General features: G+C 41.5%; 3 protein-coding genes and 1 long non-coding RNA gene across 4 annotated transcripts; 2 read left to right on the top strand and 2 right to left on the bottom strand.

Moving 5' to 3' along the window:
- Positions 1-38,532: 38,532 nt before the first annotated feature.
- Positions 38,533-457,343, bottom strand: LOC122625476 (dipeptidyl aminopeptidase-like protein 6). Its single transcript, XM_043805573.1, has 8 exons — positions 456,824-457,343; positions 336,798-337,090; positions 214,523-214,796; positions 214,202-214,469; positions 159,474-159,768; positions 159,280-159,412; positions 159,038-159,226; positions 38,533-38,649 (listed from the first exon to the last, which is right to left on the bottom strand). The coding sequence occupies exons 2-8, from the start codon at positions 337,001-337,003 to the stop codon at positions 38,641-38,643; spliced, it is 1,374 nt and encodes a 457-aa protein (XP_043661508.1). The 5' UTR covers positions 337,004-337,090; positions 456,824-457,343; the 3' UTR covers positions 38,533-38,640.
- On the bottom strand, positions 334,980-335,866 carry LOC122625478. The gene is made up of 3 exons (XR_006326604.1): positions 335,593-335,866; positions 335,360-335,529; positions 334,980-335,287 (listed from the first exon to the last, which is right to left on the bottom strand). It is a non-coding gene; the product is annotated as an uncharacterized LOC122625478 (long non-coding RNA).
- LOC122625477 lies at positions 373,974-374,742 on the top strand. The gene is made up of 2 exons (XM_043805574.1): positions 373,974-374,063; positions 374,128-374,742. Exons 1-2 carry the CDS (start codon positions 374,006-374,008, stop codon positions 374,469-374,471), a joined length of 402 nt encoding a protein of 133 aa, XP_043661509.1. The 5' UTR covers positions 373,974-374,005; the 3' UTR covers positions 374,472-374,742.
- On the top strand, positions 376,049-381,605 carry LOC122625470. Its single transcript, XM_043805553.1, has 5 exons — positions 376,049-376,182; positions 380,804-380,871; positions 380,936-381,210; positions 381,278-381,431; positions 381,496-381,605. The coding sequence occupies exons 1-5, from the start codon at positions 376,049-376,051 to the stop codon at positions 381,603-381,605; spliced, it is 741 nt and encodes a 246-aa protein (XP_043661488.1).
- Positions 457,344-523,583: the final 66,240 nt, after the last annotated feature.

Raw genomic sequence — 523,583 nt, 5'->3', positions numbered from 1 at the left:
ACTATTTACTCAAAAGCCAATATTATCAACGATTTAATTACATGTACACTGGTCATTTGTAAATAAAGATTTAAAAAAATCAAGATTGATTGTAAGTCCAAATGACAAGAAATGTCCTTATGCTGGAGCATAATTTTACATCGTCTGCGTCCATAAGTACACCTGAATGTGACTCAGAGAAGGTTGTTTATAAATAAGGTAAAAAGAAACGGACCAAGGTGGCTCCATTGTGAGACACAGGATGTGACTAGTAGAATACAAGAAAGAGAATTTTTTAATAGAACTCATTGCGTCCTGCGTTTCATAAAACCATGCTGACATGGTTTATGGTGATATAATTGACCTACAAAGGTACTGCAAATGAGGAATGATAATTTTCAAAAAGCATAGGATATGGAGAGGGATCACAAAGAAATCCTATATGGGGAAACTGCGAAGATTCCAGAGATTAGGTAAACAATATCAGTAGAGGCTTCCGCAGAGAATATAAACACTAAGCCGGGCTTCCGTCGGGGCCTGGCGAATAGACGTTTAGAGTGGGACAAAATATTAAATTCTACTTTGATACCGCGTAAGAGTAAGGCTGTTCGGAATAAGGTAACGTAAACGTATTGGTTGAAACTTGTCTTAGCACTAACTTCAATTCGGCAGAATTTTTTTGTTGTTTTTGGCCTCTTTGAGGATGGCAAATTGTTTATTGTGGCTTCAGAATACCTTGTTGAAGCGACGCTGCTCTTTATCAGGCCGACATGGATAACATCTCCATATTAATGCCGACTTGGAGGAGTCCGATGGCTTATTTGTAGCAGCTGACTTTAGTTTGGACTCTGTTGTATGGACATTTGATTCGTTCATCCATGGTTTCTAGCCCTGTACACGAGTCGAATGAAATTATTGTTATTGGTGATTTTTATAGCATAAGCCTCACCCAAATTAATAATGTTTCAAATGTTTCGCGCAAATTACTTTTTTAATTTATTCCACTTCTGTTCTTAATCTCTCAATTGCTCTCGCTGAATTTACTATTCATGTTGTGATATACAACACCGGCCGTTATGTTGAGTTCTTTTTAAATTAATTAACATCTTTATTTAATATTATTCAGGAACAGGTCAATTAAAGCCTTTAACCTAAATGTTGTCTTAAGTAAATAATCTCTTAATTATAAAATATAATTGTTTTCATCTTAATATATAGGAATAGGTCAAATTTCGAGTAGTGAGGTTTCAGGTAAATAATATATTCATACTAGCATCTTAGAAGCAGCCCAAAATGTCTTCTTTTGAGCCTGCGAATTGGATAGCCCCCTGTAATCTCTGGCGAGACGATTACGGTGGGCAGTTAGTCGGTCGTTGTATCTGCTTGAGAAGAACGAGATTTGGTCTTCAACAAGGCTCAGGTTTAAATCATTGTGAAGCGTTTGGCCGCTAACGAACCAGTCACAGCCAGTGATTTGTCTTAATGTTTTGTTCTGGACGGTTTGGAATCGTTTCGTGGGACGCAGCCCGCCACTCCCCAAATTTGGATGCCGTATCTCCAAGTAGGTGCGATGATTTGCTGATAAATCTGACGCTTGCATCTTAAAAGGTAGTTTGCTTTTCTTATTTAGCATCCAGAATAGTTGGTTACGCTTTAGGTTGCACATTTTGACGACTCTGGCTATATGATCGCGGAAGGTTAGGCGTTTGTCCAGTGTGAGGCCTAGGTATTTCGCCTTAGTTGCTTGCTCTATGTCCACATTATTAATGTGTACCGCAGGAGTTGTGTTACGGCGTAACGTAAAGCAAACGTTACGCATTTGCTTTCGTTAATTTTGATGTTGTTCGCCATGGCCCATTTCTCGAATTCGTTGAGATAAGTTTGCAGCATTTGTGACGACTCGGTCTCACTGTTCGAGAGCTGAGAAAGCAGACGTCGTCACGAAGCTGGCCAACAGCATTTGCTGTTGTCATAGTCATTTCATAATTGCTTGGCTTGGGATATCTGATATTCGAACGCACAGTCCTGAGGATAAAGCTCAATGGCATAGATGCGCCAGAGAGCTTCACGTTGCCATGGCTGAATTGAAAAATGCGCAATTCGAACATATGCTAACCAATATGGATTATTCTAATGATTCCACTTTTAATATGTGGTCCTTTACCAAAAAAGTAAAAAGAATGCCACAGAAAGTTACGCCTCTGAAGAACAGCAATGGTAACTGGTGTCGCTCCTTAGAAGAGCAAGTACAAACATTTGCGGAACACCTTGGCGACAGATTCACTGCGTTTAATTTCGCATCCGAGGGGATATCAACAGTTAAACGAAGTACTACAGCGCCCATTCCAGATGTCACCTCCAATAAGACCTATCCGTCTGGAAGAAGTCTCAAACATGATACGTACCCTCAAAAGACGAAAGGCGCCAGGTCACGACCTAATAAGCAACGCAGTACTTAAATCCTTCCCAAGAGAGCACTATTACTTATCACATTGATATTCAATGCGATACTTAGAGTGCAATACTTTCCCAAAAAATGGAAGAGTGCTAGAATCAGTATATTCTAAAGCCAGGGAAGCCGGAACAGGATCAAGCTCCTACCGGCCTATCAGTCTCCTGCCCTCCTTATCGAAGGTAATGGAAAGGCTGATAGCTTCCCGACTTATAATACATCTAGAAGACAATGATACTATCCCAATGCACCAATTCGGATTCAGAGCTGGCCACAGTACGATTGAGCAACTGCACCGTGTAGTCAATCATATCCTGAAGGCCTATGACCATAAAGAATACTGCAACGGAATCTTCCTCGACATTCAACAGGCATTTGATAGAGTTTGGATCCCGGGACTACTAGCCAAAGTCAAAACAGCGCTGCCAGCCAACCTGTTTGAGCTCATCAGATCGTTTCTCACAAACAGAGAGTTTTGCGTCCAGTCCAGAGACGCAACCTCTGTAAATGTTGCCATTGCAGCTGGCGTACCTCAAGGAAGCGTCTTAGGACCGATACTTTACTCCATCTATGTTGAGTTCTAAATTTTTTATCGTTTGTTAATGATATTCCAAAATTTTATCTAAATACGGAAATTTAAAATTTCCTTTTATCATAAGATTGGGTCTGAATCGAATGCTTGTCTGAACTTAAGTATAACTTCTTATTGGCCCTCATATCAACTCTTGACAGCTATACTTCCTCCTTTTCTCTTAGAACTTTATTTCGAACATTCTATTTTCTCTTAGTGTGCTTTTTTCGTCATCATTATCTCAGGTGACTTATTTTTAGAAGGAAAAATTGGTAAGATCATGTCGATTCACAAACATAATAGTAAACCTGACGTCTGCATCTACAAGGCAACTGCTAAAATCAGCAATACTACTCATTCTAATCATACTTATATCGATCCTATTCAGCCTGGCAACTTCCCCTTGCCAAACTGCCTTACCTCACCCCCTCTCCACACTATATAAAGTAAAGCGGGGTCCCCCATAGTTACCAAGTGCACCCTGTGTTCTGTGAACAGCAACAACACCCAGCAGGGCCTGACGCGTTACCAGACTGTTCGCTTTCTACGACTAGCAACATCACCCTAGACGCCACTCCCCGATGACGTTAGGTGGCAGCCCCACCACAGGGATAAGCCGCATCTGGCCAAGCACCAGATCGGTCGAAAAACCTAAATACCGATTACCGAAACAAATACGAGAAAATTAGGCTCTCGTAGAAGCCCTAAGTTCCCGAGAGGAATAGCAAGGAATTAAAAAAAAAACATACAACAAAAAAATCTGCCTGGGTTTATGCCCGGGCGCTTGACTACTACCAACCTAGCCATCTTCTCTAAGCATGCATACCTTTCTCAGATGGATTCGGGGTAAACTGATTTAGATAAAACCTTTGACATAGTTTGCCATTTCGCTTTGTGGGGCAAACTTTCTAAGCTTGGTTTTACCCTTTTTTTTAAATTGGATAACATCATATATGGTAAATAGGACTTATTATGTCGAGATCAGTGGAGTTGTTTCCGACCCATATGAAGCTACTTCTGCACTTATTCAAGGTAGTTCTCTGGGCCCTTTGCTCTCCATTATTTTTTTGACAGTTTCTTGCTTCAGGACGATTTTGATAGAATTTGCAAATGGTGCGTTAAAAATAATCTGCCTTTAAATATAAACAAATACAATGTGGTTACATCTAGCATGCTTGTCATGCTTTTATCTTCTTATTCCAAACATATCGTTGTCCGTGTCATATGAGAATTTGAATTGAAGTATATGGAGCCTATCTGCCACTGTGCATATCAATAGACTTGGACGGTTTTAGAAGATATTCATGAAATCTGCACTATACTCAATGTATTTCTCTGATCTCCGTCCATAATTAACAATAACATTAAAGGTTCTAAAAAATAACTTAAAGCATTGTTTACGTACACTTCAACAATAACTGGAAAAGCAGCATCACGTAACTCCTCTCTCCAGCTGGGAGGAAGTAATAATTGAACTTGAGCTCGTCCTCCATGCGGTAATGGCACTTCGAAAGATCTCTGGGTTGGTAAAGCCAGCTTTTGTAACCTTTCTGTATAAAAAGGCCTTGTATCATACAAATTTTGACTAAACTGTGAGTTGTCTGCATATGAACTCCTGATACAGGTAGTCCTGGACCTTGGCATTCCAAAATGTAAAACTCAATTCCATAGTTAGTGGCAACACTTAATGATGGCGTTATGAAGGCTTCAAAATGCGTGCAGTTTGTGTAATAGTATCGACTACTCCAAAGATCCTCACCCAAATCACATGTTATGCACTGTGGTTCAATTCTGTCAATTAAAATAAATAAATATATATATGAGTACATAATGCACAATTGTTTGTTTACTTTCTTATATCATCGTGTATGGGATCTTGAACAGAATACAAGTGTCGTTGCCCAGGCTTTTTATCTTGAGTAGCCAAAAAATATACTTTGTGGTTAATTGTATCCCAACACAAAATTTTGGTCACCTGAAACAGAGGTAAAATAATTTATTATATTTATTTATTTATTGTATGCTTAATTTGCGGAAGAGTCAAAAAGTTTTTTGTTTAAACTTAGCAAAATACAAAAACAAGGATGATATTAAATAAAAACAAGAGAGAACGCTATAGTCGATATCACCGACTCTCTCATACCCGTTACTCAGCTACAGTTTTGGCGGTTTGTGGGCGTGACAAATCTTAACCCTCCGACCTGTAAAAATCGATTTTAAAAAGTAATACGACACTTTGTCTAAATTGCCTTAAGAATGGTCATCAATCGAGACAGTGTAACTACGGCAAAGGCCGTGCATATGGATATGGAGCACCACACTCTTCTTTAGCTGGGAAACATAGCCGCGTCTTCGTCTTTAAAAAACACAGCTTATTGTAACGGTGGTCTCAGATTCATTTAGTCATGCCAAGAAACCCTTTGCATTGCCTGACACTTCTTCAGCTCTTATTGCACACGATTTAGGTGAAGATTTTGTACTCCTAGCCACTACCACCGTGTTAGTGAAACAGGAACCTTTCTTCATTGCCGTTCTGTACTTGACTTGGGCTCCAAACTACACCTGATAACTACCCGATTCGTAAATCAGCTTCAACTTAAGGAGACAAAATTTTCCGCTTGTGTTACCGGAATAGGTGGATCTAGTTTCGAAGAGGATGACTTGTCAGTTAACTTAACAATGCGATCTCGTACCTCTGAATACTTGACTTCCATCACTGCTGCAATTGCTTCCAATATAACCGAACATCAACCATGCTTTCACATCGACGTTTGCAGCTGAATTGAGACACAGATAGGTGAGGTTCACTAAGACAAAGCACGACTAAGTCAGAGACACCTTCCAAAACCACTGTTCGAGACCAGACCCCAGCATTGGCCGGGAGTCCGATAGTGTTTGAACAGGCCTCCTAGCAAGGACCGGCGTGCGTGGCGGGTGAACGTGGAGAAGACCCGGTCGAATGTATCGGAGATTGCGTACGTAAACCAGGCGGTTGCCCGGAGCGTTCGTAAGAACCGGTCAGAGCAGACGTGGGGTTGACGTGTTGTTGTTTCACCCGGCGATTGCCTGGTGGACGCAGGCGTTAGCTACCGTGAGTCTGCATACGTTCCTAGTTCCTAGCCCTAGTTTTAAGCCCCCAGTAGCGCAGGTCGACGAGAGCGGCAGGACAGCAAAAACAAGGTCGTCGAGCAAGCCCGTCCACATCCCAGCTTGAGGAAAGGTTAGGGTGGAACGATCGTCTTTCACTACGCGTCTTGCTGCAGGGACTGCGGCGTAAACCGTGCGATTGCACGAAGTGTTTGTAGGAACTGAAAAGGCGTCTGGCGGGACCGGCCGTGAGAGAGCAAGGGATAGGAGAATGCGTCTAGCACGGCGTTCTCCTTAAGAGCCCAGCACTTGTTTACCCTAGTCTGGGAACGGTAAGCCCACAGCCGACGCTCTCGCCACGAAGTACGCGTGGCCGTGGCAGTACCTGGGTAAGCAAGCACTTCCCTGATGGAGGAGAAGCCCACAGCGGAGCAACAAATCAGAGTTGTAGTAGACAGCTAGTTCCTTTAGTTGTATATAATAGAGACTATAAGGAGATATTCGGTTTCGTGCACTCCTAGCATTGCTCTGTACTAAGCTTATGGGTTTTTCCTCCTCATCCTTATATGCACACACCGCACTACGCGAAAAAGTGTTTTAAATGCCCTTTCTATAAACTGCTGATCTAGACAACAAGGAGGTGGTTGGACTCATACGGACGGACTGGGCTATTAAAGCTGATCAAGACACAAGAAGTAAGGGTGTTGTTCGCCCCCTTTCTGTACCCTCCCTACCATGATAACGTGTAAGAATAGATTTATGGTTATCCCTTAATCAAAGTTTATTCACAACTTCAAATATGTCTTTTCAAGTTAAATTCATATTGCGGCAGCATCGTTTCTCTTTCACGGAACTATTTTTTTAAACTCTATCTAAACATATTCAAAGAATAAAATTTTCTATATCCAAGTATTTCAAAAGTTCAATCATATCAGAAAATTGTTCGAGTTCGATATTTATACCGGTTACTCGTAGAGTAAAAGGGTATACTAGATTCGTTGAATAGTGTGTAACAGGCAGAAGGAAGTGTTTCCGACCATATAAAGTATATATATTCTTGATCAGGATCAATAGCCGAGTCGATCTGGCCATGTCCGTCTGTCCGTCCGTCTGTCTGTCCGTCTGTCCGTATGAACGTCGAGATCTCAGGAACTACAAAAGCTAGAAAGTTGAGATTAAGCATACAGACTCCAGGGGCATAGACGCAGCGCAGGTTTGTCGATTCATGTTGCCACTCCCACTCTAACGCCCACAAACCGCCTAAAACTGCCACGCCCACACTTTTGAAAAATGATTTGATATTTTTGCATTTTTGTATTAGACTTGTAAATTTCTATCGATTTGCCAAACAACTTTCTGCCACGCCCACAAACCGCTGAGAACTGCCACGCCCACACTTTTAAAAAATGTTTTGATATTTTTTCATTTTTGTATTAGGCTTGTAAATTTCTATCGATTTGCCAAAAAACATTTTGCCACGCCCACTCTAACGCCCACAAACCGCCCAAAGCTGCCACACCCAGAGTTTTGAAAAATGTGGTGATATTCTTTAATTTCTCTTTTTGTTTTGCCAATATCTATCGGTATCCCAGAAATATGTGTGCCACGCCCACTCTAACGCCCACAAACCGCCTAAAACGGCCACGCCCACACTTTTAAAAAATGTTTTGATATTTTTTAATTTTTGTATTAGACTTGTAAATTTCTATCGATTTGCCAAAAAACTTTTTGCCACGCCCACTCTAACGCCCACAAACCGCCCAAAGCTGCCACACCCTCACTTTTGAAAAAGGTTTTGATATTTTTTCATTTTTGTATTAGTCTTGTAAATTTCTATCGATTTCCCAAAAAACTTTTTGCCACGCCCACTATAACGCCCACTATACCGCCCACTATAACACCCACAAGCCGCCCAAAACTACCACGCCCACACTTTTAAAAAATGTTTTGATATTTTTTCATTTTTGTATTAGACTTGTAAATTTTTATCGATTTGCCAAAAAACTTTTTGCCACGCCCACTCTAATGCCTACAAGCCGCCAAAAACTGTCAGTGTTAAAGACTATCCTTCGCACTTCCACTAGCTGAGTAACGGGTATCAGATAGTCGGGGAACTCGACTATAGCGTTCTCTCTTGTTTTAAATAGAATAATTTTTGAATTTACTTATTAAATTCTTTATCCCTAATAAATATATTGTTTTCTGCTTAACACCTAAATCAAATTCTTTAAATTTAATTAAAATATAGAAGATTGGGGTTGCGTAATATTTTCTTCTTTCCGTTTCGAATTATTTGATCTTCAATTGGTCATATTATTAGGCACACACACAAAAATAATATAAATTAAAATAAAATTCAGAAGTTAGAGGTCCGGCGAAGCAGGTTCGGTGGGCCGAACCACGCTGTGCTAGGTTGCTTATTTAAAAATATGTCGTTGTAAACTTCTGAATAAAATGAAATTTGTCTTGCTCTTTAACCATCTACAAAATCAGGTTAGAATCCACAAGCCTAACATGTCAAATTCTCCTGATCAGCTTCTTACATACAAAGGGATAGACGACAGGTCTGTCCTCTCTTTGTCGTTCAATACCTATGGAAGGCTATGGTGCTGCACGTGGCACGTGCGGCCACTGTTGCGTTGACACTCGTTTCTCTTCTTCTCCTCCTCTGCTTGGCGGTTTAAACTGCGCTTTGCTCGACGTATAATTTTTCGACGTCGTCAGGTTAGGGTCTCACGTGGCGATCTCTAGGCCGCCTCGAACCTGGCCAGAAATCTCCGAAGAACTTACTCAGCCGGTGGCCAACGCTCACGAGCTGATGTGACTCTGCTCTCTGGTGCTGCTATGGCCGGCCGGCTTCGACGGATCTTCCTGCTCTTTCTTCCCTCTTACTGGGGGTAAAATCCCTCGAAAACACCTCCTGTGCCTGTTGGCTTCTTTTATCGGACAAAATGAACACTTAAAAATTCTCGGTAACGAAATACTTTTAGGCGCTCTTCTCCTTTTCCGTCTTTACACGCATTCGGTGCACACGAGAAAGGGTTAGCGCTATGCAGGTAGGCTGTGTGTGGGAACGGTGCAGAACTTTTCGTTGCTCGCGTTCTCCGCTATACCACTCTATTGCTGTGGTCATAAGCGGATTTAAATGCGATTTGAATTTCTGCATGTATTAAATTAAATTATTTATTTAGAATATTTCTGTTTGCGACTGGCTAACACAGAGTCTAAAACGAGACAAAAAAAAAAACAAGAAAACAAGAACTGCTATGTGTTGTTACTGGTAACCAGGTGATCACGTTTATTATAATTTTGATTGGATGAACACACAAAATCTTTGTGAGCTAGTCGTACGTAACTCGTAGAGAGAAGCAGACCAACAAAATTAGATCGTTGCACTTCTGTACCAACCAACTTAAAAGCAGGGCTGATGTAACGCCCTAAGAGATAAGCCCTACAGGAAAGGAGATTCAAAATTAAAAACAAATCTGTCAGCCGCAACCACTCTTTAGGGTTGATATTGAACCAGAAAACAAGTCTCTTAAAAGAACGATTTACACCCTTTTGGCTGAAGTTATAGAATGTAGAATGTATTGTTTTTTGTATGGAGAAAACAAATTTTGAAGTCTGGTGTAAGTTAGTTTAGGGCGAATGCGGCAGCATAATAAAGCTCTTTGCGAATTCGACCCGCCTTCGCCTTTGTTAAGCTAGGCTCTAAGTATAATCATATGGAAATATAAGTTATGTCGAAATTTAAAACCGTCAAGCGCACACGTATTTCCTTCGTCGTCGCAGAATAAGGTAATTATTTTTGCCACCATCTAAATAAACTTAAAACAAATTGTATGGCAAATATAACTAAATAAAAAAACGGCAACAAAAATAAAAAGTGCCAGTGATACAGATACATACAAAACAAGTGCAATTTAAAAGTTTTTTTTTGTGTTCCAACCTCAAATAATAATTGTTGCCGCGACGTTGTTGTTGTTTGGCATCATTCCCATAGATACTGCGTGACTTGTTTATCAAGTTAAGTAGTTTTTCGTGGTTGTTCTCATCAAAAAAAAATTTAATATACTTTTTGAACAATAAATGAATAATTTATTAAATTAAAAATAACCTATTTGCAAAGGTTATTAATTTCCATTGTTGGTCTGAATTAAGTAAATATAGCTCTTCCGCGACTTCGTAATTTTGGCATTGCCAAAATGTAGAGCAGATTTTTTGAAGTTCATCAGCCTTTTCGATACTTTGGTTCATGAAGACGCCAGCATTCCATTTATTGAAAAATGTAACCATTTAATTTATTGTCTCTTAAATTAAAGCTTACCAAATCGACGATCCAGTTACGAAAAGGCACTGGCCATTTTAACATTGTTTAGCCTTCCGAAAGTAACGCATTAGTCATTACAAAAATTTTGAATGCAATGTTTATTTATTTGTTATTGAATAGAGTCGACCCAGTGACCAAACAAAAATGGGAGACTTTGCCGCTTTGGCCCGATTTCGAGAAAATGTTAGATCGCCGATATCAGCATTTATCAGGTGAAGAATCGACAAAGCCGAAGCAAGGCAAATTATTGTCAAGCAAGCCACATAATCGTACCTCATTTTCGTGTAACACCACAAACAGATCTTTTAGCAGATCATTTAGTACAGAACTGTAGCCCGTTTGGGCTTCTCTCTGTGATGCAAAGCTTTTAGTTTGTTAAGTCTGCCTCCTTATATATTAGTTGTCTGCCAAAAGGCAATAGTTTTTCAAAATGCAAAGTGAAAAAGTGTCGAGCTTGTGACCGCTCACCCCACATTCTTCTACATAGATACACAGTGCCTGAGAACAGTTTAGCGTTGCCACCCCCCAAGACAGCATTTCTACTCCTTTTAATTAAGATCAGTCTTCGACGTCACATGTTATGGCACGTCATTTGACAGGGCGATGTTGGCTACGTCAATCGTTAGCGTGGGTGAATACGTTTTATCCCCAGCTCTGCTGGACTCTGGGTCTTAAATTAATTGTATAACAGAAGAACTGGCTTTTTAGATCTTAAAATCTATATCCGATTACCATCCTGATCATTCGGTGAATGTCAGTGATTGGGTCTACCATTATTAGACCCCTATTTCTATAAGTCAGAAAACTGCTTAGATTTTCACATATAAGCGAAAATCTAAACAGTTTTTTGACTTATAAGAAAATGCTAAGACAAGAGTATAGTTTTCAAAGAAACTCTGTCACCGACTGAATAAATTAAAGCTTTTCATAAAATTATCGAAATAGTTGAAAAGCACGCGTATTAAATAAAAATTTAAAAAGTTTTTAATGGCCCCAAGGTTGGCCCAAGTATTTAACGATTAAACCCATTCATTCATGAAGACAACATTTCGTTGTTGTGAGTTGATGCCATCGTCTTGGCATCACACGATGCCAAGACGATGACGAAACGCTCCCAATTTGTACAGCACCATTCAAACTTTCATATCGGCCCTCGAGCGCCTGATAGCATCCTACGACAGTGTATTTGGATCGTAAACGCTCAGGATCTCTGCAGACAGACAGTTCGATCGTGTTTGCGCTGTTTTAAATGCAAACCTCGACTGTAATAAGATAAGGAAATCTACCCGCAGATAGACTCCGAGCTCACCGCCCATTTACATTATGTGGCCCTGTATATACGACATTGAAAATTCAAGGAAGGTCTCCGTACAAGTGCTTTATTTGTTTGTTTTTTTTTGGGTCCAAGGCGGTTTACTTAGAGATTGTATCAGATCTTAGTACTCATTTTTTTTATTCGCTTATCAAAAGTTTATTGGTCGACGAGGATGTCCGCAAACGGTTCATTGCGACAACGCGTCGAACTTCGTCGGAGCAAGTCGCCACTTACAGGCCGCCTCTGCAGTTGCTGCTGAAAGGGGCATCGCATCATGGTCATCATGGTCAGAGTCGTCGTCCCTAGAAGGAGCGACGCAGCAGTGTTTCAGAAGGCGATTCACAAGCTGCATTTAGTGGTTTATTGTTTTTTTTGTATGGAGTAAAAAAAACATTTTAAGTCTAGTGGGAGTTAGTGCAGGGCGAAGGCGGAGCATTATAAATCTCTGTCTCGCTCCTTGCGAATTCGCCCCGCCTTCGCCAACCTTCGTTAAGCTTGGCTCTAAGTATGATCATGTGGAAAGTTATGTTGAAATTCGAAACCGTCAAGCGCACACGTATTCTCTTCGTCGCCGCCGAATAACTACAGGAATATGGCCATACGAGCGAGGCCATATTGCACACTTTGCTACGTGTGTGTTGTGGAGATCTTCACACTGCGTAATAAATACAAAAAAATGCTAGCGAGAAAAAGTGCGGTAACTGTGTTGCTAATCATACAGCAAACTACAGAGGCAGCCCAAGCTATACCTACACTGACACCATCGAAAAAAAAATCCTGAAGTACTCTTCTCAATTCATCAAGCCCCACATCAAGACCCGGCAATAACAAAGTAACATTTTTAAGCGCCCTACGATCGGGAATGATTCATTCCCATATATAATATAAAACCACCAAGTTACTCAAAACTGGACAAACAAAAATATGTTAGGGTATCAAATCATCAAACAACAAAAACTGAATCTATGTTGCAAGCTTTGCACCACCATGCAAGACAATTGCGTAATCAAAATCTTTTGATACATACGCATAAATCTATTCCTAATACAAAATAATGACTGTAATGTCCCCATATATCAAGATTTTTTTTAAATCACCGAAATTCGCGCCTTAGTTAGTAGCGATAATAATTATCGGAACCTTATCTGGCAACGTCATCTAAATGGCAATTGACCAGCTGGTGAATATTGATTCGGATAAGGGTTCTTCGGATCCCCAGCATCTAGCTTCGATCTTTTCTTACGACGATCGTCAAGCTAATAAGTTCAGTCCCAGCAGAGATAAGACCTAGCAAAAAGGCAAATCAAGAAAAAAGAACTGGAGAGTACAATCACATGTGCTCCCAACTTTAATCCAGCGTTTATTTCGGCATCTAGATTAAAAGGCCACAAAGAAAAGGCAATTAATAAATGCCCGTGGATTGCCGTGTCGGCAAGGTAAATATTTCAATGAAAATTTCAAAAATTTACCAAATTATAATAACAGTTGTGCACGTTTAGGTCACGCGTGTTATTTTTATCGTCGACTACACAGCGAGAAATCGCCAGGTCGATCGATTCCACTAAAGAAGAAAATCACTGGGTAAATATCCAAGTAATTCTGGGAAAAAATTGCCCGAAATGAAGCTGAATTTTAAACTCTTCCACGCCGACCCAAAAGTTCGGCTGGAGTCAGCTACCTCTGCTGGGAGACAATTTGTTCGGAGGTCGCAGGAAAAAATCTACAGAAAACCTATATAGAAATAAAAACCGTTACAAAACTAGTGTAAAACAAAAACAGATTAAAATACCTTCAGTGCCTAAAAACCCAAAAATTCATTGAAGTTAAACATATTACATATTACATATTACATAAAACAAAAGCATTTGTTAGTGATGTGAGTGTGTGCAGGTGAAAAGTAAAATAAGAGAAAAAAAGAAAAAACAAGCTGGCCAACCCAATGTAAAATCGTACACTGAAAGAAAATAAAAGTTTCGTTGCCAATGCCAAAAATAAAATACTTCAAATCAAAAAAAAAAATAATTAATCATGACAATATAAACAAAAAATGAAATGAAAAAAATGCATAAAAAAAATGAAATAAATAATCCTATATTTTAATTATCACTTATGAAAAAAACTAAATAGTGCATTTATAGTTTGAAGTTTTCTTACTAATAACCCCCAACACCGCATAGACAAGAAGGCCTTCTTCGAGAACCAACAGGGGGTGAGTAAAATTAAAAAATAAAATTTTATATATATAACCAAAACAAAACTAAAACTTCAAGTTACTAAATTGCAATTATGTAGTTCAGTGTAGAGCCTGGCTACCTGAGTTAAGGCTTATCAACCGCTCGCGCCGATTGATTTTTCTATTTTGTCAATTACTCTTTTGATTCTTATCCAAATTCTAACATGGTAATTTAAAGCACTATAATGTAACGTAAACATTGACGACTACACTGAAAGAAATTAATATTGACATGATTGGCACCTACATATTTTCTCCCTTTTAGCAATAGAAAGCTTTTTCTTTCAATGATGCGATTAAATAAATAAACCTCATAGAAAAAAGAAAAACACTTAATAGTTGTTTAGGATTAATAAATACTTAACAATTACAACATAAAAAAAACCCACACCACTTCAATGTTCTTTTGTTGGTAACAAACAAGAAAAAGAAAAGCTTGGCACTATAAAAATAAAACAAAAAAAAATAAATAAATCAATAAAAAAATAAAAATGAATAGAGATTTTTGCGAAAAATAAATAAAGATAAATAATGTAAAATAAGGAGCAAAACTTAGAAAAATACGGAATCAGACTTAAGGAATTACGAGTATGGAATTATGAGATTAAAACTAGTAAGGCTAATTAGTTCGAAATATGTACACTGCCAGAAATGCACTCAAAAAGAAAGAAGAAATTGTTTATTGAAAATTAAAATTGTTGTAAAGATGAAACTCTAAGTTCTTATTCATGGCAGGGGAGCATAATTAAATGATGCATATTTAATTACATTTGGGGTCTTCTAAAAAAAGGTTACACTGAAGACTATGGTTGGGAGGGTAATGATAGTGGTCTAATAGTAGTCTAAAACCACCCCGCCAGGCTTACATCCAAATTCGTGCTTCCTTCTCTCACATTGTAGTTTAATTAAGTTTCGCTTGCTGTTAATTTTTTAAAAGAAGAAACTGAGACAGTGGAGTTGTTTGTTTTTTTTCCGCTGTTCGTTCATATGAGGATCGTCTCATTGTGTAAATTCAGGAGGGACTCTATAATAAAACCTTTTGGTGTAGCAATCATTATCCACAGCAAAAAACCCCCCACATCTCCCGCTAGAGCTAGGAATCAATGGGTCCCGCTCAGCTGATGGTTAATGGTCGACAAGCCTGAAAAGGGTGATCATTTTGGAATCGAATCGCCAACAAGGATACCCAGTAAATGTTTCTCTTCTTCAACGGCGCTCTTTCACCACATAGATTTTTGGCGCCCAAACGTGGGGCAAGTGCTTATTCCTTACATATATTTTAGTCCAGCAGGCAGTCACACAGATTTTTGTAAGTAAAGTAAGAGAAATTCTTAGTCCTATGTGTTCTTTGGTGTGATCAGTGTTTGAAAACTGACTAGAGGTAAGCTACTGGAATACAATATAAATGCATTTGTGTTTATTTGTCCGTAGAAGTCTGCACAGTACAGTAGATAATGGATGTTCATACAAAGAAGTAACACTTATTAATTGCCATAGCCCAATTTAAGTAAATTCGCTAAGCACAGAATTAGTAGAAAGCCTAGAAATATTTATCCGTATTATGTCTCCCTGAGAATGCCATCGAAGTAAAATATAAAAGAATTTTTATTTAGTATGCCACTAGAACATAGCTTTGAGTCAACCCAACCTCAGCACCAAGCAGATGCTGCAGCAAATTGTTGTATTATTTGCGAAGAAATTATGTTAAACACACAACCTTGTGTTATAACGCATTGCAATCACGTTTTTCATAAGAGTTGTTTAGAATCACATATACAAGTACATAAGGAGTGTCCTTGCTGCTTAAAGACAGTACAGCCCAAGGATTGGAAAGTAGTTGTAGGTAACCATTCGCCGAAGGCAAGGAGTACGGTCACCTATCCTCCAAAGAGACCCGTTGTAATAGGTTCCCGTCCGTGTACTCGTTCTATAGCACATCAACAAGAATCACTTACCCAACCGGCACCAACAGAAGCCGAGGTCCTGATCAGAGTCCATGATCAGTCTAATTCACCAATTACAGAAAATCAACATCCACCCGGTAGTACTCCAAGAATCAAGGAGTCAGGCCACGAGCGTATCAAGCCGCCAATGCACCCGGTAGACGAGGTCGGCCACCAAGGCAAAGAAGACAGAATAATCCGCCAGTAGCCAATAGCGTACCGAGAGCGGAGATCGAATCTATCGTTCGAGAGACAGTAACTCGTGTTCTGTCATCAATTTCCGGAAGTGGTAGCCTTGCACCACCACCCGACCAAATAGCTGGACATGGGAGTCCAGGTACTCAACGTAGTTATAGGTCAGCCCACGGTATACATCCTCTTGGTCCACATAAAATAGCCGACGTCTTACAGAAATGGGGAGTAAGGTTTGATAGCACAGTTGAAGGGTTATCGGTAGAAGAATTTCTATATCGCGTGAAGATATTGACAGCTGAACATTTTGACGGTGATCTTGAAATTATCAGCAGAAATATTCATAATCTTTTAATTGGCAAAGCCAGCAGTTGGTTCTGGAGATACCATAAAAGAGTTCAAACATTTACTTGGAGAGAGAGTAGAACGGCAACTGAGTTACGTGAACAAATTCGCTCGCGGAAGCAAAAGCCAGGAGAGTCGTTCGATACGTTTTATGAGAGTGTTTGTAAGCTCATGGATAAACTATCAGTGAGTTTTGCAGAAGATGAGTTAGTAGAGATGATCCAAGGACATTTACTAATCGACGTGAAAGAGAGACTGTTATTTGAAAATATTTCATCTATCTCAGAGTTGCGTAGGTTGGTTCATAAGCGAGAAAATTTCCTTAAGGAAACAGGCCGAGTGCGGCTCCCCCAAACTAAGCCCGGTCCATATCGCGTATACGCGATGGATGACGGCCAACTACAAGAGACTCAAGAATGTGATGAGGAAAATTAAATTGCAGCAATGTAACGTAACACTCCTTTGTTGTGCTGGAATTGTGAGGCTCCTGGCCACATATGGGAAAATTGCTTGGCCGAGAGACGTATTTTTTGTTATGGTTGCGGAGCCCCGCAAATAAATAAACCCAATTGCCAGAACTGCAAGCGAAAGACGGAAAACCGGCAAGGGGGGACATCCAATCCAGGAAGGGTGTCCCAAAAGTAGAAAATAGCGCTAGAATAGATTTTGAAAGAGTTACAATTCTACAAAGTAAGCTAGCTCAAGAGTCGAATAATGAAATTAACATACCTTTTAAGCCGTATCATGAGAGGTTAAGAAACTATAATATATTATTTAGTGAGAGAACGAATTTTCGGGCTCGGGAAAGAAAGTAAACGAAATACCCGCAGAATGCGAAATTACTATCGTTCGTTAAAAAAGAAGAGAACTAGGATTGTGTCAACTGTTTTTCAAGACAACATTGATCGTCGTAGTTATGCTAGTGTAAAGTTTATGGAGTTTTCTGAACTAGGTTTACTCGACACTGGTGCAAACATAAGTTGTATCGGATCATCACTAGCGCTTGTGGACTTTTCGAAATATACAAATTTTAAGCCCATATTGTCGAAAGTTCGAACCGCGGACGCCAAGTCTCACAAAGTTCTTGGAAGTCTAAGCGTAAAAATGAAATATCAAGATAAGGAGAAAGATTTAGAATTATTTATTATTCCTTCTATAGCACAGAGGTTGATATTAGGTATAGATTTCTGGCGCGCTTTTGAATTAGCTCCAGGGATCATTAGCTCTATTCTGAATAGAAGTGGAGGAAGGTGAGGAAAAATACCCATTAACAGAAAATGAAAGACAGCAACTTGAGATTGTTAAGGAATTATTTACAAATTTTGAAAAACAAGAATTAGGTCGCACGGCCATAATCAAGCATAGTATTGACATAGATGAAAGCAAGCCGGTCAAACATCCGGTGAGTCCTGCAGTGGAAAAACTAATGTACGCGTAAATTGACCGAATGCTAAGCCTCGGAGTCATCGAACCTTCGCAAAGTGCCTGGAGTTTTCCAATGCGCCTGGTGGTAAAGCCAAACAAAGTTCGGTTATGTCTTGACGCACGCAAACTAAACGAAGCTACAAAAAAAGATGCCTATCCTCTGCAAAGCATCGAAGGCATTTTTGCTCGTCTGCCAAAGGCAAATATAATTTCGAAATTAGATCTCAAAGATGCTTACTGGCAAATTGAGTTGACAGAGGAAGCGAAACCATTGACCGCTTTTACAGTCCCAGGTCGAGCATTATATCAGTTTACTGTCATGCCTTTTGGCTTATGTAATGCTCCCTCGACGATGTCTCGTCTAATGGATGACTTAATTCCGCCAGATTTACGTCATTGCGTTTTCGGATATCTCGACGATCTATGCATTGTCTCAGAAGATTTTGCGTCACATTTAACTGTCTTAGTTCGCATTGCTGATCAATTCAAGAAAGCAAACCTTACACTGAACATAAAAAAAAGTCACTTCTGTGTTACTAAGGTGAACTATCTAGGTTATGTGATAGGAAGTGGTGGAATAGCCACTAATCCAGAAAAAATATCATGTGTAATGAACTGGCCCACACCCAAAAATATGAAACAAGTCCGAGGTTTCCTAGGTGTATGTGGTTGGTACAGGCGATTTATAAAAGACTTTGCAGATATAACCTGTCCCATTACGGAAGTCTTAAAAACAAAAAAATGTTTTAAATGGTCTCCTGAAGCCCAGGACGCCATGCAGAAATTAAAACAGTTACTAACGTCTGCGCCGGTGTTACAAAATGCGGATTTTTCCCGTAAATTTTTTGTACACTGTGATGCTAGTGATTATGGAATTGGTGCTGTGCTGGTACAAGTCTCTGATACCGGAGAGGAAAGACCATTGGCATTTATGTCCAAAAAACTGTCAAAGTCGCAAAGGAACTATAGCGTAACCGAACGCGAATGTCTGGCGGTGATATTAGCGATCGAAAAATTCCGGTGTTATTTGGAATTACAGCCTTTTGAAGTAGTGACAGATCATTCAAGCATTCTCTGGCTTATGCGACAGCAAAATGTATCTGGAAGACTGGCCCGATGGATTTTTAGATTGCAAGCTTTCAAGTTCACCATTTCGCACCGGAAAGGGAAAGATCACATTTTGTGACCCTGAAATTGATAGTGTTGAATGGATAGGTCCAGAAATTGACTTAGAATCGTCATCTTTCAAAGATTCTGATTATCTTCAGCTCAAGAAAACAATAGAAGAAAATAGCGAAAAATTTCCTGATCTGCGAACGGCAGACCAATTTGTGTACATACGCACCGAACACCCTTCGGGAAATACCATCCAGGACTCGGATTGTTGGAAACTGTGGGTGCCGGAGGCGTTACGAATAGCAGCGATCCGCCAAGCACATGACTGTATTGTAACTGCGCATGGTGGAATGCAGAAAACAATCGAACGGCTGCGAAGACACTTGTTTTGGCCAGGGTTGTCCAAACAAGTTAGAGAATACGTTCGAGCCTGCGATGTTTGTAAAGAGACTAAAGCCCCGAACACAACATTACGGCCACCCATGGGTCAACAAAGTGTTTCGGACAGACCCTTTCAGAAACTTTACATTGACATTTTAGGTCCCTACACAAGAAGCAAGAAAGGTCACATAGGATTACTTATTGTCCTTGATCATTTCAGTCGTTACCATTGGTTATGTCCACAAAAAAAGTTTACTACCTCCGCGGTTATCGATTTTCTTGGGAATAGAATTTTTGCTGAATTTGGAACACCCGAGACCATCGTAAGCGACAAAGGATCTCAGATCAAGTCACATGAGTTTGAAGCCTTTCTAACCAAGTTTGGAATCAAGCATACTTTCACAGCGTTATACTCCCCTCAGAGCAACGCTGCGGAACGGGTTAATCGCTCTTTATTGGTTGCGATAAGATCCTACCTGAGAGCGGATCAGACTGAATGGGATATCAATTTAACTAGCATTTCGTCGTCATTACGATCCTCTCTGCATCAAGCTCTTGGATGCTCACCTTATAAGGCATTGTTCGGATTCAATATGATTAATCATGCCAGCGATTATAAATTGTTAAGAAAGCTATCCCTCTTAGAAGAATCTCCGCTGTTAAATTGCCAGGATAAACTATATTGGTTAAGAGAAAATATACAACAAAATAGCCGTACGGCTTATGAACGTAATGCGACACAATACAATTTGCGATCCAAGCCGGTCTCGTACAAAGAAGGCCAAGAAGTGTTTAAGAGAAAATTTTACCTAAGTAATTTCTCGAAGAATTTTAATAAGAAATTAGGGCCTCAGTTTTCAAAGTGTCGAGTGAAGAAAAAAATAGGAACAGCCTACTATGTATTAGAAAATTTACAAGGCAAAGAAATCGGTACATACCACGCTAAGGACTTACGAAGCTAATTCCAGCTAATCGTGCCTCGTTCGACCCTCTCGTTAGATTATCTGGTGGTGTAATGTCCCCATATATCAAGATTTTTTTTAAATCACCGAAATTCGCGCCTTAGTTAGTAGCGATAATAATTATCGGAACCTTATCTGGCAACGTCATCTAAATGGCAATTGACCAGCTGGTGAATATTGATTCGGATAAGGGTTCTTCGGATCCCCAGCATCTAGATTCGATCTTTTCTTACGACGATCGTCAAGCTGATAAGTTCAGTCCCAACAGAGATAAGACCTAGCAAAAAGGCAAATCAAGAAAAAAGAACTGGAGAGTACAATCACATGTGCTCCCAACTTTAATCCAGCGTTTATTTCGGCATCAAGATTAAAAGGCCACAAAGAAAAGGCAATTAATAAATGCCCGTGGTTCGCCGTGTCGGCAGTGTATATATTTAAATGAAAATTTCAAAAAAATTACCAAATTATAATAACAGTTGTGCACGTTTAGGTCACGCGTGTTATTTTTATCGTCGACTACACAGCGAGAAATCGCCAGGTCGATCGATTCCACTAAAAAAGAAAATCACTGGGTAAATATCCAAGTAATTCTGGGAAAAAATTGCCCGAAATGAATGAGTTATATTCCCGCAGTTACCCGAGGAAACGAAGCTGAATTTTAAACTCTTCCACGCCGACCCAAAAGTTCGGCTGGAGTCAGCTACCTCGGCTGGGAGACAATTTGTTCGGAGGTCGCAGGAAAAAATCTACAGAAAACCTACATAGAAATAAAAACCGTTACAAAACTAGTGTAAAACAAAAACAGATTAAAATACCTTCAGTGCCTAAAAACCCAAAAATTAATTGAAGTTAAACATATTACATATTACATAAAACAAAAGCATTTGTTAGTGATGTGAGTGTGTGCAGGTGAAAAGTAAAATAAGAGAAAAAAAGAAATACAAGCTGGCCAACCCAATGTAAAATCGTACACTGAAAGAAAAAGAAAGTTTCGTTGCCAATGCCAAAAATAAAATACTTCAAATCAAAAATAAAAATAATTAATCATGACAATATAAACAAAAAATGAAATGAAAAAAATGCATACAAAAAATGAAATAAATAATCCTATATTTTAATTATCACTTATGAAAAAAACTAAATAGTGCATTTATAGTTTGAAGTTTTCTTACTAATAACCCCCAACACCGCATCGACAAGAAGGCCTTCTTCGAGAACCAACAGTGGGTGAGTAAAATTAAAAAATAAAATATTATAATATATTATAATATTATAAAATAATATATATTACAAAACTAAAACTTCAAGTTACTAAATTGCAATTATGTAGTTCAGTGTAGAGCCTGGCTACCTGAGTTAAGGCTTATCAACCGCTCGCGCCGATTGATTTGTCTATTTTGTCAATTACTCTTTTGATTCTTATCCAAATTCTAACATGGTAATTTAAAGCACTATAATGTAACGTAAACATTGACGACTACACTGAAAGAAATTAATATTGACATGATTGGCACCTACATATTTTCTCCCTTTTAGCAATAGAAAGCTTTTTCTTTCAATGATGCGATTAAATAAATTAACCCCATAGAAAAAAGAAAAACACTTAATAGTTGTTTAGGATTAATAATAATACTTAACAATTGCAACATAAAAAAAAACCCACACCACTTCAATGTTCTTTTGTGGGTAACAAACAAGAAAAAGAAAAGCTTGGCACTATAAAAATAAAACAAAAAAAAAAATAAATCAATAAAAAAATAAAAATGAATAGAGATTTTTGCGAAAAATAAATAAAGATAAATAATGTAAAATAAGGAGCAAAACTTAGAAAAATACGGAATCAGACTTAAGGAATTACGAGTATGGAATTATAAGATTAAAACAAGAAAGAACGCTATAGTCGAGTTCCCCGACTATCTGATACCCGTTACTTAGCTAGTAAAAGTGCGAAAGAGTCTTCAGCACTGACAGTTTTTGGCGGTTTATGGGCGCTAGAGTGGGCGTGGCAAAAAGTTTTTAGGCAAATCGATAGAAATTTACAAGACTAGTACAAAAATGAAAAAATATCAAAACATTTTTCAAAAGTGTGGGTGTGGCAGCTTTGGTCGGTTTGTGGGCGTTAGAGTGGGCGTGGTAAAAAGTTTTTTGGCAAATCGTTAGAAATTTACAAGACTAACACAAAAATGAAAAAATATCAAAACATTTTTCAAAAGTGTGGACGTGGCAGTTTTGGGCGGTTTGTGGGCGTTAGAGTGGGCGTGGCAGCATGAATGACAAACTTGCGCTGCGTCTATGTCCCTGGAGTCTGTATGCTTAATCTCAACTTTCTAGCTTTTGTAGTTCCTGAGATCTCGACGTTCATACGGACGGACAGACGGACAGACGGACTACTGATCCTGATCAAGAATATATATACTTTATATGGTCGGAAACGCTTCCTTCTGCCTGTTACATACTTTTCAACGAATCTAGTATAACTAGTAAGGCTAATTAGTTCGAAATATGTACACTGCAAGAAATGCACTCAAAAAGAAAGAAGAAATTGTTTATTGAAAATTAAAATTGTTGTAAAGATGAAACTCTAAGTTCTTATTCATGGCAGGGGAGCATAATTAAATGATGCATATTTAATTACATTTGTGGTCTTCTAAAAAAAGGTTACACTGAAGACTATGGTTGGGAGGGTAATGATAGTGGTCTAATAGTAGTCTAAAACCACCCCGCCAGGCTTACATCCAAATTCGTGCTTCCTTCTCTCACATTGTAGTTTAATTAAGTTTCGCTTGCTGTTAATTTTTTAAAAGAAGAAACTGAGACAGTGGAGTTGTTTGTTTTTTTTCCGCTGTTCGTTCATATGAGGATCGTCTCATTGTGTAAATTCAGGAGGGACTCTATAATAAAACCTTTTGGTGTAGCAATCATTATCCACAGCAAAAAACCCCCCACATCTCCCGCTAGAGCTAGGAATCAATGGGTCCCGCTCAGCTGATGGTTAATGGTCGACAAGCCTGAAAAGGGTGATCATTTTGGAATCGAATCGCCAACAAGGATACCCAGTAAATGTTTCTCTTCTTCAACGGCGCTCTTTCACCACATGGCTACCTTACGCATACCTATATGAAACTCCGATGGCATTTCTAATCGTTATACGAGAAGCACATCGACGTAATGCATCTTTCGGAAATGCATTTTACAAAAAAATCCATAATTTATATAAAAGACTATCACTTTTATGGCACATGGTAAAGCACATGGTGGGACTTGCTAAACATCATCATTAACGTATAGCTGGAGAGCACCAATCACCTACTACTAGCGGCCGTATACTGCCCACCGTGCCACAATGCTAGAGGAATTCTTTAAAGCACTAGGACTTCATAGCAGCAGAAAACTTCATACTTGTTGGGGATCACGCCTCGTGAACCTAAAAGAAAACCAGATCTAGAAGACTACATATAATAAACCCACCAATATACTTGATCAGGTTTCTTAGTCAACTCCCCAATTTCTCGTAGCTTGATAATGACTGAGTGCCTGCCAGACCCGTCATCCAATCATTCGCCTTTACTAATTAACCTTCATCGGTACGCAGCAATCGTACTCAGCAAACGTGGTTTAGGTATAGAAAATATATAAGTTCTCACATTGAGAATTCGCTGGAATGCAGGCAGACAGTCTTGCCGCTCAGCTACCCCAATAAATTGACATAAATTATAAAAGACAACCTCATCCCGAAAAAATCTCACGGCTGCGATTTTATAATTCTGATCATTGTGATGCCACTTTGTGGTCTTCACTACATCACCCACAAGCATGTAATATATTGAACTCACAAAATCTCATCTTAAACTAAAAGCCAACCATCTACACTGGCTGAATAACATGGTCCACATAGCCTGGACCACAAGATCCTACTATGCACTTCTGTCCTCTAACCAATCTGTACCTAACAATCACGACTATGGGGAAATGCCAGCAATAGTAACATTGACATCACACAGTGAGCGCAATCAAAAATTAGTGAATTATCACTGGGGCATCATTTGGAATGAAAACATCCAAAGAGATTTAAACATTCCACCAGTCATAAAAGTACCACAGCAAGCTTTCTTACACCACCAAGCGAGGTCTAACGTCTCCTCAGAAAGGACTTACCAACCCAGTGAAGAAATTTTTAGGGACGTTTAAATATAAAATACAATTCAAACTCCTTTCCTATAATTGTTATAGTTATGATGTTTAAACTTATTATTAGTTCATAGTCCGAAGATTTAATAAACAAATGCAAAGTAAAAACAAGAGAGAACGCTATAGTCGAGTTCCCCGACTATCTGATACCCGTTACTCAGATGGTGACAGTGCGCAGGAGAGTCTTCAACACTGACAGTTTTTGCGGTTTGTGGGCGTTAAAGTGGGCGTGCCAAAAAGTTTTTTGGCAAATCGATAGAACTTTACAACTCTAATACAAAAATGAAAAAATTTCAAAACATTTTTCAAAAGTGTGGGCGAGGCAGCTTTGGCCGGTTTGTGGGCGTTAGAGTGGGCGTGGCAACATAAATCGACAAACTTGCGCTGCTTCTATGTCTCTGGAGTCTGCATGCTGAATCTCAACTTTCTAGCTTTTATAGTTCCTAAGATCTCGACGTTCATACGGACGGACAGACGGACGGACGGACAGACGGACATGGCCAAATCGACTCGGCTACTGATCCTGATCAAGAATATATATACTTTATATGGTCGGAAACGCTTCCTTCTGCCTGTTACATACTTTTCAACGAATCTAGTATACCCTTTTACTCTACGAGTAACGGGTATAACTAGTAAGGCTAATTAGTTCGAAATATGTACACTGCAAGAAATGCACTCAAAAAGAAAGAAGAAATTGTTTATTGAAAATTAAAATTGTTGTAAAGATGAAACTCTAAGTTCTTATTCATGGCATGGGAGCATAATTAAATGATGCATATTTAATTACATTTGGGGTCTTCTAAAAAAAGGTTACACTGAAGACTATGGTTGGGAGGGTAATGATAGTGGTCTAATAGTAGTCTAAAACCACCCCGCCAGGCTTACATCCAAATTCGTGCTTCCTTCTCTCACATTGTAGTTTAATTAAGTTTCGCTTGCTGTTAATTTTTTAAAAGAAGAAACTGAGACAGTGTTGTTTGTTTTTTTTCCGCTGTTCGTTCATATGAAGATCGTCTCATTGTGTAAATTCAGGAGGGACTCTATAATAAAACCTTTTGGTGTAGCAATCATTATCCACAGCAAAAAACCAACAGTGGGTGAGTAAAATTAAAAAATAAAATATTATATATATAACCAAAACAAAACTAAAACTTCAAGTTACTAAATTGCAATTATGTAGTTCAGTGTAGAGCCTGGCTACCTGAGTTAAGGCTTATCAACCGCTCGCGCCGATTGATTTGTCTATTTTGTCAATTACTCTTTTGATTCTTATCCAAATTCTAACATGGTAATTTAAAGCACTATAATGTAACGTAAACATTGACGACTACACTGAAAGAAATTAATATTGACATGATTGGCACCTACATATTTTCTCCCTTTTAGCAATAGAAAGCTTTTTCTTTCAATGATGCGATTAAATAAATTAACCCCATAGAAAAAAGAAAAACACTTAATAGTTGTTTAGGATTAATAATAATACTTAACAATTACAACATAAAAAAAAACCCACACCACTTCAATGTTCTTTTGTTGGTAACAAACAAGAAAAAGAAAAGCTTGGCACTATAAAAATAAAACAAAAAAAAAAAATAAATCAATAAAAAATAAAAATGAATAGAGATTTTTGCGAAAAATAAATAAAGATAAATAATGTAAAATAAGGAGCAAAACTTAGAAAAATACGGAATCAGACTTAAGGAATTACGAGTATGGAATTATAAGATTAAAACAAGAAAGAACGCTATAGTCGAGTTCCCCGACTATCTGATACCCGTTACTCAGCTAGTAAAAGTGCGAAAGAGTCTTCAGCACTGACAGTTTTTGGCGGTTTATGGGCGCTAGAGTGGGCGTGGCAAAAAGTTTTTAGGCAAATCGATAGAAATTTACAAGACTAATACAAAAATGAAAAAATATCAAAACATTTTTCAAAAGTGTGGGCGTGGCAGCTTTGGGCGGTTTGTGGGCGTTAGAGAGGGCGTGGCAAAAAGTTTTTCCCCGACTATCTGATACCCGTTACTCAGCTAGTAAAAGTGCGAAAGAGTCTTCAGCACTGACAGTTTTTGGCGGTTTATGGGCGCTAGAGTGGGCGTGGCAAAAAGTTTTTAGGCAAATCGTTAGAAATTTACAAGACTAATACAAAAATGAAAAAATATCGAAACATTTTTCAAAAGTGTGGCTGCCACGTCCACGTTTGGGCGGTTTGTGGGCGTTAGAGTGGGCGTGGCAGCATGAATCGACAAACTTGCGCTGCGTCTATGTCCCTGGAGTCTGTATGCTTAATCTCAACTTTCTAGCTTTTGTAGTTCCTGAGATCTCGACGTTCATACGGACGGACAGACGGACGGACGGACAGACGGACATGGCCAAATCGACTCGGCTACTGATCCTGATCAAGAATATATATACTTTATATGGTCGGAAACGCTTCCTTCTGCCTGTTACATACTTTTCAACGAATCTAGTATACCCTTTTACTCTACGAGTAACGGGTATAACTAGTAAGGCTAATTAGTTCGAAATATGTACACTGCAAGAAATGCACTCAAAAAGAAAGAAGAAATTGTTTATTGAAAATTAAAATTGTTGTAAAGATGAAACTCTAAGTTCTTATTCATGGCAGGGGAGCATGATTAAATGATGCATATTTAATTACATTTGGGGTCTTCTAAAAAAAGGTTACACTGAAGACTATGGTTGGGAGGTTGGCGTGGCAAAAAGTTTTTTGGCAAATCGTTAGAAATTTACAAGACTAATACAAAAATGAAAAATATCGAAACATTTTTCAAAAGTGTGGACGTGGCAGTTTTGGGCGGTTTGTGGGCGTTAGAGTGGGCGTGGCAGCATGAATCGACAAACTTGCGCTGCGTCTATGTCCCTGGAGTCTGTATGCTTAATCTCAACTTTCTAGCTTTTGTAGTTCCTGAGATCTCGACGTTCATACGGACGGACAGACGGACGGACGGACAGACGGACATGGCCAAATCGACTCGGCTACTGATCCTGATCAAGAATATATATACTTTATATGGTCGGAAACGCTTCCTTCTGCCTGTTACATACTTTTCAACGAATCTAGTATACCCTTTTACTCTACGAGTAACGGGTATAACTAGTAAGGCTAATTAGTTCGAAATATGTACACTGCAAGAAATGCACTCAAAAGAAAGAAGAAATTGTTTATTGAAAATTAAAATTGTTGTAAAGATGAAACTCTAAGTTCTTATTCATGGCATGGGAGCATAATTAAATGATGCATATTTAATTACATTTGGGGTCTTCTAAAAAAAGGTTACACTGAAGACTATGGTTGGGAGGGTAATGATAGTGGTCTAATAGTAGTCTAAAACCACCCCGCCAGGCTTACATCCAAATTCGTGCTTCCTTCTCTCACATTGTAGTTTAATTAAGTTTCGCTTGCTGTTAATTTTTTAAAAGAAGAAACTGAGACAGTGGAGTTGTTTGTTTTTTTTCCGCTGTTCGTTCATATGAGGATCGTCTCATTGTGTAAATTCAGGAGGGACTCTATAATAAAACCTTTTGGTGTAGCAATCATTATCCACAGCAAAAAACCCCCCACATCTCCCGCTAGAGCTAGGAATCAATGGGTCCCGCTCAGCTGATGGTTAATGGTCGACAAGCCTGAAAAGGGTGATCATTTTGGAATCGAATCGCCAACAAGGATACCCATTAAATGTTTCTCTTCTTCAACGGCGCTCTTTCACCACATGGCTACCTTACGCATACCTATATGAAACTCCGATGGCATTTCTAATCGTTATACGAGAAGCACATCGACGTAATGCATCTTTCGGAAACGCATTTTACAAAAAAATCCATAATTTATATAAAAGACTATCACTTCTATGGCACATGGTAAAGCACATGGTGGGACTTGCTAAACATCATCATTAACGTATAGCTGGAGAGCACCAATCACCTACTACTAGCGGCCGTATACTGCCCACCGTGCCACAATGCTAGAGGAATTCTTTAAAGCACTAGGACTTCATAGCAGCAGAAAACTTCATACTTGTTGGGGATCACGCCTCGTGAACCTAAAAGAAAACCAGATCTAGAAGACTACATATAATAAACCCACCAATATACTTGATCAGGTTTCTTAGTCAACTTCGCAATTTCTCGTAGCTTGATAATGACTGAGTGCCTGCCAGACCCGTCATCCAATCATTCGCCTTTACTAATTAACCTTCATCGGTACGCAGCAATCGTACTCAGCAAACGTGGTTTAGGTATAGAAAATATATAAGTTCTCACATTGAGAATTCGCTGGAATGCAGGCAGACAGTCTTGCCGCTCAGCTACCCCAATAAATTGACATAAATTATAAAAGACAACCTCATCCCGAAAAAATCTCACGGCTGCGATTTTATAATTCTGATCATTGTGATGCCACTTTGTGGTCTTCACTACATCACCCACAAGCATGTAATATATTGAACTCACAAAATCTCATCTTAAACTAAAAGCCAACCATCTACACTGGCTGAATAACATGGTCCACATAGCCTGGACCACAAGATCCTACTATGCACTTCTGTCCTCTAACCAATCTGTACCTAACAATCACGACTATGGGGAAATGCCAGCAATAGTAACATTGACATCACACAGTGAGCGCAATCAAAAATTAGTGAATTATCACTGGGGCATCATTTGGAATGAAAACATCCAAAGAGATTTAAACATTCCACCAGTCATAAAAGTACCACAGCAAGCTTTCTTACACCACCAAGCGAGGTCTAACGTCTCCTCAGAAAGGACTTACCAACCCAGTGAAGAAATTTTTAGGGACGTTTAAATATAAAATACAATTCAAACTCCTTTCCTATAATTGTTATAGTTATGATGTTTAAACTTATTATTAGTTCATATTCCGAAGATTTAATAAACAAATGCAAAGTAAAAACAAGAGAGAACGCTATAGTCGAGTTCCCCGACTATCTGATACCCGTTACTCAGATGGTGACAGTGCGCAGGAGAGTCTTCAACACTGACAGTTTTTGCGGTTTGTGGGCGTTAAAGTGGGCGTGCCAAAAAGTTTTTTGGCAAATCGATAGAACTTTACAACTCTAATACAAAAATGAAAAAATTTCAAAACATTTTTCAAAAGTGTGGGCGAGGCAGCTTTGGCCGGTTTGTGGGCGTTAGAGTGGGCGTGGCAACATAAATCGACAAACTTGCGCTGCTTCTATGTCTCTGGAGTCTGCATGCTGAATCTCAACTTTCTAGCTTTTATAGTTCCTGAGATCTCGACGTTCATACGGACGGACAGACGGACGGACGGACAGACGGACATGGCCAAATCGACTCGGCTACTGATCCTGATCAAGAATATATATACTTTATATGGTCGGAAACGCTTCCTTCTGCCTGTTACATACTTTTCAACGAATCTAGTATACCCTTTTACTCTACGAGTAACGGGTATAACTAGTAAGGCTAATTAGTTCGAAATATGTACACTGCAAGAAATGCACTCAAAAAGAAAGAAGAAATTGTTTATTGAAAATTAAAATTGTTGTAAAGATGAAACTCTAAGTTCTTATTCATGGCAGGGGAGCATAATTAAATGATGCATATTTAATTACATTTGGGGTCTTCTAAAAAAAGGTTACACTGAAGACTATGGTTGGGAGGGTAATGATAGTGGTCTAATAGTAGTCTAAAACCACCCCGCCAGGCTTACATCCAAATTCGTGCTTCCTTCTCTCACATTGTAGTTTAATTAAGTTTCGCTTGCTGTTAATTTTTTAAAAGAAGAAACTGAGACAGTGTTATTTGTTTTTTTTCCGCTGTTCGTTCATATGAGGATCGTCTCATTGTGTAAATTCAGGAGGGACTCTATAATAAAACCTTTTGGTGTAGCAATCATTATCCACAGCAAAAAACCAACAGTGGGTGAGTAAAATTAAAAAATAAAATATTATATATATAACCAAAACAAAACTAAAACTTCAAGTTACTAAATTGCAATTATGTAGTTCAGTGTAGAGCCTGGCTACCTGAGTTAAGGCTTATCAACCGCTCGCGCCGATTGATTTGTCTATTTTGTCAATTACTCTTTTGATTCTTATCCAAATTCTAACATGGTAATTTAAAGCACTATAATGTAACGTAAACATTGACGACTACACTGAATGAAATTAATATTGACATGATTGGCACCTACATATTTTCTCCCTTTTAGCAATAGAAAGCTTTTTCTTTCAATGATGCGATTAAATAAATTAACCCCATAGAAAAAAGAAAAACACTTAATAGTTGTTTAGGATTAATAATAATACTTAACAATTACAACATAAAAAAAAACCCACACCACTTCAATGTTCTTTTGTTGGTAACAAACAAGAAAAAGAAAAGCTTGGCACTATAAAAATAAAACAAAAAAAAAAATAAATCAATAAAAAAATAAAAATGAATAGAGATTTTTGCGAAAAATAAATAAAGATAAACAATGTAAAATAAGGAGCAAAACTTAGAAAAATACGGAATCAGACTTAAGGAATTACGAGTATGGAATTATAAGATTAAAACAAGAAAGAACGCTATAGTCGAGTTCCCCGACTATCTGATACCCGTTACTCAGCTAGTAAAAGTGCGAAAGAGTCTTCAGCACTGACAGTTTTTGGCGGTTTATGGGCGCTAGAGTGGGCGTGGCAAAAAGTTTTTAGGCAAATCGATAGAAATTTACAAGACTAATACAAAAATTAAAAAATATCAAAACATTTTTCAAAAGTGTGGGCGTGGCAGCTTTGGGCGGTTTGTGGGCGTTAGAGAGGGCGTGGCAAAAAGTTTTTTGGCAAATCGTTAGAAATTTACAAGACTAATACAAAAATGAAAAAATATCGAAACATTTTTCAAAAGTGTGGACGTGGCAGCTTTGGCCGGTTTGTGGGCGTTATAGTGGGCGTGGCAACATAAATCGACAAACTTGCGCTGCTTCTATGTCTCTGGAGTCTGCATGCTGAATCTCAACTTTCTAGCTTTTATAGTTCCTGAGATCTCGACGTTCATACGGACGGACAGACGGACGGACAGACGGTCGGACAGACGGACATGGCCAGATCGACTCGGCTATTGATCCAGATCAAGAATTTATATACTTTATATCAGAGCTCGCAAATAACAGTTGACCGTTTCTTGCAGTCACCAAATAACTGTTTTATGCGCACCACTTGCGCAAAAAATCAGACAAGAACCGTTCACCAGTGTCTCTTGAACGAATGGTCTGTGCTCAACTAAAAACCAATTTCGTGTTTCCCTATTGCTCTGCTTATTCGCTGACCGTTTTGCAACGAGCGAAGAAAATAAAAGTCTTTTGCATTTGCATTTGTGTATGTATATGCGAATTATCAGTCAACTTGTAAGTCACACGTGCTTGTGGATTCGGTGCGTTTGGAGTGTTTTAATTTTTGTGACAAAAAAAAAAAAAAATTTTCGTTTTTTCGGTCTTCTGCTGACCCTCAACGAGCGAGCGTTCAGCTGGCTCGCTCTCTCTGAGTTGTTGTTGAGTGAGCATAACAAGAACCACGCGACTGAGAACAGTTGACCGAAAACCAAAACAAAGAGAAACGAAAAGTTCTGTTCAGAGCGAGAGCACTCGCGCGTCGTCTATTCCGGTTGTGTTCGAGTGCAGACCGCGAAACGAAAAACGGTTGACAGTTATTTGCGAGCTATGCTTTATATGGTCGGAAACGCTTCCTCCTGACTGTTACATACTTTTCAACGAATCTACGGTAACGGGTATAATAATTATAATGGCCGAAACTAAATTTATTCAATTCAGACCGACAACAATGGAAATTAATAACCTTTGAAAAGAGGTTATTATACCCGTACCCGTTACTCGTAGAGTAAAAGGGTATACTAGATTCGTTGAAAAGTATGTAACAGGCAGAAGGAAGCGTTTCCGACCATATAAAGTATATATATTCTTGATCAGGATCAGTAGCCGAGTCGATCTGGCCATGTCCGTCTGTCCGTCCGTCTGTCCGTCCGTATGAACGTCGAGATCTCAGGAACTACAAAAGCTAGAAAGTTGAGATTAAGCATACAGACTCCAGGGACATAGACGCAGCGCAAGTTTGTCGATTCATGTTGCCACGCCCACTCTAACGCCCACAAACCGCCTAAAACTGCCACGCCCACACTTTTGAAAAAGGTTTTGATATTTTTTCATTTTTGTATTAGTCTTGTAAATTTCTATCGATTTGCCAAAAAACTTTTTGCCACGCCCGCTATAACGCCCACAAACCGCCAAACTCTCCTTTGCACTTCCACTAGCTGAGTAACGGGTATCAGATAGTCGGGGAACTCGACTATAGCGTTCTCTCTTGTTTTTAATTTAATAAATTATTCATTTATTGTTCAAAAAGTATAATAAATTTTTTTGATGAGAACAACCACGAAAAACTACTTAACTTGATAAACAAGTCACGCAGTATCTATGGGAATGATGCCAAACAACAACAACGTCGCGGCAACAATTATTATTTGAGGTTGGAACACAAAAAAAAACTTTTAAATTGCACTTGTTTTGTATGTATCTGTATCACTGGCACTTTTTATTTTTGTTGCCGTTTTTTTATTTAGTTATATTTGCCATACAATTTGTTTTAAGTTTATTTAGATGGTGGCAAAAATAATTACCTTATTCTGCGACGACGAAGGAAATACGTGTGCGCTTGATGGTTTTAAATTTCGACATAACTTATATTTCCATATGATTATACTTAGAGCCTAGCTTAACAAAGGCGAAGGCGGGTCGAATTCGCAAAGAGCTTTATTATGCTGCCGCATTCGCCCTAAACTAACTTACACCAGACTTCAAAATTTGTTTTCTCCATACAAAAAACAATACATTCTACATTCTATAACTTCAGCCAAAAGGGTGTAAATCGTTCTTTTAAGAGACTTGTTTTCTGGTTCAATATCAACCCTAAAGAGTGGTTGCGGCTGACAGATTTGTTTTTAATTTTGAATCTCCTTTCCTGTAGGGCTTATCTCTTAGGGCGTTACATCAGCCCTGCTTTTAAGTTGGTTGGTACAGAAGTGCAACGATCTAATTTTGTTGGTCTGCTTCTCTCTACGAGTTACGTACGACTAGCTCACAAAGATTTTGTGTGTTCATCCAATCAAAATTATAATAAACGTGATCACCTGGTTACCAGTAACAACACATAGCAGTTCTTGTTTTCTTGTTTTTTTTTTGTCTCGTTTTAGACTCTGTGTTAGCCAGTCGCAAACAGAAATATTCTAAATAAATAATTTAATTTAATACATGCAGAAATTCAAATCGCATTTAAATCCGCTTATGACCACAGCAATAGAGTGGTATAGCGGAGAACGCGAGCAACGAAAAGTTCTGCACCGTTCCCGCACACAGCCTACCTGCATAGCGCTAACCCTTTCTCGTGTGCACCGAATGCGTGTAAAGACGGAAAAGGAGAAGAGCGCCTAAAAGTATTTCGTTAGATTAAATTTAGGCAACACCGCAACTCACAGACAACTTCTCGCGATGGAGTTCTCGCTCATTTCTTTTGTGATCCCAAATCGTTCGCATGCAATTTGCTGCCGATCGTCACAATAAGAGTGCAAAATTTTTTACCGAGAATTTTTAAGTGTTCATTTTGTCCGATAAAAGAAGCCAACAGGCACAGGAGGTGTTTTCGAGGGATTTTACCCCCAGTAAGAGGGAAGAAAGAGCCGGAAGATCCGTCGAAGCCGGCCGGCCATAGCAGCACCAGAGAGTAGAGTCACATCAGCGTTGGCCACCGGCTGAGTAAGTTCTTCGGAGATTTCTGGCCAGGTTCGGGACAGATATCGAGGCGGCCTAGAGATCGCCACGTGAGACCCTAACCTGACGACGAAAAATTATACGTCGAGCAAAGTGCAGCTCAAGCCGCCAAGCAGAGAAGGAGAAGAAGAGAAGCGAGTGTCAGCGCAACAGTGGCCGCACGTGCCACGTGCAGCACCATAGCCTTGCATAGCTATTGAACGACAAAGAGAGGACAGACCTGTCGTCTATCCCTTTGTATGTAAGTAGCTGATTAGGAGAATTTGACATGTTAGGATTGTGGATTCTGAACTGATTTTGTAGATGGCCAAAGAGCAAGGCAAATTTCATTTTATTCAGAAGTTTACAACGATATATTTTTAAATAAGCAACTTAGCACAGCGTCTTCGATGGGCCCACCGAACCTGCTTGGCCGGACCTCTAACTTCTGAATATTATTTTCATTTATATTATTTTTGTGTGTGTGCCTAATAATATGACCAATTGAAGATCAAATAATTCGAAACGGAAAGAAGAAAATATTACGCAACCCCAATCTTCTATATCTTAATTAAATTTAAAGAATTTGATTTAGGTTTTAAGCAGAAAACAATATATTTATAAGGGATAAAGAATTTAATAAGTAAATTAAAAAATGATTCTATTTAAAACAAGAGAGAACGCTATAGTCGAGTTCCCCGACTATCTGATACCCGTTACTCAGCTAGTGGAAGTGCGAAGGATAGTCTTTAACACTGACAGTTTTTGGCGGCTTGTAGGCGTTAGAGTGGGCGTGGCAAAAAGTTTTTTGGCAAATCGATAAAAATTTACAAGTCTAATACAAAAATGAAAAAATATCAAAACATTTTTCAAAAGTGTGGGCGTGGCAGTTTTGGGCGGCTTGTGGGCGTTATAGTGGGCGTGGCAAAAAGTTATTTGGGAAATCGATAGAAATTTACAAGACTAATACAAAAATGAAACAAGAGAAAACGCTATAGTCGAGTTCCCCGACTATCTGATACCCATTACTCAGCTAGTGAAAGTGCGAAGGAGTCTTCAGCAATGACAGTTTTTGGCGGTTTGTGGTCGCTAGAGTGGGCGTGGCAAAAAGTGTTTAGACAAATCGATAGAAATTTTTAAGACTAATACAAAAATGAATAAATATCAAAACATTTTTCAAAAGTGTGGGCGTGGCAGTTTTGGGCGGCTTGTGGGCGTTATAGTGGGCGTGGCAAAAAGTTTTTTGGGAAATCGATAGAAATTTACAAGACCAATACAAAAATGAAACAAGAGAAAACGCTATAGTCGAGTTCCCCGACTATCTGATACCCGTTACTCAGCTAGTGAAAATGCGAAGGAGTCTTCAGCACTGACAGTTTTTGGCGGTTTGTGGGCGCTAGAGTGGGCGTGGCAAAAAGTTTTTTGGCAAATCGATAGAAATTTATAAGACTAATACAAAAATGAAAAAATATCATAACATTTTTCAATAGTGTGGGCGTAGCAGCTCTGGGCGGTTTGTGGGCGTTAGAGTGGGCGTGGCAAAAAAATTTTTTGGCAAATCGATAGAAATTTATAAGACTAATACAAAAATGAATAAATATCAACACATTTTTCAATAGTGTGGGCGTGGCAGTTTTGGGCGGTTTGTGGGCGTTCGAGTGGGCGTGGCAACATGAATCGACAAACTTGCGCTGCGTCTATGTCTCAGGAGTCAGTATGCCTAATCTCAACTTTCTACCTTTTGTAGTTCCTGAGATCTCGACGTTCATACGGACGGACAGACGGACGGACAGACGGCCAGATCGACTCGGCTATTGATCCTGACCATGAATATATATACTTTATATGGTCGGAAACGCTTCCTTCTGCCTGTTACATACTTTTCAACGAATCTAGTATACCCTTTTACTCTACGAGTAACGGGTATAACAAGAAAGAACGCTATAGTGGAGTTCCCCGACTATCTGATACCCGTTACTCAGCTAGTGGAAGTGCGAAGGATAGTCTTTAACACTGACAGTTTTTGGCGGCTTGTAGGCGTTAGAGTGGGCGTGGCAAAAAGTTTTTTGGCAAATCGATAGAAATTTACAAGTCTAATACAAAAATGAAAAAATATCAACACATTTTTCAAAAGTGGGCGTGGCAGTTTTGGGCGGTTTGTGGGCGTTGGAGTGGGCGTGGCAAAAAGTTTTTTGGGAAATCGAAAGAAATTTACAAGACTTGTGGACGTGGCAGTTTTAGGCGCTTTGTGGGCGTTAGAGTGGGCGTGGCAACATCAATGGACAAACTTGCGCTGCGTCTATGTCCCTGGAGTCTGTATGCTTAATCTCAATTTTCTAGCTTTTGTAGTTCCTGAGATCTCGACGTTCATACGGACGGACAGACGGACGGACAGACGGACGGACAGACGGACGGACAGACGGACGGACAGACGGACATGGCCAGATCGTCTCGGCTATTGATCCTGATTAAGAATATATATACTTTATATGGTCGGACCTTCCTTATGCCGCTTCCTTATGCCTGTTACATACTTTTCAACGAATCTAGTATACCCTATAACTCTACGAGTAACGGGTATAATAAAAGATTGGACCTTTTTTAAATTGTCGGTAAAGACGTATGAAATGTTTACAATTAGTGCGACGCGTAGATCGATAGAAATGATATGAATAACTCCTATTGTTGGCTCTGGAGTTATGTTATTTACAAATGGAATAATATGTATCTCGGGATATACAGGTTTTTGGCTGGGTTTGATGTCCAGGGTATTTGCTTTTAGAAGATCAACATCCTTTGAATTGAATTCAAAAACGTATTTTTTTGTCAATATGATGTAAGGAGCGTTGTTTAAAATTAGAACTATAGATATTATCAACTTATAAATTCATTGCTGTTTTTGATGATGAGTAATACCTTTTTTTTAGGTTTAACAATTCTATTGGTTTATATATAGAAACATTCGTGTTACATAATATTATTTTATATTCTTTTATATTTTTATACACGTTACTCGTAGAGTAAAAGGGTATACTAGATTTGTTGAAAAGTATGTATCAGGCAGAAGGAAGCGTTTCCGACCATATAAAGAATATATTTTCTTGATCAGGATCAATAGTTGAGTTGATCTGGCCATGTCCGTATGAACGTCGAAATCTCAGGAACTACAAAAATTAGAAAAAGTTGAGATTAAGCATACAGTCTCCAGAGACATACACGCAGCCCAAGTTTGTTGACCCATGTTGCCACGCCCACTCTAACGCCCACCAACTGCCCAAAACTGTTACAGAAAAACTTTTTGCCGCGCCCACTTTAACGTCCCCAAACCCCCAAAAGCTGCCACGCCCACTTTTGAAAAATGTTTAGTAAATAGTGCGTTGGCTTAATTTTATTACATTGTTGCCTGCATAGATTTGTGTAACATTTCGCAATCTTGTTCAGTTTGCGGTATACTTAAATTATATGTTACAATCTGATGATAATACGAGTATTAGGCTCTATATATTTTATAGATTAATTTTCAGATACAAATGTGTGTTGGAATTTCACTAATTGATTATTAAGGATTTTAAATCATTTTTGATCAGTGACTTTAAATTTTTGGGTTAATATGTTTGCTAATGAATTTGGTAATTACATCATTACTTATAAATACTTATTGTTATTGTGCATGTTAATTTGACGGTCTATGTGTTGTATGTATTTTATAATTCTGTATTTTTGGGCTCCTTAAAATTATGTTGGGCTATATGTGCTTGAAGTCTGGCTGCTTAGCCAATGTAATGTTTGGTTTCTTTAACTCGTCGTTTTTTAATATTTAAGTATTAAATTTTCCTACTCTTGTCAATTGTATACTCGTCTGCAGGTCTTTAATGTTTTCAAGAAAATTAAATTAATTAATATCTTTTACGAGTCTGTTTATATCTTTGAGTTGTTTATTTATAATTTTATTATTTTATTAAATTCTCTGTTTACAATTATTTTTTCCTCTGTTTTGTAGTTTATCTTCTAACTCTTTTTATCATCTTCAGCTAATAGATATTTATAATAATATTTATAATATTGTGACAAAATGATTAATTTCATGTTTTAATTGTAGTATTAAGTTGTATTCAATAACGTCGAATTGGATTTCGTGTTTCATACAATATCGATATATTTTAAATATTTTTGGTTTGATTTGTTTTCATCATCTGATGTTCATAGTTAAGAGATAATTTTTTAGTCCCTGGGTGCAGTACTAATTTGTTAAGTTGATGTCAATGGTATTTTTGTCCATGTCACAATCGTTATCAATTTTAAAATCAGGGTCAGAAATGTCAGTTTTCCTGGAATGACGAGAAAGATTTTGAATTTTAGCTTTTTTAAATTTACTTTTGTGGCTTATAACTTAAAGACCCCTATTAGTTTCTAGCCATCCTAACTTTGTGTATTCAAGATCTACTTCTCGTTCCTATCGCTTTTTTATGTTATCTATATTATTTTTATATTTATACCCGTTACTCGTAGAGTACAAGGGTATACTAGATTCGTTGAAAAGTATGTAACATGCAGAAGGAAGCGTTTCCGACCATATAAAGTATATATATTCTTTATCAGGATCAATAGCCGAGACGATCTGGCCATGTCCGTCTGTCCGTCCGTATGAACGTCGAGAACTACAAAAGCTAGAAAGTTCAGATTACGCATACAGACTCCAGAGACATAGAAGCAGCGCAAGTTTGTCGATTCATGTTGCCACGCCCACTATAACGCCCACAAACCGCCCAAAACTGCCACGCCCACATTATTTAAAAAAGTTTTCATATTTTTTCTTTTTTGTATTAATCTTGTAAATTTCTATCTTTTGAAAAATGTTTTGATATTTTTTAATTTTTGAATTAGTCTTGAAAATTTCTGTTGATTTGTCAAAAAAGTTTTTGCCACGCCCACTCTAGCGCCCACAAACCGACAACAACTGTCAGTGTTGAAATTTCTCCTTCGCACTTCCAGTAGCTGAGTAACGGGTATCAGATAGTCGGGAAACTCGACTATAGCGTTCTCTCTTGTTTTATAATTTTTTTTTGCATATGTATACCCACTACTCGTAGAGTAAAAGTACACTTGTTGCAAAGTAGGTAGAAGTAAACGTTTCCGACCATATAATGTATATATGTATATTCTTGATCAGGATCAATAGCCGAGTCAATCTGGCCATGTCCGTATGTCCTTCCTTATAAAGGTCGAGATCTTAGGAACTATAAAAGCTAGTAAGTAAAAATTACAGAGACGTAGACGCAGTTAGTTAACTGATTTTGACATGCCCAACATTTTTTTCCCTATATTTTTTTTCCAATTTATATTAACATACCAGAAATATATTGAAATTTCTCGTTCGCACTTTCACTAGCTGATTTTGGGAAAACATGTCTATACCATTCTCTTCTGTTTTGTTTGATTTCATACTATAAATAAATTTTTGAAGAGGATCACTAGCAGTGGCATCATGGGTTATTATAAACATTTTTCCATTATTTAATAATTTATCTATAGCATTGGTAAGGGTATAATAATTCTCAGCTTATCGTTAATTGTTTTATGGGTTGGTACAAATGTCTACAAATTATTTTATTGAAAGAGCTTGGGATTTTAAAACCTTAAATAGCTTGAATTTTATTTGGATTTGGTTTAATATTATGATTATGTCTTAAAAATTCAGTTTCTTGTTCAATTTTAAGATCTTGTTCAATTTTATACACGTTACTCGTAGAGTAAAAGGTTATACTAGATTCGTTGAAAAGTATGTAACAGGCAGAAGGAAGCGTATCCGACCATATAAAGTATATATATTCTTGATCAGGATCAGTAGCCGAGTCGATCTGGCCAAGTCCGTCCGTCTGTCTGTCCGTCTGTCCGTATGAACGTCGAGATCTCACTCTAACGCTCACAAACCACCTAAAACTGCCACGCCCACACTTTTGAAAAAGGTTTTGATATTTTTTCATTTTTGTATTAGTCTTGTAAATTTCTATCGATTTCCCAAAACACTTTTTGCCACGTCCACTATAACGCCCACAAACCGCCCAAAACTGCCACGCCCACACTTTTGAAAAATGTTTTGATATTTTTTCATTTTTGTATTAGTTTGTAAATTTCTTTCGATTTGCCAAAAAACTTTTTGCCACGCCCACTCCAACGCCCAAAACTGCCACGCCCACACTTTTGAAACAGGTTTTTTAAATTTTTTATTTTTGTATTAGTCTTGTAAATTTCTATCGATTTGCCAAAAAACTTTTTGCCACGCTCACTATAACGCCCACAAGCCGCCCAAAACTGCCACGCCCACACTTTTGAAAAATGCTTTGATATTTTTTCATTTTTCTATTAGACTTGTAAGTTTCTATCGATTTGCCAAAAAACTTTTTGCCACGCCCACTCTAACGCCTACAAGCCGCCAAAAACTGTCAGTGTTAAAGACCATCCTTCGCACTTCCACTAGCTGAGTAACGGGTATCAGACAGTCGGGGAACTCGACTATAGCGTTCTCTCTTGTTTTATTATTAATTTAATTTGTTTTTCTACTTCTGTGTCGTAAGTGTAGGGTCTTCTATATCGACTTCATATGGTCCTCTATAAATTGGTTCCTTGTGGTTTGTTTTCATAACGTGTTTGATATCATTGTCGAAATCATCATACTTAATTTTAAAATATTTCGTCATAATGAAGTTCAGTTTTTTCTTCATTACTTAAATGATCGGTTCTAATATTATTGTCGGTTTGCAAGGCATATTTAAATTCGTCATCGTCTACTACTTTCAAAAAGGGTTGATTACTTTTTTCCGAGTAAATTTACTGTAGGAAATTAAAAATTATTTAATTTTTTATTATTATATATAAAATAAATTTTGTCTGAAGCATCTTTCAGAATTTTACTCTTATATAAATGGGAGAATATTTCAACTGGTAATTTTTAACTGCATCATATGTTTCACTCAATGTTCTTGAAACTAAAACTGTGTCTGATGGATTATTTTCTCTGTTTACAACATATTCTATTGGTCTGAGTTAATTCTTATACGTATATTATTATTCCTGTCACCCATAAAGTAAATAGATTCGTTGAAAAGATTGTAATAGGTAGAAGGAAATGATTCCTATCAGAATAAGAATCAATAGCCGAGTCGATTGGGTCATGTTCGTATGAACGCTTCGATTTCAGGAAATACGAAAGTTGAGAGCAAGCAGATTTCAAAAAAATAGACGCATCGCAAGCGTCCACGCCCAAAAACCGCCCAAAAATGCCAGGCACACACTTTTGAAAAATTTTATGACATTTTTAAAAATTATTATTCATCTTTTCAATTTTTATAGGTAAGGCACTCTCACGCCCACTCTAACGCCTATAAACCGCAACGCCGAATTGAGTTTAAATTAACAAACTTTATATAAACTACAAATTACAAAATGTTGTTTCTTCAGTTGAAGCGGGACAAAATGTATGACAAAATCCCTCAATAATTTTAGCTAGTCCGAATTCTGTACAGTGCACACTAGGCCAGATTCCCTATTTTTATACCCGTTACTCGTAGAGTAAAAGGGTATACTAGATTCGTTGAAAAGTATGTAACAGGCAGAAGGAAGTGTTTCCGACCATATAAAGTATATATATTCTTGATCAGGATCAGTAGCCGAGTCGATCTGGCCATGTCCGTCTGTCCGTCCGTCTGTCCGTCTGTCCGTCTGGCCGTCTGTCCGTCTGTCCGTCTGTCCGTCCGTCTGTCCGTCCGTATGAACGTCGAGATCTCAGGAACTACAAAAGCTAGAAAGTTGAGATTAAACATACGGACTCCAGAGACATAGACGCAGCGCAAGTTTGTTGATTCATGTTGCCACGCCCACTCTAACGCCCACAAACCGCATAAAACTGCCATGCCCACACTTTTGAAAAATGTTTTGATATTTTTTCATTTTTGTATTAGTGTTGTAAATTTCTATCGATTTGCCAAAAAACTTTTTGCCACGCCCACTCTAACGCCCACAAACCGCCCAAAACTGCCACGCCCACACTTTTGAAAAATGTTTTGATATTTTTTCATTTTTGTATTAGACTTGTAAATTTCTATCGATTTGATAAAAAACTTTTTGCCACGCCCACTCTAACGCCCTCAAACCGAAAAAAACTGTCAGTGTTGAAGACTCGCCTTCGCACTTCCACTAGCTGAGTAACGGGTATCAGATAGTCTGGGAACTCGACTATAGCGTTCTCTCTTGTTTGGCATAAAGTCGAAAAATTTCGAAAATTCTATTTTGAAATGAACTATTAATTATGAAAGAGCATACATTAGGGACACCAAAACGATATTTAAAACTGTAATTAAATTGATGTTAGTAACGCCTTTTGCCTAAATTAGCCTAAGCTCTTTATATTTTGCCGTTAAAGCGGTTCTGCTGGATGAGTGGATCAGAGGAGGTCGAAATGACAAAGCCTTAGTTGACTGGGTTGTTGGCGAATTTAAATTAATTGATATTACTATTGACGAGAAAGCTAAAATTGCTAAGCAAATCAGAAGCTTTCACCTCTATATTATGAAAAATCTGGCTAAATGTAACCGTACAATTGAAGCATTTAAAAAAAAAATTCCAGTTGGCTTTCATCCATCATGATGACCAAAACAACAACAAGTCGCTTCAGACTGTCAAATGAGACCACCAAGACTCCCTTACAGTGATGCAGGATCACGGCTCAAAAGAAAAATGGCAACAGATCTGGCTTATATTGAAATAATACAAGTCTTCTTGTCCATGCAGCATCAATTTCAGCCAAAAAGGAAAAAATGGGCGATACTGCCTTTGTATTAAAGCATACCATTTTTACTTCAACTGCATCCACTAAAATTAGAAAGAAATTCATATTCTCAGAGCCAGTACCGGTCACACCAATTCAGGCTCTTGCATTTTTTATTGACAGCTCTCTAACCAAGCCCCAATACAACGACATGAGAGCTTTGAATAAAACACAATTTAGCAACATTTATCCATTGTATAATAAAGTCAGAGAAGCTAAATTAACTTGAAGACCTGCGGGAGTTCATGTGACAGAAACCAGAGCCCAAGTATCTCTCCAAAATTTACTGAATCATACGGTCAGTCGAGTTATTCTTATGCAAGAGGAGGTATTTAAGAGGCATAAGAAGATATCAGTTTGAACTGATCGCAAGCTATGAATTTGACGGTACTACCGGGCAGAGTATGTACAAGCAGAGATATGATGATCCGCACGTGGAAGGCGGAGTCCGTTTGGAGATTCGCACGTGGAATGCGGCGTCCGATATGATGATCCGCACGTGGAATGCGGGGTCCGTTTGGAGATGACGCGCTAGATGCAACCGAGAAGAAGTTCTCGGACCGAGCGAAGGCTCGGTCCCAGTTTCGAATTTCAATTCCTGTGTCCATTGATAACCTTAATTAGAAGGCTGATCCCAAACTGTACCAAATCCACATACCTGATTCAATGTGAAAATAAGAATCACCATATTCTGTCTGAATCGGTGCTCCAGCTGGTCTTCACTATTTGCACGTGGCTTAGATGAACACGCGGTTTTAATTAAATTCGCAAGCACTACGTCATAAGTCTTTCTTATTTCAGATCAGTATAACAAGAGACCGAACTGACGCCGACAATAAAGGCGGTAAGCTTTTAACAGCAGCAAAGTTGCATTTCGGGTGATCTCGCGTTAGGAAATGTTATTTACTTATCCTAGACAAAAGTGGTACGGCTGCCAGATCAATTTCCTGGAACTTCACTAGTTATCGCTTTAGATAATAAATCGAAATCTTGAATACTTGAAAATGGTTTAAAACCGCCCTCACACCAACAGATTTAAAGGCAGTCTATTGACTCGAGTTTAAAACTGGAAAAAGGGTGGTTAGCTTCTGCATTCGCAAATGTCCTTGGCGTGAAAGGTGCCAAGCTTTCTTCCGTTTAGGTCCTCCAATAAGTACAACGAGTTTCCTATTCGTTTTTTTACTCTTGCCTTATCACCTATGGGTGCTAATTTGGCGTTGAAATGATCTGCCAGTTTGCTTATCGAAAAGTTCCGCTTAATTACCAGCTGTCCTAGTTGAAAACATCGTGGTCGGCTGCGAAGGTCATAAACTTTCTTATTCTGCGCATAAGCCTTTTCCATGTGGCGATGAATGCTTGAACGAATTTTGTCGAACTCATCGGGCCGCCTTACTTGTGCCGTATTATCCTCCATGAGTGAGAGTATTTCCATGAGTGACCATGTGTTGGCCATACACTACCATATAGGGTGACTGTCCGATCGATTGGTGTATGCTATTACGCAGGGAACAGTTTATGCTGCTTATATATTGGTCCCAATCCCGTTTGTCCGATCGGATGTACGTACGCAAGGCCGCGTTAATATAATAGATCGATTGACTCGCTCGGCCGAATTGCTTTGCGGCGAATAGACTCCAGTAAACACTTGGGTGATCCCATAAGAGGCCAGGAACGAAACGAACTCTGGGCTTTTAAATTGAGTGCCATTGTCGCTTACTAATGTTTTTGGCACTCCTATGCAAGAGAAAATACTCTAAGATACTGAATAATTAGCTTCGATGTGAATTTCTTTACAGGCTTGAGGAAGGTAAATTTCGAAAAGTGATCTAGATTATAAAGATTCCAATATTTCCTCGTTTAGATCGCGGGGAAGGGTCCAATGAAATCAACGTACAGCCTTTAAAAGGGCCGATGCGTAACGACTGGAGAATCCCATCGGTGGCTTTAACGATCGCGTGGGATATTTTGAAGTCTGACACAGTTCACACTTGCCTACAAAATCCCGTACGTCGACAACCATACGTGGCCAGTATAAATACCTTCGGATATGTCCCAGAGTTTTAGCAATTCCGCGATGGGCAGCTACTGGTCGACTGTGCGCAGATTCCAAAACGGATTGTCTAAGACCAACCGGAACAAACAGCTTCCGCTCGGTGTCGATATCTCCTTCCGGAGATGGAAACTTGGGACGATGGTATAAATACATATCAATAACTTGATAATCGGGAATAGCAGCCTTTACGAATTTTTCTTTTAGCTCTAGATATTCCATGTCTAAAAACGCGGAAGAGTTTAATTCGATTGCAGGGACGTTTTTAATGTCGATGGCTGAGATATCGGTTTCTACTTCGTGGGCTCGTGAGAGCGCATCTGCCACTATATTTTGTGATCCTCTCCTATATTCTATACAAAAATTATAACCCTGCAACTTGATGGCCCATCGCGCCAGACGCCCGCTGAGATCCTTTTGGTTCATTAACCACTTAAGACTGGCGTGGTCGGTGATTATTTTAACCGGGTGTCCATCGATGTACATACGAAATTTCTTTATGGCCAGTACCACTGCCAAACATTCCAACTCAGTCACCGAGTAGTTTCGCTGAGCTTGGTTTAGTTTCTTCGACATGTAAGCCATCGGATGCTCATATCCCTCTTCGTCTAGCTGTGCTAATACTGCACCAATACCAGAGGCAGACGCATCGCATTAGTTGTCGGTGGTAATTGGGATGCCGAAGAAAGGGTGCCGAACACAGTTTGATTTTTATCGCCTCAAAAGATTCTTGGTCAGCTTCAGTCTATTCGAAGACTTTTCCTTTCAGCCGGTCAGAGAGTGCCGCAGTAAATCAGCAGTGCTGAGTAAATACCAGCCAGTCATGCCTAAGAAACGACGTAACAGACGCTTTGTTTGTGGTCTCGAAAACTCTTGTACCGCTCGTACCTTCTCTGGATTGACTTGAAGAGTTCCTTCGCCCACGATATGCCGAGGTATTCCACCTTTTTCAATCCAAACTGGCTTTTTCGAATATTGATGGTTAATCCGGCTTCTCGTAAGCGCTTGGCGACTACAATTAAATGGCTTAAGTGGTCTTCAAACGTAGATGACATGACCAAAAGGTCATCTAAATATAAGAAAACGTGATCCTTCATTGTGTAGGGAATTACTTGATCCATCAGGTGACACATAGTGTATGGAGATTTACAAAGGCCAAAAGGCATGCGTGTGAATTGATAGAGAGGCTTGGACGTAGCATCGAGACAAATCTGCCAAAATGCACCCTTCAGATCGATTTTAGAGATACAATGTACTGGAGGCAATCTACTAAGCAAACCTTCTAAACTCGGCATTGGATACGCATCCTTCTTTGTTACCTCATTCACCGTACGCGAGTCTAGACAGAAGCGATCCTTGCCTGGTTTTACTATCAATAACCCTAGTGAGGACCATGCGGAACTTGTTGCTTCTTAGATTACTCCTAGACTTAACATTCGATCGACCTCCGCACATAACCGCTTCTCTTTGGCCTGCGATATTGGATAGAACCCCGTCCATCTCGCTCAAACGAGGGCAGCCGTTAGCTGAATTTGGGTCACGTCCGTTGATTCTTCTCCGATCTCGCTGACCTGAAAGCTTAAAGATATTTTGAATGTCTTCCAAAAATCAATTCCACAAATTACGTCTTGAGTTTCCTCTATAAAAAATTGGAAATTGGCTTTAAGTGCGTTATATTCGATTGGTAGAGTTATAATGCCCGATATTGCCTGCTTTGTTCCATCTCTCGTTTTAACATTCCCATATGACTTGGTGAAGGTTAACCCTTTCTTTAAAATTCTTGCTTGCTTACCGCCGATGACACTTTTATTCGCACCACTATCTAGTAGGGCTAAGTAACGCTCATTCAAAAGAGTAATATACATATGTATGTAAACGGTCGGATGTCATTTCCTTTGTGGTCTAGAGAGGAAAATAATACTTGTTTGCACACGTCTTACACGATCAGTGGACCGGCGTTTCGGACGCAAGTCGACCTCGTCTATAAAGATTTCTGCTCGTCGTCTTTTTTTTCTGTCCGAGGCTGGGCTCCAAGATAACATTCCAATAATCCGAATTAGGTTTTAGTCTCGGACGGCTCCGGACATCCACGTTGGAGTTTTCCGTAGTTGGTTTACAATCTGGACAACATGCAAGAGTTCGTGTCTTAGCTCGGGCTTCAGATTTCTCTTGACCGCATCTACTAAGTCGGAATCCGACAATCGGATACGCAGGGTATCTGCAATCGCCAACATCGAGTCCAAAAAATCGTCGACATTTTCATTCGGATTCTGCTTTCGTCGTCTGATAATCTCTTTGATGTCGTCATCTGAGCGTTGATGTTGGTATCTTTCTCTGAGTCGGGTACACAGAGTAATACAATTTCTATCAGCCGAATGTCGATGAGAGCGCCAGTAGAATAACAAAGCTGGTCCAGAGAATAACAGATAGGCAAATTGATACAAGAGGTCAAAGCCATTTAAACATCAAGAAGTTAAACAGTCCACTCTGTAAATAAAATCTTCGATCGGCATATCGCCTTGTGATCCGCTGAATTTAAGATGCCAATTAACAATGAGACTCGAGACTTTATCGGGACGACTATCTCTATTATTGGAAATCTCCGGGAGTTCTGATTTAAATGACATCTGTGGATCCGGAATGACGTTATCCCACTCAAGTGGCACCTCTTCCACTCTAACAGGTGGAACTTGCGACGGGAAATTAAGGTTTCTTAGGGCAACCGTAATTTGTTCGGTAAACCACGCTGAGATTGTCTCTTGAAATAGTTAGAGATTCGCAAGTAAGGTTGTGAACTCGTTGTTCAGATAAAGTTGCGATGTTGTTCGACAAAATTCCTGTGGACGCACGTGGCAGACGAGAGACTGCAGCGGTCTGGGTGCGCTGGGTTGCGTTTGACGGATTTCTCCTTAAACCTCGTGCTGGGGGTCCTGATCTAGCATTGGAGGAACCCGAATTATCATGGATGTGACTTCGAATGTTTGGTCTCGCGCGGGTAATCGTGTCCGCGGCGCTGTTGGCACTAACTGGAATTGACGGGGTGGTCGACTGTTGCGCTAAGCTCCTGCTATTGGTCGTGGCTAACATATTGAGCTCGTCTAAACTACAGGCTCTACGACAGTTGGGACAAATGTCATTGTTAAGCAGCCACTGCGATATACACTCGCTATGAAATCTGTGTCGGCAGGTGGTTTCAATGATCTTCCGATCATTCCGATAATTCCGATCATTCGCTAGCTACTGTATCGTTACAAATGGTGCATTTAGGATTGCTAACAGCAAGGTTGTCGCTGCTTCTTGTAATCGGCATATTGGTAAAACAAAATCTTCTTGAAATAACGATATTAAAGAAATAAACGTGTTAAGGGTTTGGCCTAGTTCGGATACGGTAAACAACAACTTCAAGCTATCTGAGGTTATCCTTCTTTCCAAGTTGTATACTCTGATTCTACTCTTAAGGTTTTTGAAAATATGGTCTGGTTAAAAGAGGAGTGATCTGAAAGAATCCAATATCAAACAGTCTCGATTTCAACCATCCAAAATACGTCGTCAATCTGAAGGTATAGAGTTGTAATAATACAATACTATCATTCCATACTAGAACTCCTTATTGGCTTCTTGTTTCGGGTTGCCGTAATAATAACCTCGTTATTTATAGTATTATGACCGGTCTGGTTTGACGAAAATTTGCCAATTCCAGCATAAAGTTGACAAAGTTTTGGGTGGGCATCTAATACTGGGATGTGTAGGTATTCGTAGGGTTATTCGGGAACTGGACTATTCGATTGTTTAATTAAGTTTTATCCACCAAATTAATATTCATTCGAGAAATTTAATTCGCTCGTGTGCCCCACGTTGGGCGCCAGTTAGTATGTAACGAACACGACTGTTTATCTACGCCCGAGAGTCTTCTCTGTCTAACTAACTTGCCGGCTAGGTTCAGGCCTGGGGGGTGTTTGTGACTCTCGAATCGCAGTCGTCACATTACCAATATGTAGACAGAAGCAATATGAGAAGCGGACGGGAAGTCATAGATGCAGACTGACAGGAAGGTAGCTCAGCTAGCAGTGGAAGAATTAGATGGTGGTTTCTTCCGGTCTATACCCGCCCTAATGGAATTATGTTAAAATCAGTCATAAATTCCCCTTTGTTGTAAACCGTTCTTCCCTCAATCGACCTTCCATATATTTACTGAATCATATTAATCTCCATTGTGATAATCTCCATTTAATTAATCTTTGAATACATTCTAGTAACTTACCAATAATAAGAATAAAATAAAAGGGTTCTCATCGAATTTCAAATTTTATTCGTTGCTTCAAAACTATCCCTACTATACAAAGATTTATTCCATTAATTGACGCTTAATTCTAATCGATTAACTATTTTCATATTATAATTAATGTTTTTATTCGAATTCAAGTGAACCGTTGTCGGACGCGAGTTTCTGGAGGAAACATAATAATATTCGCGGCTATGCCGTATTTACGAAAGATCCCACGAAGTCAGCTGGCCTGATGACGTCCGATGTTAGGTCGATTTATGCGTTAATTGTGATTTTATGAACAAATGCTTTCTACAGGCTCGAAGACCAACAACATGTACACATTAGGGCTACATCTAATCTTCGGCTTAAACAATGTTCACGCCAGAAGGGCGCAAACAATTGAGCGGCAGTGTAAGCAGTGTAAAGCTCCTCCACGGCTCGCAAGCACCGCTGCTCGCGCTCTCCTTCTCTCCTCGCGCTCTCCTTCTCTCCTCTCGCTCTATTCACCACTGCCCAATGTTAATGCCCAATGTTAGTTTTAAGTTAGTCTTAATTTACAAGTGCTGAAATAAAGTGCCACATTGAAGTCGATCCCGAGACTTTTTCTTTTCTGGAGGAAATTATCAGCAACAGCCGCAGCAGCAGCCACAACAGCAACAACAACGACGCTGAAGCCAAATTATCCTGATCAAACAACTCCGCCCACTCCATTTCATGGTCCTTCGAGTCCGCGACACATCGTGATCCTGCCAGCGCTCCTTGCGGAAAAAATCAAGATAAGTACGGCTTTATATCCTATTCCGTCCGTGGTCGCCATTTTCGTTTTTTTCCAACGGCGTTATTCTTTCCGTTCATCCGTATCAAGTGAAAAGTGAAAATTAAGTGCAAATATATAAGTACATGCGCCCAGCCACCGTGATTACTTCTTTTTTAAGTGCATAAAAAAGCACTTTGCCAATACCGGCCCCCTACTTCGTCTCACGGTGATCCGCTGGTATCCAAAAGCATATACATATGTATATTTACATTTTTTTAAAACACTGTCCAAAATTCACTATTATCGTCCGCTGCTAAACTGCTGTTTTTTGCCTCAATATAAAATACAAACCACAATTTCAAATAAATTAAATCAAATATACATATACATATTCAGCAAAATTTTACATACACATAAAATTACACATACCCATAAATACATATCCATACATATATATCCATACACATATAAATATACATATCCATATAAATATACATATACATATTCCAATAAAATTTACATCTACATACATATATAAAAATCACTCCATATAAAATATTTAACCAGTTTAATACACAAATAAAACACATTTCCAAAGAATAATAAATAATATCGAATCCGAACTGAGAACAAATTTTATCTCTTGGCTCAAAATAAAACACAAATCTCGACATACAGAATAAAATAAAATCTGACTTTTTCTTCCGTTATTACATTACATATATATGCTTAAACTCCAAAAATTACATACATACATACACACAGTCGCGACTTACATAGGCTTGCCAAGTGCAAGTTCTTTCGTCTCCTCTTTGTTCTTTATTGCCCTGACAAAAACCGGCGCATTATTATTAGCTATTTTTTTTTTCGGGATTTCAAGTCGGTAGCGATTTTTTTATAAATTATTAGCTATCATCCGAACTCCATTCGGTAGCTATTATTAAGCTATTTTTCTATAAATTCAAATGTATAGCTATTTTCTATATACTAGCTATTTTTTTTCGGGATTTCAAGTCGGTAGCGATTTTTTATAAATTATTGGCTATTACCCAGACTCCATCTGGTAGCTATTTTTTAGCTATTTTTTTCCATAAATTCAAATTTATAGCTATTTTCTATATATTAGCTATTTTTTCGGGATCTCAAGTCGGTAGCGATTTTTTATAAATCATTGGCTATTATCCAGACTCCAGCTGGTAGCTATTTTTTGGCTATTTTTCTAGAAATTGCAATTCATAGTTTTTCTTTTTTATAAATTTAAGCTATTGTTTTTCTAGACTCCAATATAGCTATATCTTCTTGTGGACTTCACTCTAGCTGTTTTTTGAGAATCCTCCTAGCTATTTTTCGCACTGAATTTTAGCTATATTGTGCTTCATTTAAGCTTTTTCCAGTTGATTGAAGATCTATTGGGGCCTTATTTCACAAAAATTGGGATTTTTTTTCTCCTTTCGTGCTCCAATCTCCAGATCCCAATTGCAACTTTCTCCCGAATTCCGACGGGATTCTTTGTCCTTCCAGATTTGGGTGCTCTCTGTGTCTGTTTCTTTTTCGATTCCACATTTTTTGCGGCGGGCAGGCCTTCTTGACTTCCTTCTCCTAGGGCATAGCTGAGCATGCCCCTAGAGGGAGACAAGAAAAAGACACCCGCACCTGGAAAAGAACAAAAGTTCAACCCGCAATCTCCGCTATCCACTCGCGGTAAGCCAGCACCCAAGTCCGTTAGTCCCAGGGTCAAAACCGCGACTCTCACTCCGAAAGCAAAGGTTTTGCCATCGACCAGTTCGAAGACAACTCCTAGGATTGTCATTTCCCGACCAGTGACGCGAGCGTCTAGTGAGTCTTCTCTATCGAGAAAATCCGAGAGTCCCTCCGCTGTCGGGACTGATTTCCTCCGCGTCACACGCTCTACCACAAAGAAAATGGCATCCTCTGAGCAGCCAACGCCCGCAACCGCAGCGTTGCATAAATTCATCGCCGTCAGCGATCGCGTAAGCCTTTTCGAAGCGAAGATCAACACTCCTGATCAAGCCTCTCCGTCCCTACACACGTTACAAGTCCGTCTGCAACAGGTGCGAGCCTTATGGGACAAAGTGGAAAGAGAATACGAAACATGCTCTGACCTAATGGCCCAAGAAGGATCCCTCGACACAGTGTCTATTCTCCAGGCCAAATATGACTACTGCTACTCAGTATACGAGTCATGTGCAGCACAAATTGGCGAAACGATCAACAGAGCGACGCCTCAAGTCGCGCAAGCACCCTCTCAGCCGCTAATTTCGTCCGGCTGCCGATTACCTCCATGCGACACGGAAGTGTCTATTCCATCTCCTAACCAAAACAAGTGGCGAAGCAAAAGCTATCGTGGCGAAATCTCCTCTCACGAATGATGGTTTTGCTTCGGCGTGGGAGGCGCTTCGAGATCGGTTCCAAAACAAGCGACTTTTAGTCAACAGCCAGCTCAAGCTCCTTTTTAACTTGAGTTCAATTTCGCAAGAATCTGGTCATGCTCTAAAAGAGCTACAATCCACGATTCAGGGGTGTTTAACAGCACTAGCGCATTCCCAGGTATCCACAGAAAACTGGGATTGTCTCTTGGTTTTCCTTTGCGCGAGCAAACTGCCCAAGCAGACCCTGTCCTTATGGGAACAGTCGCTAACTGCCAAATCCGAGATCCCAGCTTGGGAAGAAATGAATGCCTTCCTGAGCGAAAGGTATCGGACATTGGAAGCCATCGAAGATATGAAACCGACTCAGGCAGTTCCAAAAAGGCTTCAATCCTTCGAGACAAAGGTCAGCACCAAACAGAAAGGGTGTGACTTATGTTCTAAGGAGAACCATCCAGTCAGATTGTGCCCGCGTTTTCTTCAAATGTCTGTTGACTCGCGCTCCGGCTATATAAAAAAGAAGCAGCTATGTCTGAATTGTTTTGCCAGAGGTCACCAGCTACGCGACTGCACAAGCACACACAGCTGCTTTACATGTAAGGGCAGGCACCATACGCTGCTGCATCGCAGCCCCCCAAATTCCGAAAATGCGAGTTCCTCAACCTCGCCCCCTACACAGCAACCTCCGAGACCCTCCAGCAGAAATGCATCGGCAAGCACCTCAGCGGTGCAAACTTTTTTCGCGACCGGCACTTCAGCCGTCCTACTGAGCACAGCGATCATTGACGTGTGCCATTTGGGGACGAACTACCGAGCCCGAGCCTTAATCGACTCGGGATCCGAGGCGACGTTCATTTCAGAACCTCATCAAGTTGCCATTCCGCAACACCCAGACCCAAGTCTCCGGGCTAAATCATTCGGTCTCCGCGAAATCCTCGAAGCTGTGTCACTTCGGGATTCGCTCTCCTACTAAGCCAGGTCTACAGTTAGACACTGAAGCGTACGTCCTTCCGGAGCTCTCAGGCAAACTGCCCTCCTATCCGATCCCTCGGAATTCTTTGAAGGACCTGCCCGCACTCCGCTGGGCAGATCCTACCTTTTTTGAGAGCTCTCAAATTGACGTACTGATCGGGGCTGACATTCTACCATCCATAATGATGGATGGCACCCGACAAAATATTTGCGGCTCGCTCCTGGGCCAAGAAACTATTTTCGGGTGGGTGCTAACGGGGCCGATTTCCAAGGGTAAGCCGAAACGGGTCGCATCCTTCACGACCCAGGTGCACCAAATAGGCGACCCTGATTCGCTCGACACGCTTCTCAGCAAGTTCTGGGAGGTGGAGGATCTACCAGTAAAGATGGTAAAAGAGTCGGACTCCTATTGTGAAAGGAACTTCCTCCAAACAACAACAAAAGACGCAAGCGGGAGGTACGTGGTGACGCTCCCGTTCCGGGACCCCGAGAATACCGGATCCGATTTAGGATATTCAAGGTCCATTGCGTTAGCTCAGTTTCTTAGAAACGAAAATCGTTTAAAAAGAAAGCTTCGCGTTGTATTCAACGCTTCAAGTCCGTCGGCAAATGGGACCAGCTTAAATGATATCCTTCATGCTGGTCCAGTCCTACAATCCGATCTAACGATCCAGGTCCTGAAATGGCGTTATTTTCAATACGTCTTCAGTGCAGACATTACGAAAATGTATCGTCAGATCTGGGTCGATCCAAAGCATACCCCGTTTCAAAGAATTCTGTTCCGAAACAAGGAAGGAGATATCCGAGACTTTGAACTAAAAACAGTTACCTTCGGGGTCAACTGCGCCCCCTTCCTCGCCATTCGAGTCTTGCAACAGCTGGCAGAGGATATCCAAGTGCCATTTCCAAATGCCAGCCGCATCATCCAGCAGCACATGTACGTCGACGACGTTCTGGCAGGGGCGAATTCCGTAAACGAAGCCCAAAGTTCGATTCGAGAGTTGCAAGCAGCCCTAAGTGCCTCCGGGTTTCCGCTAAGAAAGTGGACCTCGAACAACAAAAGCGTCCTTAAAGACGTCCCGGCCGAACACCTCCTTCATAGCGAGTTCCTCGACATCGATGCCGAAAGCACGGCCAAGACGCTCGGTATTCGGTGGAGGGCAAAGTCCGACGAATTCTATTTCGTTCCCCCCGAAATTGTTGCGGAACCCTCCTATACAAAGCGAGAAGTTTTGTCCCAAATCGCTAGGTTGTTCGATCCTGCCGGGTGGCTCGCGCCGTTCATAATCCGGTCAAAAATGTTCATGCAGGAGATTTGGTTGCAGAACTTAGGCTGGGACGATAAGCTTCCCACTGAAATGAGTCAGCGGTGGCAATCGTTTTTAGACGAATATTCCGACCTCAACCAGATCCGCGTTCCGAGATGGATCTGGTACCAGCCTGAGGTAATCATAGGGCACCACGGTTTCTGTGACGCGTCTCAGAGAGCCTATGGAGCGGCTATATACATCCGCGTCGAGATGGGGCAAAAGATCCTGACTCGCCTGCTTACAGCCAAAACACGAGTGGCCCCGGTAAAAACCGTCTCCCTTCCTCGGCTAGAGCTCTGTGGTGCCGTGCTGTTAACCGAAATGGTGACAGCAATCCTTCCGCACATGCCCTCCGCCAATTCAGATATCCGCTGCTGGACAGATTCCACAATCGTCTTAGCCTGGCTACGAAAGCCTGCGTGCAACTGGACCACATTTGTGGCCAACAGAGTTGCCAAGATCACGCAGGCGACGCCAGTCGACTGTTGGGCACACGTTCGCTCAGAACAAAACTCCGCCGATCTAGCCAGTCGAGGCGTATCCCTACATGAATTGGCCGAAAACCATCTCTGGTGGCACGGACCAGAGTGGCTGCAAGGGCCACGAGAGCTATGGCCAGCACAAAGCGACACTCTTCCAGTGACAGAGCTAGAGCAGCGCGCGGTCAAAGTGCATTTTGTCAAGGCCCCGTCCATCGACTTTCTCGAACGTTTCTCCAAATTGGACAAGGCCCTGCGAGTTCTGGTCTATGTTCAACGCTTCCTTAAACGCTGCCGCAAAGGTTCGTTCTTGCCCAATTCACGCACTACAAGTGAAGAGATCCGGGAGGCAGAACGAACTCTGACCTCCATTGCGCAGCGCAGAGCATATGGCCAAGAGCTTCAGCATCTGACCGAGAAAAGGCCTCTTCCAGTGTCAAGTCCTTTGGTGAATTTGTTCCCGTTCATTGACCAACACGGCCTTTTAAGGGCGTGCGGCCGTCTCACTGCCTCCAAAACCCTGCAATATGATGAACGTCATCCGATTATTCTCCCTATGACTGTAGACTGTCGCGCCTCATCGTCCAATTTACCCACCAGATTACTCTTCATGGCGGCAGTCAATTGATCGTACGCCTGATCCGATCGAAGTATTGGATTCCTAAAATCAAGAATCTGGTGAAGGCTGTGGTCAATCCGTGTAAGATTTGCACGATTTACAAGAAGAGACTCCAAACACAGCTGATGGGCGATTTCCCGACAAAAAGAGTCTCCTTCTCGAGGGCGTTCACCTACACGGGTGTCTACTATGCCGGCCCGTTCGAAATAAAAAATTATACAGGGAGAGCGTGTCTCATAACGAAGGGATATGTTTGTGTGTTTGTGTGTTTTTCCACGAAGGCTATCCATTTGGAACCCACTTCCGATCTAACAACCGAGAAATTTCTAGCGGCCTTTGCTCGTTTCGTCGCAAGGCGCGGTTGTCCTCAGCGGGTCCATTCGGATAATGGTAAGACCTTTGTGGGGGCGGCAACTTTGATTTCCAGGGACTTTCTCCAAGCTACCAAAGAGTCCGTGACTGATGCATATAGCCATCAGGGACTCGTATGGCGGTTCATCCCACCAGGGGCTCCACATATGGGGGGTTTGTGGAAAGCAGGGGTGAAAAGTTTCAAAACCCTGTTCCTGAAATCGACGTCAGCCCGCAAATACACATTTGAGGAGCTGGCGACGCTTCTCGCTAAGATTGAGGCTTGCCTCAACTCTAGACCCCTCTCCCCTATGTCCGAAGATTCCTCAGATTTGCTGGCCCTCACACCAGGCCATTTCCTTATTGGAGGGCCGTTGCTTTCCACGGCGGAACCCGAGATAAAGGGCGAAGCCAAGTCAATAATAAATCGATGGCAACACCTCAAGGCACAGCATCAGCAGTTTAGTGCACGGTGGAAAGAGGAGTATCTTAAAGAACTCCATAAACGTAACAAATGGCAATTTCCGACCAGGAACCTCCAAGCCGACGATATGGTAGTTGTCAAGGAGGACAATCTACCACCGAACGAATGGCGGCTCGGCAGAATCGTTTCTGCCTTTCCAGGAGCCGACGACCGCATTCGAGTCGTTGAGATCCGTACGTCTCGCGGCACCATAAAACGCCCGGTCCACAAGGTTATCCTTCTACCGATGGAGGACAAAGAGTCCTCCGTTCCTAGGGATTAGGGCACTTCCCCCATTCCGGGGCCCAAATAGTAGTCGGCTCATACTAAGTTTTTTATTTCTTTTATTGGCAGACTTACTACTCACTTCCTAAAAATAATGGCTCCTCGTCCTCGTGCCACCCAGTCGTTGGAGAGCAGACGTACTCGAGGTATTAAATCCTACCGCTGCCGAGTCTGCTCTGGAATCCATCCTCTTCGGAAGTGCAAGAGGTTCCACAAACTGAGCGCTTAAAAGCGCCTTCGGGCAGTACTTATTAATGAGTACTGCTCGAACTGCCTCGCCCATCAGCACTCAGGAGGAGACTGCCGCAGCCAAGACGGATGCAAGAAGTGTGGAGGAGACCACCACACCCTACTCCACATGCACGAGGTCCTCCCCGCTCCGACCCCGGCAGCGCTACCAGCTCCGACGCGCAGAGAGCGCCATCCCGCTGCACCTCGTCCGGTCCGGATTTCCGGCACTCCGCCACCAGCCCCAGTCGCCAACAATCGCCCGCGTCCGAAGGTCTCCGTCGCGTCTCCGTCGGTGGCAACGGGGCAGCAGAAGGCTGTCCCCATCCTGCCTACAGCCGTCGTCGTGCTGGACACGGGCTCGAAGACTTTCGAGACCGGGGCCATGATCGACCCATGCATGCCGGTGAGCAGCATCGACCGGTCGTTGGCGGCTGCGTTCCGGCTGCCCATCACACGGCTGGGAGACGACGAGGTCTGCTCGGTGACACTCCGGTCCCGAACAAGCACCTTCCAACTCAACGTCGTCCTGAAGATCGAACCCAGCCTAAGGATCCGGACACCCATCCGAGCTCTGAGCGACGCCGCAAGGGCCAAGTTTGACGGTGTTCGTCTCGCGGACGAGCGCTTCCACCGGCCGGCCACCATCTCCCTCGTGTTGGGGTCAGATGTATATGCCAATCTGATCCAACCGGGGTTCCTAAAGATTGAGGATGGGTTGCCCGTCGCGCAGAACACGGTGTTCGGATGGACCGTTTCTGGAGCGTGCACGGAGTGAATAGGCCGATCCTGCTGTCTAGCCGGCCAGGGATACCTTTGCCTACGCAAGGGGGGGGAGAATGTTCACGCCAGAAGGGCGCAAGCAATTGAGCGGCAGTGTAAGCAGTGTAAAGCTCCTCCACGGCTCGCAAGCACCGCTGCTCGCGCTCTCCTTCTCTCCTCGCGCTCTCCTTCTCTCCTCTCGCTCTATTCACCACTGCCCAATGTTAATGCCCAATGTTAGTTTTAAGTTAGTCTTAATTTACAAGTGCTGAAATAAAGTGCCACATTGAAGTCGATCCCGAGACTTTTTCTTTTCTGGAGGAAATTATCAGCAACAGCCGCAGCAGCAGCCACAACAGCAACAACAACGACGCTGAAGCCAAATTATCCTGATCAAACAACTCCGCCCACTCCATTTCAAACAACTTTTAACTTTAAACCGAGTGCGAAAATTTAATTGAATTAAAACATTCACGTGGAATGCGGGGTCCGTTTGGAGATCCGCACGTGGAGTGCGGAGTCCGTTTGGAGATCCGCACGTGGTATGCGGCGTCCGATATGATGATCCGCACGTGGAATGCGGCGTCCGCTGATGATCCGCACGTAGAATGCGGCGTCCGCTGATGATCCGCACGTGGAATGCGGAGTTCGTAGGGCGATCCGCACGTGGAATGCGGACCAGAGGTCTCCTAGTTGCGCCTGTTGAAGATGGTAGCGTGGTCTGCGCCGAAGTCGCTGCCGCGTGGGGTGCGCGCGTGACGCGCTAGATGCAACCGAGGAGAAGTCCTCGATTTTCGAATTTCAATTCCTGTGTCCATTGGAAACCTTAATTAGAAGGCTGATCCCAATACTGTACCAAATCCACATACCTGATTCAGTTGAAAATAAGAATCACCAGATTCTGTCTGAATCGGTGCTCCAGCTGGTCTTTACTATTTGCACGTGGCTTAGATGAACACGAGGTTTTAATTAAATTCGCAAGCACTACGTTATACGTCTTTCTTATTTCAGATCAGTATAACAAGAGACCGAACTGACGCAGACATTAAAGGCGGTAAGCTTTTAACAACAGCAGAGTTGCATTTCGGGTGATCTCGCGTTAGGAAATGTTAATTACTTATCCTAGACAAAAGTTATAGGGCTGCCAGATTCAATTACCAGGAACTCCACTAGTTATCGCTTTAGATAATAAATCGAAATCTTGAATTCTTGAAAATCCGTTTAAAACCGCCCTCACAACCCCTAAAGATTGAATTCGCTAAAGAAACAAAAGAAATTATTTTGGCGGAAAAGTCGAATTTAGAGTCACAAATTCAAAACCTCACAGATTTTACTTACAATTTTTCAGTCGACAGAAAAATAGTTGTCTCTTTTTCCCTCCATCTCACATTAATTGACGAAAAGGTATTGAATATAATGTGAGGAGTCATAAAACTCCCCACAAATCCGGGCGCCGGAGATCGGCATAGCAACAGAGAAGACGGTTGCAATGCGAGAGGAGTCAAGGGCGGTCAGGTTAAACGGGAAATAATGGACCTTGGACCCCGGCAAAGCGGAGAGACCGTGAACTAACGGTACCGCGCTGGTCCTTGAACTCGAGCCAGCCAAGGACACAAATGTCGAACGGAAACGGTGAGGACTTTGGACGAGCACAAAGAGGACGCACCGTGAACTAACGGGACATGAGTTGGACCTTGTACCCGAGCGAGCCGTGCGCAAAAAGGGAAATAGCGGGATCCCCGCGGCCTATAAAAGGGCGGCGCAGACGCAGCTCGGGACAGTCAGTCAGTTGAACACGCGTAGGCCATACGTGCAAGCGCAGAGTACGGGCGCGAGTCGCTCAGTCCGGACACGGGCGTGCGACCAGATCGCGGAGTGCCATACGGGCAGACAGTCGATCAGGAAAACTACGCGGAGTGCCACACAGACAGTCGATCAACCAGATCCGCGTTCCGAGATGGATCTGGTACCAGCCTGAGGTAATCATAGAGCACCACGGTTTCTGTGACGCGTCTCAGAGAGCCTATGGAGCGGCTATATACATCCGCGTCGAGATGGGGCAAAAGATCCTGACTCGCCTGCTTACAGCCAAAACACGAGTGGCCCCGGTAAAAACCGTCTCCCTTCCTCGGCTAGAGCTCTGTGGTGCCGTGCTGTTAACCGAAATGGTGACAGCAATCCTTCCGCACATGCCCTCCGCCAATTCAGATATCCGCTGCTGGACAGATTCCACAATCGTCTTAGCCTGGCTACGAAAGCCTGCGTGCAACTGGACCACATTTGTGGCCAACAGAGTTGCCAAGATCACGCAGGCGACGCCAGTCGACTGTTGGGCACACGTTCGCTCAGAACAAAACTCCGCCGATCTAGCCAGTCGAGGCGTATCCCTACATGAATTGGCCGAAAACCATCTCTGGTGGCACGGACCAGAGTGGCTGCAAGGGCCACGAGAGCTATGGCCAGCACAAAGCGACACTCTTCCAGTGACAGAGCTAGAGCAGCGCGCGGTCAAAGTGCATTTTGTCAAGGCCCCGTCCATCGACTTTCTCGAACGTTTCTCCAAATTGGACAAGGCCCTGCGAGTTCTGGTCTATGTTCAACGCTTCCTTAAACGCTGCCGCAAAGGTTCGTTCTTGCCCAATTCACGCACTACAAGTGAAGAGATCCGGGAGGCAGAACGAACTCTGACCTCCATTGCGCAGCGCAGAGCATATGGCCAAGAGCTTCAGCATCTGACCGAGAAAAGGCCTCTTCCAGTGTCAAGTCCTTTGGTGAATTTGTTCCCGTTCATTGACCAACACGGCCTTTTAAGGGCGTGCGGCCGTCTCACTGCCTCCAAAACCCTGCAATATGATGAACGTCATCCGATTATTCTCCCCTATGACTGTAGACTGTCGCGCCTCATCGTCCAATTTACCCACCAGATTACTCTTCATGGCGGCAGTCAATTGATCGTACGCCTGATCCGATCGAAGTATTGGATTCCTAAAATCAAGAATCTGGTGAAGGCTGTGGTCAATCCGTGTAAGATTTGCACGATTTACAAGAAGAGACTCCAAACACAGCTGATGGGCGATTTCCCGACAAATAGAGTCTCCTTCTCGAGGGCGTTCACCTACACGGGTGTCTACTATGCCGGCCCGTTCGAAATAAAAAATTATACAGGGAGAGCGTGTCTCATAACGAAGGGATATGTTTGTGTGTTTGTGTGTTTTTCCACGAAGGCTATCCATTTGGAACCCACTTCCGATCTAACAACCGAGAAATTTCTAGCGGCCTTTGCTCGTTTCGTCGCAAGGCGCGGTTGTCCTCAGCGGGTCCATTCGGATAATGGTAAGACCTTTGTGGGGGCGGCAACTTTGATTTCCAGGGACTTTCTCCAAGCTACCAAAGAGTCCGTGACTGATGCATATAGCCATCAGGGACTCGTATGGCGGTTCATCCCACCAGGGGCTCCACATATGGGGGGTTTGTGGAAAGCAGGGGTGAAAAGTTTCAAAACCCTGTTCCTGAAATCGACGTCAGCCCGCAAATACACATTTGAGGAGCTGGCGACGCTTCTCGCTAAGATTGAGGCTTGCCTCAACTCTAGACCCCTCTCCCCTATGTCCGAAGATTCCTCAGATTTGCTGGCCCTCACACCAGGCCATTTCCTTATTGGAGGGCCGTTGCTTTCCACGGCGGAACCCGAGATAAAGGGCGAAGCCAAGTCAATAATAAATCGATGGCAACACCTCAAGGCACAGCATCAGCAGTTTAGTGCACGGTGGAAAGAGGAGTATCTTAAAGAACTCCATAAACGTAACAAATGGCAATTTCCGACCAGGAACCTCCAAGCCGACGATATGGTAGTTGTCAAGGAGGACAATCTACCACCGAACGAATGGCGGCTCGGCAGAATCGTTTCTGCCTTTCCAGGAGAAAGATCCGTACGTCTCGCGGCACCATAAAACGCCCGGTCCACAAGGTTATCCTTCTACCGATGGAGGACAAAGAGTCCTCCGTTCCTAGGGATTAGGGCACTTCCCCCATTCCGGGGCCCAAATAGTAGTCGGCTCATACTAAGTTTTTTATTTCTTTTATTGGCAGACTTACTACTCACTTCCTAAAAATAATGGCTCCTCGTCCTCGTGCCACCCAGTCGTTGGAGAGCAGACGTACTCGAGGTATTAAATCCTACCGCTGCCGAGTCTGCTCTGGAATCCATCCTCTTCGGAAGTGCAAGAGGTTCCACAAACTGAGCGCTTAAAAGCGCCTTCGGGCAGTACTTATTAATGAGTACTGCTCGAACTGCCTCGCCCATCAGCACTCAGGAGGAGACTGCCGCAGCCAAGACGGATGCAAGAAGTGTGGAGGAGACCACCACACCCTACTCCACATGCACGAGGTCCTCCCCGCTCCGACCCCGGCAGCGCTACCAGCTCCGACGCGCAGAGAGCGCCATCCCGCTGCACCTCGTCCGGTCCGGATTTCCGGCACTCCGCCACCAGCCCCAGTCGCCAACAATCGCCCGCGTCCGAAGGTCTCCGTCGCGTCTCCGTCGGTGGCAACGGGGCAGCAGAAGGCTGTCCCCATCCTGCCTACAGCCGTCGTCGTGCTGGACACGGGCTCGAAGACTTTCGAGACCGGGGCCATGATCGACCCATGCATGCCGGTGAGCAGCATCGACCGGTCGTTGGCGGCTGCGTTCCGGCTGCCCATCACACGGCTGGGAGACGACGAGGTCTGCTCGGTGACACTCCGGTCCCGAACAAGCACCTTCCAACTCAACGTCGTCCTGAAGATCGAACCCAGCCTAAGGATCCGGACACCCATCCGAGCTCTGAGCGACGCCGCAAGGGCCAAGTTTGACGGTGTTCGTCTCGCGGACGAGCGCTTCCACCGACCGGCCGGCCACCATCTCCCTCGTGTTGGGGTCAGATGTATATGCCAATCTGATCCAACCGGGGTTCCTAAAGATTGAGGATGGGTTGCCCGTCGCGCAGAACACGGTGTTCGGATGGACCGTTTCTGGAGCGTGCACGGAGTGAATAGGCCGATCCTGCTGTCTAGCCGGCCAGGGATACCTTTGCCTACGCAAGGGGGGGGAGAATGTTCACGCCAGAAGGGCGCAAACAATTGAGCGGCAGTGTAAGCAGTGTAAAGCTCCTCCACGGCTCGCAAGCACCGCTGCTCGCGCTCTCCTTCTCTCCTCGCGCTCTCCTTCTCTCCTCTCGCTCTATTCACCACTGCCCAATGTTAATGCCCAATGTTAGTTTTAAGTTAGTCTTAATTTACAAGTGCTGAAATAAAGTGCCACATTGAAGTCGATCCCGAGACTTTTTCTTTTCTGGAGGAAATTATCAGCAACAGCCGCAGCAGCAGCCACAACAGCAACAACAACGACGCTGAAGCCAAATTATCCTGATCAAACAACTCCGCCCACTCCATTTCAAACAACTTTTAACTTTAAACCGAGTGCGAAAATTTAATTGAATTAAAACATTTTAATAACGAAACAGAGCTTGTTCAGTTGATTACATGTCGCAGACAGATGATCCGCACGTGGAATGCGGCGTCCGATATGATGATCCGCACGTGGAATGCGGGGTCCGTTTGGAGATCCGCACGTGGAGTGCGGAGTCCGTTTGGAGATCCGCACGTGGAATGCGGCGTCCGATATGATGATCCGCACGTGGAATGCGGCGTCCGCTGATGATCCGCACGTAGAATGCGGCGTCCGCTGATGATCCGCACGTGGAATGCGGAGTTCGTAGGGCGATCCGCACGTGGAATGCGGACCAGAGGTCTCCTAGTTGCGCCTGTTGAAGATGGTAGCGTGGTCTGCGCCGAAGTCGCTGCCGCGTGGGGTGCGCGCGTGACGCGCTAGATGCAACCGAGGAGAAGTCCTCGATTTTCGAATTTCAATTCCTGTGTCCATTGGAAACCTTAATTAGAAGGCTGATCCCAATACTGTACCAAATCCACATACCTGATTCAGTTGAAAATAAGAATCACCAGATTCTGTCTGAATCGGTGCTCCAGCTGGTCTTTACTATTTGCACGTGGCTTAGATGAACACGAGGTTTTAATTAAATTCGCAAGCACTACGTTATACGTCTTTCTTATTTCAGATCAGTATAACAAGAGACCGAACTGACGCAGACATTAAAGGCGGTAAGCTTTTAACAACAGCAGAGTTGCATTTCGGGTGATCTCGCGTTAGGAAATGTTAATTACTTATCCTAGACAAAAGTTATAGGGCTGCCAGATTCAATTACCAGGAACTCCACTAGTTATCGCTTTAGATAATAAATCGAAATCTTGAATTCTTGAAAATCCGTTTAAAACCGCCCTCACAACCCCTAAAGATTGAATTCGCTAAAGAAACAAAAGAAATTATTTTGGCGGAAAAGTCGAATTTAGAGTCACAAATTCAAAACCTCACAGATTTTACTTACAATTTTTCAGTCGACAGAAAAATAGTTGTCTCTTTTTCCCTCCATCTCACATTAATTGACGAAAAGGTATTGAATATAATGTGAGGAGTCATAAAACTCCCCACAAATCCGGGCGCCGGAGATCGGCATAGCAACAGAGAAGACGGTTGCAATGCGAGAGGAGTCAAGGGCGGTCAGGTCAAACGGGAAATAATGGACCTTGGACCCCGGCAAAGCGGAGAGACCGTGAACTAACGGTACCGCGCTGGTCCTTGAACTCGAGCCAGCCAAGGACACAAATGTCGAACGGAAACGGTGAGGACTTTGGACGAGCACAAAGAGGACGCACCGTGAACTAACGGGACATGAGTTGGACCTTGTACCCGAGCGAGCCGTGCGCAAAAAGGGAAATAGCGGGATCCCCGCGGCCTATAAAAGGGCGGCGCAGACGCAGCTCGGGACAGTCAGTCAGTTGAACACGCGTAGGCCATACGTGCAAGCGCAGAGTACGGGCGCGAGTCGCTCAGTCCGGACACGGGCGTGCGACCAGATCGCGGAGTGCCATACGGGCAGACAGTCGATCAGGAAAACTACGCGGAGTGCCACACAGACAGTCGATCAGGAAAAGTACGCGGAGTGCCACACAGATAGTCGATCAGGAAAAGTACGCGGAGTACACAGACGGTCAATAAGAAAGTGCGCGGAGGGCCATACAGGCAGACGGTGGATCAGGAAAAGTGCGTGGAGAGCAAGCAAGGACAAGCAACCCCAGGACCTAGCGTGGTCAGAAAGGGACGGTGAAGTCATTGGTCGCAAAGGTGGTTCGGGGAGGAGCGCTTGCTTATCTCATGGACGATACACCCTGGCACCATAACATCCTAAGCCCCGTTCGAGCCCGCAGGTGGTCCTTTGGCAAGGAGAGTGCCTGGCATACGCAAGAAGGGACGGTGGAGTCAGTGGTCGGCAAAGGTGGTTAGGGGAGGAGCGCTAGCTTATCTCACGGACGATACACCCTGGCACCATAACATCCTAAGCCCCAGTCGAGCCGGCACGGATACGCCATCGAGAGCGACGCAGGACGACGAAAGAAGGACGGCGAAGGAGCGACGACGCGCATCCGAAGGTGGTTAAAATCAAAAACTCTGTCTTCTTTTTAGTCGGGCAATCACACAAATCATAAATTTGGTGGGACGAACAAACAAACTCTCTGAGCTAGCCGTTGCAATTCGTAGCGAGCAGAAACCAAGAAAACAGTTCTTTACAATAATAACAGGTGTGTCCTATCTGTGGAGCCAGTCCAAAGGATTTTATGAAAACCGCTGAAATATCAAACTTTAAGGCTAAATTAGAAAATCTAAATTATGGGACCAGTCCTCTGCACGCATGGATCAGATTTTTCGAGTTTGTACTTAAAATCTCATACAAACTTTAATTGGAAAAGTGGCAAACTCGGGATAAAAAAAAAGAGAGAGAATAACATGCCGTAAACAAGAGCTACAACAAATTTGTATGACTCAAATGGGATTACATGTCGATAAGCCAAAACAAAACAAAACAAAAGAAGAGCATTTAAAAACACAAGGCAACTTTCATCAATATTAATATTAAATTATGATATTTTGCACAGGTTTTATATTATTTTAGTAGCTATATCTTCCGAATTCCGTATAAATATTTCCAAATTCAAACCATTCTGATAACAAACTGTATCATTGTATATGGATAACTATAAATGGTATCCGATGTCAGCAACTGTCCACAATGTTTTGATTTACAGTCCTCAGATAATAGCATTCTCGAGAACGCATCTGAAGCACGTAATAAATTCTACAAGCGCGATAGACGATCATATACGAGACAAAGTTCTCGTGTTATCAATTTAACGAACGTATTTCACCGCTCCATGGATTCACCGGATCCTTTACTTTCAAGACTAAATATAAACAAAAGGTTATCTTAAAATAAAAGCGATAATAGCGACTCGGATTCGGACGTAGAAAATTATGATTAATATATTGGTTAATTGATATATTATATAGATACATAAGAAAAAACTCAGTTTAAATTTATTATATTAAAAAGAAACAAGAGAGAACGCTATAGTCGAGTTCCCCGACTATCTGATACCCGTTACTCAGCTATTCGAAATGCGAAGGAGAGTCTTTAGCACATACAGTTTTTGGCGGCTTTGTGGGCGTTAGAGTGGGCGTGGCAAAAAATTTTTTGGCAAATCGATAGAAATTTACTAGACTAATACAAAAATGAAAAAATATCAAAACATTTTTCAAAAGTGTGGGCGTGGCAGCTTTGGGCGGTTTGTGGGCGTTAGAGAGGGCGTGGCAAAAAGATTTTTAGCAAATCGATAGAAATTTACTAGGCTAATACAAAAATGAAAAAATATCAAAACATTTTTCAAAAGTGTGGGCGTGGCAGCTTTGGGCGGTTTGTGGGCGTTAGAGAAGGCGTGGCAAAAAGATTTTTGACAAATCGATAGAAATGTACTAGGCTAATACAAAAATGAAAAAATATCAAAACATTTGTCAAAAGTGTGGACGTGGCAGTTTTGGGCGGTTTGTGGGCGTTAGAGTGGGCGTGGCAACATGAATCGACAAACTTGCGCTGCGTCTATGTCCCTGAAGTCTGTATGCTTAATCTCAACTTTCTAGCTTTTGTAGTTCCTGAGATCTCGACGTTCATACGGACAGACGGACAGACGGACAGACGGACGGACAGACGGACATGGCCAGATCGACTCGGCTACTGATCCTGATCAAGAATATATATACTTTATATGGTCGGAAACACTTCCTTCTGCCTGTTACATACTTTTCAACGAATCTAGTATACCCTTGTACTCTACGAGTAACGGGTATAAATATAAAAATAATATAGATAACATAAAAAAGCGATAGGAACGAGAAGTAGATCTTGAATACACAAAGTTAGGATGGCTAGAAACTAATAGGGGTCTTTAAGTTATAAGCCACAAAAGTAAATTTAAAAAAGCTAAAATTCAAAATCTTTCTCGTCATTCCAGGAAAACTGACATTTCTGACCCTGATTTTAAAATTGATAACGATTGTGACATGGACAAAAATACCATTGACATCAACTTAACAAATTAGTACTGCACCCAGGGACTAAAAAATTATCTCTTAACTATGAACATCAGATGATGAAAACAAATCAAACCAAAAATATTTAAAATATATCGATATTGTATGAAACACGAAATCCAATTCGACGTTATTGAATACAACTTAATACTACAATTAAAACATGAAATTAATCATTTTGTCACAATATTATAAATATTATTATAAATATCTATTAGCTGAAGATGATAAAAAGAGTTAGAAGATAAACTACAAAACAGAGGAAAAAATAATTGTAAACAGAGAATTTAATAAAATAATAAAATTATAAATAAACAACTCAAAGATATAAACAGACTCGTAAAAGATATTAATTAATTTAATTTTCTTGAAAACATTAAAGACCTGCAGACGAGTATACAATTGACAAGAGTAGGAAAATTTAATACTTAAATATTAAAAAACGACGAGTTAAAGAAACCAAACATTACATTGGCTAAGCAGCCAGACTTCAAGCACATATAGCCCAACATAATTTTAAGGAGCCCAAAAATACAGAATTATAAAATACATACAACACATAGACCGTCAAATTAACATGCACAATAACAATAAGTATTTATAAGTAATGATGTAATTACCAAATTCATTAGCAAACATATTAACCCAAAAATTTAAAGTCACTGATCAAAAATGATTTAAAATCCTTAATAATCAATTAGTGAAATTCCAACACACATTTGTATCTGAAAATTAATCTATAAAATATATAGAGCCTAATACTCGTATTATCATCAGATTGTAACATATAATTTAAGTATACCGCAAACTGAACAAGATTGCGAAATGTTACACAAATCTATGCAGGCAACAATGTAATAAAATTAAGCCAACGCACTATTTACTAAACATTTTTCAAAAGTGGGCGTGGCAGCTTTTGGGGGTTTGGGGACGTTAAAGTGGGCGCGGCAAAAAGTTTTTCTGCAGATCAATAAAAATAAAATAATAAAAAAAATGTGGGCGTAACAGTTTTGGGCAGTTGGTGGGCGTTAGAGTGGGCGTGGCAACATGGGTCAACAAACTTGGGCTGCGTGTATGTCTCTGGAGACTGTATGCTTAATCTCAACTTTTTCTAATTTTTGTAGTTCCTGAGATTTCGACGTTCATACGGACATGGCCAGATCAACTCAACTATTGATCCTGATCAAGAAAATATATTCTTTATATGGTCGGAAACGCTTCCTTCTGCCTGATACATACTTTTCAACGAATCTAGTATACCCTTTTACTCTACGAGTAACGGGTATAATAATCATGCCAAATCTACTCCTTAACTTTATATCCTTATATGGGCGTTATGGGTAGGCGTGGTCCGATTGAAATTAAACACATGTATTTTAAATGTCAAATGCACCAATTCTACAAAAATACAGCTCTCTAGCTTAAATATTAGACTTTATGCCAAAAAAATTAAATCTTGCCCAGTGTGCAGTGGCGGCCAGAGTGATTTATTATTTGTGACTCCTTCATCTACAACAAAATGTGCATTTGTTGATTGAATTGATCTTGCAAGAACGACAATCTAGGAAATCAAATTGACTGATTAATTGATTCGACGTCGAAGGTTCTTCATAAAATATTTGCTGAATTATTTATTAATTATATATTATATATTATTTATTCGATGTGGACGTATAAATGGGGTTTGATTCCGAGAAAGAAATCTGCGAGAGGGGAGCGGTCATAGATCGTACTTTGGAACATATTAGTATTGATCGTCGTAACTTTGTTTTGGGACCAACACTGACAGCTTATAACAGTCCTCAGTTTTGCCACGAATGAAGACGAAAGCTCCATATTTATACCCGTTACTCGTAGAGTAAAAGGGTATACTAGATTCGTTGAAAAGTTAACAGGCAAAAGGAAGAGTTTTCGACCATATAAAGTATATATATTCTTGATCAGGATCAATAGCCGAGTCGATCTGGCCATGTCCGTCTGTCCGCCCGTCTGTCTGTCCGTCTATCTGTCCGTCTGTCTGTCCGTCCGTATGAACGTCGAGATCTCAGGAACTATAAAAGCTAAAAAGTTGAGACAAAGCATACTGACTCCAGAGACATAGACGCAGCGCAAGTTTGTTGATTCATGTTGCCACGCCCACTCTAACGCCCACTCTAACGCCCATTCTAACGCCCACTCTAACGCCCACTCTAACGCCCACGCTTACGCCCACAAACCGCCACGCCCACACTTTTGAAAAATGTTTTGATATTTTTTAATTATTAGTATTGTAAATTTTCATCGATCTGCAGAAAAACTTTTTGCCACGCCCACCCTAACGCCCACAAACCGCCAAAAACTGCCACGCCCATACTTTTGAAAAATGTTTTGAAATTTTTTCACATTTTTGTTCGTCGTGTAAATTTAACTCTATATACCAAAAATCTTTTTGCCGCGCCCACAAGTCGCCAAAAACAGTCAGTGTTGTAATTTCTCTGCGCTCTTTCACTAAATGAGTAACGGGTATCAGCGTTCTCAGGTAGCGTTCTGTCTTGTTTTGTTTTGTATAATTAAATAAGTGGCCTAGCCCAGTTGGATCAGATTTAAACATCATATTTACTAGAACCGAAACTGAAATTGATTTTACAATCCGAAAAAAAATGTTTAGAACGGAAAGACCTTTTTAATTCCTTTGTTATTCCTCTCTGGAACTTAGGGCTTCTACGAGAGCTTTCCATCTAACTCTGTTTTGTGCTGTCTGTTTAGCATTTTCCCATGTGATGTTTATTTGGGTAAGTTCTTGTTGAGCGGGTCTTCTCCATGTTGCTCTTGGCCTTCCTACCCTCCTGCTTCCTTGTGGGTTCCAGTCCTGTGCCATCCTTACTATGCTACTAGGGTTTCTCCTGAGAGCGTGTCCTATCCACATCCATTTCTCCTTCCTTATTTGGGTGTGTATCGGGGGCTCGCCCGTAAGGCGCCACAGCTCTGTGTTGGCTATTCTGTTTGTCCAGAATACCCCACATATGATTCTCAGGCATTTATTGCTGAAAACCTGCAGCTTCTGCGTTATTTTCTTCTTTGCAAGCCATGTCACACTTCCGTATAGCAGTATGGATTTCACACACGCATTGTAGATCCGGAGCTTTGTTCGTCGGCTGATTTGTCGGTCTCTCCATATGCGGTATAGTCTCCCAAATGCTGAGCGGGCTTTGCCAAGACGACTCGAGACATCATCATCCACTTCTCCACTGTTGGATATGATGGTGCCAAGGAATGGGAAGCTGGTGATGAACTCGATTGGGTTCCCCTTTATGTTGATGTTTCCTTGGTTGGAGTGGTTGAAGCGCATAGCCTTTGTTTTTGCTACGTTTATCTCGAGTCCTACGCTACTGGCTATCCTGACGAGGTTGTCACTTTTCCTCTGTATGTCGCCGAGTCTGTGAGAGATAAGACAGATGTCGTCTGCATAGTCCAAGTCCTCAAGGTGTCTGGTGAGGCTCCACGTAATTCCGAGCTTGGACGAGCATACTTCGACCACGATGTTGAAGAGTAGAGGAGATAGCGGGCATCCTTGCCGAATTCCGGTGTTTGTCTGGAAAGGTGCACTTGTGTTTCCCGTTGTGCAGTACCGCCAGGTTGGCATCGTCATACATCGATTTGATGATGGCGATGAGACTAGGAGGTACTCCTTTCCTTGCAAGTGATCGCCATATAGCTGCCCTTTCAACTGAGTCGAATGCCTTCTTGAAGTCGATGAACAGGAGGTAAAGCGGGGCTCTCCATTCCACAGCTTGCTCGGTAATTATGCGTAGTGTGTTTGCCTGGTCTACGCAACTCCTGTGTGGTCTGAAGCCTGCCTGTTCGTCTCGGATTGTTTGCTCAATTTTTTCCTGGAGGCGTTCGTTCAGTAGTGTAGCTAGGATTTTATAGCTAGTGTTGAGCAGTGTTATCCCTCTCCAGTTGTTGCAGTCGCTAAGGTCGCCTTTCTTGGAGAGCTTCACGATGATTCCGCTTTTCCAGGAGTCAGGCACAGTCTCGCCTTCCCATATGCGTGCGAAATGCAGATGCAGCGTATCAGCCATCAGCTGAGGGTAACTTGAAGCAGTTCGGCTGGTATGTTGTCCTCGCCAGCTGCCCTGTTGTGCTTCAGCTTCTTTATTACATTCACAATCTCTCTTACATTTGGGGGTGCAGAGGGTATCCTAGTATTCCCACTTGGTGGCGCAATGCTTCTGTAGTCCGTAGCCACGTTTGGTGATGTGGTGTGGCTAATTCCCATGAGGTGTTGGCGCCACCTCCGGATCTGTGCATCATCATTGGATAAGAGGTTGCCTTCTAGTTCTCTGACTGGGTGGTTCCTTCTGTGGTGGGTTCCGGCAATCCGTGCAATCTGCTGGTATAACGAGCGCATGTTGTTCTCGCCGGCTGCTCGTTCTGCGTCTGTCGCAGATCTAACCAGTAGCGCTCGTTTGTCCTTTCTGGCCGCTCTTTTCATAGCTCTGCACAGTTCGCGATATTCATCACTGTTCTGTGTGAGCTGGTCCGCCAGGGGCTTCAGATTGTTCCTCCTTCTAATCAGGTCCCAGGTCCCTTCAGATATCCAGTCTGCTCTTCCGCGTTGTTGCAGCCCAATTATTTGTTCAGCTGTGGTCCTTAGCTGTCTGCAGGTGTGCTCCCATGGGTGGTCTTCTAGAGGGAACAGCTGTTCCCGCAATGTGGACGTCATTCTCGTCTTCATAGTGGAGTCGCTAAGAAGGTAGTAGTTACGGTTCAGCTTTATTTTAAGTTCTCCAATCACTAACTCATGATTACTGTCTATAGATGCTCCCCTTTTGTTCCGTACGTCCAGTAGTGAGTGTCTCCATTTCCTGCTAATGCAAATGTGGTCGATCTGGTTGCGCGTGTTTCCACTAGGAGATGTCCAGGAGTATTTGTGGACATCTTTGTGTGGGAATACTGTGCCGCCGATGACCAGTTGGAATAGCTGGCAGTGTTCCACTAATCTCTCTCCGTTGTCATTTCGAGTCCAAGTTCCATGTTGGGCCATGACAGATTTTAGTCCGGTGTTGTTGGGGTCTACTTTCGCATTAAAGTCACCCATGAGGATGTTGATGTATCCTTGCCGCGTCTTGTTGAGGGTTGCTGTGAGGGCAGTGTAGAAGTCGTCCTTGATGAAATCGTTGGCGTCTTCCGTCGGGGCATAGCATTGTATGATATTTATATGTCTAGCTCTACTTCTGAATCTGGCTGTCATGAGTCTATCAGAAATGGGTTCCCAGGCTTGCAGTGTCTTTTTTATGCGTTTGGACACGTAAATCCCCACTTCGTATCTGCTGCCGTCACTGTTGCCACTATGTAGGACTTGATTGCTATTTGATGTTGTTGTGTCCCCACTGCCAGACCACCTCATCTCGCTGATTCCGGCTATTGCAATGTGGAGTCTCTCCATCTCTGCCTCGAACTGTGCTAATCTAGATGGTTCTCTCAGAGTTCAAAATTTCCATTGTCTCATTTGTGTCCGTTTTGATATGCCTATAGTCGTCATCGAATTTGGGGGGCCGTTTATGTTTAAATTTCTCATATTAGTTTCGGTAATCGATTTAGTTTTTCGACCGATCTGGTGATTGGCCAGATGCGGCTTATCCCTTTGGTGGGGCTGCCACCTTACATCATCGGGGAGTGGCGTCTACGGTGATGTTGCTAGTCGTAGAAAAGCGAACAGTCTGGTAACGCGCGTCAGGCTCTGCTGGGTGTTGTTGCTGTTCGCAGAACACAGGGTGCCCTTGGTAACTATGGGGGGACCCCGCTTTACTCCATATAGCGTGGATAGGGGGTGAGGCGGTGGGGCAAGAGGAAGTTGCCCAAGATTGTTGCATTAGGCATTTTGGATGGAATATTACTTTCTAAAAACTATAAAAGTAATTTTTTGAGAGGAAAGATTGTGTGGCCATGCTCCCGTCATGGGTGGGCTTTGAACCCACGACCTCGTGTTTGACAGGTAGTTGCGCTATCCCCTACACTACGAGGTTTTTGTAATAACGTCGGCTAAATAATTGTTCTTGCCTTTCCTTTTTTTGTTTGGTTTAACCAGACGAATTAGTATAATATAATAAAAATTAGAAAAATATATAATTTATGATATACAATTTTAATTTAATTAAGTAATTAAAGTCTGAACTAAACTACATAATAGTGTTAATTTCTATTATATAATTCGTTCCAAAAAAGTATTATACGTAAATAATATTTATATTATAAGTAAAGGCAAAAGTGCAGTGCCGGATATACGAATGCAAAGTAGGGCGATACTGGTCGGTCCGTTAATCTCAAATCTTAAAGCGCCCAGAATTGTCTTGGCTTACCTAATCAGTGATTTCAACCACGTGTCCTGCAACAACATACGACGTAAGAACACAGAGCCAATGTCAACCGCATTGGCAAATGCACAATAGCTACACACATACTTATGCTTATCGACACAATCTTTGGCAGGGTATTGCGTAGAAGCACAATGTCCACAATGCGATGCTATCAGAGACCATTACGAAAATACAGTACCTCTGAGTTATTATAGTCCGCTTTGGGCGAAGTACGAACTGGTTTTCATTTCCACTTATACGCTAGACTCTCTTAGGTGACATCTTAAAAATGTACTGCCAATATGTCGTTGACAAGCACGACAGGAATTTTTAGATAATTCTGTGGAGGGAAACCGGTTCAGACACTCTATCTTAACTCAACACCGTGACCTATGGTACCTCAGCAATACCCATTCCCCCCATTCGTAGCCTTTTTTATTTAGCACGCATACATGAAGCTGAAAATGCTCTTGCAGTTACAAACAATCTGGAAACATCGCAACACAAGCTGACTGCAGAAACAGTTTACCAGGATATTCATCAAAATGCTCAGCGCGTGAACAGATCAAGTTCTACAGTGCAACCAGAGAAAGTGCCGAGTATAATTCAGCCCTGACACATTCGGTTTGACGGATTCAGGGACTGCTTGTACAGGCGTTAGCACAAAAGAATCTTAATGGAGATCGTCAGATTCTGTGTGACCATTTACATTAGTTTTTCGTTGGCTAGGCAAGGGAGTGGTACTGAAAGTACCATCGGTCGTGTAATCAGTTTAATAGATAGAGTTTGTTAGGGAATTTCGGAATAAATTCAAAGAAAGCGATATTAACATGGATCTTTGGGAAACCATAAACAGTAGCTGTTGTGCTAATAAGTATTTTTATTAGCCTTTTAGCAAATGAATGACGACTTTTATGGTAGCGAATTTACTTTTTTCTTCGGGAAACTTGGCAGCGATGTCATGCATGGGGTACGAGAACGAGAGTAAGAATATTACAACAACGAACAGCATAACCCAACAAGAAAGCGCGATCTGCAGATAATCCGCATAGCTAAAGCTGAGGTGCCGTGGACTAATTGTTTTTTCCAATGTTGACAAAAACTGGACATAAATTTAGGTGCTGCTGGCGGTTGCGAGACCCGATATACTCCCCCCTTGGAAGCGGGGCTTTCAACCCCATCCATAAGGGGGAGCAGACACAACTTATTAACTGTCCGCTTTGTCAATCCTGTGTCCTCAGCACAGCAACTCGGGGACTCCATATCTTCCAGGCAGCAGCTCAACGACTGCAATGACAGCAGTGATAGAAGTCAAGTACTCGGAAGTTCGAGATCGCATTGATAAGTTAACTGGCAAACCATCTGTCTTGAAACTACAGTCACCTAACACAAGCGGACGACTTTGTTTTTCTTAGCTGAAGCAAGTTTACAAATCGGGACGTTATTAAGTGCAGCTGAGAGCCAGAGTCGAGTACACCACGGCAAAGAACAAAGGTTCCTGAACGGTTTTTTACTAAAACAGTGGCAGTGGCCCCAAAATCTCAGTGACATGCGCCTGTAAAACTAAACGTCGATTAGCAAATCTGTTTTGCCCTCCGAAATTTCTAGTAAGCGAACGGTTTCTAACGCCGTGTCCCTCAAACAGGATCGTCAATGCTGCAGCTTTTCTATGTCTGTGAGGTCAGGATGGCTATCTATTATCGTATAATAACAATAAACATAGAATACAAATTCAGTCAGTTAGCACTATTCTTGAGTGATGGCTAAAATCGCACGGAGAAATGCCGTAAGCTAGGATTGAATAGGCGTGGATTTGTGAGGCGCGCTTTGATATCTCCCCACTAACTGAGGATTTAAACGTTATGAGAACATTATAAATTTTCTCACTCAAATCGCTTTCAATTTAATCCAAATCAAGCTCTTCAAACTCTAAGACTAACTCTAACTAAGAAATTTCCGAAATGTTTGTTGCAGCTTACACTCTCCTATATATAGCAGTCGCCTTGCACCTCAAATGTCAGCCTGTTTGCATCAGCGGTTACGTTTTTTGAACTTTTAGCAGCCATGGCAACAGCAACAATTAGGTTCGAGCGGGAAGATGAGCGCAAAGAAGAATCAGCGGCGGCTTTCGTTATTTGGCTTTAATATGCAATTATTGTAGACAAATGTTGTTTCTGCACAAGTGATATATATATCACTTAGCAGTAACAGCAAAGTTTAAGCTTTAAAGGGCTTTGTATGATTGCAGAATTGCGTGGCAGGAAGTTGTTTGGCAAATCGATAGAAATTTACAAGACTAATACAAAAATCAAAAAATATCAAAACATTTTTCAAAAGTGTGGGCGTAGCAGCTTTGGGCGGTTTGTGGCCGTTACAGTGGGCGTGGCAAAAAGTTTTTTGGAAAATCGATAGAAATGTACAAGACTAAGCAAAAATAAATAAAATATCAAAACATTTTTCAAAAGTGTAGGCGTGACAGTTTTTGGCGCTAAAAACAATTGTAGTCAACTTCTCATAATCTTTGTATGTTAGCCTTTAATTTTTGTATTACACATTACAAATAGCACTAGCCAACAATTAATTACTCAATTAAATTATGCTACTATTTTAACTACAACAAAATGAGTAGGTAAACATTTCCAAAAGGGGTGCTGCCGCGAGAAGTGCAGTAGGTCAAAACCAATGTCATAACGTTTGACGGACAACCTTGATAAAAGGGGATCGTATTGCGCGGCCCGCGACGATCCGTCAGGCATGCGGACGCGTGAAGGGGAGGAAATGTGGCAGAAACATTGTCCGATCGTTTTACGATCAAGCTACAGCTTGTGGGGCAGTGAGGACTGCTGACTGACGAACGGTACGAACTTTTACAGGCACTAATAATATAATATATAATAATATAATACCTGAACATCGGATGCCCCTTCCTCGGTCTTAGACCTTACCCAGGATACGGGCACTAATACGCCGACGTAACAGAATTGGCGCCCAAAGGGAGGTTTTTTCGTATTCATTAAGGAATAGTGTTATTAGGTTCAACGAACTAGATTTCTGTATTGGGAGATTAGGGAACCTAAATAGACATAACTTCCATCTTTTAATGTCTTAATTAATTTGACTATTCATAGAATATTGGACGTAAGTAGAGTCAGCGAACGCTTAATAATTCTTTTACTGACTAGCATAAATTAAAGTCCCCAACTTCTCAACCGAGATCACGTGAAAATGGTTCAGAATAGAGGTATGACTTTGAGATCACTCTTGTTTAACATCCCTTTCAAATCGTAGGTCCTTTGTTTTGTCATTAGAAAAATTGATTTGTAAAAATTCCTTAAATCAAAAATATGGAAGATTTCCTTTTTATAATATCAAGAAACTAAGTGCCGATCGACGTTTTTTGTAATTAACGTAAATATAATTTGTTGGTGGCTCACGCTTCCAATGTATTAGGCTAAGTAGCCAGGTCGTTCAAGAAGGTTGAGTCCAACGAAGATAGAAGCGCAGATATAATGGTTACGCATTTAGCGGTGCGGTGCGTGTATATCGTTTATTTGACGATCCAGTACAGAGGGGGTGGGGGAACTGATCGGAAAACGTTTGAGAGGCTCGAGTCTTTACGGCTTTCAATGACTTATTTTGGGCGGGGGACGATTTTAGTTTCTTTCGTTCACGCTGCCGACGTACTAGGCCAAGTAGCCAGGTCGTTTGTGAGGCTCGTGGCCAGGGAAATAGGAAAACTGTTGTAGATACCGAACGCATAGGTCAAGCTACCGCGGGTGGTGGATTCCGAACGTATCGGTCAAATAGCAGCATGTTGTGGAGTCCGCAAATATCGGTCAAACAGCCTGATTTTCCGACGACTGGCGGGAAGGGGTTTTCGGACATACACTGTCTTAGGTGGACCAGTTCACATATGGAACCACGAAAAAGCTCTCCAGGAAAAGGTGGGCCAGTTCACATATGGAACCAAGTAAAAGCTCCCCAGGAAAAAGTGGGCCCGTTTACGTACGGAACCACCTAAAAACTCCCCAGGAAATGGTGGGCCAGTTCACGTACGGAACCTAGTAAAAGTTCCCTAAGCAGTGGAAGACGGAGGCATGTTGGCCGGATGTAACCATGTCAGGGCAACGACGAACATCTCCTGGTGATTTTTTTTTTATTTTTTGAGAGACTTATTAATGGCGTAACAGCACCCCTACTTACCTATCTTATTATAACAAGTTGTAGGCAGAAACGTTCACGGTAGATCGTGTCATATATTTAGCTACATAACAGGCAGAACACAGAAAACCATTCTTAAATAGAAAAACCCAAATACATAAATGAAGAAGGAAAAAAAAAGGAAGTGTTTTCTCAACCTTCCACCGGGAGAGTAACCCGATCGCGAACACAAGAAGAGAGTCGTGCACCGCGAAGTGCAAGTGCGGGAGACACCCCCCGATTATATGAGGCACTAGATCAAAACTTCGAGAACCAGCCGAAAGAGATAGGACACTTGACCGATCAGATTGACAACACAATGGATGAAGCAGCCGGAGGAATGGATTTACCACTAGGAACTCCTAGGGGTCGCTCCAGCATGCTTCCGCGGTACCAGGCAAGTGCGAGAGATCGGTGGGAGGCTGCCGATAGGCGGGAGAAAGAATTAATACATTTAGTGAGACAAAGTAGGGATACTCAATTGAAAATAAGCGCTCAAATAGACGTTCTAATAAAGAGAGTGGCGGAGTAGCAAGCCACACAAACCTTTACGGAACAACCAAGGATGGCACCACCACCTGGACTTCCCAGAAACCACACGGATAGCTTTTTAAGGGCATCAAGACACCCCGACACAAGATCAACAGTCGCAAGAGTGTTTTAACAGTCAGATGCATCGATTGAGGGAGCCCAGATGAACGGCCACTCCGCAGCAGATTCCTGAACAATGCGTAGCTGCAGTCACCAATTACACCCCGAGTTAGATCGTAGTGTAACGTTTCAAGCGCTACCACCAAAGGGGGTTCGGCTAGATAAATGGAGCTTAAAAATTGACGGGACCGGCCGCGGTATGACCGTTGAAAGTTTTTTATTCCGTGTGGAACAGTTACAAGAATTATATGGAATATGTTAACAGCAAGTGTTCAGAAAATTTCATAGTCTGCTGATCGGAGCAGCCAGCAAGTGGTATTGGCAACTAATCGAGCTGAAGATTATGATTTTGATTACTATTCGCTAGCCAGGGAAATGAAACGTGCTTTTTCCACAACTGGAAGAGACTTAATGAAGGTCAAAGAATTGATGGAGAGGAAACAAGGGTATAACAAGTCCTTCAGCGATTATGTCTCTGACATGCACAACTTGCACTTTAAATTGAAATACAAGATCGCCGAGGATGAATTTGTAGAGCTTTTAAAGCACAACATGAACTCCCAAATGGGTGGTCCCCAATAAGATCTCTGGTAGAGCTTAAAAAGGAGGGGCTCAGAGTGGATCGGTGGTTAAAAAACAATCGAAAACCGATGCAAAGTAGACCAGTATATGAGTTCCAACGTTCACACGTGCAAGGTCGTATTCCCGATGGTGTCCTTGTGGAAGAATTCCAACACAAGCCGGGAGACAGCAGCGAGTCCAACAGAACAGCGCCTGGGTGCAAAAATCCTTTGCACGATATGATTTGCTATGTGTGTGGATACGGAGTAGATTTCTACCGCCAACACCCCGCAATCGAGAATCCATGCATCTCTCGATTCCATGAGTCCACTTGTCGTTTTTGCCAGAAGTCAGGTAATGATAAACACACGGGTTTTCCGCGGAGTCCGCCAAACAAGACCGGGAATTCGTCATACCCGTAAATGACCTCAAGCTCAAGCTGAATTACCCATCACATAAGAACCTAAAACAACGACAGCAGGAATATGCATTGGCACGATAGCGCATTTTTCACAGCACCGAGGAAGAGGACAACATCGCACGGAACGCTCGCAGAACACAAAAACTTTATGAAAACATAATCGAGTACCGACGCTTAAGACAGAAAGTCGCGGACACGGAGATGAGCGTTCATCAAGACATAATTAAGGGTGAAGGAATTAAAATACTGGCGCTACTAGATACCGGTGCTAGTACGAGTTGTATTTGAAATGTAGCAGAAGCATTCTGGAAGAAAAAAAAAGAACAGATCACAACCGATAACATCTATCTTTAAATAATAGCCCGGCTAGCCCAGTCAGCAGAGTATGGTGGGTCGAAGCCACACGTGGGCGCCTGATGAGAACAGGGAAAGAAAATAAACTTAAAAAAAGTCGACAATAAACGAGTGTCCGATGACCAGTTCAGCGGCAGTAATAGGTAGCAGAAAAAAAACTTACTCCAGTTACGGGCACAGTTCACCGGGGTATTGACTCCCAAAATAGGAGAAATTTAGAATGACTCCGAGGTGGCATATAATACCAATAGCTCAGAAAAGATCTAAGCCGGTATAAAAAGACCGTGGCTCACCGATAAAATAGTCAATACCCGGGTGAATACCCGTAAGTCAATAACCGGGTGAATATCCGTTAGTCTATAACCGGTAAGACTCGAAGTGAATACCGCAAAGTCTATAACCGGGAAGACTCGAAGTAAATACCCGAAAGTGAATATCCGGGAAGGCTCGAACTGACTACCCGAAAGCCAATACTGGAGAATAACTTCAGTCAAAGGAAAAGTGTCGAGGAGCGAGGACTCTATAAACCCCTATAATACAAGGAACACACTTGAAGAAAAACTAAAGAAAATTCTAAAGAAGTCTCAAGATGGGCGACAAGGAGTCTAAAGCCTCGACCACAATGAATAAATAGCAGGTGTGCAGCATACTCTGGAGTTCATCGCCGCCCTATTAATATTGCTGAAACTATTGGAGCTAGTAAAAATGTACAAAAGATCAGTACAGCGGAGACGGGACCATCACCATACCCTGTTAAGAATCGCATCCAGTTTCCCACAACCCCAATAAGTACATAATTAAAACGCAAACGGCAAAACAAAGAATAAGTGAACCGGTGCATTTTAGTTAATTTGGATATCAGCAAAGACAACGTAACAGTGTGGACTTTCCAAACAAGTGCATAATCCAAATAATCTGAGAGTCGGATAGCAGCCGAAGCGTGCCGCAGAAAAAAAACTCAATCATTCATTCATATATGTATATATCTAAAGAAGAATGACCTTTACTTAGTGTATTTCTTTTTTTTTTAATTTGTTTGTGTATATTTTCTTGTTTGGTTAGAAATTATTGGTGCACGAATGTATATGTATGTATAACTCCATCACTATATATAGCAAGAGTAAGGGGTAAGTTTGACGAAACACTGTTCCTAAGTTTTCTCTATATTTTTATATATGCATATATTCTCCTGCTTATTTTAGTAAATATAAATATATTTTTGTAACAATGGTAACCGAAGGGTGTCAGATACAGAGAAAAATATTTTAAGCCTCTTCCAGGCAATGTATTTCATTGATAGAAATTAAATATTTAATGTTCGATATTGTTTTAAATAAAAATTACTTTTCAGCGGCTAGTATCCGCCTTGTTTTTGTTATGCATAAATAAGAGCCTTCAGAGCGACGTTTGTAGTCGTGAATAGCCAACAATTTATTGTTGACGTGCGCACCCCGCTAAAAACAATTGTAGTCAACTTCTCATAATATTTGTATTTTAGCCTTTAATTTTTGTATTACACATTACACATGGCACTAGCCAACAATTTATTACTCAATACAATTATGCTGCTATTTTAACTACAACAAAATGAGTAGGTAAACATTTCCAAAAGGGGTGCTGACGCGAGAAGTGAAGTAGGTCAAAAACGATGACATAACGTTTGACGGAAAACCTTGACGAAAGGGGATCGTATTGCGTGGCCCGTGACGATCCATCAGGCAGGCGGACGCATGAAGGGGTGGGAACGTGGCCGAAACATTGCCCGATCGTTTTACGATCAAGCTACAGCTTGCGGGACAGTAAGGACTGCTGACTGACGAACGGTACGAACTTTTACAGGCACTTCTAATATTTATTTTCGTTATCTTGGAGAGGTGAGGGCCTTACCAAGACCCCACGACCCAAAATCGACGAGCTTACGCTAGCATCATGGTGCCTGAACATCGGATGCCTCTCCCTCGGCCTTAGTCTTTACCCAGGACACGGGCACTAATACGCCGACGTAACATATTTTATTTACTATTTCTTGGAGAAATTTCCTGCACTTACCACTATCAAACAATTGCGTAGATTTCTCGCACTCGCCAAATGGTACAGACGTTTTGTAGACAAATTTTGCTACAATTGCTGTTCCACTAACCGACCTGCTTAAGAAAAGCAAAGTTTTTACATGGACTCAAGAGGCAGAGCTTAAGTCCAAGCTGATCGTATCTCCAGTTTGGATGACACCGAATTTCAAAAAGTCGTTTATACTGCCATGCGATGCAAGCTTAAGCTTACATCGACGGACAAAAGTTGGGCGTTTTAACAGACCATGCTTCGCTTCACCGGCCAAAAAAAAGAAGACTAATTCTGACATTTAGCCAGGTGGTCCATTTCCTTACAAGGATTTTCATTTACGAAGAACAGAGAATGTTATCGCCGATTCTGCATACATCAGGAGAAATAAAATGATTGAATATGGAATTGAATTAGACGTCACCTATTTTGACCAGAAGTGGTTATTCGCAGCTATGTCTCAAACTTTCTCAAACAGACAACAAAGTTCTTAGACGACGTCGAAGTCACAGTATTTGCTTGCATTTTTGCCCTGAGTATTCCTAGCAAATAGTTTAATAGCAAGCTAGTATAATAGCAAGCTGTTTTTATTAAGTCCTTTGTAACTGGCCAGTCGTAAGGTGAAAATGAGAACGTATATAAAATAGTATTTAATTTATTTTGCGTCTAAACTCGGATATTTCATTAAGCTTAGCGTATAGTATCACAGAGAGTTTCAGACACCAACTAGTTGAACCGTTCCCACGCTATTAGCTAATAGCTCTGACCGCACAGAAAGCGTGTGAAGAAAATAGAACCGTAAACCAAAAAAGCAATATGGTCGGAAGCGTTTCCGACCATATAAAGTATATATATTCTTGATCAGGATCAATAGCCGAGTCGATATGGCCATGTCCGTCTGCCTGTCCGTCTGTCTGTCTGTCTGTCTGTTTGTCTGTCCGTCCGTATGAACGTCGAGATCTCAGGAACTATAAAAGCTAAAAAGTTGAGACAAAGCATACTGACTCCAGAGACATAGACGCAGCGCAAGTTTGTTGATTCATGTTGCCACGCCCACTCTAACGCCCACTCTAACGCCCATTCTAACGCCCACTCTAACGCCCACTCTAACGCCCACGCTTACGCCCACAAACCGCCACGCCCACACTTTTGAAAAATGTTTTGATATTTTTTAATTATTAGTATTGTAAATTTTCATCGATCTGCAGAAAAACTTTTTGCCACGCCCACCCTAACGCCCACAAACCGCCAAAAACTGCCACGCCCATACTTTTGAAAAATGTTTTGAAATTTTTTCACATTTTTGTTCGTCGTGTAAATTTAACTCTATATACCAAAAATCTTTTTGCCGCGCCCACAAGTCGCCAAAAACAGTCAGTGTTGTAATTTCTCTGCGCTCTTTCACTAACTGAGTAACGGGTATCAGCGTTCTCAGGTAGCGTTCTGTCTTGTTTTGTTTTGTATAATTAAATAAGTGGCCTAGCCCAGTTGGATCAGATTTAAACATCATATTTACTAGAACCGAAACTGAAATTGATTTTACAATCCGAAAAAAAATGTTTAGAACGGAAAGACCTTTTTAATTCCTTTGTTATTCCTCTCTGGAACTTAGGGCTTCTACGAGAGCTTTCCATCTAACTCTGTTTTGTGCTGTCTGTTTAGCATTTTCCCATGTGATGTTTATTTGGGTAAGTTCTTGTTGAGCGGGTCTTCTCCATGTTGCTCTTGGCCTTCCTACCCTCCTGCTTCCTTGTGGGTTCCAGTCCTGTGCCATCCTTACTATGCTACTAGGGTTTCTCCTGAGAGCGTGTCCTATCCACATCCATTTCTCCTTCCTTATTTGGGTGTGTATCGGGGGCTCGCCCGTAAGGCGCCACAGCTCTGTGTTGGCTATTCTGTTTGTCCAGAATACCCCACATATGATTCTCAGGCATTTATTGCTGAAAACCTGCAGCTTCTGCGTTATTTTCTTCTTTGCAAGCCATGTCACACTTCCGTATAGCAGTATGGATTTCACACACGCATTGTAGATCCGGAGCTTTGTTCGTCGGCTGATTTGTCGGTCTCTCCATATGCGGTATAGTCTCCCAAATGCTGAGCGGGCTTTGCCAAGACGACTCGAGACATCATCATCCACTTCTCCACAGTTGGATATGATGGTGCCAAGGAATGGGAAGCTGGTGATGAACTCGATTGGGTTCCCCTTTATGTTGATGTTTCCTTGGTTGGAGTGGTTGAAGCGCATAGCCTTTGTTTTTGCTACGTTTATCTCGAGTCCTACGCTACTGGCTATCCTGACGAGGTTGTCACTTTTCCTCTGTATGTCGCCGAGTCTGTGAGAGATAAGACAGATGTCGTCTGCATAGTCCAAGTCCTCAAGGTGTCTGGTGAGGCTCCAAGTAATTCCGAGCTTGGACGAGCATACTTCGACCACGATGTTGAAGAGTAGAGGAGATAGCGGGCATCCTTGCCGAATTCCGGTGTTTGTCTGGAAAGGTGCACTTGTGTTTCCCGTTGTGCAGTACCGCCAGGTTGGCATCGTCATACATCGATTTGATGATGGCGATGAGACTAGGAGGTACTCCTTTCCTTGCAAGTGATCGCCATATAGCTGCCCTTTCAACTGAGTCGAATGCCTTCTTGAAGTCGATGAACAGGAGGTAAAGCGGGGCTCTCCATTCCACAGCTTGCTCGGTAATTATGCGTAGTGTGTTTGCCTGGTCTACGCAACTCCTGTGTGGTCTGAAGCCTGCCTGTTCGTCTCGGATTGTTTGCTCAATTTTTTCCTGGAGGCGTTCGTTCAGTAGTGTAGCTAGGATTTTATAGCTAGTGTTGAGCAGTGTTATCCCTCTCCAGTTGTTGCAGTCGCTAAGGTCGCCTTTCTTGGAGAGCTTCACGATGATTCCGCTTTTCCAGGAGTCAGGCACAGTCTCGCCTTCCCATATGCGTGCGAAATGCAGATGCAGCGTATCAGCCATCAGCTGAGGGTAACTTGAAGCAGTTCGGCTGGTATGTTGTCCTCGCCAGCTGCCCTGTTGTGCTTCAGCTTCTTTATTACATTCACAATCTCTCTTACATTTGGGGGTGCAGAGGGTATCCTAGTATTCCCACTTGGTGGCGCAATGCTTCTGTAGTCCGTAGCCACGTTTGGTGATGTGGTGTGGCTAATTCCCATGAGGTGTTGGCGCCACCTCCGGATCTGTGCATCATCATTGGATAAGAGGTTGCCTTCTAGTTCTCTGACTGGGTGGTTCCTTCTGTGGTGGGTTCCGGCAATCCGTGCAATCTGCTGGTATAACGAGCGCATGTTGTTCTCGCCGGCTGCTCGTTCTGCGTCTGTCGCAGATCTAACCAGTAGCGCTCGTTTGTCCTTTCTGGCCGCTCTTTTCATAGCTCTGCACAGTTCGCGATATTCATCACTGTTCTGTGTGAGCTGGTCCGCCAGGGGCTTCAGATTGTTCCTCCTTCTAATCAGGTCCCAGGTCCCTTCAGATATCCAGTCTGCTCTTCCGCGTTGTTGCAGCCCAATTATTTGTTCAGCTGTGGTCCTTAGCTGTCTGCAGGTGTGCTCCCATGGGTGGTCTTCTAGAGGGAACAGCTGTTCCCGCAATGTGGACGTCATTCTCGTCTTCATAGTGGAGTCGCTAAGAAGGTAGTAGTTACGGTTCAGCTTTATTTTAAGTTCTCCAATCACTAACTCATGATTACTGTCTATAGATGCTCCCCTTTTGTTCCGTACGTCCAGTAGTGAGTGTCTCCATTTCCTGCTAATGCAAATGTGGTCGATCTGGTTGCGCGTGTTTCCACTAGGAGATGTCCAGGAGTATTTGTGGACATCTTTGTGTGGGAATACTGTGCCGCCGATGACCAGTTGGAATAGCTGGCAGTGTTCCACTAATCTCTCTCCGTTGTCATTTCGAGTCCAAGTTCCATGTTGGGCCATGACAGATTTTAGTCCGGTGTTGTTGGGGTCTACTTTCGCATTAAAGTCACCCATGAGGATGTTGATGTATCCTTGCCGCGTCTTGTTGAGGGTTGCTGTGAGGGCAGTGTAGAAGTCGTCCTTGATGAAATCGTTGGCGTCTTCCGTCGGGGCATAGCATTGTATGATATTTATATGTCTAGCTCTACTTCTGAATCTGGCTGTCATGAGTCTATCAGAAATGGGTTCCCAGGCTTGCAGTGTCTTTTTTATGCGTTTGGACACGTAAATCCCCACTTCGTATCTGCTGCCGTCACTGTTGCCACTATGTAGGACTTGATTGCTATTTGATGTTGTTGTGTCCCCACTGCCAGACCACCTCATCTCGCTGATTCCGGCTATTGCAATGTGGAGTCTCTCCATCTCTGCCTCGAACTGTGCTAATCTAGATGGTTCTCTCAGAGTTCAAAATTTCCATTGTCTCATTTGTGTCCGTTTTGATATGCCTATAGTCGTCATCGAATTTGGGGGGCCGTTTATGTTTAAATTTCTCATATTAGTTTCGGTAATCGATTTAGTTTTTCGACCGATCTGGTGATTGGCCAGATGCGGCTTATCCCTTTGGTGGGGCTGCCACCTTACATCATCGGGGAGTGGCGTCTACGGTGATGTTGCTAGTCGTAGAAAAGCGAACAGTCTGGTAACGCGCGTCAGGCTCTGCTGGGTGTTGTTGCTGTTCGCAGAACACAGGGTGCCCTTGGTAACTATGGGGGGACCCCGCTTTACTCCATATAGCGTGGATAGGGGGTGAGGCGGTGGGGCAAGAGGAAGTTGCCCAAGATTGTTGCATTAGGCATTTTGGATGGAATATTACTTTCTAAAAACTATAAAAGTAATTTTTTGAGAGGAAAAATTGTGTGGCCATGCTCCCGTCATGGGTGGGCTTTGAACCCACGACCTCGTGTTTGACAGGTAGTTGCGCTATCCCCTACACTACGAGGTTTTTGTAATAACGTCGGCTAAATAATTGTTCTTGCCTTTCCTTTTTTTGTTTGGTTTAACCAGACGAATTAGTATAATATAATAAAAATTAGAAAAATATATAATTTGTGATATACAATTTTAATTTAATTAAGTAATTAAAGTCTGAACTAAACTACATAATAGTGTTAATTTCTATTATATAATTCGTTCCAAAAAAGTATTATACGTAAATAATATTTATATTATAAGTAAAGGCAAAAGTGCAGTGCCGGATATACGAATGCAAAGTAGGGCGATACTGGTCGGTCCGTTAATCTCAAATCTTAAAGCGCCCAGAATTGTCTTGGCTTACCTAATCAGTGATTTCAACCACGTGTCCTGCAACAACATACGACGTAAGAACACAGAGCCAATGTCAACCGCATTGGCAAATGCACAATAGCTACACACATACTTATGCTTATCGACACAATCTTTGGCAGGGTATTGCGTAGAAGCACAATGTCCACAATGCGATGCTATCAGAGACCATTACGAAAATACAGTACCTCTGAGTTATTATAGTCCGCTTTGGGCGAAGTACGAACTGGTTTTCATTTCCACTTATACGCTAGACTCTCTTAGGTGACATCTTAAAAATGTACTGCCAATATGTCGTTGACAAGCACGACAGGAATTTTTAGATAATTCTGTGGAGGGAAACCGGTTCAGACACTCTATCTTAACTCAACACCGTGACCTATGGTACCTCAGCAATACCCATTCCCCCCATTCGTAGCCTTTTTTATTTAGCACGCATACATGAAGCTGAAAATGCTCTTGCAGTTACAAACAATCTGGAAACATCGCAACACAAGCTGACTGCAGAAACAGTTTACCAGGATATTCATCAAAATGCTCAGCGCGTGAACAGATCAAGTTCTACAGTGCAACCAGAGAAAGTGCCGAGTATAATTCAGCCCTGACACATTCGGTTTGACGGATTCAGAGACTGCTTGTACAGGCGTTAGCACAAAAGAATCTTAATGGAGATCGTCAGATTCTGTGTGACCATTTACATTAGTTTTTCGTTGGCTAGGCAAGGGAGTGGTACTGAAAGTACCATCGGTCGTGTAATCAGTTTAATAGATAGAGTTTGTTAGGGAATTTCGGAATAAATTCAAAGAAAGCGATATTAACATGGATCTTTGGGAAACCATAAACAGTAGCTGTTGTGCTAATAAGTATTTTTATTAGCCTTTTTAGCAAATGAATGACGACTTTTATGGTAGCGAATTTATTTTTTTCTTCGGGAAACTTGGCAGCGATGTCATGCATGGGGTACGAGAACGAGAGTAAGAATATTACAACAACGAACAGCATAACCCAACAAGAAAGCGCGATCTGCAGATAATCCGCATAGCTAAAGCTGAGGTGCCGTGGACTAATTGTTTTTTCCAATGTTGACAAAAACTGGACATAAATTTAGGTGCTGCTGGCGGTTGCGAGACCCGATATACTCCCCCATTGGAAGCGTGGCTTTCAACCCCATCCATAAGGGGAAGCAGACACAGCTTATTAACTGTCCGCTTTGTCAATCCTGTGTCCTCAGCACAGCAACTCGGGGACTCCATATCTTCCAGGCAGCAGCTCAACGACTGCAATGACAGCAGTGATAGAAGTCAAGTACTCGGAAGTTCGAGATCGCATTGATAAGTTAACTGGCAAACCATCTGTCTTGAAACTACAGTCACCTAACACAAGCGGACGACTTTGTTTTTCTTAGCTGAAGCAAGTTTACAAATCGGGACGTTATTAAGTGCAGCTGAGAGCCAGAGTCGAGTACACCACGGCAAAGAACAAAGGTTCCTGAACGGTTTTTTACTAAAACAGTGGCAGTGGCCCCAAAATCTCAGTGACATGCGCCTGTAAAACTAAACGTCGATTAGCAAATCTGTTTTGCCCTCCGAAATTTCTAGTAAGCGAACGGTTTCTAACGCCGTGTCCCTCAAACAGGATCGTCAATGCTGCAGCTTTTCTATGTCTGTGAGGTCAGGATGGCTATCTATTATCGTATAATAACAATAAACATAGAATACAAATTCAGTCAGTTAGCACTATTCTTGAGTGATGGCTAAAATCGCACGGAGAAATGCCGTAAGCTAGGATTGAATAGGCGTGGATTTGTGAGGCGCGCTTTGATATCTCCCCACTAACTGAGGATTTAAACGTTATGAGAACATTATAAATTTTCTCACTCAAATCGCTTTCAATTTAATCCAAATCAAGCTCTTCAAACTCTAAGACTAACTCTAACTAAGAAATTTCCGAAATGTTTGTTGCAGCTTACACTCTCCTATATATAGCAGTCGCCTTGCACCTCAAATGTCAGCCTGTTTGCATCAGCGGTTACGTTTTTTGAACTTTTAGCAGCCATGGCAACAGCAACAATTAGGTTCGAGCGGGAAGATGAGCGCAAAGAAGAATCAGCGGCGGCTTTCGTTATTTGGCTTTAATATGCAATTATTGTAGACAAATGTTGTTTCTGCACAAGTGATATATATATCACTTAGCAGTAACAGCAAAGTTTAAGCTTTAAAGGGCTTTGTATGATTGCAGAATTGCGTGGCAGGAAGTTGTTTGGCAAATCGATAGAAATTTACAAGACTAATACAAAAATCAAAAAATATCAAAACATTTTTCAAAAGTGTGGGCGTAGCAGCTTTGGGCGGTTTGTGGCCGTTACAGTGGGCGTGGCAAAAAGTTTTTTGGAAAATCGATAGAAATGTACAAGACTAAGCAAAAATAAATAAAATATCAAAACATTTTTCAAAAGTGTAGGCGTGACAGTTTTTGGCGCTAAAAACAATTGTAGTCAACTTCTCATAATCTTTGTATGTTAGCCTTTAATTTTTGTATTACACATTACAAATAGCACTAGCCAACAATTAATTACTCAATTAAATTATGCTACTATTTTAACTACAACAAAATGAGTAGGTAAACATTTCCAAAAGGGGTGCTGCCGCGAGAAGTGCAGTAGGTCAAAACCAATGTCATAACGTTTGACGGACAACCTTGATAAAAGGGGATCGTATTGCGCGGCCCGCGACGATCCGTCAGGCATGCGGACGCGTGAAGGGGAGGAAATGTGGCAGAAACATTGTCCGATCGTTTTACGATCAAGCTACAGCTTGTGGGGCAGTGAGGACTGCTGACTGACGAACGGTACGAACTTTTACAGGCACTAATAATATAATATATAATAATATAATACCTGAACATCGGATGCCCCTTCCTCGGTCTTAGACCTTACCCAGGATACGGGCACTAATACGCCGACGTAACAGAATTGGCGCCCAAAGGGAGGTTTTTTCGTATTCATTAAGGAATAGTGTTATTAGGTTCAACGAACTAGATTTCTGTATTGGGAGATTAGGGAACCTAAATAGACATAACTTCCATCTTTTAATGTCTTAATTAATTTGACTATTCATAGAATATTGGACGTAAGTAGAGTCAGCGAACGCTTAATAATTCTTTTACTGACTAGCATAAATTAAAGTCCCCAACTTCTCAACCGAGATCACGTGAAAATGGTTCAGAATAGAGGTATGACTTTGAGATCACTCTTGTTTATCATCCCTTTCAAATCGTAGGTCCTTTGTTTTGTCATTAGAAAAATTGATTTGTAAAAATTCCTTAAATCAAAAATATGGGAGATTTCCTTTTTATAATATCAAGAAACTAAGTGCCGATCGACGTTTTTTGTAATTAACGTAAATATAATTTGTTGGTGGCTCACGCTTCCAATGTATTAGGCTAAGTAGCCAGGTCGTTCAAGAAGGTTGAGTCCAACGAAGATAGAAGCGCAGATATAATGGTTACGCATTTAGCGGTGCGGTGCGTGTACATCGTTTATTTGACGATCCAGTACAGAGGGGGTGGGGGAACTGATCGGAAAACATACGGACATACACTGTCTTAGGTGGACCAGTTCACATATGGAACCACGAAAAAGCTCTCCAGGAAAAGGTGGGCCAGTTCACATATGGAACCAAGTAAAAGCTCCCCAGGAAAAAGTGGGCCCGTTTACGTACGGAACCACCTAAAAACTCCCCAGGAAATGGTGGGCCAGTTCACGTACGGAACCTAGTAAAAGTTCCCTAAGCAGTGGAAGACGGAGGCATGTTGGCCGGATGTAACCATGTCAGGGCAACGACGAACATCTCCTGGTGATTTTTTTTTTATTTTTTGAGAGACTTATTAATGGCGTAACAGCACCCCTACTTACCTATCTTATTATAACAAGTTGTAGGCAGAAACGTTCACGGTAGATCGTGTCATATATTTAGCTACATAACAGGCAGAACACAGAAAACCATTCTTAAATAGAAAAACCCAAATACATAAATGAAGAAGGAAAAAAAAAGGAAGTGTTTTCTCAACCTTCCACCGGGAGAGTAACCCGATCGCGAACACAAGAAGAGAGTCGTGCACCGCGAAGTGCAAGTGCGGGAGACACCCCCCGATTATATGAGGCACTAGATCAAAACTTCGAGAACCAGCCGAAAGAGATAGGACACTTGACCGATCAGATTGACAACACAATGGATGAAGCAGCCGGAGGAATGGATTTACCACTAGGAACTCCTAGGGGTCGCTCCAGCATGCTTCCGCGGTACCAGGCAAGTGCGAGAGATCGGTGGGAGGCTGCCGATAGGCGGGAGAAAGAATTAATACATTTAGTGAGACAAAGTAGGGATACTCAATTGAAAATAAGCGCTCAAATAGACGTTCTAATAAAGAGAGTGGCGGAGTAGCAAGCCACACAAACCTTTACGGAACAACCAAGGATGGCACCACCACCTGGACTTCCCAGAAACCACACGGATAGCTTTTTAAGGGCATCAAGACACCCCGACACAAGATCAACAGTCGCAAGAGTGTTTTAACAGTCAGATGCATCGATTGAGGGAGCCCAGATGAACGGCCACTCCGCAGCAGATTCCTGAACAATGCGTAGCTGCAGTCACCAATTACACCCCGAGTTAGATCGTAGTGTAACGTTTCAAGCGCTACCACCAAAGGGGGTTCGGCTAGATAAATGGAGCTTAAAAATTGACGGGACCGGCCGCGGTATGACCGTTGAAAGTTTTTTATTCCGTGTGGAACAGTTACAAGAATTATATGGAATATGTTAACAGCAAGTGTTCAGAAAATTTCATAGTCTGCTGATCGGAGCAGCCAGCAAGTGGTATTGGCAACTAATCGAGCTGAAGATTATGATTTTGATTACTATTCGCTAGCCAGGGAAATGAAACGTGCTTTTTCCACAACTGGAAGAGACTTAATGAAGGTCAAAGAATTGATGGAGAGGAAACAAGGGTATAACAAGTCCTTCAGCGATTATGTCTCTGACATGCACAACTTGCACTTTAAATTGAAATACAAGATCGCCGAGGATGAATTTGTAGAGCTTTTAAAGCACAACATGAACTCCCAAATGGGTGGTCCCCAATAAGATCTCTGGTAGAGCTTAAAAAGGAGGGGCTCAGAGTGGATCGGTGGTTAAAAAACAATCGAAAACCGATGCAAAGTAGACCAGTATATGAGTTCCAACGTTCACACGTGCAAGGTCGTATTCCCGATGGTGTCCTTGTGGAAGAATTCCAACACAAGCCGGGAGACAGCAGCGAGTCCAACAGAACAGCGCCTGGGTGCAAAAATCCTTTGCACGATATGATTTGCTATGTGTGTGGATACGGAGTAGATTTCTACCGCCAACACCCCGCAATCGAGAATCCATGCATCTCTCGATTCCATGAGTCCACTTGTCGTTTTTGCCAGAAGTCAGGTAATGATAAACACACGGGTTTTCCGCGGAGTCCGCCAAACAAGACCGGGAATTCGTCATACCCGTAAATGACCTCAAGCTCAAGCTGAATTACCCATCACATAAGAACCTAAAACAACGACAGCAGGAATATGCATTGGCACGATAGCGCATTTTTCACAGCACCGAGGAAGAGGACAACATCGCACGGAACGCTCGCAGAACACAAAAACTTTATGAAAACATAATCGAGTACCGACGCTTAAGACAGAAAGTCGCGGACACGGAGATGAGCGTTCATCAAGACATAATTAAGGGTGAAGGAATTAAAATACTGGCGCTACTAGATACCGGTGCTAGTACGAGTTGTATTTGAAATGTAGCAGAAGCATTCTGGAAGAAAAAAAAAGAACAGATCACAACCGATAACATCTATCTTTAAATAATAGCCCGGCTAGCCCAGTCAGCAGAGTATGGTGGGTCGAAGCCACACGTGGGCGCCTGATGAGAACAGGGAAAGAAAATAAACTTAAAAAAAGTCGACAATAAACGAGTGTCCGATGACCAGTTCAGCGGCAGTAATAGGTAGCAGAAAAAAAACTTACTCCAGTTACGGGCACAGTTCACCGGGGTATTGACTCCCAAAATAGGAGAAATTTAGAATGACTCCGAGGTGGCATATAATACCAATAGCTCAGAAAAGATCTAAGCCGGTATAAAAAGACCGTGGCTCACCGATAAAATAGTCAATACCCGGGTGAATACCCGTAAGTCAATAACCGGGTGAATATCCGTTAGTCTATAACCGGTAAGACTCGAAGTGAATACCGCAAAGTCTATAACCGGGAAGACTCGAAGTAAATACCCGAAAGTGAATATCCGGGAAGGCTCGAACTGACTACCCGAAAGCCAATACTGGAGAATAACTTCAGTCAAAGGAAAAGTGTCGAGGAGCGAGGACTCTATAAACCCCTATAATACAAGGAACACACTTGAAGAAAAACTAAAGAAAATTCTAAAGAAGTCTCAAGATGGGCGACAAGGAGTCTAAAGCCTCGACCACAATGAATAAATAGCAGGTGTGCAGCATACTCTGGAGTTCATCGCCGCCCTATTAATATTGCTGAAACTATTGGAGCTAGTAAAAATGTACAAAAGATCAGTACAGCGGAGACGGGACCATCACCATACCCTGTTAAGAATCGCATCCAGTTTCCCACAACCCCAATAAGTACATAATTAAAACGCAAACGGCAAAACAAAGAATAAGTGAACCGGTGCATTTTAGTTAATTTGGATATCAGCAAAGACAACGTAACAGTGTGGACTTTCCAAACAAGTGCATAATCCAAATAATCTGAGAGTCGGATAGCAGCCGAAGCGTGCCGCAGAAAAAAAACTCAATCATTCATTCATATATGTATATATCTAAAGAAGAATGACCTTTACTTAGTGTATTTCTTTTTTTTTTAATTTGTTTGTGTATATTTTCTTGTTTGGTTAGAAATTATTGGTGCACGAATGTATATGTATGTATAACTCCATCACTATATATAGCAAGAGTAAGGGGTAAGTTTGACGAAACACTGTTCCTAAGTTTTCTCTATATTTTTATATATGCATATATTCTCCTGCTTATTTTAGTAAATATAAATATATTTTTGTAACAATGGTAACCGAAGGGTGTCAGATACAGAGAAAAATATTTTAAGCCTCTTCCAGGCAATGTATTTCATTGATAGAAATTAAATATTTAATGTTCGATATTGTTTTAAATAAAAATTACTTTTCAGCGGCTAGTATCCGCCTTGTTTTTGTTATGCATAAATAAGAGCCTTCAGAGCGACGTTTGTAGTCGTGAATAGCCAACAATTTATTGTTGACGTGCGCACCCCGCTAAAAACAATTGTAGTCAACTTCTCATAATATTTGTATTTTAGCCTTTAATTTTTGTATTACACATTACACATGGCACTAGCCAACAATTTATTACTCAATACAATTATGCTGCTATTTTAACTACAACAAAATGAGTAGGTAAACATTTCCAAAAGGGGTGCTGACGCGAGAAGTGAAGTAGGTCAAAAACGATGACATAACGTTTGACGGAAAACCTTGACGAAAGGGGATCGTATTGCGTGGCCCGTGACGATCCATCAGGCAGGCGGACGCATGAAGGGGTGGGAACGTGGCCGAAACATTGCCCGATCGTTTTACGATCAAGCTACAGCTTGCGGGACAGTAAGGACTGCTGACTGACGAACGGTACGAACTTTTACAGGCACTTCTAATATTTATTTTCGTTATCTTGGAGAGGTGAGGGCCTTACCAAGACCCCACGACCCAAAATCGACGAGCTTACGCTAGCATCATGGTGCCTGAACATCGGATGCCTCTCCCTCGGCCTTAGTCTTTACCCAGGACACGGGCACTAATACGCCGACGTAACATATTTTATTTACTATTTTCTTGGAGAAATTTCCTGCACTTACCACTATCAAACAATTGCGTAGATTTCTCGCACTCGCCAAATGGTACAGACGTTTTGTAGACAAATTTTGCTACAATTGCTGTTCCACTAACCGACCTGCTTAAGAAAAGCAAAGTTTTTACATGGACTCAAGAGGCAGAGCTTAAGTCCAAGCTGATCGTATCTCCAGTTTGGATGACACCGAATTTCAAAAAGTCGTTTATACTGCCATGCGATGCAAGCTTAAGCTTACATCGACGGACAAAAGTTGGGCGTTTTAACAGACCATGCTTCGCTTCACCGGCCAAAAAAAAGAAGACTAATTCTGACATTTAGCCAGGTGGTCCATTTCCTTACAAGGATTTTCATTTACGAAGAACAGAGAATGTTATCGCCGATTCTGCATACATCAGGAGAAATAAAATGATTGAATATGGAATTGAATTAGACGTCACCTATTTTGACCAGAAGTGGTTATTCGCAGCTATGTCTCAAACTTTCTCAAACAGACAACAAAGTTCTTAGACGACGTCGAAGTCACAGTATTTGCTTGCATTTTTGCCCTGAGTATTCCTAGCAAATAGTTTAATAGCAAGCTAGTATAATAGCAAGCTGTTTTTATTAAGTCCTTTGTAACTGGCCAGTCGTAAGGTGAAAATGAGAACGTATATAAAATAGTATTTAATTTATTTTGCGTCTAAACTCGGATATTTCATTAAGCTTAGCGTATAGTATCACAGAGAGTTTCAGACACCAACTAGTTGAACCGTTCCCACGCTATTAGCTAATAGCTCTGACCGCACAGAAAGCGTGTGAAGAAAATAGAACCGTAAACCAAAAAAGCAATATGGTCGGAAGCGTTTCCGACCATATAAAGTATATATATTCTTGATCAGGATCAATAGCCGAGTCGATATGGCCATGTCCGTCTGCCTGTCCGTCTGTCTGTCTGTCTGTCTGTTTGTCTGTCCGTCCGTATGAACGTCGAGATCTCAGGAACTATAAAAGCTAGAAAGTTGAGATTAAGCCTACTGACTCCAGAGACATAGACGCAGCGCAAGTTTGTCGATTCATGTTGCCACGCCCACTATAACGCCCACAAACCGCCGAAAACTGCCACGCCCACACTTTTAAAAATGTTTTGATATTTTTTGCACTTTTGTATTAGACTTGTAAATTTCTATCGATTTGCCAAAAAACTTTTTGCCACGCCCACAAGCCGCCAAAATCTGACAGTGTTAATGACTCTCCTTCGCACTTCCACTAGCTGAGTAACGGGTATCAGATAGTCGGGGAACTCGACTATAGCGTTCTCTCTTGTTTCTATTAGGGTCACTGGGTTGAGAAGCACTACTCTGAATGAATTTAATGTTTTATTGCCCATTATTTTGAAAATATCAGATTATTCCTGATAACGCATCAGCTACATAGTTATCTTTTGAGTATCTACCCAACTTTCAATTATTCTACTCCAATTCAAGTCTCATACGAGTTAGTTTAGAGCTCGGATTTATCATAGAGAACAGGTATGTAACTGGTCTGGGGTCTGTTTTGACAATGAAATGTCTACCATAAGTATATGGTCTGAAATGAGTTATTGCCCGTTGAATTGCTGACAATTCATGTTCTGTTGTGCTCTTGTTAATTTTACCTTGGTAAACGCCCTTGATGCAGAGTTGGAGTCCACTTTTTTGTGTTAAGTTAATACTGCTCCACAAGCTTGCTTAGTTGCATCAATTAATATGCAAAATTCTTTGCGAAAATTCGGGTATTGTAATAAATTGGGATTAACTAGTGCCGATTTTAGATGTTCGAAGGCATGCTGACATTCAGCTGTTTATTCGAAATAAACACCTTTTTTACACAATCTTATTATATGTCTATAGTAATTGCAAAATGCAACAAATCGTCTTGCGCTGTCCGCATCATGTGGGACTGGAAAATTTTTGATGACGTCATATTTTTTGTCATTTGTCAAGATTTTATGATCAGTGCATTTGTGTCCCATTTTTCTGGATGTAGCTTTAGGTTGTATTTCCAGAAGAACAACAAGATTGTCATCATGTGTTATTCTGTCCAAAGAGCACCCACTTAAAGTGTATGTCGCGTGCATTGAGCTGGTACGACAAAAAGTCATAAAATTACACTTAGAGCCATTTAAGTTTAATACGTTATCACGGCACTAGGTTTGAAAGCGATCTAGATCGGATTGTAATTCCAAATGGCGAGAAATGTCCTTATATTGCAAGCATAATTTTTCATCAATAGCGTACATTAGCACACGCGAATGATTTATTATTAAGGGAAGGTCGTTAATAAATAAGGTAAAAAGGAGCGGACCTAGGTGGCTCCCTTGTGGAACGACGGGTGTGACTCAAGAAAGAGAATTTTTGAAGATGACCCGTAGCGTCCTGCCTCAACAGGGAAACCTAATAAATCAAGTTTTTTTAATAAAAGTGAATGATTAACAGAGTCGAATGCTTTACTAAAATCCGTATAGATGACATATGTTTGAAGATTATTTTTGAAGCCCTGTACTACGAAGGAGGTTAGCTCCAGAAGGTTAGTAGTTGTTGATTTGCACTTGAAGTGGAATATTGCAACAAAGTGTTACAGTGTGTATATGTACTACTGGCTAGTACAGTGGGTATTCTATATGTGCGCATACTACACCTCCCTCCTTTTGAAAAACATCGTATTATTATGAAGTCGTTTTATAAGGTTTTACTTTTTTTTTTTTCCTTCTTTCTCTTATTTATTGAATCTTCCCTTTTACTTAAGAGACTAACAATAAGTTTTCAAATCTTATTCTAAGCTAGCTAATTATCATTTTATGAGATGATTTGTGCTATGTGGCCTAACAAATTTAACGCTGGGCTGGTTGATCGTTGCGGTGCAGTCGACTTTGGCTGCATACTCGAAGGAGTTTTCTTGCATTATATTTTTCTTTTCTCTCTGTTATTGTCTCAATGACAAATTTTATTTCTAGGTCTTTGTGTATATTCTCGTTCCGAAGATACCATGGAGCTCCAGTTATGATTCTCAGAATCCTAGACTGTGCTCGCTGAATGATGTCGATTTTGCTTCTCGATGCATTGCCCCATAGCTCGGAGCCATAGGTCCATATGGGTTTAGGAACGGAGTTATACAAAAGGACTTTGTACTCCAGGCTTAGGGGAGACCGAACGTTTATAAGCCAGTGTAGATCCTTTGCTTTTAGTCTCAGGTGCGTCGTCTTGGCCTCTATGTGTTTCCGCCAGGTGAGCCGCTTGTCCAGATGAATACCTAAGTATGTTACGTCATCGGCTTGTGGGATGTGCGTGTGGTTCATAGCCAAGGGCGGGCAGCTTTGTTTGTTAAGGGTAAACGTAACTTGTTTGCATTTTTGTTCGTTTACTCGTAAGCGCCAATCTGCAAGCCAATTCTCTACACATGTTAAATAGCGTGCTAGTTGCATCGTAGCTTTTACTGGGCATCTGGATCGACTCAGTATTGCAGTGTCATCAGCGAATGTGGATATTGTTAGCTGGTAGTCTGTTGGGATGTCCGCCGTGTATAGGGTGTATAGAATTGGACCTAGTACACTTCCTTGGGGCACTCCAGCTTCTATAGTACAATCGCTTGAAGTACTTGAACTACATCTAAACGCGAACACTCTTTTGTATAAGTAAGACTTTAGAAGCTTATGTAAGTTTTGAGGCAGCAGCTTGGTTATTTTAAACATAAGTCCATCCAACCATACTCTATCGAATGCTTGTGCAACGTCTAAGAATAAAGCTGTACAATATTCACGATGCTCAAATGCAGTGCGAATTTCCGTTGTGATGCGGTTAACCTGCTCAACAGTTCCATGTTTTGCCCGAAAACCAAATTGGCGCGATGGGAGTGTGTCGTGTGTTTTAAGGTGGGGCCTGTATGATGATGGCTGTGTTTTGTCTTTCCCAGGCTTAGGGATCATAACTATAACTGATTTCTTCCACTTTTAAGGAAAGTATCCAATTTTGGTAATAGCGTTGAAGAGTAGGCAGATTTGTAGAACTGCACACATTGGAAGCTCGATGATCATTTTCGGTGTTATTAAATCGAAGCCAGGCGATTTTCCAGTCTTCAGTTGCTCTCTAATGACTTTCGTTATTTCGCTTGGCCGGAATTCTATGGGATCTTGTGGTGCTAAGTCAGATGCAGTTAAGGGTGGGAGAGTAAATGAGTAAGTGGCTGGATTTGGTTGGAATCTTTTTTTGAGATGATCAGCGAAGACTCTTGCTCTGTCCATGTCACTACGAGACCAGTTTCCGGTAGAGTTACGGAGGGGTACGACAGTTTCTGCTGGTGCCTGCAGATTCTTGTGGGCTTTCCACAATGAGTTTTTTGTGCTGGTGGGCGTGAGATTCTCGATGTAACGCAGTTGTGCGTCCGCTTCTTTTTTCTTAAGCGCTTTAGTAAGTCTGCGAGAAGCTTCGAAGTCGACGTTTTTCAAGCACAAGGAGTTCGGTATCTCGACTTGTCATGTTGAACTTTTTACTGCATCCGCGGGTATCTTGTGGAGTTGACGCTTTTGCTGCTGCAGCTAGTGTTGATTCTAGGCTACCAGCAAACTGATCGATGTCTTGCTCGGTTTCCAATGAGCTAGAGAAGTCGGTATGTGAACAAACATATTTTTTGTACCTCTCCCAGTTGGTCCTGTTGCTTGTGAGTCTATACGGCCGCTCGATGTGTTGCAGTTGGTACAAAAGATTAAAGAGCACCGGGCAGTGATCAGATGAAAGTTCTGAAAGTGCCTCAGCTGTAATCATTGATTGGGATATCCTTTTGGTGATGGCAAAGTCAATCAAGTCTGGAAGCTTTTTAGGATCTGCTGGCCAGTATGTAGGCGTTTTATAAGGTTTTACTTAAAAGGTTAATTTTTAATTAAAAGAAGAATATTCTTTTTTTTTTTTTTAAATTGTTCTATTTTGTTTTTCTATATTTTTTGTATTTTTTCTTTTATGTATTTATACCCGTTACTCGTAGAGTAATTATACCCGTTACTCGTAGAGTAAAAGGGTATACTAGATTCGTTGAAAACGAATGTAATGTATGTAACAGGCAGAAGGAAGCGTTTCCGACCATATAAAGTATTTATATTCTTGATCAGGATCAGTAGACGAGTCGATTTGGCCATGTCCGTCTGTCCGTCCGTCTGTCCGTCCGTATGAAAGTCGAGATCTCAGGAACTACAAAAGCTAGAAAGTTGAGATTAAGCATACAGACTCTAGGGACATAGACGCAGCGCAAGTTTGTCGATTCATGTTGCAACGCCTACTCTAACGCCCACTCTAACGCCCACTCTAACGCCCACAAACCGCCCAATACTGCCACGTCCACACTTTAGAAAAATGTTTCGATATTTTTTCATTTTTGTGTTAGTCTTGTAAATTTCTAACGATTTGCCAAAAAACTTTTTGCCACGCCCTCTCTAACGCCCACAAACTGCCACGACACACTTTTGAAAAATGACAATTTATGCTCTGTTGTGCTCTCGTTAATTTTACCTTAGTAAACGCTCTTGATGCAGAGTTGGAGTCCACTTTTATGTGTTAAGTTAATACTTCTCCACAAGCTTGCTTAGTTGCATCGATTAGTATGCAAAATTCTTTGCGAAAATTCGGGTATTCGGATGTTCGAAGGCATGCTGACACTCAGCTGTTTATTCGAAATAAACACCTTTCTTACATAATCTTATTATATGTCTATAGTAATTGCAAAATGCAACAAATCGTCTTGCGCTGTCCGCATCATGTGGGACTGGAAAATTTTTGATGACGTCATATTTTTTGTCATTTGTCAAGATTCCATGATCAGTGCATTTGTGTCCCATTTTTCTTGATGTAGCTTTAGGTTGTATTTCCAGAAGAACAACAAGGTCATCATCATGTGTTATTCTGTCCAAAGAGCACCAACTTAAAGTGTAAGTCGCGTCCATTGAGTTGGTACGACAAAAGGTCATAACTTTACACTTAGAGCCATTTTAGCACGGCACCAGGTTTGAAAGCGATCTAGATCGGATTGTAAGTCCAAATGGCGAGAAATGTCCTTATATTGCAAGCATAATTTTTCATCAATAGCGTACATTAGCACACGCGAATGATTTATTATTAAGGGAAGGTCGTTAATAAATAAGGTAAAAAGGAGCGGACTAGGTGGCTCCCTTGTGGAACGACGGGTGTGACTCAGAGAATACAAGAAAGAGAATTTTTGAAGATGACCCGTTGCGTCCTGCCTCAACAGGGAAACCTAATAAATCAAGTTTTTTTATTAAATGTGAATGATTAACAGAGTCGAATGCTTTACTAAAATCCGTATAGATGACATCTGTTTGAAGATTATTTTTGAAGCCCTGTACTACGAAGGAGGTTAGCTCCAGAAGGTTAGTAGTTGTTGATCTGCACTTGAAGTGGAATATTTCCATAAACATTGCAACAAAGTGTTACAGTGTGTATATGTGCTACTGGCTAGTACAGTGGGTATTCTATATGTGCGCATACTACACCTCCCTCCTTTTGAAAAACAACGTATTATTATGAAGTAGTTTTATAAGGTTTTACTTAAAAGGTTAATTTTTAGTTAACAGAGGAATATTCTTTTTTTTTTAATAAAAATTGTTCTATTTTGTTTTTCTATATTTTTTGTATTTTTTCTTTTATGTATTTATACCTGTTACTCGTAGAGTAATTATACCCGTTACTCGTAGAGTAAAAGGGTAAACTAGATTCGTTGAAAAATATGTAACAGGCAGAAGGAAGCGTTTCCGACCATATAAAGTATATATATTCTTGATCAGGATCAAAAGCCGAGTCGATTTGGCCATGTCCGTCTGTCCGTCCGTCTGTCCGTCCGTATGAACGTCGAGATCTCAGGAACTACAAAAGCTAGAAAGTTGAGATTAAGCATACAGACTCCAGGGACATAGACGCAGCGCAAGTTTGTCGATTCATGTTGCCACGCCCACTCTAACGCCCACTCTAACGCCCTCTCTAACGCCCACAAACCGCCCAAAACTGCCACGCCCACACTTTTGAAAAATGTTTTGATATTTTTTCATTTTTGTATTAGTCTTGTAAATTTCTATCGATTTGCCAAAAAACTTTTTGCCACGCCCACTCTAACGCCCACAAAACCGCCCAAAACTGTATGTGCTGAAGACTCTCCTTCGCACTTCGAATAGCTGAGTAACGGGTATCAGATAGTCGGGGAACTCGACTATAGCGTTCTCTCTTGTTTTCTTATATATATATTAAATTACAAATACCAATCAAATGTAAAGACGTATTTTTATACCCGTTACTCGTAGAGTAAAAGGGTATACTAGATTCGTTGAAAAGTATGTAACAGGCAGAAGGAAGCGTTTCCGACCATATAAAGTATATATATGTGGGGTTTTATTATTATAATATAAGTTTTATTTCAATTTTGTAACAAATAATATAGGATATTGAAATTAATCGTCACCGGCGTTGTATTGTTGTCGATCTCGTAGCCACATAGGCAGAACGCACAACTTCCTTCTTCTCCGAGCAAAAAACAACTCTCTTTCTGCCGCTGTCGTAAAGCACTTCGCCCTCGTAGCGTTGCGCTTTTTCTCCTCGTTGATCGTCGTGTTTGCGAATTCGCCACCTCGCTAATTCGCCATCATCTTCATCTCGTCGTTGTCGTTGGCTAGGGATCAGCTGTTTCATACTAGTGGGATTAGGGTAAACAGCCAAAAACCAATCCCACATTCGGCCATTCTGACTAAGCTTTCGACCCGAATGCTTCATCGTCATCGCTGTCATCGTTGCCAATCGGCCATGGCTTCATATATTCCGCGCACGTTGCAGAATTCTTTGGTCCATCGCTGTTGCCTACTTTTTGGACATCATAGGCGTTATTGTACTTCACCTTTACAACTTTATAAGGCCCCAAAAACTTAGGTTTCAGCTTTAGGCCACTACCAAACTGGGTACGTTTAATAGCAATTAGGTCGCCAATATCATATCGTCTTGCTTGCTTGCGTCGAAGATTGTAGTCCTTCTTGTTCTCGTTCTGCAGCTTCAATATCTGAGACTTAGCCTTTACTCGTAACTCGTTGCGTTCTTCATTGAAAACTGCTACGGCCTCTTTGTTTATCAAGTCTCGTATCTGAAGATCATCTTTCGTTCTCATTTTAATACCAACCAGTAGCTCAAAAGGCGTCGTATTAATGCTTCTGGTAAATGTTGAGTTGATCGCCTGTTGCACTCTGTTGACATTGCGGTACCATTTCGTGGGGTCATCGACACTTAGCTTTGAGAGTACTGAAATGATAATAGAATTTAGTCGGTCAACCTGTCCGTTTACCCTTGGCAAGCCAGTAGTCGTCTTCACTAGCTTTATTCCCTCGTCTTCGCAATATTTCACAAAGTCTTGCGATGTGAATGCTGAGCCTCTATCCGAAATAATGAATGCTGGGTTGCCAAAGTTAACACTTTGGTTGCTGAGCTTCACAATCACCTCGTTTGCTGTGGTTGACTTCGTAGGATAGAGCCAGCAAAATTTCGTAAAAGAATCGATTACGGCCAAAATGTGTTTGTAGTCTTTATGCGTTTACTCCAGCGGACCCAAAAAGTCAATATGGTAGGTAAACAATGGGACGTCTTCTTTCTGGAGTGGGTGTAGTAGTCCTTCTTCCTTGCCTCGTTTGCGATCCGTTAAAATGCATGGAATACAGCACTCGATATATTTTGTAATCTTGTCTTCAACGTGTGGTATAAAAAATTCTCGGCAGATTAACTCCTTTGTCTTCTTAGCAGCAAAATGACCTCTGTCATGGGCACTGCTAATTACTCGCTTTTGCATTTCGTTTGGCACTACTACCAGCTCATCGTCACCTACAAGTTTGTACAGCACACCTCCTTTTAAAAAGTAGTCATCGTATACTTTATTTTCATCGCTTAGAACTTCTTTGATGGCTCTTATCTTCTCGTCGCGTGCTTGCGCATCCTTCAAAGCAGTACTTATGCTATCTCCTTTTATGAGCATCACTGGATACCGGCTGAGAGCATGGACATGCTTCATTCTCACGCCAGATCGATGTTCAACTGTATAGTTATATTCTTGTAGAAAAAGAATCCAGCGAGCCACCCTGGTGCATAAGCTTTGTTTCTCTAAAGTTTTCGTAAAAGCGTTGCAGTCTGTTACTAGTTTAAAATGAATGCCTAACAAATACACCCTAAACTTAGTCAAAGCTTCGATGACTGCCAATATTTCTAACTCATAGCTGCTGTATTTACGCTGTGCATCTGTGGTCTTTTTTGACATAAAATACACAGGATGCAGTTGACCATCGTCGACGTTCATCTGTAATAAAACTGCTCCGAATCCATCAATAGACGCATCTGTATGCACTTCCGTCTCGTAAGTCTGATTATAAATACTTAAAACAGGGTTCTCAGTTAGTAACTTTTTCAAAATATTAACTGCATTCTCTTCGTCCAAATCAAATCTGAATCTAGTGTTTTTCTTTGTCAACTCAGTTAAAGGTCTAGCTATTCCTGCGTAATTTGGTATAAACTTTCTGAAATAGCCCGTCAGGCCCAAAAAACTTTCGACTTGCTTAATAGTTTGTGGCATCTTGAATTTGGATACAGCTTCGATTTTCTCGGTTAGGGGTAAATTTTGCGATTTTCTATAACATGGCCCAGAAATTGAATGCGCGTCTTCAGAAAATTGCATTTTTTCAAATTAAGCTGCAGACCATAATCTTTGCACGTCGCAATAACTTCCTTCAAGTTTTGTACAGCGTCTTGTTCCGTCTTAGCGGGGATAATAATATCATCTACATAGGGCAATGCGATTCCTCTGCGTGACAGATCCCGAAATATCGCATTAACGTGACGCTGAAAAACGCCTGGCGAATTTGAAAATCCAAAGGGTACTTTCAAAAACTGATATTGTCCTCGGTGTGTCACAAATGATGTATATTTTCTGCTGGGCTCAGCAATTGGTACGTGGAAAAATCCGTTTTTCAAATCGATTGTACTGAATATTTTTGCCTCTTGCAGACGATCCAACTGGTCCTCAATGAGCGGTAATGGGAAATGGTCTTTAACAATTACTTTGTTAATTCTGCGATAATCTACACACAGCCTTACAGAACCGTCGTGCTTTTTTACAAGTACTATGGGACTTGTAAACTCGGATGTTGACTCTTCAATTATGTCATTCTCAAGCCACTCTTTAATCTGTTCGTCAACAATATGCATTTCCGAATAAGCTAGTCTGCGTGGACGTGAGAAAATTGGCGCTTCATCATTTAGCACAATACGCATTTCTACATTTGTTGTTTTTGTTTTGACCGGTTCATAATTCGAAATTAGCTCACGCACCTCTGCTTGGCATATTCGCTCGCAGCCTCGTTAATGTCAAACAACTCATTGTCCACTTCAACACAAATGTTTAGAAAATTTTGTTCATTATTTCTTTTATTTTTTCGCACTTGTAAGCCGTTACAGTTAAAAACAATCTCTGCTTGTAAACATAGCTGTTCTCCGATAATTAATTGCATATCAAGAAATTTGATTGGAACGACGTAAAAATCTAACAAATAATCCTCTTCATCAATCAGAATTCGTTGTTTAAATTGTCCAATTGGTTTTATTTTATTGGAGTCGCGGTCACTCCCGAATCCAATTAGAACGACATTGCAGCTTTCCAGCTTCGGCTTTCCAATATCACAATAAAAATCTTCCCGTATGATATTGAATTTACTACCCTATCGAATAACGCCGTACACTTTTTATTTGCAATATAAACTTTTTTGCTGGTCAAACCGTTTTTTGAAATCAAACTGCTAGTGTTCGTGTTTAAAACATTTTTGTCAATATTTGCGCATTTTTTTAGAAATATGTCCGTACTTATTACATTTGTAACACTTTCTGCCTTTTTCTTTATTCTGGCAGTTATTCAACACATGTCCTTTTTCACCACAGTTGTAACATTTCAGCTCTTTTTTCGCGTCTTTGTTTACATTCAGATTTTTTTTGTCTTTCTCTTTCACAATGTTCTCATTGCGCTTCGATCTGTCTTTCTCACTCTGATTTTCCTTTGCTATCATTGTTCCGAAACACTTTAGTTTGTCTTTAAATTGACTCATATTTTTGGCACCATATAATATTGTTTTGTTTACACTTTTTTCGTCGATGCCGTCAATTAAATACTGTATGAAAGCGTCATCTGCAATTTTACCTCTAGAAGCAATATTTTTCATTCTATAAAAGTACTCGAAAACACACTCGTTGTTGTCACGTTTCGTTTGCGCGAGTTGCTCGTGAACTAGCTTGCTGCTGACACTTGACTTAAATTCGGATAGCAATGCTACTTTGAGAGAATTCCACGAATTTAGACCTCTCTCGCTCAACACAAACAATTTTGCAATTCCTTTAAGTGATTTTTTTGCAAACAGAAACTTCTGGAAGTCATTCCAATACATAAGCGTCGCTTGCTCTTCGTACTCTTCTATCCATACTTCGATTGGAATAGTGTTAGTGCCATCATAACTGCGTATGCTCTCTTCAACGTCGCGAAAACTGATCGCAAAGCGTGGCGTCGACATACTGTCGTTTTCAGTAAATACGTTGCGTTACATACGCTACATTTTCATCACTTCTTTCGGCGTTCGTTGCTCTGTTCGGCGTCTGGAATACAACGTTTTCTGCTTCACTGTCTGTTTCATCGTCTGTTTCGTCGGCTTCGGTTGACGCCAGTAAACTGTTCTTCTTCAAGTTCCGGAAAATGTGTATATGCAAATCTTCGTCTCTGTACCCTATGCCTAGCACGTTACATATTGCCACAAGGTCAGCCTGCGTCAAATTATCTTCTGCGTATTCCTTCTTTGCACCATATCTCTGGTCATTTTCACCAAAATCGAAACCAGTAAATTCCCGTAGTCTTTGGCGATTCCTTCTGTTTCCTTCACTCTCGAACACAAACTTATGCAGTGCAGCAATGCTCTCCTTCTTACTTGAGCGTAAACTAGCACTTATGAAATTATTTAAACACGCCATTATGGTAAAAAAAAATTGCGACTGTACTTTTTTGTTTTACACGTTCAACTTTTGTTTAATATCATCAATTTTGTTCACATTTGTTCATTCCCGTTCACATTTGCTCAATTCCGGACGAGCGCCCAAAATGTGGGGTTTTATTATTATAATATAAGTTTTATTTGAATTTTGTAACAAATAATATAGGATATTGAAATTAATCGTCACTGTCGTTGTATTGTTGTCAATCTCGTAGCCACACAGGCAGAACGCACAACTTCCTTCTTCTCCGAGCAAAAAACAACTCTCTTTCTGCCGCTGTCGTAAAGCACTTCGCCCTCGTAGCGTTGCGCTTTTTCTCCTCGTTGATCGTCGTGTTTGCGAATTCGCCACCTCGCTAATTCGCCATCATCTTCATCTCGTCGTTGTCGTTGTCTAGGGATCAGCTGTTTCATACTAGTGGGATTAGGGTAAACAGCCAAAAACCAATCCCACATATATTCTTGATCAGGATCAATAGCCGAGTTGATCTGGCCATGTCCGTCTGTCCGTCCGACTGTCCGTCTGTCTGTCCGTCTGTCTGTCCGTCTGTCTGTCCGTCTGTCTGTCCGTCTGTCTGTCCGTTCGTATGAACGTCGAGATCTCAGGAACTATAAAAGCTAGAAAGTTGAGAGTAAGCATACAGTCTCCAGAGACATAGACGCAGCGCAAGTTTGTCGATTCATGTTGCCACGCCCACTCTAACGCCCACAAACCGCCCAAAACTGCCACGCCTACACTTTTGAAAAATGTTATGATATTTTTTCATTTTCTTATTAGTATTGTAAATTTCTATCGATCTGTCGGTTCTATACCAGGATTTCACTATTCAAAAATTACCTTCTTATCATTTAGGATCGAGATTTTTCTAGCTGGATAGATTCGGCTAGTTACTCTTCTAATTGGTAAGAGTTCATAAATAAATGAATGACATTTATTTTACAACTCTGTATTCACACCCCGTTAGCTTTTCGTACCTATTGAATTATACAACCTACTGCTTTACTACTCAGGGTAAGACCCGCATTTACCTTTTTGGTCGGTTAACTTTTATCTTTTTTTCGCTTAGCGTTAATCGTTGGATCTAAGCGCTTACTCATTACCTTTTTTCGCTTACCTTTGATCGTTGGATCTTACCGTTTTTGCCTACGATTGATCGTTTGATCTTATCGCTTATCTTTCTTGTTCTAACGAGAGGAATTGTTAGACTTTATATATTCACCAGTTTGTATTCTAAAATCTTCGGAAATGATGATGCGAAGTAATGAAAATTTAGTTGACTTAGAGACTGATGCTTCGGTGACATGCACCATCTGCAACGGTCCAGTACGTAATCTAGATTTGGTTGAAACCCGTTGTAAACATTCTTTTCACAAACTTTACCTTGAAAATTACCTTAAGAACCATGACAAATGCCCCATATGTGGCCAGCCATGTTCTCAATCCGAGTTAGGATCTCATTTGCCTCTGTCAACTAAATCTCAAGGTAACAAGATGATGACCCGTTCAGGTTCTCGGAATACAGCCAAACGGAATGAGAAGCCTGATCCAAATTCCCAACAGAAAATTTGTAGCGGGGATAGTTCAGATTCCAGAGTTGTGACAGAAGACCGTGTTGAGCAAATAGTCCAAAGTTCAATGCAGGCCTTTCAAGCAAGCATTCTACAATCAGTGACAGAACAAATCACTATGGCGTTTACTCAATTGAATAGATCCACATTGGTAAATAATGGACAGAGTGAGCTGCAGCAAGACATACAAAATAATTTCGGTCGAGACGTTTCCGAAATAAACTCAGAAAGAAATAACAATTCACATGTTAGGACTTCACCAGACTTTCGTAGCGATCGAAGTGATCTTTCTTTGGATAGACTTGATAGGATTTCCAACATTATATCAAATTGGCGTATTAAATTCAGCGGTTCAGCCAACGACACTGCCATTTAGGATTTTATTTACCGCGTAAATTGTCTCACTTCGCAAAGCCTGAACGGAAACTTCGAACTTCTTTCCCAATTCGCTAATTTACTGTTTGCAGGACCGGCCTTAGCATTTTATTGGCTTGTTCATAGATCGGTGGATAACATGAATTGGAATGTGTTATGCAGGCGTTTAAAGGAAAGATATCAGAGATCTGATCGTGAAATTAAAATTGCTATGCGTCGCCGCAAACAGGGTAGCACAGAAAATTTTGATGACTTTTTGGATGCAATGCTTTCCATTGCAGATTCCCTTCGTGAACCAATGCAGGACAGTGAGATTACTGTAGAAGTTCGTCATAATCTCAAACCGGAGATCAAGCACCAATTACTGCACATAGACACCCCAAACTTAGCAACATTGCGTAAGGAATGTCATCGTCACGAAGATTTCTTTCGTAGCATCCGGACAAAGCCAATCCAACGTCCGAATACAAGCAAGCGTTTTGTTAACGCAATTCTGCATGAAGATGATTCCGAAGATCAGTCTGAGGAAGAACAGGATGTCGAGGACGAGATTTGTGTCGTTAGGTCTTCTGAGAAAATGCGATGAATCAGGTCACGGTTACCAGAATTGCCTTAAAACACGCCGTATTTTTTGTTATGGTTGCGGAACACCGGAGGTGTATAAGCCCAACTGTGCAAAATGTAAATCGGCATCGGAAAACTCCCAGCAGGGCATTCGTTGTGCGAACAAAACGGATGTCCGCCGTTAGCCTCGAAAATACAAACAGAACCAGATTCTGTGGCAAATGATGTTCATTCCATTCTGCCTTCAACTCAACCTGTCGTAACATTAACCCAAACTTTTAATCCATATCATTTGCGATTGCTGGAGTATGCAAAATGTTGCAGGCACTATACAAATTCCCTTCCTTCCATAAAGCAAAGCGTAATATGCGGAATGGATTTCTGGTATACGTTTGGAATTTCTATTAAGCAAACAGTTTCGAACAACGAAATCAACTTTGAACCCGAAGAAGACTCCACTCGCGTACGATTGTCTGATTCACAAAAATCAAAATTGCAGAAAGTAATAGACTTTTTCCCATCGTTCGAGAACGAGGGCTTAGAATTGACTAACCTGATAGAGCACAATATCGATACATCCAATGCGAAACCAATCAAACAACGATTTTATCCACTTTCGCCTGCTAAAGAAAAACTTTTGTATAGAAATCGATCGCATGATTAAGATGGATGTCATTAAAGAGGCACCTTCATCGCCTTGGTCATCTCCAGTTACCTTGCATATCAAACCAGGCAAGGTGCGATTTTGTCTCGATGCAAGAAAATTAAATGCAGTCACAGTAAAGGACGCATACCTAATCCCAATTATGGATGGACTGCTAAGTCGTCTTCCACCGGTACATTGCATTTCCAAAATTGACCTCAAAGATGCCTTTTGGCAGATCTGTTTAGATCAAGAATCCCGTGTCAAGACTGCTTTCACCGTTTCAAATAGGCCCCTTTTTCAGTTCAAGAGAATGCCTTTTGGATTGTCAAACGCTCCACAAACCATGTGCCGTTTGATGGACCTCGTTATACCCTATCAATTAAAATCGCATGTATTAGTCTACCTCGACGATTTGCTTGTTTTGTCAAACAATTTCGAAGACCATCTTTTGCATTTGTCCGAAGTAGCCACCCAATTGCGTAAAGCTGGATTGACAATTAATGTCCAGAAAAGTCAGTTCTGCCTGAAAATAGTAGACTATCTCGGTTACCTGGTAAATCCAAACAAAATCGCTGCTGTGAGCGAATTTCCGGTTGCAAAGACCCAAAAACAACTAAGACGATTTCTTGGTATAACTGGTTGGTACCAGCGATTCATATCTAATTATTCCACAGTCATTTTCAATCTTACAGAACTGTTGAGTGGCAAATCCTTCAGTTGGAACGATCATGCTCAAGAAGCTTTTGACAATATCAAAGACAAGTTATGCTCTGCTCCTTGTCTCATTCACCCCAATTATGACAAACCATTTATCCTGCAGTGTGATGCTTCACTACATGGAGTGGGTGCAGTTCTAGCTCAATGTGATGATTCCGGTTGTGAACGTCCAATAGCATTCATGCCTAAGAAGCTGAATAAAGCTCAACGTAACTATACAGTTACAGAACTCGAATGCATGGCTGTAGTTCTGGCAATTAAGAAGTTCAGAATGTACATTGACGGTCATAGTTTCAAAGTAGTCACCGACCACTCAAGTCTTCGATGGCTAATGAACCAATCAGATCTAAGCGGGAGATTGGCAAGATGGGCTATCAAACTTCAGGGTTATTCCTTCGAAATCGAGCCTCGCAAGGGAACAGAAAATGTGGTTGCGGACGCTTTGTCTCGATCGTTCGAGGATGTTGACGATATTGCTGCAATAGACCTTGAAATCCATCCCGAAATTGATTTATCTTCCAGTGCATTTCAATCGGAAAAGTACTCTGCTCTCAGAGATAAATTAGTGTCTCTAAAATTACCTGATTTTCAAGTCATTGATGATTATATTTATCATCGTGCAACATTCCCCAATTGTACTGACGATTCACCAGACGATTGCTGGAAATTGCTTGTACCTGAGTCGTTGCGTCATAGCGTAATGAGATCGGCTCATGATCAACCAACATCTGCACATTGTGGAATGGCTAAATGCTTAGAGCGTATTAGACGGCGTTTCTACTGGCCAAACATGGTTATCAACGTTCGTGATTACATTCGAAATTGCGAGACGTGTCAGACCACGAAATAACCACCAATGGGAGTACAAGTGCAAAGCGATACAATTTTTCAAAAAAAATTTTAGTGTGAAAAAGTTCAACACTAAAGTGATCATCAATATATTGCGGGATAAAATATTTTCATGCTTTGGTGTACCCGAAACAGTCGTGAGTGACAACGGAACTCAATTTAAATGCCGTGATCTCTCTGACTTTCTTTCGAAATATGGCGTTCGTCATATGTTTACTGGTGCATATGCTCCACAATCCAATGGAGCTGAGAGAGTTAACCGTTCTATAAATGCTGCCTTAAGAGCTAACATTCGCTCTGACCAACGCGAATGGGACGTGTTCCTCAGTAGCATCAACTGTTCTCTTCGTAACTCGATTCACCAATCCATTGGTATATCGCCTTATCATGTTGTTTTCGGTCAACACATGATATCCCACGGTAATGACTACAAACTGTTGCGCAAACTTAATTTACTCGCAGAAGGTGACGTAAAATTATCAAGGACTGACGAATTTCGAAGAATTCGCTCCAACATTGCCAAACATTTGAATAAGGCTTATGAGACAAACCAAAAGTCTTACAATCTCCGAGCACGACCCCGATCTTTTGAGGTTGGTCAAGAAGTTGTTAAAAGAAATTTCGTACTAAGTAATGCAGCGAATAATTTTAACGCGAAACTCGCTCCTGGCGGTATTAAGGCCTGAGTCAAAGAAAGGATTGGTCAGTCAATATATCTCTTAGAGAACATGAACGGCAAGGAACTTGGTAGATTTCATGCCAAAGACATTTGGTAATTGCTTTTGACTCCTTTTTCAGTTTTTATTGTAAGTCACAGGGACTAAAAATCAAATCTGTGGTTGTGGGAGTCGAGCCAAAATGGCAACCTTATATGTGCTATCGCACTCATTTGGTAACGAACCATTATGGCCAAGTTCAAATCCTGGCAAAATTTAATATTGCCCTATAAAATACCACAAAAAGCCCGAGTGGGATTGTGGCAAGCTACGGTCACACTTGATTTTGACACTTCCGTTCTCTTTTCTGGAAGGCGTGATCGAGGGCAGTTTAACTTTGTGCAAAATTCCTGATTATAAATCCACGAGCATCGTGTAGACCGGATAAGAGATTTTTTTCAAGGCAAATACTGCCAAGTGATAGTTTAAATCGTGATCTAAATTGAACTGGTAAGATTTCGAGTGCGTTCGATCTCCAGTACCTAAAAATTGATTTCCCAAATAGCGTCTGCTGCCTGTCCCACATTTGGAGGTAGAAGTCTTATTGGCCGCGTCGCCAAGGCGGCTTGCATAGTTTTTCGCCCTCAACTTTTGACCACGTGTGAAATTTACTGTGGCTTCATCGATCGCAGAAAGATTCACAACTGCTTGCATCAGGAGCACCCGCCGCGTGCAGCGGAAAGCTGGGCTTGTCCCTTTCTGCTGCCAACCAAGTGCAGATCGCAGGCCACCCCTGAGTTGGCGTTCTTTTTCTACTCTTCATCGCCGCAAGCGAGGAGCAGATCGCGTGCACCCATTTTATGCACACATCGGCTTGGTGTGCATCTTTTCTTCGTTTTCTTCGCACACATACATTTGTGCGCTGTCTCTGTCGCACACATCGGCTTGCTGTGCCGTTTGTTTGCCGCACACATTGAATTGCGGTGCCGTCCTTGTTGCACACATCGGATCAGCGTTACTTCTTCTTCATCCCCAGGCTGCTGGTTATGCCGCTGCGTATGCTTCGAACCTGAAGCAGCCACAACACGAATGATCGTGTCCAGTCTTGAGTATCTTTACAATAGTTTTTCATATATGTGTTAATTTTGCCTAAAAATATTTACTTATAAACCTCTATGATTCTAATTTAGCTTAACTTGTGGGAGATCTAACAAATATATATGTGATTTTCCCAATTTATATTAATACATATAGCAAATCATCAACAGTCATCAGGCCTGCTGACATCAATGGAAAGTGCGTAAATACGGCATAGCCGTGAACAAACAAAAATAATAAAAACACACATGGATATATAAAACCAGATATTCCTAAATAGTGTGCTAAAAATACCTTGCCTTAATTAATCGTATATCTAGATCACTTCATTTAAAGAAGTTTAAAGTTTAAATATCAATTAATCATACATAATTCTAATGTAAAGTAAGCCAAACAAACAAAAGTATTAATGTAAACTTAAATACCAATATTTGCATTGTCGTAAATACGCAAAATTACTCAATAAGAGATTTCCTTAACGTAAATAACGTAATTTTTAGTTTAAGGATTAGGTTTAGGAAAATGTATCGAAATATTATCTTTATCTTCAATTATATGGGGTCGAAAATGAACTAATCTGATGTCTTGTTGGGCACCAAAGGGTATGTAAAGAAGCGGTTGTAAAAGGGTGGAGTCCGAATGGATTTCACAGGTAGGGTGGATATAGAATGAGGCCAATAACATCTGGGTCTCATCTAAAATAGGTACACTTTCTTGTCTGGTTCTTAACCGTTTGGTTATCGTTTTGCATTTATCGTATCTCTGTCTACAGTATTATAGCTGTGACACCCTTGTTCATCTTAACACAAAACCCACGCCCATTTTCCCTGAGCATGCCGGTCAAAATAGTAGACAGATTGTGTTGAGGTGGACAACGCTCTATGAGTGTGTTCGTTACAGTTATAATCTGTATTTACTTTCCTTAGCATAGTCATCTATATTATACTAGTGGGCTTTATGCGCTTCGCCGCATGCAGTCTTAAAATTCAATGAAAAATTCCTAGTATTTGTTATATGAAAGTCATTTATTTTATTTGAAAATTGTTATTTTCAATCCAAAACATTTGGATAAACTATATTTTTCGTTTGTCCATTTGGAGCGGAATACAAATAAAGAGTGTGGAATGCCAACTCTTGAACAGGCTACGTATAGCTGCCCATGAGAAAAACACGGCTCTTCCAAATTCAACTCGCATACTTAAAGCGTTTGTCCTTGTGCCTTATTGATGGACATGGCAAATGATAGACGCACTGGGAATTGCAGTCGCTTAAATTCAAACGGCATATCTGTTGCTATCAACGGAATACGCGGTATGAGCACCATTTCTCCTTTCGCTTTTCCAGTCAATATCGTGGCTTCAGTTAAATTCGGCATCAATTTTTTTTACAACCAATCTTGTGCCATTGCACAATTTTGGTGCATTTAAATTCCGTAGTAAAATAGTTGATAAGCCGATTTTTAAGTTCAAAAAATGCGGTGGCATACCAGGCGGTTCTAGGGAATTTAAAAATTCAACTGGATAATTCACTGCATCATCTTCTTTCATTGCACTATCAAAAGATTTATATGATGTCAGTGCGCCTGACAATTTATCTTGAATGTGAAAATTGATTTCATTGACATGTACATTTTTTGGTGACAATATTGCTCGTTCTGTCAACCAATCGTGATTTCTGTGATTTTGAATTATATTTGGAAAAGCCCTTTCTATTAATTCGCCTTTAGATTGTAGAATTGTACAAAAATTGTTTGGCAAAGTGATCAAGCCATTTGTATTTGGAACTTTGCCACTTCCGATTTCTAATAATTGCTTCGAAAACCGTTCTGCAGATTGATCATTGTGCAATTGAACACGCATGTTTATGTTCAATGACAATTTTTCCAAATAAAATTTCTAATTTGATTTCCAAAAGCACAAAATTGAATGGAAGAGAATAGCACTCTAGAACTAACTGAGCAGAGAAAAATTACATCCTATATTTCAGAAATGGCGCTGCAGCTTCAATAAAGTGGTAAGTTGAACTGTGTAACTGGTGTGGATCGTGCATTTGAGGTTAAATTCACCGTTTTATCCCTCTTCGTCTTCCTCCTCCTCCTTCGTCTTCCACCTCTTCGTGTATCTTCTAATTGATGAAGAAGAAGGAGGATGAGGATGAGGAAGTCGAAGAAGGTAGAAGTGGTGAGTTTAACCTCAAATGCACGATACACATAATTAACACAGTTCAACTTACCACCTCAAAAACAAATGCCTGCTGTTACAATTTATTTATGAACCAAATAAAGTTTGTCTCATAAATTAAATAAAACGAAATGAGCAGAGAAGAATGTCATCCTATGTTTTAAAAATGGCGCTGCATGTAAATAACGATTTTCCCGCTTTTCTTTTGACTTTTTCCAGAATTTTGTCCTAACGGAGCCCGAGACCTTTCCAACGAATGCAAAACCGTTGAAATCGGCTCATGCGTTCTGGAGTTATAATCATTCACCAAATCATTTATAATTAAATTTTGTATATTCTGTTCCCATGTCCGTAATAAACGTCTACATAGGACCGTATTTCAGAATAAATTATTCAAAAATTGCTTTAGCGACAGTGTTCGCGTTCTTATTTGGAACCGGTATGGTAACTAAATATTTAGTTAGGTCACATATTAGAGTGCCTGCATATTCATTGCCATTTTCTGATTTTGGTAGTGGACCAATAGTGTCTACTGTCACCTTGTCGAATGCATTTATTGGCGTATCAGTTATTATCAATGGGGTCTTATTGTGTTTGGTTATTTTAGCTTTTTGGCATTTTTGACATTTTTGTATGTACTCAGTAATATCTTGAGTCATACCTTTCCAAAAATAATATCTTTTGACCTTGGCCAAGGTTTTTGCAATGCCGATATGACCTCCTTGTATTGGATCGTCATGGTATTTAGACAGTATGGTTTCTTGCTCTTTTTGTTTTTCTATAAGTGTCACCCGGTTGAGTAGCGCTACTCTTAATGTATTCAATATCTTATTGTCCATTTGTTTGAAATGATCTATTGAAACATGTTCAAAGATATTTTCCCACGGTGCCATTTTGAGTTGGCTGATTTTGTTTATACCGGCTTGCATTTCAAGCCTTTGGAAAAATTGACCTAAGTCTAGGATTCCATTGGTATATAAATCGCTAACATCGTATCTTGCAGTAATTTTTCTACCATGTTTAAATAAACATAGCGTATGTTTTACATGCAAGGTCACTACTTTACGTACTTCGTTGAGAAGTCACTAGTAGTGACTTTCAATATATTATATTTTCTGTAATGTTTTGTAGGTCTTTAATGGTTATTCTTGATAACGCATAAGCTACATGATTGTCTATTCCCTTTAAATATTCAACTGTGAAATCATACTCTTCTAATTCTAGAACTCGGATTGATCATTGAGAAAAGATATATTAATGGTATGCAATCTGTTTTGATTGTAAAGTGTTTTCCATAAATATTTGGTCGAAAATGTAATATTGCCCAGTAAATTGCATTGTAAATCGTTAAAAAAGACGTTACATATCTTGAACTTTTTTCGGGTGCAATGTGATGAAAACCTGACATTAAGTCTAGGCATGAAAAATATTTTGCTCTACTAAGTTGATCTAAAATATCATCTGTTCTAGGCAGTAGAAATTTATCGGACAAAATTTTTTTATTAATCTGACGATAGTCACCATTTTTCTTGTCAGAACCGGAAAGAAATTTCAGTGGAACTAACAAAAGTGGGCTGTTATATGTTCGACTATTTTGTTATAAATTAATTTTTGTATCTGTGCCTAAATTTCGTCAAGTTGACTATGAAGTAAAGTAAAAAGGTATACTAGATTCGTTAAAAAGTATGTAACAGGTAGAAGGAAGCGTTTCCGACCATATAAAGTATATATATTCTTGCTCAGGATCAAAGCCGAGTCGATCTGGCCATGTCCGTCCGTATGAACGTCACGATTTCAGGAACTATAAAAGCTAGAAAGTTGAGATTAAGCATGCACACTCCAGAGACATAGACGCAGCGCAAGTTCATGGTGCTACGCCCACTCTCACGCCCACAAACCGCCCATAATTGCCAAAATGTTTTGAAATTTTTTCACATTTTTGTTCGTCTTGTAAATTTAACAGATAGTCGGGGAAGTCGACTATAGCGTTCTCTCTTGTTTTTCATATAAACTGGCTCATCATCTGTTAATCTTAGCTTTTGTTTGAAGAAATTTTTTGTTGTAATCGATTCGGTTTCAAGTCCTAATACATCGCTATATTTTGTGGATAAATCTATTAGTGTAGATATAAATTGCTGTGCTAAATATTGAACATAAGTCAATTGAAATTAATCCTTTCGATTGGATTAATTCTTGTCCTAGTCTTTGAATATTCATTTTATTGTTTCCCTGAATATCGTGAAAGATATCGGAATTTTATTTTAGAAGGAAATATCTGCACCTGTGTCTAATATAAAAACAAGTTCTGTATTTGTTTCTACATTGACAAAATTAACAAATTTGTTTTGATTAAGATTAATTGTGTTAACCTTGTATATTTTTATTGTTGAGCAGCTAAAGGTTGTTTGGAGTTTCCCGAGTTGTTTTGGCCTACTCTTACATTTCCAGTAAGTCCAAATGGCGAGAAATGTCCTTATATTGCAAGCATAATTTTTCATCAATAGCGTACATTAGCACACGCGAATGATTTATTATTAAGGGAAGGTCGTTAATAAATAAGGTAAAAAGAAGCGGACCTAGGTGGCTCCCTTGTGGAACACCGGGTGTGACTCGGAGGATACAAGAAAGAGAATTTTTAAAGAGGACCCGTGGCGTCCTGCCTCAAAAGGGAAACCTAATAAATCAAGTTTTTTTAAATAAAAGTGAATGATTAACAGAGTCGAATGCTTTACTAAAATCCGTATAGATGACATCTGTTTGAAGATTATTTTTGAAGCCCTGTACTACGAAGGAGGTTAGCTCCAGAAGGTTAGTAGTTGTTGATCTGCACTTGAAGTGGAATATTTCCATAAACATTGCAAAAAAGTGTTACAGTGTGTATATGTACAACTGGCTAGTACATTGGGTATTCTATATGTGCGCATACTACACCTCCCTCCCTTTGAAAAACAACGTATTATTATGAAGTTGTTTTATATGGTTTTACTTAAAAGGTTAATTTTAATTAACAGAGGAATATTCTTTTTTTTAAATAAAAATTTTTCTATATTTTTTGTATTTTTTCTTGTATTTTTTTTTCATATATGTATAAATTAAACCAAATACGTTTGTATTGAATGGTTCTTTTTATTAGAGCCAACTGCTCTGAATTCTGGTATCTTACGAACTGAATGCAAATCAAATTTATTAAGGCCGCCAAGTCTTCGGTTGGAGGCAGCGGACCCAGCAGAGCGCTTAGTCAGCGCCTCGTGCCGTCTGGAGTTCCGTGCCTTCAACGGTCACCCAGCGCGCACATGCCCGCCTCGCATTACGCTGACCCTTGCACATCGCTTTCGTTAAAACGAAATGCGTTACTGGGCTGGCTCAGCGTCGCCGATGTTATTGTTGATCCATCCGGTCTTGGATGGCATTTCGGCGGGTCGTCGCACCCCTCTGACTTGCTCGTGTTAACTCCTCCTTGTCTTAAGATGAAGTCGTCCCCGGATTCAATGGTCTTAGATGGTTGTTGACGTTTGGCTTTCAGACGGTAGATAAGAAAGATGATGACCAGGGTTATTGAGGCTGTGGAGGAGACAGAGCAAAAGATCCAGGTGTTGCCTGATGGCAGTCGGGATTGGAGGTGGTTGATGTGCTGCAGATTTTTAACGCTCATTCCGTGAATTGATGACAGACTAAGGCGCTCTAGGTGCCTCATAACGTTTACTTGAGCCATGGCTGAAACTGCGGCTTTCTTCTTTGATGTTCCGATATTGTTGACGTAAAGGGTGCCGTTTATTTTAATTTTTTCGGTATATGATACCAGGTAAGTTCCTGATATCATCCGGCTTATTCCCTTTTCGTCGGTGATATTTATCGTTACATCGTTGGTGATGAGCATTCCCTCGTCGATCATGGTGACTGGGTCCAAGTGTCCAGGCTGGGTGTTGCAATGGGCGACCATGCCAGAGATGAGTTGTTGTGCGCAGGTTGGCGCTTTCGATCTCCTGCAGAAGGTGGTGCCCGCTGATACATTGCAGTCCTTGACCGCGAAGGTTTCCGTACGCGACCGTGCTACCGTCTTCGAAATCTAAGATTCTATTTTCATGCTGTACTGGGAATATTCTTATTTTTCTACAAGTTAACAAAGGCTTCGGAAATTTTATTAAAAAGTACAATAGGTCTCGATTTTGAAAAGTTTTTATGCTAGCTACCTCTAAAATATCTGACACGCTAACGTTTGTGGTATGTTTACCTTCAATCTCCTTTACGTCAACGTCATTCAGGATTATTGGACTTATTACGTTTAATTTGGAAAGGGTGATTGCAAGTATTAAATTTTCAAGTTCTTGAATTACAACACGGTTTTTTGCCAAAATTGTCTCGTACAAATGTTCTGTGTCTAAGTTGTCCGATTTTAAAATAGAGTTCATGGATGAGGTCAGTGTGTTTAATTGCAATTGTATTTTGTCGTTTATTTCTATCTGTCCATTTACCGAGTCCGTTAGCTGTCCCTGTCGAAGCCTCACCTGGTCCCAGTCGTCAGAGTCAGGTGTCCCCGCTATTGCCTTCAAAGCAGTCCCTATGAAATTAAGACTACGGGCATGTCGGTGACGTACCTTTAGTGTGTCCAGAAGAGTCTCTATTCGTTCCAAGTCCGTTTCAAGTACCCGTCTCATGTGCTCCTTCACGAACAAGTCCATCGTGTGTGTCGTCTCGTCTGCGTAAGTCTCGTACGATGTAACGTTCATTGTATGTCCCATGTAATCGTACTCGTCCCATAAAGTAATATCTCCGTCCATTATTGGTATGTGGTTAGCGTGTGAGTATTCGTTTAGTTTTATGGTCCAAGAGGCAGTTGTCAGTAGGACTAACGGGAGTAGCAAGTTTCCTAACCTAAGTGCGAAAAATATAAAATATAGAGAGTAACAAACGTCACTGAAGTATAAAAAAGTGATAATATAAAAAAATGTAAAAAAATTTTAAATTAAATTGGGCACCGATCGCAGAAAGATTCACAACTGCTTGCATCAGGAGCACCCGCCGCGTGCAGCGGAAAGCTGGGCTTGTCCCTTTCTGCTGCCAACCAAGTGCAGATCGCAGGCCACCCCTGAGTTGGCGTTCTTTTTCTACTCTTCATCGCCGCAAGCGAGGAGCAGATCGCGTGCACCCATTTTATGCACACATCGGCTTGGTGTGCATCTTTTCTTCGTTTTCTTCGCACACATACATTTGTGCGCTGTCTCTGTCGCACACATCGGCTTGCTGTGCCGTTTGTTTGCCGCACACATTGAATTGCGGTGCCGTCCTTGTTGCACACATCGGATCAGCGTTACTTCTTCTTCATCCCCAGGCTGCTGGTTATGCCGCTGCGTATGCTTCGAACCTGAAGCAGCCACAACACGAATGATCGTGTCCAGTCTTGAGTATCTTTACAATAGTTTTTCATATATGTGTTAATTTTGCCTACAAATATTTACTTATAAACCTCTACGATTCTAATTTAGCTTAACTTGTGGGAGATCTAACAAATATATATGTGATTTTCCCAATTTATATTAATACATATAGCAAATCATCAACAGTCATCAGGCCTGCTGACATCAATGGAAAGTGCGTAAATACGGCATAGCCGTGAACAAACAAAAATAATAAAAACACACATGGATATATAAAACCAGATATTCCTAAATAGTGTGCTAAAAATACCTTGCCTTAATTAATCGTATATCTAGATCACTTCATTTAAAGAAGTTTAAAGTTTAAATATCAATTAATCATACATAATTCTAATGTAAAGTAAGCCAAACAAACAAAAGTATTAATGTAAACTTAAATACCAATATTTGCATTCCTATCGTAATTATTTTTCCTTTCTTTTGTCGTAAATACGCAAAATTACTCAATAAGAGATTTCCTTAACGTAAATAACGTAATTTTTAGTTTAAGGATTAGGTTTAGGAAAATGTATCGAAATATTATCTTTATCTTCAATTATATGGGGTCGAAAATGAACTAATCTGATGTCTTGTTGGACACCAAAGGGTATGTAAAGAAGCGGTTGTAAAAGGGTGGAGTCCGAATGGATTTCACAGGTAGGGTGGATATAGAATGAGGCCAATAACATCTGGGTCTCATCTAAAATAGGTACACTTTCTTGTCTGGTTCTTAACCGTTTGGTTATCGTTTTGCATTTATCGTATCTCTGTCTACAGTATTATAGCTGTGACACCCTTGTTCATCTTAACACAAAACCCACGCCCATTTTCCCTGAGCATGCCGGTCAAAATAGTAGACAGATTGTGTTGAGGTGGACAACGCTCTATGAGTGTGTTCGTTACAGTTATAATCTGTATTTACTTTCCTTAGCATAGTCATCTATATTATACTAGTGGGCTTTATGCGCTTCGCCGCATGCAGTCTTAAAATTCAATGAAAAATTCCTAGTATTTGTTATATGAAAGTCATTTATTTTATTTGAAAATTGTTATTTTCAATCCAAAACATTTGGATAAACTATATTTTTCGTTTGTCCATTTGGAGCAGAATACAAATAAAGAGTGTGGAATGCCAACTCTTGAACAGGCTACGTATAGCTGCCCATGAGAAAAACACGGCTCTTCCAAATTCAACTCGCATACTTAAAGCGTTTGTCCTTGTGCCTTATTGATGGACATGGCAAATGATAGACGCACTGGGAATTGCAGTCGCTTAAATTCAAACGGCATATCTGTTGCTATCAACGGAATACGCGGTATGAGCACCATTTCTCCTTTCGCTTTTCCAGTCAATATCGTGGCTTCAGTTAAATTCGGCATCAATTTTTTTTACAACCAATCTTGTGCCATTGCACAATTTTGGTGCATTTAAATTCCGTAGTAAAATAGTTGATAAGCCGATTTTTAAGTTCAAAAAATGCGGTGGCATACCAGGCGGTTCTAGGGAATTTAAAAATTCAACTGGATAATTCACTGCATCATCTTCTTTCATTGCACTATCAAAAGATTTATATGATGTCAGTGCGCCTGACAATTTATCTTGAATGTGAAAATTGATTTCATTGACATGTACATTTTTTGGTGACAATATTGCTCGTTCTGTCAACCAATCGTGATTTCTGTGATTTTGAATTATATTTGGAAAAGCCCTTTCTATTAATTCGCCTTTAGATTGTAGAATTGTACAAAAATTGTTTGGCAAAGTGATCAAGCCATTTGTATTTGGAACTTTGCCACTTCCGATTTCTAATAATTGCTTCGAAAACCGTTCTGCAGATTGATCATTGTGCAATTGAACACGCATGTTTATGTTCAATGACAATTTTTCCAAATAAAATTTCTAATTTGATTTCCAAAAGCACAAAATTGAATGGAAGAGAATAGCACTCTAGAACTAACTGAGCAGAGAAAAATTACATCCTATATTTCAGAAATGGCGCTGCAGCTTCAATAAAGTGGTAAGTTGAACTGTGTAACTGGTGTGGATCGTGCATTTGAGGTTAAATTCACCGTTTTATCCCTCTTCGTCTTCCTCCTCCTCCTTCGTCTTCCACCTCTTCGTGTATCTTCTAATTGATGAAGAAGAAGGAGGATGAGGATGAGGAAGTCGAAGAAGGTAGAAGTGGTGAGTTTAACCTCAAATGCACGATACACATAATTAACACAGTTCAACTTACCACCTCAAAAACAAATGCCTGCTGTTACAATTTATTTATGAACCAAATAAAGTTTGTCTCATAAATTAAATAAAACGAAATGAGCAGAGAAGAATGTCATCCTATGTTTTAAAAATGGCGCTGCATGTAAATAACGATTTTCCCGCTTTTCTTTTGACTTTTTCCAGAATTTTGTCCTAACGGAGCCCGAGACCTTTCCAACGAATGCAAAACCGTTGAAATCGGCTCATGCGTTCTGGAGTTATAATCATTCACCAAATCATTTATAATTAAATTTTGTATATTCTGTTCCCATGTCCGTAATAAACGTCTACATAGGACCGTATTTCAGAATAAATTATTCAAAAATTGCTTTAGCGACAGTGTTCGCGTTCTTATTTGGAACCGGTATGGCAACTAAATATTTAGTTAGGTCACATATTAGAGTGCCTGCATATTAATTGCCATTTTCTGATTTTGGTAGTGGACCAATAGTGTCTACTGTCACCTTGTCGAATGCATTTATTGGCGTATCAGTTATTATCAATGGGGTCTTATTGTGTTTGGTTATTTTAGCTTTTTGGCATTTTTGACATTTTTGTATGTACTCAGTAATATCTTGAGTCATACCTTTCCAAAAATAATATCTTTTGACCTTGGCCAAGGTTTTTGCAATGCCGATATGACCTCCTTGTATTGGATCGTCATGGTATTTAGACAGTATGGTTTCTTGCTCTTTTTGTTTTTCTATAAGTGTCACCCGGTTGAGTAGCGCTACTCTTAATGTATTCAATATCTTATTGTCCATTTGTTTGAAATGATCTATTGAAACATGTTCAAAGATATTTTCCCACGGTGCCATTTTGAGTTGGCTGATTTTGTTTATACCGGCTTGCATTTCAAGCCTTTGGAAAAATTGACCTAAGTCTAGGATTCCATTGGTATATAAATCGCTAACATCGTATCTTGCAGTAATTTTTCTACCATGTTTAAATAAACATAGCGTATGTTTTACATGCAAGGTCACTACTTTACGTACTTCGTTGAGAAGTCACTAGTAGTGACTTTCAATATATTATATTTTCTGTAATGTTTTGTAGGTCTTTAATGGTTATTCTTGATAACGCATAAGCTACATGATTGTCTATTCCCTTTAAATATTCAACTGTGAAATCATACTCTTCTAATTCTAGAACTCGGATTGATCATTGAGAAAAGATATATTAATGGTATGCAATCTGTTTTGATTGTAAAGTGTTTTCCATAAATATTTGGTCGAAAATGTAATATTGCCCAGTAAATTGCATTGTAAATCGTTAAAAAAGACGTTACATATCTTGAACTTTTTTCGGGTGCAATGTGATGAAAACCTGACATTAAGTCTAGGCATGAAAAATATTTTGCTCTACTAAGTTGATCTAAAATATCATCTGTTCTAGGCAGTAGAAATTTATCGGACAAAATTTTTTTATTAATCTGACGATAGTCACCATTTTTCTTGTCAGAACCGGAAAGAAATTTCAGTGGAACTAACAAAAGTGGGCTGTTATATGTTCGACTATTTTGTTATAAATTAATTTTTGTATCTGTGCCTAAATTTCGTCAAGTTGACTATGAAGTAAAGTAAAAAGGTATACTAGATTCGTTAAAAAGTATGTAACAGGTAGAAGGAAGCGTTTCCGACCATATAAAGTATATATATTCTTGCTCAGGATCAAAGCCGAGTCGATCTGGCCATGTCCGTCCGTATGAACGTCACGATTTCAGGAACTATAAAAGCTAGAAAGTTGAGATTAAGCATGCACACTCCAGAGACATAGACGCAGCGCAAGTTCATGGTGCTACGCCCACTCTCACGCCCACAAACCGCCCATAATTGCCAAAATGTTTTGAAATTTTTTCACATTTTTGTTCGTCTTGTAAATTTAACAGATAGTCGGGGAAGTCGACTATAGCGTTCTCTCTTGTTTTTCATATAAACTGGCTCATCATCTGTTAATCTTAGCTTTTGTTTGAAGAAATTTTTTGTTGTAATCGATTCGGTTTCAAGTCCTAATACATCGCTATATTTTGTGGATAAATCTATTAGTGTAGATATAAATTGCTGTGCTAAATATTGAACATAAGTCAATTGAAATTAATCCTTTCGATTGGATTAATTCTTGTCCTAGTCTTTGAATATTCATTTTATTGTTTCCCTGAATATCGTGAAAGATATCGGAATTTTATTTTAGAAGGAAATATCTGCACCTGTGTCTAATATAAAAACAAGTTCTGTATTTGTTTCTACATTGACAAAATTAACAAATTTGTTTTGATTAAGATTAATTGTGTTAACCTTGTATATTTTTATTGTTGAGCAGCTAAAGGTTGTTTGGAGTTTCCCGAGTTGTTTTGGCCTACTCTTACATTTCCAGTAAGTCCAAATGGCGAGAAATGTCCTTATATTGCAAGCATAATTTTTCATCAATAGCGTACATTAGCACACGCGAATGATTTATTATTAAGGGAAGGTCGTTAATAAATAAGGTAAAAAGAAGCGGACCTAGGTGGCTCCCTTGTGGAACACCGGGTGTGACTCGGAGGATACAAGAAAGAGAATTTTTAAAGAGGACCCGTGGCGTCCTGCCTCAAAAGGGAAACCTAATAAATCAAGTTTTTTTAAATAAAAGTGAATGATTAACAGAGTCGAATGCTTTACTAAAATCCGTATAGATGACATCTGTTTGAAGATTATTTTTGAAGCCCTGTACTACGAAGGAGGTTAGCTCCAGAAGGTTAGTAGTTGTTGATCTGCACTTGAAGTGGAATATTTCCATAAACATTGCAAAAAAGTGTTACAGTGTGTATATGTACACTGGCTAGTACATTGGGTATTCTATATGTGCGCATACTACACCTCCCTCCCTTTGAAAAACAACGTATTATTATGAAGTTGTTTTATATGGTTTTACTTAAAAGGTTAATTTTTAATTAACAGAGGAATATTCTTTTTTTTTTAAATAAAAATTTTTCTATATTTTTTGTATTTTTCTTGTATTTTTTTTTCATATATGTATAAATTAAACCAAATACGTTTGTATTGAATGGTTCTTTTTATTAAGCCAACTGCTCTGAATTCTGGTATCTTACGAACTGAATGCAAATCAAATTTATTAAGGCCGCCAAGTCTTCGGTTGGAGGCAGCGACCCAGCAGAGCGCTTAGTCAGCGCCTCGTGCCGTCTGGAGTTCCGTGCCTTCAACGGTCACCCAGCGCGCACATGCCCGCCTCGCATTACGCTGACCCTTGCACATCGCTTTCGTTAAAGCGAAATGCGTTACTGGGCTGGCTCAGCGTCGCCGATGTTATTGTTGATCCATCCGGTCTTGGATGGCATTTCGGCGGGTCGTCGCACCCCTCTGACTTGCTCGTGTTAACTCCTCCTTTCTTAAGATGAAGTCGTCCCCGGATTCAATGGTCTTAGATGGTTGTTGACGTTTGGCTTTCAGACGGTAGATAAGAAAGATGATGACCAGGGTTATTGAGGCTGTGGAGGAGACAGAGCAAAAGATCCAGGTGTTGCCTGATGGCAGTCGGGATTGGAGGTGGTTGATGTGCTGCAGATTTTTAACGCTCATTCCGTGAATTGATGACAGACTAAGGCGCTCTAGGTGCCTCATAACGTTTACTTGAGCCATGGCTGAAACTGCGGCTTTCTTCTTTGATGTTCCGATATTGTTGACGTAAAGGGTGCCGTTTATTTTAATTTTTTCGGTATATGATACCAGGTAAGTTCCTGATATCATCCGGCTTATTCCCTTTTCGTCGGTGATATTTATCGTTACATCGTTGGTGATGAGCATTCCCTCGTCGATCATGGTGACTGGGTCCAAGTGTCCAGGCTGGGTGTTGCAATGGGCGACCATGCCAGAGATGAGTTGTTGTGCGCAGGTTGGCGCTTTCGATCTCCTGCAGAAGGTGGTGCCCGCTGATACATTGCAGTCCTTGACCGCGAAGGTTTCCGTACGCGACCGTGCTACCGTCTTCGAAATCTAAGATTCTATTTTCATGCTGTACTGGGAATATTCTTATTTTTCTACAAGTTAACAAAGGCTTCGGAAATTTTATTAAAAAGTACAATAGGTCTCGATTTTGAAAAGTTTTTATGCTAGCTACCTCTAAAATATCTGACACGCTAACGTTTGTGGTATGTTTACCTTCAATCTCCTTTACGTCAACGTCATTCAGGATTATTGGACTTATTACGTTTAATTTGGAAAGGGTGATTGCAAGTATTAAATTTTCAAGTTCTTGAATTACAACACGGTTTTTTGCCAAAATTGTCTCGTACAAATGTTCTGTGTCTAAGTTGTCCGATTTTAAAATAGAGTTCATGGATGAGGTCAGTGTGTTTAATTGCAATTGTATTTTGTCGTTTATTTCTATCTGTCCATTTACCGAGTCCGTTAGCTGTCCCTGTCGAAGCCTCACCTGGTCCCAGTCGTCAGAGTCAGGTGTCCCCGCTATTGCCTTCAAAGCAGTCCCTATGAAATTAAGACTACGGGCATGTCGGTGACGTACCTTTAGTGTGTCCAGAAGAGTCTCTATTCGTTCCAAGTCCGTTTCAAGTACCCGTCTCATGTGCTCCTTCACGAACAAGTCCATCGTGTGTGTCGTCTCGTCTGCGTAAGTCTCGTACGATGTAACGTTCGTTGTATGTCCCATGTAATCGTACTCGTCCCATAAAGTAATATCTCCGTCCATTATTGGTATGTGGTTAGCGTGTGAGTATTCGTTTAGTTTTATGGTCCAAGAGGCAGTTGTCAGTAGGACTAACGGGAGTAGCAAGTTTCCTAACCTAAGTGCGAAAAATATAAAATATAGAGAGTAACAAACGTCACTGAAGTATAAAAAAGTGATAATATAAAAAAATGTAAAAAAATTTTAAATTAAATTGGGCACCCTCTTAACGAAGGTTGTCCTTATGGACCACCCTCCCTTTAATAAGCACTGTCGTGCCCAGATCAGCCTCAATGACCTCTTCTGAGCAGAGTGGTGTTAATTTGGTACCCAGGCGTCTGTTGGTTTTTAACCAGACTTTTTCGCCTACTTGGTACTGCTTATTGTCTTTGTGTTCATTTGAGTACCTAAGTCTTTTCTCTTGAGCCTCTTTGATCTTGTCTCTTATTGTGCCCGCAAAATCTGGTGGAATAGCGTGAACTATTTCATGAGGCTTTTTATTTGTAACCGAGTGGACAGTTCTGTTATATTCTATTGTTGCAAATAGAATGAGGTCGGTCGTCTCGGTTATGTTTTGATCTATCTTGATGCACCGTGCGATTTCCGCTAGGGTGCTATGAAATCTCTCAACTTGGCCATTAGACGTGCTGTGCAAGGGGGGCGCATTTGAGACCTGTATACCATACCTATTTTCTAGGATGGTTCGTATGGTTTGTGAGTTGATAGACCTTTCATTGTCGCAGTAAACTGTTTTTATTTTAGGGAACAGATTTATTAGTTGTAGTATCGGAGTTTTGATATCTACGATTGCTCTTGAATCGATTGGTTGGACTATAGCGAATTTTGAAAATTTGTCGATACAAGTTAGAAAATGCTTTTGATCAGTTGAAAATATATCTATGTGGATAATTTCCCCAATATAACCGGGAATTGGTGTTTCTGCTATGGTTTGTTGCACTGGGTGACGATTGTATTTTGCTTTGGAACATGTTCTGCAATTTGCGGTGATTTCTGCCGCTAGCTGGCCCATTTTGGGAAAAAAGTAGTCACGAAGGACCTGTTTTACGTTTTCCTGTCCTGCTCTATGGGCTCTATTGTGTTTCGTGGTCATAATTTCCCTTTGCTCGGTACTGTTTGTTATATCGGTGACCAAGCTCTTACAATGCCTAAATGTCGTCGAGGGAAAAGCGACGATTAAATCGTGCTGAATGAAGGCGAGTATAGGTAGCTCGCAGTGGATTGCATTGACGACATCTATTTTTACTAAATCTTCTAGTGAGCGAAGCAGTGTTGTGCGGTCTGTAAATCGCACAATGTGACGCGTTTTTGATTTAAAAAGGATGATTGACTTTATAGACGGGAAATCTGCCTGTTCGATCACTATTTGGTTCCTGAAACAGTTTTTCCGTTGACTCTATAGTGTAGGTCAACGACTCCTCGCTGTGGATAGTAGCGATATCGGAGTGTGTTATATTATCTAAAGCATTTACGTTTTGCCGCGACAAGGCGTCGGCTACGTGGTTTTCTTTACCCGGCTTGTAGAACACTTGTGCGTTATGTTCATCAACAAACGCTTTCCACATTTTGAGCCTGGGATTCGGATTTTTATCCGACATTGAACCGGTCAGTGGTTGATGGTCGGTGAAGATGTTTAACTTCTTTACGCCATATAAATAGCTTCTGAGATTTTGGAGTGCCCATACTATTGCTAGTAGTTCTCGTTCATTTGTTGCCATTGAAATCTCGGTTCCGCGTAACGTGCGAGAGATCATGGTGATTGGACGACCTTTCTGTGAAAGAACAGCCCCTAGGCCGCTTCCAGAGGCGTCAGTGTTCAAGTCAAATGGCTGAGTGAAATCTGGGTATGCCAACATGACATCCTCAGACTCCAGGATGTTTCTAAGTTTTTCAAATGATTTTCGCTGCTCGTTGGTCAGCTCTAGTTTGACTTTCTTTGAGTGGTTTGCACCAATTTTTCCATTGTCATCTTTTAGAATATTCGTCAGAGGTCAACTGGCCAGTCCCAAAAATGACCTAAGACTGAACAGTGTTGATGGAGGTTGAAATTCTTTTATAGCCTTAACCTTTTCAGGCGAAGTTTTAATTCCCCCTCGCGACACTATGAATCCCAAATATTCTACGTTCTCCTTAAAGAACATAGATTTTTCTACAGACACTCTCATGACTGCATCGCACAAAGTTTTTAGGACCGTGTTTATATCGTTGACATGACTCTCCATTGTTTGGGAGAAAATGATTACGTCATCGACGTAGACATAGCAAGTTTTACCGATGTGATCTCTTAGAACATCATCTATGGCCCGTTGGAAAATACTAGGGGCATTTTTTAAACCAAAGGGAAGTCTGCAGAATTCATACTTCCCGTTGTTGACCGAAAAAGCTGTCTTTTCTCGATCGCGCTCCGCGAGCTAAATTTGATGGAAGCCCGACTTCAGATCAAGAGTCGTGAAGTACTGAGCTTTTCCAATGTTCGACAGTATGGTCGATATGGATGGTATAGGATACTTGTCATCAATTGTTTTCTGATTCAGTTTTCTGAAGTCAATAAAGAGACGTTTCTTCCTATGACCTTCTTCGTCAAAACCCTTTTTATCAACAACCCAAATTGGGTTATTGTAAGGCGATCTTATTATTCCGTCTGCTAGAAGTTGTTTAACTTCCGAATTGACGAAATCGGCTACACCCATCGGATATGGGTAAAGTTTTGAATATACAGGTTCCCCGTCAGTGCGGATCGTGGCGACCGTATTTATATTAAAGGGGAGGGACTCGTTTGGGTCCGCAAAGGCTTTTGATCTGTTTTTGATCATCTTTTTAAAATCTTCGTTGACGGCGTTTGGCACGTCCACGTCATTGATGTTAATAAAGTTTACATTTCTGCATTTTAAGTAAAAAATCTGCTCTGTACCATGATCATGCTCAATGATGTTTTTTGTTAGATCAATTTTTGCATTGACCCTTTTTAGTACATCCAGTCCAACAATTCCGTCATATCCGTTCAGGTTGTTTAACAAGAAAAAGTATGACTTAACATTGAATAGATGGATCAGACACTTTTGTTTTATTTTTGTGTGCCCATGGATTGATGTAACTTCAAATGGTGTTTCCACCGGTTTGAAGTGTTTTAATTTGTATGTTCAGGTTTTATGTAATTTTTGGAGGCTCCTGTATCTAACAGTAACCTGATTTCCCGCCCCGCTATCGTACGAATTATGTACGGGAGCAGGGACGTTCCCCTAAAAAATTACATGATTCGGAATCGGACGTGTTATCTGCCTCGATTTCCGCTGCTTCGTAGGATGACTTTACCCTATACTCCTGGTCATTTGACTGCTCTTGGGTCGTATGGTTCAACCATTGACGACTGCGAGCTGTGTGCTCGCCCCTAAATTTAGAACGTGATGTGGGATCAACGTCCATTGGTTCAGGACCTAGATTTTGAGAATAGCTTTTACGAGGATTATTTGATTCACTGTTCTGTTGCGTTTGGCCTTTATGTCCTTGGTTTTTAGAAAATTGAGAGCCTCTAGTTTGGTTACTAGTGCCCGGTGCATTATTGTTTTGGTTTCTCTGGAAAACACCCTGGGAGTTGTTGTGGTTATTACCTTGTGGGGTGTTATGAAAACGGTTACCCTGGCGACGGTTTTCTGAATTGTAAGATTTGTCCTCTAAATTTTTATTAAAGCTTGCAACGAACCAGGCTCGTTCACTCTGCCCGTTGAGCCACAGCCAATGCTGATGGCAAATCTTTGGGCGCAGCTGAGAGAACTACATGTCGGACTGATTTTTTTAACCCGGTCACAAAAGCGTTCAAAGCGTCCTGCCGTGATCTATTATTTAAGATAGCGGCAGTATTTGTGTCATAAGACAACAAAGTCTTACTAATAATAAGAGTTAGCTTTCTCTCAATCTCATTATAAAAAGTCATTAGGGGAAGTTCTCCCTGACGCATAGTAACCATTTGTTGTTGCGTTACCTCGATTGGAGTTTGTTCTGCATAAGCGCAGTCCATTCTAGCTATTATAGCATCGAAATTTAGTACTGTATTATGTGACGTAAGCATTACTCCCGCGGGGCCTATTACCTTGTTACGTATGATTCCTACGGCCTGGTAGGTTCTAGAGCTACCCAAATATGGTTTGTAGATTTCATAGGCGTTAACTGTTGCGGTTCGCTATGCCACATACTCATCTTGTTTTCCGTCAAAACTTGGTATGGACTTTACCAAGTCTAGCGGTTCATTACAAGAGATAGCAGAGTTATGTGGTATTTGCTCGTATACCACTAGGGGTCCACCCTCATTTACTCTCTGCCTATTCTCAACCTCTTTAAGCTTTTCTGAAAATATTTTTTGTTGATGCTCTAGTGCGCCATTTACGGCCGCTTCCATGAGTCTAATTACATCTTTATTACTAATGGTACCTGAGGTTTTCGCCTGTTCTTGTGTTGCTGTTGCCTCTTGTTGAAGGTCCTGATGTTGATTTTGAAATTCCTGGTCGTTAACCATTTTTACTTTGTCTGTAAAGCCGTCAATTAAGTTACTTAATTCTATATCTTCGTCGGTCTCAGTACCGTCAATGTAACCCCATTGATGGCTATTATTTCTTATGTCTTTATAGCTCTGTATTAAGTCTTCGTCACTGTCATTGTTTTCGTTACTGTTTCTATACATCGGACAATGATACTTTTTAAATTTTTTTTTTATAATTTGTATGAGAAAGAGCTTAATTTTCCTTCTTCATCATTTGTTTGTTAAAAAATTTGTAAATGAAAATCGCTATACCTGAACTTTTAATTGCAATCACTCTTTTTTTTGTTTTATTTCGTTACTTATTATGTGTATTTTTTTCAAAAATTGGCACACATGTCTGGTTGACGTTAAAAGAGGTAAATTGAAAATAAAGATCTCACTTACATGTTATATTGGTATAATGGTATAATAAAAATGCATCGAAGACGGTAGCTGGTTGATCCGTTTATCCTCTGGCTGTCGTTGATTTAGCTGATTACTGTTGATATGCAGCGGTTTTCACTGTTGCTTGTGCAGCGTTGTTTCGTTTTTGTATTAGATAATTTTGTTTGTTTGTTGCTGTTCACTATTATTGTGCAGCGCGCGAGTCCGAAGTGTTTTCAAAGAAAACCCGATTACAAGACCTTGATTTCTAGATCTTTTTACTACGGATTTTACGGTTTTACGACACTTAAGCGCGTTGGGCGTCAATTAAACCAAATACGTTTGTATTGAATGGTTCTTTTTATTAGAGCCAACTGCTCTGAATTCTGGTATCTTACGAACTGAATGCAAATCAAATTTATTAAGGCCGCCAAGTCTTCGGTTGGAGGCAGCGGACCCAGCAGAGCGCTTAGCCAGCGCCTCGTGCCGTCTGGAGTTCCGTGCCTTCGACGGTCACCCAGCTCGCACATGCCCGCCTCGCATTACGCTGACCCTTGCACATCGCTTTCGCTAAAGCGAAATGCGTTACTGGGCTGGCTCAGCGTCGCCGATGTTATTGTTGATCCATCCGGTCTTGGATGGCATTTCGGCGGGTCGTCGCACCCCTCTGACTTGCTCGTGTTAACTTATATATAATAAATTACAAATAGAAATCAAATGTAAAGAAGTATTTTTGTCTTAGCATGGCCATACTAATTACAATTATGAAATAAACAATTTTAACCTATCCTTATGTACCATTTGATTTTTGTTTTTATTATTCGTTATTATAACGTTATTTCTATCTCCTATTTCCGTTACTTTATACGGACCAGTATATTTATATTCCAACTTATGACCTGTTTCATTTCTTAATAAGACTTTATCACCTGCTGATATATCTATGTTGTTTTTTTTCTAATCATATAAGATTTAATTATTTAACACAGTGAACAGTGTTTGACTGTCCAGTTGCTTCTGTGCAACTATTTACAAACTTTAATATGACATCATTCATTATATGTAAGGTACCAGCTTGCATAATAAGTTGAACCTTAATTATTACGCAGTTTTTAGTCATTGCTTTAACTGCATGCTGAGTTGAATAACTTCTGGCGAACTCCATGGGCAAGCCGTCTGTTATGTATGCACCTTCCAAAGCATTTGTCAACTGCTCAACCTCTGCTGTGTATTGTTATGCAGTTTTGCTACGTTGCTGTAAGTTTCAGCTTGGCTGACAATACTTCAACAGTTTCGCCGTTGACATTGTTTTTTAATCGGGAAATAACTTCAGTAATAATAGTTTAATTTCCGATTACATTTTTGGCTACGTTCTTTAGCTTTGTTTTTATTATCGAAACAGCTAGAACAGCTTGAATCGAGCTCTGAGTCTTGATCTGAGTAATCTGCTACTGTTAAAATAGCTGAGATTGTCTAGATCCTTTTCTTCGATTGCGGTATCTGAATTGTTTTCCGATTCGATCTCTTGCTGGTCTATCGATTCAGGTTTTTCAACTGTTTCTATTTTTAAAGAGAGGTTAAATATTGTTGGGATATCAATATTCAAGCTTAATTGAAATCTGATTAATGATCTGACCAGTTTTTAGTATTTAGGTTTCCCTTATTGTCATGTATCAGTATTCGTGCTTAGTTAAAGCATTCTAATAATATTTTAGCGTGTTTGTTAACGGTTGTTTCTTGAATTAATCTGTATTGCGCTAATTACTTATAAGATTTATCGAACCTATTTTTAATTTCTATAAAGATGGTACCGATTTCTTTCCATTCCATAATATTAGTTTTTTAGTTTTCTTATTCTTATTATTTCATATATGCTTTGGTAATGTAGTGATTCTAAGTAAATTGGATTTATCTTTTTTTTTCTTTTTTTTATTATTTTAACAACAATTTTAAGTTTAAGTTAATAGATTTAGATATTTACCCTGCTGACTTATTTTTTCTTCAGGCAGCTATAATACAACTTATACAACTCGGTTAGCATACTCGCACATAACAATACTACTATTATTATAAGGTGTTTATAATAGTTTTCAGTTTGGGCTGTGATACCTCGACTGTATTTATTACATTGGCGGTGGGGTGGAGTCCGCTACTTTGGAATAGTGATCTAACATTGTAGGAAATTCTGAATTTGTAATGGGTGGTGGATCTGATTTTGAAATCGCGTTGCTAATATTTATATTACGATTCATGCGTGAGTTTCATGTTTGACATTTTATGTATTTTCTTTTTTTTGTATATCATTTATGTCCTTTTCTGTATATAATAAAAAAAAAAATTTCTTTTTATGTGATGCTATTATATGTTTGTTTTATATAGTAAAATTTTCCATCCTATGGTTTCGTATAGCTTTACGGGCTATACTTCTATTGGGCGGAATTTAACAATTGCTTTTATTTTAATAATTAATTAATTAATGTCCAAAAAGAAAGTCATCCAAAAATTAATTTCGCTAGATAACAAAGCTCTAGACTCTCTTAAGAAGCTTAATAGGAACTTCGATTTCAATAAGGATTTCCATTTAATTACTGTTTTTTTTAATTTCCCGATTGGAATAGTTCTATCTCACGATAACCACCCTATATTAACTAGGTGGCTATATGGAAGATGGAAGGCTTATCTAGAGGAACTATATTATGAAATTATACTGCAAACCGGAAATGAAAATGTTATTGCAGAATAACTTTAGACCAGATTAACTCCTTTGCCTCTATACTACATGACATAATCGTTAGTGTCAAATCAATTATCAATTAAGTTCATGCTGGACCAGCTACAGGTATACTTTATACAAAAGTACCTTCAACGGTCAGCTAGAATGCTTTCATTCAACACTTTCGGAAATAATGTGATGCCTTAAGAAAGACAGCACACAGAGAAATTTTAAAAAACTTTTTGAAAGGGCAGTTTATGAGTAGAGCTACAGTTTTAGAAGAAGAAGCAAGAATTAGATGGATTCTCCGGCAGTGGATGACTACAGACCCTGACCAATACGGAAGGTAATATTAAAAGACTTTAAAATAAACAGAAAACCGACCTTTCATCCCATAATAAGAAGAAAAAGAAAATACGAAATTGCCAAATTGGGGAAGATATATTTGTAAGAGTAAACACTAGACAAGGTTCCAAGCTTACTACAAGATACAGGAAACGATTACAAAGAAAACATAACCTGGAACAACAAAGAGCTTCACCTAGAAAGCACCTTCCCAGATCAGCTATCAAATGACTCGAAGATTATCAACAACAAGTGGTTTATTAACTTCAAACTTACAGGCTTGACTCCTGGAACGCCTATTGTGCAGGTTACAGATGAGAAAAAAGAAAGAGTTTAGGTGATATCACTCAGAGCACTGGAAGCGTTGCATATAAATAAAATTGGACAGCTAAATCACATAAAATCCCATTCAAAGGTCAACAGCATAATCCTCCTAACGCTCTTTCGCAATGCTCTGACTCTCATCCAGGGTTTGCACATCTATAGCCAAAGGCAAAGGAGTATAGCCTTGCCGCTAGGACCCACACCGGGAATGGAAATAAAAGTCACCGCCATTCTCCCCAAAAATTAAAAACTCTGTTTGGCAATCGCTTCCGCTACCATTAGCGCATGTGATTCTAAGAAGACTGTTCACCCAACATAACATCATCCGATTTCGTGAAAGCTGCGAAGCCGACGTCGATCGTAAGCCACCAAGCTCATCACAGTTTTTGTAACGGTAAAACTGTGTATGTAGGGATAATACAAATTAAGTTTATTTATTTGGGTAATATTCACAAGGTTTTAAATTATGATTGTAAAATGAAAAAAATACGACTCTCGCACTATGGACGTAACGACTGACCTCGTTAAAAAACCGCAAGCAACAAACGGTACTGCTGCACCACCAGCAAAACAAAACGAAAACGTAAACAAAAAAGTTGGGTCGACTGGCAGACTGGAATGGACCGCTACTTTACAATAAAGCGAAAGCTTAGCCCGGAAAATTCAGATTTGGAAAACAAGCACACGCGACAACTCTACCCTGCTCAACAATGTAGCCCCCGCAAATACCAACAGATTTGCCTTGCTGGCTAATACCGCTGAGAACGTGCCGCTGGGATCCGTTGATATCAAACCGAAGAAAACAAAGCCTCCGCCAATATATATCCGCGAGAAGAGCACAAGCGGTTTGGTAAATACTTTGATTGGCCTTATTGGGAAAGATAGCTTTCATATAATTCCCCTCGTAAGAGGTACTATCAATAAAATCAAACTTTAAACGAAAACGGAGGACAACTACAGAAAAGTCACAAACTACCTTACCGCACAAAAAATAGGCTTCTACACCTACCAGCTTAAAAGCAGCAAGGGCCTGCAAGTAGTACTGAAGGGCATTGAGTCTGATGTTACGCCCGAAGAGATAAGTGAGGCGCTAAAGGATAAGGGATTTTTCGCCAAAAGCGTTCAATATCAAAAACCGGAACAGGCAGCCCCAACCACTCCTCAAGATTGAGCTTGAAGCAGAAAAACAAGCATCCTAAAAAAAACGAGGTTCATCCAATTAACAAACTCCAGCTCCTTCTGCACCGTAGGATCACAGTAGAAGAGCCGCATAAACGTAACGCTCCTGTACAATGTACAAACTGCCACACGAGGTCGTATTGCACACTTCGCCCGGTGTGCGTAGCGTGTGCAGGTCTCCATGACTCCACACACTACCAAACTAATAAAGAAAATGCAAACGAGAAAAAATGCAATAACTGTGGGGGTAACCACACAGAAAACTACAGAGGCTGTCCAATCTACAAAGAGCTGAAAAGCCGTCTTCACAGAAGAATGAACACGGCGCGGGCACACCAAGGAACAGCTACGCTGACACCATCAGAAACAAATCCTGAAGTACTTTTTTCGAAAGCAACAAGATTCGCTCCCTGGTCTACACCCAGCACTAAGAAGATAACCTTCGCAAACGTTTTGAAATCAGGTATGACGCCTCCAACCCAAAATATCCGAACCCCACATGAAGTGCATACAAAATTAGACACACAACAAAACCCAGCTACGCAGCAAGAAACAAAAACTGAAGCTATGATGCAAGCCTTACAACAGAGCATGATGGAATGTATGACATTTATGAGGACCACTATACAACCCATGTTGCGTAATCAAACAGATAATACAGATGCTTGTAGCCCAACAATCAAATAAATAATGGCTACCTTACGCATAGGTAGCATAGGTGGAACGCCAATGGCGTTTCACAGCGCAAACTTGAGTTAGCTCAATTCCTACATGAGAAGCATATCGACGTAATGCTTCTTTCGGAAACTCATCTCACAAGCAAATACCATTTTCAAATAAAAGACTACCATTTCTATGGTACAAATCATCCCGACGGAAAAGCACACGGCGGCACCGCCATACTCATAAGGAACCGTATGAAGCACCACTTTTACAAAGAATTTGCAGAAAATCATCATCAGGCCACATCTATCAACATACAGCTGGAGGACAGCACTCACCTCACACTAGCGGGAAAAGGAAAACAGCTTTATAAGACTATAACAAAAGCCACTAATAAAATGACCATGTTTCCCCTGGGAGTCCTACATACTGGCCATCAGACCTCAATAAGCTGCCTGACCTGATCGACTTCGCAGTTACGAAAAATATTCCCCGCAGTTTGGTTAAAGCTGAATGTCTGCCGGATTTGTCATCTGATCACTCGCCTGTACTAATTAACCTCCGCCGATACGCAGAAAACTTGAAACCACCCTACAGATTGACTTTTCACAAAACAAACTGGCTCAGGTATAAAAAATATATAAGTTCACACATTGAGCTAAGCCCAAAACTCAATACCGAATCTGATATAGAGAGCTGCATGTGTGCATTGCAATCCATCCTTACTGCAGCAGCTCTTACTGCAACACCCCAAATCACAAATACTACAATTAATTCAAAAAAGACCAACGCACAAATCGAGCTATTCGTCCACGTAAAACGACGCTTACACAGAGAATGACAATCTTCTAGATCTCCAACTGCAAAACAAAAGCTAAAAGTAGCCACACGAAAACTGGCCAACGCTCTAAAACAAGAAGAGGAAGACGATCAGCGCCGATACATAGAGCAACTCACACCAAAAGGCACGAAACATAAGTCACTGTGGAGAGCCCACTCAACTCTTCGCCCAACGACTGAAACCGTTTTGCCGATAAGGAATTCCTCAGGCGGCTTGGCCCGTAGTGATGCAGACAGAGCCACCACATTTGCCGCTCACCTACAAAATGTGTTCACGCCAAACCAGGCTACTAGCACGTTCGCGCTACCGTCCTCACCCGTAAACTGCCACCAGCAACACACCCCAATTGTGTTTCGTCCTAAAGAAGTAATTAAAATAATCAAAGACAATCTCAGCCCGAAAAAATCCTCGGGCTGCGACCTTATAACACCGGAAATGATCATCCAGCTGCCTCATTCTGCAGTTCGCTACATACCCCAGCTCTTTAATGCCATCACCAAACTTGGTTACTTTCCACAACGATGGAAGAGGTCGATTATCATAATGATTCCAAAGCCTGGTAAGGACCACACAGTCCCTTCATCTTACAGACCAATAAGTCTACTCTCATGTATTTTGAAACTATTCGAAAAATGCCTGCTGGTCCGACTTAATCTACATCTGAGAACCCACAACATAATCCCAGACCATCAATTTGGATTTCGCGAATGCCACGGAACCATTCAACAGGTGAATCGTATAACAACGGAAATAAGAACTGCATTCGAAAATCGCGAATACTGTACAGCAGTATTTTTAGACGTATCCCATGCATTCGACAGAGTCTGGCTCGACGGCCTAATTAAAAACCCAATTAAAATTAAAACAGCCCTACTCGAAAGCACACACAAACTCCTAAAGTCTTACCTCTATGACAGAAAGTTTGCAGTGCGGTGCAACACTGCCAATTCCACTGATCATGTAATTGAGGCTGGAGTCGCCCAAGGCAGCGTTCTTGGGCCAAGATTATACACATTATACACCGACATCCCTACAAATAGTCGCTTAACGGTATCCACATTTGCCGACGATACAGCTATCCTTAGCCATTCAAGGTCCCCTACCCAAGCCACAGCACAGCTGGCATTGCACCTCACCGACATTGAGAAGTGGCTCTCTGACTGACGAATAAAGGTAAACGAGCAAAAATGCAAGCACGTGACGTTTACGCTAAACAGACAAGACTGCCCTCCGCTCTTATTGAACAACATACCACTCCCGAAACCAGATGAGGTAACGTACCTAGGAGTACACCTTGACAGAAGACTCACATGGCGCAGGCACATTGAAGCCTCTACAATTCTGTATTGAAACCTATCTGGACCTATGGCTCACAGTTATGGGGCAATGCCAGCAACAGCAATGTTGACATCATACAGCGAGCACAATCAAAGATTCTGAGAACCATCACTGGGGCACCGTGGTACGTTCGGAATGAAAACATCCAAAGAGACTTAAATATCCCATCAGTTATCAATGCAATAACGGAACTTAAGGAAAAATACCATAGCAAGCTTTACTCGCACCCCAACCACCTAGCGAGAGGTTTAACCCAGCTCAGCAGCCGTTCCCGTCTCCGGCGAAAAGACCTACCAACCCAGCGAAGAAATTTTTAGGGCCGTTTAATCTTAGAACAGTTGGAAAAATAATACAATTGTTCAGAAAAAAAAACTTGTTATAGTTAAGATTTTTAAACTTACAAGCAAAGTAATATAAAATAAAAAAAATTTTCTTATTAAAGTTTTTTCTATTCTCTTGCTGCACTTTCTCTATGTTTTCCTGTGCGTTCTTTCGAATTTCTTTTTCTCATCGTTTAATTCTTCTAGTTCTAAGTCATCTATTCAATCTTGTCAAAATTCTAAATGGATTTGTTACCGCCGTAATTTAAATTTGACCGCCAACTAGGCGAATAAGGCGTAACCCTGAAAACCTTTGGTAAAAGTGTTACCCATGATATGCGCATATTGGATAGGGTAACACATGTACGAGACTTGAGGAAACACTGGCGAAGGAGAAAAAAAAATTTTTTAAAGCTGCTCGCTTTTATAAAAAAGTATTAATTTATAAATTAAAAAATTAAAAATTAATAAAAATAAAGTGACTGCTACAAAAGGTTGTTTATTATTGCTCTCCCTAGGCCCAAATTAATTAGTGCCTCCACAGGACTTTACTTAGTGGTTCGAGGTAGAGTATTGTTTATAATTTGGGTTTTCTTGACACATTTTTCCGAGCAACGGGATGACAATTTTATGTATTCGTTCGACTTGTCCATTTCCTCTGGGCATACCTGTCGCAATGTGGAGTAGTTGGATGCCTTCGCGATTGCAATATTCAGTGAAGGATCCTGAAGGAAAAGCGGTTCCTCTGTCTGTAACTATTCTGCGAGGGTTCCCAAAAACTGCTGCTTGCTTCTCGAGTTTTTCTATAACCTCATCTGTGTCTGCTGATTTTGTTGGATAAAGCCAAACAAATTTAGAAAATCCATCCACAACTGCTAATATGTGGTTATACTTCTTCTTTGTACCGGTAAGTGGGCCAACGTGGTCGATGTGGTAAGTTCCGAGCGGTTCTGGAGCCTTGTCGATCGGCGATCCTTTTTTCCGCGCTTATAGTCAATAGTTAATAATCATCACTCTACACATGCTCTGTCAACTCTTTCTACTTTAGGCAGAATTCCTGGAATGTAATAGGACTTATCCAAAATGTCTCAGGTTTTTTAAATTCCGAAGTGACCCTATTTCATCCATCATTGAGTCGGGAACAACTATCAGCTCATTTACTGGATCCTTGCAAAGGATCTCCCACTTAATTCGCAAACCTGCCTTCGACGCTGCGCTCAATACGATTTCCAAAGCCTTGATTCCATGGTTCTAGTCCTTGCTTGGCACGTTTATATCGTCCATGTATACTACGATTGTCTGATTTTGAATGATTTCGCAAAACTGCTGAAACATAACGACAAAACACGGCCGGGGAATTTGAGATGCCAAATGGAACATGCGTAAATTCATAATATCCGTTGTGTCACGAATGCTGTGAACTTTCTTGATTCTTTGTCGATCAGCACGTGAAAAAATTCGTTCATCATGTCGAGAGTGATAAAGATTTTCGACCCCTTCAATCTATCCAGAACATAGTCTATCAGACTCATTGGAAAGTTGTCCTTCTTGATTTTCTGGTTAAGTTTCCGATAGTCACAACAAAATCTCTTCGATCCATCCTATTTTGAGACTAGTACCACAGGCGCTGCATACTCTGAACGACTTGGTACAATTATTCCCTTTGAAAGCCAGTCTGGCACCTGCTTGTCTATGAAACTTTTGTTCTCGTCGTGGGCGCTGATAAACGGGTACATTATCTTCCAATATGATCTTCATATTAAATGGAGACGCTAATGGGTTTACTGGTCTATAATCTTTAGCTAGATCTTCTACCTTTAGTTTCTGACTCTTTTCCAGGTGAGGTAGATCGATTTTGTTGAGGACGGAGGACTCATCGATGATCTCAGTGACACGCATTCATTTGAATGCCGCAGCGAAATCCTTCTCTTTTTCTTTAAATACGACCCCCTTTGAACTGAACACGACATCGGTAGATTGAAGCACATCATTTCCAATGATGGCTGCGTACTCCAATTCATTCTGCTTTACTACGTGAAAAGTTGAGGTAAAGCATACGCCATCCGCCTGAAGGCTAATATAAAAGCATCCTATTGTCCTTAGCTCATCTTTGACAATGCCTTTCAGCTTTAAATCTTCAAAGCTTCTGAAAATATCCTCCCTCATTAAGCACAAGTTGCGGCCGTCAGTCGGGTGATGGACAAGGGGACTAACGTGTAGTTTCAAGCTTGCTAGAAAAACGCGCCGTAATTGTCCATACACCCGGAAGTGCGACTATACTCTCCACGCGAGGGCGGCTGGAAACAGGTCTCCTGGCAAGGTTATGTCCCTGCCAGAGGATGCTGGCAAATGGTAGTCGGGCGTCCTGGGCCGGGCCCGGGTCACAAAATAGCTCAGTCTCAAACGGAGCTCAGGGCACCTGGCGACCCCCTGTTCTAAGAAGCCTTATCCGGGCGTCGCGGATCTCCGCCCGGGTGGATCCTCTTTTTCTCCGCAACTCATGGGAACTACTTGGAGTCAAAAAACATAAACAAAAAGGAGTCAGGATCTCCCAAAAAACCTACTCAAACGGCAGTGACGACGGAGTTTGGCCGTACTAATTTCAAGGCAGCGAAGCTGGCGAAGAGCCCACCTGCCTGGCCACCACCACAGGATCGGATTCGGGTGAACCCCGCCTCAAATCTGAGGCGACTGAGTGTAAGCCGCCCAAAGCCGTCGCCATGGGAACATCTCCAGGCCCTAGTGCCATGATGCTCAAGGACGGCAAGCCAAACTTCGGCAAGGAAGCCCCCAAGCCATCCAAGCCCACAGAGGCCGTCTGCAAAGACGTTGGATGGTTTCAAGGTGGCGTGAAGGTGATCGCCTGCGACGACGAACGCTCTGCGGACAAAGCTGCTGTACAAAGCCGCAGTAAAGGAGCGCTGAGCTGGTCCGAAGTACCTTGCCGACCCCGCGCAAGGATCTGGATCCCGGCATCCATCAAGGCGCTGGACCAGATCCTCACCAGGCTGCATCGATGCAACCCACACCTTCCCACCTCGGACTGGCGAGTGGTGAAGGTCGACGAAATAGAATGGCCAACAAACCAGGCCATCATCATCCTGAACAAGGAGTCCCTAGCTCCCATTGAGGCCGCTCATGGGGAGCTAAGCTTCGGCTTCAGTTCAGTGACCATAAAGGTCTACAAATCTGACTCCGCCAAGGAGTCCACATCGGACGAGGAGAAAGCCGATACAACCGTGGTGGAGATGCCCACACCAGATGTCCGTGAGGCTTCTGCAAATAAACCTCCACCACAGTAAGGCAGTTTCCGCTGCTCTTCAACTCTATCTGGCTGAGGATGGAGTCGACATAGTCCTCATCCAGGAACCTTGGATAGTGGGAGGAAAGGTTTCAGGATTAAGGACTAAGGAATATAAGCTTCTAACAGCTTAGCATTTTTCTGCTCCATAATTACAGCGATGCAGATAACGCGGCAGCCACCGTGGAGAGTCAGCCATCTCCGTTCCGAGTGCTGTCATCGTACATGGCCTACGAAAGGTAAGAACCGCCGGATGAGCTGGTAAGGAGACTGGACAGCGAAAAGCAGAACATAGGCCTCCTAATAGGCTGTGATGCAACAGCCACCACACACAATGGGAAAGTACAGACACAAACGACCGCGGTGCGTCTCTTTTTAACTTTATCTTTAGTTCAAATCTCTTCATATGCAATAAAGGCAAATAAATGACTCCACCTTTATCATTAAGAACCGTAGAGGTAATAGACCTAACTCTCGTCTCTAAACCACTATTAGAGACAGTAACAAGGCATAAATACAAAAATATTCTAAGGAAAAAATCCCAGTGGATCCCCCCCATACCCTCAAACAAGTTCTAGTATAAACGAACTAGTCTCAACTTTAACAGAAGCCTGCAACTATGCACTAAAAAGGGCTGCCCCAATAGCAAGCCCAAAAGAAAAAGAAAACCTTCCTGGTGGTCAGCAGAACTATCTCCCCTCCGAATGGACTGCAGAACCCTTTTTAACAGGGCCAAGGCAGGAAATGAGGATGCCCTGTAGACCTCCTACAAGAAAGCCCTTGCTAATTACAAAAAAAACATCAGGAAAGCAAAGCGATCCTCGTGGCATTCTTTCTGCTCAGAAGTTGAAAATACAACTGAACCAGACAGGCTTAGAAAACTGCTCTCCCAATCGGCCACAACCCTAGGCTACCTTAAAAGAGCAGACGGCTCCTGGACCAGCTCGAGTGAGGAATCTCTGGAGATACTTCTAGACACTCACTTCCCAGGAAACAGCCAAAACGCTCTCACAACATACAAACGCCACACTGGCAAGAATCGAACTGTGCATAGACCCAAAGGTCCTCCATTGGGCCATAAACAGTTTTAAACCATACAAATCTGCAGGTCTAGACAAAATCATACCAGCACAAATCCAACATGCGGGAAACATAGCCCTTAACTGGCTTCTAGACATTTTTAAAAGGTCCCTACTTCCTGGACACCTACCGCAATCGTGGCTAGAGTCCCGAATTGTCTTCATCCCCAAAGCAGGGAAACCATCACACACGACCCCCAAGGATTTCACACCAATTAGTCCTACTAAAGACCCTTGAAAGAATCATCGGCCTTCATCTGAGATCAACTCTCAATCCAAGTCTCATCACAGACAGGCGTGTTACAAGAAAGGGAAATCGACAGAGGCAGCACTACACTCTCTCGTCTCCAAGATAGAAAAATCATTGTCCCAAAAGGAATATGCGCTAGTAGCTTTCCTGGATATAGAAGGAGCTTTTAACAACGTCATCCCAACAGCTATTACCGGAGCTCTGACAGACCTTGGGGTGGACCGCCACTTGGTGGGACTCATAAACCAACTGCTCACCTGCAGGAAGGTTATGTCTTCACTAGGCGCGTCAACCCTCACTAGGCACTTCAGCAGAGGCACTTCGCAAGGAGGCGTACTCTCCCCACTTCTATGGAACATAGCAGTCAACTCGATACTATGCGACATGGAAGGGGGGGCTGTAGGATAATAGCCTATGCGGACGACGTTGCTATCATCTTCACAGGCAAGTACCCTCAAACGCGAAAAGCTCAGTGTTTTGTCAAACTGGACCAAAAATAACGGATAAGGAATTAACCCCTCAAAGACCGAGCTGGTTCTCTTCACTAGGAAGTATAATATACCAGACTTACTCCCACCTATCCTCAACAATCAAAGACTTTCCTTCAATAGCAGCGCTAGGTACCTGGGCGTAATACTTGACAGGAAACTAAACTGGAATCTGAACCTCGCAGACAGATACAGAAAAGCTTCAATAGCACTCTTCACGTGCAAGAAAGAAATAGGGCTCAAATGGGGCATGACACCCTATATAGTAAACTGGATATATACGGCCATCGTCAGACCAATACTACTGTATGGGATCGTGGTATGGTGGCCGGCCCTGAAAAAGAAATCCAGCATAAAAATGCTAGCAAAGATGCAAAGAGCCGCGAGAAACGCCATACTCAACATCCCAAGCCCAGAACTAGCTGGCATGGAACAGGCCACAGTAGCGGCAATCAGGCTTAGAGATACCAAACAGTGGAACCCACAAGAAGCGGGTCACTCATGTATCCTAAAACACACCCAAATAGTCCCCTCCAGGACAGACTGCTGTACTCCAACGGAATACATACAAACACCGTTCAACACTATTATCCCAGAAAGAGACGAGTGGAACTCACAGACACCTGGCCCCCAGAATGCAATATGCTTCTATACGGACGGGTCAAAACTACAAAACAGAGTAGGAGGAGGAGTTTAATCAGAACAACTAGGCCTACGCATCTCGTTTAGACTCCCCGATCATTGCAGCGTCTTCCAAGCGGAAGTAGCAGCAATAAGGGAGGTCCTAAAGCATTTAAAAGCACTAAAACCGGAAAGCTTATACGTAAACATTTTCAGTGATGGCCAAGCAGCTATCAAATCGATTGGCTCAATCTCAAGCCACTCAAAAACAGTATCGAATTGCCGATCATCTTTACACGAGATGACACAACAATTCGTAATCAGCCTTATATGGGTACCCGGACATAGGGACATAGAAGGCAACTCCATCGCAGATGAACTAGCTCGAAAAGGCACTACCGCGCCACTCATACAAGAGATGGAGGACATGTGTATGCCTTTAGCCCCATGTAATCTACTAATTAGGGAAGACCTAAACCGAAACAAACAGACAATATGGGAAAATACCACACATTGTCGCCTAACACGCCAAATATGGCCAAAAATAAACCCAAAAAGAACATCAAAGCTTTTAAGGCTGACCAGAGCAAGCCTCAGCACTGCCATGAGAGTTATCACAGGGAATTGGTTGATAGGCACCCATGCCAGAAGACTAAATGCCCCGTATAATGATTTCTGCCGTAGCTGTAGGGACGAGGAAATGGAAGAAACGGTAGAGCATTTATTGTGCCACTGCCCAGCACTGCAAGCGAAAAGACGTGCTCAACTAGAAAGCAGATTCCTGATAGACACGTCCGACCTATTCGACACCGATCCACATCGGATACAAAAATTCACTAGCGCTGGGGAAACTGTTAACTTCACACGAACCTCGACGGGTAAAAAGGGAAAACCCACACGGTATCACAATGAACCTCTAATGGTCTAAGTGCGTCGGATAAAACCGACGGCCGGCAAAACCTAAACTAAACCTAAGCACAAGTCGCATCCCGAATTGATCATCGCTACGAATGTCAAATGTCATTTTATATATTGACCCTTTTTCAACATTGACTTCCAGGTCATTCGCTTTTTATTCTTGACGACAATATTATTTTTCTTTTCCGCGCAGTTCTTCGATATGTCCCTGGTTGCAATGATAGCAAACTATGCCACCCTTACAATCTCTGGCAATGTGGCCTTCACTGTTGCATTTAAAGCATTTTCTCTGGCCATTACACTATGGGAAATTTGACCCCTTTTTCTGGCCAAAACCCATGTAAAAGTCGGAATATTAAAATAATATTTAGTGTTCGCATTCATAATTGACCAATCTTTAGTGCTGCATACTAGAAACGTTAAAAGATTGCGCCACAACAAAGAAATCAGCTGTTAAAAACAGCTCTTGCGCGTACACAAAACAACAATCTGCTACGTTAAGTTTTTCTTTCGTTACAAAAGTTATAATATCTTTGGAACCAAAGCGTTAATTTCCATTCTGTAAAAAGTATTTTAATCACTATTAAGTGTTTGCCACCTTCAATAGAAAAAAAAAACAAGAGAGAACGCTATAGTCAAGTTCCCCGACTATCTGATACCCGTTACTCAGATATTTGAAGTGCGAAGGAAAGTCTTCAGCACATACAGTTTTTGGCGGTTTTGTGGGCGTTAGATTGGGCGTGGCAAAAAGTTTTTTGGCAATTCGATAGAAATTTACAAAACTAATACAAAAAAGAAAAAATATCAAAACATTTTTCAAAAGTGTGGGCGTGGCAGCTTTGGGCGGTTTGTGGGCGTTAGAGAAGGCGTGGCAAAAAGTTTTTTGGCAAATCGTTAGAAATTTACAAGACTAATACAAAAATGAAAAAATATCGAAACATTTTTCAAAAGTGTGGACGTGGCAGTTTTGGGCGGTTTGTGGGCGTTAGAGATCTCAGGAACTACAAAAGGTAGAAAGTTGAGATTAAGCATACTGACTCCTGAGACATAGACGCAGCGCAAGTTTGTCGATTCATGTTGCCACGCCCACTCTAACGCCCACAAACCGCTAAAAACTGCCACGCCCACACTTTTGAAAAATGTTTTGATATTTTTTCATTTTTGTATTAGTCTTATAAATTTCTTACGATTTGCCAAACAACTTTTTGCCACGCCCACTCTAACGCCCACAAACCGCCCAAAGCTGCCACGCCCACACTTTTGAAAAATGTTTTGATATTTTTTCATTTTTGTATTAGTCTTATAAATTTCTATCGATTTGCCAAAAAACTTTTTGCCACGCCCACTCTAGCGCCCACAAACCGCCAAAAACTGTCAGTGCTGAAGACTCCTTCGCACTTTCACTAGCTGAGTAACGGGTATCAGATAGTCGGGGAACTCAACTATAGCGTTCTCTCTTGTTTTTATTATTATTATTGTTGTAAACTTCTGTAAAATAATTTAGTATGCAAACACTATCACGAAATCAGTTGTTTTTGCTAAGATAAGAAAAAGTATACAAAATTAGAGAAAGGCTTTACGAAAATAAATAATATAAATATAAGGGACGGTGTCACGCCCACAGTTTTTGGGGTACGTTTAGATATGGTCTAGCGCCAATTATGGCAAAAAAAAAAAACTAAAAATCTTTCTTCGTTCTAGAGTTATAATTTACAAAACATAGAAGGCGGTGCCACGCCCACAATTTTTGGTTCCATTAAAGATATGGACTAGTGTAACCCCATACAAAAAACACTAACTAAAAATCTTTCCCCGTTCTGGAGTTATTAATTTAGGCCAGACCTTAAACACTTACTGCATCCTCATCCTCACCGCCCGCATCTACATATGTGTCTCCATAGTGTTAAAATAATCTGTTCTGCAAAGCGCTCTTTCGCCCATTGGTATCCAAACCAAATTCCGTTAATTTTGCTTTTTAAAAAGGCACGGTCAATTCGAAAATTTGTTTAGCATCCATGTTAGTGCGTAAGCCGATTTCTAATTCATTTAAATGTTAAACAATTTTTAAAAAAAAATTTTTTAAATACGCCGCTTCTCACGACTCTCTTCCGCAGTTTTTCTCGTCTTTTCAATGTCGTCGCACACATTTTCAGTTGGAAAATGCTTCATGTACACTTTCCAATGGTTTTTATCCTCAAATTCTTCTAAAGTTTGCTTTTATGATTTTTCCGCGGTTTCCGTAAGTTTCCGTTAGTTTTAACGCCTTTTTATTAATTTTTTTCCTTAAACTTCCCGGAGGAGCCCCCAATAATTTGTATAGTAATACAAATTAGGTTTATTTATATGGGTAATGTCCACAGGGTTTTAAATTAAAATGAAAAAAAATACGACTCTCGTACTATGGACGCATCGACTGACCTCGTTAATAATTCAGCAGCGAGTAATCTCTACGGCACCTCAGCCATGCTATCTTTCCTTATCTAGGCTCGCCAATCTCGGGCTCTCTCTATCTTGTACTCTCGCGCTAGCATCCTTGGACTTAGTGATCTGCTGTTCCATCTGAATTTTGAGTCGCTCATATCAATCGCTTTCGTAACTTATGCATATGCGCATCGATGCAGAATAAAACAAAAATTCGAGATCGTTTTTAATTTCTCGGAAAATTGCTAAAAAAAAAAGCTAGTGCAAGTGCATTTAGATAAGGAGTTAATATTTTGCGCGTACATAGCAAAGTAACGGAAGCTGCCGCTAATTCTTCTTTGCGAACGATACCGCTGATGCAAACAGGGTAATATTTTTAAGGCGGCACCGTTTCGTCTTTTTAAAACATGCTTCCAGCAACTTCTAAGTTCCATCTGTCAGTCTGGTATGCCAGCATGTCCTTGTCCAGCTTCTTTTCTAGGGCAAGCTGCCTTTGTGTGAAGCTTGTCAATCGGACGCAAACCGAGATTAGAGAATGATCACTCAGCATATTGTTGATGTTCTGCTAACAAAGGTGACTTCGATGAATGATTTACACCTATCGTTTTTAAACGTCGGCTTAACAACATCGCTTAGCAGCACCAGGTCTTGTTGGTTTATGGCATCAATCACGGCCCGTCCTCTGGATATGGATATTCAGTTACCCCATTCTTTTGCCTAGGCGTTGATGACCACCGGCCTGCGTCGTCTCGCATGGTACGCGAGCTTATCCAGCTGCGAAATGATGAAGATAAAGCTGCAATTTTATCCGGCATCATCACGTCGTCTCATAGATCATTTTATGATACTGGCTTTGTAGATAGGACATGTAACCCCATCCGTAGGGTGGTTTCTCTCCAGATCGCTGCTACATATTAGGCATCTTGGCAGTCAATCGCAGCTCCTCGCCCTGTTGCAATCAACCGTTACACCATACACAGCAATCTGAGAGATCAGTTGCCTTACAGTTGAAAGCCCTGTGTCCTTTTCCCATGCCTGAAGCATTTCGTTGTACATCCTGGATGATGCAAATCCATGCCCAGTCTACGGTTACCGCGTCATTTTTACCGTCTCTACATTACAGGCAACTGTGGCACTCCTAAGCTATCGTTGCCCTATCCGCTCCGCAGCCAAATCCAAAGGGACTCTATTGCTTCTTCCATCGCTTTCCCATATTTGGATACGCTTGAATATAATTTTACTTCCCCCTGTTGGGTTTTTGTTAATTGTTTTCAAACTTAGTTAGGCATGGATCCGCTTCAGTTTGATTGACTTGGGCCCGCCTGTTATCAGCCGCTTCCTCCATCTTGGCTTCCGTCTGAAATGCAGTGGTTCTGAAGGGGCCTCTTTTACCAGACTTCAAAAATATCTCTCTGGCGATATAACTACGTTATCGCTCCTTCGGGTTTCCTGTTGATGTAGCGCTGCATCATAAATACTGATAGCTTTCAGTGGCCTTCTCAAGGTTATCAAAAATATCAAAGTATTTATTTGATTTCAATATACAAAATTATGAAAAGTATGATATACAACAATATCTTTTTGGGAATATTTGTAGCACAACATGCCAACATCTACGTCACTGCCCCTCTTGAGCTTCCACTGCTTTGGAAATCATTCGCTCACTAGAAATATCGGATGGCAACTAGTATAATATAGCTTTGGATTTATAACAAAACAGATTTGCTAATCGTTGTTTGGGTTTTCATGCACACATTACTGTGATTCTGGAGCTAAGGGATAAATCCCTTATCCGACAAGGGAACTGTCGGACAAATTTAACGCTCATATTCGCGCTCTAAGTGGAAAAGGCTCAACGGAGCAAATTGCTGGATGCATCATCGTCCAAGTACTTCTGGAGCAGCGATGCAGGACGCTGGAGAATATGGAGTTCGCCAATGTAAGCCAGACAATCAGGTGGAAAGTATTAGAATTAGTGCCTTCTGTAATGCTTCTGGGTACTCAATATATTATTGTCAAATCTTTAAAAATCTGACCCCTCGCATTTCCTGGAACATCTGCTACGCTTCTTGCACAGGATCTTAGTAAAATTGTTGTGCTGCTAGCCACTGTCACTGTATTAGTGAAGAACCGTTCAGGCATCTTTGTTCCTTGCCGTGCTCTGCTCGACTCTGGATCTGAACTGCACCTTTTAACATCCCGATTCGCAAATCAGCTTCAACTTAAGAAGGCAAAATCATAAGGTTGCGTTACCGGAATGGGCGTTTCTAGTTTTGAGACAGATGTTTCGTCAGTAAATGTTTCAATGCGATCTCGACCGACATTACTGCTTTATTTATTTTTATTTATTGCTTTAAATAACAACAACAACAACAAAAAAACGATGTTCGCAGCAGTCTGTATAAATCACGAGAGGTGCTTAAACAAGCGCAAGACAGGCTCTCGAGCCGTGGAAACGAGGAGCAAGCTCTTGCCTTTTTCAAGCTGCAAAAGTGGTCGATCTATAGTGCGATCGATAGGGGAAAAAATATTGTATAAGCAATAATATTTTCTTAATTAACCTGACGATAGACTCTAAAAAACTCTTGAGTCAATCAAAATTTTGTTGCCACAATACTAATAATTACTACTAATTATTGCAATCGCAACGTCAGCGATGATAAAATTCCATATGAAACAGCGTTGAAAGTCTAAATTAAGTGTTTTAACCAGCTTGGGTTGGTTGGCTGCAATAAAAAACACATTGCCACCCATTCCGTTTAACCAGTAATCGAGGTAACAGTAATACCACGGAGTCAGAATCTATCAGAAAACGATTTATTGATTTTTAATCCGAATCTATAGCCATAAAGCTCGATTGGTTTTTATGAATTTTTTTAAATGCTGTGCGTTATCAGATTCAACCAAATGTGTAATACTACATAGGGGTTATCGATGCTTCTTTGTCCAAATCTAATTTACCACAAACCATTAAAATTACATCATCCTCCGAGCTATGGGTTATGAATAGGAAGTTATATGTCGTCAATAATGTTGTACAGGCGGTAGAAGCAATCAACTATATCTTCTCGCGGAGTTGTCTTTTTAAACGTAATATCTCTGCGCGGAATAATTTCGTTATAAAACGACATAGTTTCTCGAGGAGATATGACGTTTTTAGTTTAACGGAGATATATCGTTTTGAAAGCGACAATTAGAAAAGGACGAAGATATGTCGCCCTTGGTTCGCCGCAGCTCGGCGAAGAAATGTCGTTTAGAAAACGTCATACCTTCGCTCGGAGATATGACATTTGCAAAACGACAAAGCTCCGTCAGAAAAAAGGTACATAATTCCGCCCGAAAAGTTTACTAGGCGAAGATATGTCGGCGGAAATAGGTCGCTATGTCCCTGAAACAGTGATATTTCTGGTAACGATATACCAGAAATATGTTGAAATTTCTCGTCTGCTGAGTAGTAGGTATCTAATAGTCGGGGAACTGGATTAAGCGTTCTCGTAAGCTATATTGCAGTTTTAAATGTGTAATAAAGCCTAATCGCAAAGTGAAATAGCACCTTTAGGGGGGTTCAAGTTTCCTGCGTCTAATAACGCCTGCTTAATAACAACTAACAAACCAAACAAAGGAGAACAAAAAAAATTCCATCTCTCTTTGTTTTTGTAGTGTTTTCTGTTTGCAAGTATCAAATAATTATGTGAACTAAAACATTTACAAGTATGATTAATAAAGCCTACTGTGTAATACTGGGCTTCATATCCTTTTGTTCAAGCCACTCGTGAACCTGTTTATCTACTTCCAACTGATTAGTGTAAGCTCTACTTTAAGCTTGGTTTCTATTAGCTCTATAGATACCATGCACAATCTTTGAAAATCGTTAAGCAATTTTATGGTTAAACTTTGGTCCTGTTCTCTATATTGAACCTGCTGTTTCAGTCTGAGACAGCCAGACGATATTGATAGAAACTCGATTAGTAGAACAGTTCTACCTAAAATCCCCTCTAATTTTATGTCTTCATCGGCCATGTCAGGCTATTTTTTACCGCGCTGGCAACCTGGTTGGTTGCATTTGAAACATTTGTTGTCTCTTTTTGAGCAATCACTTTTTATATGTCACTCGTCTCCACTGTTGAAAGATTTCCGGACCCTCTCATCCACTCTTCGTGAGTTTTTCTCACCATCTGTGAAGTGAGAGTCATACATGACTCTCGCATTTTCTAATATGCTTCGATTGGAATTTTCAATTGCCTCATATTTTTAACTTGGTATAATAAAGGCTTTTACCGTCATAACGCGGACTACGAGCAAAAATCTTCGCAGCTTCACTGCGTAATTATTTTGCATATATGTCGGACATTGAATTTGAAGTATTGATAGTATATTTTGAATGTATAACAACTTTGTTAAAGGTATTAGTTAAAATGTGAGTATGGGGCTTAGATCATCTTCGTGTCGATCAAGTTTCATATCCACTTAAGCACGTCCTCTTCGTTCTAGATCTCCTCGAATTCTGCCCCCTGCGTTGTTATGCTTTACTGTCGTTATTTCGTAAGGACCCAAAAGCTTGAGACCTTCTCCAACTTATGTTATTTATATTGCTACGATATCGCCCACATTGTAAAGCCTTGCAAGTTTTCGTCGCAAGTTGTACGTCTTCTTGTATTCAGATTAAAGATTCAATATTTTGGTTTTAGCTGAAAAGGGGCTATTGACTCCTCGTTAATCGGTTCACGAATTTCCATTTTTACTCCTATCCTGAACTCAAAAGGTGGCGTTGTGATTCTTGAAAAAGTGTTGAACTCGATTAAGATGTCTATATGCTAGGGTTACCCACACGGAGTTTGGAGAGGACTGGAATATTTATAGTATTTAGTCTCTTTAATTATACTTTGACTCGTGGTAGACTCGTCGTTGATTGGGCTACCTTTATATTTTCGTCGTCGCAGTATTGTAGAAAATCTTGGGAAGTAAGAGCTGATCCCCGGTCCAATATCATACAAGTTGGGCTGCCAAATACATTTCTTTGTCCTCGTAGCTTCGTAATGACTTCGTTTTCGGTCTTTGACTTTGTTGGGTAAAGACTGTATAATTTTGTAAATAAATATATAAAGGCGAGTATTTACTCTTTATAATTCCTACTTGTGGAATCGAGTGGAGCCAAGAAATCAATGTGTATGTATGCAATGGAACGTCTTCCTAATGCAATGGATGTAAGCAGCCCTGCATGCCACCTTGAATATTGCCTAAAATACACGGTGTACAGCAGTCGATATAAAATATATTATTATTTCTTAAAGCAAAAGAAAATCTGCGAAATGGCGAGAAAATTGACGATTCGTCGTTCAGAATAATTTTTATTTTAGTGTTTGTTGATTTCGAATATGTGTAATTATTAGATTTTGTAGCTGATTCGTTAATATCAAGTTCTTTTCAAAAGTTTTCCAAAAGTTTGATGGAATATTTTTTTCGACAAGTTTTTTTAAACGAATATTATGCAATATCCAATTAGACCGAAATGTATTTCTGCTTGCAAACATAAATCCTCGCTAATGACCATTCGAATGTCACTACAATCAAACGGTACAGAACAATAAACAAGTTCAAGTCGTTTGCCCTGTGGTCAATCGACAAATTGGCATTGCGATTTTTAAAAAATTCTACTAGATAGACAGTGCACCGCCCCAACATCGGTAAAGCAAGCTCATTGTAGAAGTCTTCTCGTATCGAACAGGAAACTGCAGTGGTTATTTTTGAATTGAAACCGTCTTGTTGCTGTGCCCATTTAAAACTCGATTATTGGACTTGCATTCTTCGACGGTGGCTTTATCGCTTTTAAAATTGAACAGCCACGAGGAAGATGTCCCTTCTGACCACAATAGAAGCAAACCATTTCCTCTATGGGTAATTTTAAAGCATCGTCTACTGTTTAAGCTTTCTTGTTCTTCTGATTATTGTATTGGGTTTTGATCAAATGGTAATAAGCTTATTAAAACTTAAGCATATTTTTGATTCCATAAAGCAGGGATTCGTTTAACGAGAGTTTTGCAATTCCGTCGATCACATATTGGATACGATCAAATCTTCAGCAATTCCACGCGATTTTATATCTTTCATGCGGTACAAATATTTCTGAAAAATATTACTCAAATAGCACGTGTACGTGTTTGCGTGTACTTGTCATACTCGATCTGAACTCGCTCAACAAATACCCTTTTAGGGTACTTCAAGAATTTAATCCTTTTTTGGTCAACACAAATTGTTGGGTCATGAAGCCGACAAATGAATCATGAATCATGAATCGGACAAAAGATAGATCTTTCTTCGGCTACTTAGTTCTCGCAACAGCTATTGAAAAAGCTCAATAGCTAAACACAAATACTTTCAGGACGCAACGGGTCCTCTTTAAAAATTATCTTTCTTGTATTCTCCGAGTCACATCCGGCGTCCCACAAGGGAGCCACCTAGGTCCGCTCCTTTTTACCTTATTTATTAACGACCTTCCCTTAATAATAAATCATTCGCGTGTTTGGACAGAATAACACATGTTAATGATCTTGGTGTTCTTCTGGACCCTAAACTAAAATTTTCAGACCATATTTCGTCTATTGTCAATAAGGCCAGGGATGTGCTTGGTTTTATAAAACGGTGGTCAAAGGAATTTGATGATCCTTACATGACCAAAACCTTATTTATTTCTCTAGTCCGTCCGATCCTCGAGTATGGATCACCTGTTTGGAGTCCACAATATGAAGTTTACCCGGACCGCATTGAATCGGTTCAAAAGAACTTCTTACTTTTTGCCTTACGGCGCCTTAATTGGGATGCAAACCTTAGATTACCTCCTTATTCAAGTAGATTAATGTTAATTAACTTACCCTCCTTAGCTAACCGTAGAACGATGCTTGGAACAGTCTTTATTTTAAACCTTATTCGTGGTGAAGTGGATAGTCCCGACTTGGTTAGTCGGCTAAACTTCACTGTTCCAAGCAGATTTACTAGATATTACGTACCTCTAATTTTAAATCATTGTAGATCTAACTATGAGTTGCATGATCCCTACAGAGTATTATGTTCTGACTATAATAGATTCTATCCTATTATCTCTAATTCTGACTCTCTGCCGTTTTTAAAGCGATCAATACTAACGAACTTAACGAATTCTTAGATCTTACTACTATATACATATATTTCCTCGCCCTTTACTGTCTTCTATATCGCGTCAATCTTCCCGCGATTCGAGCCGTACGATACACGGCAGCGCCCCTCGGTCGGTTGGGCGGGAGGTGCGGCCGTGGGACTCGCGCGTAAAAAAAAAAAAAAATAAAAAAATGCATGACAAAGTTTAGGTTTTGTGTCTTGTTCCAACCCATTAGTACAGCTTGGTCCTTAAAATCACTTAAACAGACCTTAGAATTTATTCGGTGCCATTGTTCCAAGTTCTATACATTATTCAATATGGTGATTATGTTTCCTTCCTTTTTCAAATACGAATTGGTGCAAAGCACAAAATCTTTCCTTTAGACACGGCAAGATGGATTGAAATTAAAGGCATTTTTAAAAAGTTTTTTTGGGTATATTTTCAGGTCGAAAAGCGTTTTCCCTTATCACTCATATTTACCGGCAAGCTCCCTAATGTGGGGTTTTTATTTCTATGTGATGATGCTTTATTGTGAATGTTTAATAACTTTGTTAAAGGTATTAGTTTAAATTGGAATATGGTGTTAAGATAATCTTTATATCGTTCGATTTAATTATCCACTTGAGCACCTTCGATCTAGATCTCGATTGGCCCTCTGCAGTGGCGGACGCATAATTAAAAATTTGTATATGAATATTTGTTCAATAAAGCAGGGAGTTCACAACTGAAACATTTGACTTCTTTACTGTTAAATTTGGTTCATTCCTTCCAGTTTATTGAATGACTTCAATTATTAATGGAATAGGGGATTAATTACACAATCAGAACAACATTAAATCTTACGAATGCATACAGCAGAAGAAAAAATACACACCGTTGAAGTAAGACAACTGAACTCATTTCTCAAAATATTTACATACTTAACGTTAAGCAATAGAGCGAAATAATCTTCTAAAGGCTTTTGTAATTCCTTGGCCAAATACTAGGTATAGGTTAAATGTTTTCTGCATTTCGATATAAGCAGTTTTTTTCCTGGCATACTAGATTCCTTGAAAAGTATGGGTATTTTTTTAACTTTTGCGATTTACGTTGAACTACTCTACATGAAGCTTGAACTCAGGCAGACTTTGGACAGACAATATAACTTCCGTGTGTTGTTCTGCAGCAATTATAAGCCTATCGATAAGCTATATAGAGTCAGTTGACCACATTCAGGGGCCGTAGCTCTGCTCCATAACGTTGGCTTAGGCATAATGTTACTGAGTGTTTTGTGTAGTGAGGATGTGTTGTTTTCGGGACATGTAAAAAAAATGTTTTTGGGTATTATGACACCTCTACTAGAGTTTAATAATTAAACAAGAGGGATCGATATAGTCGACTTTGTTGTTTGTGGACGTGGCAAATGGACGTGGCTATGTCTCAAAAATCTGTTTACCTAATCTCAACCTTCTAGCTTTTATAGGTCCTGAGATCTCGACGTTCATAAGGACGAACAGACAGACAGACATGACAAGATCGTCAAGAATAATACAACTAATCTAGTTGAGTAATCTTTTAGAGTAAAAGGGTGTACTCTACGAGTAACGGGTATAATTAAATTGTTTTTGACGGACTAGATTTTTCTGTTGCGACATACATATCTACGATTTTTTGAAATTCTTTACTGCATTTTTCCACTTATCGTACGACTATTGTGTTCAAACATTTCAAGTATTACTTACTTCATATCGACCATGGGAAATAACCGAAATTCTTCGCTGTGATATCGTCACATGTTTAATATGTCTAAATTGGTAGTTTTCGGACTCCTGAATATTAGCCAAAAATAAGAAACTGCTACCATCTGAAGAAAATACCGGGTGGGGAAAGATATCCAACCATTCATCTTCTGGAGCACGTTCAGAGTGAACCTTAAAAATAATTTCAACTTGTTTAATGGTTTCTTTAAGAAATTAGAACTTACTTCCAAGCAATTCCAGTCTTTAACTTTAGAACACAATGAAATCACACTGTAATTTTGGGATCTTCCCATATACACTACCGATACTTGGCAATTGGTATCAGATATCCAACCTGCTGATGTGAGGTAGTAGTCTCTAGTATACAAATCAAGAAATATGTAATGCATATTAATTAATTAGTTATTAAAAGTCTTACTGTCCATCAATAGAGGCAGGAGGTTTAATGTTAAATTTTTGAATGTGGCTCAGATTAGTTATGTCAACAGCCCACAACTCCACCTCCGGATTAGTAGTTCCTGGAGTTGGAAATCTAACAATTTTTGTTTCAGGAAAAATACTTCCAGAAAACATCCCGCTTCCAGAGAATAAAGCTCCAGACGATAACCACGGGTACGTCATCATTCCAACATTGGTGTCATTAAATAGTGCGTACATAAAATGTGTTCCATCAGAAGATGGCCAAATCGCCTCTGGAGTTTCAAAAATTTCTTCTAAAACGAAAAACGAAGTTTTGTAGGGAGTATTTAGTTATCTTTAAAAATTTATTTTTAGTTTGAAGCGGAAAGAAACAATTATCATTTTAATAATCGTTAATGATTCGATTTTTTAAAAAGATGTGTTTAAGAATAGAACAGAAGGAAGAGTTTCTCACCCTATAGAATTAATATTTTCTTGATCCCTAGCCTCGTCGATCTGGCCATATCCGTCGTTAAGCTAGAAATTAGGCATGCAGATTGTAGTGACGCCTGCACTGCGCCATTTTCAGATCATTGTCCCGACCACTCTAACGTCCACAACCCACAGAAAACATCCTGTCCTACACTTTTAAAAATTTCGATTTGCCACACCTACTCTAACGTCCACAAACCTCTCAAAACGGCCACGCCCAAACCTTTTTATTTTTCCTGCCATTTTCTAACGATTTTCCAAAAATGTTCAACTTGCAGAGTTACGGGTACAACAAGATACAAGATACAACAAGATACAAGATTCGTTGAAAAGTATGTAACAGGTAGAAGAACCATACAAAGTATATACATATATTCGATTGGATCTGGCAGTGTCGTTTTCCCGTACGTCTGTCTGTTCGTCCGTATGTATGGCCGTCAAGATCTTAGAAATTATATTAGCTGGCACTTCGAGATTAAGCATGCATATTCCAGAGACTGACTCATGACAAACAGAGGCATGTTTGCTTCCAAATGTTGCCACGCCTTCTCAAACACTCACATACCGGCAACAACGGTATGCGCAACACGCGAACACTTTTGGAAATTTTTTGGACACTTTTACATATTTCTTGAACATTTTTATAAATATGTTTTTTTTTATTTTTTAGTAGTCTTGTAAATGGTATATATTTGCCAAAAATTCTAACGCCCACATGCCCAGAATGCCCACACTTTTCGAAAATGTTTTAGTAGTTTTTTGTTTTTTGTATTAGTCTCGTAAATGATTTGCAGAAAACCGCCCAAATTGTTGTTCATTATTTTATTATTGTGTTTTCCAATTTATATTAATATGCCAAGAACATTTTTTAAGTTCTTGTTCGCATTTCCACTAGCTGAGTTGCGGTATCTGATAGTCGGGGAACTCGACTGAAGCGTTCTCACTTGTTTTTATATAGATTATTAAAATAATTAAAAAACAAGAGAGAACGCTATAGTCGAATTCCCCGACTATCTGATACCCGTTACTCAGCTGGTGGAACTGCGCAGGAGAGTCTTCAACACTGACAATTTTTGGCGGTTTGTAGGCGTTAAAGTGGGCGTGGCAAAAAGTTTTTTGGCAAATCGATAGAACTTTACAAGACTAATAGAAAAATGAAAAAATATCAAAACATTTTTCAAAAGTGTGGGCGTGGCAGCTTTGGGCGGCTAGTAGGCGTTAGAGTGGACGTGGCAACATAAATCGACAAACTTTCGCTGCTTGTATGTCTCTGGAGTCTACATGCTGAATCTCAACTTTCTAGCTTTTATAGTTCCTGAGATCTCGACGTTCATACGGACGGACAGACGAACGGACAGACGGATATGGCCAGATCGACTCGGCTGTTGATCCTGATCAAGAATATATATACTTTATATGGATGGAAACGCTTCCTTCTGCCTGTTACATACTTTTCAACGAATCTAGTATACCCTTTTACTCTACGAGTAACGGGTATAAATATTATAAACCAATACAAAATATAAATATTTGTAAACAATCTCAATAACATTATGAATCTTAATGTGAATTGAACCCAATACCGTACAATTAATAGAAATCAGCAAAACAATTAAAATACGAAAATACAAGAAATTTAAAACATTTTTTAAATGTGTGGACGAGGTAATGCTAGGAGGATTGTGAGCGTAACAGTGCGATTGGTCAAAATGATTTTGGTATACCGATTGAACTTGGCAAGACAAAATAACAAAACAAAATAAAATTATAATATTATTCAAATGTATGGGAGGGCAGCTCTGGACATGGAAACGATAAATATTTCACTTTTAAAGTCATTGCTAAAAAATCCATCCTCAAAGATTTATAATGATATATAAGGTCGACCTTATATATGGAACACATTACAGCACTTAGTACAACAAGAAATAACCATACCAGTACAAATTTGAGTCTGTAATTATTCGCAAAACATCACAGAATGTAAATGTCAAATTAGCAGAAATACCAATGTTGATAAAAAAAACCTTTTTAAAAGTCTCCTATATTGACGAAGGTTTACCGCCCAACACGACAAAATTCTAAATATTCGGGAGGTTATCAGGTATCACTATAAATGCAACCAAACGCGCATACATACCAATTAGTACAACACGTACAGGAAGAATGAAGTAATTTTAATTTAATTTTTTAAATTTTAAATTAATTTTATTAAAACTAATAATGGTCAGCTGGTCGAGGTTAGCATATCCGCATACGATCCACTCTCGAACTGTAAAGTTTAAACTAATAAAGAGACCGACTATTGTAAACTAAATATTATTTTAAATATACAAAAACCATCAGTTGTAGAATAAAACAGATAATTTTACACCTTCCAAAATCAATAAAATTGTAGAACATTTTAATACTTTATATGCAGGTAATCCCACAAAAAATCCGTACAGCCTACCCGCAGCTCCGAACTAAGGGGAACTTCAAACCCGAAGCACGTCCCGTTTCCGCGGTGAATTTTCGAGGAGTGACCCGTCATGTGCCGATAAATACAGTATTTTTCTCATGGATCGACAATATCTTCCAGTTTCAATCGAGCGCCTTGTATGCGAGGCGCCTTCCACGCATATCCCGCTGCGCTCCGTTTTCGACTTAGCTTCTTCTGTTCTCCGGATAGCCTTTGGTGCTGCTGTCACAGGGTCTGGTACACGCGGACTCGACACTTCATCACCACGTTCAACTGGCACTTCAAGAAAACGACGTTATCATGATTCAACGGCTAAGTATTGCTTGAGCTCTGAGGACGACGAGGGTGGTTCTAATCTGGCTCGAAGTTCGTTGACGTCCGTTCCACCGACGCTCCAGACACTCGCAGTCCCTGTAGCAAGACGTCCAGTAAAGAAAGTGTCATCCAAGCCTTCTTTAAAAGTGGTGGGCTGCGTGCCAAACGTACCAGCGAGCTCGTTTTTGATGTTCTGCGTCTCTTGTAGTGTACTCTACCGTCCTGCGCGGCTGTTTGCTGGGCCCTTCGGCAAGGAATTTCAATTGTAAACGGTTTAACATTCGGTCGCGCCGGTACCACGCCTGCTCAGTTTTTAAAGACGCTGGGTGGTAAAGAATTTAAGATTGAGTCACCGATTATCTCTCTTGGAATGCGGACGTCTGTGTCTTTTCAATTGCGTTTGATTATCGCTAAATCCCATCGCCCAGCTTATCGCCTATCAATTGAACTTCTTTTCAACGCGCACGTGCAAATTCACAAACAGTTTTTTATATCAATAAACTTGTTAACCTTGGCCCCCGGGCCACCCAATTTAGGGGATAATCGCTTTGCCAACCTCAGCGTTACCCAGCAATTAGCAATTGATTTCCCCGACCTCCCTAAAACTCAGTGCATGAATCCGAGATTTTTAGCAGTCTCATAAAAAAACTCTCCGAAAACCTTATCCGAGTATAACTGCTTTGCCATCCAAGAGTCCTTAAGTACATCAGCAAAACATCCATCTCTAATCTTCGCAATGGTAACCTTCTTCTGCTGGTCAACTCCAGGGAAATTAGTGACAAATTCACCAAGGTGACCTCTTTACCCGGCTTATGCGAAATTGAGTGCAAGCTCCACAACACTCTTAACTTTGTAAAAGGCACCATTTACGCACCCTGCCCTAATAACATTCCAGAAAATGAAATTGTTGAGGAACTAAAATCTCAGAATGTACACAGCGTACATTTTGGTAAGTTCACCAAAATGATTGACGGCACCCCCAAACCATTTGGAAAAATTCTCGTAACGTTTGGCCGTTTCGCTCTTCTAAGTAAACTAATCGTTTCCTGGCACACAGTAAAGGTTACAGAATATATTCCCAACCCGATGAGATGTAAGACTCGACAATTATTAGGACACTCATCAAAGCACTGCAAGAACCCAGCCGCCTGTGTACGAGTATCATGGAATTTCACTCCCTATCTCCCCGTCCCCTGCACTCGCATTTTCTGTGCAAACTGCACCGAACACCCAGCATCCTCACCCAAAAAATTTAGTTTACGTAAAGCTCGCACGATCCTAAAACAACAACAAAACACAACAACTAACTCCAAGCTTACCTACTCAACCGTCGCAAACCAAAACCCAGCTTCCACCGTTCTTATCACAAAAACCATAAAACCAGACACGATTACGAACACCGACCTGCCCACCAGCTCAACAAAATTTCCAACTTATCTTTTATTAACGCATTCCTCTTCTCGTGCCAATTCTTTGAAGAAGAAAATCTAACTACCTCACCAAGTACCTCTGCCAAAAATGATTTCTCTTACCTAAGCCCAACAAGTAAACTGAAAATATGTACGGAACGATCTCGCGCCCTTCGATCGGAAGAAAATGCTGATCAATGACCTCAAGATACAACTCAAACGAACACTCACACTCTTCAAACCTACAAACCTACCTTCTATGCAACAGACTCAGACGATACTAGGGATGATCTCGACTTTTAGTCCCGATCCTCTTCACCCTCACTTTTTTATATACGCGAACTCATACACACCTCAAATAAATAAGAATATTCAATAAAAAAATTGAATCATGACAATTACTATTTTACAATGGACCATCCACGGTATTTTTAATATTTACAACGAACATTACTTATAAAAGACCTCGCTCCCGACATTGTATTTTTGCAGGAAACCCACCTTCCATGCAATTTTACAAATATTATTTGCCCTAAAGAATATACTGGTTATTTCCAAAATTTTTCTCATAACACCACAGCCAAACAAAGCATTGGTGTTCTTATTAAAAGGAATGTCCCACATTCATACCATAACATAAACTCCTGCATACTTTGCTCCGCATTGCAGCTAAATTTGGAACAGGGTATTAATATTGTTAATGCTTACATTTCACGAAGTCAAACTTTTTCATCATCTGATATATCAGAAATTTTACAAAATCTTAATGGATTCACCATACTCCTCGGTGACCTAAACTCGTGGAGTCCTCTAAGGGGCTCGAGGCGCACAAACACAAGGGGAAAAAAAATCGAAAGCTTAATCCTGGAAATCAGCCTAATTGTCCTTAACGACGGTTCCCCGACTCACCTTTCAACCCACAACACTTTCACTCACATTGATATCTTGCTGATATCTCCACAGACAGCCCATATGTGCAGCTGGTCTATATCAGATAACCTCCATGGAAGTGACCACTTTCCCATAACCATCCACATAAACACACCTAACCCCCCGAGAATACTTTACTCCTCCCTAAATACAAGACAGACCAAGCAAACTTGAAACGCTTCAATGAAAATTGCGAAATATCAGCAGAAAAATGGACGGACGGTTGATTAAATCAGCAAGTCGCACAAATGACGAAAATCATTCGAGCAGCTGCAAACTGCAGCATTGTCCCTCCCGCACCTTTCAAATATATCAAATCCAACTCAGGTACTCTAACTGGATCTTTTTATATCGCCGAAGAGTTGGCCTTATCTTGGTCTGAATATTCTTCAGTAGCAAAATCAAGAGGAAAAAGCCCTGGGGCCGACAGAGTATTATACCCTATCCTTAAAAACCTATCTTCCTTCCTAAAAACAAAACTTGTGGATATATTTAATCAAATCCTAAACACTGGAAAATACCCACATATCGGCTACCATTATCCCTATCTCAAAACCTAACAACCTCCTTCTGAACTAAACAGCTACCGTCCTTTTTCCCTGTTATCCTGCCTTAGAAAAGCCCTAGAAAAAATATTAGAGAAAAGACTTCTCTGGTTCATTAAAACCCACAATCTTATTTCCCATAATCAAGTTGCATTCAAAAGAAATCACAGCACGATGGACGCGTTATTCCGTATCCAGAAGAAATAAATTGCATCGTAACTCGGCATAAAGACATTTACATCTCACTATATGCAGACGACGCCATGCTGCAAGAAATTAACTTGTGGGGAGCAACCTCTGGGGCCTCTCTTGCCATTGAAAAGTGCCAACTATTAGACAACAGCCGCAAAATAAAAGATCTAAATTTTTTAAAAATATTGGGGATAACCTTCGAATCCAAACTACTTTTCCAACAGCACTGTCAGATTCTAAGAAAACAACTTGAACCATTATTAAATTTTTATTATTAAATTTTTTGTTTGTATACTTTGCTTTTAATTTTGAGACTTACAATAAGTGTAACAAATCTTATACTATAACCTAACTAGCGTGTTTTTTAATTTTATGCATAAGCCCTTCGAGCCAGACGCGGTCGAATGCTTGAGATACATCGAGGAATATCGCGCTGCAATATTCTCTAGGCTCAAAGGCTGTGCGAATCTCTGATGTTATTCTGTGAAGCCAAATTGATGGGCTGGGATAATGTTGTGAGCTTCCATATGTGGTATTATGCGCGTTAGAAGGCATTTTTCGAATAATTTCGACAGGCATGATTATAAACTTATTGGTCTGTATGATGACGGAATCGTGTGATCTTTTCCGGGCTTAGGTATCATTATAATGATTGATTTTTTCCATTTACTTGGGTAGTAGCCGAGGCTTATGATTCCGTTGAAGAGTTTACAGATGTCCTCAACAGCACAGTACGGAAGTTTCATTATCATTTCTGTAGTTATTAGGTCGCCGCCTGGAGCCTTTTTTGGTTTTAGTTCCCTAATGACTTTTGTAATCTCATTCGGCTGAAATTAAGTTGGCGTTGGTTCCAAGCCGGAGAGGATTTGGGGAAGAACATGTGCATTTGCTGAAGGGTTCGGCTGAAAGACGCCCCTGAGATGTAAGGCAAATGTTTCGGCTCTGTCTTTGTCGCTGCGGGACCAGTGACCTGAAGAATTTCTTTTTGGGGTGACGGTTTCAATTGGAGAGCTTAGATTTGGGTGAGCCCTCCACAAGGGATGCTTTCTACTGGATGGCGAGAGTTTTCCAATATAGTTTAGTTGGGCATTTTCAGCCTCTTGCTTTAGAGCCCGGTTTAGATTGCGGGTGGCTTCATTAGGACGTTGCTTTGAGCATGGCTGTTAATCTTAATTTCCACATTCTTCCGTTTTGGTGTTGAGATCCTGGCTGCTGTGACGAGTACCTCTTCCAGAGCGGCGGTAGAGCAGTCAATGTCCGCTTCTATATTTAGCTGAGGAGTTAGAGCAATGTGGGAACTCACATACTTTCTGTATTTCATCTGTATTCTTCCGACGTCAGCCTATAGGGGTGTTCCGTAATTTCTGGGCGTTGAAGAAGGGTTATCAACAAAGGCGAGTGGTCATTTGAGAGATCCGGTAGGGCCATGGCGCTTATTAGAACGCGTGCGATGTTTTTTGTCACCCCGAAATCCATTAGATCTGGGATCTTTCTGGGGTCTGTAGGCCAATATAGAAAGAAACTCAGTTCAGTTTATTGCTCACTTTTATAAGTCCTTTTTAAATTGTTTTCCCTTGGGAGTCACGAGGCGTTTGCCGGTTCCGCCGTGGGCATTTCCATCCGGATGATCTGTGCGTTAGAAGGTGTAGCCTCATATATGGAAGTTATATCGCCCAGTGAGGTGCCTTTCAACCAGCATGGCGTCGATGTGATATGAATTTAGGAATTACGCTATTTCAGGTTTATGCCGTGAAATGCCATTGGCATTCCACATGGAAATACGTAGTTTATCCATTTATTATTTGGACTGTTGTGTTACAAGCAACTTAATCACCATGTTCTGGTTCTGGACAAGAGTTTGCATAGTTGTTTTTATAAACGACATGAGTTCCATCATACTTTGTTGCATGGTGACCAGCTTCGCTTCCAAATTGCTTTGCGGCGCCTTGGGACCTGCTGCGCGTTTTCTGAGTGTGGCTGGAGTGGATATTCCATGTCTGTTCGTAGTGCTTCTGGGTAGGAGATTCCCTTAGTGGTATTTAGCGGACCGAATGAAGATCTGGCTGCCTTGCCGAAAAATATGTCTGGCCTACTTTTTTGGCTATGATACGCGTTTTGCGTATTTTGTTGACGCGTAGCTGTCGCTCGTTTCATGCGACTCTTCAACATCTTGCACAGCCTCTGTAGTTTGCCATATGGTTTCCTCCACAGTTGCCATATTTTTTCTTTAAGGGTCTTCTTTGTTTGCGGGGCAGTTTACGGAGTTGTGGAAGTCTCCGCAGACTACGCAGACTGCCCTAAGTGTACAGTCTTTGTGTGTCCATACTCCTGGCAGTTTATGCATTGTACAGAGCCGTTGCGTTTGTGTGGTTCTTCCACGGTGATCTTTCGATGCAGTAGGAGCTGCAGCTTGTAGATCGGGTGCTTTTCGTTTTTCTTTAAGGCTTTGCTATCTGGTTCGAGCTCGACTTGAAGAGTGGTTGCGGCTTTTTGTTTCTGTTAGTAATGTTACTAACATTTTTGGCACAGAAGCCAGTGGCTTTGAGGGATTCTTGAGTCTCAGAGGGGGCGACGTCGGGTTCGATTCTTTTTAATACAACTTGCAGTCCCTTGCTGCTTTTTAGTTGGTAAGCGTAGAAGTTATTTTTCGTTTTCTCCAGGTACTTAGACACAGCTCGGAAGTATTCTTCGGACTTCGTTTGAACTTTGGTTTCGTGGATGTTCCCTTTAATAAGCGGAAGAACATGGAAGTTATGGTCCCCTACCAGCGCGACAATTTTGTTGACCAAGGCGTTTGAGTTTTTTTCGCTTATATAAGTAGGCCGGGGGCTTTAGTTGGGTTCCTGCCCCAACTCTGCTTGGTTGTTCTCCGCCTCTGCTAAGATAAAAAAAAGGGTAATCATTCTGACTCCTAGTTTGTTCGTTGCTTTTGCTGGAACGGTTATTATTAAATTTCTGTCGTCTAAATATTTTTCAATCCCCCGTAAGATTTTCATAGACTCTCTGAAATTGACTATGGTCTACCAATCTTCGGTTGGTGTGCTAAATCGCACTTAAAACAGCTACAAACCCCATACCACGGAGCGGTTGGTCGCACTATTTCCCACTTCTCCAGTAGCATGTACATTGGCAGAATCCGGTCTACCGAGTATCCAATCACACCACGTCGAACTGCCTGTTATCCAGAGACTTCAAAACCATTTTCAAGCAAAAGCTGAATTTTAAATGCATATTAACAAATGCATCAATCAACTTAACCTCCTCCTGCCTGAGCTCAGGAGGTCTTTCAAATCGCCAGCACATTGGTGATCCAAACAGCCAAACATAAACTTTCAAATCTACAATGCTGCTAAAAAGGATACATACCGCTTAGAATACCAAAAACGTTTTTTGAGTTCACAAGATCTTGGTAAGAAAACCTGGAGGTAAACCGATTGTTCCAAAGTCACCGACTCAACCACGTTTGAGGTCGTTAACTGCAACCGTAAAATAATTGCAGGAGGTAGGCTCCCGTCGTACAACTCCATATTTACAGCAGAAGCTTTCGCCATTCTCTCCTCTCTTTCCGCTATACGCAACTGGAATCACAATGACCCCACATCACAAGAAATTAGGCACATTTTAAGTTATCATCCAAAAAAAATCACCTTACTCTGGGTTCCCAGTCATCAAGGAATCCATGGAAATGAACTCGCTGACAAAAACTGATGAAACTTACACCATCAATCCTTTTCACTCCGTTTAACTGCAAGTGAATACAAAGTCGAATTCAGCTATACCTTTAAGAAAAGAAACTCTCCGAATGGGCACTCTTCGTGCACAGGTACAGGTTTATAAACCCAAATTGCATCATGTTCAAGCCACCACCAAACGAACATAAAAGGGAATGCGAAACCTTCATCCGCTTACGCATCGGGCACACACAATCCACACATCAACACATACTGACGGGAACGGCGCGACCAACATGGCAACTATTCGGAGACAAGCTTACCGTTGACCATATTCTGGACGCCTGCAGTCAATTGCACTCAATTAGATCTTTACCATTTGGTACACATAGTCTTTCAAGTTGTTTAAGTAACCCCTCTTTTGAAAATATCTTAAAAATTAACAAATTTGTCCAAAAAGCTAATTTTATTATATAAAGTAATAACACAAAAGATTCAAGTCGAAGGCCCCCGTAGCTAGTACTCATTAAATTTATTAGGCTTAGTATTGTACACTAGATTTATACTAGATATGTAAAAAAAAAAAAAAATTCTGAGATTGGATTTGCATGATTAAGCACTTCTGGCCGGGTACACGCCAGGTTCTGATCTTGATTTGTGTTGTAGTAAGGTTTCTCAATCTAACCACGTTCAGCTTTCGAGGGCTTCAGCTACCTGTGTCTAAACTTGGTGTCTTTCTCCCAACCTACTAGTCGTAACAATCATGCTCGTTGGTTACTTTCGCGGCCGTATCTCCCTTGAATTGAAGTTTTGAATCACAAATTCTACACGCACCCGCTTTCTGTTCTCCTGCTGTCTGGCTCTAGCTCGTGCTATTTTACTCTCCGGTCTTTCTGGCCTTCGTCTCCTTACACTCTCCTTCACACCAAACACTGCTCCGAACTCAAATTTCGCGTTATCACCTCCACTTTAGTCCACGCTCATTCCCTTCGCATGTATTGCATGAAACTGCATTGTATAGTATTTCTTGAAACTGCGTCTAAACTAAATGTAACAATTTATATGATTTACAAGTGAATCCTGCGACCAATAAGTATTTTTCAAGCTACAAAGAAAATAATGACTATAAATAAATTGTAAGTTCTGTTGTCGTTTTTGAGATTATCATCCGAATCAAACGGCGAACGGCGGGTGGAGGGTAACTAAAAATTAGATCCATTCTGCTTCAAGCCGCAAAAAGGCGAGCGGCAGTGTTTTTTATATTTGCTTTTGGAAAAGCTATAAAATGCTATAAAATGGTGTACACTATATGTGCTGGTTCTAGCGGCCGAGCAAGTGATGACCCAACTAAGGACCCAAATATAAAATACTGCTGTGATGCTTGCCTAAAGATTGCAAACGAAATGAAATTATTTATCCTCAGCGTTATCTGCCAGCATAGCGAATCTGTTGGTATTTGTAGGGGCTACATTGTTGATCAGGGTAAAATTGTCGCGTGTATTGTTCGGCTTGTTTCCTGGATCTGAATTTTCCGGGCTAAGCTTTCCCTTTATTGTAATGTAGCGGTCCATTCCAGTCTGCCAGGTCGACCCAGCTTTTTTGTTTACGTTTTCGTTTCGTTTTGCTGGTAGTGTAGCAGTACCGTTTGTTGCTTGCGGTTTTGCTTTCGCTGGCTCAGTAAGAGCGTGAGCGGGTGCAACCGACGACGAGATAGAGCAGACTGTCGGTATTGCTCCAGCTGTTGTTGTTGGGGGTAGCGGGGCTTGTGTCGGAGCTAGAAGAGCGGGAGAGCAAGAGCGTGCTCTTTCTTGATTTGTTGCGTGGGCTATGGGTTATTGACCAGTCGATGGCTTCGTTTTCAGTTGTCGGGGAGACGTATGAGAAGTACGCGATGTTTCGTTGGACTGAGATCCGGCGTTCGTCTTGCTCTTGCTGACGCTGAGCGCGAGTGTCGTTCTGACTCACAGTTCTATTATTTAAGATAAGGAATCACTATTTTTATTTTAGCGATCTTGCATCGCATAGATCGTCTCTTTCGCTTTCGGATTATTTACTTATGTTGCAAGAATAAAGATCGCACAAATTAAAGCCAGATATAAAAATATTTAACCTCCGAAAGTTTGCCTTACGAAAACCATGAATTCGTATGGTTGACTTATCTGGCCTCTCTTTTATTACGGTACCTGTGTCGATTGTCACCTCGAATGTTGGATGGTATGGATCTTCTAATCACTAAGAGGTGCTACTCTAGTCAGAAACACACTTTCAGGACTTGTAACAAAGCATAGATCCAATAAACGACCAAGAGAATTTCTAATATAATTAACTTGCGACAACGATAAGTCGAGCAAGCCGTCAATAAAGTCATGCTGTGCTATAGGCAGAAGAATATTCGACTGTTCTTCTGTGGACCACTCAGTGCCTGGTACATAAAAGTCGCGTAGAACAAATGTTTGGTCCCTATCGGACAGTCTATTTGAAACGGAATGGATAGCGGACAAATTCAGAAGACGGCGGAATGTACGAGCACGTAATATAAACATAGCTATCAGAAAATGACAGTTTTACCCATAAGAATTCTAAGTTACGGAACTCGTCAAAAACTACCTCCTCTGACGTGAGGGTAGACCTAACAGCAATTAGGACTCCACCTCCCTTCCTGGAGGGATGATCATGCCTGTATACTGTATGAATAGAATGTCTAATCGTACTTGTGAAAGTCAAATTTTCTTCTTTGTATTCAAGCAAAATTTGGGAAAGTAGCTCCCTTTCCTCTGTATTTAGATGTTCTAATCTGAATAAGTTAGATTCTCTTAACTCGTCGTCTAAGGCGTAGTTAAAGGATGTTACTAGAAGGGCTTCTTCTATGTAAGAGGTAAAAAGAGGGTTTTCCTCAGGTTTAGAAGAATTGTGACACTTATAGGTAGTTTTGAACTCTTCTGATTTAGTCGATCTGGGGCACTCATTGGTGACCTTTCACTCATCTGGTTTTAAGTGGGGTTTCCGCTTAATTTTCCGGAGGGTTTTCTCCTTTTTTTGGGGTTTGTAGAGGGGTTTCCTCTGGGTTAGGTGACCTGGGGCACTCATTGGTAGCCTTGGACTCATCTGTTTGGATGTGGTCGTACCACATTTTGAATGTATAGCCATTTATGTTGTTTGTGTTGAATAATTCATTTGAGTGTTGGTTGGCTCTAAATAGTTTCTGCCTAACAGTAAGTCATATTGTTCTGAAAAATTGTGACTATAAAATGTTTGATTAGTGGGACATAGTTTGCTTGACTGCAATAAAACGCTTTGGTTCAATGTTATAACGCCATTTATGGTCTGGACTTTTAATTTAGAAGGTTTGATTGGGAAATTAAAGACGTTTGACGGGATGGTTTGGTCCACTATTGTTTCGTTGTTGAAAATTAAAATGATTTAGTATTTAGTTTTTGTGTGAGTTCACTTGCTAACCGGGATTTATTTCGGAGGATCTTGAGTTAGGGTTTTGGGTCTGTGTGGGATTTTGTTATTGGAATAAAGGGGCGAATTAATCGTTGGTTGGGATGAGTGTTTTTAGTTTGGTTAATGTTTGTATGTTTAGGTGAATTTGGGTTAAATCTTGGCTGGCTATCGGATGTGTTTGAGACTGGGTCTTCTTAGAGACCCTCTTGTTTGGCGGTTTGTCTTAATTTTTGGACAGTTGATATGTCATGCCCCGCTAGGGTCATGAACAACCTATCGGGGAGTGAGCGTTGAATTGTATTTTTTATAGTGGTTGCCATTGGGAAACATTTTCTGCATCTCCGGTAATAAGTTCGATGGCTCCAAATATGATCGCCTTCGGTCGAACGTCGTTCGAAGGGTATAAGTTCATCAGGTATTCCATTCATCAGATGAACGAGCTGAGCTTAGATGGGTCTCCAGAGAATGGTGGTACTTGGCGTATTTGCCGAAGTAATTGAGACAGAAATTCAGCTGTTAACGCCATTTTAGTTAGTTTCTGTTCTTGTTCTTGTTGTTTTACACTACAGTAGTGGTCGCACTTTTGATTTTAGTGGGCTACTGTTTTTGTTCACAGACTGAGATTTATGTCTTAAGTGAACTGCACTGTTTTAACTTTTTGTTGACTGTATGCGGTAGGTTTGACTATTGTGTGTCAACCACCGATTATACGTAGTTCTTTTGAGATATTGTTTACACTTTTATTTATCGTATACAGTAGGTTTGACTAATGTGTGTCAACCACCGATTATACGTAGTTCTTTTGCGAATAAAAAAGAGTTAATTGTATTACGAGTTTATGTTCACTTTAGCGCCGATTGGCGTGGTTCAATCTTAAAAGATACGTTTGGTCTTATAAGGATCTTTTGTCACTAGATTGATATTCGTAAGCAACTCGCACAATATTTCCTTTTTATCCTACCGACTGCGCCATTTACGAATTCAGACCGAGAGTTTAATAAAAAAAAATAACACGGTTGGTGTTGGAAGAACTAGAGCCGTTCGATTATCACTAGATTGGATAATGGATTTCGAAGTTGAAATGAGCTTAGCAAAGCTATCGCAATTGATAGCGTACTCAGAACTGAACTGACTCATGGAGACATGTTTGCGTATATATGTATGTATAGGCAGATTGGTATAGCTTAATAGCGAAGTTTAAGAGAATTAAGTTATAAATTTGTATTTTCCCTTGAAGAGAGAAGCTCCCGAAAAATAGGAGAGAGAAGCTCCCGAGAAATAGGAGTAATTGGAGAATCTTGAGACGATTGAGTGAGTGGAAGTTTTTGTGATTTCAGTTGGCTCACCAAGTGGTCGAATGTTTAGGTTTTGTTATTTCAGTTGGCCTCGCCAAGTGATCGAATGGTTAGGGGACGTTGGCTCGCCACAGAGTCTAGACTTTGGGATATGATTCTGTGCGTAAATAACAGCTAAGCTTAAGCGAAGGGCACTCGAACTTTGATTACATTTTGTACTTAGACATTAATGTGTGCGTGTAAGCTGTTACAATAGTGTGTGTGCCCTGCAGTACCAAAATTCCTCGCCCGCAAACGCCCACAAACCGCCCAAAACTGCTACGCCCACACTTTTGAAAAATGTTTTGATATTTTTTCATTTTTGTATTAGTCTTGTAAATTTCTATCGATTTGCCAAATAACTTTTTGCCACGCCCACTCTAGCGCCCACAAACCGCCAAAAAATGTCAGTGCTCAAGACTCCTTCGCACTTTCACTAGATGAGTAACGGGTATCAGATAGTCGGGAAACTCGACTATATCGTTCTCTCTTGGTTTTTTTAATTTTATCTTAGTTGTGAGCACGACTCATGTATTCTTGAAACTTATGCTGTCTCTTGATGATTTTCTTGTACAATTGATGCTGTTTGCTGAAATAATCATTAATACAGCATGAATTTGATCGAGTCCAATCAATGTGATCAACAATTTTTACATTATTTACCAAATTTGTGTACTGTCTTTGGCTTCGGCTTCGCTAGAGCTAAACTAGCCGCCCATAGTAAGGCAAATGTAGTTATTTGTCGTTCACCGACAATCTAAACTTGTCTCTTTGACAAGTCAATAAAGTCTATTATAGTCAGAACATAATACTCTGTAGTGGTCATGGAACTTAAAGATTAGTGGTAAGTAGTGTAGTGAATCTGCTTGGAACAGAGAAGTTTAACCGACTAACCAAGTCGGTACTATCAACTACTTTCTACGGTTAACGGGAAGGCAAATTATTTAACATTAGTCTACTGGTATAGGGACGTAATATTATATAAGGCTTGCATCCCAATTCAGGCGCCGTATGGCAAACAGTAAGATGATCTTTTGAACCGATTCAATGCGGTCCAAATGAACTACTTATTTTGGACTCCAAACAGCTGATCCATACTCAAGAATCCGACTGACTAGTGAAATGAATAAGGTTTTGGTCATGTAAGGATCATCCAATTCCTTTTACCCCTTTTATAAAACAAAGCACACCGCTGACCTAATTGACTATATACGAAAGATCACCAAGATCATTAACCCGTGTTATTCCGCCCAAAGGGCGTAGAGTGTAAATCGCGTGTGTAGGGTTGATACGACAGAAGGTCATAACTTTACACTTCGAGCCATTTAAGTGTATTACTTTATCACTGCACCATATTTGAAAGCTATCTAGATTGGATTGTAAGTCAAAATAACAAGAAATGTCTTAATACTGGAGGCATAACTTAACATCGTCTCTGGAGCCTGCATGTTAATCTCAACTTTCTAGCTTTTATAGTGTGGCACTTGCGGGAGAGCTGTGGCGACACTGATATATTGGTAGCGTCACCTACAATAATACTTGATTTAAGCGATACGGTAACCCTACACATTTAAGCGTCATTCTCTCGATACGACTTGATACGCGCGCATCGTGTGTGCCTTATTATAATAAAGCTTTGTAATAAAAGATATATGTACGCAAACGAAGTAAATGGCGAAACCAACATCGCCAAAGTGGTGACCCCGACTAGCGCAAATTGTGCGAGAATCTGAAAACAATTTTTCGTACTATTGTGAAATTCAAGTGCACGCACACTCACACACATACGTTGACCCAAGTCAATGCGCAACAGCCGTTATAATTTGCGAAATTTACAACCAAGACGCCTAAATTTCGACGAAAGCGATCAAGAGAATCTGTCCACCGCCATGCCGGACCCGAACCCAGATTTCCCCGCTCAAATTCGAGAACTCCAACAACAGCTCGAGGCACTTCGGACAAACGTTCCTGAGAACAGAGATGAGACGCCGCGCACGCACACACGTGTTACCGTGCATTTGCCAAAATTCACATACAACAACAACCCGCACCTGTGGTTTGCTCAAGTGGAGCGATCATTCCGTTTGCACCACATTATCGACGACACTGACAAGTTCGACTTGGTGACACTGCATTTGGAAGAAGATGTGGTTTTGGCTGTGGAGGATTTGGTCACTCGTCCACCGGCAGACAACAAGTACGCAGCAATCAAAACTCGCTTGCTGCAGAAGTTCGCTGAATCGCCTGAGTCAAAACTGCGAGGACTACTTCAAGGAGGAGGTGCCACCGGATTAAAGCCTTCGGAAATCTTGGCAAATATGCGACGCTTGGCCCCGGATCCTGGCAGCGAAAACATCATTCACACCCTATTCCTGGCTGAGATGCCAGCCTCCATTCGTCCGCTGCTCACCGTATTGGATGAGTCGGACTTGGACAAGCTTGCGAAGATTGCAGACAAAATGCTCGAAGCCGTTAGCACGAACGCCTCGTTTGCCATCGGCACATCTTCAACTGCTGTTCCTCCAGCAAATCCGGCTATCTGAGCAGTTGCCCCTGCAGATCCTTTGAAAGAACTTTCTGACAATTTACGTTCGCTCATGCAAGATGTCACGGCATTGAAAAAGGATGTCAAGCGCATCCAATCACGCAACCGATCACGCAGCTCATCTCGTGGCGCCAGACCAGCGGACAATTCCGGTCAACAGACTTCAGGAGCACAGGAAAATCTTTGTTTTTACCACAAGCGCTTTGGTGACAACGCAAATAAATGCCGACCACATGCGCACGCTCCACGTCGTTAAACTAGAGGAGCTGCCGCCTGACGCGCTGGTCAGCGGCAGCCAGGACAGCAGCAGTGATCCATCAGTTCAGTCAGCTGTTCCACGGGAGCAGCGTTTGCACGTACCGATCGTACCACCAACATCAGATACCTCATCGATTCTGGATCTGTGGTTTCAGTTGTACCTCGCACGCTGGTTAAACAGAAAACTACCCAAGCCGATCTGACGCTATGCGCAGCAAACCAGACCATCATTCACACCTATGGTAGATACATAACTTATCTGGACTTGGATCTCAGACGCAATTTCACCTGGCCATTCGTCATTGCGGACGTACACACACCTATAATTGGAGCAGACTTTTTAGCCGAATTCAAGCTTCTTATTGATCTCAAAAACAGATGCCTTATTGACTCGGTCACTGGACTGTCAACAACCGCGCGCCTAGCACAGGCGAATCAAACATCCTTTTCCACTGTGCAGGGAATTTCTAAATTTCGAGACCTTCTGCAAGAGTTTGTGGAAGTCACTAAACCGTCATCGAAGCATACAAAGCAACATGATGTACAACTCCATATCGAAACATATGAGACCACCGTTTCTGACCGACCACGACGCTTATCTGGAGATAAACTTGCAACTGCGAAAAAGGAAATCAACTTTCTGATCGAGCAAGGCATATGTCGTCCCTCCAAAAGTCCTTGTTCCAGCCCACTTCACATGGTCACCAAAAAAGACGGTGGCTGGAGGTCATGCGGCGATTATCGTAAGCTCAACTCGATTACGATACCAGATCGCTATCCGATTGCACACATTCACGACTTCATCGAACAGCTACATGGTGGGAAAGTCATCTCAACGCTTGATTTGGTAAAGGCGTACTATCAAATTCCCATGGCGGAAGAAGACATCCAGAAGACGGCCGTATGCACCCCTTTTGGACTCATAGAATTCCAGTATATGCCTTTCGGGTTAAAAAATGCGACACAGACGTTCCAGCGTTTTATGGACAATATTTTTCGCGGCATGGACTTCGTATATTGCTACATAGACGATATACTTATAACTTCGAAATCGATCGCCGAACACGAAGAAAATCTTCGAGCAGTGTTATCAGTCCTGCAGAAACACGGGCTAAGCATCAATCTGAGCCAATATCAACTAGCGCAAACGCAAGTTAATTTTCTCAGCTACACGATTAACGAACACGGCATCAAACCTCCGTCCAGTCGCATCGATGCCATCCTCAATTATGCTCGTCCTGAAACTATCAGCCAACTAGGCCGTTTCTTAGGCGTTATAAACTACTATCGCAGATGCCTACCTCGATCTTCGCACACTCAGGCACCGCTGTCCGAGCTGCTCAGAAATGTTAAGAAGAATGACCAACGACAAATCCTCTGGACTACAGAACTCATATCAGCCTTCGAGAGTTGCAAGCAGAGAATAGCAGACGCAGCGCTCTTATCATTTCCTGCACCGAAATCTGAACTACAACTGGTTTGTGACGCATCGGACCTCGCAATCGGAGCAGTTCTGGAACAACGCACTAGTCATGACTGACAACCTCTAGGATTTTTCTCCAAGAAGCTCAGCAACACTGAGAGAAATTACTCCACGTACGACCGAGAGCTACTTGCCATATACGAGGCAATCAAATATTTCAGACACCTCGTCGATGCACGCATTTTTGTGATAAAGACTGATCACAAGCCATTGGTTTACGCAATCCAACAGCGCCCTGAAAAAGCATCACCTCGACAGCTTCGGCAATTAAATTATATTTCGCAATTCTCGACGACCATTCTTCACATAAAAGGAACAGAAAATAAAAAAAAAAAAAAAAAAAATCGAGACCATTCTTCACATAAAAGGAACAGAAAATATAGTCGCAGACGCTTTTTCGAGGCTTTGCACTATCACGATGCCCACAGCGATCACCGCGGCGCAACTCGAGGAGGAGCAAGCCTCGGATTTTGAATTGACACGCATCTTGCAAGGAACTACTTCCTTAAAGCTAAAGAAAGTTTGTTTCGGTGGAGAAAGTTCAATATACTGTGACGTATCCACACCAAATCTCCGTCCTTTTGTACCGCAATCACTTCAAACAGGCTTTCTCATATATCCACAATCTATCGCATCCCAGTGGACGAGCAACTGCCCGTCAAATCAGACAGAAGTTTGTCTGGCCTTCGATGAACAAAGATGTCCTTAAATGGTGTAGATTTTGTCTCCCATGCCAGCGCTCCAAAATTCACAAGCACAATCACCTTCAGCCGGATAAGATCGCTGTGCCAAATGGAAGATTCGACCACGTCCACCTGGATATAGTTGTTATGCCTTTACAACAAAACTACCGCTATTGTCTCACCATGATTGACCGTTTCTCACGATGGCCAGAAGCAGTACCACTCACTAATATCACGGCCGACACGATAGCCATGGCGTTCTGGACACACTGGATATCCCGTTTTGGATCACCCAAAACAATCACTACTGATCAAGGCGCGCAGTTTGAATATGCAGTTTTCAAACAACTAGCCAACCTAATCGGAAGCAAGCAAATTCACACTACGGCCTACCATCCGCAATCAAACGGACTTATAGAGAGGTGGCACAGATCCTTCAAATCGTCCTTGATGTGCTGCAGTGGCACGCCGTGGCCTCAACTATTACCAACTGTGCTACTTGGCCTTCGTACCTGCTTCAAAGAAGACATAAAATCATCTGCAGCTGGAATGTTATACGGAGTACCAATTCGACTGCCAAACGAATTCTTCGCCAACATGGATGAAACTGTGGATCCTACGACATTCCTGAGCAGTTTTCGAGAGCACATGCAGAAAATTCGACCAACTCCCACATCGCACCATATTAAAGAAAAAATGTTTCTACTGAAGGGAATTGACAAATGCACCCATGTATTTCTCCGCATAGACGCTGTAAAACCACCTCTGGAGCCTCCTTACACCGGACCGTACGAAATCATCAACCGCGACAACGACCGAGTTTTCACCATACGAATCGACGGGAAGGACTCAGCGGTATCAGTCGACCGCCTCAAGCCTGTTTTCCTAGTCAAGGACGACAAGCAGTTCGACTCGGAGGAATCCAACCCCACTCCTCAAAAAGGACGTAAGGTAACATTTGCGAGCCAAGGATCGTGACGGATTCACTGGAAGGGGAGTACTGTGGCGACACTGATATATTGGTAGCGTCACCTAAAATAATACTAGATTTAAGCGATACGGTATCCCTATACATTTAAGCGTCATTCTCTCGATACGACTTGATACGCGCGCATCGTGTGTGCCTTAATAAAAGATATATGTACGCAAACGAAGTAAATGGCGAAACCAACATCGCCAAAGAGCTAAAACTGCAACGCCATCTAGGTGTCGTATTGCGAGGCGTGCGTCACCTGCATAACGCGTGAAGGGATTAGCGGCAGGGTCACGGGTCTTACAGGGCTAATTGTCAGATTTCCCTGAGAGAGAAAAATCTCTACAAATCTGGCAGATGCTAGGTTGCCGCCTTATCCGCCTTATCATCAGCAGCCATTCTCAAGTTTAAGATCGGCGGAGAAAGTTCGTTTGGTGTTTGTGGGCAATTTAAGCCAAATAAGTGCAAGTCCCGGAGGCGAACCAGATTGGCAAATAGTTTAAACCGGCGGAGAGCTGGGGTAAGTGGATTGAAAAGGGCTAAGATTGAAAAGGGCTAAAGCGCTGCAGCCAGGCAGCGCTAGCAATTGTAGTTTTTTTGTCAGTGCACAAAAGGAAAAAGTAGGCAAAGCGGACAACGAATCTTCGGCTGCAGCTACCCAAAAAGGGCAGGGCAAAATCTGCGACCAAGGAAGGCCAATTAGTCCGCGGAAGAAGTAGCCGCCGATTAGTGGATTTTTGTCAGTTGGCTCGCGCGCTTCGCCAGCAGCATGCATTTATAAAGATTGAAAATCGAAAGAAAAAGTCCGATCCGCTCGCAAATGCGCTGAACGCGATTTAAAACTAATAACTAATATAAGACCCGCATTTAGGGCAAATTTAAAGAAAGTAAAAAAAAAATCAAAAAAAAAAGGAGAAAAAGACCTAACTACGGGGAAAAAAAAGATAGTTATGTTTTTATAAATTAGGTTAAGAATTTTTATTATTGTGGAAAAGTAATGCGCAAATTAATGTGAGGAGGAGTGTCTGATTTCTTTGCTTTGTGTTTTATGTTTGTGTTACATTTGTAAGCCACACGGAAAAAAAAATATCCCAACATTAACAGGAGAGAAACAAAAAATAACAGGGATACCTCATAAGAATGTGTGCGAAGTAATCAATATTTTTATATTTATAATCAAAAAGAAAAACTTTACTCCCAAAGAAATAGCTGCCGTCGCCGAAAGCGCTATCTCCGATGGAAGTTACAAGAGAAAAGGGTGAGTCACCAAAGAAAAACTATATTGATTATATTGGCCAAATTAAAGTGTGTTCAGCCCTAAAGGCATTAACGTAGATGTCCATATTGTTTTTTTTATCCCTTGAAATGCTCAAATAAATACTAACGTAAAGAATCATAAAGGAAATGCAAAAGAAATAAACATAATTACACTGAGCGAAATCCGAAACAGTCACTATTTTAATTCACGCATATTATTATCTTGTAATCTTCTTGTCAATTTGTTATATATTTTTAATCCTCACTTTTCGTACATTCCAAAACCAATAATTTAATTATATGCAAAAATTCATCTTTTTACACTTTTGTTCCTATTTATCTTATATGCCTAGAATTTATAATGTGGTAATTCTCTAAGCTTTTGCCGCAGCTAGCATGAGGCCCTTGCGAATAGGTTAGGTTTCACAAGGGGCCATCAGGGAAAAATTATGATGATGAGATGGCCATTGGCAGGGCGGGTCAGCGAAGGCCTCCAACAACACCGGAGGCTTTCCGAGATCGGTTTGGCGTGAACCATTTGAACATGTTTTCCTCTTCTAGTTGTCTGTAATGTGAGTTCTCCTACTTCCGGATCAGGTTAGCTTGTCTAGCACGCGAAAAAAAGTATTATAATCAGAAATAGGCAAATATGGGATCGCAGCAAGACCACCACCCCCTTTAACCGGCAAGCAGCAGCCGGACCATCGCTCGCGTGCGCTCAATACCCATCGAACACCATGCCTGACTTTATTTTTTATTAAGATAATTATGATTATTAATTCTTTGGCGCCCAAACGTGTTGGCCACATCTTTAGATGTGCTCACAGACTCATATATACATACACAATCTTTTTCTATTACTATTTAGCTATGAGCTATGAGAATCATTTGTGGGCGAACCACATTTGAGCATAAGCCACAGCTACTCGCTTTTATTACCCAAAACAAATACTTTTTAGTTCCGCTGTAGTTCCTGTCTTGCGAATGGGATTGACGAGAGATTTTACCATCAGTAATAAATCAATCGGCCTCGCATGTCAGTAATTGCAAAAGATTTACAACTGTCCTATCACCTACAGTTTTATTTCTGAGCCACACAGAGCAACTTATCAGTACGCATAGGACAAGCAGGCGAACAATCTTTTAATAAGAGGTAGTCTGACCACGGCTGATTGGCTGTAATGAAGGGTCATGTTTTCTTATACGGAAGCTGAATCATTTATCTGCATAGGATTTACGTAGGCATTCTTTTTATAAAGAAGTTTACAGACCACAGACGACGGCAAAAGAGAAGAAGGGTGCAGGCGGTAGTCGCGTGGAGTGCCGCAGTCAGTGCTTATCTCTTAAGCTTAGCCACTGACCACGAATGACCACCTGCACAGCAGTGTAGTTGTTGTTGCAATTGCGTGACAAAACTTCTTCGTTTTCCTTATGTTCTTTTGTTATAGTCAAACGGTAGACTCGGTTTGAAACCGATTACACATTTGCAGGGGAACAAGCTATGCTTGTCGGCGAAATATAATATATGTTTTTTGTTAGTTTAGCAATCAATCTTTCTCAAGTTTTGGAAGAGTTCCGGTTGCATGATTTGCGTTATTTTTCTATCTATTTACAATTACAAGATTTAACTTTAAAACCAAAGTCATTAGCTGATATATTAATGTGTTGCTGCTGAAAAAAGGGAAGCGCAACGAACAAGCAGCTGATAAGCAAAGGGAGGTCATTGAACCTCGAATAGGCAAGTGCGAGAATAGCAAGAGAACAAACGCAATCGTTGATATTTACATTATTTGGGCATTTGAATTTTTGTGATTTAACGATTTGAATTGATTTTTGTTTGATTTGCCATTTCATTTGTTCGTTTGATTGCAATAAATATTTTTATTAGTTCTGGTATTAGCTTCGACTCGCGTCGGGGTAAGACGTATTTTCATCGAGCTCTGTACAAAATCAATTTATTTAAGTGAAGTGAATAAATAAAACAAAATAAATTACAAATATCAGCGAAAAGACGCTATTAGCAATGTTAAATTGCTAATCTATAATATTTGTTGTGTGTGGAAACATTAAATTAAAACAAAAGCTAATTTAAATAGACAACAAACAAATCGACAGTTCCAAAATGAGCCAACGCGATTTGCGCGCTCAGCTGCAAAAGCGCAAGCTCTCTCTCCAACGAAACAATGCATACTTCACCATCGTGTCTGACGCCCGCGAGTGCCAAACAATCCATCGAGTCAATGACCCAGCACCTGCAGAAAGCAAACGATCGCGGTCTTGCTCATCAATGCTTATGACTGCACTATGTGAACCCGAACGCATTGAGAGCGTCTCTCTCGCGCTCTCCTCATTGCAAACGGTGTCAAGCTCTGTAGCTACCAGCACAGTAACTTCGATATCTACTGCAACTGCACCTATAGCAACAACAACAACATCAACACTATGCTCAGTACCGAGAGTTGTGTACATTTCTGCTGAAACAACAACAACCAAAGCAAGTGCACTCTCTCCGACTCTAGAAAACAAAAGCGGACAAGAACCAAAACAAAACACAAAACTGTTTCAAACAGGGCTGGATCGCTACATTCAAATAAAGCGAAAGCTAAGCCCACAACACAAACAGGCTGGCAATCAGCCGAAAATAAATCGCACCAACGTTGACAACTCAACTTCAAATAGGTTTGGACTACTGGACGACTGCGAAGTGCATCCAATCAAAGAACAGGAGCAAAAGAAGATTAAGCCGCCACCAATATTTATACGAGAGAAAACCTCAAGTGCAAACTAGTAACAAACTAGCTACGATCATCGGAGAAAACAAGTTCCACGTTATACCTCTTACCAAGGGAAACATACATGAAACGAAAGTGCAGACTCCGGATGAGTCTAGCCATCGATCAGTGACCAAGTAACTGGATGAAGCTGGAAAGAGTTACTATACCTACCAGCTTAAAAGTGCCAAAGGATTGCAGGTTGTCATTAAAGGAATTGAATCATCAGTGACCCCATCCGAAATTATCGAGACACTAAAGGAGAAAAACTTTAAGGCAAAAACGGTGATCAACATTTTTAACAGGAAGAAAGAGCCGCAGCCACTATTCAGAGCCGAACTGGAGCCATCGAGTCAAAAAATCTGCAAAAATGAAGTACATCCTATTTATAAACTACAGTTTCTACTGCACTGGAAAATAACCGTCGAAGAGCCACACAAGCGCAAGCAGCCCGTGCAGTGCACTAACTGCCAACAATATAGCCACACCAAAGCGTACTGCACCCTAAAATCTATCTGCGTCGTTTGCAGCGATGCTCACAGTACCGCAAACTGTCCTAAGAACAAGGACGACAGCTCAATTAAATTATGCAGCAACTGTGGCTAAAACCACACAGCCAACTGGCGAGGATGCATTGTTTACAAGGAACTTAAGAGTCGCCTAAACAAACGAGTGACTTCAGTTCGTGATCGTACCACACCAACAATTCACAAAGCAATGGAACCGAGTACAACTAACATCCCTTTGTCTACCAGCTACCGAACAGCGCCAAATATTTCCTTTGCGAGTGCACTAAAATCAGGGATCCAAACACCAGCAGCGGACACCCCCATTCATCAAACCAACACTCACGATCACATGCAACAGCAGCCAATTGGCGTTGAAGCGATTATGCTTTCGATGTAGCAAAGCATGAAAGACTTTATGGCCTTCATGCAAACAACTATGCAAGAGCTTATGAGGAACCAAAACATCCTTATTCAAATGCTCTTTTCTTCTAAAACAGAATTATGACTCCCCTAATAATAGCAACCTGGAACGCTAATGGCGTTTCGCGGCACAAGCTAGAACTTGCTCAGTTCTTAGCCGACAGAAACATTGATGTTATGCTACTCTCAGAGACTCACCTTACTAAAAAGTACAATTTTCAAATACCAGGATACAAATTTTACTTTACGAATCACCCAGATGGCAAGGCCCATGGAGGCACTGGCATACTAATACGATCGCGAATCAAACACCACTTTGTTAGTAATTGGCAAGAAGACTGCCTACAATCTACCTCTATAAGCCTCCAATGCTATAACGGTGCTCTCACTCTGGCTGCTGTCTATTGCCCACCCCGCTTCACAATATCAGAGGACAAATTCACAACACTCTTCGACTCGCTCGATGAAAGGTTTGTTGCAGCTGGTGATTGGAATGCCAAGCACATGTACTGGGGATCTCGGATAGCGACCCCTAAAGGAAAACAGCTATACAACGCAATTATTAAACCGCAAAACAAGCTTAATTATGTTTCTCCGGGTACGCCTACATACTGGCCAGCAGATCCTAAAAAGCTTCCAGACTTGATTGACGTTGCCATCACCAAAAGGATATCCCAATCAATGATTACAGCTGAGACACTTTCAGAACTTTCATCTGATCACTGCCCGGTGCTCTTTAATCTTTTGTACCAACTGCAACTCATCGAGCGGCCGTATAGACTCACAAGCAACAGGACCAACTGGGAGAGGTACAAAAAATATGTTTGTTCACATACCGACTTCTCTAGCTCATTGGAAACCGAGCAAGACATCGATCAGTTTGCTGGTAGCCTAGAATCAACACTAGCTGCAGCAGCAAAAGCGTCAACTCCACAAGATACCCACGGATGCAGTAAAAAGTTCAACATGACAAGTCCAGATACCGAACTCCTTGTGCTTGAAAAACGACGAATTCGAAGGGAGTGGCAGGAGCACAGATCACCTGGCGCAAAGAGTAGACTAAAAGCAGCTTCTCGCAGACTTACTAAAGCGCTTAAGAAAAAAGAAGCGGACGCACAACTGCGTTACATCGAGAATCTCACGCCCACCAGCACAAAAAACTCATTGTGGAAAGCCCACAGGAATCTGCAGGCACCAGCAGAAACTGCCGTACCCCTCCGTAACTCTACCGGAAACTGGTCTCGTAGTGACATGGACAGAGCAAGAGTCTTCGCTGATCATCTCAAAAAGGTATTCCAACCAAATCCAGCCACTAACTCATTTACTCTCCCACCCTTAACTGCATCTGACTTAGCACCACAAGATCCCATAGAATTCCGGCCAAGCGAAATAACGAAAGTCATTAGAGAGCAACTGAAGACTGGAAAATTGCCTGGCTTCGATTTAATAACACCGAAAATGATCATTGAGCTTCCAATGTGTGCAGTTCTACAAATCTGCCTACTCTTCAACGCTATTACCAAAATTGGATACTTTCCTCAAAAGTGGAAGGAATCAGTTATAGTTATGATCCCTAAGCCTGGGAAAGACAAAACACAGTCATCATCATACAGACCAATAAGCCTACTTACTTGTCTCTCCAAGTTATTTGAAAAAGTACTGCTGCTACGAATCAGTCCCCACCTTAAAAGACACGACACACTCCCATCGCACCAATTTGGTTTTCGGGCAAAACATGGAACTATTGAGCAGGTTAACCGCACCACAACGGAAATTCGCACTGCTTTTGAGCATCGTGAATATTGTACAGCTTTATTCTTAGACGTTGCACAAGCATTCGATAGACTGCTGCCTCAAAACTTACATAAGCTTCTAAAGTCTTACTTATACAAAAGAGTGTTCGTGGTTAGATGTAGTTTAAGCACTTTAAGCGATTGTACTATAGAAGCTGGAGTGCCCCAAGGAAGTGTATTAGGTCCAATTCTATACACCCTATACACGGCGGACATCCCAACAGACTACCAGCTAACAATATCCACATTCGCTGATGACACTGCAATACTGAGTCGATCCAGATGCCCAGTAAAAGCTACGATGCAACTAGCACGCTATTTAACATGTGTAGAGAATTGGCTTGCAGATTGGCGCATACGAGTAAACAAACAAAAATGAAAACAAGTTACGTTTACCCTTAACAAACAAAGCTGCCCGCCCTTGGTTATGAACCACACGCGCATCCCACAAGCCGTTGACGTAACATACTTAGGTATTCATCTGGACAAGCGGCTCACCTGGCGGAAACACATAGAGGCCAAGACGACGCACCTGAGACTAAAAGCAAAGGATCTACACTGGCTTATAAACGTTCGGTCTCCCCAAAGCCTGGAGTACAAAGTCCTTTTGTATAACTCCGTTCTTAAACCCATATGCAATGCATCGAGAAGCAACATCGACATCATACAGCGAGCACAGTCTAGGATTCTGAGAATCAACGATCAACCAGCCCAGCGTTAAATTTGTTAGGCCACATAGCACAAATCATCTCATAAAATGATAATTAGCTAGCTTAGAATAAGATTTGAAAACTTATTGTTAGTCTTTTAAGTAAAAGGGAAGATTCAATAAATAAAAGGAAAGAAAAAAAACAAAAAAAAAATTGCAACAAATATTTTTATTAGTTCTGATTTGATATATTAGTTACTTCGTTTGTTTAATTTGATCATTAATTTTAACTAATTTTTAAATTTATTGTATGTTTTTGGCGGACACTCCATTCGTTTAATTAAATTACACTCCGTCTTATTAATTTTTTTTTTGGATTTATTGTTCTATTTATTTTCAATTTCGATGTTAAAATTTTAAATTATTTTTTCTGATTTTAATTTATGTGGTTAGATTAGATTATTTCTGTAATTAATTATTCTGATTGGATTTCGATTTAATTTATTTATTGTCCTATTTATTATAATTTATTTATGTGATTTGATATTTTATATTTATAATATTTTTATTTGTTTACTTTTATACATTATTAAATAATAGTTATTAGTTGTTTACTAAATTCATCCGAGGAAGAGGGATTCGCAGGATCCTCTCCCAAATGCATCTTGTGTGAAAAATCGTTGGAATCGGCATCTATAGTGAAGATCAAGTGTGGACATAAGTTCCACAAAAATTGTTTCGAGGTCTACTCCAAAACCAGCAACACCTGTCCGATTTGCAAAGAACCTCAACATCATACTAGGTTGCAGAAACGGCAAAACACGCCTTCAAGATCTGATCCAGCCAACAATGAAGATTCGGGGCAAGCAGAAATTCCTCAGCAGTTAATAGGGAACATGGTAGCAGAACAAGTCAAGGCCATGCAAAATGAACTACTTACGCAGCTGTCGGAAAAAATGTCGCAGCTTATACAAGCCAATTTAGCTGTGCATTTTCCGCAACCACCTATTACCACTGCCAATACACGAGGCCAAATTCAGAGTCGGTAAATTTGCAGGTTGGAGGGCCAACAAGTATGGTACATGGCTCTGGAAGGGCAACTCCAAGAACAGAGGTTACCGATCTTGTGCAACGACCCGATAAAGTTGGCCAAATACTTAACAGTTGGAAGCTAAGATTCAGTGGCAGTCCAGAGGGCCTGGGAGTTGATCATTTCATATATCGGGTAGAGGCACTTTCTAGCAGACGCTAGAAGGGAATTTTGTGGCTTTATGCAGCAATTCTAGTTTGCTGTTTGATGGCACAGCGCGAGATTTCAATTGGCGTTTTCACAAGTCCGTTAGGAAGGTACGATGGGACTCGCTTTGCTATGCTCTACGAAAGCAATTTCGGGACACCCGCACTGATGTGGATATTAGAGAAGCTATCCGAGACAGAAAACAAAGGGAGAAAGAGGATTTCGACACATTTCACGATGCAATTATGCAGCTTATGGAAAGCTTAGAAACGCCAATGTCAGAGCGAGATGTGGTGGACACTCTGAGTAGGAATTTACGACCGGAAATTCGGCATAAACTCCTGAATGTTAATGTCGGCACCGTCGATCGGCTGCGCGAGATTTGTCGGCGAAGAGAAAGCAGCAAAAGCTGTTAACGCTATCCGTTATAAGAAGGCCGATAAACGCCCTTACGCTGAGGTGCGTTTGCTGGATAAAGTAGTGTTAGGATTGCTCGGAGCCGCAATGAGTGTGGTTGGTGGCAAATTAGCTGAGCAAATTGTTGTCAGTAAAATTCATAAAATTGTCATGCACTTCGGATGGCAAAAAGCAAGAAGTAATTGGCCGGCTTAGAACTCCTGTGCAGTACAAGCAAGTAATCAAAGATTTAGAGCTGCATATTATTCCGTCCCTTAGTCAGGATCTTTACCTGGGATTAGATTTCTGGAAAGAATTCGATCTTCTGCCGGTTAGTATGAGTGTAGATGAAATATCCCCTGAATCACATCAACTTTCGGTTAGCCAACAGGACATACTCAAGTCGGTAGTTCAACGATTCCCATCTTTCGCAGTTTCTGGGTTAGGCAAGACGAACAAAATCTCACATACTATTGACATTGGAGACGCAAAGCCGGTGAAGCAAAGGCATTTTCCCGTCTCTCCGGCAGGGGAAAGGTTGCTGTATCAAGAGGTCGATCGAATGCTCAGCTTAGGAGTTATTGAGGAATCAGATAGTCCCTGGTCATCACCGGTTGTTCTGGTGCAGAAACCGGGAAAAATTCGTCTATGCTTGGATAGCCGAAAGGTCAACGCGGTTACTAAAAAGGATGCGTATCCGTTGCCTCAGATAGATGGTATCTTAGGGCGGCTTACCAAGGCTATGTTTGGCTATGATGGGCAAGGTTATTCCTGTAAATTTGAGAAATGAGGTTTTCGTGTACCTGGATGACCTGCTTTGAGGCTCACATAAGGGTGTTAGGCTTAGTGGCAAGCTATGTAAAAACAGCAGGGTTAACTCTCAATGTCGAGAAAAGCAAGTTCTGCATGCGTACTGTCAAGTATCTGGGCCATATTGTCGGGGAGGGCGTTATACGGACAGATCCAGATAAAATATCAGCGATGAAAAATTTTCCGTTACCGCAGTCGCTCAAGGCTCTACGCCGGTTCTTAGGCATGGTTGGGTAGTACAGGAAGTTTATAAATAATTTTGCCTCTGTCTCCGCTCCGCTTACTGACCTGTTAAAGCCAAGACAAATATTTGTGATGACTGCTGAGGGAGAGAAGGCTTTTGCGAAGCTTAAAGAAATGTTGTGCTCTGCCCCAGTTCTTCACAGTCCGGATTTTAGCAAACCATTTTTTATACACTGTAATGCGAGTAAGTCTGGTGTTGGTGGAGTTCTTGTGCAAAAGTCGGATGAAGGGGACGAATATCCATTAGCTTTCGTTTCGAAAAAATTAAACAAAGCACAGAAAAATTATTCTGTGACAGAGCAAGAGTGCCTGGCGGCCATTATTTGTATAAAAAGATTCCGAGCGTATGTAGAAGGACACGCATTTACCGTAATTAGCGATCATGCGTCGCTAAAGTGGCTTATGACCCAAACGGACCTCCATTCTCGTTTAGCTCGGTGGGCCTTGAAACTGCAGAGTTTCGATTTTAAAATCGAACATCGTAGCGGAAGGTTAAATGTAGTTCCCGATGCATTGTCGAGGGTGAATGAGGAGGAATTGGCGGCCATAGACGCAAGTCACGGGTTGCTAGTGGAATTAGATTTGCCGGAATTCAAAAGCAATGAATATGTGGAGCTGATTGAAAAGGTAAAAGCGAATGGAGAAAAGCTTCCAGATTTGAAGGTGGTCGACCATTTGGTGTATGGCAGAACCGATCACGCTCCGGCGAGGCCTTACACGACAACTTCAACTGGAAACTTTGGATTCCAACGAAATTAGTTCCCGAGGTTCTGAAAAAAGCTCACGATGATCCACTAGCATACCACGGAGGCATCCGCAAGACCTTAGAAAGAGTTCGAAGGTATTACTTTTGGCCAGGGTTGATCAAGGACGTGAAGGACTATATACAAGTGTAACGAACTGATTTTTGTTTGTCTGCTCGCTACGGAATACGTGCGGCTAGCTCAGTAGAGTTTGTGCGTTCGACCCACCAAATTTATAGAATAACGTGATCACCCGGTTACCAGTAATAACACTCGCAGTTTCGTTATCGGGTCTTTATTTGAGCTCAGTTTACAATGTACTTCAATTGTCCGGACGCCTCTGCTCTCTCGTCGTAGCGTCGGACCTTCGCCTGGTATTGCCGCTGACGCGCGCGAAGGAAGGTCGGGGGCTTAGGGAAGCGTCACCGTTCCCAGACTAGGGTGAACAATTGGTGGGCTCTCAAAGGCATACGCCTCGCTAGCCACAACCTCTTGTCCCTTGATCTGTCCCGGCCGGTCCCGCCAGACGCTTGTTCAGTTCCTTCCGACGCACCGCGCTATCGCCCGGATACGCCGCAGTCCCTGTAGCAAGACGCCCAGTGAAAGACGAACGTTCCACCCTACCTTTTCTCTTCTGCCGGTGCGGTCGGACCTGGATGTCCTGCTCGGCGGCCTGGTTCCACTGTCTTACCGCCTTCGTCGTCCTGGGTGGCGCGGACCTTCGTTGTTGGGCGCTCGTCGCGTGGGCTGGGAATTGTTGTCGTACGCAGACTCACGGAAGCTCACGGCTGTGATCCCCAAGGCAAACGCCTGTGGAACAGCAACGCGTCAACCCCACGTCTGGTTCGGACTGGTGGCGCCGGTACCACGCCTGCTTGGATTGCACGAACACACCAGGCTATCGCCTGGTTCAAGCACGCGATTTCCTACACAGTCCACCGGGTCTACACCACAATCCCTGCCGCTTCCTCGGGTGCCCGCTTAGGTCTGGCCTCTACTGTTATTTGCCTCCTGGCTACTCGTGCTTCGTCGTTTGGACCTCAGCTACCTGCGTCTCAGTGCGGAGACCTTCTCGTCCCGAACGTCTTGACGTAGCGATCTTGCTCCTTGGTGACTATCACGGTCGTAGCTCCTTTGCTGACTTCGTTCTAACGTTGTTGACTCGTACACTTGCTTTCCTTAACTGTCGGTCCTGCTTCCAGCGCTCGGCCTGTTTATATAGGCCTCCTCTAACGGTTTATCCCTTTGGTCTCCAGTCTCCGGATCCAAAGTCCATGATTTTACCGTTGGCCCGGTCCAAAGTTCGATTTGTCCCGTTAATTGCCTTTGAGCCTGCTGACTCTCCAAACTCTCTTTTCAGCAAGTCCGGAGTCTCCATCCTCTCTCTCTCCACTTCCCGAGTCTCCAAACTCTCTTCCTCTAGAGTCTCCAAACTCTCTTCCTCTAGAGTCTCCAAACTCTCTTTCTCCAGCCCAGAGTCTCCAAACTCTCATTCTCCGGGCTTCGCACTACCGTTACTACGCTTTGCCTTGTTGCGTAACTGGCAACGGCAGGCCCTTCTTATGCGATCACTATTCGCATTTGTGCGGAGTTTTAACTCCTCACACAAGCTTGTGCCACTTGCAAAATGTCGAAAGCGCCGAACAGAATTCAACGTCCACCAATGGGTACCTCTCCAGAGTCCCATAGATTCTTCCAGAGACTCTACGTTGATTTTCTAGGACCATATCCGCGGTCTAGGAGTGGGCACATAGGGATCTTCATAGTTTTAGATCATTATACGAAGTTCGTGTTCCTAAAAGCGGTAAAGAAACTCACAGCAGACGTAGTAATTCAATATCTACAGCAGGATCTATTCCATACGTTTGGAGTGCCGGAAACTATTGTTTCTGACAAAGGTTCGCAAATCAAATCAGATGCATTCCAGAAATTGTTGTGGGAGTATAAAGTATCGCATACTCTGACAGCATTTTGTTCACTGCAGGCTAATGCTTCGAAACGCGTAAATCGATCTGTGATAGCTGCAATCCGCGCATACATTCGTACGGACCAAAAGGACTGGGATGAGCAGCTCAGTAGTATTTGCTGCGCATTGCGATCCTCTGTTCATTCTAGCATTGGCACTTCTCCCTATTATATGGTGTTCGGGCAGCACTATGTATCTTCAGGCTCCACTTTAAAGCTCTTAAGAGCTCTGCGATTGCTCGAGGACAGGTCAGCGGTGTTTACACGAGAAGATTCGCTAGATTTAATTGCGCAGTAAAGCAGGCGAGTTTATAAGGAAGCAAAATGCGAGGAACGAACGACAATATAATTTACGGTCGAGGGAGGTGTCGTATGCAGAAGGTCAGGAAGTATGGCGACGGAATTTCAGACAAAGCTATTTCGTAGCCGGTTATAACGCCAAGCTAGCCCCAGCTTACGTAAAGTCTAGGGTTAAGATGAAAATTGGCCTGGCTAACTATGACCTGGAAGATCTGCAAGGGAAGTATATTGGACGCTATCATGCGAAAGATATGAAACAATAGTTGAGCTGCCTTCTGTGCTGGTTGTATCTGTCTTGGGAATTGGACGTCAGATCAAGTCAGATCAAGTCAGATCTTTGGCGGGGGGTATTTGTGGCACTTGCGGCAGAGCTAAAACTGCAACGCCATCTAGATGTCATATTGCGGGGCGTGCGTCACCTGCATAACGCGTGAAGGGATTAGCGGCAGGGGCACGGGTCTTACAGGGCTAATGGTCAGATTTCCATGAGAGAGAAAAATCTCTACAAATCTGGCAGATGCTAGGTTGCCGCCTTATTCTGGCGTCATCAGCAGCCATTCTCAAGTTTAAGATCGGCGGAGAAAGTTCGTTTGGTGTTTGTGGGCAATTTAAGCCAAATAAGTGCAAGTCCCGGAGGCGAACCAGATTGGCAAATAGTTTGAACCGGCGGAGAGCTGGGGTAAGTGGATGGAAAAGGGCTAAGATACCCAGACTTTTATCGCCCAACTCTCGTGCAGGGTCTTAAAAGAACAAAATATAACCAGCATACTGATCCGGAAGGAAGAAGCGCTGCAGCCAGGCAGCGCTAGCAATTGTAGTTTTTTTGTCAGTGCACAAAAGGAAAAAGTAGGCAAAGCGGACAACGAATCTTCGGCTGCAGCTACCCAAAAAGGGCAGGGCAAAATCTGCGACCAAGGAAGGCCAACGGACCGCGGAAGAAGTAGCCGCCGATTAGTGGACTTTTGTCAGTTGGCTCGCGCGCTTCGCCAGCAGCATGCATTTATAAAGATTGAAAATCGAAAGAAAAAGTCCGATCCGCTCGCAAATGCGCTGAACGCGATTTAAAACTAATAACTAATATAAGACCCGCATTTAGGGCAAATTTAAAGAAAGTAAAAAAAAATCAAAAAAAAAAGGAGAAAAAGACCTAACTACGGGGAAAAAAAAGATAGTTATGTTTTTGTAAATTAGGTTAAGAATTTCTATTATTGTGGAAAAGTAATGCGCAAATTAATGTGAGGAGGAGTGTCTGATTTCTATGCTTTGTGTTTTATGTTTGTGTTAAATTTGTAAGCCACACGGAAAAAAAAATGTCCCAACTTTAACAGGAGAGAAAAAAAAATAACAGGGATACCTCATAAGAATGTGTGCGAAGTAATCAATATTTTTATATTTATAATCAAAAAGAAAAACTTTACTCCCAAAGAAATAGCTGCCGTCGCCGAAAGCGCTATCTCCGATGGAAGTTACAAGAGAAAAGGGTGAGTCACCAAAGAAAAACTATATTGATTATATTGGCCAAATTAAAGTGTGTTCAGCCCTAAAGGCATTAACGTAGATGTCCATATTGTTTTTTTTATCCCTTGAAACGCTCAAATAAATACTAACGTAAAGAATCATAAAGGAAATGCAAAAGAAATAAACATAATTACACTGAGCGAAATCCGAAACAGTCACTATTTTAATTCACGCATATTATTATCTTATAATGTTCTTGTCAATTTTTTATATATTTTTAATCCTCACTTTTCGTACATTCCAAAACCAATAATTTAATTATATGCAAAAATTCATCTTTTTACACTTTCGTTCCTATTTATCTTATATGCCTAGTTTTAAGAATGTTTATATGTACTAGTAATAAAATCCAATTTATAATGTGGTAATTCTCTAAGTTTTTGCCGGAGCTAGCATGAGGCCCTTGCGAATAGGTTAGGTTTCACAAGGGGCCATCAGGGAAAAATTATGATGATGAGATGGCCATTGGCAGGGCGGGTCAGCGAAGGCCTCCAACAACACCGGAGGCTTTCCGAGATCGGTTTGGCGTGAACCATTTGAACATGTTTTCCTCTTCTAGTTGTCTGTAATGTGAGTTCTCCTACTTCCGGATCAGGTTAGCTTGTCTAGCACGGGAAATAAGTATTATAATCAGAAATAGGCAAATATGGGATCGCAGCAAGACCACCACCCCCTTTAACCGACAAGCAGCAGCCGGACCATCGCTCGCGTGCGCTCGATACTCATCGAACACCATGCCTGACTTTATTTTTGGATGTGATACGTTACAATAGTTTATGAGATCTCGATGTTCGACTTGGCTATTTATCCTGCTCAGTTTGCTGCTTGTCTCAGGGTGCGGGAGATCAGCTGATCGCTCGCTAGTTTCTGGTCAGCGCATAAAACGGGGAGAAGGAGAATGGAGGAGAGCCAAAATTCAGTCTGAATTTGCACACGACGCTGAACGCCCGCCGCCGGTCTAACTATCTAATTTACTTTTACATACACACACACACACGTCTGTATTTATATCTTAGCTTAGCTAAATAAATCAGTGAATAATTATAACGATTGAAATAAGTCGAACTAATTATTATTTAGGTATTTACTCTTATTGTTATTTACTCTTGCCGTGGAACCCCTCTTACAATGACCCCTATTTAAACTTAAATAATATATATTATTTATATATTTTGCTTTACAGATAGCATAAGCACATTAGAAGGCCAGCCCAACAGCCACCGGAGAAGGCCTTGCCCCACTGGCCGCACTTGCATGTGTTAAAACGATTGCAAACAAAAATAGGAAAAAATTAATGGAATAAAAAATAAAAATTGAATTTACCAATTAAATAAATTGTTTACGTTTTTTGGGAGATTTTTCTGCATTTACAGGTATTTTCCCGAGGAATTTACGAGGAGAATACTAGAGGAAATTCCTCTAGTCTTCCTCGGGAAGAGACCTTGCTTATTTTTCGATATTCCCCAGAAATTCCCGAGAAATTCCACTGAAATTCCTAGGGTATTCCTCGGGTACTTCGAATTCTTCGCCACGAACGCCTGTTGTATGAAAATTCCTCGCCGATTTGTATGAAATTTCCTTGGGATTCCTGGGAAAAACCTTGGGATTCCTTTGGGACTGGTACTGAAGGGTGGTTTTGTATTTAGACATTAATGTCTAAATATTGTGTGTGAGTTGGGGAGTTGTGGGTGCAGAATGAATATGTTACTATATACATACATATATGTATGTTTATACGGATTTAAAAATGATTTATTTTTTTAATTTTATCTTAGTTGTGAGCACGACTCATGTATTCTTGAAACTTATGCTGTCTCTTGATGATTTTCTTGTACAATTGATGCTGTTTGCTGAAATAATCATTAATACAGCATGAATTTGAGTCCAATCAATGTGATCAACAATTTTTACATTATTTACCAAATTTGTACTGTCTTTGGCTTCGGCTTCGCTAGAGCTAAACTAGCCGCCCATAGTAAGGCAAATGTAGTTATTTGTCGTTCACCGACAATCTAAACTTGTCTCTCTGATAAGTCAATTAAGTCTATTATAGTCAGAACTGTAATGTCCCCATATATCAAGATTTTTTTTAAATCACCGAAATTCGCGCCTTAGTTAGAAGCGATAATAATTATCGGAACCTTATCTGGCAACGTCATCTAAATGGCAATTGACCAGCTGGTGAATATTGATTCGGATAAGGGTTCTTCGGATCCCCAGCATCTAGCTTCGATCTTTTCTTACGACGATCGTCAAGCTGATAAGTTCAGTCCCAGCAGAGATAAGACCTAGCAAAAAGGCAAATCAAGAAAAAAGAACTGGAGAGTACAATCACATGTGCTCCCAACTTTAATCCAGCGTTTATTTCGGCATCAAGATTAAAAGGCCACAAAGAAAAGGCAATTAATAAATGCCAATTAATAAATGCCCGTGAATTGCCGTGTCGGCAAGGTAAATATTTCATTGAAAATTTCAAAAAAAAAACCAAATTATAATAACAGTTGTGCACGTTTAGGTCACGCGTGTTATTTTTATCGTAGACTACACAGAGAGAAATCGCCAGGTCGATCGATTCCACTAAAGAAGAAAATCACTGGGTAAATATCCAAGTAATTCTGGGAAAAAATTGCCCGAAATGAATGAGTTATATTCCCGCAGTTACCCGAGGAAACGAAGCTGAATTTTAAACTCTTCCACGCCGACCCAAAAGTTCGGCTGGAGTCAGCTACCTCTGCTGGATGACAATTTGTTCGGAGGTCGCAGGAAAAAATCTAAAAAAACACAATGTAAAATCGTACACTGAAAGAAAATAAAAGTTTCGTTGCCAATGCCAAAAATAAAATACTTCAAATCAAAAAAAAAAATAATTAATCATGACAATATAAACAAAAAATGAAATGAAAAAAATGCATAAAAAAAATGAAATAAATAATCCTATATTTTAATTATCACTTATGAAAAAAACTAAATAGTGCATTTATAGTTTGAAGTTTTCTTACTAATAACCCCCAACACCGCATCGACAAGAAGGCCTTCTTCGAGAACCAACAGTGGGTGAGTAAAATTAAAAAATAAAATATTATATATATAACCAAAACAAAACTAAAACTTCAAGTTACTAAATTGCAATTATGTAGTTCAGTGTAGAGCCTGGCTACCTGAGTTAAGGCTTATCAACCGCTCGCGCCGATTGATTTGTCTATTTTGTCAATTACTCTTTTGATTCTTATCCAAATTCTAACATGGTAATTTAAAGCACTATAATGTAACGTAAACATTGACGACTACACTGAAAGAAATTAATATTGACATGATTGGCACCTACATATTTTCTCCCTTTTAGCAATAGAAAGCTTTTTCTTTCAATGATGCGATTAAATAAATAAACCCCATAGAAAAAAGAAAAACACTTAATAGTTGTTTAGGATTAATAAATACTTAACAATTACAACATAAAATAAAAACCCACACCACTTCAATGTTCTTTTGTTGGTAACAAACAAGAAAAAGAAAAGCTTGGCACTATAAAAATAAAACAAAAAATAAATCAATAAAAAAAATAAAAATGAATAGAGATATTTGCGAAAAATAAATATAGATAAATATAGAATATATAGAAAAATAAATAAATAATAGAGCTAGGAATCAATGGGTCCCGCTCAGCTGATGGTTAATGGTCGACAAGCCTGAAAAGAGTGAACATTTTGGAATCGAATCGCCAACAAGGATACCCAGTAAATGTTTCTCTTCTTCAACGGCGCTCTTTCACCACAGAACATAATACTCTGTAGTGGTCATGGAACTTAAAGATTAGTGGTAAGTAGTGTAGTGAATCTGCTTGGAACAGAGAATTTTAACCGACTAACTAAGTCGGTACTATCAACTACTTTCTACGGTTAACGGGAAGGCAAATTATTTAACATTAGTCTACTGGTATAGGGACGTAATATAAGGCTTGCATCCCAATTCAGGCGCCGTATGGCAAACAGTAAGATGATCTTTTGAACCGATTCAATGCGGTCCAAATGAACTACTTATTGTGGACTCCAAACAGCTGATCCATACTCAAGAATCGGACTGACTAGTGAAATGAATAAGGTTTTGGTCATGTAAGAATCATGCAATTCCTTTTACCACTTTTTATAAAACAAAGCACACCGCTGACCTAATTGACTATATGCGAAAGATGGTCTGATAATTTTAGTTTAGGGTCCAGAAGATCACCAAGATCATTAACCCGTGTTATTCCGTCCAAAGGGCGTAAAGTGTAAATCGCGTGTGTAGGGTTGATACGACAGATGGTCATAACTTTACACTTCGAGCCATTTAAGTGTATTACTTTATCACTGCACCATATTTGAAAGCTATCTAGATTGGATTGTAAGTCAAAATGACAAGAAATGTCTTAATACTGGAGGCATAACTTAACATCGTCTCTGGAGCCTGCATGTTAATCTCAACTTTCTAGCTTTTATAGTTCATGAGATCTCGATGTTTGACTTGGCTATTTATCCTGCTCAGTTTGCTGCTTGTCTCAGTGTGCGGGAGATCAGCTGATCGCTCGCTAGTTTCTGGGCAGCGCATACAACGGGGAGAAGGAGAATGGAGGAGAGCCAAAATTCAGTCTGAATTTGCACACGACGCTGAACGCCCGGTCTAACTATCTATTTTACTTTTACATACACACACACACACACGTCTGTACATAATCTTAGCTTAGATAAATAAATCAGTGAATAATTATAACCATTGAAATCAGTTCGTCTGTGTTATTTACTCTTGCCGTGGAACCTCTCTTACAATGAACTGCAAGATTAAAAATTTAAATTCAAAAGTTTTGTGTGTAAATTTATAGATAACGTTAGATCGCGGCCGCGTTAAGTTGCAATTCGACTCGGCAAATTGCGTGAAATGATTTAAGCGCATAATAAATAAAACTGCGATAAATAGACGCAGCAACGGCTTCTTCTTCTACGCCTCTTTTCGGCTTGGCGAAAGACGGGATAGGAAGACGACGATACATGGGCGCTGAAAGTGACGCTCGCTTCTATTGTTTTTTGGCGGCTATTTCGAATCTGGTGCACAAACGGAGTAAGTGGACAAGTTTTGTGCGGGACAAGAATTTTTTGAATTTTTCTTATTGCATGATTATTTGGGGTGGTCAGTTGAGCTAAGTTTGGTTGTTTTTACACTCGTCATCATGAAATCGGATTCAGAGGCTCCGACATCGGTGCAATTGGTAAATTTGCAAGCAAATCGGTACCAGTCCCTCAAATCGTTTCTTCAGAATTTTAAGAAGGATTCGCAGTCAAGGAAAACGAGGATTTATATAAAGAAGCGTCTAGATCAAGTGAAAGAGCTGCGAAACGCGTTTCGGGACACGGATTCCGTGATCGTGAACATAGATGGGTTCGCTGGTTCGAACTATGTCGCGAAGAATTTCCAGTCGGAATTCGAGGAGCACTATATGGACGCCTATTGCGCAAACGCCGAGGAATTGGAGAAACTCCCACCCGAGAATCCTCCGCCACCGCCACAAGCGGACGGTGGCGCCGATCCGGAAGTGCGGCTAAACATGCCACAGATGTCAGTGCCCAAATTTTCGGGTGAGTGTGTGGACTGGCCAGGCTATTATGACGCCTTCACCAGCCTTATACACAACAATAACAATCTGAGCAATGTGCAACGGTTTCACTTTCTCAAAGAGTTGTTACCAGGAGGGCGCGATAATGACATCCGACAAATGCAGCTCACGGATGCAAATTACGCCAAGGCTTGGGGACTGAGGATTAAAAGATACAATAATCGTCTTGTCTCGTTTATTCGCACCACATAAACGCTATTTACGCGTTACCCAGGCTGCAAAAGGAAAATACAGAATCGATACGGACGATGTTAAGCACGGTCAATGTTTGCCTGGCTGCATTCCGCCGCGTTCAAGCCTTGGACAGGAAATCGCAGCACTGGTTGGCGCATTACGTAGCATCGAGGTTGCCCAAGGAGACTCACAATGCTTGGGAGCACCATCAAGGAAGCGGTGCAACCGTTCCTACTTATATGGACTTAGAATAGTCTTTGAATGATCGGCTGGTCATAATGGATGCGATTGAAAACCGAAGTTCGTCGTACGACTCCAATTATGGCCCTGGAACTAACGACCCGAGCAAACGAGTGAGAGTGCATAATGCACAGGAGCGGTCAAGACGCCCGGATAGGGCCTGTTACCACTGCGGCCGCGACCATATTTTGCGTCGTTGCGCAACCTTTCTAGCCTTGAATTGTTACAGGAGGGAGGATATAGTGAGCAGGGCGAAATTATGCATTAATTGCTTAAGCAAATCACATGCGCTGTCACGATGCACCAGCAATAAGAGCTGCCAAGTTTGTGGGCAGCGCCATCACTCTGTTGCATTTCCCAGCAGTGGCTAATAATCAATCGTCGAGTCGCGCACAGCCGCATCTGATCCGGCCTTCAGCGCCGCCTCTTGGTGCACTTGCAGCCATGGAGAACGTATCTCAACAAAGCCTGCAGGCGACGGAGAACCCAAATCCACACGCATCTTACAGATGCCAGTTGCCGAACTTCATCGAATGTCCCTTCGAGGAATATGCCTTTCGCCACTGCTCGTATCGCCCTTCGAAATCCGATTAACGGCCTAGTCGATCTCATCTAAGGAGTGGAAATGTTGGCGCAAATCATGTTGACCGACACCCGGTTCGGTTTGCCAGGCGAGCTCATAGCTCAGAATACGCACTTCGGATGGATCCTCTCTGGACGTGCTGAAGGAGTGAGGGAATCAACCCAGTTGCGCTGTCACCGAGTGCTTTTGAACACCGAGCCATTACTGAAGCGTTTCTGTGAGGTCGAGTGGCCGCTACGCAGTGCGGTTGCCCTTTAAAGCCTATCGAGATCCACCCATGGTTCTGGCAAGATCTCATCAAATGGCACTTAATCGGTTCCTGCAGTTGGAAAGACGTCTGTCTAGCAGCAAATATGTGTAGGAGATCTAGGAATACTTCACGCTCGAGCAAATAGCGCCGGCGGTGGGCAGTGAAAGCTGTTCTGTAAGGAATACTTCCAAGAATAGGCACGTAGCATCCTGTGCGCTCCCGCATCATGATGTCTTTAAGAAGGATCCTCACTCGACCAAACAGCGAATCGTCTTCGATGCCTCCTTAAGGACTAGCAATGGACGATCCTTAAACGACATTCTTTGGACTGGCGACATACTCAATTGGCGGAAATATCGTTTGGTTTTCACGGCGGATATACAGAAAATGTATCGCTGTATCGATGTGCACCCGGAAGACGCCCAATATCAGCGGATTTTATGGCGGGTGGCGGATGGATCCATCAATGTTTATGCTTTGTCAACGCTAACATTCGGAACAGCTTCTGCACCCTTCACGGCCATCAGGGTCATTCAACAGTTAGCGAAGGATGAGCGGCGTTCATTTCCTAAGGCGGAAAAAGTTTTGATCAGCGAGATATATGTGGACGACATTCTGTCAGGAGGGCATACGATAGAAGAGACGCAGGATAAACGAACACAGGTAGAGGGTGCGATAAAATCCGCTCGCATGGAGTTTTGTAAATGGTCCAGCACTCTGACGGCCCTGGATTGTGACGACGAGGTTCCTAATGCATTTGCGAAACGGTCGAAAGCATTTCGGGACAGCTTGCTTAAAATCGAAGGTACAAAGCATACAGGGGTGAATTCATTATGCTCCTGGATCAATAGTTTCAGCTTAGCTTCACGCGTTCTGTGACGGATCTTCCACATCCTACGCAGCTACGACCTATGTAAGGATCAAGCATGAGGGCGGAACGGGGTACACCTCGCTGTTGACTGCAAAATCAAAGGTTACTCCTACTAAACCCTTAACCATACCTCGAACGGAGCAGAGTGGTGCAGTATTGGCGGTCAAATTGGTCAAATGGCTGACCACGGCTAAGTGGCTGCAGGACCTTCCCATCCAGACCTTTTATTGGACGGATGCTACAATTCTTCTGCATTGGCTGCATGGGGACGTCAATAGATGGAAGACTTTCGTCGCTAACAGGGTCGCCTTCATCCTGGATCACTCCATCTCAATGGAGACATGTCGGAACCAGAGAGAATCCAGCGGACTGTGCGACAAGAGGGCTGCCTCTGAGTGAGCTGAAGGACTTTGACTTTCGGTGGCGAGGCCCGGAGTGGCTTACACGCAGTCAAGGTGACTGGCCTTCGACGGAGATCGGACAGGTCGACATGAGTGATGCCGCGCTAGAGGCATAGGCGGACAAAGTTCGCGTTCACCACGCAGTCCCAAGGTCATCGCTTCTGGAACGTTTTTCGAGTTTTAGCCAGGTAGTACGAGTCATAGCGTATATATTTCGGTTCAAAACCAATGCTATGAGGAAAGGAGAAAGGTGCACTGGTCCTCTAAGCATTCAGGAACAGGACTATGTTCTGTTTGCTATCGCGCGCATCGTTCAAGGAGAATCTTTCTCGTCCGAGCTGACCGCGGTAAAAAACGATAAAAGACGGACTCCCAGAAGTAAGTTTTTGAGCTTATCACCGATCTTGGTAGAAGGCATCTTGCGAGTAAGGGGGCGATTGCGCCATTCTTGGTTGTCACACGAGCGTCGTCATCCAATGATCCTTCCAAGTTCGCATAATTTCACGCAGCTAGTAATACGGTACTCGCACGTTTTGACTCTGCACGGAGGTGCGCAGCTGACTTTGGCACACACGCGCCAACGGTTCTGGATACTGACAGGAAGACAGGCCGTCCAAACAGTTGTACGGACGTAAGGTGCTTTCGGACCAGGCCAATCGCTTCGACACAGCTCAAGGGAGATTTGCCGCTTCATCGAGTGAATCCCCCTAGTAGACCGTACCTGGCGACTGGAGTCGACTAGAGTGGTGCTATAGAGCTGAAGGCAGCACGCTTGCGAGGGACGAGCTTTTATAAAGGATACATCGCCGTTTTTATTTGTCTAGCAACAAAGGCGGTTCACTTAGAAGCGGTGACAGGCCTCAGGACGGAGCATTTTCTTCTGGCTTTGGACAGATTCACTGATCGACGAGGAATGGTTCAGCATCTCTACAGTGACAACGGAAGCAACTTGATGGGAGCGGACAATTTGATGAAGGCGTTCTACGGCAGGCTCAAGGATGCCTACGAGAAGCGCATAGCTCCCAAGCTTGCTTCACAGCGGACCACATGGCACTTCAATCCTCCTCAGTCACCCAATTTTGGCGGGCTTTGGGAGGCTAATGTGAAGTCGCTAAAACATCACCTTAAGAGGGTCATTGCATTTTTTGATTGGGGACTCCATGCGGGCGCCTCCGGAATCTGTAACACAATCCAAGTGCTTTGTGGAGCAGTTTCTCATTTATCAAACTACGATACGTCATTTTTGGAAGGTTTGGAGTCGAGACTGGCTAGCACATCTGCAGCAGAGACCCAAGTGGTGCCAGGAGGCTTGCGCACAGTTCTTGTATCATTTTCTCTATGCTAGATTCTACCCCACCTGCCAGGATGGACCGGACAAGCGAGATGTTTCATGCTACGTTTAGCATTGGCATGTTCAGTTTGCTGCTTGTCCCAATGTGCGGGAGAGTGGCGATCAGCTGATCGCTCTTTAGTTTCTGGGCAGCGCATACAACGAGGAGAAGGAGAATGGAGGAGAGGCCAAAATTAAGTCTGAATTTGCACACGACGCTGAACGCCCGCCGCCGGTCTAACTATCTATTTTTCTTTAAATAATCTTAGCTTAGCTAAATAAATCAGTGAATAATTATAACGATTGAAATTAGTTCGACTGTGTGATTTACTCTTGCCGTGGAACCCCTCTTACAGTAACCCCTATTTAAACATATAAGTTAATAATTACAGTTATCGATTTGATTTTGAAGATCGCAAGCGACCGTTTATTGCAATTTATCATTTGAAACTAACTCTAGCGTACAAAATGTTTCCCTAAGTCCCTAGCAATCAAGTGAAGTCGTCGGCAGCGGCGCAGCAGGCGTCGGCCGCGGCGCAGCGCAGAAGTGTCGATGTCGCGCTTAACCGTTCGTTGGCGTTGATGGCAGCGGAGACTATGTGGAACCACAAGATGTTAGAGAATCAATTGCAGGGCAATAACTCCTCCCCTCTTAATTGACGCTTGTCCTCGAGCGGTCATCATAAGGATGGGATGTTTTTGAGTCGCATCGTTGGTGGGGTGATTCGTGGTAGTTTGGGCACAGCATTAATGGTTTGAATGCCAGGTGTTGATTGTTGCGTGCGTTCGAGGTTTGTGCAACTCGGATGTGTTCTGCATTGACAACTTGATTGCTTCTATTAAAATTCTGGTTTTTACTAAATTACTAATGAATTTATATCTACATATTTTTAGACCATTGGAACCTTTGCAGAAGGCATTGATTCCGTACATTTCGTCTTTAATTGGTAAATTTTATTATTATTCAAATTAAATTATTATTTATTTATTATTATTAGTTTCCTTTACTGATCATGTTTTAAAATATAAGAAATAAGGAATTAACTGATTCAATATGGAGATTTCAATGGCATTCAAATTGTAGTTCCGTTGTGTAAAGCGAGAACGTGTGAAAGTTTTAACATTTATTTGACCGTCAAGGCAGAAATCGGTATATTGTTTTCAAGTAGGCTACTGGTCTCATTCAATTTAAACTCGCTCCGCAGAAACGCATTCACAACGCAATCTCTTCTTTCACGAGCCCAATCTAATTCTGCAAACCTATGGCCAACTCGTCTGTCAAAGTCGAATCGTTTCAAATTTAATTCTCGTGGTTACGTTAATCAGTACGTTTAATGTTTCTATGTTCTACTTGTCTATCGATGTGGCCACAGTAATTATTCTGAAGCAATCATGATCTTATGTTACTTTTATGTACTAATTTCCCTGATTCTGTTAATATTGTGGTACTTCGGTCTTCCTTAACTAGTTCCTTCCTAAATCTACTTGATAACTTAGAACCTAATCTTGTATTAACCCTAACGAAAATTTCTTGCCCTTTGATATAGGTCTTTATGGGCTTTCTTGTCCGGTTGTGGTATTCTATGTCGGTTTCCTGTTTTTGCCTAAGTCGGTCTATATTGTCCAGTCTAGCTTGTTCATATTTTTCTGGAGCTACGGTAGCTATCCTGCCGAAGAACACCTCTAGAGGTCGTTTTTTTGTGACAGAATGGACAGTGTAGTTATATTCATAGATGGCCCTATCGAGAAGTTCCTCGAAGCCCCTATGTGTTCCATCTCCTTTCAAACATCTCATTATTTCAGAGAGTGTGGAGTGAAATCTTTCTATCTGTCCATTTACTGTACTCTTATACGGAGGTGCTTTGTAGAGCTCAATACCCAGCTGGTCTGTCAACATGAATTTGATAGAGGCTGAGTTGAGGGACTTTTCATTGTCCATTACTATTAATTTAGGCACTCCATAATAAAACACGATATCTCTTAGGGCTTTCCTAATGTCTTCTACAGCTTTGGATTTGATAACTCTTCCCATGGCCAGTTTGGAAAATTTATCAATCGCCGTGAGCACCAGATGTCGTTCTGTCGAGTAGATGTCAATATGAATAATTTGTCCGGGGTATTCTGGCAAGGGAGTTTGTCTTATTTCTGGATGCGTGGGATGTCTGTCATATTTAGCAGTCTTACACACCAAACACTGATTCACGATAGCCGAAACTTTTTTCCTCATTTTAGGAAAGTATACTCTTTCGGACAACTGAGCTTTATTTTCCACAGCATTTCTGTGTGCTCTGTTATGTGTCCTAAGTATTTCTTCCTCTTGTTCGGCTTCGTTAACAAGGTCTTTGACTTTGCTTTGGCAGAATCTAATCTTGAAACCCTGAAAATGGATGGGGTAGAGAATTTGAATTTTCCCCATTACATCCTCGGATGTGAAAATTCCATTAATCACGGATGGGTTAAGATATTCTTTCAAATCTGACAAGAGACTATCGGGTGTGAACAAGTTGCGATCTACTAAATGCCTTTGAAATGTCGGGAATGGAATGCTAAATGAGTAGTTCTCTGACTCGGACTCCCTGAAGAAAATTTGATTCTTGAATGCGTTTATCGGGGCTTCAACGCTAGGTATCAGCCCATGGCTCGAACTGTCAGAGCTGTGCATTGTTGAGGCTACTGTGTTAATTTGTTCGACTGTCGGTCCTCTGGACAGAGCGTCGGCTACAGTATTTTCTCTGCCTGGCTTGTAGAAAATTTCGTAGTCATATTCCTCAAGGTATGCTTTCCATCTCTTAATCCTCGCATTTCCATTCCAACTACTGAGAGAATGGGTCAAAGGCTGATGGTCAGTAAAGATTTTCACCTTTGCTTTACCGTAAAGGTAAATTTTTAGCTTTTTTAGAGCCCAGATAATGGCTAACATTTCCTTCTCATTCGTGGCATAATTTTCTTCCGCCTTCGAGAGTGTTCTCGATAAAAATGAGATGGGTCTGTTCTCTTGTGAAAGAACAGCACCTACTGCGAAATTGGAAGCATCCGTTGTTAGGTGAAATTCTTTCTTAAAGTCCGGGTAGTGGAGTATTACGTCTGGAGAAACCAAGCTGCTCTTCAATTTCTTGAAGGCTTCTATTGCTTCGCGATTAAGGGAGACGGATTTTTTTGACGATAATGTCCTGGAAATTCGACCATCCTCCCCTCTCAAAAGCGAGCTAAGTGGTTTTGCTAACTTAGCGTAGTTAGGAATAAATCGCCTGTAATATCCGGATAATCCCAAGAATGATCTCAGTTCTTTGAGTGTCCTTGGAATTGGAAAGTCTGAGATTGCCTGTACCTTGGTTGGGCTGGTTTCAATGCCCTTGTCGGACACGACGAAGCCTAGGAACTCCACTTTTCTCTTCATGAACTCGCATTTATCCAACTGACATTTCATGTTGGCTTGCTGAAGAGTTCTGAAAATAGTGTCAAGGTTCTGGTAATGTGTTTCATCATCTTTACTAAAGATGATGATGTCGTCAATATAAATGAAACATATCTTACCGATATGTTCGTGAAGAATATCGTCCAGTGCGCGCTGGAAAATTGACGGTGCATTTTTCAGACCGAATGGGAGTCGTGTAAACTCATATTTTCCATTATTGATGGAGAAGGCGGTCTTTTCGATATCAGATTCCTTTAAAAGAATCTGATGAAACCCACTTTTCAGATCGAGCACTGAGAAAATCTTGTTGTCTCCCAATTGGGCCAACACTTCATTAATGTCAGGGATAGGGTATCTGTCCGCTACCGTTACCATGTTAAGTTTTCGATAGTCAATTACCACCCTGTATTTTTTCTTGCCAGAGGAGTCGAGTTTTTTTGGTACAATCCACACTGGTGAATTGTAAGGTGACCTTGAGGGTCGAATGATTCCATCGTGTAAAAGTTCGGAAATTTGTTTGTGTACCTCGTCTTTAAGAGACATTGGGTACTGATAGAATTTTGAGTATATTGGCGTATCCGATATAGTTCGGATTGCTGCCCTTACACTTGTTGTGTAGGTTAGTTTTTGATTCGGGTCTGCGAAGAGACCTGGATACGAATCAATTATTTTATTCAATATCATTCTCTGTTCCACCTCTAAGTGTTTTATTCTCGGACTAATTGTGCTAACAGCCTCGAACTGTTTTTCTTTGAGAACAACTCTTTTCCCGTTTTCCAGTGTCATGGTTAGGTTCTTCAAATCAATTTGCGCTCCCATTCCCTTCATTGTGTCTTTGCCAAGTATGGCGTCAAAAGTCTTCAGCGTTGGTAACAAAAAAAATTTTATTTCGAAATCGAAAAGGCTTGCTCTTTTGTAATGCGATATTTTTACATCACCGCCTGGAGTATCAGCTATGTAAGGCTTGTTATTTGGTATCGCGTTCGTCACCAAATTGGGCTGGATGTAATTTTTATTAGAGCCTGTGTCAATCAACACCCTTAAAACCTTTCCACTCCCCACTCTACATTCGAAGTATGGTAGTGAGGAGTCTTCTACTCTAAAAAATGCAACACGTGGTCTCGTTGTTCGCTGTCCAAATTGTCTATTTGTCCATCACAGTATTCATTTAGTGTGCCGTTTATATTGTTCTGGGTTTCATAATCTTGCATCGACCGTTGATAGCCTGTCATGCTTGAACTGGACCCAGTTACTTCGATACTTGGCTGTCTCATGTTCACTGTTTGGATGTTGTAGTTCTTTTGTCGTTTGTTTATGTCCGAGTGTGGTCTATTCATATAATTAATGTTTCGCGTCTGTACACTGCCGTCCACGTCCATTGGTTCTGGTCTTGGTTGTGGTTTGGTCGCAAAGGGACGGGGTGGGGCATTATATTGTTGCCATTGCTGTTGATAGTTTTGTCGGGGTGGAATGAACGGTGCATTACCGAAGTTAGACACGTGTTGCCTTGGCGCCGGGAATGGCTGGCCTAAATATTGTGGAGGTCTCCTCATGGGATGTCGTGGAGGGACCGGTGGAGGCTGTCGATGGCCAAAGGCATTCGACGGCTGAAAATTGCGGGGTGCCGGAATGGGTTTTTCGTTTCCTCTGAAACTCGACTGTTGACCCTTATTCGCCGCATGGTTTGACCTGAAAGTTTGATTTTCAAGTTTAAGGCAATAATGTAAAGCTGAGGGGAGATCAGCTGGCTCTTTTATTGCCAAAAGGCGAGGTAAATCTCCTCGAAGGCCTCTGATAAAAGTATCCAGAGCTTTTTCTCTGTACATTTTTGTAACAAAGTGCTCGGATTCTCGGCTCATTTGCATGCAGCCGACTTTATTTAGAATAAGCGACAGATTTTTGTAGACGTCTTGGTGGAAGTCTTCCACCGACTGCTGGTGGCCTTGAACCAAAGTTGACATTTGGTATTCCAAGGTAGTTATGTCCCGTTTATCTGCGTAATGCAGAGTGAGACATCTCGACATGGCCTTCCAGTCCAGCGGAATGCTGTAGGACTCGAGTGCCACATCAGCACTTCCAACAATTTTATTTCTTATGGTATGAAGTATACCATAATATTTTGGAGTACCCACAAATGGGGTATAAGTCTCCATGATTCTATCAACGCTCTTTTTCCAAGACCCGAATTCTGCTGGATTTCCAGAGAATTCCCTGATCGATTTTACGATATCAGGCACCCTGTCAAAGTCCGCTAAATTATTTCTGTATTCGGGCTCGACGACCTGGTCGCTCACGTCAGTAAAGTCAAGAGTATTGTTGTTCATTTGTTTTATCAATCCAGGTAAAACTTGGGCCACCGTTTGGCCAATTAATGCTGTCAACTGTTCGACACTCATGTCTACGCGATGCTGTTCAGGCAGGTCGTGTCTTTCTGAGGGCACCGGTCTTTCGTTTGAACTAAAAGCTGATGGTCTTATTATATTATTAGGATTTGCCATACTGATTTTTAATTCGGACAACACCTGCACAAAACAAGCCTAAACCAATTTGAACTTAACAAAAGTTGTGGGCAGAAAATATGGAATGCGTGTGTATGTGTTTGCTTATTTATCTTTTGTTTTTGTTTTTTTATTTTTTATTTTTATATTTTTTTTTTTTTTTTATTTTTGCATGCAATAAATTTTAGCTCACCGCGGTTATTTTGCTTTGAGAACAGTGTACCAGAAAGGAACAGTAAATAGGAAAATTTTCCTTTCAGAAGATCTCTAGGAACTGGGTTGAAAATATAGTATTAATAATAATATCAATAATAATAATAAAATAATAATAATAATATAATAATAATAATGTAATAATAATAATATAATAATAATAATATAATAATAATAATATAATACTAATAATATAATAATAAAAATATAATAATAATAATAATATTATAATAATAATATAATAATAATATACTTAAATTTTTTTTTTTTTTTTTTTTTTTTTTTTTTGGTATACTTATGTTTTATTATGGGTGGATGCCTGAATTTCAAATTGCTGATGTTTTTTCCAGTGTACTTTCCAGGTTCTTGTAGTCTCTCTGCCTCCTCTTCGGTTGTTTCAGCTTCAGCTTCTTCGTCGTCAACGTGTTCTTATTCCTGTTCTTTTTGGCGGGCTGCTGCTGCTGCTACGGCTGTGCTGTTGTTGTTCTTTTTTTTCCTTCTTGTCTGCACTTTGGTTCACGCAGCCGTTCTCTGCCGTTCGTCGTCTTTACCTCTGCCGTTACGTTTTGGGTTGCACTGTTAACTGTTATCCGTGTTGCTCTTCTGTAGTTCCGTTATTCTCGGCGTTCTACTTCTACTTTTCCTTCTCCTTTTCGATGAAATTGCTGTTCTTCGTTTTGCATTTATTTAACATAGAATTGTTGCGGTCACTCCTCCTGGCTGGGTGAATGTTGTCCTTTTTGCCTGGGCTACTGGGGAATCCACGTCAGCACTCCAAAGAAGGTTTTCTGCGGGCTGGCCTGACAGAAACTGTGATCCACCAATGGGCAATGCTATGCCGATAAGTAATTTCCTCTTCCGGAAAATCTGTTTTTTTCTCAAACAATTTTATTTTATAGCCGACCGTGAATTTTGTTTGTTAATAACTCGCGGGAGTTTCTTCGGCACAATTTAACCAACGAATATTTTTTAGCAAAATTTTGATTTTGCTCCGCGACTTAGAATTTTGTCTTTCGTTCGCGTTTATTCGCTGGTCCCTGTTCGGGCGCCAGTTAATAATTACAGTTATCGATTTGATTTTGAAGATCGCAAGCGACCGTTTATTGCAATTTATCATTTGAAACTAAATCTAGCGTACAAAATGTTTCCCTAAGTCCCTAGCAATCAAGTGAAGTCGTCGGCAGCGGCGCAGCAGGCGTCGGCCGCGGCGCAGCGCAGAAGTGTCGATGTCGCGCTTAACCGTTCGTTGGCGTTGATGGCAGCGGAGACTATGTGGAACCACAAGATGTTAGAGAATCAATTGCAGGGCAATAACTTATATAAGGGGACACCACTTTACAGATCCTGATCAAGAATATATATACATTAGATGGTCGGAAACGCTTCCTTTTGCCTGTTACATACTATTCAACGAATCTAGTATACCCTTTTACTCTACGTAACGGGTATAATCATTCTTGAGTTCTTTTAGTAACCACTCAGGCAATATTGAAATGGTTTATAAAACTGCTTGTAACTCTATTGATGTTGTAGAGCACCAAAGAATTGCTTTGCCTGAATAAAATCCCAGGGTATTTAAGAAACACTCCTGTATAAATAAATACAAGTAAAATCTAATTTTGTGCTAGAAAAGTTAGTATCGATCGCTTTAATGTCGGCAGTCAGAATAGAGATAAGATAATAAAGTCTTTCATAGTCAGAACATAATACTCTGTACGGGTAATGCAACTTATATTTGGATCTACAGTGATTTAAAATAAGGGGAACCCAATTCTATTTTAACTACTTGAAACAGAAAAGTTTAGCGGTTTTAGTTATGTAAGGACCATACAATTCCGTTGATCACCTTTTTATCAAAGCATACCTGTATGCATTGGTATGTACTGGTCAATGTATGGACCTGTATGGTCTAGAAAAGCACCTGATTATCAACGAGTTATTCTGTTCAAAGAGCACCCATTTACAGTATAAGTCGCGTGTAAAGTTGTTGTTTGGATAAGCAAAATGTATATTATAATTAAAAAATTTTCACATTAAAGATCATTATAATTTAAGAAGTGCTGTTACTTCATGACGGTACGTTTTGCGGATACAATTATTATTTATATTTTCACGAGGTTTTAGGATGACACGGCTTACACACATAAGCTTACTTAAAGCCATTTAAGTTTGGTAATCACAGCATCATTAGATTGGATCGATAGTCCGAATGGCTAGAAATGGCCTTATACTGCATGCATAACGAGAATGAGTTATAGCTTAGGGAAGCACATTCCCTTACAAAAAGTAGGGGACGAAGGGCTCATATGGTCCCCTGTGAGACATTGGGGGTGGACTCAGATTTTTAAAGAGGACCCCTTGCGTCGTGCATTTCAACTAACTAATAAATAAATAAAAATCTATGTTAAGAAATTAACCGGGAAACCATTCAGTTCCCTCACAAGAAGTGAATGAATAACAGAGTCAAATGCTTTACTAAAGTGACTCGGAGAATACAAGAAAGACTATTTTTAAAACAAGAGACAATGCTATAGTCGAGTTCCCCGACTATCAGATGCCCGTTACTCAGCTAGTGTAAGAGCAAACGAGTAATTTTAAAATTTTACTAGCATATAGAAAAAAAAAACAAGAATTAAATGAAAAGCCATTTTAAAATTTTTTGGGAGGTTTTTGGGTATTAGAGTGGGCGTGGCAAAAAGTTTTTTTGATAGAAATTTACAAGACCAATAATAAAATAAAAAAGTTTCAAGACATTTTTATACCCGTTACTCGTAGAGTAAAAGGGTACACTAGATTCGTTGAAAAGTATGTAACAGGCAGAAGGAAGCGATTCCGACCATATAAAGTATATATATTCTTGATCAGGATCAATAGCCGAGTCGATCTGACCATGTCCGTCTGTCCGTCCGTCTGTCTGTCTGTCCGTCTGTCTGTCCGTCTGTCTGTCCGTCCGTATGAACGTCGAGATCTCAGGAACTATAAAAGCTAGAAAGTTGAGAATAAGCATACAGACTCCAGAGACATAGACGCAGCGCAAGTTTGTCGATTCATGTTGCCACGCCCACTCTAACGCCCACAAACCGCCTAAAACTGCCACGCCCACACTTTGGAAAAATGTTTTTAATATTTTTTCATTTTTGTATTAGTCTTGTAAATTTCTATCGATTTGCCAAACAACTTTTTGCCACGCCCACTCTAACGCCCACAAACCGCATAAAACTGTCACGCCCACACTTTAAAAAAATGTTTTAAAATTTTTTCATTTTTGTATTAGTCTTGTAAATTTTTATCGATTTGCTAAAAAACTTTTTGCCACGCCCTTTCTAACGCCCACAAACCGTCAACAACTGTCAGTGTTGAAATTTCTCCTTCGCACTTCCACTAGCTGAGTAACGGGTATCAGATAGTCGGGGAACTCGACTATAGCGTTCTCTCTTGTTTAAAACTGTGCGCATGGCAGCTTTGGGAAGTTTGTGAGTGTTAAAGCGGGCGTGGCAAACCAATTTTGGCATACCGATAAAAACATACAAGACTAATACAAAACTGAAAATTTCCAAACTTTTTAAAAAGTGTGGGCATGGCACGTTACTCTACGTGTAACGGGTCTAATAAACAATGTGGTATCGCTTACACTTGACTCGAAAGATAGACTACAGAAACAAATCAGCTATTTGTGCAGAGCACCGCTAAGGCGGTTTGTTCGGCTCTTGAGGCTGAAGCGAATAACGGAGCACCCCTGTATAATGTGATTTGGGTATCAGTAGATATATATATTATACCTTGGTAAAGCCAATCAGGAACGCCATTATATATTTGGTTTTCATGTCCACATGCAGTTATTCTTATATCTTCTTCCACTAAAGGCGATTGTCGGATAAAAATATCATTTTTCACTACAAATATTATTGCAGTCGTATTGCCAAGCCAAGCCGCATACTGAAGACGAGTTCTTTGTACTTTTAATGAGTCTTTTAATTTTACTGGCGTGTGATGATCATTGTTTACGTCATAAATTGTATAGAATGCGGAAAATGATTTCTGAAAATTCTACGAAAAGAGTTTATTTATTGAAAAAGAGTACCATTTAAAAGAACACTTACTTTTTTTACGTTATGCCTAAACAAAACATATTTTAAATCGTTCGAACATTCATATCCTCGAACATTTAGTTGACGAAGAGTGTGATTTGTTACCAATACTTTTACTAAATTTGTGGTAGTATCCAAGACTGTTAGACTTCCATCATCTGATTGAAAAACATACTTGTGAGTCGTGACCCAAGATGAAGGTAACCTTCTAGGTGTTAAATCTCCTTGCAAGTATTCGTCTAATATCATTCTGCGACCCGACCAATACAGAAGTTCATCAACATATCTATGAAAATAATGACAAAGTACTTAATTTATTATGATTTATATATAATTGCGCCATTAAGATATGTTTAAGTATTAAGGGTTTCACTTAATAAAATCGTAATATTCAAGGTTGCACACAGTTATAAAGAACCAAAAAAAGCTCGTTGTGTCAGACCGATCAGATTATTAACAAAGAAAATGCAGTTCGTGGACGGAAATCTCATCACATTCCTTATACTATGAAATTAAGATACACATAACGAAATCCTTCTGTTGCCATTCAGACTGAGAGCTTTACTTTCTTAATTGCCAAACTGGATTTTTTTTTTGTATCAATTGTATCAATTTGTATTATTCGTTATTATGCTTAAGAAGTTCCTGTTAATGAAATTAAGATGAGCTTTACTTTCTTAATTGCCAAACTGGATTTTTTTTTTTGTATCAATCTGATAATGTAATTTTTGGGAAACGTTATCTATAAAAATTGAGAACAAGTTTGGTGAATGATTATTCGTTGGAAAGGTCTCGGGCTCCGTTAGGACAAGAGCAAAGAAAATTCTGAAAAAAGTCAAAAGAAAAGCGGCAAAACCGTTTTTTACATGCCGCGCCATTTCTAAAACATAAGATGTCATTCTTCTCTGCTCATTTTGTTTTATTTAATTCATGAGACAAACTTTATTTGGTTCATAAATAAATTGTAACAGCAGGCATTTGTTTTTGAGGTGGTAAGTTGAACTGTGTTAATTATGTGTATCGTGCATTTGAGGTTAAACTCACCACTTCCACCTTCTTCGACTTCCTCATCCTCATCCTTCTTCTTTATCAATTAGAAGATACACGAACGCCAAACGCAATAAAGCAAGAGGACTAAAGCATCAACAATCACGCAGGTTTTCAAAAGAAGGAGGAGGAGGAAGACGAAGAAGGAAGAAGAAAAAGGTAGAGGAAGAAGAAAGAGGATGAAGAAGAAAAAAGGATGAATAAGAAGAAGGGAGAGGAGGAAGACGAAGAAGAAGGGAGAGGAGGAAGACGAAGAAGGAAGAAGAAGGAGGAGGATTAAGAAGATGGAGGAGGAAGAAGAAGGAGAAGGATTAAGAAGAAGAAGAAGGAAGAAGGAGGAGGAGGAAGAAGAAGGAAGAGGTGGAAGACGAAGGAGGAGGAGGAAGACGAAGAGGTATAAAACGGTGAATTTAACCTCAAATGCACGATCCACATCATTTACACAGTTCAAATTACCACTTTATCTTCTAATTGAATTTAAGCGACTGCAATTCCCAGTGCGTCTATCATTTGTCATGGCCATCAATAAGGCACAAGGACAAATGCTTCAAGTATGCGGGTTGAATTTGGTAGAGCCGTGTTTTTCTCATGGGCAGCTATACGTAGCCTGTTCAAGAGTTGGCATTCCAAATGGACAAACGAAAAATATAGTTTATCCAAATGTTTTGGATTGAAAATAACAATTTTCAAATAAAATAAATGACTTTCATATAACAAATTCTAGGAATTTTGCATTGAATTTTAAGACTGCATGCGGCGAAGCGCATAGGGCTTACTAGTATTAATACAAATTAACTGTGAATCAAACTTGAAAATATTACCAAAATACCAAAGATACCCTGAAAAGCAGCGAAGTTGTTCAAAAGGAAATTCAATTAATTGCAGGCTAAACAGATCGCCCAACAATAAGAAAAAGACAAAACTTTGCATTAATTTTAGTTTTGGAAGAAACATACAATAAAAACTCAAACAGCGAGTGTATTGAACGTAATTTGGTAAACAGACAGCGGCACTGAATACACATTTACAAATTTTAGATTGTGTAATTTTGTTATGTGTCACAGTTTCTTAACTATCGTAAAGTGAAACACGAGTATAGATATATCTATAAACCAATTTTAATATGGTAGAGCACGAGTATATACAAATCTATAGAACAATTTTAAGGATCCAAATTGTAGAGACCACGTCGCCAATGATTAGAAAGCGCAAATTTTTTTTTTTTACTACGAACTGTATCTGAACTAGACCTAACAGTTCCCAAGACTGAGTATAGACTTTTATCCTGCATTGATCAAGAAAATTGACGAATCCGAAAGTTAAAACACAGCAAATGGTGATGTGATGTAAGATGTGAAACAAGAATTAAATAAAATGAATTACCAACAAAGAGAATCGCCCAGCTAAACCAAATATTTTTTTACAAGTTCAGGAACACTTTACGCATGTGGGCGTCAATCGGACTTTAGCGTTATAGGCGATTGTTAGCGAGGTAACGTGCATGTTTCGACTCAGTTTTCCAGCTTCCACGCAGACAGTCATGTCCATATCGACATGTTTTGTATTTCAGATCATAAGTATGTATCATTGTGAAAATCTGTTCACATTGTGAGGCGACACGCCATGAAAGTCTACAGGTACTATATGAAAATCTGCTATGGTTGACCGATCATAACATCAATCCATAGGTGTTGGGTGTGATGGGGGTTGCTGTCCTGGAATTTTCCAAATCGGCTGAAATAGAAAACAGTCGAAAGGGCAAACACTTCACTTTTCGTAATTGTGCGGGCGCGACCGGGCGTATGTTTATCCGGCGAAAATTGTTTTTACACAGAAGCTTATTCTAATTAGCTAAGGTCTCCCAAGCGCAGAGACTCCTTGGAGACTCTGTCGTGAAGAGCGAGAGAGCGTAAGAGGGAGCGGAGAGCGGGTGACAGTCCTCGCCCCGTAACTTGGACATTCCGCCCCCCTTGCAATCACTGGGGTTGCAACATATCCATCCTACGGCACGCTGCAGGCACCGGACACGATCCACCCAAAAACAGTTTTCTGGGCGACCGGCATTCCCTCGTCGAAGGTCAGGAATCCGGATTGGGTGACCTTTGGATAAACATCTGCTCCCAAGACCATGGAGACGGTAGCAGGCCGATGGAACTGGTCATCAGCCAGCATGATGTCCTGGAACTTGGACACCACTGTGTCGCTCAATGCCCGGACAGGTGTGCGGATCCGCACACTGGGCTCGATCTTGAGCACGACCTCCAGCTTCGGCCCCTCGTCAACAAAACGCACGCAGTGCTCGTGCCTTGGAGAGCAGACGTACCCGAGGTATTCAATCCTACCGTTACCGAGTCTGCCGCGGCATCCATCCTCTTCGGAAGTGCGCGAGGTTCCTAAAGCTCAGCACTGAAAAGCGTCTGCGAGCAGTCCTCATCAACATATACTGCACCAATTGCCTCGCTCACGAGCATTCCACAGGAGATTGCCGAAGCGTTGATCGTGGCAGGAAGTGCGACCGATCCCACCACACGCTGCTTCACATGCAAATTAAAATTGTTGTTAAAAAATGATTTAAAAAAATATTTTATTTTTATATTTTAATAAATTTATTGGTGATAAACTTTTTCACTTAAGCAATATTACAAGTCACTATTATCAAATTTTATCTTCGATCGTTCTCGATCTGATCCCGAAACAGACTGACTCTTAGATTCTAAATCCTGATCCAATCAACCTCGGCCAGAAGCTTTTCTTTGGAAACTTCTTGAACTTTCAATTATGTTTAGAATAAAAGCTTGATGCTGAAATTATTTCTCTGCATTGTGAAATTCAATTATGCTGACCGATGCAGTTTGATTGAAGCGCAATAAGTTGACCATGGTTTGGTCTCCAAGCGACAGCTGTGTTTTTTTGGAGTTTGATTGTTTATCTTAGCGGGTAGCTAAGCGCTGGCAAAGGCAATGACAAAAACAAAGACACAGGAAATGCCGCCTAGATTGAAATTTAAAATTTGTTTATAAACTGGGATAGAGTGCTATGTTTACGGGTTGGATAACTCTCCCCCTTCTAAAATGACGCGTCCCGCTTCATTACGAATTTCGTTTAAACGTTCATTTAATTCTGTTAAAAATACTTCCTCATTATTTGGTTTTTCTAGTTCTGGCCGTTTTTGTTTGGTTACAAATAAAAAATATCTGAATTTTACTATTAATGTAGTAATCAAATACAAAATGAATAAAATTAATAATATAAAAGAAAGTGATATCTTGGTATTACTTATTTTAATGAAGGGATTTAAAATGTTTATATTATCTAGAGAGAGTTCCGAGTTATTGGACAATATGTAATCGGATATTTCATAATCTGTAAAATGGTTTGTGGTTATGTATTCAAGAATTTTACTTTCTAAATTGGTATATGAAATGTTGTTTATTGTGGTTGTTCCGTTAAATGTTATTAGAAATGACCCATTTAAGTGGGAGTTGTTAACAATATTGTAACCATTTATAAAAATGGCACCATCTTGGATGATATCTATTCCCTTATTTTTTTCCCTTATTTTCTTACAAGTAGATTTTTCTCCATTTAATAATTTGGTAAAACAGGTTTTTTCCTTACTTATGGTACAGTAATTGTTAAAAAGTTTGGTCTTAAATGTAGACATTTCATAATATGTATTGTCGCATTTTGCGACTTGATTGCTTATTACTACTTTTCCATCGCCTTTTGAAATCGCTCTAGCATAGTATATTTTGCATCTGTTATAAACTATAGGGTATTTTACATAAATTATTAAGAGTTCTTTATGTAATACGATTTTAAACACAGAGATATCCATTAGGTCTGCAAGGATTACTGGTCTTAATTCGTGACTTAATATTTTTTTTATTTCTTCATGGTTTAAAATTTTAGTATTAAAGACATAGTATTAAAGACAGCTAATGTGATAGTATCGATTAAATTTTGCAGGTCAAATGTTAAAAGTTTTAGGCGATGTTTTCTTAATGGTAAATCTTGGTCCATAAATACATGTTTAAAATCATCAGAAAGAGATTCTATTTCTTTAAACAATTTGGAATTGATAATAAATTGTTTGTTATTATTTTCTATTAAGTCATTGATTGTATTTTGAATTTTGACGAAGTCGTCATGATCCGGAGTTCCAGCTAACCACTTCCACACGGTGCCTAATTCATTAATTCCCCTTTTGGATCTAGATGATATTAACTGTGATAAAATTAGTTCGATAACTTCTAAGTCGTATGTGATTCCCCATTGTGATCTTTTGTTAGTGTCTCTTTTTATGTTTTCTGATTCAACATTGATTACTTCTTTATAAAAACTTAAATTGGTTACGTGGAATAAATCGCTATAGGATTCGTAAGTAAGAACATCCTTTTTGTCTTTGAACAGGAAAAAATTCGTGATTGGAGTAATCAATTATTTCTGAAGTGGCTATCATTACGAATGGTATTAGAAGTAACAAGAAATGCATTGTCTGTAAATTTAAAAGAAATATAATATTTGTTAAAACTTAATATTGTCTTTGTGAATAGTTCTGTTTCTACTATTGATTAATATTTTGTTAGGTAGGTTTTCCTTAACAATCTGTTTTTTATATCTTGTTTTTAGCTTATTTCTTTCCCCATGTTTCTTTTCATAAACAACCTGTCCTACATGATATTCATTTTCTTTACGACCTTCATTATGTGTTTCTAACATTTTTTCCTAAGTGTTCTTTAGAATGTTTGGAATGTTTTTGTGTTCAATTTTATTATAGAGAATATCAAAAGGTTTTTGGTTTGTTGTAGAATGAATACCCTGATTGAATTCTTTTGCGGCTCTAATAATTATTTCAGAATAGTCAATGAGATTAAATTCTTCTTTTATGCAACGAGCTAATTCTGTTAATGTCGAATGTGCCCTTTCAATTTGTCCGTTCGAGGTACTGTGTCTGGGGTCTGCGAAATGTAGAGTTAAACCACATCTTTGTGCAAAGGATTTAAATTGAGCAGAGGTAGGGCTCGGTTCATTATCGGTCATAATTACTTTGGCGTGGGGAAATTGTTGAAGTAATTCCATTACTTTATTCTCGATGTTTAGTTTATTTTGAATTTCTTTTACTACTAGGAATTTTGAATATGCGTCAATACAAGTTAAGAAAATAAGATTCTGCGCGTAATAAATATCGATGTGTAAATTTTCTCCCTCTTTAGTTGGAATAGGAGCTTCCCCAATAGGAATTTTAATTGGATGCCTGTTATATTTATTTTCGTTGCAATTTGTACAATTTTTTATATATTCCCTTAATTTGGTAAGTAAATTTGGCCAATAATATAATCTATTGATTTGTTTGTAGTTTTCGTCTAGTCCTCTATGAGCTCGACAATGTGTTTCATCTATTATAATCGCCCTATCTTCATTTTTTTCCACGTCTTGTAGAAATATTTTAGTAAAAAGAAATTTGTTAGTAAAGTTATTTTTTAAAGGTAATTGAATATGATAAAGATCTTCTAAAGTGCAATGAATTTCTACCGTTATGTTTGGTGGTAGATATTCCCTTAATATTGTTGTCTGGCGTATCATATTCGATTATATGTCGTGTCTTATCAAAAACTTTCAATGACTCATGTATTGTATACCTTCCCGTTGTTAATGACAGTTGTTGTTGAAACTGATTTAACGGTTTACGGGTCTCTTGTATTACATTTTCAAAACTACTTTCGGCAGAGTGCTGTGTATTTTGATCTGAGCTTGATTGTTCTATATCGCTGTCTGTAAGATTATTTAATTTTATTCGAGATAATGCGTCAGCGACGACATTTGTTGTTCCGGGCTTATATATTATTTTTGGGGTGAAACTTTCTATAAAAGAATACCATCTTTTCATTTCTATGTTCGGGTTTTTATCCGAGATTGTAAAGGATAAAGATTGATGGTCTGTTTGTATTTCTATACCGATTACTCCAAATAAATAATTTCTGAGATTTTTAAGAGCCCAAACTATGGCTAACAATTCTTTTTTATTTGTGGCGTAAAGTTGTTCGGTTTTATTTAAAGTTTTGGATATGAAAGTAATTGGTTTATTATCCTGTGATAATACCGCTCCGATAGCTACATCTGATGCGTCTGTTGTCAAAGTGAATTTTTTGTTATAATCTGGTTGGACTAATTCCACTTGTGCTATTAGATTATCTTTTAGTTCGTTAAAAGCTTTTACAGCTGGATCATCTAACTGTATTGTAATTCTTGTAGACATTCTCCTAGAAATTTTACCATTATCTCCTCCTAAGTATTTGGTTAAGGGCTTGGCAATTTTTGCATAGTTTCGGACAAATTTTCGGTAATATCCAGTGAGTCCTAGGAAACTTCGAAGTTCTCTAATGTTTTTTGGAATCGGATACTTCATAATTGTAGAAATTTTTTCAGGATCCGTTTTAATTACATTGTGAGAAACGATATAGCCAAGAAATGCTGTTTATAATTTAAAGAATTTCGATTTTTCAAGAGAAATATTCATATTAGCTTGTTGTAAAATATTAATTATTTGAATTAGATCAGTATAATGTTGTTCAATTGTATTGGAAAAGATTATTATGTCATCCATATAAACATGACAAGTTTTTCCGACTTGTTCTCTTAATATATCGTCCATTGCTCTTTGAAATATTCTGGGGGCGTTTGTTAACCCAAATGGCATACGTAAGAAATCAAATTTCCCGTTATTAATAGAAAAGGCTGTTTTTTCAATATCTGACTCTTTCATTAAAATTTGGTGGAATCCTGATTCCAAATCAATTGTTGAGAAATATTTTGACTTTCCTAAGTTAGATAGTATTACAGACGGGTCTTGCATCGGGTATCTGTCCGGTATTGTGCTTTCGTTTAATTTTTTATAGTCGATAACTAGTCGGTGTTTTAGAGTACCATCTTCGTTTTGACCCTTTTTGGGTACTACTAAGACTGGTGAATTATAGGGGCTTCTACTAGGTCTTATTATTTGTTCTTTTAACATTCTATCGATTTCATTATTAACGAAATCTGAGACTGACATAGCATAAGGATACTGTTTGCTATAAATTGCCCTGTCATTGACAGTGTTTATTTCTCCTCGAATATCGGTTCGAAAAGGGATTTGCATTGTGAGGAGTCTTAAAACTCCCCACAAATCCGGGTGCAGGAGATCGGCATAGCAACAGAGAAGACGGCTGGAATGCGAGAGGAGTCAAGGGCGGTCAGGTCAAACGGGAAATAATGGACCTTGGACCCCGGCAAAGCGGAGAGACCGTGAAATAACGGTACCGCGCTGGACCTTGGACTCGAACCGGCCAAGGGCGCAGAGGTCGTACGGTAACGGTATGGACGTTGAACAAGCACAAAGAGGACGCACCGTGAAATAACGGTACCGCGCTGGACCTTGGACTCAAGCCAGCCAAGGGCACAAAGGTCGAACGGTAACGGTGCGGACTTTGGACAAGCACAAAGAGGACGCACCGTGAACTAACGACACATGTTTTGGACCTTGTACCCGAGCGAGCCGTGTGCAAAAAGGGATATAACGGGATTCCCGCAGCCTATATAAGAGATGGCGCAGGCGCAGGCGCAGCTCAGAACAGTCAAGAAGAAGTACGCGAGGGCCATACAGCCATACGGTCAGTTAAGAAGTACGCGAAGCGTCGATACCGAGTGACGGTGAAACAACGGGAACACAAGTGCGTCAAGCGGGCATCCAGAGTGGATCGCCGCACGTGAAGATCGGCGAAGGACGAGCAAACACAAGGACCTAGCGTGGTCGGAAAGGGACGGTGGAGTCAGTGGTCGCAACGGTGGTTCGGAGAGGAGCGCTAGCTTAACTCGCGGACGATACACCCTGCCCCATAACATCCCAAGCCCCGGTCGAGCCCGCCGGTTATCCTTCGGCAAGGACCTAGGGTGTCAAAAAGGGACGGTGGAGTCAGTGGTCGCACCGGTGGTTCGGAGAGGAGCGCTAGCTTAACTCGCGGACGATACACCCTGCCCCATAACATCCTAAGCCCCGGTCGAGCCCGCAGGCTATCCTTCGGCGAGGGCAACAAGTGCCTGGCACACGCAGGAAGGGACGGTGGAGTCAGTGGTCGCACGGTGGTTCGGAGTGGAGCGCTAGCTTAGCTCGCGGACGATACACCCTGCCCCATAACATCCTAAGCCCCAGGCGAGCCGGTACGGATACCCGTCGGCAGCGACGCAGACGTACGACGGAAGGACGACGAGGGAGCAACGACGTGCATCCAGCGGCGAGAATCACCGAATCCTGTTCAGCAAGTGACGCTAAATAAAAGTGGTTTAAATCTGAGAATCTGTCTTCTTCTTGGTCGGGCAATCACACAAATCATAAATTTGGTGGGACGAACAAACAAAATCTCTGAGCTAGCCGTTGCATTTCGTAGCGAGCAGAAATAAGAAAATCAGTTCGTTACAGCATATTTATTTTAGAATGCTCCTTTTCAATTTTATTCATAATTTTATTTTCGAAATCTTTTAGTTTATTTGAATTTATTATTAGATTATGAATTTTTCTTTGTCGGAAAATTCAACGACGGCGTGTTCAGGATTTGTGGATCCCAAACTATTAGTTTTATTGTTGACGGATAATTCAACGGAGTGATCAGGATTTTTTGATCCCAAGCTTTTTGATTGTAATTTGACGGAAATAACATCGTCGGCGTGTTCAGGATTTTTTAATCCAAAACTTTTCAATTGTAATTTGACGGAATTAACATCGTCGCATTTCAGGATTTTTTATCCAAACTTTTCAATTGTAATTTGACGGAATTATCATCGTCGGCGTGCTCGAGATTATAAGATCTCCAGCTATAATTACTTCTTTCTGCAATAACTGATTAAGTTTTATATTAAATTTGATTGCTAAAGTATTTTTTTATAATATATTCTTTTAATGGAAGAGTATTATTTTCTCCAATTAAACACAAATCGTTTTTCTCTTCATTGTCATAACATTCTAGTTTATCTTTTTTCCATTATATTCCAGAATACCTTTTTCTACATCTATTTTAGCTCCAATTTTCCTTAATAGATTGTACCCAATTAATAAGTCGGATTCTAAACCTTCTATTTCATAAAATATATGTTTCGCTTCAAATATTGTTAGTACATGGTAATATTTTATAATTGAGTATCCATGAACTGTTGATACCCTCTTGTAAATTGGTAATTCTTTTTTATTTTTATAAATACCCTTTTTTATATAGCAAGAAGAGGCTCCTGTGTCAATTAATATTTTTAGTTGTTGTTTTGTATTTCTGTCTATTCTTGTTATATGTGGCATTCCTCTGTAGGACCTTGATTTAAAAAATGATCCTCATCAATGTTATTTATTCTCATACCTTTCTGGGCTGGTTGACTTACTGTCCCAGTTGCTTCCCTTTTTAATGGGATTTGAGGTTCAATTTTTTGTGCTTGGCTATGATTATGATTATATCTGTGTGCAAAATTATTATAATTCTGTCTGTTATTATTATACCCCCTGTTGTAATTATTACTCGGAAGACAGTAATTATTATTCGGACGATTTTGATACTTTATGAAACTTTCGACTTCCATTGGTTCTGGTGGGGGTTGTACCTTAGAATTGTTATTTGAATTCCAATTATTATTTTGCCCAAAGTTCCCGTTTTGCGGCCAATTATTATTCAGGTTGTTATTCCAATTATTATTCATTCTGTTATTATTATTATTATAATTAATATTATTATTGTTGTTATTATTATTATTCTGTCTGGAAGTAACTGTATTAAATCTTAAGTTGTTTCCCTGAACTTTATTTTCATTCCTAAATCCATAATACCTATTTGCGAATTGGGCTCGAAAGTTGTTAGACTCTAATTCTTGACACTTAGCCAAAGCATTTGGCAAGTCTGGTGGGTTTAGAGAAAATAGTGTTTCTGAGATTGAACCGTTCAATCCAGAAATAAAAATTCGAAGTGCGTTGCTCCTAATTGTTTTATTTGTTTCTTTGGTTATTTCGCTGTCTTTTCCATATGTCATTATGGTTTTATTTATCAGTAATGTCATTTTCTTGTTTACTTCGTTGTTGAATTCTGTGATGGTCATACGTCCCTGCCTAAGGATGCTTAATTCTGATTCGAGAATATGGATTGGTCTTTTATCATTATAAATAAAATCCAATCTGGAAAGAATTGCTTGAAAGTTTAAAACTGTACCATGGTTAGTTAGAGCATCATGTGCTGCTCCCATGATTTTATTACGTAAAATTGTTAAAGCGATAAAATATTGTTCGCTTCGAATTTTGTATAGACTCATGGCAGTTTCTGCCGCTTCTCTCCAGCCTACATATTGGGTTATTTCCCCTGTGAACTTTGGTAACGATTTAACAACCTCTAGGGTAGTTTTACATTTTATAGTCGGGTTTGGATTTTATAATCTTCCACTACATTTTTGCTAGCGATTATATGCCCTTCTATCCCTTCAATTTTTCTGGTCACTTCACTCAATTGTACACTTATTAATCTGTTAATTCCATCGTCAGATTGCTGGCGTTGGATATCCCGCCCGCAGAGAGGATTGGTGCTGAACCTCCGGTTGCCATTGTTAAATTTAAAACTTCAAAACTTTTTATTAAATTTTCCAGATTGTTTTCTTATATTAATGGTTTAAATAGATTTAAAAAATTTTTTTTTACACTTTATAGTATTTTGTATATCCTGATCTTGTTTTATTAAATTGTTTTAAAGACTTAATATTATTTTATTCTGCTCACGATACTTTCCGTTGTATTCTTCCTTCAGTTTAGTTTTCCTGATTATTTTCTGTTGGGGTCTTCCTTCAAAAATTTTTGTATTCAGCTGTGGCGGGGGATGGTTCTCTGCTCTTATTTCCTACTTGGTGTTGATTTTTTATTATATTTTTTGAAAATTTTGGTTACAGTTTTTGGTTTGGTTTCACTTCTTTTTGTTGTTGAGTTCTGTTTTTGTTGAGTTCTGTTTAGTATCGTGTTCTTGTAATTTGTATTAAATATTCAGTCCACCTTTTTGTTTTTTAACTTCTTAATTGGATTATTGCATTAATTAATTTCCAATTAAGTTTTTCCACGATCACTGTCACAGTATTTAGATGTTGTTGGATTAATGAGGATGTTTTAATTTTTCCTCTAAAAATATGGGTTGTTGGCGGCGCGAGTTCCGTTTTATATTTAACTTATTATCGTTAATATTTATTTAGAACTTTTAAATGACACCGCCCCACGTTGGGCGCCAATTAAAATTGTTGTTAAAAAATTATTTAAAAAAATTTTTTATTTTTATATTTTAATAATTTATTGGTGATAAACTTTTTCACTTAAACAATATTACAAGTCACTATTATCAAATTTTATCTTCGATCGTTCTCGATCTGATCCCGAAACAGACTGACTCTTAGATTCTAAATCCTGATCCAATCAACCTCGGCCAGAAGCTTTTCTTTGGAAACTTCTTGAACTTTCAATTATGTTTAGAATAAAAGCTTGATGCTGAAATTATTTCTCTGCATTGTGAAATTCAATTATGCTGACCGATGCAGTTTGATTGAAGCGCAATAAGTTGACCATGGTTTGGTCTCCAAGCGACAGCTGTATTTTTTTGGAGTTTGATTGTTTATCTTAGCGGGTAGCTAAGCGCTGGCAAAGGCAATGACAAAAACAAAGACACAGGAAATGCCGCCTAGATTGAAATTTAAAATTTGTTTATAAACTGGGATAGAGTGCTATGTTTACGGGTTGGATAACTTGCACGAGCAGGTTAGCTGGTCGTCGCGGTCGCGAGCGCGCCCTCGTCTCCAACCGGTGCCAACCCGGCAAGCAACTTTGGCCTCGCCCCAGCGTCCCCGCCGGCAAAATCCGCCAACTCAGCGTAGGAGTTCACCACCACAACGCCCGGAATCGACCACGCCAGGCCCAACGCTCTCGTCGCTGCTGCAACGCCACAACGTGAACATCCTTCCGACAGCGCTGGTCAAGTTGGAAACCGGGACGCAGACCTTCGAGAAATTTAATGTAATTTGAAAATACATTTACCTTGAAAGGCAAGAACTGTAGTTCAACTAGCTAATTTTAGCTGTTTCCCAGCGAAGACATCGTGGTTTTCAGAAAGTTGTAGAACTAATGTATTTAAAATTCAAATGTTTCCATGAAGCCAAAATGGCGTTTGGATACGCTTATACAAAATTTATTGGTAAAAAGGGGTTAGTTCTTCTGAATTGGGGAAAGTGGCTATATTGGTTTCTAAATAATATTTATACCCGTTACTCGTAGAGTAAAAGGTTATACTAGATTCGTTGAAAAGTATGTAACAGGCAGAAGGAAACGTTTCCGACCATATAAAGTATATATATTTTTGATCAGGATCAGTAGCCGAGTCGATCTGGCCATGTCCGTCTGAACGTCGAGATCTCAGGAACTATAAAAGCTAGAAAGTTGAGATTCAGCGACATAGAACGCCCACAGACCGCAAAAAACTGCCACGCCCACACTTTTGAAAAATGTTTTGATATTTTTTCATTTTTGTATTAGTCTTGTAAATTTCTATCGATTTGCCAAAAAGCTTTTTACCACGCCCACAAACCGCCCAAAGCTACCACGCCCACACTTTTGAAAAATGTGTTGATATTATTTCATTCTTGTATTAGACTTGTAAATCTCTATCGATTTGCCAAAAAACGTTATGCCACGTTATGCTGGTTTTCCGACGTGCCTCGTACATGTCTGACATTACCATTTTGGCTATAACTTGAGAAATTGCGGTTTTGGTTGTTATAGTTACCACCGCCTCTGTTCTGGTAGTTATTTCCTCTATATCCTCCTCGTCCTCTGCCATTGCTATTGTTATAATTATTATAATTGTTGTATTGGCCGGTGTTGTGGTTATAATTATTTCTATTATTACCACCTCGACCATTTCCTCGTCCTCGGTAGTTACCTCTGTTGTAACTTCCTTGTCCTCTCTTGTAAAACAAAACGGAACTTGCACTTCCTGTCATCTCAGTGCTGCAATGGATGTATTTACTTATAGCTTCGTCCATTGTCTTAAATGTTCCTGCCTCTAGGATTGTTTTTAGTTTTCCATGATCGCAATTCTTTGTCATTGTATTGATTGCTTCCTTTGTGCTAAATTTGATAGCATGTTCTAGTTGCAATCCGTCATCTATATATGAAGATTCAAGAGACTTGCGTAGGTTTTCAATTTCATTTGTAAATTGTGTGGCTGTTTTACCTTTTTGGTAAACATTTGCCATTTTTGCCGTGTTGTCTTTGGTCTGACTATCGTCAGATCCGAACCAACCCATAGTTGTTAATTGAACGATTATTTTTTTTTATTAAATTTTGATTAAAAATTGTATATTGCTCTTATTTCTTCCTACACGTATGCCTGTCCAAGAAAAAGTTAGTTAGAGGGCATGTGTACGGTTTACAATGTTTTGCTCTATATAATTCAATACCGTACACATGTTTTTAGTAAAAGCCTAACAGAGATTAGTATTTTTCAAGCAGCGTTTTCACGCATCGGCTTGAGGTATTTATTCTTAATATTAAGGCAGATTGGGGCATTGGTATTAAATACAGCCTCAACTGCGTTATTGCGCACCACTGCACAATTTGGCTTCAGTCGCTTCCAGATTTTTTGTTTGGTTGGTTTTTTCTTCCTCTGTAGTTGCCGTCTTTATAAGGTCCATTATTAACCTCCTTTGTTGAAGCAGCTTGATCCTTTTGCCGCTTCTTTTTTCTTTATTTTCGGTTTTGGCTGTCTTCTTGCCCTATACTCAGCTATTGTGAGTGGGCGTGGTCCATCGTTTGGACACACCTCTAGTGCCTCTTGTAGAGTAGGTGCGTCCCTTTGCTCGATAGGAGCAGAGTCCTCCAGTTTGCTGCTGCTGTTGTCGTCCGGGTTTGATCAATTATGGTATTATATTTCTGCTGGTCTGGTCATCGCACAGGTTTGTGTTTGTATTTTTATTTTTAAACACTTCAACATTCTAAATATTTGCCGTGTATTTAACACTTTGATAGCATTTAATGTCACAATTTTTTTTTTCAATGGTCACTGTTCGCATTTTAACTTTTATATATTTCTTTTTATTGTTGTTTTACAGGCTTAAGTGACCATGTCACGGTCGCCATGTAATAATAGTAATGCATTTTTATGTTTTTAATATAACTTTTATTGAAAGAGAGATTCAGTTGGATATCCAGTATATTTGTTACTTCTGTTAAGACTGATTAAGATTCAATTAAGACATGTTGAAGACTCTTTGACGACTGCTTGTACTTGGTCTTGAAGAGTCCAAGCCAGCCAAATACAATCCGTCTGCGCCGGTAGAGAGGCCGTCGGCAGAGACGTTGCTTTGCTCTTATGTACTTAACTTTGGCAGCGAGAGCGCCGCTGTCTAAGAGAGTCATGTGCACATAAAGATCGAGCAGTCGCGCATGCTAATTATGCCGACTCTGCACTTCTGGTCTGAATAGCATTCTTATGTGGTCTGATTGCTGAGCACTCAAGATATGCCTGGGAACTGAAAAGTCTTACATAAACATTGTTGCAAAAGTGCTACAATGTGATTGTTCCCAATGTTCTGATTTGATACAGTGCTTATTCGATATGTGTGTACATTACAAATCCATGCCAGTATACGGAGTGATCAGGATTTTTTGATCCCAAGCTTTTTGATTGTAATTTGACGGAAATAACATCGTCGGCGTGTTCAGGATTTTTTAATCCAAAACTTTTCAATTGTAATTTGACGGAATTAACATCGTCGGCATGTTCAGGATTTTTTGATCCCAAACTTTTCAATTGTAATTTGACGGAATTATCATCGTCGGCGTGCTCGAGATTATAAGATCTCCAGCTATAATTACTTCTTTCTGCAATAACTGATTAAGTTTTATATTAAATTTGATTGCTAAAGTATTTTTTTATAATATATTCTTTTAATGGAAGAGTATTATTTTCTCCAATTAAACACAAATCGTTTTTCTCTTCATTGTCATAACATTCTAGTTTATCCTTTTTTCCATTATATTCCAGAATACCTTTTTCTACATCTATTTTAGCTCCAATTTTCCTTAATAGATTGTACCCAATTAATAAGTCGGATTCTAAACCTTCTATTTCATAAAATATATGTTTCGCTTCAAATATTGTTAGTACATGGTAATATTTTATAATTGAGTATCCATGAACTGTTGATACCCTCTTGTAAATTGGTAATTCTTTTTTATTTTTATAAATACCCTTTTTTATATAGCAAGAAGAGGCTCCTGTGTCAATTAATATTTTTAGTTGTTGTTTTGTATTTCTGTCTATTCTTGTTATATGTGGCATTCCTCTGTAGGACCTTGATTTAAAAAATGATCCTCATCAATGTTATTTATTCTCATACCTTTCTGGGCTGGTTGACTTACTGTCCCAGTTGCTTCCCTTTTTAATGGGATTTGAGGTTCAATTTTTTGTGCTTGGCTATGATTATGATTATATCTGTGTGCAAAATTATTATAATTCTGTCTGTTATTATTATACCCCCTGTTGTAATTATTACTCGGAAGACAGTAATTATTATTCGGACGATTTTGATACTTTATGAAACTTTCGACTTCCATTGGTTCTGGTGGGGGTTGTACCTTAGAATTGTTATTTGAATTCCAATTATTATTTTGCCCAAAGTTCCCGTTTTGCGGCCAATTATTATTCAGGTTGTTATTCCAATTATTATTCATTCTGTTATTATTATTATTATAATTAATATTATTATTGTTGTTATTATTATTATTCTGTCTGGAAGTAACTGTATTAAATCTTAAGTTGTTTCCCTGAACTTTATTTTCATTCCTAAATCCATAATACCTATTTGCGAATTGGGCTCGAAAGTTGTTAGACTCTAATTCTTGACACTTAGCCAAAGCATTTGGCAAGTCTGGTGGGTTTAGAGAAAATAGTGTTTCTGAGATTGAACCGTTCAATCCAGAAATAAAAATTCGAAGTGCGTTGCTCCTAATTGTTTTATTTGTTTCTTTGGTTATTTCGCTGTCTTTTCCATATGTCATTATGGTTTTATTTATCAGTAATGTCATTTTCTTGTTTACTTCGTTGTTGAATTCTGTGATGGTCATACGTCCCTGCCTAAGGATGCTTAATTCTGATTCGAGAATATGGATTGGTCTTTTATCATTATAAATAAAATCCAATCTGGAAAGAATTGCTTGAAAGTTTAAAACTGTACCATGGTTAGTTAGAGCATCATGTGCTGCTCCCATGATTTTATTACGTAAAATTGTTAAAGCGATAAAATATTGTTCGCTTCGAATTTTGTATAGACTCATGGCAGTTTCTGCCGCTTCTCTCCAGCCTACATATTGGGTTATTTCCCCTGTGAACTTTGGTAACGATTTAACAACCTCTAGGGTAGTTTTACATTTTATAGTCGGGTTTGGATTTTATAATCTTCCACTACATTTTTGCTAGCGATTATATGCCCTTCTATCCCTTCAATTTTTCTGGTCACTTCACTCAATTGTACACTTATTAATCTGTTAATTCCATCGTCAGATTGCTGGCGTTGGATATCCCGCCCGCAGAGAGGATTGGTGCTGAACCTCCGGTTGCCATTGTTAAATTTAAAACTTCAAAACTTTTTATTAAATTTTCCAGATTGTTTTCTTATATTAATGGTTTAAATAGATTTAAAAATTTTTTTTTACACTTTATAGTATTTTGTATATCCTGATCTTGTTTTATTAAATTGTTTTAAAGACTTAATATTATTTTATTCTGCTCACGATACTTTCCGTTGTATTCTTCCTTCAGTTTAGTTTTCCTGATTATTTTCTGTTGGGGTCTTCCTTCAAAAATTTTTGTATTCAGCTGTGACGGGGGATGGTTCTCTGCTCTTCCTTCCTTCTTGGTGTTGATTTTTTATTATATTTTTTGAAAATTTTGGTTACAGTTTTTGGTTTGGTTTCACTTCTTTTTGTTGTTGAGTTCTGTTTTTGTTGAGTTCTGTTTAGTATCGTGTTCTTGTAATTTGTATTAAATATTCAGTCCACCTTTTTGTTTTTTAACTTCTTAATTGGATTATTGCATTAATTAATTTCCAATTAAGTTTTTCCACGATCACTGTCACAGTAGTTAGATGTCGTTGGATTAATGAGGATGTTTTAATTTTTCCTCTAAAAATATGGGTTGTTGGCGGCGCGAGTTCCGTTTTATATTTAACTTATTATCGTTAATATTTATTTAGAACTTTTAAATGACACCGCCCCACGTTGGGCGCCAATTAAAATTGTTGTTAAAAAATTATTTAAAAAAATTTTTTATTTTATATTTTAATAAATTTATTGGTGATAAACTTTTTCACTTAAACAATATTACAAGTCACTATTATCAAATTTTATCTTCGATCGTTCTCGATCTGATCCCGAAACAGACTGACTCTTAGATTCTAAATCCTGATCCAATCAACCTCGGCCAGAAGCTTTTCTTTGGAAACTTCTTGAACTTTCAATTATGTTTAGAATAAAAGCTTGATGCTGAAATTATTTCTCTGCATTGTGAAATTCAATTATGCTGACCGATGCAGTTTGATTGAAGCGCAATAAGTTGACCATGGTTTGGTCTCCAAGCGACAGCTGTGTTTTTTTGGAGTTTGATTGTTTATCTTAGCGGGTAGCTAAGCGCTGGCAAAGGCAATGACAAAAACAAAGACACAGGAAATGCCGCCTAGATTGAAATTTAAAATTTGTTTATAAACTGGGATAGAGTGCTATGTTTACGGGTTGGATAACTTGCACGAGCAGGTTAGCTGGTCGTCGCGGTCGCGAGCGCGCCCTCGTCTCCAACCGGTGCCAACCCGGCAAGCAACTTTGGCCTCGTCCCAGCGTTCCCGCCGGCAAAATCCGCCAACTCAGCGTAGGAGTTCACCACCACAACGCCCGGAATCGACCACGCCAGGCCCAACGCTCTCGTCGCTGCTGCAACGCCACAACGTGAACATCCTTCCGACAGCGCTGGTCAAGTTGGAAACCGGGACGCAGACCTTCGAGAAATTTAATGTAATTTGAAAATACATTTACCTTGAAAGGCAAGAACTGTAGTTCAACTAGCTAATTTTAGCTGTTTCCCAGCGAAGACATCGTGGTTTTCAGAAAGTTGTAGAACTAATGTATTTAAAATTCAAATGTTTCCATGAAGCCAAAATGGCGTTTGGATACGCTTATACAAAATTTATTGGTAAAAAGGGGTTAGTTCTTCTGAATTGGGGAAAGTGGCTATATTGGTTTCTAAATAATATTTATACCCGTTACTCGTAGAGTAAAAGGTTATACTAGATTCGTTGAAAAGTATGTAACAGGCAGAAGGAAACGTTTCCGACCATATAAAGTATATATATTTTTGATCAGGATCAGTAGCCGAGTCGATCTGGCCATGTCCGTCTGAACGTCGAGATCTCAGGAACTATAAAAGCTAGAAAGTTGAGATTCAGCGACATAGAACGCCCACAGACCGCAAAAAACTGCCACGCCCACACTTTTGAAAAATGTTTTGATATTTTTTCATTTTTGTATTAGTCTTGTAAATTTCTATCGATTTGCCAAAAAGCTTTTTACCACGCCCACAAACCGCCCAAAGCTACCACGCCCACACTTTTGAAAAATGTGTTGATATTATTTCATTCTTGTATTAGACTTGTAAATCTCTATCGATTTGCCAAAAAACGTTATGCCACGTTATGCTGGTTTTCCGACGTGCCTCGTACATGTCTGACATTACCATTTTGGCTATAACTTGAGAAATTGCGGTTTTGGTTGTTATAGTTACCACCGCCTCTGTTCTGGTAGTTATTTCCTCTATATCCTCCTCGTCCTCTGCCATTGCTATTGTTATAATTATTATAATTGTTGTATTGGCCGGTGTTGTGGTTATAATTATTTCTATTATTACCACCTCGACCATTTCCTCGTCCTCGGTAGTTACCTCTGTTGTAACTTCCTTGTCCTCTCTTGTAAAACAAAACGGAACTTGCACTTCCTGTCATCTCAGTGCTGCAATGGATGTATTTACTTATAGCTTCGTCCATTGTCTTAAATGTTCCTGCCTCTAGGATTGTTTTTAGTTTTCCATGATCGCAATTCTTTGTCATTGTATTGATTGCTTCCTTTGTGCTAAATTTGATAGCATGTTCTAGTTGCAATCCGTCATCTATATATGAAGATTCAAGAGACTTGCGTAGGTTTTCAATTTCATTTGTAAATTGTGTGGCTGTTTTACCTTTTTGGTAAACATTTGCCATTTTTGCCGTGTTGTCTTTGGTCTGACTATCGTCAGATCCGAACCAACCCATAGTTGTTAATTGAACGATTATTTTTTTTTATTAAATTTTGATTAAAAATTGTATATTGCTATTATTTCTTCCTACACGTATGCCTGTCCAAGAAAAAGTTAGTTAGAGGGCATGTGTACGGTTTACAATGTTTTGCTCTATATAATTCAATACCGTACACATGTTTTTAGTAAAAGCCTAACAGAGATTAGTATTTTTCAAGCAGCGTTTTCACGCATCGGCTTGAGGTATTTATTCTTAATATTAAGGCAGATTGGGGCATTGGTATTAAATACAGCCTCAACTGCGTTATTGCGCACCACTGCACAATTTGGCTTCAGTCGCTTCCAGATTATTTGTTTGGTTGGTTTTTTCTTCCTCTGTAGTTGCCGTCTTTATAAGGTCCATTATTAACCTCCTTTCTTGAAGCAGCTTGATCCTTTTGCCGCTTCTTTTTTCTTTATTTTCGGTTTTGGCTGTCTTCTTGCCCTATACTCAGCTATTGTGAGTGGGCGTGGTCCATCGTTTGGACACACCTCTAGTGCCTCTTGTAGAGTAGGTGCGTCCCTTTGCTCGATAGGAGCAGAGTCCTCCAGTTTGCTGCTGCTGTTGTCGTCCGGGTTTGATCAATTATGGTATTATATTTCTTCTGGTCTGGTCATTGCACAGGTTTGTGTTTGTATTTTTATTTTTAAACACTTCAACATTCTAAATATTTGCCGTGTATTTAACACTTTGATAGCATTTAATGTCACAATTTTTTTTTTCAATGGTCACTGTTCGCATTTTAACTTTTATATATTTCTTTTTATTGTTGTTTTACAGGCCTAAGTGACCATGTCACGGTCGCCATGTAATAATAGTAATGCATTTTTATGTTTTTAATATAACTTTTATTGAAAGAGAGATTCAGTTGGATATCCAGTATATTTGTTACTTCTGTTAAGACTGATTAAGATTCAATTAAGACATGTTGAAGACTCTTTGACGACTGCTTGTACTTGGTCTTGAAGAGTCCAAGCCAGCCAAATACAATCCGTCTGCGCCGGCAGAGAGGCCGTCGGCAGAGACGTTGCTTTGCTCTTATGTACTTAACTTTGGCAGCGAGAGCGCCGCTGTCTAAGAGAGTCATGTGCACATAAAGATCGAGCAGTCGCGCATGCTAATTATGCCGACTCTGCACTTCTGGTCTGAATAGCATTCTTATGTGGTCTGATTGCTGAGCACTCAAGATATGCCTGGGAACTGAAAAGTCTTACATAAACATTGTTGCAAAAGTGCTACAATGTGATTGTTCCCAATGTTCTGATTTGATACAGTGCTTATTCGATATGTGTGTACATTACAAATCCATGCCAGTATACGGAGTGATCAGGATTTTTTGATCCCAAGCTTTTTGATTGTAATTTGACGGAAATAACATCGTCGGCGTGTTCAGGATTTTTTAATCCAAAACTTTTCAATTGTAATTTGACGGAATTAACATCGTCGGCATGTTCAGGATTTTTTGATCCCAAACTTTTCAATTGTAATTTGACGGAATTATCATCGTCGGCGTGCTCGAGATTATAAGATCTCCAGCTATAATTACTTCTTTCTGCAATAACTGATTAAGTTTTATATTAAATTTGATTGCTAAAGTATTTTTTTATAATATATTCTTTTAATGGAAGAGTATTATTTTCTCCAATTAAACACAAATCGTTTTTCTCTTCATTGTCATAACATTCTAGTTTATCCTTTTTTCCATTATATTCCAGAATACCTTTTTCTACATCTATTTTAGCTCCAATTTTCCTTAATAGATTGTACCCAATTAATAAGTCGGATTCTAAACCTTCTATTTCATAAAATATATGTTTCGCTTCAAATATTGTTAGTACATGGTAATATTTTATAATTGAGTATCCATGAACTGTTGATACCCTCTTGTAAATTGGTAATTCTTTTTTATTTTTATAAATACCCTTTTTTATATAGCAAGAAGAGGCTCCTGTGTCAATTAATATTTTTAGTTGTTGTTTTGTATTTCTGTCTATTCTTGTTATATGTGGCATTCCTCTGTAGGACCTTGATTTAAAAAATGATCCTCATCAATGTTATTTATTCTCATACCTTTCTGGGCTGGTTGACTTACTGTCCCAGTTGCTTCCCTTTTTAATGGGATTTGAGGTTCAATTTTTTGTGCTTGGCTATGATTATGATTATATCTGTGTGCAAAATTATTATAATTCTGTCTGTTATTATTATACCCCCTGTTGTAATTATTACTCGGAAGACAGTAATTATTATTCGGACGATTTTGATACTTTATGAAACTTTCGACTTCCATTGGTTCTGGTGGGGGTTGTACCTTAGAATTGTTATTTGAATTCCAATTATTATTTTGCCCAAAGTTCCCGTTTTGCGGCCAATTATTATTCAGGTTGTTATTCCAATTATTATTCATTCTGTTATTATTATTATTATAATTAATATTATTATTGTTGTTATTATTATTATTCTGTCTGGAAGTAACTGTATTAAATCTTAAGTTGTTTCCCTGAACTTTATTTTCATTCCTAAATCCATAATACCTATTTGCGAATTGGGCTCGAAAGTTGTTAGACTCTAATTCTTGACACTTAGCCAAAGCATTTGGCAAGTCTGGTGGGTTTAGAGAAAATAGTGTTTCTGAGATTGAACCGTTCAATCCAGAAATAAAAATTCGAAGTGCGTTGCTCCTAATTGTTTTATTTGTTTCTTTGGTTATTTCGCTGTCTTTTCCATATGTCATTATGGTTTTATTTATCAGTAATGTCATTTTCTTGTTTACTTCGTTGTTGAATTCTGTGATGGTCATACGTCCCTGCCTAAGGATGCTTAATTCTGATTCGAGAATATGGATTGGTCTTTTATCATTATAAATAAAATCCAATCTGGAAAGAATTGCTTGAAAGTTTAAAACTGTACCATGGTTAGTTAGAGCATCATGTGCTGCTCCCATGATTTTATTACGTAAAATTGTTAAAGCGATAAAATATTGTTCGCTTCGAATTTTGTATAGACTCATGGCAGTTTCTGCCGCTTCTCTCCAGCCTACATATTGGGTTATTTCCCCTGTGAACTTTGGTAACGATTTAACAACCTCTAGGGTAGTTTTACATTTTATAGTCGGGTTTGGATTTTATAATCTTCCACTACATTTTTGCTAGCGATTATATGCCCTTCTATCCCTTCAATTTTTCTGGTCACTTCACTCAATTGTACACTTATTAATCTGTTAATTCCATCGTCAGATTGCTGGCGTTGGATATCCCGCCCGCAGAGAGGATTGGTGCTGAACCTCCGGTTGCCATTGTTAAATTTAAAACTTCAAAACTTTTTATTAAATTTTCCAGATTGTTTTCTTATATTAATGGTTTAAATAGATTTAAAAAATTTTTTTTTACACTTTATAGTATTTTGTATATCCTGATCTTGTTTTATTAAATTGTTTTAAAGACTTAATATTATTTTATTCTGCTCACGATACTTTCCGTTGTATTCTTCCTTCAGTTTAGTTTTCCTGATTATTTTCTGTTGGGGTCTTCCTTCAAAAATTTTTGTATTCAGCTGTGGCGGGGGATGGTTCTCTGCTCTTCCTTCCTTCTTGGTGTTGATTTTTTATTATATTTTTTGAAAATTTTGGTTACAGTTTTTGGTTTGGTTTCACTTCTTTTTGTTGTTGAGTTCTGTTTTTGTTGAGTTCTGTTTAGTATCGTGTTCTTGTAATTTGTATTAAATATTCAGTCCACCTTTTTGTTTTTTAACTTCTTAATTGGATTATTGCATTAATTAATTTCCAATTAAGTTTTTCCACGATCACTGTCACAGTATTAGATGTCGTTGGATTAATGAGGATGTTTTAATTTTTCCTCTAAAAATATGGGTTGTTGGCGGCGCGAGTTCCGTTTTATATTTAACTTATTATCGTTAATATTTATTTAGAACTTTTAAATGACACCGCCCCACGTTGGGCGCCAATTAAAATTGTTGTTAAAAAATTATTTAAAAAAATTTTTTATTTTTATATTTTAATAAATTTATTGGTGATAAACTTTTTCACTTAAACAATATTACAAGTCACTATTATCAAATTTTATCTTCGATCGTTCTCGATCTGATCCCGAAACAGACTGACTCTTAGATTCTAAATCCTGATCCAATCAACCTCGGCCAGAAGCTTTTCTTTGGAAACTTCTTGAACTTTCAATTATGTTTAGAATAAAAGCTTGATGCTGAAATTATTTCTCTGCATTGTGAAATTCAATTATGCTGACCGATGCAGTTTGATTGAAGCGCAATAAGTTGACCATGGTTTGGTCTCCAAGCGACAGCTGTGTTTTTTTGGAGTTTGATTGTTTATCTTAGCGGGTAGCTAAGCGCTGGCAAAGGCAATGACAAAAACAAAGACACAGGAAATGCCGACTAGATTGAAATTTAAAATTTGTTTATAAACTGGGATAGAGTGCTATGTTTACGGGTTGGATAACTTGCACGAGCAGGTTAGCTGGTCGTCGCGGTCGCGAGCGCGCCCTCGTCTCCAACCGGTGCCAACCCGGCAAGCAACTTTGGCCTCGTCCCAGCGTTCCCGCCGGCAAAATCCGCCAACTCAGCGTAGGAGTTCACCACCACAACGCCCGGAATCGACCACGCCAGGCCCAACGCTCTCGTCGCTGCTGCAACGCCACAACGTGAACATCCTTCCGACAGCGCTGGTCAAGTTGGAAACCGGGACGCAGACCTTCGAGAAATTTAATGTAATTTGAAAATACATTTACCTTGAAAGGCAAGAACTGTAGTTCAACTAGCTAATTTTAGCTGTTTCCCAGCGAAGACATCGTGGTTTTCAGAAAGTTGTAGAACTAATGTATTTAAAATTCAAATGTTTCCATGAAGCCAAAATGGCGTTTGGATACGCTTATACAAAATTTATTGGTAAAAAGGGGTTAGTTCTTCTGAATTGGGGAAAGTGGCTATATTGGTTTCTAAATAATATTTATACCCGTTACTCGTAGAGTAAAAGGTTATACTAGATTCGTTGAAAAGTATGTAACAGGCAGAAGGAACGTTTCCGACCATATAAAGTATATATATTTTTGATCAGGATCAGTAGCCGAGTCGATCTGGCCATGTCCGTCTGAACGTCGAGATCTCAGGAACTATAAAAGCTAGAAAGTTGAGATTCAGCGACATAGAACGCCCACAGACCGCAAAAAACTGCCACGCCCACACTTTTGAAAAATGTTTTGATATTTTTTCATTTTTGTATTAGTCTTGTAAATTTCTATCGATTTGCCAAAAAGCTTTTTACCACGCCACAAACCGCCCAAAGCTACCACGCCCACACTTTTGAAAAATGTGTTGATATTATTTCATTCTTGTATTAGACTTGTAAATCTCTATCGATTTGCCAAAAAACGTTATGCCACGTTATGCTGGTTTTCCGACGTGCCTCGTACATGTCTGACATTACCATTTTGGCTATAACTTGAGAAATTGCGGTTTTGGTTGTTATAGTTACCACCGCCTCTGTTCTGGTAGTTATTTCCTCTATATCCTCCTCGTCCTCTGCCATTGCTATTGTTATAATATTATAATTGTTGTATTGGCCGGTGTTGTGGTTATAATTATTTCTATTATTACCACCTCGACCATTTCCTCGTCCTCGGTAGTTACCTCTGTTGTAACTTCCTTGTCCTCTCTTGTAAAACAAAACGGAACTTGCACTTCCTGTCATCTCAGTGCTGCAATGGATGTATTTACTTATAGCTTCGTCCATTGTCTTAAATGTTCCTGCCTCTAGGATTGTTTTTAGTTTTCCATGATCGCAATTCTTTGTCATTGTATTGATTGCTTCCTTTGTGCTAAATTTGATAGCATGTTCTAGTTGCAATCCGTCATCTATATATGAAGATTCAAGAGACTTGCGTAGGTTTTCAATTTCATTTGTAAATTGTGTGGCTGTTTTACCTTTTTGGTAAACATTTGCCATTTTTGCCGTGTTGTCTTTGGTCTGACTATCGTCAGATCCGAACCAACCCATAGTTGTTAATTGAACGATTATTTTTTTTTATTAAATTTTGATTAAAAATTGTATATTGCTATTATTTCTTCCTACACGTATGCCTGTCCAAGAAAAAGTTAGTTAGAGGGCATGTGTACGGTTTACAATGTTTTGTCTTCTTGCCCTATACTCAGCTATTGTGAGTGGGCGTGGTCCATCGTTTGGACACACCTCTAGTGCCTCTTGTAGAGTAGGTGCGTCCCTTTGCTCGATAGGAGCAGAGTCCTCCAGTTTGCTGCTGCTGTTGTCGTCCGGGTTTGATCAATTATGGTATTATATTTCTGCTGGTCTGGTCATCGCACAGGTTTGTGTTTGTATTTTTATTTTTAAACACTTCAACATTCTAAATATTTGCCGTGTATTTAACACTTTGATAGCATTTAATGTCACAATTTTTTTTTTCAATGGTCACTGTTCGCATTTTAACTTTTATATATTTCTTTTTATTGTTGTTTTACAGGCTTAAGTGACCATGTCACGGTCGCCATGTAATAATAGTAATGCATTTTTATGTTTTTAATATAACTTTTATTGAAAGAGAGATTCAGTTGGATATCCAGTATATTTGTTACTTCTGTTAAGACTGATTAAGATTCAATTAAGACATGTTGAAGACTCTTTGACGACTGCTTGTACTTGGTCTTGAAGAGTCCAAGCCAGCCAAATACAATCCGTCTGCGCCGGCAGAGAGGCCGTCGGCAGAGACGTTGCTTTGCTCTTATGTACTTAACTTTGGCAGCGAGAGCGCCGCTGTCTAAGAGAGTCATGTGCACATAAAGATCGAGCAGTCGCGCATGCTAATTATGCCGACTCTGCACTTCTGGTCTGAATAGCATTCTTATGTGGTCAGATTGCTGAGCACTCAAGATATGCCTGGGAACTGAAAAGTCTTACATAAACATTGTTGCAAAAGTGCTACAATGTGATTGTTCCCAATGTTCTGATTTGATACAGTGCTTATTCGATATGTGTGTACATTACAAATCCATGCCAGTATACGTGAACGGTCGGGAGAACGATGCTCTTTCTTTGGGTAGGACACCCATCAGTTGGCTTTGCAACCGCTTTTTGTTTGCACGAATTTACTACTTTACACGAATTTACTACTGCTTTCATCAGGTTCTTAATTCTCGGAATCCAGTATTTCGACCGGATGAGGCGCACCATTAACTGGTTACCACCATGGAGAGTTATGCGATGTGTGAAATTCGCAAGGAGGCGAGAAAGCAGGCAGTTATACGGAAGAATCACTGGATGCCGTTCGTTGTATTAAAGGCTTTCGGAAGCCGCCACACGGCCGCACGCCCTGATCAGTCCTTGCTGATCTAGAAACGGGTTCATGCTCAGGATGAAACTTGAACTTGGCACTGGACGCTTTTCACTTAGGCAGTGATATTCCACAGGGAATTCTCTGAGCTGAGTGTTCGAAATTAGGAACCGCTCGGCGGCGGCGATTTCAGTGGCCAGCAAATGCACATCAGATGGAGATGTCTGCTTCCTGCACCGCTGTATGAAGCGATGAACATAAGCAAGGACCCGTAGAGCTTTCTCAAGCTTGGAAAAACGTGCCAACAACTCTTCAGAAGGAGCTTTTGCAAGATGGACTTTAAGAGCCCGCTTCTCCAGGTTGGTCACCGGAGCGTTGTCGACCTGAGTTGGCCATTGGTTGCCGTGCCACCATAACTGGCTATCGGCTAGATCTTGGAGGGAAACTCCTCTACTTGCCAGGTCTGCTGGATTATGCTCAGATTAAACATGAGACCAATTCTCTGTTTTTGTGGCCTGGGCGATCTTCATCACCCTATTGGCTACAAATGTGGTCCACTGGCACGCTGGCTAGCTTAACCATGCAAGCACTATTGTGGAGTCCGTCCAGCAGTAAAGTTCGGAGTTGATCGTAGGCATCTGCGGAATGATGGCTGCAGCCATTTCGGAACGCTGCGCACAGCTTCAGTCTTGGGAGCGAAACCGTTTTGACTGGTGCTACCCGGGTTTTCGCGGTTAGGAGTTGCACCATAATGGTGCTGCCCACTTCTACGCGGACACTTATTGCCGCCCCATAAGCCTTTTGCGATGCATCGCAAAAGCCATGATGCTCGACCTTAAAATCTGGATGAAACGAGAGCCAGCATGGAATGCGTATCTGCTCTATAACCGAATAACTTTGGAGAAAATTAAGCCATCGCTGAGAAAGCTCATTTGGAATGTTTTCGTCCCACCCAAGCTCCTGTAGCCAAATCTTCTGCATGAAAATTTTAGCTCGAACGATAAACGGCGCTAACCAGCCTACAGGGTCGAACAATTTGGCAATTTGGGACAGGACTTGGCGTTTTGTAAAGGACGTTTCAATAGCCAACTCTGGCAGAACGAAGAAGAATTCGTCGGAGGTTGCCTTCTAGCGAATACCGAGGGTTTTGGCAGTGCTTTCTGCATCGATCTCGAGAAAATCAGTATTTAATAGATGGTCGCTCTGAATGGCCGCTAAAACTTCCATTTGGTTGGAGGTCCATTTCCTCAATGGAAATCCGGCGGAATTCAGAGCGTCTCGGAGCTCTTGCACCATAAGCTGAGCTTCTTCCGTGGAGTCCGCTCCGGCTAGAACATCAACCACATACATGAAATTTCGAATGATATTGCTAGCTTTTGGATGGCTGCGTTCTACGTCAGCTGCTAGCTGCTGCAGTACTCGGATGGCCAGGAAAGACGCGCAATTGACTCCAAAGGTTACTGTTTTCAATTCGAAATCTTTGATTTCCCCTCTATTGTTTCGGAAAAGTATTCGTTGGAATGGAGTGTGCTTTGGATCTACCCAGATCTGCCGATACATTTTTTCGATATCGGCGCTAAACACGTATCGGAAATAGCGCCACTTCAGAATTTGAATGGTCAAGTCGGACTGTAAGACAGGGCCAGCATGAAGGATATCATTTAAACTGGTACCATTCGATGAAGGGCTGGAGGCATTGAATACTACACGGAGTTTAGTAGTTACGCTCTCCGGTTCTAAGACGGCGTGATGTGGCCTATAATAGGCGTTGCAATCATGGGTAGGAAGAACTTGTCGCATGTGTATAAGTCGAGATATTCCTGGATCACCGAATCGTCTCGGTTTTAAGGCCTCATCTCTTTTTAGACGCTGCTCATTTCTTAAAAATTGAGCCAACGCGAAAGACCTGGAATTCCCTAGCCCGGAACCGATATGTTCTGTGTCGCGAAAAGGCAGAGTAACGAAATATTTGCCGCACTCGTTTCTCGTGGTCGTTTGAAGGAATATCTTCTCGCACATGGAATCGGATTCTTTTACCAACTTTGTTGGTATATTCTCCACCTCCCAAAATTTTGTGAGTAGTTTGTCCAGTGAATTATCGTACGCGTGGGAGATCTGCGTCGAAAAGGAGGAAATTCTGCTTTGTGCTGAGGCTGACACTGGCCCAGTTAGTACCCAGCCGAAAATGGTCTCTTGCCCCAAGAGAGAGCCACAGATGTTGGTTTTTGCTTCACTCAGAAGCACCGAAGGCAGAATGTCGGCTCCGATAAGGACATCTATTTGTGCGCTCTCACAGAATTTTGGATCCGACAGTGGAAAATCGCGAAGATCCCGAAGGAAATTTTGCGGAATTGGTTAGGAAGGCAGATTTCCGGCTAGTTGAGGGAGGACATAGGCCGTCGTCTCCAACTGCAACGCGGGTCTAGTCGGAGATCGGATTGTGAAACTGCAGAGCTTCTTGGACTGAGCGGCTACTGTTTGGTATAAGCCTGAGACTTGGGCTTGAACCACCTGGAATGGCAATCTAATTAGATTGAACAGTCGCTCGGTTATGAATGTTGCCTCTGATCCGGAGTCGATCAGGGCGCGTGCCTTAAAGTTAGTGCCAAGATGGGAACACCGGCTTGCTCATTTCGAACTAAATTGGCCTGATTAGCAGAAATTGGCCTTGCAGGATTTGAAGGACTTGAATTGCTGGAAAAGGGGTTGTTTCGGTGCAACAACGTGTGATGCCGGCCACGGCAAGTAAAACAATTGTGCGTGCTTTTGCACTCACGAAGCTGATGTCCCCTTGCAAAGCACTTTAAGCATAACTGCTTCCGTTTAATGTAGGCTGACCGGTCGTCAACCGACATTTGGAGAAAACGCGGACATACACGGACAGGATGGTTTTCCTTGTTGCACAAGTCGAAACTTTTCGATTTTGGAGCCACTTTCGTCTCATAGGAATTTAGTTTTCTAGAGGGCCCACTTGAGTTCATCGCTTCGGAGTGCGACTGACTTGGTACGGACGGTCTCACATTATCGATGGCCTCTAGGGTTCGATGACGTTCTGTGAGGAATGTGTTCAGCTCTATCCATGTCGGGATGTCGGCTTTCATATGGAGCAACTGCTCCCATAAGGAGAGAGTTATCTTCGGGAGCTTGGATGAACACAGATATACCAGCAGGCAGTCCCAGTTATCAATGTTGATGCCTGACATTTCTAAGGCAGTCAAGCAACCTTGAACAATACTTACAGTACCTTCAAGGCCGCCCCAGATTCCTGTGGTATCGACTGCAAATTAAAAAGGATTTTCAATTGACTGTTTACCAACAATCGTTTATTTTCGAAACGCTCTGTTAGGTTTTCCCACGCAGAGCGGAAACCCTCGTTGGTGAGAGGCGAAATCGAAACGATGGCATGCGCGTCGCAACTTGTTTTGGCATTTAAATGGAATAACTTTTCAACCGTCAGCCGTCGGCTGTGAAAAGATCCCGAAAAGTCGGCCAGCGAAGATAGTCGCCTGCGAAAACTTCTGTATCGCATGGAGGCAACCGACAGCCAGAGGAAATGTAGGCCTGGGGCGCAGCGTTCGCGGCTGGGATGGACGATTTTATCAACGAGCTGGGCAACACACCTTTCATAGACTGAATAGCAATAACTGTATTTAGCCCTGAGAATAGGCATGTTGCCTGCTGCCGCTTCGCCTGCTGACACAAGGCACTCTGAGCAGATGTCGAATTCCTTTTCAACTTTGTCCCATAGGGTTCGGACTTGGTTGCGACGGACGCTAAGCATCGTGACGGTTGGAGCTGCGGATTCCGGAGTGTTAATCTGAGCCTCAAATTCGCTTAAGCGGTCAGAAACCGAAATGAATTTGGCTATCGGATATCGGATATCGGAAGCAACCATGTTTTTAGCTGTGCGCTGTACTGTGGCTTTGGAAGGATAAGCACAGTCGTCGGAAATCTGCGCAGGCGTTTTCACCGAAATGCTTGGAATTCCTGGGCTCTTCGGCCCTTCTGGTGACAAAAAAAATAGAACTGGGTTTGTCAGCGGACAATTTCTTCTTATCGTCCCCGATGGGCATATTCGAAGAAATGCGAAATGGAAAGGAAGCGGTTTTGGAGCCCGGTCACACTTTTGCAAATGTGGACAGATTCCTTAGTCTGCACTTAATAAATTTAATCTTGCAGTCGTGAACGGTAGAAAGCAGCGGAAAATGACCGTATAGGATGTAACGGTTGTGAAAGTGGTGTAAAATTTACTAAGTTGGAACGCCGTAGTTTGGACTAATTGGAGAGCTGACTCGGAGTGAACAGCGAACAGCGACCGTTGATTTATGGTAATTAGGTCCACCTGATTTACGGTTGGAACACTTGGAATGTGGAGCACGGTGAAAAAAAAAGTTTATTAGAACGCAGAAAATGTTTAATTAATATTTTATTTGGAATGGCCAGAGGGTATGTGTTGTTTGTTTTGTTATTGTATTCTTCGATAGCAAATTGTATTAGGTGGACTGTGGAGTTAAAGCAAAAATGTGTTGCGAAAAAAATTTGGCTTGCGTTGGACACACTGAAACGAGAACAGAATTTTCGCCACTTTTGGCAGAGCTTTGGACTTAGAAATTTTCACTGAACTTGGCACAAATTATTTTCACTTTTTCACATTTGGAATTTTGCACTTTTTTGAACTTTAATTACTTTTTGGGATGAATTTTTAAATATATTCGGAGAAATGGACTTTGCCTTTCACGAATGTGGTCGAAAGAGAACGGTGGGTAATATGGCGGCGCCCGTAGGAATGAATAAGTACTATTCTGTAATTTCCTTTTGTCGGAGAAATCCGTTAGATTTGACAATAAATCTTACAGCAAATTGAACGAAATTGGATTTTCGAACCTTTTGCTGCAGACCGGCAATTAAAAGGAATGGAAATTTCTTACTTATCTTGTAATTTGTTCGCAGGTGGACAAACTTGAAATTCCAGGTGATCTGGCTCGAATGGATCAAAATGTTGGGTGTGATGGGGGTTGCTGTCCTGGAATTTTCCAAATCGGCTGAAATAGAAAACACTCAAAAGGGCGAACACATGACTTTTCGTAATTGCGCGGGCGCGACCGGGCGTATGTTTATTCGGCGAAAATAGTTTTTACACTGAAGCTTATTCTAATTAGCTAGGCTCTCCCAAGCGCAGCGAAGACTCCTTGGAGACTCTGTGGCGTGAGAGGGAGCGGAGAGCGGGTGACAGTCCAAACCCCGTAACTTGGACACATAGGTGGCGCAAAAACAGAAGGACTTAATGGGAGATATTCATCTAGAAATTCTAGTTAAAAATACTCATTAAATGACATCTTTCTTCAAAGTTTTGTCTCTTTGTTTATCTGTCGGGATGTTAAAATCCATTATTTATCTAGCTCTAAAAAAACTTTACTTTACTTTAATTTTTGGAAAAACCGGATATGTAGCTATAAATATCCAAGTATTTTACGCCCGTAACTTTAAAACCACAGGGGCTAAAGACTTGTGCTATTGATGAACCAAATTTAGGAAAAACAAGAGAGAACGCTAGTGGAAGTTGAATGAAATGTCTTCAACACTGACAGTTTATGGCGGTTTGTGGTCGTTAAAGTGGGCGTGGCATAACGTTTTTTGGCAAATCGATAGAGATTTACAAGTCTAATACAAGAATGAAATAATATCAACACATTTTTCAAAAGTGTGGGCGTGGTAGCTTTGGGCGGTTTGTGGGCGTTAGAGTGGGCGTGGTAAACAGCTTTTTGGCAAATCGATAGAAATTTACAAGACTAATACAAAAATGAAAAAATATCAAAACATTTTTCAAAAATGTGGGCGTGGCAGTTTTTGGCGGTCTGTCGCTGAATCTCAACTTTCTAGCTTTTATAGTTCCTGAGATCTCGACGTTCAGACGGACATTGCCAGATCGACTCGGCTACTGATCCTGATCAAAAATATATATACTTTATATGGTCGGAAACGTTTCCTTCTGCCTGTTACATACTTTTCAACGAATCTAGTATAACCTTTTACTCTACGAGTAACGGGTATAAATATTATTTAGAAACCAATATAGCCACTTTCCCCAATTCAGAAGAACTAACCCCTTTTTACCAATAAATTTTGTATAAGCGTATCCAAACGCCATTTTGGCTTCATGGAAACATTTGAATTTTAAATACATTAGTTCTACAACTTTCTGAAAACCACTATGTCTTCGCTGGGAAACAGCTGAAATTAGCTAGTTGAACTACAGTTCTTGCCTTTCAAGGTAAATGTATTTTCAAATTACTTTAAATTTCTCGAAGGTCTGCGTCCCGGTTTCCAACTTGACCAGCGCTGTCGGAAGGATTTTCACGTTGTGGCGTTGCAGCAGCGACGAGAGCGCTGGGCCTGGCGTGGTCGATTCCGGGCGTTGTGGTGGTGAACTCCTACGCTGAGTTGGCGGATTTTGCCGGCGGGAACGCTGGGACGAGGCCAAAGTTGCTTGCCGGGTTGGCACCGGTTGGAGGCGAGGGCGCGCTCGCGACCGCGACGACCAGCTAACCTGCTCGTGCATGTAAAGCAGCGTGTGGTGGGATCGGTCGCACTTCCTGCCACGATCAACGCTTCGGCAATCTCCTGGGGAATGCTCGTGAGCGAGGCAATTGGTGCAGTATTTGTTGATGAGGACTGCTCGCAGACGCTTTTCAGCGCTGAGCTTTAGGAACCTCGCGCACTTCCGAAGAGGATGGATGCCGCGGCAGACTCGGTAACGGTAGGATTGAATACCTCGGGTACGTCTGCTCTCCAAGGCACGAGCACTGCGTGCGTTTTGTTGACGAGGGGCCGAAGCTGGAGGTCGTGCTCAAGATCATGCCCAGTGTGCGGATCCGCACACCTGTCCGGGCATTGAGCGACACAGTGGTGCCCAAGTTCCAGGACATCATGCTGGCTGATGACCAGTTCCATCGGCCTGCTACCGTCTCCATGGTCTTGGGAGCAGATGTTTATCCAAAGGTCATCCAATCCGGATTCCTGACCTTCGACGAGAGAATGCCGGTCGCCCAGAAAACTGTTTTTGGGTGGATCGTGTCCGGTGCCTGCAGCGTGCCGCAGGATGGATATGTTGCAACCCCAGTGATTGCAAGGGGGGCGGAATGTCCAAGTTACGGGGCGGGGACTGTCACCCGCTCTCCGCACCCTCTCTCTCTCTCTCGCTCTTCACCACAGAATCTCCAATTCTACTCTTCCCGTGGCAACTCAAATTGGAGTCTCCGCTGCGCTTGGGAGAGCTTAGCTAAGCATGAGAATAAGCATGAGTCCTCATTTGTATTCGCTGAATAAACGCCGCGCGGTCGCGCCCGCGCACTTATTAAAAAGTCAAGTGTTCGCATGTTTCAGCATATTTGGAAAATTCCAGGCCAGCCAACCCCAGCCCAACCATTTTTGATCCATTCGAGCCGGATAGCCTGGATTTTCGATTTTGTCCACCAGCGAACTATTTCCAAGATAAGTACAAAATTTTCATTCCTTTTAATTGCCGGTCTGCAGCAAAAAGGTTTGAAGATCCAATTTCGTTCAATTTGCTGAAATCTAAAGAAAAAGTACTTAATTATTCCTACGGACGCCGCCATATTACCCACCGTTCCCTTTCACACTCATTCGCGAAAATTTCTAAGTCAAAATTTCCGAATATATTTAAATATTCATCCAGTCCAAAAAGTGCAAAATTCCAAATGTGAAAAAGTGAAAATAATTTGTGCCAAGTTCAGTGAAAATTTCTAAGTCCAAAGCTCTGCCAAAAGTGGCGAAAATTCTGTTCTCGTTTCACTGTGTCCAACGCAAGCCAAATTCTTTTCGCAACACATTTATGCTTTAACTCCGCAGTCCACTTAATACAATTTGCTATCGAAGAATACAATAACAAAACAAACAACACATACCCTCTGGCCATTCCAAAAAAAATATAAATTAAAAATTTACGCGCCAGTTCCATATTACATCAACATATATTCCATACTAAATCAACATATATTCCATATTACATCAACATATATTATATATTACATCAACATATATTACATATTATCTGCATTCCTTGTTGCCTGTAAACCGTTACTCAGCTAGTGGAAGTGCGAAGGAGAGTCTTCAACACTGACAGTTTTTGGCGGTTTGTGGGCGTTAGAGTGTGTCACGCGCCGAACGCGCACATAGTAATATAGTAAATAATAAACATGAAGTCACAGAAACATGGGGAAAAGCATGTATAGAATAAGACGTAAAGTAAATAATAAACATGAAGGCACAGAAACATGGGAAAAAACATGTATAGAATAAGACTTATATAAATGAAAAAATAACGGAAAGAAACACACACACAACCCGCGTTTAAATTCAAACCCAATACGCGCGCGCGCCAAGGATTGTGCGCCAAGGTTCACACTGGCCCGCAATAGATCGGCCACACTAATGCGGCCCAAATTCGGTTGGGATATGCGGGCGCACTATCGTCCGCCAAACCACTATATAAGGCGGACCCCAGCCCTCCGGAGAGCATTCATTTCGGCCGGCGATCGGCGACCAGACCTCCAGGAGGAGCTAGAGAAAACGGACCAACAGCTAAGGATCAGCGGTAAGGAGTTCAACAGAGCCATAAGAGACGGGTAAACGGCGTGGTAACTAACTAATCACATTAGCCTTTGCGTATTACGTCTCATTCTCCGGCTCGATTCACCGGCCCGCGTGTTTAAGTTATAGTAGACCTGACCGGCCTCTAAACGCTTCTTAGTAGACCTGATCGGCCTCTTAACTCTTCTTAGTAGACCTGACCGGCCTCTAAAATCTTCTCATCATTATCAGACCTAACCGGCCTCTAAAACTCTTCTCGTAATTAGTAGAGCTAACCGGACTCCAAACTGTTCTCATAATTAGTAGACCTGACCGGCCTCTAAAAACTCTTCTTAGTAGACCTGAGCGGCCTTTAAAACTGTTCTCGCAATTTATAGACCTCACCGGCCTCTAAAAACTCTTCTTAGTATACCAGATCGGCCTCTTAAACGGTTCTCACAATTAGTAGACCTCAACGGCCTCTAAAACTGTTCTCATTTGTAGTAGACCTGTCCGGCCTCTCAAACTTTCCCCTTAATTGGTAGACCCGAACGGTCTCTTCCCCATTGTTTTCCCGTTCACAGGCGTTGGAGAAACTCGCAGCCGCGTGACCCGACGACTATTGAGCTGACATCTCAGGAGTCCGGCGTCGATCCGTACCCATCGTGGAGCTTTACGGCCCTAGGAACGAGACAAGACGACCCCGAGCCGACAAACCGCCGAGTTCGCTACGAGAACAGCAGCTACCCTGAAGCGACTGTGAACACGTTGCTTACATACGAATAAAGACCCAATTACTGTATAATTCTCCCGTTTTCTCCTCTGGGACCCGGGTCGGATTCATTCCAGCAACCCCACCTGAACCAAATCAAATATCTGAGACGAGTCCTGGCCAAGTGGGCGGGGCAAAAAGTTTTTTGGCAAATCGATAGAAATTTACAAGACGCTAATATCTTAACGGTGTCAAAAACTCTTTGTGATACTCTACGCTGAGCTCAATGGCATATATAAATTTAAACGTAAATCGACTTTCGCCCTATTCTCTAAGTTTTCATTTTTTATTTACGACTATCCCCCACAATCTCTGTACCAGGGCCTGAATAAAATTAACCAGATTTTCCAATTGTATACTCAATTAAGCAACTTAATCAAGACTGTAATATCTTCGATCGTGTCTGCCAATTTAGTAGAAGAGGTCGCCTGGTCAGCAATCAGGCCTTTTATGGCGTCGTGCACCCCTTGGAAATTTCAAATTCGCCCTTAAAGCTTCTTGTCGGTGACTTTACTTCAGATAGTTTAACTCTGGACGGGACTGAGGTACAACTTTAAATATTTTTAATAAAAAACAAGAGAGAACGCTATAGTCGAGTTCCCCGACTATCTGATACCCGTTACTCAGCTAGTGGAAGTGCGAAGGCGAGTCTTCAACACTGACAGTTTTTTTCGGTAGTCCGTCTGTCCGTCTGTCCGTCCGTCTGTCCGTCTGTCCGTATGAACGTCGAGATCTCAGGAACTACAAAAGGTAGAATGTTGAGATTAAGCATACTGACTCCAGAGACATAGATGCAGCGCAAGTTTGTCGATTCATGTTGCCACGCCCACTCTAACGCCCACAAACCGCCTAAAACTGCCACGCCCACACTTTTGAAAAATGTTTAGATATTTTTTTATTTTTGTGTTAGTCTCCTTAATTTCTATCGGTTTGCCAAAAAAATATTTGCCACGCCCACCCTAACGCCCACAAACCGCCAAAAGCTGCCACGCCCACACTTTTGAAAAATGTTATGATATTTTTTCATTTTTGTATAAGTCTTGTAAAATTCTATCGATTTGCCAAAAAACTTTTTGCCACGCCCACTTTAACGCCCACAAACCGCAAAAACTGTGAGTGTTGTGTGTCCTGCGCACTTTCACCATCTGAGTAACGGGTATCAGATAGTCGGGGAACTCGACTATAGCGTTCTCTCTTGTTTTTTTTTAACCCCTATTATAACCCAGTCAAATTCGTAATTCATGTCGCAACGATTCTGACAGATTATATTTATGGCCAAAGATCTCTAGCGCGGAATGTAACGACAATTTTTCTTGTAAATCATGTAACACGGCTTGGCATTAATTTCTGTTCTAAAATTACTTTCGGTGAAGTTTCTTCGAATAATTTCTTGCCCAACTTTATATACAATTGACCGTGTTCTTATATTGAGTGGCTCATCTTTTACCAAATTAAGCTGATTTTTTCTATCCAACTAGGCGGTTTGTCTACCTACCTCCATTCAGACTTGATGATAACTATACCTTAATGCACGGCTAATTCAATAAATAGTTGTATCCCTTTCTCTTTGATCAGATTTTAAATTTGCTCGGATTGCCGAAATTATACTTTTAGGCTGGGGTCGATAACCTCAGTCAAGTCATTGGTTTACATGTCCGATAACGTTGTCCAACACTGAGAGCGTCTTCCAACTTTCCAATATAAGCACAGCTATATTTATTGCAATTTGGAGGTATATAAATGCCCACGCGGCTACAGTCTCGTTCTTTTCGTAACCAGAAAAAAATTCCCTGCTAAATCCCTGATAAATCTAATTAATAGAGTAAGAGATTAAAAGCAACTACTTACTAGCGTCGTCCGATCAGCGACGTGATCTGTTCCCGTTCTGGAGAGAAAACGAAACTGTTCCTTTATCAGGACTAGGGCCGTCTTGCCCTAGTGCCCCAACTAAAACCCGCTCTGTTGGCAGTATCGAGTTTTCATCTGGCCACCGGGCCTCTGAAAATAATGGCCGGTCGGAGGGATTCCTGACCACCAACTAGCGTTAGTATTCTGCGTAGGACAACCCCTGGTTATGGATAATTGAAACAATTGTCTTTCCACGCTACGCCCAAAGCCTTCCTTTTCGATTACATTCACTAACTGGACACATCGACCTATCTATGGATATCGGTGCGCAGTAGAACCACTACCAGAAGTCCACACAGTTACTTTTACCAGCCAGGATAATTTATGAAGAACAAAATCAGGACCGTATGGTTGCTAAACCATCGACACCATGGATCATCATTTCATCGCTGTAAGGACTTTCAACGCTGGAACTGTACACATCTGAGTCCGTAAAGGTAAGAGTAATTCCGTATTGTCGTAGCGTAGTCCACTCCTACATCCTTACAAGAACATTTAAAATGAATATAAAGATTAGGGGGTGGTTGAAAAAAGCTATATATCTAAACATTGAAATTAACCGAAATTGAAATACTAGAAAGCCTGTTACGAATGAACATTTTTTTTTTTAGTTTAGCATAATACTCGTAGTTTAGTTTAGCCTAGCATTATTATTCAAAATATTTCTTACCTTATGCATAGTTTGTTTGATAGAAACCTCAAAACCTAACCATAAATATTAAGGTCTTACCTTACGAAATGTATTAACATTGTCAATACTGTTGGATCTTAGGAAATGTAATGAACTGAAATTTCGATAGTCGTTTATGTAAATGAAGGAGATTTTTTTATTTTTCTTATTTTGTTTTCCGTAGTTGCATCAATGAATACTCTTACTAAATTTTATTTGTTAGGCCATCCATCATTGATCCTGATGAAGAATATATATACTTTATATGGTCGGAAACGTTTCCTTCTACCTGCTACATACTTTTCAACGAATCTAGTATACCTATTTGCTCTACGAGTAACAGTTACCAGCCTAGTTAACTACATACCCAATTCGATATCCTCTATATATTCTGTGAATTGTTGTAGATATTAATATAGCGATCTGTTAGTTATTTTTCTTTCTCCACTTTGAGCCTGTTAACAATGTCACTTCCGTTGTTGGTTACATCGATAATTATGTTTAGCTATTAGCTTTTTCAATAGCTGTTCCGAGAAATAAATAGCCGAAGAAAGTTTTGTCTTATTTCCGATACTGTTTATTTTGTTAATTATACTGGCAGCTAGGGCCGACCAAGAGCTATAACGAATTCACAAGTTAAGTCTTTGCCGAAAAACGAAGAAGTGACAATTGGCGGGACAGACAGCCGAATGCTGCGCCCAAGCTTAATGTAGGTGGATAACAAAGAGAAGAAGGAATGAGCGCCGTTCATATATGGGCATCGCAACTACTACTGACTACTTGGGCTTACAATATTAAGAGTATAAGATTAGTCTACTGCACAGTTTTGGCGGCCCAACATCTTCCTTAAGGGGAAGCAGACACAGCTTGTTCACTGCCCGCCTTATTACTCCAGACGCGGTCCTCAATTCTGCAACTCGAGCGACGCCGTCTCTGCCAGGAATCAACTGCATGATTCTCGTCCTTAACAAGAACGACGTTGTCCACGGCTACGCCAGGCTTTGGGGTGCGCCACTTGGAGCGCTGCTGGAGCAACGTCAAGTATTCTTCCTTCCATCGCGACCAAAAGATATGCTGAAGAAAGGAGATGCGCTGCCAAGAGGCAAGCCGATTATAGTTAAGGCCCCTTACATCTGGCTCGTCAAACGACGAAGGCGGACCACCATTGAGAAAATGCGCCGGAGTAAGGACGTAAAAATCGGCAGGGTTCTCTGAAATGGGAACTAAGGGTCTGGAGTTAATTACAGCCGAGATGTGGTACACCAGCGCACACCTCAGCTCGTCGAAGGTCAGAACCGCCGTACCCACAGCGCGGTAGAAATGATGCTTGGCCGCTTTCACTGCCACTTCCCAAAGTCCACCAAAATGGGGCGACCGTGGAGGGATGAGCCGCCAGTCAATCGGCTCCGAAAGGCACAAATTCTGAACGGAGCCTTGATGTTCGCTGCTGAGAAATAACCTTCGAAGTTCCAGAAGTTCATTCCTGGCGCCGACTAAATTGGTGGCGTTGTCCGACCAAATTTGCTTCGGCTTCCGCCGGGTGCATATGAACCTTCTTGAGTCCACACAGAAACGCAACTGTCGAGAGATCCTTGATCAGCTCCAGGTGCACTGCCTTGGTTGCAAAGCATATAAATACGCAGACGTAGCATTTAACCGTAGGCGAGTATCCGACTTGAGAAAGAAGGGTCCACAGAAGTCTATACCAGCAACCTCAAAAGCGTGAGATCCTTCCAAGCGCTCCTTGGGAAGGTCCGCCATTATGTGCTCTATCAGCCGCGGCTTAATCCGAAAATATCTGATGCATCTGTTCACGGCCTTGGTGACCGTCTTCCTCCCCCCAATAGGCCAATATTGGGATAGAATTGCACCCAGAAGAGCTCGAGGTCCGGCATGAAGATTGCTTTCATGGTAATGCGAAATAATTGCCAGAGTCACCGGATGGGACTGTGAGCCCAGGATGACGAATTCCATTACAAAATTTGTAAATGTATGCAAACACTCGTTGCAGTGAGGGGTAAGAATTTGCAAATTTGGAGCTAGCAATTCCATCCACGTACGGCGACTTTACGATGAACACACTTCGACGAAGTTCATGCACCGGTTTCTTAGAACAAACAGATGGTGGCCAATCTCTTTCAGCCTCCATAAGGTAGGCGGGTCCATGCGCCCACATACGGGAGGGATCCTCTGGATAAGATTTCAGCCGAATTTAACGCTGTTGGACTTCGAACAAAGCAAATGGCTAAAACTTTGATTCCCTTTAGAAATCACATAAACGCAGGCTCCATAGGCATCAATGCTTGCATCACAAAAACCATGCACCTCAAGACCAGTCTCGGCGCTAAACACGAACCGAGGGAAACTAACATGACTTATTATTTCAAAATTGCGACATATATCAAGCCATTTCGTGTTATGAGTTTCCGGGAGGCTTTCATCCCAGGACAGCTTTTCCTTGCAGAGCTGCTGCAAAAAGATTTTACACCTTGTGATTAAAGGACCGACCAGGCCGAGAGGATCGTAAAATTTAGCAATCGCAGACAAAACAGAGCGCCTGCAGGGTCTCAATGGCGACTAAAAGGCAGAGAACGAAAACAATAGCTGGTCGGAGGCGGGATCCCAAGCGAGACCTAAAGTTTTGGTGAAATCGCTACCATCTTCAAACTTCATGAACGACTCCTTGTCCTCGGCTTGCACACCCTCCATCACAAGCGGAATGTTAGAGCACCATTTCCTTAGCTTGCGCTTGCCCTTCGCAATAATGCCAGCCGTCTGCTGCATTATGCTGATAGCATCCTTTACCGTGCCGGAGCCGGAGATAAGATCATCCACGTAAAAATCGCGCCGAAGGATTTCTAATCCAATGGGAAACGCTGCCTGCTCATCGATTGATAACTACTGCATAGCCCTTACGGACAAGAAGGAGGCTGGTTTAGTGCTGTAAGTAACTGTGTCGAGTTTGTATACTTGGAGGTCATCGATCGGGGAGTCCCTCCACACAATGCACTGCAAATAGCTATCTTCTTGCGAGACCCTTACACATCGGTACATTTTACATATGTCTCCTGTAACGGCAACTGGGTGTGAGCGAAATCGAATTAGGATATGAAATAGCTTGGGCTGGATGACCGGGCCAGCCATTAAAACATCGTTAAGCGAGTAACCAGTTGAAGTGGCAGCTGATCCGTCAAGACAACGCGAAGCTTGGTGGTAGAGCTATCCTCCTTCATGACGCAGTGATGTGGCAAAAAATATCGGCACGAGCTGACCTCGGAGGCAGGCACAGGCGACATATGTCCCAGATGACGATATTCCTTCATGAACGCCGCATATTTAACCTTCACGCCAGGGTGCTTGTAAGCTTCCTTTCCAGCGACAAGAGAGAAGGAACGCGTGACGCTATTAAGGCGCTACCGCACGGGCGCGAGTTATAGTCAGGGTGGTCTCTTCTGACTAATTCCTTCTAGTCTTTGTTTCTTAGCTTTTTATTTAAACAAAGATGTGTTTCAGTAGCTTGTCAAACTCAGACTGACTACTGTACAGAAAAATTATATTATATATTCATGTTTGGTTGTTATGAATCTGCTGACCCAGCGGATTTGGTGAATGCCTCCGTTTTGCTGAGCTGTTTCCGCCCACAATGTTACACTATGTTGCAACTTTAGAGGGCGACGAACTAACAATTCTGGCGTGGAGGTTTAGGTGGCGGGGGAGTAGACGTCGAGACTGTTTTCACTAGTAGGGCTACTATACGCTAAAGATGATCAGGATGACACTCGATATATATGTCAGGAATCGAAGATCGACCGTAGAATCCTTGACTTGAAGAATCTTGGCCTTATTTTCTTGAGGGTGTAATGCCATTTTGCTTACGCTCAGATCTTTTATTGTTGTATTTATCGAAATGCTCTTTGTCGTTGGCAATGCTAATTTCATCTTTTCCTTGTAAAACAATTCGGTGTCATCGTACCTGTTTCCTTCCAAGACTATTGAAAAATATATGTGGTTTATGATCGTGGTTCCTTCAATGAGGAATGGTTCTCTGCAACTTGGTTTAACTCTTGTTTGGTTTTTGCTGATGATAACGATCCGTAGAATCCTTGACTTAAAGAATATTGGCCTTATTTTCTTGAAGGTGTAATGCCATTTTGCTTACGCTCAGATCTTTTATTGTTGTATTTATCGAAATGCTCTTTGTCGTTGGCAATGCTAATTTGATCTTTTCCTTGTAATACAATTCGGTGTCATCGTACCTGTTTCCTTCCAAGACTATTGAAAAATTTATGTGGTTTATGATTGTGGTTCCTTCAATGAGGAATGAGGAGGTTATCTGCAACTTGGTTTAACTCTTGTTTTGGTTTTTGCTGATGATAACGATGTAGCGGCGCCTAAAGAGTATCTTAGTAATAGGTATGCAGCGAATTTCTGTAACAAGAGTCTCTGGAAGTAGGCAACACTTTTAAAGTAGCTTGTGTGGATCGTAGGCTTGACTTCGGATAAAAAGTTCGAAGATCGAATAATATCCGAAGCTGAGCATTAAGATGCACTTTGGTGCCTTATCTGACGGGAAAAAGCACACCCAGCGTGGTTTAGCCGTAGCTTTTTTTTTCTTAGAGCGATCTTTTCTATTCTGATTGTCAAAGCGAAAATACGTCTTTTGTTAAGAAAGTTAGAAAAAGAAAATTTTTTTTTTTATACACGTGGTTGGGAAAATTCCTAACCCAAAGTGAAAAATCCAATTTTTACCAGTGAGGAGTTTAAAAGAAAACCAAAAGCATTCGTCGCCCACGTAAGTGAGAATTTGTTTTAAGCAAAACCTATGAAAAAGACTAAATGCAAATTTTTCAAAAAAAAACTCTACAGCCTTGGCAGTCTGTGGAGCAGCAGGTTGCAGCGAATATAGCTGTGCAACAATTTATCTCGACGCTGAAAATTGTTCTCCACTCCTGCCTAAAAGTAGGCAATCAAGCCCATTCCCATTGTCCATTGGAGCACCTTTACACCTCCGGGTCATCGTAGCACCTTTACACCTTCGGTCCATTGGAGCACCTTTACTCCTTTTACCATAGGATAACCTTTTGCACCGATTGTTTGTAGGAGCACCACTCTGCGCTTCTTGCCCATAGGAGCACCCTTGGCTGCAAGTGCCCGAGGGCTCATGTCAGCCGGGCAAAAGTGACCTAGCCTGAAAGTGAAATTTTCGTCGGCACACGTGGCGATGACCTAGGCCTTCGCGGGACCAGTCCAGCACTTATTAATCCATTCTTATTAATTTAACTCAATTCAACAAAATCAAATGCGACGAGAAGACTAAAGCGAACCAACGACAAAGAAAAAAAAATTTAATTTATCAAGCCGCACCTAAATGTCTACCTTGATTTTCCTGCATATGGAAAAGGGAATCTAAATCTAACGCTATCATAGTAATGGGCTTTTAGGGCAATGCAAGAGTAGTTAAATTTCAATATAAAACGAATAAATGTTAAATAATTTTTAGTTAGGGAAATTATGCTCAGCTCATGCTATGAAAAATGTTAATATGAAATCTTAAAATTGGCAGCAGCAACAAAACACCAAAAATTCAACTATTTCCCCGGAACCGGAAGATCGATCTTTCGTCGATGGAATTTTAGCGCGGTGAGTCCGTTCCTTGTAAAACTTATTCTTTTTTCTTTACATTTGTATATGTATATTATTTCAAAAGTATGGGCGGTTTGTGGGCGGTAGAGTGGGCGTGGCAAAAAGTTTTTTGGCAAATCGATAGAAATTTACAAAACTAATACAAAAATTAAAAAATATCAAAACCTTTTTCAAAAGTGTGGGCGTGGCAGTTTTAGGCGGTTTGTGGGCGTTAGAGTGGGCGTGGCAAAACAAATCGACAAACTTGCGCTGCGTCTATGTCCCTGGAGTCTGTATGCTTTATCAACTTTCTAGCTTCTATAGTTCCTGAGATCTCGACGTTCGTACGGACGGACAGACAGACGGACAGACAGACGGACAGACAGACGGACGGACAGACGGACATGGCCAGATCGACTCGGCTATTGATCCTGATCAAGAATATATCTATCTATATGGTCGGAAGCGCTTCCTTCTGCCTGTTAACCATACTTTTCAACGAATCTAGTATACCCTTTTACTCTACGAGTAACGGGTATAATGAATACAATAAATTCTATTTACACAAGAAAGTAAAAATTATAAAAAAAAAACAATTGATAATGAAGCGTTCAGTTAGCCAAAATATGGTATATTAATTTAATCTTTAAACAAGCATTGAAATGAAATAATATTTGATAGCTCTTTCTTGCTCTATCGCTCCTATACTCGATATACTCTAAATTTAAACTTTTATAACTATATTTAATATGCACTCAATATTTATAAAACACATAATTAAAACATTCGTCTTAGAAATGAAGTAGTTTAAGCTACCCCCTCATTCCAAATTATTGATAGTTTTTTTTAGTAGGCTTCCCTAGGCTTGTCCAATTTTTTTTTTTCGCAGATATTACCGTGATGAGATGACGTTCTGCTAAGTTATTAGTTTGAACTCATGCTGATGATTCCGCGGTCGTAGGGGACTAAGGGGTCACCAGAGCCATTGTCTCAGGTGGGTGACCGTAGGTAGGGTGGGCACTTGCGACCACAATAACACCCGTGGCTTCGCTTTCACCAATTTCTCTTGTCCGTTTGCCGATCTTCTATCATCTTCTTCTTCTATTACTACTTTTACTATTGAATCCTTTTATAAGCTCTTCCGGTTCTCTTAACTAGCTTGTTTATGTCGCAGCACGTTCATTCTGATCTTAGTTATGATAATTTAGTGTAGCCGGTGTGAGATCTGGGCAAGCAAGACCTCCACCCCCAAGCCGACGTGCTAGAGCCGGAAAATTAAAACGTACCCCGCCAGTACAGATCGTCCGTAAAACACATACCGTTGCACGTTACAGTTAGTAACCTAATAGTACATAATAAAGAAAGTGGCGCCCAACTAGGTGGCCTCATTGAAATTTACTCTTTGAGACTCATCAATAAATAGATTCAAATATTCTCTCGTTTCCTTTCTTCTTCTTCTTCATTTTCAATTCCTTTAAAAAAAAAAATCTTTTGCCTAGTTACCTTTATTTGTTTTGGAATACAGTATGAGCGATTATCAGTCGTATTATGTCCACAATTAAAAGTTTTTAGACAAAGATTTCCTCTGCTATGCTTTAGCGCTCAGGAATTACTAAATTCAGGAAATACGGAAGAAAGTCTAACTTAGGTTGACCTTTCGGCCCAAAATAAGATACTGCATTATTGGCACAGCAAATCTGTCATTTACTTCAATTAAAATGTTTAAATATTCAAGCACTGTGGAATATAATTGCGGTGCTTCCGAGCTTGCTCTATCCGTGTTTGTAATTCGATTGTTTTATTTTTGAGTCTATTTGATTAGTTATGTTGAAAGCTGGAATATAGATGAGTATGTTTCGAACGTCCACTGTCCGCGCAACTAACGACTATTTTCCTTCTCCTTCTATACTTTTATCGGCAAGAAAAAATGGTACAAAAATTAAATGTTAATCTCCTACGAAACGCGAAACATGCACTGAGTTCATATTTTCATATACAAAAAATAAGAAAGATTTATTAAGTTTTGAGTTTAAAAGTAACGGTTATAAATATCTGCAACATGGGGCTCGACCTATCCTCCGATAAAATAGCCTCTGGAGCAGAGCCAAAATCTGTATGTTCGTTATGCGGGACTCAAATTAATTTACTTTCTGAACAATATAGAACATGTTGGAGCACGATTTACATAGAAAATGCATTGCAGTGCATTTTAAAAATACCAACAAATGTAACTACTCGTGGACAATCCAAAAGCCGCAATCCTGTAGTCATTCCCAGTGTTTCTATTGATGATAATAGGGCTTTCACCTCAGCGAATGCTGCAAAATCTACTAGCAATAGAATAAATCCTGGCGAAGCTTTGAATGCCATTGCGTTTGTTACAATGGAGCGCAGGCTTCTCAACACGCTGTCTGAGAAAATGAGTGAAATCGTACAAAATATGGTCGTGGAAACCGTGCAGAGACTGATGATCACACCTCCTCAGGCAACTTCAAATAGTGTTCGAGCACAATAAAACCCTCGATCACAAGAAAACCCTTTAGAGCAGTTAGGTTCTTTCTCAGCAGTTTAAACACAACGAGCTCAAAACGCAGGATCTCCCTTTTTAAATTGATCAATTGTGTGCAGCTTTGCGTTTGCAATTTTGGCATGAAAGGGATGATGCAGATATCGAAGAGCGTATCCGAAGTAGGAAACAGAAAGTTAATGAAAACTTTGATAGCTTCTTTGATAGCATATCCGTACTGCTAGACCACTTAGAGCAACCATTATCGTCTCAGAAATTGGTACGTCTCCTCAAAAACAATTTAAGACCTGAAATAAGGCATGAACTATTAAATGTAGATATGTAAACCGTATCAGCCTTAAGAGACATTTGTCGTCGATGTGATATCTTTTTAGAATATGTAAAGAGTTCGCAAGGATATATGAAAGTTAAACTTTTTCGACGAGAAGTTTCGGAATTGGGGCAGGAAGAAATCGTTGTTGAATCCGATTCAGATTCCCAGGCGGTCGAAGTTGAAGCATTAACATTAATCTGTTGGAATTGTCACCAAGAGGGACATAGATACCAAAATTGTTTAGCTGAGAAACGAGTTTTTTGTTACGGTTGTGGTGCAACTAACACCTACAAACCAGATTGTAGAAATTGTTCAAAAAACTCCAAAGCTGCATGCAGATATCGCTACCCAAACCGAAGACTTCGAGTGCGCAGCGAAATCAGGGAACAATGACCGACTAAAGATTGAGGTAGCTTTAGATACACCACCAGATTTACTTATATTACCAGATTCTTCTTCATCAAAAAATTAAAAATTTAACATTTTTTCAATACCCGCGTCGTCTACCGATCCGCGTCCCTTCATGCCAATTCGGATGCTAAACCGAACAATATATGGCTTATTAGATTCAGGAGCATCGATTACCTGTATAGGGGGCTCTTTGGCCGTTGAAGTCCCTAAAGGGGGTGTAGAATACAAACCTATAAAGGCAAACGCTTCTACAGCTGATCGTAGCTCACAGCGCATAATAGGTAAATTGAAGCTAAAGGTAGAATATGGAAAACAAGAAAAATCCTTGAATATGTACATAGTTCCCTCACTGCAACAAGAGTTATACCTTGGAATCGATTTTTGGAGGATTTTTGGCATATTTCCTAAAGAATAGGAAATCGCCGAATTAAATTTGAAGGATAAAAATCCTCCCAAATCGGAGGTAGAACAACACGCTTTAACTACAGATCAACAAGCAAAACTCCAACTGGTGATCAGAAGATTCATGGGAATGTGTGGGTGGTACCGTAAATTCGTACCTAATTTCGCAACACTAGCTTCCCCGTTGACCGATTTGATGATAACCAAAAGAAGATTTTCTTTAGCTGAGAACGCAATAAAAGCCTTTGAAGAGTTGAAATCTCATCCCACTAAAGCTTCTGTATTATGTAGTCCGGACTTTACGAAACCCTTTGCAATACATTGCGATGCAAGTAAAACTGGAGTAGGAGCAGTATTGGTACAAACCTCGGAAGAAGGAGACGAGCGCCCAGTAGCTTTCATCTCAAAGAAGCTTAACAAAGCTCAAAGGAATTACACTGTCACTGAGCAGGAATGCTAAGCAGCAATTGTAGCGCTAAAGAGTTTTCGAGCTTACGTGGAAGGGTATGATTTTACAATCATAACCGACCACGCGTCTCTTAAATGGCTAATGTCCAACCACGATCTCAATTCTCGTTTGGCTCGTTGGGCATTAACTTTACAAAGATTTAAATTTAAAATTGAACATAGGAAAGGTTCGCTAAATGTTGTGCCTTGTCGCGCGTAAATTAAGGCGAAGTTGCAGCGATAGACATCAAAGAAGGTTTGCTTATTGACCTAAGTTCTGAGGACTTTAAGTCTACAGAATACAAGGATTGGGTCCGCAAGGTGCAAGCCAACAGTGCGTTATTCCCCGACTTAAAGACCGAAGATGGGTACGTCTATCGGCGGTCAGAACATTTAACTGGAGAACAAACTCATGACGAATATGCCTGGAAGCAATGGATTCCCAAAGAATTAGTGGTAGAAGTCATCTCGCAAGCACATAATAGCCTGTTTGCATCCATAAAACTATCGAGCGAGTAAGACGATACTACTTTTGGCCTGGTTTAGTACCCGATATCAGGAATTATATAAACTCATGTTAAATTTGCAAATCAACAAAGCCTCCTAATCATGTTTTGAGGCCTCCAATGGGAAAAGCCGCTGAGACTCAACGAGTTTTTCAGCGCCTCTTTATCGAGTTTCTCGGCCCATACCCGCGATCAAGAAGTGGAATTATAGGGGTATTTTTTAGTTTAGATCATTTTTTTTTTCCTTCTTTCTCTTATTTATTGAATCTTCCCTTTTACTTAAGAGACTAACAATAAGTTTTCAAATCTTATTCTAAGCTAGCTAATTATCATTTTATGAGATGATTTGTGCTATGTGGCCAAACAAATTTAACGCTGGGCTGGTTGATCGTTGCGGTGCAGTCGACTTTGGCTGCATACTCGAAGAAGTTTTCTTGCAAGGGGATTTGGATGTGAGCCTAGTTTTTCCTTGTATTTTACTTTTCTCTCTGTTATTGTCTCAATGACAAGTTTTATTTCTAGGTCTTTGTGTATATTCTCGTTCCGAAGATACCATGGAGCTCCAGTTGTGATTCTCAGAATCCTAGACTGTGCACGCTGTATGATGTCGATGTTGCTTCTCGATGCATTGCCCCATAGCTAGGAGCCATAGGTCCATATGGGTTTAAGAACGGAGTTATACAAAAGGACTTTGTACTCCAGGCTTAGGGGAGACCGAACGTTTATAAGCCAGTGTAGATCCTTTGCTTTTAGTCTCAGGTGCGTCGTCTTGGCCTCTATGTGTTTCCGCCAGGTGAGCCGCTTGTCCAGATGAATACCTAAGTATGTTACGTCATCGGCTTGTGGGATGCGCGTGTGGTTCATAACCAAGGGCAGGCAGCTTTGTTTGTTAAAGGTAAACGTAACTTGTTTGCATTTTTGTTCGCTTACTCGTATGCGCCAATCTGCAAGCCAATTCTCTACACATGTTAAATAGCGTGCTAGTTGCATCGTAGCTTTTACTGGGCATCTGGATCGACTCAGTATTGCAGTGTCATCAGCGAATGTGGATATTGTTAGCTGGTAGTCTGTTGGGATGTCCGTCGTGTATAGGGTGTATAGAATTGGACCTAATACACTTCCTTGGGGCACTCCAGCTTCTATAGTACAATCGCTTGAAGTGCTTGAACTACATCTAACCGCGAACACTCTTTTGTATAAGTAAGACTTTAGAAGCTTATGTAAGTTTAGAGGCAGCAGTTTGGTTATTTTAAATATAAGTCCATCCAACCATACTCTATCGAATGCTTGTGCAACGTCTAAGAATAAAGCTGTACAATATTCACGATGCTCAAAAGCAGTGCGAATTTCCGTTGTGATGCGGTTAAACTGCTCAACAGTTCCATGTTTTGCCCGAAAATCAAATTGGTCCGATGGGAGTGTGTCGTGTGTTTTAAGGTGGGGACTGATTCGTAGCAGCAGTACTTTTTCAAATAACTTGGAGAGACAAGTAAGTAGGCTTATTGGCCTGTATGATGATGGCTGTGTTTTGTCTTTCCCAGGCTTAGGGATCATAACTATAACTGATTTCTTCCACTTTTGAGGAAAGTATCCAATTTTGGTAATAGCGTTGAAGAGTAGGCAGATTTGTAGAACTGCACACATTGGAAGCTCGATGATCATTTTCGGTGTTATTAAATCGAAGCCAGGCAATTTTCCAGTCTTCAGTTGGTCTCTAATGACTTTCGTTATTTCGCTTGGCCGGAATTCTATGGGATCTTGTGGTGCTAAGTCAGATGCAGTTAAGGGTGGGAGAGTAAATGAGTTAGTGGCTAGATTGGGTTGGAATACCTTTTTGAGATGATCAGCGAAGACTCTTGCTCTGTCCATGTCATTTTTCCAAGTTTGTCTTTTTAAAGGCTGTTAAAAGGATTAACACTGACGTGGTGATAAAGTACCTCAAAGGCGATCTTTTTCTGATTCTGATAACGGTTCGCAATTCCAAACTAATGCGTTCCAAAAACTTATGAGGTAGTACGACATAACGCATACGCTGACGGCCGTGCATTCGGCTCAAGCGAATGCCTCTGAGCGAGTCAATCGTTCTGTTATCTCAGCCATGCGGGCTTATGTGAATCCCGATCAGAAAAACTGGGACGACCACTTGAGTAAAATTAAAGTAAGAGAAAAAAAAGGAAATTCTTACTATGAGCTGGAAGATATGCAGGGCCGAACGCTGGGAAACTATCACGCGAAGGATATACGACAGTGATAGTGCTTCAGGCGATAGCTGTCTAGGGTATCTTCGAGAAATACCACCATCGATAGAACTCTGAGCATCGTGTATGTCGTCGTCGTGTGGACCGTGGTTCCCCACTGATCTGTATTTTCGTTTCAAAGTCCTCCATTTTTAGCTCGTGAATTCCGAATTCGTGGGTTGTTCTATTCCTCTTCATCGTTTCTATTTGAGGTATATCCAATATCAGATTTGCTGTGCCCAGCCTCTTCACAGCTTCGTACTGCACGTTGTTTATCACTGTCTTGCAACGGCTGAATTTTATCAAGACTGATCCATTTAATGTTTTCTGGAATCCGCAATCTGTCTGTAGCTTGACGTTTTCTCCATTGAAAATCGCGACGTATCCAGCATCCGGTGCGAAGACCTCAGTGACGAATCCGACGTCTTTCGTCTCGCATTCTGCCTCCTTTCCACTCATCAGTTTGTAATGCATTTCTCATTTGTTTGGCTTATACTTTTGTCGTTCTTACATATATAAATGATTCTTATAAACTGACATTTTTTCTTATAGTAGTGTATTTCATTCCCAAGAATCACCACATAAATTGAAGTTCTCACAAATTCTGTGTTGTTCATGGGAAGTGGAATCAATCGAAGTTAGGAAAAAATTTATTTTTGAATATACATAGGTAATCTAATTGAATATAGTATGTCTGTTTTACCTGGGTTATCCCCAACGGGTTACTCATCATTGGGTATGAAAACCCGAATCCCAGCTATCCGTTCATATTTGGCATGGCGAACGGCATTGGGAACGGCGGAGGATTGTTTCCTCCCCACTGGTACTGTGACCAGACGCCCGTTTCTCTGCGTGTTTTCAAAACCTGTGGCTCCTCTTTCTCCTGACCTTGTGAGTTTCCTTCGTGCCCTTTTCCTGCGACTCGATTGACCCTTGAGTTTTGGGTTCTGAGTCGATATCTTTTAAAGCAATTTAATTCTTCTCCCTACAAGCTTTCTCCTAAGCCTTGGCAATATTTGGGACCCCCATGTTCCTTATTATCACTTCTATTGGTCCCTTTAAGGACGAAATAAAATCATTCAAAACCATATCCTCGTACAACTTAATTTTCTCGCCCTTCACCAATATGTTATTCTCACTGGCCAACTTCTACATCTTCTCTTTCTTTGATATGGGTTAGCACCATACTTTAATTTATTTAATATATTTAATTTTGTTGAAATTAGATACAACACTTACATTTATAAGCGTATGTAAACAGAACATAGAAATAACATGCTTAGTTTCACAGATTTGACAAGAAAGCGCACGCAGGCAGATCGCCTCGTGAAGTCATAAATAGTATTGAACTCTACATAAAACGCATTATCTTTTATTTTACTTTCAAATCGGCGAAATTCTCTCCTCATCAGGTTATGGGCCCAGAGCCTAGTTTTACATGCTTGAAGTAATATAAAAAGGTGGATCGGTCTACGCCGCGGGATAACGGTAGTTACGCGGAATACGTCGTCATCGGTCATCATGAGCGCCATGTATCAGATAGATAAATTGGACACAGGAAATTATGACACCTGGATGATCCAAATGCGCAGTGTTCCGATCAATGCAGAGGTCTGGAGAGCGATCCAGGGACAGCGGCCAGATGGAGACGACGGAATATGAGACGGACTCGATCAGAAGGCTCTAGCTATTGTTACGTTGGGCCTAAAGCACACCCAGTTGGGATATCTTAAGCGCTTGGGAAAAGCTGATAGTTGTTTATTAGCCAAGCAAGCCAGTTTCTCTATATAAAAAATTACTTGGTATGCATATGGCAGAAGGTGACGAAATTGCAGCTCCCATAAATTCGTTCTGTTCGACAGGGGACAAACTCAGTGAAGTGGATATTAAGTTAGGTGACTAACTAACAGCAAAAATATTACTGTCGAGTTTAAGTCGAGATTACGAACATTTCGTCATAGCCATGAAATCACGGGACACATTGCCCTTGGTAGACGTTTTGAAAGTCAAACTGCTTGCTAAAGGAGAGAGAAGGAACACCGAAGTCAGAGATAGCCCTGGAAATGAACAGTTAGCTTTCCAGGCAAAGGCGCAATCGGAACACATATAGAGCAAGAGAAGAGACAAATCAAACGTGGAGTGATATAACTGTCGACTGCGAGGCCACTATAAAAAGCAGTGTAAAGCGCAAGGCAAACGCGCATTGCCAAAAGAAAATGAGTGCAAGAACAAATCATACACAGTAGTGCCTGCGTCTAGCTGGTGTCTTGATAGTGGGAATACAGCTCATATGTGTTGCACTCGAAGTCTTTTTTCCACTTATGTGGGCCAAGAGGAAGATATTATTTTGGCAGACAACACCGTAATGAGAGCAGTTGGTAAAGGTGACGTTATCATGAAAACAGATCATTGAAATCTGACGCTGCGGAATGTATTGCACGTTCCAGAAATGAAAGGACATTTTATGTCTATTAATTGTGCAGTTTTTCGAGGTGGTACTGTAACATTTCGCAAAGACTATGCGATTGTACACCAGGATGGAGAAGAAAAGTTAAAAGCGCAAAGAAGAAACAAACGGTTTATTTTCGAGAACAAGCGGAACACTTGGTTCGGCGCTATTCAGACCAGTGCAAGTCTGTGGCATAATCGATATGAACATTTAAATTATGCCAGTTTATCCGAGTTAGTAAAACATTCAATGGTGCAAGGCATCAACTGTGTTAATTTTCCTGTCGTATGAAGAGCAATATACATACACAGCCCTTTCCAGTATGGGAGAACAGAGCGAAGCACCTTCTGTTACTGATTCACACGGATATGTGTGGTCCAATGGAAAAGATGTCAATTGGAGGAGCTTCTTATTTTGTCACATTTATTGATGATATGACTTGCCGTGTGTTTGTGTACTTCATAAGGTCCAAAGACGAAGTATACAGGAAGTTTGTAGTTTTTAAAAACATGACAGAAAGTCAGCTTGGACCCAAGATAGAAGCAATACGCAGCGATAATGGCCGTGAGTTTTTTAATAAACGTTTTGACAAGAATAATGGAATCTTAAAGCAGTTGACGATCCTAAACAGTCCGTAGCAAAACGGCGTGGCAGAGCGAGCCAACCGAACCCTTTTGGAAATGGCCAGGAGTTTGCTTATTCATTTAAGAATGCCGGAGATGCTTTGGGTATAGGCGGTAATGACAGCGTGTTACATCAGAAATCGGTCGCCAACTGCAGCTCTCGTCAGTATTACTCCCTATAAGAATGGATTGGCAAGAAACCGAATGTGAGTCATATGCGAATTTTCGGATCGTTGACGGTGGAGGACTAGATAAAGGTCACCGTGGAAAATTCAAGACCAAAAGTAAGGAATATCGATTCATTGGATATTCCCTGGAATCAAAAGTGTACAGGTTGTACGATCAGGTGACGCAACAAGCCATTGTTAAACGCGATGATTTATTCAATGAAATTCAAGAAGACGAGCCTAAGATTTTTGAATTTCAGCTGCAGAAGCATCTCCCAGATAAGCTGAAAATGCACTCAAGACGGAGTGGCAGCGTAAAAAGGATGAGCAGACCGAAGATGATAAAAGTGAGAAATCCAGTGAGAATCTCAGGGCAGAGCGTTCAGAAAGAGACACGGATCGTAACAAGCAGGATAAAGAGGCGGTGCCACCGGCAGGAGAGGCAATGAGAATCGGAAGGAAGCCATGAAGTCGGAATATCGTGGCAAATAATACATGGACGATTTGCGAATTGCCAAAAGGAGAAATAGCCATAGTACGCCAATGGGTTTTTACCATTATTAATTTCATTTATTTATTTTTTTTATTTTATTTAATTTATTTAATTTATTTAATTTATTTAATTTATTTAATTTATTTTTTTTAATTTATTTAATTTATTTAATTTATTTAATTTATTTAATTTATTTAATTTATTTAATTTATTTAATTTATTTAATTTATTTAATTTATTTAATTTATTTAATTTATTTAATTTATTTAATTTATTTAATTTATTTAATTTATTTAATTTATTTAATTTATTTAATTTATTTAATTTATTTAATTTATTTAATTTATTTAATTTATTTAATTTATTTAATTTATTTAATTTATTTAATTTATTTAATTTATTTAATTTATTTAATTTATTTAATTTATTTAATTTATTTTTTTTTTTTTTTTTTTTTTTTAATTTATTTAATTTATTTAATTTATTTAATTTATTTAATTTATTTAATTTATTTAATTTATTTAATTTATTTAATTTATTTAATTTATTTATTTATTTAATTTATTTAATTTATTTAATTTATTTAATTTATTTAATTTATTTAATTTATTTAATTTATTTAATTTATTTAATTTATTTAATTTATTTAATTTATTTATTTAATTATTGAGCGCCAGATTTCTATGAGAGAAACACCGTGTGTCCGCTGCGGAATTTTATTTGCGACTGAATGATGAATGAAAGAAATGACAATATGGTTACATATTTTCTTATTCCTAATTCGTTAAAGCGGGATAAATCTTTGATCAGTAACGAAAATACAAGCGTGCCTTGTATACATACAGGGCATATACAGGGCCTCTTTTTTCTACACCCTTCCTCAATGCATGTATGTTTAAAAATTATATTTAATACAAATTTAGCATTTCTGTAAACGTGTTTGGTCTTCGGAAGGTTCTTGGTCAAAATATCTGCTATCATTTCGGTTGTACATTTATATTTTAACAAAACTTTCCCTTTCTTTACGACATTTCTAACAAAATGATAAAGTATGTCAATATGCTTCGCTCTGGAATGGTTAACAGGATTCTTGGTTAACGCCTGCGCGCTCGTCTCCGCAGCCAATTTCCAAAATTAGCCTTCGCATGACTATCGCCTCCTTAAAAGCCGCTGACAGTGCCATGTAATCCGCCTCGGTACTGCTTAACGCCACGCTTCGCTGCTTTTCTGAACGCCAAGAAATTGGACCACCGGCCAACAAGTAGATGTAGCCAGTGTAAGACTTCCTGTCAAGCCTATCTCCTGCCCAATCCGCATCCACGTATCCACAGAACGATTGACCACATTGCTGATAATGTAATTTCACGTGAACTGTGGACGAGAGATACCTTAGGATGTGCTTTATGCCAGCCATGTGCTCAGCATGCGGATTTTGGTTACGTTGAGCCAATTTGGACACTGAATGCAGTATGTCCGGTCTTGTTATCAGAGCTAGCCACATAAGCTCTCCCACCACAGATTGATAGACCGTGGGATCCACCTTTTTGCACTTGTCGCCGGTGCAATCTATCTGGAAACCTGCATCCAGGGGAGTTTTCGCTGACTTGCATAATTCGCTTCCATGGGTTCGCAATAAATCCTTTATATATTGCGAATGTCCCAAAGTAATGGCTCCAAGGTCGCCTTCTCGCTCGATTTCCATTCCCAGGAAATGGCTTAACGGACCCTTGTCAACGCACTCAAGCTATAAGTATATCGTCAACATATACAAGAGTATCCCCGCAGTTTGGTTAAAGCTGAATGTCTGCCGGATTTGTCATCTGATCACTCGCCTGTACTAATTAACCTCCGCGGATACGCAGAAAACGTGAAACCACCCTACAGATTGACTTTTCACAAAACAAACTGGCTCAGGTATAAAAAATATATAAGTTCACACATTGAGCTAAGCCCAAAACTCAATACCGAATCTGATATAGAGAGCTGCACGTGTGCATTGCAATCCATCCTTACTGCAGCAGCTCTTACTGCAACACCCCAAATCACAAATACTACAATTAATTCAAAAAAGACCAACGCACAAATCGAGCTATTCGTCCACGTAAAACGACGCTTACACAGAGAATGGCAATCTTCTAGATCTCCAACTGCAAAACAAAAGCTAAAAGTAGCCACACGAAAACTGGCCAACGCTCTAAAACAAGAAAAGGAAGACGATCAGCGCCGATACATAGAGCAACTCACACCAACAGGCACGAAACATAAGTCACTGTGGAGAGCCCACTCAACTCTTCACCCACCGACTGAAACCGTTTTGCCGATAAGGAATTCCTCAGGCGGCTTGGCCCGTAGTGATGCAGACAGAGCCACCACATTTGCCGCTCACCTACAAAATGTGTTCACGCCAAACCAGGCTACTAGCACGTTCGCGCTACCGTCCTCACCCGTAAACTGCCACCAGCAACACACCCCAATTGTGTTTCGTCCTAAAGAAGTAATTAAAATAATCAAAGACAATCTCAGCCCGAAAAAATCCCCGGGCTGCGACCTTATAACACCGGAAATGATCATCCAGCTGCCTCACTCTCCAGTTCGCTACATAACCCAGCTCTTTAATGCCATCACCAAACTTGGTTACTTTCCACAACGATATCATAATGGTTCGAAAGCCTGGTAAGGACCACACAGTCCCTTCATCATACAGACCAATAAGTCTACTCTCATGTATTTAGAAACTATTTGAAATGCCTGCTGGTCCGACTTAATCTACATCTGAGAACCCACAACATAATCCCAGCCCATCAATTTGGATTTCGCGAATGCCACGGAACCATTGAACAGGTGAATCGTATAACAACGGAAATAAGAACTGCATTCGAAAATCGCGAATACTGTACAGCAGTATTTTTAGACGTATCCCAAGCATTCGACAGAGTCTGGCTCGACGGCCTAATGTTTAAAATTAAAACAGCCCTACCCGAAAGCACACACAAACTCCTAAAGTCTTACCTCTATGACAGAAAGTTTGCAGTGCGGTGCAACACTGCCACTTCCCCTGATCATGTAATTGAGGCTGGAGTCCCCCAAGGCAGCGTTCTTGGGCCAACCTTATACCTCATCTACACAGCCGACATCCCTACAAATAGTCGCTTAACGGTATCCACATTTGCCGACTATACAGCTATCCTTAGCCATTCAAGGTCCCCTACCCAAGCCACAGCACAGCTGGCATTGCACCTCACTGACATTGAGAAGTGTCTCTCTGACTGGCGAATAAAGGTAAACGAGCAAAAATGCAATCACGTGACGTTTTCGCTAAGCAGACAAGACTGCCCTCCGCTCTTATTGAACAACATACCACTCCCGAAACCAGGTGAGGTAGCGTACCTAGGAGTACCCTTGACAGAAGACTCACATGGCGCAGGCACATTGAAGCCAAAAAAACTCAACTGAAACTAAAAGCCAACAACTTACACTGGCTCATCAACTCAGGTTCTCCGCTCAGCCTAGATCACAAAGTCTTACTCTACAACTCTGTATTGAAACCTATCTGGACCTATGGCTCACGGTTATGGGGCAATGCCAGCAACAGCAATGTTGACATCATACAGCGAGCACAATCAAAGATTCTGAGAACCATCACTGGGGCACCGTGGTACGTTCGGAATGAAAACATCCAAAGAGACTTAAATATCCCAACAGTTATCAATGCAATTACGGAACTTAAGGAAAAATACCATAGCAAGCTTTACTCGCACCTCAACCACCTAGCGAGAGGTTTATCCCAGCTCAGCAGCCGTTCCCGTCTCCGGCGAAAAGACCTACCAACCCAGCGAAGAAATTTTTAGGGCCGTTTAATCTTAGAACAGTTGGAAAAATAATACAACTGTTCAAAAAAAATACTTGTTATAGTTAAGATTTTTAAACTTATTGTTAGTTCTTAAACAAGAAGATTCAATAAATAAAAGCAAAGTAATATAAAAAAAAAAATATACATAAAAAATATATATTGAATTAGTGAAAGGTTACCTTGTCCGCTCTGTTTGTATAAACATGGCTCGTTGTTGCAGGAGATAAATCCCATATCCACCAAAACACCATTTAGCTTTTCGTTCCAGGCCCTTCCTGACTGCTTTAAGCCGTATATTGCTTTCCTCAGCACCAATACCTTGTCAGGATTCTTCTCGTCAATATATCCCTCCGGCTGCTTCATGTAAACCGTCTCTCATAGATCGCTGTTGAGATACGCACACTCTCCAGTCGACGCCAAACTGCTGGGAGCATCCCTTTGCTACCAGACGAGCTTTGAAACGTTCTATTTGCCCATCCTTATCTCGTTTCACGTTGAAAATCCATTTGCAACCATTTGCTCTCTGATTCTTCGGTAAATCAGTAATCTGCCAAGTTTGATTGGCAACCAGGGAATCATATTTCTTAGCCATAGCTTCGCGCCATTCCATGGCATGCAAACTTTCCACCGCCTCTTTGCAGGTCAAAGGGATCGGAACATTTTCCGAAACAAGAGCGCCCAAGATGTTATATTGATTCTTCGGACGTCCAGGTTTTCCAGTTCGGACAATCTTGGGGCGACCAGGACCTCTGCGTGCCTCTTCTAGGACCTGCTCTTCATTATCGTCAGCACTCTCATACTCATCTATGCTCTCATCCGCGCTGCCAGTATCGACGGATATGTCAGATACGGTTTCATCGTCTTCGGCCCCATCTCGCTGGCAGGGCTCGTCGAGTTCCTCCAGGTTGATCAGCACAACATCATCTTTGGATGCCGCACCATAATGTTCATCAAACAAAACATACCGTTTCTCGACCAGTTGTCGAGCTGCTGGGTCATACAGCCGATAACCTTTGGCTGCCACAGAGTACCCAACCATAATATACTCCTTGCCTTTGGGTTGAAACTTGCTGCCCTTCCTCGGACCTTTGTCCAGAGCAACTGCAAGAGATCCAAATACTTTTAGATGTTTCACGCAAGGCTTCTTACAAGTCCACGCTTCCATAGGAGTCATACTCTTTACCGCGCTGGTCGGAGATCGGTTACGCAGATAAACCGAAGTGTTGACAGCTTCTGCCCAAAAGCTATCTCCTAGCCCCGCCTCGACCAGAAGACATCTTAACATTTCCACCAGCGTACGATTTTCCTTTCCGCGTCCTTTCCGCCACGCCATTTTGCTGCGGCGTATGCGGTATTGTTAGCTGCCTGGCAATCCCATACTTCCTGAGGTATTCATCTAACTGCTTATTGACAAACTCTCCGCCGTTGTCACTCCGCCGGCATTTCAGCTTTTTGCCTGTCTGACGTTCCACCAGATTTTTGAACTCCTTGACAGCACCTTGTTCTTCCCACGTTGAAAATACACAAAAATCCTCCTGGATTGGTCGTCAATGAAAGTAAGAAAATACTTTGTACCTCCCAGAGAAAGTGTTGGGAAAGGTCCACACACATCCGCGTGTAACAGCTCCAAAAGCTCCTTCGCCCGCTTACACGTTGTCCTTGGGAATGGTTGAACATGGATCTTGCTAACCATACAAGTTTTGCAGTTAATATTTTGTGGCAAACCAATATTTTCTATGCCGCGCACCATCCCTTTGGAAACAAGTTTTTTCATGCTGGAGAAATTAATGTGTCCGTTTTTCTTGTGCAGTAAAATCCCATCAACTGCTGACATGGCGAAACACCCGCTTCGACCACCTTCAAACTAATACAAATTGCCAATCTTTTTGGCTTTCACGATGCATTCTCCATCTTGCACCACCATGGCCTTCTCTAGGTCAAATGTCACCTTAAAAAGCTCCCGTGCCCAACACATATGGCTTGTTGCACCGCTATCTAAGCACCACATCGAGTTCTGTAAGACTGCTTTGTCGATTCACCAAATTTTTCGGCACCGTGCGATTGCTATCTCCTTCGCTCGCACTCCGACACTGGGACTTAATGTGCCCTTGTTCACCGCACCTAAAGCAAACGATATTTTTTCGTTTCTTTTGCCCATACGTCTTTGTCTGCCAATTTTGCCTGTGTGTTGCAGCAAATGCCTTAGTATTGTCAATTCGCTCTTCTGCTATTCCTTTTCGTTCGCTCTCTTCCTTCAGCTTTATGGTCAGAATCTCGAAAGTAGGCAACTGATCTCGTGTTTCCATGGCCACCACGAAATGTTCGAATTCTTCAGGAAGGCTCGACAGCAAAACGATAGTTCGTAACTCATCGTTTGGCTCTATTCCAACTCCAGCTAGACCATCCAGAATTTCCACAAACTCGCTTATGTATGTCGACATGCTCTGCCCCTTCTCCATCCGTTTGTTAAGCAGCTTCTTGTACAACTGTACCTTTCGTACAGGCCCGCTTGGCTGATGTACGTCCCTCAATTTGTTCCATGCCTCCACAGCAATCGAGCAATTCTTGATGTAGGCCAACTGAGATGTCTTTACACTCAGTGTTATTGTTGCTTACGCCTTATTGTCCAAGGCCACAAAGCTGTGTCCCTCTGGAATGTTCGTTGCTGTTAGCTCTCCTGACGTCACACTCCATAACCCGGAATGCACCAATACAGATCGCATCTGTATTTTCCACGTGTCATAGTTTTTCTCCTCTAACTTTTCAATTTGATAAAGAGCACTCATTGTTCTTGATCGTGAGTCACACACCGCTTAACCAAAACATTATTAAATTCACCAATGCCTGGGCCCATAACCTATTGAGCGGCAGAATTCTATGAGAGAAACACCGTGTGTTCGCTGCGGAATTTTATTTGCGATTGAATGATGAATGAAAGAAATGACAAAATGGTTATACATATTTTCTTATTCCTAATTCGTTAGAGAGGGATAAATCTATGATCGGTAACGAAAATACAAGCGTGCATTGTATACATACAGGGCATATACAGGGCCTCTATTTTCTACGTTAATTTTTGCGCTAGGTAAATTATGTAACCGAGCGACTTGGTTATGGTCTCTATGGAATCAAATCAAATCTCGGAAAAACCAAGGTAGAATAAATGAATAATATTCTTGTTGTTCTTGAATATGTTCTTTATTATATTCAAAATCGACACGTTCCCCACGTCCCACCCCGAGTTTCCAAGGAAAAGACTCAGCCAACTCAGCGTAAAAAACGCGCGGCTTAGTGCAAATTCAGCTACAAGCGCAGTCCTTGCGCAGTACGAAATTGTATGGCGGGCATACATTTTTTCCTGTATTGGCGGCTTGTTTTTCAATCCCTGACTTTGTAATAATTTTAAGTGAATGTATAATGATTAATTATTCTTCAAAAATATTAAATGAAGTAAAATTGAATGGTAATAAGATGAATTATTTGTAAAAAAAATGGAACAAAATAGATAAAAAAGTGACAAAATAAAAATGTTTTTCTTTAAAATGTATTTATTTGATGTTTTTAAACCATTAAATATGTACCATTGTTAGTGATTTACCGTTCGATCAGGACAACCGTTATGTGCTTCTAGACCGACCGAACAAATAAACACAAGAACGTAGTGGTGTAGTTGACGGTTTAATTGAAACTGAGTAATAGGAATTTCACAATGACTTCTTAAGCTATAATTGAGCGTTGCCAGATCAAAACATATAAGCTATAATTGAGCGTTGCTAGATCAAAACATATAAAGCTTATTTAAATTATAACGTAATTTTAACAACCGTATTAGCATTTTCAGAGAAAAGAAATGAAAAGTATTTGTTGAAATTGGATAAAAATTGAGAAAACTGCCTCAAAAACATTAATTTTCGAGTATAAAATCTAATATTTATCACACCATATAGTAAATCACTTAATCGAAAATTACCTTTCATTAAAAAAAAAATTATGAAAATAATATCTAAGGCGAACGGAGTTGGTTCTCGGCGCAGAGTGGCGCCTTAGATACTTTAGGGTTACATAAATCATAACTCTCATAACCAGTTGAGATATTTTCATAATATCTCTCGATTGGCCAAAAATCTCTTTGCCACGCCCACTCTAACTCGACTATATCCTTCTCTCTTGATTTTTTATGCACATTAACTGCACTGTGCAATTGCTGTCCCGCTCAAAGTTCTAAGAGTGCAGACTACGCCCTTGCAATACATTTAACTGCTCGCTGGCGAGTTTCGATTTTCTTTCTTTGTACAATGGTTCAAAGCTAAAGAAGTATTGAAGCAAATGTTTTCCACCTCCAAATCAAATGCCGACAGATAATAAAGCCTGATCAGCAAAATAGGACTTGTTGGATATGCGTTAAATGGTGCACACAAAGTGCGCTGGTTTTAGCGGACAACCAAGTAATGACAAGCTAAGGGCTTTAGAGGAATCTCCAAAGCCCTAATCCCGCGGGGGGATGGCTGCCAAAGGAGAATACCCCGCAGTCTCCGGAAAGTGATCAACAGGATTGCACAGCTGTTCGATCTGCTGCCGATCGCAGCAAATCCCCAAGTGCTACTAAAACCAGCAGCTAAAAAATTCGAAGCAATCTGATCAATCCGTTGTGGAGGGACTCACAACCTGTGATTCCATCTGTCCCGATTAGTTTACCACCACAAGGGAATATTAAGTCCGGACTACCGGCACAAGGTGACCATCAGAAGCACAATCTGCAGTGGTATTGTCTTATGTACAAGACAAAACATGAGCCGAAAACTTTTTTTTTCTTTTTTTTTATACTTTGCTTTTATTTATTGAATATTCTCAATTTCGAGACTAACAATAATCTTACTAGCAGTCATGTAGACTGGAGCTGTAATAATGGCCCTTCCAAATTATGGCTGGGTTGGAAAGACGGTATCGACAGGTTCTTTAATAAAACGCGCTGAATGATGTCCATGTTGGAAAGTTGTGTTGCACATTACTGCGAAGGCTTTGTTGTAGAGGTACGAGGTAAGGAGTTTATGAGTGTACCTAGGCAAGTGTGTTTTAATGTTATGCATCAGACCTTTGAGACATCAGAAAATATCGCGCTGCAGTATTCCGAAGGCTGTCAGAATTTCTGATGTTATTCTGTTAACTTGCTCTATATTTCCATGTGTTTCTCTGAAGCCAAATTGATGGGCTGGGATAATGTTGTGAGCTTCCATCTATGGTACTACGCGAGTTAGAATGCATGTTTCCAATAATTTAGACAGGCATGATAATAAACTTATAGGTCTGTAAAATGACAGAATCATGTGATCTTTCCCGGGCTTCGGTATTATTATGATAATATATTTCTCCATTTCCTTGGGCTGATATGATTCCATTAAAGAGTTTGCAGATGACCTCAGATATACGGCAATTTACTGCGGGCGCAGTAACCTGAAGAATTTCTTATCGGGGTGACGGTAACCAAGTGATACTTTGGTTTACCCGGTTTACTTTGCGGGTGTCCGCAGTAAGGCGTTGTTTTGAGCATGGCGATCTGCCGGTTTGCCATGCCCGTCGCAGGTTGGGTTTGGACTTTTTTATTTCTTTATCCTTCCGGTTTGGTGTTGAGATCCTGGCTGCTGTGACGAGCAGCTCTTCTAAGTATCGGTAGAGCAGTCGATATCCGCTTCGACATTAAGCAGCGGAGTTAGCTTAATGTGGGAACTCACATACTTTTTGTATTTCATACAGTTGGTTTCCGGGCTTTCAAGAAAGGTTATTAACAAAGTCGAGTGGTCTGATGAGAGATCTGTTAGGGCTTGGGTGATCTGTGCGGAAGGTATAACCCCTTATGTGGAGTTATATCTCCCTATGAGGTCCTTTTAGCCAGAAGCATGGCGTCGATGTGATTTACATTTAGGAATTGCGTTATTTCAAGCTTATGCCGTTTCACTCGTACAACAAACTGCATCACCATATTGTGGTTCTGAATAAGGGCTTGCTTAATCGTTTTCATAGATCACCTGAGTTCCATCATACCTTGTTGCATAGTTTCCAAATTGCTTTGTGGCTGCCCTGGGACATGCTGAGCGTTTTCCGAGTGCGGCTGGAGTGGGTTTATCATGCCTGTTTGTAAAGCTTCGGAGTAGCTTAGTGTTGTAGCCTTAGTGGTATTTAGCGGACCGAATGATGATCTGGCTGACGTTGTTTTTGAGTTATAATACACATTTTTTGTATTTTGTTGGCTATCGCTCGTCGCATCCGACTCTTCAGCTCCTTATAGACGACACAGCTTCTATAATTTGAAGTATGGTTTCCATACTCCTGGCAGTTTGTGCATTGTACAGGACCGTTGCGTTTGTGTGGTTCTTTTGCGGTGATCCTTCGATGCAATAAGAACTGCAGGTTGTACAAACGTGGACAAAAGTATTTTGACAACGCAATGCAAGATCAACCACCGCTTTTAACTTTTAAATGAGAGGAAACTCTTCAGCTCCTTATAGACGACACAGCTTCTGTAATTTGAAGTATGGTTTCCATACTCCTGGCAGTTTGTGCATTGTACAGGACCGTTGCGTTTGTGTGGTTCTTTTACGGTGATCCTTCGATGCAATAAGAACGCAGGTTGTACAAACGTGGACAAAAGTATTTTGACAACGCAATGCAAGATCAACCACCGCTTTTAACTTTTAAATGAGAGGAGTAAAGGTAACCAAATTAATTTTGGGAGAGAGACAACAACAAATGCATTAAGAGAGCGAAAGCTTGTATTGATAGCGGAACATATTTATTTTCTATTATTATTTGTACGCCAGCCTTTGATTTTTTGGGTGGACAAAAGTATTTTGACAATACCTTTCATATTGATTTTCGTTGATTCGCTTGCGGTGCAAAACACATGCTTTGGTTTTTTAGGTTACTTTTCTTGTCTTTATTAAAATTAAAAACTATTTAAAATCAGTGTTTGTAAAATAGGTGCAACACACGAACTAAGTGAAGTTATAAGAAATGAAATGGTCACCAAGTATAATGCAGGCATTTCTGTAGAATACCTTACCAATTTATATAAGTTGCCAAGACAAACAATATATTATCAAATAAACAAAAAAAAAAGAATGATTCCCTGAAAAATATGGCTAGATCGGGAAGACCACGCAAAACAACGCCTATTGAAGACCGCATAATACTAAGGAAATTTAAAGAAAATGTTCTAATTACACCTAAAGCAGTGTCGATTGAGCTTGAAGAACATCATGAAATATCAGTTAGTCGAAAAACTGTGGAAAGACGGCTAAAAGAAGGCGATTTTCATACTTATGTAGCTCGTCCAATACCAGCAATTTCAGCAAAAAACAAGTTGAAACGGTTGTCGTTTGCCAAGTCCTATTTAAACAAGCCGCAATCGTTTTGGGAACAAGTGTTATGGACAGATGAAAGCTCTTTCGAATACCACGGATCTAAGAAAAAAATGTACTGCAGGTTGCCAAAGACTGCTCGTAAAAAAATTAGGCCGGTGTGCGAACGGGTACCACATGATGGGGGATCAGTAATGTTCTGGGGTTGCCTATGCTTCAATGGCTTGGGCGATTTAATACCAATTGATGAAACAATGAATAAGGACAAATATTTCCGTGTCTTAAATAACCACGCATTTAGTTCTGGTGACCGGCTCATTGGACAATCATTTGTACTGCAGCAGGACAACGCTCCATGCCACAAGGCCCATATGATTTCTGCATTTTTGAGAGATGTCGAGGTTAGTGTGTTAGATTGGCCGCCTAAAAGCCCCGATCTCAATATTATAGAGAACGTGTGGGCTTATATAAAAAAAAACGAAGCTCAGATCTATCAAGAACGCGAGAAGAGACGATTACTGAGGTTCAAGGACTTTGGCAGGATATCTCGTTGGAAACATTACAAAAATCTATTCCTGGGCGCTTGCAAGTGCAGGCATACCTGTTTTACCGAAGTACTAATTTTCACATATTTTTCAACTTTGATGGAAAAAAGAAAGCGAACCCTCACCGACCCCTGGGTTTGGCGGATGAGGTGTTGTTCTTGAATATGTTCAAAAGAAATCGGTTCCCCCCACGTCCCACCCCGAATTTCCAAGGCAAATGATACTTTCAACTCAGCGTAAAAAACGCGCGGCCTCTGCTACAAGCGCAGTCGCTGCGCAGTACGAAACTGTATGGCGGGCATACATTTTTTCTACTTGTTTTTCAATCCGGCGGGCATACTTGTTTTTCAATCCCTGACTTTGTAATAATTTTAAATGAATCTATAATGATAAATTATTCTTCAAAAATATTAAATGAAGTAAAATTTAATGATAATAAGATGAATTATTTGTAAAAAAAGGTAAAAAAAAGATAAAAAAGTGGCAAAATACAAAACAAATTAATGTTTTTCTTTAAAATGTATTTATTTTTTGTTTTTAAACCATTAAATATGTACCATATTAGCATTTTCAGAGAAAATAAATGAAAAGTATTTGTCGAAAATGGATAAAAATTGAGAAAACTGCCTCAAAAACATTAATTTTCGAGTATAAAATCTACTATTTACACACCATATAGTAAACCACATAATCGAAAATTACCTTTCATTAAAAAAAAAATTATGAAAATAATATCTAAGGCGCCACTGTGCGTCAGCGAACGGAGTTGGTTGTCGGCGCACAGTGGCGCCTTAGATACTTTAGGGTTACATAAATCATAACTCTTGAACCAGTTGAGATATTTTCATAATTTCTCTCGATTTGCCAAAAATCTCTTTGCCACGCCCACTCTAACGCCCACAAACCGCTAAAAACTGTCAGTGTTCTCATTCGCACTTCCACTAGGCGAGTAACGGGTATCAGATAGTCGGGGAACTCGACTATAGCGTTCTCTCTTGATTTTTTATGCATATTAACTGCACTGTGAAATTGCTGTCCCACTCAGAGTTCTAAGAGTGCAGACTACAGAGGAGGCGTGCAGAGGAATCTCCAAAGCCTTAATCCCGCGGGGGGATGGCTGCCAAAGGAGAATACCCCGCAGTCTCCAGAAAGTGATCAACAGGATTGCACAGCTGTTCGATCTGCTGCCTATCGCAGCAAATCCCCAAGTGCTACTAAAACCAGCAGCTAAAAAATTCGAAGCAATCTGATCAATCCGTTGTGGAGGGACTCACAACCTGTGATTCCATCTGTCCCGATTAGTTTACCACCACAAGGGAATATTAAGTCCGGACTACCGGCACAAGGTGACCATCAGAAGCACAATCTGCAGTGGTATTGTCTTATGTACAAGACAAAACATGAGCCGAAAACTTTTTTTTTGTTTTTTTTTTATACCTTGCTTTTATTTATTGAATATTCTCAATTTCGAGACTAACAATAATCTTACTAGCAGTCATGTAGACTGGAGCTGTAATAATGGCCCTGCCAAATTATGGCTGGGTTGGAAAGACGGTATCGACAGGTTCTTTAATAAAACGCGCTGAATGATGTCCATGTTGGAAAGTTGTGTTGCACATTACTGCGAAGGCTTTGTTGTAGAGGTACGAGGTAAGGAGTTTATGAGTGTACCTAGGCAAGTGTGTTTTAATGTTATGCATCAGACCTTTGAGACATCAGAAAATATCGCGCTGCAGTATTCCGAAGGCTGTCAGAATTTCTGATGTTATTCTGTTAACTTGCTCGATATTTCCATGTGTTTCTCTGAAGCCAAATTGATGGGCTGGGATAATGTTGTGAGCTTCCATCTATGGTATTACGCGAGTTAGAATGCATGTTTCCAATAATTTAGACAGGCATGATAATAAACTTATAGGTCTGTAAAATTACAGAATCATGTGATCTTTCCCGGGCTTCGGTATTATTATGATAATAGATTTCTTCATTTCCTTGGGCTTATATGATTCCATTGAAGAGTTTGCAGATGACCTCAGATATACGGCAATTTACTGCGGGCGCAGTAACCTGAAAAATGTCTTATCGGGGTGACGGTTTCAATCGGATAGCATAAATTTGCGTGAGCCAAAGTGATACTTTGTTCTAGTTGGCGAGAGTTTTTCGATAAGGCGTTGCTTTGAGCATGGCGATCTGCCGGTTTGCCATGCCCGTTGCAGGTTGGGTTTGGACTTCTTTATTTCTTTATCCTTCCGGTTTGGTGTTGAGATCCTGGCTGCTGTGACGAGCAGCTCTTCTAAGTGGCGGTAGAGAAGTCGATGTCCGCTTCGACATTAAGCAGCGGAGTTAGCTCAATGTGGGAACTGACATACTTTTTGTATTTCATACAGTTTGTGTTGTGTGACGTCACCCTATGGGGGTGGTCTCTAATTTCCGGGCTTTCAAGAAGGGTTATTAACAGAGTCGAGTGGTCTGATGAGAGATCTGTTAGGGCTTTTGCGCTTATTAGATCGCGTGGGAGGTTTTTTATCACAGCGAAATCAATAAGATCTGGGATCTTTCTGGGGTCTTCAGGCCATTCTGTGGGGCAATTAGGAGAAATATAGTCCAATTTATTGCTCACTTTTATAAAGTTGCCTTCCATTGGAAGGCACGAGGCGTGATACCCAGTGCGTGTATTTGCTGTTGTAGTCAAATCCCCCAGTGTGTTGTAGAAATCCATGAATTGACCTTCACAAAAAAGAAAAGCGAGATGGTTTCCTGACTGCACTTTTATGGAAGTGGCTTGCAAGTAATTTGTTACAAGCCTTTGGTCAAAATGGAGTTTGATGCGTTATCTGATTAAGATGCCCGTTCCGTCGTGGGATTTGGCATCCGGGTGATCTGTGCGGAAGGTATAACCCCTTATGTGGAGTTATATCTCCCTATGAGGTCCTTTTAGCCAGAAGCATGGCGTCGATGTGATTTACATGTAGGAATTGCGTTATTTCAAGCTTATGCCGTTTCACTCGTACAACAAACTGCATCACCATATTCTGGTTCTGAATGAGGGCTTGCTTAATCGTTTTCATAGATCACCTGAGTTCCATCATACCTTGTTGCATAGTTTCCAAATTGCTTTGTGGCTGCCCTGGGACATGCTGAGCGTTTTCCGAGTGTGGCTGGAGTGGGTTTATCATGCCTGTTTGTAAAGCTTCGGAGTAGCTTAGTGTAGTAGCCTTAGTGGTATTTAGCGGACCGAATGATGATCTGGCTGACGTTGTTTTTGAGTTATAATACACTTTTTTTGTATTTTGTTGGCTATCGCTCGTCGCATCCGACTCTTCAGCTCCTTATAGACGACACAGCTTCTGTAATTTGAAGTATGGTTTCCATACTCCTGGCAGTTTGTGCATTGTACAGGACCGTTGCGTTTGTGTGGTTCTTTTACGGTGATCCTTCGATGCAATAAGAACTGCAGGTTGTACAAACGTGGACAAAAGTATTTTGACAACGCAATGCAAGATCAACCACCGCTTTTAACTTTTAAATGAGAGGAAACTCTTCAGCTCCTTATAGACGACACAGCTTCTGTAATTTGAAGTATGGTTTCCATACTCCTGGCAGTTTGTGCATTGTACAGGACCGTTGCGTTTGTGTGGTTCTTTTACGGTGATCCTTCGATGCAATAAGAACGCAGGTTGTACAAACGTGGACAAAAGTATTTTGACAACGCAATGCAAGATCAACCACCGCTTTTAACTTTTAAATGAGAGGAGTAAAGGTAACCAAATTAATTTTGGGAGAGAGACAACAACAAATGCATTAAGAGAGCGAAAGCTTGTATTGATAGCGGAACATATTTATTTTCTATTATTATTTGTACGCCAGCCTTTGATTTTTTGGGTGGACAAAAGTATTTTGACAATACCTTTCATATTGATTTTCGTTGATTCGCTTGCGGTGCAAAACACATGCTTTGGTTTTTTAGGTTACTTTTCTTGTCTTTATTAAAATTAAAAACTATTTAAAATCAGTGTTTGTAAAATAGGTGCAACACACGAACTAAGTGAAGTTATAAGAAATGAAATGGTCACCAAGTATAATGCAGGCATTTCTGTAGAATACCTTACCAATTTATATAAGTTGCCAAGACAAACAATATATTATCAAATAAACAAAAAAAAAAGAATGATTCCCTGAAAAATATGGCTAGATCGGGAAGACCACGCAAAACAACGCCTATTGAAGACCGCATAATACTAAGGAAATTTAAAGAAAATGTTCTAATTACACCTAAAGCAGTGTCGATTGAGCTTGAAGAACATCATGAAATATCAGTTAGTCGAAAAACTGTGGAAAGACGGCTAAAAGAAGGCGATTTTCATACTTATGTAGCTCGTCCAATACCAGCAATTTCAGCAAAAAACAAGTTGAAACGGTTGTCGTTTGCCAAGTCCTATTTAAACAAGCCGCAATCGTTTTGGGAACAAGTGTTATGGACAGATGAAAGCTCTTTCGAATACCACGGATCTAAGAAAAAAATGTACTGCAGGTTGCCAAAGACTGCTCGTAAAAAAATTAGGTCGGTGTGCGAACGGGTACCGCATGGTTGGGGATCAGTAATGCTTCAATGGCTTGGGCGATTTAATACCAATTGATGGAACAATGAATAAGGACAAATATTTCCGTGTCTTAAATAACCACGCATTTAGTTCTGGTGACCGGCTCATTGGACAATCATTTGTACTGCAGCAGGACAACGCTCCATGCCACAAGGCCCATATGATTTCTGCATTTTTGAGAGATGTCGAGGTTAATGTGTTAGATTGGCCGCCTAAAAGCCCCGATCTCAATATTATAGAGAACGTGTGGGCTTATATAAAAAAAAAAACGAAGCTCAGATCTATCAAGAACGCGAGACGAGACGATTACTGAGGTTCAAGGACTTTGGCAGGATATCTCGTTGGAAACATTACAAAAATCTATTCCTGGGCGCTTGCAGAAGGCAATGTAGAATAAATGTAAAATATTCTTTGCAAGTGCAGGCATACCTGTTTTACCGAAGTACTAATTTTCACATATTTTTCAACTTTGATGGAAAAAAGAAAGCGAACCCTCACCGACCCCTGGGTTTGGCGGATGAGGTGTTGTTCTTGAATATGTTCAAAAGAAATCGGTTCCCCCCACGTCCCACCCCGAATTTCCAAGGCAAATGATACTTTCAACTCAGCGTAAAAAACGCGCGGCCTAGTGCAAATTCTGCTACAAGCGCAGTCGCTGCGCAGTACGAAACTGTATGGCGGGCATACATTTTTTCTACTTGTTTTTCAATCCGGCGGGCATACTTGTTTTTCAATCCCTGACTTTGTAATAATTTTAAATGAATGTATAATGATAAATTATTCTTCAAAAATATTAAATGAAGTAAAATTTAATGATAATAAGATGAATTATTTGTAAAAAAAAGGTAAAAAAAAGATAAAAAAGTGGCAAAATACAAAACAAATTAATGTTTTTCTTTAAAATGTATTTATTTTTTGTTTTTAAACCATTAAATATGTACCATATTAGCATTTTCAGAGAAAATAAATGAAAAGTATTTGTCGAAAATGGATAAAAATTGAGAAAACTGCCTCAAAAACATTAATTTTCGAGTATAAAATCTACTATTTACACACCATATAGTAAACCACATAATCGAACATTACCTTTCATTAAAAAAAAAATTATGAAAATAATATCTAAGGCGCCACTGTGCGTCAGCGAACGGAGTTGGTTGTCGGCGCACAGTGGCGCCTTAGATACTTTAGGGTTACATAAATCATAACTCTTGAACCAGTTGAGATATTTTCATAATTTCTCTCGATTTGCCAAAAATCTCTTTGCCACGCCCACTCTAACGCCCACAAACCGCTAAAAACTGTCAGTGTTCTCATTCGCACTTCCACTAGGCGAGTAACGGGTATCAGATAGTCGGGAAACTCGACTATAGCGTTCTCTCTTGATTTTGATGCATATTAACTACACTGTGAAATTGCTGTCCCACTCAGAGTTCTAAGAGTGCAGACTACAGAGGAGGCGTGCAGAGGAATCTCCAAAGCCTTAATCCCGCGGGGGGATGGCTGCCAAAGGAGAATACCCCGCAGTCTCCAGAAAGTGATCAACAGGATTGCACAGCTGTTCGATCTGCTGCCGATCGCAGCAAATCCCCAAGTGCTACTAAAACCAGCAGCTAAAAAATTCGAAGCAATCTGATCAATCCGTTGTGGAGGGACTCACAACCTGTGATTCCATCTGTCCCGATTAGTTTACCACCACAAGGGAATATTAAGTCCGGACTACCGGCACAAGGTGACCATCAGAAGCACAATCTGCAGTAGTATTGTCTTATATACAAGACAAAACATGAGCCGAAAACTTTTTTTTTGTTTTTTTTTATACTTTGCTTTTATTTATTGAATATTCTCAATTTCGAGACTAACAATAATCGTACTAGCAGTCATATAGACTGGAGCTGTAATAATGGCCCTGTCAAATTATGGCTGGGTTGGAAAGACGGTATCGACAGGATCTTTAATAAAACGCGCTGAATGATGTCCATGTTGGAAAGTTGTGTTGCACATTACTGCGAAAGCTCTATTGTAGAGGTACGAAGCAAGGAGTTTATGAGTGTACCTAGGCAAGTGTGTTTTAATGTTATGCATCAGACCTTTAAGACATATACATCAGAAAATATCGCGCTGCAGTATTCCGAAGGCTGTCCGAATTTCTGATGTTATTCTGTTAACTTGCTCGATATTTCCATGTGTTTCTCTGAAGCCAAATTGATGGGCTGGGATAATGTTGTGAGCTTCCATCTATAGTATTACGCGTGTTAAAATACATGTTTCCAATAATTTAGACAGGCATGATAATAAACTTATAGGTCTGTAAAATGACATAATCATGTGAGCTTTCCCGGGTGTGTAAAGATGTGTTTAGACATGATAAGTAGACAAACTATAAATATGTTCTATTTATGGGCTGCAATAAACATGGCACGGGACAACATAAGTGGCAACTACAGATAAGTACGATTGCAGTGGTCTATTGCCGAAGTGTTAAGAGATATGATCACGCGGGAGGTGATTAGCGCGGTCATAGGTCACAAATATAGATATAAGATAAATCTCAGCTGCATTGACCAACGCAGACTGCAGCGTCTTACAAGCGCTGCATTATATAATTAGATGATAAGAACCTATGTAAGAATGAATAAAAGGCGATGCCCTCGCAGTAGCGAGTCAGTTAGATTCAAACACCCGAATTGAACTCATTAAGTGTACGCATTAGTTTATAGTGTAAACATTTTGGTCCTTCGAGAAATTCTGTTGTTTTCCCCCACCAGTGGTAAGAAACACAGAAGAAAAAACCAGCGCATTAAAGTAAAAGAGCAAGGTTATTCGAGTGATTCTATTGTTTCCCCCACCAGTGGTAAGAAACACAGAATAAAAGACCACGCCTTAAAGTACTAGGACTATAAGGTTAAACATTGTGTTCTTGCTTTTTTTTGGCTGATCAATCAGCTGTGAGTCGAGGCACAGCTAGGTCAACTGGGCGACCAATCAAAAAATCCTCCAACGGATCACGCCAAAGAATACAAGCAGAAAGTACAAGTCACATTGATTGTTTTCCCAAGATGTTGTCGGAAAGATCTGTGAAATTGATGCAAGACCAAGGAGTGCTGCAGAACAAAATACTGCAAGCCATCAAGGACAAGGCATCTATACCAGCAATAGAAGCATTGGTAAACCAATTTACTACTAACAACAATGCACTGGTAAAATTGGGAGTTGGCGATCATCAATATTTTAATGACAAAATATTTATTAAAACTATGGATGCTGTCAAGGCCTACAAGGAGTCGCAATTAAAGGTAGAAACACTTGAAGAGGTAAATATACCAAGTGGATCAAAATTATCTGATTCCGCATCAGCTCGGAGCTCCAGTCCAGTTGATAATCTGGTTCAACTGGTGGACAGAAGAGCAGACAGGGTGAGGCAACAGATAAGCCTAATATACGAAACCCTGGATAGTTCAAGTGAGATTGAACTTGTCAAGCAGCTGGCAATGATGAAAAGTCATTGGTCCAACGTGACGGACACACTGAAACTGCTTGAAAACAAGTATGACAGAACTGCCTTTGATCAAGATGAGGCAGACATTCTGCAATCTGATGTTGCCGCACTAGAGATGGTACTTCAGAGGAAGTTGGAACAGTTCAAAAGTTCCAACTACGACGTGCCAGAACTCCCAAAAGTGGACCTTCCAACGTTCGAAGGAATGGCCAACATTTTACGAGCTGTTCTCTGAACTAATAGACAGCAGGAAGGATCTCAGCAACACAAGGAAGCTGGGATATTTAAGAGCCTGCTTAAAAGGAGAAGCTCAAATGGTGGTTAGCCATTTGATAACGGGATCAGCGGCTAGCTATGCAGCAGCGTGGGAGCTTATCTGCAAACGCTATGAGAATAGCAGAAAAATATTCTCCCAACACTTCAACAAATTAATGGAACTGGAGTGCTTGCTGCCCCACGATGAGAAAAATTTAGGGAAGTTTTTGGATACTGCGACCGAGAGCATATTCATCATAAAGCAAAAAGGAAAAATAGGAAGCTCTGCTGACGTAATTTTAGCTGAAATTCTGCTGCGGAAATTTTCGCCAGAAGCCTTGCAGCTGTATGAACAGCATGTAAAAAAGGCAAGAGCTAAACAGTCCTTACAAGATGTACTAGAGTTTATTGAGCAACAATACAACTCAGTAAATGCCATTACCAAAAATACCGCTCAGCTTGCTACAAGAAAAGTGCAAGGTAGATCGTGTGCCTTTTGCTCTAAGGATGGCCACGATATGATAAAGTGTCTCAAATTCAGAGCACAATCAATCGAAAAAAGAAAAGAATTCGTTCAAAAGAACAGCATGTGCTTTAGATGCTTTGGAAAGCATAATGCTATCGACTGCAGAAAGGAAATTACATGCAATCGATGCTCCAAAAGACACAACAGCCTTCTTCATGAAGACACAAAACGCAGTATCAACAGCAATAGCTTTAAGCAAGGCCAAGACACACTATTGGCTACAGCTGTTGTTTTAGTGAAAAACAAAGCTGGAGGTTACAACGAGTTGAGGGCGCTTATTGACGGTGGATCCCAGAAGACTCTGATTTCAGAGGAAGCAGCACAAATATTAAGGATTCCCAGAGTAAGAAGTACTATAGAGGTCGAAGGTATCTCCCAGACTACTCAATTATCAAAAAATAGTGTCCACCTGACGATCAAACCAAAAATTCCAAGCAGCTTCAAAGCATCAACGGAAGCATTGGTTTAACAACACTCCATAGAGCCCTTCCCAGCAAAAAGTTGGATATTGATATCAACAAAGAGTGGAAGGGCTACAGGCTAGCAGATCCACGATTCAACGAGCCAAGCAGAATTGACATGGTGATAGGTGTGGATCTATTTCCCCTGATTATGATGGAGAAAATAAAAACCGTGAATGGCATCTTGGGACAAAAAACCAAATTTGGATGGATTGTGTCCGGAAATATAACTCGAGCAGCAAAGCACAAAATTATAAGTGCCACTACAACAATAAATCTAAAGGACCTGGATCGCTTTAGGGAATTGGAAGATGAAGCCGATGAGACGATTACAGACAATGCAGAATGCGAAAGAAAATTCCAAGAAACAACTGTCATCAACGAGGAAGGCAGATTTGTGGTGTCAATTCCATTCCGCCAAGAGGCAAAGCTGGGGGACTCTCGCAAACAGGCAATGGCAAGGCTCATGCAAATGGAAAAGAAGTTTCAAAGAAACACAAAGAAGTGGGCTGCATACAACGAATTCATGAAAGAATACCTTAAGATGGGACATATGGAATCTGTAAAGACAACGGGTCAAGGTAAATACTATTTACCCCATCAAGCAATCATCAGGCCTGGAAGCTTAACTACGAAGCTACGAGTAGTTTTTGACGCATCCGCAAAGACGACAAATGGACTAAGCCTAAATGACGTTATTATAGCTGGTCCTAAGATTCAAAAGGATATATTCGATATTCTAATTAAATGGCGCAAGTGGCAATATGTTATGGTAGCTGACATTAAAAAATGTATCGCCAAATAAAGGTTGCTGAGAAAGTCCAAGAATACCAATATATTCTATGGAGAGATGATCCAAAATTGCCGATCAGTGAGTTTAAGTTAACAACCGTAACTTATGGCACCTCGGCAGCACCTGCATCTGCGAAAATGGGTTGCAAATGGCGAACGTATTTTAGCCGACATTCAGGACGACGGTGCTACGGAGAAAATCTGCATTGAGGAGAATGAATCGATCAAAACCTTAGGACTTCAATGGGATCCGAAGAAGGATACATTTACGTTTTCGGCAGAAAACCCAATGCTAACACGCATAACAAAGCGGTTAGTGTTATCACAGTTGTCCAGAATTTTCGACCCACTAGGATGGTTGGCACCGGTAGCAATTCAAGGCAAATGTTTCATTCAGGAACTGTGGAAGTTACCGATGACTTGGGACGTTGAATTGGAATCCAACTTAGCAAACTGGTGGATGGAATATGCTAAAGGTCTATCAGATTTAGAAGAAATTAGCATTTCACGCTGGAATGGATGCTCCAAAGGTATTATGGAGCTACATGGATTCTGCGATGCATCAGAGAAAGCATATGCAGCGGCTGTGTATACAAAAGTAGGCGGCAGAGTTACCTTGCTAGAAGTCCTATAGAGGTCGAAGGTATCTCCCAGACTACTCAATTATCAAAAAATAGTGTCCACCTGACGATCAAACCAAAAATTCCAAGCAGCTTCAAAGCATCAACGGAAGCATTGGTTTAACAACACTCCATAGAGCCCTTCCCAGCAAAAAGTTGGATATTGATATCAACAAAGAGTGGAAGGGCTACAGGCTAGCAGATCCACGATTCAACGAGCCAAGCAGAATTGACATGGTGATAGGTGTGGATCTATTTCCCCTGATTATGATGGAGAAAATAAAAACCGTGAATGGCATCTTGGGACAAAAAACCAAATTTGGATGGATTGTGTCCGGAAATATAACTCGAGCAGCAAAGCACAAAATTATAAGTGCCACTACAACAATAAATCTAAAGGACCTGGATCGCTTTAGGGAATTGGAAGATGAAGCCGATGAGACGATTACAGACAATGCAGAGTGCGAAAGAAAATTCCAAGAAACAACTGTCATCAACGAGGAAGGCAGATTTGTGGTGTCAATTCCATTCCGCCAAGAGGCAAAGCTGGGGGACTCTCGCAAACAGGCAATGGCAAGGCTCATGCAAATGGAAAAGAAGTTTCAAAGAAACACAAAGAAGTGGGCTGCATACAACGAATTCATGAAAGAATACCTTAAGATGGGACATATGGAATCTGTAAAGACAACGGGTCAAGGTAAATACTATTTACCCCATCAAGCAATCATCAGGCCTGGAAGCTTAACTACGAAGCTACGAGTAGTTTTTGACGCATCCGCTAAGACGACAAATGGACTAAGCCTAAATGACGTTATTATAGCTGGTCCTAAGATTCAAAAGGATATATTCGATATTCTAATTAAATGGCGCAAGTGGCAATATGTTATGGTAGCTGACATTAAAAAATGTATCGCCAAATAAAGGTTGCTGAGAAAGACCAAGAATACCAATATATTCTATGGAGAGATGATCCAAAATTGCCGATCAGTGAGTTTAAGTTAACAACCGTAACTTATGGCACCTCGGCAGCACCTGCATCTGCGAAAATGGGTTGCAAATGGCGAACGTATTTTAGCCGACATTCAGGACGACGGTGCTACGGAGAAAATCTACATTGAGGAGAATGAATCGATCAAAACCTTAGGACTTCAATGGGATCCGAAGAAGGATACATTTACGTTTTCGGCAGAAAACCCAATGCTAACACGCATAACAAAGCGGTTAGTGTTATCACAGTTGTCCAGAATTTTCGACCCACTAGGATGGTTGACACCGGTAGCAATTCAAGGCAAATGTTTCATTCAGGAACTGTGGAAGTTACCGATGACTTGGGACGTTGAATTGGAATCCAACTTAGCAAACTGGTGGATGGAATATGCTAAAGGTCTATCAGATTTAGAAGAAATTAGCATTTCACGCTGAAATGGATGCTCCAAAGGTATTATGGAGCTACATGGATTCTGCGATGCATCAGAGAAAGCATATGCAGCGGCTGTGTATACAAAAGTAGGCGGCAGAGTTACCTTGCTAGCAGCAAAAAGCAAAGTAAATCCTATAAAAAACAGGAAAACAATTCCAAAGTTGGAATTATGTGCTGCGCATTTACTAGCAAAGTTATTAGCGAAAGTGCAGGCTATATGGAGCAACAAGATTACAACGCATGCATGGAGTGATTCGCAAATTACTATTGCTTGGATACAGAACAATCGCAGCAAAGATAAGTTCGTCAGAACTACAGTGGAAGATATCAATAAACTAATTCCCAATGTCAAATGGAATTACGTTAAATCGGAAGAAAATCCAGCAGACGTGGCTTCAAGAGGGATATCACCGCAAGCTCTTAAAATCTGTGAAATTTGGTGGAGAGGGCCTAATTGGCTATCTATAGATGCACAACACTGGCCCACTCAAAAGGAATCGGAAATGGTTGTGGTATCCACATTGATAAAATCCGAATATCTGCAAAACCATCTTTTATCAAAATTTCATCGATCGACAAACCTCTTAGAGTAATGGCGTATGTATTACGCTTCATAACAAAGCTGAGAGGAAAATCGCAACAGCCGTCACATCTTACGGTGGAGGAATTAAAGCTAGCGAAGATTGCTGTGGTAAAGATACAACAGCCAGATTTTGGACACGAAGTCAGACTACTCAAAAACAAAAGACCTTTAGACCCAAAGAGTAAGTTGCAGGCGCTTAATCCGTTTTTGGATAGTGATGGCGTACTTCGAGTCGGTGGACGACTACAAAACGCAATGATACCGTATAATGTAAAACATCCAATTAACTGGATAAGTCACATTTGACTTGGTTAATTGTAAAGGATTCTCATAAAGAAACTCTGCATGGCGGAATTAACATTATGAGAACGTATATTCAGAGGGAGTTCTGGATATTTGGCATACAAAATTCCTTAAAGAAATATTTAAGGGAATGTATTGTATGCATACGATACAAGCAAGAGATGTCCAGTCAACTGATGGGAAATTTACCAGTTTATCGAGTAACGGCTGATAACTCGTTTCAAAATACTGGAATAGACTACGCCGGACCGTTCCAGATTCGCTGCTCAAAGGGAAGAGGTCAAAAAACGTATAAAGGATACATTTGTGTATTTGTTTGTATGGCAACAAAAGCAATACATTTGGAAGCTGTTAGCGACCTTTCGTCAGACAAATTCCTGGAGGCTCTTCGACGGTTCTTTGCAAGACGAGGCAAGAGTGAGAACATATACTCAGATAATGGAACAAACTTCGTAGGAGCTTCAAGAATATTGGACAAAGAATTGGTAGCTGCCATTAAAAACAATAATGAGTTAGCACCTACACTAGAAAAAGAAGGCATCAAGTGGCACTTTATCCCCCCGGGAAGCCCCCACATGGGAGGTTTATGGGAAGCCGGTGTAAAATCAGTGAAGTATCACCTTAAACGAGTTATTGGTGAAAACAGCTTTACATATGAAGAATTTGCATCGCTGCTTTGTCAAATCGAAGCAGTACTAAACTCGCGCCCATTAGTCACTGTAAGGAGCGAAAACGATGGTGAGGAAATATTAACGCCGGGTCATTTTCTGGTGGGAAGACCTCTAATTGGAGCTCCTGAACATTTTGACGAAAGTAAGACAATCAGCTCTTTGGATAGATGGAAGCTTATTCAACGCATCAGAGGTGATTTTTGGAAGAAATGGAAAGAGGAGTATCTGGTGTCATTGCAACAGCGAACCAAATGGCGCCAGGTAAAGCCAAATCTGAAGGAGGGACAGTTGGTTCTTATAAAAAATGAGAACACTCACCCTGCAAGATGGCCAATGGGAAGAATCATTAGTACGACTAAAGGACAAGATGATAAAGTCCGGGTAGTCACGGTTAAAACAAGCGATGGGGAAGTAAAAAGATCGCTAAACAAGATCTGTCAACTTCCTGTTAGCGAAGCAAAACCAGCTGGAGCTGCAACGCCATCTAGAACGGAGTCAATGCAGCTACGCAAGGACAAGAAGCTTAGGCAGCGAGTGCCAAAACGCAAAAGGAATGGCACTGGAAGCATAGCTACTGTGCTATGCTGTTTATTGATGTTGCAAGCTACAACTGCGACAAAAAATTCGAAAGAAATTCCCAAAGAACTTGGGAAAATTTACGACAGTAAACAAAATTGGTAAAATTGAAGTCGCTACATCCAGTTGGCAATTATTGTTTTATTATGACATGCAAGCCTATTTTGATGTCATAAAACAATCAGAGGACTTCCTGGAAAAATCCCGCCTGGTTTGCGAAAAAATGGGAGACTTCAAGGACTACTGCGATTTCTTCGGCACGGCAATAAGGACAAAAATTGACAACATAAAAGAAAAAGAAAAAATACTACGGCACCGTACCAACCGAAAGAAAAGGTTTATACTATTCTTTGATATCGGAGATGTAAATAAAATACAGGAAAATATGCAAACGATCATAAAAAAAGGAAAAACATCTAATGGAATATGTTGACAATCAGACCTCGGTCATCAATGCCACGGAAGAATTAGTAAGAGCAACTACGATAGAAGCAAACCGGAATTTGGGAAAACTGACCCAACAAGTCAATATTATTGCAGAAACCATGAAGGAGCACTTTATGGTATATAAAGAGTCAATTAAATTCCTTATGTTATCAAATCAAGTGCGAAACTGGATTGAAGAGGCAGAAAGCCTACAAGCAACAGCGATCTCAATGGTAACGGACATTAGTGAAGGAAGAATTCATCCTACACTAATTGCGCCTAACAAAATGCTGGAGGAGCTCGAAAAAGTTAAGCAAAAATTAGGACGAAAACAAATGCTACCGGGTGGAAATTCAGTTATACAATTACCACTGATCTATAAACTGATGAAGGCACAAGCTATGTTGAAGGATAATGTCCTATTCATTGAAGCAAAATTGCCGATATACAACAATCAGGAAACGGATCTCTTTGAAGTAATCCCAATACCACTGTGGACAAACGGAACAAAGCTTATTCCGAAATTGAATTCTAAATATTTTGCGTTCAATACAGACATAAACGCATATCACCTAATGTCTGAAATGGAAATTAACCAATGCAGACAAGAGGATTCGACAACATGGCTTTGCGAAAATAATTGGGCATGGAAAAACGCGGATGATCACTCTTGCGAAATATCTCCATTGAAACCAAGCAAGGCACACTCATGCGAAATGATGGAATTCCAAGGCAATTCGTTCATCAAAGAGATAAGTGGATCCAACCGTTGGCTATTTAGACTGTTTCGGAATAAAAGTTATAAGACTGCCCAATCAAGGCATTATACAACTACCTGCAGGATGCACAGCAATATTAGGGGATACAACAATAATTACTCCTCAAAAAGTAATTTCGACAGCGTCTGGAATGTCTATCTTTCCCAGTTTACGAATTATAGATGACAAGGAGACATGGAACGTGGTCCCGCTGAAGCACTTGATTGTCAACAACACTAATGAACTACAAAATCTTCAAATGCGCATCAAGACTCTGAAAAATAACAAAGTACACATTGATGACTTGATTTTCCACACGGCAAGCGGACACTCGGCTCTAGCGTTGACAGCGATTATCATAATTATAATGGTCATTTATATCCGGAGGCAACGCATAAATGAGAGACAACTACTGGCCGTAAATTTCCCCCCCGGAGAATGTCTAAAGATGTGTTTAGACATGATAAGTAGACAAACTATAAATATGTTCTATTTATGGGCTGCAATAAACATGGCACGGGACAACATAAGTGGCAACTACAGATAAGTACGATTGCAGTGGTCTATTGCAGAAGTGTTAAGAGATATGATCACGCGGGAGGTGATTAGCGCGGTCATAGTTCACAAATATAGATTTAAGATAAATCTCAGCTGCATTGACCAACGCAGACTGCAGCGTCTTACAAGCGCTGCATTATATAATTAGATGATAAGAACCTATGTAAGAATGAATAAAAGGCGATGCCCTCGCAGTAGCGAGTCAGTTAGATTCAAACACCCGAATTGAACTCATTAAGTGTACGCATTAGCTTATAGTGTGAACACCGGGCTTCGGTATTATTATGATAATAGATTTCTCCATTTCCTTGGGCTGATATGATTAAATTGAAGAGTTTGCAGATGACCTCAGATATACGGCAATTTACTGCGGGCGCAGTAACCTGAAGAATTTCTTATCGGGGTAACGGTTTCAATCGGATAGCATAAATTTGCGTGAGCCAAAGTGATACTTTGTTTTAGTTGGCGAGAGATTTTCGATATATTTTAGTTGTGCATTTTCGGTATCTTGTTTCAGAGCTCGGTTTACTTTGCGTGTGTCCGCAGTAAGGCGTTGCTTTGAGCATGGCGATCTGCCGGTTTGCCATGCCCGTCGCAGGTTGGGTTTGGACTTCTTTATTTCTTTATCCTTCCGGTTTGGTGTTGAGATCCTGGCTGCTGTGACGAGCAGCTCTTCTAAGTGGCGGTAGAGCAGTCGATGTCCGCTTCGACATTAAGCAGCGGAGTTAGCTCAATGTGGGAACTCACATACTTTTTGTATTTGTATTCTAATAGTCTTTCCTTTGCATCCCATGTTATTGTGTTTACAGAGACTTGGTTAAAACCGGAGATACTTAACTCCGAAGTTCTCCCAGGTATGTACACAGTATACAGGCATGATCGTCCCTCCAAGCGGGGAGGTGGAGTCCTAATTGCTGTTAGGTCTACCCTCACGTCAGAGGAGGTACTTTTTGACGAGTTCCGTAACATAGAATTCTTATGCGTAAAGCTGTCATTTTCTGATAGCTATGTTTATATTACGTGCTCGTACATTCCGCCGTCTTCTGAATTTCCTGAATATATTAATCATTTGTCCGCTATCCAATCCGTTACAAACAGACTGTCCGATAGGGACCAACTAGTTGTCCTATGTGACTTTAATATACCAGGCACTAAGTGGTCCACAGAGGAACAGTCAAATATTCTCCTGCCTATAGCACAGCATGACTTTATTGACGGCTTGCTTGACATATCGTTGTCGCAAGTTAATTATATTCAAAATTCTCTTGGTCGTTTATTGGATCTATGTTTTGTTTCAAGTCCTGAAAGTGTGTTTCTGACTAGAGTAGCACCTTTTAGTCAACCAAAAGATCCATACCATCCAACTTTCGAGGTGACAATTGACACAGGTACCGTAATAAAAGAGAGGCCAGAAAAGTCAACCAAACGAATTCATTGTTTTCGTAAGGCAAACTTTCAGAGGTTAAATCTTTTTATATCTGGCTTTAATTGGTCCGATCTATATTCTATAGATTCTATATTCTTGCAACATAATGGCCGATGCCATAGATATTTTTTATACTGCAATTAAATCATTTTTCAACTCTTGTGTTCCGATGTACTATCCGTCTACTTCTAACAAACCTCCTTGGTTTAATAAAGAGTTGACACACCTAAGAAATGTTAAGTCCAGACTTTATATAAAATTTAAAAATACCGGTTCTCAATCTATATTTTCTAAATATGTAAGTGCTCGGTTAAATTTTACCGTGCTTAATGCTCAGTGTTATAAGAATTATTTAAACCGTTGTAAGTTCCAGTTCGCACAGGATCCCAAACAGTTTTATAATTTCGTTAACACTAAGCGCAAAACAACTAGTTACCCTTCCTCGCTATTTTTTGAAAATACTTCGGTAACATCGGATGAGGCAATAGCCGATCTATTTCCAAGATTTTTCAAACCACTTATTCTACGTTACCTCATTCCGAACGACCTTACTCTTACGCGGTATCAAAGTCAAATTTAATATTCTGTCCCACTTTAAACGAAAGCTCACTGCTTTATGATCTTCAGCGAGTTAAGCCTGTCTATTCGCCAGGTCCCGACGGAATTCCTGGCTGTGTGCTTAGATTCTGTGCGGAAGCCTTGTGCAAACCTCTACTAAAACTGTTTAACTAATCTCTGGAATCTACACAGTTCCCCCAAATATAGAAGGAGTCCTTTGTGATCCCTCTCCATAAAAAAGGTAGCAAATCGGAAGCAAGCAATTACAGAGGAATCTCCAAATTGTCTGCTATCCCTAAGCTTTTTGAGAACGTTATCACTCCTCATTTGCAGCACCTTTGTAGGTCAATTATTTCACCATGTCAGCATGGTCTGATGAGAGATCTGTTAGGGCTTTGGCGCTTATTAGATCGCGTGGGAGGCTTTTTTGGGGTCTTCAGGCCATTCTGTGGGGCAATTAGGAGAAACATTGTCCAATTTATTGCTCACTTTTATAAGTGGTTTATATGCTCGTAAAGTCGTGGGATTTGGCATCCGGGTGATCTGTGCGGAAGGTATAACCCCTTATGTGGAGTTAATTCTCCCTATGAGGTGCGTTTTAGCCAGAAGCATGGCGTCGATGTGATTTACATTTAGGAATTGCGTTTTTTCAAGTTTATGCCGTTTCACTCGTAAAACAAACTGCATCACCATATTCTGGTTCTGAATAAGGGCTTGCTTAGTCGTTTTCATAGATCACCTGAGTTTCATCATGCCTTGTTGCATAGTTTCCAAATTGCTTTGTGGCTGCCCTGGGACATGCTGAGCGTTTTCTGAGTGTGGCTGGAGTGGGTTTATCATGCCTGTTTGTAAAGCTTCGGAGTAGCTTAGTGTAGTAGCCTTAGTGGTATTTAGCGGACCAAATGATGATCTGGCTGACGTTGTTTTTGAGTTATAATACACATTTTTTGTATTTTGTTGGCTATCGCTCGTCGCATCCGACTATTCAGCTCCTTATAGACGACACAGCTTCTGTAATTTGAAGTATGGTTTCCATACTCCTGGCAGTTTGTGCATTGTACAGGACCGTTGCGTTTTGTGTGGTTCTTTTACGGTGATCCTTCGATGCAATAAGAACTGCAGGTTGTACATAGATCGGATGCACTTTGTTTTTCTTTAAGGTTTGCTATCTGGTTCGAGCTAGAACTTGGTTGTTTACATTTTTGGCACAGAAGATCTTGTCTTTGAAGGCTTTTTAGTTGATAGGTGTAGAAGTTCTTCTTTGTTTTCTCCAGTTCCACAAAGTTCGGAAGTGTTTTTCAAATTTCGTTTGAACTTCGGTTTCGTGGATGTTCCCTTTAATAAGCAGAGAAACATGGAAATTTTTATCCCCGACCAGCGCAACAATTTTGTTGACCAGGTCGTTTGAGCTTTGTGAAGAGTCTTAAAACTCCCTACAAACTCGGGTGCAGGAGATCGGCATAGCAACGGAGAAGACGGCTGGAATGCGGGAGGAGTCAAGGGCGGTCATAATGGTCAATAATGGACCTTGGACCCCGGCAAAGCGGAGAGACCGTGAAATAACGGTACCGCGCTGGACCTTGGACTCGAGCCAGCCAAGGACGCAGAGGTCGAACGGTAACGATGCGGACTTTGGACAAGCACAAAGAGGACGCACCGTGAACTAACGGGACATGTTTTGGACCTTGTACGCGAGCGAGCCGTGCGCAAATGGGCAAATAGCGAGATCCCCGCGGCCTATAAAAGGGATGCGCAGGCGCAGCTCGGGACAGTCAGTCAGCTGAACACGCGAAGGTCATACGTGCAAGCGCGGAGTTCGGACACGGGCGTGCCACACAGACAGTCGATCAGGAGAAGTACGCGGAGTGCCACACAGGCAGTCAATAAGGAAGCGCGCGGAGAGCCATACAGGCACGCAGTCGATCGGGAAAAGTACGCCACCCGGGCAGGAGTCAATAAGAAAGTGCGCGGAGAGCCATACAGCCACACAGTCGATCGGGAAAAGTACGCGAAGTACACGGACATTCAATAAGAAAGTACACGGAGTGCCACACGGGCAGACAGCCGATCCGGAACAGTGCGTGGAGAGCTTTGCAGTGAAGCGAACAAATGAGAGTACAAGTGCGTCGAAGCAAACATCCGGAGAGGAAATCCGCAAGCAAGGACCAGCGAAGGACAAGGGAACACCAGGACCCAGCGTTGTCGGAAAGGGACGGTGGAGTCAGTGGTCGGCAAAGGTGGTTCGGGCAGGAGCACTAGCTTGTCTCACGGACGATACACCCTGTCACCATAACATCATAAGCCCCAGGCGAGCCGGTACGGATCCGCCATCGGAAGCGACGCAGGACGACGCGAGGACGCGGCGATCAGAGGAACATAAAACAAAGGAAGGCCTAAAAGTATGAACCCAATGACAGCGTACAGGAAAACGAGGCAGCGATCCCGAACCGGATAGGATGAAAATAACACTGGCGTCGGCAAGCAGGGTGAGCATAATGAGTACGACAGGGAAAAACAGGGCTAGCTAGCGAAGTCAAAAATTTGAATAAACTAAAGGATTAAAAACCCGAACGTGGAATGTAAAGACCTTCGTTATTCCTCAATAGTAGTTGTTATCGTGCCGCCTGCGAGTATTCCGGGAACTTTCACAAAGTTTTCCTCGGCAGTGTTAGTTGTGATCGTGCTGTCTGGGCACTTTGCAAAGTTTGCCTCGGCAGCGTTAGCTACGACGACGCCGCCTGTGTGTAACCGGGCCCGTGCGTATTATTTTGGCCAATAGTGTTAGCTGCGATCATACCGCCAGTGCATAACCGGGCATTTTCGTCGGGTTTTTCCCAATAGTGCTAGGACGACGGTGCCGCCTGTGTGTAGCCGGGCCCGTGCATATTATTTCGGCCACCAGTGTTAGCCGCGATCGTGGTGCCTGCGAGTATTCCGGGCATTTTCGCAAAGTTTTCCTCGGCAGCGCTAGTTACGACGGCGCCGCCTGCGTGTAACCGGGACAGTGCGTATTATTTTGGCCACTAGTGTTAGCTGCGATCATGCCTCCAGTGCGTAACCGGGCATTTTCGTAGGGTTTTCACAACTGTGCTAGGACGACGGTGTCACCTGTGTGTATCCGGGCCCGTGCGTATTTTGAAGGCCATCAGTGTTAACTGTCTTTAAGATAAGAAATTTATTTGAAGAGGATCCTGGGCGGACTGAGACGCCGATCCCAGCAAGAAGCATCCTTACAGATTGGTGTCCGAACAGCGACTAGTTGGGGAAATCTTGAATAAAATTCCAACCATCGTGACAGAAAGAATCACTACATCATTTTTGTTTTTAACATCTGGTATTGGAAAATTTTGTCAGGGGCATTGAGAAAGAGGTAATTGCCAAACATCGAGTAGCCTCAAGCTGAATCTTTAATAAATCGCAAAAAATATACATGAGAACACTGAGAGAAATTAGAAAAAAAAAAAAATATACCCGCCATAGACAGACCCACGTGCGTTAGGCAGACCCGAGACGGTCACGTGATCACCGCCGCCGGGTATATAAAAGCGTGGACAGCCGTCAGAGAGGACATTCGTTCGCGAGAGCTCAAGCTGTCAACATCGTGCCAGACCAAGCCAAGTAATCATTTATTCATCGTCGGGAATTACCATCGCGAACCGCGTGCAAATCTTAAGAATTTTGAACAATCCCGCTGAACGGTGACCATCGAAATAATATCGTATTAACATCGAGAATCCAATCGAGAACGTCGCGCAACGAGAGCTTGGCTTAGATCCTTACGTAATGGGAGTAAAGTGGATTTCGTATCGTCGGAAACAAGAACTCGAGGCCCTGACAGCCACGTTCGGGTTGAATAATAGTGGAACCGTCCAGGAGTTGCGCCAACGGCTAATCGAGTTTTCAAGGCGGGAAGACTTATCGCCGGAGATCCAAGACCAGTTAGCGAAAATGGAGACGGTATACGGGAACGCCGTTACTACAGAGCAAAAGTCGCCGCTTACCGTCGTGGTCGACCAACAGCAGGAAGAAGGATCCGCTTACTATTCGAGGGACACGCTCCGCCTACCCAGGACCGCTTATGCTCCTAACATAGCCACGCTACTACAAATCGACGAACGCCGCGGGACACAGTCGCGATCCGAGGGTAACTCCTGCACGGTTCTGGTGGACAAAATGGCCAGATGGGGAATTATTTTCGATGGGTCCAGCGACCCATTGCGATTTATTGAGCCTATCGAAGAGAGAGCAGCCACGTATCAGGGCGATCTACGATCTTTACCCCAAGCAATGCCGGTTCTACTAGTCGGAAGAGCCGAAAGTTGGTTCCGAAAGAGCAGACTTCAGGGTGCGACATGGAAGACATTTAGAAAGAAGTTCCTAGAATTTTTCTTGCCACCCCGATACTGCCAGACGCTGGAGGATCAAATCCGGGCCCATACGCAGCGAACAGGTGAGCTGTTTAAGTTATATTTGGTTGATCTCCGCATACTCATGCAACGGGCGGGATATACAATGACTCAAGAACTTGAACGGGTGTACGAAAATGTGTTGCCAGAGTACCAACTGTACACTCGGCGTCAGGATTTTCGAACACTGGCTGAACTGACTCAGTCGTCAGGAGCGCGAGGGTTTCAGCCCTTCACAACGAAGGCCTGACGGCCCGTCGGGTCAGCGGACATATCACAACCCAGAGGTACCAACTAGAAGACACAGAGAGGAACAACATGGAACCATCATGCCAGAAGCAGAGGCGGAGGAAGCGGCCATTTCAAGCGTGAGTGCAGGCGGCCCCAGGTTTTTTCTGTTGGGATTGCGACAGACGTGGTCTCCGCACCGTGGAATGCTGTCGGAGGTCAGGAAACGCCTAGGCGGGGACCGCTCGAGGAACCCGAGAGATTCCCCAAGTCGGTAAATAAAATTTTACAATTAGCACAAGGCCGAGTCCAGGCGCAGGTCCGCATCAAAGGCCGGCCATTTACGGCCACCCTGGATACACACGAAGTTTCATCAGTGAGCAGCGTGCAGCGAAAATTGGGCGTGGAAGAGATTGGAGAGAAGTTCGCACAAGGATCCGATTCGCCGATGCGTCCCATCTGGATCTTTCGCGTGGTCTAGTCTTAACCATCCACCTGGACCACCAGCAGGTAAAACTTTTCCTACTCGTGATGCCCACCGTCCTAGACGACCTCCTGCTAGGAATGGATTTCCTTTGTGGCATTAAAGCCACCATCAGCTGCGGAGGAGAACTTTTACAACAGGACCCGAGAGCCAAATTAGCCCGGAATATGATAAGCAACGACAGGGACAAGGATATTTCAGCAAGGGACGACGCACCGAACGCGGAGTGCGTGGCTGCTCCTTCTGGAATCTCACGAAGCGACAATGGAAACTTGGATATTTCAGCAAGGGACGACGTACCGAACGCGAAGTGCGTGGCTGCTCCTTCTGGAATCTTGCACAGCGACGACGGGACCACGGATATCTCAGCAAGGCACGACGCGCCGAACGCGAAGTGCGTGGCTGCTCCTTCTGGAATCTTGCACAGCGACGACGGGACCACGGATATCTCAGCAAGGGACGCCGTACCAAACGTGGAGCGCGCGGCTGACCCTCCCGAAATGCTACGAGGCAACGAGGACCTCCTGGGGACGCCCACAGTTAACCCAAGTAAACAGCATTGCACTAGACAGACACACCCACGACACCGCCACAAGAGAGTCCCAACAGAGCTGGGCTTCGGCCTTGCCCCAGAGAAACGAGGCGGCTCGGCAGCAGAACCCTTTTCGTCAACACCCAGGATCAGCTCTAATTCAAACGACCAGGAGGTCCGATTTCGGGATCCAGTTATTGAAGCCGTGCATGAGCCTGGGTCCGACCGATCGCCATTGGTAGATCTTCAAAACAAGGAAAGCCTAGCCGTCATCGACACCACTCCGGACGTAGTAGTCGAGCCAGAAATGCTAGATTAGCGGGTGAGTGTTTTCCTTCAGACTGAGCTAGACAAATTCGATCGTCTAGAGGGCACATCCCATATTGCGGAACACCACATCGTTATGAGAGATGACAAACACATCAAGCAGCGTTACTACCCAAAAAATCCGGCAATGCAAGCGGTTATTAATAAATGAATGAACTATTACGCGACGGGCGGATCGAACCGTCAAAGAGCCCTTATAGCGCACCCATAGTGCTCGTCGGTATGAAGACAGGTGATATCCGTATGTGCGTAGACTATCGGCGACTAAACGCTCGATCCATACCCGACGCCTACCCATTACCCAGAATCCATCATATCCTCGAACGTTTCCGAAACGCGCGGTTTATCTCAACGCTCGACCTTAAGAGCGGATACTGGCAGATCCCCGTTGCACCAGCCAGTCGCGAATATACCGCTTTCACCGTGCCGGGCTGAGGCCTTTTTCATTGGAAAGTGATGACATTTGGGTTACATTCTGCGCCCGCTACGTTCCAAAGAGCCCTTGATAGTGTCATAGGCCCTGATATGGAACACTCGGCATTCGCGTATCTAGACGATATTATTGTCATAAGTATAACACCAGAAGAGCATATCGAAAACCTTCGCGAAGTCCTTAGGCGACTTAGGCAAGCCAATCTGAAACTCAATCGAGACAAATGTAGTTTTTTCCAACGGAGCCTGAAATACTTAGGGCACGTGATTAGTGAATCCGGGATTCACACTGACCTAGAAACCGCCAACAAATATTCGAGAGCTACGACGGTGCCTCGGAGTCGCGTCGTGGTATCGACGGTTTGTCCCAAATTTCGCGGCCATCGTTGAACCCATCTCCACACTCCTCCACTCTTGCAAAGGCAAGAAATGGAGTTGGGACAAGGGACAGGAACAGGCGTTCGAGACGCTGAAATCACGACTGACAGAGGCTCCTGTGCCCAGACTTCACTCAGAAGTTCTCTTTACAAACCGACGCTAGTGACCACGGGCTAGGAGCCGTCCTTCTACAGACGATCGAGTCATAGCTTACGCCAGTCGGCGCTTAACGCGGGCCGAAGAGAACTATTCAGTAACCAAAAAAGAATGCCTAGCAATCGTGTGGGCTATTCGAAAGATGAGCAGGGTATTGGTTCGAAGTCGTGACTGACCGTCTAGCGCTAAAATGGTTAAATTCGATTGACAACCCGACCGGACGGATCGCAAGGTCAACAAGATCAACAGTACCAGTTCAACGTTCAATATCGACGCGGAAAATTCAACAATCCTTTCACGCCAACCTTTAGATGTTGTGAAACAAGCCAAAGTGGAAACCTCCCAGTGCAAGTGGATCCGAAAGGTGACCTTCGAGCAACCCGAGAAATTTTCGGACTATCGAGTTGAAGGAGGTCATCTGTATCGAAGGACGGGAGGAGGATCAAGTACCGTAGAAGCTGTGTGTTGGCCAGGAGTATCGCCAACAAGTCCTTTAAGAGTGCCACGATCACCCGACAGCCGGACATCTAGGGACGCGGAAAACCAGCAAACGAGTCATACAAAAGCATTACTGGCTCGGTCTCTTCCGAGAAGTTACCCGGTATGTACGACGTTGTCCCTCTTGCCAGAAATACAAAGTGAGCCAACTCAAGCCCGCCGGTCGAATGTTCACCCGCCAAGTCGAGGAGCCGTTCAGTGTAGTCTGTGCGGATTTCATGGGTCTATTCCCGCGCTCTCGCCACGGAAATACTACGTTATTGGTATTCTTAGATGCGTTCACTAAGTGGGTGGAGTTGGTCCCGCTTCCAAAGCCAACCACACCTCATTTCGAGCGATCATTTCGAGTGAGGACTTTAAATTGCTTCGGTATTCCCCAGACCGTTGTGACAACGGGACACAGTTTACCAGTAAGTCTTTTAAAACGTTCTGTAAGAACCTCGCAATGAGACTCCAACACACAGCCCCCTACACACCACAACAAAACCCAACGGAGAGGGCAAACAGGACCATAAAGACGATGCTGGCCTTGTATTTGGATGAAGCAGAGCAAAACCCTTGGGATGAACGACTGCCCGAACTTTCACTAGCCATAAACACGAGCATTTCGGACACGACAGGATTTAGCACCGCCTTCCGCAATCCAAGTCCGCCAATACCCCGAGACACCGAACGGCCCAGTACCGTAGAGGCGCCCAGCGCTGCAGCATGTCCCAGTGGTCCCGAGATGCCGACATCATCACCACGCTACGAGGACATCTCCAGCGCCGACGAGTCCAACACCGAGACCAGAGAAGCCACAGCAACCACCCAAGCCTCGGAGTCCGGAGGGCAGCCTACAACTGCGAACACAGTCGCGACCATCGAACTCTCAGACTCGGACGACCGAAGCACTCCCTTGTGGAGGGAGACACAGCCACTCCAGACGACGCCATCGTACCAGGAGCTATTTGGGCCTGGCCCATACGACAGCCCTCACACCATGGCCAAGAGGCAGCAGACACCGTCCCTTGGTGTTGCCGCACGAGGAGTCGGAGGGGGAACCGGCCTGGACTCACTGCTTGATGGCCCTAGCCCCTCCAGCCAAGCAGCCAGGACGCCTGCCGAGCTCCAACGGGAAAACCTTCCTGCCCAGAGCCTCGACGGCATCCCAGCACCCGGCGAGACTAATCGCTCCCGAAGTGCTACGGGACCCGCGACACCTGCCCATCCGGGACGCCCACGCCTGGAAACCACTCACCAGGATACCAGGATGTATACAACAACCCGCCGCAGACGCCAGAAAGATGGCCCTAGCACCTCCAGCCAAGCCGCCAGGGCACAGGAACAGCGTTCACGCCCGGGGATCGAACACCAGACGCAACACCACATTGCCATACGCTCACCGCCGAACACGACAAGGGAGGAAATACACTGCGGAGCCGTGCGCGAGGACATATCCTCAGCCATCAACCCAAGGTCCAGTCGACGCCGCCGAGCCAGGCCACCAACCAGCAGCTCGTCAGCCGCCAGCTCCCCTGAACAAACTCCAAGGACGCGAGTAGTGCCAGCAACAGTAGGTATAGCAGAACAGCCTGCACCCAGCATGATTTCGTGAGCCCCTTTCCAAACGTCTGTGTTCGCCAACATAGCGGCAATCAGGCCTCTTGGGCTGAGAGGTGCACCAGCGAGCGGCTCCAGTTGGACCTTCTCCACAGCGAACCTGGAGCAGTGCAGGAGGATGTGCTCTGCTGTTTCCACCGCGTTTATGCAAAAGAGGCATTGCGCTGTATCCACATGGTGGAACCTAAACAGGTACCCTCGGAAACAACCAAGGTCCGTTAGGAACTGGGTCATGTGGTAGTCCACCACTTTGTGCTCACACTCTGCCCATTCCGTTAGGTCAGGGATAAGCTGGTACGTCCATCGCCCACGTTGCGACTCTTGTCTCCGTTTGGTCAACACCTTCTCGCGCTAGATATTGGCGCTTTATCTCCAGGTCAATGGGTATAATGCCTGAAAGAGCATGCGCTGCGCCATCCGAAACGGTTGAAAAGCCCCTGATTAGTCTCAGTGCCATTGTCCGTGATACTGCCCGCGCGCTAGCCAAGTAGGTTACTTTGCTTGTAACACAGCTCCAGATAGGAGCAGCGGAAAGCAGCGTTGCCTTAGTAACCGCCGCAAGCAGAGTCCTTGCCGGCAATTTGGGACCTCCCACGTTGGGCATAATTCTTGCCAGCGCTGCAGCTGTCATTGCGCTTTTCTGCTGGCATACGTTGGTCCTTAAAGGAGAGCCTACGGTCTATTAGGACTCCCAAGTACTTCAACGTTCCTGCTGAAGTGATTATTTCTCCCTTCACTTCGACCTGATTTGCTTTCAATTCTCTTCCTGCTGCTCAACAGAACTAATTCCGTCTTATGTGCCGCAATTCCTAGGCCGACTTTCTCAAGCCAATCGGTGATCGCCCTGATCGCCACATTACTGTTGTCCTGGAGCTCCGGTATTGTCTTTGCCACCGTTGTTACCGCAACGTCGTCGGCGAAGCAGTGTAGCTCAACGCCTCTGGGCTTGCTAAGCCTCAGGATCCCATCATACATGATGTTCCACAAGATCGGTCCCAGTACCGATCCTTGTGGAACCCCTGCAGAGACTTGGTGGCATCTTGGACCAGCTTCAGTTACATACAACAGCGTTCGTTCCCTGAAGTAGTTGCCAACTACGCTTCGTAGATAACCGGGTATGCCCATGTTACGCATTGCGCCGAGGATATTTAAGTTTTTTCCGGACTGTTTTGTAGGCAATACCCCAGGGGTCGTCGTCAACGCTTGCAAGCAAGTCCTTAAATGCATTTGTCTTTGCTGCAGATATGCTGTTTCTGAGCTCGGCTCGCTTCGCTTTGTATGTCTCCGTTCATTGGGCGTGGTTCGGTTGTCCTCTGAATCGCTGCGCTTGTCTTCTCGCCCTTAGCCATTCCGTACGGAGCTGGTGCAAAGAGGCGCTCCACCAGTAAACAGGGGGCTTGCGTTTCGCATTTGTTTTTCTCGGCATCACTGCGTCGCATGTTGCTTTGAGCATGTTCATAAGCGATGTCATCTTAGTGTATGCGATGCCGCGCATTGGTATGTTTTCGCACTCTTCCACAGGTAGGCTAGTGCGACACTTGAAAGCCGCCTTACCTAGTTCATCGAGCACCACGGAGTTACCTACACCCGGAAGGTATGGTTCACTCAGGAGCAGTACGTCCGCATTGCGCTCCCTCGCTGTCTGAGCCAAAAGGTTCTGCGCAGCTGCGCAATGGTTGACGTTGAGCTGGATGATGTTAATAAGGTCAAACATCATTTTGGCGGCTATTGGCTTATTTTTTGGTGCTGGCTTTGTAGGTAGGTCATGCGAAACCACCTGTCGCATGGTTCTTATCCACGTCGTTGCTGCAGATAAGGCATCTTAGTGGCGCTGCGCAGCCCTTTGCCTTGTGACCATGCTCGCCGCACCGAAGGCAGCAGTCCGAGCGATCGACTGAGTTGCAGGTGTAAGACCGATGTCCAAATTCTAGGCACCTGAAGCATCTTATTGGGCGAACGTCCTGGGCGATGCGACACCGTGACCATCCTACGGTTACCGAAACCCGTTTGAGAACCGTTATTGCATCGTTGGTGCATAACGTCAGTGTGCTGACTGAGTTCCATCCCTCATTTTGCGGCACCCGCTAACAACCTCTGGCTTTACACGTAACCGGGCATTTTCGTAGGGTTTTCCCAACAGTGCTAGGACGACGGTGTCCCCTGTGTGTAGCCGGGCCCGTGCGTATTTTATAGGACATCAGTGTTAGCTGCAGTCGTGCTGCCTGCGACCATTCAGGGCACTTTCGCAAGGTTTTCCCGAGCAAGATTTTACCACATATAACATTAACTGTCTCTAAGATAAAAAATTTATCTGAAGAGGATCCTGGGCGGACTAAAACGCCGATCCCAGCAAGAAGCAATTACAATATAAATAATTCGGTATTTGGTTTCACAGATCTCCTTGGATTTTCTCCGCTTCTGATAGGAAAGAAAAATTATTGGCTTATAACCAACCGTGTTTAGTGGGAAAAGCATACGCTTAATTTGGATGTAGCGATCCATACCGGGCTGCATGGCCGGGACCGTTTGTTGCTTATCGAAGCTGACGGTTTTGTTGCCATTGCACTGTGCGCTACAGCAGTTGGCACCGAATTCGAAATATGGGTAGTAGATTTAGTTGTTGGAGGTGCTTTTACTGCGACAGCAGAAATTGAAGGCGACTGTGGTGGAGTTTGGCATTGGTAGCTCCATGATGTAGTAGTTGGGGTGAACCGAGTGGGTGAACAAGAGGTTGCTCTTTTGCTGTCGACAGTCAGTGATTTGTTTTCTACGTTGATATCGCGTGTTGAGAAGTAAGAGTAACAGCCGTTTCTTAGATTTACGGAGCTTCTACGCTCATTTTTTGGATCGCTGTTTATTTTTTCGAGCTTATTCCGCGTGGCCCTTTTTATTTTAAGTTAAATACGCACTTATCTAAATCATAACACTAGTAAAGAATATATTTTCTTTTAGATTGATTAGGGTCTTTTTAGCCCTATTTTGACAACTCCAGTATTATTACTTACTTGGTAATTTCGCTAGTTCATCCACTTTCTTTAATATTTTTCTTGCAGCTCAGGCAATATCATGTCCGCTCTCTATTAAAACTTGTTAGCCTATCTCCGTCGCTCACAATGGGTCCATTCAAAAACAGATTTGAATGGTTTCGCGCCCGATCACCAACGCAGATCTGGCTTCACGGCTTGGTTGGCAGCACTACCAGCTGGTTTAACAGCTGGGCCGCCAACAAACAAAAAATTGCAATCTCTAGTCTCGATCGTTAGTACGAGCACTTGGGCATTACCGATATGTGGGTCTGCACGAACACAAACGCGTCCGTATTTGAAAAGGATGATTTGATTTTTATTAACATAAATGGGGAAAAATTTAACTTTTTAAAGCTAGGGCATTTAATTTTTTAAGATAACTTTTCGTAATGAGCTATTTTTAACCATAAGTTCTGGTGATGGTGGCGAAAGAGTTAGAAGGTAAGATCATAAATAGAAACAAGAGAGAACGCTATAGTCGAGTTCCCCGACTATCTGATACCCGTTACTCAGCTAGTGAAAGTGCGAAGGAGTCTTCAGCACTGATAGTTTTTGGCGGTTTGTGGGCGCTAGAGTGGGCGTGGCAAAAATCAAATCGATAGAAATTTAGAAGACTAATACAAAAATGAAAAAATATCAAAACATTTTTCAAAAGTGTGGGCGTAGCAGCTTTGGGCGGTTTGTGGGCGTTAAAGTGGGCGTGGCAAAAAGTTGTTTGGCAAATCGTTAGAAATTTATAAGACTAATACAAAAATGAAAAAATATCAAAACATTTTTCAAAAGTGTGGGCGTGGCAGTTTTGCGCGGTTTGTGGGCGTTAGAGTGGGCGTGGCAACATGAATCGACAAACTTGCGCTGCGTCTATGTCTCAGGAGTCAGTATGCTTAATCTCAACTTTCTACCTTTTGTAGTTCCTGAGATCTCGACGTTCATACGGACAGACAGACGGACAGACGGACGGACAGACGGACATGGCCAGATCGACTCGGCTATTGATCCTGATCAAGAATATATATACTTTATATGGTCGGAAACGCTTCCTTCTGCCTGTTACATACTTTTCAACGAATCTAGTATACCCTTTTACTCTACGAGTAACGGGTATAAAAAGGGACCCAGGGAATTCAACTTCCCTTTGGCGGCCAGGACACTGCACCATTCTCCTCTTCTACTTCTTTCTCTTCAAAAAACTAACATTTAGCCTCACTATCTCGTATCACGGCTTGCGTAGCTCACTGTTACAAGAAATATTTAAACCGTTGTAAATTCCAGTTCGCGCAGGATGCGAAACAGTTTTATAATTTCAATAATACTAAACTACTTTTTACCCTTCCTCGCTATTTCTTGAAAATCCTACGATACCATCGGATACTAGCAATAGGCAATCTATTTGCCCAGCTTTTTCAAACAACATGTTCTACGTTACCTTATTCAGGACAGCCTTATTCTCACGCGGTATCAAAGTCAAATTTTATATTTAATCCCACTGTAAATGAATGCTTACTGCTTTTCGATCTTAAGCGTGTTATGCCTGTTTGTTTGCCAGGTTCTTTCGAAATTCTTGGCTGTGAGCTTTGGTTCTGTGCTGAAGCCTTTTGTAAGCCTCTTTTGAAACTGTTTATCTTACCTCTGGAAACTTCTCATTTCCCCTATATATAGAAGGACTCCTTTGTGACTCCATAAAAAAGGAAATAATTTGGAATCATGGAATAAAAGACGTAACTCTTAGTTGTCGGCTATCCCAAAATTGTTTGAAAAGGTTATCACACCTCGTTTGCAGCACCTAATTTGTCTACAAAGTCAAATTTATCTCCATGCCAGATCGGTTTTATGAAAAACATATCATTTTGGAGCTTACTTTCTTCATAATAGAGGGCTTTAAAAATAATTTTCAAACAGATGTTATTTACACTGACTGTAGTAAAGCATTTGACTCTGTTAATCGTTTACTTACTACAGTAAGGAAACTTGATTTATTAGGTTTCCCTGTTAATCTTTTAAATTGCATTTTAAGTTATTTAAATGGCAGGATGCAACGGGTCCTCTTTAAAAATTATCTTTCTTGTATTTTCCGAGTCACATCTGGCCCCCCACAAGGGAGACACCTTTTTACATGTTTTTAATTTATTTATTAATAACCCTTCCTCATTGTCGATTAGCCCCATATTGGGTTCAACGTTTTGTTTAATTTGTTACGTACACCCTTTTTCTAATATCATATGACTTTAAAGATTCACCCATAAAACTAGCCAGAATCTAAAGCAGAATACAACGATCTCGTTGATTCAGACTGAAGGCAACAAAGAATATAAGTTCGACAAAAATTGAGTGTCAGATGACTAGTTCACCGGCCGGAATCGTTCACATGAAAATACTAATCCAGGAATTGGCAACGTTCATCTGTAGGGCATTGACTCCCAAAATAGGTGGAAACACTTACCTCATAGAACCGATTATGGGAGTAGTCAAAAGAGTCCAGTATAAAAGCTAACTTTAAAAAAAAGTCAGTCTCGGGAGGAGACCTTCTAGGGAGTCGACGTTCTAAACGAGTCATTCCCGGAGTCCAAGTTACGGGGTTTGGACTGTCACCCGCTCTCCGCTCCCTCTCACGCTCTCTCGCTATTCACCACAAAGTCTCCAAGGAGTCTCCGCTGCGCTTGGGAGAGCCTAGCTAATTAGAATAAGCTTCAGTGTAAAAACTATTACTAACGAATAAACATACGCCCGGTCGCGCCCGCGCAATTAAGAAAAGTCAAGGGTTCGCCCTTTTGAGTGTTTTCTATTTCAGCCGATTTGGAAAATTCCAGGACAGCAACCCCCATCACACTCATCTTTTTGATCCATTCGAGCCAGATCACTTGGATTTTCAAGTTTGTCCACCAGCGAACAAATTACAAGATAAGTACGAAATTTCCATTCCATTTAATTGCCGGTCTGCAGCAAAAGGTTCGAAAATCCAATTTCGTTCAATTTGCTGTAAGATTTATTGTCAAATCTAACGGATTTCTCCGACAAAAGGCAATTTAAGAAAAGTACTTATTCATTCCTACGGTCGCCGCCATATTAATATATATAATATATATATAGTAAAATGTTTTTAATTACACTGAGTCGAATTAATGTCTCGTCCCGCTGACTAAAGACAACGCTAAGAATATTAAATAAAAAGATCGAAGAAAAGTATTTTTCAAGACTTTATTTATTAACTCTCAGCTTAAGACTGATTCAGGTGGTACAAAATATTTCTTATGAGGCCCTTAATTTACATTTATTCGGGATGGGAGCGAGCTCTCCCGCTTGTGGTAGTATGTGTTTGTATGTAGGGAGAGCGGCATCGCTTACTCCGGGTGAAGGTGTTTATATCGTGGGATCTGCATATTCAGCATATTCACATGTACTGGCTATGTGAATATGTCACTATATTAAATTGGGAATTCGTGGGATCTAATATTCAGCATATTCTTAAATGCTGGCTATGTGAATATGTCACTTCCCTCCCCTTAAAAGGGTTGCCTATGCTTGGGCTGCCATTTCAGGGTACAATGCGGGCAACTGTATTTGTGGCGGTTCTATTTCTTGTTGTGGTTCTTGATTATTTTTTGCTTGTTTTCTGAATTTTTTATATAAAACAGTTAGTGGATTTAGTGTACAAATTTTTGATAGGACAAGAAAAATTATAAGAACAATAACTAAAATTATTATAGTTGCATAAAATGTGGTATTATTTTCTGAAATTAATTTTAAAATGTCATTATGTTCTACTATCTTAATTTTAGTTACATTAATTGGTAAATACAATGGAGTTAAATCAAATTCTGGACGAATTTTCGCTTAAAATAACATTTCCAATCTTAACTTTACATTGTTTTATTATTATAATTTTGTTTCCATTTATTTTAATATCGCCATTTAGTTCTTGACAATTTTGTGCGATTTTAGTTTTAGATTCCATGTAAGTATAATATTTGGTTCAACGTATTGAATTATTTCTTTCGAGAGGGTTGGTATAAAATTACAAATGGGATTCTTGCGCTTAATTATGTTTTTAATGCATTCATTATTAACTTCTATTTTATCTTGATTATAAATTTTATTCTCATTTTCAAAATATGATTGTTGATCTGAATGGTCTAACTGATACCCATTATGGTCGGGATAGGGAATTATTTTAATGGTGTTTAAGATTTTGTGGTTAATAGGAATATGTGAAATAAGTAATAGTTCGTTATTTGTTTTGTCAATCCAAGTTGATGTTTTGATTAAAAGTATATTCTGGCTATTAATGCTTTCTAACTTGTCGTAATTGAGTAATTTTGGGTTAAAAAGACCAAGACGTGAAAGTTGCATGCCCATTTCTATATCTTCTATGTATTCAATAAATTGCGTGAGCTCATAGACAAGTGTGTCAATATCATTGCGATTATTTTCGTAGTTGGTGAGTTTCTGCAGTCCTTCATTCACAAATTTTACGACATCATTTAGTTTATGAACTTGAATTGAATTTTCTGCAATTAGATCTATTTTTTTGTTAATTTTTACTCTATCATTTTCATCAAGTGTGCCAAAAAGAAATTTAAAAGATGATGAATTTGTTGATGAATAGTTAAACCATTTAATTCTTTCAATAGTTTGTTGTACAAATATTTCATTTTAGGTGAGTCTGAGATTTTGTTACCAAAAGATTTTGTGATTGCATTGATTTCCGTTAAATTAATTCTTAGACAGTGATGTTCATATGCTAGCGGTATTTGAATTGGATTACTTGAAAAGAGTAAATAGCCAAGGTCGGAATCTGGGTTGGTTATTTGAATTTGTTGAGTATGGCCCGTGGTGAATAATAGAAGCAACATCATTATACAGGTTCCTGTGGAAGTTTGACGGTATTAGTTTTTTTTTGTTTCTTAAATTGTGTTTTGTAGTGTTTGATTTCTCTATTTCGATTAGTAATTTTGTAATGGTCATCATCTATTTTTTCTACATTCTTATTTTCTTTAAATGGATTTTCTAATTTACCCTTTTGAATGGGACCTTTTCTGTATTTAGTGTCAATATTAAATTCCTGTCGATCGTTATTTATTTTATTTATTTTTATTTCTTTAATTTTTTGAGTGTCTAATATCGGATGACCAGCGTATAAGAAAATTTGAGCAGGTGTTTGTCCAGTTGTGTCATGTTTAATTTTATGGTTGTATGTGTAAAGGATTGTTTCTATCTTCTATCCAGTCCTTTGTTTTAATTTGCTCGAGTGTAGCGAATTTAGAATAAATATCAATGCAACTGATGTAATGTTTTCCCTCAGATGAATAAATATCTACCATAAATTTGTCTCGACAATGTTCGGGATTAGGTGTAATTTTAAAAGGCATTTTAGTGTTTCTATGTTCTGTTTTAGCCAAATTGCATATGTTGCATTCGTTTATTATATTCTGAATTAGTAGTTGACTATTTGGAAAGAAGTGATTTTCTTTAAATAATTTTGTCATTTTCTGAATACCTGGATGTAAAAGTTTTTCATGTGATTGAAGTATGATTTCTTTAAATTCGGCGTATGAACCAACATTCTTTAATAGGAAAAGACTGCTAATTACTTTAGTGTAGGTGGTATTAATAATTTCTCTGTGTGCTCTTTGGATAATTTTTCGAATGTCATTAAATCATATTGAATTGTGGTAATGGAGTTACCGAATATTGTTGAATTCTCTATTTTATTTTTATCGGATTTAATAAAAATGATTTGTTTTTTGAAATAGTTAATTGGTTTTTCTGTTAAATGAATGAGATTGCTATTGTCTTCTTCTGCACTATGTTGAGTTACTTCGCTATGATGATTTTCTTCAATTTTAATTCTTGATAATGCGTCAGCAACTGAATTTTCCTTCCCTTTAATATAATCGATTTTAAATTGGTATTCGTTTAATTTAGCTCTCCATCTTTGTAACTTAGCATTCGGTTCCTTTAAGGTATGTAGCCATCTAAGAGCTTGATGATCACTAGCAATGAGAAAGTGTCGTCCTAGTAGATAATGTCGAAAAGTTTTAGTGGCCCAAACTATGGCTAGTAATTCCTTTTCGATAGCACTGTAATTCAATTCGTGTTCATTAAGTGTTCTGCTAATGAAGGATATAGGATGACCATTTTGAGAAAGTACTGCCCCAAGGGCTAAATTACTGGCATCTGTGGTTAAAATAAATTTTTTTTCGAAATCAGGAAGTTGGAGAATTGGTTCTCTAATTATTAGAGCTTTAAGTTTTTTGAATGCTTCTATGTAGTCAAGATCTTGTACGTCTATTTTTGCTCCTTTTTTTAAACATTTGGTCATTGGTTTTGCTATGTCTGCGTAATTTGGGATAAATTTACGGTAATAACCGGTTAATCCAAGGAAAGCTCTGATCTCTTTTACTTTTGTTGGAATTGGATACGAATCTATGGCTTTAACTTTTAGAGGGGTTGGTTTTATACCGTTAGGTGTAACGATATGACCAAGAAAATTAGCTTCTTTTTTTTTAAATTCGCATTTATCTAATTGCAATTTTAAATTGGCTTCAGCAAGTTTTGAAAAAACTAATTGTATTGAATTTAAATGCTCGGTAAGAGATGTTGAAAAAATTATAATATCATCCAGATACACTAAGCAGTGTTTGTTAAGCAACGGTCGAAGGATGTTATTCATGCACCTTTGAAAAGTAGCGGGTGCATTTCTAAGGCCAAATGGCATTCGAAGGTATTCGTAATGACCGCTTTTGGTGGAAAATGCAGTTTTAGATATTGATTCTGGGTCCATTTCGATTTGATGAAACCCTTTTGCCAAATCTATAGTTGTAAAATATTGACATTTTCCTAATTTACCAAGGATTTCGTCCATGTTCGGTATTGGGTATCTGTCGGGAATAGTTATTTCATTGATTTTTCTGTAATTAATTACTACTCTATATTTAATTTTGCCAGAAGCATCCGTTTTTTTTGGTACTACCCAGGTAGGACTATTGTATGGTGAACTACTTTCTCTAATTAAACCCTGATTAAGCATTTCCTGTACTTGGGTTTCGACTTCAATTTCGTGGGTACTGTTTTGAATAAATTGGGAAGTTGTGTGTTGTGTTTAATACGTGTTTAATGGTATTTGTAAATGTTAGCTTGTCTCCTTCTTTATATTGAAGACTTTTAAATTTATTTAATAAACCTTTCAACTTTAAGGTTTCCTCCTGATTTAAATGGTCTAATCGAAACAGTGAAAAATCTATTTTATTGATTGATTCCTGACCTGAATTTTTAATTGGTTCTGGTGTCTTTTGAATGTAAAAATTTTGGTTTATTCCTGATTCTGAAGTAATTCATTTGTATGTTTTATCGAAAAGGGTAACTGTAGCATTTTTGTAATTTATAAATGATTGCGCATTTTTCAACAATTTTCTGCCAATTAACATATCGTAATTATTAGAAAAATTGTGTACATAAAATGGTTCATTTGTTTTAAAAATACTATTTTTGGGTAACATAACCAAATTGTTCAACGCAATTGAGCCATTTGATGTTACAACTTCACATCTAGTATTTTGAATAGGAAGACAAAATATATTTCTATTGATCATATTTATTGTGGATCCTGTATCTATAAAGTGCAACCTTTCTAGGTGCAACCTTTGTATGCTATTTCTATGTATTCGTGTTGTCCGGGGCTGTTAACCGAAAATTTTCGTTTGGATTTTGTTCGTCATTAATTTGAACGGGTTGTACATATTTTTGGTCTTCATTAACGAACCCATGGTATTGATTGAGGTCATAATACTGCTGTTCATAATAATTTGGTTGAAACTGTTCGTATTCGTGTGCGTCTTGAAATCTCGATTTGTCAATCGACATTTTGGTTTGTTCGCTGTCCGATGGTCTTAGTCGTTTGGTAATTGGATAGTAAGTATTTTTAGATGTGGAGGGTTGTTGTAGTTGAGGGTTTGTGTTTCCTCTAAAATTTGCTGTTTGAGGATTTTGGGTTTTATTGGAATGTTGTGAAAAAGGGGTTTTGTGAATAATTGGTTGTGGGTTCATGTATGGGTTCGGTCCAAAATAATTAGGTGCGTGCCACATAGGTTGGTTGTTGGGTATCTGCTGTATTCAGAATTCTGATTAGGATTTGAGTTTTTATTCCGATTTTCAGGATTTTTATTCAGTTCAAAATTAATATGTTCTTCATAAATTCCCTCATTTTGTGCAATAGTAATTAAAGATCTTAAGTCTGCAATATCATGATGAACCAAAATAGTAAATAATTGTATTGGTAGTTTTCTTATCAGTATTTTGATAGAGTCTCTAATAGCCTGAACATAAATTAAAAAATCCGAATGGTTACCTTCTAGGTGTAATTTCGAAATCAGCAATTGACGTCGTCTTTCTGCTTCTTCGCAGAATGCTCTTAGGTTTCCTCTGTAAGGTGTCTCCCGGAAGTTCTCCAGTAGTTTGTAGTTCGGTGTTTGGGGCTTAAATTCTGCGATGAGTCTAGATTTGAGGGTGGGCCAATCTTCGATGTTCGGAAGCCCCAAAGATCTTGTTACTTGGCCGTCCAAGTTCCTTTCGATGGCTCCAAGTAGGATCCTCTGTTGTCGCACATCACTAGTTGGGTAGAGTGAAATTACGTAGTCCACTCTGCTGACAAAGGACTAGAGGGTTTCTGGATCTCCTTTGAATGGCATGACATCTTTTAGTTGCCGACGGGCTTCGGCAAGGTTGTTATCGCTTAGTACCACGATTTGGGGTGCGGCAATATTTGGTTGCGACATTGTTATTGTAAATTTTAATTTTGTTTAAGTACACAACAAAAAAAATATTTATTTGGTTTTATTTATTTATTTATTTTTTGTTTTGTTTTTACTTATTGAAGAGTAAAAGGTTGTATAAATTAAATTTAAATTTGTTTGTTGTAACTTTTTAAGTTTGTTTCAGTACACAAAAATAATATTTATTTGGTTTATTTTTATTTTTATTATTTTTGTTATTAATTATTTAAGAGTCAAAGTTTGTTTAAATTAAATTTATACTTGTTTGTTGTAACTTTTTAAGTTTGTTTCAGTACACAAAAATAATATTTATTTGGTTTATTTTTATTTTTATTGTTTTTGTTTTTAATTATTTAAGAGTCAAAGTTTGTTTAAATTAAATTTAAATTTGTTTATTGTATTGGTTTTAACTTCTAGTTGCCTTTGGACTTAATGGTTTTGTTTAGTTTTTGTTTCACTTCCACTTTGTTTTTTGGACAACCGAATTGGAATTATAATCCAAGTTGAAGAGATTTTGCGTATAGCGTTGGGATATTTTTCGAAAACCGGATTATAAAATTTAATTTATTTTCCAATCGAGGTTCTTTTTTCGGATACTTTTTGTATCCTACCGACTGCGCCAGTAAAATGTTTTTAATTACACTGAGTCGAATTAATGTCTCGTCCCGCTGACTAAAGACAACGCTAAGAATATTAAATAAAAAGATCGAAGAAAAGTATTTTTCAAGACTTTATTTATTAACTCTCAGCTTAAGACTGATTCAGGTGGTACAAAATATTTCTTATGAGGCCCTTAATTTACATTTATTCGGGATGGGAGCGAGCTCTCCCGCTTGTGGTAGTATGTGTTTGTATGTAGGGAGAGCGGCATCGCTTACTCCGGGTGCAGGTGTTTATATCGTGGGATCTGCATATTCAGCATATTCACATGTACTGGCTATGTGAATATGTCACTATATTAAATTGGGAATTCGTGGGATCTAATATTCAGCATATTCTTAAATGCTGGCTATGTGAATATGTCACTATATACTAGTGGGCCGTATGCGTTTCGCCGCATGCAGTCTTAAAATTCAATGAAAAAGAGTTCGGAATGGTAACTCTTGAACAGGCTACGTATAGCTGCCCATGAGAAAAACACGGCTCTTCCAAATTCAACTCGCATACTTGAAGCGTTTGTCCTTGTGCCTTATTGATGGACATGGCAAATGATAGACGCACTGGGAATTGCAGTCGCTTAAATTCAAACGGCCTGTCTGTTGGTATCAACGGAATACGCGGTATGAGCACCATTTCTCCTTTCGCTTTTCCAGTCAATATCGTGGCTTCAATTAAATTCGGCATCAATTTTTGTACAACCAATCTTGTGCCATTGCACAATTTTGGTGCATTTAAATTCCGTAGTAAAATAATTGATGAGCCGATTTTTAAGTTCAAAAAATGCGGTGGCATACCAGGCGGTTCTAGGGAATTTAAAAATTCAACTGGATAATTCACTGCATCATTTATATGATGTCAGTGCACCTGGCAATTATTCTTGAATGTGAAAATTGATTTCATTGACATGTACATTTTTTGGTGACAATATTTCTCGTTCTGTCAACCAATCGGGATTTCTGTGATTTTGAATTATATTTGGAAAAACGCTTTCTATTAATTCGCCTTTAGATTGTAGAATTGTACAAAAATTGTTTGGCAAAGTGATCAAGCCATTTGTATTTGGAACTTTGCCACATCCGATTTCTAATAATTGCTTCGAAAGCCGTTCTGCAGATTGATCATTGTGCAATTGAACACGCATGTTTATGTTCAATGTCAATTTTTGGACATATCGCCACAGGAAATAATACTTCAAGCACGCATTGACCTGATCCACTAACGTTGCACGTGGCATGACGGGCAATGTTTGTCGGAAGTCTCCTGACAAAAATATTAGTGCACCACCAAAAATTTTTTGATTGAGACGTAGATCTTGCATTGTTCTGTTTAATGCTTCCAGAGATTTTTTATGGGTCATTGTACATTCATCCAATAGAATAATTGCTGCTTGCTGCAAAACTTTTGCCAGTGCAGAATTTCTTGATATGTTGCATGGGTATTGTCAATCACCTGTACGTTCAAAAATAATATAGTAATTAGCACTAATGTATTTTAAATAGATCAATCAATGAATACAAACAAACCTGCACATTTAACGGCAATTTTAATGCTGAGTGTGCTGTTCGTCCACCATTCAATTTGATTTCCAAAAGCACAAAATTGAATGAAAGTGAATAGCACTCTAGGACTAACTGAGCAGAGAAAAATGACATCCTATATTTCAGAAATGGCGCTGCAGCTTAAATCAACGAAATTTTAGATTCAATAAAGTGGTAAGTTGAACTGTGTAAATGATGTGGATCGTGCATTTGAGGTTAAATTCACCGTTTTATCCCTCTTCGTCTTCCTCCTCCTTCTTCGTCTTCCACCTATTCCTTCTTCTTCCTCCTCCTTCGTCCTCCTTCTTCTTCTGACTTCTTCATGCTCCTTATTCCTTCTTTCTTCTTCTTCTTCATCCTCCTTCTTCCTCCACCATCTTCCTAATCCTTCTTCTTCCTCCTCCATCTTCTTAATCATCCTCCTTCTTTCTTCTTTTTCGTCCTTCTTCGTCTTCCTCCTCTCCCTTCTTCTTCTTCATCCTTTTTTTCTTCTTCATCCTCTTTCTTCTTCCTTCTTCGTCTTCTCCTCCTCCTTCTTCTGAAAACCTGCGTGATTGTTGATGCTTTAGTCTTCTTGCTTTATTGCGTTCGGCTCGTGTATCTTCTAATTGATAAAGAAGAATGAGGATGAGGAAGTCGAAGAAGGTGGAAGTGGTGAGTTTAATCTCAAATGCACGATACACATAATTAACACAGTTCAACTTACCACCTCAAAAACAAATGCCTGCTGTTACAATTTATTTATGAACCAAATAAAGTTTGTCTCATGAATTAAATAAAACGAAATGAGCAGAGAAGAATGACATCCTAGAAATGGCGCTGCATGTAAAAAACGGTTTTCCCGCTTTTCTTTTGACTTTTTCCAGAATTTTCTTTGCTCTTGTCCTAAGCCCGAGACCTTTCCAACGAATGCAAAACCGTTGAAATCGGCTCAAGCGTTCTGGAGTTATAATCATTCACCAAACTTGTTCTCAATTTTTATATATAATGTATAGATTCATCCAGTCCGAAAAGTGCAAAATTTCAAATGTGAAAAAGTGAAAATAATTTGCCAAGTTCAGTGAAAATTTCCAAAGCTCTGCCAAAAGTGGCAAAAATTCTGTTCTCGTTTCACTGTGTCCAACGCAAGCCAAATTCTTTTCGCAACACATTTTTTTCTTTAACTCCGCAGTCCACTTAATACAATTTGCTATCGAAGAATACAATAACAAAATAAACAACACATACCCTCTGGCCATTCCAAATAAAATATTAATTAAAGATTTACCCGCCAGTTCCATATATTACATCAACATATATTTCATCAACATATACTACATCCACATACATTACATATATTACACCCACATACATATATCACATATACATTACATATATTACATCCACATATATCACATATACATTGCATATATTATTTATTGCGCATATTATCTGCATTCCTTTTAAACATATAGCAAAGTGTAAATTGTTTCCCGTCGGCAAATCCAAGCCACAAATAAAATTTTTTCCAAGTGCCGACACGGCAATTTCCATTAATTTCCAAATCAATTTCCGAGCAATAAATTAAAAAGCGGTTTTTTCTTTTTTAACAAATAAATTTTTCAATATTTATTTAATTATTTTTTAAATTTTCACAAAAACTACAAGGCAATAATTTTCTCTTCCATAAATAAATAATACGACCGCCAAATATAAGTCGTTCACCCAACAAATATTTTTTCCTGTATTGCTTGGATATTAATTTGTGTTTGTTTTTAGAAGCACTTACAACGCGAAGAAAAGATTACACTGTCGACTGTGCTACCCATCCAAAGCCACAGTACAACGCACAAAAAAAAAAAAAAAAAAAAAAAAAAAAAAAAAAAAAAAACCACAGTACAACGCACAGCTAAAAATATGGCTGCTTCCGATCTAGCGCTAGCCAAATTCATTTTGGTTTCTGACCGCTTAAGCGAATTTGAGGCTCAGATTAACACTCCGAAATCCGCAGCTCCAACCGTCACGATGCTTAGCGTCCGTCGCGACCAAGTCCGAACCCTATGGGACAAGGTTGAAAAGGAATTCGACATCTGCTCAGAGTGCCTTGTGTCAGCAGGCGAAGCGGCAGCAGGCAACATGCCTATTCTCAGGGCTAAATACAGTTATTGCTATTCAGTCTATGAAAGGTGTGTTGCCCAGCTCGTTGATAAAATCGAGTAGGGCACGTCTCAGTCCATCCCAGCCGCGAACGCTGCGCCCCAGGCCTACATTTCTTCTGGCTGTCGGTTGCCTCCATGCGATACAGAAGTTTTCGCAGGCGACTATCTTCGCTGGCCGACTTTTCGGGATCTTTTCACAGCCATTTATATCAATAATCCACGGCTGACTGTTGACGGCTGACGGTTGAAAAGTTATTCCATTTAAATGCCAAAACAAGTTGCGACGCGCATGCCATCGTTTCGATTTCGCCTCTCACCAACGAGGGTTTCCGCTCTGCGTGGGAAAACCTAACAGAGCGTTTCGAAAATAAACGATTGTTGGTAAACAGTCAATTGAAAATCCTTTTTAATGTGCAGTCGATACCACAGGAATCTGGGGCGGCCTTGAAGGTACTGTAAGTATTGTTCAAGGTTGCTTGACTGCCTTAGAAATGTCAGGCATCAACATTGAGAACTGGGACTGCCTGCTGGTATATCTGTGTTCATCCAAGCTCCCAAAGATAACTCTCTCCTTATGGGAGCAGTCGCTCCATATGAAAGCCGACATCCCGACATGGATAGAGCTGAACACCTTCCTCACAGAACTTCATCGAACCCTAGAGGCGATCGATGATGTGAGACCGTCCGTACCAAGTCAGTCGCACTCCGAAGCGATGAACTCATGTGGGCCCTCTAGAAAACTAAATTCCTATGAGACGAAAGTGGCTCCAAAATCGAAAAGTTTCGACTTGTGCAACAAGGAAAACCATCCTGTCCGTGTATGTCCGCGTTTTCTCCAAATGTCGGTTGACGACCGGTCAGCCTACATTAAACGGAAGCAGTTATGCTTAAACTGCTTTGCAAAGCGACATCAGCTTCGTGAGTGCAAAAGCACGCACAATTGTTTTACTTGCCGTGGCCGGCATCACACGTTGTTGCACCGAAACAACCCCTTTTCCAGCAATTCAAGTCCCTCAAATCCTGCAAGGCCAATTTCTGCTAATCAGGCCAATTTAGTTCCAAATGAGCAAGCCGGTGTTCCCATCTTGGCACTAACTTTAAGGCACGCGCCCTGATCGACTCCGGATCAGAGGCAACATTCATAACCGAGCGACTGTTCAATCTAATTAGATTGCCATTCCAGGTGGTTCAAGCCCAAGTTTCAGGCTTAAACCAAACAGTATCCGCTCAGTCCAAGAAGCTCTGCAGTTTCACCATCCGATCTCCGACTAGGCCCGCGTTGATCCCTTCGGGATCTTCCCGATTTTCCACTGGCGGATCCAAAATTCTATAGATGTCCTTATCGGAGGCGACATTCTGCCTTCGGTGCTTGTGAGTGGAGCAAAAACTAACATCTGTGGCTCTCTCTTGGGGCAAGAGACCATTTTCGGCTGGGTACTAACTGGGCCAGTGTCAGCCTCAGCACAAAGCACAATTTCCTCCTTTTCGACGCAGATCTCCCACGCGTACGATAATTCACTGGACAAACTACTCACAACATTTTGGGAGGTGGAGAATATACCAACAAATTTGGTAAAAGAGTCCGATTCCATGTGCGAGAAGAATTGACTTCAAACGACCACGAGAAACGAGTGCGGCAAATATTTCGTTACTCTGCCTTTTCGCGACCCAGAACATATCGGTTCCGGGCTAGGGCATTCCAGGTCTTTCGCGTTGGCTCAGTTTTTAAGAAATGAGCAGCATCTAAAAAAATGAGGCCTTAAAAGCGAGACGATTCGGTGATCCAGGAATATCTCGACTTAAAGCACATGCGACAAGTTCTTCCTACCCATGATTGCAACGCCTATTATATGCCACATCACGCCGTCTTAAAACCGGAGAGCGTAACTAGTAAACCGTGTAACCGTGTAGTATTCAATGCCTCCAGCCCTTCATCGAATGGTACCAGTTTAAATGATATCCTTCATGCTGGCCCTGTCTTACAGTCCGACTTGACCATTCAAATTCTGAAGTGGCGCTATTTCCGATACGTGTTTAGCGCCGATTTCGAAAAAATGTATCGGCAGATCTGGGTAGATCCGAAGCACACTCCATTCCAACGAATACTCTTCCGAAACAATAGAGGGGAACTCAGAGATTTCGAAATGAAAACAGTAACCTTTGGAGTCAATTGCGCGCCTTTCCTGGCCATCCGAGTACTGCAGCAGCTAGCAGCTGACGTAGAACTCAGCCATCCCAAAGCTAGCAATATCATTCGAAATTTCATGTATGTGGATGATGTTCTAGCCGGAGCGGACTCCACGGAAGAAGCTCAGCTCAAGGTGCAAGAGCTCCGAGACGCTCTGAATTCCGCCGGATTTCCATTCAGGAAATGGACCTCCAACCAAAAGGAAGTGTTAGCGGCCATTCAGAGCGACCATCTATTAAATACTGATTTTCTCGAGATCGATGCAGAAAGTACTGCCAAAACCCTCGGTATTCGCTGGAAGGCAACCTCCGACGAATTCTTCTTCGTTCCGCCAGAGTTGGCTATTGAAACGTCCTTTACAAAACGCCAAGTCCTGTCCCAAATTGCCAAATTGTTCGACCCTGCAGGCTGGTTAGCGCCGTTTACAGGAGCTTGGGTGGGACAAAAACATTCCAAATGAGCTTTCTCAGCGATGGCTTAATTTTCTCCAAAGTTATTAGATTTTAGAGCAGATACGCATTCTACGCTGGCTCTCGTTTCATCCAGATTTCAAGGTCGAGCAATATATGTCCGCGTAGAAGTGGGCAGCACCATTATGGTGCAACTCCTAACCGCGAAAACCCGGGTAGCACCAGTCAAAACGGTTTCGCTCCCAAGACTGGAGCTGTGCGGAGCGTTATTGCTTTCCGAAATGGCTGCAGCCATCATTCCGCAGATGCCTACGATCAACTCCGAACTTTACTGCTGGACGGACTCCACAATAGTGCTTGCATGGTCCAGTGGACCACATTTGTAGCCAATAGGGTGACGAAGATCGCCCTGGCCACAAAACCAATGGTCAACTCAGGTCGACAACGCTCCGGTGACCGACCTGGAGAAGCGTGCTCTTAAAGTCCATCTCGCAAAAGCTCCTTCTGAAGAGTTGTTGGCACGTTTTTCCAAGCTTGAGAAAGCTCTACGGGTCCTTGCTTATGTTTATCGCTTCATACAGCGGTGCAGGAAGCAGACATCTCCATCTGATGTGCATATGCTGGCCACTGAAATCGCCGCCGCCAAGCGGTTCCTAATTTCGACCACTCAGCGCAGAGAATTCCCTGTGGAATATCACTGCCCAAGTGAAAAGCGTCCAGTGCCAAGTTCAAGTTCCATCCTGAGCATGAACCCGTTTCTAGATCCGCAAGGACTGATCAGGGCGTGCGGCCGTGTGGCGGCTTCCGAAAGCCTTCAATCCAATGAACGGCATCCAGTGATTCTTCCGTATAACTGCCAGCTTTCTCGCCTCCTTGCGAATTTCACACATCGCATAACTCTCCATGGTGGTAACCAGTTAATGGTGCGCCTCATCCGGTCGAAATACTGGATTCCGAGAATTAAGAACCTGATGAAAGCAGTAGTAAATTCGTGCAAAGTATGTGTGATCCACAAAAAGCGGTTGCAAAGCCAACTGATGGGTGTCCTGCCCAAAGAAAGAGCATTTTTCTCCCGACCATTCACGCATACTGGCATGGATTACGTCCGTTCCATATAAAGAACTATACGGGAAGAGCATGTCTTATTACAAAGGGGTATGTGTTAGTTTTTGTTTGTTTCTCCACCAAGGCCATCCATTTAGAGCCTACATCTGACTTAACGACCGAAAAGTTTCTTGCCGCTTTCGCTCGTTTTGTATCCAGAAGAGGGTGTCCACGTCAAATCCAATCAGACGATGGAAAAACCTTTGTTGGCGCTGCCACCCTGCTTTCCCGCGATTTCCTTCAAGCCGTAAAAGAGTCGGTGACGAATGCCTGTAGTCAGCAAGAGATGACTATCCTACCGATGCCGAGTCTGCCGCGGTATCCATCCTCTTCGGAAGTGCGCGAGGTTCCTAAAGCTCAGCGCTGAATAGCGTCTGCGAGCAGTCCTCATTAACAAATACTGCGCCAATTGCCTCGCTCACGAGCATTCCACGGGAGACTGCCGAAGCGGTGATCGTTGTAAGAAGTGCGACCGATCCCACCACACGCTGCTCCACATGCACGAGCAGGTTAGCTCGTCGGCGCGGTCGCGAGCGCGCTCGCGTCTCCAACCGGTGCCAACCCGGCAAGCAGCTTCGGCCTCGTCCCACCGTTCCCACCGACAAAATCCGCCAACTCAGCTTAGGAGTTCACCGCCCGGAATCGACCACGCCAGGCCCATCGCTCGCGTCGCTACTGCAACGCCACAGCGTGAACATCCTTCCGACAGCGCTGGTCAAGTTGGAGTCCGGGACGCAGACCTTCGAGACCGCAGCACTCATCGATCCGTGCACCCCCATGAGCTGCATCGACGCTTCGTTGGCGTCAGCCTTTAAGCTGCCGATGACCAGTGTTGGCGACGAGAAGGTCTGCACGACGACGATTCGCTCCAGGGTCGACGCGAACACGAAGCTGGAGTTCGTGCTCAAGATCGAGCCCAGTGTGCGGATCCGCACACCTGTCCGGGCATTAAGCGACACAGTGGTGTCCAAGTTCCGGGACATCATGCTGGCTGATGACCAGTTCCATCGGCCTGCTACCGTCTCCATGATCTTGGGAGCAGATGTTTATCCAAAGGTCATCCAATCCGGATTCCTGACCTTCGACGAGGGAATGCTGGTCGCCCAGAAAACTGTTTTTGGGTGGATCGTGTCCGGTGCCTGCAGCCTGCCGTACGATGGCTATGTTGCAACCCCAGTGATTGCAAGGGGGGCGAAATGTCCAAGTTACGGGGTTTGGACTGTCACCCGCTCTCCGCTCCCTCTCACGATCTCTCGCTCTTCATCACAGATCTCCAAGGAGTCTCCGCTGCGCTTGGGAGAGCTTAGCTAATAACAATAAGCTTCAGTGTAAAAACTATTACTAACGAATAAACATACGCCCGGTCGCGCCCGCGCAATTAAGAAAAGTCAAGTGTTCGCCCTTTCGAGTGTTTTCTATTTCAGCCGATTTGGAAAATTCCAGGACAGCAACCCCCATCACACTCAACACCCGGAAAGACAGTCTTAAGATCATCGACCCAATATAAAAAGTTGCGATTTTTCTCTCTGATTCAAGGATTCCAGAGTCCTGGACTGGAATGATAAGGGGCAGACAAAAGAACATCTGGTAAAGGAAGATCCACTTTTTCATACCAATAGACAGAAAGTCAGCCTTGTGAACACCGTGGAAGTAATCGACCACAAAGACGAGATCCTAGCCGGGTGTTGTTGTTTCTGAAGATTAGTGAAGTGCGGTCAGTGCAGCGGGGACGTGAGCATCACCTTACATTGTAAAGGATTGTATCCAGCATCCCGAAATAGCATATATGAGCAGTAACAATGCAAATCAGAAAATTAAACTCGCATAATTACTGCCGAGCATAAAACAGCCGGCAAATCAAGAAAATTAAAATAGATAATAATAATTTTTTTTACAAATGCCAGAACAAAATAAGAACAGTAACTTCCAAAGTATTCAAGTAATTTGAGAATCAGATAGCGGACGGAGCGTGCGGCACAGAAACATACATACCACCACGCATGTGTATATATAGGATTGGAAGTGGAAGGGTGTCGGCCCACCCTTGCCTTGTCGTCCCGAGCACTTACCTGCTGAAGACAAATCTCCGGAAGTCCATGGAACGCCATCCGGCTCCGATGTTGACGGCTATGGTATAGGTCAGGGTAAGATAATTTCGGAGCATTCTCTTCCGTTTTTCTCCTTCGACCCCTTTCTTTGTGTGCAACGCGAGATGCAATGTCACGCCAGCTGATCCCGCAGTCAGTTGAGAAACCAGTTTTGGCAAACTGGCCAAATCTACCGGTCTGGTAGCGCTACACAGGCACAGGCGTCCCCAACCACAGGTGGCGCTTCTCGGCAATTAGACAAACGATCTCGTTGCTAGTCGTACCATACTTTCCTGGGCTGCTGACGAGAATCCTTGGCAACAAGTCATGGAATCCCAGGGAATAAAGCACCAACATACTGGAGCTAGTAAATATACGTGACAAAGATAAAGGAGCGGACCAACAGCCAACCCCTTCGCTCACGCGGCACACCGATAATCGGGGCTCTGGCGACCGTGCAGGAGCGGTATAACTCCTAACTAGGGCACGGATTCTGGAGGCCCTAGGAGTGCAACAAGTGCAACCACAGCGGAAGATAAACGTATGGTATTCAAGCAACGGCATCCCCAAGAAGTCACTAGAAGAGACCTCTCACCATACCAGAGTCCAACCAGCAAAACGGTTCAAGACTCCGCTGCTGGAAATCGAGAAGATGGGAGCCATTCTGGACGACCTTTTGACGAAGGTCAATCAAAATGGGGTGAGAAGCATAAACCTGGCAATGAAGAACGCCTTTGCCAGATTAAAGGAGCTCCAACTGAAGCTGCGAGTAAGGCTGCCAATCCCAAGTGTTCCTGATTCGAGACCTGGACGAACTAGCCAGTGAGGAGTGCCTTGAAGTCCTAGGCAAATATCGCAGCGGACGCTGTAACGGTCAAAAGGTTCTGGGCAACACACAATGGAGGAAAGGCTGCGGTAGTTTCAGTTCCAGCCAACATGGCGGACCTGCTGGTCAAGCGTGCCAAGCGTTCAAGCTCCCATTGCCGAACCAATGGGCTGGAGCCTCGCCAAAGGTGCTTTAAATGCCTGGAGAAAGGTTACATAGCGGCCCATTGTAGAAGCGCCGTTCACAGAAGTCAGTGTTGTTTCGGATGCGGGGCCACTGGACACAAGGCCGCAGAGTGCCCCAACGAGGTTATTCTTTGTGATATGGGATTCAAACATCTCTGCCAGGCTGAGGAAACGTGCAACAGCAACATTAGGGCTATCGAACAGTGGCTCAGCACAATGGAACTAAAACTGGCTCCGGAAAAGGCGTAGGCTGTCCTGATAAGCTTCAGGAATGTAGTGGAGACAGCAACAGGCGATATCGGCAGTATCTCGGTGCCCTCATCTCGGGCAATTAAGTACCTGGGAGTCACGATTGGCACCAGGCTTTCGTTCCGGGAACACCTAGCCTACACTACAACGAAAGCAGCGGGAGTCAACCGATTGTTATCCGTCGTAATGTTGAATACTAGAAGCTCAAAACAAGCGCACGAAAAAGAGAGCTACGCTCACGGTCAGGGCTGCTCATAGACTGTCGGCACTACGTATCTGTCCATCTGTAGGTGGAATGGCAAGCGGTCAACAGCTTTGCCGCAGCGGCCACAACCGAGCTCAGGAGAGCTGAGAGGGCGAAGCAATGCTTCACGGCCATACCGCGGGTGTTCTGGATTTGCCCGCCCACTGTTTTTTTTCCCCCCTTAAGATAATGTAAATTAGTATTAGACAAAAAAACGAATACAAAAAACACGTATATTTATATATAATATGTACTAGTGGGCCCTATGCGCTTCGTCGCATGCAGTCTTAAAATTCAATGAAAAATTCCTAGAATTTGTTATATGAAAGTCATTTATTTTAGTTGAAAATTGTTATTTCCAATCCAAAACATTTGGATAAACTATATTTTTCGTTTGTCCATTTGGAGCGAATACAAATAAAGAGTTTGGAATGCCAACTCTTGGACAGGCTACGTATAGCTGCCCCTGAGAAAAACACGGATCTTCCAAATTCAACCCGCATACTTGAAGCATTTGTCCTTGTGCCTTATTGATGGACATGGCAAATGATAGACGCACTGGGAATTGCAGTCTGCAGTAACAGATGAAACACAACAACACACACATACAAAAACGCTCCATATAATAAACAACTCATAAAACTTCCGCTGTTAACATAATATAACAAGCAATGATTTGTAAAACCTTATTTTTTCTATGCTTTGTTCTAACTTGCGTAGTGGGAGCGGTCCACATATACACATATGAGGGACCGTTAGCTGAACCACGTTCAGCTGGCAAGCTGGCCCCAGCGAGACCTACGCAGTACTGGGTCATCTATCCATTGGCAACGCAACGGTTTGCAACGGTAGAAGGAGTTGCTAAAGCTGAAGGAAGACGAATCCATTCCCTGCCTTTTGAAAGGCCACGCTGCTTGCTCATTATCAATAAAATAATCGAAAACTGGTTGTAGCGGTCGACGAATGGACGCTGTTCCTTACCAACTTCAACGGATCTCTGGAGGCTACCTTAGTTGCGTCTAGTTGCGACTTTTGTTCTCCACTCTGACAACGAGGCCGACAACAGGTAACACAGGTAACCGCCTACGAATACCGGCTGTCTCAAACGTCAGTTTGAAGAACTTGAAGAAAATGTCCGACCGAAGAGTTTTTGGCTCCATTGCTTGCGGAAGCAGCATTGACTTTACTCATCTTTTCTCTTTTGTATTTCCTGTGGAGGAAATTGACCTCTACCCATGAACTACCGAAACCCGGCAATATTACCGTAATCCCATATCTGCCTGACAGGATAAGGCTAATTAATCTGCGGGGCGTAGATCGTGAAGTGGAAGGAGTTAAAACGCATCACTTGCTTCCCCCTCCCAACTCCGTTTGCTGCCCCCACTCCAGCTGCAGTCATTGTTCTGCATGTGGGTCATTTCCTATCCACAGTGACTGGATGATGCTTAGCGCAGCATCAGCATCGGACGGCAGGCCGCTCTGTAGCGGAGCGGAGACGACGCGGCCATGCGCGCAGCTTATGCTACGCTGACACCGTGGGATCTGGCTAAGCGTTGGGCCGCTGAGCTGATGAGCACAACGCCTGTCTAGTCAGCCGATTTGCGGCAGTGGTATTAAATCAAAACGTATCTTGAATACGGCAATAAAGCATACTAGAAATCGAAGAAACTTGAAGTATTCTTCTTCTTTTACCCAAAATTGAAAGCATGCAGGTATGTATTCCAATTATATAAATTTATAACATATTAATTTCCAGATTTGCACTTGCCAACCACGTTTGACTCTAGGATTTATTTGATCGAAAAGCTTTACAACATATAATTTGATAGGTAATAAATCGACAAAAGAAATGTCTTAAAAACTAAATCGACAATTGCAAGAATATGGTTCTTGGCATATGAAAACTGTAAGCACTGTAGAAAATTTAATCTTACCAGGCTCACATTTCAATATTCAAAATTTCCAAAAATATAACTAAATTAGGCTGGATTATTATACGAACTAGTAATTTGGGTCGAACGAAAAAAATAAAATCGGACTAGTACGCCACGTTGAAGAGTGTATATTAGACAATATTCCAAACCGGTCTGCCGATATAGAATTCCAGCGCCATATGGACCCTTAAGCCTAATGGAATGACGATGGTTTTCTTCGGCAAAACGTATTGCTCAGAGGACTTGCGTTGGGTTTATGACTAACTTGGATACCATGAGCGGTTTTATAAGACATACATGTTGGATTATATGGTATCCAATTTTATTATTTAGATGTAACGATTAGGTCCAAATGTAATTTATGCAAAGGACTGTACATAAGGCCGAAACTGCATATAATGAGACAGCTGGCAATGGATTGCGGCCTATGTCAGACCCTTTATATACACTGCTGAAGTAAAAGGTTGCTATCGATGAGATATGGCAGGTAACAAACGGATAGCTTTTTAATAATAAAATGCGAATTTGTTTTCGAACCATTCAATATCCGACCTCAAACTACAACAAGACCTCATGGTAACTTGCGCAATTTGCTCAGCATGACATCGTTCCGCACTTCGAAGTGTCGACTTACAGGCCGGATGAAACAAAAAACGACAACTTAGTAGGTTGCGTTTTAGTCCAGCGTTGAGTCTGTCTATAGAAATCGAAAAAAAACAGCAATGGTCTTAAACGGTTCTAAAGATGTAATATCAGGTGAGTCGCTCACAGCTCAGTTCATCAAGGTTTTTTTCTTGAGAGGAGAAAATGTTGATATGGCTGTCAATAGAGACACCCGCAATTGAAAGTACTGGGTAACCAAACCATGCCGAAAGCAGTCGTTATGTTGAAGACTGCCGATACACGTACGGTACTACAGGTCCTTAACGCATCTGGCGCCTGCCAAGATAAAAATAATTTAGAATGACCGTTGTGCCATTTAGATAGATGTCATAATTATACTTTTAGAGGTACATGTACTACTATCTAGCCGAGAACTGTCTTTTGTAAAACGGGAAGATCAGCTTTCTGCTTTTTTTGACCGACTGACAACAATTCAAATAACGAGTCTACACACAGTGGCATTATATATTTTTTGTACGCCTTAGAAGACTGGATTTTCCAATACAATATTTTAAGATACCCTCCTATGGCCGCTTTATCATTTAATTCAAATGATTTTCAGAAATATTTTTTAAATTATAAAATTCGGTCGCCGTGTGTATTTTCTTTGTTATTTGAGTATTAGTCACAACAGTACTAGGAAAGCTTGCTTGTCTACATATGAAACGATACCCTATTGACATTGAGTGGATAGAATGCGATAAGAATCCACGATAATATAAAAAGAGTGTGTCTTTTACTCTTGGTGTCTTGTTTCGAAACATACCAAACCCCCTGAACGGATGTTCAGAATAAGGGCAGTGCAGCCATCTTAATGATTGTGCGCTTGTACACGCCATGGGCTGTCTTCACAGTAACATCCCTTTCTGAGTCGCCCTGACCTGCATGAACTTCATTGATACATCCGAGGATCTATTTAGATGGGTGTAAATTACGCTACTTCAGTACTATAATTTTGTCGACGTTAAGGTTTTTAGTTTCTAGATGCCGTTTGGTAGGCTCGTGCAGGGACGTCAGGTACTTCACATGAGTTTCCAATAACTTTGAACCAAGGCTTTCAGCTATGTCCACCTGTCCGTTTGCTTTCGGGCGCCTCCAGGTGGCATGGTGCGGTTAGCTCAAGTCCAGGAGTATCAGAAGATCCAATAAATCGTTTTAAGACTGGGATTAAGGCCTTGGTAGTTAAGTCTTGTAAATTCCTATCGATGTGCAAAAAAATTCCACAAAATGTTTCACACCCACAAGCCGCCTAAAGATACCCGCCCACACTTCTAAATAATGTTTTGTAATTTTTGTTTTTTTTTAGCATTCTCCCTTGTTTTTAATTTAATTTTGTTGAGACTTGGCGAAGTGTCCAGAAACCTCCTGAAACTTTCGTGGTGAATACTTAAAAAGCTAGCTTGAGAATTACATTTCTAGAAACGCATAGGCAACGAAGGTTTATTGGTTTTAAGCTTTGGTCATCCCAAACAAAATCCCGAAATCATCTAAAGGAATGTATAATCTCGCTTTCTAAAGTAAATAAGTGAGTAAAATGTACTTACCCTAATAAATATATAGCAGTGACGATGCCAGCCACAACAAAGCTTATAACAAGCAATGAAAAGATTATACTTCGCCAATTGTGACCTTCATCCAAATCGAAATCATGATCTTTTTGCTTTGGATCTTGCACCTGCAAAGTTTCATCTGGTGGTAGTCTCCAAGAACCGCCTCCTCCACCACGATCTGATGTCATATTAGTGTGCATTTCTTCAATAATGTTCAATATTTATGATTTATTTATGTAGCCGCGATGACTATTGCGTTTTTGCAACAGATTCAGAAATTGAGATAGCTTAAAAAATAAAAACATCAAATTAGTATAATATTATAGTTCAATTCCAATTTAACGTAAAATAAGGCATATTCTCATCGCCTTTTTATCAAGAGAGGGGTAAAATAAAAAAATAATAAAAAAATCAAAAAGTCTTCGGTTAGACTCGACATGGCTAAAATCGTTAATACCATTTTACTATAACGGGGTAAGGGATGGTGCCACTTTCCACTCAAAATTTGTATATACGACAGTGGTGAGATGATTTAAAGTAAGCTTTAAAAATATTTTAATTTAGATCAGCAAGCTGTATTGGATTTCACTCTAAAATTGTAAACTTTTTTTGAGGGCGCAGATAAAAAGTTGTTTTGCTTAATTTTATCCGTTACTAGTAAAAGGGTATACTGGATTAGTTAAATTGTATGTAACAGGTGGAAAAAAGCGTTTTCGACCATATAATGTATATATATTCTTGATCAGGATCAATAGCAGAGACGATCTGGCCATGCCCGACTGTCCGTCCGCCTGTCCGTCTGTCCGTCCGTATGAACGTCGAGATCTCAGGAACTACAAAAGCTAGAAAGTTCAGATTAAGCATACAGACTCCAGAGACATAGACGCAGCGCAAGTTTGTCGATTCATATTGCCACGCCCACTCTAACCCACAAACCGCCCAAAACTGCCACGCTCACACTTTTGAAAAATGTTTTGATATTTTTTCATTTTTGTATTAGTCTTATAAATTTCTAACGATTGGCCAAAATACTAACTTTTGGCCACGCCCACTCTAACGCCCACAAACCGCCCAAAGCTGCTACGCCCACACTTTTGAAAAATGTTTTGATATTTTTTTATTTTTGTGTGTTAGTCTTGTGAATTTCTATCGATTTGCCAAAAACCTTTTGCCACGCCCATTCTAGCGCCCACAAACCGCCAAAAACTGTCAGTGCTGAAGACTCCTTCGCACTTTTACTAGCTGAGTAACGGGTATCAGATAGTCGAAAAACTCGACTATAGCGTTCTCTCTTATTTTAGTTTTAGTTGTATTCCTCCTTAAACTAGGTTTTAGTTAGTATACATAGAAGAATAAGGACTGTCTGAATCGTCGTTATCAGAATTAAATTCTATTTCGTAACCTTCATGATTTTTTTCGTACGAATAAGAGACGTAAAAATATTGGCGATAGCGACCCATCCCTGAACATAGTCGGCAAGTTACTCGTAGAGTAAAAGGGTATACTAGATTCCTTGAAAAGTATGTAACAGGCAAAAGGAAGTGTTTAAAGTTTATGAAGTATATATATTCTTGATCAGGATCAATAGCTGACTCGATCAGGCCATGTCCGGACAGACGGACATGAACGTCTGTCCGTATGAGCGTCGAGATCTTATAAACTATAAAGAATTAGGCATGCAGATTCCAGAGACATAGACGCAGCGCAAGTTTGTTAACTAATGGTGCCACGCCCTTTCTAACACCCACATGCCGCCAAGAACTGCAACGTCCACACTTTTGAAATTTATTATACCCGTTACTCATAGAGTAAAAGGGTATACCAGATTCGTTGAAAAGTATGTAACAGGCAGAAGGAAGCGTTTCCGACCATATAAAGTATATATATTATTGATCAGAATCAATAGCCGAGGCGATCTGGCTATGTCCATCTATCCGTCCATCTGTCCGTCCGTATGAACGTCCGCTTAAAAAGCATCCACCAGAGACATAGACGCAGCGCAAGTTTGTTGACCCATGTTACCACGCCCACTATAACGCCCACAAACTAACCTAGACTGCCACGCCCACACTTTTAAAAATTGTTTTGATATTTATTTATTTTTTATCAGGATTGCGACTTGAGAACTTCGAGAACTGTTATAGTAATCTTTCTGCTGAGCTGCCTTTATTTGAACTGAGAACATCAAGCGGATAGCGACTCAGACTGTCGACGTGTTTCATTTTATCTCCTGCACGATGCTCAACTTGGAATGTTAAATCTTCAAGATACAGAATCCATTCAGATAATTCTCTGGGTACATCCTTCCTCTTTAACGTCTGAGAAAACGCTGCCTTATCGGTGAGCATTTTGAAATTGACTCCCAGTAGGTAATGGCGAAACTTCTTGACAGATAAATTCACAGCTTAACTAGAATATAACTGTGGCGCTTCGAATCTGCTGCTGAAGTTTTCTTGCTCCAATATGCAACTGGATGGAGTTCGTCTTCGAATGTCTGCATTAATATGCCGCCAAACCCATTCATAGAAGCATCAGTATGTAGTTCGGTTTGTTGCTAAGCTGTTATAAAACTGCAGTACAGGTTCATTCAACAGTATATCCTTTAGCTGGTTCATTGCGCTCATTTGTTCGGCTTCAAATATAAGCTCGGTGTCTTTCTGTAACAAGTTTGTCAGCGGTCGGGCTATTACTGCATACAAATTTTCGAAAAAATCGTGTTAACTGTGTGACCCAAAAATCTGATCCTCTTTTCTAAGTAAGAACATTTTTTCCACCTAATGCGCAATCCATATTTAGCTGCCTTCTCCAGGACTTTCTTTAACTTGAATATGCACTCCTTGTTTGTTTGAGTGAATATGATTATATCGTCGACCTAAATCTGCATGACATCTTCTTGTATCAAGTTTGGAAAAATGGCATTGACAAAACGGTTTCACACGGCAGGTGAGTTGCAAAATCCAAACGGTGATTTGCAGAACTCAAATAAACCCCCCTTGGTGATAAAAGCAGTGTAGCGACGACTAGACTCTTTGTTCGGTACATGTAAGAAGCTGTGTTCGAGATCCATAACAGTGAATACTTTTGCAGATTGCAGCTTTTCCAGGTCATCATCAATTAAGGGTACTGGGAAACTGTCTCTAAGTACTATCCTGTTCAGATGACGGAAATCAATACAAATTCTGTTCGTTCCGTCTTTCTTCTTCACCATGACCACTCGACTTGCGAAATTTGACGTAGACTTCCGAATTATTTCATTAGTAAGTCAATCGTCAACTTGCTCGGCATGAACTCTTCAAAAACGTTATTTTCGGTCTCGACAATATTATATATACTTAACTCATTATGTCCAGCGCTATCTGGTCGTGCTGACACCTTGTTGAAAGTGTCAATGTGACACGAAACTTGGATGCGAAGTCAAAACCAAGCAGGGCTTCATCTTCAATATTCTTATCCGGAACAACAACAAATTTTTGTTTTATCTCAGCTCCATCGACGCACACGGCTCCTAGGCCTCGCAATGCATTGAAACGTCGGTCAGTTCCACCAGACAATTTATTTCAACTCCGTTTACGTTTATCGCTTTATGTTCTTTTGAAGACTGAACCACCTGCACACATCTGGATACTTGTGGACACTCTCCTGCAAAAGGTCCCACGCCTTCACATTTAAAGCATGTTGTATCTGTCTTGCAATCCTTTCTCAAGTGCTCAACTGACCCGCAATTAAAGCAAAGAGTATTTCGGTGGCTGGCATTTTATGTGATTTTCTTGCCAACACTGTACGACTTGGCTAGATTGGACATGCACTTGCGTTTGTATATCTCAAATTTCTCTTTTAGCTCGTGAATCTTTGCAGCTGTACAGGTTAAATTAGAATTCACTTGGTATATCTAACCCGTCCACAATGTATCCAATAATGGACTCTTCGTCGATCGATTCCTGTGCTGCGATGTTTTTCATAATCAAACCCGTGGAAGCTCTCATCTTTCATCTTCTTTCGCTCTCCCAGTTTTGCATGTAAGTCAGCACTTCTCATTGTACGCTTATTTTGTTCAAAATGATTGAACCACTTCTCGACATGAAAAGCGCATACAACGGGGAGAAGGAGAATGGAGGAGAGGCCAAAATTTAGTCTGAATTTGCACACGACGCTGAACGCCCGCCGCCAGTCTAACTATCTATTTTTCTTTTACATACACACTTACACACACACGCCTGTACATAATCTTAGCTTAGCTAAATAAATCAGTGAATAATTATAACGATTGAAATTAGTTCGACTGTGTTATTTACTCTTGCCGTGGAACCCCTCTTACAATGACCCCTATTTAAACATATATAAGGGGACACAACTCGAAAATTTTAATTTAAAGTTTTATGTCTAAATAGATTACGTTAGATCGCGGCCGCGTTAAGTGGCAATTCGACTCGGCAAATTGCCTGTAATTTTTATACGCATAAGACAAGAACAAGGACAAGAATTTATTGAATTTTCTTATTGCATGATTATTTGGGGTGGTGAGTTGCGCTAAGTTTCGTTGTTTTTACACTCGTCATCATGAAATCGGATTCAGAGGCTCCGACATTGGAGCAATTGGTAAATTTGCAAGCAAATCGGTACCATTCCCTTAAATCGTTTCTTCAGAATTTTAAGAAGGATTCGCAGTCAATTTAAAGAAGCGTCTAGATCAAGTGATAGAGCGGAACGCTGCGGAACGGAATTCCAGTCGGAATTCGAGGAACGCTATATGGACGCCTATTGCGCAATCGCCGAGGAATTGGATAAACTCCACCACTTATACACAACAACAACAATCTGAGCAATGTGCAACGGTTGCACTTTCTCAAAGAGTCGTTGCCAGGAGGGCGCGATAATGACATCCGACAAATGCAGCTCACGGAGGCAAATTACGCCGTGGCTTGGGGACTAATGATTAAAAGATACTATAAACCTCGTCTCGTTTTTTCGCACCACATGAACGCAATTTACGCGTTGCCCAGGCTGCAAAAGGAAAATACAAAAGCAATACGGACGATGTTAAGCACGGTCAATGTTTGCCTGGCTTCATTCCGCCGCGTTCAAGCCTTGGACGGAGAATCGCATCACTGGTTGGCGCATTACGTAGCATCGAGGTTGCTCAAGGAAACTCACAACGCACCATCAAGGAAGTGGTGCCACCGTTCATACTTATATGGACTTATAATCGTTTTTGAATGATCGGCTAGTCATAATGGATGCGATTGGAAACCGAAGTTCGTCGTACGACTCCAATTATGGCCCAGGATCTAACGACCCGAGCAAACGAGTGTGAGTGCATAATCCACAGGAGCGCTCAAGACGCCCGGATAGCGCCTATTACCACTGCGGCGGCAACCATATTTTGCGTCGTTGCACAACCTTTCTAGCCTTGCATTGCTATAGGAGAAGGGATATAGTGAGCAGGGCGAAATTTTCCATGAATTGCTTGAGCAATTAGCAATTAGCCTTGGATTGCTATAGGAGAAGGGATATAGTGAGCAGGGCGAAATGATGCATTAATTGCTTGAGAAAATCACATGCGCTGTCACGATGCACCAGCAATAAGAGCTGCCAAGCTTGTAGGCAGCGCCATCACACGCTGTTGCATTTCCCAGCAGTGGCTAATAATCAATCGTCGAGTCGCGCACAGCCGCATCTGATCCGGCCTTCAGCGCCGCCTCTTGGTGCACTTGCAGCCATGGAGAACGTATCTCAACAAAGCCTGCAGGCGACGGAGGACCCAAATCCACACGCATCTTACAGATGACCTTCGGCAGCTTCATCGAATGTCCCTTCGAGGAATGTGCTTCTCGCCACTGCTCGTATCGCCGTACGAAATCCGATTAACGGCCTACAAGCAGTCATAAATGCTCTCATCGATCAAGGATCTGAGGCAACCAAAGTATCGGAACACGTCGTTCAGTCTCTGCACCTGAATCGCTCAGCCACCCGAGCATCTATTTTTGGTGTTGGATCCGGGGGAGGTCATCGTTGCAAGTACACAGTAAATTTCGAAATCTGTAGTATTATTAACCCAAATTTCAGTTTAGCTGTTTATTCAGCATATGTTCTCAATTCATTTACTTCCTGCGTGCCAAGTCTGAGCCTCACGCCACAATATTAGGATCAGAGGGCTCTCATTGGCTGATCCCCAATACGCGCGGTCGGAGCGAGTCTATCTCGCACGACTTCGGATGGATCCTCTCTGGATGTGCTGAAGGAGTGAGGGAGTCCGTTCCAGACCGCCCCACAGCAACAGACGAGGACCTGTGTTGCGAGTCCTTTTTCCAGAAGACTTTTGTGCGTTGATCGGATGGCCGCAACCTTATGCGGTTGCCCTTTAAAACCTATCGAGATCCAGCCATTGCTCTGGGAAGATCTCATAAAATGGCACTTAATCGGTTCCTGCAGTTGGACGTCTTTCTAGCAGCCCAGAGCGGTGAAGCAAATATGTGAAGGAGATCGAGGAATACTTCACGCTCGAGCAAATAGATCCGGCGGTGGGCATTGAAAGCAGTTCTGTAAGGAATACTTCCACGAATATGCACGTAGCATCATGTGTGCTCCCGCATCACGATGTCTTTAAGAAGGATCCTCAATCGACCAAACAGCGAATCGTCTTCGATGCCTCCTCAAGGACTAGCAATGGACGATCCTTAAACGACATTATTTGGACTGGACCGACCCTGCAGAACGACATGTCGGTAGTCATACTCAATTGGCGGAAATATCGTTTCGTTTTCACGGCGGATATACAGAAAATGTATCGCTGTATCGATGTGCACCCGGAAGACGCCCAATATCAGCGGATTTTATGGCGGGCGACGGATGGATCCATCAATGTTTATGCTTTGTCAACGCTAACATTCGGAACAGCTTCTGCACCCTTCACGGCCATCAGGGTCATTCAAAAGTTAGCGAAGGAAAAGCGGCGTTCATTTCCTAAGGCGGAAGAAGTTTTGATCAGAGAGATGTATGTGCACGACATTCTGTCAGGAGGGCATACAATAGAAGAGACGCAGGATAAACGAACACAGGTAGAGGGTGCGATAAAATCCGCTCGCATGAAATTGCGTAAATGGTCCAGCAACGAAACGACTATTGTCCGCTCGATTCCGATAGAACATCAGTGCAGTCGGACACCTTTAAACTGGGACACTATGGATCCTATCAATGCGCTGGGAACGTATTGGCTCCCATGGTAACCATGGCCAAGAAAATTCATGCGAACGGCACTCTGACGGCCCTGAATTGGGACGACGAGGTTCCTAATGCACTTGCGCAACGGTGGAAAGGTTATTCCTACTATTTTACGCAGCTAGTAATACGGTACTCGCACGGTTTGACTCTGCACGGAGGTGCGCAGCTGACTTTGGCACACACTCGCCAGCGGTTCTGGATACTCCCAGGAAGACGAGCCGTCCAAAAAGTTGTACGGAAATGTGTGAGGTGCTTTCGGATCAGGCTTTGACACAGCTCATGGGAGAATTGCCACTTCATCCTGGCTTCCTGGCGACTGGAGTCGACTACAGAGGCGCTATAGAGCTGAAGGCAGAACGCTTGCGAGGGACGAGCTTTTATAAAGGATACATCGCCGTTTTTATTTGTCCCTGATTTATATAGAAAAGCTATAGTAATGATTTAATATTTTCCTTTTTTTACTATTTCCTACCAATCGTTTGTATAGGTTTACTTGCAATACATCTAATCGGGTAGAAATAGTTCCGCTCAATTGTACAAATTTGTATCTTAATTGATATCCAAATATATGTATTGCATTATAATGTCCTCCTTGGTCCCGCATTCGCTGTTCATCGCCGATTCAGGCGTGCTGATACTTCCTCGGACACGCAAAGAGCGGTGTGGCCCTCGCGCATGTTGCTTCTGCTTCTCTTGTTCTGGGCTTGTGGGCTCATAACCGGTGCCGGTCATCGCAGTCGTTTTCAGAAGAATACGAGTTCACTTGCATCGCGTACTGAAATATAGTCCTTGGTAGTCTTTTGGACAGGCTTTTTGGAGTTGGAGGTTTTTCATTTATTATTTTAATATTCTTTGTTAATGCATACTACAGTTGTCAAGATGTCGAAGTTGCCTTTTGTGACGATTTTTTGGGCCGTTGTCTAAAATTATACACGACCGGCTTATATATGTTTTGATGCAAAATACTCGACCTAAGGCAGTGTTTAAAGTAGTTGATGGCTTTATAAATAGAAAGTAACTCATGATCGGACATTGATGAGCTCATAGCACGGCATCTGCCACACATTTCTTGCATACATTGTAGGCGAAGATTCGATCTAGTTTTGTTTTTTCAAATGTTCTTAAGAAGTTCTAAAAGGGGTGCCTGTATTTGTGACAAACGGGGCAGGCATCTTTGATATAATGCCGAGAAATTTACGTGTAAGCTGATGGTGAAAGGTAGGGTATAGTTTTGTATTGTCTCAACCCGCTGGCTGGGAGGTTTAATTTCGTGCCTGTTAATGCTAAAACTTATGCCTAGGTAGATATTGAAGACGGTTCGAAGATGTTCTTCGTGTTTCTCGGGCGTGTCTGACATTATAGGGATATCATTATTATAACAGTAAACAAAATCTATGCCGCGGAATATATTGTCATGTAGAGGAACTCAATGAGGCCTATTGGTGTGCAAACAGCGGTTTTAGGAATATCATATTCAGCCATTGGAATCATTTAGCAGATCGAGGGTAGACAATTTTTTTAAAGCATTGAGTTTGTGATTGGATCGCCATTTTCCATCCTTTTTGCTAACCATTTGCAGTCGACTGGACCAATAGCTCTTTAAAAGACGACAAATACCTTTTGCGGTTAAAAGTTTGTCACCAGATAATAAGTAATAAGTAGAGTAAAAGGGTATACTAGATTCGTTGAAAAGTATGTAACAGGCAGAAGGAAGCGTTTTCGACCATATAAAGTATATATATTCTTGATCAGGATCAATAGCCGAGACGATCTAGCCATGTCCGTCTGTCCGTCCGCCTGTCCGTCCGTCCGTCCGTCTGTCCGTCTGTATGAACGTCGAGATCTCAGGAACTACAAAAGCTAGAAAGTTCAGATTAAGCATACAGACTCCAGAGACATAGACGCAGCGCAAGTTTGTCGATTCATGTTGCCACGCTCACTCTAACCACCCTAACCCACAAACCGACCAAAACTGTCACGCCCACACTTTTGAAAAATGTTTTGATATTTTTTCTTTTTCGTATTAGTCTTGTAAATTTCTATCGATTTGCCAAAAAACTTTTTGCCACGCCCACTCTAACGCCCACAAACATGAATCGACAAACTTGCGCTGCGTCGTATCTCAGGAGTCCGTATGCGTATGAGTCCGTATGGAGACGGACAGACAGACGGACAGACAGACGGACAGACAGACGGACAGACAGACGGCCAGACATGGCCAGATCGACTCGGCTATTGGTCCTGATAGAGAATATATATACCTTATATGGTCGGAAACGCTTCCTTCTGCCTGTTACATACTTTTCAACGAATCTAGTATACCCTTTTACTCTACGAGTAACGGGTATAAAAAATATAGTAGTGTTTTTTTTCTGCGCTACGAATTTATTTTTGTTTTTGCCAAATCCAGCGGTGGTTTTTAATAAATTGTTGAATGATTTAATTTCGTACTCAGTACTAGTTAAAGTTCCGTTCGACTCGCGAGTGAATCTTTTGTGATTTGTGCATTATTTAAATAAATTAATTCAATCTGTTCTCTTTCTGTCTTTGTGATTTGTTTACTCTCTCTTTTGTGTGTTTTCCGTAGTGCTGTTTATTGTTGTTTTTGCACTTAAACTGCACTCCAACACTCTCGCTCTTCCACACAAAATCCTAAGTTCTAAGCGAGCAGACTGCGCTCTTCCGGTACATTTCACAGCTCGCTTGCAAGTTTTGATCTTCTGTTTTGGTACAGTGGTCAGTATCCAATTAAATATGGAAACCAATGTTGTCTGCTTCCAAAACAAATGCCTTCGGTAATAAAGCCTGAGCACTCAAAAATTACCTGTTGGCTATGTGATGGAATGGTGCACACTATGTGCGCTGGTTTTATAGGCCGAACAAGTGATGACCTAGCTAAAAGCCAAAATCGAAAACTTTCAACTTTCCTAGGAGTTGCGAATGAAATGAAATTGTTTATGCTCCAAACTAAAGGTGGCTTGAAAGGACTGATCAGCAGTTTTGGCGTGGCAAGAGATAGTTTTCGTCGATCTGATAATCTTCTTTCAGCGCTAGATTCACAATTTAATAGCTTTAAGCTATTAGAGGAATCTCCAAAGCGCAAGAGAGCCGCTGATGGTAGGCTGCCTAAGGGGAATGCCCTGCAACCTCCGGCAAGTGATCAACAGGACTACACAGCTGATCAGTTGACGATCGAAGCAAACCCTCAAATGTTGTTTACATCGGCAGCTAAAAAATATTCGGAGCAATCCGATCAATCCGTTGCGGAGGGAGCCCAGCCTGGGATTACTACAGATTCCGTTTTGTCCGCACCGACCGGTGATTCCACCTGTCCCGAATAGTTTAGAACCACAAAGGAATATTGAGTCCGGACTACCGGCACAAACTGGCACTTCAGAAATACAACCTGCAGTGCGAAAACCCCTCTCAGTGGTTCCACCAAAGAAACAAATTTTCGTTTCTCGGCTTTCCCCTGATAAAACATCATCTGATGTATTGTCTTATAACGGGTGTTTTTTTTAGAGGTATAGAACTTTAAATTGCAATAAAACAACGATGGATTATTCGATTGACATGAATTTTATTGACATGAAAGATAATCTTGTGGCATTAATTTAAATATGATTTCTGGCATATGACCGCACGGCTGCTCGGATGTAGTCCAATCTGGACGTCCAATTGCAATGAATTTTCCAACATATTTGGCCGTATATCGGCAATAACACGCGAATGTGTCTCCAAATGGTTTAGCGTTGTGGCTTATCCGCATAGACCAATGACTTTACATAGCCCCACAAAAAGTAGTCTAGCGGTGTTAAATCACAAGATCTTGGAGGCCAATTCACAGGTCCAAAACGTGAAATTAGGCGGTCACCAAACGTGTCTTTCAATAAATCGATTGTGGCACGAGCTGTGTGACACGTTGCGCCGTCTTGTTGGAACCACAGCTCCTGGACATTATGGTCGTTCAATTCAGGAATGAAAAAGTTAGTAATCATGGCTCTATACCGATCACCATTGACTGTAACGTTCTGGCCATCATCGTTTTTGAAGAAGTACGGACCAATGATTCCACCAGCCCATACAGCGCACCAAACAGTCAGTTTTTCTGGATGTAACGGTGTTTCGACATACACTTGAGGATTAGCTTCACTCCAAATGCGGCAGTTTTGTTTGTTGACGTAGCCATTCAACCAGAAGTGCGCTTCATCGCTAAACAAAATTCGCTTATGAAAATCGGGAACAACAGAACCATTATTTTCGAAATAAAATTGCACTATTGCAAGCGTTGTTCAGGCGTGAGTCTATTCATGACGAATTGCCAAACCAAACTGAGAATAAATCACTTGACAGCTGTTAAATCGGTCGCCATCTTGAACAGTAATGCCAACTTAAAGTTCTATACCTCTAAAAAAAACACCCGTTATACAAGACAAAATAAAAGCCGACAACATAGAAGTGGAAAAATATAACTTTTCTTACGCTAGGGAGATTTTATCTTTCAAGATAACTGCCTCTAATGAGCTATTCCCGACTATATGTTCTGGTGATTTTTAGCCGGATAGTATGGTGGTGAATGAGTTCTAAGGTAAGATTCAAAATAGGAAAAAAGGGCCCCTTGGAATTAAACTTCCCACACGTGGCCAGATCACTGCCCCATCCTCATCCTCATCCTCCTCTTCTACTTCTACTTCTTCATCTAGCCTCAATATCTGTTATCAAAATGTAAGAGGCTTGTGTAGCAAGCTAACTAATTTGTATTCAGATAGCCTTTCCTTTGTATCCCATATTATTGTGTTTACAGAGACTCGCTATTTTTGAAAATACTACGGTAACATCGGTAACATTTTCAAACCACACATTCTACGTTACCTCATTCCGAATAGCCTAACTCTTACGCGGTATCAAAGTAGAATTTAATATTTTGTCCCACTCTAAAAGAAAGTTTACTGCCTTATGATCTTCAGCGAGTTAAGCCTGTATTCGCCAGGTCCCGACGGAATTTCGGGCTGTGTGCTTAGATTCTGTACAGGAACCTTGTGCAAGCCTCTACTGAAACTATTTAACTTATCTCTAAAATATTTACAGTTCCCCCATATATGGAAGGAGTTCTTTGTGATCACTCTCCATAAAAAAGGCAGCAAATCGGATGCAAGCAATTACAGAGGAATCTCCAAATTGTCTGCTATCCCTAAGCTTTTTGAAAACGTATCACTCCTCATTTGCAGCACCTTTGTAAATCAATTATATCTCCATGTCAGCATGGGTTCATGAAACGCAGATCAACAACTACTAACCTTCTGGAGCTAACCTGATTCGTAGTACAGGGCTTTAAAAAAAATCTTCTACCAGATGTCATCTATACGGATTTTAGTAAAGCATTCGACTCTGTTAATCATTTACTTTTAGTAAGGAAAGTAGATTTATTAGGTTTCCCTGTTGATCTCCTAAATTGGATTCTAAGTTATTTGAATGGCAGGACGCAACGGGTCCTCTTTAAAAATTCTCTTTCTTGTATTCCTTGGTGTTCTTCTGCACCCTAAACTTAAATTTTCAGACCATATTTCGTCTATTGTCAATAAGGCCAGGGGTGCGCTTGGTTTCATAAAACGGTGGTCAAAGGAATTTGATGATCCTCACATGACCAAAACCTTATTCATATCTCTAATCCGTCTGGTTCTTGAGTAAGGATCACCTGTTTGGAGTCTACAATACGAAGTTTACTCGGATCGCATTGAATCGGTTCAAAAGAATTTTTTACTTTTTGCCTTACGGCTTAATTGGGATGCAAACCTTAGATTCAGTAGACTAATGTTAATTAACTTACCTCCCTAGGAAATCGTAGAATTATTTTCCATCTTATTCGTGGAGAAGTCCCGACTTCGTTAGTTGGCTAAACTTCAATGGTTCAAGCAGATTCTCTAGAAATTACGCACCCCTAATTTTAAATCAATGTAGATCTAACTATGAGTTGCATGATCCCTACAGAGTATTATGTTTTGACTATAATAGATTCTATCCTATTACCTCTAATTTTGACTCTCTGTCGTCCTTAAAGCGATCAATACTAACGTTTTTAACAAATTCTTAGATCTTATACTAGTAAGATATATATATATATATTTCCTCGTCTATTAATGTCTTTTATATCACGTCTATCTTCCCGCGATTCGAGCCGTACGATACACGGCAGCGCTCCTCGGTCGGTTGGGCGGGAGGTGCGGCCGTGAGACTCGCGCGGGGGAAAAAAAAAAGAAAAGAAAGATATGGGGTGTGGGATTGCTTAGGAGAAGAATGAAATTGGTATCTGGAGATCGCATGTTATTAAATGTAGTGCATTCGTTTAGTATGCGTTCTATTAAAGTATCTGCGTTGTTGCAGACTTGGCATTGGTTCGAATTTGGTTGTAGGAATTTGGTGGTATGTAATTTGATGATAGTTAATTACTAAATACTAAACGCCATACTAAACGGCATATGAACGTCATGGCTGGCTCGAATTCAGTCCTATCTGGACGTCCAATTTTCGATGACTTTTTCCATTTGTAGCCGTATATCGGCAATAACACGGGGACTGTTGTGCGCATAGACAAATGACTTTACATAGCCCCACAGAAAGTAGTCAACCGGTGTTAAATGACTAGATCTGGGAAGGCAATTCACAGGTCCAAAACATAAATTCAAAGGTTCTGGCACTCCGCTGGAAACATCTTTAACGTACGCCCGTATAGCATCTGATTTGTCTGTCATTGTGGCGTTTTTTTAAATCTGTTATTCGTATAGTAAAATATACCCTTTTACAAGATTCTTTAAAAAGTATGTAACAGGCAGAAGGAAGCGTTTCCGACTATACAAAGTATATATATTCTTGATCAGGATCAATAGCCGAGTCGATCTGGACATGTCCGTCTGTCCGTCCGTCTGTCCGTATGAACGTCGAGATCTCAGGAATCTGTCTGTCCCGCGACCAGCAACGATGTCGAAGAAGTTGCCCAACCCATTTGGATCGGAATTAATCGGCAGCCCAACTTCAAACCGATCTGATGGCAATACCTGAGAAGTCTTACTGTAATGCTCTTCACATAACTTGTGCTCAGGTGACAAGTAGTGTGCTGCCAATACCAAGTAAGTTTATACACGACTCCTCTCTACGAATCTGTAAGCGGTGCGCCAGTTCTTCTATTATAAATTTAATTTAAGGCAACGCTAAACTGTTCTCAGACACTGTGTATCTATGTAGAAAAATGTGGGGTGAGCGGTCACAAGCTCCACACTTTTTCACTTTTCATTTTGAAACACATAGTGGCCTTTTTGCATAGCCTTTCTGCAGACAATAAATACATAAGGAGGAAGACTTAACAAATTCAAACCTTTGCATCACAGAGAGACACCCAAACAGGCAACAGTTCTGTATTGAATGATATGCTCTATTTCAATAGCTACAAGTTTGCTAAGGGTTGGTGTTGGAGGAGGAACACGAAAATAAGCAACGATTATGTGGGTTGCTTAACAATAAATTTTCTTGCTTCGTCTTTCTCGATTCTTCAGCTGAAAAAAGTTGATATCGGCGATTTAACATGTTTTCGAAATCGAACCAAAGCGGCAAAGTCTCATAATTGAGTTATTCCTCCCATTTTTGTTTGGTCGCTGGGTCGAATCTTAAATCAACATTTCATTCGAAATTTGTATATCATCTCCTATCGATAAAACAAAACCATAAATCGACGAATCTGTATCGATAGGGTTTCACAAGGAGGATGCTGACGGATGCGATATTTTCGAACAACTAAACAATGTTGAAATATTATTCATAAACCATTTTTAAACTAGCCATTGAATTTTTGTAATTGCTCTCAGTGACTTCGAAAGCTTGTGAGGAGTTAAAACTCCGCACAAATGCAAATGAAGTTTGCATGAGCAGGGCCTGCCGTTGCCAGTTTCGCAACAAGTCAACGCGTAGTAACGGCAGTGCGAAGCCGAGGAGTTGTAGAAAAAGAGTTGGGAGAAACTTAACCGGTAGAAAGAGAGTTTGGAGAATAACGGTATCCGCTGGACTTTGGACCAAAGCCCACAGCCTTTCTTCTCACCACCAACCATGTGTGGCCGCGGTAGTACCAGGCGAGGGTCCAGTTCCAGGACGGAAAAGCGGACAAGTCGCCGGATAATCAAATCACAGTATAAATCTAGGCAAGAATAAAGATCAAAGAAACGAGAAGTGCAAAGTGTTGTTACTGGTAACCAGGTGATCACGTTTTAATATAAATTTGGTGGGACGAAATACACAGAATCTTCTAAGCTAGCCGCACGTATCTCGTAGCGAGCAGACCAATAAAATCAGTTCGTTACATCTAGCGCCGAAAAACGTGATTATCCCGGCAGTATACAAAAAAAAGCTGGATCTACCGCCTCAAAAAGGGAGTATTTCGCATATGTCACACAGAGGTTGCGCATATCGCTGTCTGGAACAGAGGACATGCGAAAAGCCTACTACTATGAGTACTACGCAGAGACGGAAAACGACCCAAAGCACTCAGCAATCTGGACAGAATGGGGGGCAGCATATCCAGACAGTCCAGGTCCAAGCATAAAGCTGACGAACTCCGAGGGTGAAGACCACATTGCAAGTCTGAGTATGGAGGTGATGCAGCAGGAAGGTCAACGAAGAGAGATGAGCAGGGAGAGGAGGCCAAGTCCAGTAAGCCCAGTCAGCCGGATAACCCAAAAATAGCAAAACAAGTCAGGGAATGGTCTTTTCGCTTTGACGAAAAAAACCCCTCGAATTCCTGGAACAGGTGGAATGGTCCGCAAACACGTATGGTTTGGACCTTAACATGATCCCCCAAACAATGCCGGAATTGATGCAGCGAAGGGCTCTAAAATGGTTCATATTCAATAACAGACACTGGAGGACTTGGGACGAATTCATAGAGAATTTCCAAACATACTTCCTGCCCAGGGGATACTTTGCGAAACTCGCGGACCAGGTGAGGCAAAGGAATCAAGGATTTAGGGAATCATTCAAGGACTACATGGTCGTGCTGCAGACCCTAATAAGACCCCTGGGATACGGGAAAAAGGAAACGCTAGAGATCATCAAGGAGAACTGTACGCCAGACCTCCGAATAGCTTTGAGATCCTACCATGTGGACGACCTAGAGGCACTCATGATCCTGGCAGTCGAGTACGAGGAGCTGCACAAGGAACGGGAAGCAACAAAGGAAAGTAAAAGGTGTGAGGACGCAGGCGATCTAGGTACACAGACCCAGGAACAGTGGGCACAATCTACCCCGGTCCAGACCAGGCGACAAAACTCAACCCAATGGAGGACGCCAGTCACCACCCAGAGACACAATGGAACGACACCTCGGGGCAACTCGGGGCAGAACCCAACCCATGTTGCTAATCCGCAAGAAGCATGCCGCAGGGGCGGTGGGCATGACCATTGGGCAAGAAGCTGCCGAAACCGGAGGCTGCTGTTCTGCTGGATGTGCGGAAGAGTAGGAATCCGAAGTACGGAATGCTGCCAGAGATCGGGAAATGGCCAGCGATCCCAGCCGCAGAGAGACCATCCGGGGTCGCAAGGTGCCGCATCTTCAAACTAACTGGCAAGTTAATCGAAGAGGAGCAGCAGTTGTCCGCAGCGGTAGCGATCGGGGGACACGTACGAGGCCACGATCGACACCAGGGCGACAGCAAGCTTCATAAGGAAACTCCTTAACATAGTAATTCAACCGTGACAAAAATCACTAGATGCATCAAAATGGATAAATAGATGACACGGTGGATATATTCATGCGGGCGAACTTGGAATACAACAACTCCATTGTACACACAAACCCGCATATGAGCGTACCTGGGAACGGCTGTTTTTATTGGGGGGAGGGTGGCCCACAAATGAGCATTTAAATAAAGCATCTCTTCCGATCCCCCTTGTAAGTTTTCGTTTTGAAGAATATTTTTTAGGCACTTGAATAACTTATCGGAATAACTTAATGATACGGTCAAAAAAATCATTCAAGCTACAAAAAAAAAATTCGCCAGATGTATACTGTTAATTACTAAAATACAAAATTGGATGCCCACAGTCACAATTGCTAAGTCGAATATCATTGTTTGTTGTTGTTGTTGCTGAAAATGCCGTCAAAATTTTCGCTTCTGCAAAACAGGGTGACATTTATATTTTTATATTTACATATGTATATTTAGTTGACTCCATATCATGTTCTGGATTAACATTGTGCGACGATGTGTGAGGTTGGAGTTATAAATGATGAAAACATACATATATGACACAATTCAAAAAATTCTTAAACAGCTCAAAGTACTGGGTTTTTGGAATCTAGGTTGATCTAATTTTGGAAATTTAATATAATTTGGGTAAAAAATTTCTCGTACCTCTGAAATATTCATTTCGGGGAGAGATTTAAAAACTAGAGATGCTTAAATTACGACGCGTATTCTTTATTAATGATAACTGGAAATCATATTGGGTGCCGTTTTAATCCAGAAACAAGAACGCTATAGTCGAGTTCCCCGACTATCTGATACCCGTTACTCAGCTAGTGGAAGTGCGAAGGAGAGTCTTTATCACTGACAGTTTTTGGAGGCTTGTAGGCGTTAAAGTGGGCGTGGCAAAAAGTTTTTTGGCAAATCGATAGAAATTTCCAAGACTAATACAAAAATGAAAAAATATCAAAACCTTTGTCAAAAGTGTGGGCGTGGCAGTTTTGGGCAGTTTGTGGGCGTTAGAGTGGGCGTGGCAAAAAGTTTTTTTGCCAATCCATAGAAATTTACAAGACTAATACAAAAATGAGAAAATATCAAAACCTTTTTCAAAAGTGTAGGCGTGGCAGTTTTTGGCGGTTTGTGGGCGTTAGAGTGGGCGTGGCAACATGAATCGACAAACTTGCGCTGCGTCTATGTCCCTGGAGTCTGTATGCTTAATCTCAACTGTCTAGCTTTTGTAGTTCCTGAGATCTCGACGTTCATACGGATAGACGGACAGACAGACGGACGGACATGGCCAGATCGACTCGGCTACTGATCCTGATCAAGAATATATATACTTTATATGGTCGGAAACGCTTCCTTCTGCCAGTTACATACTCTTTAACGAATCTAGTATACCCTTTTACTCTACTTATTACTTATTATTTTCATCGCTATGAAAAGTCACAAAAACACCACTAAAAGAGCGCAAAATCATAGTCTTTATTCACCGCTTTATAAGCGCATTTTAACAAGTAAATCATCGTACTCATCAACCTTTCTCCACATTTTCTAGAAAAAATTTTCATCAATCTGGCATCTATTTTTCGTGAATTTTTCCTGTCATATTTTCATTAGGATATCATATCAATGTAATATCAATGTAATATCAAACTTATTTCATCAATATTTTATACAAAAATTAATTTTTTTTAAATGTTAATTATTATTTAAATTATGCATACGATTTAAGTGTAAGCAAGCAATATAAAATATCTTTAAAATTGTGAAATCTTGTGCGTCTTCTTGTCCTACGGAGCTAGGACCACCTTTGTTTCAGTTGCTTTAAAAAAATGGGACTACATGTTCAACTGACCTTGAAATAAAAAATATTAGTATGATGTATACGAAAATGTCTTAAAACAATTTACCTTAAATTATCACTTTTTTGAGTTATATTTGTTTTTACTTATGAAATGAATTACCTGGAATAATTAATGACTTAAATTCAAATATGATTAAAAATTTAATTTATAAATATTTACTTATCATTTTTATTAGAAACTGGCATTCAATAAATAGCGTCGGCTTCTCACAAAAATCGAATCATAAGTAACTCTGGGAAAAAGTGCGCGGTTTACCAACCGTGGTTTAGAAGGTAACAATGTTTTACCTAGAGACATATCTTGTCTGTGAAACTATTTAGAGAAAACACGTCTACTCTCGATGAACATAACAATAATAATGATTTTTATTGGCATACGTATATGCTTCATTATATGTACATATGTATGCTCGCAGAAAGCTCTTATATATGTATTTGCGTATGTATATGTGTATGTGTGTAACTATAACGTTGCTGTTCTGCTACGTGTTTCCGCGAAATATGCCTCTTCTGTGACGTTGAATGTCGATCCCGTTGTAATGAGTGTTGCTGCTGTCCGGAGTCCAATGGGGTACACCCAAAGTGGTAACTCCTCCCCTCCTAAAATGAAGAAAGCTGAAAGCCTGGCGGAACGAATTGCGGTGTAGCTACTGTACTTATAATTAGATGTTCGTACTAAGTATAATTATTATTAATAACATTGGTGTAGTAATCCTTATATATATAAATCAGAGCTCGCAAATAACAGTTGACCGTTTCTTGCAGTCACCAAATAACTGTTTTATGCGCACCACTTGCGCAAAAAATCAGACAAGAACCGTTCACCAGTGTCTCTTGAACGAATAGTCTGTGCTCAACCAAAAACCAATTTCGTGTTTCCCTATTGCTCTGCTTATTCGCTGACCGTTTTGCAACGAGCGAAGAAAATAAAAGTCTTTTGCATTTGCATTTGTGTATGTATATGCGAATTATCAGTCAACTTGTAAGTCACACGTGCTTGTGGATTCGGTGCGTTTGGAGTGTTTTAATTTTTGTGCCAAAAAAAAAAAAATTTTGCTAAGCTTTGTTTAAAAGGCACGGAAGACAAAAGACCGTTTACGATGAGTCTTTCGTTTTTTCGGTCTTCTGCTGACCCTCAACGAGCGAGCGTTCAGTTGGCTCGCTCTCTCTGAGTTGTTGTTGAGTGAGCATAACAAGAACCACGCGACTGAGAACAGTTGACCGAAAACCAAAACAAAAAGAAACGAAAAGTTCTGTTCAGAGCGAGAGCACTCGCGCGTCGTCTATTTCGGTTGTGTTCGAGTGCAGACCGCGAAACGAAAAACGGTTGACAGTTATTTGCGAGCTATGATATAAATGTAATGTACTGTTGTGTGTTCTGTTTTCGTGTAATAATTGAGTACAATACTTGTTCATGATCATTTGCTTGTACTTATTATTATCTTTTTGTTTCGACTTACTAAACTGTTTGCCTATCTTTAATTTTTTATTATTCCTTATGGACTTTTTGTCCCTTCTTTGATTCAAAAGTTATTCCATGATCTGCTCTATGTGTTTAGAATTTCTCGGTGTTATCTTATTTCTTCGGTTCTCTTTTTTAAATACTTTGTCTTCTGCTAACGGTATTGGGTCTGTTCTTGTTCCATTCAGTTTCTGTATTCTTTTTTTTGCCTTTGCTGTCATTTCTGTCTGTACTTGGGTGTATAATTTTGTTTTAAATTCGTTAAGTTTTTGTAAATAATAGTGTTGGTCTGAATATTTGATCATTCTATTAAAAATGTATGTATTATTTTATCGCGGAACGTATGGCATTGTTGTATGTTATGAACGTTTCTGCAATAATTTCGTCATGTTCGCATTCTAACTTATGGTCTTTCCTGATTTTGTAAATAATCCTATAGGTGTAAGCGTTGAGTGTAACCCCTCTACTGTTGAGTTGTTACTCGATTGTTGGAATTATGTGAAATGTAAGTCAATGCTAAATTTCTTACAGAAGTCTTTAAAGAGAATAAAGTTAAATTCTGCACCTTGGACATATGATTTTCCTGCGTGTTCCGAAATTACAAAAAAAAGTTTTGATCTGTTTTGTGATATTAATCGAATACCTACTTGAAATGGTATATGCGGCAGCCAATTAGGAAAATTTGTCTATTATCGTAAACATGGTTTTATTGTTGATGAAATACAAATCGATGTGAACAATATCTAACGGGAGTGCTGGAATTTCTGGTAACTGAAATTTCAATTTTTGTGAATTGCGATCATATTTCATTGTCACATTGTTGCTGACATATGTATGTCAGAAATCATTAATTATTCTCGATATAGTCTGTTTCATTCATGGGAAGTAATGGTGTCTTCTTATCAAATGTAGCGTCGTTTCGCCTATTCCCCTGTGATTGTTATTTCTATGGTCTTGGTTGCATTCTACTTAATGCGTCAGCATTTCCTTTTTTATATACGATGTTCTACTCATACTCGGCTAACTGTAATTTTTGGTTATTTTTGCTGTCGTATAAAGTGTTTGACGGCCCATACTATTGCTAGCATTTCCTTTTCAGACGCTAAATAGTTAGTTTCTTCTGGCGTAACGATATGTCCCAAAAAATCGATCTCTTTTCGTAAGAAGTCTGAACTGTCTTGCTGTATTTATACCCGATACTCGTAGAGTAAAAGGGTATACTAGATTCGTTGAAAAGTATGTAACAGGCAGAAAGAAGCGTTTCCGACCACATAAAGTATATATATTCTTGATCAGGATCAATAGCCGAGTCGATTTGGCCATGTCCGTCTGTCCGTCCGTCTGTCTGTCTGTCCGTCTGTCTGTCCGTCCGTATGAACGTCGAGATCTCAGGAACTATAAAAGCTAGAAAGTTGAGAATAAGCATACAAACTCCAGAGACATAGACGCAGCGCAAGTTTGTCGATTCATGTTGCCACGCCCACTCTAACGCTTACAAACCGCCTAAAACTGCCACGCCCACACTTTTGAAAAAGGTTTTGATATTTTTTAATTTTTGTATTTGTCTTGTAAATTTCTATCGATTTGCCAAAAAACTTTTTGCCACGCCCACTCTAACGTCCACAAACCGCACAAAGCTGCCACGCCCACACTTTTGAAAAATGTTTTGATATTTTTTCATTTTTATATTAGTCTAGTAAATTTCTATCGATTTGTCAAAAAACTTTTTGCCACGCCCACTCTAACGCCCACAAACCGCCAAAAACTGTCAGTGTTGAAGACTCTCCTGCGCACTTTCACCATCTGAGTAACGGGTATCAGATAGTCGGGGAACTCGACTATAGCGTTCTCTCTTGTTTTAAATTAGACATTTTGAGTTTTTTTAATACGACCTTTAGATCTTGAATGTGTTGTTGGAGCGACGCCGAGTATATTATGATGTCGTCCATATACACTTAACAATATTTTCCTACTATCTCCTAACAAGTTGTTAATGAACCTTTGGAATGTGGCGGGGGCATTTGTCAACCCAAATGGCATTCTCAAGAATTCAAAATGCCCTCCTACTGCCGTGAAAGCTGTTTTCTCTATGTGTTTTGGGTTCATTTCGATTTGAGTCCAAAGTAAAGAAATATTTTGCTTTTCCTAGAGAATCCAGTTCTTCGTCAATTAATGGTAATGGGTATTTGTCCTTAATTGTTTTTTCAATTTTCTGAAATCTACGATTAACCTCCATTTCCTTTATCCAGAGGCGTCGCCCACCAAACGGGTGCACTCCATGGTGAGCGACTATTTCTAATTATACCTTGATATAATAATTTGGAAACTTGCTTCTTGATCTCTGCGTTTCCTTTATAGAATACCTAAATGGTCTTACGAATATGGGTTGTTCATCTGATAGTCTAATATCTTGCTTTGTTCCATTTGTTACTGACAATTGGTCACCGTCGGTATAAAATAGGGTTCAAACTTTCAAAATTTTAGCTTTTTCTTCTTTGTTAAGGTGTTCTGTTCTTATGTTGAGTTTAACTTTATTGACATTGTTTTCAATATTTGTATGTTTCGCCGTGTCTATTTCTGTAAATCTCTCTGCATTATATACTTCTACCTGTATCGGATAATTAGCATTTATCATTCTGTCTTGATCGATTTCGTTTATTATTTCTACTTTGGCTGTTTAATTTTTTGTTTTGTAAATGCGCTCGTTAATATATATTCCCTCTTGTATTACTATTTTGCTTTTATATATTTCAACTTCCCTTTCTGTTACTGTTATTTCTACTAAATTTCTTGTCCTTGCATCCAGTTTTATTGAGGATTCTGATCTCTTTTCTCTTTGATTTGTCTTTTTTTATTGGGGGTTACTAAGATTATATTTTCGAAATTTTTGCGTTTAAAAACGTTAAAAGGTCTATTCCGATGATTCCGTGAAAAAATGCGTGGAATTTAAATAAGAACAGGTGAAATGTGAAATCGCCACTTTGCTTGAATTCCTTAAATAGTTTGTACGTAATTTTTTTGTATATGTTATGAGTGTTTAGGACTGTTTTAACTTGCATTGGCTGCTGTAACGAATTTTAGTTTACGAATCCCCCTTCTCCTACGGACCCTCGTTGGCTCCGCTCTGGTCCAGTAGGTCCTGAATAGCTACCTCTTTTATAATGTTGCAATAATTTCTATAGTTATTTTGTTGTTCTTGGTTTCTCATGATATTGTTGTTGTAGTTTCCGTTGTTTGTTCGTTGTCCCCGGTTACTGTTCCCTTGTTCCTGTCGGTTCGTGTTATAGTTGCTATTGTAATTCGTATTGGTTGGTTGTTGTGTGTTTGTGTTATAACTGTTGTCGTTTTGCTGTCCATTACTGTTATTGTTATAGCTGAACCGTACCCGTTTTTGGTTTTGTCTCCCATAATCTTCCGTAGCTTTATCTCTCATATATGGGCTTTCATGAAGGTCGTCCAATAAATGTTCTTCTTGACTCCCCGAAATTATTAAATAATGCTTGTTTAATATTAACCCAATTGAGTTTTACTCTCTCCCTAATTAATATCCTGTCTGCTTGTCCATCTCTTTTGTCTCTACTTACTCTACTTACTACTCCTAACAGTAATTCTCCGTATTCTGTCTTTTCTACGTTGGTGACCAACGTCATTACTTGCTCTACGTTTGCAATAAACTTTGTTAGTAATTCTTTGTCTCCATCATAGGTGGGTAATAGTTTAGTTCTTTGCGTCATGGTGGTCTGTTTAGTTCGTATAAGAATGTTTTCTTCTAGAGGCTGCAAAACTGTAATCACCCTTGCTCTTTCCGCTGCTCTAGCTAAGCTTCTCGTTATGGGTATGTTGCTTCCTTGATTAGTTGACATGTATTACATCCTATTTGAACTATGTGTAAATTATTATACCTTTCTTTATTTTTATTGATTTACAACTACTCTAAGTTCACAATTGTTATTTAATTTATTTGAATTGCAGTTTGTCGGCCCTCTTTCGAGGTGCTGCCGTAATATGGGTATTGCACCGATGTTAATCGATGGAGTTATTCTCTTAAACTGAAGCTAAATATTTCGCTGTTCTTCGGCGGAGTTTCGGATTCTCGACTGCGCGGTCGCTTAGGTGTCGTGACAACGACTTTGCGTCCGCTTGACGACGGCCAATTGTTAACGGCGTGATCCGGCAGAGTATCGAGCACTGCACCACGGATTGCGTATTCAGCAGTTTCTGTCTTTCGCGTGCGGGAGTTACCTCCGGGGAGCTTCGTGAGGTATTGTAATGTGGAATAGAGGTGGTGAGGTCCAGAACGAAGTCACGGCTATCTCCGAGGGATTCGATCAGTAATTTGTTGCGAGAGGAATTCAATTAGTAATTTGTTGCGAGAGGTGTTCAATCAGTGATTTATTTGCGAGATTTAATATAGATACGACCACAAGTGCTTGGTGCTCAACATCGACTGATCGTCGCATTTTTCCTTCGTCTTAAATAAGCTAATAGTGAATATGTATGTATGTGTTACAATGTTAAAGTTCTTAAAAATAAAGTATCTGACACAGCAGAAAGTATAAGTATGTTTATAAGTATGTATATGGAATCGTTGCCCTGTCTGAGCGAAAAGAATGTGGTGTCAGCTTTCTGGCCGGAAGACGGCGGCTGACTCGCCGTTGATGTTTATGTTGCAACTTTGTATCGCAAAGCTTCCCGGTTCGATGTCTTCTATTTGTGTAGGCGAGGTGGTTTAGGGGGAGGGGTGGTGTGTAGTACCGATGGGTCGGTAACTCGGGCCTTTCCTATCTTCGTTGCGCGTGCTAACTCTTCCCTCCTTTAAATGGTCGTCATCCCGGCGGCCTCCTGCTTCTATGTCGTCAGCGCTCTTTGAGTTGGTGTGCCGATTAGCTATCCAAATCAGACGACTAAGCCAGATGACGCAGGCTAGAACTAGCACGATTAAGGAGTAGCCGATGAGGAAACCCAACAGGAACCTTTTCTTTATAGATCCGATGTGATGGAGGTTTCTCAGGTTCTGCTCGTGTAATAGGCGTTTGTCTCTTACCGAATGTAGGGTTCTATTATACCTGGCAGTTGCTAAAAGAATTACCTCTGTGGTGTCGTTTATCCCTTTTTATATTTGCAGGCACCGGGATATTTCTGTTGTTTATTGGGCTGTTTATTGGGCTGTCGATAAATAAATTGGCTTGTCCGTTGTGTCGATGGTATAGGTCAGTGATTCTTCGCTATGTATTGTAGCTGCGTCCGACTCGTATTTGTCTTCACAAACCCTTTTGCTTTGGCGAGATAATGCGTCGGACTCGAATGTGCGTTCTATTGCGTTTACGTTCTGGCGAGATAACGCGTCTGCTACGAGGTTTTCTTTTCCTGGCGTGTAAATAAGTTTCGCCCCATAGTCTTCGATAATCCCATTCCAACGTTTTAGCTGCGCATTAGGATTTTTGTCCGAGATGGCGAAAGTAAGTGGTTGGTGGTCGGTGTAGACGCGCAATTCTTTTACACCGTATATGTAATTATGAAGGTTGTTAAGCGCCCAAAATATGGCAAGAAGTTCTCGCTCGTTGGTTGCAAAATTTTATTCGTTATCACGCAGCGTGCGCGATATCATTGTAATTGGGCTCTTATCTTGAGGTAATAAGGATCCAAGTCCGTACCCAGATGCATCCGTCGTTAAGTCGAACTGTTTTTTAAAGTCTGGGTATGAAAGAAGAACGTCTTCTGATGCCAGTATCTCTCTTAGCCTCTTAAATGTTGTTTTTTGTTTTTATTAATTTTTTTTTGACTGAAACTGCTGTAGTAACTTGCTAAACCCAGAAAAGATCTGAGGTCAAAAAGAGTTTTTGGCACGTGGAACTCCTTTATGGATTTCACCTTTTCAGTTGTGGTGAGGTTCGGAGACCCAAGTACTCATCTATAGCTCTCAGAAAAATACTTGGGGCGTTCCTGAGCCCGAATGGTAATCTGCAAAACTCGTATTTGTCATTGTTTATCGAGAAAGCAGTTTTTTCTCGGACTTTCTCTGCTAACTCGATTTGGTGAAAGCCCGCTTTAGGGTCGAGTGTCGAGAAATATATTGACTCGCCCATATTTGACAATAAAGTCGAAATCGAAGGGATCGGTTACTTATCATCCACGGATGATAGTCCACGGAGAAGTTGTTTAACCTCCGCGTTTACAAATTCCCTTACGCCCATGGGGTGCGGGTATGAATTAGAGTATACCGGCTCTCCGTCTGTTTTTATAGTTGCCATTGTATTTATGTTGTACGATAGGGCTTCATATGTGTGGGCGAAGGCCCTACAATTTTTTGCTATCATATTGTCAAAAGCGGCGTGTATTGCCGGTGGGACGTCTTTGTCGCCTATTTGGATAAAGTTAACGTTCGGTTTTGGAGAATTGGATTTTTTCTACTCCATTACTAGTCTCGAGTATATTTTTGGTAAGGTCGAGTCTTGCATTCACTTATTTAAGTAAGTCAAGCCCGACGATTTCATCAAAGTCCTTTAGAACTTAAGTATAAAAAAATGTGACTGTACATTAAACAGAGAAATTAGGCACTTTTGTTCTTTTTTTGTATGGCCATGAATTGTCATAACGCTAATTGGGTTTTCTACTGCCGCAATGCCTTTAAGCCCTGGGCATGGTGCTATGTAATTTTTAGATGTGCCAGTATCGATAAGTAATTTGATTTCCCTCCCTGCTGACGTACGAGTGATATACAGGAGCAGGGATTTTACCCTAAAAAATTGCAGACGTCGTCTGTGTCGAATTCGTCTTCTATTTGTTCAACCCTCTCATGTGCCACCTGGTTATATTCTTCCTCTTCTGTCCTCTGTTCTGGCATATAGTTAATTTTTTGTTGAGTCCGTGTGGCCCCTTTGCCAAGTAGAAGGCTGCCTGGACCGAGATGAGTTATCAACCCCCATTGATTCGGGTGGGGGCGGCTGGCTCTGAGTGTTTCCCACATACGGACGAGACTGCTGCTCGTTTAGCCGGTTTGATGGTTTTCTCCCCTTTGGGATTTTAGGAAATGTGGATTTTTTTTAATTGCCCCTAGGTTCTGACCCTGCTCATAGTTATATGAATTTTGCTGTGATGGATTTCTCCACCCGAATGGTCGTTGAGTGTGTGGTTTGTTAATTTTTTCTTCATTATGCCTGGCGAAACTAGCCGCGAACATTGATTCGGCCTCTTGGGCCAGGGCAAAGGCGGTTGGCAGATCCCGAGGCTGTCCCGGGAAAACAGCTACTTTCAGTGTTTTTTTAGACCTGACACGAACGCATGCGGCGCGTCTTTTCGGAACTGTTCATTTAAAACAGCCGCTGCGGCCGCGTCATGAATCATTACGATTTTGTGTGTTAGTAGTGTTAATTTCTTTTCTACTTTATCGTAATACCTGAGTAACAGCAAATCCCCTTGCCTTGAAAGGCTCAGTTCCTGCTGAATTACATGTGTCGGGGTTTTGTCCGCATATGTAAAGTCGAGGCGCGCCAGAATGGCATTAATACTGTATTAAATGAGGCTTATACCGCTAGCACCGGCCCTCTTACTTTATTTCTGAGATAATGTCGGCTGATGCCATTATAAGACTGGAATACCTTGTAGGCCGCCTTTGCGGCCTGCCTTCAAGAAACGTAAGTTTCCAGTTTCCCTTCGAATTCCGGGACAGATTTTATTATATCTAGGGGCTCACAACAGTCCACTCTTGGTTGGATGGTAATTTCTTTAAATGTATCCACTTGAGGCGTGTTTTTTTTAATAATAACTCCCCACTGATTGTTTCCAATTTTTCATCAAACTGCATTTTTTGTCGATCTAAGACGGCGCTGATGGCTGCCTCCATAATAGCGATTTGGTCGTGCTCCATTTTTTGTTTTTGTTGAGTTCTTCCCGCGACTGCAAGATCTAACGCACTTTTCCTTAATGGCTTACTGTGTATGGCCCTGCTTGTTGATTCTCTCTTTTCTAAACCCACTTCGGGTTTCTTTACACTTGCTGCTAGCAGATTTTTATACTCCCGAATTATGTCTTCCTCTGACGAGTCGCTAGTGTCGTCTCTGAGCATGAGTTAATGTGAAGAAGAACAAAATTTCTTCGCTTGCGAAAAACTTGTATAAAATTTTCTGTGTATTTTTGTGAAAAAATAGTTTAGAATATTGTCATTCTCTTCCCAGTGTAGCAAGGTAAAAATGGCCTGCTGTCGGTAATTGTAAGAAAATTCGACTGGTTACTAGAAAAACGAGAACGGAAAAAAAAAAAATTTCCAGTGTATTACTAACAGAACGGGGTATGAAAATAATTACGAATTATTATCTTGTTTTTTAAACTTGGAAATGTTTTATTGTTTTTCACAACTTTTTGCCAGTGTAACGCAATATTTTTCATTAATATTTTGCACTTACGCATATTTTAAATTTTTTTTTTTTTTTTGACAAAAAGCCCACTCACATATTTTTATTTTTCCTTCGAATTAGTTCTTATTGAAATTGTCCGCTGCCGGCTGTCTTTTCCCTCGGAGAGGGGCGAGGGTATTCTCTTAGCTCTCAGTGATGAACTTGCCTTTCCCTCTCTTGCGCCTTGCTCAGTTCTGTTGTGCTATTTTGCACTGTTGTTACTGCACTGCTGTTTTTTTTCTGCTGTGCACAGCCGTGGGTGTTCGGCCGTTGGGCGTCAATTATTAGATTGCTCTTTATTCCTTTCTTTATTTTTATTGATTCACAACTACTCTAAGTTCACAATTGTTATTTATTTGAATTACAGTTTGTCGTCCCTCTTTCGAGGTGCTGCCGTAATATGGGTATTGCACCGATGTTAATCGATGGAGTTATTCTCTTAAACTGAAGCTAAATATTTCGCTGTTCTTCGGCGGAGTTTCGGATTCTCGACTGCGCGGTCGCTTAGGTGTCGTGCCAGCGACTTTGCGTCCGCTTGACGACGGTTAATTGTTGCCGGCGTGATCCGACAGAGTATCGAGCACTGCACCACGGATTGCGTATTCAGCAGTTTCTGTCTTTCGCGTGAGGGCCTTTCCGTCCGGTCTGCAACTTGGCAGTTTCGCACTATCTTCGTTGCGCGTGCTAACTTGTATTAAGCAACAAATATATATTTGTATGCGTATAAATATTTGTATAAGAGGCAAAAATATATGTGTATGTATACAAAACAAGAGAGAACGCTATAGTCGAGTTTCCCGACTATCTGATACCCGTTACTCAGCTAGTGAAAGTGCGAAGGAGTCTTCAGCACTGACAGTTTTTGGCGGTTTGTGGGCGCTAGAGTGGGCGTGGCAAAAAGTATTTTTACAAATCGATAGAAATTCACAAGACTAATACAAAAACAAGATAGAACGCTATAGTCGGGTTCCCCGACTATCTGATACCCGTTACTCAGCTGGTGAAGGTGCGAAGATAAATTACAACACTAACCGTTTTTGACGGTTTGTGGGCGTTAGAGTGGGCGTGGCAAAAGATGTTTGGTATATAAAGTTAAATTTACAAGACGAACAAAAATGTGAAAAAATTTCACAACATTTTTCAAAAGTATGGGCGTGACAGTTTTGGGCGGTTTGTGGGCGTTAGGGTGGGCGTGGCAAAAAGTTTTTCTGCACATCGATAGAAATTTACAATACTAATAAGAAAATGAAAAAATATCAAAACATTTTCCAAAAGTGTGGGCGTGGCAGTTTTGAGCGGTTTGTGGGCATTAGAGGGGGCGTGGCAACATGAATTGACAAACTTGCGCTGCGTCTATGTTTCTGGAGTCTGTATGCTTATTCTCAACTTTCTAGCTTTTATAGTTCCTGAGATCTCGACGTTCATACGGACGGACAGACGGACAGACAGACGGACAGACAGGCGGACGGACAGACGGACATGGTCAGATCGACTCGGCTATTGATCCTGATCAAGAATATATATACTTTATATGGTCGGAATCGCTTCCTTCAGCCTGTTACATACTTTTCAACGAATCTAGTATACCCTTTTACTCTACGAGTAACGGGTATAATTGAAACAAGAGAGAACGCTATAGTCAAGTTCCCCGACTATGTGATACCCGTTACTCAGCTGTCAACAGCTGTTTGTGGGCGTTAGAGTGGGCGTGGCAAAAATTTGTTTGCCAAATCAACAGAAATTTTTAAGACTAATTCAAAAATGAAAAAATATCAAAACATTTTTCAAAAGTGTGGGCGTGACAGCTTTGGGCGGTTTCTGGGCGTTAAAGGGGGCGTGGCAAAAAGTTTTTTGGCAAATCAATAGAAATGTACAAGACTATTACAAAAATGAAAAAATATCAAAACATTTTTAAAAAATGTGGGCGTAGCAGTTTTGAGCGGTTTGTGGGCGTTAGAGTGGGCGTGGCAACATGAATCGACAAACTTGCGCTGCTTCTATGTCTCTGGAGTCTGTATGCTTAATCTGAACTTTCTAGCTTTTGTAGTTCCTGAGATCTCGACGTTCATACGGACGGACAGACGGACGGACAGACGGACATGGCCAGTTCGTCTCGGCTATTAATCCCGATCAAGAATATATATACTTTATATGGTCGGAAACGCTTCCTTCTGCCTGTTACATACTTTTCAACGAATCTAGTATACCCTTTTACTCTACGAGTAACGGGTATAAAAATATCATAACATTTTTCAAAAGTGTGGGCGTAGCAGCAGTTGATAAAACTGCTGTACTAACTTGCTAAACCCAGAAAGGTCAAAACGAGTTTTTGACACGGGGAACTCCTTTATGGATTTCACCTTTTCAGTTGTGGTGAGGTTCGGAGACCCAAGTACTCATCTATAGCTCTCTGAAAAATACATGGGGCGTTCCTGAGCCCGTATGGTAATCTGCAAAACTCGTATTTGCCATTGTTTATCGGGAAAGCAGTTTTTTCTCGGACTCTCAACTAACTCGATTTGGTGAAAGCCCGCTTAAGGTCGAGTGTCGAGAAATATTTTGTTTCGCCCATATTTGACCATATAGTCGAAATCGAAGGGATCGGGTACTTATCATCCACGGTTTTTTGGTTCAACTTTCTAAAGTCGATAACCAACCGTTTCTTTTTTACCCCGTTTTGGTCAAATTCCGTTTTCTCTACAACCCAAGTCCGGTTTTTGTAGGGCGGTCGGGATGACCTCATTATGCCATTCGCTAGAAGTTGTTTAACCTCCGCGTTTACAAATTCCCTTACGCCCATGGGGTGCGGGTATGAATTAGAGTATACCGGCTCTCCGTCTGTTTTTATAGTTGCCATTGTATTTATGTTGTACGGTAGGGCTTCATATGTGTCGGCGAAGGCCCTACAATTTTTATACCCGTTACTCGTAGAGAAAAAGGGTATACTAGATTCGTTGAAAAGTATGTAACAGGCAGAAGGAAGCGTTTCCGACCATATAAAGTATATATATTCTTGATCAGGATCAATAGCCCAGACGATCTGGCCATGTCCGTCTGTCCGTCCGTCTGTCCGTCCGTCTGTCCGTCCGTATGAACGTCGAGATCTCAGGAACTACAAAAGCTAGAAAGTTCAGATTAAGCATACAGACTCCAGAGACATAGAAGCAGTGCAAGTTTGTCGATTCATGCCAGAACAGAGGACAGAAGAGGAAGAATATAACCAGGTGGCACATGAGAGGTTTGAACAAATAGAAAACGAATTCGACACAGACGACGCCTGCAATTTTTTAGGGTAAGAAAGAATATATATATATATATTAAGAATATATATACTTTATATCGTCGGGTACGCTTCCTTCTGCCTGTTACATACTTTTCAACGAATCTTGTATACCCTTTTACTCTACGAGTAACGGGTATAAAAATATTAAATATATATATTTTGTATGAATATTTGTAAGCTGTTTGATATGAAGTTTTGAATTATATATTAATTTGCTTGTATGTTTTGTGTGTAATATTTTTGTTTTTTGTATAGTGTATGTGTTTAGTGTACTTAACAGTTAATGTTAAAAAAAAAATATTTCTTGTGTTTGGTTGTGGTAAGTGGCAAAGAATTTCGTTTTTGGCTTTTGTAATTTGATATCTCTGCTATGTTATTCCACTTGCTGGTTGTTTGTCCACTTTGGTTCACCAGCAGGGTATGTAAATACGTCTGTGTGTGTGTACCTTTTCGCATCTTTCACGTACTTATGCCAAAATGTCTATTATATGTTTATATGCATTATTATATGTATTATTAAATGTTTACTTATAACTTTTTTTAAAGCCAGGCGCCAGAGCTGTTGAACCGTCAGCTGAACTGGACAAAAAAAATGATCAGACGAACGTATATGGTACAGCTTCTATATGTGTTTTAGCGACAGCGACGTCGTTGAAGCTGGTTAGTCGCCAGACCAGTCGCGACGTCCGAACTGTAGAATCGAATGGAATTCATTAAAGTTATTGCTGATGAATGGTAAAACTAATACGCATGTTTTATATACTTGTACATTTTGTATGTACCCTTCCAAAATTCCTTTCCCGTATTTTTCCTCGCCAGAGTTCGAAAAACAAAAACAAATCTCACAGGCTTTTTCTAGCAAAGTTTCAAACACCAAAGTCAAGCCGAGTTCTGTCGTGGCTCTGCCGCTGCCTCTGCCCGCAGCTCTTATTTGTTGGTTTTTTTTCGAAGTAGTTCGGAGCAGTGACCGATAATGAGAGATGAGAGGAGACAAAATCAGAGTCGAGAAAAAACGCAATGTATAGACTTCTAAATACCGATCTAATAATTGGTGGGATATTTATATTGTTTTAAGTGTATATATAATTTATATTTGTTGATTTAAGGATTTTAAGTTTTGTAAGAAATTAAACTGTCGCTATAGGCAACGCAAATGCGACCGTTTTTAATTATTTGTCTATGTAATTCTAATTACACGGGATCATTATGGTCGGAAATACCCTGGCACGCGCCTGTCAGAATTTTCGGTTTCGTTTTCCGTCACCCCTTTTCTTTTGCATTTGCATTCAATTGTAAAAGAGACAAGTCGTGTTTGTTTAAATCATTTTCAACATAAAATATATAAATCCGGTATGTAAAGTGTTTCGTGATGATAAATTAGCATAGCTAATTGGATTCCAAACTGCATGATTTTGCGAAAAGTCTTTAAAATACATATTTGTACATAACATGCTAAGCGCAAGAAATGTGAAGTGCTAAAAGAATGTGCACAGAAAAAAAAACTATGGAATGCAATTGTTATGTTAATTTTATATTCATTATAAATATACCATGCCCAAGTCAAAATTAAAGTTAAAAATGGGCCGCGCTATTTTTTTAAAGATAAGTTTTCATGCGCCTCTATTTTTATTTTGGCATACAATATAAAAATAGAGTAGCATAAAAATGTTAATTTTGATTAAATCCACAACAAAAAGCCACTCACAATATAAATATTTGTTGAAAAAATCGCGCGAAAAATAAAGTCTTATTAAAATTGCGCCGAATAAAAATATTGTTTAAAAAATATTGCGCTTAAGGAAATATAGCAATTTAGCCAAAATATGGTTTTGAACGCGACACTATTAAACAAATATTTTTATTTGACGCAATTTTATTTTTTAGTTGCTTTTTGCTGTGGACTTCTTCGGTGGTAATTATTATTATTTATTGATGATTATTTTATGATAAAGCTAATAATAAATTGAATAATATAACAAATAATAAATAAATAAATAAATAACACTTAATTAAATACGCAAAAATAAAGTAATTCTTTTGTCCTCATTAAAATTAGCAAAGGAAGAAAATGGTTGGCTCTAGATATATTAATAAATTAGCAGCTAACGAAAGGGGGCGATTGCTCTAGAAAGCCCCAATCAAATCGAAAGCGAGGGTATAAGTGAAGTAGTAGGGCCTAGCACAACAGTGAATAGGGAATATTTGGAGCCACTTATGGGGGAAGATAAGATAGGATCTAGTAATTTTGATGTAGGTAGCTTAGATGCACATGTTCGTGATAGCGCTGACTTAAATACACAGTTAAAAAATTGGTATTTAAAGCATAAGCCAACACGAACATGTGCCATAGAACTTATTGAGATTTTAAATGCTCATAAGTTGAAAATTAAGCTCTTTTATAAATTTAATTGTTTTGAAAAACCCGATATAAGTAAAGTAGCGGGCGGGCCCTATTTACATATCGGTTTAGCAAAACAATTAAATAAACTATCAGTGTTTCCCCAATTGCCGGACGTACAGATCATCGATATAAACATTGACGGACTTCCAATTTTTAAGAGTTCTAGGGCACAGTTATGGCCCATTCTTCTAAGAATAAATAATATCCATGGCCGCCACGTATTGCCAATTGGAGTTTTTATGGGACATAATAAGCCTTTTAATTGCGAAGAGTTTTTATCTAAATTTGTGTCCGAAACCTCCGAAATTATTAAAAATGGTTTGACAATCTCTAATAAAAAAATTGGTTTGGAAATTAGAGCCATAGTTTGTGATGCTCCTGCTCGAGCATTTATTACTGGCACGCCTGGACATACGTCTAACCATGGTTACAGCAAATGTACCCAGGTAGGACGAAAAGTAGATTCTGTATTGACATTTAGCACTGAACGTGGTGAATTGATTACTGATGAAAACTTTAGGCACAGGACATATCGTAACCACCATAAAGTAGAATATTTAACTGTTCAGTCCGCTTTAGAAAAACTTGGGGTTCTAATGGTAACTCAAGTCCCTTTAGATTGCATGCAACTTATTGATTTGGGTGTCATGCGAAAATTTTTCAAAATAATAGTGAAAAATAAAATAGAGCAAGAATATAGGGTTTCCAAACCAAGGAAACAGCTAATATCCCAATGTTTGCAATCGATGAAGAGCTGCGTCCCGCAAGAGTTTGCTCGAAAACCAAGAACATTGGATGAATTGCCTCATTGGAAAGCCACAGAGTTTAGGCAATTTTTGTTATACACTGGTATTGTAGCTCTTAAAGATACAATTAATGTTGACCAGTATTACTTATTCCTTTTGCTGCACTGTGCTTACAGGCTGGTTTCCTCTCACTTGCAACGAGGGTCAAACATAAATAATGCCCAACAAATGTTGGATTTATTTGTGAACAATTTTCCAATTATTTATGGAGAAAGTAGTACTTCATACAATGTTCACGGTTTACTTAATGTAAAAGAGACGATTAAGCAAATCGGAGATCCGGTTTCAGGCTCTTCTTACGATTTCGAGAACTATTTACAGACTCTTAAAAGATTTGTCCGAAAGATTGTTGAGGATTGTGGAATTAGAGTAGATAATGATTCAGTGAAGTTAGAAGGTAGTGTTTTGAAGTTGAAGGGATGTACGCTTAGGAATAAAAGGCCAGGTAGTTATTGTTATGTACTGGAACACATCCCGATTGAAGTAGATTCTTTTGAACAGGATGCAGAAGGTATTTTTATTATAGGTAGGAGAATTTTAGATATTCGTAGCTTTTATAATGCGCCTGTATCCTCTTTAGCTCTAGGTATTTGCTTAGCAAGTGGGAATATGGCACTCGATTTAGACAGATTTAAAGTTACTAATATGGTTAGGAAAGCGATAGCGATGCCATATAAGAGCGAAATAGTGCTAGTTCCATTTACACATTTTTCGTAGAGTCTACATTCTCCCTTTGCTCATTTTATTTAAATTTTTTTGGAGGTGTTTAGTCCGTAGGCGTATTTTTATACCCGTTACTCGTAGAGTAAAAGGGTATACTAGATTCGTTGAAAAGTATGTAACAGGCAGAAGGAAGCGTTTCCGACCATATAAAGTATATATATTCTTGATCAGGATCAATAGCGAAGTCCATCTGGCCATGTCCGTCCGTATGAACGTCGAGATCTCAGGAACTACAAAAGGTAGAAAGTTGAGATTAAACATACTGACTCCTGAGACATAGACGCAGCGCAAGTTTGTCGATTCATGTTGCCACGCCCACTCTAACGCCCACAAACCGCCCAAAACTGCCACGCCCACACTATTGAAAAATGTTTTGATATTTTTTAATTTTTGTATTAGTCTTATAAATTTCTAGCGATTTGCCGAAAAACTTTTTGCCACGCCCACTCTAACGCCCACAAACCGCCCAAAGCTGCTACGCCCACACTATTGAAAAATGTTTTGATATTTTTTCATTTTTGTATTAGTCTTATAAATTTCTATCGATTTGCCAAAAAACTTTTTGCTACGCCCACTCTAGCGCCCACAAACCGCCAAAAACTGTCAGTGCTGAAGACTCCTTCGCACTTTCACTAGCTGAGTAACGGGTATCAGATAGTCGGGGAACTCGACTATAGCGTTTTCTCTTGTTCAATATGAATCGGGCATACCTTAAACGACGGCGTTTTAGGTATCTTTAGAAGATTCACCTGCCTCGGTTCGATGACCGAAACAAAAAAAAAGTATTTAATTGAAGTATAACAAAAAAATAATATAAACAAGAGAGAACGCTATAGTCGAGTTCCCCGACTATCTGAAACCCGTTACTCAGCTAGTGAAAGTGCGAAGGAGTCTTCAGCACTGACAGTTTTTGGCGGTTTGTGGGCGCTAGAGTGGGCGTGGCAAAAAGTTTTTTGGCAAATCGATAGAAATATCATTTTTCAAAAGTGTGGGCGTGGCAGTTTTGCGCGGTTTGTGGGCGTTAGAGTGGGCGTGGCAACATGAATCGACAAACTTGCGCTGCGTCTATGTCTCAGGAGTCAGTATGCCTAATCTCAACTTTCTACCTTTTGTAGTTCCTGAGATCTCGACGTTCATACGGACAGACAGACGGACATGGCCAGATCGACTCGGCTATTGATCCTGATCAAGAATATATATACTTTATATGGTCGGAAACGCTTCCTTCTGCCTGTTACATACTTTTCAACGAATCTAGTATACCCTTTTACTCTACGAGTAACGGGTATAAAAACAATATGATTTTTTATAGTTTTTTTTAAAGATGTCTGAAGATTTCACAACCAGCGCAAAGCTCACACAAGTGGTTTTCTCCCTTGAGGGTAAGTGAACCATATAAAATCATATTGCATTCATTTTTATATCAGTACCATTTTAATTTAATAGAGGATGATCTTGTTTTAGGAAACGCGTCAACCACCAACTATCAACGACCAATTGGCCGAGATCAGCCAAAGAGTTCTGGCTATAGAAACCGTGTTGGAGGCAAACACGAAGCAGCTGGCGGAGACGGCCGAGATGAGCCAAAAAATTCGGCCATTGGAAACTGTGTTGGAGGCAAACACGAAGGAGCTGGCGGAGACCACAAACCAGGTTGCGAGGATGACGGCCTTGTTGGAGGTGTTCGTGAAGGGGAAGGCGAATTATGTGGCTGTGTCTTATGTGTCACATCGGAGGAAGACCTGGTGGCTTTAGACCTGAACATAAGCCATTCGTCTAGAAATTCCTGAGGAATTCGTCCAGGAATTCCTGAGGAATTCATTGAAACAAGCCCTTGCTTATTTTTCGATATCCCACAGGAAATCCTCAGGAATTCCTCAGGTATTCCTCTGGAATTTCGAATTCCTCGCCCCAAACGCCTGTTTTATGGAAATTCCTCGCCGATTTGTATGGGAAATTCTCCGGGATTCCAAGAGGATTCCTTAGGGAATCTTTAGGGACTGGTACTGAAGGGAAAATTACTTGCCCGTATTTTTCCTCGCCAGAGTTCGAAAAACAAAAACAAATCTCACAGGCTTTTTCTAGCAAAGTTTCAAACACCAAAGTCAAGCCGAATTCTGATGTGGCTCTGCCCGCTGCCTCTGCCCGCAGTTCATATTTGTCGTTTTTTTTTCGAAGTAGTTCGGAGCAGTGACCGAAAATGAGTGTGAGAGATGAGAGGAGACAAAATCAGAGTTGAGAAAAAACGCAATGTATAGACTTCTGAGATCTGTTCTAATAATTGGTGGGATATTTATATAGTTTTAAGTGTATATATAATTTATACTTGTTGATTTAAGAATTTTAAGTTTTGTAAGAAATTAAACTGTCGCTATAGGCAACGCAAATGCGTCCGTTTTTAATTATTTGTCTATGTTATTCTAATTACACGGGATCAACATGGTCGGAAATGCCAAAGACATTAGAATAACAAGATGCGTAACGGCCATACATTGGTTTTGCACTATGCAGCCACTTTTTTGGTGATGACCAAAATTGCTCTCTTTTCGCTCTCCTAAAACTGAGAGCGTAAAAATCTAAAAATAGAATTGTCTTGCTTGTGTGAGTAAAAACATTCCCTTCAGTACCAGTCCCTAAGGATTCCCTAACGAATCCCTAGGGAGTACCCAGGACTCCTCGAGGAATCCTAGGGAAAGTCTCCATACAAATCTGACAGGAATTTCCATACAACAGGCGTTCGTGGCGAGGAATTCGAAGTTCCCGATGAAATCCTCTGGAATTCCTCAGGTATTCCTCGGGAATATCGAAAAATAAGCAAGGGGTTTTCCCGAGGATTTTCCCAAGGAATTCCTTGGGAATTCCTTAGGTATTCCTCGGGAATATCGAAAAATAGGCAAGGGGTTTTCCCCAGGAATTCCCAAGGAATTCCTGGACGAATTCCGGAGGAATTCTTGGACGAATTCCCGAGGAATTCCTGGACGATTCCAGAGGAATTCCTGGACGAATTCCCAAGGAATTCCTAGACAAATTCCCGAGTCTCTATCACACTCTCAAAGAGTACGGTCGCGCAAACGCACAGACAAAAATCAAGATCAATAAGCAAACCCAATAAGCACAACCAACAAGCTAAACACAAAAACAACTTGCACTGAAGCATCTTGAAATAGAACAAACAACTGATAAGAGACTGCAGCTTAGCTGCTATTAAGCAGCAAAACTATGACTTCAAACGGAGCTGGTGACAGCAATAATTTTGCGTGGCAAAAGGTGCCAACTAATCCACACTCAATTAAGCGAAAAAACGAGAACTCCCCAGCTGTGACGAGAAAAATTTCAGTCATAGATTTTGGACCCGGTACATCCAGAAATGCTAACCATTTTGCCCTATTGGCAGACACGGATGATGAAGCTCCTAACCCTACAACAACGAACCCAACACTGGATGAGGAAATGGATAAAGATTTGCCCTCTGAAAAACCACCACCAATTTTCGTGTCCAATGTGAGTGATATAAACGGATTTCTCCAATACCTCAAGCCATATATAAGCGCTAGTCAGTTCACTTATAAATCACAACGAGACGGACATGTTCGAATTATGGTGAAGAGTGTCGAAAAATTCAGGGACGTAGTAAAAGTTCTGAAGATAGATAAGATAAGCTACCATACATTTCAGCTCAAACAGGATAGGGCATTTAGGGTTGTAGCCAAAAACATTCATCACTCTACAAAAGTTGAAACTATAAAGGAAGCTCTAGAATCTGAAGGCCATGCAGTTAGGGGGATTCATAACATTCAAAGCCGTATTACCAAGGAACCACTACCGATGTTCTTTATAGATTTGGAACCACAAAACAATAACACGGAAATCTACAAAATCAGGCACATTAATAATGCAATTGTAACTATAGAACCACCAAGGAAAGTGAGTGACATGTTGCAATGTTTTCGATGCCAAGAATTCGGGCACACAAAGACATACTGCAATAAAACATTCAAGTGCGTTAAATGTGCTCAGAATCACCCAAGCGTAAACTGTCCAAAGGAAAAGAATGCACCAGCCACATGTGCCAACTGCCATGAAAATCATGCTGCTAGTTACAAAGGTTGCAGAATCTACCAAGACATCGCCAAACACCAGACTAATGCATCCAAAACCAGGCAAGCACCAACTGTAGCTCGTGATCGACAGAATATTCCGACAAGGCCAAACCAAGAAAACGTTTACTCTAACCAACTAAATTATGCGCAAGTGATACGAGGTGAGACTTTACCACAAGAAAAATCAGCACTAGATAGAATTGAGCAATTATTAATAAAACAATCAGAGCTTACAACCAATCTGCTCAACATGATAATGTTGCTTGTAAATAAATTATGCAAGTAGATCTTCGTATAGCCAAATGGAATGCCAATGGGCTTTCCAATCATCGAAATGAAATAACTCTATTTATTAAAACTAACAACATTGACATAGTACTTATATCAGAAACACATTTTACAAAGAAAAATTATATAGCCATTAATGGGTACGATATAGTAAATACTAATTACCCATCAGGTAGAGCACAAGGTGGATGTACAGTTATTGTTAAAAGAAACTTAAAATATAAAACACTAGACAGCATCAGCACAAACAATATGCAAGTTGCAGCGATCCAAATTCAATGTATGCATGCAAATATTTCTGTAGCTGCAGTGTACCTACCACCAAGATATCCTTGCTAGCTTGACAACTTCAATTCTCTCTTTCAAGCACTTGGCAGATGCTTTATTGCCGGGGGCGACTATAATGCCAAACACCCATTGTGGGGATCGAGATTAGTAAATCCGAAAGGTGCTGAACTGTACAAATGCAAATCCAACAATAAGTTCTCAACCTTATCTACGGGCAAGCCAACGTACTGGCCAACTGACCCCCGCAAAATTCCTGATTTGCTGGACTTGATTGTCTACTCTGGTCTACCACAAACCAGGTTCAAAGTAGAAGAGAATTTTGATCTTAGCTCCGATCACTCGCCGATCATTGTGACCTATGGTTAAACAGTTTGTTTCAAGCAGAAGCCTTATAGAATAATAAATGCAAAAACGAACATAAGTGCTTTTAAACACTGGCTTGAAGGCCGAACTTGTCTAGACATATCGCTTAAATCAGGTGACGAAGTTGATCTTGCAATTGAGGCATTCACCAACTCAATCCATGCAGCTGGACACATGTTCACACCACCACCAAACGAAAATTGAATCAGACACACATTTCTACCACTAGACCTGAGAGCACAAGTTGCTGAAAAAAGGAAACTTCGAAAAATTTGGCAATCTACGCGAAGTCCAATTGACAAAAGAAAATTCAACAGGGCAGCAAAGGAATTAAAAAGCAGACATTGGGAAATTAAAAATGAAGCAACAGGCGCATACCTAAGAAACCTTGACCCATATACAAGCGACCTTGACCATAGCCTCTGGAAAGCAACTAAATATCTCAAAAGACCAACCCGAAGAGCTACCACAATAGTCGACAGCAGAGGCCAACGGTGCAAGGGCAATGACGAGAAGGCTGAGGCGTTTGCAGAACATTTAAGCTCAGTTTTTAAGCCAAATCCGGAAAACTACCCAGACTTCGTAGATGACGTACATCACTTTCTCGAATCTCCCTGCCAGATGAGCCTCCCAATAACCCAAACAACCTTCACAGAGGTAGAAGATGAGATAAAGAAGTTAAATAGGCAAAAGTCACCAGGATATGACAAAATCTGTGCAAACACAATCAGAAATCTCCCGCCGAAGTGCATCCGATTGCTGACGTATATTTATAATGCCATGATCAGACTTGAATACTTCCCAAGTCAATGGAAATGTGCGGAAGTAATTATGATCGCTAAACCCAACAAGCCGGAAGGCTGCACCTCGTCTTACCGTCCCATTAGTTTGCTGGTGACATTCTCTAAGGTACTTTTGAGAAGAATGTTGCCTGTGCTGGATGAACTTAACATCATACCCGAACACCAGTTTGGGTTCAGAAGGGGACATGGAACGATCGAGCAATGCCATCGGATCACGCATACAATCGTCAATGCATTTGAGTACAAAAGTACTGCACAGGGGTATTCCTTGATGTCAAGCAGGCCTTCGATAAAGTCTGGCACGCAGGGCTACTCTATAAAATTAAAAAATGGCTACCCGCACCATACTTCCTCATAATTCAATCGTACTTGAAAAACAGAGTCTTCTATGTGCACGAATACGACGAATCGTCCAGGTTACATACTGCTCACGCTGTAGTCCCACAAGGGAGTGTTTTAGGTCCAGTATTATACACAATTTTTACAGCTGATTTGCCCACAAGTGATGCTGTTGAAATTGCAACATATGCTGATGATACGGCAGTCATTGCTACGGGCAATGTCCCACACGAAGCATCCAATCTACTTCAAGAAGAACTTGGTCTAATTGAAGCGTGGTTGGAGAGGTGGAGAATAGTGGTCAACGCCCAGAAGTTCAAGTCACATTTTCCCTGAGACCTGGGAATTGTCCTCCTGTAATGCTCAATGGGACTTACATACCCGTTAGTGAAACGGTGAAATACCTTGGAGTACACCTGGACAGACGACTAATCTGGAAGCAGCACATCAAAGCGCAGCAAATGCAGCTCAAGGCAAAAACAAGAAAGATGTACTGGCTGTTAGGTCCACGTTCCCAGCTCAGCTTAGAGATCAAAATTCGTTTATACAAGGCAATCCTTAAGCCAGTGTGGACATATGCGATGCAATTGTGGGGAACAGCAAGTAACTCAAATATCGAAATATTGCAAAGGTTTCAGTCCATGACACTTAGAACAATAACAGGTGCTCCTTGGTATATGTCCAATTATGACATTCACAAAGACCTAAACTTACTTACGCTTAAAGAAAAATAAAAAGAAATGCTACGAGGTATATTAACAGACTACACAACCACGAAAACATATTGGCAATAGGTCTATTAGACAATACTAGCAGTTTTAGACGAAATAGAAATAAATAAATAAAAAAAAAAAAAAAAAATTCTAATTACACGGGATCATTATGGTCGGAAATACCCTGGCACGCGCCTGTCAGAATTTTCAGTTTCGTTTTTTCGTCACCCCTTTTCTTTTGCATTTGCAATTAATTGTGAAAGTGACACGTCGTGTTTGTGAAAAAATTCAATTAATTCAATCAATTCAAAAATATAAATCCGATTAAGCAAATCGGAGATCCGGTTTCAGGCTCTTCTTACGATTTCGAGAACTATTTACAAACTCTTAAGAGATTTGTCCGAAAGCCGACACAAATATTACAACAAATTTATAGGAAGATTGTTGAGGATAGTGGGATTCGAGTGGACAATGATCCCGTAAATTTAGAAGGTAGTGTTTTGAAGTAGTACTTCATACAATGTTCACGGTTTACTTAATGTAAAAGAGACGATTAAGCAAATCGGAGATCCGGTTTCAGGCTCTTCTTACGATTTCGATAACTATTTACAGACTCTTAAAAGATTTGTCAGAAAGATTGTTGAGGATTCTGGAATTAGAGTAGATAATGATTCAGTGAAGTTAGAAGGTAGTGTTTTGAAGTTGAAGGGATGTACGCTTAGGAATAAAAGGCCAGATAGTTATTGTTATGTACTAGAACACATCCCGATTGAAGTAGATTCTTTTGAACAGGACGCAGAAGGTATTTTTATTATAGGTAGGAGATTTTTAGATATTCGTAGCTTTTATAATGCGCCTGTATCGTCTTTGGCTCTAGGTATTTGCTTAGCAAGTGGGAATATGGCACTCGATTTAGAAAGATTTAAGGTTACTAATATGGTTAGGAAAGCGGTAGCGATGCCATATAAGAGCGAAATAGTGCTAGTTCCATATATACATTTCTCGTAGGGTTTACATTCTCCCTTTGTTAATTTTATTTAAATTTTATTTTGGAGATGTTTAGTCCGTAGGCGTATTTTTCAATATGAATCGGGCATACCTTAAACGACGGCGTTTTAGGTATCTTTAGAAGATTCACCTGCCTCGGTTCGATGGCCGAAAAAAAAAAAACGTATTTAATTAAAGTATAACAAGAAAAACAGATAAAATACAATATCATTTTTTATAGTTCTTTTAAGATGTCTGAAGAGCCGACAACTAGCCAAAAGCTTACCCAATTTGTTTTCTCCCTTGAGGGTAAGTGAACCATTTAAAATGTTATTGCAGTCATTTTTATATCAGTAAAATTTCTATTTAATAGAGGATGATCTGGTAATGGAAACCCGGCAACCCCCGACTATAAACGACCAAATGGCCGAGATCAGCCAAAGGGTTCGGTCATTGGAGACGGTGTTGGAGGCCAACACGAAGCAGCTGGCGGAGAACACGAAGGTTGCGAGGATGACGGCCTTGTTGGAGATTTTCGTAAAGGGGAAGGCGAAGAATGTGGCTGTGGATGTGGCGTTCCCAGTCACATCGGAGGAAGACCTGGTGGCTTTAGAGCAGACCATAAGCTCAGGGTCACAAGAACGCTACGTAAGTAAAGTATATATGGTCTAAGTGATCGTAAAATTCATTCTGTGTTTTTATTTTTTTCTTTCAGATGGAAGCAATAACAAAAATTTTAAAAAGCAATAGTTTGTCAAAGGCAATAAAGGGCGTATTGTCAGAAACGCTGTTGTGCGCCTACAACATAGACGGCCTAAACGGGAAAAAGTCATTAAAAGCATTTCCCAAATTCTTTTCCGTTCTGATTGGTATGTATATTTGTTATTTTGCTATAATCTAATAATATTATTATAAAAATACTTTTCGTTACAGATATCATAAGCACATTAGAAGGCCAGCAGCCAGGAGAGAAGGCCTTGGCCCACGCACTGGCATGTGTTAAAAATAATACAAACAAAAAAAGGAAAAAACTAGTCGAATAAAGGAAAAAAAAGATTAATTTACAATTTAAATAAATTTTTTAATTTTTTGGGAGATTTTTCTGGATTTACAGGTATATTCCTTGGGAATTCCTCAGGAATTCCTTAGGAATTCGTCCAGGAATTCCTCGGGAATTCGTCCAGGAATTCCTTGGGAATTCGTCCAGGAATTCCTCTGGAATCGTCCAGGAATTCCTCGGGAATTCGTCCAGGAATTCCTCGGGAATTTGTCTAGGAATTCCTTGGGAATTCGTCCAGGAATTCCTTGGGAATTCGTCCAGGAATTCCTTTGGAATCGTCCAGGAATTCCTCGGGAATTCGTCCAGGAACCCTTTGCCTATTTAGGAATACCTGAAGAATTCCCAAGGAATTCCTTGGGAAAATCCTCGGGAATTACTTGGGAATTCCTGGGGAATTCCTCGGGAAAACCCCTTGCTTATTTTTCGATATTCCCGAGGAATACCTGAGGAATTCCAGAGGATTTCATCGGGAACTTCGAATTCCTCGCCACGAACGCCTGTTGTATGGAAATTCCTGTCAGATTTGTATGGAGACTTTCCCTAGGATTCCTCGAGGAGTCCTGGGTACTCCCTAGGGATTCGTTAGGGAATCCTTAGGGACTGGTACTGAAGGGAATGTTTTTACTCACACAAGCAAGACAATTCTATTTTTAGATTTTTACGCTCTCAATTTTAGGAGAGCGAAAAGAGAGCAATTTTGGTCATCACCAAAAAAGTGGCTGCATAGTGCAAAACCAATGTATGGCCGTTACGCATCTTGTTATTCTAATGTCTTTGGTATTTCCGACCATGATGATCCCGTGAAATTAGAATTACATAGACAAATAATTAAAAACGGACGCATTTGCGTTGCCTATAGCGACAGTTTAATTTCTTACAAAACTTAAAATTCTTAAATCAACAAGTACAAGAGCCACATCAGAATTCGGCTTGACTTTGGTGTTTGAAACTTTGCTAGAAAAAGCCTGTGAGATTTGTTTTTGTTTTTCGAACTCTGGCGAGGAAAAATACGGGCAAGTAATTTTCCCTTCAGTACCAGTCCCTAAAGATTCCCTAAGGAATCCTCTTGGAATCCCGGAGAATTTCCCATACAAATCGGCGAGGAATTTCCATAAAACAGGCGTTTGGGGCGAGGAATTCGAAATTCCAGAGGAATACCTGAGGAATTCCTGAGGATTTCCTGTGGGATATCGAAAAATAAGCAAGGGCTTGTTTCAATGAATTCCTCAGGAATTCCTGGACGAATTCCTCAGGAATTTCTAGACGAATGGCTTATGTTCAGGTCTAAAGCCACCAGGTCTTCCTCCGATGTGACACATAAGACACAGCCACATAATTCGCCTTCCCCTTCACGAACACCTCCAACAAGGCCGTCATCCTCGCAACCTGGTTTGTGGTCTCCGCCAGCTCCTTCGTGTTTGCCTCCAACACAGTTTCCAATGGCCGAATTTTTTGGCTCATCTCGGCCGTCTCCGCCAGCTGCTTCGTGTTTGCCTCCAACACGGTTTCTATAGCCAGAACTCTTTGGCTGATCTCGGCCAATTGGTTGTTGATAGTTGGTGGTTGACGCGTTTCCTAAAACAAGATCATCCTCTATTAAATTAAAATGGTACTGATATAAAAATGAATGCAATATGATTTTATATGGTTCACTTACCCTCAAGGGAGAAAACCACTTGTGTGAGCTTTGCGCTGGTTGTGAAATCTTCAGACATCTTTAAAAAAAACTATAAAAAATCATATTGTTTTTTATATTATTTTCTTGTTATACTTCACTTAAATACTTTTTTTTTTGTTTCGGTCATCGAACCGAGGCAGGTGAATCTTCTAAAGATACCTAAAACGCCGTCGTTTAAGGTATGCCCGATTCATATTGAAAAATACGCCTACGGACTAAACACCTCCAAAAAAATTTAAATAAAATGAGCAAAGGGAGAATGTAGACTCTACGAAAAATGTATAAATGGAACTAGCACTATTTCGCTCTTATATGGCATCGCTATCGCTTTCCTAACCATATTAGTAACTTTAAATCTGTCTAAATCGAGTGCCATATTCCCACTTGCTAAGCAAATACCTAGAGCTAAAGAGGATACAGGCGCATTATAAAAGCTACGAATATCGAAAATTCTCCTACCTATAATAAAAATACCTTCTGCATCCTGTTCAAAAGAATCTACTTCAATCGGGATGTGTTCCAGTACATAACAATAACTACCTGGCCTTTTATTCCTAAGCGTACATCCCTTCAACTTCAAAACACTACCTTCTAACTTCACTGAATCATTATCTACTCTAATTCCAGAATCCTCAACAATCTTTCTGACAAATCTTTTAAGAGTCTGTAAATAGTTATCGAAATCGTAAGAAGAGCCTGAAACCGGATCTCCGATTAGCTTAATCGTCTCTTTTACATTAAGTAAACCGTGAACATTGTATGAAGTACTACTTTCTCCATAAATAATTGGAAAATTGTTCACAAATAAATCCAACATTTGCTGGGCATTATTTATGTTTGACCCTCGTTGCAAGTGAGAGGAAACCAGCCTGTAAGCACAGTGCAGCAAAAGGAATAAGTAATACTGGTCAACATTAATTGTATCTTTAAGAGCTACAATACCAGTGTATAACAAAAATTGCCTAAACTCTCTGGCTTTCCAATGCGGCAATTCATCCAATGTTCTTGGTTTTCGAGCAAACTCTTGCGGGACGCAGCTCTTCATCGATTGCAAACATTGGGATATAAGCTGTTTCCTTGGTTTAGAAACCCTATATTCTTGCTCTCTTTTATTTTCCACTATTCTTTTTACAAATTTTCGCATGACACCCAAATCAATAAGGTGCATGCAATCTAAAGGGACTTGAGTTACCATTAGAACCCAAAGTTTTTCTAAAGCGGACTGAACAGTTAAATATTCTACTTTATGGTGGTTACGATATGTCCTTTGCCTAAAGTTTTCATCTGTAATCAATTCACCACGATCAGTGCTAAATGTCAATACAGAATCTACTTTTCGTCCTACCTGGGTACATTTGCTGCAACCATGGTTAGACGTATGTCCAGGCGTGCCAGTAATAAATGCTCGAGCAGGAGCATCACAAACTATGGCTCTAATTTCCAAACCAATTTTTTTATTAGAGATTGTCAAACCATTTTTAATAATTTCGGAAGTTTCGGACACAAATTTAGATAAAAACTCTTCGCAATTAAAAGGCTTATTATGTCCCATAAAAACTCCAATTGGCAATACGTGGCGGCCATGGATATTATTTATTCTTAGAAGAATGGACCATAACTGTGCCCTAGAACTCTTAAAAATTGGAAGTCCGTCAATGTTTATATCGATGATCTGTACGTCCGGCAATTGGGGAAACACTGATAGTTTATTTAATTGTTTTGCTAAACCGATATGTAAATAGGGCCCGCCCGCTACTTTACTTATATCGGGTTTTTCAAAACAATTAAATTTATAAAAGGGCTTAATTTTCAATTTATGAGCATTTAAAATCTCATTAAGTTCTATGGCACATGTTCGTGTTGGCTTATGCTTTAAATACCAATTTTTTAACTGTGTATTTAAGTCAGCGCTATCACGAACATGTGCATCTAAGCTACCTACATCAAAATTACTAGATCCTATCTTATCTTCCCCCATAAGTGGCTCCAAATATTCCCTATTCACTGTTGTGCTAGGCCCTACTACTTCACTTATACCCTCGCTTTCGATTTGATTGGGGCTTTCTAGAGCAATCGCCCCCTTTCGTTAGCTGCTAATTTATTAATATATCTAGAGCCAACCATTTTCTTCCTTTGCTAATTTTAATGAGGACAAAAGAATTACTTTATTTTTGCGTATTTAATTAAGTGTTATTTATTTATTTATTTATTATTTGTTATATTATTCAATTTATTATTAGCATTATCATAAAATAATCATCAATAAATAATAATAATTACCACCGAAGAAGTCCACAGCAAAAAGCAACTAAAAAATAAAATTGCGTCAAATAAAAATATTTTTTTAATAGTGTCGCGTTCAAAACCATATTTTGGCTAAATTGCTATATTTCCTTAAGCGCAATATTTTTTAAACAATATTTTTATTCGGCGCAATTTTCATAAGACTTTATTTTTCGCGCGATTTTTTCAACAAATATTTATATTGTGAGTGGCTTTTTGTTGTGGATTTAATCAAAATTAACATTTTTATGCTACTCTATTTTTATATTGTATGCCAAAATAAAAATAGAGGCGCATGAAAACTTATCTTTAAAAAAATAGCGCGGCCCATTTTTAACTTTAATTTTGACTTGGGCATGGTATATTTATAATGAATATAAAATTAACATAACAATTGCATTCCATAGTTTTTTTTCTGTGCACATTCTTTTAGCACTTCACATTTCTTGCGCTTAGCATGTTATGTACAAATATGTATTTTAAACACTTTTCGCAAAATCATGCAGTTTGGAATCCAATTAGCTATGCTAATTTATCATCACGAAACACTTTACATACCGGATTTATATATTTTATGTTGAAAATGATTTAAACAAACACGACTTGTCTCTTTTACAATTGAATGCAAATGCAAAAGAAAAGGGGTGACGGAAAACGAAACCGAAAATTCTGACAGGCGCGTGCCAGAGTATTTCCGACCATAATGATCCCGTGTAATTAGAATTACATAGACAAATAATTAAAAACGGTCGCATTTGCGTTGCCTATAGCGACAGTTTAATTTCTTACAAAACTTAAAATCCTTAAATCAACAAATATAAATTATATATACACTTAAAACTATATAAATATCCCACCAATTATTAAAACGGTATTCAGTAGTCTATACATAGCGTTTTTTCTCGACTCTGATTTTGTGTCTTCTCATCTCTCACTCTCATTTTCGGTCACTGCTCCGAGCTACTTCGAAAAAAAACAACAAATATGAACTGCGGGCAGTGGCAGCGGCAGAGCCACGACAGAATTCGGCTTGACTTTGCTGTTTGAAACTTTGCTAGAAAAAGCCTGTGAGATTTGTTTTTCTGTTTCGAACTCTGGCGAGAAAAAATACGGGCAAGGAATTTTGGTACTGAAGGGTATGTGTATGTGTATAAGTATAACGTTGCTGTTCTGCTCCGTGTTTCCGCGAAATATGCCTTTTCTGTGGCGTTGAATGTCGATTCCGTTGTAAAGAGTGTTGCTGCTGTCCGGAGTCCATGGGGTACACCCGAAGTGGTAACTGGCGTACCGCTAAGTAATGGAATCCGTTAATCTATTTCGTTCTCTATTTCCCGTCCCTCGTACGCACATATTTTGCCCTTGCATGTCACAAATTAAATGTTTCTTGCGATGCCTATGCGCTAGCCGACTAAGTGCTTTGCATTTGATTAAGCGCATTAACAACGCTTATATTTTTAATAGACACAGGTGCTGATATATCAACCTAAAGAAAACTTCAGATGTCTTTCTCGACAATAGATATTCATGGATAGATATAAGTAATCAGATGTCTTTCTCGACCATATGTAGATATTCATGGATAGATATAAGTAATCTAAAATATGAATTAAACAACAATGTAGAAAAACCCCATTCAGAAATGTAAATGCGCATCAGCCACAAACGCCAACCATTTGGAAGACAACAGTCGCCGCGTTATTGCCGATATACGGCTACAAATGTTGGAAGAAGTCATCGAAAATTGGACGTCAAGATAGGACTAAATTCGAGCCAGTGCTGGAGTTCATATGCGAGAAATCATGTATAATATGTAATTCTTCATATGTAAAATTTCAGATAAAATGTCAATCAAATGTCATCGTTGTTTTATTGCAATTTAGGATTCTATACCTCTAAGGAAACACCCTTTAATAAACCACTTTATTTAGTACCAAAAAAATCAATTGCATACTCAGAGAAGAAAAAATTGCGTTTAGTACTTAACTATCATCAAATTAATAAAAAACTGTTATCCGATAAATTTCAACTACCTAGAATTGACGATATTTCAGATCAACTAGACAGAGCCAAATATTATGCATATCTTAATTTAATATCAGGATTTCACAAAAAAAAACTTGAAAAAGTTCGTTTATTTCAACGAGAAATGGCAAAAGATTCTTTCTCGTTTCAAAGCGAACGGCCGTATTTTTATACTCGTTACTCGTACAGTAAAAGGGTATACTAGATTCGTTGAAAAGTATGTAACAGGCATATATATATATATTCTCGATCAGGATCAATAGCCGAGTCGATTTGGCCATGTCCGTCGGTCCGTCCGTATAAACGTCGAGATCTCAGGAACTATAAAAGCTAGAAAGTTGAGATTCAGCATGCAGACTCCAGAGACATAAAAGCAGCGCAAGTTTGTCGATTCCGAACCACGCCCACTCTAACGCTCACAAACCGTCTAAAACTGCCACGCCCACACTTTTGAAAAATGTTTTGATATTTTTTCATTTTTGTATCGATTTGCCAAAAAACTTTTTGCCACGCCCACTTTAACGCCCACAAACCGCCAAAAACTGTCAGTGTTGAAGACTTTCCTGCGCTTTTCCACCAGCTGAGTAACGGGTATCAGATAGTCGACGAATTCGACTATAGCGTTCTCTCTTTTTTTTCTGCGCTACGAATTCATTTTTGCGTTAGTCAAAACCAGCGGCAGTTTTTAATAAATTCTTTATAATTCTATTTTGTAAACGTAATTATTACTGCTGCATTCACCGAATGAATCTCTTTTGATTTGGGCACTGTTTTAAACAAATTAACTAAATCTTTGTTACGTACACCCTTTTCGTAAGATCATAAGACTTTGAAGATTCACAACCAAAATCTAAAGCAGGGGAAGGGGTACTATCATCGCGTTGAGTCAGACGGATTGCGACAAAGAAACTGAAAGTCGAAAATAAACGAGTGTCCGAGGACCAGTTCAGCGGCCGCAATAGGCCACAGAAAAAAAAACTACTCCAGTTTCGGACACCGTTCACCGAGGGGTTATTGACTCCCAAAATAGGGGAAATTTAGAAATATGGCTCCTAGGTGGGAACACTATAAAAGACCGATAGATCAGAAAAGCTCTATGACGGTATAAAAAGACTGTGGCCCAACGATAAAATAGTCAATACCCGGGTGAATACCCGTAAGTCAATACCCGGGTGAATATCCGTAAGTCAGTACCTGGGCGAATATCCGTTAGTCTATTACCGGGAAGACTCGAAGTGAATACCCGAAAGTCGGGAAGACTCAAAGTGAACACCCGAAAGTGAATATCCGGGAAGACTCGAACTGACTACCCGAAAGCCAATACTTGAGAATAACTTCAGTCAAAGGAAAAGGGTCGAGGAGCGAGGACTCTATAACCGATAGAATAACAGGACGCGGGCACTAATACGCCGACGTAACATCTTTAGCTTTTAGGCTTTGTGTTTTCTTTATTCTCTCTTTTGTGCGTTGTCCGAAGTGGTGTTTGCTGTTGTTTTGTATGCACATACATATGCTCTCTCACACAAAAATTAAAGTTCTATGCGTGGTGACTACTCTCTTGCGGTACATTTAAGGGAGGCACCCAGTTTAGGTGGCCGAAAATCAGACGGTTTTCACGATTTTTTTAAAAGGGAAGATATAATCAAAGCTTGTTCAATTTTGTTGGATAATTTTTTTGAGTCATTTCCGCCGGAAATGTAGGAGATGTGCGCTGCCATCCATGCCAATTGCAGGAATTCTGCAAGCAACAATTTTAGTCTGAAATCATTGAATGTGTTTTCCTTCATTAAAAACATATTTCTTAAGAATATGAACCAAACTCTTACGAAAAAAAATGAAAATTGCGTTTTTGAAATGTTGAACAAATAGTCACATTTTGTAGACACATTTTTCCATCTTTTTTGCATTAAAAAAAAATATTTCTAATAATCATATTTGGTTCATATAATTGGTAATTGTATAAACAATATTCCCAACAATTTTTATAGCGATTGATCGGTAACTTTTAGAGCTAGAGTTCCCGGAAATTGGAAAATAGTGGTTTCGAGAAAAACGCATTTAAAAAAAGAACCTGTATCAACCAGCGTAAATAAAACCAATTTCACTTTATATATAACTATTTATTTATTCACTTTTCTGCGAGTACAATAACGCGTCTCTGCCGGTGATCAACTTCCTAATATTCATCATCGGTCTGCCAGAGAGAGCAATGGTCTCTCTTACTGCTTGACTAGCCCCTCTCTCGCACGGGTTCCCACATCCCTCCACAGAGAAAACTATCATTTGCGAAGGAACGGATGTTGTTGTGCTCACTTTAGGCCCACCCAACCTATGATCATCTTCCGCAGGAGCATGGCTCCGATGATCCCTTGAAACCTTACAACCGTGGAGTCATCAGTAGAGTCGGTAAAGGAAATGTTTAGTTCCTCATGATTTCGTTAAACATTAAATTTAATAAACATAAAGTAGTTAAGAGACTAACATCGTATATAGGTAGTTTAATTATAAGCCTAGATAGTTATAAGAATATCTATGTATCGCATGATTTAATAATATGTTGTATAGAAACTGTTGATTTAGATATAAATGTTATCTTTGATAAGAATTAAATTAATAAGAAATTTTTTCGATTATCTAATTTAATTCATTGATAGACAACTTCTCGTTTAACTCCATTGTGAACTTTCTTTTAATTAAATTCAATTAAACTTCATTTTTTATTCACGACAAATTTTGCAAGAAAATCTAATTTATTACAGCGATAGCAAATTTCGGTTGTTGCGGCATTTAATTCATTTCTTAACTTCTTTTATAGCATTGCCATTTAATTAATTTCTCTTATGTTTTGGTTTGCACTTAAAACAAGGTTATATAAACTCACGCATCTTATTCATCGGCGAAAGATCGATCTCCCTCGAAGGTGTGCTGAAAATCGTATGGCTTTGGCAGGCCACTTTGGGTTTTAGGGCATTAGTTTAAACAAAAGAGTCAAAAAAAGGCATTCTTCTACACGATTCGTTTCAATTCGCAACAAGAGAAATTTTCTTAGATTTTATCTAGCCTTACTTAAATTATAAAAAAAATGTATTTTGATTCTTTAGAGGTTTTTCATCAAATATTCATTGCTTCTATTACTAGAAACAAATTCACAAAGCATTTCAGATGAGTGTCGTAAAGGTTAGGTGACTCGATACAAGTTATGACCAACTTGTGGCGAAAATTACAAGAAATTTAATTCGGCAGAACTGGGTTAAATCCCATTTAATGGTTTTGATTTAATGCACCAGAAATTAGAAGTTTCATAAAACGCCAACGCTGGCCACTGAAGACTATTGCGCATGCGCGCTGTTGGCCAGTTAAACTGCACTCGATGTTATTTGCTGATCATTCCTACTGCTTCTGCTGCTGCTCCCTTAGTAGTCCATTGTGCCCCTCCCAGGGGTGCTCCTCGGGACAGGGACGCAAACTCGGCCTGCTGGGCTCGATCCGCTGGTTAAGCCCCGATGAAAGATAAGGGTTTTCTAGACGGACAATTCCGACCTTTGGCACTGGCTGCCAGTCCGCCGCCTGGTTGCCTTCGTGGACACTCTTTCCGTGACCTGGGCAACAAAAGGTTATGCATCTGCATGCAAATGAACACGGCTTTACTCACTTGAGTTTGGTTAAGCTTTCGCCGAACACTTTTCCCCGCAACCAGATTTTCACAATCCGCGTGACACTGGCACTATGTGATTATTCTATCTCTTAGGAAAAGTCTTTTTGATCGGGTCTCACATATGCTCTAATTGCAGCGATAACTGATCGGTTAACGCGCTCGGAGGCGTTCGCCTGTGGCGAATGTACAGCAGTAAATGTATGAGTAATGCCATACTGCTGCATTAACTTCTGAAAAGCGTGTGAACGGAATTGAGATCCATTATCTGACACTATCGTTTCGGGAGTGCCATACGACATAAATAATTCTCCTTCAAGATATTTTATGACAACACCTGAATCTATTTTCTTTACTGGTTTAAGGTCAAGGACGATAAAAACTCCAATGTTTCCACTTCTAGACCTCGGATAAGGTCCAAGAAAGTCTATAAATAAGCGTTGGAAAAACCTTTGACTCTCAGGCGCTTTTCCTAACGGTGGTCGCAAATCGTAATTAGGTGCTTTTGTGGTTTTGCACACCTCACACGCATTTATATAGGCCGTAACGTCTAACTATCTCAATGGTCGTGTGTACCCCACCATGAGCAGACAACGAACTATCATTAGGCAGGCATATTCATCGTGCACCTGCTCTCCTGTCAAATGCTCAGCCTTCCGATAAATGTAACCGCTATCGGTCCGAAGATCAGGAAAATTCTTCTGATTTGCGCTCACTTTCTGCACTAACTCGGTGTTTTTTTTTTTTTTTTTATTCCTTCTATTCCTCTCGGGAACTTAGGACTTCTACGAGAGCTTTCCATCTAACTCTATTTTGAGCTGTCTGTTTTGCACTTTCCCATGTGGTGTTTATTTGGGCTTTACATGGCTTCGTGGCGAGCCATGTCTCACATCCGTTTAGCAGTATGGATTTCACACACGCATTGTAGATCCTGAGCTTTGTTCGTCGGTTGATTTGTCGGTCTCTCCATATGCGGTATAGTCTCCCAAATGCTGAGCGGGCTTTGCCAAGACGACTGGAGACATCATCATCCACTCCACCACTGTTGGATATGATGGTGCCAAGGTATGGGAAACTGGTAATGAACTCGATTGGGTTCCCATTTATGTTGATATTTCCTTGGCTGGAGTGGTTGAAGCGCATAGCTTTTGTTTTTGCTATGTTTATCTCGAGCCCTACGCTGCTGGCTATCCTGACGAGGTCGTCCCTTTTCCTCTGTATGTCGCCGTGTCTGTGCGATACGAGACAGATGTCGTCTGCGTAGTCCAAGTCCTCAAGGTGTCTGGTGAGGTTCCGCGCTTGGAAGAGCATACTTCGCTCATTAAGTCGTCGACTACGATGTTGAAGAGGAGTGGTGACAGCGGGCATCCTTGCCGAATTCCGGTGTTCGTCTGGAAAGGTGCACTAGTATTTCCATTGTGCAGTACCGCCAGGTTGGCATCGTCATACATCGATTTGATGATGGCGATGAAGTTTGCAGGTACTTCTTTTCTTGCAAGTGCTCGCCATATTGCTGCTCTTTCAACTGAGTCAAATGCCTTCTTGAAGTCGATGAACAGGAGGTAAAGCGGCGCTGTCCATTCCACAGCTTGCTCGGTTATTATGCGTAGTGTATTTGCCTGGTCTACGCAACTCCTGTGGTCTGAAGCCTGCCTGTTCGTCTCGGATTGTTGGCTCAATTTTATCCTGGAGGCGTTCGTTCAGAAGTGTAGCTAAGATCTTGTAGCTGGTGTTGAGCAGTGTTATCCCTCTCCAGTTGTTGCAGTCACTAAGGTCGCCTTTTTTGGGAAGCTTCACAATGATTCCGCTTTTCCAGGAGTCTGGCACCGTCTCGCCTTTCCATATGCGTGAGAAGTGTGGATGCAATGTTTCAGCCATCAGTTGGGTTTCAACTTGAAGCAATTCGGCTGGTATGTTGTCTTCGCCAGCTGCCCTGTTGTGCTTCAGCTTCTTTATTGCATTCACGATTTCTCTTACATTCGGGGGTGCAGAGGGTATCCTGCTACTCCCACTTGGCGGCACAACACTCCTGTAGTCTATGGCCACGTTTGGTGATGTGGTGTGGCCAATTCCCATGAAGTGTTGGCGCCATCTTCGGATTTGTGCGTCATCATTGGATAAGAGGTTACCTTCTAGATCTCTGACTGGTTTGTTCTGCCTGTGAAGGGTTCCTGAGATCCGTGAAATCTGCTGGTATAGCGAGCGCATGTTGTTCTCGCCGGCTGCTCGTTCTGCGTCTGCCGCAAGTCTATCCAGCTGTGCGCTTTTGTCCTTTCTGGCCGACCTTTTCACCGCTCTGCATAGTCCGCGATACTCCTCACGGTACTGTGTGAGCAGGTCCGCCAGAGGCTTCAGGTGGTTCCTCCTTCTAATCAGGTCCCAGGTCCCTTCAGATATCCAGTCCGTTCTTCCGCGTTGTTGCAGGCCAAGTATTTCCTCCGCCGTGGTCCTTAGTTGCCTGCAGGTGTGCTCCCATGGGTGGTCTTCTAGGGGGATTAGCTGTTCTCGCAGCGTGGGCGTCATTCTCGTCTTCAGAGTAGAGTCGCTAAGGAGGTGCAGGTTCAGGGGGGCGCTCGCCGGTGTTGACTGTTGCCAGTGTTCCTTGAGTGGTTGCGGTTGAGCTTTATTGAAAATTCTCCAATGACCAACTCATGATCACTGTCTATGGCTGCTCCCCTTTTGTTCCGTACGTCCAGTAGCGAGTGTCTCCATTTCCTGCTAATGCATATGTGGTCGATCTGGTTGCGCGTATTACCACTTGGAGATGTCCAGGAGTATTTGTGGACATCTTTGTGTGGGAATATTGTGCCACCGATGACCAGTTGGAATAGCTGGCAGAGTTCCACTAATCTCTCTCCGTTATCGTTGCGAGTCCCAGTTCCATGCTGGCCCATGACAGATCTTAGTCCGGTGTTGTTGGGGCCAATTTTTGCATTGAAGTCACCCACGAGGATGTTAATGTCACCTTGCCGTAGCTTGTTGAGGGTTGCTGTAAGGGCAGTATAGAAGTCGTCCTTGGTGTCGTCGTTTGCGTCTTACGTCGGGGCATAGCATTGAGTGATGTTTATGTATCTAGCTCTACATCTGAACCTGGCGGTCATGATTCTATCAGAAATGGGTTCCCAGGAAACCAGTGCCTTCTTTATGCGCTTGGACACTAACTCGGTGTATTCCGCTGATTTAAAGTGGTCAGAATTTAGATCAACGAGAAATCCCTCCCGCAAGTCAATTGCAGCACCCGCGTCTTTGTTCACCCGAGACAAGGAGTCGGGAACTACGTTCATCGAACCTTTGCGATGCTCAATCGCGAAATCATACCTTTGCAAGGCCAAAGCCCATCGAGCTAGGCGCGAATTAAGGTCATGGTTAGACACCATTTTATTGACGCATGATCAGTTATGATCTTGAACCTATGTCCTTCCACGTACGCCCTAATACTTTTAAGAGCCACGATCGCGGCGAGACATTCTTGCTCTGTGACGGTATAATTTTGTTGCGCCCTTTTTAATTTTTTTTGAAATGAAGGCAATAGGACGCTCATCTCCTTCTTCCGAAAATTGGACTAATACAGCTCCAACTCCGGTCTTGCTCGCATCGCAATGTATTGCGAATGGTTTCGAAAAATCAGGACTGCATAAAACAGGAGCCTCGCTAAGACATTGCTTTAGCTTCTCAAAAGATTCTACTGCCGCTTCAGTCAAACTTAATATTCTTTTCGTGGTCATCAGATCAGTTAAAGGAGCAGCAAGAGACGCAAAATTAGGAACGAACTTGCGATACCAGCCACGTTAACCCATGAAACTTAGCGGACTGCGCAACTTTTTAGGCAAAGGAAAATTCCTAATTGCGGCTACTTTTTCTGGATCGGTACGGATTCCTCCATCTCCGATTATATGACCTAGGTAACGCACTCTCAACATGCAGAAGTGACTTTTGACAATGTTGATCGTCAAGCCTGAACGTCTTATCTGTAGCGCAACCTCTTTAGTACTTCGAGGTGCCTCTCAAAACTTGATGAAACCACCAGCAGATCATCTAGGTAAATAAAAACCTCGTTCCTAAGATGAGCTGGCACCACTTTGTCCATCAAACGAGACATTGTACTTGTGGCATTGCAAAGCCCGAACGGCATAACTTTAAACTGATAGAAGGGTCTACCAGGAACGGTAAACGCCGTCTTGTCACGCGAAGGTTTTTCTAAAGGCACTTGCCAATAAGCGTCCGTTAGATCAAGGCTAGTTATGTACTCGGCCTTCGGCAACCTACTCAAAATGCCACTAATTTGAGGCAGAGGATATGCATCCTTTTCGGTGAAGCTATTTACCTTACGATTGTCTAGACAAATTCTAACCTTTCCAGGTTTCGTTACCATAACGATTGACCAAGAACTGTCAGACTGTTCTATCACTCCTAATTGTATCATGCTGTCAATCTCGGAATACATTGCCTTTTCTACGGCTGGTGAAACAGGGAAATGGCGTGGTTTTATTGGCTTTGCCATACCTACATCAATAGAATGCGATATAAGGTTGGACTTACCAAGACCATCTTGACTAAATGTCGGAAAAGAATTGATCACATTCGTTAGCCTCGCCTTATCCATCTCGGATAACTTATGTTGGTCAACTTTAATTTTGAAATCAACTTCAGTTGAATCTAGCTCAGATATGATAAGACTTCTGGGAAGTAAATCGTAAAGCTTCCAGAAATCTATCCCCAAATATAGATCTTGATTAAGCGACGGTACGATGTAAATTTTTAGAACCTTCTTCTGGTCGCCGTATTATACCTCTGTTTGAATATATGCTGGTATCTGCTGTGATCGGCCGTCAGCCGTTGTAGCACTACTGTTAATGGCCTTATAGTCTCCTGCAGCTTCTACTTCACGGGCTAAGTTGCCTCCTACACAACTTGCCGATGAGCCAGAGTCTAACAGACCGTAAACCGTACGATTAAACAACCGAATTGGCAAAAACGGACGAGGATCTTTTGATCCTTCAGGTAGTGACTTTATATAATTGACTCCAATTCTACAGTTCTTGTTATTTTGCCAGAATGATTTTACTCGACTAGAAATTCGAGCCTTTCGTTTTCTAATATTTTGTAAATAATTCTCTTCATGTTTAATTTTCTTTGGAGTTTACATTTTGCTATGTAGGAAAGAACTAGCAGGTAGTTGTTGTTCGTCAGGGATTGGAGGTTGTGCAACATTTGCTGCATCTTTTACTCTTCGGTCATTGTGGATTGGCTCCGGGAGGCAATCGAAGTCTTCTGTTTGAATTGCGACTTCGACGTAACGTCGAAGTTTTTTGAAGTTTTTTTTTGAGTTTTTTGAACACTTATTACAACTTGAATTGTAAGTGTTTGCAGCTCCACAACCGTAACAGAATATTCTTCTCTCCGATACGCAATCCTGATATCGGTGTCCTTCCTTGCGGCAATTCCACCATAATAAGGAGAACGCTTCGACATCAGCCTCATTTTCAGGTTCTGATTCTACCTGCGTATCATACTCCTGACTAAATTCAGCCACTTCCCGTTTAAACGGAGTGCTTCTCACGTAGCCGCTAACTCGCTTAACATCGGCCAAGAAGGTTTCGCGCCTGCGACAAATCTGTCTGAGATCTATAACCGTCTTGATATCAATGTTTAAGATCTCATGTCTTATCTCTGGACGCAAATTGTTTCTGAGAACTCGAATTAATTTACTCGTAGTCCAAGGATGCTCCAGCTGATCGACTAAACCTGATACTGTATCATAAAAACTATGAAAAGATTCGTTTTGCTTTTGTTTAGAATTCCTGATTCATTCTTCGATATCGCAATCGTCTCTGCTATCGCGAAACTGGGACGCAAAGCTGTACAGAAAGAATTCCACTGAATATCGCCGTGCGCTTTAGGATAACGCCAATAAAACTCATTGGCTTTTCCTTCAAAAAGTACGCTGGCATGTTTGCAAAGCAGATCGACATTATTGTCTAACGTCTCTCGTGTTAGACTATCTACTCTATAAATAAAATTATCTACATATACTCCTTTTCCAGAAAATTGTATCTTCCAACCGTTGACTATATGTACAACCTTATCTGGTCGGTTTACCGAATCGGACGTAGTGCTTCTTTGTGAAGCGGGAGAGCCCGGGGCCGAGAGGACTTGCCTTGAATTGCTACCGGTTTCATTTCTTGTTTCGACCCTATCTCCATTGCTAAGCGATCGACGTGAAGAATGTTCCCTCTGAGAATTGTCACCACCACTGGTGCTTGCTAACGCCCTGGATATAGTATCGGTTATGGAATTCTAAATTAAATCAGTCATCTTCTCCAAAAGCGTAGCTAATAACCTTTGTTCCATAGCTAGTAAAATCATAGCATTATCTGTTATACTATTCGAATTGCTTGCGTACTTTGTCCCGAGGTCGAAGCTATATTACCTGAGACTTGCTGACCAACTGTATCTACGGGCTGTCGTTTTGTCGACCCACTTCGAGTTTGTCTCTTGGTTACTTCTTTAGGCTTCGGGATCTCTGGTCTACTAGCTACTTTACACACAGGGCATTGTGCGCACTTCTTCCAATGAGCTTTTATACACCGCTTATGAAACTCGTGTTGAAAACTGGTTATAAAAACCTCAGCAGGATTTATATCTGCTGTACATAACGGACAAACAACCTTTGGGCTTGATTCAGCTCCTCTTTCAGGAGATCGGTCTAACCCCATCATTCCCACAAGATCCAAATATCTGGTTTGAGGGCGAAAAAAAATAAAAATATTTACGGTCCGACAACGGTTAACCAACTACAATCGAAATCGTTCTCTTAGAAATTGATGCTTTGTTTTGTTTCTTTTGCGATAATTAAAGACAGAAAATGTTTCGATAATTAAACCCGAAAAATCGAAAAGTAAATTAAAGTAATCAAAAATATGTATATGTATTTACCGAACTCAATACTAGATGTCGCACGTATCGCAAGGTATCAATTTCTTAATGATAATTAATTTTCTCAGAAATTGAAAGATTGGAAAGTAATAGGCTTTTGCTTAGGCTATTCAAGAAGGGAAGATATATTTCAGGATTTCGAATTCGGACAGCGATTGGTTCAGAAACAAAAACGCATGTATTCCAGAATACCATAAAAAAATATAAAACTTCTAGAAAGTAAAGAATAAAGGAAAGTTTACATTAACTCTCTCTGGCTATGGCACGACTCGGAAGAAATTGCCAGTATTTTCCGTAGAGTTGAGTTTTTGAGTAAACTTAGTTCAATGACTTAGTGCTATAATCTGAGACAGAAGATGAGCCTTCGATGACCACCTCTGTTTTCCTCATTTTAAATAGACACCTTGTAATCTCACCTACATTTTAGGAAGAATCTTTAGCTTCTTTGTAAGACTGGGCAGTTGGGAATACTGATATTCACCCCAAATGTTTTCCAAACATTATTCAGATAAAAGATAAAAGAAAAAAAGACTTAATTTATCTGGGAGTCCTAATAACAACATCTATTTTTTTTGCTAGGCACCACCCGATTTAAGTCTGGACAGCTAGGAATACTAATATTCACTTAACTGTGATCCGAGAATTCTTGATAACTGAAGTTAGAGAAAATAAATTTATTTATTCGCGAGTCTTAATAAAAAATTATTTTTCTACTAAGGCTCCACACGGTTGGGCGCCACTTTTCCTTACTAATAATAATGAATTATAACTGTAGTGTGTAAAGTAGTGCGCCACTGTTCTCAATACAAGAAGGAATTATAACTCCTCGCGTTAGGCAGGCTTTCGAGGATCTGAGCTGCGGGGCACGCTTTAGATTCCGGCTCTAGCTCTTCGTCTTTGGGGGTGGTGGTCTTGCTCACCCAGATCTCGGACACGGACTACACATCACTATTAATAAAGACAAGAATTGAGCGTGCTTGCGACAAAAAATAGGAGCTAGAACTAAACCGGAAGAAAATAAATAAATAAATTCTAGAAAGGGAAAGTTAGAAGAAAGGTAGAAAGATAGAGGAAAGGACAGAGAGAAAACTATCATTTGCGAAGGCACGGATGTTGTTGTGCTTGCTTTAGGCCCACCCAATCTATGATCATCTTCCGCAGGGGCATGGCTCCGATGATCCCTTGAAACCTTACAACCGCAAGATTTAATAATATGTAGTAGATAAGAATCAAATTAATAAGAAATTGTCTCGATTATCTAATTTAATTCATTGGTAGACAATTTCTCGTTTAACTCCATTGTGAACTTTCTTTTAATTAAATTCAATTAAACTTCATTTTTTATTCACGACAAATTTTGCAAGAAAATCTAATTTATTACAGCGATAGCAAATTTCGGTTGTTGCGGCATTTATTTCATTTCTTAACTTCTTTTATAGCATTGCCATTTAATTAATTTCTCTTATGTTTTGGTTTGCACTTAAAACAAGGTTATATAAACTCACGCATCTTATTCATCGGCGAAAGATCGATCTCCCTCGAAGGTGTGCTGAAAATCGTATGGCTTTGGCAGCCCACTTTGGGTTTTAAGGCATTAGTTTAAACAAAAGAGTCAACAAAAGGCATTCTTCTATACGATTCGTTTCAATTCGCAACAAGAGAAATTTTCTTAGATTTTATCTAGCCTTACTTAAATTATAAAAAAAATGTATTTTGATTCTTTAGAGGTTTTTCATCAAATATTCATTGCTTCTATTACTAGAAACAAATTCACAAAGCATTTCAGATGATTGTCGTAAAGGTTAGGTGACTCGATACAAGTTATGACCAACTTGTGGCGAAAATTACAAGAAATTTAATTCGGCAGAACTGGGTTAAATCCCATTTAATGGTTTTGATTTTATGCACCAGAAAGTTTACAGTCGGACATCGGATGTTTTATTCCGCACTAATAGCACTGATCTACACTACCCCTTGGGTTATGTACTCTTTAGATTAATCCCACATGGGTGCTGGGTTAACTGGGGTCAAATTTATTGGGTCACTCTTGGCACAGCCAATTTCCATTAGAAGTTTCATAAAACGCCAACGCTGGCCACTGAAGACTATTGCGCATGCGCGCTGTTGGCCAGTTAAACTGCACTCGATGTTATTTGCTGATCATTCCTACTGCTTCTGCTGCTGCTCCCTTAGTAGTCCATTATGCCCCTCCCAGGGGTGCTCCTCGGGACAGGGACGCAAACTCGGCCTGCTGGGCTCGATCCGCTGGTTAAGCCCCGATGAAAGATAAGGGTTTTCTAGACGGACAATTCCGACCTTTGGCACTGGCTGCCAGTCCGCCGCCTGGTTGCCTTCGTGGACACTCTTTCCGTGACCTGGGCAACAAAAGGTTATGCATCTGCATGCAAATGAACACGGCTTTACTCACTTGAGTTTGGTTAAGCTTTCGCCGAACACTTTTCCCCGCAACCAGATTTTCACAATCCGCGTGACACTGGCACTATGTGATTATTCTATCTCTTATCGGCAACTGCAACGATTTGCACTCTCCCGGATCTCAAAAGGAAAAGAATTTAGCACGGAAACGGATGGAGTCGCTTAGCCCTTTTCTCTGCCACAGCATAAAATTTCCTAATCAGACTAAAGCTTTCCAGATCTTCCCTGGCGCATCGATGAGCTATCTGGTATTTGAGTCCAAAACTCTGTTCTGGCAGAAATGCAGCTAGCGAATTAAAAAAATGCATGTGCATTAAAGCTCAGCTTAAACTACGTAAAGCTTTTACTGAAATGCATCGACGTTATTCCCGTCGCGTAAAGCTAGGCTCAGAGTATCACATAATTTAGTGCATACTTCTAGGCAGAAAATGTTTATATCTTTTATTGTTAATCTATAATTTATTTAGCGGCTCTTGAAGACACGTCATTGCCGAATATCTTTCGCATGGTATGTACCTATTAGTCTTCCCTGTAAATATTCTAGCACGTAGTAGGCGCTTTTTAGCATTTTGCGAACCCTTGATTTCATAAAACAAGGACCAAATTTAGCGTTGTATCATGTTTGGAAACAGCTCTGCATTTCTTCGGAATGCTTCTTGCACTTCCGTATAAGAAACAACTCGAGACCGAAGATTGTACTTCTTTTCATTCTCGGAGTGTTTTTCCAGCATCATGCTTTCTCCCGTACTATATCAAACGAGTCTGACCGATTGAACTTCAAAGATCGATCATCCAATAGGTTGAGCTTCCTCAACAAAGAGTACGTAGAAGCAGAGGTAACCATGTGTTGCCCGAAAACCATATAATAAGGAGAAGTTCCTAGGCTTGAATGTACGGACTGGCACTATATGATTATTCTATCTCTTATCGGCAACTGCAACGATTTGCACTCTCCCGGATCTCAAAAGGAAAAGTCTTTTTGATCGGGTCTCACATATGCTCTAATTGCAGCGATAACTGATCGGTTAACGCGCTCGGAGGCGTTCGCCTGTGGCGAATGTACAGCAGTAAATGTATGAGTAATGCCATACTGCTGCATTAACTTCTGAAAAGCGTGTGAACGGAATTGAGATCCATTATCTGACACTATCGTTTCGGGAGTGCCATACGACATAAATAATTCTCCTTCAAGATATTTTATGACAACACCTGAATCTATTTTCTTTACTGGTTTAAGGTCAAGGACGATAAAAACTCCAATGTTTCCACTTCTAGACCTCGGATAAGGTCCAAGAAAGTCTATAAATAAGCGTTGGAAAAACCTTTGACTCTCAGGCGCTTTTCCTAACGGTGGTCGCAAATCGTAATTAGGTGCTTTTGTGGTTTTGCACACCTCACACGCATTTATATAGGCCGTAACGTCTAACTATCTCAATGGTCGTGTGTACCCCACCATGAGCAGACAACGAACTATCATTAGGCAGGCATATTCATCGTGCACCTGCTCTCCTGTCAAATGCTCAGCCTTCCGATAAATGTAACCGCTATCGGTCCGAAGATCAGGAAAATTCTTCTGATTTGCGCTCACTTTCTGCACTAACTCGGTGTTTTTTTTTTTATTCCTTCTATTCCTCTCGGGAACTTAGGACTTCTCCGAGAGCTTTCCATCTAACTCTATTTTGAGCTGTCTGTTTTGCACTTTCCCATGTGGTGTTTATTTGGGCTAGTTCTTGGTGAGCGGTTCTTCTCTAGGTTGCTCTTGGCCTTCCTACTCGCCTGCTTCCTTGGGGGTTCCAGTTTAGTGTCATCCTCACAATGCTACTCGGGTTTCTTCTGAGAGCGTGCCCTATCCACATCCATTTTTTCATCCTTATTTGTATGTGAATCGGGGACTCGTCTGTAACGCGCCACAGTTCTGTGTTGGCTATTCTGTTTGGCCAGAATACCCCACATATGACTCTCAGGCATTTCTTGCTGAAAGCGTGTAGCTTCTGCGTTATTTTCTTTGTGGCGAGCCATGTCTCACATCCGTTTAGCAGTATGGATTTCACACACGCATTGTAGATCCTGAGCTTTGTTCGTCGGTTGATTTGTCGGTCTCTCCATATGCGGTATAGTCTCCCAAATGCTGAGCGGGCTTTGCCAAGACGACTGGAGACATCATCATCCACTCCACCACTGTTGGATATGATGGTGCCAAGGTATGGGAAACTGGTAATGAACTCGATTGGGTTCCCATTTATGTTGATATTTCCTTGGCTGGAGTGGTTGAAGCGCATAGCTTTTGTTTTTGCTATGTTTATCTCGAGCCCTATGCTGCTGGCTATCCTGACGAGGTCGTCCCTTTTCCTCTGTATGTCGCCGTGTCTGTGCGATACGAGACAGATGTCGTCTGCGTAGTCCAAGTCCTCAAGGTGTCTGGTGAGGTTCCGCGCTTGGAAGAGCATACTTCGCTCATTAACTCGTCGACTACGATGTTGAAGAGGAGTGGTGACAGCGGGCATCCTTGCCGAATTCCGGTGTTCGTCTGGAAAGGTGCACTAGTATTTCCATTGTGCAGTACCGCCAGGTTGGCATCGTCATACATCGATTTGATGATGGCGATGAAGTTTGCAGGTACTTCTTTTCTTGCAAGTGCTCGCCATATTGCTGCTCTTTCAACTGAGTCAAATGCCTTCTTGAAGTCGATGAACAGGAGGTAAAGCGGCGCTGTCCATTCCACAGCTTGCTCGGTTATTATGCGTAGTGTATTTGCCTGGTCTACGCAACTCCTGTGGTCTGAAGCCTGCCTGTTCGTCTCGGATTGTTGGCTCAATTTTATCCTGGAGGCGTTCGTTCAGAAGTGTAGCTAAGATCTTGTAGCTGGTGTTGAGCAGTGTTATCCCTCTCCAGTTGTTGCAGTCACTAAGGTCGCCTTTTTTGGGAAGCTTCACAATGATTCCGCTTTTCCAGGAGTCTGGCACCGTCTCGCCTTTCCATATGCGTGAGAAGTGTGGATGCAATGTTTCAGCCATCAGTTGGGTTTCAACTTGAAGCAATTCGGCTGGTATGTTGTCTTCGCCAGCTGCCCTGTTGTGCTTCAGCTTCTTTATTGCATTCACGATTTCTCTTACATTCGGGGGTGCAGAGGGTATCCTGCTACTCCCACTTGGCGGCACAACACTCCTGTAGTCTATGGCCACGTTTGGTGATGTGGTGTGGCCAATTCCCATGAAGTGTTGGCGCCATCTTCGGATTTGTGCGTCATCATTGGATAAGAGGTTACCTTCTAGATCTCTGACTGGTTTGTTCTGCCTGTGAAGGGTTCCTGAGATCCGTGAAATCTGCTGGTATAGCGAGCGCATGTTGTTCTCGCCGGCTGCTCGTTCTGCGTCTGCCGCAAGTCTATCCAGCTGTGCGCTTTTGTCCTTTCTGGCCGACCTTTTCACCGCTCTGCATAGTCCGCGATACTCCTCACGGTACTGTGTGAGCAGGTCCGCCAGAGGCTTCAGGTGGTTCCTCCTTCTAATCAGGTCCCAGGTCCCTTCAGATATCCAGTCCGTTCTTCCGCGTTGTTGCAGGCCAAGTATTTCCTCCGCCGTGGTCCTTAGTTGCCTGCAGGTGTGCTCCCATGGGTGGTCTTCTAGGGGGATTAGCTGTTCTCGCAGCGTGGGCGTCATTCTCGTCTTCAGAGTAGAGTCGCTAAGGAGGTGCAGGTTCAGGGGGGCGCTCGCCGGTGTTGACTGTTGCCAGTGTTCCTTGAGTGGTTGCGGTTGAGCTTTATTGAAAATTCTCCAATGACCAACTCATGATCACTGTCTATGGCTGCTCCCCTTTTGTTCCGTACGTCCAGTAGCGAGTGTCTCCATTTCCTGCTAATGCATATGTGGTCGATCTGGTTGCGCGTATTACCACTTGGAGATGTCCAGGCGTATTTGTGGACATCTTTGTGTGGGAATATTGTGCCACCGATGACCAGTTGGAATAGCTGGCAGAGTTCCACTAATCTCTCTCCGTTATCGTTGCGAGTCCCAGTTCCATGCTGGCCCATGACAGATCTTAGTCCGGTGTTGTTGGGGCCAATTTTTGCATTGAAGTCACCCACGAGGATGTTAATGTCACCTTGCCGTAGCTTGTTGAGGGTTGCTGTAAGGGCAGTATAGAAGTCGTCCTTGGTGTCGTCGTTTGCGTCTTACGTCGGGGCATAGCATTGAGTGATGTTTATGTATCTAGCTCTACATCTGAACCTGACGGTCATGATTCTATCAGAAATGGGTTCCCAGGAAACCAGTGCCTTCTTTATGCGCTTGGACACTAACTCGGTGTATTCCGCTGATTTAAAGTGGTCAGAATTTAGATCAACGAGAAATCCCTCCCGCAAGTCAATTGCAGCACCCGCGTCTTTGTTCACCCGAGACAAGGAGTCGGGAACTACGTTCATCGAACCTTTGCGATCAATCGCGAAATCATACCTTTGCAAGGCCAAAGCCCATCGAGCTAGGCGCGAATTAAGGTCATGGTTAGACACCATTTTATTGACGCATGATCAGTTATGATCTTGAACCTATGTCCTTCCACGTACGCCCTAATACTTTTAAGAGCCACGATCGCGGCGAGACATTCTTGCTCTGTGACGGTATAATTTTGTTGCGCCTTATTTAATTTTTTTTGAAATGAAGGCAATAGGACGCTCATCTCCTTCTTCCGAAAATTGGACTAATACAGCTCCAACTCCGGTCTTGCTCGCATCGCAATGTATTGCGAATGGTTTCGAAAAATCAGGACTGCATAAAACAGGAGCCTCGCTAAGACATTGCTTTAGCTTCTCAAAAGATTCTACTGCCGCTTCAGTCAAACTTAATATTCTTTTCGTGGTCATCAGATCAGTTAAAGGAGCAGCAAGAGACGCAAAATTAGGAACGAACTTGCGATACCAGCCACGTTAACCCATGAAACTTAGCGGACTGCGCAACTTTTTAGGCAAAGGAAAATTCCTAATTGCGGCTACTTTTTCTGGATCGGTACGGATTCCTCCATCTCCGATTATATGACCTAGGTAACGCACTCTCAACATGCAGAAGTGACTTTTGACAATGTTGATCGTCAAGCCTGAACGTCTTATCTGTAGCGCAACCTCTTTAGTACTTCGAGGTGCCTCTCAAAACTTGATGAAACCACCAGCAGATCATCTAGGTAAATAAAAACCTCGTTCCTAAGATGAGCTGGCACCACTTTGTCCATCAAACGAGACATTGTACTTGTGGCATTGCAAAGCCCGAACGGCATAACTTTAAACTGATAGAAGGGTCTACCAGGAACGGTAAACGCCGTCTTGTCACGCGAAGGTTTTTCTAAAGGCACTTGCCAATAAGCGTCCGTTAGATCAAGGCTAGTTATGTACTCGGCCTTCGGCAACCTACTCAAAATGCCACTAATTTGAGGCAGAGGATATGCATCCTTTTCGGTGAAGCTATTTACCTTACGATTGTCTAGACAAATTCTAACCTTTCCAGGTTTCGTTACCATAACGATTGACCAAGAACTGTCAGACTGTTCTATCACTCCTAATTGTATCATGCTGTCAATCTCGGAATACATTGCCTTTTCTACGGCTGGTGAAACAGGGAAATGGCGTGGTTTTATTGGCTTTGCCATACCTACATCAATAGAATGCGATATAAGGTTGGACTTACCAAGACCATCTTGACTAAATGTCGGAAAAGAATTGATCACATTCGTTAGCCTCGCCTTATCCATCTCGGATAACTTATGTTGGTCAACTTTAATTTTGAAATCAACTTCAGTTGAATCTAGCTCAGATATGATAAGACTTCTGGGAAGTAAATCGTAAAGCTTCCAGAAATCTATCCCCAAATATAGATCTTGATTAAGCGACGGTACGATGTAAATTTTTAGAACCTTCTTCTGGTCGCCGTACTATACCTCTGTTTGAATATATGCTGGTATCTGCTGCGATCGGCCGTCAGCCGTTGTAGCACTACTGTTAATGGCCTTATAGTCTCCTGCAGCTTCTACTTCACGGGCTAAGTTGCCTCCTACACAACTTGCCGATGAGCCAGAGTCTAACAGACCGTAAACCGTACGATTAAACAACCGAATTGGCAAAAACGGACGAGGATCTTTTGATCCTTCAGGTAGTGACTTTATATAATTGACTCCAATTCCACAGTTCTTGTTATTTTGCCAGAATGATTTTACTCGACTAGAAATTCGAGCCTTTCGTTTTCTAATATTTTGTAAATAATTCTCTTCATGTTTAATTTTCTTTGGAGTTTACATTTTGCTATGTAGGAAAGAACTAGCAGGTAGTTGTTGTTCGTCAGGGATTGGAGGTTGTGCAACATTTGCTGCATCTTTTACTCTTCGGTCATTGTGGATTGGCTCCGGGAGGCAATCGAAGTCTTCTGTTTGAATTGCGACTTCGACGTAACGTCGAAGTTTTTTGAAGTTTTTTTTTGAGTTTTTTGAACACTTATTACAACTTGAATTGTAAGTGTTTGCAGCTCCACAACCGTAACAGAATATTCTTCTCTCCGATACGCAATCCTGATATCGGTGTCCTTCCTTGCGGCAATTCCACCATAATAAGGAGAACGCTTCGACATCAGCCTCATTTTCAGGTTCTGATTCTACCTGCGTATCATACTCCTGACTAAATTCAGCCACTTCCCGTTTAAACGGAGTGCTTCTCACGTAGCCGCTAACTCGCTTAACATCGGCCAAGAAGGTTTCGCGCCTGCGACAAATCTGTCTGAGATCTATAACCGTCTTGATATCAATGTTTAAGATCTCATGTCTTATCTCTGGACGCAAATTGTTTCTGAGAACTCGAATTAATTTACTCGTAGTCCAAGGATACTGTATCATAAAAACTATGAAAAGATTCGTTTTGCTTTTGTTTAGAATTCCTGATTCATTCTTCGATATCGCAATCGTCTCTGCTATCGCGAAACTGGAGACGCAAAGCTGTACAGAAAGAATTCCACTGAATATCGCCGTGCGCTTTAGGATAACGCCAATAAAACTCATTGGCTTTTCCTTCAAAAAGTACGCTGGCATGTTTGCAAAGCAGATCGACATTATTGTCTAACGTCTCTCGTGTTAGACTATCTACTCTATAAATAAAATTATCTACATATACTCCTTTTCCAGAAAATTGTATCTTCCAACCGTTGACTATATGTACAACCTTATCTGGTCGGTTTACCGAATCGGACGTAGTGCTTCTTTGTGAAGCGGGAGAGCCCGGGGCCGAGAGGACTTGCCTTGAATTGCTACCGGTTTCATTTCTTGTTTCGACCCTATCTCCATTGCTAAGCGATCGACGTGAAGAATGTTCCCTCTGAGAATTGTCACCACCACTGGTGCTTGCTAACGCCCTGGATATAGTATCGGTTATGGAATTCTAAATTAAATCAGTCATCTTCTCCAAAAGCGTAGCTAATAACCTTTGTTCCATAGCTAGTAAAATCATAGCATTATCTGTTATACTATTCGAATTGCTTGCGTACTTTGTCCCGAGGTCGAAGCTATATTACCTGAGACTTGCTGACCAACTGTATCTACGGGCTGTCGTTTTGTCGACCCACTTCGAGTTTGTCTCTTGGTTACTTCTTTAGGCTTCGGGATCTCTGGTCTACTAGCTACTTTACACACAGGGCATTGTGCGCACTTCTTCCAATGAGCTTTTATACACCGCTTATGAAACTCGTGTTGAAAACTGGTTATAAAAACCTCAGCAGGATTTATATCTGCTGTACATAACGGACAAACAACCTTTGGGCTTGATTCAGCTCCTCTTTCAGGAGATCGGTCTAACCCCATCATTCCCACAAGATCCAAATATCTGGTTTGAGTGCGAAAAAAAATAAAAATATTTACGGTCCGACAACGGTTAACCAACTACAATCGAAATTGTTCTCTTAGAAATTGATGCTTTGTTTTGTTTCTTTTGCGATAATTAAAGACAGAAAATGTTTCGATAATTAAACCCGAAAAATCGAAAAGTAAATTAAAGTAATCAAAAATATGTATATGTATTTACCGAACTCAATACTAGATGTCGCACGTATCGCAAGGTATCAATTTCTTAATGATAATTAATTTTCTCAGAAATTGAAAGATTGGAAAGTAATAGGCTTTTGCTTAGGCTATTCAAGAAGGGAAGATATATTTCAGGATTTCGAATTCGGACAGCGATTGGTTCAGAAACAAAAACGCATGTATTCCAGAATACCATAAAAAAATATAAAACTTCTAGAAAGTAAAGAATAAAGGAAAGTTTACATTAACTCTCTCTGGCTATGGCACGACTCGGAAGAAATTGCCAGTATTTTCCGTAGAGTTGAGTTTTTGAGTAAACTTAGTTCAATGACTTAGTGCTATAATCTGAGACAGAAGATGAGCCTTCGATGACCACCTCTGTTTTCCTCATTTTAAATAGACACCTTGTAATCTCACCTACATTTTAGGAAGAATCTTTAGCTTCTTTGTAAGACTGGGCAGTTGGGAATACTGATATTCACCCCAAATGTTTTCCAAACATTATTCAGATAAAAGATAAAAGAAAAAAAGACTTAATTTATCTGGGAGTCCTAATAACAACATCTATTTTTTTTGCTAGGCACCACCCGATTTAAGTCTGGACAGCTAGGAATACTAATATTCACTTAACTGTGATCCGAGAATTCTTGATAACTGAAGTTAGAGAAAATAAATTTATTTATTCGCGAGTCTTAATAAAAAATTATTTTTCTACTAAGGCTCCACACGGTTGGGCGCCACTTTTCCTTACTAATAATAATGAATTATAACTGTAGTGTGTAAAGTAGTGCGCCACTGTTCTCAATACAAGAAGGAATTATAACTCCTCGCGTTAGGCAGGCTTTCGAGGATCTGAGCTGCGGGGCACGCTTTAGATTCCGGCTCTAGCTCTTCGTCTTTGGGGGTGGTGGTCTTGCTCACCCAGATCTCGGACACGGACTACACATCACTATTAATAAAGACAAGAATTGAGCGTGCTTGCGACAAAAAATAGGAGCTAGAACTAAACCGGAAGAAAATAAATAAATAAATTCTAGAAAGGGAAAGTTAGAAGAAAGGTAGAAAGATAGAGGAAAGGACAGAGAGAAAACTATCATTTGCGAAGGCACGGATGTTGTTGTGCTTGCTTTAGGCCCACCCAATCTATGATCATCTTCCGCAGGGGCATGGCTCCGATGATCCCTTGAAACCTTACAACCGTGGAGTCATCAGTAGAGTCGGTAAAGGAAATGTTTAGTTCCTCATGATTTCGTTAAACATTAAATTGTATAAACATAAAGTAGTTAAGACTAACATCGTATATAGGTAGTTTAATTATAAGCCTAGATAGTTATAAGAATATCTATGTATCGCAAGATTTAATAATATGTAGTAGATAAGAATCAAATTAATAAGAAATTGTCTCGATTATCTAATTTAATTCATTGGTAGACAATTTTTCGTTTAACTCCATTGTGAACTTTCTTTTAATTAAATTCAATTAAACTTCATTTTTTATTCACGACAAATTTTGCAAGAAAATCTAATTTATTACAGCGATAGCAAATTTCGGTTGTTGCGGCATTTAATTCATTTCTTAACTTCTTTTATAGCATTGCCATTTAATTAATTTCTCTTATGTTTTGGTTTGCACTTAAAACAAGGTTATATAAACTCACGCATCTTATTCATCGGCGAAAGATCGATCTCCCTCGAAGGTGTGCTGAAAATCGTATGGCTTTGGCAGCCCACTTTGGGTTTTAAGGCATTAGTTTAAACAAAAGAGTCAACAAAAGGCATTCTTCTATACGATTCGTTTCAATTCGCAACAAGAGAAATTTTCTTAGATTTTATCTAGCCTTACTTAAATTATAAAAAAAATGTATTTTGATTCTTTAGAGGTTTTTCATCAAATATTCATTGCTTCTATTACTAGAAACAAATTCACAAAGCATTTCAGATGATTGTCGTAAAGGTTAGGTGACTCGATACAAGTTATGACCAACTTGTGGCGAAAATTACAAGAAATTTAATTCGGCAGAACTGGGTTAAATCCCATTTAATGGTTTTGATTTTATGCACCAGAAAGTTTACAGTCGGACATCGGATGTTTTATTCCGCACTAATAGCACTGATCTACACTACCCCTTGGGGTTATGTACTCTTTAGATTAATCCCACATGGGTGCTGGGGTTAACTGGGGTCAAATTTATTGGGTCACTCTTGGCACAGCCAATTTCCATTAGAAGTTTCATAAAACGCCAACGCTGGCCACTGAAGACTATTGCGCATGCGCGCTGTTGGCCAGTTAAACTGCACTCGATGTTATTTGCTGATCATTCCTACTGCTTCTGCTGCTGCTCCCTTAGTAGTCCATTGTGCCCCTCCCAGGGGTGCTCCTCGGGACAGGGACGCAACTCGGCCTGCTGGGCTCGATCCGCTGGTTAAGCCCCGATGAAAGATAAGGGTTTTCCAGACGGACAATTCCGACCTTTGGCACTGGCTGCCAGTCCGCCGCCTGGTTGCCTTCGTGGACACTCTTTCCGTGACCTGGGCAACAAAAGGTTATGCATCTGCATGCAAATGAACACGGCTTTACTCACTTGAGTTTGGTTAAGCTTTCGCCGAACACTTTTCCCCGCAACCAGATTTTCACAATCCGCGTGACACTGGCACTATGTGATTATTCTATCTCTTATCGGCAACTGCAACGATTTGCACTCTCCCGGATCTCAAAAGGAAAAGAATTTAGCACGGAAACGGATGGAGTCGCTTAGCCCTTTTCTCTGCCACAGCATAAAATTTCCTAATCAGACTAAAGCTTTCCAGATCTTCCCTGGCGCATCGATGAGCTATCTGGTACTTGTGTCCAAAACTCTGTTCTGGCAGAAATGCAGCTAGCTAATTAAAGAAAATTCATGTGCAATAAAGCTCAGCTTAAAGTACGTAAAGCTTTTACTGAAATGCATCGACGTTATTCCCGCGGTGTTTGGAAAAACAATATTCTTCATTAACACCTGATCGCCAACTTCAATATCTACCTCTTTCACCCCTCCCCTTTTTTCGGCATCTACTTTCCCCTTATGTTTTTGCATACAATCATTATCTATTTCTCTTGAATCGTGTACTTTGCTCAAAATGTATAGGACGTTAGGAATTTTGTCACGAATCATACGATTGAACATAAGTTCTGACGGAGAGGTTCCTGTTGTGCTATGTGGGTTGACATTATGCATTAGCATGAAATCCTGAATCTTTTTTTTTTTAATTTTTCTTATTCAGATGAGAAGAATTCAGGGAGAATTTTTAGTCTCTTTACTAATGATCGATTCATATTCTCGACCTCACCGTTCGCTTGAGATGAATATAAAGGGATCTTTATAAGTGTAATGCCATTCGTGTTGCTGTATTTTTCAAAAACAAAACTAATATATTGTCTTCCGTTATCCGTCCTTAGATACTTTGGGAAACCCAGTCGGCAAAATATTTCTTTTATGGCCCCAATAATTGGCAGAAGATATGGACTGTAGGAATTTTAGTTCCATGTACCTGGAAAAATAGTCGAAGTCTTCTTTGGAAAATTTCATGGGGCAGAATGAACTGCAAACATTAATCTTTTGTATTGAAAGTGGTTATGTATCGGCTGGATTCGTCTAGCTTCAATTGATGGTATGCGCTTTTTAGGTCTAAGCGGGTGAAGTATTGTGCGCCCCTTAGTTTCGTCAAAAACGATTCAAATACAGACAGCAGATCATATGCAAATTAATATGTTCCTCCGTCGTGGTTGGTCCTATGGCCTCCTGACGGTGCGGATATTCCTTCCCGTGGGATCCGGTACGATGCTGCCACCAGGGATTTATATCTTCTTACGAAGTTTAGGTTGGAGGGCGTGACTTTGCCCTCTTTGTCGATCGCTGGCCTTTTGGCTCAGCGAGAGTATTCAAATAATAAAATGATATTTTACGGCTGCGTGCCGGAGTGAATAGCTGCTCTTTATTAAAGCTCTGGCTTAAGACTGAATACAAAAGAATATGAAAGTGTGGATCTACTCTGGCTCCAATGCATCACGCCATAAACCCATGGTCGGCAAGCATTTATGCAACATAGCTCGGTACCCCGGATAAGGGGTGTCCGTTTGCTGTTGCTGACCGTTCGTAGCGCGGAGCTCTGAACTCGGTTGGGGCGCGTCAGCATTGTTTATATGAAGTACTAGTGTTTGTGTATTGGTGACAAAAGTGTTGGTACTCTTAGTTGTTAACTTGCATATTCTTAAGTCGCCATTTTCTTTAAACGCTATGACCATGGGTTATATCCAGGGAGAATGCCCTATTACTGGTTCGATTATATCAAGGGCAACAGCCTCTTCCAGTATCCTTCTTATTGGTTATGGTTGAATTTGGAGCGGTCACCAACTCGACATTTAATAAAATCATCTTCCTCATCACTCTGAATTTTAAAACAAATCTCCCTCTACCCGACGTACCTTGCTGCGTTGACGTTTAGAGATTTCATTATGCCCCTGAGGTCTCTAGCGTGTTAAGTTTGTTTTGCATTTAATTGCGAAATGACCAATTCGTGTGCACTTGCTGCACATTTGCCTGGGATTAAAGGACTGTTGCTGTCGTGGCCTTTACGGCCCCATCTACTTCATTCGATAGGTTTATACCTGTTGAGATTTTACTTATACCCTCGGCTTTTAGGTTTTTAATTGCCCCCAATTCTGGATTTGACCGCATCTTTTTCGATTGTTTATAAACAGGCATTTATCATTTGGGAAAAATTTTATTCTTTTCCCCACAATTTCTTTTTAAGATCTACTTCGGCCCAGCTGTCAATTATTTTGTCCTTTAAACAAATCTCCTCGACTGAATTTGGTGGAGCAGCCTTAATACAAATTTAGCAAAAGTCTCTCCTTCTGATGGACAGAGATTCCTAAACAGATGCCTTTCCACACTGGAGTTCTGCTTTGGCGAGAAGTATGCACTTAATTTTTCATCAAGGACCTCGTATATATCTATATCTTTATCTGTGGCATTTTCTAACACCGCATCGGGTAATGAGAACGCTACCGTCTGAAGTTGTGGTCCTCCTTGATGAAGTAGTTTAATTCTTTTCCGAATAGGTGTGTCGATTTCTTCAGCTATGAGATAAATTTCGAAGAGAGACCTATTATAGACTCGCAGAAAAATAGCTTGATTACATTTTCAGCCATTGTTATCAGTGTACCTGAAATTATTACTGGCAAACTGCCACTGACTTAGTCACATCGTGATTTAAGATTCAGTCATATATATATATATTCCTGACATAATCATGCTACTGGCCCTGACTTAAACTCTCTGTTATTCTCTCTTTTAAACATTTCCACGCATTCGATGCTCTCACGAGCGTCGCTCATCGGTGCCGCTGTTGCTCTTCTTTTCCATACTACTATTTCCTTTCTTCTTATTTTTTTTTGAATTTTTACCTCGTCGCCACTGTAACAACCCCCATAAATGAAACCAATTTCACTTTGGAACTTTATATATAAGTGTTTATTTATTCACTTTTCTGCGAGTACAATAACACGCATCCGTCTCTGCCGTCTTCATCATCGGTCTGCCGAAGAGAGCAATGGTCCCTCTCACTACTTGGCTGGCCGATCTCTCGCTCGGGTTCCTACAGAACCGAAAATGAGAAATTCAAGGCAGAAGTGAATGATATAAATCGTTCATCCGTTAATCAGCTATTCCAGCACCATATAGCAAGCCTTCATCTTCCTCAAAAGCTTTATTCACAACCACATTTTTAAAATCATCTTTTCAAATTTTTTTTTGCACCGGCTCTTTAATCTTCACCTCCACAGGATTGACTCCTGGGGAACTGATTTCCATAAAAAGATCTTTTCTGTTGCTTGCTATGACGATTTCGCGCTGAATGATTTCCTTTAGGATACCCTAAAACATCGGCAATATAGGTCTTCAATAGTTTTACTTACGATTCCGCCATCTTCTAAATTCAATAGTTTTACTTACGATTCCGCCATCTTCTAAATTCTCAGAATATACAAATCAATTGTCCGCTTTACAATCCGTTTCAAAAAGACTGTGCGAGATGGACCAATTGGTAGTTCTAGGTGATTTTAATATAGCACAACATGACTTTATTGACGGCCAGCTCGACTTATCGTTGTCGCAAGTTAATTATATTCCAAAACTCTCTGGGTCGATTATTGGATCTATGTCTTGTAATTTCGATTTGACAATCGACATCGGTACCGTAATAAAAGAAAAATCAGAGAAGTCAACCAAACGAATTTATTGCTTTCGCAAGGCAAACTTTGTGATGCTCAATAATATTATATCTGGCCTTAATTTGTCTTTACTCCTGCAATCAAAAGTCGGATGACATAAATATTATTTATACTGCAATTAAATCATTCTTAACTCTTGTGTTCCGATGTACTATTCGTCAATCTCTAAAAAAAAAGTCCTTGGTTTAACAAAGATTTGACACACCTAAGAAATGTAAGGTGTAGACTTTAAACAAAATTAAAAAATACCGGTTCTCAGTCTATCCTAATTTCGTTAGCACTAAGCGCAAAACAATTTCTTACCCTTCCTCGCTATTTTTTGGAAATACTAGAGTAACATCGGATCAGGCAATGCCTGATCTATTTGCCAAGGTTTTTCAAGCAACATATTCCTCGTTACCTCATTCCGAACAGCCTTAGTCTTACGCGGTATCAAAGTCGAATTTAATATTTTGTGTCATTCTTAACGAAAGCTCTACTAAAATTGCTTACCTTTGTGAGCAGTCGTAAAACTCCCCACAAATCGGTGTGCAGGAGAGCGGCCTAGCAACAGCAAAGTCGGCTGGAATGCGAGAGGAGTCAAGGGCGACCAGGTCGAACGGGAAATAATGGACCTTGGACCCCGGCAAAGCGGAGAGACCGTGAACTAAGGGAAGGCGCAAGCGCAGCTCGAGGCAGTCAGGGAGAATACGCGGGGAACTAAACCCGGAAGTCAACAAGAGATCCGCACGTGAGAACCGATAATTGAACGGTCAGCGAGAAAACGCAGGAGGCAAGCTACCTTGATTGTCAAAGGGACACACAAGGAGGATCACTGCAAGTGAATGACCTGGCGTGGTCAGAAGGGACAGTGGAGTCATTCGACCGCAAAGGTTGTTCGCATAACATCATCCTGCCCCCATCCTAAGCCCCATTCAAGCCGGCAGGTGGTCAGTTGGCATAGACGACAAGTGCCTGGCATACTCAGAAGGGACGGTGAAGTCATTGGTCGGCACAGGTGGTTCGGGGAAGATCGTTGGCTTGACACGCGGACGATACATCCAGCCCCCATAACATCGTAAGCCGCATTCGAGCCGGCAAGTGTACGCTGTCGAGAACGACGCGGGACAATGGAAGAAGGGCGACGAAGGAACGACGCCGCGCATCCGACGGCGAGGACCGTAGAAGTCCATTGTCGAAGCATTATTGAATAAAGCTATTATAATCGGAAGCCCTGTTTTAACAATCATAAATTTAATGAATAAACGAACTCTCTGAGGTAGTCGTAGCAATTCGTAGACAGCAGAAACTAGAAAAGCAGTTCGTTACATCTGGCGCCCAACCGTGATCGTTGCTATACAGCCTGAAGAAGGATGACTTTCCAGCCATAGCAAGTGCATTAGGGATCAAGCTGAAGGGTTTGGTCAAGGAAATGCGGAAGACGCTGTCCGAGTTCATCGGACCACACACGACCCCGAAACGGTCACCATACTGAAGGCGTTAGAGAAAGAGTACGGAAGGAGAGCGGCCGTGGAGGGTAAAGTCACCGGCGTTAAAGGCCTGGTGAGAAGCCTTGACTTTACCAGAGATTCCAGGAATTCTTTCTGCCCACAGGCTTCATGACAAAACTGGCGGACCAGGTCAAGCAGAGGAAACAGCGGCATGGCGAGTGTTTTAAAGACTACAAGCTGCACATGCAGACCCTAATGCGACTCTTGGGGATGTCGCAAAAAGAGACGAAAGAAAAAATAAGGGAAAACAGCACTCCAGCCATGGTCGTGTTTGTTCGCACGTACGAGTGCAGGCACCTGGATGCCCTGATAATTCTGGCCGACGAGTTCGAAGGGCTACACACCCAAAGGGAACGGTTCGAGTTGGAGCGGATTTCCCAAGGGGGGAAACAAATCGCGGTGTGCAGAAGGTGCCAAGAGGGCATCGTGGCAACGCCACGCGACCCCAGCCTCAGAGGAACGACCAGGGTTTTCAAGGTGCTGCCCCTCAAAATTAATGAAGGCGGAAAAGAAAATATCCGCACCAGTGCTCATAGACGGAACGGCTAGTTTTATTAGCGAAGAGCTGGCGGACAGATTGCGGTCAGCGGTCGTACCCACGAGGAAAGAAGTGAGGATGGCAGATGGCCGGTATGAGGAGATGACATCGCGTTTCGAAGCATGCCACGCGAAAAACTGTCTGTAGGAGACGGGTCAATGGAGATTGTGTGTGGATTTCCGCCAGATAAACGTAAGCTCCGTGAAGGAGGCGTACCCAATGCGATGCCATTCGGACAACACTCCGAGTCGGCAACGTTTCAACGGGCGTTGGACCAAGTGATAGGATCCGAAATGATGCCACAAGCCTTCGCATATCAGGACGATATCATAGTGTCCAGACTGACACTACAAGGACACATACGCAACTTGAAAGAGGTTTTCCGGAGGCTAAGGGCGGCAAACCTGAAAGTAAATGCCGATAAGTGCAAGTTCTTTAGGAATAAGCTACAATACTTGGTCACCGCGTGACAGGTCAAGGCATTGGAAAGGATCCGGAGGAGGTTGCGGCAATAGCACAGCTGAAGCCCCCAGGAAACGTGAAAGAGCTGCGACCGTATCTGGGAGTTCGGCGCTGGTATAACCATTGAATGCACTCCTCAAGAAACAGGCAAGGTGGGAGTTGACAGACTCCCACCAAGACGCATTCTAGGCCGTCAAACCCAGGCGGGTAGCCGACCCAATCCTGTCACGACTTCCCAAGGACGTTTGTGTTGCAGACGGACGCCAGCGATTATGGGCTGGGCGCTATCCTCACACAGCAGTCCGATCAAGGTAAGCGAGTGATATCATACTCCAGTAGAACGCTGAACGGAGCGGAAAGTAACTACTCTGAGATCTTGGAACTGGTGCGGTGGAACACTATAATCTCCGGAGACGGCCGTGGAAACCCAAGGTGGTGGACACAGTATGGACCAACCATTCAAAGGCAGCCGAAGGCTTCGCGGCGAAATTGGTGCCACGGTTTGACGGGTCGTTCAAAATAAAAAAACTAGAGAGAACCCTTTAGTCGAGTTCTCCGACTATCTGATAACCGTTACTCAGCTAGTGGAAGTGCGAAGGACAGACTTCAACAATGACAGTTTTTGGCGGTTTTTGGGCTTGGCAAATAGTCTTTTTGCAAACCCAAAAAAAATTTACCAAACTAATAATGAAAAAATATGAAAACATTTTTCAAAAGTGTGGGCGGTTTGTGGGCGTTAGAGTGGGCGTGACAGCATGAGTCAACAAACTCGCGCTGTGTCTATGTCTCTTAACTTTCTTGCTTTTATAGTTCCTGATATCTTGACTATCATACGGACAGACAGATGGACGAACAGACGGACATGGCCAGATCAAGAATATATATGCGAGGAGACACCGAAGCGGAGAACCGCCGGAAACACCATCTTTTCAAAAACTTCCAAAGGAAGGTGGAGATGTAAGAAGTCTTAAAACTCCCCACAAATCCGGATGCAGGGGAGCGGTCTAGCAACTCCAAAGGCTGGAATGCGAGAGGAGTCAAGGGCGGAAATGGACCTTGGACCCCTGCAAAGCGAAGAGACCGTGAGTCAAACAGGAAAAGAACGCGGAGACAAATACAGTCAGACGGTCAGTCAGTGAAAGTACGCCGAGGTCGACAGCGAAATAGTGAAACAGTTAAAGTACGCGGAACAAGTAAACGACAAGAGAGCGAGATCGAAGGAGGATCTCCACATGCGAAGGACAAGCAAACACAAGGACCTAGCGTGGTCAGAAAGGGACGGTGGAGTCCTTAGTCGGAAAATGTAATTCGGGGAGAAGCGCTAGCTTATTTCACGGACGATACACCCTGCCCCATAACATCCTAAGCCCCGTACGAGCTCGCAGTTGGTCCATTGGCAGAGGCGACGAGTGACTGGCATACACAAAAGGGACGGTGGAGTCTTCGGTCGGCAAAGGTGGTTCGGGGAGGAGCGCTAGCTTATCTCACGGACGATACACCCTGTCTCCATAACATCCTAAGCCCCAGTCGAGCCGGCACGGATACGACGTCGAGCGCGATGCGGGTAGAGCGAAGAAGGACGACGAAGGAGCGACGACGCGCATCCGAAGGCTAGGATCGCAGAATTCCTATTGTCAAGCGTCCCTAAATAAAGGTGGTTCTAATCAGAAACTCTGTCTTCTCTTTGGTCGGGCAAACACACAAATCATAAATTTGGTGGGACGAACAAACAAACTCTCTGAGCTAGCCGTTGCAATCCGTAGCGAGCAGAAACTAAGAAATCAGTTCTTTACAAGGTTTTGGACATGTAAGGGTCATAAAATTCCTTTTATAAAACCAAGCACCTTCATGGCCTCATTAACAATAGACGAAATGAAAATTTTAGTTCAGGGTTCGGGAGAACACCAAGATCATTAACCCGTGTTGTTCTATCCAAGGAGCACCCAATCAGAGTGTAAGTCGCTTGTATTGGGTAGGCACGACAGAAGGTGATAACTTTACTTATGGAGCCATCTTAGTTTAGTACGTTATCACGTCACAATATGTAAAAGCTACCTGGATCGGCTTGTAAGTCCAAATGTCAATAATTTCCTTACACTGGAGGCATAACTTACATAAGTATAAGCGAATTTTAAAGAGGACCCGTTGCGTCCTGCCGATTAGATAACTTAGAATACAATTTAGAAGATCTACAGGGAACCCTAATTTTCTAACCAAAAGTGAATGATTGGCAGAATCAAATTCTTCACGAAAGTCAGTGTAGATGATTGTTGATGAACGAGTTGCGCCTATATTGATGTTCAACTTTATTATATACGAATTTTAGTATTTCTGATGCTGCGCCTCACGTATATATCTTCTTTTTTTGAACGCCAAGAGGCGGTCACATTAAGACCGTGCTCGAACGGTACCGCGAGACATTCGTGTTCCTTAAACCCGAGCGGGAAATAACGGGATCATTCCGACCTAGAAAAGGACGGAGCAAGCACAGCTCGAGGCAGTTACAAAGCAAGAGGAACGCCGTGAAGTTACCGGTCAGTGAGAACGTGCAGAACGCAGGAGGAAATCAGTCAGTGAGTGTCGAAGAGGACACCAAAGGACGATCAAAGCAAGTGAAGAACGAATCAACGCAGAGATCCACGGAACAGGAGAACACAATAGATTGGAGAGTCAGGAGTTGGTGTGCCGTGACAGGAGTGGGCCTAACAGAAGTTCTCAAAAGGTCTCTATTTCGACCTAACGGACGACACACCTTGCGGGCCGCCACCATAACATCCTAGATCTCCTTCATACCAGCACAAGGTCCGCTGTCGAGGTGGACGCAGGACGACGAAGGAGCGACGCTGCGCAGCAGACGGCGAGAACTGTAAGAGTCCATTGTCGAAGTGGTCTGAAAATAAAGCTATTCTAATCTCTTTGGTCGGGCAATAACACAAATCATAAATTTGGTGGGTCGAACAAGCAAACTCTCTGAGCCAGCCGTTGCAATATTTCGGATTGTATGTGAACTGGAGCCAGTGAGCAAAAAGCACGGTAACATTGCACTTAAATATTTAGAAAAGAAAGAATAATCAACCAAAAGAGTTTCGTATATAATTATCTTGCGACAACGATAAGTCGAACAAGCCGTCAATAAAGTTTTCAGGTTAAGTAAGAGGTGTTACTTTGGACAGAAACACACTTTCGGGACATGTCACAAGACATAGATCCAATAATCGAGCAACGGAGTTTCGAATATAATTAAGTTGCGACAACGATAAGTGGAACAAGCCATCAATAAAGTCATGTTGTGTTATAGGGAGAAGGATATAAGCTTTTGCTTCTGATATAGGTTGTTTGGGAAATAAGGAGACGGAGGAATATAAAAGCACGTTATATAAACAGAGCTATCGGCAAATAACAGCTTTACGCATATGAATTCTACAGTACGGGCCTCATCAAAAAGTACCTCCTTTGACGTGAGGTTAGATATAACCGCAATTGAGACTCCACCTCCCAGCCTGGAAGGACAGGCACCTCTTCTCTTTATAGTGACAGGACTTTACAGTGGTCTGGCCACGTGAGGGATATTTAATTCCCACTGGCCCTTCTTTCCTATTTTTGTTCTTAGCTTCGAACTCCTTCACCACCATACTATCCGGTCTTCTAGACATTGTGTCTCCAATGTTGGCAAAAACATAAATTTAGTAACTGCTGGCGGCTGCGAGGCAGCAGACGCAGCTCCTTCACTGCTCGCTTCGCTGATACTACTGTTGTACAGTCCTTCGGTACGATGATTGGATTACGGTCATTAAATTCAACGAAGACCTCTCCAGCTGACCATATAGTCGACGAAGTCCATCGAAAGGTGAAACCAAGGCAAGTGAGCTAGATGGCTGTACTAATCCTTTAGTGTAAGGATATGTTTCAGTGAAGACCGGCATCAGTGCCGGCTTATCCATTAATGCTGTAGGTGGACAATCAGTTATGGTGTCCGTGCCATCCGAGCGAAAGCAACCTCCAGAAAACCCAGCCTAACTGAGTCTGTTGAATTAGGGGTAATCCCGGCAAAAACTTGACATGACCGATGCACCGCAGTTCGTAGAAGAGACTGGCGCCAATCAGTGCGTTGAGAACGATTAATATCCGGGTCCGCGAACTTAAGATTTTGGGATATATTTTAACTGAAAATGCCAATGTTTTAGCAGGGCTGCCTTTCGAATCGCTAAATCCGGTAACACAAGCGGCTGACTTTGTCTTCTTAAGTTGCAGATAATGTACAAATCATTATGTTATAAGGTGCAATGGAGATGCAGAGTCGAGAAGAGCACGGCAAAAAACAAAGGCTCATGAACGGTTTTTCACTAGTACGGTTGCAGTGGCTAGAAGCACAACATCTTTACCAAGATCCTGTGCATGGAGCGGAGCACACGTTGCAGACAATGCAGAGGGTTCTACAGCATGCATTTTTTCTGTGATCTGTGATTTCTGCTGTGATTCTTCTTGTTGTGAAGGCAAGGCCAAGTTTCCCAGAGAAAGCAGGGTGGGGTTCTTAGATCCGCAGGCACTGCAATTGTTGGAGTTTCAAAATCTCAGTTGATGACCAGTCAATTTATACAAGAAGTCTTCCTTTTTGCTTCTTGAAATCTACTTGCTCGGTTCAGGTTCTTAACACCGGTAGAGAGGCTGAAACTTGTGCCTAGACCGGCGGACCTACGCAAATGTTCTATTACTTCTTACCTGATTGCTTGGTGCATAGCTTGCCATGGTGAACTCCATGTTCTCCAGGAACGTGCTCTATGAACGATTCCCACGTTGGAATTAGATTCTTGAAGACTGGGTCCTCCAAATGCTCCTCCTATATCGCCTGACTCGGCGGATCCAGCTTTTGAATAAGTACTTGGCGATGATGCATCCAGCGATTTGTTCCGTTCAGCCCATATGAGTATATGAAAAGTTGTTTGAAAAATGCTACTCCTGCGAATTAGCCCTCATCTTGAAATAAACTACCAATTCCAACACATCAATTTCGCTTCAGAGAAAAACATGGAACCATCGAACAGGTCAATCGAATCACGTCAGGAATTCGTACTGCTTTTGAGCACCGAGAATATTGCACTGCCATTTTTCTAGACGTTGCGCAGTCATTTGACAGAGTGTGGCTGGATGGACTTTTGTTTAAAATAATGAAGCTGTTGCCCCAAAACACATAATAGCTTCTGAAGTCGTACCTATACAACAGAGTGTTTGCAAAAAGATGCAATACAAGCACCTCACGCGATTGTGTTCTGGGTTCAATCCTATACATCCTGTATACGGTGGATTTCCCCACAGACTACAATCGAACAACCTCCACGTTCGTAATGATACGGCAATACTCAGTCGCTCCAAATGCGCAACAAAAGCCACAGCACTCCTATCCCGACGCTTAACATCTGTAGAATGATTGCTTGCCGACTGGAGAATTACAATAAATGTACAAAAATGCAAGCAGGTGACCTTTATCTTAAACAAACAAACATGCCAAACACTGGTCCTGAATAACATATGCATTCCACAAGCCGACTTGGCACAAACATAAAGAAGCCAAGACGATACAACTTAAACTTTAAGCAAGGTACCTCTACTGGCTCATAAATGCTCAATCATTATTCTGGAGTTCAAAACTCTTCTATACAACTCCGTCTTTAAACCTATCTGGACTTATGGCTCCGAGCTGTGGGGCAACGCATCCAGAAGTAACATAGTCATTATTCAGCGAGCACAGTCAACAATTCTGGGAACTATCACTGGAACGAAGACATAATCAGTGACCTAAAAATAAAATTAGTAATCGAAGTAATAACAGAGAAGAAAATGAAATACCAACAAAAGCTGACCACCCATCCAAATCCCCTCGCAAGAAAACTAATCCGAGTATGCAGTCAAAGCCGGCTGCATCGCAACGACCTCCCAGCCCAGCAATAAACTTATTAGGGCATTAATCACAAACACTATCACAAAGTTAAAGTTAACTAAGCACATTTGGAAAAATCCAAACTGCGAAAATCCAAACATTCTCAAACCTAATAAAGATCCAGCGCTTCCAAAACAGACGCTTGGGAATATTCTCCAACGCCCATCCCTACCATGAGAACTCCATCATCCATGAGGAGCTCGGGACTCCATGGATCGTAGACGAGATCAACCACCCCAACCACCTGGCCAACAACCTTCTGGACAACAGCCAATCCCGTAGACGTCTGCTGAGAACGCACCTACTTGACCTCACCCAACATTAAGATATACATTTAACCTCTGCACAAGTACATCTTAGGTACTCCCCGCATGTTAATGCGTTCCACTCTATTCAAAATTGCAGCGCAAGGAGCTTACCGCAAGGCGGTAACGATTCTAGCATTTTCAGTAGCCAAGGAAACAGCAACAAAGCGGAAGAAACAGCGATTCAAAATTCGGTTCAAGCGGGGAGAATAGGGCAAAGAGAATTAGCGGCATTCTCTGTTATTTAGCTATATACGCATGTATACGCATATATGTCGATGTATAAGCAATGGAATTCGTTTTATTGCTCACTACTTTTAATCTTTTATAAATATTGCAGACAACGCACTCAACAACAACAGCGATATAATTAACTGTAAAACTTTAAACAGTTTTGTGAGATATGCACTGGGTATTGTTTATGCACATATCACGTCGGGGTCAGCAAATGTTGAGCCAATAAGCTTGAGCAATGAAGACGATTTTTATGTAGTGATTTCTAACGATTATGGTTAATTTAGTTTAGCGAAGTTTGGCATCTATGGGCGCATGCATAGGTTACGAAACTACAGAGCAAAAAGTAGAACGCTAAGCCAAAGGTGTAGGTGCGAGATTACTAGAGAGAGAGAGAGAGAGAGGAGAGCTTAGATGCTCACGCAGCTGATTGAAAACTGAGGTGCCGTAGACTAACTGTGCCTCGGGATCGGAGTCATCAATTTTGAGCTAATAAGAAAAGACGAGTTAGTGTATATCGATTTCGAATTGGATGCACCTATGCATAGAGACCGCAGAACGCTAAGCTAAAGGGGCAAGCGCAAGAGTAAACGATAAAGAGAGGTAAAAGAAACTGAGGTATTGTGGAGATAAATAAACATAAAGTCTTACCCAAAAACTTGAGTGGCTCGCAAAATACGATCTTCCAACCAAGCCGAACAGTCAAATGTACATATGTGAAATGCAAGTGTCAGCCAATTCCCATAGTCTGAGTGCACTCACATAAGCGATGCATGTATAGTGAAATATATAAGAGCGTCGTTCCGCGGCATAGGCTTAGATAACTTTTTGTAAGAATATTTATGACATTTAACATTTAATGTTAATGAAAGCAGGAACATTTCTGCTCCCAATCAATCAAGCGAACAAATCAAATCAAATAGATATTGAAGAGACAGTTTTAATTCTGCAAAGGTAATTTGTTTAGACAACGACAAAAAAATAATAATTAAAAAGTTTGTCAAGCATCGCAACGCTCTAACGCGGGGGAAGAGCATACAAAGTACTATGGTTTCAGAATGGAGAGTCCCTGAGAGACAATCTTTCTTAGATCATAAGTACATACAATTCACATACGAATTCAACCACTCTCCCAAACCAAGCACTTTCAGAAACCCCCGGAACACTAAGTGGGGGAAGTTCAAAAAGACAATCTCGGCACGACTTGTGACTGGCCTGGGCCTAGTAAAATCCGCTGAAGACATAGAAAAGTCCCAAGAGACCCTCTCCTCGGAATTATTAGATGCGCAACGCGCAGCATGCCCGACATCTAGAGCCAGGAAGAAGACCAGGCCCACCAGGGTGGCCGGTAATCTTTCGCTTCTACGCAATAACTTCCTTTTTCAAAATCGCCACAGACGCGAATAATGCTTTAATCAATGGGGAATACAAGATCCTACTCAGGGATTACAAGAAGGAAATACGCAGGGCACAAAGAAGCTCGTGGAGAAACTTCTGCTCCAAAATCGAGACGGCCCCAGAAACGGCTAGACTTCGGAAGCAGTCAACCATACAGAGTCAGCTCAAACGCGATGACGGACAGTGGACTGAGGGCAGTGAAGAGGCCCTAACAGCACTAATGCATGGTCACTTCCCAGGATGCACCGAGATATCCGATGCCAACAAGTTGCAGGACCTCGTAAGAGCATCTCCCAACAGATCTAATATCCTCTAGATGAATCCAATGGGCTATAGACTCCTTTGCGGGAATAAAAGCACCGAGACTAGATGGAATAATTCCCCATGGCTACACGCTATATTCACAGCTTGCTTAAGCACGGATCCAATGGAGGACCTCTAGGATTGTCTTCCTGCCAAAAGCAGGGAAGTTCAGCCATATGAGCCCCAAGGATTACAGGCCGATTAGTCTCACCTCTTTCTTACTCAAGAAGCTAGAAAAGCTGCTGGACGTATACATCAGGAACGATGTGGGACGACTACTGTCATCCAACCAGCACGCTTACACGAAAGGTAAATCAGTGGAGACGGCACTACACTCGTTAGTAACCACCATTGAGAAAGCCCTGCATAACCAAGAATATGATTTTGGAGAGGTTGTGGATATATCCGGAGCATTCAACAACGTGACCACAGACGCGGTAATGGACCGCCTTAAAGCGGCCAAAACGCCCCCGCGTTCAGTTTGTGGATAAGAAATCTTCTAAGCTGTAAACGGGTACAATCCGATTGGGGCACCGCCTCCATGGTGAAAGGAGCACACAGGGGCACGCCGCAAGGCGGGGTCCTGTCGCCTCTCCTGTGGAATCTGGTGGTAGATGATCTGATCAAGAGATTCGAGAGGAAGGCCCCAAAGATAACAGGCTAAGCATAATTATCACGGAAGTCTGTCCATCGACACTCAGCTCGATTATGGAATCAACGCTCAGGGAGATATGTGACTGGGCGAAGAAGGTAGGACTCACTATCAACGCGGAAAAGACGGACCTCATTCTCTTCACCAAGAGATACAAGGTGCCGCTATGGGTCCCCCGAAGATTAACTCATCCAAAGTAACCCCGAAGACACAGGAATTGTTCTAGACAGCAAACTGACATGGAAGCCCAATGTACAAGAGAGGGTGAAAAAGGCCACCATAGCGCTATATGCATCCAAGAAGATGCTTAGCAGCACATGGGGCCTCTCACCCGTTCTAATGCACTGGGTTTACATCTCGGTGGTGCGTCGAACTCTGAATTATGGAGTCTCAGTGTGGTGGCAGGCCATGGAAAAGACGACTTACAACAAGCTCATGGAGACAACTCAGCGGCAGGCACTGCTCTGCATAACAGGGGCGCTGAGGTCAACCCCCACAAAAGCACTCGAAACTATAATTGGAGTTGATCCCCTAGACATCCACGCGCAAATGATTGCAGGAAAGTCTGCACAACGCCTAGTTGCATCAGGGAATATGTCTCTACAAGGACTCGGGCACAGTTCAATTGGTCGAGATATGAGCAGTATATTTGACTACATGGTCACCAGAACGTGCCCAAATGTAAGAACAACAACATTCATAGGACCAGACGACTGGAAAACAGGTCAGGACCATGCACAACACCTGAGTTGGAGCGGGCATATACTGTACAGACCCTGAAATGAGGGGAAGAATATAATACCTAGGCGCTCCGGTTCTGGCATCGCTAGCAGATGCCTACAGGAAGAAGCCAGGCGAACTACTTGCCTTCGCAAAAAATACCTCGATCCTAAAAAAATTCGAAAACCGCGTAAACATTCTCTAGGTCCATAAAGAAACATTGGGACAGCTACGTGCCATATTGGCCTATGCGCAGCCCCGTGAGGGCCTTCCGACCGCGCCGTTCCGCGGCATAGGCTTAGATAACTTTTTGTAAGAATATCTATGACATTTAAGGAACATTTCTGCTCCCAATCAATCAAGCGAACAAATCAAATCATATAGATGTTGAATAGTGAGTTTTAATTCTAAAAAGGTAAGTTTGTTTAATCAACAAAAAAAATAATAATTTATGTATAGCGCTTACACTTTTTAAAAAGTTTGTCAAGCATTGCAACGCTCTATTTAATATAATATGTAGACCAAGGGATTATCCCTTGCGCAAATTGTTCTCTGTCTTATTGGGATAAACTTGATTTATTGGTACTCAATATTGATGTTGAATATATTCAACTGGTGCTCAATATTGGGAGACATACATATGGACGTCACAATTATTTTATTCAACTTTCAGTTCATAGTAGCTAATATGTTTATAGTCCCTCAATGTAAAAGTTTCCGAATTATACAAAAATGTGTAAACGTTTGCAGGCAGGACAATATGTTCAATACAATAAAGCCGATGTCTTTCCCTTAAGATGTTGATGTCTGGGTCCCCTGTGATAATAATATTTGTAAGTTTTATAGTTACCAGATATTTCACACAAAACATTTATCCGCTTCGGCGAAAGAAATAAGTATTTAAATAAGTATTTAATAAATTCAATATAAAATCGCTTTTTATTGAGTGCCTACATATAACAGAAAAATTATATTTTCTGTTAACCTAATTAAACATCTGAATTAATCAATTTTCTTTACAAGATTATGTTTATTATGTGGACGACCCATAATTTTCTTTCTGTATTTACCTAAATTGGAATCAAACTCGCAGCTATGGAACTATCTTATTTAGTTTGATCGAACATATTGAGGACCCACGTGAAAGTGCTTGATAGTGCATAGTCTGTAACGAACTGATTTTGTTTGTCTGCTCGCTACGGAATACGTGCGGCTAGCTCAGTAGAATTTTAGTGTTCGTCCCACCAAATTTATAATATAACGTGATCACCCGGTTACCACTAATAACACTTGCAGATTAGTCTCTTGGGTCTTCATTTGCACTTAGTTTAAAACGTAATTTGATTGTCTAGACGTCTCTGCTCTCCCGTCGTAGAGTCGGACCCTTGTCTGGTACTGCCGCGGACGCACGTGTGCGGGTGGCGAGAAAAAAGGCCAAGAGCTTAGGGAAGCGTCACCGTTCCCAGACTAGGGTGAATAATTGGCGGGCTCTCAAAGGCATACGTCTAGCCACAACCTCTTGTCCTTTGCTCTGTCCCGGCCGATCCCGCCGGACGCCTGTTCAGTTCCTACCGACGCACCGCGCTATCGCCCGGATACGCCGCAGTCCCTGTAGCAAGACGCCCAGTGAAAGACGAACGTTCCACCCTACCTTTTCTCTCCTGCCGGTGCGGTCGGACCTGGATGGTCTGCTCGGCGGCCTGGTTCCGCTGTCTCGCCGCTCTCGTCGTTCTGGGTGGCGCGGGCCTTCGTTGTTGGGCGCTCGTCACTTGGGCTGAGAATTGTTGTCGTACGCAGACTCACGGAAGCTAACGGCTGCGATTCCCCAAGGCAAACGCCTGTGGAACAGCAACACGCCAACCACACGTCTGTTCGGACTGGTGGCGCCGGTACCACGCCTGCTCGGATCGCACGGACACACCAGGCTATCGCCTGGTTCAAGTACGCGGTCTCCTACACAGTCCACTGGGTCTACACCACAATCCCTGCCGCTTTTCTGGTGCCCTCCTTGGTCTGACTTCGCCTCCGGGCTACCCGTGCTTCGTCGTATTGGACCTCAGCTACCTGCGTCTCAATTCGGAGACTTTCCCTGTCCCGAACGTCTTGACGTAGCGATCTTGCTCCTTGTTGACTACCACGGCTGTAGCTCTTCTGCTGACTTCGTTCTTCACTTGTTCACTGGTATACTTGTTCTCCTCGACTGTCCAGCTTCCAGCGTTCGGCCCGCTTATATAGGCCTACTGTAACGATTCATCCCTCTGGTCTCCAGTCTCCGGATCCAAAGTCCACGGTTTTACCGTTGGCCCTGTCCAAAGTCCATCTTGTACCGTTACTCTCCTTCAAACCTTCTGACTTCAGGCTCAGAGTCTCCAAACTCTCATTCTCCGGGCTCTAAGTCTCCAAACTCTCTTTCTCCAGTTCAGAGTCTCCAAAGTCTCTTTCTCCAGTCCCGCACTGCCGTTACTACGCGTTGACTTGTTGCGTAACTGGAAACGGCAGGCCCTCCTCATGCGATCACATCTCACATCTCCCCCTTTCTTCGGAAAAATTTAAAATCCGGCCTTGCGGTTACCGCGGAACATTCCTGAGGTCCGGGCGACGCTCACAGCTCCGTCTCGAGTTCCACAGCGCCGATCTCCTTTCAGTATATTCCTCGTTCCTCCTTTTCAAATTTGGCCGCCCATTCGTATTTCTGTGACCCTTCTTCGTTCTTCGCTCTTCTTCCCGCATTCCGCATTTTCGTCTTCCCGTTATCTGGTCACACAAGAACAACAACATTCATAGGACCAGACGACTGGAAAACAGGTCAGGACCATGCACAACACCTGAGTTGGAGCGGGCATATACTGTACAGACCCTGAAATGAGGGGAAGAATATAATACCTAGGCGCTCCGGTTCTGGCATCGCTAGCAGATGCCTACAGGAAGAAGACCAGGCCCACCAGGGTGGCCGGTAATCTTTCGCTTCTACGCAATAACCTCCTTTTTCAAAATCGCCACAGACGCGAATAATGCTATAATCAATGGGGAATACAAGATCCTACTCAGGGATTACAAGAAGGAAATACGCAGGGCACAAAGAAGCTCGTGGAGAAACTTCTGCTCCAAAATCGAGACGGCCCCAGAAACGGCTAGACTTCGGAAGCAGTCAACCATACAGAGTCAGCTCAAACGCGATGACGGACAGTGGACTGAGGGCAGTGAAGAGGCCCTAACAGCACTAATGCATGCTCACTTCCCAGGATGCACCGAGATATCCGATGCCAACAAGCTCCAGGACCTCGTAAGAGCATCTCCCAACAGATCTAATATCCTCTAGATGAATCCAATGGGCTATAGACTCCTTTGCGGGAATAAAAGTACCGAGACTAGATGGAATAATTCCCCATGGCTACACGCTATATTCACAGCTTGCTTAAGCACGGATCCAATGGAGGACCTCTAGGATTGTCTTCCTGCCAAAAGCAGGGAAGTTCAGCCATATGAGCCCCAAGGATTACAGGCCGATTAGTCTCACCTCTTTCTTACTCAAGAAGCTAGAAAAGCTGCTGGACGTATACATCAGAAACGATGTGGGACGACTACTGTCATCCAACCAGCACGCTTACACGAAAGGTAAATCAGTGGAGACGGCACTACACTCGTTAGTAACCACCATTGAGAAAGCCCTGCATAACCAAGAATATGATTTTGGAGAGGTTGTGGATATATCCGGAGCATTCAACAACGTGACCACAGACGCGGTAATGGACCGCCTTAAAGCGGCCAAAACGCCCCCCGCGTTCAGTTTGTGGATAAGAAATCTTCTAAGCTGTAAACGGGTACAATCCGATTGGGGCACCGCCTCCATGGTGAAAGGAGCACACAGGGGCACGCCGCAAGGCGGGGTCCTGTCGCCTCTCCTGTGGAATCTGGTGGTAGATGATCTGATCAAGAGATTCGAGAGGAAGGCCCCAAAGATAACAGGCTAAGCATAATTATCACGGAAGTCTGTCCATCGACACTCAGCTCGATTATGGAATCAACGCTCAGGGAGATATGTGACTGGGCGAAGAAGGTAGGACTCACTATCAACGCGGAAAAGACGGACCTCATTCTCTTCACCAAGAGATACAAGGTGCCGCTATGGGTCCCCCGAAGATTAACTCATCCAAAGTAACCCCGAAGACACAGGAATTGTTCTAGACAGCAAACTGACATGGAAGCCCAATGTACAAGAGAGGGTGAAAAAGGCCACCATAGCGCTATATGCATCCAAGAAGATGCTTAGCAGCACATGGGGCCTCTCACCCGTTCTAATGCACTGGGTTTACATCTCGGTGGTGCGTCGAACTCTGAATTATGGAGTCTCAGTGTGGTGGCAGGCCATGGAAAAGACGACTTACAACAAGCTCATGGAGACAACTCAGCGGCAGGCACTGCTCTGCATAACAGGGGCGCTGAGGTCAACCCCCACAAAAGCACTCGAAACTATAATTGGAGTTGATCCCCTAGACATCCACGCGCAAATGATTGCACATTTCTGCTCCCAATCAATCAAGCGAACAAATCAAATCATATAGATGTTGAATAGTGAGTTTTAATTCTAAAAAGGTAAGTTTGTTTAATCAACAAAAAAAATAATAATTTATGTATAGCGCTTACACTTTTTAAAAAGTTTGTCAAGCATTGCAACGCTCTATTTAATATAATATGTAGACCAAGGGATTATCCCTTGCGCAAATTGTTCTCTGTCTTATTGGGATAAACTTGATTTATTGGTACTCAATATTGATGTTGAATATATTCAACTGGTGCTCAATATTGGGAGACATACATATGGACGTCACAATTATTTTATTCAACTTTCAGTTCATAGTTGCTAATATGTTTATAGTCCCTCAATGTAAAAGTTTCCGAATTATACAAAAATGTGTAAACGTTTGCAGGCAGGACAATATGTTCAATACAATAAAGCCGATGTCTTTCCCTTAAGATGTTGATGTCTGGGTCCCCTGTGATAATAATATTTGTAAGTTTTATAGTTACCAGATATTTCACACAAAACATTTATCCGCTTCGGCGAAAGAAATAAGTATTTAAATAAGTATTTAATAAATTCAATATAAAATCGCTTTTTATTGAGTGCCTACATATAACAGAAAAATTATATTTTCTGTTAACCTAATTAAACATCTAAATTAATCAATTTTCTTTACAAGATTATGTTTATTATGTGGACGACCCATAATTTTCTTTCTGTATTTACCTAAATTGGAATCAAACTCGCAGCTATGGAACTATCTTATTTAGTTTGATCGAACATATTGAGGACCCACGTGAAAGTGCTTGATAGTGCATAGTCTGTAACGAACTGATTTTGTTTGTCTGCTCGCTACGGAATACGTGCGGCTAGCTCAGTAGAATTTTAGTGTTCGTCCCACCAAATTTATAATATAACGTGATCACCCGGTTACCACTAATAACACTTGCAGATTAGTCTCTTGGGTCTTCATTTGCACTTAGTTTAAAACGTAATTTGATTGTCTAGACGTCTCTGCTCTCCCGTCGTAGAGTCGGACCCTTGTCTGGTACTGCCGCGGACGCACGTGTGCGGGTGGCGAGAAAAAAGGCCAAGAGCTTAGGGAAGCGTCACCGTTCCCAGACTAGGGTGAATAATTGGCGGGCTCTCAAAGGCATACGTCTAGCCACAACCTCTTGTCCTTTGCTCTGTCCCGGCCGATCCCGCCGGACGCCTGTTCAGTTCCTACCGACGCACCGCGCTATCGCCCGGATACGCCGCAGTCCCTGTAGCAAGACGCCCAGTGAAAGACGAACGTTCCACCCTACCTTTTCTCTCCTGCCGGTGCGGTCGGACCTGGATGGTCTTCTCGGCGGCCTGGTTCCGCTGTCTCGCCGCTCTCGTCGTTCTGGGTGGCGCGGGCCTTCGTTGTTGGGCGCTCGTCACTTGGGCTGAGAATTGTTGTCGTACGCAGACTCACGGAAGCTAACGGCTGCGATTCCCCAAGGCAAACGCCTGTGGAACAGCAACACGCCAACCACACGTCTGTTCGGACTGGTGGCGCCGGTACCACGCCTGCTCGGATCGCACGGACACACCAGGCTATCGCCTGGTTCAAGTACGCGGTCTCCTACACAGTCCACTGGGTCTACACCACAATCCCTGCCGCTTTTCTGGTGCCCTCCTTGGTCTGACTTCGCCTCCGGGCTACCCGTGCTTCGTCGTATTGGACCTCAGCTACCTGCGTCTCAATTCGGAGACTTTCCCTGTCCCGAACGTCTTGACGTAGCGATCTTGCTCCTTGTTGACTACCACGGCTGTAGCTCTTCTGCTGACTTCGTTCTTCACTTGTTCACTGGTATACTTGTTCTCCTCGACTGTCCAGCTTCCAGCGTTCGGCCCGCTTATATAGGCCTACTGTAACGATTCATCCCTCTGGTCTCCAGTCTCCGGATCCAAAGTCCACGGTTTTACCGTTGGCCCTGTCCAAAGTCCATCTTGTACCGTTACTCTCCTTCAAACCTTCTGACTTCAGGCTCAGAGTCTCCAAACTCTCATTCTCCGGGCTCTAAGTCTCCAAACTCTCTTTCTCCAGTTCAGAGTCTCCAAAGTCTCTTTCTCCAGTCCCGCACTGCCGTTACTACGCGTTGACTTGTTGCGTAACTGGAAACGGCAGGCCCTCCTCATGCGATCACATCTCACATCTCCCCCTTTCTTCGGAAAAATTTAAAATCCGGCCTTGCGGTTACCGCGGAACATTCCTGAGGTCCGGGCGACGCTCACAGCTCCGTCTCGAGTTCCACAGCGCCGATCTCCTTTCAGTATATTCCTCGTTCCTCCTTTTCAAATTTGGCCGCCCATTCGTATTTCTGTGACCCTTCTTCGTTCTTCGCTCTTCTTCCCGCATTCCGCATTTTAGTCTTCCCGTTATCTGGTCACACAAGAACAACAACATTCATAGGACCAGACGACTGGAAAACAGGTCAGGACCATGCACAACACCTGAGTTGGAGCGGGCATATACTGTACAGACCCTGAAATGAGGGGAAGAATATAATACCTAGGCGCTCCGGTTCTGGCATCGCTAGCAGATGCCTACAGGAAGAAGACCAGGCCCACCAGGGTGGCCGGTAATCTTTCGCTTCTACGCAATAACCTCCTTTTTCAAAATCGCCACAGACGCGAATAATGCTATAATCAATGGGGAATACAAGATCCTACTCAGGGATTACAAGAAGGAAATACGCAGGGCACAAAGAAGCTCGTGGAGAAACTTCTGCTCCAAAATCGAGACGGCCCCAGAAACGGCTAGACTTCGGAAGCAGTCAACCATACAGAGTCAGCTCAAACGCGATGACGGACAGTGGACTGAGGGCAGTGAAGAGGCCCTAACAGCACTAATGCATGCTCACTTCCCAGGATGCATCGAGATATCCGATGCCAACAAGCTCCAGGACCTCGTAAGAGCATCTCCCAACAGATCTAATATCCTCTAGATGAATCCAATGGGCTATAGACTCCTTTGCGGGAATAAAAGTACCGAGACTAGATGGAATAATTCCCCATGGCTACACGCTATATTCACAGCTTGCTTAAGCACGGATCCAATGGAGGACCTCTAGGATTGTCTTCCTGCCAAAAGCAGGGAAGTTCAGCCATATGAGCCCCAAGGATTACAGGCCGATTAGTCTCACCTCTTTCTTACTCAAGAAGCTAGAAAAGCTGCTGGACGTATACATCAGAAACGATGTGGGACGACTACTGTCATCCAACCAGCACGCTTACACGAAAGGTAAATCAGTGGAGACGGCACTACACTCGTTAGTAACCACCATTGAGAAAGCCCTGCATAACCAAGAATATGATCTCGGAGAGGTTGTGGATATATCCGGAGCATTCAACAACGTGACCACAGACGCGGTAATGGACCGCCTTAAAGCGGCCAAAACGCCCCCCGCGATCAGTTTGTGGATAAGAAATCTTCTAAGCTGTAAACGGGTACAATCCGATTGGGGCACCGCCTCCATGGTGAAAGGAGCACACAGGGGCACGCCGCAAGGCGGGGTCCTGTCGCCTCTCCTGTGGAATCTGGTGGTAGATGATCTGATCAAGAGATTCGAGAGGAAGGCCCCAAAGATAACAGGCTAAGCATAATTATCACGGAAGTCTGTCCATCGACACTCAGCTCGATTATGGAATCAACGCTCAGGGAGATATGTGACTGGGCGAAGAAGGTAGGACTCACTATCAACGCGGAAAAGACGGACCTCATTCTCTTCACCAAGAGATACAAGGTGCCGCTATGGGTCCCCCGAAGATTAACTCATCCAAAGTAACCCCGAAGACACAGGAATTGTTCTAGACAGCAAGCTGACATGGAAGCCCAATGTACAAGAGAGGGTGAGGGTCTCACCCGTTCTAATGCACTGGGTTTACATCTCGGTGGTGCGTCGAACTCTGATGTATGGAGTCTCAGTGTGGTGGCAGGCCATTGAAAACACGACTTACAACAAGCTCATGGAGACAACTCAGCGGCAGGCACTGCTCTGCATAACAGGGGCGCTGAGGTCAACCCCCACAAAAGCACTCGAAACTATAATTGGAGTTGATCCCCTAGACATCCACGCGCAAATGATTGCAGAAAAGTCTGCACAACGCCTAGTTGCATCAGGGAATATGTCTCTACAAGGACTCGGGCATAGTTCAATTGGTCGAGACATGAGCAGTATATCTGACTACATGGTCACCAGAACGTGCCCAAATGTAAGAACAACAACATTCATAGGACCAGACGACTGGAAAACAGGTCAGGACCATGCACAACACCTGAGTTGGAGCGGGCATATACTGTACAGACCCTGAAATGAGGGGAAGAATATAATACCTAGGCGCTCCGGTTCTGGCATCGCTAGCAGATGCCTACAGGAAGAAGCCAGGCGAACTACTTGCCTTCGCAAAAAATACCTCGATCCTAAAAAAATTCGAAAACCGCGTAAACATTCTCTAGGTCCATAAAGAAACATTGGGACAGCTACGTGCCATATTGGCCTATGCGCAGCCCCGTGAGGGCCTTCCGACCTAACCTAACCTAATGTACATATGTGAAAGGCAAGTGTCTGCCAATTCCCATATTCTGAGTGCACGCACATAAGCGATGCATGCATACAAACCTTCCACTCCTAAAAATATATATGTGAAATATATAAGAGCGCCGTTCCGCGGCATAGGCTTAGATAACTTTTTGTAAGAATATCTATGACATTTAAGGAACATTTCTGCTCCCAATCAATCAAGCGAACAAATCAAATCATATAGATGTTGAATAGTGAGTTTTAATTCTAAAAAGGTAAGTTTGTTTAATCAACAAAAAAAATAATAATTTATGTATAGCGCTTACACTTTTTAAAAAGTTTGTCAAGCATTGCAACGCTCTATTTAATATAATATGTAGACCAAGGGTGTAGTGTATCTACCCTCAATATGTAGAGTAGAGTTAATATGTAAATAAAGTATATACATTGTGACACTTTGTCACATAAATGATAATAAGCACAAATAATATCAAAAGACCACCAACACCTACATACACACTCCAGCTCTTGAAATACGATCTAACGCTTATACATAAGCCGATCGCGGAGCGTGAGAATGCTGAGCATGCACTTTGCAGCTCAAGTGGTCAAGCTATACACAAGCTATGTATGCCCTCTGCATACACATGTATATGTATACAATATAACAAACACATAGTCTTAAGCATACCATGTACGGGTAGCTGTACCCAAGAACAGCAATATGAATTCATTCAAATAAAGCGATTCAAACAGAGCAGATGCTATGAGCTCTGTCAATCAAATCTAACTTACCAATTCTAAATTACAACTAAAAGTTATCTGAATACCTATTCCAACTACCAAATATTACATGGCGACCGTGACTCGGTCTCGAGTCTGTCTCTGTGTCGTGTGTGTGTGGATAAGGATTGTATAAAAATTGTGAATTAAAATGTGCAATTAAATTCCATTAAAACCAATAACACACAAAACACACAGACACAGGCGGCAATTGATGGCAGACGAGCCACAATTGACCGAGGCGCAACCCGAGGTAGAAAGGGACCGGCCAACACTAAAGGAAGCGCTGGAACTAAACCCCACAGATGGACCACGCCCACTCACAATAGCTGAGTACCGGGCACGTCAAGAGAAGCGCCAACCAAGGAAACACAAACGCTCTGGACGTAGAGTAAAATTATTACAACAACGCCGACTGGTCAAGGAAATGACCCAGTTGGCTAAGGAGGAATCAGCCCGGCAACGCTACAAAGAGCGTTTGGAAATCATAGAAAAAGAACTTCGCCAAAGTGCGAAGACACGCAAACGGGCTGCTTAAATGCAAATGCCCCATTTTGCCATAGATTTAAACTAAACCCAATTTAAACTAAACCCGAGGCGGGAAACCGCTGCTTGAAAAAACTAACAACAAAACTGTCAGGCTATATACTAACAAATGTGGTTGGAGATTTTTTTTTTAATTCTAATGAAATGTAAACTTTGACTTGTGAGCCAACCACATTAAAACTTTGAAAATATTTAAAGTAAATTCATTAAATTTCAATATTCACTATAAAAACTTTATTTCCAATAAATTGAGAGATTAAACAGATTTCATTTTTTCTTTTTTTCAAATTAATATTTCCAAAATGGGTTCTACTGAATCAAAAGTAGATCACCCAACAGCCAATGTAATTAATGAAGTAAAAATAATTGATCACAAAGATGAACTACAAAATATATCCATCTTGTTAATGATTATGACTGTCATATCAATTTTGAGTTTGACCCTTAAGATTTATCAGGAACATAATAAACGACTTAAGAAAAGATATCAGAGCCGTGCAGATGGCCTAGACAAGATATAAACTGTACTTACGAAATAAAACAATATAGATATGATTTAGAAGACCATACAGAATATAAACAACAGTATAGAATACAATTTTTATCAAGAAAAAAACACAATAGGTAGACATTCTTCTTGTCAAATACATTTATATGATTCAGAATTCTACTTTAGTAGACAAAATTGTTGCGAATATAAAAGAAACACCAAATGAGTGATTCACAGTGGGTACACCTGAAATGGCCCAAAATAGCAGCATCAATAAACCATAATAAAGCAGTATTTGACAAATCATATAAATGTGTAAACAAAGAAGTACCTAGCAAAGTAGAGACTCTAGAAACACACATAAAGATAATAATAAAAGAATACAATAACATATGTAGAATAGTCACATCTATAGAAGATAGATTAACAGAAACACATAAGAAACATTGTCATAAAATACTAAGATCCCTCAATAAAAGATTGATCAATATTAGCATCAGACATAATCTAGATATTCAAATACCTGAAGATTTGCATTCATTGATTAATATAGATGAAAACAAATTACAAAACCTTGAGGAGTCTAAAGGTAATATCGACATTGAAATCGAAAGCGATATTGAGTCGTTACCAGAAGACATTGAAATAAAAAACAACGAAACCAAAATGCCAGACCAAATTGAGAAAGATAGATAATATGTTCGACAATTGTCGACAACAATACCAGAATTCGATGGCAAAAAGTCATCATTGACACGCTTTATAACAGCGTTAAGAATAACAGATAGAACAAAGGGAACTCAGGAAGATCTAGCAGTAGAAATAATAAAATCAAAAATAATAGGACCAATTTTATACAAAGTAACAAATGAAACAACCATCAGAGGCATCATTGACATACTTAATAGTAATGTAAAAGGTGAATCAGCCGAAGTTGTAAAAGCAAAGTTACTAAATATTAAACAGAAAGGGAAGACAGCTTCCCAATACACCACTGAAATTGACAATTTGCGAAAGGAATTAGAAACAATATATATTGACTTAGGCCTTTCAGCCGAAATTGCGGATAACTTCGCAACTAAAGAGTCAATACAAGCAATGACCAAAAATTGTGAATACGAAAAGCTACGAATAATACTCGAAGCTGGTAATTACAATACATTCAGTGATGCAGCAATAAAATACATACACTGCTGCACTGAAATGACAGGCAGTCCCAGTAGCGTCCTATATTTCAACAATGGACAACAAAACTACAGGGGAAATAACAACTATCGCGGCCATTACCGAGGCCGAGGCCGAGGTTACCGCGGTGGTTACAATACCAATTACAACAACAGAGGTAACTTCAGAGGAAATTACAGAGGAAACAACCGAGGAAGGAATAATTCCAACCGAGGTAATAGACAAAATCAAAATAACAACAACAATCACAATGTCCGAGCAATCGAAGCTGCTAGTACATCAAAAAATGCTACAGCTTCGGGAAACTAAATAAGTCGGTTCACACAATCAATCTTAATTTCAACATTTTTATACATGTGCATAATAATAATACGAATACAAAATTAACATTTTTAATAGATACAGGAGCAGATATTTCACTTATCAAAAACAGCTCAGATAATTTCCAAGACATAGACCAAAATACGATAACAAACATTTTTGGAGTTGGAGAAGGTTCAACAACCTCTCTAGGTCTAGTAAACATAGAACTAGCAACAAATAATTACATAATTCCACATAATTTCCACATAGTTAATTCTAATTTCCCAATACCCACCGATGGAATCATCGGAATAGACTTTATAAAGAAATACAATTGCAAATTAGATTTTAATACAGAAGAAGACTGGTTAATTTTGCGACCAGACAATATCACCTGTCCAATAAACGTACCAATAACACATACAATAGGCAATAACTCAACGTTATTACCAGCCCGATCCGAAGTAGTCCAACTAATTAAATTAAATACATCCGATGAACAGATCCTCATTCCTAATCAAGAAATAGACACAGGCATCTTTATTGCAAATACAATAACGACTAGTAAAAACACAGTAATTCGTATAATAAACACAACCAAAAGAAACCAAATATTGATAAGATACAATTTGAAAGTCTTAACAAATATGAAATAGTAAAAACAATTGATAACGAAAGAAATGAACATATTTTACAAAAATTAAACAAAAATTTTCCACCATTGTTTAAAAAACAACTAAATAAATTATGCACAAATTACACAGACATATTCGGACTTGAAACCGAATCTATAAGTACCAATCATTTTTACAAACAAAAATTAAGATTGAAAGATGATGAACCGATATACATCAAAAATTATAGAATACCAGAATCACAGAAAGAAGAAATAAATAGACAAGTTAACAAATTAATTGATGATAAAATAGTAGAACCAGCCGTATCTGAATACAACAGCCCATTGCTACTAGTACCGAAGAAATCATTACCAGGTTCCGCAACAAAACGATGGCGACTGGTAATCGATTATAGACAAATTAATAATGAGCTCTTATCAGACAAATTTCCACTTCCAAGAATAGACGATATTCTTGATCAATTAGGACGAGCAAGATACTTCTCGTGCCTAGACTTAATGTCAGGATTCCATCAAATAGAACTAGATGAAAACTCAAGAAACGTAACGTCATTTTCAACGAGCAACGGCTCCTATCGCTTCACGCGATTACCCTATGGTTTAAAAATTGCGCCCAACTCATTCCAAAGAATGATGACAATGGCATTTTCTGGATTAGAACCTTCACAGGCATTCCTGTATATGGATGACTTAATAGTCATCGGTTGTTCCGAAAATCATATGATGAAAAATTTGACTAACGTCTTTGACCTATGTAGGAAAAATAACCTAAAACTGCACCCAGACAAATGTTCATTCTTCATGCACGAAGTGACTTTTCTAGGTCATAAGTGTACTGATCGTGGTATTTTGCCAGATGATAAGAAATACGAAGTCATTGACAAATACCCCGTCCCCACGGACGCAGACAGCGCAAGAAGATTCATTGCATTTTGCAATTATTATAGACGTTTCATTAAAAATTTTTCTGGCTACTCTCGTCACATAACAAGGTTATGTAAAAAGAATGTAAAATTCGAATGGACTTCAGAATGCCAAAATGCATTCACATATCTCAAACAATCATTAATACAACCCACGTTATTACAATATCCAGATTTCAGCAAAGAATTTTGCATAATAACAGATGCAAGTAAACAAGCTTGCGGGGCAGTATTAACACAAACATACGATGAGAAACAACTACCAGTAGCATATGCCTCTCGCAGCTTCACTAAGGGAGAAAGTAACAAAAACACTACAGAGCAAGAATTAGCGGCAATACACTGGGCAATTAACTACTTCAGACCATACATATATGGCAAACATTTCGTTGTAAAAACAGATCATAGGCCTTTAACATACCTCTTCTCAATGAGAAATCCTACTTCCAAACTCACTAGAATGAGACTTGATTTAGAAGAATATGAGTTCACAGTAGAATATCTTAAAGGAAAGGATAATCATGTAGCCGATGCGTTATCAAGAATAACCATCGATGAATTAAAAAATATGCAAAAACAAGTCTTGAAAGTCACTACAAGACAACAGAGTAGACAAAACAACTGCGCAGTAAATGAAAAAGAACAAGAAATTTTGCCAAGGCAAATACTTGAAAATGCTTCTAAGCCCAACGTATATAAAGTCATCAATAATGACGATGTACGAAAAACAGTGACCTTGCATATAACTGACACATTATGTTTCTTAAAACATGGTAAGAAAATTATTGCAAGAATTGAGATTAGCGACCTATATACTAATGGAACTCTCGACTTAGGTCAGTTCTTCCACAGGCTTGAAAAAGAAGCCGATATACTTGGCATCAGCCAACTCAAAATGGCACCGAGCGGAAAGATCTTTGAATTAATTTCAACTGAAACTTTCAAAAATATGGGCAATAAATTTTTTAAACAAATAAGAGTAGCGCTACTCAAGCCGGTGACCACAATATCTAATGATATTGAAAAAGAAGCAATACTGTCTACATTTCATAATGATCCTATTCAAGGAGGTCATACTGGCATTTCAAGAACGCTAGCGAAAATCAAAAGACATTACTATTGGAAAGGGATGACAAATTTCATATCTCAGTACATACGTAAGTGTCCAGAATGTCAGAAAGCAAAAACAACAAAGCACATAAAGACCCCTTTAACAACTACAGACACACCAACTAAAGCATTTGACAAAGTCATTATTGACACAGTTGGACCATTACCCAAATCAGACAATGGTCATGAATACATAATTACTTTAATATGTGATCTGACCAAATACCTTGTTGCTATCCCCATAGCAAACAAAAGTGCTAGTACAGTAGCCAAGGCTATATTCGAATCATTCATTCTCAAATACGGTCCGATGAAGACGTTCATCACCGATATGGGAACAGAATATAGAAACACAATCATGAACGAACTTTGTAAGTATTTGAAAATAAACAATCTTACATCAACAGCTCACCACCATCAAACACTTGGTACGGTAGAGAGAAGCCACAGAACACTAAATGAATATCTACGTTCATACATATCAGTCGATAAAACTGATTGGGACGTATGGCTTAACTATTTCGTATATTTCAATACTACACCATCAATGGCACATAACTATTGTCCATATGAATTAGTATACAGTAAAACACCTAATTTACCTAAAGAATTAAGCATTAAAAATAACATAGACCCTATATACAACATAGATAATTACGCAATAGAATCTAGGTACAGATTAGAAATGGCATATAAAAGAGCCAGAATAATGTTAGAAAACCATAAACGTAAAAATAAGGAATACTACGATAGGAAAGTACTAGATAAAGAAATAATAATTAACGATAAAGTTCTTTTAAGAAATGAAACAGGACATAAACTAGACAATAGATATTTAGGACCATATATAGTAGTAGGAATAGAAGAACCGAACAATATAATAATAAAAGACGATAAAAACAAAACTCAAAAGGTTCATAAGGATAGATTAAAAACTTTTAACGAATAACGTAATTTTTCATTAAATAACAAAAATACGAAACATTTAAACTCTCAATTTTATTCAAAAGAAAACACAAATTATTCTTATCATCATCATTCAACCGATTGGTCTGATCAACCATATCAACAGAATATGGTAATGATGACAATAATATACAAAAATTAAAAAATACAAAAATTTCATGAATTTACGAATTTACAAGAGACACAATATTTTTAAATCTACACAATACATATAAATAAATAACAAATCAAAATACAATTTTATATACAAAAAAAAAAAAAAAAAAATTTTAAATGTATATTATAATAAAAAAAAAAAAACACAAAAACAAAAATAGCAAAAATATAAAATAATGAAAAAAAAAAAAATACTTTTTTTTAAAAATGACTACATATATTACGTCATTTCTTTAAAAAGGGAGGTGTAGTGTATCTACCCTCAATATGTAGAGTAGAGTTAATATGTAAGTAAAGTATATACATTGTGACACTTTGTCACATAAATGATAATAAGCACAAATAATATCAAAAGACCACCAACACCTACATACACACTCCAGCTCTTGAAATACGATCTAACGCTTATACATAAGCCGATCGCGGAGCGTGAGAATGCTGAGCATGCACTTTGCAGCTCAAGTGGTCAAGCTATACACAAGCTATGTATGCCCTCTGCATACACATGTATATGTATACAATATAACAAACACATAGTCTTAAGCATACCATGTACGGGTAGCTGTAACCAAGAACAGCAATATGAATTCATTCAAATAAAGCGATTCAAACAGAGCAGATGCTATGAGCTCTGTCAATCAAATCTAACTTACCAATTCTAAATTACAACTAAAAGTTATCTGAATACCTATTCCAACTACCAAATATTACAAGGGATTATCCCTTGCGCAAATTGTTCTCTGTCTTATTGGGATAAACTTGATTTATTGGTACTCAATATTGATGTTGAATATATTCAACTGGTGCTCAATATTGGGAGACATACATATGGACGTCACAATTATTTTATTCAACTTTCAGTTCATAGTAGCTAATATGTTTATAGTCCCTCAATGTAAAAGTTTCCGAATTATACAAAAATGTGTAAACGTTTGCAGGCAGGACAATATGTTCAATACAATAAAGCCGATGTCTTTCCCTTAAGATGTTGATGTCTGGGTCCCCTGTGATAATAATATTTGTAAGTTTTATAGTTACCAGATATTTCACACAAAACATTTATCCGCTTCGGCGAAAGAAATAAGTATTTAAATAAGTATTTAATAAATTCAATATAAAATCGCTTTTTATTGAGTGCCTACATATAACAGAAAATTATATTTTCTGTTAACCTAATTAAACATCTGAATTAATCAATTTTCTTTACAAGATTATGTTTATTATGTGGACGACCCATAATTTTCTTTCTGTATTTACCTAAATTGGAATCAAACTCGCAGCTATGGAACTATCTTATTTAGTTTGATCGAACATATTGAGGACCCACGTGAAAGTGCTTGATAGTGCATAGTCTGTAACGAACTGATTTTGTTTGTCTGCTCGCTACGGAATACGTGCGGCTAGCTCAGTAGAATTTTAGTGTTCGTCCCACCAAATTTATAATATAACGTGATCACCCGGTTACCACTAATAACACTTGCAGATTAGTCTCTTGGGTCTTCATTTGCACTTAGTTTAAAACGTAATTTGATTGTCTAGACGTCTCTGCTCTCCCGTCGTAGAGTCGGACCCTTGTCTGGTACTGCCGCGGACGCACGTGTGCGGGTGGCGAGAAAAAAGGCCAAGAGCTTAGGGAAGCGTCACCGTTCCCAGACTAGGGTGAATAATTGGCGGGCTCTCAAAGGCATACGTCTAGCCACAACCTCTTGTCCTTTGCTCTGTCCCGGCCGATCCCGCCGGACGCCTGTTCAGTTCCTACCGACGCACCGCGCTATCGCCCGGATACGCCGCAGTCCCTGTAGCAAGACGCCCAGTGAAAGACGAACGTTCTACCCTACCTTTTCTCTCCTGCCGGTGCGGTCGGACCTGGATGGTCTGCTCGGCGGCCTGGTTCCGCTGTCTCGCCGCTCTCGTCGTTCTGGGTGGCGCGGGCCTTCGTTGTTGGGCGCTCGTCACTTGGGCTGAGAATTGTTGTCGTACGCAGACTCACGGAAGCTAACGGCTGCGATTCCCCAAGGCAAACGCCTGTGGAACAGCAACACGCCAACCACACGTCTGTTCGGACTGGTGGCGCCGGTACCACGCCTGCTCGGATCGCACGGACACACCAGGCTATCGCCTGGTTCAAGTACGCGGTCTCCTACACAGTCCACTGGGTCTACACCACAATCCCTGCCGCTTTTCTGGTGCCCTCCTTGGTCTGGCTTCGCCTCCGGGCTACCCGTGCTTCGTCGTATTGGACCTCAGCTACCTGCGTCTCAATTCGGAGACTTTCCCTGTCCCGAACGTCTTGACGTAGCGATCTTGCTTCTTGTTGACTACCACGGCTGTAGCTCTTCTGCTGACTTCGTTCTTCACTTGTTCATTGGTATACTTGTTCTCCTCGACTGTCCAGCTTCCAGCGTTCGGCCCGCTAAAATAGGCCTTCTCTAACGGTTCATCCCTCTGGTCTCCAGTCTCCGGATCCAAAGTCCACGGTTTTACCGTTGGCCCTGTCCAAAGTCCAGCTTGTACCGTTACTCTCCTTCAAACCTTCTGACTTCAGGCTCAGAGTCTCCAAACTCTCTTTCTCCGGGCTCTGAGTCTCCAAACTCTCTTTCTCCAGTTTCAGAGTCTCCAAACTCTCTTCCCTCAGAGTCTCCGAACTCTCTTTCTCCAGTTCAGAGTCTCCAAACTCTCTTTCTCCAGTCCCGCACTGCCGTTACTACGCGTTGACTTGTTGCGTAACTGGAAACGGCAGGCCCTCCTCATGCGATCACATCTCACATCTCCCCCTTTCTTCGGAAAAATTTAAAATCCGGCCTTGCGGTTACCGCGGAACATTCCTGAGGTCCGGGCGACGCTCACAGCTCCGTCTCGAGTTCCACAGCGCCGATCTCCTTTCAGTATATTCCTCGTTCCTCCTTTTCAAATTTGGCCGCCCATTCGTATTTCTGTGACCCTTCTTCGTTCTTCGCTCTTCTTCCCGCATTCCGCATTTTCGTCTTCCCGTTATCTGGTCACACCATTACCCGTTGATCGATTGTTGCCGATAGATCCCGATAACTCCCATTGGGGCGGCGTTGCCACTTGATGACCATGGTATTTCTGTAGTGTGACCCGTCATGTGCTGCTAATTCCGATATTTTGCCCATCGATTGACACTATCGAGTGCCGATCGACCGCCTTTTGATCGAGGCGCCCCCTACCCTAAGCATTGATGACTATAAACAAAATTCTGGCGCTAAGTTGGAATGTAAACAAAACCGTTTCATCATTGTTGATCCTTGACTTTCTTCCCTGCAGCCTCATTTGGCGTGGCTTGCGGTACTGCTGTACCGCCCCTCCCCTTTCCGCGGGAGTATGTGGGTTCCTTGGAGGTAGTTGTTGAGGCAGGATTCTGCTGCGCTCGTGGTTCGTTTGTGGTTCGTTTGACTCTCGCCTTGGCCTGACGCTAGAACGGTTGTCGGACTCGCAGTCTGCATCCGTTGACTCTGGCCTCGGCCTGACGCTAGAACGGCTGCCGAACCTCGTCCGTTCTCAGGTGTTGTCGTTCTCCTGCCTGCCTTACCTGTTTTCTTCCGATGAACCCGAATTCACGATCTCGTCATCATTGTCCTCCCAAACCTGCTGCTTTAGGTCGCTGACGTGTACCGTGCGTTCCTTTTTGTTCTTCCGGTATCGAATCTTACATATCACTGGCGATATAAAATCCACAATTTGGTACGGCCCATCGAACCTCGGAGCTAGTTTGGCCGCAAACCCTTCAGCCGCTTTTGATAAATGGTGCTCTTTGGCCCACACCACTTCACCAAGCCTCGGCTTCCACTGTCTTCTCCGCAGGTTGTAATGCCTCGCTTGGTCCTGGGACACCCTCTCCAGGTTCCTCCGCACAATCTGGAAGATCTCTTTCATCTTCTCAGCGTTTCCTTCCGGTGACTCTGGTTGCCTTCCTGTACCTAGCGTTTCTCTGTTATAGAGTGCATTCGGTAATCTTGGCTCGCGGCCCTGTGTCAAAAATGCCGGTGAGCAGCCTGTGGAATCTGACACACTGGAATTCACAGCCAGCATGATTTCGGGCCATCTTTCATCCCAATTCCTCTGGTTCTGTCCGGCAAACTGTGCTATCATTGTCTTCACAGTGCGGTTGGCTCTCTCCGTCGGATTCTCCTGCGGGGTGTACGGTGCCGTAAACTGCTGCTTTACCCCCATGTCGTTGCGACTATGCGTTCCCTAAACGCTTTCTGCAATGTTTCCGCTGTGACTGTTCGCAAAGGCACCAATTCCGTCCACTTTGAAAACCTGTCGATCAGCACCAACAACATATTGTTTCCATGCTTCGATCTTGGTAGTGGTCCGACGAAATCGGCGCACACTGTCGCCCAGGACGCTTCCGGGATCTGTGTCAACATCTTTACCGCCGCCTGCCGCTGATTCGGTTTGAACCTTGCGCAGTCCTCGCATTTCCGAACGTCGGCCCTTGCGTCTCTCTGCATTCCTGGCAATCGTCTTCCGACTGCCTACATGACCGGTTGCCGAGGAATCGTGGACCCTCAGCTGCCGCGGAACACATAGCTTCCAGGTCACTACATCTTCGTTTCCTGCTCTGTGCGGAATCTGCCTGTTAAGGGTGCTCCCTCCCATACGTAGTCTGTAAACTTTTGAGGGTCTTTTATCTTCTCTCGCATTTCCGTGATCCAACTGCATTTTGACTCGGCCTCTGTGTCCTGCGTTCTTCTCAGCATTTCGGATTCAGCTGAAACCGACTCTGGCAGTGGCTGCCTCAATAATACATCTGCTACCACGTTCAACTAGCCTTTCCTTTTTGCGACTTCGAAGTCGCAGCTGCAGCTCCAACGCCCATCTGGCTATTCTTCCCGGGGCTTTCTATGTGGTTCAGCCACTTCAGTGCCATGTGATTCGTCACTACCTTAAAGTGGTAGCCCTCCAGGTACGGCATCAGCTTCCGGATAGCCCACACAATTGCCAAGCACTCTTTCTCTGTTGTTGAGTAGTTCTTCTCGGCTCCGTTTAGGGTCCGGCTGGAGTATGAAATCACCTTTTCGCCTTCTTCTGTGTCCTGTGTGAGGTTCGCGCCAATTCCGTAGTCACTGGCGTTCGTTTGCAGGATGAACATTTTTCCGAAATCAGGGCACGCCAAGACTGGGTCGGTAACTAGTCTGGCTTTTACCTTCTCGAAGGCTTGCTGGTGGTCCTGTGACCATGTCCACTTGGTACCCATGCGGAGGAGGTCGTTGAGTGGCCTTACGATGCGCGCGAGGCCCGGCACAAAAAGTCGGTACCAAGATGCGACTCCAAGGTATTGCCTCAGCTCGCGGACCGATGACGGTGGTTCTAGCTGGGCTACGACCGCTACCTTCTCTGGGTCCGTGCCTATCCCTTGGCAGGGATACAGTTGTTCTTGCTTGAAGAACTGGCATTTCTCCGGGTTTATTCTTAGGTTCGCGCTCTTCAAACGCCGGAAAACTTCCCTGAGGTTTTTTTTGTGTTCCTCTAGGGTGCGGCCAATCACGATGATGTCATCTTGATACGCAAATGCATGTGGCGAAATTTCCGGTTCAATCACCTAATCCAGGGCCCGTTGAAATGTGGGCGACGCGGAGTGTTATTCAAACGGCATCACTCTCCATTGGAACAGCCCTTACCCTGGGACCGTGAAAGCCGTGAAGCCCCGACTTGACTCTTTAAACGGTATTTGCCAATACCCATCCTTGAGGCCCAGGCTGCTTATGAAGCGCGCCTCCCTTAGTTGGTCGAGGATGTAGTTTATCCGTGGCATCGAGTAGGCATCCTTTATGGATTTCGCGTTTATTTTTCTTCATGTTCATTTCTATCATTCCCATCTCCAGAAGTTCGTCCACCTTTGCATTGATCTCCCCTTGAATCTTTGGATTGTTGGGGTAGTATCTCTGCTTAATTGGTTCATCATCCTTTATGGTTATCGTGTGCTCGGCTATACTAGATGTTCCGGTCATGGAGTGAAACTCCGCGAGCTCTGTTTCCAGGAATTTATTCATGTCATCCTCTTCGCCGTCCTTTTGGACTACTGCGACCGACAACTTCTCCTCGAGCCACCCGTTGTGTCTGCCTCTGGCCGGTATTCGGATTTCATGACCGGCGCACCTGATCTCGGCCCCGACTTGCGTGAGGAAATTCCACCCCAGCACCAACGCATCCACTATTCCTGGTAATATCAGCAGGCTCATGCTGAGTCGCCTGTTGCCGAACTCCACTCCTATTTCGAGCTTTGCGTTGATCCGCACCTTCCATCTGCCAACTTAACCTGCCGTCGTATCCTTATAATCGCTCCACGGGCAGCCAGCTTGTCCGCCAGCTCTTCGCGTATGAAGCTTGCTGTTACCCCGGTTCGATCGTGGCCTTGTACGTGTCCCCATCGATCGTCACTGCTGCGGTCAAGTGCTGTTCCTTCTCGATTAATTTTCCAGTTAGTTTGGAGAGGCGGCACCCTGCGACCCCGGCTCGCCTCTCTGCGGCTGGGATCGCTGCCCATTTCCCGCTCTCTGGCAGCAATCCGTACTTCGGATTCCTATTTTTCCGCACATCCAGCAGAACAGCAGCCTCTGTTTTCGGCAGCCTCTTGCCCAATGGTCGTGTCCACCGCACCTGCGACATGCTTCTTGCGGATTGGCAACATGGGTTGGGTTTTGACCCGAGTTGCCCCCAAGAGTCGTTCCCGTGTGTCTCGGGTGGTGACTGACGGCCTCCATAGGGTTGTGTTTTGTCGCCTAGATTGCACCGGAGTATATTGCGCCCATTGTTCCTGGGTCTGCGTACCCAGATCTCCTGAGTCCTCACACCTTCTACACGTGACATGTGTTGCGGCCGGGGCTTTGTTGCGGCTGAATTTATGCTATTCCGCGAAGGCTTCCCGCTCCTTGCGCAATTCCTCGTACTTATCTGGTAGGATCTCATCGCTATTCGGAGGTCTGGCGTGCAGTTCTCCTTAATGAGCTCCAGCGTTTCCTTTTCCCATACCCAAGGGGTCTTATCAGGGTCTGCATCTCGACCATGTAGTCCTTGAATGCTTCCCTAAACCCTTGCTTCCTTTGTTTCACCTTGTCCGCGAGTTTCGTAAAGTATCCCCTGGGCAGGAAATACGTTTGAAAACTATCTATAAATTCGGCCCAAGTCCTCCAGTGTTTGTTGTTTGATATGTACTATTTCAGAGCCTTTCCCTGCATTAATTCCGGCATGGCTCGGGGATTCATGTTCAGGTCCAAACCGTACGTGTTTGCGGACCACTCCACCTGCTCCAGGAATTCGAGGGGTTTTTCTTCTCCGCCGAAGCGAAAAGACCATTTTCTTACTTGCTTCGCTACTTTTGCGTAGTCCGGCTGCCTGGGCCTGGGTCTTTCTGTACTTTCCGTTTCTGCGTAGTACTCCGCTAGGGCCTTTCGCATGTCCTCTGTCCTTCCGGACAGCGATATGCGCAACCTCTGTGCGACATATGGGAAATCTTCCTTTTTAAGACGGTAGATCCAACTTCTACCCATACCGCTTTATTTGTGTATACTGCCGGGATAATCACGTTATTTGGGCGCCAGATGTAACGAACTGATTTTGTTTGTCTGCTCGCTACGGAATACGTGCGACTGGCTCAGTAGATTTTAAGTGTTCTTCCCACCAAATTTATAATATAACGTGATCACCCGGTTACCAGTAATAACACTTGCAGATTTGTCTCTTGGGTCTTTATTTGCACTTAGTTTACAACGTAATTTGATTGTCTAGACGGCTCTGCTCTCCCGTCGTAGAGTCGGACCCTCGCCTGCCGCGGACGCACGTGTGCGGGTGGCGAGAAGAAAGGCCAAGGGCTTAGGGAAGCGTCACCGTTCCCAGACTAGGGTGTAGCTAACGGCTGCGATTCCCCATGGCAAACGCCTGTGGGACAGCAAAACGCCAACCCCACGTCTGTTCGGACTGGTGGCGCCGGTACCACGCCTGCTCGGATCGCACGGACACACCAGGCTATCGCCTGGTTCAAGTACGCGGTCTCCTACACAGTCCACTGGGTCTACACCACAATCCCTGCCGCTTTTCTGGTGCCCTCCTTGGTCTGGCTTCGCCTCCGGGCTACCCGTGCTTCGTCGTATTGGACCTCAGCTACCTGCGTCTCAATTCGGAGACTTTCCCTGTCCCGAACGTCTTGACGTAGCGATCTTGCTTCTTGTTGACTACCACGGCTGTAGCTCTTCTGCTGACTTCGTTCTTCACTTGTTCATTGGTATACTTGTTCTCCTCGACTGTCCAGCTACCAGCGTTCGGCCCGCTAAAATAGGCCTTCTCTAACGGTTCATCCCTCTGGTCTCCAGTCTCCGGATCCAAAGTCCACGGTTTTACCGTTGGCCCTGTCCAAAGTCCAGCTTGTACCGTTACTCTCCTTCAAACCTTCTGACTTCAGGCTCAGAGTCTCCAAACTCTCTTTCTCCGGGCTCTGAGTCTCCAAACTCTCTTTCTCCAGTTTCAGAGTCTCCAAACTCTCTTCCCTCAGAGTCTCCGAACTCTCTTTCTCCAGTTCAGAGTCTCCAAACTCTCTTTCTCCAGTCCCGCACTGCCGTTACTACGCGTTGACTTGTTGCGTATCTGATCATGCGATCATTATTCGCATTTGTGCGGAGTTTTTAACTCCTCACAAGTCTTTTATATTGTAACATCTACATTTATTAAAACGCCAATCACCCAACCTAATGGCTATAATACGTTGAGTTAAAGAAAATGGAACAAAGAAAAACAACTTCTATAACAACTGAAGAAAAATAATTGCTGCTTTAGCACTTGAGAGACATATCGTCTTCTTGGCCAAAGAACGCCGGGGTGTTTTCGTTTAGGCATTCAAGGTTATCAGGTTTTTCTTGTTTTGGTATAATCGTTATCGTACCACACTTTCATTAAAAAAGGACGTGTTGGATTCGTAGCATTGAGTTAAATAGGAGTACACGGAACACAATTCTCTTTTTCGGCAAAGTCTTGGAAATTCTACAGTAAGTGCCATCGAAGTACGGCGCTTTCCTATGAAGTAGCTTTTGTATATGAAGGCAAACTTCATCTGGGCTTACATGCTGGATCGGTAATGTATTTGGAGAAGGATCTATTGTTTCTTCCACCTCTTCGCGACTCACAAGGTCAAATAGCTGAAAGCGTTTCTCTAGCTCGTCCACAAAAGGTAAAGAGATCTCTGAGTCAAACCGGCGCCGTGTTTTGTCGGCTATCTGTATTTTGCGAATCTATATTCCGTGTAGATTTCCGTGTATATTGTAGAGGTTGTAGCCGTACGGTTTTTTGTGCTCAGCGTTGCGGAGCATCTCAACAAAATATTCGCGTTGGTTATCAAACAGATGCTTCTTCAAATCATCTTAAGCCGACGATAAGCGCGGTTGTCGACTGGATTATGGGATCCCATATATTATATCTGCGACGTAAGAATATTTATACTCGTTACTCGTAGAGGAAAAGGGTATACTAGATTCGTTAAAAAGTATGTAACAGGCAGAAGGAAACGTTTCCGATTATATAAAGTATATATATTCTTGATCAATATTCGTCTGTCCGTCCGTCTGTCCGTCCGTATGAACGTCGAGATCTCAGGAACTACAAAAGCTAGAATGTTCAGAGTAAACATACAGACTCCAGAGACATAGACGCAGCGCAAACTGCCAAAACTGCCACGCCCACACTTTTGAAAAATGTTTTGATATTTTTTCAGTTTTGTATTTGTCTTGTAAATTTTATCCATTTGCAAAAAAACTGTTTGACACGCCCACTCTAACGCCCACAAACCGCCAAAAACTGTCAGTGTTGAAGACTCGCCTTCGCACTTCCACTAGCTGAGTAACGGGTATCAGATAGTCGGGGTACTCGGGGAACCTCACCAAGTGCATAACCTCAGGTTTTAAAAGTGCCTGAGGTGGGTTTGAGGAGTTTGAGAAGTGTCCACACGTTGCGCACTCGGCAACAATATGGATGTTCTGCTCAAACAGATCAACAGCGTCTCTAATGTCGTCGGGAAAGCTTAACATCATATTATGGTTGACAATCTAATTAACTTGTGTATGCAAGTGCTATTCCGCGAGTGGTTGAGTTTTCCAGAGACGATGGTGAGCATTCCAATCCCAACCGATTATGATCTCTTTACCCAGGTCGTTGACGAATTTTTCGAAGTCGTCAGCAGAATATGGGAAATTTGGTGGACCATAGATAGACAAAATGACTCGGTAGATAGATAGACCCAAGGAAGATTTTGACATTGACTGCGGCAAATTGAACATATTGAATTTGCATAGTGGGTAGTTGCTAGATGGATATCATACCCATATAGCTTGAAGCACAGCCTAAAACAAAAGTGTGTTTCACTAACCAACAAAATGTAAATATTATCACTAAGCACAAAGAGCTCCAACTCAAGGTCTTTTTTGGCATGTCCGTCGGCGTTCCACATAATAATTTTAAGCAGTGCCTGAAGAATTCTGGGGCAACCATTTTGAGACAAGTCCTATTATCGATATCCATACTATAGAATAGCTAGTCAATCTGAGCAGCTATGACCGACAGTCATTCGTTGGAACTGCTCCGAGGTGCGTCGCTGCTGGTGATCTGGCTGCTGTTTTTGTTCAAATCTTTGATGTTGTTGTAATGGCTATTACAATAGGCTACCCTATTGTTGCTGCCCAGCGGGAAAACTGTTGAATCCAACGAGAATGTCACTTTTGCGTCATCACAACTCTTATTACCGTATGTATGGTTACCGCCACAGTTAAAAATGTTCACTGCATGAACGGGCCTCCAAACACATCTGACGCAGTTCGGAGGCTTTTGGCAAAGATTGTAGGGGAATTCATCTTTAATATTTTTGGTGACAAAATTAGTCGGGTCCTCCAGTCGTTATCGACATCATTTATTGCACATCCTTGTGCAAATCAGCTAATGAGGAATTAAGTACCTAACTCATTTTCTGATATTGTCAACCAAAGAGGTGTTAATGGTTATCATCGGAGTCCAAAGAACCAGGCATAATGCACTGCACCGTCAATTCAGAAAACCAATTTATATTTTGACCAAAATTACAAAAAAAAAACTATAGAGAAACCTAAGAAAAACAGCTGTTAAGAAGTGGAAACTCTCACAGTCCAGAGCGCCAGAGGTATGATGGTCCGGATGAAGCAGTAGAAGTACTTAGATGATGAAGAAAGAAGGAGGGAAGAATACTTTTAAACGACCAGATCATGACAGTGCGCTGTAGGCTTATTCTTGCGCTAACTGCATGCTGTCACCGCAGAGATGAAGATTGCCTCTGTGAGTAAAGACGGCAGACAAAATATTGTGCTTATGTTTAATAGCTGCTCATTAATATAGACAGCAATACCATCAGCCGCAAGCATAGTAGTTGCTTACCATTAGCATTTTTTCCACCATTTTTTGGGTTCTAAAATTTTCTGAGCATTTTATAATGCTTATTAACATATATTTTGAGTTCAGGTATTGATTTGTAATTGCCTATTTCTAGACGAATTTGAGTCATGTTTGATTAGAAAAAAATTAATTCTGTGATAATGGGTGTGGTTACTTTGTATCGACTTAAACAGAGCATAAGCTTGAGGTGTACTGTAAGTTTTCCACTTTTTGTATGCTCTTTTGAGCTGTTTTTAAGTGGTTATGAAACAATGGTTTTGATTCGGACGAATGTCATGCCTACGTACAGATTCGGAACAGGTATAAAAATAAAAAATATTTTATTGTAAGAACTTAACTTGCTATTCTACTTCTCAAATAGAATATTTGTTGTCCCAAGTCTAAAAAGACAAAACAAATTTTAGATGAAGGAGAGCAGCTTCTAGCTACAGCGAAGACGACTCAAATTCGAGAGTGAGTCAATGGCAGGCAGATCAAAGGGGAAACGCGGCATGTTCCGAGGGACGACGAAGGAATGACGAGTGATGGATGAAGTTCATTAATAGAATTTTCAACGGACAAACAAGCTAACCAAAGCTTCCTAAATGGCAGTGGGGTGAAGATAATGAAATTGCATTTGAAAAAAGTCTTGCTGTTTTTTATTTTAAATATTTTGATTTGGCCGATCAGGGGTCCTTCACAGTTCTCCTGTTCCTACAGTATATCCACAGCTTCGGTCAAAGAAACTATAACCGAAATAAAATATACGTGTTACGCACTTCAACGAATCTAGCAGTGATTGTCGATGCTAGCAATTACGCTGTGGCGGCAGTTAAGGCGCTAAGATATTCAATATGCCTACCTAATAAGACGCTGCACAATGGCGCAAAAGATACAGATACTATACAAAAATCAAATTTTTGATGACAACGGATCGTTGCATGAGATATCGGCAGGTAATAGTTCAAAGGGGTTGAATCTTAAAAATGATTCAAATCGGTTCAGTATTTTAGAAGTTACACGTGTTCAAAGTTGAACCTTTTTTGGGTTGCAAAAGAAGCAGGTGTTTTTTATAGAACATTCCGACTTTGCGGACGATTTTTAGGTAAAATATGTAACCGATCGGCTTGGTTATGGTCTCTATGGAAAGGGTCATCAGATCTCTGTAAAGGTGTTGGTGTTGTTCATGAATATGTTCTTTATCATATTCAAAAGAGATCAGGTCCCCCCACGTCCAACCCCGAATTTCCAAGGCAAAAGATACTTTCAAATCAGCGTAAAAAACGCGCGGCTTAGTGCAAATTCTGCTACAAGCGCAGTCGCTGCGCCGTACGAAGGTTCATGGCGGGCATACATTTTTTCAAGTATTGGCGGCTTGTTTTTCAATCCCTGACATTGTAATGATTTTAAATGAATGTATAATGATTAACTAATCTTCAAAAATATTAAATGAAGTAAAATTGAATGATTATTTTGAACAAAAAGTGCAAAAAAAGGTAAAAATAGATCAAAATTGACAAAAAAAAAAATAAAAATAAATAAAAAATATTTTCTTTAAAATATATTTATTTTTTGTTTTTAAAACATTAAATATGTACCATATTAAAGTATTTGTGGAAATTGGATAAAAATTGAGAAAACTGCCTCCAAAAACATTAATTTTCGAATTTACTATTTATCACACCATATTGTATGTATGACATCGCAAGGTACCTTTCATTTAAAAATAAATTATGAAAATATCTCAACTGGTTCAAGAGTTTTGATTTTTGTAACCAAAAAGTATCTAAGGGGCCACTGTACGCTGGTACATCATTTTCGATGAATTTAGTATATTGTTTTACTCAACTAATAACATGGTAAACATTCAACCATTAACAATCACTAAACTTAGCTATATATTTAAGGCCACAAAGCTGGGCTATCTTTAAATTAAATTATATTTGTCAAACGATATAAAAATATCGCCCTTTATGATTTTCCATATAAGTCCACTTACATTTTTATTATCATAAGCATCCCCAACATGTATGCTTTGTAACATGTACATACATATATACGTCTTAACGCGGGCGTGGCAATAATTTGAAAAAATAACTTGGACTGATTGGCGTCTCTATAATCTGATTACTGGTTTGTTATCCTGATCAAAAACAAGAAACGCATTTAGCAAAAGGTGTTACCTTAAAAAAATGTTTACAAAAATCTTTAGAAATTGATATACTGAAACAGGAAATAAATTTATGGAAAGAATTTTTAAACATACCAATAATCCAGGCGAGCACATTTTTTAAGTACGTTTTATTGAAGTTATTGAGTTACATTTAAGTGTATTTTAAGTTGAGTAAAAACACCAAAATTATTTTTAAGTTTCACATATTTTTGTCATAGGGCTTATTCTAAAAGGTTAGTTGAATATTTGTTATCATTCGACAATTTAAAAGCAACCTTTTCACATTTATCCCAATATTTTGTAAGATTGTAAGTATGAGGTCCTTTTACATTTTGAATAACGGTTTATATCTTATTATTTTTATCAAAAATTATGAAATAGTTTATTTTTAATTTTGTATTGTTATAATTCAACAGTATATGCACGTATTTGACAACAATATTATTCAAATGTTATTATATTGTTTATATACGGTCAAATCAAGACCATCCAATTGGCATTTCAGATTTTGGTTTGCAACGTTCTCGATTTTAAAAATACAAAGAAAGAACATATAGAATGGACACATGCTCATTTCTATATTTTAAAACAATGAACTCATGAATTATAAAAGATTTTGGCTTTAATTTTAAGAAAATGGTTTTTAATACCCTTTTTAATAGGGTGACATATGTTTTGTATGTGTAAATAATATGTGCATACAATACTTCGAAATCCCGACTGTTTCGTAAGGTTCCAATTCAAAGCATTTAATTTGTGATAAATTTAATTTTTTTTTAATTAAATAAAGAATTTCGGCTCTATTCCAATTTTTACTACTTAAAGTCACATATGGATTCAAAATTTCCTAGACTGACTTTATAAATGATTTCCAAAGAAAAATAAAGACATCACGGATCTAAATCCGCCAAAACGAAAATAATTTTTTTTAATTTTGCAATAACTTTGCAACCAAATGATATTAATGTCTTATACCCTGATTTATATTTTAACGTCATCAGATTTTAATTTATATTCTAATAAATTATAATGATTTATTTTATAGAGGCTAAAAATGATACAAAAAAACTTAAAACTTTTTTCAGTTTATGAAATATATATGTATATGAGCTATTAAAATAAATACGATAAATGGGCGTGGCAAACAGGTTTTCCAAATCGATATATCTTTTAGGGTCATAATTCTCAGTTTTTCTGGAATGACGAGTGAGAGTTTCTTAACAGTGCTTTTTGTCTTTTTGTTCTAAAGCTCCTGTCTTTTTTTTAATGAATTTACTTACTTAGATTTACTTTTCATTTTTTTTTCACCCATTTTAATATAGCATACTAATTCTTGATTAGGATCAATAGCGGAGTCGATCTGGCTATTTCAGCCAGATCTGGCGATCTCAGGAACTATAAAAGCTAGAAAGTTGAGACTCAGCATACAGACTCCAGGGACATAGACGCAGCGCAAGTTTGTTCATTGATGCCCACGCCCACAAACCGCCCAAAACTGCCACGCCCACAACTTTGAACAATGTTTTGAACATTTTTCATTTTTTCATTAGTCTTGTAAATTTCTATCGATTTGACAAAAAACTTTTTGCCACGCCCACAACCCGCCAAAAATTGCCAGTATTGAAATTTTTCCTTCGCACTTCCACTAGCTGAGTAACGGGTATCAGATAATCGGGGAACACGACTATATCGTTCTCTCTTGTTTCATTTATGAGATAGAATTCTGAGTTTAGCTGGCTTTTTTTGACTATCAGCTATCACAGCCTTATTTTAACACTTAAAAGGTAAAACTTTTATAAGTTTGTTTAAGAGATCTCTTTTAAGCACATAATATTCGTTATTTACGTAAAACCATTATGAGAAATGATTACTTTATCTAACTTTTAAAAATCTAAAACTTTTTACACACTTGTTGTTTATTATTTTTAAAATTATTTATATTAATTTTTATATTAAAAATATTTTCAAAATTTTTTGTGTATTTGACAAATATTTGGATCCCTGGATTCCTTAATAATATATTCAACAAAATATCTGATCGAAGTTAATTCAATGGATATCATTGCACAACAATATATCTATATTTTAGTCAAAGTACTTCCTATTGCCTTGTACAACTTCCGAAAATGATACGGAGTATTCTTGCTGCTGTATTTCTTTTTTTTCAATACAAGGCTGATATGCATATAATCGAATCAAACTCTATTAGCAACATAACATTATTCGCAATTTAGCTTCTGTAAAAACCGAGAAACACAGAAAAAAAAGGGTTTTGATACACATTGTCCTCACTTGGGGACCGCAGACTGCAAAATTATCAGATGACTTCGAGAACGCTTCGCCCTCCCTACCTTTGGCCGGCATACTGCCCGGCACCCCACGGTGGGTCAAAGGATATTTATACCCGTTACTCGTAGAGTAAAAGGGTATACTACATAGGTTCGTTGAAAAGTATGTAACAGGCAGAAGGAAGCGTTTCCGACCATATAAAGTATATATATTAAAGTATATATATTCTTGATCTAGATCAATAGCCGATCTATAGTCGATCTGGCCATGTCCGTCTGTTCGTCCGTATGAACGTCGAGATCTCAGGAACTATACAAGCTAGAAAGTTGAGACTCAGCATGCAGACTCCAGAGACATAGAAGCAGCGCAAGTTTGTCGATTCGAGCCCACTCTAACGCCCACAAACCGCCCAAAGCTGCCACGCCATCTGAGTAACGGGTATCAGATAGTCGGGGAACTCGACTATAGCGTTCTCTCTTGTTTGAAAATTAGAACATAATAAAATTTATTTTAACGCTACAATGACATTGTTTACTTTTATATAGTTTTGATTGAGAATCAGCTGCAGTCCTCGAAGAAAGCGCTTTCCAGGAGAACCTGAAAATGCTGTGAAAAAAATCCCCGACATTTTTGAGGCATTGAATTGTCACTTTTTTATTTTATATAAAACAAATAATAAGAAAAATATATACAAAAAAATTGAATCTCCGAGATTTAGCGGCCGGGATAGACACACAAAAAAAAATCAGTCAAACAAAACCACTCAATTCCTCTCACTCACTTAGCCTCGGCTCATCACTTTCACTCAACTCCACATCGCGTAACTCTTACGTAACTAAAAAAAATTCACAATCGCTTAAAACTATACACTTACCAAAATTAATTTCTCCAGCTTTTTCTTTAAATTTTCCCTGGCTCCAACATTTCTCCCATTAACATCTTTTAGTTTTAGAACGCAGTTGACATTTCCCGTAGATTTTATTTTTTTTTTTTGTTCACCACTTTTTTTTCATTTATGGCTCAAGAGAGATATGTCAGTTGGCTTTCAAAAAAAAAAAAATTGTGTTTTCTAAATGATTTTGGGTCCCGACGGTACTTTTCCGGTTATTATACCCGTTACTCGTAGAGTAAAAGGGTATACTAGATTCGTTGAAAAGTATGTAACAGGCAGAAGGAAGCGTTTCCGACCATATAAAGTATATATATTCTTGATCAGGATCAGTAGCCGAGTTGATCTGGCCATGTCCGTCTGTCCGTCCGTCTGTCCGTCTGTCCTTCCGTCTGTCCGTATGAACGTCGAGATCTCAGGAACTACAAAAGGTAGAAAGTTGAGATTAAGAATACAGACTCCAGGGACATAGACGCAGCGCAAGTGTGTCGATTCATGTTGCCACGCCCACTCTAACGCCCACAAACCGCCAAAAACTGCCACGCCCACACTTTTGAAAAAGGTTTTGATATTTTTTCATTTTTGTATTAGTCTTGTAAATTTCTATCGATTTGCCAATAACCTTTTTGCAACGCCCACAGACAGGGGAAAAACTGCCACGCCCACACTTTTGAAAAAGGTTTTAAAATTTTTTCATTTTTGTATTAGTCTTGTACATTTCTATCGATTTGCCAAACAACTTTTTGCCACGCCCACTCTAACGCCCACAAACCGCCCAAAACTGCCACGCCCACACTTATGAAAAATGTTTTGATATTTTTTCATTTTTGTATTAGTCTTGTAAATTTCTAACGATTTGCCGAAAAACTTTTTGCCACGCCCACTCTTGCGCCCACAAACCGCCAAAAACTGTCAGTGCTGAAGACTCTCCTTCGCACTTCCACTAGCTGAGTAACGGGTATCAGATAGTCGGGGAACTCGACTATAGCATTCTCTCTTGTTTTTTTCGTTTATTCGGCGACTAAATCATATTGCCAATTTAGGCACAGAAACGACAGCGACGCAGCAGATCGGCTCGATTCGGCGGCTTCGCTGCAACTGCATTGCTCTGCGAAAAACTCAAACGGCGGCGGCATATTGAGCTTTTTCTCTTGTCGTTTTTGGAACTCCGTCCCGCTCCAGCTAGAATCTCCACTCCAATTCCTCTTTTTACCAATCGCCGAGCCATCTAGGGCTCAGCGCGGTGTATAGCGGTGGCTTAGGTTTTAGGTTTTTTTTTTGCAATCTTCTTATCGTCCCCCGTCTACTTATAGACACTTCAATAATCAACGCCAAGCCGAGCCCGTGGGAACCTTTAGATAAGGTTGACAGTAACTTATGTTAGGACTGACGCCCATTTCCTTCTGCCTCATTTTCACCCAAACCTCCTTCCTAGATGGCGTCACGACACCTACGGTATTGGGCCAACTACAAGCGCTACAAAAAAGCCCCCCTCCCAAGAGCAGACTAAAGGTCCAAAACCCGAAGGATGGTCACCAACAAGCTTGTAGTTCTTTTAGCCTACTGCTTAATGTCCTTGACATGAAACTGCTCGTAGCAAGAGTTTCCCAATCTTTTTCGGACCCTGGCCTTAAGATACGTCAGTCCCAATTTTGAGCTGTATCCAGTCGGAAAACTACTCTGCATGAAATAGTTTCGGTACACTTATTGTCCCTCGCTATATGCAATCTCTCTGGTCCGCAAATTGTATTGCCGTTCATTCCTGACCAACTCCAAGGAATCATCCCGCGTGAGCATTGCAGACCTATCTTCTAATATTCCTTACTAACCTAACAGTTTATAGGATGCTCCGGATGAAATAAAATTCTGCCCAAATACCATATAATATGGGGTAGTCCCTATGGCTGAATGTAGGGCGGAATGAAGAGCACTGCATATACTGCTTAGCTGCTGACGGTGAAAGAACCGCTGAGACTGGGGTGCCACACCCATTGGAGGATGTTGCGTTTTATATGTATGCTTCGTGGTCTTACACACTTCGCAGGATTGAATGTGGTTCTTTACGTCGTTAATCAGAGCAGGCCAATTATAATACCTACGAATCCTTTCCAATGTTTTATGTACGTCTCCATGCGAAGCGAGGGGGTCGTCATGGGACTTCTTCAAAATCTCCGGCACCAGTTCCTTGGGAACCTACAATTTCCAAATGAAAGTATCGTCCAGTGGATCCCCAGTAGCATTGTTAGACCTTCTATCCACCAATCCATCCGCCACCCCTAGATCTGGCAACTTATCTTGATTTTCTTCTACTCGATTTACCAGCCTTAAATATTCCTCTGTTTTAAAATGCGGTGACTGGACATTAATAATTGCTAGTTCTGCCTCGTTTTACCCTTGACAAAGCATATGGAACCACATTTAAACGCCCACTACAATGCTCTATTTTAAAATGAAAACCTTGAAGCTTCAATGCCCATCGAGCTAGACGAGAATGTAAGTCTGTCTGGGACATAAGCCACTTAAGCGAGGCATGGTGTGTAATATCTGTGAATTCATGTCCTTCAATATAAGGCCTAAACCGTTTTATGCAGATTATAGCCGCTAAACGTTCCTGCTCGGTGACAGAATAATTCCTTTGTGCTTTATTTAGTTTCCTTGACACAAACGCAATTGGAGATTCGTCCCCTTCATCAGTCTTTTGTACAAAGACTCCACCTACTCCTGTTTTGCTTGCATCGCACTGTACAAAAGAAGGTTTGCTAAAATCTGCGCGGCGTAACACAGGTGCCGAGCATAGCCTAGTTTTCAACTAATAGAATGCTGCTTCACCTTCTAGCGTCAACTGAAACTTTTCCTTGGACTTAATCTGTTAATGCATAAGCAGCCACCGAAGCAAAATTGCTTTTAAACTTTCGGTACCACCCTACCATTCCTAGGAAGCTTCGGAGAGATTTTAAACTTTTCGGAAGCGGGAACTCTGCCATTGCTGATATCTTTTCTGGATCAGTCCGTATGGCCTAACACTCGTAGATGGGTTTCAAAACTAATCGGGTTTTATGTCACTACATTAACCTTGCGACTATCTAGACACAGCCGGACTTTCCCAGGTTTCTAAACAAGAACTACTGTTGACGACCAAGCACTCTGTGACTCTTCTATCACTCCCATTTCCAGCATACGGTCTACCTCTGCATATAACAACTTTTCGACAGCGGGATCTTCTATCACTCCCATTTCCAGCATACGGTCTACCTCCGCATATAACAACTTTTCGACAGCGGGAGATACGGGAAAATGCCGCTGTTGAATCGCTTTCGCTTTGCCTATATCAATTTGAATCGCTTTCGCTTCGCCTATATCAATTTCATGAGAAATTAACGAATTTTTTCCCAATCCGAATTCCGCAAATGAGGGAACTTTAGCAATCACCTCCCTGAGATTGATTAGTTGAATTTCGGACAGAACGTGGCTGTCTGCTACTAATATGGAAAAACTGTATCCCTAGGTATAAGTCCTGGCTCAAGGACGGCACGATGTGAATTTCATGTTCTATGGATATATCCTTGAACGTCACTTCCGTTTTTAGCTTTCCTATGACATCCTGGTCTTTCCCATCGGCTGTGTGAGCCACCATTATTACGCTTTTGAATTTAATTCTACTCCGTATAATTTGTTCAGCCAACTTTCCACAGATGACATTTATAGCAGCACCTGTATCCAACAACCCTATCACTACTCTATCTAATAATCTAACCTCTGCATAAGGACGATTATCATTAGCTTTGAAACGTATGGAATTATTGGTTTTCATCGAATTCCAGATTAATTTAAATCTTTTGGTTTTTCCTTTCCTTTTTCCATTTCTTTTTTTGATAACAACTGATAACAACCTTTTCTAGGAAATCTTCCCTACGATGACAAATTTCACGCAACCTTTCCACAGTTCGAATTTCATGCCTTATTTCTGGCCTCAGTTCCGCTTAGAATTTCGACCACTTCCATTTCAGCCAGCGGCATGTCCAAACTGTCCATCATCTCCATCACCGCATCGTAGAAACTGCCGAACTTTTCTTTTTCTCGCTGCTTCCTGTCGAAATCAGTCTGAGAGTCCCGGAACTGTTTTCTTAGAGCAGTGCAATGAAGGTCCCACTGGAGATCTCTAGTCCGCTTGTGGCATCTCCAATAAAATTCTCTAGCATTTCCATTAAATAATAGACTGGCATTGCTACTATGGATCGAATAATTACCCTCCAGTGTCTGGTCTGTCAGAGCCTGGAACCGATAAATAAAGTTATCAACGCTAATTCCGTCTGGACTACTGCTGAACCGGAATTTCCAACTGTCTAAAATCGGATGTAAAACTTCTAGGAGTTTCTCTCCCAGACCCAACTCGACATCCCATGGGGTCCACGGAAATTTGTTGTCCTAAATCGGATCTCTCTTCTGGAACACCAAAATTCACCACGGATGACGGAAGTCGTGCTGCAAGATTTGTATCTATTAACAGGGACATTTTGCCCGTTAACATGGCCAGCAATTCGTTTTGCATGCTTTGTACAGCACCTTTGATCGTACTTAACTCTGTGATTAACTCTGTGATGGCCCTGAAGGTACTGAACTCAGCACATTATCACCTGGCCCTTCCGCTGTCTCGTATTTCGGGAAGGAGTTCCTGGTTTTTTAAAGCAAACGGTTTGACAAGTAGGACATGTGGTATGAGTCTTGGAGAACCCTGCAATACAGGACTGATGAAATTCATGTCCACATTTAGTTTTATAAGTTTTGGCTGAATCTAAATAGCATTCGGGAACTTCCGGATTTTAATTGTTAAAACGCTAAACTTGTTTTAATTTTAATATTAATATTATAAAAATTATTATTAAATATTGCAATTAAAATGAAGAGTAATATTCTCAAATTTCCCAATGTTTAAAACTATATCCAAGTATACGTGTCTTCAATCTTCCAACTAGTTGCTTAAGGGTGTCGTCTACCTTCGCGCTCAAATTTCGGGCCTCTTATTCAAGAATCGATTGCAATAAAACTACACATGAACAAAATTTTTTTAATTTGATTTATTATTGCTTAAACTCAAAGAAAATAAAAAAAAACGGATGAAATTGTGCTGAAATTTACTACTTGCGCGTCGTTGAATGCACCACTGCCGGTGCGACGAGGTCAGGATATTTATCGTCAGGATATTTCAGCATCAGAACCTGGAAACAATACATCATTTTTTTAAACTTAATTTTAGTCAACGTTCTTAAAATTAAGTTGTTTAAATATCATGTGTAGTTTTTTTGAAATCCAGACGACACCCTTAAATCAGTTATTTTCACGTCGATCAACTGTTTGCCGTAATGTGACAAATCATTCAAGGATCGAAACGATCTGAACATACATATGTACGAACGTACATATGTCGTATATCCAACAGATTTATTTGATAATTGAGAGAAAATTCAAAGATATTTTGCACACCCTATGTGCGTGCTCTTAAATATAAAAGCGCAATACAAAACAGCTGAATTTGTAAACACGCGAAACAAGATACCGAATTTCATAAACTTACCTAACGTCACTCGTGACTGATCTGATTTAAATTTAAAAAGAATTAGATTATTTTTGTATTTTATTTTTGAGCGTTTACTCATGTAACGAACATTAAACATACAGCAGCTAGATGTTGACTTCAAATGTTCTCCGGCTGGGCTCTCCGACTGGTGTAGGTCTTTGCTACCTCATTCGCGCTGCGTTATCATTATAAAATTAAAAAAAAAAAGAAATCGCGTGAATGTGACAGCTAAATTACGAGAGACGACTACTACCTATCTTAGCCCAAAAGTTAACAGAAACACAGAAAGAACAAGAGAGAACGCTATAGTCGAGTTCCCCGACTATCTGATACTCGTTACTCAGCTATTCAAAGTGCGAAGGAGAGTCTTCAGCACATACAGTTTTTGGTGGTTTTGTGGGCGTGGCAAAAAGCTTTTTTAGCAAATCGATAGAAATTTACAAGACTAATACAAAAATGAAAAAATATCGAAACATTTTTCAAAAGTGTGGACGTGGCAGTTTTGGGCGGTTTGTGGGCGTTATAGTGGGCGTGGCAACATGAATCGAAAAACTTGCGCTGCGTCTATGTCCCTGGAGTCTGTATGCTTAATCTCAACTTTCTAGCTTTTGTAGTTCCTGAGATCTCGACGTTCATACGGACAGACGGACGGACAGACGGACGGACAGACGGACGGACAAACGGACGGACAGACGGACATGGCCAAATCGACTCGGCTACTGATCCTGATCAATGACCTTTATATGGTAGGAAACGCTTCCTTCTGCTTGACTTTTCAACGAATCTAGTATACCCTTATACTCTACGAGTAACGGGAATCAAAATAAAAGGGGTTTTAATACACATTGTCCTCACTTGGGGACCCCAGACTGCAAAATTCTCAGATGACTTCGAGAAAGCTTCGCCCTCCCTACCTTTGGCCGCCATACTGCCCGGCAAATCCATTTGCTTATCATTTATTTTTTGGGCGGCTTCTCCTGGGTCCAGGAGTCTCAAGGATCCATGTCACGGTGGGTCAAGGGATATTTTGAAAATTAGAACATTATAACATTTATTTTAACGCTACAATAAAAAATAAATGATCCATGGTTTTTTGCTTAACATATTAATAAATATAAGAATAATGCAAATATGATGGTCTTAATAAAAATTATCCCACTTTTTAAAACAACTATGATTGTTTAAATGTGGTCAATAAAAACCCGCGAGCAATGACATTGTTTACTTTTATATAGTTTGATAGAGAATTTAAAAGAAAATCAAATTAATTCAAATAAGACATTCTCAATTTTCTTTTGGAAGAAGAATCAGGCCTTTCGCTTGGCAAAAATTATCACACCGTAATTTTTAACCATGTTCAAGTATTGGTGAGACATTGAGTAGTTAGAGACGAATTATTCGGCTGCACTAAAGTTTTTCGGTTAAAGTTATAAATTCTTTTTTTTTTATATTCTTCTCTTTTTTATTTTTTCTTTGAACTAACACTTTTTTTTTGCCTTAATTCGCGGATGAATTTATAAATAATGGGTAGAGTCATATAAAAAAAATAAAATTTCTGCTCACCATACTTAGTTCAGCTGCGGTCCTCAAAGAAAGCGCTTTCCTGCAGAACCTGAAAATGTTCTGGCACTTTTTTTTTATTTTGTATAAAACAAATAATAAGAAAAATCAAAAAAAAAATTGATTCTTCGAAATTTAGCGGCAGCGATAGACACAAAAAAAAAAATCACGCAAACAAAACCACTTAATTCCTCTTACACACTTTGCCTCGGCTCATCATTTTCACTCAACTCCACATGGCGTGATTCTTACGTAACTAAACCAAATTCACAATCGCTTTAAACTATTTTGAGGAGTCTTAAAACTCCCCACAAATCCGGGTGCAGGAGATCGGCGTAGCAACAGCGAAGACGGCTGGAATGCGAGAGGAGCCAAGGGCGGTCAGGTCGAACGGTAAATAATGGACCTTGGACCCCGGCAAAGCGGAGAGACCGTGAATTAACGGTACCGCGCTGGACCTTGGACTCGAACCCGCCAAGGGCGCAGAGGTCATACGGTAACGGTGCGGACTTTGTACAGGCACAAAGAGGACGCACCGTGAACTAACGGGACATGTTTGGACCTTGGACCCGAGCGAGCCGTGTGCAAAAAGGGAAATAACGGGATTCCCGCAGCCGATATAAGGGACGGCGCCGGCGCAGCTGGGGACAGTCAAGAAGAAGTACGCGAGGGCCTTACAGCCAGACAGTCGAGAAGAAGTACGCGAAGGGCCATACAGCCATACGGAAAGCTAAGAAGTACGCGAAGAGTCGATACCGAGTGACAGTGAAACGAAGGTAACACAAGTGCGTCAAGCGGGCATCCAGAGTGGATCGCCGCACGTGAAGATCAGCGAAGGACGAGCAAACACAAGGACCTAGCGTGGTCAGAAAGGTACGGTGGAGTCAGTGGTCGCAACGGTGGTTCGGAGGGAAGCGCTAGCTTAACTCGTGGACGATACACCCTGCCCCATAACATCCTAAGCCCCGGTCGAGCCCGCAGGCTATCCTTCGGCGAGGACCTAGCGTAGTCAGAAAGGGACGGTGGAGTCAGTGGTCGCAACGGTGGTTCGGAGGGAAGCGCTAGCGTAACTCGCGGACGATACACCCTGCCCCATAACATCCTAAGCCCCGATCGAGCCCGCAGGTTATCCTTCGGCGAGGGCAACAAGTGCCTGGCATACGCAGGAAGGGACGGTGGAGTCAGTGGTCGCACGGTGGTTCGGAGTGGAGCGCTAGCTTAGCTCGCGGACGATACACCCTGCCCCATAACATCCTAAGCCCCAGGCGAGCCGGTACGGATCCCCGTCGGCAGTGACGCAGGCGTACGACGGAAGGACGACGAGGGAGCAACGACGTGCATCCAGCGGCGAGGATCACCGAATCCTGTTCAGCAAGTGACGCCAAATAAAAGTGGTTAAATCTGAGAATCTGTCTTCTTCTTGGTCGGGCAATCACACAAATCATAAATTTGGTGGGACGAACAAACAAAATCTCTGAGCTAGCCGTTGCATTTCGTAGTGAGCAGAAATAAGGAAATCAGTTCGTTACATCTGGCGCCCAACCGTGATTGTCCTGATCAAAAAGAACAGAGGAGAAGATGGGGAAATCGTGGCTATACAGCCTGAAGAGGGATGACTTTCCCGCAATAGCAAGCGCACTAGGCATTAAGCTCGAAGGGTTGGTCGAGGATATGCGGAGGACGCTGTCCGAATTTATCCAGCAGACCACAGACGAGCCCGAAACAGTCGCCATACTGGAGGCGTTGGAAAGGGAATACGCAAGGAGACCGGCCCCGGAAATCAAAGTCACCGGTGTGGAAGGCCTGGTGGGGAGCCTCGATGTCCACAGCATGCCTCCATCTGGCCTCCATCAGCGGGAGCAGACCCGAAAGGCAGGAAACCGGGAGTGAACGGCGGGAAAGCAGCCGCGAGAGAAGGGAGAGGCGGGAGCCCAGCCGCGATCGGCGAGACATCGCAAGGGTAGCCCCTCCGGATTACGCAAAGGTGGCGAAACAGGTGCGGGAGTGGAGCTTCCGGTACGACGGTCACGACAAGCCATTGGAGTTAATGGAACAGGTGGAGTGGTCAGCAATGACGTACGGCCTGGATATCAACCAAATCCCACGAGCCATGCCGGAACTGCTGAAGGGCAGGGCCCTAAAGTGGTTCATCGCCAACAACAGATTCTGGGAGACATTGTTACTTTTGATTGTTGGGCTACAAGCATTTGTATCAAAGGGTTTTGGTTACGCATCATGTCTTGAATGGTGGTCCTCATGAATGTCATAAACTACATCATGCTCTGTTGTAAGGCTTGCATCATGGCTTCAGTTTTTGTTTCTTGCTGTTCAGTTGTGCTATAGTTTTGTTGTGTGTTTTGGGTTGGAGGCGTCATCCCTGATTTTAAAACGTTAGCAAATGTTATCTTGTTAGTGGTGGGTATACGCCATGGAGCGGAGCTTGTTGCTTTCGAAAATAATACTTCTGGTTTTGTTTCTGATGGTGTCAGCGTAAATGTTCCTTGGTGTGCCCTCGCCGTGTTTATTCTTTTGTGAAGACGGCTTTTCAGCTTTTTGCAGCTTCTGTAGTTTGCTGTGTGATTGCCCCCACAGTTATTGCATTTTTTTGTCGCTTGCATTTTCTTTATTGGTTTGACAGTGTGTGGAGATCTCCGCAGATTACGCACACCGGGCGAAGTGTGCAATACGATCTCGTGTGGCCGTATTCTTGTCAGTTTGTTGTGATCCTACGGTGCAGAAGGAGCTTGAGTTTGTAAATTGGGTGAACCTCGTTTTTTTAAGATTATTGTTTTCTTGTAAAAGTTCAATCTTGAAGAGTGGTTGTGGCTGCCTGTTCCTGTTTTTGATGTTGAACACGCTTTTGGCGTAAAACCCCTTTTCCTTAAGCGCCTCAGTTATCTCATCGGGCGTAACATCAGACTCAATGCCCTTCAGTACTACTTGTATTCCCTTGCTGCATTAAAGCTGGTAGGTGTAAAAGCCGGTTTTTTTGTGACTTTTGTGGTATTTTGTGACTTTTCCAATGAGCTCGATTAAAGTATTTACCAGACCGCTTGTGCTCTTCTCGCGGATGTATATTGGTTCTTCGGTTCGGTGTCAACGGATCCCAGTGGCACGTCCTCAGCGGTATCTGCCAGCATCTGTTGGTATTTGCAGGGCCTACATTGTTGATCAGGGTAAAATTGTCGCGTGTATTTTTCGGCTTGTTTCCTGAATCTGAATTTTCCGGGCTTAGCTTACGCTTTATTGTAATGTAGCGGTCCATTCCAGTCTGCCAGGTCGACCCAGCTTTTACGTTTACGTTTTCGTTTCGTTTTGCTGGTAGTGTAGCAGTACCGTTTGTTGCGTGCGGTTTTGCTTTCGCTGGCTCAGTAAGAGGTGAGCGGGTGCAGCCGACGACGAGATAGAGCAGGCTGCCGGTATTGCTCCAGCTGTTGTTGTTGGGGGTAGCGGGGCTTGTGTCGGAGCTAGAAGAGCGGGGGAGCAAGAGCGTGCTCTTTCTTGATTTGTTGGTAGGAGAAGGTTACTTGGCCAGTCGATGTCTGCGTTTGCAGTTGTCGTTTTGTTGTTGTCACCGCTATTCTAAGCGCAAATTCCCAAGAAATACAATTTTTAACGTTTTCCAAATTAAGGCCGTTTAATTGGAATATTAAGCTGCAAAAAACTAGCAGCGCAAACATTGGTGACCCCGAAGTAATATTTTTTTGCAGATTTGCAAATAATAATAAATTAAGGAATTTTCTGCCCTGAAGTGCAATAATAACAAGAAGTCAGTGTTTGTCGCCTACAGAATAAAGGTTTGCAGACCGACAATTGTTAAGCAGCCGATTCCGTTATTTTGCACGCACTTTGCCCCTTCTCTTCGCTGTTTGACCGCGCATAACTTCGGACAAACATACAGACAAGCGTTTAGTTGGCGCACTTATCGGTTATTATGTAACCGATAAATGTCTAAGAAGTTTGGTTTTTGTGTAAAGCTGAGACGTAGTTTAAGAATAATAACATGTCCATTGCTGATGTGCCTACCTTTTTATCGTGTGCCTACCTTTTTATTGCCAGTGAAGTAACTGTGGATAAAATTGGTTTAGTCAATTTGATTGTTTTAGATGTGCGGTTGCATCTGATTGACCAAATTGAAACTGCATATGGGCGTCATCAAGATTTGCTAGGGGCTCTCAATTTTAATTAAATCGGCAGCCAACTCCGATATGAATTTAATGAGATATTCAGCACCTTAGAGATAAACAGCCCTATCTGGCGTCACAATGACTCTACAGCTTACAACACGGCTAAACGTTCCCGTGTTCCAGAGCTGAAGTTGCCTTCGTTCGCCGGAGGATACACGGAGTATGCGGAATTTATATCGATGTTTTATACAATTATAGACTAGGACCCTGAGTTATCCAACATTAAAATGCGGCAATACTTGAGAACCTTAAGTCGTTAGACATATCGTCGGCCAATTACCCAGTGGCTTTAGATTTACTCAATAAACCCAATTCTAATAATCGTAATCAAGAAAGTAGATTCGTCTTTGGCGCATAAACTTCGGAAGTTTTCGGGCAAGGTCAACTTACACATACGCGCTTTGGAAACCTTAGGAACTATTTAGGAAATTGCGGATTGCTCTACATGCTGCTGCAAAGATTGGATGATGGTACACAAACGATTATGGATAGAATATAAAATTCTATAGATTTTTGAAAAACCGGAAATATCAGAAATTAGAGAACCTTCAGCATGCCATGGGTAGTAGTTATTCATACCCTGCAGGGCATTTCTTGATTCTGGCTCCCAGATGCATCTGGTTACTTCTCGTTTTGCGCAGCAGTTGCAGCTCAACAGCTACACCTCCCGGCCAACCGACCGAGGGGCGCTGCCGTGTATCGTACGGCTCGAATCGCGGGAAGATAGACGCGATATAGAAGACAGTAAAGGACAAGGAAATATATATATATAAGAACTAAAAATATGTTAAAAACGTTAGTATTGATCGCTTTAAAAACGGCAGAGAGTCAGAATAAGCGATAATAGGATATAATCTATTGTAGTAAGCGCATATATTGTCTACGTAATACACTACTTCCAACTGTCTAAAATCGGATGTAAAACTTCTAGGAGTTTCTCTCCCAGACCCAACTCGACATCCCATGGGGTCCACGGAAATTTGTTGTCCTAAATCGGATCTCTCTTCTGGAACACCAAAATTCACCACGGATGACGGAAGTCGTGCTGCAAGATTTGTATCTATTAACAGGGACATTTTGCCCGTTAACATGGCCAGCAATTCGTTTTGCATGCTTTGTACAGCACCTTTGATCGTACTTAACTCTGTGATTAACTCTGAGATGGCCCTGAAGGTACTGAACTCAGCACATTATCACCTGGCCCTTCCGCTGTCTCGTATTTCGGGAAGGAGTTCCTGGTTTTTTAAAGCAAACGGTTTGACAAGTAGGACATGTGGTATGAGTCTTGGAGAACCCTGCAATACAGGACTGATGAAATTCATGTCCACATTTAGTTTTATAAGTTTTGGCTGAATCTAAATAGCATTCGGGAACTTCCGGATTTTAATTGTTAAAACGCTAAACTTGTTTTAATTTTAATATTAATATTATAAAAATTATTATTAAATATTGCAATTAAAATGAAGAGTAATATTCTCAAATTTCCCAATGTTTAAAACTATATCCAAGTATACGTGTCTTCAATCTTCCAACTAGTTGCTTAAGGGTGTCGTCTACCTTCGCGCTCAAATTTCGGGCCTCTTATTCAAGAATCGATTGCAATAAAACTACACATGAACAAAATTTTTTTAATTTGATTTATTATTGCTTAAACTCAAAGAAAATAAAAAAAAACGGATGAAATTGTGCTGAAATGTACTACTTGCGCGTCGTTGAATGCACCACTGCCGGTGCGACGAGGTCAGGATATTTATCGTCAGGATATTTCAGCATCAGAACCTGGAAACAATACATCATTTTTTTAAACTTAATTTTAGTCAACGTTCTTAAAATTAAGTTGTTTAAATATCATGTGTAGTTTTTTGAAATCCAGACGACACCCTTAAATCAGTTATTTTCACGTCGATCAACTGTTTGCCGTAATGTGACAAATCATTCAAGGATCGAAACGATCTGAACATACATATGTATATCCAACAGATTTATTTGATAATTGAGAGAAAATTCAAAGATATTTTGCACACCCTATGTGCGTGCTCTTAAATATAAAAGCGCAATACAAAACAGCTGAATTTGTAAACACGCGAAACAAGATACCGAATTTCATAAACTTACCTAACGTCACTCGTGACTGATCTGATTTAAATTTAAAAAGAATTAGATTATTTTTGTATTTTATTTTTGAGCGTTTACTCATGTAACGAACATTAAACATACAGCAGCTAGATGTTGACTTCAAATGTTCTCCGGCTGGGCTCTCCGACTGGTGTAGGTCTTTGCTACCTCATTCGCGCTGCGTTATCATTATAAAATTAAAAAAAAAAGAAATCGCGTGAATGTGACAGCTAAATTACGAGAGACGACTACTACCTATCTTAGCCCAAAAGTTAACAGAAACACAGAAAGAACAAGAGAGAACGCTATAGTCGAGTTCCCCGACTATCTGATACTCGTTACTCAGCTATTCAAAGTGCGAAGGAGAGTCTTCAGCACATACAGTTTTTGGTGGTTTTGTGGGCGTGGCAAAAAGCTTTTTTAGCAAATCGATAGAAATTTACAAGACTAATACAAAAATGAAAAAATATCGAAACATTTTTCAAAAGTGTGGACGTGGCAGTTTTGGGCGGTTTGTGGGCGTTATAGTGGGCGTGGCAACATGAATCGAAAAACTTGCGCTGCGTCTATGTCCCTGGAGTCTGTATGCTTAATCTCAACTTTCTAGCTTTTGTAGTTCCTGAGATCTCGACGTTCATACGGACAGACGGACGGACAGACGGACGGACAGACGGACGGACAAACGGACGGACAGACGGACATGGCCAAATCGACTCGGCTACTGATCCTGATCAATGACCTTTATATGGTAGGAAACGCTTCCTTCTGCTTGACTTTTCAACGAATCTAGTATACCCTTATACTCTACGAGTAACGGGAATCAAAATAAAAGGGGTTTTAATACACATTGTCCTCACTTGGGGACCCCAGACTGCAAAATTCTCAGATGACTTCGAGAACGCTTCGCCCTCCCTACCTTTGGCCGCCATACTGCCCGGCAAATCCATTTGCTTATCATTTATTTTTTGGGCGGCTTCTCCTGGGTCCAGGAGTCTCAAGGATCCATGTCACGGTGGGTCAAGGGATATTTTGAAAATTAGAACATTATAACATTTATTTTAACGCTACAATAAAAAATAAATGATCCATGGTTTTTTGCTTAACATATTAATAAATATAAGAATAATGCAAATATGATGGTCTTAATAAAAATTATCCCACTTTTTAAAACAACTATGATTGTTTAAATGTGGTCAATAAAAACCCGCGAGCAATGACATTGTTTACTTTTATATAGTTTGATAGAGAATTTAAAAGAAAATCAAATTAATTCAAATAAGACATTCTCAATTTTCTTTTGGAAGAAGAATCAGGCCTTTCGCTTGGCAAAAATTATCACACCGTAATTTTTAACCATGTTCAAGTATTGGTGAGACATTGAGTAGTTAGAGACGAATTATTCGGCTGCACTAAAGTTTTTCGGTTAAAGTTATAAATTCTTTTTTTTTTATATTCTTCTCTTTTTTATTAATAATTCGCGGATGAATTTATAAATAATGGGTAGAGTCATATAAAAAAAATAAAATTTCTGCTCACCATACTTAGTTCAGCTGCGGTCCTCAAAGAAAGCGCTTTCCTGCAGAACCTGAAAATGTTCTGGCACTTTTTTTTTATTTTGTATAAAACAAATAATAAGAAAAATCAAAAAAAAAATGGATTCTTCGAAATTTAGCGGCAGCGATAGACACAAAAAAAAAAATCACGCAAACAAAACCACTTAATTCCTCTTACACACTTTGCCTCGGCTCATCATTTTCACTCAACTCCACATGGCGTGATTCTTACGTAACTAAACCAAATTCACAATCGCTTTAAACTATTTGAGGAGTCTTAAAACTCCCCACAAATCCGGGTGCAGGAGATCGGCGTAGCAACAGCGAAGACGGCTGGAATGCGAGAGGAGCCAAGGGCGGTCAGGTCGAACGGTAAATAATGGACCTTGGACCCCGGCAAAGCGGAGAGACCGTGAATTAACGGTACCGCGCTGGACCTTGGACTCGAACCCGCCAAGGGCGCAGAGGTCATACGGTAACGGTGCGGACTTTGTACAGGCACAAAGAGGACGCACCGTGAACTAACGGGACATGTTTGGACCTTGGACCCGAGCGAGCCGTGTGCAAAAAGGGAAATAACGGGATTCCCGCAGCCGATATAAGGGACGGCGCCGGCGCAGCTGGGGACAGTCAAGAAGAAGTACGCGAGGGCCTTACAGCCAGACAGTCGAGAAGAAGTACGCGAAGGGCCATACAGCCATACGGAAAGCTAAGAAGTACGCGAAGAGTCGATACCGAGTGACAGTGAAACGAAGGTAACACAAGTGCGTCAAGCGGGCATCCAGAGTGGATCGCCGCACGTGAAGATCAGCGAAGGACGAGCAAACACAAGGACCTAGCGTGGTCAGAAAGGGACGGTGGAGTCAGTGGTCGCAACGGTGGTTCGGAGGGAAGCGCTAGCTTAACTCGTGGACGATACACCCTGCCCCATAACATCCTAAGCCCCGGTCGAGCCCGCAGGCTATCCTTCGGCGAGGACCTAGCGTAGTCAGAAAGGGACGGTGGAGTCAGTGGTCGCAACGGTGGTTCGGAGGGAAGCGCTAGCGTAACTCGCGGACGATACACCCTGCCCCATAACATCCTAAGCCCCGATCGAGCCCGCAGGTTATCCTTCGGCGAGGGCAACAAGTGCCTGGCATACGCAGGAAGGGACGGTGGAGTCAGTGGTCGCACGGTGGTTCGGAGTGGAGCGCTAGCTTAGCTCGCGGACGATACACCCTGCCCCATAACATCCTAAGCCCCAGGCGAGCCGGTACGGATCCCCGTCGGCAGTGACGCAGGCGTACGACGGAAGGACGACGACGGAGCAACGACGTGCATCCAGCGGCGAGGATCACCGAATCCTGTTCAGCAAGTGACGCCAAATAAAAGTTGTTAAATCTGAGAATCTGTCTTCTTCTTGGTCGGGCATTCACACAAATCATAAATTTGGTGGGACGAACAAACAAAATCTCTGAGCTAGCCGTTGCATTTCGTAGTGAGCAGAAATAAGGAAATCAGTTCGTTACATCTGGCGCCCAACCGTGATTGTCCTGATCAAAAAGAACAGAGGAGAAGATGGGGAAATCGTGGCTATACAGCCTGAAGAGGGATGACTTTCCCGCAATAGCAAGCGCACTAGGCATTAAGCTCGAAGGGTTGGTCGAGGATATGCGGAGGACGCTGTCCGAATTTATCCAGCAGACCACAGACGAGCCCGAAACAGTCGCCATACTGGAGGCGTTGGAAAGGGAATACGCAAGGAGACCGGCCCCGGAAATCAAAGTCACCGGTGTGGAAGGCCTGGTGGGGAGCCTCGATGTCCACAGCATGCCTCCATCTGGCCTCCATCAGCGGGAGCAGACCCGAAAGGCAGGAAACCGGGAGTGAACGGCGGGAAAGCAGCCGCGAGAGAAGGGAGAGGCGGGAGCCCAGCCGCGATCGGCGAGACATCGCAAGGGTAGCCCCTCCGGATTACGCAAAGGTGGCGAAACAGGTGCGGGAGTGGAGCTTCCGGTACGACGGTCACGACAAGCCATTGGAGTTATGGAACAGGTGGAGTGGTCAGCAATGACGTACGGCCTGGATATCAACCAAATCCCACGAGCCATGCCGGAACTGCTGAAGGGCAGGGCCCTAAAGTGGTTCATCGCCAACAACAGATTCTGGGAGACATTGTTACTTTTGATTGTTGGGCTACAAGCATTTGTATCAAAGGGTTTTGGTTACGCATCATGTCTTGAATGGTGGTCCTCATGAATGTCATAAACTACATCATGCTCTGTTGTAAGGCTTGCATCATGGCTTCAGTTTTTGTTTCTTGCTGTTCAGTTGTGCTATAGTTTTGTTGTGTGTTTTGGGTTGGAGGCGTCATCCCTGATTTTAAAACGTTAGCAAATGTTATCTTGTTAGTGGTGGGTATACGCCATGGAGCGGAGCTTGTTGCTTTCGAAAATAATACTTCTGGTTTTGTTTCTGATGGTGTCAGCGTAAATGTTCCTTGGTGTGCCCTCGCCGTGTTTATTCTTTTGTGAAGACGGCTTTTCAGCTTTTTGCAGCTTCTGTAGTTTGCTGTGTGATTGCCCCCACAGTTATTGCATTTTTTTGTCGCTTGCATTTTCTTTATTGGTTTGACAGTGTGTGGAGATCTCCGCAGATTACGCACACCGGGCGAAGTGTGCAATACGATCTCGTGTGGCCGTATTCTTGTCAGTTTGTTGTGATCCTACGGTGCAGAAGGAGCTTGAGTTTGTAAATTGGGTGAACCTCGTTTTTTTAAGATTATTGTTTTCTTGTAAAAGTTCAATCTTGAAGAGTGGTTGTGGCTGCCTGTTCCTGTTTTTGATGTTGAACACGCTTTTGGCGTAAAACCCCTTTTCCTTAAGCGCCTCAGTTATCTCTTCGGGCGTAACATCAGACTCAATGCCCTTCAGTACTACTTGTATTCCCTTGCTGCATTAAAGCTGGTAGGTGTAAAAGCCGGTTTTTTTGTGACTTTTGTGGTATTTTGTGACTTTTCCAATGAGCTCGATTAAAGTATTTACCAGACCGCTTGTGCTCTTCTCGCGGATGTATATTGGTTCTTCGGTTCGGTGTCAACGGATCCCAGTGGCACGTCCTCAGCGGTATCTGCCAGCATCTGTTGGTATTTGCAGGGCCTACATTGTTGATCAGGGTAAAATTGTCGCGTGTATTTTTCGGCTTGTTTCCTGAATCTGAATTTTCCGGGCTTAGCTTACGCTTTATTGTAATGTAGCGGTCCATTCCAGTCTGCCAGGTCGACCCAGCTTTTACGTTTACGTTTTCGTTTCGTTTTGCTGGTAGTGTAGCAGTACCGTTTGTTGCGTGCGGTTTTGCTTTCGCTGGCTCAGTAAGAGGTGAGCGGGTGCAGCCGACGACGAGATAGAGCAGGCTGCCGGTATTGCTCCAGCTGTTGTTGTTGGGGGTAGCGGGGCTTGTGTCGGAGCTAGAAGAGCGGGGGAGCAAGAGCGTGCTCTTTCTTGATTTGTTGGTAGGAGAATGGCCAGTCGATGTCTGCGTTTGCAGTTGTCGTTTTGTTGTTGTCACCGCTATTCTAAGCGCAAATTCCCAAGAAATACAATTTTTAACGTTTTCCAAATTAAGGCCGTTTAATTGGAATATTAAGTGCAAAAAACTAGCAGCGCAAACATTGGTGACCCCGAAGTAATATTTTTTTGCAGATTTGCAAATAATAATAAATTAAGGAATTTTCTGCCCTGAAGTGCAATAATAACAAGAAGTCAGTGTTTGTCGCCTACAGAATAAAGGTTTGCAGACCGACAATTGTTAAGCAGCCGATTCCGTTATTTTGCACGCACTTTGCCCCTTCTCTTCGCTGTTTGACCGCGCATAACTTCGGACAAACATACAGACAAGCGTTTAGTTGGCGCACTTATCGGTTATTATGTAACCGATAAATGTCTAAGAAGTTTGGTTTTTGTGTAAAGCTGAGACGTAGTTTAAGAATAATAACATGTCCATTGCTGATGTGCCTACCTTTTTATCGTGTGCCTACCTTTTTATTGCCAGTGAAGTAACTGTGGATAAAATTGGTTTAGTCAATTTGATTGTTTTAGATGTGCGGTTGCATCTGATTGACCAAATTGAAACTGCATATGGGCGTCATCAAGATTTGCTAGGGGCTCTCAATTTTAATTAAATCGGCAGCCAACTCCGATATGAATTTAATGAGATATTCAGGTCCACACCTTAGAGATAAACAGCCCTATCTGGCGTCACAATGACTCTACAGCTTACAACACGGCTAAACGTTCCCGTGTTCCAGAGCTGAAGTTGCCTTCGTTCGCCGGAGGATACACGGAGTATGCGGAATTTATATCGATGTTTTATACAATTATAGACTAGGACCCTGAGTTATCCAACATTAAAATGCGGCAATACTTGAGAACCTTAAGTCGTTAGACATATCGTCGGCCAATTACCCAGTGGCTTTAGATTTACTCAATAAACCCAATTCTAATAATCGTAATCAAGAAAGTAGATTCGTCTTTGGCGCATAAACTTCGGAAGTTTTCGGGCAAGGTCAACTTACACATACGCGCTTTGGAAACCTTAGGAACTATTTAGGAAATTGCGGATTGCTCTACATGCTGCTGCAAAGATTGGATGATGGTACACAAACGATTATGGATAGAATATAAAAATTCTATAGATTTTTGAAAAACCGGAAATATCAGAAATTAGAGAACCTTCAGCATGCCATGGGTAGTAGTTATTCATACCCTGCAGGGCATTTCTTGATTCTGGCTCCCAGATGCATCTGGTTACTTCTCGTTTTGCGCAGCAGTTGCAGCTCAACAGCTACACCTCCCGGCCAACCGACCGAGGGGCGCTGCCGTGTATCGTACGGCTCGAATCGCGGGAAGATAGACGCGATATAGAAGACAGTAAAGGACAAGGAAATATATATATATAAGATCTAAAAATATGTTAAAAACGTTAGTATTGATCGCTTTAAAAACGGCAGAGAGTCAGAATAAGCGATAATAGGATATAATCTATTGTAGTAAGCGCATATATTGTCTACGTAATACACTAAATGCCAATCATACACATTGTAGCACTTTGTTGTAATGCACAGCAGAACGCAAGTGCGTATGTAACATGAGACCTCACTCATAATCAAAACAGCTTAAGTGCGGAGTCAGCTATCCCACGCTGACCAACCGCTGATATATACATGCGCGTACTCTCTCAACGCTGTTTCTCAGCTATATACTCCATATACATAAATACATGCTATGTATATGACAGCGTAGATATTAAGAACATAGATATTAAGAAGTCAATATAAAAACAAGACTCTTCGAATTAGGACGTTTTTTCTTTTCAGTGTTAATAGAATACAAGAGACATTTTTAAGCAACCGTGAGGCAGGAGCCTCAATCTGAGAATAATACGTGATGTGAAGTGTTGTGAAAAAAAAGAAGAACTTTTACTTAAAACAATTAAAAAAAAAAAAATGAGTAAACAATATCAAATGTATCAAAAACAGCGACAAAATTGACAAGCTAAAAAAAACAAAATATAAAAAGAAACGAAAATATGCAAAACTCTAAAGAAAAGTAAACAAATGGAATCAACAACATCAAAAAGACACCTTCCAATCAACCAATAACAATGAATGAAAAACCGAAAAAGAAACGCAGCGGTTTAAAAAACAGATTCAGAACTCGAAAGTCTCAAATTTTATAAACACTGAAAGCTGTAATTTTCCTGAGATGGGAAATAGCCATAAAATTTCATGCTGAACTCGAACATATCGATTCAGTTTTAAATAACAAAGAAATGCCCCGCAGACTGCGAGGGGCCTGTATATTCACCATACTGCGAGTATAGCGCAAACAACTACATAATTAACTGGACTGTCAGAAGAGGTAAACGCGGTGAACTATCCGTGCACAGCGTCAACGACTGGATTGTGAAAAGAAGTAAACGCGGTGAACTATCCGTCCACTGCGTCAACGACTGGATTCCCAAAGAAAAAAATCAAAACACCCCAGATGACCTGTATGAGCCGAGTAGCGGAGTACAACATCGGGACACCACTGGAAAACAGTCACTTCTATTAAAATTTCTAGATGTTTGAAAAACAAATCATGTATACCCACTAAGAACTAATGTTTGTATTACCCAGCGACAATCGAGTTGCCTGGTAAGATGTATAGCCCGTAAAGCTATGCGAAGCAATAGGCAGAAAACTGTAAAACAAAAAAAGAAATAGAAGACAAAATAGATATGAAAGCACATCAAAACAAATAAGTAAATGTCATTTAACAATACTATAAGTACATTATATCCAGACCCAATATATTCAGAAAGAACTTTATTAGGAAAAAACTTCTTTTTAAACATGGGTCTAGTAGATGTTAAGTCAGTGGACTCCACTGCTAATGTAATCAACAAGGTTGAAGTTGTACCTTTAAACCTAGATATTATAATAATCTGTTTGATTATTATGACTGTTGGCTGAACTCATATTGTCGGTCATTGTTTATGGTTTGTTGTTTATTGTTGGCATGTGAAGTAGAAAAAAAATTTGAAGTCTAGTGTAAGTTAGTTTAGGGCGAAGCTCTCTCTCGCTCTTTGCGAATTCGCCCCGTCTTCGCCAACCTCTGTTAAGCTAGGCCCAAGAACATATATGTTAAATAGAAGATGAAGTTGAAAATTGAATTCAACCCGAGCACACCCATTTTTTCGTTGTCGTCGTTCCGAAATTAAAACCTAATTATTCTTGCCACCAAAGTTCGATTAATATTTTTAATTAACTAATTAAAAACTTCATGGCGCCCCCGGGTGGACAAGATAATTAGTTTAAAACAAGAGAGAATGATATAGTCGAGTTCCCCGACTATCTGATACCCGTTACTCAGCTAGTGGAAGTGCGAAGAAGAGTCTTCAGCACTGACAGTTTTTGGCGGTTTGTGAGCGCAAGAGTGGGCGTGGCAAAAAGTTTTTTGGCAAATCGTTAGAAATTTACAAGACTAATACAAAAATGAAAAAATATCAAAACATTTTTCATAAGTGTGGGCGTGGCAGCTTTGGGCGGTTTGTGGGCGTTAGAGTGGGCGTGGCAACATGAATCGACAAAGTTGCGCTGCGTCTATGTCCATGGAGTCTGTATTCTTAATCTCAACTTTCTACCTTTTGTAGTTCCTGAGATCTCGACGTACATACGGACGGACAGACGGACAGACAGACGGACAGACAGACGGACAGACGGACGGACAGACGGACATGGCCAAATCGACTCGGCTATTGATCCCGATCAAGAATATATATACTTTATATGGTCGGAAACGCTTCCTTCTGCCTGTTACATACTTCTCAACGAATCTAGTATACCCGTTTACTCTACGAGTAACGGGTATAAAAAAGGCAACATTAAATTAAAGTGACAGTGACACATATAATATATAATATAATATATATATATAATATATAAAAGTGCAACATACAAAATTGTTCTTGTTTTTTTTTTGAGTGCATGTGTTTAAATAATAAATATATCTTAAACATATTCCGTGTCGGTCGCGAAATACCCTGCTTCCGGAATTGCCGCCACCACCGAGGGAACTTTTAAGGAAAGTGGCCGCTAAAATTAGAATTCGGAAATCAGAGGTATTTTTGCAAAAATTGAAAGCTAGAGTTATTGACAAATTTAATGTTTATTGTCTTGTGCTGGAATATTGCACCTCGCTTTCAGTTCTTGGCACATATGTACGTATCAATATAGTAGAGCTAGATTGCATGCAAATTATCCAATTTATTTTTTGATAAAATACATACACATACATATATAAAGTTATTTATTATTTTGTACTGTATTATTGCAACCACTGTCGCCAAAAATTTCGAATGCAATGTTGATATATATTTGGTATTGAATAGAGTCGACCCAGTGACCAAACAAAAATGGGAGGAACAGCTCGATTATGAGACTTTGCCGCTTTGGGCCGATTTTGAAAAAATGTTAAATCGCCGATATCAGCATTTATCAGCTGAAGAATCGACAAAGCCGAAGCAAGATAAAATTGTGTCGAGCAAGCCACATAATCGTAGCTCATTCTCGTGATTCTTCTCCAACAGCAAGCCTCAGCAAACTTGTAGTTTGGGCGTTTCTCTGTAATGCAAGTCTGTTTGTTAAGTCTGCCTCCTTATGTATCAATTGTCTGCGAAAAGGCCATACTGTTTCGAAATGCAAAGGCAAAAAGTGCCGAGCTTGTGACCGCTCACACCATAATCTGCTTCATAGATATACAGTGCCTGAGAACAGTTTAGCGTTGCCACCCCCGCCCAGAGACCATGTTTCCTACTTTTAACCAAGATCAGCCTTCCACGTCACATGTTATGCATGCCACGTCCTGGGTGATTTTGGCTACGTCAATCGTAAGCGTCCGTACGAAAAACGGAGAATACGTTTTGGCCCGAGCTCTGCTGGACTCTGGGTCTCAAACGAATTTTATCACGGAAGAACTAGCGAACCGCTTACAGATTCGTAGAGAGGAGTCGTGTATCAACTTACTTGGTATTGGCGAGTCCAATTCTCAAGTCAAAAAAAAGGTACACACAGTGGTGATGTCGCGAATAATGGTGATCTGTTCGATCTGATTAAAGTCGATCTCCGGTTACCATCCTGATCAGTCGGTGAACGTCAGTGATTGGAAGATCCCGAAGAACCTACCATTAGCAGACCCATATTTCTACAAGTCACAAAAATTTGATATGTTGATAGGAGCAGAATCATTTTTCGAATTGCTAGCTGTTGGTCAAATTAGACAAGGTCCTGACTATCCAACTCTACAATAGACCCTTCTTGGTTGGGTTGTTTCGGGCAGATACAAGTCTGCAGTCCCTAAACATGTTGTGAATAGTTTCAGTTGTAGTGAAGAACCTTTAGTATCGATTGACAGCACACTACAGAAATTTTGGTCGCTGGGGGAAATGCCAAATCCAAAGAAAATTCTGTCGCCTGAGCACAAGTTATGTGAAGACCATTATAGGAAGACTACTCAGGTATTGCCATCAGGTCGGTTTGAAGTTAGGCTGCCGTTTAAATCTGATCCAAATGGATTAGGCAACTCCTTCGAGGTTGCAAAACGGCGGTTTTTGTCGCTTGAGCGAAGGTTGTCTCGAGATCCTAACTTGAAGACCATGTACTTGGAATTCATGGAAGAATATCTCGCCCTAGGTCATATGTCGCCTACAGACAACAAAATCCCTTCCACTCCACTTTATGTCATTCCCCATCAATGCGTGTTAAGGCCCCAGAGTACGTCAACAAAGTTGCGCGTCGTGTTCGATGCGTCCTGAAAAACATCGTCTCAGGTGGCCTTAAACGACATCCTGATGGTGGGGCCGACAATTCAAGAAGAGTTGTACTCCACTCTACTCCGCTTCCGGCTACACAGGTATGCCCTGACTGCCGATGTAAAAAAGATGTATCGCCAAGTAATTTTTAATGAAGCTGATAGGAAGTTTCAACTCATAGTGTGGAGGAGAGACCCCTCTGAATCCTTGAGATTATACAAGCTCAACACCGTCACATATGGTATTGGACCAGCCCCAATTCTGGCTGTTCGGTGTTTAAAGAGGTTGAGTGAATCTGCTAAATGTTCATTCCCTAGAGCTGCCGACGTAATTGGATCCGATTTTTACGTCGATGACATGTTAACTGGTGCTGCATGCGTAGAGGAGCTAAAGACTATTAAGTCTGAAGTGTCTCAGGTTCTTCAAACAGCAGGTTTTGAATTGACAAAGTGGTTTTCAAACTCACCTGAGGTCACTGCATCTGAGAGCACAGTTAAGTCCTAACTGTCCTAAGTCCTAAGATACCTATCTTGGATTCAGAGTCAACTAAGGCGTTAGGAATATCGTGGTTGCCTAGCGAAGATGCCTTCAAGTTCAAAATTGACACTTCTGTCATGGGTCTCCGAGCGACAAAACGGAACATACTATCGGTGACATCGAAGCTGTTTGACCCCCTCGGCTTGTTAAGTCCCATTGTGATTAAAGGAAAGATCCTATTGCAGGAACTCTGGCTTAATAAGTTCGATTGGGATGAGTCAATTCCGATGCATTTGGAAACAGCTTGGGATATGCTAAAAAGCACTCTGTCTCAACTGGATGAGATATCGATTCCTCGGTTCGTGCATACCGACCCATTGTCACCGGTACAGCTACATGCCTTTGCCGACGCCTCCATGAGAGCTTATGGAGCTTGCGTCTATATTCGTAAAACTGCCGAAGGTTTTAAATTATCGTTGTTGACTTCAAAGTCAAAAGTAGCGCCGCTCAAGACCAAAACCCTTCCAAGGCTTGAGTTATGTGCCGCTCACCTTCTCGCAGATCTCTGCCATAGAATCAAACCCTTTTTAAAAGCCCCTATCGAACGAATTGTATACTGGTCGGACTCTGAAGTTACTCTTCACTGGATTCGATCTCATCCATCTTCGTTGTCGACATTCGTTTCGAACAGGGTAGCGGAGATGCAATAATGGTCAGGAGAAGCTACATGGCGGCATGTTCCCACAAAGCAGAACCCAGCAGATATCGTTTCGAGAGGTTGTGACGTCGACGAGATAGGGCAGTCGATCTGGTTCACTGGCCCACCATTTCTGAAGGACGAAGAAGAAAACTGGCCCAAAAATGCGCATTTCAAGCCGGATGAGGAAGTCTTGCGTCAGGAAGCTAGGAAGACTGTGGTCGGGCTGACCGCTGCTGTGCAAACTTCCGATTTGCTGGATGTCATGGAGGGGTTTCGTCACACCTCAAACTGCTTAGAGTATTCGCTTATATGCTCCGCTTTATAAGAAAATGCAAAGACAAGAGTATAGTTTTCGAAGAAACTCTGTCACCGACTGAATATAATGAAGCGTTTCATAAGATTATCGAAATAGTACAAAAGCACGAGTATCAAGTAGAAATTGAAAAGGTTCGTAAAGGCTCCAAGGTCGGCCCAAGTCTTTAGCGATTGAACCCATTCATCCATGAAGATACAGGCACTTGGTGCAACTTTTCGTTGTTGCGAGTTGGGGGGCGACTAGCTAACGCTCCTATATCATATGATGCCAAGTTTCCCTAGCTGTTAACGAAACGCTCGCAGTTTGTGCAGAGCTACGTCCGGCATTTGCACCATTCCAATTTTCATGTCGGCCCTCGAGCACTTGTGAGCATCCTACGACAGCGTATTTGGACCGTAAACGCTCAGAACCTCTGCAGTCAGACAGTTCGATCATGTGTGCGCTGCTTCAAATGCAAGCCTCGACTGATGACACAAATTATGGGAAATCTACCCGCAGATAGACTCCGTGCTCTCTGCCCATTTGCGATACGTGGCGTTGATTTTTGTGGCCCTGTCTTTACGACATTAAAAATTCGAGGAAGGCCCCCGTATAAGTCCTACGTTGCCTTATTTGTTTGTTTTGCGTCCAAGGCGGTTCACTTAGAGATTGTCTCAGATCTAAGTACTGATGCTTTTCTATTGGCTATTAAAAGTTCAGGCGGGTCTCAGTTGCTTGCGGCGATGGCGGCTTGTCTCGTCAGTCAGGCAAACGTTCTGGCGGCGATGGTCCCGGGAATATGTCCTGGGCCTTCAGGTTCGGGGCAAGTGGCACGAGGAGAAGGCCAACGTCGAGGAGGGCCAACTCGTCGTCGTGGCAGAGGACAACCTGCTGCCTCAACAGTGGCTCCTGGGAAGGATCGTCGCGACGCACGCAGGAGAGGACGGCAAGGTCAGGGTCGTCGACCGTAGGAGGAGTGATGGAGCCATCTTCCGGAGGGCGATCCACAAGCTAGCGCCGCTGCCGATTCGTTGAAGCCGTGGAGGCGTTCAACGGGGCCGGTGTTGGCTGAACTCATATTGTCGGTCATTGTTTATTGTTGGCATGTGAAGTAGAATAAAAATTTGAAGTCTAGTTAAGTAGTTAGGCGAAGCAGCATAATAAAGCTCTCTCTCGCTCTTTGCGAATTCGCCCCGTCTTCGCCAACCTCTGTTAAGCTAGGCCTATGAACATATATGTTAAATAGAAGATGAAGTCGAAAATTGAATTCAACCCGAGCACACGCATTTTTTCGTTGTCGTCGTTCCGAAATTAAAACCTAATTATTCTTGCCACCAAAGTTCGATCAATATTTTTAATAAACTAATTAAAAACTTCAATGACAATAATTATGTTGTTCAATATATGCTATAAATTATATAAAATGCATAATAAATGCCTTAAGAAAAGATATATAAGCAGAGCTAATGATTTAGAAAGAGTTTGAGTGATGAGAGGTAATAAATAAAGCAATAACAAATAAAAAAATTTCTAACCCTAGTAAGCAACCCTAAACCTGTCATGTTAAAAGCTTCAAAAAGTAATTAAATCACAAAGATGTCAAAAATAATAAAAATTGATTGTTGAAATGTAATGAGTACAACAACTAAATTTAATTTGAAAAAAAAAAACAATGAAATAAATGCCCTTTAAGCTGCCGATCACTGCCATCCTTTTTCTTTACCACCAACATTGGGCTCGCAAACGGGGAGCAACTTGGGCGTATAACATTTGTAGCTAAAAGTTACTGAATTTTACTTCTCACCATTCTTCATTACTCAACCTATATGGACGTCTCATTACGGTTTTATTGGCATCAATCAGACGGATCTCTAATTCACCTGTTGTAACACGGCTACTTGGTATACCACTTACAAATTTTGGAGCATAGGGTTTCAATATTTCTGCAAGTTCAGCTTTGTCGGTCTGACTTAGTTTATCATCTGTATTTATGGACTCCATATAATTCATATTGGCAATGCTAGTCAGTGTATTAACAGAATTAATTTTATATAAAACAAACTCGCTGGCACTTATTGTCACACCAAAACCTTGACCTAGAATTTTACGGCCAATCAACACATCGTACTTCAAATATTTGTCCATGACTACATGGAAAAGGAAAAATTACAAATATATACGGTAGCTAGAATTTGCATTGTACTTGTCACGGAGCCTTCACCTATACCACTTAAAGGTACAGTATTATCAATTATTTTTCCCAATAACTTATATGCTAATTTTTCTTTTAATAGGGAGCACTCAGCCCCCGAGTCAAAAAAGTATGGAACGGGCCCACCCAATTGATACAAATTTCCTCTTGGATTGACAACGGCGCAAATATCCACTCGTCTCTCAGCCTGGGTTGACGATGTTGTGCATCTTGTTGCAATATGGCCCAGCTGTCCACACTTGTAGCACTTTATGGTTGACATGTCCCTCTTTGGAGTAGAGTTGCTGTGTGCCGAATTGCTGTGTGTAGAGTTGCTTTTCACCATCTTCGCCTCTTCAGTAATTCTGATTCGGCACTCTGCGATCTTGTGGCCAGGTTTGCCGCAATGGTGACACTTCATGCGCGATTATAATTTCTGCCGCTTACGTTCTTGAACACTAGCATCATATGGCGACTTTTGGTCATTGCGCTTACCAAAAGCAAAGGCGAGCAGTTGTTGTTCCAATTCGCTTCGTGTCTGGATGTTTGTTGTGAATACCATACGCTGCAATCGGTGGTCTATTTCAGCAACATGTGCCAGCACGACCGATACCGCAATTTCTTCATTGTTCATTTCTTTCCACCTCGATAGTAATGCCGTTACTTGTCTGCTGGCATACACACACAAACACTCATTCGCTCTCGGGCCACTGTGAAATATGTTTAACAAGATGGCTGCCGGCTTTTCTGCACTATCGTATCTTTGAGTAAATAATTCTCTGAATTTTGCCCACTTTAACCATTGGGATGCTCCTCCTTCTAACGAGTTGCTTAGTGCCATAACCAAAGCGCTTTCTGCCAACATATTTTATGCCATAATTATGTCGACAGTTTTGCGCCATGCAGCTGCGTCCGCATTTGCCGTGTCTGGGTTAAACTTCGGAAGCGTCACCTTGTTGGGTTGCCCCTTCATTTTGGAGGTCTGCATAGATTTGAATAACTCCATGAAAGTTTTGTTTTGATATTCAAATAATGCACGCCACTGTTCGTTAGAGAGATCTTGGGAGAAGGCCGATCCCACTTCTGATGACGGATCTTGGGTACGGGTTTCTTCCACTTCTGCGTCCAATTTGATTTAGCACAGCAAGTCGCATGCGTGTTCTCCTTTCGAGAGTTCTCACCAGACTATCCGTGAGCGTCGCTCTCTCTCAAAGCTTTTCTTCGATTTTGCCACTTCCCAAGTATTTTATCATCCTTTTTACGTTACTACAACTCAACAACCACAGGCGCCATGCTCATTTGAGTATACTTTCAAATGATGCTCTCTCAATAACGGAACGCTCTCTTTGATAGATGTACCCAGTTCTTTATTCTTAACATGTCTTAATAATAACAATTTCGGTTATTTTCAAATAATAATACTTTCGAGAACTTAATCTCCATAATTTTTTTTTAATTGCTTCTATTCCTCTCGGGAACTTAGGACTTCTACGAGAGCTTTCCATCTAACTCTATTTTGAGCTGTGAGTGTGGGCTAGTTCTTGGTGAGCGGTTCTTCTCCAGGTTGCTCTTGGCCTTCCTACTCGCCTGCTTCCTTGGGGGTTCCATTCTAGTGCCATCCCCACTATGCTACTCGGGTTTCTTCTGAGAGCGTGCCCTATCCACATCCATTTTTTCTTCCTTATTTGTATGTGAATCGGGGACTCGTCTGTAACGCGCCACAGTTCTGTGTTGGCTATTCTGTTTGGCCAGAATACCCCACATATGACTCTCAGGCATTTGTTGCTGAAAGCGTGTAGCTTCTGCGTTATTTTCTTCGTGGCGAGCCATGTCTCACATCCGTATAGCAGTATGGATTTCACACACGCATTGTAGATCCTGAGCTTTGTTCGTCGGTTGATTTTTCGGTCTCTCCATTTGCGGTATAGTCTCCCAAATGCTGAGCGGGCTTTGCCAAGACGACTGGAGACATCCTCATCCACTCCACCACTGTTGGATATGATGGTGCCAAGGTATGGAAAACTGGTAATGAACTCGATTGGGTTCCGATTTATGTTGATGTTTCCTTGGCTGGAGTGGTTGAAGCGCATAGCTTTTGTTTTTGCTATGTTTATCTCGAGCCCTACGCTGCTGGCTATCCTGACGAGGTCGTCACTTTTCCTCTGTATGTCGCCGAGTCTGTGCGATATGAGACAATTGTCGTCTGCGTAGTCCAAGTCCTCAAAGTGTCTGGTGAGGTTCCGCGCTTGGAAGAGCATACTTCGCTCATTAACTCGTCGACTACGATGTTGAAGAGGAGTGGTGACAGCGGGAATCCTTGCCGAATTCCGGTGTTCGTCTGGAAAGGTGCACTAGTATTTCCATTGTGCTGTACCGCCAGATTGGCATCGTCATACATCGATTTGATGATGGCGATGAAGTTTGCAGGTACTTCTTTTCTTGCAAGTGCTCGCCATATTGCTGCTCTTTCAACTGAGTCAAATGCCTTCTTGAAGTCGATGAACAGGAGGTAAAGCGGCGCTGTCCATTCCACAGCTTGCTCGGTTATTATGCGTAGTGTATTTGCCTGGTCTACGCAACTCCTGTGGTCTGAAGCCTGCCTGTTCGTCTCGGATTGTTGGCTCAATTTTTTCCTGGAGGCGTTCGTTCAGAAGTGTAGCTAAGATCTTGTAGCTGGTGTTGAGCAGTGTTATCCCTCTCCAGTTGTTGCAGTCACTAAGGTCGCCTTTTTTGGGAAGCTTCACAATGATTCCGCTTTTCCAGGAGTCTGGCACCGTCTCGCCTTTCCATATGCGTGAGAAGTGTGGATGCAATGTTTCAGCCATCAGTTGGGTGTTCTTTATTGCATTCACGATTTCTCTTACATTCGGGGGTGCAGAGGGTATCCTGCTACTCCCACTTGGCGGCACAACACTCCTGTAGTCTATGGCCACGTTTGGTGATGTGGTGTGGCTAATTCCCATGAAGTGTTGGCGCCATCTTCGGATTTGTGCGTCATCATTGGATAAGAGGTTACCTTCTAGATCTCTGACTGGTTTGTTCTGCCTGTGAAGGGTTCCTGAGATCCGTGAAATCTGCTGGTATAGCGAGCGCATGTTGTTCTCGCCGGCTGCTCGTTCTGCGTCTGCCGCAAGTCTATCCAGCTGTGCGCTTTTGTCCTTTCAGGCCAAGTATTTCCTCCGCCGTGGTCCTTAGTTGCCTGCAGGTGTGCTCCCATGGGTGGTCTTCTAGGGGGATTAGCTGTTCTCGCAGCGTGGGCGTCATTCTCGTCTTCAGAGTAGAGTCGCTAAGGAGGTGCAGGTTCAGGGGGGGCGCTCGCCGGTGTTGACTGTTGCCAGTGTTCCTTGAGTGGTTGCGGTTGAGCTTTATTGAAAGTTCTCCAATGACCAACTCATGATCACTGTCTATGGCTGCTCCCCTTTTGTTCCGTACGTCCAGTAGCGAGTGTCTCCATTTCCTGCTAATGCATATGTGGTCGATCTGGTTGCGCGTATTACCACTTGGAGATGTCCAGGAGTATTTGTGGACATCTTTGTGTGGGAATATTGTGCCGCCGATGACCAGTTGGAATAGCTGGCAGAGTTCCACTAATCTCTCTCCGTTATCGTTGCGAGTCCCAGTTCCATGCTGGCCCATGACAGATCTTAGTCCGGTGTTGTTGGGGCCAATTGGGGCAAGTGGAAGTTGCCGAAAATTGTTGTAATAGGCATTTTTTTTTGTATGTGGAAGAATACTTTTAAAAAGTTCGAAAAGCATTTCAGAGAGGATGTTTTGTATGGCCATGCTCTCGTCATGGATGGGGTTTGAACCTACGACCCCGTGGTTAGCAGGTAGTTGTGCTATCCGCTACACCACGAGGCCCCATTATATCTATTAATATATATATCTATTAATATATATCTATTAATATGATTTTGGCTTCTGGTGGCAGTTGGCGAAGCATGCGGTATCAGGTTCTGTCAAAGCCTGGCGTCTTTCCTTTGGCATGGTGGTTTCCAGTTCGAATGGAGAAATCTGGTATTCTAGAAATTGTGCGGATAGTTTTATACGGGTAGGAGCTTATTCTTCAGCTGATGATCGTTCTTTGTTTGCTACATATTCGTTTGAGAAATGGTGATCTTCAGAATACTGCGACCACTGGTCACCAAAAGCTTGACAAATTTGGTATTGGTCGGACAGGAACGAGTTAATTTTTGTGATGTATTTTATTTTAGGACTTGGGCTTCCAGTGTGGGATTATTTAAATCGGACTAGATTTTCTTACTTGAAGGGAGAGGATTTATTTCGGAAGTCAAATTGATAATTGAACTTTTTTTTACATTGCTTTGCTAGTCTTTTAAATTCTGCATTGCATTTTTTATATGCTAGTAGGTTTTCGGTGGACATGTTCCGATTGCAGTTATGCCAGTGTTTTCTTTTGTTGGCGTAGTTGGCTAAGATCTGAGTTCCACCCGAAAACCTTTCTTTTGTGCGGTAACGTTTAGTTTGGGGGATGAAACAGTTGGCTGCTTTACGTATTGCACCGGACAGCAGGGCAACTTGAAGGTTAATGTTATTGGACGTTGCTGGTTAGATGTTAGATGCAATTTTTTCCAATAAGCGTAGTCAGTTTTATATTTAGGAGGGGGTGCTTTTTACAGTATTCTGTTCGATTACAATTTGTGTGAATATTGGGAAGTGATCGCTGCCATGCAGATCCGGTGATATTGACCAGTTGCATCTGTGGCAAAGTTGTGGGGAGGTTGCAGTGATGTCGACTTGAATTGGTGAATTTTTATTTAGAACAATTTTAGTTTGCTTTAGGGCGTTATCTCATATTTTTCCCCGAGCGTTGGGGGCTGGTGACCTACAATTTGGGTGCCATGCGGATATCAGTCCCCAACCAGCATTACTGGGGTATTTGGAGTCTTAATAATTCTTATGGTATCTGTGGAGCAGAAATTTTGAGTTGAGGAGATGTACATATTAATAATTGTAAACTTTGACTTCAATTAAAAGTAAGTCAGCTAGTATATTGCAGTTTGTCTGCAAGTACCTTTGTGGTAGGTCATGTTTAACAAGAAAACCAATTCCTTGCTTTCCTGTGCGAATGTTGTTTGCGTTATTTGAATTACTATGTTAAGTTTATTAATAGTAAGAGTTCATGATAATTATTGAGGTAACCGTTAAGGTTCCACAGGAAAATTGATATAGACATTAAAATAATATTAAATTGATGCAAGTTAATAAGATAATCAGCTGAGACTATAACTCTTGGTCGCCCACTTCGTCGTCTGCTGTGGAGCAGCTGCGTGAGCTGCTATTTGATTTGATCGGGTACTTCGGTAATGTTATGTCTTCCAGCGGAGACTAGAGAGTTGATGTGAGAAGTTGTGTTTTAGTTTTAGGTTTAGAGTATGATGTGGTTTGTGATAAGGTGGTCGGAGTGTTGTTTTGATGCTTGACGATTTGGTTTGTAAGAGATTGATCCGATTCGGATCTCCAATGTGATGCCGAAGAAGTCGTTGGTTTTGCTGATAATGTTGCCGATAATGCCGTTGTTGTGGTTGTCGTATTTTCCGAAAGTTGTGAAGGCGGAGGCATAGCTGGGCGAGTTTGAATGTTGAGAATGGGTTTGTCGATAGAGGGCCTTTGCTTCCCTCCCGCTGCATTTGTTTTTTGTTTTTATAGGCATTACTTCTTTTTGTTGTTGATATCTCTTGCAGTTCGGGAAGGAGGCCGGGTGTTCTTCGCCACAATTAGCGCATTTGGTCTGGGTACAAGCTACAGGGCTGTGTTGCGGTAGAGCACATGTGCAGCAGGTTTCAACGTTTTAGCAATATTTTCGTTTTTTTCGGATCTTTAGATGATATGACTACATATTTCGGGAAAATCGTTTATTGGTTGGAAAGGTCTTTTTTTTACTTTTGGGGCTGTCGCTAAGCAAGGCGAAGCGATTTTTCCCCAGGTTGTAAGGCCCAGGGGCCATGCAAAACTTTTTTTTTTTTTAATTTTTGTTTTTAATAATTTTTTTTTCACACCGACAGGTGGACGAATTGTCGGATAACGGTAGGACGAAGATAAGATCGGTAGACACTGATTAATCACTAACGAAGGCTGGCCGAAAAGACGTGGGCTCCCGTTGAGAGTAGATCGATGTGAGTGCTCAGTTCTTATATTTATATAAGTATGGAAAAGTGAAGGCGAAATTAAGTTTAAGAAAAATCAACTACAAATTGAATACTTAGCAATGAGCACAGCGACGAGACAGAAGCAGGCCAAGCGGCAGCGACGTCAACCAAGGCAAAAACAGCGTTGGAATTTGTAAATTTAACTTTACATTAATCTATGCCTTTTATACTCGTTGTTAACCGCAGAAGGACGCGAACTTCTGACCGGCAGTGTGAGCGGCTTGCGCGCGAGCTTTCGTTCCGCTCTTTTCTCGCTCTCTCTTCTTCCAGCCGGCAAGAAACTCCGCGGGCCCGCTGCACTCTTTTGATAGATTTAAGATTAGTATTAATCGACCACCGAAGTGAAATAAAGTGAAGTGTGTAAGAAACCCGACATCATCTTCTTTTTTTTGGAATTGGAACAACTCCGCCAACAGCGACCAGGGGACCCTGCCTAGTCTATCTATCTATCTGATCCACCGGCGCCCCTTGCGGATAAAATCAATTTAAGTACGATTTAATTTTCCATTCCGTCCGTGGTCGCCATACTCCTTTTTCCGACGGCGTTTATTCTCTTCTTCCATCCGAAGATGTATATATATATAAATTAACCAGTTTCCTGGTATGTTATGTTTAACATTTATATCTGTAGTATTTTACGTCAATTTCTGTAAACCAGTGGCTTCACAATAAACATTCGACGGAGTAACTTTTAAATGTCTCTTTATTGAACAGAGTAGGTGCTGCTGCTTACGAGGGTAGAAAAGAACTGAATACACGAATACAAGAATTCAAATTAAGAGCTAAAAAGAAAACGAAACACATTGTTGCGGATTCATATTTTTAGCGGCCACGCAAATAAGCTATGTCTGCCGGCTACGTAATGCTTACATTGCAGAATGCCGTTGTTGTCGTATTTCCCATGCTCGCCGTAGTGGCGTTATCTTAAGATAACTACCCCCGCCCTCGGCTGACCTTAACTCAGCGATCGCCACGTCCAATCGCCTGGCGGACCACTTAGCTCCTTCGTGATTGACGGGGAAAATAGTAATTTTGGTACAGGCGAACTTAATTACCGGAAACTTAATGATAAAGTGTAATGCGTTATTGGATTGTAGAACCTTTACGGACGATACGGACATGAGGTCCCCTATGGGGGTGTTGGTGGGCTCTTCCAGGCAAACTGATCTTAAATCTGCGTGATCAAGAATATTCGGGCTAACAATGTTTATTTTTGCAAGTGTCACGGCCAACATTAAATTTTGAAGCTTCATCATGAGCATTCTATTTCTCGCGAGCAACGTTTCATACAAATGACCGGTGTCAATTTGCGACTCTTTTGCTGTCTTGAGGATTAAGTTGACGGTTGCAATTAGTTTATTGATTTGACTCTGGATCTTGGTGTTGATTTTTATTTGCCTATTGTTCGCGTCGATCATCCGCGCCTCTGAGACCCTACTCTTCTCCAAATCACTGGCATCAGGTGTGCCGGCTACAACCTTTAGTACTCCGAAAGATTCGCGGGGTGCCTCACATAGGCAAAGTTTTCCCAGACCAAGATCTGGCCGTCGACTATGGTAATGTATTTGGCACGAGAAGGATAAGATTGGTCCTGTGGGTGAAAGTTTAAATGGTTGAATTTTTTGTTCTGTAGACAAGAGGGAACCCAACACCAATAATAGGAAAAATGCTAAAGAATATAATATGCGCGTATGGCACTAAGCTTAGATCGACTACAAATTGCGCCAAGTGGCTAAAAAATTTAAAATTAAGCGGTACACGGAACCTCGCTACTGAGCGCGTCATTTTAAATTGTCCTTGTGGACCACCCTTCCCTCAATAAGGACCGTGGCCCCTATGTCCGCTTCTACAGCTCTTTCCTCGCACAACGCCGTGAGCTTGTTGCCGAGTCTTCGGTTGGATTTTACCAACACCTTTTCGCCAACATCGAATACCCTATTCTGCCGCCAGGCGTTTTCTCTGGCCCTTAGCGCGGTCTGAGCTTTCTGGATCCTATTGTGGAAATCTACCTGTGGCTCATCAGGGTGCGTTAGGGCGATGTCAGCCGGTCTCCTGTTGATGACCGAGTGAATCGACTTATTATATTGGATAGTGGCTAACAATACTATTTCGACCGTATCACTTAAGCCCTTGTCTATCTTTATGCACCTGGCTAGCTCCAGTAACGTGCTGTGGAAAATCTCCCCCTGCCCGTTGGAAGTGCGTTTGTAATGCTTACATCAATGTTGTTACAAAGCATGGACACGATCGTGTGCGACTTCAACGACGGTTCGTTGTCGCAATAAATGGACTTTGCCCTTGGGAAAAAGTTCATGAGATGAAGCACCGCTGACTTCAAGTCTTCAATATTTCTCGAGGCGATAGGTTGTACGATGGCGAATTTAGAAAACTTGTCGACGCAAGGGAGGAAAAATTTGTTGTCTTGTTGGCCCTTGCACAAGTTCTGCCATTCTGCACGATCAGCTTGGCCATTTTGGGGAAATAGTATTCCGACAATACCTGCTTTTCTTGCGCTGCTCTATGTGCCCTATTGTGTTCAGCAGTTAAGATTTCCCTTCTTTCTTCAAATCTGAGTACGTCCACCACGCGGTCCCTGCAGTGCCAGAACTTTGTGGCTGGGAACCTCCGGACTATCTCATCCTGTATCATTGCGTGCGTGTGCAAATCGAAATGGAAAGCGTTGACGCCCTTTGGGACGATTATTTCTACCAGTTCGTCTAACAAAGACTCCCTGCAGACGAAGTTAACCGTGTGGCGCCTTTTATTCCCGAATAGAATAAAGGTATTATTAGACGAGAAACGTGCTTCCTCCAGTATTATCTGGTTCTGGAAGCAGTTCAACGGCTTGTCTGTCGACTCAATTGAGTGGGTGAGAGACATATCACTGTGAATCGTTGCTGCGCAAGATTCGGGCTCTTCTTGTTCCAGCTCATTAAGCTTCTGTCTGGACAAGGCGTCCGCTACCAGGTTCTCTTTGCCGGGCTTGTAAAATAGTCGAGCAGTTAACTCGTCTATGCGGGCCTTCCACCTCTTAATTTTGGCGTTCGGGTTTGATTCCGACACAGAAAATGTTAAAGGCTGATGGTCAGTGAAGATATTTATATCTTTCACTCCATACAATTAATGCCGCAGCTTAGCCCAAATGATGGCCAATAACTCCCTCTCGTTAGTCGCGTAGTTGGCTTCACTGTCTTTCAGTGTCCTTGAAATCATTGTTATAGGGCGGCCCTCTTAGGACAACACTGCACCTATACCGTAGATCAAATTGCTTCAGGGTAGCTGAGCATGACGTCTTCTGATGCCAATATATTGCGCAGCTTTTGGAACGCCTCTCGCTGGGACTCAGAGCACCTGAAAGCACCTGAATGTTCCTCGATCTATGCCTACTAACTGTTCCATTTTCGACCTTTAATATGTTCGAAATGGGCCTTGCTTTAGCAGCGAAGTCTTTGATAAAACATCTATTGTAGCTCGCGAGGCCCTTAAATGATCTCGAATACCGTTTTGGGCTCTGGAAACTATGAACCCAAGAAAGCTCACGCTTTTCTGAAAAAAACGCAATTTCTCGGCCGATACTCTAATGTCCGCTTATTGTAGGCTCTTTAGCACCCACTCTACATGTTTGATGTGAGCCTCCTCATCTTGCGAGAAGATGATCACGTCATCAGCATAAACATAGCGAAATTTGCTTATTTGTTTCCGTAAGTTATCATCGATCGTTCGCTGGAAGATGCTGCCGGCGTTCCTGAGGCCGAACGGCAGTCTCTTGAACTCGTATTTTCCCCCGTTTACCGAGAAAGAAGTTTTTTCGCGATCACGTTCCGCTAGCACGATCTGATGATATCTGGATTTGAGATTCAGGGTCGAAAAATAGTGGGCTTTGTCCAAATTGCTTAGTATCATTGATGTATTTGGCATAGGGTATTTGTCGGGAATGGTTTGCTCGTTGTGTTTGCGAAAGTCTACCACCAAGCGCTTGTTGCAGTTGCCCTCATTATCGGTGCCCTTTTTATCTACTATGGGGTTTTTGTAGGGGGATGCCGATTTTTGAGTTATATCGTTTTTTAGAAGATCCTGGATCTCCATATTGACGAAGTCGGGTAGAGCTTGGCATAGATGGGCTCTTAGCTCACTGTTCTGATGGTGGCAACCACCGAAATATTGTATGGCAGGGCCCCGTTTGGGTCTGCAAGGCCTTTATTTTGGTCTTTAGTAATTTTTGAAAAGCCTCCCGCACCGAAGCGGGCGAGTCTGAGCAATCCACATCGCTGAAGTTGACATCAGCGCATTTGTGGAAGGAGATTTTCTCGATTTCCGTACCCCATTGACTGGAGGCCAAACAGAGTGATGCCCCAGCCTGAGCTAACAAATTTTCGCAGAACGTGCTCAGAGGTTTCGCACCATCCGCTTTTGCTTTAGATAGCTGCGTAAGCATCCGTGCCCGCTGATCAGCTGCGACAGATACGTAGTGCCGACAGTCTGTGAGTAGCTATAAGACCCTGAGCGTAGCACTCTGTTTCGAGCGCTTTTGCCCACACCGGGGCGGGGTACAGCATAGTCGCTCGGGAAACGCTCGTTAGCAGACGTCTGCTTACCTGTTGTGAGCCCCTAGTGATCAGCATAATGGCGGATAGCGACCGGTTGACTTCCGCTGCTTTCGCGCTAGCGTAGGCTAGGTGTTCCCGAAACGGGAGCATGGTGCCAATCGTGACTCACAAGTACTTAATTACCAGAAATGAGGCCACCGAGGTACTTCCGATTTCGACTATTGCTGTCTCCACTACCTTCCTGGAGCTTATCAGGACAGCCTCCGCCTTTTCCGGAGCCAGTTTAAGTTCCATTGTGCTGAGCCACTGTTCGATAGCCCTAATGTTGCTGTTGCACGTTTCCTCAGCCTGGCCGAGTTGTTTGCCTACCAAATCACAAATAATAGCCTCGTTGGGGCACTCTGCGGCCTTGTGTCCAGTGGCCCCGCATCTGAAACAACACTGGCTTCTGTCAACGGCGCTTCTACGATGGGCCGCTATGTAACCTTCCTCCAGGCATTTAAAGTACCTTTGGCGAGGCTCCAGCCCCATGGTTCGCTTCGTTGCTGAACCATTTACGCAACTCCATACGAGCGGATTTTATCGCACCCTCTACCTATGTTCGTTTATCGTGCGTCTCTTCTATCTTCTGTCCTCCGGACAGAATGTCGTCCACATATATCTCGCTGATCAAAACTTCTTCCGCCTTAAGAAATGAACGCCGCTCAAATGACGATCGAAAGAATGTGGTCGGGCCCGGTGTGGAAGATATGGGTGTCCCTACGAAGTGTCCAGGTGAGTATTACGGCGACTAGGGATACGGTGAAGAGAATGTACAAGGTAGTCGAGTGTCGAGAGTTTCCTGACCCTGAGCGTAGCTCTCTGTTTCGAGCGCTTTTGCCCACACCGGGGCGGGGTACAGCATAGTCGCTCGGGAGACCCTCGTTAGCAGACGTCTGCTTACCTGTTGTGAGCCCCTAGTGATCAGCATAATGGCGGATAGCGACCGGTTGACTTCCGCTGCTTTCGCGCTAGCGTAGGCTAGGTGTTCCCGAAACGGGAGCATGGTGCCAATCGTGAACTACGGCTGTTTACGCAACTCCATACGAGCGGATTTTTTCGCACCCTCTACCTGTGTTCGTTTATCCTGCGTCTCTTCTATCGTCTGTCCTCCGGACAGAATGTCGTCCACATATATCTCGCTGATCAAAACTTCTTCCGCCTTAAGAAATGAACGCCGCTCATCCTTCGCTAACTGTTGAATGACGTGATGGCCGTGAAGGATGCAGAAGCCGTACCGAATGTTAGCGTTGACAAAGCATAAATATTGATGGATCCATCCGCTTGCGGTTCCCCTCATGGGCGTTCCGTAGGTTTCGTCGGATGGTTGTTAAATAGGGAATTCTTCATCGCGTCGCCAGAGCCCCGATTATCGGTGTACCGCGTGAGCGGAGGGGCTCGCTGATAGTCCACCTCTTGACCCAGGACAGCTATTTCTACCCCGTGAATGTGACATTCACCCAGATTCTGTTACCTCCTGCCAAGGATCTAGGAATATATGCTACGTCCTGCTCACGGCGATCGCATATAAAGCTCATACCCGTCAGCCGTGCGCGTGTGCGCAGCGACAAAACGGCCACCTGTGTGTTGAGGAGGCCCAGCTTCAGCTAATAGGTCCGGGTGGCGGGGCAGCGGGGGCTGCCAGACCTTACGGATACGTGGGTGTTTACCAACACGGGGTACCAGCTGATCTTGTTGTCGTTATTGGCTGAGTGGTTATCCCATCAAAGGTTGACAAGTCTTGTAGAATGAAGAATGTTGCTTTTATGTTGAACAACACAACAAAGCATTTTTGTGTGACGATAATTGAGCCAAGGATCGATCGCAAGCTGAATTGCGAGTTAACCGGACGGACGCCACGCAACCCCTTGTGTGGTCTGATGTAATTTTTGGGAGTACCGGTATTGATAAGGAAGCTCATATCCAGCCCTGCTACTCTTCGTCTGATGACGGGTAGCAGGGATTTTCCCCTAGAGCGTCAGAATCGCTTTCAGCATTGTCTTCGATCTGTGCCGCAGAGCCGTTGGCGGCTTCGGCGTACAAGTTCAGCCTCTGTCTAGCATCTTGGGTTACATGATTGACCCTTTGTTGCTTGCTCTTACCGCTAGAGCGATCGGACATGACCAACCGCCTGCTGACGCCAACGGAGGCCTGGGTGGACTGTTTAAACTTTGACAGCGAAGGGTCCACCTCCATTGGTTCTGAAGCACTGGCGCGAGTTTCCTTCTCGGCATTTCGCTGGCCGTATTGGCCTTGCTGCTTGTGCTGCCTACTAAAATGTGGGTTCTTTGAACCGCTTGCCTACTCTTCTGCTTGTCGGGGTGGCTTGACCCACTGCTGGGCATTTGCCTTGTGTTTTTTTAGCCTCCACGCTCCTCGCGAAGCTGGCAGCGATCCCATATCTTTCATGGTTCGATTCTACCTCCTGCGCGAGCGCCAGAGCTGATGGCAAGTCCCTTGGCTTTGCTGAGAATAGCACATCTGTGAGACTTCGCTTGATTCCCGAAACAAACATCCGCTTGGAACTTTTCACAGAGGTCCTTTGGTACGACCGGCTCGTATGACATGTTGACTTTATTAGTCAACAATGTAAGATTTTTGCCGACTTCATCGTAATATTGCAGTAGAGACATGCTGCCTTGTCTCAGCGTGCCCAACTCTTGCTCGATTACGTGAACTGGACGCTTGTCGCTGTATGTGAAGCCGAGGCGACTTATAATCGCGTCAAAGTTAAGTACTGTGCCGAAAGAGGCTAGAACAATATCCGGGGCCCCCCTGATTTTGTTTCATATAATTATAATTTATTAATGTGCGCCAAAATCGGGCAAGCATCGGGGTAGCCGCGGCTGTCTCCAGAGAATTCGGTCGGCTATTTGTTGCGAGATTCAGTAAAAGTGTCCACCAGTGTTTGCTGTTCGAAATCGACTGCCTGTCGTCTTTATTCTTGGTCTTTAATATAAGCTAACAGTAATGTTAAAGTTCTTAGAAATGAAGTATCTGACGCAGCAGAAAGTATAAGTATGTTTATACGTATGTATATGCGTTGCCCTGTCCGAGGGAAAAGAATGTGGTGTCAGCTTTTTGGGCGGATGTCGGCGGCTGACTCGCCGTTGATGTTTGTGTTGCAACTTTGCATCGCAAAGCTTCCCGGTTCGATGTGTTCTATTTGTGTAGGCGTGGTGGTGGTCGCTCCCCCGCCAGTTTGGAGCTACGGCCATAACGGAGGATTTGGTGGAGCGACGATCGCAAAAAGTATGTGGTCGGGCCCGGTGTGGAAGATATGGGTGTCCCTACGAAGTGTCCAGGTGAGTATTACGGCGACTAGGGATACGGTGAAGAGAATGTATAAGGTAGTCGAGTGTCGAGAGTTTCCTGCGGTGACGACCAGTAGCTTATTGGATGTTGTGAGTGTATTCAGGTGAAACCTTTCCAAGGTGAGTATGTTGATAGTGGCGTTTTTTATTAGTTTTTTAGTATTGGTGGTAGGAAGAAGTCGGGGTGCTCTTCTGTTGATACCGGTTGTTGTCGTAGTTTATTTCATTGATTTGTAATGTGCAATTGTTATACTTTATTACGGCTGATCCATCGATATTAGTAATGGTCTGGTTGGAGGAGATGATTGGGAGGTTTTTCCCGTTAAATACAAATATGAAGCCTTGTTCCGGTTCGAACACATCAGTCGTGAGTCCCGTTTCCTCTACGTCGCAGTAGCTGGTCTTATTTTGGATAAGGTGTCCCAGGCAAGTATTATTTTTAAGATTGTTGATGGAATCGATTTCGCAGACGAATTGTTCTTCTATTACAGGGCATTTATACATAGTTTAAAACATACTATTACTTTTGTTATTATATAATAAGTACTTAGGTGGTATTACAATTTGTGTGGAGTTTATTGGAAGTGGAATTAATCTTGCCATTTCGAGGCCATTGAAATAAGAGTGGAATTTTAATTTAAGTAGGGTAATTTGACCTTCGATTTTGAACTCGGGTTGGAAATATTGCCTTTTCCTCAATTTTAAAACTATTTAATGCTGTTTTAATTGAAGTGGATATTGGTAGAATTGTGCACTCTATTTGGTTTGCAGATTATGGGTCAATGAAGGAGTTATTGGATCCTGTATCGATGAAAAATGACAAAGGGAGTTTTTGTTGGATGTTTACAGTTATGTATGGGAGGGATGTTGCATGCGTGGTAGGATGTATGTATCCTGTTGGGTTCCAGAGGCTGGTGCCTGAAAATTTATGTTGGTAGGGCAGTGTTGGGTGAGTTTTCCTTCTTCTATGTTGTGTAGCCCATAATTTGGAGTTTTATTGTTTCTAAATGGGTTACTAGTTCTGTTTCCATTGTTTGATTGACGATATTGGGAATTGGGTTTTGGATAATGGTTTAAGTGGTTTTGGGTGTAATATGGGTTCCGGTTGTTCCGGTCGTTATTGTCTCTGTGATTGTTGTTGTTATAGTTATTGTAGTTGTCATTTCGTCGTTCGGTGTTGTTTTGTGTTGGGGGGTATGGTTTTTTGCTCTGGTAACAAGCCCTTTCTCTTTGACATAGCTTTCAATCTGATGACTGTTTTAAGTGGTTCTCTAATTCTTGAAATGAAGGCATTTAGACAGACTTCGTCATATAGTGTTTTCTTGGCTTCGATGATTGTGGCCGACTATTGGAAGTAGTTGGCTCCTAATCCTTGATAAGCCGAAGAACAATTGCCCTTGGGTTAGGTTATCCGGGCGAGATTGGAGCTCGCCCAGGAGGGTAGCTTCGCTTTTCTTGCTAGAATATAAGCGTAGTAGGTTTCTTTTGATATCGTCCCATATAAGTTTGGTGTTGGCTAGATAAAGAGATTCGTCTGCTCTTTCAACTATTTTATTCCTAATTGACCTGAGTGTGCGGTGTTTGGTCGGTACCCCTAATGAGCATGATTATTTCTTCAACGCTAGTTATATACTTGTCGAGTTGGCCTGGAGTACCATCGAAAGTCGGAAGTTCTTTAACGAAGGCTAAAATATCGGTGGCACTAAGTGTCGTAGCAATGCTGCTCAAGCCACTGACAGTAGGTGGAATTACTTCCGGAGGCGTTGCCCGAATCCATATTTATGGGTTCAAGGGGTGGTAAGGGAGTACTTTCTCTAATTACGGGGAGGGTGTTTGTTTTAGTAACTGACCGTGTGACTCTTTTTGGAAGTGTGTGTGATCCTAATACGGAACGAGTTGTTCGTTTTATAGTTTTCTGTTAATTTCTTTAACATTTAAGAAAAAATATACAATTTACAATGTACTTAGTGACTCTTAATTACTTGTTTGTTGTTGGATAGCGTGTGTTTTCTTGTGCGTTAATTTCTGCTATATAGAGATATTAGTGTATCTGTGTATAATATAAATACTTTAATTGTGTTGAAAAAGTGAGAATATGGGTGCATGTTTCAAAAAATTTACTTTTTTTTATTATTATTTTGTTGTTGTTTTTTTTTTTTATTAAGGTGTGCAGTTTATATGTGATTTTGGGGTTTTGTGTCCAGCCATAGAAATCAAACACTTCACTTCATATAATATTACTCGTACTTGGAATGCTTGTATGTGTATGTATATGTATATGTATGTAAATGTATACATGAATGTAATGATGTGGTACCGTAAGGCCCGGTAAGCTTCGGCAGTGATTATCAGCGATTGATTTCACACAAGTACATTACACGTCACTCTTACAGGTTTGTATATTTGAGTTTGTTGTGTATATTTTTGTTGTATATATATGTGTTTTTGTGATGTAGTACCAGGCCTTTATAATTTCGGCAGTGGTGTATCAGCGATTGATGCCACACAGGTAAACTACATTTTTTTTTTTTTTTTATATTGCATTTGAAGTATTTGTATGTGTGTATATTGTTTTAATTGTTTTGCATGCTGTCTCCAGAGAATTCGGTCGGCTATTTGTTGCGAGATTTAGTAAAAGTGTCCACCAGTGTTTGCTGTTCCAAATCGACTGCCTGTCGTCTTTATTCTTGGTCTTTAATATAAGCTGTAATGTAAAAGCAGAAAGTATAAGTATGTTTATACGTATGTATATGCGTTGCAATGTCCGAGGGAAAAGAATGTGGTGTCAGCTTTTTGGGCGGATGTCGGCGGCTGACTCGCCGTTGATGTTTGTGTTGCAACTTTGCATCGCAAAGCTTCCCGGTTCGATGTCTTCTATTTGTGTAACTCGCGCGTGCATTTGATACGCTGCTTTAAATAATTATTCGACAAATGTTTTTTTTTTGCAGCCAATAGTTTATTATTTTTTGTCAACCTTTGACGAGTCGTTGTGCGTGTTAAAACTTTTTACTGTTTAATTCCATTTAAGTAAAGACACTTGCAAAAACTGTATTCTTATACCCGTATTCTTATACCGTCTGTCCGTTTGTCAGTCCGTCTGTCCGTATGAACGTCGAGATCTCAGGAACTATAAAAGCTAGAAAGTTGAGATTAATCATGCAGACTCCGGAGACATAGACGTAGCGTTGACCCATGTTGCCACGCCCACTCTAACGCACACAAACCGCCCAAAACTGTCACGCCCACACTTTTGAAAAATGTTATTTTTATATTATATTTTATTTTTATTGATATTTTTTCATTTTTTTGTAAGTCTTGTAAATATTTCTCGATTTGCCAAAAATCTTTTTGCCACGCCCACTCTAACGCCCACAAACCGCACAAAACTCCCACGGCCACACTTTTGAAAAACGTTTTGATATGTTTCCACATTTTTTAAGCCTTGTAAATATCTCTCGATTTGACAAAAATCTTCTTGCCGCGCCCACTCTAACGCCCACAAACCACCAAAAAATTTCAGTGTTGAAATTTCTCCTTCGCACTTTCACTAGCTGAGTAACGGGTATCAGATAGTCGGGGAACTCGATAGCGTTCTCTTTCATCTTGGTGTGTGCCATTTTCACATTCATTTCCTTTTACAGACATTCAATACATTCAAATACTCTCGACGCTTTACTGTGCCCTTACACATGCATGCATGCCCATATATTCCATATACTTATATTATCTGCCATTTTTCCAGGAACTAACCTCCGCTAATAAATTATTAAATTACGAATTAATATATTATATTTAATAAATGAAAAAAAAATATATAATAAATTATTAAATTACGAATTAATATAAAAACAAACTAAAAGCGAGACAAAAACAACAACAAATTTTATTACAAATCCATAAGGGCGGGACAACGTCCGAGAAACGAAATATTAATATTCGTATTCACATATTTATGTCCGACGACATAGAGATCTCGGATCGTCTTGCCTACACTCCCGTTCCCAATTTTGTTGTCCATTCCGCATAGGGCACCATCCGCCGGCAGCAGCGGTCGGCCGATGAAGTTTTCTGGCCGAATTTTCTTCGGTGGCGTCCCGAGCCCGCGCAACTTTCGCCAGTTTCGGATCCGCTCCGGAGTCGCGGCGCAGATTTATTCGTGTGCCACACAGGTGGTGTCATCGACGTTCGCCGCCGGACGGGAAACAAAATGGTAGTGTGACCATTAGCCGGCGAGTATTTTTTTCCCGTTGGTTTGTTGGAGTCATGTTATTTGCGGGCAAGCGTTTTCTGGACCCCTTTTTTTGGCTTTTTCCGCCTTTCTAAAATAACCCAGTTGTTTCAACCGGCTTCAGCGGGCGCATGCCATTTGGCTGTTCAAGTAATTCGTCTCTTCTTTCGGCGACGACGAACTTGTCGCGCCAAGAGCATTAATGTGACCGCCTGGCCGTTTCTTCCGAGGCACCCGTTGCTCAAGTCAGGTGACAAGCCCTGATCAGCAGAAATTGATTCTGAGTATGCTCACGGGAGGCGACAAGAAGCCGCGTACGATCCCTTCGATCCGCTTGGACAGGCCCCAATCCGAAACTCCGCGACCGTCTCAGTTAAAGCCAAAGGCTGTCACCACTATTCAAAGGGCAAAAAGCGACGAATCCGGCAAAACCACACACGTTGCCGCATCAAGGTTTACTCGATCGGTCGCAAAAATGACGCAAAGTGCGGTAGATGTCGCCCTTTATTCGAAGCTAACCTCCACACTCCGGGCGCCTCGGAACCTGCGAGATTTTCCCCGCAGATGTGCCGAGTCCATCTGGACGAAATCCAGGCCTTATGGGAAAATGTGAAGAAGTTCTATGATAGCTGCTCCAATCTCCTTTCCGTGTCCGCCCAGGATCACGCCACCTTCACAGTGCTGGAATCCAAATACAGCTACTGTTATTCTGTCTATTCGAGGTGTGTGGCCAATCTTCAGGAGATAATAGAAAAGGCGGCCGTCCAATCCACTAAGGCTTCCGTCAGTGTTCACACACCTTCGACGACAGGGTGTCGTCTACCGCCAGTGGACACCCAAGTTTTCGCTGGTGATTATCTTCGGTGGCCCACATTCCGAAACCTTTTCACCGCGATATATATCCAAAATCCTCGTCTCACACCGGTGGAAAGGTTGTTTAACCTGCTTGCCAAGACGACAAGACACATGATTGTGTCTGTTGGATGTGATGGGGGTTCCTGTCCTGGAATTTTCCAAATAGAAAACACTCGAAATGGCAAACACTTGACTTTTCTTAATTTCGCGGGCGCGACGGGGCGTATGTTTATTCGTTAGTAATAGTTTTTACACTGATGCTTATTCTAATTAGCTAGGCTCTCCCAAGCGCAGCGGAGACTCCTTGGAGACTCTGTGGTGAAGAGCGAGAGAGCCTGAGAGGGAGCGGAGAGCGGGTGACAGTCCAAACCCCGTAACTTGGACATTCCGCCCCCCTTGCAATCACTGGGGTTGCAACATAGCCATCCTACGGCAGGCTGCAGGCACCGGACACGATCCACCCAAAAACAGTTTTCTGGGCGACCGGCATTCCCTCGTCGAAGGTCAGGAATCCGGATTCGATGACCTTTGGATAAACATCTGCTCCCAAGACCATGGAGACGGTAGCAGGCCGATGGAACTGGTCATCAGCCAGCATGATGTCCCGGAACTTGGACACCACTGTGTCGCTTAATGCCCGGACAGGTGTGCGGATCCGCACACTGGGCTCGATCTTGAGCACGACCTCCAGCTTCGTTCCCGCGTCGACCCTGGAGCGAATCGTCGTCGTGCAGACCTTCTCGTCGCCAACACTGGTCATCGGCAGCTTAACGGCTGACGCCAACGAAGCGTCGATGCAGCTCATGGGGGGTGCACGGATCGATGAGTGGTCTGCGTACCGGTCTCCAACTTGACCAGCGCTGTCGGAAGGATGTTCACGCTGTGGCGTTGCAGTAGCGACGCGAGCGATGGGCTTGGCGTGGTCGATTCCGGGCGTCGTGGCGGTGAACTCCTACGCTGAGTTGGCGGATTTTGCCGGCGGGAACGCTGGGACGAGGCCGAAGCTGCTTGCCGGGTTGGCACCGGTTGGAGACGCGAGCGTGCTCGCGACCGTGACGACGAGCTAACCTGCTCGTGCATGTGGAGCAGCGTGTAGTGGGATCGGTCGCACTTCTTGCAACGATCACCGCTTCGGCAGTCTCCCGTGGAATGCTCGTGAGCGAGGCAATTGGCGCAGTATTTGTTAATTAGGACTGCTCGCAGACGCTTTTCTGCGCTGAGCTTTAGGAACCTCGCGCACTTCCGTAGAAGATGGATACTCTTCTTTCCACCGCACACGGAACTGCTGATGGAGAGCCTTCAAATGCGGCCACCGATTAAGAATAGAATTCGTTTCTCCCTTTACTTCGGGTTCCACCGTGGACATAAAGGGTCCCCCGACAAGGAAATCACCTGGCGTCAGAGCCAGCAAATCTGTAGGATCCTCAGACATAGGAGAGAGCGGCCTGGAGTTAAGGCACGCTTCTATTTTTGCAAGAGCGTTTTTTTTTTTTTTTTTTATTACAAATACGGCAGGAAAATAAAATCTTCAAAAGATACCATCCACCGTCCGTGAATGGCATGCACGATTCATAACTCTCCAAGTAGAGTTACGCCTACGTACTAAACAAAAACCTCCGAACGCTCTCCAGTCCTTGCTACGCTCACCGGGACTTCCAGTCAAGGTATTACTTCGGTGAGCAGGATGTGGTGCCAGATCGCAACCCCTCTCTTGTTGCGTTGCTGCGAAACGCTCCTTCGCTAACTCTTTAGTCGCCTTTTACGACAAGCCGAGCCCGCTGAGGTGGTATTCTTGCCCCGCCACCACACGGGGGTGCTCTTTATCCAGCGGGTCTGCTGGCCGTCTCATCAATGCGAACTCGTTTCATCATTCCGATGATGATGCCATGGGCCCTTACCCACACGGTTTTGTCCGCCAGCATTGTGCGCATTAAGTTCCTCGGGCTGAGCGGAGATCCTGCAAGAGTCTCCAGTAACTCTCTCTCTGTACGGAACCTTACACAGTGCAGCAGGATATGTTCCGCTGTTTCTGCTGAGTCGCTGCAGAACAGGCACAGGGCTGAGTCCACATGGCGAAACCTGAAGAGATATCCCCGGAAGCAGCCGTGATCGGTGAGAAATTGCGTCAAGTGATAGTCCACCTCCTTGTGTTCGCATCCTGCCCACTCAACTAGATCTGGGATCAGTTGATAGGTCCATCTCCCTTGTTGCGAGTCATGCCACCTAGTCTGCCACACTCCATGAAGCCAGTCTGCGATCTCTTCTCCGGAAATACCTTCTCGCTTAAGATATTGGGCCTCTATCTCTAGATCGATCGGGGGGATGCCCGCAAGAACATGGGCCGCATCTTCCGAGATTGTTCTGAATCCTCTGATCAGTCTAAGGGCCAGAGTCCGTGATACTGCACGCGCGTTGTCCAAGTACGACACTTTATTCGTGACACTCCTCCAGATGGGGGCTGCGTATAGGAGCGAAGATTTCGCGACCGCCACGAGCAGCCTTCTGGCCGGCATCCTGGGTCCGCCTATATTTGGCATGAGTCTTGCCAGTGCTGCTGCTGTCATCGCTGCCTTCCTGCTTGCGTATCTCGCATGCTCCTTGAATGTCAGTCTGTGGTCTATAATAACTCCCAGGTACTTAAGGAATCCAGCTGACTCTATTTGGGCGTCTTTGACCGAGACCCGTATACACTCGACGGCTTTTCTGCTGCTCAACAACACCACTTCGGACTTGTGCGCAGCGATACTTAGACCGGCGTTTTCCAGCCAGCTAATAGTTGTGTTAATCGCTGCATTGCTCCTGTCCTGTAACTCCGGTATTGTTTTGGCAACCGCTGCTACTGCCACGTCGTCTGCAAAGCAGAGTAGCTCCACTCCTGTGGGCTTGCTAATGGACAATAACCCGTCGTACATTATGTTCCACAGGATTGGTCCAAGAACCGACCCTTGTGGGACACCTGCGGAGACGTGGTGTTTTCTTGGCCCGGCGTCAGTATCGTACCAAAGTATACGGTCCCTGAAGTAGCTGCCAATGATGATCCTGAGATATCGAGGTATACCCATGTTGCGCATGGCCCCGAGGATTTTTGGCCATCCAGCCGTGTTAAACGCATTTTTAACATCAAGCGTGATGATGGCGCAATACTCCTTGGTGCCACCTAGCCATCGGTCTCCATCAAGGGCGGTCTTGGCCAGATCTCTTAAGGCAGTGAGAGCGTCGAGGGTGCTTTTACCTTTCCGGAAACCATACTGGTGCCTTTGTAGGCCATCGGGTCTCTCAGTGATCACCTCAATACGTGCGTATATGATGCGTTCGAAAAGCTTTCCCACGATGTCCAGCAGGCAAAGTGGGCGGTAACTGCCTGCAGCGTTGGTTGGACCCTTTCCTTTCGGCAGCAGTACCAGCTTCATGTTCTTCCAGCGGGATGGGAAGACACCATCAATCAGGCACTGTTGGAAGGTGTTCCTGAAGATTTCTGGCCTAGCGTTTGCGGCAGCCATAACTATGACACCTGGGATGCCATCGAGACCAGGGGCTTTCTTGGGCTTTATCCTTTTTGCCGCTTCGATGACCTCACTTGCAGTGACGCACGGGAAATCCGGGGCGGGGATTTCTTGCGCGGGTTGCCATAGGGTATCCTGAATTGGAAATAGCTCATGCACGATGGTTGACAGTAGGACTGGGTCCTGTGGAGTACCTTTAGCGGCTTTCAGTTTGTTGCTGACCATTTTGTAGGCGATACCCCAGGGGTCTTCGTCGACACTTGCCAGCAATTCTTTAAAGGCATTTGCTTTCGCAGCGGCTATGCCGTTTCTAAGATCTGCACGTTTTGATCTATAAGCCTCGTGAAGTTCCGCGTGCTGAGGAAGTCCTCTGGCTCGTTGCGCCTGTCTCCTTGCCCTGAAGCATTCCGAGCGTAGCTGGTTGAGGGAGCCGTTCCACCAGTAGACCGGAGGTTTGCGTTTGCCATTTTTCTTCTTTCGCGGCATCGCTGCATCGCAAGCAGCTTCCAGCATCTTCATGAGCGACGCCACCATGGATTCCGCATGCCCATTTGTTTGCTCCATTTGCTCGATGCTAAAGGCCAGCATGTCCTTGTCCAGCTTTCTGATGTCCCATGCTTGCCCAAGGGTACTCCTTGCCTGTCGTTGTGAGATGCACGACGAGCGGGCGCTGAATGTTATGAGGGCATGATCGCTCAGAGTTACGTCCTCCTGAACCATCCAATTTGCAGTGGAGGCTAGACTTCGGTTAACAAAGGTGACGTCGATGAATGATGTACCTCTGTCGTTGTTAAACGTGGGCTTGCCACCATCGTTCAGCAGCACCAGATCCAGCTGGTTCATGGCATCGATAACGGCCCTACCTCGGAGGTTAGATGTCCGGCTTCCCCATTCTATTGCCCAGGCGTTGAAGTCACCTGCAATGACTGCCGGCTTGCGCCCTCTAGCGTGGTGTATCAGGTTGTCTAGAAAGTCCTCGAAAAGGTCCTGGCTGTCACTAGGCGGGGCATAGCAGCTATATAAGTGGACACCCTTCACTTTAGCGTACGCAATGCCGCGCATTGGCACACTTTCCTGGTCCTCTATGTAGAGGTTTCTGCAGCATATGACTTCCGCCTTTCGAGTAGAGTCGAAAAGAGCTTCTGCATTTTGCACACCAGGGGCGTACGGTTCACTTAATAACATGACGTCAGCATTGCGCTCTATCGCTGTTTGGGACAGAAGGCTCTGTGCAGCTGCGCAGTGATTGACATTAAGCTGTAGTATGTTAATCATGGGTGCGGCGTCTTAAGGCTCCTTTTGTTGTGCTCGCTTTAAAGGTAGGGCATGTAAAGCTACCTGTCGGGTGATTCCTGTCTGTGTCGCTGTTGCAGATCAGGCAATTCGGCGGGTTGACACAGCCTTTCGCTTTGTGACCTCGCTCGCCGCACCGGAGACAGCAGTCCGAGCGATCAGGCTCCTTGCAGTTGTGTGCCCTGTGGCCGTAGCCCAGGCACTTATAACATCTTATGGGGCGTGTGTCCTGGATGATGCGACAGCGAGACCAGCCAACATTTACTGACCCCTTATTCAGGACGCCAATTGCGTCGTTAACGCTGAGCGTAACCGTCGCCACTTGGGTCCCATCTCTCATTTTGCGCAGCCCACGCACATCTTCTGGTTTCAGCTGGATCCCTTCGAATTGAGAGGCCATACAGCTATAAAGCTCCATTGCAGTCGTCGCCTCATCCATGCCACTGCAGGTTAACGCCATTCTCCGCGCGCCCGTGCGGACCGCAGCCATTTCCCGAAGGGATTCTTCGATAGCTCCCCTGTATTCGGACATGCTTGCAGCAGCTTTCCCCTCCACTTCGAGCAACAGCTCTCCTTGTTGGGTCCTCCTGATTTTTTTAACGTGGCTGCCCAGTTCAGACAGGCACGGGTCTGCTTTAAGTTTACGGAGCATGTCCGTATACGAGGCTTCTCCAGTCTTCTTAATAATGATGGCCTCCGGTTTTTTCCGTAGTCGCTTAGATGCCACCTTGGTCCACTCCGAATTTTGGTTACCCTCTTTGGCAACGGACGCAAAGCTGGGCGGAACAGGCTCGTTCACCTTATGCGTCTGTAAAATCGCGTTCTTGCTAACCGGAAGCTTCTTCTGGGGAGGCTTCGCCGGGGCGCTCCTTTTGCTGGCTGCCGGGGCGCTCGCAGGTTTGGGTTGCGCTTCCGTCTGGGTGGCCGTACTCTTTGCGGGGGCCTCCTTGGCTTTGGCCTCCTGCAGCTGTATAGCTCTGGCATTTAGAGCTGCCAGCTCCGAGATCACACCCTTGGTTTCCCGGGTAACGTGGCGCTGCGTCTCAAAAGCTGATAGCAGTACCGCTATTTTCGAGTTCATCATGCCCAGGATGCTACTCAAATCCTCGTTTTTGTAGGCCGACAGGTCTAGTGGCCTAGACGGCGAAACAGGCGGTGTTCTTGCTGGTGCATATTGGGACGGCACACTGATGAGGTCGGAGATCTTCTTCCTATTCATCAGGGATGTTGAGGGGGCCAAGTCCTCTGATGCAGTAGCTCCACCGATGCTGGGTGTAGACGTAAGCGTCTGGGGGACGGCTTGCGCTACGCTCACAGCCGCTGGAACTGGCATTACAGCTCGCTCCGTTATCTCCGTGATTCCCACTCCTTTGGACGGGGACCTGGACATTCTGGCGCTTCGTTTGAATGGGTCCACCACGTCGTCGGGGGCAGTGCCCCCCGCTGGACCGTCCATTAATTGACGGGTGTCAACCCTAGTTTACCCTATGCGAACGTGGAGCCCAAATTTAGCAGGGGTCCCACGTAGGCCACGGATTTCTCCTAGGCGTTGGCTGATGGAGGTTATTCCGCCTCTTCTCGGACACCAGAGCCTCTACTTGGGCACCGAGATGGTGAGAGGTTGATGATTGGTCTGACTGCGACCTTTATACCGATTCCCTTGCCAAATATTGGTCAACTCCACACAAATTTATATATAAATATATATTTTGTTGGTGTTTCGCAATTTTTGTCAGATGTCCACTTCTAAACTAAATTCAAATTATTGTTTGAATATTATTGTTTAGGTACCGGTACACGATTCGGCTGCTGCAGCAGCCCTGGCAGTGCCGATGGTCTGGCAACGCCACTAAGCTCCGATCACTTGCCGACGTAAGTTGGCAGCGCTGTCAGCTGTTGTTCTCAGCTGCACCGAATTGCAATGTCATAAAAGATTGGCAATTTACCAATCGCTCGCGTTTTTTCACTTTTAGTCGCGCCGAAATGATGCACATTAGCACCGAGTGGCTTTGGGCAGTTATTTCGCCAAACTCGCCAAGCCGTCTTCGTGGTAATGGATTTTTCCGCGCAGCGTATCAGAAACACGTCCGATTTTAGCAAATGCAAAACTGTTCGCCGTTGCAAGAGCGTGGAGAGCTCTTCGAATGTGTACTTTTGTGTGGCAGTGCATTTGTAAAATAGCGTCTTAAAACTTTTTACGCCTGCTTCCCAAAGGCCTCCCATATGGGGTGCCCCCGGAGGAATAAATTGCCATTGCATCTCTTGATGACTATAGGCATTCGTCACTGACTATTTTACGGCTTGAAGGAAATCGCGGGAAAGCAGGGTGGCAGCGCCAACAAAGGTTTTGCCATTGTCTGACTGGACTTGACGTGGACACCCTCTTCTGGATACAAAACGAGGGAAAGCGGCAAGAAACTTATCGGTCATTAAGTCAGATGTAGGCTCTAAATGGATGGCCTTGGTGGAGAAACAAACAAAAACTAACACATACCCCTTTGTGATAGGACATGCTCTTCCCGTATAGTTCTTTATATCGAACGGACCGGCGTAATCCATGCCAGTATACGTGAATGGTCGGGAGAACGATGCTCTTTCTTTGGGCAGGACAACCATCAGTTAACTTTGCAACCGCTTTTTGTGGATCACACATACCTTGCACGAATTTACTACTGCTTTTATCAGGTTCTTAATTCTCGGAATCCAGTATTTCGACCGGATGAGGCGCACCATTAACTGGTTACCACCATGGAGAGTTATGCGATGTGTGAAATTAACAAGGAGGCCAGAAAGCAGGCAGTTATACGGAAGAATCACTGGATGCCGTTCATTGTATTGAAGGCTTTCGGAAGCCGCCACACGGCCGCACGCCCTGATCAGTCCTTGCGGATCTAGAAACGGGTTCATGCTTAGGATGGAACTTGAACTTGGCACTGGACGCTTTTCACTTAGGCAGTGATATTCCACAGGGAATTCTCTGCGCTGAGTGTTCGAAAATAAGAACCGCTCAGCGGCGGCGATTTCAGTGGCCAGCAAATGCACATCAGATGGAGATGTCTGCTTCCTGCACCGCTGTATGAAGCGATGAACATAAGCAAGGACCCGTAGGGCTTTCTCAAGCTTGGAAAAACGTGCCAACAACCCTTCAGAAAGAGCTTTTGCGAGATGGACTTTAAGAGCACGCTTCTCCAGGTCGGTCACCGGAGCGTTGTCGACCTGAGTTGGCCATTGGTTGCGTGGATTTTGCAACCAAGTCGGCCCGTGCCACCATAACTGGCTATCGGCTAGATCTTGGAGGGAAACTCCTCTACTTGCCAGGTCTGCTGGATTATGCTCAGATTAAACATGAGACCAATTCTCTGTTTTTGTGGCCTGGGCGATCTTCGTCACCCTACTGGCTACAAATGTGGTCCACTGGCACGCTGGCTTGCTTAACCATGCAAGCACTATTGTGGAGTCCGTCCAGCAGTAAAGTTCGGAGTTGATCGTAGGCATCTGCGGAATGATGGCTGCAGCCATTTCGAAAAGCAATAACGCTCCGCACAGCTCCAGTCTTGGGAGCGAAACCGATTTGACTGGTGCTACCCGGGTTTTCGCGGTTAGGAGTTTCACCATAATGGTGCTGCCCACTTCTACGCGGACATTTATTGCCGCCCCATAAGCCTTTTGCGATGCATCGCAAAAGCCATGATGGTCGACCTTGAAATCTGGATGAAACGAGAGCCAGCGTGGAATGCGTATCTGCTCTAAAACCGAATAACTTAGGAGAAAATTAAGCCATCGCTGAGAAAGCTCATTTGGAATGTTTTCGTCCCGCCCAAGCTCCTGTAGCCAAATCTCCTGCATGAAAATTTTAGCTCGAACGATAAACGGCGCTAACCAGCCCGCAGGGTCAAACAATTTGGCAATTTGGGACAGGACTTGGCGTTTTGTAAAGGACGTTTCAATAGCCAACTCTGGTGGAACGAAGAAGAATTCGTCGGAGGTTGCCATCCAGCGAATACCGAGGGTTTTAGCAGTGCTTTCTGCATCGATCTCGAGAAAATAAGTATTTAATAGATGGTCGCTCTGAATGGCCGCTAAAACTTCCTTTTGGTTGGAGGTCCATTTCCTCAATGGAAATCCGGCGGAATTCAGAGCGTCTCGGAGCTCTTGCACCTTGAGCTGAGCTTCTTCCGTGGAGTCCGCTCCGGCTAGAACATCATCCACATACATGAAATTTCGAATGATATTGCTAGCTTTGGGATGGCTGAGTTCTACGTCAGCTGCTAGCTGCTGCAGTACTCAGTACTGCAGTACAGGAAAGGCGCGCAATTGACTCCAAAGGTTATTGTTTTCAATTCGAAATCTCTGAGTTCCCCTCTATTGTTTCGGAAAAGTATTCGTTGGAATGGAGTGTGCTTCGGATCTACCCAGATCTGCCGATACATTTTTTCGATATCGGCGCTAAACACGTATCGGAAATAGCGCCACTTCAGAATTTGAATGGTCAAGTCGGACTGTAAGACAGGGCCAGCATGAAGGATATCATTTAAACTGGTACCATTCGATGAAGGGCTTGAGGCATTGAATACTACACGGAGTTTAGTAGTTTCGCTCTCCGGTTTTAAGACGGCGTGATGTGGCATATAATAGGCGTTGCAATCATGGGAAGGAAGAACTTGTCGCAGGTGCTTTAAGTCGAGATATTCCTGGATCACCGAATCGTCTCGCTTTAAGGCCTCATCTCTTTTTAGACGCTGCTCATTTCTTAAAAACTGAGCCAACGCGAAAGACCTGGAATGCCCTAGCCCGGAACCAATATGTTCTGGGTCGCGAAAAGTCAGAGTAACGACATATTTGCCGCACTCGTTTCTCGTGGTCGTTTGAAGCAAATTCTTGTCGCACATGGAATCGGACTGTTTTACCAACTTTGTTGGTATAAGTTAACACCAGAGGAATTTAAAACCACAAGTAGCCAAAGCTTGCACGCGCATCCAGCCATGCAGCTGCAATAACAGAAAATTGCAAGATCAGCGTCTGGAGCGCTTCCCGCTGGAGCGCTGACGGCAACGAAAAGCACCGACGCGGGCAGAGGCAGCCACGGAGTTGACACCGACGCAGGCAGAGGCAGCGACGGAGTTGGCGGCATAAATATCACCAAAAATTGTAAACCCACTTCAGTTATAATTTTTGTTCAAATAAAACCGGACCTCGAGTCCGAAATACCTTCTTGTGAAATAATAAAATAATGTTTTATTTAACTGGCGCCCAACGTTAAAAGGGTCCTGACGCGAAAAAAAAAGGAAGAATTCCAACTAACCGGTTAAGGATGTACTTTATACTGTAAGTTAATTAAGTGAAGAAATCAAAAGATAGAAACATACAAAAATAAATACACGCGAAAAACGCAACATCACTGAGAAAAAATATAAACATTTTTATATGAGAAATAATTTGAAACACAAAATCACTGAGAAAAAAAAAATAGATTTGAGAAATATCGTGAAAATATAAAGTTGTTTATTAGAGAAATAATAAAAACATAGAATCACTGAGAAAAAAAAATATATTTGAAAAACGTAACGAAAAAATATTGTGAAAAAATAAAAAAAATTGTATTAGAGAAATAATTTGAAAATACAGGACATAGAATTTTAACAAGAATTACAAAAAAAACAAGAGAGAACGCTATAGTCGAGTTCCCCGACTATCTGATACCCGTTACTCAGCTAGTGAAAGTGCGAAGGAGTCTTCAGCACTGACAGTTTTTGGCGGTTTGTGGGCGCTAGAGTGGGCGTGGCAAAAAGTTTTTTGGCAAATCGATAGAAATTTAGAAGACTAATACAAAAATGAAAAAATATCAAAACATTTTTCAAAAGTGTGGGCGTAGCAGCTTTGGGCGGTTTGTGGGCGTTAGAGTGGGCGTGGCAAAAAGTTGTTTGGCAAATCGTTAGAAATTTATAAGACTAATACAAAAATGAAAAAATATCAAAACATTTTTCAAAAGTGTGGGCGTGGCAGTTTTGCGGGGTTTGTGGGCGTTAGAGTGGGCGTGGCAACATGAATCGACAAACTTGCGCTGCGTCTATGTCTCAGGAGTCAGTATGCTTAATCTCAAATTTCAAGCTTTTGTAGTTCCTGAGATCTCGACGTTCATACGGACAGACAGACGGACAGACGGACGGACAGACGGACGGACAGACGGACATGGCCAGATCGACTCGGCTATTGATCCTGATCAAGAATATATATACTTTATATGGTCGGAAACGCTTCCTTCTGCCTGTTACATACTTTTCAACGAATCTAGTATACCCTTTTACTCTACGAGTAACGGGTATAAATATATTTAAGAATCATACAAAAATAATAAGTACAAAAATATCACATAGCAAAAAATACTGCGAAATATAAAAATCTTTTATGCAAACATCTATGCGAGAAATAAAATAAATTTTTCTTAAATAAAAATTACAAAAAAAAATATTTACAAAGCATACAAAAAATATAGGAAAAATACTTTAAGAAAAAATAAAAGTTTTTATAGATAAAATCTATATGAGAAATACTTTCAAAATATAAGATATTCAATTTTGAACAAAAAAATTACAGGAAAAAATATATTGCAATAAAACATACAAAACTTATAACAAATTTTGGGGAAATAAAATTGTTGCCCTCAACTAAAAATACCAAGGAAAATAGTTTATAACCAATCGTCTCAAACCCAAACAACCTAGTTAGGCCTGCCCTACTTAATCCGAATACAGGCCCCGCAGTAAATCAAGCCCTTAATGTAACCAATATTCAGGGACAAATTCAGGAAATAGTAGAAAGAATTTTGAGCAGCAAATTAAACGCAGATACTGCACCTCTACTAGATCAGACGGTAGATATCAGCCATGGTAATATGAACGAACTAGACCGGATCCCAGATATAGTAAAGTGTCTAAGGGAATTCTCTGGACAAGCAGGAGAATTTAGCTCATGGCGGAAAAGCGTAGAGAGAATATTACAAATCTATTCATCAACAGTAGGATCACCCAGATATTATGGGATTCTTAATGTTATCAGGAACAAAATTGTAGGCAACGCAGACTCAATCTTGGAGTCTTATAACACCCCACTTAACTGGACTGCCATTTCAAAATGCTTGACAGCACATTACGCGGATAAACGCGATGTGACAACTTTAGAATACCAAATGACCTCGCTGGTACCGGGTAATCAAACCACAACAGATTTCTATCAGCAAGTTTATACGTCATCTCTCATCTTGAACAAAATCACTTGCATGGAAATGGGAAAAGAATCAATAGATCTTTTTGCCAAATCCTATAAAGACAAAGCACTGGACACCTTCATTAGAGGCCTGAACGGTGACTTGCCCAGACTGTTGGGAACTAAAGAACCCGCAGATCTCCCGACAGCACTTCAGCTATGCGAGAAGTTGGAAAACCAAAGGTTTAGGACCGACTACGCTAATAATAGCCAAACCTATTCAAAAAGATTCGAAGGCCCTAGTAAAGAACCACCCCTACCGAGAAAACGGGCACAACAACTTTCAAACGTAGGTCGACAACCATTTATTCCGCACTTGGCTTATATCCCACAGACCAATAGAGCAACTCGTTACGTACCACAACAACTTTCAAACGTAGGTCGACAACCATTTATTCCGCACTTGGCTTATGTCCCACAGACCAATAGAGCAACTCATTACGTACCACAACAACAATATGGGGGGCATTACCAACAATATTCTGGCAACCTGCCAACGCAGCCACCAAGACCATCGGCTCCAAAGCCACTTCCTAAACCCGAGCCTATGGACATAGATAGGAGCATGCAGAGAAGACAAGTATGAACAGACCCAAATTCGGACAGCTGGAAAAAAGACCACCACCACAAGGACCAAACGGACTGCCAGACAAAAGACAGAGAAATTTTCACCTAGGTACAGGGTACAACGACGAACCACCAGAAATTGACGAAGCAACACTCAATGAATACTATTCAGAAAACCCAGACTTCGAGCAAGAAACAGATGAAGCAGAATATACTGGATTAAATTTTTTAGAGTAGAACCCTCTCGTTACCATATTATATATATAGTAAAATGTTTTTAATTACACTGAGTCGAATTAATGTCTCGTCCCGCTGACTAAAGACAACGCTAAGAATATTAAATTAAAAGATCGAAGAAAAGTATTTTTCAAGACTTTATTTATTAGCTCTCAGCTTAAGACTGATTCAGGTGGTACAAAATATTTCTTATTAGCCCCTTAATTTACATTTATTCGGGATGGGAGCGAGCTCTCCCGCTTGTGGTAGTATGTGTTTGTATGTAGGGAGAGCGGCATCGCTTACTCCGGGTGCAGGTGTTTATATCGTGGGATCTGCATATTCAGCATATTCACATGTACTGGTTATGTGAATATGTCACTATATTAAATTGGGAATTCGTGGGATCTAATATTCAGCATATTCTTAAATGCTGGCTATGTGAATATGTCACTTCCCTCCCCTTAAAAGGGTTGCCTATGCTTGGGCTGCCATTTCAGGGTACAATGCGGGCAACTGTATTTGTGTCGGTTCTATTTCTTGTTGTGGTTCTTGATTATTTTTTGCTTGTTTTCTGAATTTTTTATATAAAACAGTTAGTGGATTTAGTGTAAAAATTTTTGATAGGACAAGAAAAATTATAAGAACAATAACTAAAATTATTATAGTTGCATAAAATGTGGTATTATTTTCTGAAATTAATTTTAAAATGTCATTATGTTCTACTATCTTAATTTTAGTTACATTAATTGGTAAATACAATGGAGTTAAATCAAATTCTGGACTTAACGAATTTTCGCTTAAAATAACATTTCCAATCTTAACTTTACATTGTTTTATTATTATAATTTTGTTTCCATTTATTTTAATATCGCCATTTTTAGTTCTTGACAATTTTGTGCGATTTTAGTTTCCGTTAGATTCCATGTAAGTATAATATTTGGTTCAACGTATTGAAATATTTCTTTCGAGAGAGTTGGTATAAAATTACAAATGGGATTCTTGCGCTTAATTATGTTTTTAATGCATTCATTATAAGCAACATCATTATACACAAGGTTCCTGTGGAAGTTTGACGGTATTAGTTTTTTTTTGTTTCTTAAATTGTGTTTTGTAGTATTTGATTTCTCTATTTCGATTAGTAATTTTGTAATGGTCATCATCTATTTTTTCTACATTCTTATTTTCATTAAATGGATTTTCTAATTTACCCTTTTGAATGGGACCTTTTCTGTATTTAGTGTCAATATTAAATTCCTGTCGATCGTTATTTATTTTATTTATTTTTATTTCTTTAATTTTTTGAGTGTCTAATATCGGATGACCAGCGTATAAGAAAATTTGAGCAGGTGTTTGTCCAGTTGTGTCATGTTTAATTTTATGGTTGTATGTGTAAAGGATTGTTTCTATCTTGCTTAATTTTACTTCTTCATCATCAGATGAATTGATTATACGGATTTTTTCATTTATTGTCTTATGTAATCTTTCGACGTCTGCTACTCCGTTTTTTGCCGTATTGAGTTGCAATTCGATTCCTTCGGATTCGAGCCATCGCTTTAGAGTCAAGCTAGAGAAAGCTCCGTCTCTGTCTGCCTTTAGTAATTTGGGTTTACCTAACTGATTAAAAATGCGCATTAATGCGTTTCTGCATTCTATCCAGTCCTTTGTTTTAATTTGCTCGAGTGTAGCGAATTTAGAATAAATATCAATGCAACTGATGTAATGTTTTCCCTCAGATGAATAAATATCTACCATAAATTTGTCTCGACAATGTTCGGGATTAGGTGTAATTTTAAAAGGCATTTTAGTGTTTCTATGTTCTGTTTTAGCCAAATTGCATATGTTGCATTCGTTTATTATATTCTGAATTAGTAGTTGACTATTTGGAAAGAAGTGATTTTCTTTAAATAATTTTGTCATTTTCTGAATACCTGGATGTAAAAGTTTTTCATGTGATTGAAGTATGATTTCTTTAAATTCGGCGTATGAACCAACATTCTTTAATAGGAAGAGACTGCTAATTACTTTAGTGTGGGTGGTATTAATAATTTCTCTGTGTGCTCTTTGGATAATTTCAAAATCTACATCGCTCTCAATATAAATGGTTATGTTTCTATGAATAAAATGATCAAGTAAAATTTGTTTAGCCTTTTCGAATGTCATTAAATCATATCGAATTGTGGTAATGGAGTTACCGAATATTGTTGAATTCTCTATTTTATTTTTATCGGATTTAATAAAAATGATTTGTTTTTTGAAATAGTTAATTGGTTTTTCTGTTAAATGAATGAGATTGCTATTGTCTTCTTCTGCACTATGTTGAGTTACTTCGCTATGATGATTTTCTTCAATTTTAATTCTTGATAATGCGTCAGCAACTGAATTTTCCTTCCCTTTAATATAATCGATTTTAAATTGGTATTCGTTTAATTTAGCTCTCCATCTTTGTAACTTAGCATTCGGTTCCTTTAAGGTATGTAGCCATCTAAGAGGTTGATGATCACTAGCAATGAGAAAGTGTCGTCCTAGTAGATAATGTCGAAAAGTTTTAGTGGCCCAAACTATGGCTAGTAATTCCTTTTCGATAGCACTGTAATTCAATTCGTGTTCATTAAGTGTTCTGCTAATGAAGGATATAGGATGACCATTTTGAGAAAGTACTGCCCCAAGGGCTAAATTACTGGCATCTGTGGTTAAAATAAATTTTTTTTCGAAATCGGGAAGTTGGAGAATTGGTTCTCTAATTATTAGAGCTTTAAGTTTTTTGAATGCTTCTATGTAGTCAAGATCTGGTACGTCTATTTTTGCTCCTTTTTATACCCGTTACTCGTAGAGTAAAAGGGTATACTAGATTCGTTGAAAAGTATGTAACAGGCAGAAGGAAGCGTTTCCGACCATATAAAGTATATATATTCTTGATCAGGATCAGTAGCCGAGTCGATCTGGCCATGTCCGTCTGTCCGTCCGTCTGTCTGTCCGTCTGTCCGTCTGTCCGTATGAACGTCGAGATCTCAGGAACTACAAAAGGTAGAAAGTTGAGATTAAGAATACAGACTCCAGGGACATAGACGCAGCGCAAGTTTGTCGATTCATGTTGCCACGCCCACTCTAACGCCCACAAACCGCCAAAAACTGCCACGCCCACACTTTTGAAAAAGGTTTTGATATTTTTTAATTTTTGTATTAGTCTTGTAAATTTCTATCGATTTGTCAAAAAACTTTTTGCCACGCCCACTCTAACGCCCACAGACCGCCAAAAACTTCCACGCCCACACTTTTGAAAAAGGTTCTAATATTTTTTCATTTTTGTATTAGTCTTGTACATTTCTATCGATTTGCCAAACAACTTTTTGCCACGCCCACTCTAACGCCCACAAACCGCCCAAAACTGCCACGCCCACACTTTTGAAAAATGTTTCGATATTTTTTAATTTTTGTATTAGTCTTGTAAATTTCTAACGATTTTCCAAAAAACTTTTTGCCACGCCCACTCTTGCGCCCACAAACCGCCAAAACTGTCAGTGCTGAAGACTCTCCTTCGCACTTCACTAGCTGAGTAACGGTATCAGATAGTCGGGAACTCGACTATAGCATTCTCTCTTGTTTTAAACATTTGGTCATTGGTTTTGCTATGTCTGCGTAATTTGGGATAAATTTACGGTAATAACCGGTTAATCCAAGGAAAGCTCTGATCTCT

The sequence above is a fragment of the Drosophila teissieri genome, unplaced genomic scaffold (assembly GCF_016746235.2).
Source record: "Drosophila teissieri strain GT53w unplaced genomic scaffold, Prin_Dtei_1.1 Segkk10_quiver_pilon_scaf, whole genome shotgun sequence".
NCBI classification, from domain to species: Eukaryota; Metazoa; Arthropoda; class Insecta; order Diptera; family Drosophilidae; genus Drosophila; species Drosophila teissieri.
The sequence above is the reverse complement of the archived record's forward strand: the minus strand, read 5'-3'. Positions and strand labels throughout refer to the sequence as shown.

Bases quoted from the DNA above. Each gene is read 5' to 3' on its own strand.
- LOC122625476 (XM_043805573.1), bottom strand. From the start codon at position 337,003: ATGCACACTAATATGACATCAGATCGTGGTGGAGGAGGCGGTTCTTGG. The intron at 214,797-336,797 runs GTAAGTACATTT...TTATTTTCATAG, and splicing joins ACTGCTATATATTTATTAGG to ATATGTTGATGAACTTCTGT. The intron at 159,227-159,279 runs GTAAGTTCTAAT...ATTATTTTTAAG, and splicing joins AAGACTGGAATTGCTTGGAA to GTTCACTCTGAACGTGCTCC.
- LOC122625477 (XM_043805574.1), top strand. From the start codon at position 374,006: ATGTCTGAAGATTTCACAACCAGCGCAAAGCTCACACAAGTGGTTTTC. The intron at 374,064-374,127 runs GTAAGTGAACCA...TTAATTTAATAG, and splicing joins AGTGGTTTTCTCCCTTGAGG to AGGATGATCTTGTTTTAGGA.
- LOC122625470 (XM_043805553.1), top strand. From the start codon at position 376,049: ATGCTAACCATTTTGCCCTATTGGCAGACACGGATGATGAAGCTCCTA. The intron at 376,183-380,803 runs GTGAGTGATATA...CATTTTTTATAG, and splicing joins CACCAATTTTCGTGTCCAAT to TTCTTTTAAGATGTCTGAAG. The intron at 381,432-381,495 runs GTATGTATATTT...TTTTCGTTACAG, and splicing joins ATTCTTTTCCGTTCTGATTG to ATATCATAAGCACATTAGAA.